Here is a 538,863-nt window from a genome sequence, read left to right as displayed (position 1 = left end):
TAAAAAATGACCACAAATTTAACGCCTCAAAACAGCAAAAATTTATTATTGTACAGTTCAGAAATCCAACCTGGGTCTCACTGGGCTAAAATCAATGCGTCAGCAGAGCTGTGTTCTTTCTGGGAGCTCTAGGACAGAATCCATTTCCTTGTCTTTTCAAGCTTCTAGAGGCCACCTGCATTCCTTGGCTCATGGCCATCCTCAAAGCCAACAATGTCACATCTCTCTGACCTTTCTTACATAGTCACGTCTCCCTCTGGCCACAGCTGGGAAAGATTCTCTTCTTTTAAATACCCATGTGATTGTACTTGGCCCACCAAGATAATTCAGAATAAATATATCCATCCCAAAGTCTGCAACCTTAATCACATCTGCAAAAGTCCCCTTTGTCATGTAAGGTAACATATTCACAGGTTCTGGGGATGAGACTATGGTGGACATTTTGAGGGGAGGGGAGGGGGCCATTATTCTGCCTATCACAATATTTAATCAGAGTATAAAATTTAAAGTCACAGATTTTTCCCCTCCTTTCAACACTTTTAAAGTGTTATTTCATTGTATTTAAGTCCCCACTGTCTGAGAAAGCAGCTATCTTTTGTAACACTGCTCTTTCGTACTAATAATTACTTTTCTCTTTAACTTTGGTTTCCAGGAGCTTGAATATGTTATGCCTAGGTGTGGTTTTACTTGTAGCTATCCTTGTGTTCAGCCTCTTGGATTTGTAAGTTGATATGTCCTTTGAAATGTAGGTATTTTTTGGTTTCTACTTCTCAGATACATTTTCTACTCAGTTCTCGTTTGCCCCTTTCTCTGGGATTTCAAATCCACATATCTTGCACCAGTCAATATTGAGACCAGTCACTGAGACCACCACTCTACCTGGCTCCTCCTCCCTGCCCAGTGGCAAGGTGCCCCCAAGGGAGAAAGCAGAGCCCATCGTGGCACTAACTTCTCAGGCTCTCAGTACTACATTGACTGTTTTCCAATGCCTGGAAAAAGTTACCTCATGCATTTTGCTCAGTTTTATAGTTGGTTTTTGGCAGGAGATATGGATTGGTACCAGTTATTCTGTCATGGATGAAAACAGAAGTTGCCAAGAGTAGTTTTTAAAGAACAGTTTATAAGCTGGTCTTACGGTCAGAATAGGAAATCAACTTTTCTCTGACGTTCTTACCGGCGGTTCAAGTCACCCAAGCCATCTTTCCATTTCATAAAATTGACAGGCAATGTCATAGATAAGTGTAGGTTAAGGATTGTTCTAAACATAGTAATTTCATGGCAATAATAGATGAAAGTTTTGCAGATTTGCATACAACTCCAATATCAAAATTTTTTATCTTCTTTTTATTCCAAGGCAAAAGATATTTTTACAAAAATCTCTCATAAACAAATTTAGAGACAACCACAATATTGACACATCTCATCTATAATTTTGTTCCACCAACCGAGCAAAGTATCTGTACTTCTTACTGTAACCAAAAAGACAAATAGATAAAATTCAGTGCTCACATTTCAGATAGCTTACAGATGCAGTAAAAAAAAAAATTACAGAAAGAAATCAACAATATAAAGTGAATTTATCCAATTTACCAAACACCATTACCCTTTCCAGCTACTGTGACCTCTGACTCAACATGCAATTGTTAGGCATCTATTTTTCACAAACCACAATGCTAGGGGCTGTACCTTGTATGTGACTGGATTCTGCCATAGCCAGAGAACAGTCTTTAAAAACAAATCTTAGTTTGGACACTGGTTTCACTGTAACCTAGGAATTTAACCTCCTTGGGCTTTCACTTTTAGCTCTCGTAATATCAGCCTAAACATAACTACCCTGTATGGTTGTGTAAAGTTAAATGCAATAACTTCACACCAGCACCCCCTTTCTACCCACAATCCCCTAGAAGTTATGATTAGGATAATTATCTTCAGTCTGTTACCTATTGAGTTCTAGCATTCCTCTTAAGTGGCTCTTGGGATGGCAGAAGATATAGACACTGTTTAAACCTTTTATCTCTTTATTGTATTCTGGGTTGACACAAATTTTTTAAAAATAGATTCCAGCCTTTTATTTATGTATTTATTTATTGGAAAAGACATTTAAGCTAAGTGCAGTGGAGCACACTTGTAGTCCCAGCTACTCAGGTAAGTGAGGCAGAAGGATCACTTGAGCCCAGGAGTTAGTTGAAAGGTAGCCTGGGCAACATAGTGAGATGCCATCTCAAAAAAGAAAAGGAAAGAAAGGAAATTTCCTACTTTTCTCACTATTATTCATGTCTCTCTAGAAGCAAATACTTGTAGAAAAGTTAGAGATAAGGGATAATAATCTTCTTCCTCTTCGCCTCCGTTTCAGTCTCTCTCACCTCTTTTCTTCATGGATGAGTGAGCTCACAATTCTCCCTTCAACATAGATACTTTACAGGAGCAAAATGAGGAAGTAAAAATTACTACAAGAAGAAAGTACGAGATCAGGCCATATTATCCAGCATTAACAAAAAAGTTTAACACATTTCTATGGCCTGTGATATCTTTAAATATGTCCATAGACATCATTTTGGGTGAACTCTACAGCCAATTTGACTATGAAAAAATGAAGAAAGAATGATTATCTCCATTAAACAAATAGGGAAGCTGAGGTTTCATGGGACCTAAAGAAAAGAGAAAATAGAGGAGAGAAGGCATCTTGCTTTCTAGCAATTGACATCCTGTTTTTGGCCTATCCACCAAAATATATGCCAATCAATTGAAGCATTATTAATGCATTACCAACATCAGGAAAATGCTAGAAATATGTATGTCGGATGAGTGTTTCTCGTTGGATTTTAAATATTTATCATTAGACTGCAGTATATATAGGTTCTTCGTTTCATCTCTCCAGAATGAGAATTATTCACAATAAACTTAAGCTTTAAATTCTTATTTAAACAATTGAGTACCCCCCCAACAGTATTTGTTGACACTTCTCTTGAGCTATTTTCTTTCTACTTCTCCGTGTAACTCATAGCCTATTAAGAAAAATAAATTTGAGCCAAAATCCTCAATTTAACAAAACAGGGAAAGAATTAAAATTATATCGTTCAAAACAACAATGATCAAGCAACAAAGAACCCTCAGTCAGAGTTCAGAGGATGTTTATGCACTAAGAGGAAACGCTGTCTTTGGCATGAAGAGGGGTTATTGAAATGATCTAATTTCAGACAAGGTACATAACTGAAGTTGTAGTCCAAGTTTATTGTAGTTCAGTATCTTTTTAATTAGGTAATTTTAAGTTTATAGTTTTGAATCATCAGGGAAAAAAATTGCAACATAGTCTGTTTAGAGTCAAGGCATGCTGCTGACACATTCAAAAAGTCCCGAACCTTCATAAATAAACACTGCCAATGTTTATTTCAAAACATCTGAGAACAAGGAAAGAAGAGATTCTCTGAATGCTTCAGATTGGAACTGTTTGTGCTGAGTCATCTTTATCTGTAGATCCCTTCTGAGATACAGTGGAGTGTGTTCAGTACCTACCAAATGCACAGATACGAATAATTATGGAAGGAGAATCTCATTACAAAACTTTTTTTCTACCTAAAACACTGCCAAAAAAATCTGGAAAAATAATTTTCTCTATAACTAGGTAAAATGGTTTTTATTTTCAGGGCTCTTAGAAATAACTTTTTCGAAGAGAAAACTTATATAAATTGAATCTGGAATCTTGTTTCTTCATTTCTCTTACATTTGGTGGGGAGGTTTTTGTTTGTTTGTTTTTTGTTTGTTTGTTTTAGACTTACCATGACTTTATAAATTGAGTCTATAAGGCTAGCTTCTGAGGTTATTTCTCTCTACCTCGTAGAAACTGATTCAGTGGTTTTCACCAAGTAAATGGTGGGGATATTTTGACTTCACTGGCCAAACCACTGGACAATACCTTAGCCTTGCTAAAGGGAAAATAGCAAACAATTTTCTGTTAGTATGTGTTATTCCACAGGAAAAGATTATGAAAGCTGTAACTTTTGTCATTCTATAGCTAGTGTACAGTCTCACAAATATTATTAGTATTACCTCTCAGAGTTTAATTAAATATTATGTTCATGTCCAGGAATAAACAGAAAATAACATTGTACACATCCTGAAATTTTCCTTTTAATAAGCTGTCCAAAGGTATATGCATTGTTCTCAGAGGTCGGGACTTGAAAGCAGCTTATGTGATTTTCTCTCATTTCCTTCATGCAATTCAGCATTCCAGAAACATTTATTATCAATTAGTATTGAGAGGTGACAGCGTGCTGTCAGCCCTCGCAGCCCTCGCTCGCTCTGGGCACCTCCTCGGCCTTGGCGCCCACTCTGGTCGCACTTGAGGAGCCCTTCAGCCTGCCGCTGCACTGTGGGAGCCCCTTTCTGGACTGGCCAAGGCCTGAGCCGGCTCCCTCAGCTTGCCGGGAGGTGTGGAGGGAGAGGCGTGGGTGGGAACCAGGCTGCCCAGGGCACTTGCGGGCCAGCCGAGTTCCGGGTGGGCATGGGCTCCGCGGGCCCCACACTCAGAGTGGCCGGCCAATCCCGCTGGCCCCGGGCAGTGAGGGGCTTAGCACCTGGGCCAGCAGCTGCTGTGCTCGATTTCTCACCGGGCCTTAGCCGCCTCCCCACAAGCAGGGCTAGGGACCCGCAGCCTGCCATGCCTGAGTCTCTCCCTCCTCCCCCCGCCCCCGCCCCCACCCCCGTGCCCAGAGGAGCACCGCCCCCTGCTCCACGGTGCCGGGTCCCATCGACCGCCCAAGGGCTGAGGAGTGCGGGTGCATGGCTGGCAGGCAGCTCCACCTGCAGCCCCGGTGCAAGATCCACTGGGTGAGGCCAGCTGGGCTCCTGAGTCTAGTGGGGACTTGGAGAACCTTTGTGTCTAGCTAAGGGATTGTGAGTGCACCAATCAGCACTCTGCCTAGCTCAAGGTTTGTCACACCAATCAGCACCCTGTGTCTAGCTCAGGGTTTGTGGATGCACCAGTTGGCACTCTATCTAGCTAATCTGGTGGGCACTTGGAGAATCTTTATGTCTAGCTAAGGGATTGTGAATGCACCAGTTGGCACTCTGTGTCTAGCTCAAGGTTTGTAAATGCACCAATCAGTGCTCTGTGTCTAGCTAATCTGGTGGGGACTTGGAGAATCTTTGTGTCTAGCTAAGGGATTGTGAATGCACCAATTGGCACTCTGTATCTAGCTCAAGGTTTGTAAATGCACCAATCAGCACTCTGTCTAGCTTAGGGTTTGTAAATACGCCAATCGGCACTCTGTATCTAGCTCATCTAGTGGGGAGGTGGAGAACTTTTGTGTCTAGCTCATGGATTGTAAACACACCAATCAGCACCCTGTCAAAATGGACCAATCAGCTCTCTGTAAAACAGACCAATTGGCTCTCTGTAAAATGGACCAATCAGCAGTATGTGGGTGAGGCCGGATAAGAGAATAAAAGCAGGCTGCCTGAGCCAGCAGTGGCAACCCTAGGGCCCTGTCCCATTCCAGACTGTGGAAGCTTTGTTATTCGTTCTTTGCAATAAATCTTGCTACTGCTCAGTCGTTGGGTCCACACTGCCTTTACAAGCTGTAACACTCACCATGAAGGTCTGCAGCTTCACTCCTGAAGCCAGCGAGACCACGAACCCACTGGGAGGAATGAACAACTCCAGACGCGCCACATTAAGAGCTGTAACACTCACCGCGAAGGTCTGCAGCTTCACTCCTGAGCCAGCGAGACCATGAACCCACCAGAAGAAACAAACTCCGGACACATCCGAACATCAGAAGGAATAAACTCCAGACACACCGCCTTTAAGAACTGTAACACTCACCGCGAGGGTTCGCGACTTCATTCTTGAAGTCAGTGAGACCAAGAACCCACCAATTCTGGACTCAGTATGTTATAGACCCCATACCAGGCCCCGGGAGTGGAGAATGGGCTATGATCACTGCCAGCAAGATTGCCATTATCTAGCAGATAGAAACAGGTTTGTAAAGAAAAAGTTAAGTATGTGTGATAAATCCATAAGATACAATGAGGATTCAAAGGAAAGACATTTTTGGAATGTGCTAGTAGAATCGTTGACTCTTAAGTAGAGTAGGCTGGATTTTTTCTTGATTCTTCAAATAAATGTATTCTTCTATGACATTCTCAAAAAGACTAAGTTGAAAATAATTTTAAAATATGAAACTGGAACAAATATTAAAATTTTAGTGTTAACTCATACTCTAAAAGCAGATCATTTGTTAACTCTATTTTATGCAAAATAACACACCTCTTAGAAGAGATACATTTATAAAGTGTCTTTCATTTTTATAGCACAGCGTGTTCCATTTAGGGCCAGTCTCGCAAGTTAGAGTTGGGAAATTTTCCCATAAGAATGACACATAGCTATGTCAAGGAGTTTGAAGACAAGCGTGTTTGCAATAGCACCCACGTAGAGAGAACAGAGTGATCAAAAATCAAAGGATCAAAAAAAGAACGCTCAGTTCAAATAACTGCAAATTAAATCTTCCTTTTTGCCAGTTAAGGTTCTTCACACCAGATTCTACCTTTTTGTGAATAGATTTCGCTTGTGTTTTCATTTTCTTATGTTATCACAATTCATGGCTGAAGGAAAATTCACGGCATGGCATCCCTCTTCAGATGTTGATAAAAAAAATCTGCAGACTTGAAACTTTTTTTTCTGTCTAAACAGAATTCTTTTTTCCCTTTGAGTCCTTTCATGCTCAGCTCCTTATCTGAGTTCAGTAGCAGGCATATTTCCTTAAGGGCATCAAAATGTACACTTTTCTCACTAATTAGGCATTTTAATAGCTAAAGCTAAGAAAAAAAACACTGAGAATACCAAGTGTTGGTGAGAACAGGAGCACCTGGAACTTTTTTCTGTTGCTGTTGGGAATATGTAACAATCCAACCACTTTGGAAGATTATTTGGCAGTCTCCTGAAGAATTAAACACACCCCATGGCTCACCAACTCCACTCTTTGATATGCAACTAAGAGAAATACATGCATGTGTCTATCTTAAAAATAAACAAAATGAAAATTTATGTTAAGAATATTTATAGAAGCTTTTTTATAGCCATAAACTAGAAAAAAAATTGAAAGTTTTTCTAGTCTTCACCAGAGTGAAGGGCTGCTGACAGTTCTCTAGTTCATCAATCGGAGAATGGATAAATACCATGTATATCTACACAATGAAATACTTTCAGCAATTTAGAAAGGGCAAATTACTAATACATCAATGTAGATGAACCTCAAAAATTCTGTGTTAAATAAAAGAAGGCAGAAAAAATACATACTGTATTATGTAATTATTTAGCTGAAGAATAAACAAAACTAATCTATGGAGATAGAAGTCAGAACAATGGTTTCCTCTGAGGTGGAATATTGCCTGGGAAGGGGCATGGTGAAGCTTTCTAAGTTGATGGAAATTATCTTAATCTTTATCTAGGAGTAATTACAAGAGGATGTAGATATGTTTGAAGTCAATCAGCTTATAAGTTAAGATTTGGGCATTTTACTGTAGTAAGTTATACTTCAAGAAAGGAGACTGCAAAATTCCTAAATATTTTTAAAGAGTCTAACTTTTATATTGGAGAACAGCAAAAAACATAAAGAAAATATGTGACTGAAGTTTTAATCAAAGAACGTAAAACTTCTCCATGTCTGGCAAATCCAATGAGTCAAGTAAAAAGGCCCAACTATGATTACTTCCTGCTTAAAAATGAATGGTTAAAAACTGAGAAAATAATCAGTGTAAACATGAGGATAACTGTTCAGTGAAAACCTTGACTGAATTTACAGATAAACTGGTCTGATTTTCAATCAGAGAAGCTAGCTACTTCAAGTATGTTAAGCAAAGTGGCCTAGGATATCCAAGAAGAAAAAGTTGGTGAACTTTGCACAATAATCTGAATTGGCGAGTAGTGGTACTCAGCTGTGACTGTAAACACCACAGAAGAGAAAGATTCATGGTATACAGAACTTCAAGGTCATCTGCGTCTACTTTGCGTGAAAGGGGAGTTGGTTGGGGTAAGAAGCCACACGTTTATGAGGAGAAACTAGTGGTTTGACTGGACCGTCAGAGCCCTTGAAGAAGAAAGACTGAATGGCTGGTGACAAGGAAGTCTGATCTCCCCATTAGATAAACTTTACTACTGATATGAAAGTCTGCATAGGGATTCCAGGGAAATTCTTTTTTTTTTTTTTTTTTTTTTAGACGGAGTTTTGCTCTTGTTGCCCAGGCTGGAGTGCAGTGGCGTGATCTCAACTCCCTACAACCTCCACCTCCCAGGTTCAAGCGATTCTCCTGCCTCAGTCTCCAAAGTAACTGGGATTACAGGTGCCTGCCACCACACTCGGCTATTTTTTGTATTTTTAGTACAGAGAGGATTTCACCATCTTGGCCAGGCTGGTCTTGAACTTCTGACCTCGTGATCCACCTGCCTGGGCCTCCCAAAGTGCTGGGATTACAGGCATGAGCCACCGCCCCGCTCCTGGCCTCCACGGAAATTCTAACATTTCATCTATGCCTCCCAATACAAAGATGTTCCCTGAAATATCAGGCCTATTGTCCTAGGCAACCACAGAAACCTTTCCCAATACCACCACCTCTTTTTTTTGTCATTTGACTCATGGGACTACAACCAGAAAGTCAAAAGGGGATCTTCCATGTCCGCGGGGTCTTAATTCAGACTTCTGGCGGCAACATTCTTCTGTCGCGTACAAAAACCACTGAAATAAAGGATCCTAGAGTCATAGAGGTGAGAAAAAAAAAAAAAAAGCCTTGGAAGTGGATGATTAGGTGTAGTCAGCAGACACATCACGCATTCTCCATTCATTGTTCCCAGATCTAGCCTTTCTAGCCAAGGGAGGAACCTAGGCAGTTCAGTCATAGGAATAATAGAAAATGACTAAGACTTGGTCAGTGGAAAACGCAACCAAGATCCCCGCTTCTACATCTCTCTTTCCTGCACCCTGCATTCCCATGCCACGGCATTTTAAAGCAGCCCTCTGTTACAACAGCCCCCTGCTCCCTGCTCTGCTCATATTCCCTCTGCTGAAATGTTCTTCCCCCAGATATCCATGTGGCTCATTTCTTCATTTCCTTGAGTCTTTGCTCAAATGTCACATTCCCAGGAAAGTCTGCCTTTACCACCTTACTTAAAAATTGCAAATCCCCTGGCCCCTGAACCCCCCCTCCACCAACTTAACACCCCGGGTCCGTTTTCCTCTGCTTCACTAGGTGTCACTAGCCCTTATCACATTGTAGCATACTACAGAATTCACTTATTTATGTATTTATGTTTATTTTCCATCTCCTTCCACTAGAAAGTAATCCCCATCTTCTTTTTTCACTCATGTATTCCTGGTCCCCATAACTGCAGCTGGGACTCAATCAATGCTCGCTAAATATTTGTTGAACTATTCCGCTGAATAAGTAAATAAATTCCACAGACTGAAAGCTATGAAGGTGCAGGGACTAATGTGTATTCATTTTTGTATTCCTTGCAATCAGTGTTGTACTTGGCACATGCTAGGCTCTCAAAAAATGCTTGTTGAATAAACGAATGGATGGAAAATTTAATCCCAAATTGAAATAGCTGAATGTATTTTTTCTACTGAAGTGGAGATTCCTGCACAGTATAGGTGGTAAATCAGAGGAAGGAGGAATGATACAGTAATAGTAACAGTAGCAATAACAACAACAACAACACTAATAATAGCCAGTTAGTGGTAATGTCTTATCTGTCAAGCCTGGGGTTTGATACATATTAGCCCCAGGCCCCACATTCACCCTGCAAGGAAGGTATTAATATTATTAACTTCATCTTATAGATGAAGGCATTAGGGATCAGAAGGTTTTAACAACTATTTAGGGTCAAATAGATGGTAAAGGCAGCTGGGATTTAAAACTGGAACTACTCCCGTTAAAGACAAAGCGCCATTTTGCATAATACACATTTTGCTCTTCAAATCTGGAAACCAAACAGTGTTTTTCTTCCCGTGACACATGTGCTGATGTGGCAGAAATAACAATTCTGGCAGCATTTACCACCCAGCATATTAAGGCATTTGGAAAAGAAGGTAGCCTCATGTGAAAGAGTTGCTGTCCTCAAAAACTGAACAACATAAACATAAATTGAGAACTAAGGGGAGTAGACCTCCCTGCGGTGGTTCAAGAAAAGTTTCCAAGAGGTAACAAATATGGAGGAAGTATTCAAATGTATATTAGAGATGAGGAAGAGAAAAGGCAGTATATCAGTAGAAACAGAAAAAAGTGGACTGAGCCTAGTAGAGAAAAAGAATAATTTATTAAGCTGATGTGCACTGTATATAAAATCATTCCTTCATACATTCAGCCATCCAACACCTACTGTGAAATTCCTATGTTCAAGGCACCTTTTTGGGTACTGAACATAAAGGAAAACAGTCATGAGGAAAATCCCTTCCCTCATGGAGCTTACATTAAAGGGGGGGAGGCAAAGACAGAAAAATAAAACGTAGGTATAATATAAAGTATATCACATGGGACTAATGCTAAATAGAAAAAGCAGAAAAAGGAGGTCAGGAATATTGGGGGTTGTAATTTAAATAGTGTGCCATGTTAATATCATTTGATGCTATCAAAGAAATTGATGCATTTGGGCAAAATTGTCAGACTTTTGTAAAACAATTCAACCTTGAGCTCTGTTTGGCTGCTCAAGATTTTCTCGTCCTTAAATCAAAGCTGGCAGTTCAAGGAGGTGATGTACTGTGCCTCTGTACTTGAAACCTCTTCACTGATTGCTCTCAGATGAGAATAATAGCAGAACGCCAGCCAATTTCTAGGCTGGTGAGAATCTTGGGGAAAGAGAGTTTTAAAAATATTGTGCCCCACGGAGTCACCACAGTTGGTGAAGAATAACAGTGGCTCGTTAGGCCAGCCAACATTCTAGCCTGACCACTAAGTGTCATTGTGGTCCCAGCACACAGACCTGGGTCAGGAAGAGAAAAGAAGAGGCATAAAATGCAGATCATGAGCAATGAGCTTCATCATATTTGATAGGTCATTTCTAGAGAATTACACCATTAAGGAACGTGGGAGTGCAGAGTAGCAGATGTACAGAACTTCAGAAAAACAGCTTGTGTAGTGCTTTAAAATTAGTTAGGAGCTTAATAAAAATTGACATCTATATGGACACTATCTCATGGTTGAAAAGCCAGCTGAAAGGTTGAATAGACTGTAAACGAATGAAAATAAATGGATAGCAAGTCATACTGGGAGGAGTTCAGGTTGGCATTTGAAGAGCTCTTATTTAGCATGAGAGCTTGGTGACTAAGCTATTACATTGGGATAAATAGATTGGGAATGAAATGTGCAAATGAACTAAGCTGGCAGGAATCATTGGAAAGGTAGGAAACCCTATACCAGGGAATTGTTTATATTCAGATTTAGAAAAGGGCTGCTTCTGAACATCTGTTTTCAGAATATATAGCAGCGTCATGTGGGCTGGAAAGTCAGGAACAGGCTGCACTCATGAATGGAAGAAAGGCAGCTGGCACAGGAGAAGAATTGAAAGGCACTAAGCTAGGTGGGCTTGGCAAACTGATGATAAAGCATGAAACAATCTATAAACACTTAAAAGATGTGAACACCAAGGAGAGTGCAAAATTACTTATCCTGATATCCTAGGGTAGACTAATGGGAGGAAAGTTTAAAAAGGATAATTAGAGTCAAATAATTTCTTTAAAAAATTGTGAGCCTCGCCATTTAGACTAAGAAATGACTCAGGTATGCATCATATTATTATTTCAAGACCCACTGCTCAAATGTCATGATATTTTGGTGGGGTTTTATATGTTTGTTGTTGTTGTTTGTTTTTGTTTTTGTTTGAGATGGAGTTTTGCTCTTTTTGCCCAGGCTGGAGTGCAATGGTGCAGTCTCAGCTCACTGCAACCTCCGCCTCCCGGGTTCCAGTGATTCTCCTGGCTCAGCGTCTCGAGTAGCTGCTTTTACAGGCGCATGCCACCATGCCTGGCTAATTTTTGTATTTTTAGTAGAGACAGGGTTTTGCCATGTTGGCCAGGCTGGTCTTGAACTCCTGACCTCAGGTGATCCACCCACCTCGGCCTCCCAAAGTGCTTTGTTGTCTTTTCGACTTCTTCTCTCCCACATTCCCCAGGGCAGAATTAATCACTCTTTGGATTATCTCCTCAGTGCATTTAAAAAATGCTTTTATTATAGCACTGACCACTCTGCACTTTAGTTATATCTGATTCTATTACAAGAGAGTGAGTTTCTCCTTTTTTTTTTTCCTTTTTCAATGTTTATTTTAGAATCAAGGGGTGCATATGTAGGTTTATGGTTTAGGGTAGGACTGACCCCATCACCCAAGTAGTGAGCATAATACCCGATAGGTAGTTTTTCAGCCTGTGTCCCCCTCCCTCTCTCCACCCTCTAATAGTCCCCAATGTCTATAGTTTCCATCTTTATATCCATGAGTACCCTATGCTTACCTCCCACGTATAAGTGAGAACATGCCATATTTGGTTTTCTGTTTTTGTGTTAGTTCACTTAGCCTCCAGCTGCATCCATGTTGCTGCAAAGGACATGATTTCCTTCTTTTTTATGGCTGTGTAGTGTTTCATGGTATATATGTACCACTTTTTTTTTTTATCCAATTCACTGTTCTTGGGCACTTGGGTCGATTCCATGTTTTTGCTATTGTGAATAGTCCTGTGATGGACATAAGGTGTGTGTGTCATTGTAGTGGAACAATTTCTTTTCCTTTGGGAATATACCCAGTAATGGGATTGTTGGCTCGAATGGTAGTTCAACTTGTATTTCTTTGAGAAATCTCCAAACTGCTGTCTACCGTGGTTGGGCTAATTTATACTCCCACTGACAGTGTATAAGTGTCCCCTTTTCTCCATGGCCTCACCATCTGCTATTTTCTGACTTTTTAAGAATAGTCTTGCTGCCAGGAGTGGTGACTCACACCTGTAATCCCAGTACTTTGGGAGGCTGAGAAGGGTGGATCACTTGAAGCCAGGAGTTTGAGACCAGCCTGGCTAACATGGCAAAACTCCATCTCTACTAAAAGTAAAAAAATGAACCAGGCGTGGTGGCACATGCCTGTAGTCCCAGCTACTCAGAAGGCTGAGGCAGGAGAATCACTTGAACCCAGGAGGCAGAGGTTGTAGTGAGCCGAGATTGTTGTCACTGCACTACAGGCTGAGTGACAGAGCGAGACTGTGTCTCAAAAAAAAAAAAAAAAAAGAAAGAAAGAAAAGAAAGAGAGAGAGAAAGAAAGAAAGAGAGAGAGAAAGAAAGAAAGAAAAGGCATTCTGACTGGTGTGAGATACTATCTCATTGTGGTTTTGAGTTGCATTTCTCTGATGACTAGTGATGATGAGCATTTTTTCATATGTTTTGGGCCACTTGTGTATCATTTTTTTGAGAAGCGTCTGTTCATGTTCTTTGCTCACATTTTCATGGGATTATTTGCTTTTTGATTTGCTTAAGTTCCTTATAGATTCTGGATATTAGACCTTTGTTGGGTGCATAATTTGCAAATATTTTTTCCACTGTAGGTTGTCTGTTTACTCCCTTGATAGTTTCTCTTGCTGTGCAGAAGCTCTTTAGTTTAATTAGGTCCCACTTGTGAATTTTTGTTTTTGTTGCAATTGCTTTTGAGGACTTAACCATAAATTCTTTGCCAAGGCTGATATCAAGAATGGTATTTCCTAGGTTTTCTTCTAGGATTTTTATAGTTTGAGGTCTCACATTTAAGTTTTTAATCCATCTTGAGTCCACTTTTGTCACTTTATACGGATAGCCAATTACCCAGCACCATTTATTGAATAAGCATTCTTTTCCCTATTGCTTTTGTTGAGTTTTTTGAAGATCAGATCAGGGTCTTATTATATTTTGTACCTCAAGCACCTAGAATATTCAATGGTATTTTAAATGTTTAGTGCATTGAATGGTACCCTTATGTGTTCATCTGAGATTTCATTACTAAAGTTATCATTTGTTACCTAAGGTAAGGAAGGCTACATTGTGTTTAGAATATATATGTGAGAAAGTATTTTATGTACTGCTATGAATAGACCGCCAATATATCCATTTACCTTAGTAAAATGATAAAGTACCAAGCGTTGTGCATAGCTTGCTTCTTTATGTGTAGAAATGAGAGTCAAATAAGGATATAGTCATAGGTGCTATTATTTTCATAAATAAGACCTGGAAGGATACTTCCAGTAAGGGAAAGTGCGGTGATAGCATGATGGGGACAGCAGTAAAAGCAAAATTTTTTACTGTATACATTGTTATATTTTTTGACTTTGTAAATATTTGTTCATTAGGTATCACCTGCTCAAAACATTTAATTTTTTTTTTTTTTAACAAACCAGTCACATGGGGAATTAAAACAACAGCAACAGTAACGACAAAGGGCTGCATAGGCTTACGTGGATAATCAGTTTAAGCAGAAAGGTACTGCCATTTGTTTGTTTTAAAAAATGAATTCAATTCCAGTATGGATAAAATTGTTGTTGAAGAAATTGAAGGGAATTTATATTTTCTCATGCAAGCCATGGTAATCAAAATTCTTTTGAAACGCTCACTGGATAAAGGTGACTGCTTGACTATGTTTCTGTTAATTGCACTACTAAGGGTAGCATGCCTTAAGGATCTTCCATCTGTTGCATTGAACCCAAGACAATTCCTTAACATATTGTTAGAAAGTCAATATTTTAAATAATGAGATTTATATGTCCTTGAGGTAGTGTTGGATACTAAAATAGATTTAAATGAATTTTCATTTGTCTAAACTAATTAGTGATTGCTTCTCTGGCTGATTACTTTTTAGAAAAAAACTCTCACACCAACATAAATATATATATATATATATATATATATATATGCATTTGAGAGGCACTTGTCAAAGTATAATTTTCAAGAAGTTATGTAACATAATGTATACAAATACACAATGAGCATGAGTTAAATATTTATTTAACTTATTAATAAGAGAACCAGCTAGACAGTAACGCTGATTCAAAGGAGTAGAGCAGGGGAATTATATAGGCATGGGAGCAAAAACATTTGAATAAGATGGTATCACGTACAAAACTGGTTAATATATCCTATAGAGCAATAAAACCATAACCTTTGGGGTTATCTTTTCTACTGGGCAGAAATCATTTGAATCTCTACCAGATAAAAATTTACCAGAAAACATGCAACTTCACAGAAAATGGATTTTTAATCAATAGTTAGATATAATCAAACAGAGGTATATTGTCCTGAATAATTAAATAATACTTGGACAGGCCTGTTAAAGGTCTGATATGATATTGAAAGAACATGTCACCCTCTTTTTGCCTTCTTTCCAAGTAGGCAATGTTTCTTAACACATGTTAGTGAAAGTCAAAGTTTGTGAAAGAATGGTATGAGCTAAAACTCCTATCTTTGCCCTCAGGCCTGAAATAAGAAAGCAATTCAGAGAGAAGGAACAATGGTATATTTAATATTTTAAAATGTGGGCCTCTTCTAATAGGATTCTCCCCATATAATGAGCTAAAAGAAAAAAGAGAATGATTCACTAATGTATAATAAGTTGCAACTGATATTATTATGCTAAGGATAAAGACAGGGTTGATACCACTTATGAATATGATAATAAATTTGACTTTACTCAGTCAGTGATGAAATGCATCAGTACTCTTAGATTGATTCCTTGAGATGAGGAAGCATTGTAATCTACAAAACTACCCTGACTGGTAGAAAAGCATTTTATGTTTATGGAGACTTGAGATGCAGCTTTAACACAAGGAAGTATCTTAACAATTCAACCTTGTTTTTCCTTGTTAATTAGGAAGGTGAAAAGCAAAGCTTATAGCTGTGTTGGTTCAGAGTAAATGATAGGATTCATCACCAGAAGACGTATTTTTTGATGCATTCAACCCAGCCACAGTCGGTTCTCTAAATTGTAATTAAGGTAGTTGTGTAGTAAATGGGAATGGCTTAGCCAGAGTTTTTTCAGGAAAAGTGAGGGACTAGAGAGAAACCAGAAATACAAAGTTCATGCTAACAAAAAGATAATTTTTCAAGAATTAATGCAATCTATCTTTTTTCGGAAACTGATATAAGACATAATCTCAGGGATCACTAAGTGAAACTATATGGCTATTTTTTGAAATAATAGATTAGTCTAGGAAAATTCTTAGAAATTTGTTAAACAGATAATCCATAAACAACCTTTTCACACGTGAAATCATGGGCTAAGCCAAGAATAAGAATAATCCTATCTTTGCCCAACACAGTACTATTTTCTCTATATCTTTTTATGTTTATTCTATTTAATATCCTATGGAATTTTAGGTTGGAAAGTTTACAGTTGACATGAATATTCTTTTTATACTTCCTCATAGAAATATCAGACATATTATGCCTGCATAGAAATTTGCCATAGAAGAGGAAGAGAAAAAGGAGGGGGAAGAAGAAGAGGAAGAGGACGATATTATCCAAATATTTCTCTTATATTGGGCAGATGACTTGGAAAGGGGAAAATATTATAAAGTGAAACATATGCAATTTGAATTATTTGAAAGCCCTACAACTATTATTATAGAAAGAAATCTGGCCCAAATAGAAGTGTCTCCAATACTACTTAATGTTTTCTTATACACTAAAAGCTGATGTACTATTTGGGAAAAAATAGGAGCTGGAAAAATGTCCACCTAACATGTTCAAAGGAATGTCATTATCCTTTATATTTCTCTGTGCCTGAGGCAGACTTTTCCTTTGTTCTTTTCTCAATTGGTCTCTTAATAAAGCCTAAGGAGGAGAAACTTTGCTTCCCCATTAAAGTAAGGCTATTAATTAACCATATTTGCCAAATAAGACTGGGAAAGTAAAGTATTAAGTAGGAGTCAAACTCAAATGCTGCAAAGTCCTAACTGTGAATGCAATACAGAGAACTTTCAATGGTAGAACCACCATTTGTGCTTCAACTTATAGGGGGGTAAAACACCAACATTATTTTAAGATCTGGTTGCTAGCAATCAAAACCTAGGCTTTTGGGCCTCTTTGTGATGTATGGTAGAAAACTGCATTGTTGTTGTTGTTGTTTTAATTTATGTAAAAATCTCAGAAAATGGCCTTGACTTAAAAAAACAAAAAGCAAACAAGTAAGCAAAAAATCCTGTCTAGAGAGGGACCACATAGGATCTAGGGACACTACTGAATAATTCCAGGGAAGAGGAATTTCCTCTCTTGTGCTGATTTGATGAAAAGGAGAAAGCCTTAGAGGGGTTAAACACTGGTTTGGAATAAGGCAGAAATAGAAAAGAAAAGATCTCCAAGAGAAGTTCTATTCTCAGAAGCAGACGGGGCTGAAAGCCGCCTCTGGCAGACAGACCCCCATCCTCAAAGAGGCAGCCAGGAGCTCAAAAGCTATGAAGAAAGTCTACCAAAGAGACAGAGAAGGCAAGTCTTAGTGGGGAACTGGAAAAAAGGGGAGCATAGAAACTCATCAGAATGGAAAAATATAAAACACAACAAAGCTTTCATCTAAAATGGAGTATTTTTATATGCAAATGAGTCAAGTCAAACTAAGAAGTGATAGTCAAAGGGCAAGCCAGAAGTAGGGGAAAGTAGTTTTCCTAGTCATGCAAATGAAGATCTCAAATTTGATTTGTGACCTCACAAATGAGAAATTGAAAGTGGCCTAGACCATTAGAAGTATAAGATAATGTTATATGTCATGGGAGAGAAAAGGTTTCCAAATATAGAAGGGATTTGATATATTTTTTGAACTCCAAGACATATTAATTTTCTCATTCTTATATTAGTCTTCATCCTATTTAATGGTCCAGCACTGTAGTGCCCAATTATAGGCAATGTGGTTTGTTGGTCAATCAAAGAAATGAAGACTTAGGAGTCAGATTCTTGCCCAGATTCTACTTCTTAAAGTAACCTCAGGAAACCAAGTCTTAAGTTCTTACTCTCTTCTCTGAATACTAATCCTCTCTTATTTCCATAAAGGGTCCCTATTTTAAGCAAGTATTTGAATCCTCAAATTGAAAGATTTTAAGCAATGAGAAAGAACAAACCAAAAAATTGTATCAAAATTACTAAGGTTTACTAAAGAGAAAAAAATGACAAATTCATGGGAAAAGATCCTAAAACAAAATCAGATTAAGGTCTTTGACCTATTGAATCACTAATCTTGGAAGAATTGAGATTTCATAGTTATTCTTTAAATGGAAAGAATGATCTTGCATCCTCTGGTACAAATTCTATTCATACTTTTATAAGAGGAAGGAAAAAAGTACGTATTTCAGGATATTGCCTTTTTTATCCATAAATCTTCTTAAATCTAAAATAAGCCTCTGAGAGAAGTGTACACCAGGAGGCTGGACTTTGCCTGCTGTGAGGAATTACATGGATGTGGGCATAATTTGTGAAATATATCTATATATCTATATATGGAAATATATTAAAAAGTCAGTTGAGTTTTTCAGGTTCCTTTAGTTTTTGGACAAAGAAGAGAAGTATTTCTCTTCTTATAGATTATAGTGGTAAATGAAATGATGACACCAAAGTTTTACCTAAATATAAACTTTAAAGAAAAGAGAAGGAGAGGAAGAAAAGTTGAAGGAATTGGGAAAGGAGAAAAGGAGGCAGAGAATAAGAAAAGAAGAAAAGGAAGAGGAGGAGAAAGAGCTAGAGGAAAAGGAGAAGAGAAGGGAAGAGGAGGAGGGATCCAAAGCTTTTTTATTTTCAAAATACGCTGTGTGATTGAATTCCAATTTTCCTTTCCTAAGCTGGTTTTTACTGACATTGATATTACCAGAGGTTAAGAGGATGTGATTTAAACGTTGTTAATGAAATGTATCAATACCTTCCTCTCACAAATCAGCCATGCTTGGCCAGGAAAAGTGTGGCTTGCAGTTATATCTAAAATGCCCATGCTTGGTGCATGCAAAGGGGAAAAGGAAACTACAATTAATAGAGCACTTACTTGGGGTGAGGTCTTTAACGCTGGAGACAGCATTCCCCTTACACTAACTTATGTGGCAGCAATATTGTCCATTTTGAAGAGGAAAATGTGTGTGTTGGTCAAGGTCTCATGACCAAGTAGAGGCAAAGCCACAATTCAAACCCAATTGGGTTTGACCATAGAGCCTCTTCTCTTTTGCTATCACTTGCTACCTCCATGAACCTGACTTGTTTTCAGTAAATATTTGGCTTCATCCAAGATCTGGTGAGATTAGCACTCCTCCACTGGCCATGCATCTCAAAACATATTCTTTCATTCTTGTAAAACACCAAGGCAAGTCTTTCACATGAAGAAGGCATATTAAGGGTCCTTGGTTTTTGACAGTCACCTATACTGTTAGAAATGCCTACCTACAAGACACTTGCTTCACATTCTGACACACGTAAAGCCTTCATTACATTGAAGGTAGGCTTTCAAGTCAAAGACGGAACCAGTCCTATGAACCATAGAAGCTTATATAGGTTAGTGTCTTTTACACAAGTAATATCCTCCAAACACTCTAAGTAATGCACAGGTTTAAATCCTTAGTGCTCCCCTGTCAAACTGCCCATCAATGGCTTGGTAAAAGCCACCCAGAATGGACTTTTCCTGTCCTGTATATTCTATTGCTTGGTCTTTTTACTTCAAATTAATTGCACCTGTTTGCACTTCCCGGAGTTTAGAAGAGTTATGGGTCACTCTTTTACTATAACTACCAATGTACCCTGTCAGGGGTGGTCTCATATGAAAAACTAAAGATAATCTCAATGAAATATCAATATGTCTGAAGAGCAATAAGAAAAATTATTGATTCTACCTTGATCTACAAGACTCATGGAGAAAAAAAAAAGAAAGCATTTAACCACCCCAATAAAACAGAGAAAAGAAAAAGCTATGCTATGGCTCCTTTAACTTCCAAGCCAGAATGGTGACTGCTTTATAGAGAGTTTGAATTCAATCTACCTCACGTTACTTCTTAACCCATGTGTAGTCTCTGGACCAGCAGTATTAATATCACTGTGGAGTTTCTTAGAAGTGCAGAATCTCATAATGCACCTTTTGTTACCGCTGCATCAGAATCTGCATATTAACGAGATTCTACCCTAGGTGACTCATATACTCATTCATATACATTGACCTATTGAACCTTGGAACAAAAAAGAAATATTCCTTTTCTTGGAGTTTATACTAGAAATAATAATTGCACTAAAAAATAATAATGTAATAGTAGAAATAACTTTAAAATAATAAATTTCCACAAAATAATCATTACACCAAAGTTATATCCAAATAAAAAGACTCATCTTAAAAGGAGAATGGGGATAATTTTAAACTTAATTTTTTTAAATAAGTCACAATGATCAAAGTCAAATTTTTGTTTCCTAAACTGTTTGGTCAACATTGATATAACCACAGGTTGAGTGAAGGCATTCCTTCATGTATAAATAGGAATAATATTGCCCACCTCACAGTATTGTGATGAGAATTAAATAAGATAATGTGTGAACAGTGCCTGGCACCACGCAGGCACTCAAAAAATACTAGGCTGTATTCATGACAATTATTACTAATTTTTGTACCAGAGCCAAAGTACATTAACTGGCCAATTTAACTGGCCTCTTAGTCAATTTAATTTTCTCCTCTGCCCTTTTAGAAATATGTAGATTTATAATTACAGCAAAACTTGGCTCTATATTTCTTAAATTTTTAAGAAATATACCCAATGTGGCTAGATAAAGGAAATTCTCCAAATACTCCAGACATTAACATACTGATTCTACATTCTCCTGTGGCTCAAAAATAAACAGTATAATATTCACCAGTGCAATTATAATTAGAATAGGAAATTCTTCAGTTAGGCTTTGTCTCGTGACAAAGATTATCATCCAGTTACCATTCCCTTAGCATTCTCTCTCATGTGACAAACCCACCACAATCTGTAACCGTCAACCTGGTTGCCATTTCTAATCCTAGCCTCAGAACTGTGAGCCGTGTAATTATCACTATGCCATATTAGCATTTGTGGGATCCCTTGATACTAATGGGATGCAAAAGGTGACACGTGTATGGATTGTGTCAAGTTGTCACATTGCACAAAAACATGGTCCCAATTCCACAGGCTGTAATATCCACCTAATGATACACTCATGTCACAGAAGTACATAAATAGCGTTCTGCTGCTCACTATGCAGTAGGATGTGCTCGGGGGGATGTAAGTGAATGAGTGATCACATGTCACACTAGATGATTAAAAATGAGTGGGTCCCTTTTAGAGATTAGTGGATGTTAAATTATTTCATTCACTTGCTATTCATGATGAATAATAAATCACTCTCAGAGTCTGCTGGTCTATTCATTTATTACATGAGGATGCTTAGAAGTTAATACTCTGAGATAGCCAACCCAGCAAGAATGGAGTCAGGGGATGAGGAATTCCAGTTTTGATTGCAATTTTTTTTTAATGCTGGGCCTAATATTCAGCCAGATTTTTTTCAGAGTTACACACAATTATATCTGTTTCCTAGTTTTCTTTAAGACTTCTGCTTAGACTGTTCTAGTGTCTAAAATGCTATTGGAGAGTCTTTTGAGATCAAAAAGTCTATTCATCTAAATTAATACTTCCTAAAACTATATTATTTCAGCCTCTATTTTGTAGGTATCTGGAGGATTCATTTCCTTATAGAGCATCTCTTGAACTCTTCACAGAATGTACAACACACTCAGCCCCTTTCTTCTAAGAATGCAATTAATCAATTCTTTCAGCTAGGATTTATTGAGTGCCTGTTATACTCTCAATGCTCTGATAGAGATTGTAGATGAGAAGAATATTAGCCATATTTTTGGCTCTGGAAAAGCTTAAAATTCAATTAGGAAAATGATATATTAGTATACATAAAATGATAAAAGATCAATAAACATCTAGTGTACGTGAACTTTAGGCTATGCGCCATGTTGGGGACCTTCACAAATATTATGTAATCTAATTCAATTATAACAATATTTGGGGGTTAGTATTATCATCATTTTACAAATAAAGAAATTAAACCTCAGAGATGTGATTTGCTTGTGTCCAGACAGGTGATCAGTGGAAGAAGTGAGATTCAAACCCCTCTGAACTCTAAGCCCAGTAAACTTTCCATAATTTCAAATCTTCCAAGCACAGTGTGTGTGATAATTAAGTGCTAATTTGTGTGGCAAGAAAACAGAAGCTTCTAGTTCACTGAAGAGGGTGTAGAATTATCAAATAAGCCTTTGCAGAGATAGGGTCTTCACTGAGTGGGGCTTTGAAGGCTGAATATGATGCAAGGGGCAGAGGAGAAAGGAAACAACAAAGGTAAAAACCCAGAATCCAAAACAAGAGAGTATTCCCAAGCAGAGAGGATCGGATTATGAAGGGTCTAGAAAGTTAAGCAAAAAAACTGTCAGATGCCAGGCAGTAAGAAAAAGAGCTACTGGAAGGTGTTGACAAAGATTCTGTCCTTGACCAAACTTTAGACAGGTTCCTCTGAGCCATCTTCACAACTAGGTCTAGGTCTCAACCTTGGCCTACGAGAACTGCAAACTCTGAGAAAAAATGATTTTGTCCATCCTCACCTCCACACTACGAGACTTAAGCTCCAGCATGCCTTCTATCCGCCCAAGGCCATGTTCTTAGGATGACCTCAGTCCCCTGAAAATATCTGCTTGAGGAAAGCTCAACACTGCCAAAAGAATTTACTATTTTTTCAGCTAAACCCAGACCGTAGGCCTCTGGCATCTTTCTCTTAGAGCATTTACTTCAGAAAACTTGCAATTGACAATCTTTTCTGTCCCTTTGAGATGTATCTTCTACAACCCAGGAATGTGCTTCTCAAGGACCTAGGATCCATCCCTTTGAGGTCATCAGGAAGAATAGGATTTCCATTGCTCGGTCTTTTTGGGAAGGTGGGAACCTTAACTTCCATAAGTACCAGTTAGCAAACACAAACGGCCTAATCACACTGGCCAACGCCACCCCCAACCAATATCCTTCAGTATTTTTCCTTTAGCATACCAGTGTTTATAAAGTCTTCCATTTTTTTCTTTATTTTTCTTTTTTTTTTTTTTTAGTGGAGTTGAGTTCAACTGGAGTCTCTTTCCCCCACTGCAGTATCCTAAATAAAATGTTTTTCTATCTTGAATAAACATTGTCTCTGTTTTTATTTGATGGTTTGGGGAAGCAGAGTGATAATAAAAATAATGTTCAGCTTAGTAGCAGGAAGCAAAATGGGTCTCTGTCCCCTTAAAATCCTTTAATAGATCCTTATCACATCCAGCTTAAAGTCCAAAGAATTGAGCATGTCACACAAGGTCCTCCAGGTTCTGGTTGTCATCTGCCACTCCAGCTTCGTCTTTCTCCACTCTCCAACCAACACTCAGTATTTCTGCTATAAGGTAAGCTTGCCCTTCCTGAAACAGACTGCTTTTTTCTCACCTCCATAATTTTTCAAATGCCGTTCCCTTTATCTGGACTAGTAGAAAAAAATTCTAGCATTTATGGAGCATTTAACGTGTGGTAGGCTCCATCTTAAGAAATCTCCATTCATTAGCCCGATTAATCTTCTTTACAATCTTATAAGCTACAAGACCCCCTTCTATAGACAAGGCAACTGTGGCTCATCTATAAAATGAGTTTTAGGTAATTTGCCTAAGGTCACTCAGAGAGTGGCAAATCAGATTTAACTCAAGTAATCTGAATCCTGACTGCTTTTGCTCAAGACCAAATGCAGCCCATACTATTTCCCCTCTCCCTGGGCTATGTTTTCCACTTTGTTCCCCTAGCAAAGTTCTAGGCATACTGCAAAAGTCAGTTCAAGACTCTCTACCACTTAAAAGAGTTCTAATCCCTCTCCTCTCTGCTTTTATAGCATTCTGTGTTTGCTGTGGTTACAGCCTTTGCCATATTGCAGACAGGGTTTTGTGTCCATTCGTGTCTCCCCCATCTTGATGACAGAATATCTGGTTCATGTCAGTCCTAAAACCAGTACTCACTCCACAACATAAATTCAGTTAAAGCCTTTTGTGTGAATGCTTAATAGTGGAGAGAGTCCAGCGTGAGATAAGTAGCTAGGAAAAGCTGTGGTAACAAGGACTTACATTAGTATTGGCAGTGAAAAAAAGATGCACATTCTGACAAAAAATAATAATAATAAAAAAAACTCCATGCTTGCTACTTTGTTGCATAGGATTACAAAGAAGTTTTTAAAATTGATCTAGTCAATACATATTTATTGAACCTCTTCTGTGGCTCTAGTGCTCTAGTTAGCACTCAGAGGACATTGAAATTTCCAGCATGATTACTGAGAAAACCGTAAGACCGTTGACAGGAACAGGAACATCTTTCCAGAGAAGTGCTTTGGTTTGAGGCATATATTAAAGAAAAGAATTAAGGTGTTCAAAATGATGATTTACAAAATCTTCAAGATGAAGATATTTACTTGCATGTTCCTGTTTTGATTTGATTTTTTTTTTCAGCAAGATGAAAGCTATGTCTTTGTCAATCATAGAAGAAAAGTTCATTTCAGCAGGGTATTTTCCATAGGTGGCAATATAGGAGGGTGGTTTCGAATGAGCATTGGTTTGGTAGCTGCGTAATTAAGATTGCAGTGTTATTAATGTTCCAGGCTTCTCAGCGAAAAACATGAATTGTTTGCTACTTTGCATACATTTACATGTCAAATTAAGTGAATTTTTAACCCATATATGTGGGGGAGGGGAAAAGAAATTAATACAGAGTGTATAATTATATTCAAACCCAAATTAAGAGATTGTTATGCATATCATATGCAGAATAGTTTAGTAAATCCATCAACTTCATCAAGTCCCAGGTGAAGGAAGGCAAGCTACCGTCAGTGGTATGCTGGTAAATATTTAACAATTGGCTCTCCAGGAGGAAAAAAGTTCGGATTTTCAGGGGTTTTCAATTTTCTAGGTGAAAATACTCCCACCAAGGAAAATTTCAAGCTATCAGTCTGACATTTCTGGACACTGAGTTGGGAAAACACATATACATTTAGCTCTCAGGAGCCATTACACCAGTTCCAACGTAACAGTGGCTTCCTTCAAAGATTAAAACTTCTCACATCCCACTTATTGAGCTTCTAGACTTGAGAGCTTCTTCTGAGAGAAGGTCCCTCTAACTAATCAAAGGAACATCAGTACTCATGAGAAATGGCTTTGTTAAACAGTGAACCACATATTTCTTATGTTTCTGGAATTTGTGGAAGAACTGAAGTTTTTAACTTTAAAATAAAAGCAATTATTTTTTTCATCATAGGATGGTATATGAGTGAAGGGATATTTGCTGATGCACTAAAGTCTAAATGATTCCACTCTTGGCACCAGGTCTGGGCCAGGTAAAGGATAGATGCACAGGCCACAATAGGAAAAGAAAGCAAAGTACCTGAGAGCATTGAAATTATTTGTTTAAATACCTACCTATCCTTATATATTCTCAGACCCCGAGAGCATCAACCGTGTCTTATTCAGCATTTTATCTCTGTTGAGTCCTCTGACAAACAGGGGCTCTGGATTACTGTGTACATTGACTAAGTGAGTGAACTTGCAGGGAAAACATAATGTTCAGGACACCTGCGCTGTTTGCCTAACAGGTACATTGTGAGGCTAATGCAATGACAGGTGAAAAGCATTTTGGAAAATGAAAGAATTAAATGCTAGGTATTATTGTTACCGTGATTATTATGACAGCTTAGAAGAACCAGCTGTAAACTATTTAGAGCATTATGAGTCTTTCACTCAAGATATTGACAACAATCTCTTGTAGATATAGGAATCTGGTGATGTGGTAAATGCCTTGAAGTACGGCCTTCTAAGTACATGATAGATCTCCAGTTTCAGAGACTCATGTAAGTACAGAAACTTCAGAAAATAGGAAAGTTTGTGATGCTGTTTCCAAGAACCATATTCTGACAGCAACTCTACCAGAGTGGTTTACTTGTTGATTTTTTTTTTTAACTGAGATTATTTTTCAGCCATTTCTTTTAAGCTTCTAACTAAACATATAGTTAAATTCTACTGTATTCATTTTTATCAAACAGCAGAATCTCTGGTCTGTTGACCAAAACTTATTGGTCTGTCATTTTGTATTACCTCAGAGGTTTTCAAAAGTGGGTATCAAGCAGGTCAGAGTCATCTGGGAAATCTTTTCACACTACACATATTACTCAGAAATTCTAACAGGCCCGTCACGTGATATGTCACTTTCCTCCATAGAGACTGAGAATTACTGTTTCACAAGGACACGTGTTCCTTCAAATATGATGAGATGAAAAGACAAAAAGATCAAGGACCACTGCTCTGAACTAGTTTGAGATAAGTGCTCACAGAATAAAGTTATATGTAAAGCAAAGTATTGGAGCTAAAAGGAACCTTTAAGATGTCATGCCTTCTTTGACCTCACCATTAAGAAACTGAGGCCCAGAAAGTCAGGCCATCTGCCCAGGTCCAGTGCTCTTCAGTAGAAAGGCAGGGTGCAGAATTCTGATTCTTTGCTTACCTGGCCAGTGTTCTTTACACCACGTGATGCCCTTTCTCCTCAATGACCATTTACCACAACATCAGTGCATTATCAGGATATAATATTCAAAATGTTACTTTATCTATTAGTACCATCTTAGTTGGTGCTCAGTCTGTTTATACATCTTTTATATTAATAAATATTTTATAATTTGATATTAATTTTATTGTCCTTCTCTATGGTACTCACCTCCTTGACCCAACTTCCTATGTCCACAGCCATGTTTGTGCCACATACTTTATAGAGTCCCAAACTTCTATTATTATTCAGTGAGAATTAGCATACTTTTATGTACCAAGACAGTGTTATTTGCTGAAGATACAGTGCTGCACAAAACAATGTCTTTATCTTCACAGACTGTACAATCTAGTTAAATGGTTAGATGAATAACCAGATAATTATAATACAGAGTGGTAAGTGCTGTGATGGGGAAACTACAGATTTTTGTGGGAACCCAGAGAAGAGATACTGTATTTGTTACCTGTGCTGTGTAACACATTACCCCAAAATTTAGTGGTTCAAAACAACAAATATTTGCCATCACTTTATTTATTTGGATCAAGAATGCAGGCACAGATGAGCTGGGTTCCTCTGGCTCATCTCTCATAAGGCTGAAGCCAAGCTTCAACAAGGGCTATGCTTTCATCTGAAGGCTCATTTGGGAATGAGGGGGCATCTGTTTCCAAGCTAACTTATGTAACTTTTTGCAAGCCTGAAAAGATTTGTTTCCAAGCTCACTGGCATAGTTGGCAGGCCTAGTTTCCTTACCACATGAGCATCTCTATAGATGTTTGAGGGGCCTCTGGCAATTGATGATCCAAGAAAGCGAGAGTCAAACAGTGAGAAAGGGTGCTGGACACAAAAGCCATTGTCTTTTTGTAACCTAATCTTGGAAGTGACATTATAAGTAGGAAATACTTTCAGTGTATTTCAGTCATTTATATTTCATTAATTCAACTCACATCAAAGGGAAGAAATTCCTTAAGAAAAGATCACTGGGGCCAACTTAGAGACTTCCTACCACAGAAACTCTAAATGAGCAGGGGTTGGGGGTATAGGTCAAAAGAGCCACCCCACCCTCACCTCTCAGGAAGTGGTATCTGGATGAACTTGAAAAAGAAGGCTGAGCAGAACTTTCCAGGCTGGAGGGGTGTGTGTGTGTGTGTGTGTGTGTGCACGTGTATGCATACACACTCAAGGGTGTAAGGGAGCTATTCTTGGGATAGGGATAGTCTGTGCAAGAGAGTAATGGCAAGAGAAAGCAAGTTTAGTATTCCTGGAACATAGAAGTATAATAGGAGGTGAAGAGTGGTTGAAAAAAAAAAATGAGGCTGATTGGAGAGGTAAGCCTAAAATGGGTCATGACCTCTCCCACTTGCTTTTTTTTCACCCCTGTAATGATTTCTATTATTTAATAACTTGGTTAAAGACAGATTATTGAAAGACCTATCAGTCAAGCTGTTTCTGACTGCAAGTAAAATAATTTCCAGCTCAAAAGGACTTAACAATTAGGAATATATGAGCTTGCATAAAACTAGAAGGTCTCCAGGGCTGACTGAGTCAGTAGCTCAAGAAGAGCTTTTTCTGTTTATCCACTCAGCCATGCTCAGTGTTGGCTTCATTCCATGATGTCCCATCCCTGCACAACAATGTCCCATGAAAGAAGAAAGATGTTCTCTTCCTGCATTTCCTACTGGAGAAAACCTTTCCCAGAGTCTCTAGATTTTTCTGCTCTCACTTCTCAGTGGCCAGGATTAGGTCACAGACTCATTCCTGACTGAATTATTGACAGGAGGAATGGAATTACCTTGATAAGCTTAGACTGATCAACCGGGATGAGTTGATGTTGGCACATCAGCCACAAACATCAACTACAAACACTGCCACGCACAGACCAGATTAATTTATTCCCACAGAGAATTCTTTTCACTGGTTCGGGCTTTAGCTCCCATGTCCTGTACTTTAATCAAGGGTAGTTCAAGGATAAGCCACATAAATTTTGCTCCTACAGTGACTGACAAACAGTTCTTGAAGGCATTGTTTTTCTTATGTCACCTGGAGTCGTCTGTGGAAAGCCTCTCATAAGACTATCCTTCCAGAATTAAAGTTGAATTTTAAACGTCTCTTGGAGATAATATGCATCTCCCTTTCTGAAAACAAGAAATATGGAACTGACTATGCTTCCCTTCCTACAATGGCTATCAAGAAACTCCAAGCCAGAGTGATAAGTAAATCACAGCCCTCTATTAACAATTGTGATTACTGATAAATTTTTACCCTGCCTGTTTTCTTGGGCTTTATTTTCTGTTTCTATATCTCTTTAACCCACATATCAACTAAAGCCTCCATCCTCTCCCAACCGGCATCTTTTATTTCACTCTCTGTGACTCCAAGCTCATGTCCATCATTGGTTGATGCCAGAAAGCCACAATATTAACCTTTTGGAGAAATTTGAATTGCTGCAGATCACTAGAGGATAATAGAATCATAAGGAAATCTCAAACATGGCAACCTCCATCATTTAAGAATCTAACTCACTTGAGTCATCAATTCTGTTTCCCTCCTTACATTTTTCCCATCTCTTCGGGAGCAACACAGATTTTTCTTTTTGGCATGTGCATGGCAGTTTAGGGATCACCTTTGGATATTTAAGCGTGCTTTTGGGATTTCTCTTTCCACACTGGGAAGGTCATCAATGTAATCCAAACACAGTTCTCCCCAAGAGAAAGCCTGGCAAATAAACATTGTCTCCATCTTCTTACATGTATATTTTCTCTCAACCTAGTATCTTTCTTTTTAAGCCACCCCCAATCCTTTTATGGAAAAGGCAATCACAAATAACTTTAGTATAAAGCTTTCTAAACAATGCCATAAAGAACGCTGTTAGCTACAAAAATAAAATGTTTGATATTAGAAAATATGGAGGTGACTAAAACATCTGCAGCTTATCTGGTAAGCAGCTGTGTCATATATGAATCTCACTTTCCTACCCTTATCCTAATGCCTACAATCTAAGATGGGAAATCGATTGAATAAAATACTAGACATTCTGAATCCAAAACACATGTCTCAATTTTTTAGAGATTGAGATTGTAATAAACATTTTGATCTAATGAGTATATTGTAATCTACAAGGAACACTCACATATTTCACGTTGCTACTATACAGCATTGCATTCAAGAAAAAAATCCTTGGCATGACATTGAATAGTGAAGCAATCCCACCATGGTAGAAAGAGAGGTTTTTAAAGATGCTGAAAAGGATACCTAGCCCAAAACAATAATCTTGAATTATTAATTCGGCCACAATGCAGCTGAAAACTGATCCCCCGAGGTCGCATTTCCACTGTACTCCAACCACCCTCATTGTTCCTTTGGAGAGTTCAGCTCAAGTCCTTGCTATTCACAAGCCATTTCTGGAACCCAGCTTGAGTATGCAAAGCCATCAATAATTTATTTTTTTCCACTTTGAGTGGGGATGGTGTTATTGTATCAGCACAAAAATGATCCAGGTGAATGATACTAACAATAAGAGTGCTACCTGAGATGTCCCTGACATATTTCCTCCCCGAAGTACAAAATGTTCTTCTAGCTATTGGCTCATTTGTCCTTTCAAAAGAGACAGATACTACTATGCTATTATTAGTAGTAGAGAAGCGTAAAGCTTTAAGCCACAGTTATCAGCAGAGAAGGTAAGCCAAAATAAGAAAAGGCCTAGCATCTAACTTTAAAATTGCCACACATTGAAGACAAAAATTGTGTTTTCTCCTTCTTTTGAAAATCCTCAGTTGCACAGTGGAAAAATCAATAAATACAATAAATTAAACGAACATTGTCATGTACTTTGCAGTTTGCCATGGCCACCTCTATGCTGCCATTTCTAATCCTCAACACTACTATGGGCAAGGGTATTTTTATCTCCATTTTCTAGATGAAATTGAGGCTCAGAGAGGTGAATTTACAACTAAGATTGTGGAACTAGTAAGTGGTGAAGCCAAGACTCAAATGATCTTCTGACTCTAAATCCAGTTCTTTTGTTGCTACACTTCTGACTAGCAGTTGATAAGAGGGTATTTTATCCATATTTCAAATCAGACAGAAACTCACAGTGCTTCATATTGTTGCATAGGGTAAGAGGAAGATGAAAAATAATTCACCCAAACTATTAAGACTTTAGGCTCAACTGGGAAACATGAAAACAGCTATCTCAACAAGATCTGGTTTTATCTGAAAATGAATATATATATATATACGTAATCATCAGATGTAATAAACCCTGAAAAAACCTTTGAGTTTCTCATCGGCTCAGGAGTGGTCAGTCTGACTCCTAGAAAAAGAAGTGAAGCTGTTCCTATGGCTATAGCAAGAAGTGTAAATCAGGTATGAGTATGATTTAACTACATAATTTAAGCGGAGGCCTACCACCAAAATGCGGACTATTAATTATGTTAGAAACGAGCAGGTTCAGCTTGGCTTGCTATTCCAGAGGGTTAAAGGAAAGGCAAGTTTTAGCATTAGTATCATTAAAGCCATAAAGAAAAGGGGTAAGGGTAAGTAGATACTATCCAGGTGATGGACTTTCAGGATGGACTTATAACTACAGAGCTGTGATAGGACCTAGGAGCACCAGACACTGAGTTAGAGAGGGCGAGCCACACCTCTACTCAGGCGAGAATCAGAATAATGCTGATGACCATCCACTGGGCACCTTCCAAAGCCAGGCCTGGTCCTAGACTTTTAATGCACATTACCTCCTTTCAAAACCCTCACAACGGCCCTGGAAGGAATTATCCCATTTTGCAGCTGAGAAAACAGGTTCAAAGTGGTTAAGCAAGTAAGTAGCAGAGCTGACGAATTTCGGCTTAAGACTGGGCCTCTTCCTCGGCACACCTCTCTGATGAGGTGAGGTTAGGGTTGTTCTATTGCAGAAAAATAACACAGCAGCTGAAAAGTTCAGGGATGAAGCGGGGCAGTCAGCAGAAAGAGAAAGGACACAAGAAACCTGCCCCTCCTCCCTGCTGCCTCATCTCCTTGGTCACAAACAAGCTCTCTTTCTCCTCCTCCCTCTCCCCCAGTCATGAGGGAGATCAGAACAGAGGGGAGAAGTAAAGGAGGTCTGTCAAGACCCTGCCCTGGCCCCCACTAAGAGCCACTATTCAAGTCTGGCCAGATGAACTGTGACTTGCTCCAGGGTCACAGATTTCCAGGGGGCCTCCTTGGCATTCATCCCTAAAAACCTTGCAATTGGGCCTCTCAGGCTTCCAGGGACATGTGGAATGGATTATGTTTCTAATCATAACACTGTCCAAGCTGTCTTCAAATAAGGAACTTGTGAGAGAAACAACCCAAATTAGGAAACCAACGTAGGCACGGCAGGAGTGGCCTTCAACCTCTCCCACACGCTGCCAACATTCTTCTCCTCTTGCCTGATACTGTCATTTAAGCATCCTGCTAACTGACAGAATTTTTCACAAGGCAATCTCTGTTTTTGGAGAACTTGTACCAGGTTTATTTATAATTGTCCTATTTCCAAGCATCAAATTTGTTATTTTCGCTGCTGCTTTTATTATTGGGAAACACTCTCCCCTCACCCAAAGACTCTGGTCCTCTTGAATTTTATTTTCTAGAAAAATCACCAGGCTCCTGAGTCTCAGAATCTCTTACTGAATAATTAGCAGAGTCACCATCAGCTCTGCGGGATTCATAGTGGGTATTTATGCATGCTCACTCTTCACTATCGCCTCTGACTGCAGCTCCAAATCTTTGAATTTGGGATATGAATGATCTGAATGATCCTCCTCCCAGCGGTATCTCATGCACATTCCGTCGTCAACTAGAGACCTGCCTCAGATCCTGCTAGGTGCCTCAAACCCCAAGCTTTACCCTAGTTCCTAATTTATCTCCCACAGCTAAGGTATCTCTTTAACAAAATAAAGACATTTGAGTCAACAATAATAAACAGCCTGGGCTGGGCACAGTGGCGCATGCCTGTAATCCCAGCACTTTGAGAGGCTGGGGTGAATTGCTTGAGCTCAGGAGTTCCAGACCAGCCCAGGCAACATGGCAAACCCTGTCTCAACAAAAAATGCAAAGATTAGCCAGGCGTAGTGGTGAGCATCTGTAGTCCCAGCTACTTCAGAGGTTGAGGTGAGAGGATCACTGGAGCCTGGGAGGTCAAGGCTGCAGTGAGCCGAAATCGTTCCACTGCACTCCAGCCTAGGCAACAGACAAAATTAGAACCATAATTATGATAAACACCTGCCCCCATAGGGCAGGTACTATCATTTTAATTTTCCAGTTAAGGAAACTGAGGCACAGAGCAATTAGCTTGTTAAAGATCCCACAGCTAGTAAAATAGTCAGATTTTGAACTATAATAATCATCACTGGTACACAGATTCTCTCTCTCTCTCTCTCTCTCTCTCTCATTCTTTCACTCCCTTTTTAAAAAGCCTTTTGCTTGTAAATAATTTCAAACTTACAAAAATTGGCAAGAATAAGAATAGTACAAAGAACACTGACATACTATTTACTCAGATTTATCTGTTAATATTTACCCTATTTGCTTTATCATTTGCACTCTCCATCTCATCTCTATCTACATAAATAAAATTTTATATTATACAACACATATTACATAATCTAATAAATAGATATTAAAATACATAAGATATTATATATGATATGTTTTTTCTAAGCCATATGGAAGTTGAATACATCAAGCCCCTTTACCCTTAAATAATTCAATGTGTATTTCCTGAGAGAGATTCTCTTACATAATCACAGCAGAATTATCTAATTCAGGAAACTTAACATTAACATAAAATTTTAATCCAATCTATTTAATCTAGACTATGTCCATAGTCTAATTTTTCCAATTGGCCTAAAAATGTCTTTTATATCATAATTTTTTTCCTCCAGTACAGGATTCAGTGCAGAATCAGGTATTGCACTGGTCATCTTTCTTTAGTCTCCTTTAATCTGGGACATTTCTGCAGCCTTCTTTCTTTCTTTTTTTTTTTCTTTTTTTAATGTCATTGACATTTTAAAAAATACAGGGGAGGTTGAGGTGGGCAGATCAAGAGGTCAGGAGATCGAGACCATCCTGACTAACACAGTGAAACCCCGTCTCTACTAAAAAAAAAATACAAAAAACTAGCCAGGTGTGGTGGTGGGCGCCTGTAGTCCCAGCTACTCAGGAGGCTGAGGCAGGAGAATGGCGTGAACCCGGGAGGCGGAGCTTGCAGTGAGCCGAGATCGAGCCACTGCACTCCAGCCTGGGCAACAAAGCAAGTCTCCGTCTCAAAAAAAAAAAAAAAAAAAAAAAGAATACTGTTCCTTCCTCCTTTTTCTAACAGAAAATATCTAATTTTCAGTTTTTTGAAGTTTCCTTATACTTACATTTATGCTATACATCCAGCCAGAATACCCCACAAGTAATATTGTGTTCTTCTCGTAGTATTATATCCTGGAAGTACAAAATATTTATTTGTGCAGGGCACGATAGCTCACGCCTGCAGTCCCAGCACTTTGGGAAGCCAAGGTGAGTGGATCACCTGAGGTCAGGAGTTAGAGGACACCCTGGCCAACATGGTGAAACTCCATCTGTACTAAAAATATAAAAATTAGTTGGGTGTGGTGGTGCATGCCTGTAATCCCAGCTACTTGAGAGGCTGAGGCAGGAGAATCACTTGAACCCAAGAGGCAGAGATTGTAGTGAGCTGAGATTGTGCCACTGCACTCCAGCCTGGGTGACAGAGTGATACTCCACCTCAAATTAAAAAATTTTTTAAAGCTTATTTGCTTCTTTATTTTGTTTACCTAATCAAGGCATTGTCTGATTTCTACACTGTGTAGATATAATTATTCCCTTGAAACTAATAGGCAATCTGTTGGGAGTCAGTTTAAAAACATAAAAATATCCTGCTCCTCATCAAAATTCTTCCTTAGATTTAATATCCATTGGTAATTTGGCCCTGGACCAATCTTGACTATGACAGCTATAAAATAATAATTTTCTAACTCCAGCAGTTTCTCCACATTTACCAGTCAGCACCTGGCATTCTACAACAAGCAAGAGTCCTCCTTTTTCCTCTGTTTATTCACTTATTTATTTATCTAATTATTAAATAAATTAGTTCAGATTCATGGATTCCTGTTTTCTTCAGTGGTTTATGGTCATACTGTCCTTATATATTTTGGTATTTAAATTGTTTCAGTTTTGGGCAACAGGAGCCACTTCCTGCCAGCTCTTTTCCTGTGACATGCCCTCAGCATTTTTTTTAACACTTCCCTTCTCATCGACATAACAAGATGTTTCATTAGCTTCTAGAACTTTCCCTGTCCCAGGCCTACATTTAGTCACTTCTCTGAGGAGAAGAGCCCTTGTTCTTTCAGTAGAGAATGGTATTAGAGGACAAAATCTGAGTACTAGGTGTGCTCATTGCTACTAGACTTTTTTTTTCTTCTAGGTCTTTTCAGCAGCTAGAGTTGGGAAATAGATGCATGTATATATGTATGTACACAAATATACATATACACTTACAATATGCATATGCACATATGTATACACACATACACACATTTACCTGAGCACACCTGCATGTATATACACATACATTTATTTTAGAAATGAGTTCATACCAATGCTTCCAATTTAGAGCACACTCTCTTAACCACTATGTAATCATTTTGTATGTGCTTCCACAATGGCTGAATTAAAGATGAAAGATAGAATCCAAAGTGACTCAGAGAATTTCCTCTGTTCTATTTATGATCACTACAATTCCTGCTGAAAATTTCTGCCCCCTTTTTGGGAAGCAACACTGTGTGTCCTTGAAGATTCAATTTTGTCTTTGTTCATGTCTGAGCTCCTTCTCCTTGCAAGACTGTGACGGGAGTTGAGAGGACAGAGCCTGAATTTCTCCTAGAATTTAGAGTTTGTGACGACCAACTATTTAAAATATTCTTTGGTAATCTACATAAATTACCCCAAGTCCTAAGACAGCAGGTAGTCTGTCCACCAAAGGTATAAGCTGGTACTGGGAGGTTGATGAAAACCAAAGGCATGTAGGCAAAGTCTCTTTCAGGTTAGAATGTAAGAATGGTGGTAGCAAAGGAAGATGGAGTCCCCTATATCTTTAGGTGCTAGAATGTGGGGGAAGATGCAGTCCCCAGAGATGGACACAAGGTGGCTCAGTGAACCTGTTCCCTGGTGCTCCACATCTCCCTAGAAGGAAAAAGATAACTATGTTCAGCAGCAGGCAGTCATTGGACATTATGGCAGCTGCCCAGCCAATCCTTGCAAGCTCAGCAAGACAACCTAGAGTGAATGCAACCAACCGGCCTAAAGGGTGATGACCCTAGTCCCATGGACCATACCTGGGTGCAACACAAGCCTTCAGGGGAGTCACATTGACTGGTACACATTGGTTTGAGCTTTTCTTTATGGCAGTTGTGTTGAGGCAGGAGTATGTCATGACTTTGGAACAAGAGACCTGAGCTCTAGTCCTAGCTCTGCTGATAAATATGTGGTCTTGCATCACGGTATCATATACAAGATATGACCTCTCTGAGCATCAGATACTTTATTTATAAAATGAAAAGAGTGCAAGATTGTTACATGAATTTGATATAATAAATGTAAAGCCCATGCATATAGTTAAGTCTTAGATAAATGTAGACTTTGTTAAGAACAATATAAAAGGTCATAATATGTAATATATGCTAAATCCTTAGATATGTCCCCAAGTAAAATAGTCTAGACTGCTTTATAGAAGGCCTTAGAGTCTGATATCAGGAGAGAACTGAACTGGACCAAATACACAACCATTCTTTTTAGATGATTTCTTGGTGTGGATTGGCAACAGCTAACAAGACTGTTTCCTATGTCCATTAGCCAGAATTTTATAGCAATGTAATGGTTTGGATTCCTGTTTTTTGAGATTGAAGTTTTAGCTGCTTTTGTAACTGAAAACATACCCACTCTTGGTCCACTGTTATGCTAAGAACACCTGAAATATTGTATTTTCTTTGGAACTTAAGTTGCCAGATACGGTGCGGTCAAGGGCTGAAACTAAATACAAGCAGCCCCTTGCTGAAATATGCTCTGAGTGGGTCTGCTGCTGTCACAAGCAGCGTTTCTCCCTCAAAGAGTTGGCATTCCTCCAGTTTTCCCTGCCCGTGATCACACATCCACAAACCAGCCAGCATGGCTAGTTCCTCCTACCATTTCATGATTGCTGACAGGTAGAATGTGGCTTTTGTTCTTTTCCTACTCGGGAACTCAAATACCAGAGCTGCTGACAGATGATGTTGTGGCAGATTCATTTTGGAACACCACATTTCTTAGCAATGTGTCACAGGAGGAGAATGTCTCAAGCCTACAGCCTCAAAACCCCTCTGCTCTGGAAGTACCATTGCCCCAACCCAGATACCTTCTCAGGTGACACAGGGCGAGTACATGCCTCACCTTGCTGTAAGGAGATGGGAATGGAAGAAACTATGAATGGTAGAGTGCAAGTCCCTCCTAAAAGCATTGACATTGGGTTATTTTTTAAACATTGTACCGGCCAAAACAAGTGAGTCAACGTATTTGTGACTCCTACCCGATGCTTGCCCTTTGCAGAGCTTGACATAAGGAAGACATGTTAGGGAAGCCAAAGATAAATCCAACTCTTGGCTCTGCTATCAGCAGGCTCTGAGACCTACAGCAGTCACTCGACATCTCTGGGCCCAGTTTCTTCTTTAGTAAGATGAGGACAGGAAGCCTCAGGTGGACATGCAGGTCCTCTACCATCTTGTGAGTCTCGGACTCCAGATTGGTGGCAACCTACCTTTCTAGTCTAAGCTCCTGTCTGCTGGCCAACAGAGGTTTAGGGAGACCAGAAGCTAATACAATTTATGATGCCCTCTGTATGAAAAATTATAAAAAGTAAGTCAATAGTGAATATTTATTCAGAATGAGAAAAGAAAAATGCAAAAATATCAGCTTTAAAAAGCCAACAAATACCAGAAATATCACAAAACCCAGAAACAAATAACAGATTTGTATGAATTGGTATCGATAACATAAGATTTGTACTGATGTTCTAACAAGTCTCCCTAAATGCCTGTATTCTACATTTTTGGCTGCAGAGTCTGTTTCTTTTTATGACAAAATTCTGTAATATCCTTTCCTACAGAGAAACTAGAAAGATCATTCCATTTTTCCTGTAACATGGTTAATCAAAATTTGTTTATTATTAATGATAATTGAGAGAATTTCTTTCAGCTTCACAACCTATTATTGACAATATCATGTACATGTTTAGTATTACCAAATTGGGGAAGCTCCTCTACCAAGTGTCTTTCATATATGAGCTGTAAGATTGCAGCCATTCATGTTTCCCTGAGCAGAGACTAATCTGAAATACTCTTGAAATTGATGATACTCATTAATTAGGGCCTTGGGAAGGCATCTACTTTTACCACCTCACACTAGGTACCCCGCAGCCCCACCTTCATGCACACTGAACGTCTCACCTGTTCCTAACACACGACAACCTTCTACAGCTCTGTGGCTTTGCAGATGCTGATCCCTCACTGAATTGCCTTTCCTTTCTCCTCCCCCATACCCTTTCTCCAGGGTTCAAGCAGATTCAGTCACCATTCCTCTGCACTGTCCCTGCCTGGTACTCATAAGACTAGTAGAGAACCCTTCCTTTAGTGTTGTAATTCTGTTTGTCTACCTTCCCCACTAGACTTAGATTCCCTTAATTAAGGGAAGGCAATGATTCTCTCCATCTGTCTAGCACCAGGAATAGGACAGAAAAAGATGCTTGATAAGTGTATCACAAATAGAAATTCCTCAACAACACAGATGCAAGAAGTGCCACAATTCTTTACCTTTCTATAAGAAACCTTACTCTCCTCTAAGTTCTCTATTGTCAATCGATGATTTTTAAAAAACACACAGCATTAGTGATTTATTGGGGCATCTTTTTCCTCCCTTGGACTCAGGCAGTTCATGAAAATGGGGGCTCGCCCTAAGGCCACTAGTCAGCATTAGTTATCCTGGACACCGTTTCTCCTTCTGCCACTCTAGGAGGGTGATGGAATTGTAGTCCTCTCCTCTCACCTCTAGCCTGGCCCTCAGGGATCCCTTTCCCTGATTTCAAAATGGCAGCACTGGGGACAACCACTTAAATCACCTAGGTGGCTATCTTCCTTCCAAAGTGCAATCATCTTTAGGAGGTGCAAATGTGAGCAGGCAGCAGGTCTGTACCAACTGCAGGACATTTCAGGCTCACTTCCTTCAAGGCCCTAGATATCTTCCCAAAAGGACCGAGTAAAGAAGTCATCAAACTTGTGTATCGCCACCAGCCTCAGAGAAAAAAAGGAAAGGAAGGAAGGAAGGAAAGGAGGGAGGGAGGGGGAAAGGAGGAAGGGAGGGGGAAAGGAGGAAGGAAGGAAAGAGGGAGGGAAGGAAGGAAGGAGAGGAATGGAGGGATAAAGAAAGAGTGGGGAAGAGCAAGAGGGAAGAGGAAGAGAGGGGAAGATAAGACTGTCTTGGGGAAAGAAGTGCAGAAATTCATAACATTGAAGTCTGGTTGCCCTCCCTCTATGGATGAAAGATGCGATTACTTCTTCATCCATTTTCTGATGAGTCTGCTCAAGCAAGAAAGTACTAATACTAATAACAATATAAGGCACAGGTTAATTTCTACATTAACTTATTAATGCATCGACCTGCCACAAATGTTTATTGAAGAATCAATCAATGAATGAGTTTTCATAGTTCATTATCATGAGTCTGTTTTTGTTTTAATGACATAAATATCATTTTAGGAAAAATAAAACAATGTCCTTCTCTTCACACGTACATAATTGCACAGATAAGAATAATGATTCAAAGCCATTTTTTTCCTGCACTGGGAAAACAGAGCAGACTTGTTCATTTCTGCTACAATGATGAAGTTTCCTCCCCTGCTTCAGAAAACAACTTTAAGTATACTGTGTATTTTATAGAAAGTGGTTAAGGCTGATGAACTTGCATTCGACTCCTACTGGCTAACCTCAAACAATCTTATACAAGGAAAAACAAAATAAAACAAAACTGTTTTCTTCTTAATCAGACAGAGCCCCTTTAAGAGAGGCTGAATTACAATGCCTAATGCTCCTCATCAAAAGACACTAACAGATTTCCAGAGCAAAGGGCACCCCTGATCTAATGTATTCTTCCAAGTGAGGTTGATGTTTGTAGTGTAAGGAAGAAATGGAAATTTCACTCCCTCACATCATCTGGTCATTAACTTATGTAGCAGTACAAAATAGCCCACCAAGCTCTTTTCTAGTTAGCAGGACTTATTTAAATTCTTTTCCTCCCCCATCCCCCTTTTTATAACCCACAGCAAATTACCAGTATTGATAAACCATTAGAAAAAAAATAAGAGACAATTTTATTGACAGCTAAATGAAGTAATGCCTGGGTTGTGTTGGTTTTCAGCAATTGAGCTTTCTGTATTCATTAGAACTCTACAAGCAGCTTGTGTTAAATTTTTGATATATGCGGTGCACACTGAAATCTTTATCTACATTAACTGAGACACCAATTTGCACCCCTGTTGTACCCTAATAGGCTGATTTATTGTGGTTTCCCAAGGCCTATTAATGAAAGAGCTTGGAGTTTTTTAGTGACCTAAATCAATTTCATTTTTGGATGCAGCAGAACTTGTCAAGGTCCATGTCTCTCATTTCCTCTTTTGTCAATGGGGATGGAGAGTGTGAGCTCTTGTGTTGTTTGCAGCTGCCAGGCACTTGACAGATTGGCAAGTAAGCCGGGGACTACTTGGACATCTGCACAAACTCAGTAAGTGGAAAGACAAAGAAATGCCTCGAGATTCCCAAACTATCTTCAAGGGGGAGAAATGCCTACACAAAACTGTTTATACAACAAAAAACAAAAACAAACCCCACAAAGCTGAGGATAAACACAAACCTAGACCAGCAATCCTCCCTCTCTACCATTATTAGCAAGTGCTTGACTCACCTCCTTGGATGGTTTTGAATTATCTTACTTCCCTATTTGAACTTCAGCTTTGCGGGGAGGGGGCATTTAGTTTTGTTCACTGATGTATCCTAAGCACCTAGAATACAATCTGAGCTCCATAAATAATATCAATGGATAGACTTTCACACAACAAGGAAAAAAGAAAATTTTCATTGAATGATTACTTTTTTTAAGCAATGTTTGTTACCATGAAGATCACAGGGTCTTTGAGAATCTGATGAAAACTATGCTCTCTCTCTCTCTCTCCAGAAAAAATGTTTGGCTGTTCATGAACATTACATTTTTCATGCAATTTCAGACCTCCCTAAAATCCCAAGGGTTGACCTCGGGGTCAGATACCCTGTGGTCCACACAATGCCAAGACACTGGATTGTTCCATTGCTATAGTTGGGTGTAGGGGAGAAAATGATATGCAGAGTGTGGGAGAGAAGAAACTGATCCAATTGGATAGGATGATCTTCACATACTGTTCTTAGAAATATCCTAACTCAGTGTCAAGCAAACCATCCAAGGATTAATTTGATATACTAATCACTATTCACAGCCCAGAAAATATTAAAAAGATAATGAGCAAATTTGTTAAAAGCCACATAAAATTTTCTTCCTTTCTCTTCCAAATTCGTTAGTTGATTTGTTCCCTAGGGCGACTGAGTTAAACAGTTCTTCTTTGGTATTGCTTCCTCTTTATGGAAGGAGTTCAGAATATTCAGGAGCAGAACTTATTCTGAAGCAGACATCTCAGAATTAAATTATCCCATAATCTTGCTACCTCAAAGTTTGGCATGTAAATCCCAAAGGCTTCTGAATGTTCACCTGAATGTGAGGAGTCACAGAAGGAATAGGCAGCTGCCCTGCCTGTGAGATGAAGATAATGCTGCTGGATTTAACAAATCATGGCTATTTGCATTGCTTTTATTTTTAAGGCATTTCTGAGCAAATCCATCAATTGATCAGATCTATTCTATAACATATACTAAGTTTATTTTTGTTATGTAGTTTGAGTCCTCAGAAGTCTGAAAGACCGCTTATTATCCCAATCTGCACTCTTAGATGATCATCGTTATGTTTCATCACATCTCAGGAAAATATGATCTAGAGTCAAAATTTTCCATCAGGGTTATGAAACAGTCTATTATGAAATCCAATTGTTTAGCAGAATTCTGACAAGAAATATACAGACTCAAAATTTAGGAGAAAATTTCACTGAAAAAATTAATACATCCTTTAGTAGGCCCTGAATGTTACTTTGATAATAAGAGGAAGCTTTTCATATTCAGGCAAATACTATTGTAAATTTGAGCTATGCCCCTAATTGGCTAGGTAATTTCAGTCTAGATGCCTAATTATTTTGGTCTTTGATTTCCTTACCTTTAAAACAAGGATAATGATAGTTATTTTTAAAGTCATTGGAAGAATTAAGTAGAATTATGTCTATAATACACCGGGAGGGACCCAGGAGCACAAAATGTCCATTTGAAAAACAGATGTTGCCTTCCTGAAACCATCAAGGGAACCAAGAAGGAGCTGAATAGGAGAAGCAAAAGAGGACCCACAGGCTGGTCAGGGGACTGACAAGACATTGATGGACTGTCAAGTATTCAAAACTAAATCAACTGCTACCAAAAAATACTGAGATTTCTCTTTTAAGACTGTCTTTTTGGAGAGCTAGGAGGAGATGAAAACATGGCTTCTAGTAAGAGATGAGGGTGGCAGCAGGAAATTTATGACAGAAGAGGCAAGACAGTTAAAGGAAACTCAAATATTAAAAATAAAATCAAGATTCCACTTTTTGGCAATAATAAAGTTTGGATAAATCATTTAAAATGAAAGACAAATACTATTGAGGCCAACAAAGTCATCAATATGCATTCTCAGAAGGACAAACACAGCAGCAAGCACTTAAAATGAATAAAAATACATCCAATTCACAAGAATTGGGCTGAAAGAAACACCATGGGCCCAAAGCCAGAAACTATTCTTGGATCAAATTTTTTTCATATGACATTAAATTTAGCCAACTGGAATTCTTCCTTAAAAACAACATTCTATTTACCTTTTCAAATGAAGCATTTGAATTTAATGGGAAATGTGCACTTAATCATAGGAATGGAACTCTCTGTCCTTGCCTTAGTTATTCTTAGAGGAGCAAGACTGCATTGTGGCAAATATTTCTCAGGTATGAATAACTGGGGCAGGCACGGGTTAAAGAGCAGAAATGTTTCTGCTTCCAACAAGGAATGCCCAGTGGTGAATCTTCTCTGAAAGGAGGCCACTAATCTTGTCTATGAGGATGAAACAGATCAAGAGAAAAGGCATTGTTGTAGAATAAATGACTGGTATAATTAACACTATGGTTAAGGAAGAACTAAGTTGTCAAAGGATAAAAGAGTCAGCAGCAAGTTTAAGCAATGAAACAATGTGCCATGGGCAGTTTCTCAAATTCCTGCTTACTTTAGGAAACTATGATGGGCTAATCAAAGAGCACCCTGATCCTATAATAGTCAGGGAGAATAAAGGGAATAGTGAAGGACAAAAGAACCCAACAACTCATTTCTAGGACAACAGCTAACTCTGTTGCTAAGAGCATCAGCAGGTTAATTAAGAAGTCTGTTACTGATGAGGCCGGCACATTTTCATTTCCAGAAGATACTGCTCATTAATACATCAGCATAACTAATAGTTGCTGAATAGTAGCATGGTTTTCTGGAAGGGAGGATGTGAGAGATGTCTCCGTAGCTCAGAGAAACACAAGTCTCCCTTTGTGCACCCTACCCACCATATTCTTATACTAACAAAAACTATTAATAGCTCTGTCACTACTGGTATCTGTTGTCCACCTATGAAGTCACCAGAAGGAAAACTCAGATTCTCACATTTCGTTAATATTAACCTATTGTATGCTTTTTATTTTAGGGAGCTAAAAAGAAAGTTATTGACTGTAAAATATTCATAAGCTGTGCTATAATGTGGTTTGTCCCTGCCAAAACTCATGAAATTTAATTGCCATTGTAATTATGTTGGGAGGTGGAGCCTTTAAGAGGTAGGACACGATAAGAGCCATTTCAGTCAAAGGGGATCTTCCCTTGTGTGTGTCTTGGTGCTGTTCTCTGAGTTCTCACCTTCACAATGCTGGATTAGTTCTCACAGGAATCAATTAGCTCTTTCAGGAACAGGTTGGCTTCTTCACACGTGTTTGCTTTCCCTCTGACTTTCTACCCTGTTATGGTGCAGCAGAAAACCCCTCACCAGAAGCCAGCACCATGCCTTTGAACTTCCCAGCCTGAAGAACCATAAGCCAAATAAACTTCTTTTCTTTATAAATTATCCAGCCTCAGATATTTTGTTATAATAAAACAAAATGGACTAAGACCAAAAATTGATACTGAGGAGTGGGGTGTTGTCATAAAGATACCTAAAAATGGGGAATTTCAGTAATGGGCAGAGGTTGGAAGAGTTTGGAGGAGTAAGCTAGGAAAAGTCTGTGTTGCTGTGAATGGAATATTAAGGGGGTTCTGGTGAGGGCTCAGAAGAATACAAAGATGCAGGAGAGTTTGAAACTTCTTAGACATTGGTTAAGTGGCTGGGACCAAAATGTTGATAGAAATATGGACAATAAAGGCCATTCTGATAATGTCTCTGATGGAAATAAAGAACAAGGTATTGGGAACTAGAGAAAAGGCCATCCTTGTTACACTTTGCTTGTTAAAGCAAAGAATTTGACTGCATTGTACACATGTTCCAGGGTTTTGTGGAAGGCCAAACTTAAGAGCAATGTAATAGCATATCTGGCAGAAGAAATTTCTAAGAAGCATAGTGCTCAGGCTGCTGCATGGTTATTTCTTACTGCTTACAGTGAGCTGCTAAAAAAAGGAAAGCAGAGTAAAAAGATATGGAAGATTTATGGTGTGTCCATGTGGTAGAGAATAAAAGAACATTTTCAGAAGAGGAATCCAAGGGTGCAGCTGGAGCCACTAGTTGCTAAAGAGATTAGCACTGATTAAAAAAAAAAAAAAAAGTTGCCAATCCTCAAGACAATAGGAAAAAGACCCTATAGGTATTTTTGAAATCTTTGAGGCCATCTCTCCCATCACAGACCCAGAGATCTTGGAGGAGAGAATGGTTTTGGGAGGAAACCCAGGGCACCACTGTTCTGTGGTGCCTCAGGCTGCAATCTAGCTAGGTGCCCTGCAATCTAGCTGCTCCAGTTGGAGCAGCCATGGCTCAAACAGCCCTAGGTATGGCTCAGGCTACCACTCTGGAGGGTGCAAGTGTAAGCCTTGGTGGTATCCACGTCTACATGATGTTAATTCTGCAGGCCCACAGAATGCAAGAGCTGTGGAGATGCGGCTTTCTCCACTGAGATTTCAAAGGATATATGAAAAAGCCTGCGGGCCCAGGAAAAGCCTTGTCACAGGGGTACAGCCACTGCACAGAGCCTCTACTCAGGGACTGCCTGAGTAGCCCCACAAGAAATGTGGGGTTGAAAATGCCACAAAGAGTCCCCACTGGGGCAATGCCTAGTGAAACCACAGGGCTAAGCTGCTGCTGGGACACCAGAATTTTAGAGCCACCAGCAGCATGCATGCAACCTAAGCCAGAAAAAGCTGCAGGCAGTCAACTCCAACCTATGAGAACAATCATGTGGGCTGCATCCAGTAAAAAAATGGGGCTGGATCCTTCATGAATAGATTAATGACACCTTGTGAGGGTCAGTGAGTTCTCACTCTTGTGGGGAATAGGTGTATTCCCAGGAAAGTAGGTTGTTAAGAAGCATCTGGCTTCCTCAGTTTCTCACTCTTTCTCCTGCTCTTCACATGTGATCTCTTTGCATGCACCCACTCACCTTCTACTTTCTGTCATGAATTGAAGCAGCATGAGGCCCTTACCAGATGCAGCTGCCTAATCTTGAACTTTCCAGCCACCAGAATCATGAGCCAAATAAACATCTTTTCTTTATAAATTACCCAGCTTCAGATATTCTGTTATAACAACACTAAATGGACCGAGACAAACTAAGTTATATCATGGTGAATGCTTTTGGTTGCAAGAAATGGAAGCTGCAACTTAAATAATAAGAAATTTATTCTTGTTTTTGCCAAATGTAAGACACCAATTGTAACACACATCATTATTTTATGAAGTACTACAAAAAACATGTCAATTAAACTGACACAGTGCTCTCTAACAACTTAAAATTTTATTTTATACCTATTGCAAGATAATTGAAAAATGTATTTAGATGTATATTTTATATATCACATATATATTACAAATACATATATATACACCACCATAAATCAAAATATGTTGCTTCGTGGTTTTAAAATGTCTTCACTTTCAGAGTCTGACTCTTCAAACTCACTTTTAAAATTCAGAGCCATAAATATTCATGCTTTTTCCTCCCAATATCATCCTCTGTAATATCAAAAGTATTGGTGATGCAACATTTCTTAAAAGATTGACCTACTATTGCCACTTGGATTTCTTTCTAAGCACAGACGATTATTATGCAAATTTTTTTTTTTTTTTTTTTTTTTTTTTTTTTTTTTTTTGAGACGGAGTCTCGCTCTGTCGCCCAGGCTGGAGTGCAGTGGCGGGATCTCGGCTCACTGCAAGCTCCGCCTCCCAGGTTCATGCCATTCTCCTGCCTCAGCCTCCCAAGTAGCTGGGACTACAGGCGCCCGCCACTACGCCCGGCTAATTTTTTGTATTTTTAGTAGAGACGGGGTTTCACCGTTTTAGCCGGGATGGTCTCGATCTCCTGACCTCGTGATCCGCCCGCCTCGGCCTCCCAAAGTGCTGGGATTACAGGCGTGAGCCACCGCGCCCGGCCTATTACGCAAATTTTGATGCTGATACTTTCTTTGTCTTTTCAGAAGATGTCATTGGAAAGTTTTCAGACAGAAAGCAGTATTTCTTACCCTAATAATCTTCAATGGTTTGTCGACTGAACTGTCAAAGGGCTGCAGTTGTCAGTCATATCACAGAGAATAGCAATCAAGTTGACACATGCATAGGCAATGACACCTATGTAAGGATATTACATATTACAGTGATGGTAAGATATTACCATGGCAAAATATGTTCTGATTTCAGAGATGTTGAACTAACAAAAGAAAGTGTAACTTAGAATCAACAAAATTACATTTTCTTACTTAACAAGAAATCTGAAGATATCCTGTTTCTGGGCAGGTTAATCCAGTGGCTCAATGTCACCTTTTTGCTCAACCATCCTCAGCGTGGTTTCCTGTGCTCATCTCACTGCTTTCATGGACCCAGAAGGCATCAGAGTTTCAGGTGTCATAAGGAAATATGATACCCAGAGGAACAGGAGAGAGTATGGTGCTCCCAGGTGTCTCTTTTTATTGGCAAGCAAAACAATCTCTTTGGAGAACATTCTAGTCACATAGGAAGAAGAAAAATAATGTATACCATTGTTCAGCTCTATTCCATCACTTTTGCAGAAATTGTCAATTAAAATGTTAACAAGTCTTCAGGTTTGTCAAAAAATATAAGGCAGTTAGATTTTTCTGTGGCATACTCTGACTTTAAAACATGCCGACAATCTGTCAGTTTCCATGCTGTTCCATGTTGCCCACATACAGCTTGGAAATTAAAAGAGCTTCAGTCCCAAGGTATTCAATAGTAGCCTAGGTCTGGGGGAATCCTGAATAGCAACACCTCCAGCAATTTTGCAAATGGAGCCTACATATAGTTCTATGCGTCTGAAGGACTGTGCAATACCAGCGGAGACATAGCTGGCCTCCAAGCAGGGGAAGCAAAATCTATGCTAATGGATCCCTGCCTTTAAAATGGGCAGACTGCTCAGAGATGGAACACTTTATAAAAGCCCCTTGAGGTTTCACTTGGAATTCCTTAAATTAGAATATCATCTGGGGACATTGAACTTGGCAAGGAGTCTTTGAAGGTACCCCTAGAGCAACTAGGAGTCATTCTAGCAGACGGCTCAGGCCCCACCCTCAGTGCCTGCCTTACTTCAGCTCAATAACCACTCTCCTGTGCACCCCCTTCAACTCCATGGCATCCCTGCCAGTCTCTCCCTAAACAACGCCCCTCCCCTGCCCTTGGTACTATCTCCCATCCTCATCAACTGTCACTTTCAGGCTCCAACCCCCTTTCATTTGGGCCTTCACTTGCTTCTCATTTGTGTGTGCCAACAGTTGTAAATTTTGCCTCCTGTTTACTTTAGCCATTCCATCATTACAATTATTCCTATAGTAACTTACGTAGAGATCTGTCCATTTTCCTGAAATCTTAATCTGGCTTCATTGTAGCTGCATAATCTCCGCCACATCCGGAAAAAAACTTGACATGTTCCACAACTAAAAATGAGCAGGTATTGGTTTATGGCCTAAACAGGCAAGGTTTTCATAAATGTGAGTAGCAAAAAGACAAATACCTTCTTTCAAGCATGATTTCCTTCCTTCCTTCTTCCCTCCTTTCCTCATTGCCTCCACTTCCTTCTTTTCTTCATCTCTGTCTTCTTAATGATTATCATATTTTAAATAATGAAAGTATACAAAAAATTTAGGTTTAGACTTAAAAAATAAGAAAAAAAGAATGAAAACCCAAATTACCATGTTTCCACCACCACAAAAATATTACTATGAATATTTTAGTGCACACTCTTGCAGGTTTTTTTTTCTACTTCCACTTTGACTGATTGATTGATATTTTATATTTTGGTGGTTTTATTTTTGTATGGTTGAAATTATCAAGTAGCTTTCTTACATAAAATCAAGTAGTTTTCTTAGATACATATCTATGAAAATTTAGTTGTAAAAATTATAACATTAATAATTATATACAGCATTCAATTAAAGCAAGAATATATTTTCTGCCCTTCTAGACTGTAATGAAAAACAGAAACGTTTTAGTCGCTTGTTTATACTCTCACAGTTCTTCTTCAGTAGTCACTCTATAAAAATTTGCTGAATGAGTGAATATTCCAAAAGATAAAAATTCAGATACAATTAAGTAAGTGCCATTCTCACTAACTTTGAATACTCTTCGGTGTTGCTTAACCTAATTTAGATCTCTTACCTGCTCAGGTTTGAGTAGGAGACTCCACTTTATCCTAAATATATATTGTTTCTTCTTTAAATTAGAATATCATCTGGGGACATTTACACAGCACCAGGATTTTAACCCCTTCACAAGTGTCAAAGCCAGAACCTGGCACATAGTAGGTACTGAAAACATGTTTGTTTGTCTTTGCAGCAGTCATTGTAACTGTTACTCCTCTAGGCAAGAATATCTTGTTTGTTAAGTGTCTTTAGGTATCTGTGCTCTTGTTACTTAATTACCCAGGCTCTCTCCCTGACTCCCAGTGTGAAAAGGAAGGATGATTGAATCCATGTTTCCATTGGATTGAATCCATGTTTCCACTGAATGAAAAGATGTTTAAAACTTGCAGTATTTTCTATTAATAGAATAAACTCCCAAAGCAGAGGGGGAAAAAAAATGATCTTCTCGAAGAAAACACACAGGCATACACACATGCACACACACACAAACACACACACACACACACCACACACTCCTTACAAGAGGTATTTCCATATCCTGAGTGGTTACATTTCATTTCTCTTGTTAAAATAGACACTAAAAATAAGTTGTGTCAAACAATGCTTAGCATTGCAAAACCAAGTGCCCTACAACTTAATTTTTAAAAATCCATCTAAATGGAAATTAATGAGATCTCAAAGAGAAATTAAAATCAATTTTACCTAAGCATTCTTGTTCGGATTTTCTTGAAAGTTCTTAGTTTCAGAATTAGATACCCTTATAGATTTTTCACCAAGTTGTCTACATTTACATATAGCTAAATTTTCTCACATAGACCATGTCGATCAGCAATGAAGAGGTCAGGGAACTGGGCTGGTGATGACACCCTGTTCTCCTCTCCATGGACTGTTTGTTTGCTATTCTATTTAGCTATTGTGTATTCCCCCCATTAAATACGCTAGCAGATACAAAAGTCAGATACGACTTTGCTGTATCTGACAAAGCAGTAACATGCATTTATTTGATCTGCTAATCCCAAAGCTAAAGTGTGAATCTAGTGGGTTTTTAATCAAATCCTCAATATGCTGAGCAGCCAGCCCAGCACATGCAATTCTTTGAGTCATACAAGCCTGCCTTGGTTTGCAGCTACTGCCTCAATTTCACAGAACCATAGAATTTTAGAGCTGGAAGAGACCTTAGATTATTTGTGACTTGACCTCCTAGCCACTTTAAAACCATTGCTCGAAAACATGGTACTCGGTTAACTTTTCTATTGCTAAATCCTTAGGCTCGTTACAGCAAATGAAGCCTCTGTTCTAGATGCTTTTATGGGGAAGCTTGTTAAAAGGGTTGTTTGGAAAGTTTGGGTGAATTTTTGAGCCTTTTACAAACATTGACCAAGAAATTATTTTCTGCAAGTCAGGAAGCTCGGAGGAGAGGAAGAAGGAAAGGAAACCAATCTTTGTTGAGTACCTAATATGTTCCGGGTGACTGACTTACAGTGTCTCTTTTGATACAAGCCTTCAAAGATAGCTATTGTCTCCACGTGAAGAAACTGAGACCCAAAGAGTTTAAAAGTGACTTGATCAACATCTCAGTGAGCAACAAAGCTGAGATTTAAACTCAGGTCTACCAGGCTGCATATAAGGCTCATAATGTTCCTTTTATTATACTACACTGTTTCCCTTGTTTTATTGAAATATCTAAATAGAAAACACCATGGGCCTCCACATGGCTGCATAGGCTTGGTCGACACTCCTCTAGAGGTGAATCTGCAAAGCACCTTGTTCAAATATCTAAAGAAAAGGGGCTCATATTTTCTTGTATTTGGCGACTTGATAACTATACAGATGCTCTTTGACTTACCATGAGGTTACATCCTAACCCATTATTAAGTTGAAAATATCATAAGGTGAAAATGCATTTAAAACAACCAACCTACCAAAAATCACAGCTTAGCCTGGCCTATCTTAAACATTCTCGGAACACTTACATTAGCCTACAGTTGGGCAAAAGCATGTAACACAAGGTCTATTTTATAATAAAGTGTTGCAGATCTCATGCAATTTATTGAATATTATACTAAAAGTGGAAAACCGATTGGATGTATAGGTATTCAAAGTACAGTTTCTATTCTATTTCTAATGCATATTGCTTTTGCACCATTATAAAGTTGAAAAATCCTTAACTCAAATTATCATAAGTCAGGGACCATCTGCAGTTGAATGTGCTTTGTATGGTCGTTCCTTTGCATCATAAAACAATGTTTACCCATTTAGAAGCTGTCTAATGTTGTTCTAGACCCTACCCGAAAATTCTAGGAGTACAAGAAACAAGGCCAACCAAAGGTAGATGCTGAGTTTACACAGAGGTTTCTGATAATGATACCTTCTCACAGGAAGGCAAGTTGATGGCTAGAGAGCTTTCTGGCAACACAGAAATGGGTTTTTTACTGAGGTTCAAGATGGCTCTGAAATCAGTACCATCAACACAGTCTGGCCATTGCTCCACTCCAATTTATACTTAGACAAAAAAAGAGAGTGACATCTTTCCCCTTACCCCAACCTGCTAGAAAGAAAAAGAAAAGAAAAAAAAGACAAAGTTAATGGGATCTCTCCTTTCTGGACCCAGAATCCAGAAACAAACAATAAATATCTTCACATTCTCTTATAGTACTCTGCAAAACTGACGATTACTTGCAATTTTATTTGGACCAGATTCTACCTCATTTCTTTTTGACCCGTTTCTACCTCAAATTGGCACAACCACAATTACAAGGTTCAGTACAGAAAGCTGCCTGGGAAATGCAAAGTGAAGTCAGCCTAGATATTGAAAATACCTAGCCAGTCTCCAAATTTATATTGAAAATCAAAAGTTGGTAGTAAGGTTGAAGTCATTGAGTATGAATTCTGTTCCAATAGTCATTGTCAAATAGACACTTAATCACCGTATTTCTTCAAGCTTACCACTCTGCTAAGATAAAGTCATACCAGAACTAAGATAAAATTCTTACCAGCAAGGGCTCTGCAATACTCACAATAGATTGTGCTCTATCAATGACAAATGATGGTTGCTACCAAGAAAAGGGCTTCTTGTTTATCTTTTTTTTTTTTTTTTTTTTTTTGAGACGGAGTCTCGCTCTGTCGCCCAGGCTGGAGTGCAGTGGCTCGATCTCGGCTCACTGCAAGCTCCGCCTCCCGGGTTCACGCCATTTTCCTGCCTCAGCCTCCCGAGTAGCTGGGACTACAGGCGCCCGCCACCACGCCCGGATAACTTTTTGTATTTGTAGTGGAGACGGGGTTTCACTGTGTTGGCCAGGATGGTCTCGATCTCCTGACCCTGTGATCCGCCCGCCTCCGCCTCCCAAAGTGCTGGGATTACAGGCGTGAACCACCGTGCCCAGCCTTATTTATCTTTTTATCTTCTCATTCTTTGACACCTCCCTTTTCTGTTCTATTTAAGTCCCTGGCTCACCCTAGGCTGCCTCCTCCCTGGCTTAGCACCACCTGACTCTGGACCACTCCAAACCCTCATCTTTGCCCACATGCCTGCTTTAGTTCTGCCTATCCCTGGAAAGATGAACATCTTCCCTTTTCACCCAGTGAGAGGGTACAGTGGACACTTAGCAGTCTCTACTTCTGGGATCCAGTGCTCACTATCGGTGAAAGGGTGACTCTTTTACTGAGATAGGTAACTCACTTTACTAAGGATTACTGACTTTTCTTCAATCCTTTTAACTTCTTTCTCAATACATCCAACTAAAGTCAGATCACATGATTAAAAAACCTGGGGTGTATAGCTGGTAAGCAGTAATTTGTTTTTCCTCACCCTTTGGAAGTGTTTCTTGTTGATGGTTTTCACTCAGTTACCCAAATAATAAGTGTTCCTCTTATGCAACGGATGCAACAAGCTGAGGAGATTCTGTGCTCACACAGTAGCAGGCATGGTCTTAATCAGAAAATATTCAGCTTATGTTTTTAGTTAGCTACAGAAGATGAAGTCGAGAAATTCAAGAAATATGTTGAATGCCAGATAAGAAAAACCATTAATTAGGGGGAGAGAGAGAATTTCTTTTTAAACATTCTTGCTAAATCATTTTGACTCTGAAATAAAAGCAGACCACTAGAATATGGAAATATTCAAATTTGTGGTTTTATTAGGGTATATTTAGATTTTTCAAACAGTAGGCTATTTTTTCAAAGTTCTTGACTCAGCAAAGTAGGAATGCACTTGGCCAACCACTTTTTCCTTCTCCAATTTAGACCCATTTGTGTTACAAATGGAAATTTAATCTATACATTTATGATTCATTTGTGCTTAACTTGTCAAAATGTTAAGAGCTGTTTGAAATAAAAGAAGTCTTTGGATTCTGATGCTTATGTAAGTTTTTTCTCCTCAGACTCAGAAAGCTGTACTTCTGCAGAGAATCAACAATCTGATACCGTATAGGCATATACATCATATATGAGAAATTGCAGAGCTCAAGTAGATCACAGATCTTTTGCTGTTACTTTGAATTTCAATCTACAGGTGTACATATACGAGCCTTCGATTTAATTTTTTAATTAAATTAAAAATTAATAAATTTAATTTTTTTCAAGCAAATCATGTAAATAGTGATTTTTCTTATATGAAGTTCCTAACTTATTATTTTCCCTGCAGGATCACTGTGCAATGTTGTTCAAGTTGTGTACTGCACAAATCTGGGGACCACCATTCTGAAAAACAGCACAATCATTCATAGTGTGTCTATTTTCATGCATTCTTAACTCTTGTTTTCGTCAACTCAAATTCAGGCAAGAGCATCATCTAAGAATATCACCAAACTGCAATATCTTATTGACTAGACCAAAATTTTTACTTTGATTTGCCAAATTTGCAAGAACTCACGGGGGCTTCACACATATTATTCTACCTTGCTTAGTGCCTGGTAAATTTATAATCAGGCTTTGGGTGTAATTCAGTTAAATACTAGATTTTTCTTTGGAGAAATTCCTTTACCTCTTGGAATCTTTATGTCTCCAGAAGAAAAATCTGGATAACTTTATCTACCTCAGAGAATGTTAGTTGTGTGGAGTTAGCTAATATGCCAAGATAGGGTTACCTTAAGTGATCAGTTTGAATGGCCCACAGAGTAAGGGATATGGTTTGGATCTATGTTCCTACCCAAATCTCATGTTAAACTGTAATCCCCAATATTGGAGGTGGGGCCTAGTGGGAGGTGATTGGATCAGGGGGGTGGATTTTCCTTTTGGTACTATGTTGCAATAGTGAGTGAGTTCTCATGAGATCTGGTTGTTTAAAAGCATGTAGCACCTCCCCACTCCCCATTACCAGAAAGGGGTCCCAATCGAGACCCCAAGAGAGGGTTCTTGGATCTCACCCAAGAAAGACTTTGGGGCAAGTCCATAGAGTAAAGTGAAAGCTAGTTTACTAAGAAAGTAAAAGTATAAAAGAATGCCTACTCCATAGGCAGAGCTGTGGCTTGAGCTTCTGGCTTAAGGATGCTTATAGTTATCTTTTGATTATATGCTAAACAAGGGGTGGATTATTCACAAGTTTTCTGGGAAAGGGATGGGCCATTCCCGGAGATGATGGTTCCTCCCTTTTTTAGACTATATAGGGTAATTTCAGATGTTGCCATGGCATCCGTAAACTGTTGTGGTGCTGGTGGGAGTGTCTTTTATCAAGCTAATGCATTATAATTAGCGTATAATGAGCAGTAAGGACGACCAGAGGTCACTCTCATCACCATCTTGGTTTTGGTGGGTTTTGGCTGGCTTCCTTACTGCAACCCGTTTTATCAGCAAGGTCTTTATGACCTGTATCTTGTGCCAACCTTCTATCTCATCCTGTGACTAAGAATGCCTAACCTCCCAGGAATGCAGCTCAATAAGTCTCAGCCTTATTTTACCCAGTCCCTATTAAAGATGAAGTTGCTCTGGTTCAAACACCTCTGAAATCTCACCTTTCATGCTCCTGCTTTGGCCATGTAAGATCTGCCTATTTCTCCTTCTCCTTCTGCCATGACTGCAAGTTTCCTGAAGCCTCCCCAGAAGCTGAAGCCAGTATATTTTCTGTACAGCCTGCAAAACTATAAGCCAATTAAATCTCTTTTCTTTATAAATTACCCAGTCTCAGGTATTTCTTTATAGCAGTGTGAGAACGGGCTAATACAGATTTTGGTTCCAAGGAGTGGGGCATTGTTATAAAGATACCTGAAAATGTAGAAGCAGTTTTATAACTGGATAATGGGAAGAGGTTGGAACAGTTTGGAGGGCTGAGAAAACAGGAAGATGATGGAAAGTTTGGAACTTCCAAGAGACTTCTTAAATTGCTGTAATCAAAATGCTGATAGTGATATGGACAATGAAGTCCAGGCTGAGAAGTTCTCAGATAGAAATGAGAAACTTATTGGGAGCTGGAACAAAGGTCACTTTTGTTATGTTTTAGCAAAGAATTTGGAGGCATTATGACCCTACCCCAAGGATCTGTGAAACTTTGAACTTGAGAGAGATGATTTGGGATATCTGGCAGAAGAAATTTCTAAGCAGCACAGCATTCAGATGTCACCTGGCTACTTCTAACAACCTATGCTCATATACATAAGCAAATAAATTACCTGAAATTGGAACTTATATTTAAAAAAAAAAAAAGCATAGCATGCAAGTTTGGAAATTTTGCAGCCTGGCCATGTGTTAGGAAAGTTTGGTACTATGTTGCAACAGTAGTAGCTCATTTTCAGGGGAGAAATTCGAGCAGGCTGCAGAAATTTGTATAACTAAAGGGAAGGCAAATGCTAATAGCCAAGACAATGAGGAAAAAGCCTTGAAGCCATTTTAGAGAACTTCATGGCAGCTCCTCCCATCACAGGCCCAGAGCCCTAACAGGATTGAATGGTTTCCTGGACAGGCCAAGGGCCCCACTGCCCTTTGCAGCCTCAGAACACAGCTTCCTACATCCCAGTTGCTACAACTCCAGCCATGGCTAAAAGTGGCCAAGGTACAGCTTGGGCCCCTGCTTCAGAGGATGCAAGTCATAAGCCTAGTTGGCTTCCATGTGGTGTTAAGCCTGTGGGTGCACAAAGTGCAAGAGTTGAGGCTTGGGAGCCTCCACCTAGATTTCAGAGGATGTATGGAAATGCCAGAACGTCTAGGCAGAAGCCTGCTGCAAGAGTGGAGCCCTCATGGAAAACCTCTACTAGGGCAGTGCAGAGGAAAAATGTGGGGTTGGGTCCCCCACACAAAGTCCCCACTGGGACACTTCTTAATGGAGCTATGAGAAAATGGCCACCATCCTCCAGACCCCATAATGACAGATCCACCAACAGCTTGCACCTTGCACCTGGAGAAGCCACAGACACTCAATATCAGCCCTTGAGAGCAGCCTCAGGGGCTGAACCCTACAAAGCCAAAGGCATAGAGCTGCAGAAGGCTCTGGGAGCCTACCCCTCACACCAGTGTGCTCTGGATGTGGAGCATGGAAGTCAAAGGAGATGATTTTGGTGCTTTTAGATTTAATGATTGCCCTGCTGGGTCCCTTTCTTTTGGCCAATTTATCCCTTTTGGAATGGGAGTATTTACCCAATGCTTGTACCCCAATTGTATCTTGGGAGTAAGTAACTTGTTTTTAATTTTATAGGCTCATAGGCAGAAGGGACTTGTCTCACATAAAACTTTGAACTGTGGACTTTTGAGTAAGTGATGAAATGAGCTAAGGCTTTGGGGAATTTTGGGGGAATACATTATTGGGTAAATATGATTGTATTTTGAAATGTGAGAAGGACATGAGATTTGGGAGGGGCTGGGGCAGAATGATATGGTTTGGATCTGTGACCCTGCCCAAATCTCATGTTGAATTGTAATCCTCCCTATTGTTTGAGGTGGGGCCTGGTGGGAGGTGATTGGATCATGGGGGCGGATTTTCCTCTTGGTACTATGTTGCAATGGTGAGGGAGTTCTCATGAGATCTAGTTGTTTAAAAGTATATAGGCTCTCCCCTACCCTCTTGCTCCTGCTCTGGCCATGTAAGATGTGCTTGCTTCTCCTTCACCTTCTGCCATGATTATAAATTTCCTGAGGCCTCCCCAAAAGCAGAAGCCTCTATGCTTCCTGTACAGACTATAGAACTATGAGCCAATTAAACCTCTATCCTTTATAAATTATCCAGTCTCGGATATTTCTTTATAGCAGTGCAAGAATAGACTAATACAGTAAGTCACAGAGAATGAGGAAGGGGTCTGTGTGTGGAACTGTCAGGTAGAAGGAGGGGGTAGGTCAGAAACTCTTTGGAGATGGTCAATTGGTGTAGCAAAACTGGGCTGACTGATGGTGGAATAGAGACTGGTGTTAGGTCAGGGTAAAGTGATCGAGGACAGGACCAGATACCAGTGAGTAAAATAAGAGCTGTGAATGCTGAGGGGCTGCAGGGCTTTCCTTCCACACGAGACCTAGCTTGCCTTGCTGAACTGGTGGCAGACTTGTTAAAAAGGTGGAATAAAGGAAGACAATTATAAGAGTTAAAGAATATGATGCTTTTAATATTCCCTGCATAGTGCTTGAACTTAACAAGAGATCAACAGATGTTAATTCCCTTTAGCCATTTGTAGGGCATAGATTCATTTCACTGGGGGTAGTGAGATGGGGGGGGACCATTATGGAGGACCTAATTCATGAACACAATGGGCATGTGCTGGGTATTTCGGTCTTCCCTACATTGTTTCATTTGGGAATCTGCCTTGCCTCACTTAGTCTGGAGGACTCTAGAGGACCTCACAATCATGTGATCCTGCATTGACAACCACAGTAGAAGAAACATAATCTAAGCTGACCAGCATATCCTTTCTCAGTGGATACAGATTGGTCTAATAGCGGGCATGACCCAAGCAGGGCCACTCAGAGTACTTTTTCAGCAACTAATTGGATGCTGAGAGAGAAAGTATCTCTGCTTCTGAGAGAGGCCCCACCTGTTAGGGTCCAAATTAAAGTTTGAAAGCAAAGTCTCTAGATTTAGAGAAAGACAGATATCACTGGATTCTATTGTGCCTGAAGCCCTAGACTTTTCAGTTATATAAACAATTCATTCTCTTCTTTTGCTTAAATTAATTTAAATTAGGTATCTCTCCCTTATAACCAACAGATCTGACAACTCTGTAGGGATTATCCTTGGATATTAAACTTTGCCATAGCATATATAAGAAAATATATCATTTCCCCCTTTTCTAAATAGATTTTAATCTAAACTATTTTTAAAAATTCAATTACGCATTTCTAAGCTGTACCATTGAACCAGTTATTGGGATTTTTTAAGAGGCACCTTGGGAACACTCCATATGTTCACCGTATGATAATCCTTCTGTCCTGTGGGAAGATGAGGACACTGGCAAGAATACTCCAAGCCAGTGAGAATACCACCAGGCTGATGTGGGCACAGACCCTGTCTGTTCCCAGAGTCCCAGGTGCCCTGGCAATTGAGGGAGCATGCAGAGTTGAGATTCAATCTTACCACAGGGCAAGAAAGGCTCCAAGTAAGGGTCCAAATGACTTGTCTTTAAAAAGAAGAGCATAGAGGCCTATGTCTGGAGCCTGGGAATGGAGTCAGAAAACTGAGAAATTAAAAAGTCAGGGGACAGCAGATTCTGTAAGTAGAATAAGAGAGTAGGCGTGAGATAGAGCCGCATCACTGCTGGACCTGTATGCTCTCCAAAGTACAGTGTGGATTAAGGACTGTGGAACTAGAAGGCAAGAACAAGGGCAGACATCTATAGGCCATGCATTGTTAACTAGCCTATAATTGCAGTGTAAGCACACAGATAGAATACATTCATATAGAAAGTAGAGGTTCATCCATTTACCAATTTTTTAACACGTTTTTATTGTAATCAATCATATATTAAACATTTATCATGTGCAGAGTGTGGTGTTAGTAGATGGGATAGAGATAAACACAAGAAGTGGTCTTTGCCTTCCAGGAGCCACAGCCTAAGCAGGCTTGTCTAGATACGTGCACAGATAGCTAGCATGTGAAACAGTGTGTGACAATTAGATGTCACTCCCAAAATTGAAACACCAACGGCTACAAAATTTCTAAGGAGGCAGACATTATTCTTGGGTGATCAGAAGAGACTTCCTCGAAGTTGGGGGATAAAGTGGGTGAGTCACGGTGATGAAGGGAGCCGCATGGGTTTGGAAAGCAGACTGAGCTCTGCCACTTGTAGTTATGTGGCTTTGGCATGTATTTAGCTTGTCTGAATCTCATTTTCCTCCTTTGTAAATGAATAATTCTATTTCAAATATCCAAGGTTAGTGTCAAGATGAAATAAGATCACTTAGGCGTGGCTGAGAATAGGCCAGGAGAGGGGAAGGCACTGCCCAGTGCCCCTGATTCGGCTGAGGGAACACAGCAGGATCCCCACACTGCAAGAGGCCTAGGCCATGGCTCTGGACTCAAACAGCCTCAAAGTGGTTCCCAGACTGTCTCAGGAGAGCAAAATGACCTAGAGTGACACAAAGAGACCTTGTGAGTGGGAGTAAGGAACAACCCAGCAGCTAGTTGGGCAGGAGATAAACAATCCTTCCCATTTCACTTCTAAGTTCTGATAGGATTTACGTGATGCTGAGGACAAGATGCCAAAGCCTCCTCGTTCTCCAACAGCTTCATGCTTGGCACCAGCAATATCCCCAAAGAACTTAGATATTCCTCCAAGGAAAATGGGGACAGAAACCCTGAATTAGCTGAAAACACGTTACTGGCACCAGGCAGGGGCTCAAAAATAGGAACCAAGCTATTCTAGAATATGTGGAAGGTAATATTGCTTGGACACTGTAGTTTATGAATTATAATTTATACTAACTAATCCAACATATATTTGTTCTCTTTTTATTTCCCCTTTCCCCACCATTTCCAAGAATGGATGATTCTGAATAAAATCCATGAAAGCAGAGAACTATCCAGTACAGATAGCCTTTCACAGGTCTGCCTTTATGGCTGTGAAAATAATTCAAAGAACACATTTCTCCTAGTGGCAGGAAAGATGTTTTACTGCCACATAGAAAGGACATTACATTTTTTAAGAAATCATTTCTGTATACCTCCATCTATGGCTTCTCATACCAGAGAAGTTGACACAATTGTTAGTCATCTGTGACCAATTTTTGGAAGCTGTGAAAATGGAACCAAGTGTCCACTTATCCACAAGTGGAGTATGTGTACTCCAGGGAGGTGGAAATGTCTCTTTCACTGGTGACATTTAAGAAAATGACAGGGACAGCTATCACTCAGTGTGGGTTGGCTGCACAGCCGCCCAAAGGCAGCATCACTGTTGCTGAGAGCAGGGATGGGAGGGCTCCCAGAGCTCCAGGAAATAGGTCAGGGTTGACAGCAGCAGCTGGTTTGCTCTGCCTTCCCCACACCCATCTTCACCCTGACCCTCTTCTGGGCTCCCTGCCCTCACTCCTGTTTCCCCTCGGACTGCAACATCAGCTCCTCTTCTTCCCTTTGACTTCCTCCATTCCTCTCTCAAGTTGACAGGAACACAAATCTCAAATGCCTCTCCAAAAAGAAAAACTAAGAAAACTTTCCAGGCTGACAGGTGGTAGAAACATTAAAAGTCTTACTCTTGATTTTCCCAAATTTAATTTTGTTAACCGCAGATGCAGAGACTGTGTTAGACTGTGGGCAATTTGGAGTCTGCATTAGTTTCCTGAGCTTAATTTAATGAAGGCAGATAAATGCCATTGTAATTCTGAAAATGTCTTCACTCCTTATTTATCTAGTATCAACAAAAATGAACTGTTATATATCAGTTAGTTTTACGGATGATTGATCTTTACCCTCCAAACTTAAAAATTTCTTTTTCATCTAAAACGTATTCTACATTTCCTTCACTTAATGAACACACCCTGTTTAGAATTATCACCACATTCTTTGGTCATCCAGGGCCACTGCATCAAATTTCAGCAGCTGAATGGTGCTGAACTAAATTTGTGCGCTCCAGGATGGGCTGGAGGTCCCCACACTAAATGTATGCAGACCCCTGTGCTGATCTAATTAGTGAGGTGTCTGCCTGTCACAGCCCATGCAAGAGAATTGCATGGACAGAATTACTGCTGGGCCAAGTCAATATCAGGGTTTCTCCCTGATAGTAAGAAACTATGAACCATCAGGGACAGGAGAGCGGGCAGTAGGAGAGTAAATTCTGGGACAAAACCAGACTAAGGAGCAAAAGCAGGAAGGTAAATGCAGGAAGGTCCAAAGGACAGATATAGAACCAGGTAAAGGGTGGTGGAGGTGAGAGTAACAAAAGCCAAGTGCTCATGAGTCTGGAGACCCATTTGTCTGCAGTCTGCTGCATTGCCTAGACTTTATTATTTATTTATTTATTTATTTTTGAGACAGAGTCTCACTCTGTCGCCCAGGCTGGAGTGCAGCGGTGCAATCTCAGCTCACTGCCACCTCCGCCTCCTGGGTTCAAGCGATTCTCCTGCCTCAGCTTCCAGAGTAGCTGGGATTACAGGTGTGCAGCACCACACCTGGCTAACTTTTGTTTTGTTTTTTTTTTTTTTTTTAGTAGAGATGGGGTGAAACTATGTTGGTCAGGCTGGTCTCAAACTCCTAACCTCAGGTAATCCAACCACCTCGGCCTCCCAAAGTGCTGGGATTACAGGCGTGAGCGACCGCGCCTGGTCGTGCATTGCCTAGACTTTATTGGCCCTTCTTGCACAGTCACTTCTGCTCTGGAAGCTTCTTAAAGGGTCCTTATGATTTTGGACGCTGACATTGACATTGTCTTTATCTTCATTATCTTCATCGCAGATCGTTGATTCTCCAAGTTGGGTCCTCTAGCAGTCTCCCTCAGAACTCACTGCTTCCAACCTGATGTCAACTGTGCTGGGGAATGAATGAAGGGTGCCAGGAAAACACACACACGCACACTGGCAAACAACAACACAGGCATCCCAGCTTGTGAATCAGTTGTCCTACTTTCACCTGCACTTTGAATTCAGCATGTCAGATGCTGGCTGGGCTCCAGTGTCCTCTCATACACCATGGTGCGTGTCCTTTGAGAAATTTGTTTTCCCCTCACCACACCAAAGAATGTTTCACTTGTTTATCAAGTCACAGCTGTGTTCCAGGTGGTGTTTCTGGAGGGTAAAAACAAAACAAAATTCATTCTCCACCCTACAGCTAGAGTGGTGTTTTTTCGGTTTTTTAATGCAAATCTGATTATGTAACTCCCTTTCAGCAGCATGCCATTGTCCTTAGAATAACGTTCAAAATGCTTCATTCGTCTCCGCTCACCAGCTAGGCTCAGCTAGCTAACTGTAGGTACCCAGTTCAGGCTCTCAAACCAGCCCTGCCCTCTCTCAGCCCTGCCCAGGGCCTTGACACCCACAATTCCCTCCGCCTGATGAGGCAGCTACTTCCATGCCAAAGAACAAAAATTTTTTATAAAAGCCTTCAGGTCTCAGCTTAAATGTCAGTTTCTCCAAGAAACCTTTACTGACCCTCAAAAAGACCAAATCTCTTAATTTATCCTCCCAACCCAAAACCCTTCACTCCTGTGATCACTTATTCAATGCTAGACTCTAATCTCCATGAGGATAGTGATGGGGCAGATGAAGGTTTTGTGGTGCCTGCAGCTTCTACAGTGTAGGAAGGAGACTTGTTCTTCAAGAACAATACAAAAATACCTTACTTTGTATATTTTACCAAAAAATATATAATCATGTGGATGCATCTTAAGGCATCTCCCAGAACCTTGGAAGGGGCTGTGCTAGCGAGGGGACCTGAAGCTCAGGTTTCTTCTATTTCATGAGGAATGCACCTCTGGGTGGAAACTGTATTTGAATTATTCACTGCTGTGCCCCAAGCACCTGATACATAATTTATTTAAGTGGCTATTATTGAGTAATTTTCTAATCACTGAATAAAGCAAAGTAGAAATTGTAAAATCGACATTTGTTGAATATTAAAGCAAAGTAAAAATTGTAAAATCTACATTTGTTGACTATTAAACCAGAATAGATTTACCAATAGAACCACAGTCATATGTCACTTAACTATGGGAATACATTCTGAGAAATGTGTCCTTAGGTAATTTCATTGTTGTGCAAACATCATAGAGTGTACTAACACAAATCTAGATGGTACAGCCTACATCTAGACTATATGGCATAGCCTATTGTTCCTAGGCTACAAACCTGTACAGCATGTTACTATACTGAGCACTGTAGACAACTGTAACACAACAATCGGTATTGGTGTATTCCAACATATCTACATGTAGAAAAGGTACAGTAAAAATACTGTATAAAGGATATAAAAATGGTAAACCTGTATAGGGCACTTACCATGAATGGAGCTTGCAAGACTTGAAGTTGCTCTGGGTGAATCAGCAAATGAGTGGTGAGTGAATATGATGGCCTAGGATATCACTGTACACTACTGTAGACTTTATAAACACTGCACATTTAGACTATGCTATATTTATTTTTTAATTTCTGTCTTCAATAGTAAACTAGCTTAAGCTTAGTGTAACTTTTTACTTTATAAACATCATATATTTTTAACTTTCTCACTTAGCTTAAAACACAAACACATTGTACAGCTGTACAAAAATATTTTCTTTCTATATATTTTTATTCTATAAGCTCTTTTCTATTAATTTTTTTAACTTTTTTGTTAAAAACTAAGACATAAACACACACATTAGCTTAGATCCACAGAGGGTCAGGATTATTAACACATTACTAGGTAATAGGAGCCTTTCAATTCCATTATAATCTATGGGACCACCGCGGTGTATGCATCATTGAACAAAACATTATTATGTGGCATGACTGTATGTTATCCCACTAAGAATGGAGGAAGTATAAGAGCTCCCTGAGGGTTAGGAAGACCTGGTATGAAAAGAAGATACTTGATCCTTTATCCCCAGTGAGAGAAGGTTCCTGAATAGGATAGTAAGTATGCTATGCCTGCCCTGCTTTCAAGCTGATTCTCATCTTTTCTCCTGACTCCAGGTGAAAAAAATCTGATATTCTGTAATGATGAGTTATTCATCAGGGATTCATGATGAACCTACGTTACTTGTAAAGTTGAGAATATATTTTTCTATGTTCATGTCTCTGGGAGAGGGCCCTGACATTCATCAAATTCTCAAATAATATGAGACCCCTAAAACATTAACAATTACTGCAGATTAGTTCAGAAAGGCAACCCAGAGTCAATGGAGATGTCCTAACAACTCATAGCAGGCTCATAGCTCAGCTCTACTTCTTAATTAATAAGGCTCTTCACAATTTACTTATCCTCTTGTGAGTATTACTCAAATGTGTAATGGGGCTACTACTGCTCACTTGCATGATGTCTCAGTCCATTTTGTGCTGCTATAGCAAAATCTACAGGCTGGGTAATTTATAATCAACAGACACATATTTCTCATACTTCTAGGGGCTGGGAAGACCAAGATAGAGAGACCAGACTCTGGTGAAGGTCTTCCTACTGTGTCATCCTGTGGCATAAGGGCAAACAAAGCAACGGAGAGAGAGCAAGACAAGGCTAAATTTGGCCTTTTATAATGAATCCACTCCTGTGATAACAGTGTTAATCCATTTATGAGGGATCCGCCCCACAATGCAAACACCTCCTATGAGGTCCCACCTTCCAACATCATGGCACTGGGGATCAAGTTTCCAACATAAAATCTTTGGGGAACACATTCAAACCATAGGACAAGGTGGCTGTAAAAGTACATATATATACTTATGTGTTTGTGTGTGTGTGTGTCTGTGTGTGTGTATACACACACATATTGTCTTGGCCAGTTTCTAGCTCATAGTGCACACTCAATAGATGTCTGTTCTCTTCTAAACAAATAGTTCCTCATTGCCCTAGTATAATTTCTGTACTGAAGGATAAATGATTTAAGAATAATGCATTCATTTACCCATCCATCATTTTAAGAGAATTTATTTCATATCTGCTATGTGCCAGATAGTGAGCTGCGCACTAGGAAGGGGATGGAGTAGATCACTAAAATGATTTGAAGAAATGAAAACAAATCACATAAACTGGAAAAAAATAAGAAGTAGTTTTGAAAATCTCCCACCTCAATGATTATGTATTCTCTCTTGGAGGTGAGCCTGTTGGCTGTCTACATTATTTCAAAAATATCTGAATAAAAATGGAAAAATACTGTCAGTCATGTGGCTTTTTATGCAAAGGACACCCATCATCCAAATGTCTCTGAGTATTCATGTGTTCAGTGTTATCTAGACAACCATTTTGGGGGATTTAAATTTTCATTCTTTTTTTTTTTTTCTTTCAAGACGGAGTTTCATGCTTGTTGCCCAGGCTGGAGTGCAATGGTGCGATCTCAGCTCACCGCAACCTCCGCCTCCCAGGTTCAAGTGATTCTCCTGCCTCAGCCTCCCGAGCAGCTGGGATTACAGGCATGTGCCACCACACCCAGCTAATTTTGTATTTTTAGTAGAGACGGGGTATCTCTATGTTGGTCAGGCTGGTCTCGAACTCCTGACCTCAGGTGATCCGCCTGCTTCGGCCTCCCAAAGTGCTGGGATTACAGGCGTGAGCCACCGCACCCAGCCTAAAATTTTCATTCTTAATGGAACGTCATCATTCTGGGCACACATAGGTCTGACAGTTTCATGTTACAAACCAACAAATATCCTGTCTTTGACACAAGCCAAGTGCAGCTGGTTCTTGCAAAACAAAACAACAACAACAAAAAAGTAATGAATTAAAACCAACATAAAATTAGTCTATCTCTCTCTCACTCTCTCTGTCACACACACACACACACACACACACACACACACACACACACACACACTAACCATCCTGCTGCATCTTCTACTTCCCCTGACTCCCCACAGCCAATCCCTCCATCATCCCCAGATCAGTGAGGCTTCCCCAAGTACACAAGTGCTGACCAGTGTCCCTCCTACACATCCACACACACTAAGGTTTGCAGATAAAATGCAGGATGCCCAGTTAAATTTGAATTTCAGATAAACAACAAGTAAATTTTTAATATATCTAGATATTGCATGGGACACGCTCATACTAAAATCATTCTTTGTCTATTCAAAATTTAAATTTAACTGAACATCCTGTATTTTTATTTGCTAAATCTGGCCTCATCTCCATCCCTTCCCGGAAGTATGGGCTGTGACCAAATTGTCACCACTTTCATTCCTCTGGGCCCCGGTACCATTTCCACCCTGGCACATCCCAGTTCCCAGGATGATGCATCTTCTCTGGAACCCACTCCAAATCCCTGCCCTACCAAGCCCTGCCTTTGGAACAGCACCCACTGGAATTCCCACTACCATGTTCTACAGGGCTGTTGCTACTCCTAGCTTTTCCTTGTCAGGCAGCCAGAGCCCTTGGTCACCGGTCTCCTCTCCACTGGTGACCTCTATGTCACTGAACCCCTCTCTACCTGCCCCTCCCTGTGGTGGCCCTGATTCACTACAAATAAATTTCTATACCTCCCTGATAAATCCCCAACAAGACAGCCCACTTATATTCACATTAGCCAAGATAAGGATTGGTTGCATTCATAAGCCAAAATGAACACCAGAAGGCCAAACAATGCAGTCAAGAACTTAGTCTTACTTATTTCCTAAGAAGACACATAACTAAATGGAAAAATATCTAATAAGCTAATCAATGAATTAATAGTTGCACAAAACATAATTTATCTCAGTGCCTGCAATTCAACCACATAAGCATTCATAATGTCAAAGCTTTTTTTATTTCCTCCAAATTTATCAAGGTCTTATTTAATTGCTATAAACACCTAAAGACATGAGCAAATTAACACATAAAATTGCAGATTTTAGCTGATACATATTCATGAATGTATGTTGTTATGATCAGGCAAATAATGACCCAAGACATTGATAAATTCGGTAGAAGAAAAAGAAAAACACAGCACACTGTTAGAATTCTCTGCAGATCACAGAATGGAATCTTTGATTAGACCAGCTCTAAGAGACCATTCATAATAATTATTGTATTTCCGTAATTCTTCCAGGAGAGAGATCAGCAAATGTTTAATCAGTAAGCTTTGTAAAAATACTATCCCCAAAACACTGGAAAGCTAGATCAGTGCTAAAGAATCCTGGCTTCTTGGAAGGCTAATCCAGGCCCTGTTTCTCAGAATCCATCTCACATTTCTTCCTGGCATTCTTGCTTCTCTATCTACTGCCACTCAGAAAGGACTGACAGTTTTCCAAGCATTTGTGGGAATCTCAAGTTACAGCTATTTTGCGGTCTTCAAAATGAATGTATTTTATTTAGATGGAAATATACATCATGGGTTGGCTCACCCAGAGTGGCTGCAGTGTAGTTATTTTTTAATCCCTGGCCTGCTAACCCTTCTCGTTAGAGCCCATCCATACATAGCTCCTATTCATTAAATTCTTTTGCTCTCACCCAAGCAGGCAGTACCCCTGTGAGCTGGAAACTACATTTAGTCAAAACATGCTGGACTAGTCCCGACAAAAGTATTTGAGTAAATGCCTAAGGCAGACAGTGAAACTGAGAGGTAAAGGCATGGGCTGTGACAGGCCCTGCAAACAGCTTTGGAGAAAAGGGCATCATTATGCAGCACACACAGAGGAACACTTATTCATTTCAGCTGAGCCCAAAGCAAACCTCAGAATCCTTCTCAACACAATATTTTAGTCAGTCATTTCTCGTCAAACTGAAGCATGAAGCACTTCAAAGTTATTCGCCTCCCCTGTTCAGACTGAGGTCAAAAAGGAAGTTGAGCCCCAGAATAGAAAAATAACAACCCCACGAAACAAATATGTTTTAAGTATTTACTATGTTTCAGAAACTATTGCTTATATACGTTAACTCAATTGTTCTTCACAATAAACCTATGACCTAGGAGGTGAATACATTTGTGCAACTAATACTGTCCCAGTTTGTAACTACTTGCTCAAAGTCATATAGAATGAGGTTGAAGGTCAGTATTGAAATATAGGCCTATTTCCTCAACATCATGTACTCTTAGCCATTGTGCTGACAACGGGACTACCATTAAATCGGGAGAAATTGACTGCTGCTTATATTTATGATTTCAAGGGATAATAAAAAAAAATCCTCTCTGCTCACATCTTCAAGCTCTCCTCCTGACACATATTTGTTTGCTTTAACCAGAAGAAAACAACTGGTTGAATAGAGAGCATGAAATGAGTCTCACGCTCAGTCACTGCATAGTGCTCTGGCTTTGGGTAAATAGCTTAGCCTCTCTGGGGAAGACTGTTATAAGGATATTTGCCCCACAAGATTGTGTGAGTATTAAATGAAATATGTAAAGAAACACATTTTGAAAATGGAATGAGGTGTACAAGCATTAATTACTATTATTAAAATCCAGAATTAAATAAAAGCATAAGAATTCTCCCAGAAGTATTTGCATTTAGAGAATGGTATTTACACTGAGATTCTGAGTGGAGTTGGGAGGAGAGTGGGAGATGAACACCTAGGGGTCAGTGGGAAGTGGTGTGAATGAGTCTGACAAGGCTGGAGATGGAGAGAGGAGGTGCGGGCTCCTACTTTCCATTTGTAACCAGAAATAGTGATGTGGCTAGAAGCATCATCCGCAGATACACAGGCTAGATTTGTGCACTATCTTTGTCAGAAAATTCCCAGGCTATCAGACACTTTCTAATTAGCTCTTGTAAAATACAGATGGGATAATTAGAGAGTAGTTATTATCTGAGGAGATGAAGACACAAGCAAAGGATCCTTTAGGAAGTGCTGGGAGTCCGGGAGGGAGCCGGGGCTGAGAACAAGTGTACATACTCCAGTCCTTGGGGCTTGGTCAGTGTAGACCAAGGGAGGGAAACTGTGAGTTTCCCACATCCACATGACTCATTGCCCACTAACCTCAAAGGCAGCCTATGGACTCTTATCTCCCTTTTGAGATAAAGTCAGTCCAATTCTTCTTGTAGGTCAGTCAAGCCCTCTGGGGTGAGAGGAGTTGGCCGCTGTAGTCCAGTGGCATTCCATCTCTCCCTGTAGGCACCTCTCACATTCCATGGGGTGCTTGGGTTATTTGGGCACTAACCTAGTACAAGATGTGATCATGCAACCCCTTCGAGGGCTTTTTATATTTGTCTGAATCACTCACAGAGGCTCGTCTGGTAGATGCTTCATAAGGTGACTTCAGTTGAACCAGATAGGATTGAATTGAACTGAATTTGAATCAGTTCAACTGGTTACCTTTTCTAATCCTGAATCAGGTAAGATCAGAGGAATTCTGTTTTGCTCCGGCCACTGCCTCATACCAGCCCTCTCTTCACATGCCTGATCGGTGAATGGAACACTTAGTCTGTCCAGTTTCAAGGTGCCATCTTTGATGCCACTTTTTCTTTTCCTTCTTTACCTCCCATCCACCCATTGCCAAATCCTGTTCATTTTTATCCCATGCTCACCTTGAGAAACCATTTGCTTCTCTCCATCTTTGCCACCACTGTCCTTGGCCAAGCCATCACCATCTGTCAATTGATCACTAGTGTAGCCTATTCTGTAATCTCCCTATATCTATTCTTGCCCCAACCCCTACTGCAGTCTCTACTCTAAAGCTAAAGTGATTTTATTTTTTTAAATAGAAAAAGAAAACAAATCACAACACCAGTATTATCATATTGCTCCCCTGGTAAAACCCCTAAGAGTTTCAGCACCATCATGATAAAGATAAAAGTCCTTGAAGTTGCTTATGAGCACAGCCTGGACCCTCTCTCCTGAACTGCTCACGCTGCTTTCATCACTGGATCACCATTCTCCAGGTTTCACTCAGCCATTCTGGCCTTTGGGCCATTCCCCAAACGCTCTGTGCTTCCTCATATTGCGCACATTGTCCCCTCAGCCTGAAATCTCTCCATCTGAGCCCCCACATTTCCCTACTTAATTGACCTCAGTAAAGATGGTTTTTGTTCATGCGATATCAGGTCTTACAGCTATCCTCTCTCCTAGAATATTCTTTTCTTTCTTCATCATGCATGTGACAATTTGTAGGATATACATGTGTGATTATTTTTACTGTCATTTTTTTCCCATGAAGCAACAAGCCCTCTGAAAACAGGGACCATGTCTGCTTTTTCACTGTTCTGCTTGCAGGGATCTAAAATGGGCCTGACATAGGATGCAGAACAATAGCCATTTGTTATTGAATGATAAGGGAATGGAATCCACTAGCTCTTCAAACTACAGAATGGTCACCCAGAAAGCAGGGGCATGATGGGTAGGTAAAACCCATCCAGCTCTCTCTCCACCTCCCCTCCCATATGTAGCTGACTCATATTGCCTCAGAAACTTTGGGTTTACAATGTGCAGTGATATTTCAAAGGTGGGTGACAACGCTACAGGCCATAGAGGTACTCAGAATGGCCACTGACAAGTTTTTATGGTTGTGTGGAGCATTTCAGAATAGTTCATGTTTTATAGAGCAATGTTGAGAACAATTCGTGTCACCCAGTCATTAGAATCCAGATCCTAAGGGTATGTCAGAGGCCAGTCTTTACCCATTGCATCTCCTGGCTTCCACAGGAGGCCAGAAAGGAGGTTACCTAGTTCTGTTTAAATGCCTCCTCTGATAAAGAAGGAGCTCATGATATCTGTGCCACTGTGGAACAGCTGCACTTGTTAGAAAGTTCTGACTTATGTTGCACTGATGTCTGCCTTACGGTAACCACACACATCAGCTATGGTCTGAATGTTTGTGAACCTCCAAAATTTATACCTTGAAATCCTAACTCTGAAGGTACTGATATGAGGTTGTAAGGCTTTGGGAAGGTAATTAGGTTATGAGGGCAGAACTCTAATGAATGGGCTTAGTGCCCTTATAAAAGAGACCCCAGGGAGCTGCCTTGTCCCTTCCACCATGTAAGGACACACCTAGAAGGCACCATCTATCAAACAAAAAGCAGGCCCTTACCAAATACCAAATCTGCTGGTGCCTTGATCTTGGACTTCCCAGTCCCTAGAAATATGAGAAATAAATTTCTGTTGTTTATAAGCCACTCGGTTCATGGTATTTTGTTATAGCTGCCCAAACAGACTACAACACACATATCCTCATGTTCTCGAACCCACATACCAAATATCCCAAAATGCTCTTCCACAAGACAACGCTTCAGTTATTTGAAGACCACTGGCAAGCCACATCTGAAGTCTTCTTATCTATATTTTATGCTTTTTCCAGCCTTGATTTTTTATTTATGGACCACATCTTGCTATTTTATTGCATGCATTCTTATAAGCTACCTTAAATCCTGTGTGGAATAAGGCCATATATAAATAAATTGTTGTTTCTTTTTTTTAGGCAACAACTCAAGCTCACCACTCGACATTCTTCTCACTAAGCTTACTTGATTACCTCAGTTGTATTCTCTGATCATGCTGACACTAGAATAGCATTACCTCTGAACTCGCTCTTCATCTGAGACGGTTACTGCCAAGTCTGCAGCAGGGTATCTGGGTACAGTATCTTAGGATGACTGGGTAGAGTTTGAGAAAATGACAGCAGGCCCATCACTATATTTAACAGTTTCATTTTGCAAAATAGTTATGAGTGACCTTCTCAGGCTCAGAAAACCCCTAAAAATACCCACCCCTGAGACTTGAGTTGATAGCCTGGCCTCCACATGAACTAGAACATTAAGGCCACAGAAATAAAGCTCCCTCACACCCCTCCACAAAATCCACTTTCCCTCTTCCCTCCTTCGCAGCTCCCTATCTGAACTTGCCTTTGAAAGCCATTATCTTCACTCTGTCTTAACCCGTTCATTTCCATTTTTGTGAGACCTGTTCCAAAAAGTATCCCTATTACATGAGTATTTTTTTTCTTACAGCCAGCATCTTCCCTCTACATACAAAAGGCTGAGGTCATCCCTATCCTAAAAAATGCTAATAATGAAATATTTAATATCCCACCATGCCCAAAGCTGACATCCTAACTCTTTTCAAGCCTGAATACACTCCTGGCAAGAAGCACTGCTACTTCCGTTACATAAGAGTGGATTCAGGTTTTGAAGGGCCCAAAGCTGATACAGTTGGGGGTGGGGGAGAGGAGAGGTTCTTTAAGGTAAAGAATTTAAATACATAAATTTAAAAAATAGATGCAAATGAATATTTATTTAGATAAGGAAAAGATGCAATAAAGTATCATTTTTTAAAAAATGAACGAATACCACAAACATCACAAAATCTACAAAATAATGTAATATTTTATTAACTGCCTGGCCTCTAACATCTTCCTCTGTTTTTTAGCTGCATTCTCAGTTTGCTTCTTTATTTAGCAAGGATTCAATCTTTTATCCAGTATATTTAATTAAAATATTTATACATTTATAGTTTTTAAAAGTCTTAACTTCCTATTTCATTATTGATAATAAATAAGGTTGTAGAAATTTTCTTCAATTTGCAAAATCTCTTATCAAGTTTCATATCTGAGCTGAAATATTTCAAAATATTTCAAATTGTCTTGTGCTGTGACTAATCTTAAATCTTCTTTGAACTGACAACACCCATTAACCAGTTTGTCATTGATTTCTCATGATGGTGGTATATTATGCATCTTAGGTTATCGTATCTGATAGGTGAGAATTCACATTCTGATTGGGTCTTGACAAGAACCAGATCGTCTACTTGTAGTTTTACACATCTCATGATTGGGAGAACTTTCCACATACTAGCTCTGGCTCTGTTCATTTCAAACCTTTTCTCCTCCACTACCTACATTTCTCCAAATGCCCGATGTCAAACGACATGTCCACATTGTCATCAGTGCTGGGTGAGTTGGCCCTGTGGGTGGAGGAAGAATTCCCGTGACTATTAGCAATAATTTAACTATATGTTAACTACCATATGCAAACCACACAGCAGAGACTCTTAAGCCTTAACTCTAGTTCTCTAAGCTGATGCTTGAATCCGAAGCAGGCATTCCACTTTTCATTTAGGACAGCCTGAGGAGAAAGAGTGTTCTTACCCCTCAGAGCAATTAAATCTTACATATGTAAGTTTCACAGATCACATGACTATGGGAAGGCATTGCTAGGACAAGTCCTAGGGCTCGGGAAAGATCTGGGAAGTTAAAGGGCCTGAATGGAGCCTCATTTGTTTAATGATAAATCTGCCTTGGCTGTTAAAGTATCCTCAAGAAAAATCTCCTGCTTTCTTTACCCAGATACTCATTCCTCTGTCACCTAACTTCTTGAAATTTCATTTCTCCAGTTTCTTGTAACTCAGCAGGGTCCAATTAACCACCTAACAATATGATACCTTTTTCCCAGTCTTTATTCTTCTCAAGCTCTTGGCCTTTTTTGCTGAACCAAGCTGGGTTTTTCTGCCTCTGAACTAGCACTTTCCTGACTCGTTCACCAACTGTCTCTCTCAACCTCTATCATCTCACTCTTCCATCTCCCCCACTCTCACACCTCCCCTTTGTCTCCCCTAAATGTTGATGCTTTCCCAAGTTCTGCCCTGACTCCTTCCTTCCTTCTATGGAGTGTCCTTCCTTAGAAACCTCATTCACTCACAGAATTGCATTGTCACCTCAATTTATATGCATGCTCCAGTCTCCTCCTCTTTCAAGCCAAATTCCATTGCCTGCCAACGTCTCCCTGACACTTTAATGTCTTTTCCCAAAATCAGCTCTCGCTTTGTGTTTATACTTTGTCTATTCATGATAAGAGATAGTTGTTGATTCTTCTTTCTCCCTTGACCATCACACTGGTCTTTCCCCTTTCCTATGGCACTGCCTTCTTCTAGTCATAACATGCCAATTGTACCAGCGAATATCCTACAATCTACTGCTTTCTTTACCCTTTCACCCAAATGCTTTTTTCTTCTCAGAATTGCCACATGCTTTTTGTCTTATAGCATTTATTAAATTTTGGCCTTATATTTACGTAGCAATAACTAACACTTATCAAGTGCTTACAATGTGCTAAGCGTTTTGCATTATCTCATCAGAATCTCACAACCACCCTGTTTCTTTACTGGCTACAATTACGATGATTATTATTTGTAGTTTAAATGAAGTACCTGAGCCTCATAAAAATTAGTAACTTGCTGAAGGTCACATGGTAAGTGGCAGAGCCAGAATTTAGAAGTAGCTGTCTGACTACAAATAACCATGAACTTATTCACCGATAACTAATAATAATAACAATAGCTATAAATTATTATGAACATGCCATGTGCTTTGTACACCTCATAATTACCCTATGAATTTATACTATTATCATTCCCTTTATGCCGTCCCCCTAAGGTCTTCTTGCTGGTGGTGTCAGAACTTCAATGGGAACATGCACCATTTGGCTCCAGATGCATGTCACCAGACTGCCACCCTCTGCTCTGCTGACCTCATGTCATCTTATCGTCTCGTACTTTCTACTATCCAGTGGTCTCCTCAAAGGCAGGGCCACTTCTTATTCTTTTTTTCTTACTAAAAATAATTTCAAAATTATTGTTATTATTATTATTGTTATTTGAAACAGAGTCACACTCTGTTGCCCAGGCTGGAGTGCAGTGGCGCAGTCTCAGCTCACTACAATCTCTGCCTCCTGGGTTCAAGAGATTCTCCTGCCTCAGCCTCCCAGGTAACTGGGATTACAGGCACATCCTACCATGCCTGGCTAATTTTTTGTGTTTTTAGTAGAGATGGGGTTTCACCATGTTAGCCAGGCTGATCTCGAACTCCTGGCCTCAAGTGATCTGCCCACCTCAGCCTCCCAAAGTGCTGAAATGACTGGCATGAGCCACCAGGCTCAGCCTCAAAATTATTTTTAAAATTACAAATACTAAAATCTTTTTTTCTGAACCATTTCAGAGTATGTTACCAACGTGCTGCCCTATTATTCCTCAACAATTTAGTGTAAATTTCCTCCAGACAAGGACATTCTTCTACATAACTACAATATAACCATCAAAACAAGGAAATTAACACTGATACGTCATTACCACCTACTCTCAGCCCCCATTTAATCATTGCCAATTTTTCCCAGTAACATCCTTTAGAGCACAAGGATCCAATGCAGATTTAAACATTTAGTTGTTAGTGTCTTCTGTCTCCTTTGGTCCGAAATAATTCCTCAGTCTTCCCTTATCATCGATGACCTTGACACTTTTGAATGTAGAAGGCCAGTTATTTGTAGACTGTACCTCGATTTGAGTTTGTCTGATGTTTTGTCATAATTAGATTCAGGTTATATGTCGTTGGCAGGAATCTCTCAGAATGATGCTCAGTTCTTCCATGTCTTCCAATCAAATGGTCACAATTGCTTTTTGTCTCTTTTCTGGTAAGTTAACTGTGATAATTAGATTAAGATGTTATCTGCCTGGTTTCTCCAGTTTCTCCTTTTTTTCCTTAGCATATAAATATTTCACAAAATGTACCTCTTTTAGACTATGTAAATATCTTATCATCAAACTTCCACCCACTTAGTTTTAATACCCATAGATGTTTCTTGGTTTAATTATTATGGCTGCTAAATGGTGATTTTCTACTGCAATTATTCCTTCTATATTTATTAATCCAGCATTCACTTCTCCCGAGTTATTTATCCAATAATTTATTTACAGTAGTATGAACTCATGAACTCTGTTTTGTTGAATAGATTATAATTCTTTGCTAACATTTTCTACTTAGAAGCTCAACTTATTCCAGATTTGTGTGAGCCCCTTCAAAGAGGCTTCTGTGTTCCCATCACCTTTTGAGTACTTCCTTACATCCTGGGACACAAAGATTTTCCACGCTTCTCTTGCACTTTCCCTAGCCCAGTCCTGGCATTATCCATTTCTCCAAACCACCATGGTTGCATTTAGTAGAGAATGGTGTTTAGGAATCAAGGTCTGGCCTCTATGTGTGCTCATCATGATTACGATGTCGCTGCTGTAGGGCTTTTTGAGCAGTCAAAGCTAGGAAGTGTGTGTGTGTGTGTGTGTGTGTGTGTGTGTTTGTGTATGCACACACACATATATTTAGACCTATATTTATTTATATTTATATATGTACACATTAATTAGACCTATATTTAGATACACACACATATTTAGATCTATAATTATTTCTCTATGCCTATCTATCTCTCTATTCCTCCTCAAAACAATGACGTTTTACCAGTACCCCAATTCTGATCTAATATCACTTGGTTCTTTCATTTTTCTCCTTTTCCAAATGTATAACTCTCTCCTTAAATAGCGTGAAATCTGGCTCCCATTATCTTATTTACTTATTGGGTCAATATCCCAATACATACATCCAATCTCCTGTCACTGCCACAGTTTCCCATCCCACATGGATGTCCTACCCACCCTACTCAGGCTCAGATTTCTCATGCCAGCCTTTCCCCACCATCAACTCCCCAACCTCACCTTCCAATACAGAAGCCAGTCTTTTCTCAGCCCTACCTAATAGCCTCTGGACTAAAATACTAAGGAAGCTTACTAATTTCATAATGGACTAGGATGTCCTTTGTCCACTGGGCACTCAGTTTTTTAATAGAACAAAACAAACGCTTGTCTGTATGTTTTTTAAAGATGAAAAATAGTCTTTATTAAGAAAATAACACAGCGTATACTTTCTTATTATAAAAAGATAATGCCTAAATAAATGCAAAAATGAAATAAATAGTAATTTCCCATTAAGAAGCCTAAATTTAACTTTTAAAATCATAAAAGGTCATCATTTTTCCTCTATATCTGGCCTGCCCCAGTATTCGTGAGAGTTTCTGACCTTCATTTTCTTCCAATCTGCTAGCAAGAAAAAATGTTTTAAATTACTTTTCAAAAATGTCCTTGTCACTTCATGAATTGAAACTGATTGCTCTTAGTTTCTCTCTAACCAGGCCATCTAAAGTCTATTGCTGTGACACATGATTGTGAACTGGTCTCTCCAAACAGAGACTCCACCGTCTGATGAGGATCCATCTCTTCCAGTCCATCCATTAAGAACTCCTCCCTCTGAGAACATGGTCCTTCCAAGTTTCCTTTTCTAATGTTTCAAAACTATTAACACATTATACAGGAGCTTATAAAGGTCTTTTCATGAATATTATATTTCAGTTATTGATTTGTTTTCCAATTACGGTGCACACAGATGTGATGTGGTTATAAAATAAATAAATGTGTGGCTTATGAAAATATGTTTTATTCTTTTCATAGTTTACTGTAAATATATGAGAAATAAATATATTTTAAAGAAAATTTGTTCTTTGGGGTTTCCAGAGAAATTAAAGGGTATGGCCACCAGCAAACAAAAGTACAACATTCATAATTTTTAGGCTTCAGTTAAAACTTCTAGGGACATCTGTGAAGGCCTGTAGTGGAAATTTCAGTTGACTATTGGATAACTTCTACCATGACACTTTAGGCCCCCAACTCACCAATATTCTGGTAAGACGAGAGTCCAGTTTCTAGTGCGATCATCCATAGATTGTCTGATGATAATAATTCACGTATAATATTACACGTATTCTTTATAAGAGCCCTTTAAGGTAGACGAGACAAGAGCTATCAAGTGACTGCACAAGCTCACACATATGCTAGGTAGCAGAACTAAAATGCAATCTCAGGTCTTCATTCATACCACACATGACGCTCTCTCTCAAGACTAGATTATATTTTTAATAGGTTTCTGATTCCTCAATCACATCTTCTTATGTGGTGCATCCAAACTCCCTTCTACCTAATGAGGTAGATAAATCAAGCCAATCAAATCTAAACTCATGGGAAAAACGCCTTCTGAAAAGATGTTTTCTTTAAGATAACTGGCTTTTAAAAGAAAAATTTCCCTTCAAATTACAGAGCAAAGTATCTAAAGAAATTCCCAACCAGATTATATAACTGACAAAGTAGAGTGAATTTTTTTTCTTCTGGACTATCATTTTTATATGAAGACAGGACAGTAAATTCCATGCATAAACTATTTTTCAAAGATGATGTGCTATAGCCATGAGAATATAGGATGAAAAAAGTGAATCAGTTACTTGGTGGTTATCACAAAGCCTCAAAATCAACATTTCAGTTTCTGATGCATCTGCTGCTTTCACCTACTGAAAATGCAAAGAATTCTACTACTATAAGAAATATTTATTATTTTTATAATTATAAAGTTAATATATGTTTATCATTCTTAAAGTGCAGAAAGATATAAAGAAGAAAATTAGAATTACAATTAGAATCACCACCAAGCAATAATGACTGGTTTCACTTAAAAATTTCCTTTCCTGCATTTGCACGTCTGGTTTTGTTTTTACAAAACTGGGAATGTATAGTAGAGTTTTGTTTTCCATTTTCTTTCTCATTTATATAAATAGCATTTTCCCATGACACTAAACTCTGTAATGGGGCATTGGTGGATGAATAATGGCCTATGGAATGTACCCTAATTTATTTAACCATAATTTATTTAACTCTGTTATTAGAAATGTTGACATTTTTATTTTCACTATTAAAAACAGCAATACAATAAACACTTTTGCATGTAAATCTTTCTCGAAAACTTTGAATATATTCCTAGAAGTAAAATTATTACATCAAAAGGCATGAACTCTTTTAAGAATGAGTTCATAACACTGTTACATGCATTTCCAGGAAAATCATACCCATTTACCCTTCAAGGAACAGATTATCCAAAAACCCTTGGGAGCATTTAATATTTTAACATTGTTTCATCAATTTGCTGGTTTAAAAATAAAATTGTATTGTTGTTTTAATTTTCATGTACTTTACTATTAATAAAACTGAAGGATTTTTGCACATGTAAGTTTCACATATATGAATATATTCACCTGTGTGCTTTATGTTTGTGTGTGTTTCCTTCTGTCTTATGCCTATTTTTCTACTGATATATTCACATTATTATTTTTAGATATGTATTTTAAATATATTTTCAAATATTAATAAAGACACTATTTTATATACTAAACAGAGCCCTTGACATATTACTAATAATGTTATTAACATTACTTACCACTTTGTCGTGTGCTTTTAATTTTTATACCATCAAATCTTTAAGGTTCCACTAGGTATTCAGAGCTCATAGTGTTTAAAACATGTCATTGCACATTTGCGTAAATAGAATAATTTTTCTATCAATCAGTTCATTTGTGGCTGCAGAATAGCCATTAAACCAAGCTGCTTTGAGAGCCCAACACCCCATATTCAGCAGTCTCCACTGGCAGTTTTGGAGAGTAGTGAATTATACAAAAATACACTTCCAAAACTCAGCCTTTCATAACCATTTTCAGTGGAGCTTTGAACTGACCCAGGGCCCTTTGGGAACTATGTTTCTCTCCAGACATAACATTATTTCCTGGTTATAGAACTAAATCTTATCAAAAGCACCTCAAGACTCTTCTAGGGGACATCAAATACCCATTGCCAAATAACATTTTGATGAGTTAAGTGTAAATGAATGTGAAACATATGGACTATATTTCCTCTAAATAAACAAGAATATAAAATGGAAAGGTGCTTAGCCAAGTAGATTTGGGACTGTTTGGGAAGAAAAATGAGTTTAATTCAAGCCTAAAATATAATCCGTGTATCAACTGTATATATGATCTCAAAATAAGTTGGGTCTGTGCTGGCCACAGGTATCAATAACCCCTGAGAGAAGATAGGAATTCCAAGGGTATTTCTCTTCAACCTATATTCTAAGTCCCTTTGTGGCAATATTTTTTAAAAGAGGGAAGAATACATAAAGTATATTACTTTTCCTTTCATTTCAGTTCTGCCACTGTGAAATATTAAGATTCACATCAAGCCAGATGAGTCCTCCATACCACTCCAAGCTGAGCCAGCCCAAATAAGTGTAGGAGAGACTGACACCTGTGGCACAGAATTACCTTCGAGGAATCAAGCTGCTCTTAGCCAAAACTGCCATCTGTCCACAGTGAAATCTGTCAATTGTGGCTATTTATGAAATCGCTAGTTGAGCCTATAAATGGCTTTATCTTACCTTACCTATTCTCTTATCCAAAATTTTACAGAGCTGTACACTCATTTTTCTAAAAGGAGACAAGTGTAGAATAGTCACTGGCCATATTAATGAAATGTAGAGTGTTGTGATACAAAGTGAAAGGAGGTTGGGCTTTGGAATTAAGCAATCTAGGAGTCAAATCCTGCTGCCATTTGCTGTGTGATCATTGGATATGTTATTAACATCTCTGCTTCAATTCGTTTATTCTGTGAAATGGGAACAGTGATATCTCTCCTGCCACATTCACTGATGGTGAGAAAGAGTTATGAAGAAAATAAACATGAAGATGTCTGACCACCCAAAGCAATCACTTAGTATATGACGCTTTCAAGGGCCTTTCTTGGAATTTTCCAAGTCACAAAGTGCTGTACATGGGATTGCTGAGGGGAATGGGGTCTGGGTTGCAGATTAGGTTAAAGTTGTTGTGGGAATGTTGAGCTTTCATTTTATTTTTCAGGAGAAATCTACATTCCTTTAACATCATACCATCCATGTTTGCATAAAACTAGGATACTCAAATGATACGTTGCCTGATTTTTAAACTTAACATTGTTGTGTGGAATTACACAGAAATAAACAGAAAACCACAGATGGAGAAAATTCCAGTTTAACAAGGAGGTCCTCTGCCAGTTCCAAAAATGTTAACAAGTATTTCCTAAACAGGATTGGTCTCAGGCTCCCTCTTTCAGCCAGCATACTGTGCAAGAGATTACTAGGGAAAGCAAACCAGCTTTCATCTCCAATAGACTATGTTTTTGCCAACCCCCACTTCTTAAAACTCAAATACCATATGTCATTTCTGTCATCATTATTATCTTAAGAGTGTCCACAAGGTCACTGATGACATAAAATGAATAGACCCCAAATGTCTCTTTCAAAACCAAGGCAGAAAGGGTAAGGGAGCAACTTAAGACAGGAATCTTTATCCCAAGACTTTCTCTAGAAAGAGAAATATCACCTATCACTGAAGTGTGAAGACCTCCATAAAACGTTGGAGCATTTGAAAATATTATTATGTCTTAAGTCTATGGCTAATTTGTCTTAGAATTTTAATATATTTTTAATATCTTTACACCTCAATGCTTAAAGGATTATTTCATCAGCTTTACCAGGCTTCAGAGCAAATGAAACCCAAATCATGATCAGTTTTCAACTTATTCCTTTCTCATAGCTTAACAACTGACCATTACACATGAAACCAGAGACTACGTATTTTCTAAAACAATGTCATATCCAAGTATCACGTTTCCTTTTTTCCAACAAGTTTATTTCTCCATTCGTAAGTATACATGGTATACTCTACTTTGCAAGTTAAGAGTACAAGCTTTGGAGTCAGAGAGAGAGAATGGAATGATCTCCTAGATTTGCTATGAATCATTTGCGTGACTTTGGGGAAGTGAGCTACCTTTTCTGAGCCTCAGTCCCCATATTTATAAATTGGGCTGAGTAGCATTACCTTCGGCTTAGAAAACATAGTCACAATAATTATTCCCTACCCAAAAACAGGTGAGCTATGTTCCACATAGGCAGAGGTAAAAGTCCACAATGTATTGAATATTTATGCAAAAATCTTATTATTCTCCTTGGATTTTTCCTTAAACACACACACAAAATTCTCATAATCCTTGGGTTTAGTCCTTCTTTTTTCTGCAACCTACATTTAACCCATTTCATTGCCTTTTAGCATCATACCTAGAAGATCACAGAGTAAACATGGGTACCTCAAATGAGAGGCCCCTTCAAAATATACGTTTCCTTTGTGACTCAGAGATTTCCACATGCATGATCTTAGAGCAGTTACATCCCCTGTTCAGTTACCTTTTTTTTTTTTAAGCTAGGTAAGTTTAATTAAATGATGGCTGATATCTTCTCTGGGTCTGTCTTCAAGGATTTAATTTAATAATTATAGCATTATATAATAAATTAAGCTGAAGTGGATGCCTAAAATGAGAAAATGAGATTTTAAAGCTAGCTGCATAATTTAATTATTCTTACTATCTCGGACCATTGCAACATATAATCTCTCTTGTTTTTATTAAGCAAGCTTCACTATGTTTCTCATAAAAATGAAGTTTGTGATGAACACTGTCCAAAGAATGCAGGTTGCATTTCACTAATAAGCTTGGGCTTGGCTGGGGGCTTTTTGGAGATGACTAAGTATTACAAGTGTAATCCACATGTTAAAGTACATGAGATGGTTGAATAGCAAAATATCACTGAAACCAGAGGGAAAAATTTTTAGCTCAAGATTAAGGGCTGATGTGGGTTGGGAGAGGAGGTGAAAGTGTAAAGAATAATTGAGATATTGAGGACAGAAAAGAACTCGAGGAAAGGGTTTCTAAGCAAAGGAATAGTTCTTCCAGGAACCCGTAGACTTGGATTTTTTTTTTCCTGATCTCCTTAAAAAGCCAGGAAGGTTTCTAAAATCCTTGCAACCTTAGTTGCAGCAAGCATTTTGTAAGAGGCTTTTCTGCAGAAAAAAAAAAAAATCAGTAGGGATCACTCTCCGTGGAAGAGAGCTATAGCTTCAACATTATACAGATCTATGAAATGACAAATAAAACAGTTAAAGCTACAGAGAGACAGTTGATGGAGTCCTGGAGTTGAGGCAGAAATGTTTTGCATTTTCAAGACTGAGAGGAAACGAATGCAGAGCAGAAGCATGAGAATTCTGTGCAATCAAGACCTGTGTTCTGAATTAAGGATGCGCCCTGAGTTGGGCGTTAAAAGCAGATCAGAGGGTGCCAGAGAACCAATAGGATGAAAGAAGGAATGAACAGAAACAGATCAGCTATGGTCGCCTTTCTAAAGAAGCCAAATGGAATCTGTGAAATGCAAAGCTGAGCACAAGCAACCCTTCTCCAAGGCACCTCCACTCACCATCTGTGTGGCCTTGGTCAAGTTAAACTCTCAAAGCCTGTTCCTCATCTGAGCATAGGAGATAATATCTAACCTTTATACTTACAATATGTTTGGGTGAGCACACTGTGGACACCAAAAAGTGTGAACTGAGGGTTAGCAACGTCAATCCTTCCCAATGCAAACATTCCCTCTTACGTCAGTTCTGTGCGTGTGGTGAGCCGCCACCCATCCTCCTTCTTATAATAATAATAATAATAATAAAAGCTTCCATTTCTTTGAAGACAATTACTAAATCACCTGTCAGAACGTGGGTATCCTCAGGAAAAAAAATATAATAGGCGTTTTCACAAAACACAAATTGCTGTGTTATTTCTCCTCCCCGCCCCCAAAGATTCAATTAACAAGAGGGAAAATGTGGTCGTGTTTTTAACAAGTTCTTCACGCTGAATTGCTTAGAGATGTACATTAAGCCTTCTTTTAGTAATAGGAAAAAATTATCTCGTCATGACTCGACTCTCTTTCGTACCTCCAGCAGAGGATTGCAATCAATCAGCCGGACAGCAAGATTGATTTTCTAATTAAGCCAGCATTTGTATCAGCTTGCAGAGCCACAGAAGGCTTCCCTACTGTATCTTCCCAGCACGTTCCTATTTGTATTCATTTACCCTCACATTTCTAGCACTTTCAAAGTTGGGGAAAAAGGGTTAGATAGTCTCTTCCTCCATGCAAATATCCAATAGGATCTCTAGCTGCTTCAGGGAAGAATTACATCATTATTGACCAAAAGAGAGAAAACGTTGCCAGGAGTCCATTTGGACTCGATTTGGCTCCCACATGGATGAAATTTGCCACCATGACCCTGCTTCCCCACCCGCTCCCCAACCCCCAGGGCCCACCCGTGGTCGTGGTCGCAGCTGGGCCAGCCAACACAGATGGCTGAGGGAGGCAGGCTTTTAGCATTTCTAAATGCTCCACTTTAAGCATTGCTTGCCAAAAAGGTAGAGCAGGCTTTTGTGCAGGCCTCTGTGATGAGATGTGCTCATGATTTAATTTACTTAGGGGAAGAATATGAAACCCTGCACAGCTCAGCCGGATTCAGCGTCCTCAGGGACTCTGCCGGAGAAGAAAACTTGCTTTAGCAATTCTGGATCCAGTGTGCTGGTGCCTTGTTGCTCATGACCTTCCCTCAGTGGGAGACACTGGGGAATAAAACTGAAGTCAGTATAAGAAAAGCTTGCATCTTTTTTAGTTCATTCCTGGTACATTCATTACCTAATATTTTTTAATTAAAAGCTCAGTCTTTCATCAATTCAAAATGCTAATTTTGATTTAGAGAGCACTCTGACCTGAACTGGAATGAAGTTGACTTATGTTCAATCTTAAAAAAGAAAAACAAAAACAGAAAGCAGAAAAAAAAAGAAAGGAAAAATAAAGAGGGTGATTCAGGCAAACAAAGTGACTTTGAGTGGGAGGGGGTAGATGTGTGTGATGAGTTTATTCAAGAAGCCATTTGTTTCAAAGACCTTAAAAAAATAGTCTTTCAAGTAGCACCATTCGTATCCTATAGCCTTTGGTCTTTAGTGACATCATTCCAGTCATTCATGTTCCCCTGGGCTGCATAAACATGACATGCTCCAAATTGAACTCATGGTCTTTTCCTGAAACTGCATTCTTCTCATTCTCATTTCCCTATTTCTTTCTTTCTTTTTTTTTTTTTTTTTTTTTTTTTTTTTGAGACAGAGTCTCGCTCTGTTGCCCAGGCTAGAGTGCAGTGGTGCAATCTCGACTCACTGCAAGCTCCGCCTCCTGGGTTCACACCATTCTCTTGCCTCAGCCTCCCAAGTAGCTGGGACTACAGGTGCTTGCCACCATGCCCAGCTAATTTCTTTTTGCATTTTTAGTAGAGACAGGGTTTCACCGTGTTAGCCAGGATGGTCTCGATCTCCTGACCTCGTGATCCGCCCTCCTCGGCCTCCCAAAGTGCTGGATTACAGGCGTGAGCCAACGCGCCTGGCCTGATTTCCCTATTTCTTTATACGGCCCCACTGTGCTACTAACCATCAGGTTCAAACCTAGGCAACACTATTGACTCAGTTCTCTCTTGACACCCACATCTAATTGGTTGTCTTATTCTGTGAAAGTGATCTGTGGGAGACACCAGCATAACTTCTGGTCATTTTTACTTACATTATTGCAACAGCTTCTTAACTCTTTTTCCTGCATCAGTCTCTCCTTTTTCTTGTCCTCTATTTCATTGCCACAGTAATAGTCTAATTATTTACAAAGAGTATCTTGAATTTTGTTATGCCAAGCTCAAGGACTTTAGCAGTTCCCCCACTGAATCCTACTTAGAACAAACTCCTCATGTGGGCAGACCTTTTTATGTCACCCGTAGGTCAGTGGCTGGAGGTTGCTACTTTCCTCAGGGGTGACAAAAATTCTTTGCTTAACCAAACTTGAATCAGTTTCCCAAATCTTCTCCTAGGCCTGTCTGTGCACTTCCTTGTGAAATCAAATTTTAGGGGGAACCCTGCTAAGTCAGTTTAGCAGGGTTCTCCCACCCTTGATATCAGATAACCCTTTATATCTGATCATGTTCCTTATCCTCCACCATCCCCCAGGTGATGTCTGACCACCCTGGCCTGTCTCCAGCAAGAATCCTGTTCAGCTGTTCAGTTCATTTAACCAGAATCCCCCTTGCCCCTGATGGTTCCTCTCAGTAATTTTCCATCTATTGACCCCAGCCTGCTCCTTGACTATAAATTCTCACTTGCCCATGCCAAATTCAGAGCTGATCCCACTCTCTCTACTCCACTGTAAAATTGCATCATTGTGGGTTTTTGTTTTTTTGTTTTTTTTTTTGAGATGGAGTTTCGCTCTTGTTGCCCAGGCTGGAGTGCAATGGCCCGATCTTGGCTCACAGCAACCTCCGCCTCCCGCGTCCAAGTGATTCTCCTGTCTCAGCCCCCCAAGTAGCTTGGATTACAGGCATATGCCACCACGCCTGGCTAATTTTGTATTTTTAGTAGAGACGGGATTTCTCCATGTTGGTCAGGCTAGTCTCGAACTCCCGACCTCAGGTGATCCGCCCGCCTGGGCCACCCAAAGTGCTGGGATTACAGGCATGAGCCACCGTGCCCAGCCCACTGTGGTCTTTTTATCTATTTCAATGGTAAAAATAAAGCCTTTCTCACTGTGCTTTAACAAGTATCATTAAATAACTTCTTCTTTAATGGGGGCATTTGGAATCTGTCAGAGTTGTGTTTGCCTCAGTAACTAGAAATCACAACTGTCATTTACTGAGTGGGACATTTAGCAACCCAGGAACAAGACAGTCACAACAGCTGGTTGAGAAACACTGCTACTAATCAGGCCAAATCTAACTTTATCTTTCTTCCAAATATGTACCACCTTGGTTATGACCTGATTCATCTTCAAATCAGTCCCATGTGTCATCTCTTCCAAATAAACTTTACTGATCATCACCACCCTGTACCCTAACACACACACACACACACACACACACACACACACACACACACGAGAGAGAGAGAGAGAGAACTTTGATTTTTCTCCTTTCTGAATCCCACTTAGAAAACTTAATCACAGTCTGCCTTTTGCAAATAAATTGGCCTTAGATTGCAAGCCCCTTGTGAGAGGGTATTCATATTGCTCATTTTTATTTCATTAATACAAGTTACACAAAGCTTTATATAAAATAAGCACTCAATATGTAGTCATTAAATTGATGTGGGATGAGGATCTGCACTGAAAATGGAAGCCAGAGGACCCGAGAGTCAGGCTGGGCCTGAAGGACTAAGTGGGTAGTCAAGGCAAGAGCAAACATATCCTCAGAAAGGGAAAGACAGACTAGGCAGAGAGACTTTGTAGCAGTCTGAGAAAGAGGGGGCAGCATCCAGATGAGAGGTCAGGCAACAAGAGCTCAAGAGTTCAAGGCCTCAGTGGTCAGGGAGAAAGAAGAACTAACGAGACGTAAATGAGCAGCTCAAAGAAGCTTCACGAAACAAAAGGACAATTTAGGAGCAAAAATGATCTCATCAAGTCATTGAGAAACTGGATGGCCAGTGGTCTTGGCAGGTTGTGCCCTGGGACCCAAAGCAGCTGAAGGGGAGCAGCTGCATGGCAATGGAACTCAGACACAGCTGAACTTAAGTTTTGCCCCAGGCTCTGAGCTCTTATATGGTTCCTCTGAGGATGGCCATCAATCCTAGTTCCATTAGTATGAGTTCTGCAGGAGGGGACAGACCACTGGGAGCATTTGGCCTGTGCATTTGCAAGAGAAATCAGTAGCTTTTAGGAGGCCAAGCCACAGACAGGGCCATTAACTGACTAGCTGTTTGGAGAGAGAATTTGCAGGTGAGAAAGAGGGAGAGGCAATGTTTCAGAAGAACACTCAAGCATGGTAAGTTAGATGCATGCTTGACTCGAGAAGAAAACTGACTTTGAGGAAGAGAACACTTGAAGGTGATTTTTGCAAAAGGAATGGGAGGAAACTAGAAAGAGAACTCCACGGTAAAAAGAACTGGGCTATGTGCTAAAATTGAAACCATGGAAATAGAAGGTAAGAGAAAAATCAGAAAATATGGCTTACAGAGGATTTTAAAGGGAAAGGCATTGAGGTCTCTAAATATGAAGTCTCACTGGAGTGGAGAGAATAGCGTTAAGTAGTCATGCAGAAAAATTGTGAAGAGTAAAGAGGTCCCTTGACTAGAAACATCACACTCAAGTGGTAACACCCATATACTGGGAGAAAAAATTGGAATAAGAGTTGGATAAGACTGAAATTAAATGGAAGCTCCATCTGTTTTGCAAAAGTAGTAACCATTCACTACGGCAAGAATAACCAAGAAAATTCATCAGTGACTATTGGCTGGGGGGCTACTTTTTGTGAAGCACCTTCCTAGAGGAGGGCATATCCCTATCATAGGATAGGGAGGATTTCAGTAGGTAAGGAGGAAAGAACTGAGAAACTGAGCATTCCTAGACAATGCAAACATTATGAACAACAGCCTAGGACCAGGAAAGTATATTCCAGAGATACGGAAAAGACAAATCTTATTGAACAAAAGCCAGAATGAAGGAGAGGAGGGAAATGGGAAGAGATGATTTTCAGCACTTGAAAGCTTAATCATCATCTATCCCATGGTGAACCCTTAATGCCAAAGAAAAGAAGGCACACGGAGATACTGAGAAAACGTATTCACTGGTTTACAAAGGAATTATTTGGTGCTGTAGAAAAAGACAACACCCAGTTTACCTTTTTAAAAAATCACTTCTCCCCTTCTCCCTCACACTGCCCATATTCCTATGATGATTTTTTCCTTTACAATCCTGTAAAAGAGGAGTCTGTGAGCTTCTTGGACTTGGGCTGCTGCCATCCTCCTCATGTCTCTTTATCTTCAAGAGTCTCCGTTGCATTCACAAAGGAATGAAGACAGAGTTAATTAGAGGAAAAGTTAATTAGAATCTAGATCTCCTAAAATGTCTCTCTACCTTCAGCGATTCTTCAAGTTACTAAAAGTGCTGCTGAGAGGAAAAGATTTGCATTGAGGCAGAACTTTGTGGCTGTAAAAGTAATTCCAAGATGACTACAGAGAGAAGGATGTGACTTGTAAGTACAGGAACACTTGGTATTTTCATTTACAATAATTTGCCTTTGGAGGTAGCTCTAGATATTAGGGACAGAAGGGCCAGGGAGCTGTGTCAGAAATGACTATTCACTTCCCTCAGGGAAAGAGACCCAACCACCTTAGATAAAAAGGGAAGAGGAGAAGAGGAAGTTAGACAAAACTGGGTTAAGGAGCAAGGCTGGAGAAATCTTCCTTCTCCACACAGGGACTAATTTTAGTAGTCAACTGTGCCAGTAATTTAACCCATGGCTCTTTCAATCCAAGGTTCTATTTGGAGAAGTTTTTTCTAGAAGCAAATTGACATTTGGAGCACAAAGGCAAGTGGATTAAGGCGAAATGATATGCAAAGCCAGGGTTTGGTTTTTTTGGGGTGGTGGTGGTGTTGTTGTTGTTGAGGTTTTTTTTGTTCTAAATACACATAGGGAAATATATTCACATGTACATTCTTCAGAAGGGCTCTTCCTTTTGCACAATAAATTGCTACCGTTTGCTTTAAAAAATATAAGATTCAACCCCAGGTACTCATTTTGTCACATCCTGGTGCCAAAATTCATATCAGGGATAAGTAGATAGAAAAAGAATTACTGCATCACAAATACATACATGGAGGAAGGGGAATTCTATTCACATGGATATTTCATGAAATAAAATGAAAGCAACTTCTGGAACCCAAGAGACCTTGGGTCATATCTTCATTTCAACCTCATAGTTGGAGGCCTCTGCACTGCAGTTTCCTCATCTCTAAATTGAGAGGAATATTATCTGCTTCTTACAGTTGTTATAAGGACACAAGGAGGCTATATGCTAAAATTTAGCCAACTGCTTTGCACATAGTATTTATTCTATGAAAAAGAATTATGTTGGCAGGAACTTAGAAGGCCATAGGAAAGATCTTCACAAAACGAGTTTCCTGTTGGGGTGTGAGGGGTGGAGGTAATAGTGGTTGCCATAAAAACCAGTTTCCATATCACCAGATTTACTTGCCTCTCTCTCCCTGAAGTGAATGTTTCATCTGGCACTCAACAAAATGAATTGCTGGGCCCCTGGTCGAGTGCAAATCCAGCATCTATTATTGGCATCTTTCTTAATGTCTTTAACACCATCAAAAAAGTGGAGCAACCAGCCAATTGGAGACTGTTCAACACTAAATAAACATTTGGAATAGGGCCATGCCTTTTGCAAAATTACAATCTGCTTAAAATAGCCTCAGAGGTCAGTTTTAAATATGCTCCATTGGATATCCACTTTTGTTTACTTCTATCCAAAGGCAGTTTGGGGGCAAGCAACTTAGACAGCTGCTTGGGGCATCAAGCACTAAGTGCAGACACTGCTGTTCCTTGGACAAGACGTGCTGCGCCCTGCTTCTATTTTAAAAGTCCTCCAGCTACAGTTGCCAGAGAAGGCAAGGGCCGTTGAGCAAGTGTACAGGCCTTACAAATGATATTTCAGGAAGGAAGTGGATAATACGGGCAGGAAGAGAGATTGGCTTACATTTCTGATCTGGAACGCTATTTGGTCTTTAACTGTTACTACCCCAAACAAAATTATTTCTTGGTTTTCTGACAGATAGATAGATGGATAGGTAGGTAGATACATAGATAGATAGATACATAGATAGATAGATAGATAGATAGATAGATAGATAGATAGATAGCAAAAACCCCTTAAAAGCGTATTAAAAAGTTACATGTCTCAAAAAAACACTTTAAGCAATTAGTTTTAAATGTAAGATATCCCTCATATTTTCATATTTAGTAAAATAATAATAATGCTATCAGATATGCTCTTTTGGCTGAAAAAAATTAATTGCCAAGAAGAGAACTTCCAGACATTGACGAGGATGGTAAATTTATTATTGAAACACCGTTAGAAATATTTAACACCAAGTGTTCTGAATAAACTAGTTTTCATATTCTCCACTAATTCATCTCAAAAATGAGGACAAAGAGACCTGGATCTAGCAAGTAAGAATGTTCTTAAACATCCAGAATATTATATTTGAAAAAAGAAAAAATTATTCTGAGAAAATCTGCCTTGTCTACTCAAGCAAGCCTGAACTGATTCCACTTCACTGAATGTTTATATAATATATAATTACTCCACTCCATTCAGGAGCTAAGTATACACAGCTTGTGTTTGGTCCCAATTGTTTTAGGTATGTTTGTTTCCTCGACTAGATAGTAAGCATTCTGAGAAAAGTGGCTGTATATTATATTTATTCCATACTTTTTGGTTACCTGTTTAGTGCTTGGTACATAGAAAGCCTTCAGTAAATAATTGCTGAATGAAAAAAATATATTGCTACAGTTTGCAGTGTCTCTAATAATAAATATCTCTTCAACTAGTATTATAGTCAACATGTAGGCATATCAGAATCATCTAGGAGAGCATTTAAAACATTCCTATGCCCCATGCTAGAAGTTGGTTTTAAAACAAAGACAATAGAGTTATGCCTTTGTCATGAAGGAGCTTAAAAATCTAGGGTAGAAGGCAGGCATCATAGATAAAGAAATACGATTCAAAATTACTTCAGATAGACAAGTTACATCTCCATTGATCATACTGCAGTTTCTTTAGTTACCTATAATTTCTGAAGATATACTATGGTAATCTTAATTGGACCCGCATATTCCCTAAGCCTTCTTCAATAACTTATTTACTAACAGTCCTCTAAGATAGAGTTATTTTTGCAGATGTCTAAATTCATCTGTTGTATGCTGATGCTAACTAGTTTTGCTTACAGAAGGGAGTCCTCTTTATGCATTCTAGGGAAAAATAGCATGCATGAAGTAGCTTTATGTCTATAACACAATATACTATATTAACACTATGCATTCCAGCAAAGATAAAATAACATAGATCCATTTTATCTTCCCACCTGAAACAAATAAAAAGCTGGAAAAACCAGCTCTCAAGATATTTGACATTGTGCAAAGAAGGATCGTGATTCCTGAGACATGTGGAACAAAGGAGATGAGTCCTGCAAATGCCCCCAGCGTACTCCCTGGAGAAAGATTCCAGGCTGTGCTGCAGGGAAAGGGAATCCAGGCAGAGCAGCCAGACTATCTGAGTTGAGGAAAAGGAGATGAGAGTCCAGAGAAGCCAGAGAGAAAACTTTCAAGATTTGCAGAGAGTCTCCATCAAGTATTCAGCTAAGTACTGATGAGCAAATGAGAATGAGAAAATTACCCAAAAAGATTTGAGGGATCAGTGCCCAGAACTTACCCAGAGCCAGTAATAGTGTCTGTTCTTCACAGCCAGAGTAGACAATCTCATAAATCATGGTTTATAGATTAGATCAAGAGTGGGCAAACTATGACCCATAGGCCAAATCCAGTCTGCCACCTATTTTTGTAAATACAGTTTTATTGGAACACAGCCACACCCATTTATTTATGTACCTTCTATGGCTGCTTTCAGGCTATAACAAGAATTGAGTAGTTGGAACTGAAACCAGATGGCCCACAAAGTCTAAATTATTTACTATCTACCCTTTACAGAAAAAGTTTGCTGACTCCTAGGCTGAAGTACTAGGAATAAAGTATTAAGAAATGCCTAAAGTACTAAGAAGTGTCTACGTAGTGGGAAAAAAATTAACCATAGACTAATTGCTGCTCTGGTCCTACCTAATAAAGCTTGCTTTTAAAGTAAGAGCCAAAAGGGTCAAATTGTTTCCAAGTAACTTAAATATGTTCCAGCTCAAGATTATCTATATAAAAACAAAACTATCGAGTACCCAACAATGTATTAATAAAACTCACAATGTCTGGCATCTAATCAAAAGTTACACAACATGCAAAGAAGGGTAATACAATCTATAACAGGTGTGTGTGGGTGAGAGGAGGCCAGTCAATTAAAATTAACCAAGAAATAACGTTGATGATAAATTAATAGACAAGAACATTAAAACAGTTATGACTGTATTCCATGTGTTGGTGCTTAAGGAAAGACTGAACATGTTGAATAAAGACAAGAAAAATATTTTCATGCAAATCAAAACCACAGTGAGATACCATCTCACACCAGTCAGAATGGTGATTATTAAAAAGTCAAGAAACAACAGATGCTGGCGAGGCTGTGGAGAAATAGGAATGCTTTCACACTGTTAGTGGGAATGTAAGTTAGTTCAACCATTGTGGAAGACAGTATGGTGATTCCTCAAGAATCTAGAAACAGAAATACCATTTGACCCAGCAATCTCATAACTGGATATATACCCAAAAGAATATAAATCATTCTACTATAAAGATACATGAACATGTATGTTTATTGCAGCACTATTTACAATAGCAACATCATGGAACCAACCCAAATGCCCATCACTGATAGACTGGATAAAGAAAATATGGTACGTATACATCATGGAATACTATGCAGCCATAAAAAGGAATAAGATTATGTCCTTTGCAGGGACATGGATGAAGGTGGAAGCCATCATCCTCAGCAAATTAACACCGGAACAGAAAACCAAACACCTCATGTTCTCACTCATAAGTGGGACTTGAACAATGAGAACACATGGACACAGGGAGGGGAACAACACACGCAAGGGCCTATTGGAGGGGTGGTAGGGGGTGAGGGGAGGGAACTTAGAGGATGGGTCAGTAGGTGCGGCAAACCACCATGGCACACGTAAACCTGTGTAACAAACCGGCTCGTTCTGCACATGCATCCCGGACCTTAAAGTAAAATTAAAAAACAAAAAAGAAAAAAAAATGTTAAAGACCCAAACTGAACTGCTAACTATTTAAAACAAAATGGTGATGATTTATTTTAGAGTTTTAACATATTTACAAGTGAAATTTATGGGAGGGGGGAGGCTTTCAAAAAGTTTGTGGGAAAATGGAATTAAAAGATAAAAATAAAAAATATAAACTTTATTTTTCAATGTAAGCTCCATCAAGTTCAAGGCACTTTTTGTAAGTGGTGATACCAGCCATTAAAGATCTGAGGGTGGGCCGGGAGCGGTAGCTCACGCCTGTAATCCCAGCACTTTGGGAGGCCGAGAGGGGTGGATCACGAGGTCAGGAGATCGAGACCATCCTGGCTAACACGGTGAAACCCTGTCTCTACTAAAAATACAAAAAAATTAGCCGGGCATGGTGGCGGGCGCCTGTAGTCCCAGCTGCTTGGGAGGCTGAGGCAGGAGAATGGCGTGAACCTGGGAGGTGGAGTTTGCAGTGAGCCGAGATTGCACCACTGCACTCCAGCCTGGGTGACAGAGTGAGACTCCATCTCAAAAACAAACAAACAAACAAAAATCTGAGGGCCCTGGCAATTTAATGATACCAATGGAGTCTTTTTACCTCATTAACTGACAAAAAAATGGATGATCTTTAAAGATTTTTTAAGATTAGGAAACAAAAAGAAACCAGAGGGAGCCAAATAAGGACTGTAATGTGAATGTCTAATGATTTCCCACTGAAACTTCTGCAAAATCATCCTTGTTTGATGAGAGGAATGATCAAGAGCATCGTGGTGGTGGACCTTCTGTCAAAGCTTTCCTGATCATTTTTCTGCTAAAGCTCTGGCTGACTTCTCAAAACACTTTCATATTAATCAGATGTCATTATTCATTGGCCCTCCGGAAAGTCAACAAGCAAAATATCTTCAGCGTCCCCAAAAAACTGTTGCTATGACTTTTGCTCTTGACTAGTCTGCTTTTGTTTTGACTGACCACTTCCACCTCTTGGTAGCCATTGCTTGGATTGTGATTTGTCTTCAAAATCACACTGGTAAAGCTAGGTTCCATCTCCTATTACAATGCTTTGAAGAAATGCTTCAGGATTTGGATCTCACTTGTTTAAAATTTCCATTGACAGCTCTGCTGATTTCTTCAGCTGATCTGAATGCAATGGCTTTGTGACAGACCCATCGAGTTGGAAGTTTGCTCAAGTTTAATTTTTCAGTCAGGATTGTGTAAGCTGAACCAATTGAGATGTCTATGATGTTAGCTATCGTTTCTTCTGTTAATCATTGGTCTTCCTCAGTTAGGCACAAACAAGATTAATTTTTTCCTTGGAAATTGATATGAATGGTCTGCAGCTTCGGGGTTTATCTTCAGTATCATCTTGTCCCTTCTTTAAATAAGTTATCCATTTGTAAATTGATGATTTCTTTGGGGCATTGTCCCCATAAACTTTTTATAAAGGATTAATGATTTCATCATTCTTCTACCCAAGCTTTACCATAAATATGATGTTTGGTCTTCCTTCAATTTTAGCATAATTCATGTTGCTCTGATAGGGGCTCTTTTCTAACTGATGTCTTATCATTCTTAGTACAACAAACTAGATTCTGTTCAGACATGTTATAACAAGTTAGTAAAAGTTTATTTTGATGTAGAGATTTCTTAAATGTATGCATATTTTTTTCCTAACATACATTTTCCATGAACTTTTGGAGGAATGAGCAAGAGCATCGTGGTGGTGGACCTTCTGTCAAAGCTTTCCTGATCATTTTTCTGCTAAAGCTCTGGCTGACTTCTCAAAACACTTTCATAATAATCAGATGTCATTATTCATTGGCCCTCCAGAAAGTCAACAAGCAAAATGTCTTCAGCATCCCCAAAAAACTGTTGCTATGACTTTTGCTCTTGACTAGTCTGCTTTTGTTTTGACTGACCACTTCCACCTCTTGGTAGCCATTGCTTGGATTGTGATTTTTTTCCTAACATACATTTTCCATGAACCCCCATATGATAATGTGAGCACAAAGAGTAAAAGGAGTATTAATGGATTGCATTGTTGTAAAGTTTTTGCATTGTGAAATACTTTCACATTATTTGAAGGTGGACTGGGATAGCATATACGTGTATACTGTATCCTCAGGAACAACTACTTAAAAAAAAACAAAGTAGTAATTAAATACTATATTCATTTTTTTATTTATAATATTTTCATTTGTTTCTTTTTAGAGTTTCCATTTTCTGCTAACACCCCCTACCTATTCCATTAATACTTTCCACTTTTCCCATTAATACTTTAGTATATTTACATGGTAGTGTTAACGTTCATTTTTTGAAAGTTGTAACATCTGGGATGTGTTGATCTGCTTCTACTGCATTTTTTCCTCTTGATTATGGTTAACACTTTCCAGTTTCTTCACGTCTTGCAATTTTTTATTGAATGCTGAACATTATATGTAAAAGAATAGTTGAGGCCAGGCACGGTGGCTCGCGTCTGTAATCCCAGCACTTTGGGAGGCCAAGGTGGGCAGATCACAAGGTCAGGAGTTTGAGACCAGCCTGACCAACATGGTGAAACCCTGTCTCTACTAATGATACAAAAATTAGCTGGGCATGGTGCCGCATGCCTGTAGTCCCAGCTACTCGGGAGGCTGAGGCAGGAGAGTCACTTGAACCTGGGAGGCGGAGGTTGCAGTGAGTCGAGATGGCATCACTGTACTTCAGCCTGGGCAACAGAGCAAAACTCCATATCAAAAAAAAAAGAATAGTAGAAACAAAAATAAATCATATTTACCTATCCTGCCCACCACCCCCCACCGCCGAAAGGATATCTCCCTTCTGTCAGGCCAGTAGTATTACGTGCTAGTTCAATCTAAACTTTTAGTTGAGTTGGGTCTTGTCCTCGTTACAGTTATATTCAGTTCACCACTGGCTTCATATGTTTTGAGGGCTGAATGGGCACTTTCCTCTCAGCCAGGCTTGAGATCCGAGACCTGTGAGACTCTGGAGATCTCTTTGTGTTTTACAGTCCAGCTTCTAATTTTAAGTTACTTGAGGATTTGATTTTCTTTTCAGTCCCACCACCAGATTTCTGTGCCTGGAAAGTTTGCCTGTTTTTTTTCTTACCCCAGTATGTGTCAGATTCATTCTACCTCCCCCTCCTCCACCAGGAATGAGGCATCTATGGGCCTCTCTCTACTAGGAAGAACTTGTCTTTCCTGGGATTTGATTTATTTAGATTTCTTTAATTTCTTCAAATCCCTGGCAGGTTCAAAATAAATCTATGATCTTATACATCAACAACTTATCCACATTGTTGGTGACACTGTCGAGCAGTGGTCTCTTGGGACTTTCTCCATCCCTATAGAAACAGACGCTCACAGTTTAAAATGAATAATACAATTTAGCCAATTGTTACAATAAAAAAGGTGGTAGAAACAAAAAGGCATTTGTATTAATTCAGACTTTAAATGAGAAAAAAAAAAAGAAGAAGAAGACATTAAACCACTAACTTGGCCAGGCACAGTGGCTCACACCTGTAATCTCAGCCCTTTGGGAGGCTGAGGCAGGAGGATCATTAGAGCCCAGGAGTTTGAAACCAGCCTGGGCAACACAGCAAGACCTCATCTTTAATAAAAATAAAAAATAAAAAAATTAGCCAGATGTGGTGGCACGTGCCTGTAGTTCCAGCTACTCAGGAGGCTGAGGCAGGAGGATTGCTTGAACCCAGGAGTTTGAGGTTGCAGTGAGCTATGATTGCACCACTTCACTCTAGCCTGGGTGACTGAGTAAGACCCTATTTAAAAAAAAAAAAAAAAAAACCACCCACTGACTCATGAGACTTGAAACCAAACTACTTTAATAAATTATTTGCATAGTTTGCTAATTAATTAATAAATTAAAAATAAATTATTTGCATAAGTTCAATGTTTTATCTTGAGGGGAACTTCTCCTAGACTCAAATGAAACTTGAGTCGGTGAGACCTTACAGAACATCTAATCCAAAGGTTTTCACACAGAGTACAGAGAACTCTGAGTGTTTATAAAAGACTATTTAGAACTCCCACAATATTTGAGTGAAAGTCCAGTCTGCTCTGGGTCCCCTTCTCCAAACATATCAATTCTGCTTTAATCAATTTTACATATTGAATTTTGAGTTAAATATCATTTGAAATAGAGGTTCTGATCTCTTCAAAACTATAAAATCACAATCGTATCTCCCTCTCTCACACACACACAAACAACACACACATAGATATACACACATTTTCTTGTTAAGCAGCTGAGGCAGACATAGAAAGCAACTACCCTAAGATCGCATTGCTAACTAATACCAGGAATGATACTAGAACCTCTCCCACTCAGTACATTTTCTTCTCCACATGTTCTTTCTTGTGACTAATTAACCTTCCTGTCCTGGACTATTGTAATTCTTACCATGTTGGCCAGTTTCAATGTGGAACCATGGATGAGCAGGTTTCGCTGGATTGATGAATGATTCCTAGAGCTTTGGAAACTCTAGTGTGACATCAGTTGGACCCAGGTGAAATGGTAATCACCAGTGTATAAATGATTTGGACACTGTAATTCCCCCCTGTGATTTAGTTTGCTTGCTTCCGTTGATTTATTTAGAATGTGCTTTGCTACATCTCCCAACCTTGCTACACTTTGAGCACCAATAAACGTCAAACAGATTAGACAGGCCCATTACTCAATGGGCATATTACTAAAAATGGTACAAAGGTGAAATCCCAGCAGTTTCAGATGATTGGAGTATTTACAGGATGTTAGGAAAACATCTGCTTCAAAAATTCAGAGGTTTGAGAGTTGATATAATGTTTTATCAGGAGCCTACACCACCACCAGTCACGGCACAGAAAATATTAAGCCATGTCAGAGTGAATGAGTTTTGAGTACCTATTATATAGAATAGGCTGTACAGAGATTGGCCCTCTAATAGCCACTTAGAGTGAATACATTTTGCTTTTATCAAAAGAGAAGAGAATGGAGCCCACTTTTATAGCTTTGCTCATAGATAAATGCGGGTAGAAAGAGATATTTTTTCCTTCGGTACTGACCACTTAGGTTTGGGCATATAACATCCTTGCTCTAATACAAAGTCACTAAGCTTCAAGAGGCAGACAAAAGGTAACAACAGTTCAGTAGAACAAACCTTGAATTTTTGTTTATCTTCATTTTTAGCACAGTGACTACCAGTGAATTACCAATTGTGGAGCCAAGCACTGTGTACTATCTCACTTAATCTTTATAAGAATCCTGAGATATAGGTACAATTATTGCCATTTTACTCATGACGAAACTGAAGTTTGGAGAGCTTAAACAACTTGCTTTCATCACACATGTAGTAAATGACAAAGCTGGGTTTCTAATCCAATCAGTTTAATTCCAAAGTCTTCACTTCTTGCCACTACTGTCATCAGTTGTGCAGAAAATAAGCAGATGAAAGTTGAAATAACAACAACTAGAATAGTTTGTTCTGGTTATCTTATAACCACAAGAAATTTATAATATCCATCAGGGAATCATCTAGAATAGTGTTTGTTGGTGGGGACACACCCCAGTTATTAATGGATTAGTGCTAGAATCAAACTTCCACATTTCCTCTTCACCGAGATTTGATTACATCTCCGGGGTTTTCTTGGTGATATTGTTCCCTTTTTATAACTAATGGGGTAGTTGGTGGGAGGTTTGTAAATGAGGAAGCTGTATGTCTAAACGGAGAAAGTCAGAATATGAGCTGGGCTTTGCAGGAGCCAACCAGTATTTCCAGTCTATGATGCTAAATTCACCTTATAGTTTTTATATATACATAAATGTATATGTGTGCAGGCACAGGCATGCCTATGCCAAAAAAGAGATGGAGAGAGGAGGGAGGTATTGCTTTCTTCTTTTTGCTTTGCATTTTTGAGGGAACGACAGTTAGGTTCATCACTTATTAATCACAAAGTTTGGTGCTATGTCTTTAGAATAGAAAAGCATCACTTGATTTTCAATGCATAGTCTGCTAATTGGTAGGTTTTGCCTCTCAACTAAACTGTAAAGGGGAAGGTGCATACTAAACTGATTGCCCTACTTTAGGCAGCTCCTGGCAGGAATGCTGAGATGGATTAACATGCATAACAGAAGGCTTATGTGACCCTGGGAGACAGTAGAACCTGAAATAACCTTAATATCCTGTCAACTTTCATTACCAGACCCCACTGAACAAGAAAAGCCTATTTAACAATCTGTCTGGGAAGGAAAAATCCATATCTTTTTTTTAAACCAGTATTTTTCATCCTGTTCTTTTTTATCCTGGGGATATTTTCTTCCACCTCACTTCTCAGAACAATATCACTGCACTAGACCAAGTAATCTGGCATCCTGATTTCATCAGATTTTTCAGCCTATATGCCACTCCAGAGCCCTTGCTGCTGCAGACCTTCTTCAAACATACCCTCATACATCTGGAACACAGGGTCCGTGCTGAACAGTTAGCAGTCTAGTTTTAGCAGTGTGTTTGGACAGAAGGAACCCCATCTTCACAGTTGTCTAGGTTCAGCCCTAGGAAGGTGTTCAGGCTCAAGAAAGAGGGGAAGTATTAGTTCAACTGAAGACTGAAAAGCAAAAATATCTTGGAGAAGTATCTGGACTCTCTCAGACATACACAAATCCAGATGTCTGGTCAAGCTGTCAACTGCATTTGCTGAAAGCATCCTGAGTTACTTTAGCATGCCAAGTGCTGTATGCTCCTCAAGGGAGGTGTTTATGGGGAAATTCTAAAAATACTGAAGCACTAAAACAAATCCAAAATAATTGCATTTCTGTCGCTTTTTAACAGCACTTTCAAGAAATAGACCATTCTTTCTGTCTCAGTAAAAGCTTTCCAAATTTCCAAATTAGATGTCATATCTTGAGGTTCCAAACATCCTCCATTCACAAGATATGGCTTAGCCATAGATTTAATTCCATTTAATCAGAGTAGTTGAAATCATGGTTTTAAAAAAATCACTAGCAGTTGAGAGAGAGCTGGATTCTTCAAAATTAGCAGCAATGTGACCTTGGGCAAGTTACTTCTCTCCTCTGAATCATTAAAGGGAAGGGGGAAAGTAGTAAAATCTGTTGAATTATTGGCTACTTTACCATCATTACCTTTACTAAATGGTTTTCAGTATTTCTTCTAGTTTTAATTTTCTATTCTGCTGAGTTCTTAAATTGATTCAACAAATGTTTACTGAGAAATTCTATAAGCCAAGCATAGTGCTGTGCACTAAAAGAGTCATTACAATCAATATGAGGGCCAGGTGCAGTGGCTGATGCCTGTAATCCCAGCACATAGGGAGGCTGAGGTGGGCAGATTGCTTGAGCTCAGGAGTTCAAGACCAGCCTGGGCAACATGGCAAAACCCCATACCTACAAAAAATACAAAAATTAGCCAGGCGTGGTGGCACGCACCTGTAGTCCCAGCTACTTGGGAGGCTGAGGTTGGAGAATCACTTGAGCCCGGGAGGTGGAGGTTGCAGTGAGCCGAGATTGTCCCACTGAACTCCAGCTTGGGTGACAGAGCCACGCCCTGTCTCAATAAAATAAAATAAATAAAATAAAAATGAGGATGAAACATTAAAGGATTTTTACGAAGTCTTTTAATAACAAACTAGGCCTTCTAGTTTCTTTTTGCATACAATTCAGAGGAATGGCTTCTTATGGTATGAATGAGGCCACACTGAAATAATCCTGTCAGAAATTTGTCATCTTACTCCTTGGGAAATTTCTCAGTTCCTCCCAATGCACTATGACTTCACTTATCTGAGCTCCAGTGTGTTTCTATAAAACAGATTAAGCAGCCGGGCACGGTGGCTCACGCCTGTAATCCCAGCACTTTGGGAGGTCGAGGCGGGTGGATCACCTGAGGTCAGGAGTTCGAGGCCAGCCTGGTCAACATGGTGAAACTTCGTCTCTGCTAAAAGTAACAAAATTAGCTGGGCGTGGTGGCGCATGCCTGTAATCCCAGCTACTCAGGAGGCTGAGGCAAGAGAATTGCTTGAGCCCAGGAGGTGGAGGTTGCAGTGAGCCGAGATTGCACCATTGCACCATTGCAGTCCTCCAGCCTGCGGAACAAGAGCGAGACTTCATCTCAAAAAAAAAAAAAAAAAAAAAAAAAAAAAACCCAGATAACTCAGATGTTTAACTGGAAAATCACCACGTATTGAGAGTCGGGAGAACTGAGTTGGAGTTCTGGCTGTGGCACTAACATGTGGGACAATTTACTTGGTCTCTCTAGGTCTCACTTTCCTGATATGAAGAATTCAGTCTCGATGATTTAGCTTATTCCAAAAATTCTTCTACAGCACTGAGAGAGAGTGCAAGAGGGAAAATCTGTCTAAACCAGCACTGTAGAATACAGTCGTCACTAACAAGCATTTGAAATGTGGCTCGTTCAAATTGAGATGTGCAAAAAAAAAAAAAGTAAAATCTCTCATTGATAATTTTTAATAATGAGACAATTTTAATATTGATTATGTAATGAAAGGGTAAATATTTTAGATATATCGGGTTAAAAACAATATATTACTAAAATTAATTTCACCTATCTCTTTTTAATTTCATGTGGTTATCAGAAAATTTTAAATTTTCTAGTGGTGTTCACATGTGGTTCACATTTGTTGCTCGCATTGTATTTCTGCAGGACAGTACTGGTCTAAACCCTCTCAATTACCTACTTACTACAAAGTTATCAGCTTGTGAAGAGTTAAGTAGGTCATATTGTTCTGGCCTGCATTAAAAAAAAAAATAAAGTAAAAAACAGGAGGACAAAGAAAATAAGAAAACAGGCCTCTGTCTGGGAAGTGGACATGTCCCCTGAAGTGGACATGTCTACCTGAAGCCCACGAGGAGTTCTAGTTCCCCTCGCTGCTCCAGGGCCTTATTCTGCAGATTTCAATAAGAACAAGCCTGAGAACTAGAGAAGTGGCAAGGCCCTCTGATGTTATCTTAGAAAATGCAGACAGCTAATGACAGGAGAAAAACATGCCACTGCAAGTGAAAAGGGCCCAGGAGAAAAAAAAAAGAGAGTTGGGAGAAGCCTGGTGTTTAAATCATTCTGGGGTAGTGTGAAGTGAGGGAGGAAAGGGACGAAATTGACCATTAGAGCTCTGCCCTCTGAAGTAAATGTTCTCTCTCCCGTCATTTCTTCATCCTTTTATAATACTTTCCATTTCATGCCTTTCTTTATAGCTTGCAATTCTCTTTGCTAGGCACTTTCACATATGTATCTCATTTAATTGTAATATGCCTTTGAGGTCAGTATGATTACCCTCACTTTATAATTAAGAAAACTGGAACTCACAGAAGTTATATAACTTGCCCAACTTTGAACAGCTAGAAATTATGGTGGGGTCAGAATCTGAATCTGTAGCTTCTGACTTCAGTGGCTATGTATTTTTCCACAAAGCCACATCTCCTGCATGTATTTCAACTGTTCTTTCTTAATTATCTTGTGACATATTTTAAACTCAGCTAATTTTCTAGTTGCTTTATGAAGACAGTTTAGAGGTTATTCTACTTCACATTTTAAACTGCTTCCTAAAATATGACAGGGCTAATTTTTAAAACTCCTTTTCCCACTACTAGCTAAACACTGTCCAAATATTAATCAGATGTGAATACTTAGGCTAATAAAATAAGTAGGCCTTCAGCTCATTTGAATAGCTCAGCCAAACCTATGAAGAAACAAAATTAGCTGATACCCTGTCTGCCTTTCAGTGAATAAAAGATTTGGGCAAGATACATATTAAAACACTTTAGCCAAATGAATTAAAATTAACTTAGTTGATTATGGGAAATTTATAATGCAAATGTGTAAAACTAAACCCTTAAAATCATGATTACATAATTTCAATCATTTAATTTCAACAGAAGTAGCAAAATATTTTTTCATTTCACCTTCATGAACCACAGAAAAGAAGACAAATGAAATACATGCATTCTGCTTATTTGAAATAAAGTTTCTTCATGTTTCATCTGTAATCCCCCAAATGCCAGCATTAATCCATTCTAAATCCACAAGGCTTTCTGTTCAGACCCCAAGGAAGGCATAAGTAATGCACACAGAAGCTGTGCCAGTTCAAAACCCACAGCAGAAGCTAGTGTATCTGAAGATTCTATTGGGAATTGACTTCAAACAAATCCCCAAGTGGGGGATTTAAACATATACAGGAGCTGCTTTTTTTTTTTAAGTCCAAGTAATAGAGAGTACAACTAGCAAAATCATTTTTTTCATTATTTCATTTCAACCTGCATTTTTGATTTGTGCTGTAAAATCTTATAAAGAAAGAGGTATTAAGTATGATCTGCCCTCAGAAATTTCAAGATGGTACAAGGAAATTCAAATACAACAAACACTGACAGGTGCAGTAGGTGAATATTGTTCTCATTGCCTAGTAACTTTTTATTTGCAAAATAATTTTGAGTTGTTTTAAGTAGTATTTTCTCTACTGCATTTAAGTATATATATATAAAGTTTTTATATTACATTAAGAAAAGGATAGTAATTAGAAATTCCACCTATTAAAAATCATTAGAAATTAAGATAAAGGATCTATAAAGTAACAAATCATAAGAAATAGAATTTTATTTAGAAAATTTCAGTGCTCGAGAAACTTTCATAAACATGTCTATAACAGTAAAAAGGTATTTCTATGTGTAAAATATGTTCTAGGGAGCTTGGAATGTATAGTTTGCTAGGGAGAGAGAAAACAGACTTTTTTTTCCTTTTCAAATCAGGAAAAATGTAGTAAGAATGTATATACTAAGTATTTCTTAGCAACTCAAACTAACAAAAGTCAACTCAGCTGGGCACAGTGGCTCACACCTATAATCCCAGCACTTTGGGAGGCCGAGGTGGGCAGATCACCTGAGGTCAGGAGTTCAAGACCAGCCTGGCCAACATGGCAAAACCCCGTCTCTGCTAAAAATACAAAAATTAGCCAGGCATGGTAGTGGACACTTGTAATCCCAGCTACTTGGGAGGCTGAAGCAAGAGAATCTCTTGAACCCCGGAGGCGGAGGCTGCAGTGAGCTGAGATTGCGCCACTGCACTCCAGCCTGGGTGACAGAGTGAAGCTCCATCTCAAAAAAAAAAAGAAAAGAAAAGTCAACTCAGCACAAAATAATTTCAGAGGTACTTCACCTGATATTACAGATAAAAATTTTTATACGAATTATATTTATGTGAATTAATTGTGTTAAATGACCCAAAGCATGGTCATCATTTAAAGAAAACCTCCGGAGACTCATTTATTTTTAAAAATTAACTGCTTCCTCATTTATCTGCGTTGTAAATTAATTCTTCATTCAACAAGTGATTATTGAGCATCAACCATGTGCCAGGCACTGAGTCCGTAATACTTATCAAGGCAGCATACTCCCATTGTCCAGGAGCTAGAGTATACATGGAGAGACGCACAAGCAAGTGACTAAGCAAGTTCATTTAACAAGCACAACGTGTGCTGAGTGTTACCAAGGAAATAAACGTGACATGTGGTGGAGAAGAGCTGGAGACCTATTTCACACTGGATAATCAGGGAAGGCTTCTCCAAGGAAGTGGCATCCAAACTAAGATCTGACAGTCAAGAAGGAGCTCATCCATCACATAGAAAGAGAGCAAGGATGGCCGGGCGCGGTGGCTCACGCCTGTAATCCCAGCACTTTGGGAGGCCGAGGCGGGCGGATCACGAAGTCAGGAGATCGAGACCATCCTGGCTAACACGGTGAAACCCGTCTCTACTAAAAATACAAAAAATTAGCCAGGCGCAGTGGTGGGCGCCTGTAGTCCCAGCTACTCGGGAGGCTGAGGCAGGAGAATGGCGTGAACCCGGGAGGCGGAGCTTGCAGTGAGCCGAGATCCTGCCACTGCACTCCAGCCTGGGCGACAGAGAGAGACTCCGTCTCAAAAAAAAAAAGAAAGAGAGCAAGGATATAATGTGTTTTGTGGGACAAATGATGGTAGAGGAAATAGAGCTTAAAGTCCTGAAGAGTGAAGAAGGCTGGAGGATTGTTAGGAAAGGAGGGAGGAGCCATAGATGAGATCAGGTAGGCTGGGCTGTGATAGGGGATAGGAGTTTAATCCAATCTGTGTTTCGGAACAATCTCTCATGCTGCCCTTTGGAGAACTGACTGAAGACACGCGGCATGGAAGCCAGACCACATGTTAGGAGGCTACTATATAACACAAAGATGATAGTAACTAGACTCAGTGGTTGTAGTGGAAACAGAGACAGGGCAGTGGACTTGAGGATAGAAACAACAGGGCTTGCTGATAGATTAGATGCGATGGATTAGGCTTGATGGAGAAGTTTACATTAAAGATGTCTCCCAGATACATGTACAATCAAGATCTTTATAAAAACTCCTCTCTATTTAATATAAGGATGTGTTCTTCCCGTATACTCATTCTTACAGTTTGCTAGTTCACTGCATGTGAAAATGTACTCTGGTTTCATAAGAATGTATTTAGACTCTCAAATACAGGCCTTCAATATCATTCATAACTAAATTTCTATTTAAAAATGTATTGAGCCAAACATGGAAATCTGCAATTCTCTCTTTTCTTCATAATATGGTTAAAGCGAGCTCATTTCTTTTTTATTCCTCTTCAACATCTTTAATGGCTTCCGTAGATGTTGTCCTTGCTATTTTTGTTGTTGCTGCTGCTATTGTTGCTGTTATTGTTTTATAAAGATGACTATAATCCTTACTAGTTAACCCAGAAATGATTAAAATAATCCATATAAATAGGCTACTGCTTGGAGTGGGGCTCTCAAGTATTCTACTTAAGTCTAAGCCAAATTATTTGGCTTCCATCTCTTGAAAAATGTTAGATGACTTCATCTGATTTCCAGTCCCAACTGAGTAATGCTTGGACTTTGGGTATCTAAAATGTTCGAGCCACAAAACAAAGCTCATATAAACCTACCAATTTCTACTGAGTTGTTGGTTCAATCTTTTTCCTCTACTTTGGTTTTTACCAGTTCATGCTAATGGTCTAGATATTATGGTCATATAAGCTCTAGGTTTTTGCTCAGTATCTTCCAAGGAATTCACCTGAGCACTGGGAGCATGCAGAATAGCCAACAACAGAGTACTGTGGCGTAGCTTCACAGATAACTCACAAAGAGGCAGAAATATGTCAATAACTTTCAACAATGACCCCAGACAACACCGCAAACAGAGGCAGACTGCTAGGAAAGAAGTCACTATGAGGGTGTCCCTTACATTTTCTATCAAAGGCCCAGTTCTTATTTGGTACTGTGTTGACCCACATGGAAAAGGAGTGATTTTATTCAAATCTTCTCCAGTTGCTCTCTCATCTGTTGATTTTTTACCGCACTTTTATATCTCATACTCAAAGTAAGACGAACTCTTTGAGTTGTAGGCTCATTGTGATTTTTGTCTGCATAAATCTAGGTCAGCCTCACGAAATTATGAATATTTCAGATGGGAAAAAACAGATACCTAAGCAAGAGACTCATGTCTGGTTCCAATTTGAAATTATTTCTTCTCGTCGCTTTTCAGGTTTAAAGCTCTAAAATTTTTAGTCTAAGTATTTTCAGGAATATTTGTTATAATTAGAACTAAGGTGGGGATTCCTGTCAAGACCCGGCCTCCTGGATCTTGTTTAATGTTGAGGAACCTCACTCTCCCTCCAGCCCTTGCTACCCACAATCCCTCCAAGCACAAAATCCTAAATAAGAGAGGCCAAGCCTTGAGTTTCCAAAACTAACGATGAAGCCCAATTGGCAGTGTAGTCTAGTAGCAGAAATGTGGGTGAGCTTTGTTATATAGATCTGGGTTCCAATCCTCTGTCCACCAGTATATCTCAGGGAGATTGAGCAAGCTATTTAGCTTTTCAGAACCTCATTTCAGTTCTTTGTAGAATGGATATTACAACTCCTCTCTCATAGATTTATTATGAGGAATCAAATAAATGATGTCCTGTAAGTTCCTGGCACATGATAGGCTGCCAATGAATCTTATCATAGCAGGAGTCCCAGCTGCGTTGTTTGCTACTGGTATATTTTGCCAAGCCTGGCTGCCTGGTGGGGTGGGTCTGCCAGGAGACTGTCTGTTTCAGAAACTGAAGAGCCTCCTGGGAAAGAACTCATACAGAATGAGACTGTCAGACAAGCTTGGCCCAAGAAGAAAAAGCCTTAGTTATCTGGGGGAAAGTCTGGCTTTGACTCTGTGGTATCACCCCATCCCCCAAGCCAGCCTCTTTCAGATGTACTCATATCAGAGTCCTAAGGAGAAAGAAGACTCTGAACAAAAACAAAGAGAGCTGTTTTCTCTGAAAACATCTGGCTCACCCTCTTGTATTTCTTCCACTTCTCTTTCCATACACTCTTGATCACTGAGGACGATTCTGGCTGGCCCAATTGCCAGGAGATTCTTTATTCTCTTGGATTGGTGGGTCTGGTTTACTAAGCCCAAATCAGAGTTGCAGAACTTGGATTCTGTGGTTGGGTTACTTGAATGAAGCAAGCACCTGGCTTCCCCCCCTCCTTCCTGAGCCTGCCTTCTTTGGATGAATTTGCATTACACGGACCTCTAGAAGGACTTAGCTTTTCTAAACAAAATACAAAAGTCCAGGTTCTGATTAGCAACCTCACAGGGCAGCCACCTGTTACACTGACAAGCACATTCGCTGGTAGGCCACTGTGTCAAATCACTTTCCCACTTCTTCCCAAACAAGGAGGCAGATGCTCAGTAGAATCAGGGCAGTGTCAGGAACTAACCTTGAAAATTGGCCTGGACATGAACTGGATTGACACCACAAAGATGCTTAAGTTTTACAGGCTAAAAGTAGCCAAATTTGATCCATCCAAAAGTAGGCCTTACTCTTTTGACACTGAGGCCACCCTTGTCTCCCCTATCCTCCTTCCATGCCCTGTACCATCTCTTTCAGTAGATAAAAATACCTGAGGTCAGGAGTTCGAGACCACCCTGCTCAACACGGTGAAACCCCATCTCTACTAAAAATACAAAAAATTAGTTTGGCGTGGTGGTGGGCACCTGCACTCCCAGCTACTCAGGAGGCTGAGGCAGGAGAATCACTTGAACCCGAGAGGCAGAGCTTGCAGTGAGCCAAGATCGTGCCGCTGCACTCCAGCCTGGATGACAACAGTGAAACTCCGTCTCAAAAACAAAACAAAATAAAACAAAAACAAACAAACAAAAAACAAAACAACAACAAAAACACTTGTGCATTTCATCCCCACCTTTCACAGAGTAGAAGCATTTTCCCAAACCAAATCATGCTTTAAACTTTATCATAGGCTTCCTATTACTCAACAGAACCCACTCTTGTTATATATATACGGTGATAAGAAAGTTGCCCTGGTTGAACAAAACTAAATGGCCTTTAAAAACTATTTTCCAATTTCAGAGTACGTAAGACGAGGCCCACCCTTGACATTCTCAGTGGGCCTCAGATAGGGCACAGATCTGCATTTTTACAAGTACCCAAGGGGATACTGATGCAGATAATTCTCAGAGTTCACTTTTAGAAAATCTGAATTAGAAAAGGTCACTTAAGTTTTTAAATTATATCTGTTGATTTGGCACAATAATTTGACAGCAAAGTTGAAAGCAAAAGGAAAAAAAAATGCAACCTAGACCACCTTTCAATAAACATGAACTGAATCAAAGGAATATTCTCTGGTCTGCAGTTTTCTCCTGAAACTTCCAGATCACTTACATTCTGCAGTGATGTGCTTGTATCTCAGGATGCAAATTACCTATCTCCTGAACTCTCCTCAGAGACTTTTCCACTCAGAACAACGCCACAGTCCAGTCACCTGGTCACCTTCCTGTCCTAGGGTCATTAGAAGGGTCCATAATACACAGGCATAAATCTCTGCTTCTCAGACAACCTCTATACCAATTCAGATGGAGGGCTTTTCAGACAGCCTATGATGTTTATGTTCTATCTATTTCTCACACCCAAGGAGGCCCAAGCTTAATTTATCTGTCTGGACTATGATTCTACTTCTGAGGCTAACCTTGAGTTTTTAAAGCTCTGACACATAATGACAACAGAGGTTTTGATGGCAGCAAGCGGTGACAGGTAAGAAAAGCATGTCCATTAAAGTGTGATTAGAAAGTTCATGAGCTATTGAAACCTTTATTCCTGTCTAAAACTCCCAAAGGTCTCCTTGCTTCTAGAACATATTATTTTCTGCCTTCCAGGGACAAATCCATTTGACACATTTTTGTAACCTACAAATCAATGGACAAACCAAGCACATTAGTAGGGCTTTAAAGCCTTCAGAATTTAGACCAACTTGGGCAGGAGTCACGATGGATGTTTAGGAATATGGGAGGAGGGAGGCTACAAAGAGTTGGAAGATAGCCTAATTATTTAGACAGAACAAGGTCTAGAGTAACTGACCCAATTACAGTAACAAGCTCTGCAGGTTTTCTGGGTGGATAAGATCCAAAGGGACAAGACCCATTATTTGAGTGTTCACCTGTTTGAAAGGCACAGGGGTGAGAGACCCAGGCAGCAGCAGTCATCCTGGGGTATGTATACGCATTAGGACCCCAGTAAGTATTTGAGACTGATGACATGTTGTAGAACACAGTTGGGTTCTGGCTTGATTTAAGGCAGTAAATACAGATTCAGAAATGCAAACTTGCACAGATAGACAACAGTGGCCAGCCAGCCAGACATGATGTGGAGGAAGGGATGGTAGGAAGTGCTGTGATTCATGGGTTGCACAGTCATTCAGCACTTATTGCAGGTGGTAGACAGAATAGAGGTTGTGCAGCAGGCACCAAGGATGATCAGTGTTATAGCTAAGTCACAGCTAGGTCAGTAGACCTCAAATATGGATGTCACTCTATTCTCAGCCCATGACCCGGCCTGGGGGCAGTTGCAGGCGAGATGGCTATAATAAAATACTTCTTTGTTCTGGCAGAGTTAACTCAGGAACTAGTGTGGCACGAGTAGAACTTATAGTAGCTCTGTGCCATTTGTGCAAGTACTCAGCAAGACAACTGAGCCACACTTCTTGACACCTAGATTCTGTTAAAATAATGCAGGCTACATGATAAAATACACTATCTGTACCAGTTGTGGGCACCACACCCAGGTTTGTCACCATCTATACTTCACATCATCATCCCAGTCAAAGAAAATTCTTCTAAGGAACCAAGAGTGCCCAGTCTGATATGCAGGATTGTAACAGCCGTGCATTACACTCAACTGGCAGTGATGCCCTCCAACTTAACCTGCCGAGAGTACCTTCTCCTTTCTTCTTTTCCACCACTCTTACCTTCATTAGTTTGACAATACCATCAAAAGAGGTATATGTAAGCCCAGCATAACTGGCCAACATTTTGGAGGTAAAAATAAAAGTGTTTATCAATGCCAACCTAGTGGCAAATAAAATGAAACAAAACGTATAACATCACCAAGGCAAAAGTACTTGGTTATAAATTGCAGATGCAAATTTTTCATGCTTTTGAGCAGAAAAAAAAATGAAACAAATGATATGGGCAGTGTTTAAGCCAAACATTTGTTCAGCTCAGAGGATTCTTCTGTTGAATATAAACAGGCATTAATTTGCATGTATTTATTACTCTTAATTTTCAAGCACATTGGAGGTCAATTAAGAAACTGATAAACCTCTCTCCAGAAAAGATTACAGGAGAAAACTATTAACACACCTTTAATATGCTCGCCAGAAAATAGAACTTGGTAATTATTGCTAAAGGTAAATGTCCATGTTAATGTGACCAGAAGGAAGGCTAAGGAAAAAGTTGTCCTTCGTTTCTCACCTCAAATAATGGACAAGATGGAATCCTCATCTATAATATAACAACAGGCATACATTAAAATGTTTTATACTTGAATATAAAAAGTAAAGCTTAAAAGAAAATTAACATCTGCCAAATACAAAAAAGGGCTTTCTACTGCTTATTTGTACAAGCTTCACAACTTACATCAATTTAATAAATTAATAGTATATTAATTAAATATCCTAAAAGGTGAAGTTATTTAGGGATATACAAGTTATCTATGTGATGGTTAATCTTTTGTATCAGCTGAACTGGGCCACAGGACACCAAGATATCCAGCTAAACATTATTTCTGTGTGCATCTGTGAGGGTATTTTTAGAATAGATTGACATTTAAATTGGTGGACTGAGTAAAGTAGATCGCCCTCTTCAATGTGGGTGGGTACTATCCAATCTGCTGAGGGCCTCAATAAAACAACAACCACCACAAAAAAAAAAAAAAAAATGGAGAAAGTTTGCATTAACTCTGCCTGACTGCATGAACCCGGATATTGATCTTCGGCTGCCCTTGGTGTTTCTGCTTCTCAAACCTCTGGAGCCATGCTAGAATGTATATCATCAACTTTCTAGCTCTCAGGCCTTCAAACTACACCTGGGTCTGCAGCTCATAGACAGAAGATAGTGGGACTTATAGCCTTTACAATCATGTGAGCCAATACCTTATAAGAAATCTCTTCCTGGATTTCATATATTCATCCCATTGGTTCTATTTCTCTGAAGAACCCTGAATAACACAATCTACAAGAGATGGCCAAACCAATATCTAAAGTTTAAAGTGATTGACGGGTATTCGAATAGGTTTGGAGGGGAAAAAACCCTAAATGAAAGCTCCATCTCTATCATTATATGTCAAGAATTCTGGGGTAAGTAAACCATGCCTCACGGTCATCAGCAAATAGAGACACTGCAACTCGATTAGAGGCACTGCAACTTTGGCCTTGAATGGAAATAAAGGAGCCCACATTTCAATCATCCATTCATTCAGCAAATCTTTGTTGAGTATCTATCAAATATCTGACACTATGCCAGGCAATAGAGATTCAAGTGAATTCGGTGAATCCAGTCTCCCCACCTGAAGTTGAAAGGAATGTTCCCTTTTCTGCTCTCCCATTATCAGTTGACCTGACACATGAAGAACTACAAAATATAAAAGAGGATATGGATTTGGTAGAGGAAGAGAAAGCAGACAGGAATGGTAAGCACTGAGGCTAAATCCACAGGCAGAGGCAGATCTGAAGGCGCCTTTTAGCCCATGTGCTCTGCATAGATTGACAAGCACTCTGGGGATTATTGAAGATTTTAAACTTAGCAGTGATGTGATCATACCTTTGTTTTAAAATATTTGGAGATGGTTTGGGATCAAGCCTGGAAGCAAATGGGTCAATAATGAACTGTTCCTGTGATCAAGAGAAAAATGTGAGGTGACTTGATCTATAGTAGGAGTGGTGGAGATATCAAAACTTGAAAAAAGGCAAGTAATATTTAAAATTTAGTCTCCTCTGGACTTAGGGATTGAGTGGATATAAGGGATGGTGAAAGGGAGAAGGCAAAAATGATGATTCACTTCATCTTCCTCAGCTGCAATTTTCTTATATATGAAAAAGATTTATTATCACAACAGTATTTACATTGCAGAGTTGTAGGGATCAAATAAAAACAATGAAGCACTTCGTAAACTGAAAAGTTCCATGTAAGTGTTTGTTAAAATAAACAACAACCTAAAAAATGTTAAGAGAAGAAATTCTCTTCTTTGAACTTTAATTTATTCACCTACAAAAATAGAATAGTCAGTTTCACTCGTGCACAGGGACTTCCAGCTCACCAACAGGCCACAGGCCGAGGCTGGAGGGCTAGGTGGGCAGTGAGCTTGGCCAGTTGATGCACAGTGAGGCCCAAGCCCAGCCAGCAGGAGCAGTTGGTCTTTGGCAGCAGAGACACCACATAGCTGAGCTACCACTAGCCTAGAGGTGGTTCCCTGGGACTCACTCTTTGGGAAAATGATGACGCAAAGCTGGTGTCCTGGACTGCATCCCGGTGGGGGCCCCAGCAGCTATAGGTGCTGAATGCCTTTCACCAGGCTGTAGGAGGCCAATATCTGTTGGCAGCAGCTCACCTAGCATGTGCTGTGCCTAGTCAATGTGTGTGTGACAGGTGCTCCATCCTGGGGAGATAAGGAAGATGGGAGGACGAGGCTGAAAATACAGCAGGGGACCCTTACTGGACTCAGCCCTACTGGATGGTGAAGAAGCTGCTCTGCTGGCCACCAACCCTAATTGCTTCCGTTGTGTGGCAGCCCCACTCCCTCTATCTTCCAGCTGAAGAGCACAAGGAGTTCCATGGAGAGCATCGAATCAGGGAATCATGCTGTGGCACCTGCAGTGGAGCCTGGTCATGAAGAACGTGGTGCCCCTGGATGGCAGCCACTACACCTGCACAAGTTCAGTAGCATCCAGAGGATGCACACACTGGACCTTGCAGGTGTGGGTAGGAGGGAAGCTCCCAGACCCACCTGCACTCCCAGAACATCTTCTCATGGGTCTATTCTGCATGGGGGCTACCGGCCAACCAGACAGCAGTGCTGGACAGCAAAGTGGAGTTCCACTGCAAGATGTACGGTAACGTAGCACCTGGAGGTGAATGGCAGGAAGGCAGGCCCCAGCAGCTTCTACCTCAGCATGTTCAAGGTGGGCACCACTGCCGGCTCGTATTGGGGGTCGGGCAGGAGTGGGCACCTGGGGCTCTGCTTCATTGAAATCTACCAACATGATAGAAGTTTTGGAGTAGCCTATGAAAGACAAAATTATGGCACCAGCCATGAGGCGAAATCCTTTGCAGTGAGCAGTTCTCCTGGATATGAACTTGCTGCTGGTTTATACATCATCTGCTTTGAACCAAAGTCCGAAGTTAGATGCAGCTCCTTCAGAAGTAAGAATATATGTGTCAATCCATAAAAGTGAGAATCATTCTGGTGATTACTGTCCCCCATAATCTGTTCAAAAACATTTACTTCTTTCTCTGTAACTCTGTGCTCTCTGAATTCCCATACTGATTCCTTGGCAAGCTTGCACTTTGGTGCAAAAGATATTGCAGCTTCTGCATTGTTGAAATTTGCCATTTGATATTGGGATTCATTCTTAAATAAATGTGGTTATGTTATACACCATTTTAATGCACATTTCATGCTTTACAGTTTTTTGCTAAAGACTTATTACTTGCTGTTTATTTTATATTTATTTTAAACTATGGGAATAATGTTAGACAAAAAGGAAATTCAAGCAATTTTCTCATTCAAGTTCAAAATGGGTCATGCAGTAGCAGAGACAACTTGCAACATCAACAACACATCTGGCCCGGGAACTGCTAACAAAGTGACAGTGCAGTGGTGGTTCAAGAAGTTTTGCAAAGGAGATGAGAGCCTTGAAGATGAGGAGCATCATGGCCGGCGATTGGAAGTTGACAATGACCAATTGAGAGCCACCACTGAAGCTGATCCTCTTACAATTACACTAGAAGCTAGAAGTTGCCAAAGAACTCAACGTCCACCACTCTATGGTCATTCGGGATCTGAAGCAAATTGGAAAGGTGAGAAAGCTCAGTAAGTGGATGCTTCATGAGCTGAGTGAAAATTAAAAAAAAAAAAAAATCATTGTTTTGAAGTGCTGTCTTCTCTTATTCTATGCAACAATGAACCATTTCTCGATCAGATAGTGACGTGTGACGAAAAGTGGTTTTATATGACAACGGTGATGACCAGCTCAGTGATTGGACTGAGAAGAAGCTCCAAAGCACTTCCCAAAGCCAAACTTGCATCAAAGAAAGGTCAAGGTCACTGTTTGGTGATCTGCTGCCAGTCTGATCCACTACAGCTTTCTGAATCCTGGCAAAACCATTATAGTTGAGAAGTCTCTTCAGCAAATCAATGAGATGCACCAAAAACTGCAGTGCCTGCAGCTGCCATTTGTCAACAGAAAGGGCCCAAATTTCTCCACGACAATGCCTAACCACACGTCGCACAACCAATGCTTCAAAAGTTGAACAAATTGGGCTTTGAAATTTTGCCTCATCCACCATATTCACCTGACCTCTCACCAACTGACTACCACTTCTTCAAGCATCTCAACAACTTTTTGCAGGGAAAATGCTTCCACAACCAGCAGGATGCAGAAAATGCTTTCCAAGAGTTTGTCAAATCCCAAAGCAGAGATTTTTACACTACCGGAATAAATAAATGTATTTCTCATTGGTAAAAATGTATTGATTATAATGGTTTCTATTTTGATTAATAAAGATATGTTTGAGCCTAGTTACAATAATTCAAAATTCACAGTCTTAAACCACAATCACCTTTGCATCAATCTAATATTATCAATCTCATGTTTTTAACAAACATGAATTCTTTTTTTTTCTTTTTTGAGACAGAGTCTTGCCCTGTTGCCCAGGCTGGAGTGCAGTGGCACAATCTCGGCTCACTGCAACCTCCGCCTCCCAGGTTCAAGCAATTCCCCTGCCTCAGCTTCCTGAGTAGCTGGGACTACAGATGGTTGCCACCACACCCAGCTAATTTTTTTGTATTTTTAGTAGAGACAGGGTTTCACCGTGTTAGCCAGGATGGTCTCGATCTCCTGAACTGATGATCCGCTCTCCTCAGCCTCTCAAAGTGCTGGGGTCACAGGCATGGGCCACCGCACCTAGCCTTATTTTTAATTTTTGTAGGTACATAGTAGGTATATATATTTATGGGATACGTGAAATGTTTTGATACAGGCATGCAATGTTTAATAAGCATATCATGGAGAATGAGGTATCCATCCCTTCAAGCATTTACACTTTGAATTACAAACAATCCAATCTTTTTTTGTGATCTTTTTAAATCCTTTTTTGTTTGTAATCCTTTGAGTTACAAACAATCAAATCTTCAAGTTATTTTAAAATATACAATTATTATTGACTACAGTCACCCTATTGTGCTATCAAATAGCACAACAGCAGTCTTATTCATTCTTTCTATTATTTTGTACCCATTAACCATCCCCACCTGCCCCACAGTCCCCGACTATCCTTCCCAGCCTCTGGTAACCATCCTTCTAGTCTCTATGTCCATAAGTTCAATTGTTTTCATTTTTAGATCCCACAAATAGGTGAGAACATGCAATGTTTGTCTTTCTGTGCCTCGCTTATTTCACTTAGCATAGTGACCTCCAGTTTCATCCATGTGGTTGCAAATGACTAGATCTTATTCTTTTTTATGGCTGAATAACACTCCATTGTATATGTATGCCACATTTTCTTTATCCATTCATCTGTTGATAAACACTTAGGTTGCTTCCAAGTCTTAGCTATTGTAAATAGTGCAGCAACAAACACAGGAGTGCAGATGTCTCTTTGATATACTGATTCCCTTTCTTTTGGGTATATACTCAGAAATAGAATTGCTGGGTCATATGGCAGCTCAATTTTTATTCTGAGGAACCTCCAAAGTGTTCTCCATAGTGGTTGTACTAATTTACATTCTCACCAACAGTGTACAAGGGTTCTCTTTTCTCCACATCCTCATCAGCATTTGTTATTGCCTGACATTTAGATATAAGCCATTTTAACTGGGGTAAGATTATATCTCATTGTAGTTTTGATTTGCATTTCTCTGATGATCAATGATGTTGAGCACTTTTTCATATGCCTGTTTAACAAACATATTACCTTAAGATCCACTATAAAATTATGAGACAAAGTAAATTTGCATTGGTATAAAAATAGATACAGAGAACAGTGGAACAGAATAGAGAAGTCAGAAATAAAACTGCACACCTACAATCAACTGGTATTAAACAAAGTTGACAAAAGCAAGCAATGGAAGAAAGATCCCCTATTCAATAAATGGTGCAGGGAAAACTGGCTAACCATATATGCAAAAGATTGAAACTGGACCCCCTACCTCTCACCATATACAAAAATTAACTCAAAATGAAATAAAGACTCAAATTTAAGACCTCAAACTACAAAAAAATCCTAGAAGAAAACCTAGGAAATACTCTCTGGACATCAGCTGAGGCAAAGACTAAGTGCTCAAAAGCAATTGCAACAAAAACAAAAATTTACAATTGGGACCTAATTAAACTAAAGAGCTTCTGCACAGCAAAAGAAGCTATCAACAGAGCATACAGACAACCTACTGAATGGGAGAAACTATTTGTGAACTATGCATCTGACAAAGGACCAATATCCAGAACCTATAAGCAACTGAAACAAATCAGCAAGAAAAAAACAAATCACCCCATTGAAAAGTGGGCAAAGGACATAAACAGACATTTCTCAAAAGACGATTTACAGGCAGTCAACAAACATACAAACATATGAGAAAACACTCAACATCACCAATCATCAGAGAAATGCAAATCAAAACCTCAGTGAGATACCCATCTCACACCAGTCAGAATGACTGTTCTTAAAAAGTCAAAAAATACCAGATGTTGGCAAGGATGTGAAGAACAGAAAATACTTGCACACTATTGGTGGGAATACAAGCTAGTTCAGACCCTGTGGAAAGCAGTTTGGAGATTTCTCAAAGAACAAAAACTAGAACTACCATTTGACCCAACAGTCCCATTACTGGGTACATAACCAAAAGAAAATAAATCCTTCTACCAACAATACACCTGGTCTTGTATGTTTATCACAGCACTATTCACAATAGTAAAGACATGGAACCAAACTGGGTCCTCATCAATGGTGGGCTGGATGAAGAAAATCTGGTACGTACATACTATGGAATAGGAATGCTATGCAACTGTGAAAAAGAATGAAATCATGACCTTTGCAGTAACCTGGATGCAGCTGGAGGCAATTATCCTAAGTGAATTAACACAGAAACAAAAAACCAAATACCATATGTTCTCACTTATAAGTGGGAGCTAAATATTGTGTACACATGGACATAAAGATGGGAACAATAGACACTGGGGAATCCAAAAAGGGGTAGAGGATGAGAGATGAAAGGACTGAAAAATCTCCTATTGGAAACTATGTTCAATAGGAGAGATGGGATCAATAGAAGCCCAAACTTCAGCATTACACTAACCTAAATTTTTCTTAAAAATGAAGTAGTGAGAGTACCTCCCAACTCTAACATTCTATGACTCTACGACACTCTTCTTGACAAGGTGGAATAATTCATCCAATTTCTTGGGATGAAGTGAAAAGACAAGACAGTAACCAGCCACTATTTCAAAGATGAGCCATTAATTCTGCCCTGTGACCTCATATGTAATAGGCAGGCATTCATCCATGCAAAAGATCTTTACCATCTCTCTGTCAGGCCTGTATACAGAAATGTGGTTAAAACTTGGTTCCTAGGATGAGCTGCTTCTAGTCTAAGATACCTGTTATTACTTACGTATGTAGTTGCTTGGCATATCCTAAATAAACTTTCCTCCCTCCACCCCACAAAATGCAAGCCAGCCGGCCTTCCTACAAGCTCAAAGATAAATAAATATCCTATGGTTTTCAAAGAAGATCAGTCCTCTCTTTCTCTAAACCTATTCATACTTGCCTTAGTTCCCAATGATGACACCAGAATCTATTCCTAAATTTATAAATTTCCACAAAGTATATGGCAAATAAAATACCTTGTGTATTTAAACACCATAATCATTATTATAATTATACTTCAAGTTTGACCAATTAATTCTTCAATGATTTATCTAGAAAGAGTAAACATAAAAAACAAGTTTTTCACTCTAACTTTTGACCTCAATAGATACATCATTCTACAAAAATTCAAGAACCAAGAATGTTCAAGTTGTTTCCTAGCTTCCCTTCTCATGTTTAGGCTGGTCTTGAATCTTGTATGATATCTCATCTCCCTGGACTTACATTGTCCTCAAGTTTAAGAAAATAAGATATACAAAACATTACATTTCTTTAGCATTTCTCTATAGGGTCAACTACTCGATGCCACTGTGATCAGGGAGGAATGCAGGTCTTTTTACCTTTTTTTCTGGCTGAAAATATAATTATCTGCATTGGCATCATTCTTCAAAGCATTAGTTTCATATGGATTTCAGCACAAGCTTAAAAGCCACCAACTATTCTCTCCTTTGCAACTATTTCTTGGTTAGCAGCTGTAGTGAAAAAGTTACAATTCATGGGGGAATTAAGAAGAAACTTCTATTTGGAAATACACGAGAGCAGAAAGTCTTGAAGAAAACTAATTGGTAATCCAGCCAAAGAGGGTAATTCAGAGATAGATCTTTAAAGATATATATATGTATACACACACACACACACACACACACACACACATACACACACACACACACACAGAATTGAGGGAAATGACTATTCTTATCTGCTCTAGTGTTTTTTTTTTTTAAGGATAACATCCGTTCCAATTTTTTTCGAAGTACAGAGTTCCTTATTGTTTCTAGCTCATTTACTTTCCTCTGTCTCTCACAGAACCACACATTTCACCACTGTTTTGCATATGGGAGGCATAAACAAAAGCACGACATTTTAAGGCATGATCCCATGGGGCCTTCAAGAAGTTTATATTTCACTGGAAACTCTGAGAATCTTTTGCCCAGCTAAGAACATCTGCTTCCTCTTAGCAACTTTAAATGCACTTTGATCCTGACATCCTTCAGTATCACCCACACGATGTATTTGAGGTTTTCCTGAGTAAAACAGGAGAAAAGAGTGACATTTGAGTTGGGGGCAAAGTGCCACTTTCCAGGAGACATTTAACTAAAGCTTTTGCTCAGGAATAAAAAACATAGCTTTAGTGTGGCTTATTTTTGGTTCTTCCTTAGAAACCTATATCTGTAATAACACTTAGCATCTATGTAACATTTTTAAAACATTAAACAAATTACTCCTCAACAAACCCTTTGTTGGTAAGTCAATTAGGTAGAATATAATTTGCAGATGCAAAACCAAGAAAATCAGCAGGCCAAATTAGAATCCCATTGTTTACTCCATGCTTCCCATTATCCCTCTCCCCAGACCACCAAGAGTTTCCATATGTCAGCACGATTTTATTCAAGATCATCTACAGACAGTCACACACTGCATTAAAACACTTCAGTCAACAACGGACCTCATATACAACAGAGGTCCCATAAGATTATAATGAAGCTGAAGAATCCCTATTGTCTAGTGACACCGCAGCCATCACAATGTCCTAGTACAATTCATTAGTCACATGTTTGTGGGGAGGCTGGTGTAAACAAACCTACTGTGCTGCCAATTGTATAAATGTCTAGCACATAGTTACGTACAGCACATTATACTGGGTAATGATAATAAACCACTATATTACTGGTTTATATATTTACTACCCTACATATTTTACTGTTTTTTTAGAGTATGCTTTCTCTACTTATTAGAGGAAAAAGTTAACTGTAAAATAGCCTCAGGCAGGTCCTTCAAGAGGCATTTCAGAAGAAGGCACTGTTATCACACAAGATGACAGCTCTGTGCATGTTATTGCCTCTGACCTCCCTGAGATACACGGCGTGGAGTTGGAAGACAGTAATATTGATGATCCTGACTCTGTATAGACCTAGGCTAATGTGTGTGCTTGTGTCTTCGTTTTTAACAACAACAAGTTGCAAAAGTAAAAATAAAGATTTTAAAAATAGAATAAGGATACAAAAAGAAAATATTCTTATATAGTTGTACAATGTACTTGGCTTTTAAGCTAAGTGTTACTACAAGAGTAAAAAGGCTTTTTTAAAAATTAAAGAGTTTATAAAGTTTAAAAATTTACAGTAAGCTCAGATTAATTTAAAGAAAGAAAATGTTTTAATACATTTAGTGTGTCCTAAGTATACAGTATTTATAAAGTCTGCAGAAGTGTATAGTAATGTCCTAGTCCTTCACATTCACTCACCACTCACTCACCCAGAACAACTCCCACTCTTACAAGTTTCATTCATGGTAACTACCCTGCAGGTACAAGTATACCATTTTTTTGTCTTTTATGCCATATTTTTACTGTACCTTCTCTATGTTTAGATAGGAAAAATGTTTTTCATTGTGTTATAGCTGCCTATGGTATTCAATATATAACCATGTTGTGCAGGTTTGTAACCTAGGAGCAATAGGCTATATCGTATAGCCTCAGTGTTTAGTATGCTATGCTACCTAGGTTTAAGTACATTCTATGATGTTGGCACAATGACAAAATTGCCTAACGACCCATTTCTCAAAATGTATCCCCATTGTTAAGCAACATATGACTACAGTAACATTATCATGTGATAATTATCTATTTCAAATGTATAATACTCCAACAGCTACATTACTTTGGTTCCTTTATTAGTTCATTTCAAAAGCACATACTGAGTGCAGAGTAACATTTTAGACACTGTAGTTCATTTTTATCCAATTAAATAACATTCTAGTTTAGGGTTCGATATACTACCATCCTGTTTCCTATTTGTGTAGATAAAGTTTTGTTGAAACACAGCCATACCCATTTGTGTACATATTGTCTATGGCTGCTTTTGCACTGTAACAGCAAACCTGAGATTGAAGCCTCATTCAGTCATTGTCAGAGAGATTGTATGGCCCACCACTACAAAATATTTACCTTGTGTCCCTTTACAAAATAGGTTTGCCACCCCCTGTTCCATCTCAGTAATTTCCAAACACCTCACCTAGCTGCCCAGCTATCCCTTGAGAATCTGGTTAAAGACAGAGATCCTGCACCCTAGAGATTCTGATTCAGTAAGTTGGTTGGAGTGGAACTCAGGAATCTATATTTTTAAAACCTCTTTCAGGTGATTGGGTTGTAGTGTTCCATTTGAGGAATGGTGCTCCAGGTGATGTGGCTTATGGGTTTTCAAGAAGTACCCATGGGATGGGATTAATGACAGCTTTCTTGGAGATGGTAAGTATCTCCAAGTGTTATGCATTTGGATTGTTAGCAAGAAAATACAGACTGTATTTTAGGCAATAGAGAAGCTATGGAGGTGATAAGGAACAAAAATGAGTGAAGTATGTAGTGAGGAAGCAGGATTAACCAAAGATGATAGGGTGACACAGTGGAGTGATTGAAGAAAAGATTTCATTTGTATGGAATTGGGAATCAAAGCAATAGATGCCCTTGAAGGCTTATTGAAAAACACTTTAAAACACAAATTAATCATTCAAGATCTGCGAGGTGCAGTAGAGCTGATCTGGCCAAGCAGTGTACCCCAATCTTTGATGAACAATGGAGGCTCTATTTATAATACTGTGAGTTAAGGTTAGGGTACAGAATTAAATCAGTGGCTACTTCAGAGTTTGAACCTGCAACTTTAACCTCTAGGGCAGCGTTCTTAAACTTTAACAGGAATCAGCATCACCAGGAATGCTTGTTAAAACTCAGAAAGCTGGGTCTCTTCCCAGAATTTCTGGCTTAGTAGGTCTGGGACGGGGTCTGAAATTTTCATTTCTAACAAATCTGCAGGTGATGCGGCCGGTGCTGGTCTGGAAACCACTTCTGTAACCAAATAGGACAAATGGCTGAAAAAAAACAAGGTCATATTGTACTCCTGTGAATAGGCTTTGTCGTGTTTAAGCCCACTTAGTATACATGTTGATGAACCAAGGCAACCGTGCTACCATACCTCAGGTTTGAACTTTTAGAGCTCACTGCCAATTTGGATGGAAACCATATTAAAATCATAGGATTAGAAAATAATATAAAAAATAATAGAATAGGCCTTAGAGATAATTTAGTTCAATGTTTTATTTTATAAAATAGATGGAGAAACTAAAAATCAGAGAGGTTATACGGCTTAACTGCATGCAGTTCCTAATGGCAGCCCAAGGATTTCATTCTTCAAGAGGAACCTGCATAATAAAAATGAGTAATATTTTCTATTTAAAAAAATAAGCTTAATCCATGTCCCCTGAGTTTCCTAAAGAGCTTACAAATGGCAACAATATATAAACCATCATCTAGTAATCATGACAATAATAAAATCCTCATTGAAGGGAGACCCACATTTGCAGGAATGGTCAAAAGAAAACTAGTCAAGATTAGAAATCAATTTTGGTTTCTGAGTAACTGGTCCAAAACTTATTATTATATTACCTCATCTCTTTAAAAGGCAACCATTACATTGCTAATACTATATTTTATTTAGCTCTTTGTTGTTTTGCCGAATTTCACGTGCAAGGAAATAGAAGCTTGATTCAGGTTCAAGTTCTATTCCCTGATTATGGGCAAATGACACTCAGGTAACAGCTGCAATTGATTGAGAGTGACATCTAAGCAGAGATGCTTTCAGCTACCTCTGGGCTCCCAGGACACTTAGAAATAATTCAGGTATGGTTTCTTATCAGCTGAGTATTAGCAGCCTGTAAATATGTATCCCCCATTCAGCAGAATGGGTTCGTACAGAGTAAAAGCCACCTGGAAAACACTGAAATGTACTTCTTTAAGAGGTTGTCTAGCTACTTTTTCCCCAAGGGACAACCAATCGGCGATACATTATTTTAGCTTGTTAACATGTGGAACATATCAGGCTTTTGCCTTGCCTTGTTTTGTTTTGTTTTGTTTTAGTTTGCTCCCTGTGCTCTTCATTTGTCTTTCAAATGTAGAGTAAAAGGATCCATTTCTTTGTCCAGCTTCATGTCATATGTAGATAAAAGTGAATTAATTTTTAATGAAGTAGAAAGTGGGTTATATGAAGGCAATTTCCTTCTAGGCTTTACATGATGGCTCTTTTTCATTTTATTGGGTTCATCAACCAAATGGTTATTTATTCATATATCCATTCAGTATGTATTGAACAACGCTACGTGGAAGGCATTTTGACAGATTTGAGTTGGGTTTTTTTTCCCCTTCTTTTGTAATTATTGGAAAAGAGGAAGGAGTAGGCAGATGCTGCTCCCACACCAGACACAGTTTGAGTCCTATTTTCCCTTTGTTCCATCGTGACATAATTTCTGCACTGTAGATCGGTTGATCCTTTTACCCAACAAAGATTACTCTTCTGCCATTTTCAAAGTGGTGAAATAAAGGATCCAATGATTTCTTCTTTGGGTATTATAAAATATTACATTTTATGGTACCTGTGGGTATTATAAAATATTCTATTTCTTTATAAGCTAAATACAATTTGTATTTTTCTAAACTTACCTAACCTTGAATGATCCTAGCGTTAAAGTAAGGCCTGTCTATGCAGTAACTTTTAAACAGTATCAAGCATACCTACCTCTGTATTTGGCAGCTTTCCTTCAACCTAGAATGAACTCCACCTCGACAAAGACTATAAATCCTTTGAAGACCAACCTGAAGTTTAACCACTCCCCCCTCCCCGCCCCACACTGGACCCCTTTTGGGAGCTATGACAACCCACAATGAGATGGTTCTCTTCACTCCCAGGACACTGATTATTCAACACTACTCACTTGATGTGTCAGATCCTGTCTTATATTATGAATGATTGTTTTATGCATACTGTAAGCTCTTTGAGGACAAATTATAGGGCCTGTATTTTTTGTATATATCATAGAGCTTAACAAAGGATTAAATTTTGAGTTTAGCTTGAATGGGAGGAGAATGGTCTTTATAGTAATGGTCATTGATAGAGAATATTGATGGAGAATTATCTCCAGTAGAAAATTATCTATGGAATCAACTAAAAAGCAAAACATCAAAACTTTGAGTTACTAAGGTTAGTTACTGAAAAGGTTAACAAAATTTCTGACGTCATTGCAGGTGAATTTTAAAAAGTGGGTTTTTTTTTTTTTTTTTTTGTAAGAAGCTTGGAGAATTAAATTGATCTTCTTAATGTTACATAATGCTGCCTTGCAACAAGTAGTATGTTTATTCTTCAAAGAATGTTAGAAATCTTTGCTAACTAACTAGCAAATCACGAGCGAAACCAGCAAGGTGTAAAGAAGGTCGCAAAAAGAAATGCAAATGGTTATAACAGTATCAATCTAAAAACCTAACCACATTCTAGAGAGTTGAGAGAAGAAGTTGTTCATTTGGTGGTGCACTGGGGCTGGAGTTTTTATTGTTGGTTTGGTTTTTGGTATCAAGAGAGTTTATCTGGCTTTGATATTAGACTGTGTCTCCCTGAATAGTGTCTCTTCCTGCAAAGAGCTCACAATGGCAGCTTTTCACACACTGGATGCTAGGGTTTTTCATTTCATATAGCAGAACGGGAAACAAATAAAACATTATATAGTGCCCTTTTTACTGAGGCACCAAAACATGCTTCAGAAAACTTGTCAGAGGGAGATGGGAAGAGAGAGGAGCAAAAGAGATGATGGAAAAGCACGGTTCCCAGTTTTCATAAATGAACCGAATACTAGAATTGGAAAGAAAATACGCAAATAGGGAGCTAAATATGTCTAGGATAATGCCAAGTTACAAAATTTAGGCTTAAAAAAAATCAACATTCTCTGATCCCTCGATCTGTATTTTGAAGGGCACCTATTCAGCTGGTTTCTAATAATCCTAGCATTAAGACAAATAAACGGGGAGACATGGGTGGGTGCAGGCAGTCTCATGCTAATGCACAGCACCACCGATTTATTCACCCTTACAGCAGTTTTAAAATCAATTCAATATTTCCTGGATAGGTTGACATCACCCCTTTCATATCGGAGTGAAGGACTGAACTGCTTGCTCTGTACTCATTAAAATTCTGTATACTACACTATGCTGGAGCCAATGTCTATTTTCATGATGGCCGTAAAACAAAGCAATAAGTGTTCTTGTCTCTGAGGCCAAGGTGGGGAGAACAGAGAGGAGTTATGAGAGATGAGGTCCACAGAAAGGAAAAGAGGGAAGGAAGCATTAATCTGTTAATATTTACCAAATTCTAGCAATGAAGTATCACACATACACATTAATAAAGCATCCAAAACACAGACATGAATTCAAGGGCACTCCAAGAATTCTAGCCTGAGAGAGCCCAGCCAGTAAGGTAGTAGCAGACAATTTAATCTGGGAAAATGACTTTCCACCCAGAAAATTGAAAACATTGTTCTCAGTTCTTTTACTATTTCTATGAAGTAGTTTTCCTTTTCACAATCCATTTATGAAGGAAAATATGTATGTGTCACTCATCTGAGTACTATTTGCATAAACATGGGGCCTTGTTCTTCCAGATATATATTACATGTGTGTATGTGTGCATGTGCACACACACTTATACAAATATATGAATGAATATATATCTGTGCACAGGACCTCCAGGGCACAAGTGGCGTGGTGGAGGGATGCTCTGAGGAATGACTGGCTTTGGATTTGCCTGGATCTGAGGGCTGCATTCGGCTCTGCTCTGATGGAGGGAGGGTGACTGGCTGTAAGGAGCATTCATAGAACTGAAGGAGCCACGTTGCTCTACCCCCCAGGGTAAGAAAATGTACCTTTTGAACAACTGTGACATCAGCTAGGTCTGCAGCAGCACTGTGGTTCATCCTCCAGCTGAGGGAGTGAACCTCACAAAAGGGAGGCTACACCCAAGGACAGCGATGAGATGCTGCTCCAAGAATGCTCTTGGAGGAACTTACGTCCTGTGCTTTCTTCAGTCCCTCCTGACAAGTAAAACCAGACCTACTGACAGAGAAAAAATGACCTCAAATTCAGAATAGGACAGCAGTTTTTGTTTTGATCATTCTACATCATGTATGCTTTATACTCAGACAACAAACAGGCCCAACTTCAAATATTATTAAGATATTCTCAGTGAAGTGCCCGATTTTTTTTTCTTCTTATTTCGGCAACTCTTCACACACACACACACACACACACACACACACACACACACACACACACACACACACACACACAAAGAGAAAGAGGGAGAGAGAGACAGCAGGGCCATGCATATGGTAAAAACCAACGCTTTTATTCAAGAAGGGCAGGCTGACCTTTCAGAGTTTGTTAGAAACATACCCCAGAGTAAATGCTCACACTCTCAACTCTCTAGAATAAGACTCCGTCTTCAACAGCAATGAAGAATTGCCTGAAGACTCAACTTCCTTCGCCCACTGGGTCGAGGAGAAAGGAAAATAGGCAGAGTTCTTCAAGGAGGGGGCGGCACTGTGCCTGCTTGGCGCGGAAGGAATCCAGCCACCTCTCTGCCTACGTCCTCTATTTTCAGAGACAGCCTGGTTTCAGCCTGAGCTGTGGCCTGGTCCAGGAGCAGCCAGGGGAAGGGACCTCCTGCATCATGGGAGTGTCTGGGGGTGAGAAGGGCACCACTAGAAATCATGCCACAGAGCGATGGAAAGCAGTGCTCCCAGTCTTTTGCTTCCTGGTGCAAGTCACATTGCCCTTTAAAATGACATGGGGTGGGGTGTACAGTCCAGTGGGTAGAATGTGGCATAGTTCCCTAGGATCCAAGGAACACAGGAGGGAGCTCTATACTCTCTCTCTCTCTTAGACCAACTGGGTTCAAACCTCAATTCTGGCACTTCACAGTTCTATAGCCTAGGGCAAGTCATTGAATCTCTCTGTGCTTCAGCTTCCTTGTCTTTAAGTTGGGATAGGTAGTAACAGTCCCTACCTCACCAGGTAGCTTTGGAGGACTAAATGAGCAAATTCTCAAAGGGCTAAGGTAAAGTACTTGGATCGCAGTAAATATTCTCTAAGTGTCAGGGTTGTATCCCACCTGATTTGCTGTGAGCCTCTACTTGGTCCTGAAAGGAAAGAACAAAGGAGAACAAGGCTACTGCACTCATGCTCCCGCCATTGGGCCCTGGTGGCCCCTGATCTGCTGGAGCTGGTACTGCCTTCAAATCCCACCCTACCTGCCCCTATGTTTCCTTGGGCCTGGTGGAAGCGCATTGTTGGATGACTCCGCTGAAAGGCACAGGTGTCCTTATTACCCTCAAATAACCTAATTAAGACAGTATAAAAGAAGATGCTGGCACTGAAAAAGAACCTGGTCCACTTACTGACTGTAGGAGTGTAGGTTCCAGAAACCCTGTTTTGAACCAAATTCTGGGCCTCATTTATTATTAACAACATCATGGGGGGGGAGAGGAATGGCTCCATTGAAACTTTGTTCTTTATTTTATTTTGAGTTCATATTACCAATAAATAAAGCACATATTCCCTAGGGAGACAGGCCAATTATCTGCAACCTGCTTGCCAGGTACCATGACTGCAGGAGAACTGAGTGGCCAGAGGTTTCTGGATCTGAAGCTGCAATGAAATGTGTTCTCATAACTAACACTGAAGATATCATTCTTAAGAAGAATGTGTGAAGGCTATTTCTCTACTCTAAGCATATATTTTCTAAACCAAAAATCAAACCTGGTATGTCACAGAAAATTTTTGTGTGGCTTCTGAGACTCCCCTTGGGCTATCTTTAAGCAAAGAGTTTGAATGACAAAACATTGGCCTTTAGGGACTATGAGGGAAAAACAGGACAGAATATTTGACTAGCCTGAAAAAGTCAGGCACTTACCGTATTCATTCACTTGGCAGAGAAGCAAAAGACAGCAAATAGGAAGCTATTTTAATGGACACCCGTGGTTACCATTTATAAGGGTTATCCTCTTGTCCTTATCTTGATCTGAATAGGAGAAACTATAACTGAACTTTGAGGCTTCATTTGTGGTCATGGGTAGAATTGCCAAATAAAACCAGCTCTCTAACTCTACCCCTATTCTGTCCCTCCAAAGGGACAACCATCGATGTACCTGACCACATTCTCCTTTTCCCCAGGTCATCCTGAAGGACACAGTGTCCTCTTGAACACGTTTGATTTATTCAGTGTGTTCCTAGGCTTGAAACTAGAATGGAAAGAGATGCTATTCCCCTGATCACAACAGAGCTCTGCCTAGAGAATCAGTCTAGCATAATAGTAAGTAGCCTTTGGAGTTACACTCTTTGGATTCAAATTTTAGCTTCCCAGCTTACAAGGTGGGTAACCTGTCTAGGCCCAGTTTTAGCATCAGTGAAATGGAAATAATAAACAGCACCTCACTCACCGATATGCCTATGCGAATGTAAGCAAAGAACCTGGTTCATGTTAAGAATTTGATGGATGTGAAGTTTGTTGCTAGAAAAGAAAAAATAAATGTGGTAACTATCAGCTTTACAATATAAGCAATTAACTCTCTTCTAGTCATCTCCTAGGGACTTTGAGAAGAATAAAATATAGAGCATCTTTCCTAACATTAAATCATGCTAATATATCAGAATATGAAATATAGAGATATCAGTTTTATAAATAAGTTAATGAGCAGGTTTTCAATGAAAGTGCAATCTAGCGAGAAAATGGTTTGGCCATTCCTCCTTGACCTGAACCTGTTGATTTATTAATATATGAGCAGGCCCTTCTCACATGGAGTCTACTGAAATAATGGCCCCTTGCACAGTGGAGACTATGATTGTTCACTTGCATTTTGGCTAACAAGCCAAATAAATGAAAATATAGTAATTATGTGTAAACTACAACCTCATGTATATCTGGGTGACTATTTTATCTACCAGATTTGTAGCACAATTTTAAATTGAATTTCAAAATTGAAGATGTATACTTTACTTGTAAAGTTGTGGTCATTAGTGCTGTGAACTCTGCTTTCTGAATTTTTTTCACTTTTGCTATACAGACTTTAGGGTTTGTTTTTTTGTTTTTTGTTTTTGTTTTTTTCAATTTACAATATAGGGGATCTGAACAAGACATACCCCAAAGCAATTTCTTTTTAAACTTTTATTACCCTATAAATTCCTCAAATATCAAACTCCATGTTACTTTTTTTTTTAGCAATTAATGAAAACAGTTTTGGAGAAGAAGAAACTGAGAGGAGATTTGTCTCTAATACAAAAACTTGTTTATTCCAACTGCAGACAGTCTTTTCATAATTTTATGAGCCACAAAATAAGAAACAGTTTCTACTCTGTGTGTCATTTGCAAATAGGAGACAATCAAGATTCAAAAGAAGCCCATAAGAACAGCAGGAGACTCTAGAAGGCACAAGATGTGGGATAGAATCCTACAAGGAGATGATGTACGGTGCAGCTGAGAGGAAGGAAACAGAGAGGTAAATTTGTTTTCAAATATTTAATGCCTCCGTATTCTGGATCTAGGTATTTCCTGATCTTTGCACACTCAGCCTATCAGAAACTGTGGTAGCTCTTCATCTCCCCCAGCCCAGCCTTTTCTCACCTGCTTTCACACATTCTGTGCTTTTCATGCTTACCACACTCAGATTACCACGTATGCCATCCACCACCACACAGGGCAGTGTAGGAAAAGCAATCTAATTAACAATTGCCATTAACCATTCAAGAGACGCTACTTCTCTGCAGTCAATAAACAGCCTGATTCCAGTTTCTTTCTGTGCAATAGACTTCATTATCTCTAAGGTTGTATCTGGAAAAAAAAAAAAATGCCTGGAATAGGATATTCCACTTAACCATTTGGCAGATCCTTTTAATATAAAAATGAAAGGAAAATATACACATTTAAGAAACCACTGTACTAATAGGAATGTTTGGAGAGTCTCAACTATCATACAAATGGGATAACCATCTTGAAACTGATAACAGGAGTGGATTCAATCTATTGGCAAAGACTTATTAGGAGTCTATCATTCAAGCTATTGTATCAGCTCCTATGGAGTCTATGATAGTCTTCTTGCTCCTCAAAGAGTTTACAATCTAATTGGAGAAAAAAAATAAAATTGAGATAATATACTTTGTAGTTTTTACAAGGACAATGTAACAAAACATGTTTACTTGCCAATAGTTGGTTCAAAGTGATAAGAATTTAGAAGACGCAAAAGCCAGTATGCAACGTGGTGGCCTAGGAAGGCTTCCCTGCAGAAAGGGGACCTGCTGTGAACCTGTCAAGGCATGGATGATAGACTCTGGACTGGCTGAGAGAAAGAGACCAGGCTCCCAAGGGAAACAAGAGTAAGGAGAACACCAGAGAAATAGTATATCAAAGGGGGCTATTTGCAAAAGGCATCTTCAGAAGCCTTGGCTGTCTGGAGTTGAAGTTTCACGAAAAGGAGCAGGAGATGGTGATAAGAGAGTGTCTGTCTTTGACACAACTTTAAGAGACCTGAGCCCACTATATTCCTCTAATTATATTCTCTCAGTCAAAAAAAATTTTTTTTTTTTGTTAAGCCCCTGTTATAAGCAACGCACTGTTGGGGGTGGGGAAGGCAGAAGGACAAAAAGAAAAGATCTAATTTGAGCTCAGGAGCCAGACATAAAAGCAGGAAGTGTTAACAATGCAAAAGATACCAAACAAAACAAAAACCCAAAAAAAAGTACAGGGAGGGGGGTGAGTTGGCAAATAATTAATCCATCTGTAGAGGAAACCAATTATTTTGTCTGCTAAATACGCTTCCCTTCTTCTAAGAATAAAAGAGGTTTCCTCTACTTCTGGGTGTTGTTCCTTCCAGCCCCCGACCTCGAATCCTGTAATACCCACGGGAACTGCACTTTCTTTCATGGTCCCACTCCCCTGACCATAATTGATTGGTAAGGAATGAGTCCTAGCAGCATGTAAGTCCTCCGGTGCCAGTTTCTTCCTGTAACCAACTACATCCTTGCTTGACTCTTTGTTTGATTTTTCAATCTTTTTTATCAATAATATGAGTACCCAGCTAGTGAATTTCCCCTTTGATGAAGCCAATTCAAATCGGATGACCGTTACTTGCAACTCAAAGAGTCTTATTAAACTTCTAAGTGATTAAATTCTGACTTGCATTATAATTGTTTGCATTCTTTCCTCCAAACTTCTAGGTTGTAGAGCAAACACTGTCTCATTCATCTTTGTGTCACAGTAAGTGGCTAGTTCTATTAATTTGTACTAAGCAGGTAGTATCAAGCGAGTAATACTAGTTACAGTAAAAATAAATGCCCAGCTCTTAGTTTCTTGACACCTTACAAGTTTATTTCTCACCCACCTTGATGGGTGTTCTTAAAGGGGAAGTGGCTGTCATCTAGGTGGTGTTTCAGGGACCCAGGCAACTTTCATTTTGTGGCGCCACCTCTCATGGCCATGGCTCCTGTGCTGGATCCTGCACAGGCAGGAGCAGATAGCATGAAGAGGCCTGCTACTTCTTAGCTACCTGGGCCCAGAAGTGACCTGCACCTCTTCTGCTCTCATTGTGTTGGTAAGAAGCAGCCACACAGATACAAGGGCTGAGAAATACCATCCTAGCTGAGCAACAGTTCCTAGCAACAGCTCTACTCTATGGAAAGGAGGTAGTAATCTTTGGTGGAAAATTAGCTATAAGAGAGAAAGAGAAAGAAAGATGCATGGGATGGGGGAAGGAGGAAAAAGAACAGAAACGAAGAACGGAAGAAAGAAAAAAGAAACTTTAGAGCAAGGCAAAGAGAAAATACATTATGGGGGCTAGAGATGGGGAAAGATTGCTTCAAGGAGCAGGAATCGAGCCTTTTGTTTGCATTTTCTTAATTATATAAAGCCCACTAAAAACATCATAGATTATGAAAAAACAAGTAGAGGAACTCTGCTGACTATCTTAGTGAAATGGCAACACTTCTAACATACATTTTTTTTTTAAATTCCTCTAAATTATTGCCCTTAGAATCTAAGCAGCATAAGTCAAAGGTCATAGCTCCAACAGCTTTCCTTGTCAAAATTATCTTCACAGGAAGCAGTCAATCATGTAAAAGCACAAAGCAATCTGCCAAAGGACTTTCCTTAATGGTTGAAATTCCAAGGATGCAGAAGTCTTAAAATGGTTGTTTCTTCTAGTCAATTGAATCCCAAGTCCCTTCTGTGAGGACAATGTACAACCCTTGGAACAAACAGAAACATTTCAAAGCCTCTCTGGAGACCTTCCAAGTGTTTTTAAATTAATTTTTCTCCTGAAAACATTCAAAGCCCAAACCCCCATATACCTTCAATTATATTCTCTTGGTCATACATGACAGTTGGATTCTGGTCATGAAGTGTTGTTCTGGGGCAGATCCCAGTTCTTCAGGAAAAGGAAGAGAATCAGGGAGATAGGGGTTTTCAACAAGTCTAGACCCCAATTATGGAGGGCCCCAAGAACTGCAGAGTGTCATAGCAAGTTCTCGGGCACTAAAGGGAACTTCTAAAACACAAAGACCATATTTCATTCACCCTTGTATTTCTAGTGCCTAGCACAGTATCTGACACCAAGCAAGCATTCGATAAATATTTGATGAATAAATAAATGAATGGAGCTGGAATTTAGTGATTATGTCTTGGATGCGAAGTGAGTATTTGGCCTCAGCAACAAAGAGCACAAAATAATCTAGAACTGGGGCACAAGATTGGAGCAAGACAAAGAAGACATACTAGATGCTGAATTTCTTTAAATACTTTAAGTTGGAAACCAGTCTAGTCACAGAGTCAAGAGCAAAGATGAGTCACCAAGAACTCAAAAGAATTTAGCTATTTAGGTGGCATGTTGAGTCAGGAAGCCAAGAAAGTTATTATTTATAAATTATTATATAATCTGATTGGAAAAGGTCAATAATAGTAAAAGATCTGGGTTTGTTCTTCATAAGCTTATCTGTTACTCCAAGAAGCAAAACCAGCCTTGAGCAATACTGTAAAATAAACCTCACCTTCTTATCTCCCCTTTTGTCATTATCTTATAGTCAGCAAATGCCCCTCCTCAGGTCCAATGGCTTTAAATTTTAATCACCCCTTACTACCCACATCATCCAGGGACAATACCACTTGCTCTTGCTTCAGATGTTCTCATCATAAGTGTACCCATCTCATGTCTCAATCATCAGGCTTTGCTCCAGCTGGTTGCCTAACTCACTCATCTGCTCATGAATTCAGAAAGGGCATTAGTGATAAATTCAGGTAAAATATAGTCTTGTTTATTAGTGCCTTCTGGAGACAAGGTCTTTGCCCAATGGAGTATCTCTAATCATGAACATTTCTAAGTGAAGTAAGGCCACTGGGGAGGAGATCAGGGGCTGGCTGAACTTTTACTGCCCTTTAAATCACACCAGGGGAGGCAGCTACTCTTTCTGTCAGATCCGGCAGGCTGGCTAGCAAACCCTTTTAAAACAGCAACTGTCCTGGTTAAATTAACGCTGAAAGACCTCTCATGGCAAAACCTCAGCCTGGGGCCAGTCAGAAAGATAACGGTTTCATTAGCTGGTATCTTTTCAAAAGGATGCCTGAGTCATTTCCCTTTAGACCACTCTGACTCCTCTATTTCTGGTTATCTCAAAACACTTCTTATAAATTAATAGTTGAAAGCACACATCAGTGGTCTGTGGTGTCCCTTATATATGCCTTTGAAAAAACATCACCAGATAGCTAAAGAACAAAATTAAACTTTTCCTCCAAGACTGTAACTGTACCCAAACCACACCTGCCCCAGCAGTTACTCACGGCCTAAGGAGGGACATCCTGCTACAACCCGATGATGAGTTTCAGGGTGTTTGTGTTCAAAAAACCCTGCAAAATACCAGGCTGCCAAGTTAATAAAAGGGAAGTGTTGGCAACCATTGTGTAGGCTTATGAATTTTACCCATTTTTCTTTTCCTAGTGTCACTACTGCTGCCTTATATTTTTTTCAGAAATAATAGAATATAAGTGAATTCATATAAATATATATGCATATATATACATATACATATATACACACATTCATACATATGTAAAGTCACTATTCCTAGAAATATTCCCAAAGGAAGCTGCCTTTTAAAATGTTTTTCCTTCAAAATAACAGAGTAGGTTATAGTCTTTGTTGTGAATTATAATCGTCTCACATATTCAGCAGACAGCTCTCTAGAAACTCAACCAAATACATTTTCCCTCTTGAACTGAACAGAAACAATAACAAAAAAGAAAAGACTCTAGCACTGAAGAGGAATGTACTTAGATCAGGTTTATAGACTTTATAGCAGACGATAAATAAGGTCACCCTGGAGCCATAAAGGCCAGAACTAATTGACATATTCAAGGATTCATGAAACCAACAGAATGTCTTTAGCCAACGGAGGACATGAAATTAAACATACAATGGACTGTATGTAGGAAGCAGACCCAGGGAAGCCAGTCAAATGATAGGAAATGGCAGAGGAAAAGTCAAAAGAGAAATCAGGCAAACAGCCACAGCCTTTTATAAGCTCAGACACCTGAGGATACCATTCTGTGACCCAACAGTTTACAAATAATAAAGTGATGGTGCTGAGTCTTAATGAAAAGGTTAGGTCATATCTGATAGACTGTTTAATAAGACAGGAAGATGAGCAATGCATCCTAGATAATTATCCATTAACAATGGTTTTCAGAAAGGTTTGATACATAAAATGTATTTTTAAGAATCTAAACATTGCAAGTACTTTATTCCTGAATGTCAACCAATAGATGAAGTGTGAGTATGTTAGTTAACCATGTTCAAGAACTGAGAACAATAGAGGGAGAAACTGTCAAATGTCTACTCTATTATTTTTTACTCCAGTTTTGTTACTTTCAAGTACTTGGAGTATTTTTAATTTTAAAGGACCTGTTTTAATAACTAATAATTAGATATGCATGTTCTCAAATTAACATATTGAGAGTTGAAGAATAATCCTTCTGAAAAGCTTCTATATATCTATTTCAGTCATTTATCCAAGTATGCCAGGGACACTTCTTCACTTCTTGGTCAGGAGATACAGTGGTGAAAAGGTTTTTTGTCTATCCAAATGGCATCCCAGCCTCAATATGATTTTGCTTTTACTTTTGCTTAGAGTCTAAAAATTCTTTGTTTGTCACTCAAATTATTGTAAATTCTAAATCAACTAAGTTTATATGAAGTGGCAATTGTGCTAAGCAGTTCTAGCCTCAAGAAATATTCAGATCAATACAAACCCATCCATGATCACCTGGACTCAGAATCTAGCCATGAAGAACCAAGTAGACAGTCACTGAAATAAAATAAATGCCATGTTAGAGCTGTAAACACAAGACTTATTATGAGAGCAATGACAAAAGGAGTAAGCATCGTTTAGTGTGTGTGTGTGTGTGTGTGTGTGTGTGTATGTATGTATGCTCACACATATATACATATAGATCCATTAACAATATATGTGTATATATGTATATATATGTATTGTGTGTGCATATATATATGTAGTGTATATTTGTGTGTGCATATATGTATTTCTGGCTGGAAATTAAATACATGGAGAGATAGATAGTTAGGTCCAGAGATAGATATGTTTTGACTCCAGTAACAGATAATACTGATGCTCTACTTCATGAAAATAAAAACATAGCATAGTAATTTGGGATTACAGCATCCACCATTAGACAAATCTAACCTGGAAACATAGTTCTGCCACCTATTAGCTGTGCAATCTTGAAGAAGTTACTTGACCTCTCTCAGCTTCTGTTTTCAACTATTAAGTACAGGTAATAATAGTATCTAATTTAGAGAGTTATTAAATCCTTTCATAGAGGAAAATCAAAAATCATTGATTATTTTCCTTCTGATTGATTAGTAGTATATAAATGCATTTTAAAGTAGTCTATGCTCTCCACACATTCAGAGGATTCTGGTTTTCATTTTAAAATTAGGTATAAAATGTTGTGTTCAAGAGTGCAAACAAGGAAGGGGGTTGGGCACGTCAAGCACACAGGTATACACACCCAAAAGAATAGCAACCAACAGCAAGGCAGAGGTAAGAGCTCCAGCTTTTTTGGAAGCTCTCCTGAAGGCCCAGATATTTTTAGATTATTTTTTAAATGGAAAACAGACATACACACTAAATGGCATAGAACAAACACCCAGAAATATTTTGCTTCGATTTTTCATGGGTTATTTTTACAGATCTGTCTTGCTGTGTGAATTTCATTGTGAATGAAATGAATCCGTGAGCATGCTTCCATGGAAACCTGTTTCTTTGTGATTGGCTGAGCGGTATCCAGGCAATTCAACAATACCTCAGAAAGTACAAGTACTGTTAATATTTAACAGACACAGTAAAACCTACCAACCCCAACCCCATGGCATTTGTTATGCAACTCACCATTAATAAAGAAATGCAGGTCCATCGTAACATTTTCTCACCCTCGAAATATCCTTGCAAAGTTTTTGTTTTTCCCCTTGTTGAAACCTGACATACAGAGAAACAGGAGTGGGGAGTGGAGGAGGGAAGGACAGGACACGAAGGAAAAGGCATAAAACCTTGAAGATGTGATCAGATAAAGCCTTATCATCCTTGTAATTGATATTGCCACCATTTCATTTGTTTTGTTTCTAAATAGAACTCATTTAAAATGAGAAATTTGCCCAAAACGAATGTTTCTGCCATTTTACATTTAATCATGATTAAGAAAGAGAGAATCATGTCACCTAAGACAATTTATATAATCATAAGCATACTAGTGTGACTAACCAAGCAAGATGAGGCAAATGATACATATTAAAAGGCCCAAAGGGGGCAATGTGTATTTACCAATGTCCGTGGTAAATTGAGGGTTTTTTTCATTTTTTTTAAGTGTATATGATTTGAAACTCCCAGTGTGGCTTGAAATAAGAAAAGCAGTGATACAAAGAAAAGTCCCAAGGTGCAACAGAGTTAAATTTCCAAGTAATCATTTTTTCTGCAACCCCTACACTGTCTGGATACTTTAGAACTCCCCCTGTGTATTTAACACTTTGCTTACATTCTCTCGTGAGCAAATCAACCACTTAATAAGAGACAACGGTACTGGAAAGCAGCCAGAGTTTTTAACATTTGCCTATATTAACATTCCACTTAGGATATTCTTATTTGAATATCTTACTGGAGATTATTTGAGTTACTCAACTCCTGATACAGGATACAATTTGAAAGCACGGAGTTGATAAGAAGAAAATTACTATATTTTAAGCTTATATATTAATGACTCTATAGAGACGTCTTTATTTTGTGTATAAATCTAATGAAAATCAGATTATGACATGCTACTAGGCAAAAATCTCTGGACTATTTCTAAAGCTGATATTTACTGAGAGCCCAGAAGATAGTTGTGCATGTACCGTAAATCATTAAATTGATATGAAGTTGAGTGATAAACTGGCTTTAAAAATATATAAACAGTAGTATCTGAGTTGTGATGAACTAATTTAAATTTATAAAAGACTGCAAAATTATATATCAAAATATTAACCATAATTATCTCTAGGGTCTTATAAGTAGATTTTTGTGCTTTCTCTTTTAATGTACACTTTATTCTCTCCACATTTTTCAAGGTATGTGTTATTTAAAACGGAAAATGTATGTGTTTTAAAGATACTCTCAATGATCTTTTCATCTTTCTTTGTAAGGACAATTAAACCTTAAATGTATAAAGAGCCTCACACATTTTAAAGTATTTCACATCCATTATCTCATTCCAGGCACACAATATCCTTGGAGGAAGGTATTACGGAGAGTGGACTCACAGACAAGGAAAATGAAAGCCAGTGGTCAACCAACTTGCTAAGATGGTAGGGGACATTAAGAGTCAGAGTTGGGGAACAAATCTGAGTCTTGGGGTCCCTATTTCCAACACTTAGATTATATACGAGTTATATTACACTACTGGTTTTCACATCTTTTTAAACTAAATCCATTCTTGTGTCTTAATTTTTATATCTGTTCCTGCATTTAATGCATTTTAAGAAGCAAGCAGATGCTGGGCCAGGTGCCTTGGCTCAGGCCTGTAATCCCAGCACTTTGGGAGGCCAAGGTGGGTAGATCACTTGAGGTAAGAAGTTGGAGACCAACCTGGCCAACATGGTGAAACCCTGTCTCTACTAAAAATATAAAAATTAGCTGGTTGTGGTGGTGGGCACCTGTAATCCCAGCTACTCGGGAGGCTGAGGCAGGAGAATCGCTTGAGCCCAGGAGGTGGAGATTGCAGTAAGCCAAGGTCACACCACTGCACTCCAGCCTGGGCAACAGAGCAAGACTCTGTCCAAAAAAAAAAAAATAGAATAAAGCAAGATGCTCAATAAACATTTGTTAATTAATTTACAACAATCTTTCCCTCTTTGTGTTTTTTTCTTAACTCATTTATCTATGCAGCTAAACATACTTGCTTAAGAATTGAAGAATAACACTTCAGTCAAATTTTCCTTTATGCTATTTTCTAAAGTTTGAAATTCTGGGGATTTAAAATACGTATACTTTCCTAACTACTCATGCAGTGTTGGAGAAAAGGGTATAAGAGAAGACAAACCTGAATATGCATCTAAGCAGTTTATACAGAGCAATGCCTAGAAAGGAGCAAGGGGTACCGCATCAGTGCCCAGTCTCCAAGCCTAGTGCATAGTAGAGAGAGGGAGAGGGGAAGGCAGGTGTATACTTTCCACTTCAGCCCCCTGCCCAGTCTAGTCCAGAGTGCGATCAGCAGTCAGGATAAATGGAGTTCCAACGGACAGCCCCAGGATGCATGGTAGAGAAGGGGAAAAATGAAAAGAGGAATACCCCAGGATGCCAGGATGAAAGGGAAGTTACCTAGCCTCTTTCCTAGGTGGCTAACTTGTTGTTTGCATCAGCAGTCACTGCTAACATACTGGAGGAAATTAGAAAAAGGTGCCCCTTCTTCCTGTGGACATAGTCTGGAACCAAAGTGTGCAGCTTAGTGAGTAGAGGGGGGGTTGGGTTACAGCCCTGGCCTGTCCCCTGGCCAGGAAGCCTCATGCAGTAAGCAACCTGCACAACTGTGTGCGGCAGCCCTGCTCAAGAACTGGAAACATAATCAAGTTGAGTCTGCCTCTAACTGGAGAGTATTTCCGACTCCTCACCAAAAAAGTATCCTTTGGTTGATAAATACACGTGCACACACATCTGATGTATTGCAGAGGAAAAGAGGTGATTTTTAGAGTCCAGAGGTAAATGAGTTATTTCTCTAGTTAAAAGGAAAAATGGATACTCTCATGGATTACTGTAATGATTGAATAAGATTATATATGTCACGCACAATACCTAGCACTAATCAATCCATAAAATGTCGGTTCACTGCCATTTTCCCTTGCTAATACTGAAACTATTTAGATAAAACTGCTGTTGCTGGGGTAATTTTTAAAATCTAACTCTTTCTTGCCACAAATCCCAAAACCTTCCTGTTTCCCACATAGGAACAAACTCTATCCCCTCCCCTACCACTATCCTTACACCATATGCATTTTACAGTAGTAGGCCGTCTGCCCTAGATGCTGAATCCATGTGGAAGAACTGCAAGTTAGTTTTGTGTGAAATGTTAGAGCAAAACTCAAAGCCAGCTCTGACTTTACATTTTATAAGGAAGCTAAAATTTGGCCCATGTTTGCAAAAAATGTTGCCAGCATTTGCTATGGGCCTGCAAGCAAAAGATTCCAGATTTGTTGAAAGCCAGGCAGAAGTCAGGCATATCTTCCAAATGTCATTTTGAACACTGACCCTGAAAAAAATGAGCAGAAGTTGACGCACAAGACTGTGCAGGAAAAATGTGCCGAGTCATAACTTCCAATGAACATGGGTTACAGCCCTTCCTGCGGTTCTGTCTTAAATGAACTCCATAGGCAGATGAGCTGTTTCTGAATGTTTATTATGGCCTCTGGTGAGCCAATAAGTTTTCTCTTTTCCTATTGCTTTTTAGTTAAAAAATTATAAATGCCTAGAGAATCCACCTGCCATCCTTTGGCTAAGTTAAAAGGCAGTGGTAAGAAGACAGCCATGCTCTGTTAGTGGTCCCAAACTTGGCATTGATTACTAGGCTGGCATGTGATGACACTGTTTTCAAAATAGCCTTTATCCAATTGCTAAGGCAGCTGCAGCCCTCTCAGAACCTCTGAAACCTGGGATCTCACAAGTAAACAATGATCACCATGGTGTTTATATTTTATTAAATGTCATATAGCCAGATTTTTCTAACCTGGTATAGCTTTAGCCAGAGACAATTTCTAGAGGATGAAACTCAAGGCAATTATCTAACATGCGGTATAAATGAAAATTTGTATGAATCAGAGAAACTCTATTATCAAGACAAGCTTGAGAATAATGGAGGACACTATACAGAACACAGATCAAATGCTAGAATTAAGCAACTGAAGTCAGAATGAAAATGTACACAAAAACAACACAAAATGCAGGCATCCTAAAACTTGGGGAATAAAAAATAGGTTCTTTTCAGGTTGAGAATAAGGTGGGGGACGAGATAACAGAAAACAAGTTAAGACCTTATGTTCCCTTTGGAGTGTTCTGAGTTCTAACAACTTCCCAGCTGAGTATGGCAGGTGAGACGAGATCCGGTGAGATGTGGAAGAGAGAGAAAAATAAGGCCCTGGATTTGCCCTTTGACTCTCACCCCGTGGTATGTCCCCTGAATCTGACCAACATTTTCGTAATCATGAAGATTAGGACACACGTGCCTCTTAACAAACAACTCCAAATCCTGGAATCTCACCTTTCCCCATTCCCATAAGTAAATCAGTAGCCTCTATTGTGATGGGGGAAAAAAAAACAAAAATAAACATATGAATAATCTTAAGGACATTTCGCCTCCTCGGAATTTTTGAAGCATTTTATTGACTCTCAGGATTTCTGATCCTTTATCATGGTCGTTCATATGTGTCTTATCTCCCTTACCATATACCCTGAGCACTAAGTGCAGGACAATTTACTGCTTGGTAGTTCACAGATCTAGTAGAGTACCTTGAGTAAAAGAAATGCGTCAACATTGATTCATCTGTTCACAATATATCCATATACTTTCCTAAGTCCAAAAGTGATACATAGTTAAGAACAAAAAGAGCCATTTGAACTGCAGAAGAGAATAGTTTCAGCATCATTCCGTTTCCCCCTGAATGTATCTCCAGATTCATTTTTTCCACAAGAGTAAGAACAAGGAGCTTTGCTAGAATACAAGGTACTTTTGCCAGGGTACCAGAGTAAAGACAACATGGTCTCTGCCCACCAGAATTTATGTAGGGACACAAGAAATTGAGAAAATCATTGCAACAATGTAGTAATGGGTAGTTTTGTGTACCAGGGTGCAATCATGGCTCACTGCAGCCTTGAACTCCTGGGCTCAAGCAATCCTCCCACCTCAGCCTCCTGAGTAGCTGGGACCAGGGGCACAAACCACCATGTCCAGCTAATTTTATTTATTTTTTTTTTTGTAGACACAAGGTCTCACTACGTTGTCCAGGCTGCTCTAGAACTCTTGGGCTCAAGAGATCCACCTGCCTCAGCCTCACGAAGTGCTGGGATAAGAGGCGTGAGCCACTGTGCCCTGCCTAGTTTTGCTTTTAAAATGACTTAGAAAGAGGGCGATGGTGGGACTCGAGAAGAGGACTTATCAATCAGCCTCCTCCTGGGAATCCAGAGAACTTTGGGCTCCCAGGGGAGATGTTATCAGAGATGAGGCTGGAGGTACGCATAGTCTTCATGACACATGGTCTTGATGACTTCATGTCAATCAAGTTCAATACTGACTGCCATGCACATGGCAGTTGCTTCATATTTGCTTCACAAAGCAAAGGTAGGCTGGGACAGACAGCTTTTAAGCTATAAGCTCTTTAACTAGGTAGACTGTGGAAGCATTAATATGGATGATACCTAGTTTTTTAAAGACCCATTCTGCTTCCCAGTTGGCCTCCTTAGGAAAAAGGAACCCCTCCCAAGAGGTAGGCAAGCCCAAGGTAATCTCATTGTACCATCTAGGCCTAAGAGAGACAGTCTACTGAAATATAAGATAGGGACATGGAGCACTGTCTGAATTATCTCTATGCTATTCCCAGGGCCTAGACAATACTTGACACAAAGTAAGCCTTCCAGAAAAATTTGTTGAAACGAATGAATGAATGAATGAATGAATGAGGAAAGAACCTAAAACAATAAGCCCAAACATAGACCAGAGGCCACAAAAACTGAAGCAATTCTTTTACCTTATGTCAGGGCCTCTGAGCCCAAGCCAAGCCACTGCATCCCCTGTGACTTGCACATATACCGCCCAGATGGCCTGAAGTAACTGAAGAATCACAAAAGAAGTGAAAATGCCCTGCCCCACCTTAACTGATGACATTCCACCAAAAAAGAAGTGTAAATGGCCGGTCCTTGACTTAAGTGATGACATTACCTTGTGAAAGTCCTTTTTCTGGCTCATCCTGGCTCAAAAACTCCCCCACTGAGCACCTTGCTACCCCCACTCCTGCCCGCCAGAGAACAAACCCCCTCTGACTGTAATTTTCCTTTACCTGCCCAAATCTTATAAAATGGCCCCACCCCTATCTCCCTTTGCTGACTCTCTTTTCGGACTCAGCCCGCCTGCACCCAGGTGAAATAAACAGCCATGTTGCTCACACAAAGCCTGTTTGGTGGTCTCTTCACATGGACGCGCATGAAATTTGGTGCCATGACTCGGGTCAGGGAACCTCCCTTGGGAGATCAATCCCCTGTCCTCCTGCTCTTTGCTCCGTGAGAAAGATCCACCTACGACCTCAAGTCCTCAGACCGACCAGCCCAAGAAACGTCTCACCAATTTCAAATCCGGTAAGTGGCCTCTTTTTACTCTCTTCTCCAACTTCCCTCACTACCCCTCAACCCCTTCTCCTTCACCCTTAGCGGCAAGTCCCGCTTTTCTAGGGGACAAGAACCCCCAATCCCTTATTTCCACGCCCCGACCCCTTTCCCGCTTTTCTGGAGGGTAAGAACACTTGAACCCCTTCCCTCCATGTCTCTATGCTCTCTTTTCTCTGGGCTTGCCTCCTTCACTATGGGCAACCTTCCACCCTCCATTCCTCCTTCTTGTCCCTTAGCCTGTGTTCTTAAGAACTTAAAACCTCTTCAACTCTCACCTGACCTAAAATCTAAGCGTCTTATTTTCTTCTGCAATGCCGCTTGACCCCAATACAAACTCGACAGTAGTTCCAAATAGCCGGAAAACAGCACTTTCAATTTTTCCATCCTGCAAGATCTAAATAATTCTTGTCATAAAATAGACAAATGGTCTGAGGTGCCTGACGTCCAGGCATTCTTTTACACATCAGTCCCTTCCTAGTCTCTGTGCCCAATGCAACTCATCCCAAATCTTCCTTCTTTACCTCCTGCCTGTCCCCTCAGTCCCAACCCCAAGCATCACTGAGTCTTTCTAATCTTCCTTTTCTACAGACCCGTCTGACCTCTCCCCTCCTCGCCAGGCTGAGCTAGGTCCCAATTCTTCCTCAGCCTCTGCTCCTCCACCCTATAATCCTTTTATCACCTCCCATCCTCACAACTGGTCCGGCTTACAGTTACGTTTCGTGACTAGCCCTCCCCCACCTGCCCAGCAATTTACTCTTAAAAAGGTGGCTGGAGCTAAAGGCATAGTCAAGGTTAATGCTACTTTTCTTTATCAGACCTCTCCCAAATCACTGAGCATTTAGGCTTTTTCATCAAATATGAAAAACCCAGCCCAGTTCATGGCTCGTTCGGCAGCAACCCTGAGACGCTTTACAGCCCTAGACCCTAAAAGGTCAAAAGGCCATCTTATTCTCAATATACATTTTATTACCCAATCTGCTCCCAACATTAAATAAAACTCCAAAAATTAGAATCTGGCCCTCAAACCCCACAACAGGACTTAATTAACCTCACCTTCAAGGTGTACAATAATAGAAAAAAGTTGCAATTCCTTGCCTCCACTGTGAGACAAACCCCAGCCACATCTCCAGCACACAAGAATTTCCAAACGCCTGAACCGCACTGGCCAGGCGTTCCTCCAGAACCTCCTCCCCCAGGAGCTTGCTACAAGTGCCAGAAATCTGGCCACCAGGCCAAGGAATGCCCTCAGCCCAGGATTCCTCCTAAGCCGCGTCCCATCTGTGTAGGACCCCACTGGAAATCGGACTGTTCAACTCACCTGGCAGCCACTCCCAGAGCCCCTGGAACTCTGGCCCAAGGCTCTCTGACTCCTTCTCGGCTTAGCGGCTGAAGACTGATGCTGCCCGATCACCTCAGAAGCCCTGTAGACCATCACGGATGCCAAGCTTTAGGTAACTCTCACAGTGGAAGGTAAGCCCATCCCCTTCTTAATCAATATGGAGGCTACCCACTCCACATTACCTTCTTTTCAAGGGTCTCTTTCCCTTGCCTCCATAACTGTTGTGCGTATTGACAGCCAGGCTTCTAAACCTCTTAAAACTCCCCAACTCTCGTGCCAACTTAGACAACACTCTTTTAAGCACTCCTTTTTAATTATCCCCACCTGCCCAGTTCCCTTATTAGGCTGAGACACTTTAACTAAATTATCTGCTTCCCTGACTGTTCCTGGACTACAGCTGCATCTCATTGCCACCCTTCTCCCCAACCCAAAGCCTCCTTTGTGTCCTCTTTTATCCCCCCGACCTTAACCCACAAGTATAAGACACCTCTACTCCCTCCTTGGTGACCCATCATGCACCCCTTACCATCTCATTAAAACCTAATCACCCTCACCCTGCTCAAAGCCAAGATCCCATCCCACAGCACGCTTTAAAAGGATTAAAGCCTGTTATCACTCGCCTGCTACGGCATGGCCTTTTAAAGCCTATAAACTCTCCTTACAATTCCCCCATTTTACCTGTCCTAAAACCAGACAAGGCTTACAAGTTAGTTCAGAATCTGTGCCTTATCAACCAAATTGTTTTGTCTATCCACCTCGTGGTGCCAAACCCATATACTCTCCTATCCTCAATACCTCCCTCTACTACCCATTATTCTGTTCTGGATCTCAAACATGCTTTCTTTACTATTCCTTTGCACCCTTCATCCCAGCCTCTCTTTGCTTTCACTTAGACTACCCTGACACCCATCAAGCTCAGCAAATTACCTGGGCTGTACTGCCACAAGGCTTCACAGACAGCCCCCATTACTTCAGTGAGGCCCAAATTTCATCCTCATCTGTTACCTATCTCGGCATAATTCTCATAAAAACACACATGCTTTCCCTGCTGATCGTGTCCAATTAATCTCCCAAACCTCAATCCCTTACAAAACAACAACTCCTTTCCTTCCTAGGCATGGTTAGTGCAGTCAGAATTCTTACACAAGAGCCAGGACCACACCCTGTAACCTTTCTGTCCAAACAACTTGACCTTACTGTTTTAGCCTAGCCCTCATGTCTGCGTGCAGTGGCTGCCACTGCTTTAATACTTTTAAAGGCCCTAAAAATCACAAACTATACTCAACTCACTCTCCACATTTCTCATAACTTCCAAAATCTATTTTCTTCCTCATACCTGACGCATATACTTTCTGCTCCCCAGCTCCTTCAGCTGTACTCACTCTTTGTTAAGTCCCACAATTAACATTGTTCTTGGCCCGGACCTCAATCTGGCCTCCCACATTATTCCTGATACCACACCTGACCCCCATGACTGTATCTCTCTGATCCACCTGACATTCACCCCATTTCCCCATATTTCCTTCTTTCCTGTTCCTCACCCTGATCACGCTTGATTTATTGATGGCAGTTCCACCAGGCCTAATCGCCACACACCAGCAAAGGCAGGCTATGCTATAGTACAAGCCACTAGCCCGCCTCTTAGAACCTCTCATTGCCTTTCCATCATGGAAATCTATCCTCAAGGAAATAACTTCTCAGTGTTCCATCTGCTATTCTACTACTCCTCAGGGATTATTCAGGCCCCCTCCCTTCCCTACACATCAAGCTTGAAGATTTGCCCCCATCCAGGACTGGCAAATTAGCTTTACTCAACATGCCCCGAGTCAGATAACTAAAATACCTCTTAGTCTAAGTAGACACTTTCACTAGATAAGTAGAGGCCTTTCCTACAGGGTCTGAGAAGGCCACCACAGTCATTTCTTCCCTTCTGTCAGACATAATTCCTCATTTTAGCCTTCCCACCTCTATACAGTCTGATAACAGACCAGCCTTTATTAGTCAAATCAGCCAAGCAGTTTTTCAGGCTCTTAGTATTCAGTGAAACCTTTATATCCCTTACAGTCCTCAGTCTTCAGGAAAAGTAGAACAGACTAATGGTCTTTTAAAAACACACCTCACCAAGCTCAGCCACCAGCTTAAAAAGGACTGGACAATACTTTAACCACTTTCGCTTCTCAGAATTCAGGCCTGTCCTCGGAATGCTACAAGGTACAGCCCAGTTAAGCTCCTGTATAGACGCTCCTTTTTATTAGGCCCCAGTCTCATTCCAGACACCAGACCAACTTAGACTGTGCCCCAAAAAACTTGTCATCCCTACTATCTTCTGTCTAGTCATACTCCTATTCACCGTTCTCAACTACTCATACATGCCCTGCTCTTGTTTACACTGCCAGTTTACACTGTTTCTCCAAGCCATCACAGCTGATATCTCCTGGTGCTATCCCCAAACCGCCACTCTAAACTCTTGAGGTAAATAAATAATCTTTGCTGGCAGGACTATGCTGAACCTCCTTAGGCACTCTCCAATCAGATGTCCTGGGTCCTCCCAATTCTTAGACCTTTTATACCTGTTTTTCTCTTTCTCTTATTCCATTTAGTTTTTCAATTCATATAAAACCGTATCCAGGCCATCACCAATCATTCTACACAACAAATGTTTCTTCTAACAACCCCACAATATCACCCCTTACCACAAAATCTTCCTTCAGCTTAATCTCTCCCACCCCAGGTTCCCACGCCGCCCCTAATCCCGCTCAAAGCAGCCCTGAGAAACATCGCCCATTCTCTCTCTCCATACCACCCCCCAAAAATTTTTACCGCCCCAATACTTCAACACTATTTTGTTTTATTTTTCTTATTAATATAAGAAGGCAGGAATGTCAGGCCTCTGAGCCCAAGCCAAGCCATTGCATCCCCTGTGACTTGCATGTATACGCCCAGATGGCCTGAAGTAACTGAAGAATCACAAAAGAAGTGAAAATGCCCTGCCCCACCTTAAATGATGACATTCCACCACAAAAGAAGTGAAAATGGCCGGTCCTTGCCTTAAGTGATGACATTACCTTGTGAAAGTCCTTTTCCTGGCTCATCCTGGCTCAAAAAGCTCCCCCACTGAGCACCCTGCGACCCCCACTCCTGCCCGCCAGAGGACAAACCCCCTTTGACTGTAATTTTCCTTTACCTGCCCAAATCTTATAAAACGGCCCCACCCCATCTCCCTTCGCTCACTCTCTTTTCGGACTCAGCCCGCCTGCACCCAGGTGAAACAAACAGCCATGTTGCTCACACAAATCCTGTTTGGTGGTCTCTTCACACGGACGTACATGAAATCTTCCTTCTTCATATTGAGATTCTCACCAACACCACCACCCTAAAAAAAGTTCCTGAGTTCAATACTTCCTTGACCCTTCCTCTTGGAGTGTATGAGAGGAGGAATCAGAGCTCTCCCTGGATATGGAAGTATGTGCAATAAATTCATTTTTAAAGTATGCTCAAAGTTTTGCTGGGAATACACTAGAGAACAGGAGAAAGCGCTTACTTCATTCAGCCTTAAGGTTAAAGAAGGTTTCTTGGAAGTGGAGCCATTTGAGCTATTTACATTCCATGAGAACCACAAAGTGTGCCCTTCAGAAGAACTCTGTACTTAAAACATGATGAGAAAGGCAATGAGAAAGACAACTTCATGCTTTTCCCCATAAAAAAAAAAAAAGAAAGAAAAAACAAACAGCAACAACAAAATTGTCACAGATATCAAAGACTATTTCCTGGCAACATAATCCTGAACTTATTTAAAATGCTGGTAGCTTATTCAACAGTTCAAGAATAAGAAAAGAGGGTTGCACAAGATGGCCGAATAGGAACAGCTCCGATCTACAGCTCCCAGCATGAGTGACGCAGAAGACGGGTATTTATGCATTTCCAACTGAGTTACCAGGTTCATCTCACTGGGGAGTGCCAGACAGTAGGTGCAGGACAGTGGGTGCAGTTCACCGTGCATGAGCCGATGCAGGGCGAGGCATCACCTCACCTGGGAAGCGCAAGGGGTCAGGGAATTCCCTTTCTTAGTCAAAGAAAGCGGTGACAGACAGCACCTAGAATCGGTTCACTCCCACCCTAATATTGCGCTTTTCCAACTGGCTTAAAAAACGGCACACCAGGGGATTATATCCCGCACCTGGCTGGGAGGATCCTACGCCCACAGAGTCTCACTCATTGCTAGCACAGCAGTCCGAGATCAAACTGCAAGGCGGCAGCGAGGCTGGGGGAGGGGCGCCTGCCATTGCCGAGTTAGTTGTTTGATTAGGTAAACAAAGCGGCCGGGAAGCTCAAACTGGGTGGAGCCCACCACAGCTCAAGGAGGCCTGCCTGCCTCTGTAGGCTCCACCTCTGGGGGCAGGGCACAGACAAAAAGACAGCAATAACCTCTGCAGACTTAAATGTCCCTCTCTGACAGCTTTGAAGAGAGTAGTGGTTCTCCCAGCACGCAGCTTCAGATCTGAGAACGGGCAGACTGCCTCCTCAAGTGGGTCCCTGACCCCCAAGTAGCCTAACTGGGAGGCACCCCCCAGTAGGGGGCGGACTGACACCTCACATGGCCAGGTACTCCTCTGAGACAAAACTTCCAGAGGAACGATTAGGCAGCAGCATCTGTGGTTCACCAATATCCACTGTTCTGCAGCCACTGCTGCTGATACCCAGAGCAGAAAAACTGGAAACTCTAAAAATCAGAGTGCCTTTCCTCCTCCAAAGGAATGCAGCTCCTCACCAGCAATGGAACAAAGCTGGATGGAGAATGACTTTGACAAGTTGAGAGAAGAAGGCTTCAGACGATCAAACTACTCCTAGCTACAGGAGGAAATTCGAACCAATAGCAAAGAAGTTAAAAGCTTTGAAAAAAAATTAGACAAATGGATAACTAGAATAACCAATGCAGAGAAGTCCTTAAAGGACCTGATGGAGCTGAAAACCAAGGCACGAGAGCTATGTGACGAATGCAGAAGCCTCAGTAGCCAATGCGATCAACTGGAAGAAAGGTTATCAGTGATGGAAGATGAAATGAATGAAATGAAGCAAGCAGAGAAGTTTAGAGAAAAAAAGAATAAAAAGAAACGAAAAAAGCCTCCAAGAAATATGGGACTATGTGAAAAGACAAAATCTACGTCTGATTAGTGTACCTGAAAGTGACGAGGAGAATGGAACCAAGTTGGTAAACACTCTGCAGGATATTGTCCAGGAGAACTTCACCAATCTAGCAAGGCAGACCAACATTCAAATTCAGGAAATACAGAGAACGCCACAAAGATACTCTTGAGAAGAGCAACTCCAAGACACATAATTGTCAGATTCACCAAAGTTGAAATGAAGGAAAAAATGTTAAGGGCAGCCAGAGAGAAAGGTCAGGTTACCCACAAAGGGAAGCCCATCAGACTAACAGCTGATATCTCTGCAGAAACTCTACAAGCCAAAAGAGAGTGGGAGCCAATATTCAACATTCTTAAAGAAAAGAATTTTCAACCCAGAATCTCATATCCAGCCAAACTAAGCTTCATAAGTGAAGGAGAAATAAAATACTTTACAGACAAGCAAATGCTGAGAGATTTTGCCACCACCAGGCCTGCCCTAAAAGAGCTCCTGAAGGAAGCACTAAACATGGAAAGGAACAACTGGTACCAGCCACTGCAAAAACATGCCAAATTGTAAAGACCATCAAGGCTAGGAAGAAACTGCATCAACTATTGAGCAAAATAACCAGATAACATCATAATGACAGGATCAAATTCACACATAACAATATTAGCTTTAAATGTAAATGGGCTAAATGCTCCAATTAAAAGACACAGACTGGCAAATTGGATAAAGAGTCAAGACCCATTAGCGTGCTGTATTCAGGAAACCCATCTCACATGCAGAGACACACATAGGCTCAAAATAAAGGGATGGTGGAAGATCTACCAAGCAAATGGAAAACAAAAAAAGGCAGGGGTTGCAATCCTAGTCTCTGATAAAACAGACTTTAAACCAACAAAGATCAAAAGAGACAAAGAAGGCCATTACATAATGGTAAAGGAATCAATTCAACAAGAAGAGCTAACTATCCTAAATATATATGCACCCAATACAGGAGCACCCAGATTCATAAAGCAAGTTCTGAGTGACCTACAAAGAGACTTAGACTCCCACACAACAATAATGGGAGACTTTAACACCCCACTGTCAACATTAGACAGATCAACGAGACAGAAAGTTAACAAGGATACCCAGGAATTGAACTCAGCCCTGCACCAAGTGGACCTAATAGACATCTACAGAACTCTTCACCCCAAATCAACAGAATATACATTTTTTTCAGCACCACACCACACCTACTCCAAAATTGACCACATAGTTGGAAGTAAAGCACTCCTCAGCAAATGTAAAAGAACAGACATTATAACAAACTGTCTCTCACACCACAGTGCAATCAAACTAGAACTCAGGATTAAGAAACTCACTCAAAACCGCTCAACTACATGGAAACTGAACAACCTGCTCCTGAATGACTACTGGGTAAATAATGAAATGAAGGCAGAAATAAAGATGTTCTTTGAAACCAACGAGAACAAAGACATAACATACCAGAATCTCTGGGACACATTCAAAGCAGTGTGTAGAGGGAAATTTATAGCACTAAATGCCCACAAGAGAAAGCAGGAAAGATCTAAAATTGACACCCTAACATCACAATTAAAAGAGCTAGAAAAGCAAGAGCAAACACATTCAAAAGCTAGCAGAAGGCAAGAAATAACTAAAATCAGAGCAGAACTGAAGGAAATAGAGACACAAAAAACCCTTCAAAAGATTAATGAATCCAGGAGCTGGTTTTTTGAAAAGATCAACAAAATTGATAGACCGCTAGCAAGACTAATAAAGAAGAAAAGAATCAAATAGACGCAATAAAAAATGATAAAGGAGATATCACCACCGATCCTACAGAAATACAAATTAACATCAGCGAATACTATAAACAGCTCTACGCAAATAAACTAGAAAATCTAGAAGAAATGGATAAATTCCTCGACACATACATCCTCCCAAGACTAAACCAGAAAAAAGTTGAATCTCTGAATAGACCAATAACAGGCTCTGAAATTGAGGCAATAATCAATAGCTTACCAACCAAAAAAGTCCCGGACCAGATGGATTCACAGCCGAATTCTACCAGAGGTACAAACAGGAGCTGGTACCATTCCTTCTGAAACAATTCCAATGAATAGAAAAAGAAGGAATCCTCCCTAACTCATTTTATGAGGCCAGCATCATCCTAATACCAAAGCCTGGCAGAGACACAACCAAAAAAGAGAATTTTAGACCAATATCCTTGATGAACATCAGTGCAAAAATCCTCAATAAAATACTGGCAAACCAAATCCAGCAGCACATCAAAAACTTTATCCATCATGATCAAGTGGGCTTCATCCCTGGGATGCAAGGCTGGTTCAACATATGCAAATCAATAAATGTAATCCAGCATATAAACAGAACCAAAGACAAAAACCACATGATTATCTCAATAGATGCAGAAAAGGCCTTTGAAAAAATTCAACAACCCTTCATGCTAAACACTCTCAATAAATTAGGTATTGATGGGACATATCTCAAAATAATAAGAGCTATCTATGACAAACCCACAGCCAATATCATACTGAATGGACAAAAACTGGAAGCATTCCCTTTGAAAACTCGCACAAGACAGGGATGCCCTCTCTCACCACTCCTATTCAACATAGTGTTGGAAGTTCTGGCCAGGGCGATCAGGCAGGAGAAGGAAATAAAGGGCATTCAATTAGGAAAAGAGGAAGTCAAATTGTCCCTGTTTGCAGATGACATGATTGTATATCTAGAAAACCCCATTGTCTCAGCACAAAATCTCCTTAAGCTGATAAGCAACTTCAGCAAAGTCTCAGGATACAAAATCAATGTAAAAAATCACAAGCATTCTTATACACCAATAACAGACAAACAGAGAGCCAAATCATGAGTGAACTCCCATTCACAATTGCTTCAAAGAGAATAAAATACCTAGGAATCCAACTTACAAGGGATGTGAAGGACCTCTTCAAGGAGAACTACAAACCTCTGCTCAATGAAATAAAAGAGGATACAAACAAATGGAAGAACATTCCATGCTCATGGGTAGGAAGAATCAATATCGTGAAAATGGCCATACTGCCCAAGGTAATTTATAGATTCAATGCCATCCCCATCAAGTTACCAATGACTTTCTTCACAGAATTGGAAAAAACTACTTTAAAGTTCATATGGAACCAAAAAAAGAGCCCACATCGCCAAGTCAATCCTAAGCCAAAAGAACAAAGCTGGAGGCATCATGCTACCTGACTTCAAACTATACTACAAGGCTACAGTAACCAAAACAGCATGGTACTGGTACCAAAACAGAGATATAGACCAATGGAACAGAACAGAGCCCTCAGAAATAATGCCGCATATCTACAACTATCTGATCTTTGACAAACTTGACAAAAACAAGCAATGGGGAAAGGATTCCCTATTTAATAAATGGTGCTGGGAAAACTGGCTAGCCATATGTAGAAAGCTGAAACTGGATCCCTTCCTTACAACTTATACAAAAATTAATTCCAGATGGATTAAAGACTTACATGTTAGACCTAAAACCACAAAAACCCTAGAAGAAAACCTAGGCAATACCATTCAGGACATAGGCATGGGCAAGGACTTCATGTCTAAAACACCAAAAGCAATGGCAACAAAAGCCAAAATAGACAAATGGGATCTAATTAAACTAAAGAGCTTCTGCACAGCAAAAGAAACTACCATCAGAGTGAACAGGCAACCTACAGAATGGGAGAAAATTTTTGCAACCTACTCATCTGACAAAGGGCTAATATCCAGAATCTACAATGAACTCAAACAAATTTACAAGAAAAAAACAAACAACCCCATCAAAAAGTGGGCAAAGGATATGAACAGACACTTCTCAAAAGAAGACATTTATGCAGCCAAAAAACACATGAAAAAATGCTCATCATCACTGGCCATCAGAGAAATGCAAATCAAAACCACAATGAGATACCATCTCACACCAGTTAGAATGGCAATCATTAAAAAGTCAGGAAACAACAGGTGCTGGAGAGGATGTGGAGAAATAGGAGCACTTTTACACTATTGGTGGGACTGTAAAGTAGTTCAACCATTGTGGAAGTCAGTGTGGCGATTCCTCAGGGATCTAGAACTAGAAATACCATTTGACCCAGCCATCCCATTACTGGCTATATACCCAAAGGATTATAAATCATGCTGCTATAAAGACACATGCACACGTATGTTTATAGCGGCACTATTCACAATAGCAAAGACTTGGAACCAACCTAAATGTCCAACGACGATAGACTGGATTAAGAAAATGTGGCACATATACACCATGGAATACTATGCAGCCATAAAAAATGATGAGTTCATGTCCTTTGTAGGGACGTGGATGAAGCTGGAAACCATCATTCTCAGCAAACTATCGCGAGGACAAAAAACCAAACACCGCATTTCTCACTCATAGGTGGGAATTGAACAATGAGGACACATGGACACAGGAAAGGGAACATCACACACCGGGGACTGTTGCGGGGTAGGGGGAGGGGGGGATAGCATTAGGAGATATACTTAATGCTAAATGACGAGTTAATGGGTGCAGCATACCAGCATGGCACATGTATACATATGTAACCAACCTGCACGTCGTGCACATGTACCCTAAAACTTAAAGTATAATAATAATAAAATTAAAAAAAAAAAGAATAAGAAAAAAATTAAGACGACATCAAATGTGGCAGGGAACACAGATTGAGAATTTAAGTATGCCTGTAGGTTTATTGTGAGAGAATGAGAGATACTTTCCCTAGGTCCATCTCAAGGAGAAAGCAAGGCTCTGTGACCTAGATGTCTGAGACTTGACTCACTCCAAGGAAGAGAGTTTTCAGAAGCTTAGGCTCCCAAAGGAGATAGTTGTATTATTCAAGAGGAAAGCTCAGAAGTTTCTAAAAGATATGACCTTTTTATCCCAGTGGACCTTAAGGCCCCATCCTATGCAGGGCTACTAATGAGGTGATGGAGGCCTAGGTCTAAATCCTGAAACCTGTGGTCCAGGAAGGATAAAAAATCCCCAGGGCCAAGTTAGATGTGCAGGGTGTGGCACCAGATACACCCTCTTTCCAGCGAGCCCCTTCAGCAGCAAGACCAGAGGCCCTTCCTCAGATTTTCTGAAAGGTATAAGACCCTCTGTTCCCTTGAATGGCGAAACGAAAGTGTGGGGCAGAAATAGATGAAATTAAATTTCCTACCAGCATTGCAGGGAAGAGGAGGGAACAGAGTCAGATTTATTTGAACTGAAATAAACATTTCCTGCTCCCAGAGGTGAGGAGCAAATTTATACCAATTTTACAAATTTGACTGAAGTTCAAATTTGCCTTTTAGAAAACAAAATCAAGCCCTTGGGTCTTTGTAAATGAACTGCAGAACTCCACATGCTGCAGGGTACCCATATTTACCTCCCACACAGCAAGTCAACTGGAAAACCAGCCAAGCATGAGAAGTTCACCTGATTTCTCACCTTCCCAGAGCTGGAAGAATGTCTGTCTCAAGCAGTTTCAGTTACTGGACTGAGATGACCCCAGGATTTCCTCCCTTAATAGCCATTTGAAAAGAGGGAGAAAGAAAGTCCACACTCAAAAATCCTCTCTCTGGTCAGTCACCCACTTCAGCAAATACATAGGATCAAAGTGGCTAATGCTGAAATGAAGCTAATGTTACACATCAGTGTTAAAATTCATGTTTTGTTTTGTTTTATTCACAGAATCTGTTGACAATGCATAAAGGTCGCAAGAATTCTATGAGGGCATTTCACTTTTCTAGATAGCAGGCATTCATTGGCTCTTGAATGTTTCATAAGAGGCAGAACTTCTAGCTTATTGTGTTTGAGAAAAAGAAAAGCATTTTTGAATCAAAACAGAGGGGGTCTGCAAAATGAATACCAAGGAAACATGTGCAAGCAAGCACATCCAAGTAGGTTTTGTTATGTCTTATCAGCATTCAAGGGATGAGAGAAAAAATAAAAAGTGTTCAACTGTTAAATCAAGACTTCTTGTCTCCCTGTCTTGTAGTCAATTTGCCAAAAGCCTTTTCTCTTCTCTCATCCTGTTTTCCAATATCTCATAACACTAACCTGATTGATCACTTGGTCACATCAGCCAAACTCATTAGGCCAATTAAACAAGACTGTGTGTGAGGGAGAATCCAGCTCAGTGAGCTTTGGCAGTGCCATCACAACTCTGCTTCTACATGTTCCTCATAGTTGTATTTCAAGTGCTGTGTTCTTCTATGGGTGGTTTCATTTATTAAAGAGGACACATCGCCACTCGGAAGGACTTCTCAGGACACCGAAGGGAAAAAAGTATTAAAAACCAGGACAATCTGACAAAAATAGAATGCCTGTCACCCAAACCCCAAGGCAGCTTGCACACGGTGCCATATTTTAAACATGAAGGAAATAGACTCTGTCTTAACAGCCTGGTTCTGTTAGGAGAGTGACTCTCAGAGAGCCCTCTTTCCTGGTAAACATCCAAAGAGCAGCATTGTTCTGAGGGAGGCTCTTAGGGATGCCAGGTGATCGTGTGTGGGCATGTGCTGAGGGTCTGGACAGGGTCTGATAGGCTCCTGTGTGTGTTCATGGCACCGGGTGCTCTGGTGAGAGGCTGAGTCAGCCTGTAAGAAAGAGGGCCTTGCCCTAATTGTGCACAGAGGGCACACATTGATGCAATTTTTCTGGATAGGATACATTTCCTTATCTGTAAAAAGGTACCATATACGCCAGCAGCTTGGAGCCTGGGTAATAAATAGATTGGATAATGATTTATTGTCCAAAAACCTGACAATGTAGAGATAAAAACTGTCACTTTTAGGAAGTCTCTTGAATTTACTTTGACTCTTCAAGGGTCTCTGCCACAACCCTGAGATAATAGAGCTTTTGGAAAAAGCCAACCAGAGATTTGGTCCCAGACTGTTTCCTTCAAGATCTGGTAGGAGTGTGGAGAGAAGGAGGGGGAACTGACATGTTTTGTGTCTACAAACAGCACATTTGAGGACAGGGCTGTGTCTTATTCACTACTGCATTCTTAGTATCATGCACTCAATAAATCTACATGGTAGAAATGCATTTAAATTCATTTTAATTTCCAGCTTGCTCTTGTTTCCAGTAAAAGAGAGATGGTTAAAACCTATCTTCATTCTTTATATCCACAAAATTCGACCTTATGCTAGCTTGGCAAATAAGGCAGCCTTGTGAAAAATTGTCAAAAACTATTCAATATTACAAGAACCAAAGTGTCTTAGTCCAACCCGCTTAGGTGCAAATGAGACAACAGAGGTCTATAGAGTCCAAGTGACTTATTGTAGGCTACACAACCAGTTGGAGACAAAAACAGGACTAGAACTCAGGACTTCAGGTAAATCCAAAGTCTTTCTTCAATGCTTCTATGATTTAGAGAGCAGGCACATGTAGCTCTAAAATAATGTTTTTCCCGTATGTTAGGTACTGACAGCTTCCCATATGTCAAGATCTTACACCATACCTGTGGCCCCTTTTGCAACCACCATTCCCATTTTCCTAGTGCTACCTCTGCCACCAACCAAACAGCTGTACATGCGTGTACTCCATACCACACTTCGATTCCACAGCATCCATATATATGGGCCCACCCAAAAAATGCCAACTATAAGCCCATCATTTTCAAATTTGGGGGGACATGATTTATAAAAAAAACACAATAAATGATCATTGCAAGACCGCAGAGCAGGTAACTGTGTCATATACCACATCTGAACATTGGAAGGGCTAGGCCAGAGAAGCAGTAAACCAGGAAGCCCCTTGGAGTCATAAGGGAGTGGTCTGGCTTTGCAAACATCGTGGATCAGAGATACCAAGGAGATCCACCTCAAGATACCAGGATGAAACAGAAGAGTAATCTTCAAGAAGTGCTTACCATTGCCTAATTCCGTGCTTGTAGAAAGCATTCCAGGGGCTGTTACTAAAGAAAACGAAAATCGCCCCCAAAGAGTTCTGGACTCAAGTCAACCAGTGGAACAGCATTTAAAAAGATATTTGTCTAGGGAGGGATTATAGATTTTCTAAACTCCATTTCTAATAATTGGAGCGGCACATGTGGCTGGTAACTTGATAAAAATGAATACACGAAGGCCGTTATAACAGATGGAGCATTTTAGTCAAAAAATAACAAGCCATTTCTTCCTCGGGCAAAAGGAGCCAACTAATTGAATGTGGTGGGAACGTAAAAATTCAGAGCCTCAAGCACATGAAGTCACTTAGACATTTATGGCTTGGGATGAACTTGAAAAATATAGTAAAGAAAAATCTACAATGAGCAACAGATTTATGGGCTTAAAATGTACTTCCATTTGCCCTTAAAAAGCCTTCTGGGAAGAAATTTTCATTATATTTTGGACAACATGATGTTCTATCTTCTGTATCTAGAAAGTTCAAACCGGGCTAACCAGTGATGACGGAAAAGAAAATTGTATTATACCTTGATATTTTTGTGTTTCTGTTCAGTATTTTCTCAACTGAGACCACTTAGTGCCTTGTATTGATCATCATTTCATATTTATTGAGTGCCAGTGCTCAATACAACACACAGAAGATATGATGAAAACTACATCAGCGAAGTGGAGTAGAAGGTAGGGTAATGTTCCAGTAAGTTTGGGCAGTTACCTAAAACCAGAAGCATTTCTATCAGCAGGGTTCTAAGCACAGGTTATTCTTTTAAATGTCTTGGGATTGTGAAGGAGGATAGAAAGGGAGGATCTGGAAGAAGCCTTTGAAAATAGCTGTCTAGAATTGTGTTGATACAGTTTAAACTCTCTAAACCATACTATTCTGCTTATAATAATCAAGACTATTAAGAGATGGGGTGTCGGAAGTGACAAGTGACTCCTTAAAAATAAAGTTGGTCTCCAATTTAAGTTTAAAAATAATGTAGTATTTGATTATATATAATCCAAAGTATAACACACATACTGATTTTTAAATAGGAAGGAAGGAAGGGAGGGAGGGAGGGAAGGAAAGAGAAAGAAAGAGAAAAGAAAGAAAGAAAAAGAAAGAAAGAAAGAAGGAAAGAAAGAAAGAAAGAAAAGGAAAGAAAAAAAGAACAGAAAAGAAAAGAAGAATTTCAAATAATTTATATACAGTGAACACTTTACGCTCCAAGAGGTGAGGCATAATTCCCCATTCTTTAAGTATGGCGTGTGTATAGAAACTCATTTTCAAAGAGCACAGTGTGAACGCGAGGGGAAAAGTAACTTCATAGTGGAGAAATCTGGCAAACACTACCTCAGTCAGGTTACCAACAGGTTACCTCCATCAAACATCAACAGTGAGAAGTCACATTGATAGCATGCACCCTTGATATGATATGGTGGTCTTCCTCTCCAAATCCATAAACCCAGTCTACTCATGAGAAAAACATCAGATACATTCCACTTGAGGAATAGTCTACAAAATACCTTACCAAAACTCAATATATTCAAAAGCAAGGAAATTCTGAGATACTGTCACAGCCCATAGGAGTCTAAGAAGACATACTGAATGTAATGTGGCATCCTGAATGGGATTCTGGAAGAGAAAAAGAATATTAAGTAAAAACTAAGGGAATCTGAATAAAGTATGAACTATATTTAAAATTGGTTCATTTATTGTGACAAATACACCATAATAATTTAAGGTGCTAAAAATAGGAAAAACTGGGTGATGAATTTATGGGAACTCCTTGCTATCTTTTCATGTTTTCTGCATTTTTCTAAAACTACTAAAAGAAAATTTTATTTTAAAAAATAAAATGGAAGGTGGTTGCAGCAAAGAAACAATAGAAGAGGTGAGCATTAAAAGGAAATGGAAGTTAACATCAAAAGTAGGAGCTCTCATGAATAGGGCTGCAATGAACATTCACGTGCATGTGTCTTTATGGTAGAATGATTCATATTCTTTTGGGTATATACCCAATAATGAGATTGAGATTGCTGGGTCCAACGGTAGTTCTGTTTTTAGCTCTTTGAGGAATCACCACACTGCTTTCTGCAATGGTTGAACGAATTTACACTCCTACCAACAGTGTATAAGCGTTCCCCTTTCTCTGCAACCTCACCAGCATCTATTATTTTTTGACTTTTTAATAATAGCCATTCTGACTGGTTCGTGAGATGGTATTTCGTTGTGGTTTCGATTTGCATTTCCCTAATGATCAGCGATATTGAGCTTTTTTCATATGCTTCCCGGGCCACATGTATGTCTTCCTTTGAAAATTGTCTGTTCATGTTCTTTGCCCACTTTTTAATGGGGTTGTTTGGGGGTTTTTGGGCAAATTAAAAGAAATGAAATCAACCTAAATGCCCACCAATGATAGACCAGATAAAGAAAGTGTGGTACATATACAACATGGACTACTACCCAGCCATAAGAAAGCACAAGATCACGTCCTTTGCAGGAACATGGGTGGAGCTGGAGGCCATTATCCTTAGCAAACTAACACAGGAACAGAAAACCAAATACTGCATGTTCTCACTTATAAGCAGAAGCTAAATGATGAGAACACATAGACACAAAGAAGAGAACAGCAGACACTGAGGCCTATTTGAGGGTGGAGGACGGGAGGAGGGAGAAAAGCAGAAAAAAATAACTATTGAGTACTAGGCTTAGTATCTTAGCATTGGGACCATACAACAAACCCGTGTGACAGGAGTTTACCTACATAACAAACCTGCATATCTACCCTTAACCTAAAATATAAGTTAAGGAAAAAAAAAAAAAAGTAGGAGCTCTCAACCCAGTGGAGTCTTGAATGTTAGCACTGGGGAAAAAAAGTCAAAATTCATGGTTAAATGCCAAAGAGAACTGTTTGGAACAATGTGTTAAGAACAGCTGTGAGATATTCATAAGCACAATTAGCACCTTGACTGACTGGCAGTCAAAAATAAACCAGCTGTAGGGGAGTGAGCAGGCCAGGGTCATAAACAGTTCCTGCAATGCCTTCGAAATGAGACAAGGCAGCCCGCAAGAGGAAAGTGTTAGGTAAACAGAGGCCAGATTTGTAACAAGAACTCCTGTGTTATGTGTTCTCTCTGGTGTTTCTAATTAAGAGTAAGAGTTGAACCTCATTTTTTCAAAATTATCATTTTGACATTTTTTTCACTTTTATAAAGGCTTTTATGTCTAGATACCGCAGCGCATGCTGCTCACTACCTTAAATTTTGCCTAGTAGAAGAGAACCTAAAACCAATTCTGCAATGCTACATCCGACCAGCCTTTAGTTTCAGCTGCAGGTTCTTTATTTGGAGGGGCTGAATCATCCATTTCTCACCTTTTTCACCAGCCAAGTATTTTTAACTTACTGTCAGCTATGCAGTGAACATAGGTCTATAAAGAAAATGTGCATTTTTCACTTTTCTGCTTTCAATTGCTGAATCCAGGAATGCATTACAGAAAAAAAAAAAGTAAGGTATTTTATGTAAAAATAATATTGGTTTGTTTCACATTCTTCTCCATTTTTGTTTTTAGTGCTCAAAGTGAGTCTTTGCCACTCTAAACAGAGACCACTTCTTAACTGGTGACAGCTTATTTGCACTACCCCAAGTAAAGAAAAACAGTGTGCAGTGGCCCTGAGATCTCCAATGGGCTGCAGGGCTAGATGAGTTGTAGAGATGGTTGTATCCAACTCCCTATACCAGGAAGATCTGATCCAGAAGCTGAGCCTCTGTGTACCTGTCCTGCTAGACCTCAAAATCTGGAACAGGGAAGGGACAGAGCTTAAACTGATGTTTTAGAGCCATTTACACACTGATAAGGAACTCAACATCAGGAAAACAGTTTGTTCCAACATCTAAAGGAAACTGTCAGGGTTACATTGGGCTCTTAGGAGTAAACTAAGAAAATGGAAGTAGGGAGGCCAAGCAATGGGTAGAAGAAGAAGAGAGAGGTGCATTTCTCATCATGAGCACATGTGGACAGCATAGCAATTAAAAGCATTTAAGCAAGACTTTGCTTCTCTCTCTGTTGTTGTTGTTGTTAGCATGATAAATAAAGAATAGATTTCCTGGTCAGGGCTAGAAAAGTATACAGCAATGACTGGATTTACAGAATGGTGAAATTCAGGTAATACAATTCTATGTGCTACATTCAAAAACAGAAAGAATAAATTATGCCTTGGAAAAAGGAACACTGGGAAATACCAAGCCAATTAAGATACTGATTACCAGATTTGCTGGCTGAGCACATACTGCATACCCAGAATCGGTATGCCACAAAACACAGAACAGAGAAATTAAGATGGGGAAAGGTCATCTATAAAAGGTGACCAGAGCAAGATGTTTTGAAGGTATGAAGGCTTGAAGGCAAGCACAGGGGCAGGGTCTGACAGGAGGGAGGGTGACGGCCCATGCAGAAGGAAATAGTTACCCCTTGAGCTATGCAAGTTTGAAGAAAACTCCAAAGTATCTGTTCTGTCCTCAGAGTCTTTACAGATATTTCAGATGGGCAAAACCAAACTCAATTCTGTAACAGAAAAGCAAATAATTATAGTAAACACTTATATAGCAATTGTTCTATGTCAGATACATATAAATATAGTAACTTATTTAATGTTTACAATAATCCTATGCAGAAGGGACTTTGTTCTCCCTATTTTACAGATGAAAACAGAGTTTGGTTGCAAAACCAAACTTAATTCTATAACAGAAAAGCAAATACTTCAGATGGGCAAATACAGATATTTCAGATGGGCAAAACCAAACTCAATTCTGTAACAGAAAAGCAAATAATTATAGTAAATACTTATGTACCAATTGTTCTATGTCAGATACACATAAATATATTAACTTATTTAATATTTACAATAATCTTATGCAGAGGGGACTTTGTTCGCCCTATTTTACAAATGAAAAAAACCAGACACAAAGAGGTCAAGTGACTTGCCCAAGGTTACACAGCTAATAAGTGTGCTCTTAGCCATTATATGCTGATTCGTATCCCATATAAGCTACCTGCCACCAGACAAGAGCATACATATTCAGCTTATAGCTGTGCTGTGACCTAAAACAATTAAAATAAACTGTTCGGAGCCACTTTGCTTCTTCGTCTTTGTGCTCTCACTCAACCATTCCACAAATACATTAATATATCGAATGCATACTGTGCACCATGCACTATTATAAGATTTGGGGATACAAAACATTAAATATCCTTGCCTTCCTGAAGCATACATTCTAGTGAGGGACAACAGACAAATAAAATAAATAAGCATCATATGTAGTATATTAGACAGTAATACGTATGGTGGATACAAAGCAGGAAAGAGAGACAGAAATCACAGCTGAAATTTTGAATGTTATATATCCTGAAAGAGCTGAGGGAGAAAACCAACAGGTATTCAGGGAGAAAGCACTCCAGGTAGAGGGAGCAGCAAACATAAATATCCTAGGGCCAGAAAGGGAGAAAATGTCCAAGGGGATTTTGTGGCTAGAATGGATTTATCTTTGGTTAAGTCCCTAGGCCAAGTCTCAAAATGTGTTTTATCCCAAATAAAAGTGAAGTACAAGCAGTCTTCAAATTATGTATACTTCACATACTGCTCTTCTACTACAAGGATTTCCCTTCATATATCATCCTTCCAGAAATAACTCAAAAGCTACTGACTCCTCCCAGATTCTTCCTTAGTCTCTTGCTAAGAGCAGTACATGCCTTTTCCAAATTCCTTATGGTATTCACCACTCCCCACCTTGCTTTTGATTATACTTTATCTTATACATTCATTGAGGACAGAATATGGATTTGGTTCATTATTTAATTCTCTACTGACTTTGGCCTTGCTCGTTGTCAATATTCAATAAATGGTTGTTGAAAAGGTTTGAGTGCGTGATTTCTATTGAATTAAACTCCATATTATACTAATGTTACTAACTTCACATCTCTATTTTATTACAATGAGGAAAGATATTTTAGCCGTACTTTCTCAAATTTTTGGTTGCTTAATACAATTTTTTTGCCAAAATATTTCAACTTATCAATATGTAAAACTTCAAGCTTATATTTTAAGCTTCAATGATCTTAAAGAGTAACACATTTTCCCACACAACCATAAACTAAAAGAGAAAGATTCATTTCTATGACTTTGCTGTAAATAAAAATGGCAGATTGCAAAATATCTTTGCTTATGTAATCAAAACATAATAAAGAATAACATATTTAAATATGTCAAGTAGAGAGAATATTTTTAAATGAAGCTGAATTTCCATTTTTTCCCAATCTGGCAACGACCAGTGGCTTCTCTCCTATGATTTCCTGACTGAAAAATTTATTAGATAGAATGTGTTCCTGTAAGGAATACTAAAAAATCTGACATGGGCTTGTGAGGATAGTATAGCTAATGATTCACTACCACACTGCTTTCAAAAATCAAGAAGTACAAAGATAAGGTAAGACAGAGTAGGACAGAATTTAAAATAATTTCCCCAAAAATTCTCCTTATTCCTCTGATATAGAATGAAGTCAATAATGTCACAGAACTGATTTGAAACTAACCAGGCATCTATTTCAGCTTCATGGTTATTAATGGTTTTAAGAGTAGAAAATAAATGCGAAAATCAATGATAGAAACATTTTGGGGAAACAAATTCCTGGTTTGGAATTGTTTCCTCCTTCTGTGTCTACCTCCGTGGAGTGACTTTAGGTGGTATGACCTGGCTGGGGTGTGCAGGCCTCTATGCAGAACACTCACTTGGGGAAGCTGGCCCTTGGCCCAAGGAAAGCTGTTCAAAGATCCTGACTGAGGCTCCAATTGATCAATAGATGAACACTGCTGATGCTGAGGACTGGATAACCCAGGACACTTCTGCTCAAGGACCTATAGATTAACCAAGACTTCATGTCTTATTGCAGAGGGGATAAGAGGGGAAGGCAGATGCAATGTTCTGGCTATCAGACACTAGAAACTGCTCAGCCCCTAATAAACACAACTCAATACTCTCTGTGCCATCTTGGGTTTCAAAATATGAGTCTCTTGGAATATAGAAGCTATTTTCCCTTTTTCCCCTCTCCTTTTCCTAATCCAGAATAGCATCACCTCCTCAATTGTCTTGAATATAATTTTTTCCCAAAACTAAACCTGGCTGTCATTCATACCGTCTTCAGTCATTCATACCGTCTTCAATCATTCATACAATAAATATTTCCAGAGCACCCACCGTGTGACTGGGCTTGCAAGACAGGATGCTGAAAAGACAGGTGTGGTTCTTGTGTTCCTTAGGGACAGAGGAAAGGATGAGTGCCCTGAAGTGCAGTGAACAATGACCCACAGCCCGCTTCTCAATACACGATGGCTTATTGAAGAATGTGTCACACAATGAAAGACACTGGTAAACACTGAACCTCACAAAGTGAGGTTCTAGGGAGAGGCAAGAATTATATCAGAACCACAGAAGGAGATTTTCCAAGCTCCACAAGCCCAACAATAGTTTTCACCCCTCCCACCTAACGGCCTCCCACTCCCACTCCAATTCCAATGTTAACCTTACCACCTCCTCTCCTGCCCAATATAATGGAAACATTTGTATTTTTCCTTCTTAGCCATTTTTTTTTCTCTGCAGTCTATAGAGGGGTACATGAGGCTGATGGTGGGGAAAATAGAGTACACTTTGGGCTTTGCATTTCCACAACTGATTCATGACATTAGCAGAGGCAGGCACTTGAGAACAAGAAAAAACAAAACTATTGGAGATTCTGAAGATTTGGCTTTGAATTACAAAAGATAAATTCTGGAAAATTCAGAACAAAGCATTCATGGAGTGGGAAACATTTCAGAGGAAACTAGCTGTGCAAAGAGCAGCTTTCCTACCACTTGGAGAAGAAATAATAATTGTAAGAGCTTGCATGCTGTGAGGACCTGAGAAGTGGCTTGGCACACTGACAATGCCATCTCTCATAGGACCTTGGTAGCATCCACACCAGAAGTCACAGGTGAGAACTGGGGATTTCAGAGAAAAAGAGCCCATTTCCTGGCTTTCCACAATGCGGTTCAGATACTGCGCAGCTCACAGCAAAGCCCTGAGTTTGACACGATGCCAAGCTGTAGGTCAAAGGGCCGAAGGAGGAATATAGGTGCAGTTCCCAAAGCTGTGATTTCTGCAGGGTGGTAAGTGGAAAAGAGCCAAGAGTACCTAAGAAGGCACACAATCCCAATGCGCATACAAAAAAAGTCACAGAAGTGGTTGAGAAAAGGGGTTACCACTCACAGTTCCAGGTCAGAGGATACAGGGTGCATAAACCTTCCATGGAGGGAAGACCAAAGACCAAATGGAAGGAGACCCCCCCCACACACCCTCTGTGAGAACCACAGAGATCAGAGACAAACAGGAAAATCAGATTTTCTTTCCTTATGCCACACCAACCTGCCAGGAACTCCGGGGAAGCAGAAGAAGCAAAGAAAATTCTGATTAGACTGAATTTTAGACCAAATTTAGATTTTAGTTTCGATTTAAACTAGAAGTGAATGTTGTCAAAGTGATAACATTAAGTTTTCCATTAAAAGCAGAAATAGGAACTAGAGAGCGTTAAATTCATTTATAGAGATAGAAAGTTTCAGCTTTGCACATTCAAGCCTGTGGACTATTATTATTTATAAAACTCATACCTTTTTTATTGGCACAGAAGAACAGATACTCCCCAAGCAAATTTATTGACAGAGAATTGCAGGAGACCAAATTCTAAGAGACACACCATAAATCCAAATTATCTTCTTTCTCAACACTTCTTTGAAAAGATCATGGTAAACTTTAATACAAAGATAGTAATGGGTGACCAATTCAAACATTTCATAAACCACACTGATTAATTAGTTCAGTTGAAGTGTATTGGAGGGTTTTTCTCATTGTAAATTTTTGTTACAAATAAATAATCCTTAGCAATTAATGTTATAAGCTAAGTAATAGTTTCCAAGCTAAACAATGCAGATGTCTTCAACCAACCTTCCACCACAGAGCTTCCTGTCCCTCTCCAGGCTGTGTGTGTCTCTCCAACACTGCAGTCGGCCAGCATGCTGAGATACAATACCGGAAATCCACATGCAGGCTCCCATCAAGTTGGGCAAGCCAGACAAGAAAGACACTTAAAACCCTCTTTGATATAAATAATAGCTTTTATTAACTCGGCCAAGGAACCTAACCTTTTTTGCAAGTCATGTTGCCCTGGGCACTCAAGTGGAACTTACTCCCAACTAGACTCACCAACTATTTGATCCAAATCTTCTTCCCCACTCCTACCCCAACCTATCATTGTGCTGTTTCATTATGATTATCCACTTAAAATTTGTCTGGTTAGATATAACTCATTATTTCAATTTGTCAAGAGCACTTTGTCAGCTAATCTTCATCTAAATATTCACTTCTCCCAACTTGAGTCCATTTGAAAATTTCATCAGCATGCCATTAATATCCACCTCTGAAACACTGTTGAAAATAGTGACATGTGGTCGGTTAAGACAGAGACCACTCTCAAGTATGCAGTTGACCTCATACTCATGCCTCCTTTGGGTTCTGTTTTCAACCAGTTATGAATTTCACTCACAGTACTGGGAAGTACCAACCTGCATCCCTTCTTACTGTTCTCAAAAAGACACCATGAGTGACTTTGTCAGATTCCAGCCAAAGTTGCAATGTGCTATACTTCTGTCATTCCTTAAATCTCCTGATCTACCAACTCTATGCTATTCTTTCATATATAGTTTTAGCTCAAGGATAAAAGGCATTGACTATTACTCTAAGAAGAAAACAAGGACTGTTGGGTGGAATTCCCAGGCTCTTCTTCAGACCAGCCTTGGGAACTATGAACTGTCCAGAGAGAAGACACAGCCTATACACCGAGGTTAACCAGAAAATAACACTTTTGGAAAACTAGAATAAATCCATATGTTAACAGGAAAAGTGCAATGGGAGAGAGTGAAGAAATCTGAGAGTAGAGAGAGATAAGAGGGGCCAGACCTTGTAAGTCATGTTAGGGAATATGGACTTTATCCTGAGGACAATGGGGAATCATTGACTGATATTAAAACAAGAGAGTGACATGATCAGATTTACATTTTACAAAGATGACAGAAAAAGACTTTTCTGGAAACTCCTGCTTTGACAAGGAAGTGGGAATAGGTGACCTCTAAGGTCCCGTACAACGCAAAGTCTTTGGTTCTATTGCTTAGCTAATCAGGAAACTCAAATGAAGGTTATCTTAGTCTAGGAAGATTTGCACTTTTCCTTTCCTCATAACATTGTCTGGATCCATCATTCCCATTGTGTGTGTGTGTACGTGTGTGTGTGTGTTTGTGGGGCTTGGTGTAGCTAACCTCACAATATCCTAGCATCCTTGTCTGGATCCATCATTCCCATTGTGTGTGTGTGTACGTGTGTGTGTGTGTTTGCGGGGCTTGGTGTAGCTAACCTCACAATATCCTAGCATCCTTGTCTGGATCCATCATTCCCATTGTGTGTGTGTGTACGTGTGTGTGTGTGTTTGCGGGGCTTGGTGTAGCTAACCTCACAATATCCTAGCATCCTTGTCTGGATCCATCACTCCCATTGTGTGTGTGTGTACGTGTGTGTGTGTGTTTGCGGGGCTTGGTGTAGCTAACCTCACAATATCCTAGCATCCTTGTCTGGATCCATCATTCCCATTGTGTGTGTGTGTACGTGTGTGTGTGTGTGTACGTGTGTGTGTGTGTTTGCGGGGCTTGGTGTAGCTAACCTCACAATATCCTAGCATCCTTGTCTGGATCCATCACTCCCATTGTGTGTGTGTGTACATGTGTGTGTGTGTGTTTGCGGGGCTTGGTGTAGCTAACCTCACAATATCCTAGCATCCTTGCATATGAAGGTGGAATAGGTTCTCACTGTCACTACACGCTTCCTGCTGAGCAAGCCAGGCTGCTAGGAACTGAAACAATCACTGAGCCTAACTTATAAGTTGCAAAGTACATGAGTGCCAACTACCAATGTTGAAAAAAAATCAAGGAAGTGACAAAAGTTTGATAGAAACTTGATTGAAATTTCATTACTATCAAGCATCATGCTGTCCAAAAAAAAAGTAACAGATTATTAGATGATCAACTCAGGATTCCTTATATCACTTGTTAAGAAAAATTATCCATAACTTATAAACAAGGACAAAAAATAACTGCATGTTATTTCAATGTCACACTCAGACAGTGTTTAAGAGGCTCATTTGGGGATTACTTATTTTCTAAAATAATCTACCATGACTTGCCTTTGCTATTTAAAATACAAATTAAGGGTTCACGCTCTGTGAAGTTCCACGTTATTTTACAGAAGCAATATTTTCTAAGAGAAAAAAATAACCCCAAATTCTATGATTTATTATCCTACCGGAGATTTACTAGTTTGTTTGTAACCTAGCAATCTAATTTAACATTCCTTTATTAAACTGCCTATAAATACTCAGCTCCTCAAATGCTCTTTGAACCAGCTTAATGATTTTCTCTCATTAATTAATGAGTTGAATAATATCTTTGACACATGCTCATTCTATATTTGTTTTGAGAGCCCTGTTTTAACTTTTTGAAAATTATACCTTGACATTCTTAGCACTAAATAACTTAGTGTTATTCTCCACTGTACCCTGTCCTCCTGCTCAGTTTTAAGGTCTGAACGTGGCAGGCTCATATTTTTCACAGTGGGTCTTTCCTCTCCTTCCTTTCTTTTTTTCTTTTTTTGTTTGGTTTTGTTTTGTTTGTTTGATTGTTTGATGCCGTTATCAAGTAGAGCAGACCTGGGAAGACTGGTGCATCCTTATTTCTGTCATCTTAGAAAATAACATATATAAGAAAATATTTATATCTAGGGCAGAAGAAAATTAGAGATATATTTTTTTCCTTTCAGCCTCTTCTCTCCTCCATTTTTACTGCTGAAAAATTATCCAAAGGCATGAAAATATTTCATAGAAATGTCTTCTGAGTTGTGAGGGAATTCTTGCCCATTTGAACAAATTGAATAGACATTTGAAAGCAAATCAGAATGCCCCTTACTGCTTGGCCAATGTGTAAGGATTTGGAGCTGCTTATCTGTGTTGCCATGTCCTTATTACTACGGGTTTCTTGATCTGCACAATCGATGTAATGAAACCTGGTGCTGAGTATGGCTATAAAACTGTTCTTTGGGTGGTAGTTCATGACAAATATGTGTAAACCAATAAGAGAAATAAAAGACTGCATTAGAAAAACTTTTTGAAAATGTAACTAATACCTGAAATAACCCAAAGTTTTTGCTTTGTGTCCTGTGGAGATTTATTATGCTTTCCAATGAAAATAATCAGTGATGTATACATGACCTGGCACCTGAAAACGGAATTTTCCACACCACTTTGAGACTTTTGTTTTTTCCCCCATTTATAAAAAAGATTTAATCCCTCAACCACCAAATAAAAAGTAGAGAGGAATGAACAGTCCTGATTCATTACTATCATGCTAATTCCACAGTTACGTTGTTTCCACAGTTAACGTTGCTCATTTTATCTAATGCCACTCAGAATCACTTGGTTTTCTTTTTTTTTTTTTTTTTTCTTGGCTTGGAGACGGAGTCTTGCTCTGTCTCCAGGCTGGAGTGCAGTGGCACGATCTCGGCTCACTGCAACCTCCACCTCCAGGGTTCAAGCAATTCTCCTGCCTCAGCCTCCTGAGTAGCTGGGACTACAGGCATATGCCACCACACCCAGCTAATTTTTGTATTTTTTAGTAGAGACGGCGTTTCACCGTGTTGGCCAGGATGGTCTCAATCTCTTGACCTCGTGATCCGCCCGCCTTGGCCTCCCAAAGTGCTGGGATTATAGGCATGAACCACCACACCCCGGCCTACTTGGTTTTCTTAAAGTCTGTTAGCTAAGTTTGTGCAGCTTCTTAAAAATACAATATTGGTTTTAATAACCCAGATTTGAGATTATTTTGGTTGTTAGCATAAATTTCATCTTCTTTCATGCTAGAAACATTTCCTGTTTCAAAACCATTCAGCCAATAAGTATTGTGCTGTTATTTTTGTGGCTTTTACAGGATCTGACAACTCGAGCAGCTGCCATCAAGGTACATCATGGCACAAAGGACGGCTCTCAAACATCGGATGTACAGAGACTACCATTAATATTGCAGTGTGTGTCTTTTGTATTAAGTTGGTTTCTGAAAATATCTCTGACAGATGCTGCTAGGCCAAAGTGCCTCCCACAGCTGCAGCTCTAGAGAAATCCGCGGTGGATGTTCTCCTCTAACAGTTTTCTGGTCCCTGTGACAGTGCCCACTGCTTCACTACTGCTCTCAGGTGGTGTGCTTGGTGGCAGTGCCGTGGGCATGGGAGGTTGTGGAGGGGGCTGGGCTATGCAAACTGCTGAGCCAGAACCATCCCTGTGGTGGAGCCTGGGACCCAGCACCCAGCACAGCAGCAGCCAGGAGCTGAGCTGGCAATGGAGAAAGAACGCTGAAAGGGAATGGTTGCCTGGCGTTTAGTAAATGAGCTGTCTGAAAATAATCTGAATGGGGAGAAGGAGTTTTCTTCTCTTGTGATTTTCTGGGATTCCATTTATTCATATAATTACTTCACCTCATTTCAAAAACAATGGTAGGGGGTTGGGGGAGGGCTTGAAGTGCTTTAAGCAGTGCCCCTCTGAACATATACCCAGGAAACAGTTTGCCTCTCACTGTTCCATGTCTGTTGTTTAGCTCCCAAACAATTAAGCAGGAGCACATAAGCTCTCCCAGGCTGAGTCTGCACCCACTGCAACAGTCACCTCACAGTGAGAGAGGGAGAGATGACGAGGAGAAGTTTCATTAACCTTTTCCATGCCCCAGACAAACAGCTTGATTTCAGCTGAGACCCAGTATGGCCCCAAGAAGTGGAGGGTTCAGAGTCCTTTCCAATGGGCCCTCCCGCCCTGTCGTTCACCTGCCCACTCAGCCCAGAAGGAAAGTTGTAGACCCCTCTTCTTTCTAGAGCTGCTCATGATTCTTATTAATCAAATGAGAGGAGCAGAACGTATGGTCAAAACAAGCAACATATGCGGCCCCACATTTTTAAGATACTTATCGAAAAGGGATTATCTGTTCCCTGTAGATGGATTCAAAGATAGCAAATTGCACGCTCAGAGTGCACAGGGTACAAAGCGCAAATAGGCAATTTGGTTCAATATCTCCCAACTTAAACCCACTGCTTTTTCAACAGAAATGTTTTTTACATCAAGTGTTGCCTCTGTTCTCACTCTCCCTCCTTCTTGATCTTTTAATCTAACCCTGTCTTCTTGACTTCTTTCTAGCCCCTGCCCCATTGCCATTGGTTTATAGGTCAAATTGCTTGAGTTAAATGCATAGAAGATGCAACTATTTCAGACCTCACTTTAAACAATGTGGTAAGTGTTAAGACAGAATAAAAGATAAACCAAAATATTGTAGAAGATGATTCTAATGGCATATCCAGGAGCTAACCTGCTCTGCATTGATGAGTTTAGCTATCATAATTCCAAAGGAACACTATGATTGAGAACAACCAAGAGCACTACTAACTCCAGCATCACCAAGGAGACTGCCAAGTCCTTGCTGAGGCTCCACCCTACCCTCTCCTTCTCTCTGGCTTTGCACTCCCAACACCACACAATTGTGGCAGGCCACAGGATGCCCACCATTACATGCTAGGAATTCTAGCAGAGCGAGTCCTCAGTAGTTCTAATGCCATATTTGAAGAAATTACATGTTAATTTTTTTAAATCCTCTCTCAATAATTCTAAGATGTGGATGCTTACAATCTTGTTCACTTAAAATCTACAGTTCTAGAAAAAAAATCAGAGGATTAAGATGGTGGATAGGAGGCAGGACTAGCTTGCAGCTCCCTCTCGGACAACAGAGCAGTGTGTGGAGACCCACATCGTGAACTACCACAGAAACATACCAGGAAAGCCAAGAGAATCCACAGACCCTCTGAAGGAACTGGATCACTGCTGCAGGCTCCCTGAGATGCTGAAAAACTGTAAGTCTGCTTGCTTTCTCAGCTGGGAAGCTCATGGTCTGGGGCAAGTTCTCAGCCCTGGTCACTGGCTGCCTGGAAATAGACTCGGTGCTGTTGTCGCGGCACAGTGGGAATGAGACCAGCCTTTAGGACTACCGACTGCATGGAAGCGGGGTGAGGCCTGTGACTGCTGGCTTTCCCCCACTTCCCTAGTGACCTGTATGACTCAGCAGAGGCAGCCATAATCCCACAGGGAACATAACTTCTTCGGCCTGAGAACCACACCCCCATCCTCCACAGCAGCAACAGGAAGACCCACCCAAAAAGAGGCTGAGCTCAGACATGCCTATCCCTGCCCCACCTGGTGGTCTTTCTCTACAGGCCCTCATAGCTGAAGACAAAGGACATAATCTCTTGGGAGCTCTATGGCCCTGCCCACCACCTGAGAAACACAAATACTTAACCAGGTGTCCCTAGAGCAAGTTTGCATCCTCCCTATACAGCTGCAGCTGATGCACTCTTGATAGCACCACCTCCTGGCTGGAGGCCAAACCAACACAAAACTAGCACACTAAACAATAGTACAACAAAGGACCCTCCCAGAGTCCACTTCACTCCTCTGCTACCTCCAGTGGAGCAGGTGCTGGTATCCACGGCTGACAGAGCTGAAGACAGATCACATCACAGGACTCTGCGGACACTCCCCAGTACCAGCTCAGAGACTGGTAGCTCTGCTGGGTGGCCAGACCCAGAAAAGTGAAACAATTGCTGCAGTTCGGCTCTCAAGAAGCCCCATTCCGTGGGACAAAAGAATCTGAACAGCAGCCCTTGAGTCCCAGATCTTCCCTCTGACATAGTCTACCCAAATGAGAAGGAACCAGAAAAACAATTCAGGTAATATGACAAAACAAGTTTCTTTAACACCCCCAAAAATCACACCAGCTTACCAACAAAGGATCCAAACCAAGATGAAACCTCTGAATTGCCAGAAAAAGAATTCAAAAGGTCGATTATTAAGCTAATCAAGGAGGCACCAGAGAAAGGTGAAGTCCAACTTAAAGAAATCAAAAACATGATACAGGATGTGAAAGAAAAAGTCTTCAGTGAAATAGATAGTATAAATTAAAAAACCCCACAACTTCTGGAAATCAAGGACACACTTAGAGAAATGCAAAATGCACTGGAAAGTCTCAGCAATGGAATCAAAAAACCAGAAAAAAGAACTTCAAAGCTTGAAGACAAGGCTCTCAAATTAACCCAGTCTGTCAAAGACAAATTAAAAAGACTTTCAAAAAATGAGCAAAGCCTCCAAGAAGTTTGGGATTATGTTAAATGACCAAACCTAAGAATAATTGATGTTCCCAAAGAAGAAGAGAAATCCAAAAATTTGGAAAACATATTTGAGGGAATAATCAAGGAAAACTTCCCCGGCCTTGCTAGAAATCTAGACATCCAAATACAAGAAGCCCAAAGAACACCTGGGAAATTTATTGCAAAAAGATCATCACCCAGGCACGTAGTCATCAGGTTATCTAAAGTCAAGCTGAAGGAAAGTATCAAGTTGTAGGATGAAAGCATCAGGTAACCTGTAAAGGAAAACCTATCAGATTAATAGCAGATTTCTCAGCAGAAACCCTACAAACTAGAAGGAATTGGGGTCCTATTTTTAGCCCGCTTAAACAAAATAATTTTCAGCCAAGGATTTTGTATCCAGCAAAACTAAGTTTCATAAATGAAGGAAAGACACAGTCTTTTCCAGAAAAACAAATGCTGAGAGAATTTGCTACTACCAAGCCAGCCCTACAAGAACTGCTAAAAGGAGCTCTAAATCTTGAAACAGATCCTCAAATACACCAAAATAGAACCTCCTTAAAGCATAAATTTTATAGGACCTATATAACAATAACACAATGAAAAAGCAACAAGGTATTCAGGCAACAAATAACACGATAAATAGAATAGTACCTCACATCCCAGTACTAAACGTTGAATGTAAGTGGCCTAAATGCTCCACTTAAAAGATACAGAACGGCAGAATGGATAAGGATTCACCAACCAAGTTTCTGCTGTCTTCAGAAGACTCACCTAACACCTAAAGATTCACATAAACTTAAGGTAAAGGGGTGTAAAAAGATATGCCATGCAAATGGACACCAAGAGCAAGCGGGAGTAGTTAGTTTCACATCAGACAAAACAAACTTTAAAGCAACAGCAGTTAAAAAAGACAAAGAGGGACATTATATAATGATAAAAGGACTAGTCCAACAGAAAAATATCACATTCTTAAATATATATGCCTCTATATATATACAACTGGAGCTCCCAAATTTATAAAACAATCACTATTATACCTAAGGAATGAAATAGACAGCAACACAGTAAAAGCAGGAGACTTCAATACTCCACTGACAGCACTAGACAGGTCATCAAAAGAAGGTCAACAAAGAAACAATGGACTCCTAGCCTGGCCAACATGGTGAAACCCCATGTCTACTAAAAATACAAAAATTAGCCAGGCATGGTGGAGCATGCTTGTGGTCCCAGCTACTCAGGAGACTGACACAGAATTGCTTGAACCCAGGAGGCGGAGGTTGCAGTGAGCCAAGATTGCACCACTGTGCTCCAGCCTGGGTGACAGGGCAAGAGTCTGTCTCAAAAAAAAAAAAGACTCAAACTATAACCTAGAACAAATGTACTTCACAGATATTTACAGAACATCCTATCCATCGACTGCAGAATATACATTCCATTCATCAGCACATGGAACAGTCTCCAAGGTAGACCATATGATAGGCCACAAAACAAGTTTCAGTCAATTTAAGAAAATCGAAATTATATCAAGTACTTTCTCAGACCACAGTGGAATAAAATTAGAAATCAACTCCAAAAGGAACCCTCAAAACCATGCAATTATGTGGAAATTAAAGAACCTGCTCCTGAATGATCATTGGGTCAACAATGAAACCAAGATGGAAATTTAAAAATTCTTTGAGCTGAATGATAATAGTGACACAACCTATCAAAACCTCTGGGATACAGCAAAAGTAGTGCTAAGAGGAAAGTTCATACCATTAAATGCCTACATCAAAAAGCCTGAGAGAGCACAAATAGACAATCTAAGGTCACACCTCACAGAACTGGAGAAACAAGAACAATCCAAACCCAAACCAGCAGAATAAAGGAAATAACGAAGATCACAGCAGAACTAAATGAAATTGAAACAAACACACAAAAAAAGACAAAAGGTAAATTAAACAAAAACCTAGTTTTTTAAAAAGATAAATAAAATTGATAGACCATTTGCGAGATTAACCAAGAAGAGAAAAAGATCCAAATAAGCTAAATTAGAAATGAAACAGGAGATATCACAACTAATAGCACAGAAATACACGATTCAAGGCTACTATGAACACCTATAAGTGCCTAAACTAGAAAACCTAGAGAAGATGGATAAATTCCTGGAAATATACAATCTTCCTAGATTAAACTAGGAAAATATAGAAACTGAACAGGCCAATAACAAGCAGCAAGATTGAAATTGTAATAAAAAAAAATTGCCAACAAAAAAAGTCCAGGACCAGATGGAGTCACAGCTGAATTCTATCAGATATTTAAAAAATTGGTATGAATCCTATTGACACTATTCCAAAAGATAGAGAAAGAGGGAATCCCCCCTAAATCATCTATGAAGCCAGCATCATCCTAATACCAAAACCAGGGAAGGATATAACAAAAAAAAAGAAAATACAGACCAATATTCCTGATGAACATAGATGCAAAAATCCTCAACAAAATACTAGCAAACTGAATCCAACAGCATATCAAAAAGATAATCCAACATGATCAAATGGATTTCGTACCAGGATTGCAGGGATGCTTTAATATATGTAAGTCAATAAATGTGATATACCATATAAACACAATTAAAAACAAAAATCACATGATCATCTCAATAGATGCAGAAAAAGCATCTGACAGAATCCAGCATTCCTTTATGAGTAAAACCCTCAGCAAAATTGGCATAGAAGGGACATACCTTAAGGTGATAAAAGCCATTTATGACAGACCCACAACCAACATTATACTAAACAGGGAAAAGTTGAAAGCATTCCCCCTGAGAACTGAAACAAGACAAGGATGCCCATTTTCATCACCTCTATTCAACATAGTACTGGAATTCCTAGCCAGACCAATCAGACAAGAGAAAGAAATAAAGGACATCCAAATCAGTAAAGAGGAAGTCAAACTGTCACTGTTTGCTGATGATATGGTCCTATACCTAGAAAACCCTAAAGGCTCCTCCAAAAAACTCCTAGAACTGATAAATGAAATCAGCAAAGTTTCAGAATACAAAATTAATGTGCACAAATCAGTAGCTCTCCTATACACCAACAGCAACCATGATGAGAATCAAATCAAGAACTCAACCCCTTTTACAATAGCTGCAAAAAATAAAATACTTAGGAGGTGAAAGACACCTACAAGGAAAACTACAAAACGCCACCAAAAGAAATCATAGATGACACGAACAAATGGAAATATATCTCATGCTCATGGATAGGTAGAATCAATATTGTGAAAATGACCACACTGCCAAAAGCAATCTACAAATTCAATGCAATTTTCATTAAAATACCACCATCATTCTTCACAGAACTAGAGAAAAAAAAAATCCTAAAATTCATAGGGAACCAAAAAAGAGCCCACATAGCCAAAGCAAGACTAAGCAAAAAGAACAAATCTGGAGGCATCACATTACCTGACTTCAAACTACACTACAATGCCATAGTCACCAAAACAGCATGGTACTGGTATAAAAACAGGCACATAAGCCAATGGAACAGAATAGAGAACCCAGAAATAAAGCAAAATACTCACAGCCAACTGATCTTTGACAAAGCAAACAAAAACATAAAAGTGGGGAAAGGATACCATATTCAACAAATGGTGCTGAGATAATTGGCAAGCCACATGTAGAAGAATGAAACTGGATCTTCGTCTCTGACCTTATTCAAAAGTCAATTCAAGATGGATCAGAGATTTAAATCTAAGACCTGAAACTATAAAAATTCTAGAAGATAACATCAGAAAAACCCTTCCAGACATTGGCTTAGGCAAAGACTTCATAACCAAGAACCCAAAAGCAAATGCAACAAAAACAAAGACAAATAGATGGAACTTAATTAAACTAAAAAGCTTCTGCACAGCAAAAGAAATAATCAGCAGAGTAAACAGACAACCTACGCATGACAGAAAATCTTCACAATCTGAATATATAACAAAGGATTAATGTCCAGAATCTACAAAGAACTCAAACAAATCAGCAAGAACGAAACAAACAATCCTATTAAAAAGTGGGTTAAGGACATGAATAGACAATTCTCAAAAGAAGATACACAAGTGGCCAATAAACATATGAAAAAATACTCAGCATCACTAATTATCAGGGAAATGCAAATCAAAACCACAATCCGATACCACCTTACTCCTCTAAGAATGTCCATAATTTAAAAATCAAAAAATAATAGATGTTCATATGGATGTGGTGGAAAGGCAACACTTTTACACTGTTGGTAGGAATGTAAACTACTACAGCCTCTATGGAAAACAGTACAGAGATTCCTTAGAGAGCTAAAAGTACATCTGCCATTTGATCCAGCAATCCCACTACTGCGTATCTACCCAGAGGAAAAGAAGTCATGAAATGAAAAAGATATTTGCATATGCATGTTTATAGCAGCACAATTTACAATTGCAAAGACATAGAACCAGCCCAAACGCCCATCAATCAATGAGTGGATAAAGAAAATGTCATATACATATACGTATACATATACATATACATATACATATACATATACATATACATATACATATACATATACATACCATGGAATACTATTCAGCCATAAAAAGGAACAAAATAAGGGCATTCACAGCAACCTGGATTATTATCCTAAGTGAATTAACTCTGGAATGGAGAACCAAACATCGTATGTTCTCGCTCATAAATGAGAGCTAAGCTATAAAGATGCAAAGGCATAAAAATGATACATCGGACTTTGGGGATTCAGGGGAAATGGTGGGAGGGGGCGAGGGATAAAGATTACACATTGGGTACAGGGTACACTGCTCAGGTGATGGGTGCACCAAAATCTGAGAAATCACCACTAAAGAACTTATTCATGTAACCAACCACCACCTGCTCCCAGAAAAACCTATTGAAATACAAAATACATTTTAAAAAAGAATAAAATCTAAGTGCTGTTAAAACCCAAAGGAGGGAGTCAAAAATTCCACCTGAAGGATAAAGAAAGCTTTCACAGAATTGATGATTTTTGAACTTAGCCTTGAAGAACTGGTTTGGAGATGGACTCTAGGTAGGCAGTGGAGGAATCATTACTGGTGGTGGTAAAAGGGCTGGAGCAAAAGTTCAGAGGTGTTCTTCTTTATGAAAGAAGTAAAATCAGAAAGTAAAAGAAAGCTGCCTGGACTAATATCTTATCTCCTCTTTCTTCCCATTTTACTTGTCCTGAATCTATTACTCTTATTACCTGTCTGAGGCACATATCTCTATTCCATGATCTATTCCAGCAGGAGAAGCCCAAACTTTATACAGTCTGTCTAATTCCATGTTCCTTCTTCACCTGGCAAATAGTAAAATCATGTACAGTCCTGCACCACCTAACAATGTTTCAGACAATGATGGACCACATATATGATGGTGGTCCCATAAGATTATAAGACCGTATTTTTACTGTAACTTTTCTATAGATAGAATGTTTAGATACACAAATACCTACCATTGTGTTACAACTGCCTACAGTATTCAGTACAGTCACATGCTGTACAGGTTTGTAGCCTAGGAGCAATGGACTACACCACAGAGCCTTGGTGTGGAGCGGGCTACACTGTCTAAGAATGTATAAGTACACTATGATGCTCGCACAATGATGAAATTGCCTAACAATGCATTTCTCAGAACCTTTTCCCATCATTAAGCAACACATAGCTATATTTAGTTATTTCAGCTGAAGTGTTAAAATTTATAATATCTAATGCTTTACCCCTTCCATCGAGTTTTCCCCAGTCTGATCTCTGCCAAATTAATCTTTTCCGGGTTTGTGTCCCACAGTACTTTGAAGCTTTCTTGTAACACTTAACCACATACTATCCTTACTCATAATGTTTTGACCCTTGTTTGTCTCCCCTACCAGGGATAACTTTCCTTTGGCAGCAGAGACATATTCATAGTTAACTGTTTATATTTAACTGAAATGAATCAACCTTTTCACAAACAGAATATTTTGTGGGAAAGTAGAGAAGAATGCGAACATTTGTTTTTATTAATAAGTGATGACATGATGAAAATATTGGCTTCAGAAGCTGACTGTTTCACTAGCTTTGTACTATCCACATTTTCAGTAGGCTCTGGGTTTTTTGTTTTTGTTGTCTTTTTCCATTTTCAGAGATATGTCTTGATACAATGGCAGGGTTTACAACACCAAGTGTAAAACCTGCTCAAAAGGCTGGGCTACACTTTATAAAACCTTCTGATTCTTAAATGCATTTTATTTTTGGCAAAAACTGATAGAAGTTGTTGTTTTTAAAAACCCAGAAGCTTCTTTAGATATCAGGTCATCTTTACTATTCAACATTGCAATGATTTAAGTGCAAATAAACTTAGATCGTATGGATTAATTTTCCTTTTAAAATGCATGAGGGTTTGAACTGTTATGGTCCTATATTATTGTACTTTGACTTTGTCATTGAAAACAATGTAGACAGACATAAAGATGTTAATGTGTTCTAGGCAAAATAAGATTTACGTAGCCTTATCTATTTTTCAATTTTTGGTAACATAATTAGATGACTATTAAATTCATTTATTTATCCAATAAACCTGTATCAAATGCCTTACATAAAGCTTCATTATATGTTACAGCTCAGCCTTCTTCTCTCCTAACTAGAAAGGATGAATTAATCTTTCTTCTTAGCATCCATTTTCATCTCTTAAAATGTCGTTAATTCTTTTTTTTTTTTTTTGAGACGGAGTTTCACTCTTGTCATCCAGGCTGGAGTGCAGTGGCGTGATCTCGGCTCACTGCAACCGCTGCCTCCCGGGTTCACACCATTCTTCTGCCTCAGCCTCTCGAGTAGCTGGGATTACATTTGTATTTTTAGTAGAGACGGGGTGTCGCCATGTTAGCCAGACTGGTCTCAAACTCCTGACCTCAGGTGATCCACCCGCCTCAGACTCCCAAAGTGCTGGGATTACAGGTGTGAGCCACCGCGCCCGGCCTCTTAATTCTTAATCACAGTCTTCATCTTTAAATTTCATAGCAAAAGATTTATTGCAGAAGAGTGACCTAATTCCTCTTTTCCATCAAAATCATTTTATGAAACCAGGAACTTTCTCAGGATCTATGAAGTATCCCAGAAATCTATGGTCCCCAAATTGAGAAAACAACCTTAGAAATGACTGGCATGTATTACAAATGTAGGGGGGAAAGTAAAGCTATAAATCCCTGTTTCAGCAAAGATACACAAATTCAGGCAATCTCACTCATGGTTGGTGGCAGTTATAATTGATTAATTTCTTTGGAAAGAGACAGTGGATATTAAGAACTATAAAAATGTCAATATAGGCGTATGTTCTCTTTCTCAGATGCAAAATTAACCTGTAAAAATTTTATAAAGATCACTGAAGTCAGATTTTTACCATGGCGGGCCCTGGTAGAGCCCTGGCTCTTCCCCCTAGACAACAGAATATTTCATTGAACTGTTAACAGTATAATTATTTGGGATGTAGAGATGATAAAGGATAAAGCTGCTCAAATATTATTAGTAGTAGTATTGATTATTTACATGTAGCCTCATTCTCGAAAGAATTTCAAGCTGCTTTCAGAGATACATAAAGCATAAAAGTAAAGAAAGAAATCAGGATTAATGAAAGATGATAATGGGAAAGTAAGATGAAGCCAAAACCAAGTTGAGGACAACATAGTAGAGCCTTAAATTTGGAATTAAGCTTCTTACCAGCTAAACAAAAAGAAAAGGCATTCACAATGTCTGAGAGAAGCAATTTACTTACTGGAAGAACTGTAGACTTGCCTGGCACTGAGTCCTGAGAGAAATTTGCACATGATCTTACTAGGAATGAGGAGACTGGACTATACCGCATAGGCACCTGCTCTGGCACTATCTACTCCAATCATTAAAAAGCAACAACAGGCTGGGTGCGGTGGCTCACGCCTGTAATCCCAGCACTTTGGGAGGCTGAGGCGGGTGGATCGTGAGGTCAATAGATCAAGACCATCCTGGCCAACATGATGAAACCCCATCTCTATTAAAAATACAAAAATTAGCTGAGTGTGGTGGCAGGCGCCTGTAGTCCCAGCTACTCGGGACTACAGTGACCTGAGATTGCACCACTGCACTCCAGCCTGGGCAACAGAGCGAGACTCTGCCTCAAAAAAAAAAAAGCAACAACAGCTCTGGGGCCCAGAAGCCTTGAGGGTGTGTCCATCTTCACATAGAAGCTAAGAGATGGTGAGTAATGTTTGAACTTCATGTTTGTTGGGAAAAAATATGTGCCTTGTTTTCTCTCTGCCTCTTTGTTATCCTAAAATTTCCATACCACTGAGTTAAAAAGAACCAGTATACTTTCTAGCCCAGACAACTTAGGCATCCCTTGGTGAGACCTTTTCATATTAAAGTTAAGAAGTTAAATTTAATAATTTATTCAAGGATTTCTTTTCTGACTTTAAATGGTAACTGGAAACAAAAGGCTAGCTTGAGAAAAAATTATAAAGGGATGGTGGAAGTAGCATTTAAGTAGAGATACTTCAAACCCACTCACATCGCTGGCACAAAAGTTCTTTGTTATCTACGTGATGTTCATCAGAAGATGAGCAATAATATTGGCTCTGCACCCATTATCTTAACTCCTTCTACATTAACCAAGCCGTGATTAAGAAACTGATGTCCAGTTTATGGTTCTGCTAAGTTAACCACAGAAGGAGGTAGAAAAGTAGATTGTTAGTATGTAATAAATGCTATAATTAGGCTATGATGAAAGGAATCTGGCAGTCTTTATCCTGAGAGAATATTTAAGTCTGGAAGGACATGGCATGGAGGTGTTCATCATCAGTGATGGGCTGTGAGGAGAGATGAGAACATTCTATAGATTTAGATGATCCCATGTGAAAGTAAGTACCAGCTCGGCCACTTTATTATTATTTATTTTATTATCATTATTATTATTATTTTTGAGATGGAGTTTCGCTCTTGTTGCCTAGGCTGGAATGCAGTGGCGCAGTCTCAGCTCATTGCAATCTCCGCCTCCCAGGTTCAAGTGATTCTCCTTCCTCAGCCTCCTGAGTAGCTGGAATTACAGGCGCTCAACCACACCCGGCTAATTTTTGTATTTTTAGTAGAGATGGGGTTTTGCCATATTGGCCAGGCTGGCCTTGAACTCCTGACCTCAAGTATCCACCCTCGGCCTCTCAAAGTGCTGATATTACAGGTGTGAGCCACCGTGCCCGGCCTCAGCCACTTTATATATGAGGTAACTAATTTAACTTACTCACATTTGTTTCCTCATCTGCAAATTGTGGGTAATAACACTTACTCAGTCGGTGCTTGTAAGAATGAAATAATCAAATATGGAAAACACCTAGGAATAAGTGCTTAACATGCTGTAAATGCTCAGTAAGTAGTAAAATCAAGGTTTCTAGAAGAGAATAAAATACAAATTACCTTCAATTGCAGTGAAAAAGACTTTGGTATGATTAAATGACAACTTCATAACTAAATGAGGAGAGGAGGGAATTATTGGTTCTGTCTGGTTAATTACCATTGTATACCAAGTACCTCCCACAATTCCTGGCCCACGGTAGCAGGTCAATAAATATTTTTCTTTTTACATTTCCATTCCTTTCACTTTGTTTCCCCTAGGATTAACATTATATATCACCCTAATACAATTATCGAAACCAGAAATCATATGTATTTTTGAGTGAATATTGAATATATTTTTAAATAATCAAAAATAGGGTAATTATCCTTATATCTGGGATTATTCTTTCAAGAAACACAAAACATAGGAATAAAAAGTCTCTGAGTCCGAATTTCAAAATTGCTTTTGAGAATAAGAAACAATCCTTTTCATTAAAGTGGGGGCTTTAATGCAGACCCAGTGAGGTGAACTGCACAACTACTGCACATAAAATGTAGGAGCCCAATATTTGATCCTTTTGATTCATCAGAGTTTTGGGCTCAAGAATCATGGTGAGAAAATGAACTTCAGCTTAGTGAGCAAACCAGGATTTACAACAACAAAATATATATGTGCAAATTATGTAAAGCATGAGTTATTCTTTCTATTGTGAACAAAGGACATTTTTCGTAGCATAAGTCTTTGTTATGAATATCTCTATATACTGCATAGACATTTTTCACACCCCCATCAATTTTGTGAAGAGACAGTGAGTTACCTAATTTGTGTCAAAAACAAGGAAAAGATGTGTCAACGACAGCATTTTTTTTCCCATTCCAGTGACAGGTTAGCACTCCAACTGTTGCTGATCTGTTGGAATTTCCTGTTTCCTCTTCCATGGAAATGTTTTCTCTTTTCTGTTGAAATAATAGATTGGAACCAGTGAGGCAGGCTAGGACATGACAACTCGGGACAACAAATGGCATCTGAAACAATTGTCCATGGTATACAATGAATGCAGTAAAATCCATCTATCTGGACTCAATAGAACCAGAGTTTTTCTTAGAGATTCACAATAATAACTAGAAGTTAAAATCATAAGACTTTGATCATGATATGAAACAAATTAACTGATGCCCAGTTTAGTTTTGGTGTTAAATGACATCTTTAAGACTTGTTTGACTGTGAATGAGATGAAGGGCAGCCTTCTGTCAACCAAAATAAACATTTCCAAACATTCTAGATCAATAGATGGTTCTTCTGTGTATCTTTTTTCTTCCCCCTCTTTGTTCCTCCTGCTCTCCCATTTGCTTTCCTTTCCTTCTCCGAGATTGCTTTCCTGTCATTGCTTCTTGCACCCCAGACACTCTGGAGGGACACCTTGATTGTCGCTGAAAACCCACCTAAACATTGGTTCACAGACAATGTGCTCAAGAGAAAAGAAGCAGTGGAGCTGTTCTCCATTTAGTGCAGTGTAGAGAACAAACATCGCCCTAGGGGAAAAAAAAAAATAGCTGGAGCTAGCCACCATTCTACCAGTAACTTTTCATGAAATTATGGGCAAAACGTTTAAAAGTCTTGAGGCATAAGTTGCTTTTACAGTTATAATCAGAAAGGACCCTCCCATCCCTCTGTTCTTTTTTGGCAGTGATCTTGGACTCCAAAAGCTGCTCTGTGGAGCCTGCAGTCAGTTGTGTCCATGATCAACCACTTTAGTCACCACCTGACTAACCACATGTTCCAGAAATGTACTCTTTATTCAAAGACTTCTTCAAAGAGTATCTAACAGTAACTCAGACACATGACATTTACTTGCTTTGAGTGACTCTTCAGTACTTCTTCTAATATGGTTTGGCTGTGTGCCCACCCAAATCTCATCTTGAATTGTAACTCCCACAATTCCCATGTGCCCTGGGAGGAACCTGGTGGGAAGTGATTGAATTATGGGGGCAGATCTTTCCTGTGCAGTTCTCATGATAGTGAATGAGTCTCATGAGATCTGATGGTTTTAAAAAGAGGAGATTCCCTGCACAAGCTCTCTTTTTGCCTGCCACCATCCATGTAAGATGTGACTTGCTCCTCCTTGCCTTCTGCCATGATTGTGAGGCCTCCCCAGCCACTTGGAACTGTAAGTCCATTAAACCTCTTTCTTTTGTAAATTGCCCAGTCTCAGTTATGTCTTTATCAGCAGCATGAATACAGACTAATACATCTCCCTTCTCAGAAAAAAAATAATAGTTAGAAACATTTTTTCTCTCAAAGACATTTTCTTATTTATATAAATTCTGTCTCTCAATCAAATCTGAGTGTCTTTAACATTCTGTAAGAAGATTTTTTTTTAATACACTTTACCCATTTGCAGTCCAATTATTAATTTGACAGAAAATCACTCAGGACAACAGAAATTGAGCCCCTAACACCCACCAAATATTTAAAAGTATATAATGTTACTATGTGAAGATACTCAACAAATATGGAACACAGTTTGTGATTTCGAAAACTTTATAACCTACATTGGGAAGATAATATTCATTGGATTTTAGAATAAGAAAGGATTATAAGTCCACTATTTTCTAGATGGATCAGGAAATAGTCCACCATCCCAAGAATAAAATAGAGGGCAGAAAAAGATGGTTTGACCACCACAAAATAAACTAAGTTCCCTTTCCTACTCTCCAATGATGTTATGCTGCACAGATGATCAGCAGAGGCGATTGTGGCAGATCCTAGCGCAGGTCTCATGTCGCTGGTCGTAGGCATCTAAAATAGGAAGGAGGAGTGCTGCAGAGAGGGCTCCTGCATGCCCTCCAGCATCGGAGGCATGTGAAGGCTGCAGGAAGGGGTGGAACAGGCACTTTGATGCAGAGGTGCCAAAGGGGTCTTAGATCAACACACTCAAGCAAGTACAGTGAGAGCTGTGGAACTGTGACTCCTGGACCACAAAGTGATCCATCCACAAGATGATTTGAGAGGTTTATATCATTTTGTCATTTGTCGTTTCTGTTTTTTCAGATATGACTGGCAGTTACTATGTGACATAGCCAAATCGATCCAAATGTATTATTAAGTAGCATTTTTGTTAATTAAACTTTTAATTTTAGCTTTGCTGAAATATGCTTGTGGTGTGCTTTTTATAGTCCTAGGAGTAGTGCAAAAGGAAAGCTCTGCCACCTGACAATTTCCCATGAAACTAATGATCTGTTGGTTGTACATGGATGCAAATGCCACAAGAGCTTTTACTGCTAGAGGAGTGGGAAATGGAAGAAAAGACCCAGAGATGAGAGAATACTAGAATGGGATGTAACATCATGGTACATATTTGAATTATTAAAAAGGATTGAAATACATTGCAGCTGAGCCGCAAGGATATCAGAGGCCAACACCTACAGAGAAAAATTCAATATTAAACAAGTGATGGCAGCTTTAAGTTCAATAGGCATTGAGAAGTCTCTTTGGGCAGGGAGGGAGCAGAACAGGCACTGATGAGGGTTAATATTCAGTGGAGGTAGAAAAGGCAATCCGCTATGATCCAAGACATTTTTTGCTCACCTGCTGGATGATATTTAAAATTTCTTTGACTTTAGTGTTTGGAATTTTGCTTCAATGCTTGATTAAGCATGTATTTGTGGGTTTCAATAGCCATTCTTTTTCTCCGTACCAGACAGACGGGAGTGAAGCAGTCCCATTCAGGAGGAGTACCACCAAACCAGTAACCAGAGACATTCATTAGGGTCTGCCTAGATTTGAACATGTTTGTAATTAATAACCTAGGATGGCTATTTTTATGTGTCAACTTGACTAGGCTATGATACCCAGATATTTCATCAAAAGCCAGTCTGGATGTTGCTGTGAACATATTTTTTAGATGAGATTAACATTTAAATCAGTAGACTTTGAATAAAGCAGATTGTTCTCCATAATGTGGGTGGGCCTTATCCAATTAGTTGAAGGCCTTAAGAGAAAAAAAAAAAGACTGCGATCTCCTAAGGAAGAGAAGAGTCTGTCTCCAGACTGCGTTCAGACTCAAACTACAATGTCAACTCCTCCCTGTGTCTCCAGCCTGCTGGCTTTCCCTGTAAATTTCAGACTTGCCAGCACCCACAATCATGTGAGCCAATTCTTACTTTAAAATCTCTCTCTCTCTCTACAGACACACACACACATACACACACACACACACACACACACACACACACATCCTATTTGTTCTGTTGATCTGGAAAACCCTGACTAATACATATCCCCTAAAACCCCTTAGGGTTTAGATCCAGAACTTGAAATAAAAAGAAATTTATTTGAGTGATGAGAACACATGGACACACAGCGGGGAACAACACACACTGGGGCCTACCGGAGGGTGGAGGGTGGGAGCAGGGAGAGGATCAGGAAAAATAACTGATGGATACTAGGCTTAATACCTGGGTGATGAAATAATCTACACAACAAACCCCCATGGCACATGTTTACCTATGGAAAAAACCTGCACATCCTGCACATGTACCCCTGAACTTAAAATCAAAGTTAAAAAAAAAAGACACTTATTTGAGTATAATAAACTCAGAGATTCTGAGTAAATAATAACATTTTGTTAAACAATTTAAATTAAACCTAAATAACTGATTAGAGGAACACTAAAAATTTTTGAACTAAGTTTTGAATATGGGATCCCAGCAACCCAATCTTATGATCGGGATTCATGATTATTCTCTTTCCTTTTTACCTTTTTGTTTTATGGTCTATTGTCTTGTAAGTTTCTGAACTAAAACTGGTAGTCAGCTTTTGTGGAGGTTTTGCTATCTCTCCAGAAATTCCTTATGCACTCCCTCTGCATTCTGTCTCTTTCCCGACTATTCTTTTCTTAGAAAGGAGTATGTTGTAGTGAAAAGATCAAGGTCTTTGAAGTAAAAACAAAAAATGTTCATTTGAATCCTGGATCTGAAGAAAACACCGGCTGTGGAAACTTGTCCAAGTCATTTAACCTCTCTAAGCCCCAGTTTCCTCATCCCTCAAGATCCTCACAAAGAGAGTACTCAGATTAAATAAGGTAACAAATGTTCAGACCCTAGTGTTTATACAGGAAGGTACTGACTTCCATGTGAGGTGACTGAAGCCTAGTGAACAAGCTTCTTGGTTTCTTTACTTAAAAAGTCCCTGATCGTAAAAATATCAACAAACATGTAATTTAGAAAGCAGAGGACATCTCTGCTATCCTTGGCAGCTGCAAAGAAAGTCAGTCAAAAGGAATATATTATTTCGATGTAGTCTAACTTCTATAACAAACAACTCCCCAGTTGCAGCAGCTTGACATAGTGAAACTGTTATTTCTTGCTCATGTCACAGCGCAGTGTGGGAGGATGGAGGGACTCTGTTCCACATTCATTCATGAACCCAGGCACCTTCAATCTTGTGGCTCCACCCTCATATTGGCCCTTAAAGTTCTTTCAAGGTAGCTAATGAGAAAAAAGGCAGAAAAGAGAACGTGATGACCACACAAAGGAAGCGTATGTAGGTTATTTCTGCAAGTGGCACGTGTTGCTCCAGCTCATATCCAATTGGCCAGAATGCCACTGCATAGCCTTACCTGGAACACGTGGTGTCTCCCTGTGCCCAGGGAGACAAAAACAACAATGTTGGTGAACTTGGGCATACATTCATCTCAAGAGCCATAAAGGCCTGTTAGATTAGATTTGTTTGTTCTTAACTGTTTACTCGCCGTTACTCATGCATATCCTTTGATCTGTGTTCAGGCCTTTGATTTTATGTAAATGCCTAGGCGTACACATTTTCCTATAAGCCGAACTTAATAATGAGAAAAGAGGTAGACCAGAAGTCTCTTAGTGTCTAAAGTAGAAACAAAAAGATAGCTGTTAAGACAGAAGATGAAAAATAGAGAGGCTCAGAGTGCAAAAGGAAATGATACATTTTTTGAGGTCTTTCCCGATGGGACTTTTCTGTAGGCTGCACATCATTGGAAACGCCTCATAGAGTTAACTCTGTGGTTTTACTTTACTCACAGGACTCTTGTTAGATCTGTGGGAACTACAAGACAGTTGCTACAAGTATGAAAAAGACTGTTACTAAATATATGAAAGACCTGATAATTTACTTTTTTACCTTATGTATTGGCATATTCCACACTCTGCACTATTCTTGAGTGTGATCGCTTAGGAATGAATATGATTTGAACTCACTCAGGTTTAGAGAGGGTGTCACATTGAGAACTAGGCAGATCCACCTACACTAAAAATGACCCTAAAGTAAATTGGTTGAAGAAATTAGATCTTAAAGATTCTTGATTTTTCCAAAGGTAAATTTTGAAATCTTCATCAGTATAGCCATATTAAAAGGAGATGACGACAGATGCCAAAAATCAAAGAATTATGGCCTGACAGGACAACTGCATTAAAATAAGCATCAGTTTCATTAAAAAGGGCTAACTTGAAGATAAATCTTTTGAAGATAAATTTTGACTCCAGCTCTTTAGAGGATCTAAAGTGACCTCGATGGACAGTGGAAGAACTTACAACATGGAATTCCTTGAATAAAAATCTATTGACTTTAAATAATTTTGCCTAATGTTACACACACACAGTTAAAACGAAAACACCTCTTTACACTGTCAAAAAAAGAAGAAGAAAATGATAGATTTTCACATTGCCCCATTGATGCCATTAAAAATCTATATAATCACTAGAGTCAAGTATTAGAAATGCTATCTTCTGTGGCCGCGTTCTCTTTCAAGGCCTATTAGTCCCTAAATTATCTCCCTGGGCACATGGCAACACTACATGTTCCAGGTAAGGCTATGTGTTGAGAAACAGTAGTGCTGGCTAAAGCCTCACAGTGAAATTAACATCCAGTGAAATTAATCTATTTGCAGGCTGCAAATGCCTATAGCAGTTGATGACTGTGATGAAAAGTGCTTTCACTTTCATGGACTATTTCAAACTTCCAAGAGAAGTTAAGGTGGAAACAAACATGAGCCAGACTCCCTAGTTCCCCATCTCTTTTCCTTTCTTCTGGGTCTTATCCACATTCTGTACCCTGAAAAAGCCCAGATCTTCTCCTGTACCTGCCCTATGTGCTGTCTCCAACCATCCTTAAAGCAAGGCCTCTGCCAAACACACAGAGTGAGGAGCCACCTATATGGCATGATGTTTGTCTTGACATGAGTGGAGACCACAGAGGCTTCCCCACACTCCCTTTGCAGATCTATCAGCGTTCTCCTGTACAACTACAGTGCCAGGACACTCCAGTTTTAGCTGCGCGTTGGTGTAGGGCATTGAAGGCCTCATAAAAATTACAGCTATCTGACAGCACTGATAGTCAAAGCCACTATCTATTAAGTGGTTACTATATGCTAGTGACTTTATATATGCTAGGTTATTAATCCCACCACAACCCTAGCAGTATTATTACTTCCACTGAAAACTGAGTTTTAGTGAGGTTAAGCAAACAACCCAAGGCAGCATAGCTAATAAAAGACAGAGCCAGGATTTAAACCTAATTCCATCTGACTCCTCCTACATGAAACAATTATAGCAAACATTTGTTGAAAGCTTACTACATGCCAATCATTGTTCTGAGCTCCTTACTTGTGTTAACTCATTTTTTCCCACAACAATTCTAGGAAGCAAACACTGCTATTGCCACCTTTTTGCAGAGGAAGGTACTGAGGTGAAGCGACTTGCCCAAACCCTACAAAAAGTAAGTGGTTAGAGCTGGGACTGCAATCCAGAGCTCTCTGTATTGAGACCAATCCACTCTTTTTTTTTTTTTTTTCATTCTTATATGTTTTAATTGTAAAATTTTCAAAAATTCCTACTTCCATGTCATCACCTAGATTTAACGACTATTGACATTTTGCTATATTTGCTTCAGTTTTTGTTGAAATACTTTAAAATAAGTTAACATGTCATAGTATTTTACTCCTTAATACTTCAGCGTGCATCTCTAAAGATGGATTTTTTTTACATAATCACAATAGCATTATCACACCTGATAAAATATATTACCAATTCCCTAATACCATATTCAAAATTCTGTAATTGTTCCAAAAGTATCTTTTCTACAGTTGGTTTGTTCAAACTAGTATCCTGCGAAAAATCATGAATAACATTTGCTAATTATATAATTCTAAAACACCTCCTTCCTACTCCCTTTTTGTACCATGACATTAATTGCTAAGGAATCAAGATCAGTCTATAGAATGATCTGCCTTCTGGATTTGTTTATTTCCTTGTGGTGCTGATTAAGTTTTTCCTCTAGTTTCTGTGTTTCTTATGAAGTGGAAACTTTAACTAAAGGCTTGAGTAGATTCACTTTCAGCAAGAATGCTTCATAGATGATATTGCAACTTCATATTGTACCACATTTGGATCTTCACAGTAACTGGCCATTGCATCAACAGCAGTGTCAAGAGCATCATAGCATCGGATGATGATGGACAGATGCCTCTGCTGCAGAGTTATGCCCCCGCCCCAACACTCAATTGGCAATCATCTGGGGAAGTCTGTCACAATGGTCCCTGTCCACCTTTCTTTTAGTGGTTTCAGCATCTGTCAAAGGTTCTTATTTGAATTTCCATCCTATCAAGGGCTGCAAAATGGTGACTTTCTGACCGTATTATTGCATCTACATTCACAGCTGACATTCTTCAATAAAGAAAAGTTTTCCTTCATCAAGTAGAACTATTTAGTTATGCTGAAATTCAGTATCTTCTAGAAAGACATTAAATCTTTAATTATTTTTAATTCTCAATTCTCAGAATAACCAATTCATGTAATAATCACCTCCAGTGATGGCAAATGAGTTTTGTTTTGGAAGACATTCTCTTTTCTAGTTATGTACTTGCGGAGTTTTATATATTCATAGTCATTTTTAAATGCTCAGGTTGTCTCACACTTGCCACTGTATACTCTTCAACTAGAATGCTACTTAACCCAGATTAAAATCCACGTTTCCCGTGTAGTAACTGAGTGACTCTTGCTTCTGTGCCTCTGTCTCTCAGAAATAAAACTGGAATTCAAAATTCTATAGAGCTTATAAGATGGTTGTAGTAATTAAATGAGACAGGTCAGCTACCAGGCTTAGCGAAGGCCATAAACAAAGAAAGAATGTGACAAATGTTAGTTGCTCCTATTTTCATATCATCACCATCTAATGCTAAGTCTTCACTAGGGAAGGAATTAGGGTCTGGAGATGCGGTGGTAAAGGGAAGAGCAAGGGTCTCAAATGCTTTAGAGAGAAGATTCTCACCCAGAACAGTGACACATGAGGGCTTTGCAGGGCCAGGAACAGGTAAAGAAACTAGGAACCTGGTGAAGGGAAGAAGGCAGGAGGCAGAATAAAATATTCCTGGAAAAAAATTATTTTTGTTTGTTTCACAGTTTTCTCAGGGCCTATTCTATTCCAAGATATCGAAAAGAATGCTGGTGAAACTAGAGCTAAGTGGCTGTCTCAGAACCTACCAGAGTAGAGAGGTCAGGTCATTTCTAGGCTTCAGGTGGCTTGTCCACCTGTCCTGCCAGCCCAGTCTCAGTTTGGGCATTAGCTGATGGGCTAAGCTGCTTGTTTCATGCTGGTCTGTAAGAAGAGCTTACAAGTGGGAAGACAAGTTCAGCATCATCTTCAAATGACAATGGTCATATGAAATACTAAAGATAGTTTCCTGTAAAAACCTCCCACAGAAACGAAAAGTTTTTAAATAAAACATGTCATCCAAAATTGTAAAGTGAGAAAGATTGTTTTCATCTCATGTCTTTGAATTGTATTGTGAGAGGTATTGGTCTTCTTCCACCAATCCAAAGTTAAGGACAAATAAATTTCATTGTATCGGAAACTTTGGAGGAAAAATTTGATGCTATTATTTTCCTTCCATGGAAATTTTATTCTGGGGATATATTTCCGTAGCAAATGCATAGTAGTTGCCAAAGAAACAAGTTAATAGTAGGCTTGATAAGAGGGATTTCTTAAAATGAAGAGCCGTTTTATCCTCCCCACCATGTCTTTCCCTTTCAGAATACTTGCTGACTCACCCCAGCCTCCCAGAACATAAACGACGGTGTTATAGCCACGAAATCCTACAAAAACCACTTCACTTCCGAGCATGTACACACATATATGTGTGCGTGGAATGTGCGCATGTGTGTTTAGGGGGTGGAAGTAAGGGCTTTCCTTCTTTCTCTTTTTATTCTCTTTTTTTTTTTTCAGACAGAGTCTTACTCTATTGCCCATGCTGGAGTGCAATGGCGCTATCTCCGCTCACTGCAACCTCCGCCTCCCGGGTTCAAGCGATTCTCCTGCCTCAGCCTCCCAAGTAGCTGGGATTACAGGCACCCACCACCATGCCCGGCTAATTTTTGTATTTTTAGTAGAGACGGGGTTTCACCATGTTAGCCAGGCTGGTCTCAAACTCCTGACCTCGCTATCTGCCCGCCTCAGCCTCTCAAAGTGCTGGGATTACAGGTGTGAGCCACTGGGCCTGGCCTATCTTTTTATTCCTTAATAAAAAATGTTTGTTTCCTCACAACTTGACAGGAACTGGCTCTGAGATTTACAGAAATAACTGAAGGGATATCGCTCATGCAAATTATCCTGCTTCTTCATTAGCTGTGGTGCTCACAACAGCCAAAGCTCTCCGTCCTCCCTCTTTTTAGGTCATGTTAGGCTTTCCTTTATAATCATATTCAGTGGACTAGCATGCCTCAGTAGAATGTTGAGTGACTTGAAAAATACTTGGCTACCAGACAAGAAAGTAAAACAAAAGCTACGTGTGTAACGTTTAACAAAGGAACATTCAGAATCTTCCCTCTGGGAGAAACAAAGCAGCAAAGAACACCCTCGTCCTCCTCTCCCAAATAAAAACTGGGAGAAAACATCCTGGAAAATAAATGCCAACACCAGAAGCCAGTTACTAGGAAGAAACATGATGAAGTTTTAAACCATTTACTCTCATTTTGTTCTTTTAAACCAAGGCCACTAATAACCTCAGAAATGTCGACTGATTATCTTCTTTCTGCTTGGTTGGTATATCTGTACCAAAATGTTCAGATGGAAGGTAAACAAAGGCCTAGCAGCTCAGATTTTTTAAAATTTGAACTGGAACTCATTTATTTGTATTTCAAAATTCCGAGGCAGATTACCTGGAAGACATCCAAAACCTCAGAAGCCAAAAGTTCTGCCAAGCATTTTTCAGCTTGGTAATCGGTAATATAATACAGCCAGATCATTAAAGAAATCCTGTTCTGAATTCCCTTGAAGTTTCTAAGGCAAAGTTTAAACAAAAATTATTTCCTTCAGAGTCTCCTATGCATGATAAGTTTCCATCTGTGCATAAGGAAACAGCATAGTAGATTAGACACCTTGACTAAGAACAAATAAACACAACAAAAATAAACGTACATTGCATTTCTCTCTAGACCTGCATGGCTGTGTATTCACAAAGCAAAACATTGTATATCTTTCGTCTCTTAGGAAGAAGTTGTTTATTACTCCTTTGCTTTGTCATGGCCATCTTGCTCATTTACTTTTCAATAATCACATATTGAAAACCCACTCTGAAGAAGGTGCTGTGCCAGACACCATGTAAAGAGACAAAGATGTAGATACACAGACTCTGCGCATGTGGGGCATAATATATAGTGGTGGGGAGGAGGAGAAGATATATACAGATAGGTATTAAACCAGGTGGAAGGTGTTGGGAAAAAGTACCTTAGGAAAGGCAAGATGAGATGCTCTGGATGTCCGGAGAAAGGTATGTTAATTAGAATGAAGAGGTCAGGAGAGATTTCAGGAAGGAGGTGGAATGAGAGCTGCATCATGAAAGGAAGGTGGGATGTGGACAAAGTGGAGAAGGTCTTAGAGTACCATGGTGCTTCATCAAGTGCCTTGTTGCCTAAAGTGTTCTGCTTCTTTCCAACCTGTGTCACGTGTAAGTCCATTTATACACTTAAACCAAAACTGAGTACATGAGAACATATATTTCTCACCCACACATTAAAATCAAGTTGAGGCCGGGTGCAGTGGCTCATACCTGTAATCCCAGCACTTTGGGAGGACAAGGTGGGCAGATCACTTGAGGTCAGGAGTTCAAGAGCAGCCTGGCCAACATGGTGAAACCCCATCTCTATTAAAAATACAAAAATTAGCAGGGAGTGGTGGCAGGTGCCTGTAATCCCAACTACTCAGGAGGATGAGGCAGGAGGATCACTTGAACCTAGGAGGCGGAGGTTGCAGTGAGATCGTGCCACTGCACTCCAGCCTGGGCAATAGAGCGACGCTCTGTCACTAAATAAATAAATAAATAAATGAAACGAAGTTGAATATTATCTCACAGTTCTATACAATCACAGTTTGCTTTTTATGCTGCTATTTATTTTTTCCATCTAAGTTGTCTTAGTGCACCATCTCCTTAAATTAACTACCAGAAAACAGGTGAAACCCATGAAACCTAGTGTTTTAGTGGAGCCATCCACTACTCAAGACCAATGTGGGAACCGCAGTCTGAATTATTTGACCTCATCAATAAGCACATTCCCACTTTGCCTATGAAGGGTGCTTATAGTAAAGAATCATCTCTTAGCCACTGTTCCACTGTGTCAATCTATGGAAAAATCAAAACGCACTTACTGAATTCATTTAAGTAAGCATTCACTGGGAAATTCCTACCCCAAAGACACTGTGTCAATTCGGAGGACTCAGGATGGCTCCCTGCAGGCATCTCACAGGCTGGAGGTGGAACTCACACCCACCTGTAATGCAGTGTATGATAATAGAGCTGTACACACAGATCCTTGGAAGCACAATACACAAGTACATCTAATGCCCACATTAAACTTTTAAAATGAAGCTGGTTTTCATTTGCATATGTAAATTCATATTCCTATTATTTGGGCTTCTAGTTGTAAGATAAGCTGAAAATGTTCTTCAGACTTTTTTGGTATTAGCTTTAGAACCTATTTATATATGAAGCACATGCAAAATATTAGTATTATTTTTTAAGCCATTTGCCAATATTGAAAAAATAACTGGTTTCATTTACTAAACTTGAATGTGAATGATATTTCACTTTGTCCAACATTCAAATATACTTTCACATCCAAAGATTTGCCACAATTGAGAATACTGAAAAATGTGCCACATATTTTGAAAGTAATTTTAAAACATATACATTGGAAAAGCATTTAGAAATGTTTGTGACAGTGGAATCATTTCAATGTACTTTCCTACCTCCTTTGTTATCTTTGTCCATTTTGTGTTGGTATAACAGAATACCACAGACTGGGTAATTTATAAAGAAAAGAAATTAGGCCCGGCGCGGAGCCTCACTCCTGTAATCCCAGCACTTTGGAAGGCCAAGGCGGGTGGATCGCCTGAGGTCAGGGGTTTGAGATCAGCCTGGCGAACATGGTGAAACCCTGTCTTTACTAAAAATACAAAAATTAGCTGGGCATGGTTGCGGGCGCCTGTAATCCCAGCTATTTGGGAGGCTGAGGCAGGAGAATTGTTTGAACCCAGGAGGTGGAGGTTGCAGTGAGCTGAGATCGGGCCACTGCACTCCAGCTTGGGCGACAGAGGAAGGATCCATCTCAAAAAAAAAAAGAAAAGAAAAGAAAAGAAATGTATTTCTCATAGAGTGCATGTGACAGAGAGGGAGAAAGAGCAAGACAGTGATGCAGCAGAACTTGCTTTTACGACAAACCCACTCTCGCAATAACTAATCCACTCCTGCAATAACAATATTAAGCCATTCATGAGGATAGAGCCCTCCTGACCTAATTACCTCCTGTGAGGCCCCACCTTCCAAGACTGTTGCATTGAGATTACATTTCCAACACATGAACTTTTGGGGGACACGTTCAAACCGTAGCATTTGTCTAGCAACTTCCTAATGTTCACAACTCAGATCCTGCCTCCTAGATTTCCCTCTGCACTCCCATGCTATTTTTTGAAACCTATAATTCCATCGCTAAAACCAAGTCAAAGACAACCATACCTTTGTTTCCTCATCTGCAGGAGGTGATAACCGATAGTATTCATAGAGGCAAAATAAATTAATGCCATGTAAGAACAGCATGTAAACCATAGTATCATAAAAGTATTCACTATCATTATTCAAGTAATTTTCACATAGTAGGTCACCAATATCGGATCATTGAATAAAACATATACCTTGTTCAATAGATATATCAGAATTTATACATCCAAAGGTTTGTTAGCCTCTTTCATAAAATGAGCTACAATCTCACTTCATAAGTTAAAAATAAACATTCATTGAATCTAAGCTACAGCTTTATGCATTGAAAACATTACCAACTTATTTACATAGCACATTAAAATTTTACAAAGCACATTTACAGGGAGAGAATTAATTTAATTTTCTTCCACACTATGTGATACAGCTCTAGTGCCAATCATAAATGACAAACCCTTAATACATTTGCCCATCTGGGCTCCTCTTTCCAAAGTACCTAAGTATCTAGTGAGGTGCAGTGGCTCATGCCTATAAATCCCAACATTTTGGGAGACCGAGGCAGAAGGATCATTTGAGCCCAGTAGTTCAAGACCAGCCTGGGCAACATAGGGAGACTCCCATCTCTACAAAAAATTAAAAAATTAGCCAGGCATGGTAGCACATGCTTGTGCTTCCAGCTACTCGGGAAGCTGAGGTAGGAGGATTGCTTGAGCCCAAGAGGCCAGGAGGTTGAGGCTGCAATGAGCCATGATCATGCCACTGCACTCAGTTTAGGAAACAGAGAGAGACCTTGTCTAAAAAAAAAAAAAAAACAAAAACAAAAACAAAAAAAACAGTTCTAAGTTGTAGTTGAAATCTGCAGTAACTGTTTAATCAATGAGCTTCTAATGGTCTTTTTATTATGATTATCAAATGTCTATGCAAACATTTCTTCCTCTGAACTTCACCCTCCTGAAAAGGGGCAACTGTGAATGACTATTCCCTTTCTATACCAGTTCCAATAGCACAGTGGAGAGGGGAGGGAAAAATAAACACACACATTTCTAACTTTCCAGCCTACTGACTGGTCTGCCCTTTCCCCTGGCCAACATCCTCAAAAATATGATAATGAAGTGGTTTGTGTGATTGTGAAAGAGTGTGTGCGTTTCCCTGGGCTGGAGCCAAGGGAGAGAAAGAAGGTATCCAAACACAGCTGCAGTTACCTCTCCCCGCTCAGTCATTTCAGGGAAATGGACTCAGCATATCTGGAAGGAGGTCAACTGGGGGACAAAATAAAAGGCTCTCTTGGTTGGTTGGTTCTGCACAGATCCTGAAAGCAGGCTTCAGGCCTATACTATAACAATCCCTCTGACTTTGGCAATAAAATGAAGGAGAAACATCACAGAAAATACCAAAGGAAGAACCAGTCAAATCCCATTATCACAAACTCCCAGAAATTTGTTTAATTATTTTAATATTTTCAATATAGCTGACTGGAGTGAACATTAGTTAACATGAGTAAGTGATAAATTGGATCTAAATTGTCATTTGTATCTATAGAGATGTTGCTATAAAGAAGTATGTCCAAGTTAGATTTTCACCTAGGCAGGTTGGGAAAAAAAAGATGAAAAAATATGTGCATTCTAACTATTTTCTACAAACTATATACATAGTAGATTATTCCATTGTTGACACTTCTGAATCATATGGCCATGGAAATTAAGGGGATCCCTTAATTGAACCCCTCAATTGAAAGAGGAGCAAACTAAAGCACAGAGTACATTGTCCATATAAACAACCACTTAGGGCTGCCATCTTCAATGGGAAGGTCTCTCTCAAGTTATAGACTGAAATCTAAGTCTGGCCCAGCATTCACTGGGCACCTTATTTTCTACCTACATTTTCATAAGATGTATCACAAACTTCAGCAATTATTTGTTGTGTACTATCTGCTATATATTTATGCAAGTTAACATTGAAATAATAAAATGAGAAGCCATTAGACAGGAACCCTGGGTTCCTACCTAAGGAAACTAAAACCTAGCTCAGCCTCATTTCATGCAAGAGGCTAATTTAAAAGAAATGAAACTTAAGCTCAACCAATCACATAGCCAACTGGGCATTGATTATTGTCTTGAACTTCCCACCAAGATAGTCCAAATAGGGCAATTTTCCAAACTTCAACCAATCAAATAATTTCTTTGCTCTGCTTTCTCATTCACCCTGTAAAAGCTTTTCCATCAACCACCTCTGCTGAAGCCCTGAACCACTTCCAGTCTAGAGCTGTCCAATTCATGAATTGCTGTCTGCCCAAATAAACTCTTTAAAGGTTTAATCTGCTAAAGTTTCTCTTTTAACATTAATCTTCTATTTAACATTACTATAAACTCCTTGAAGGCTACCACTATGGCAAAATGATTCTGAATCCTCCTGCTCCTGACACCTCCTGGGAACAGTGCTGAAAATCCAACATTGACTAAACCCCTTTCATTGGCAAATAGGCCCAGAGGGGCCAAGATGAGGGAGACAGACTCAAAAAAGCTCTTGTCCTCCTAAAGTTTAAAATGGAACAGGCAGAGCAACCTAAACAGCTCTAATACAATTTGCCATGGTAAAAGTATAGACAGTTCTGTGTGAATGCAGGTAACAGGGAGACTAATTCACCTGAGAGTATCTGACAAAAGATACTCAAAATATGATCCAAGAGCCAGCTCTCATTATTACTCCATATGAAATAAGTTCAGAAATTGAGAGTATTTATTTAGAAACTCTTACAGCAATTGACAAAGTAGAAATTCTACCTGCTGAATCTCATAATAAAAAATTACAACTTGTGCTTTGTGCTTTGTATGTCTGTGAGCAGATTGGAAATTTTCAAAAAAAAAAAAAAAAAAGGGAAAAGGAAGGAAGAGAGAAAAGGAAATTGGCCCTTCTGCACAAAGAAGTTGAGAAGAGTGGTCTTCAATGAATCAGGCTTGACCTAGTCCTTGCAGATGAGTAAGACTTCCACAGCTAACTATGTGAAAGAAGGGTGGAACGAGGACAGTCAGCAGCATCTATTCAGAAGGGGGGATTCCGGGAACAAATGAAGACAAACACAACTTGTGCAGTTGGAAGATATGAAGTGTGAGTATCCATGGACGTGTGGGAAGAGAACTCAGCATTAGTGAATGACGCAAAGGTTGGGAGATTTTATTCCAACCTGAAGAGTTTGCATCTCATAATGTTGGCAAGCAGAGAGCTATGAAAAGCTTTCAACTGGGAAGTGCTATAATAGAATCTGCACATGGATAAAGGATGTTCAGTAGCTACTTGCTAATTGAACTATTGCACATTTGCTATAGGGACTGTAAACTCAAATGCTTACCTAGGCCAGGCAGGTTCCATGCATAGGAAGGCAAGGTTATCAATCTAGCAAGCACTTGCCTCATCTAATGGGGCATCTACTACTCAGATCTTTCCAGCTGTTTTCATCTGGAGATGCACACCCAGTGTGCCACATCTCCAATTTTTCAAGAGAAGCTGAAAAGCTGGGTTTATATGGTAACTTCTAAATTACACATTAGCACTAACTTTAAAATTTTTTGGCCAAACAAAACAGGTCTGCGTGTTGGGTTTGTGGTCTAGTCCCCAATTTGCATTAGCACTAATTTTAAAAATTGTTAGAAGATACTATGAATTACACATTATCACTATGTTAAAGATTGTTAGAAGACACTATGAAGGCCAAACATGCTGGATTTTTTGTCCAGACCCCCAATTTGCATCTCTGTTTTAGCACAGAATAAAGAGAGGGAGGCACGGTGGCTCATGCCTGTAATCCCAGCACTTTGGGAGGCCAAGGTGGATGGATCACCTGAGGACAGGAGTTTGAGATCAGCCTGGCCAACATGGCAAAATCCCGTCTCTACTAAAAATACTAAAATTAGCCTAATGTGGTGGCACGCACCTGTAATCCCAGCTACTCAGGAGGCCGAGGCAACGAGAATCGCTTGAACTCAGGAGGCAGAGGTTGCAGTGAGCCAACATTGCACCACTGTACTCCAGCTTGAGTGACAGAGTGAGATTCTGTCTCAAAAAAAAAAAAAAAAAAGAGAGAGAGGAGAGAGAGAGGACTGTTACATCTGTCAAAGTGATCAACTGCTCCTCGTGTATTTTTTGGTCCCCAAAGCATACAGAGATTATTTTTAATACTCATGATGTGATGTCTGCACTGCCCTGTGTTGCTCTGTTTTCAAGGATGATTGCTGGCCTTACTGATTACCGCTGGTGTGTACTGATGTGCCCTAGTCTCGTATATACCTAAAATTCCTTCTTACACGGTTCAGCAGCAAAAATTATGTGCAATTAAATCATCCTTTATAGCTTTACAGCCTGTACTTCCATCACGAAGGGGTAGAGCAGTGTGTGATTCTTATTGCCTTCATCCCTTAAAGCCAGAGCACTTGTCATTCCTGGACCAAAACTGGGTGTCTCCATCCAGCCTTCAGTGGAATAGTGCTTCTTTCTGCCAGAGCATTTCACTATTCCCTTTTCTCTGAGGATTCTTGTGCACCTAATGTTGCCTGGGCTTGATTTCAGTCAAGATAAAGGCAGTATCGAGATGCAGCTTGTAGCCCCTTTAGGAAGCTTCCAAATTACGGGGCACTTAGAAAGGAAAAAGTTTTTCTTCCAATAGTTTCAGAAAAGAAAAAAGTCTGCCAGTAAATTTTAAATGTGTTTGTTAGAAAGCGTGGTGGGGGGTGAAGAGGAGAGGGAAATAAAAAGAATCAATAAAAACCCTCTTCCCAGCTGTTCATTCCACAGCCTGCATAAAGAATACACATCTTTTTGATTAAAGTGCAGCTTTCATGCCCTTCTCTGGCAGGCTGCCAAGCTGGCTTAAGGTGAGGTCTGCTATTTTAAGGTGGAATTGTTTGCATTTGACTTGAAAAGACTCATTATTCCATAGCTCACTTTTTCACACTGCCTCAGAGGGGAAGCAGCAATTTAAACCTGAAGAAACAATATGGAGGAAATGACCCTCGGCCCCTCAGGGAGAGTTTAAAAAACAAAAATCCAAATAACCTAATTCCACAGCTTTCACCATTCCCAGTGGCACTTCCTATGGTTCCAAGAAACTTAAATTCGACTTGATAGGGTTAAATGTCCGTAGACACTGACATCATAAATTCCCACAACAGACATTGTAAAAATCACTAAATCTTCAGATTTACTTAGTTTAGGTGGACTTTTTTGTTCATTTATCTTGTAAATGTATCCACTCAGAAATCCATATAACTGCTCAGACTTTGAATTGATTCCAGCAAAGGATAAACATTGTGGATTGCTAGCTGAGGTTTTTTTTTTTAAGCCTGGTTGGTTTTATATTTTTTTCACAAAATATCTTGGTCTTTTAGCCTGGGAAGTCATTGAGTCTGTGTCTGAAAAACAAATCACTGCACACATGCACAAATATGGCCAAGCTGTGCCATTAACCCTAAAATATGGCTGCCTGTCTCCGCTCCTCTGCTGTTCTAGAACACTTAGCTGGGCTCACTTCCTCTTAGCCAAGATGTGCTCCCTGCATTAGAATTGCCTGAGTTAATTATTGGATTTCTTAACCAACCCATTGTATAATTTGTTAGCCTCAAATCTTTTTGGAAGTATTAATTATTGGCTGTCTTTGTGTGCCCGGAGTTTGTGAGGCACTTAGTATGTTTTTGACCACCTGTAAGCCAAAAATAAAACTGTAAGCCCCTCCAAGTGAATGCAGGGATTCCCTCTCCACCAAGGAAATTCCAAAGAAATCTGAAGAACTAGTTCAGGTTGTGACAGGAAGGAATCATTATGCTCTCTCCCTTTCAGAGTTTAGACACAGCTGACCAGCATTAACATTAAAATAGAACAGGCATTTGTTTCTTTGTTGTTTGTTTGTTTGTTTTGGAGACAGGATCTCACTCTGTCACCCAGGCTGGTGTACAATGGCATCATCAGGGCTCGCTGCAACCTCAACTTCCCAGTCTCAGATGATCCTCCCACCTCAGCCTCCCAAGTATCCGGGACTACAGGTGCACACCATCATGCCCAGCTAATTTTTTTGTATTTTTTGTAGGGACAAGGTTTTGCCATGGTGCCCAAGCTGCTCTCAAACTCCTGGACTCAAGCAATCCACCCACCTCAGCCTCCCAAAGTGTTGGGATTACAGGTGTGAGCACTGAATCTTGGCCTGAAACGCAGCCAAGAACAGATTCTTTGTAGCAATAATACAGCAAATTCCAACCTGACTCTAGTATAATATCACATAACAGATAAAGAAGGATATCAAAATATTTTACACCAAATTATGTTTCTTTGCCATATTTTGAAATGGTCCCGCAAAGCCATTTTTTGTGGGGAAACTTTTGCATCTGTAAAGAATCTCTGTTAACTTAACATAACTAGATCTTTCCCCTTCCAGCCCCCTCAACCCTGAAGAGATTAACTGAGAGTCAAATACCTTTTAAAGGTCTAAATAGGAAACATTTGCCATCTATTGTCTCTAAGGGCAGCAACCTCTGTGATATCTTCTACTAATAAGAACTTTGGTCTCCACAACCCCTTATCTTAACCCAGACACTTCTTTTTATTGATTCCAGGTCTTTAAATAATAACTAACTCTTTCAACCAATTGCCAATCAGAAAATCTTTGAATCCACCTATGACCTGTAAACTCCACTCCACCACACCCCAAGCCATCCCTCACCACCCTCTATGCCACCCCCACCTCACTTCCACTTTGAGTTGTCCCGCCTTTCCAGACCGAACCCATGCATCCCTCACATTATATTCATTGATGTCTTATATCCCCCTAAAATGTGTAAAATCAAGCTGAAGCCCAACCATTTTGGGCACATATGTTCTCAGCACCTCGTAAGACTGTGCCTTAGGTGACGGTCACTCACATTTGGCTTAGAATAACCCTCTTCAAAGATTTTACAGAGTTTGACTCTTTTCATCAACTCTTTTCATCAACATACCTTTTAGCAAGATGGTGTCTCATAAATATAAAGCAGGAATTTTAAGTTTATTTTTTCCCTTCTTATCCAAATCTCACTGTTCTTTTGTTATTATTAGCACTTGGAACTGATATTTGAATATTTCCCCATTGCACTGTAATAATGCACAACAATCTGCGTGTATCTGGTACAGAATGATCGTTTTCCAGAAACAGAGAGAGGGTTCTTTGTCTTGTGATATAAAGAAAATATAGTCATAAATTAAAATGTCTATGCTATTGTTAATTTTTTAAAACTATAGAACAAAACAATTCCACACAGAGTAGATGGGAAATGAAATGGAATACTTTTCCTCACCTAGATTAGATGATTTCACTTTTCCCATTCTGTCTATTTCCTTTCTATGTCTTCTCTCAAGTTGTAAAGTTTCTTTTAAAAAATAATTTTTTAAATAAATAAACAGTTTGAATTTAACACATGCAAGAAGGGCTTTGATATAACTGCTCACAACACACTGGTGGAAATCACTGAGTTGTAGGGACAGCTCTATAAAACATTTCTGCAAGGCAATGGAATAATTTACTTTCTTCAAAAGACTCAGTCAAGTCCTTTTAGCTCCCAGAAGAGTACAATCTACCTCAGTTAAAAGATGAGAAGAGAGTCACTAATGGCTTTGGGCAGAAACCTTCCTATGTCAGTACCTGGAAAGGGTTACCCTGGGCCCAGGTGTGGCCTCAGCTTCACTACACACATTATGTCAGTAAATCATCGATTTTTAGTGTTAGTTCCCATTTGAGAATTAAAGCAAAGGTCATGAGTTTCTTCCTATGTAAATATACATATGTCCATGTATCACCAAAGCCCTTTCCTGGACCCCACTACCCAATTTTTAAGTTTGCCCAGAGGTGATATGTCTCTGGAGCTAGATTCATGCAAAGCAAACCCAAAGTCTGATTTACTAAGCCAGAATGCCAATTTACTCATTTAGAACTGGCGACATGGCTTGGCCCAGGAGTTAGGCCAACTGTCTGCACATTCCCTTTTGGTAGGTAGAGCTACACAGAAAATCAAATTACAGATCCGAAGACTTCCTGGTGATTTTAGAAATAGAACAGAGGAGGTGGATGTTATCATGCAATAGCAGCCTGATCAATTTCTCTTCTCCATTCCAAGGATATTTGTGTCTACCTTCCAACCTCAGAGTCCCCTCTCCCCTAGATGCTGTTTGTCAAATTCCAGTATACAGAGGGGAGGGGCTCGGAAGATAAGTCTGTCTGTCACTTGCATAAAATTATTAAGCCAAACAAGTTAAATGCAACTCAGAGTGTGGCAGATTTGGGGACCACTCCAATCATTTCTTCTTCAGGATGTGTTCCTTTTGAGGATTTCAGAATTACTTTATTAGTAATGAGTACACATTTCTTCTGCAGCTGGCTATAAATGGAATGTTTTTAGTTTACGTTTCAAAGAGAGAATTCGGCCTGAGTTTTTCTGTAAGTCTTCTGAGCTCATCTTGGTTGGTAATTATCAGCTACCATGCATCAACTATAGAGTTGACCCTAGTGCTTATTTGCCGTAATACAGAGCAACCATGGCACAGATCATCTAAAGCAGCTGTTTAAACGCACGTATGGTATTTTTCAAGGACATCTGCTTCCTGGGTTTTTTCTTAGATTATTATTTCATTGTGTTTGCCTTTGGAGCCCAGGAACACATTAAGTGAGAAAGAATATAGTATTTTCCACTTGCTGCTCAGTCTCTCTCTCTCTCTCCCCCTGCCACCTCCTCTCCCTCTTTCAGTAAATGTCATTCAAAGCTAAGAATCTAGAAATTCTTCTTCAGCCTATCAGCTACCACAGCAGAAATCTCAATCTCTGTTGGTAAGACTTAAAATTTTCTCCTAAATTATGCTAATGAGACCATTTGCACAGTGATTTTTTTACAAAAGGAAACAGGCTTGTCCTGTGCTCTTTTCCTTGTGAGGAACCAGGTAAAGTAAGGCAAGCAAGTTTTCCTAAGTGTATAGAACAAAATGACAAACATGAGGGCTGTGGGAAAAGCAAAGGCTAACACGGAGCCAGAGAAGCTGATACCAGGCAGTTTAGCAGAGCACTAGGGCCAAACAGTAGAACTTCAATACAGAGCTGAACAGAAGTTGGAGCGGGGACCAAGATTAAAGCAGACAAAGAGATGACAGGAAGATTTCTAGAGGCAGGGCGCCAACTCACCTGGCTGATGAGGTCATCTTTTTTAAAAGGGCTAGGATGATGTGAACAAAGTCAAACTATGATTCAGGATAGCAAATAGGAAGCATTTCATGAAAGCTGTGTGAGAGTAGCAACAGGTCAAGCAAAGCATCTCGATGTGATCCGGGCATCACAGGAAACAGGAGTAGCTTTATCTCCATGGGGCTTAGTGTAAAGATGCTATCTGGCTCCTTTCTCAACCAGTTGCCTCAGCTGAGGCATCACAAAAATCAGCACAAGATACTCCAGGGGTACTCATTATCTTCAAGTCTCCTGATGAGTTAGATTTCCTCAGAACAAGTGAATGGAAATAAAACGTAAGACAATCCAGGATTCATAAAAGCTTCACCTTGGCAGAACTCCTGGGTGGTCTAATCTTCCAGGATTCTGATTTGCTGTGCTTTCCTTTGAAACTAAATAGAAACCTCCAACAGGCCCTTATTTCTGCTTCCGAAACATGTTGAAGTTTGTCAAGAGTTTAGCTTATATTTTGGACAAAATGGCATCACTTAAGTTAATGTTCTTTAGTAAATACTGATTAAAGATATGCTCAAGAGATTTGTATTTGTATTTTCTTTCTTCAGAAGAGAAAAATTTCTTCTAAAGATGAACACAAATTGTACAAGAAATATTTTCCATTAAACTATGTTGTGGTTCTTGGCCAGGCGCAGTGGCTCACACCTGTAATCCCAGCACTTTGGGAGGTTGAGGCAGGCGGATCATCTGAGGTCAGGAGTTCAAGACCAGCCTGGCCAACATGGTGAAACCCCATCTCTACTAAAAATACAAAAATTAGCTGGGCATGGTGGTGGGTGCCGGTAATTCCAGCTACTTGGGAGGCTGAGGCAGGAGAATCGCTTGAACCCGAGAGGAGGAGGTTGCAGTGAGCCAAAATGGCACCATTGCACTCCAGCCTGGGCGATAAGAGCGAGACTCCATCTCAAAAAATATATAAATAAAATAAACTATGTTGTGGTTCTTACTTTGTGAACTCCAGAGAAGTTAAATTCTTCTCCACCAAAACCCCAGTAAACAGTAGGCCAGGAACAATGCTTAACTGCTAATACAACGTTGAGGCACTATTAGCTAAACAACACTAACAGACCCAAGTCATAAAATTTTCCTACCAAACATTATATAGGAAATATTGTCATCTTTTCCTTTAATTGCATTCAACAGAGAGCTAATTCATCAATTGCATTAACAGGTATTTAATGACTTGGGAAGAACCTGAGTGATCTTAACACTGGTGGCATGAAAGCTGTGTTGAAACTATAAGTTGTTAGGTATCTCTGCAGCAGTAAATCAGTATATTTATTGGAGAAGAGCTTTGGGGAAGAGACATCCTTTCACTTTTTTTTTTTTTTTTTTCTCAAACCTGCTAATTCCAAACAGAACTTTAAATTCACAACTGGCACCTTCCATTTCCTTTAAGGAATTGGGCAATTACTATTTGTCTCAGTCCATTTGGGCTGCTCTAACAAAATACCTTAGACTGGGTACATTATAAACAACAGAAATTTATTCCTTACAGTTCTAGAGGCTGGGAAGTCCAAGATCAAGGTGCCAGCAGATTCAGGTCTGGTGGGGGCTCATTCCTCATAGATGGTGCCTGGTTGCTGTGTCCTCACATGGTAGAAGGGGCAAACGAGCTCCCTCAGTCCTCTTTTGTAAGGGCACTAATCCCATTCAAGAGGGCTCCATCCTCATGATCTAACCATTTCCCAGATGTTCCATCTCCCAACACTGGGGATTAAGTTTCAACATATGAATTTTGGAAAAACATGAACATTCAGATCATAGCACTATTGCAACCTGCAATTTTTAAACATGAGAATAGAGCTGATGCCTTTACAGAGAATGAAAGTGTTCCATGTCTTAACCTGGATAGTGGTCACATAAAGTTGGGATTCAGGCAAATAGCTAGATATATAGATAATCAATTAAATAACATGATGACATATAAGCCAAGTGCTAGGGAACTACAGATAACAAGAGCTGTGTTTAGAGAAGGAAGACAACCCTATCCGGGGACAAGTTAGGAGGAGGTTTTATAGGAGGTGAGATTTGAGCTGGCATTAAAAGGCAGGTAACACCCAGACAAGAAGAGAGAAGAGACCATTGCTCAAAGGAGACATTCACTGTGCCCAGAAGTATGGAGGGGAAATGACATAGGAGCCAGTACATATATATAGTAGACACAGGAAGCATATTTCCTTGACTTTCATTAAAATAGCACTTTATTTACATATTCTTCACTTTTATTAGGTCCCCATCCTTCAGCAAGCTAAGCTAAATTGTAGTATGTAACGATTTCAAGTCAATTATTCTGAAGAAATCTCTTTATTCATATGACCTGTCTTTTTTCTTTTTTTTTTTTTTTTTTTTTTGAGACAGAGCCTCCTTGCTCTGTCACCCAGGCTGGAGTGCAGTGGCGTGATCTTGGCTCACTGCAGCCTCCACCTCCCGGGTTCAAGCGATCCTCCTGCCTCGGCCTCCCGAGTAGCTGGGACTACAGATGCGCGCCCCCACGCCTGGCTGATTTTTGTATTTTTAGTAGAGACCAGGTTTCACCATGTTGGCCAGGATGGTCTCGATCTGCTGACCCCGTGATCCACCCGCCTCAGCCTCCCAATGTGCTGGGATTACAGGACCTGTCTTTTTTCATAAGGATTGCAAACAAAACAAACAACAAAAATCTCTGGTATTTGGAGCATCCCCTTGGAATTTCCATGACATGACCTTATCACGGGTAATCTCCCAGAATTGAGAATTTGCAGCACTCCTTTTTCAATGAACCTTAGACAATCATTTATTTTCCACTTAATCGGTTTAGTCCGTGGAGCCTGCACTTCACTAGAAAACCATTTGGGAGAAGGAGAGGTATTCATTCAAAATATCTTGGTTCATCGAGCCAATTAAGAATCAGAAAAGAGCCTGGGCATAGTGTCTCATGCCTTTAATCCCAGCACTTTGGGAGGCTGACGTGGGTGGACCACTTGAGGCCAGAAGTTCGAAACCAGCCTGGCCAACATGGTGTAACCCCATCTCTACTGAAAAAAAACAAAAAAAATCAGCCAGGCGTGGTAGAGCATGACTATAATCCCAGTCACTCAGGAGGCTGAGGCAGGAGAATCACTTGAACACAGGAGGCTGTGATTATTGTGAACTGAGTCTTGAAGCAGAGCAAGACTCCATCTCAAAAAAAAAAAAAAAATCAGAAAACATAGCCACCTTCATTCTCACTGTTGCTTTACAATCTTTTGTCTTAGGTTAAGTCAAATTTAAAGCGAGTCTCTGGTACGGGAGTGTGATATTCTTGTCTCTGTTTACTTCAAACATTGTTTAAACTACTCCTGTGGACTAAAATAACCTTAGCCAGCCCTACATTTGACTTCTAGGAGAGTTTATCATATTCTTCATGGAAAATTTCTTTTTTGTTTCAGTTATCATGGAAATGATAAGATCACGAAAGGAAGACTGAGCACCTGGAATGTAGTTGTAATGAGTGGAACTAAACTTCAAGTTTAGGTTAGTTGAACTAAGTTAAGTTTACACAGAAGAGAGAAGTTGCTGACAGCCAAGAAAAAAAACTATGTAAAATCAACCACTTCCCCACATGCATTTTGAAATGTAAATACATTTAACACCCAGAGAGGTGCAGGGGAATCTAGCTATTTTGGGCTATTCTGAGCAAGGACAGCTGTATGTTCTGAAACATATGGCTCCACATTTGTAAAAGGGAAAGGGGTGAGGCAAGAAACCACAGAATGGCATATTTGAGTTGGTCATTTTGAGATTCTTAGAAGTTCTGACATGAAAAAAATGACTCCCTAATACTCAGCATGACAAGTATCAGTCATTGGGGAACATTCTGTCAACTGGTATTTGAATTGGAACAAGTGGAGATAAGGTTCTTTCTACACAACAGGCCGGTTCAGTTCACCGTAATCAGCAGGACAATTCCTCCTTCCCATTTTGTCCCTGTTTATGTGCTTGGGTGAAGGGGTTATGGAAGGGAATGGATCACCCTTTGTATATCGCATGAGTTCTTTCAAGGTAGCTAGGAGCCAAAAGACTTGCTTTTCTGGTTTTCTCATTGTTTCCAGTGCCAACAAGGCTCCCTGGAACCTCCAAGCTATGACATGATTATGCTCATTATGAAGGGCAAATAGGACCAGCCCTCCAGACACTCCAACACCAAAACTATTTTTATTAAGGATTTTCTCCACTTACCTGGGAGTGGTTAGGTTTTGGAGCTTTTTGGAGGTATTTCCTCTCACATTCCTACCATCCTGGCATACAATTGTTGGACACCTGCCTATTTCACATCCTCCTTCCTCCTTTTCTTATCGCTCCCTGAGGTGCAGTTTACCCTCCCCTGCATCCCCCACCATCTGGACCAGAGTTTCTGCCTCTCTGAACCTAATTATTTCTCTTATTCTCTTGAACTACTGCTTCCCTTTTGCCTATGACTCATAACCTTTTATTAACAAACAAACAATTCTTTGCTCTTACAGTGTTCCCAGCTCAGTTTTTCTTTTCTGCATTCTGTTAAGTGCACACTGACAGGTGAATACCAAAGTATTTTATGTTACTACCCGCCCCAACACACACACACAAACACACACACACACACACACACACACACACTTAGTAAACCTTTTCTTAACCTCACTGGGGTCACCATGCAAGTGATATTTACAATGCCAGAGATTGAAGCCTGAAATACCCAGCTGAAAAATCTTTAAATTTCAGAAGGCAAATGAAAAGAGAAACATAAATGAGTAACACAACAATTTGACGATGAAGAAAACCAAAGAGGAAGAGAGCTCTGAATATAAAATGGCTAATATTAAAGAGTAAGAGTACATTTGAATGAGATAATAAGGGAAGGGAAAAATAGTTTCTCAAAAGGGGCAGATGTATTGTCCTGATTTCTAGATCATAACAGAGACCCAACAAAGGAGAGGGTATCAAGAATTCTTCATTTTGAGTTGTCCGTCAACCAAGGCATTCTGGTGGCAAATCACCTAATCTCTCCTTACGTCTCCACTTCAGTATCTATAAAACTATATGTAATAAATCTAAACTATGGACCATGTGTAGTCTAAGGAGTACCTGATTCAAGATTATTCAGGCTAATACTAATGCTCCAGGTTATTTCTGTTATGATTGATATTGTCAGAAAAGCCCAGAAAGGATTTAGAAATATTTGATGATGAGATGTGGAGCCAGGGAGGGATTGCAGAGGAGTCTTTGCATCTTTGACTTGGAGACTTCAAAAAAATACACTGAGGCTGGGCACAGTGGCTCACACCTGTAATCCCCACACTTCGGGAGGCAGAGGCAGGCAGATCACTTGAGGTCAGGAGTTTGAGACCAGCCTGGCCAACATGGCGAAACCCCGTCTCTACTAAAAGTACAAAAAAATTAACTGGGCATGGTGGTGCACGCCTGTAATCCCAGCTACTTGAGAAACTGAGGCATGAGAATTGCTTGAACCCGGGAGGCGGAGGTTGCCGTGAGCTGAGATCATGCCACTGCACTCCAGCCTGGGCAACAGAGCAAGACTCTGTTTAAAAATAATAATAATAATACTCTCAAAGGGACACCACCAGAGGATTGTATCAGCAGGATTTATTCTCAGAGTTGATTGATGGATTCCCTGTCTATCTGGGAGTGGTTAGGTTTTGCAGCTGTGTGGAAGTGTTTCCTCTTACATTGCTATTGTCCAGGCAGGTTCATTCTGAAAAGCAGCTTGCTGACAGGGGTGTGTGCTAGCTGCAATAGAGGAACAATGATTGTTAATTAAGAAGAGGACCCAATAACAAGAAATCACAAGCTCCTAGGTATCAAAAACTTGCCTGACTACTTATCTTAGCAATGCCTTTAGGCTCTTCAGCCAGTTCTGCCTGTCAGACCTCAGAGAGCTATTCTAATTGGTACAGAAAAGTTTGAGAAATGATGCCACAACAAAATGGCTACTATTTCCTAGAGAGAGTTGCAACATGAGGAATTATCATTTGAAAATTCATTCAAGGTTTTTGAGCAATTCATCTAAAGACATCTCTGGTGAAAAATGTGTCCACGTTTTCATAGGTGATATAATATGAAATACTTTTCATTTGTACAGTACTTTCAGTTTGTGTGTGACCCACATATATTCTCTTATTTGCTCCTCCTCTGCCCTCCTTCCACCCCAACAACACAATGAGGTTGGCACTATTATCCACAGTTTACAGATGATAAATCTGAAGCCCAGATACATTTGTTCATCTGGGCCCATGTCACAAAGTTCTTAAGAAACCTAGCTAGGACTTCTTCTCAGATTTTCTGTCTCCAACTTCGCTGTTCCTTCTTTTATCTTATTGCTGCTTAAGAAGATACAAATATATCAACTTAGAAAAAAATAAGAGTTAAGGAAAAAAATAAAAGTAAGGCAATGCATGTTTGGTGCTTGCATAAAATTCCTGATTTGTGATATTAAAAGTAAGCTGATTGATTTCTCCAAATTATGATGACTATTTCTAGACATAGGCTTGGTTTCTCAAAAAGGATTAGCTAATTCCACTAAAAAATTTCCTAAGCAAGTGTTTCATGAACATTTTTAGTCACTTGACGATCATTGATTGAACCAAACTCTGGTCACACTAGCCAATATATAAAAATATTATGAAAATGAATTGGATGGGGAGAGGAAAACACAACCATAGATTGACAAGACAAACACCAAATCTTTACAATACATAACACTGGGAGGTGGGATGATGGTTGATTTTGCTTCTTAGTTGGACTTTTCTGAATTTTTCAAATGACCTACAATAACTATGCATGACTTCTATAATTAGGAAGGAAGTTACACATTTTTATTTATTATAAGAATGCCATGTTAGATGAATGAACTACAAAATTGCAATTAAGACCAAGAAATCACAACAAAATACATTAGTAACAGAAGAAACCATCCTGAGACACCTCTCCCTGAATCTCTTGCAAATCATTAAGGGACCCCACCCTCCAGGTCATCATTAAAGGTAATTGTTCTAGAGGATTCTGAGGGAATAACAAAGTCTATACTTACTCCCTTCCCCAAACCAGGGCAAACAGCCAAATGTAAACATATTTTTAAATCTTGCTTTATTGTGTTGTTTATTCAAACTCAGTATTTTAGAAACGTATTCACTTGAGACAGAAATATAAGCAGCCTGGATGTCGGGGGGTTTGTTACAGGAGCACTGCCTGCCAGGAGGTGTGGAATCGTGAAGGGTGGTAGGTAGAGTAGGCACGGGGTGGTATGTAAGTTTGTGCAGGAAGGAAATAAAGAAGAGTATAGGCTTTGCCCAAATGTATGGTGTTTCTGAAGCCTTCCTAATGTCTAACCTATGAGGGCACACGCACGTGGAGCATCCCTGGACCCCCAACCCCACCCTTCCTTCCTCTTGCTCCATTCTTTCCCACACCCTTTCCACTTCTGCCCTTTGCTTGTATCACAGCTTCACTTGTCAAGGTTCTTATATGAAGATCTATTGTGTCATTTTAAAGATTTGTAAGGGCCCACATTGCTAAAACATAAAACGAACAAGAACTGACTTGTGTGCATAGAATAGGTCTCTTTCCTCAGAAAAGGAAGTGGCTTGGGAAAAAAAAATCCACAGGGTAGTTTCCAATATCACTACATTCTGGAAGTCGAGCTAGAGGAAGTAAGTTGGATGCTTACTTAATAGCCCTCACCAACAATGGTTTCTGGGACCAAAATGAATAGCACTTTTTGTTTTATTTTGCTTCTACCTTACTTTATACTAATTATATGAAGTGGGTTTTTCAATGTACTCTCTGCTTTTACATTCTGTCATCAGCTCACTTCCTCCCTCCCCTCTGCTTCCACCAGTTGGGGAAAAGTCTCTCATACATGATTATTGGCAAAGTGTTCCCACAAGTCATTAATTGAATCCTATTTCCCACAATAGCCATAGTACAAATTATTTTACATATCCAATTGCAAAATAGATGGCCCTGAATTTGTTTTTAAGACACTCATGTTATACAACTCAACTAGTATGGATGGAAGAAATCTAGTCTTTAGCATTATATATTGGTGTCCTAGTTCGTCAGGATCAAATTGATAAATATGAGAAAATTAAGCTAGGCGCTAAGTTTCGTGAGGGTATGGACCATTTCTCGCCACCCACCCCAATGCCTAACACAGTCCTGGCATGTGGATGGCATCAATAACATTTGAACTAAAATGTAATCGAATTGAATAGAAGTTTAATGATATCGCCAAGCTTAATTAGGCTGCAGCACTGTAAAAAAAAAAAAAAACTGGATCCTAAATAGACTAGTAGGTTCAGAAAACCCTGTCTGGTGGGTATCCGTCTGCACAGCATAAACAGACTGCTGCATTGACTGGAGAGAAAATAGGGAGGTAGGAATTTGCCTATGCAAAGCCAAGAAGCTGGCACTTTCCACCATTGGGTATGCAACCTGGTGAAATTTGGCAGTCAGTCTTAGCCAAAGGGGAAAGAAGCCACTCTGTCTTTAAGGACAGGCTTTCTGGAGAGACCTGCTTTCAAAAATCTCAAGGCCGTGACAAGTCACCACAAATCCGTCCTTTGCTAAACTGACTCTAAAGTGAAGCAACTGACTCCCTTCTGTGTTCCAAAAGCTTTTACATATTCAAGAGTCTTTTTCATACAGTAGCTCCAGAAAGACCTTTTTGAGTTTTTTTTTTCTTTTTTTCCATTTTAAACATCTTTTGTCTGGCAAATAAAGTCATCCTTCATCATTTTAATGTGTAAAACATTTCCAGCCAAAATGTGATTGAACTGTGCCAGATCAAAGGTTATAATGCAATTTGTCCAAGTCAGTAGGAAAATAGAATGTTAAGCATGAGAAACATTCTGAGACAGCAGGGGTGAAATGTAGTCCCCTCTCCACTGTGAACAGGGTAAGAGAAGATGAAAACCCAGGAAAAACAATTCAGCAAAAAAACAAGAACATTCAAAAGCCCAGAAGAGAATTCTGAAGTGCGGAGAAGACCTGGAGAATGTCATATTAACGATGAGTGGCAACTGAAAAAAAAGAAGAAAACCTTTCAGGAAGTAGAGGATACACGAAGTCAACAGGAAATGAACTGTGGGTTATTTAAGGTTATCTGAGAGCTAAATGTGCCCTAAGTGTGACCCAGTAAAGGAGGAAAGGTCTCTATAGAGATGCTAAGAGGTTGTCTGCTGGATGCATTACAGTGGGTATTAGACTTCTGGTTGTTTTTTTTTTAATCAATATGTGATCCAAGAATCACATCAAAGAAGGCCTCTCCTCCAAGCCCCATAAGCCAAACATAGGCTGCCTACGTTTGAAAGACCTGTACATACACAGATCCCATCCCTCAACTGCCTCCGTGTGTTTTTAATGGACTCTTCACAAGCCTAAACTGGCTATGTTCCAGCCATGAAGCATGAGGCTGGAGAACAGCTTTTTTGTCTTCACCAGCCAAGCATTCACTTCCTGTGAAGCCAGATAGATAATGAGAGGGAAACAAAACCGCGTTGCAGGGTCATCAGTTCAGCCTTGCCGCTTCTAAACAGAAATATATGTAGTGAATCAAAAAAGGCTTGTCTGAATGTGCCTTGGTCGAAGCACTGAGAGTCTACCTAGAGCATTCAGCAATGTCTGGAGCATTTCTGGAAGCCATCCACAGGAAACTGAAGCCACCGCATTGATTTCATAAGGATTCATTCTCCCCAGGCTGCTGGGTTTAAAATGGGCTGAGTGAGCCAGAGTACAAATTCAAATTTGCTTAGGCAATACCGAATCCTGCTAGATTGTAACCCTCTGCTGCCAAACTTCTGGAAAACTGCTTAAATTATGGCCATAATGTCTCTTGTCAGAAAACAAATGGATAAAGTCTTCTCCCACTTCCTGGGAAGAAACCAGTAAGCTGGGATAGCTTGGAGCACACTGGAACATTGCAAACCACAAATGTCTAAATTACCCAGCCAGGTGAGTCCATCCAGTTCTGGTCTGAAATGTGCCCTGAAGCAATACAGACATGCAGAACAGAGTTGCCCTGGCATAGTCAGCAGCGTGGAAAGCTGTGTGATTAAAGCCAAGGGATGTGCATGGGAGTTGTATGAGTGAGCAGAAGGAGGTATAGCTTTTGATACAATCTTCCTCCTTTGGGATGGAACACTTACACCTCTGGTTTTCATTTGCAAAGAGAAAAAAAAAGCAAAAGAATAAACAACAGAAAATATGACTTTGGATGCTTCTTTCAACATCTGAGTAAACCTTTAAGGAGATTCCAGGCAATAGAACTTGGCACTGTGCTTCACAAGTTGGTGTAAAATAACTGGTGCCAAATGCTAAAAGGGAATATCCTTATGACTCTGCATGAAAACTCTGGCAAAGCCCACTCCCTTGCAAAAGGGTCTTCCATGATGCTTTTGCCACAGAAATCCAGTATAATTCCACAGCACTGGGGTCTGGCACCTTTTCCTGGCATGACTCCTTGCTGTACGTATATGTGTATATCCAAGCATCTATGCTTAATGAGCATGCACTCAAATTCTATCTGGCTCGCCTAGTTAACAAGGTTTGGGCAGTCAGGAATATGTTGGGGCAATCACAGCATGGTTTTAAGATAAAAGGAAGGTGTTCTCTTCCTGGAAAGACTCCAGCAGTCCACAACCTAGACAAAGCCACGTCTGAGTCAGAGCCTGTGACCTGTGAATGTGACCAGTTCCCCAGAGTTTCTGGAAGACTTCACTGTAGTCTCCTTCAGCAAGTGAATTGCTCCCAGTCCCACCTCAAGCAAGTTGACACTGAACAGCAAATCTGCCCTATATTCAGCTGAAAATTCATGTTGGTTTGAAAGCCAAGAGGAGGGGATAAAACCTCTTGATGAAGCTAATAGGAGGGGTTTACATAAAGATGCAAATACAGTTGAGAATAATCTCCAAATTGGAGGTGGGGTTATGATTGGTCCTCATCTCTAGAGATATAGACAAAATCATTGCTACTTTAATTATTCATCGACATAACACAGGGATCAGTCACTACGGTTTAATAAGAGAAATTGTATTCTAGCGCCACTGACCTCAAGGAGCTTACAACAGTCATCATAAGCAATACTTGTAGAGGTGTTTGACATTTCACAAAATGCTTGTTGCATGTATCAGTGCAGAGATATGTAAGAGAAACATAAACTAAATGAGAATAAAAGAGTCATTATAAACTGGTGTATAATAATACATCAAATGACTAGTACTAAGAGTCATCACTGGGATATCAGAGGAGAAAATGGCTGCTTCAACCAACCAAAGGATGATTGGGAATGGAAAGTTTATGAGATGGGAGATTTGAAAGAGGAAAAACATTCTTACCAGAGAAGATAAACATCTTTTTTTTCTGTCAGATAACAAACTATATTTTGAACCTTTCTATGTTGTAGGCACTGTGCCAGGTGCTGGATTTATAACCACAAAAACAGAGGGGCAGAATGTCTGCATTTCCAGTGGGCAAGACAGACAATGTGTAAGTAAACAAGTAAATAAACAAGAGAATCAGATAATGCAATAAGTGCCGTGAAGGAAATAAATAGTGATGTGACAGGTCTTTTTTTTTTTTTTTTTAGTTCTCTATTGTGCACGTAGCAAGTGCTCAGTTAGTTCAATCTTATTAAACATGTGGTAGCACAAAACTGCATAATATTTCAAAATAAAAGCTCCAATGACAATTTCACCAACTCCTCTGCAGTTGGAAATCCACCAAGTGTAAATTAACTTTGGCCTGCTGGTTACCCTCAAAACAGCAATTGCATGCCTCCTTCACTCAGTGTTCTGGGCCAAACATACAATCAAAGTAGAACAAAATAATGAGGGCAGAAGAGTCAAATGATGTATGAAAATGAATAAAATATTGTTATAATATTCAGAGGCAAATTTATGATTTATATAGAAAATTTCTAATATATTCGCTAGTCATGACTTTGAAAAGGCAGAAAATGATGTGAGGAAGGCAACCAAAGATTGTCTTCCTGAAAACAGAATGCAACTTCTTCAAAGGTGAAAATCATAGTCATAGAATTGGATACACAGTGCCAAGAAAACAACTTGATTGCTCCCTTGTCACTAATTGGTTAAATAAAACAATTTTATTTCCGTTGTATGATTGCAGTCTTAGTCTGAGGCACACTGTTCCACGTTTAGTCTGATGTTTGACCCCTGTGAAAGAAGCAGAAATTTGTCAACTGAGGCAAGATGTGTTAACAGGGATAACAGTGTGAAAAATATTAAAGTGCCTTCTCTCCAGGCTTAGTGAGACTTTCTCCTGCACCAGTGGTGGGGAGAGTGTTACAAAGGGAAAGCAAAGAGAAAAAACAAAATAATATTCAGCTTCTGATATTCAAATAACATTTTTCAGCAAATAGGCGCGAAAGCAGGCTATGTCAAGAACTAGAGAGAGCATATTCTATAATTTTGCAGAATATCAAAAAGCAAGCCTAAGGAACTCACATCATATTGTATCTTCTATAGTCAGAAAATATACTCCTTTGATCTATTGATAACTAGGCCCTGAGCCTAGTATGATATAGAAGCAGAAAAATCCTAAAGCCCTTTCTTACTGTCCTTCAACATACCAGGAGGGCTGTCTGCTCACTTGCTGGCTAAATGAAAGCAATGCAGCAGAGAACTCCAAGGAAGCCCTAAGGTATCACTGTGGAATAAAACTTTCTATGATGATGTGACAAAGATTCTTTGCTGAACAAACTTAGACTCCTGAACCTTCTCCTAGGCCTATCTGTGCATTTCCTTGTAAAATCCAGCTTTCGCAAGAGCATGAACAAATCAGTTTGGCAAGACCTCCCCACCCTCAACATCTGATCACGTGTCTCATCCTCCATGATGCCACAGGTAATATCTGATAACACCGGCTGTCTTCAGCAAGAATCCTTTTAGTTAGGCTTAGCCAGAATCCCCCTTACCCCTGATGTTGCCTTTTAGTAATTTTCCATCCGCTGACCCACACCCTGTTTCTCGGCTATAAATCGCTACTTACTCATGCTGTATTCACAGTTGAACTCAATCTCTCTCTGAGTGCAAGACCCATTGCCATGGTCCTTTTACCCGTGACAATGACCCTGCATAATGTCTTCCTTATCATGCTTTTAAAATTGTCATTGAATAATTTTTTTCTTTAACAGATAGACACTTTTTATATTTGTGCTATTCAATGTAGCAAATTACTAGACACATGTGGCTGACAAGCACTTAAGGTGTGACTAGGAAGTGAAGTTTAATATTTTATTTTAATTAACTTAAATTTCAAAAGCCCCATGTTGCTAGTGACCATACGGGAGAGCACAGCCCTAGGGGATGACAAAGTCCCATGATGAAAGAGATCTAGATTAAATCACTATTTGGAAGGGAGCCACAAAAAAAAAAAAAAAAAAAAAAAAAAAAAAAAAAAAAAAAAAAACACCATGATGCCCACCAGACGTTGGTGAGAGCAAGACATAAATATTTATTGTTCTAAGGTTTAGGAGGCTGTAACAGCAGGTAGTTTTAATTAATACTGATAGGTACTCTTACTTTAACCATTTTATCCACACGGAAACTGGGACACACACAGAAGTTAAGTAACTAGACCAGGCGCAGTGGCTCATGCCTGTAATCCCAGCACTTTAGGAGGCCGAGGCAGGCAGATCATCTGAGGTCAGGAGTTCGAGACCAGCCTGACCAAAATGGAGAAATCCCGTCTCTACTGAAAATACAAAATTAGCCGAGCATCGTGGTGCATGCCTGTAATCCCAGTTACTCGGGAGGCTGAGGCAGGAGAATCGCTTGAACCCGGGAGGTGGAGGTTGCTGTAAGCCGAGATCGCACCATTGCACTCTACCCTGGGCAACAAGAGTGAAACTCCATCTCAAAAAAAAAAAAAAAAAAAGAAGTTAAGTAACTAGCCCAAAGTCACATGGCTACTAAGTAGTGGGACAAGAATAGAGCCGGGCAGTCTGGCTAGAGAGCGGTGCCTGTGAGCAAAAGAAAAGGCATAGTTTATGATCCGGGCATCATTACCTCACATTAAAATATATATTTGTAAATTTGCTAAATTATATAATCCCTTTCCCATGTGGCTCACAAGGAATCAAATCCTTAGACAGCCTTACCAATTACAAAAGCAGGCATGCGCATTTCTCACCCACATCAAACCTGCTGTCTGGTTTCTCTGGAAATGACAAGACACTCTGCCATAGGAACACAATGAAAAGTGAGTCAGTTGTGCCCAGACTGAAGGAACGAGAAGTTCTGTAAATATGAAACAGATGGGATTTCCGGAGCTGTTCTCATGCATTTTGGCAGTTTTCCGATGAGCTAGGTTTTTAAAATCCATTTGATTTTTCACGAGGATCTGAGTTGATTTGAACTGATAACAATTGCCTCGAGCCTTGCTCATCCACACTATCCTTCATATTAGGTTGGTGCAAAAATAATTGCGGTTTTTGCCATTACTTTCAATGGATCCACTCATAAGATAATGGATATTCTCATCTCCCCTTTGAGCAGCTGTAATTTAGCCTGATGGCCTCAGCTGATGCACTGACTTATAAATTAGGCTTGCAGAAGACTCTAGGATCTTCTTTCCCTGAGGTCTCTTCAGTACTTACGTACTCAGTTTACAATATGATAATATGCTCCCACGTAGACAATGTTTGTAAACATTCTTATGTATACAGCTCACAATAAAGCAGGTACTGTTTATTGAGCATCAACTTTGCATGAAGCAATTTATCTATATCCTCTTACATAATTCCTAACAAAATGGGAAATAACATCATTATCCACTATTTAATACTAACAGCAAATGGTTGTATAGTCTTTCAATGAACCAGGTATCTTTCCAAGTTAGTTAAGTCATAGCTCAGTCTTCACGAAAATAAGAAAAGTACTATAATCATTATCACTATTTCACAGATTGGAAATTGAGGGGAAAAGATGTTAAATAACTTGCCTAATGACACAAGGCTAATAAGAAACAGAGCCAGGATTTCAAACCCAGGCATTCTGGCTCCAGAGCTATACCTTTGAACTCATTACTATACCTCCTCTGTTTTCGGTTCAGAAAACACTTGCTCAAGAGTACAAAGCTAATACAGGATCATGTGGTTCCACATCCCAGGTTCTTTTCTCCCCATCAGTTTCCCCAAACATCCCTTGTCCTAAGAATCTCTCGTATAGCTTATTAATAGAGAAGCCCAAAGGTGGTTAGGTTCTTTTCAGAGGAACCAAGCAACTGCAGAAACTGCACATTGAACAAGAGGCACCAGTGATCCTGAAGGTCAGGCAGCCTTGGGAGCCACTGCCCTGCTCCAAAGAGCTCCCTCCTTTAGACTCTGAGCTCTTCAACGGGGTTGTGGACCTCTAAGGCAGTGGAATGTATAGCAGTTTAGTCAACTTCATGGATGCACCAGGGAAGTGACTGGTGTTTGGGAGTAGCATAGTTTTTGTGGGCTTTCGCCACCTCTTCCTGTGTGAGAGAATGTGGATATGTCTGAACATGTCATGTGTGTGTTTCTCGGTCTTCCTGCCCAGCCACTTCTGCCCTATTTCACTTTACCCCGCATGGGGCTTGTCTGTTCCCTATTTGGCCTCCCACTCTTTGTTCCTCTCCATTACCAGATGTCAGGAACTTGCAACTGATTAGCCAGCTCCTGCCATTACAAGTCAGTCCCTGCCAGTGTCAGTAACCCAGGATAGGAAATGTAGGTGGGGTCTTAAAACTAACAAACCCTCTGGCTCCAGGTGCCTATATATTGGAGGAGCAAAGAGAGGAGGGAGCTGGCCCACCACCCTGGGCCATCCCAAGGAAAGACTTAAAATATTAAAGTACCTAACTAGATTGACTTAGGACTGAACCGGTCATTGTGCCAGTGTGAATTCAGTTGCCCCCAGCAACCTCACTCCCATCCCTTTTATTCCCCTGCCCTTCCTTCTTTCCCTGGGGTTTTGCCACATCCTGAGCACTTTTAGATTCCTGTATGTGGATAATGTCCCAGGATGTGTGTATGTGGGGAATAATAGTGTTTATTTGGAACAAACAGATGGATGAAGCTGAGAGCATCAGAAGTGTCCAAGGGCAAACCACACCAACAGGAATTAGCACAGAAAGTCGTCTTGAAAAAACAACAGACTTAGAATCAGGAAACCAGGCCCTTCAGACCTCTCTCTTCCACTTAGCAGTTCTGTAGCCCAGGGCAAGTCAAGAAACTTTTCTCCATGTGTATTACCTCTACTCCAAAGGAGTAGGTTGGATTGTTTAATCCTGTGGCTCTCTTTCCAGGCTAATATTCTTTTTTTTTTTTTTTTTTTTTTTTTTTTGAGACAGAGTTTCACTCTCATTGCCCAGGCTGGAGTGCAATGGCACGATTTCAGCTCACCGCAACCTCCACCTCCCGGGTTCAAGTGATTCTCCTGCCTCAGCCTTCCAAGTAGCTGGGATTACAGGAGCCTGCCACCACGCCCAGCTAATTTTTGTATTTTTAGTAGAGACGAGGTTTCGCCACGTTGGCCAGGCTGGTCTAGAACTCCTGACCTCAGGTGATCCGCCCTCCTCGGACTCCCAAAGTGCTGGGATTACACGCGTGAGCCACCATGCCCGGCCTCTAATATTTTATGTTTTAAGGCAAATTCCATTTAAATATGGAGTAATAATAACAATTGAAAAGATCCAAGAGCCATGCAAATTTAAGTAAAAGACCAGAAAACTTGAACTAAGAGCTCAGGAGGTCCTTTGCCAAAATAGAGATAAGTACCAGGGAATAATGCAGGCAGCCAGGCTTGATCTCATCATCTGCCCTTAAGCATAGCAGCCTCAATCTTGGCCTCTCTACCTTCCCACCCACTCCCAGGACAACATCTGACCTCGACTACAAGGGAGACTTGGAATTTGCAACCTTATTACCTAGTAATGTGGCTAACCATTTCCAGAAATATAAATATCAAACACTTCATGACAGGTCAGAGTTGAGTCATTCAGGGAAAAAAGCACACAATAGCTGGTATGGGTAGGACCACAGGAAACTTTGATTGAGAAACCTGAAACCTTTTGTCTCTTTCATTCTCTGGGCCACTCATGGATTCAGAACAGAATTGTTCAAGCCTAGCCTTGAAGTAGAGAGGGGGGCGGGTAGCTAATTCTCCGCAGCTGCACTCAATTAAAGTGAGTCCGAGTAGCCTGGCAAAGAAGACTCAAACCCCCAAAGAAATTGCCCAATAAAAAGCCCTGGCCCTGAAAGCATTGATTTGAAGAGTTAGAGGGAAGCTCAGAATGATTTAGGACAGTCTTATTTCATAGATGAGAAAGAGCTATGGGTACCCAGAAATATACATTTTACCCCATCTCACTAAGCCTTAAAATATAAACTATCATTTATACTAAATCTGGAATCTTTTTTAATCTATAGCTTTGGTGCATAATTGGTGCTGTCTTTGTCACATATAGAGAAAGAAGAACTCCTGAATCATAGCAGCTAGTATTTCTATCACATTTTTCTCATTATAAAATATTCCCTTATAGAAACTACTTTTGAGCCTCACCAAAAACAAACAAACTCTATGAGGTAGGTAGTATAATTCTTCTTTAGGGATAAGAAAATTGTGGCCAACATTACACAAGCAGGACATTACAGAGCCAGGGTTTGAATGGAAGCCCAAATCTCAGATTATTTCTACTGCTCCACAGACCCTACCACAAAGTGAATAGCTCAGTTAACAAAGTAAAGACCACAAGAGTGTGTTAAACACGATTTACCGAGGTTAACACACAGCCAGTGCATACTGTCTGGCCAAATCACTTGTTTTCTGTCAGCATCCATTCTGATGAGGAAGAACTGGTTGCTAAATATCCTGAATATCAACCCCACTATTACCAGTCATCATGGTAGACTCATGCAAGGTAAATGAATAGGTAAGCAAGGCAAGTGAATACCCACTCACTGGGTCTTATCTCACCCCACCCAGCTGCAGATATCTAAAATTCCAGGCATCTGAACATCCGCTACCTGTTAAAGTGTTCTTTAATCACCTGCTAGGTATTGACACTTTATGATGAAGGAAGGATCTGAAAGCTGAGCTTTTGACAGGAAGGACAGAAAACACAAGGTTCCCAGGAACCGGAGGTGGGGACAAGAGGGAAAATTGACAAAGCAAGAAGAGACAGGGAAGACTTAGAGTAAAAAAGTGGAGCTCCCAGACAGGATACTAATGTTCACCGAATTCTTTTTTGGATGTCATTGTCAGTGGTTGATGCTTTCTTATTATCACCTAATTTGTATCCTCATTACAATCCTATAATATTGATATGAATCCCATATTACAGATAAGTAAACAGAGTCTCAAGATCAGTCTTTCTTAGTTGACACTTTTGTCTCAGGTCAGTCCTTCAATTTTCACTTTCTAAATTATTTTTGAAAGTATTAATTAATCCCACCTACCACCCCAGTGGAATGTGCTGGGTAGATTTAAAGTGTCCTGCTTTATGGGTGGGAAATGAAGCAGTGAGATTATAAGACATAGTCAAGTCTACATAAAGAGGATTAGGAGGCATCCTAAAAACGATACCTCATCTTGATAACATTTTATCTTTTATCCTAAAGACTATACTTCCTCTTGATAATATTTTAAATTTTTCTGGAAGCTATATTGAAGTATAATTGCACAATGAAACATTGTACTGTCATTAGAAATAATACTGGATGTGAGTTTTCATTGACATTAAAATTTTTCATGATATGGGATAAAGAGTACAATTCCACTGCAGTTTGAAACATGCAGGCATGTACTGTACAAGTGTGTGTGTGTGTGTGTGTGTGTGTGTGTGTGTGTGTGTGTGTGTAATGGGCAGAGACAGAAAGAGGGAAGAGGAAGAAAAGCAAAAGAAGCTGACGAAAAAGAAACAAGATGTTGTTAACCTACCAAAAGGTTAACAACAGACATCTCTGGGCAGGGAAATGAAGAGTGATTTTTCTTTCTTTTTGGGGAGTAGGGGGTCACCTTCATTTTTTCATGTTTGATATGGTTTGGATTTGTTTCCCCACCAAATCTCATGTTGAAATGTAATCACCAGTGTTGGAGGTGGGGCCGGATGGTAGATGTTTGCATCATGGGGCAGATCCATCACAAATGTCTTAGCATCATCCTTTGGTGATAAGTTCAGGTGAGATCTGGTTGTTTAAAAATGTGAGGCACCTCCCCGCACCCCCACCTCTCTCTCTTACTCATGCTTTTGCAATGTGAGATGCCTGCTCCTGCTTCACCTTCTGCCATGAGTAAAAGCTCTCTGAGGCCTCCCCGGAAGCCAAGCAGATGCCAGCGCCATGCTTCCCCTACAGCCTGCAGAACTGTGAGCCAATTCAACCTCTTTTCTTTATAAATTCCCCAGCCTCAGGTATTTCTTTATAGCAAGAAAACTGCCTAACACAACATTTATACTATTAAAAGCATATTACTTATATAATTTAAAAAATGAGTTAAGAAAAAGGTAGTCATCACTTCTAAACTGTGACTAATCAAAGGGAGCGATAGATGGAAAAGTAAGGTATTTTAGTGATGGCAAAGGGCCCTATGGGAGCAGGAATTACAGTTTGATAATGTGAGAAATATTAAAAATTACATTTTGGCAAGATAATACTGGGTTCCTCTCCTGGACTGATGAGTTAGAGATAGTTCGGGTTTGGTAACAAGGCAAAAACAGAGAAACAAATTCATGCTTGCTCCAAAAAACAAAACAAACAATAAAAACCTTGAAACCTTCCTAAGAGCATGTGCTTTTTTAAGATTTTATTAATTTTTAAAGAATTTCTTAACAAACTTTAAGATAGAAGCAGCTTCATATGTGAATGTTGGGTATACATTTTCTGAATACCTCTTACTATGTAATCGGTTAGTAGCTATTTATTAAGTACCTATACTCTGCTTAGCACTCTACTTGCCATGATATGATTTATTTATTTATTTATTTATTTATTTATTTATTTATTTATTTTTGAGACAGAGTCTTGCTCTGTCACCCAGGCTGGAGTGCAGTGGTGCGATCTTGGCTCACTATAGCCTTCGCCTCCCGGGTTCAAGCGATTCTCCTGCTTCAGCCTCCCAAGTAGCTGAGACTACAGGCGTGTGCTGCCACGACCAGCTAATTTTTTTTTTTTTTTTAGTAGAGATGGGGTTTCACCGTGTTAGCGCCAGGATGGTCTCAATCTCCTGACCTCATGATCCACCTGCCTCGGCCTCCCAAAGTGCTGGGATTACAAGCGTGAGCCACCGCGCCTGGCCTTATCTGATCATTTCTAAGACATTCTCACCATGACTATTTAACCCTATACGAGGGAGACACGTGCACTTGATACTCAACTCTGTTATCAAGAAACACCACCACACTTTATTTTTAAAACCCTCTAGTGACATGGAAGACTTAGTGGTTTACTCCTTAAACCACTAAGAAAATACCCAATCACCTGTCATGTGCAACACAAAAGACAAATTAAAAAATAATAATAAATGAAACAAAACAAAACAGTAGCATTATAATGAAGAGCTATACAGCTTTTGCTCAGTTTCTTTACTTCCTAGTGGTTTGGGGCAACAGGGAGAAATGGATGACTGAATTTAGAGTATCTTACTGAATTACAATTCCTTGGAACTAAAAAGCTTTCTCTTGATTATGGTGTAAGTTACCATAAAAGATAAAGTCTAAGAGCCAGTTTCTAGCCCACAGTTGATTTAGAATCCAGGAAATGCTAAGAAAATAAAAGTTATCATTGAATGATTTTCATTTCCCTATGGTCATATTTCTAATGAGTTCAATTTGGGGCTCCATCTATTTTTTTCAGCAATGTACACTTGGGAGTTTGCTACAAAATTATTTATAGTGGAATATCTCAAAATTATTTAGCTGTTCCAATTCTGAGTGGCCATTTACATGCATTCTTGATGAGACTGTCTTGGCTTGGTAGGTATTTGATAAACATGTGTTGAATTAAGTGGAATTGTTGATTTGGTCAGACCTACTCCCAATTATTTGCTCAGAGATATTTCAGGATCTCCGGCATTGAAAGAGAAATTAGAAATGTATGTCTTAAATACATAACAAACTGTGGACGGTGTTTGGTATGACAGGAGCCTAACTTGAATTAACTTGATAAATGAGGAAATTATTAGCACAAAAAATATAAGGAAATGTGGAAAAATGAAAATTATGGAAAGGTCAGGGATATCACTGGTTCTCAGGAATAAATGAAACCAGAACCAGAACCTCAAACAATGCCAAACCTCTCCCTCCAGCTGTCATTTCTGCCTCTCTCTGTGTGGGCTTCATTCTCTCTCAGCACACACTAACTTTCTCCAGATGGAAGAAAACATGGAAACCACCAGTCAGAAACTCTTCATCCCATAGCTTCTATCTCCAGCATGATGTAACTCATCACAGTTTTAGTAAGAAAAACCCCAAGAAAGTGATCTGATTGGACAAACTAGGTTCGAAGTGCCCACCCATCAGCCAATCAATTGTGTCTAAAAAAGCAGGTATTCTTCTTGCATCCCCATGATGAGAGCAGGGAAAGGAACAGTTACCAAAAGACTGGAGGTGCTTCCTCCAGGGGAAAGGAGGACAGCAGTGCAGCACAAGCAAAATAGCAGGTGCTCAAAGCAGATAAAACCCAAAACCACTATGATTCACCCACACAGGTCACTTTTTTTGGTAGTTATCGTTATTATTATTATTAAAACAACAAAATTGCCATGTGAACTTAGGCCTGCCATGGGTTATAAATGAAGTTATAACATGTTTATAGCTCTTTAAAAAACGTTTTTATAAGGTATAATTGAAATGCAATAAACTACACATATTTAAAATTTGCAATGTAAAACATTTTGACATACATATACATCCATAAAACCATCACCACCAGCTTGAAAATGAACCCATCCATCACCTCCACAAGTTTCCTCCTGCCCCTTTGCAGTCTCACCCTCTTACCTTCTCACATCCCCATGCAACCAATGATCCTTTCTGTCACCATAAAGTAGTCTGCAGCTTCTGGAATTTTGTATAAATGGTATCATAAAGTATTTCCTTTTTCCGGTCTAATTTATTACATTCAGCATCATTATTTTGAGATTCATCCATGTTGTAGCATGTATCAATAGTTCTTTCCTTTTTATTGCTGAGTAGTATTCTATTACTTAGTGTTATGGACTACATTGTGTCCTCCCAAAATTCCTACATTGAAGTTCCAGAATCTAATACTTCAGAATGTGACTGCATTTGGAGATAGGGGCTTTAAAGATATAATTGAGTTGAAATGAGGCCATGAGGGTAAGCCCTAATCCTTTCTGACTGGTGTTTTTATAAAAAGAGGAGATTAGATACCTGCAGAAGCATTAGGTACATTTGACTGAAGCACAGAATGCATAAGACCTCAAGGATGCACTGAGAGAACATAATAAGAACACAAGGAGAAGGCAACCACAGAAGAGAGGCCTTAGGAGAAATCAAACCTACTGACATCTTGATCTTGGACTTTTAGCCTCCAAAACTGAGAAAATACATTTCTGTTGTTGAAGCCACTAAGGGGTATTTTGTTATGGCAGCCCTAACAAACTAATACATAAAGATTTACTACAGCTTGTTTATCCATTACCCTATTGACAAACATTTGCTTTGTTTCCAGCTTGGGGCTATTACAAATAAAGATGCTAGGAAAATTTATGTACGTATCTTTGTATAGAGATAAGCTATCATTTTACTTGGATAAACACCTCGTATTTATGGCCAAGTCATACAGTAAATGTTCCGTTATTTAAAAACAAACAAACAAACAAACAAAAAACACCTTGGCTGGGTGCAGTGGCTTACGCCTGTAATCCCAGCACTTTGGGAAGCCGAGGCAGGTGTATCACCTGAGGTCAGGAGTTCGAGACCAGCCTGGCCAATATGGTGAAACCCCATCTCTACTAAAAATAACAATATTAGCCAGACATGGTGGTGGGTGCCTGTAATCCCAGCTACTCGGGAGGCTGAGGCAGGAGAATCGCTTGAACCTGGGAGGCGGAGGTTGCAGTGAGCCGAGATCGCGCCATTGCACTCCAGCCTGGGTGACAGAGCAAGGCGCCGTCTCAAAAAAACAAACAAACAAACAAAAACACCAGTTTTCAAAAAGTGGTTATACTATTTTACATTCCTACCAGTAGTATATGAGAGTTCTCTTGCTCCATATTCTCAGCAAAACTTAGAGACAGTCTTTAAATCTCGACATCCTAACAGGCAATGTAGTGACATCTCATTGTGGTTTTAATGTGCATTTGCTTAATGACTAATGAATTGGAACATCTATCACATGCTTATTTACCATCCCTATATCTTCTTTGACGAAGTATCTGCTTAAGTCCATCTGCTTAAGTCCTCCAACCATTTCTTATTGGGTATGGTAATTATTTTTTACTTTTTACTTTAAGTTTTGGGATACATGTGCAGAATGTGCAGGTTTGTTACATTGGTATACATGTGCCATGGTGGTTTGCCGCACCCATCAACCTGTCATCTAGGTTTTAAGCCCCACATGCATTAGGTATTTGTCCTAATGCTCTCCCTCTCCTTGCCCCCCCAGTACCCCGACAGGCCCCAGTATGTGATGTTCCCCTCCCTGTGTCCATGTGTTCTCATTGTTCAACTCCCACTTATGAGTGAGAACGTGCAGTGTTTGATTTTCTGTTCCTGTGTTAGTTTGCTGAGAATGATAGCTTCCAGCTTCATCCATGTCCCTACAAAGGACATGAACTCATTCTTTTTTATGGCTGCATAGTATTCCATAGTGTATATGTGTCACATTTTCTTTATCCAGTCTATCATTGATGGGCATTTGGGCTGGTTCCAAGTCTTTGCTATTGTAAATAGTGCTGCAATAAACAAACATGTGCATGGGTCTTTATAGCAGAATGATTTATAACCCTTTGGGTATGTACCCAGTCATGGGACAGCTGGGTCAAATGGTATTTCTGGTTCTAGATCCTTGAGGAATTGCCACACTGTCTTCCATAATGGTTGAACTATTTACACTCTCACCAACAGGGTAAAAGTGTTCCTATTTCTCCATAGCCTCTCCAGCATCTGTTGTTTCCTGACTTTTTAATGATCGCTATTCTAACTGGCACGAGATGGTATCCCATTGTGGTTTTGATTTGCATTTCTCTAATGACCAGTGATGATTAGCTTTTTTTCATATGTTTGTTGGCTGTATAACTGTCTTCTTTTGAGAAGTAATTTTTTATTGGATGCCTGACATTGTAAATTTTACCTTTGTAGGAATTGGATATTTTTATTTTCCTACAAATATTCTTGAGTTGTGTTTTGGGATGCAGGTGAATTACATGGAAAAAGTTTAATCTTCCTGGATCTTGCTTTTGAGCTCTATTAAGTAAACTAGAACAGCATCTAGTCTAGGGCTATTGCGCCCTACTGTTAAGGCAAATCCCTCTAAGTGCTCTACCAGATGTCCTATTTATTTTGAGGTTTTTCTTTTCTGTTTGGTGGCAATAGAAACTCTTCCCAGTCCTGGCTGCATGCACTCTAGGGATTGTTTCCTCTACTCTTCTTGGACAGGTTTTCCCCTGGACTAAAGTAATTTTCTCACATGAATATGTTAATCAGTGATCAACAGCATACTTGGGGATCTCTGCACCTTGCCACAGTTCTTTCTGTATGCAGCTCTCAACCTAGTTCTCTGCCTTGTGAAGATTAGCCAACTTAGCCTCCTCAGCTGCCCAGCCCTGCCTCCTCTGTGCAAAGAGGCAGCTGGGCCACTCCAGGTTCCCCCAACTCACACACAGGAGACCTGGAAGTTCTCTTGGGCAACAGGCAACAGGCTGCCTTATCACACAACTCACTTCATTTGTTTCCTATCTCTTCGGGGTCACTTCTTCATTGACTAACATTCAATGTCTTGAAAACCATGTATTTGAGTTTTTAGGTTTTTAGAAACTGTTTCAGGGCCAGGGACAGTGGCTCACGCCCGTAATCCCAACTACTCAGGAAGCTGAGGCAGGAGAGTCGCTCCAGCCTGGGATATGGAAGTTGCAGTGAGCCGAGATTGCACCATTGCACTCCAGCCTGAGCAACAGAGCGAGACTTCGTCTCCAGAAAAAAAAAAATGGTTTCAAATCAGAAGGTAAAGCCAGTCTGGTAAAACCAATCTGTTATTCCACTTTTTCTGGAAGTAGAAATCTATCGTTCTTTTTTCAATATATTTAAATATATTTGCATATGAAAAGTAACTTTAATATAACTAGAGGACTTCCTATCTGTTGTGAGTTTTTTTGGGTTTTTTGAGACAAGAGTCTAACTCTGTTGCCCAGGCTGGAGTGCAGTGGCACGATCTTGGCTCACTGTAACCTTTGCCTCCCGGGTTCAAGCAATCCTCCTGCCTCAGCCTCCCAAGTAGCGGAGACTACAGGCATGCACCACCACACCCAGCTAATTTTTGTATTTTTAGTAGAGACAAGATTTCACCATGTTGACCAGGCTGGTCTCAAACTTCTGACCTCAGGTAAGTCACGTGCCTTGGCCTCCCAAAGTGTTGGGATTACAGATGTGAGCCACCATGCCCGTCTGAGGACTTCATGTCTGTCTGGAACATTTCTGTCATATGAAATTTCCGTGTGGGTTAAAATAGAGATTGGCAAACTTTTTCTATAAAAGGCCACCTAGAGGGCCCAGTGCAGTGGCTCACACCTGTAATCTCAGCACTTTGGAAGACCAAGGCGAGCAGATCACGAGGTCAGAAGTTCGAAACCAGTCTCTACTAAAAATACAAAAATTAGCCAGTGGTGATGGTATGCGTCTATAATCCCAGCTACTAGGGAGGCTGAGGCAGGAGAATTGCTTGAACCTGGGAGGCAGAGGTTGCAGTGAGCCGAGATTGTAACACTTCACTCCAGCCTGGGTGATGGAGGAAGAATCCGTCTTGAAAAAATAAAAAATAAAAGGCCACATAGTAAATATTTTAGACTTTGTGGGCCACATGTGGTCTCTGTTGCATTTTTTTTCCCAATAACCTCATAAAAATATAAAATAATTTAAAACCATCTCATGGGCTATACAAAAGTGAGCCATGGGCTGAGTTTGACCTATAGGTCACAGTTTGTTGAACCCAGAATCAGGATAATGTAGTCCCTGTGAAAAACCCAAAATCTTAGGGGGTTAATACAATAGCTATCTATTTCCCACACATGTGCAAAATAGGTATTCTTGATTAGTAGGTCTCTTTTCTTACTTTCAAAGCCATAATTCAGGGACATAGATTTCTTCCATCTCCTGGCTCCATTTCTCCACAATGCTCCCAAGATTGTCATTGTAGTAGAAAGAATGTAGATTTCCTGTGAGAGGTTCTTAAGGGTAACTCCTCAAGGTACGATTGCTTCTAACCACCTTCCATTGTTCAGAACTCATTCACATCAGCACACCTAACTGGAAGAGAGGCTGGAAAATCTAGTTTTGCTGTGTACCCAAGAGGAAGAGAAAATGGATTGGGGAACAGCTAGCTAATCTTCAATGCAACGTCCAGGGAATTTAAATAGCTGACTCTGCCAAGCTCAAGCTACTGCCTTTAGTTAATGGCAGGATTTCCTTAAGAATCCAATGATTTTTCAATCCTATCTTTCTGCCTGTTCCCAAAATATTGAGATAACCCTTAAATGGTCTATCTTCTCTTTGAGGGGAGAATTATTGTCTTATTTTTCATTATCTTACTGTTATCTGGAACACGGCTCCAGACAGGTGCTCCAAAAATGTTTCTGTAAGTTAATTTTGTACCTAATAATAACTGGTCCATTAGATTCTTACCTATAAAAGTTATGTCAGTCTTCATTTTAGAAATCAGTCACCATTGGGCCAAAATCCTGAATAATTTTTCCACCATCACCATAGACCTTCCTGTTAATGCACCTTGTTATTTTCTCTGAAATTTTCAGGTATAAAAATATATTTATTTGTACATTATTAAAACAACAAGTATTTCAATTTGACTGGAGTATAGAATGCATAAAAAGAAACAGTAACCATTTCATTCGTTAATTGATTAATTTATTTTATTTTATTTAGAAACAGGGCCTCACTAAGTTGCCAAGGCTGGCCTTGAATTCCTGGGCTCAAGCAATCCTCCCAGCTCAGCCTTTTGATTAACTGGGACTATAGCACATGCCACCATGCCTGGCTTATTTGTTAATTTAATTAAAAGAAAAAAAAAAACTCTGTAATAGCAAGGGATCTCCTGTCTTCAGGGCCGTAGATAAGATTGACTCAACCTCACACACACACACCCCAAGCTGCTCTGGAGGGAGGTCCAAACACCTCTTCAAATCTCTGCTAATTCATCAGAACTTGCATTCTCATTCCAAGCCCTTCTCACAACATATATGTATACTGTCACCGCTTTGCCCCACCTCAACCCAGACATTGCATTCCATCCCTTCACCATTTCCCACACCCTCTGAATGCATCTGGATCCTCTCAGAGGTGGATTCGTCATAAGGCTGATGAGCTCGTGATGCATAACCTTCACAGGTTCTCACGCAGGTTCCTTCCAAAACTCTGTTTCTATTTGCTTCACTTGTGACTTGATGCCATTTTTCAGAAAGAAGTCCTCTTCAACTGCATGAACTTCAGACCCCACAGAACTTGACTCCACACATACCAAGCACTCATGACTATTTTAGCAGATCTTACTTGTAGCTTTGGAGTTAGAAGCCACTGAATTGACTGGTACACTGCCCTAACATCCTTATTGCCCCTATTCTCCTTCTCCTATTTCCTTTTATGTCTACTTTCTCATCTTTTGCTTTGTTGGGGGGCCTTTCCTAATCTAATCAATAGACTCTTTTGTTGAACATACCCCTGAGATCTTCATCTCCACCCTAAGCATCTCATAAGCATATTTATTCCAAACAGATTTTTCACCACATCATTGCACAGATACCTACAGGGAAGCTATAGGCTGTGCAATTTAATCCTGCAACATAAGGAAGAACATGAGCCTGGGAGACTTGGTTCGGTCCTGGTTCTGACCTGACTAGTTAGCTGACCATGAACAAAACACTTCAACTCTTGGAGCCTCAGTGTCTTCACCTCGAAAATGAGGCAGTTGGTCTTAGGTCTATTGAATGTAATTCAACTGTTTATTGAATGTAAGTTCTTTAAGGACAAGACTTGGTCTTATTCACTGTCTGGCATGTAGATGTCCAGTTAATATCTATTGATTGATTGGTTTTAAAATAAAAATAATATCAACATCAGAAACATGTTGTAATGATTAAATGTAAAACGAGATACACACAAAAAGTATTACGTTAACGAATCCAGCCCTCAACCTCAAGCATCTTATACTTTAAGAGGAACTGAAAAAAGTAGTAGAAACTCTCAAAGAGCTGCTGAGACCATAGAGACAAAGGCTGAATTTTGCCCTAAAATATCTTTTTTTTTTTTTTTTGAGACACAGTCGCGCTCTGTCACCCAGGCTGGCATCCAGTGGCATTATCTTGGCTCACTGCAACCTCTGCCTCCTGGGTTCAAGCGATTCTCCTGCCTCAGGCTCCCAAGTAGGTGAGATTACAGATGTGCACCACCACGCCCAGCTAATTTTTGTATTTTTAGTAGAGACAGGGTTTCACCATGTTGGCCAGGCTGGTCTCGAACTCCCGACCTCAGGTTATCCACCCACCTCAGCCTCCCAAAGTGCTAAAATATCTTTTATAACAAAATAATGTCTATCTCCAGAGAAATTCTTGGATGGTTTGGCATCATCACCTAAAATATCAATTGAGAGATCCAAACCAAACTGAAACTAGACAATATAGCATAAAGAATAAGATGACAGTTTTTTAAACAATACTCACCATAGAACTTGGTATCCAAATAATAGTATTCTTTCTTTAGTTTGTCAGAAATTATATTAATAGATTTTTAATTTAAAGTATAGCAAGACATATATGTATATGTATGTATATGTTCATATGCATATAAATATCATTTAAGATCTTCCTGAAGCTGTTTCCATCTCCCAGTGGTGGTATATGATTTATCCTTGGAGGAAATCTGCTATTTTGCTTAGGAAAATCCTTTAAAGAGATTTTTGGCTATGTTTATGAAAGGGCAGACCCAAGGCCTAGAAGGAGAAGTTGAACCAGGAAAGTGAAATTGCCCAGTAGAGTGGATTTTCTTTCTTGGGGGCAAAGATGGTTATGATGTTAATTTAGGGCTGCCCTGAGAACACCAGAGGCAAGGACTTATAGCTCTGAGAATTGAAGGGAAAAATACATGACAAAGGTGACTTTAATTTGAAGAAGATGTAGGCCCTAGCAACATAGTTTTAGCCTAAGGTTTAAAGAAGAAAATAGCCCCTATCCTGTAAATGCTGTGAGAAGCTTAGGGTGCAGAGATGTCTGAGATCCACTTTTTAGTTTTCCTGTGCTGTGTATCGTCCTTGGTCCTTGGATGCCTTTAGTTAAGAGTGGTACATACAACAGGGGCAAGGAGGGCTAAAGGCCCCTCGGTGTCCATGCTTGGGACAATGCCTCTATGAGAGGCCAAGAGGTGACCAAGAACAGAGCTTCTCAAATCTTGATGTGGATCTGAATCCCTGGGGAGCTTGCTAAAATGCAGATTCTCGTCAGAAGGTTAAGGTGGGGCCAGGAAATACCCACCTACTGCTGGAGGGGGTCAGACAGACTTTGAGTAACTGAAATCTGTGGAATGACTCTGGAGCAGCAGAGGTGGTGTGGGCAAGGGCAGTGGCAAGTGACGATCAGGACATGAAAGCAATCTCCAGCAATCCTCGGGTATTCAACAGGGAACTGAATTTCCTACAGAATGGTACTCGATGGTGGAAACTTGGACTGAGATTACATCAGTCTTTTTCACAATATTTTCTTTTTTAATTTCACTGCCCGCCACTCTTTGTGAGCAAATTGGCAGGCATCGAGAAACAAATAGGTAGCAAACACCCATTAACAGAAAAAAGTATGTACTTGGTTTTACAGCTTGGGTGATTTTCATGCTCATGGCCATGGTTTTATAATGCATGCTTATAAGATAGTCATATTTCCTGCCTGTAAAACGGTTCACAGTTTGTCTAATGGAGTCAAATACATCACACATTGTTGTATTCCATAAATAGCATCAAGGCTCCCAGTGGTCTGCTCCTTGGAGGCGTTGTAGTATTTTAGGTCACAGTGGGTGTGGGGACTGTAGAGTTTTTATGTTTTCACCGTTTCCTCTCTGAGAGTTTGGGCAGCATATGTAAACATATTTAATATAAGTTTACTTACATAACATAACTAAGATATTTAAAACCTCACCTGCTTACCTAGACCTATCCTTTCAGAAATTTATTACTACTGCACAGGAGAAAACCTGGACATACCAGCACCACAGAAAATAACTCACATTCTACCCCATCGGCGCTTCTCCTGAAACCATTCCTAAGCCCCCAATTAAGTCAACAACCAATCCTTTGCAGAGTGAAACACACATTAAGAAAGAATACTCATCTCTGAAAGAAAATATGGCCATTCACATCAATATCCTGCAGTATGTACTGCCAAAAAAATTGTAGAGTTAAAAAAATTCAGACATATAATCTGTTGTTTGCTATGCAACTGGCTATTTTCTATACAATTATACACTGGTAGACCAACTGTTCAGCATTAAATTGATATTTTGTGGATAAGATTAACCAGTTTAAATAAAAACAGAATCTTAGTTGGCAAAACCTTAAAGGTCACCTAATTCAAGAGCTCTGCTGATGTTAGAGTGCTCTTTTCACAAGTAGCATGGAGACTATGGTCAATTACTTCTGGTAATGGGGGATCTAGTTAATTTTTTTTGGCACTTCTAACCATTGGAAAGTTCTCCTTAAGTGAAACCGAAATGTATTTTCCTGTGCCTTCTATGCGTTGGTTCTAGTTTTACCCTTTATAGACATTTGAAACAATCTAATCCCTCTTTCACATGACAGCATTTCAGATATCTCAAAATACTATTATTTTTTTCCAGCCTGTTAGTTTTCTACATTATAAAAGCTTCCTCCCGAGGTCATTAATTGAGCCTCAAATGGCACTGTGTTAAGTCCATTGTAATCCCAAGTATAACCATAGCCTTTACTATGGAATAGGTAAAGCTATTGCAAAGATGGTCCCTGAAAAAAAATGAAGAAAAAAAACTTCATGGTCCGTGTTCAGATATGTTCTGTATGCAAACTCTGGGCTAAATAAAGTCAAACAGACTTTTTTTTTTTTTTTTTTTGCAGGAATTCTCAGTCTTTAACATGCTAGTATGCTTTGTGAAACTTTAAAAAGAAACAATATAAAGCGGTTCTCAAAAATACAACTGCATAATTTCCAACATTAATAAGTGTCACACTAACAAGGAACATTGACATTCAAATTGGACTGTCCTGAGTCCCATATTCAACTTTTCTACTTTCTGACTATGTAACCTTGAGGAAACTCCTTAAACCCCTCAGAGACTCATTTTTCCTCTCTTGTGAAATTGGGATAGTAATGCCTACCCCACCTGGTTACCAGGAGAACAAAAAATACAGTAGATAACATATAATACCTTATTTACTGTCCAGCACATAATTACTGCTCAATAAATGAAGTAATTATTAGATTTCCATATGTTCCAAAGAATACAAGCTCTTCCCCAATTATTTCTATCAAATACAACTATGTCCAAATGGATAGAATTAAAGATTTCTATGAGCTTTTGCATTATACTCTTGCTTCATCCTTCCTTAAAGGAAACACACACCCAAAAATCTCTTCCTCCTCAAAGCAATAAAATAAGTGTGCATTGCAAAGCATGCTGGAATTAGTAGAGAAAAAAAGGAGGAAATTTAAGAAGCCTTTGGAAGGCTATATATATTGGAACAGGATTAGAGCTACATAAGTTGTCTCCCCAGTTGCAGCATCTACCCACCCCTTGGAAACAAGAAGCAAAAAGAGAAAGAGTTGTTGAGTTTAATAAGCACAAATATGTACTTCCCAAACTCTCTCTTTGCAAATTATTATTATGGGTCCCTGTTGTTCCTGGGGAGAGTAAAAATTAGAGTTAGCAGCATGAAAAGCTGGTGGATCAACTTTGGCAGTGAATAAGAGATACCTTGTTGGTATTGTGATGATTAAATGATATGCTATGTGTAAAGTGTCTAGAATCAAAGAAATCGGACATTGTTATGATCATCACCATCATCAACAGCACCATCAAGGAAGAGGAAAAGTGCCCCACATCGTGCAAGTAAACAGGGGGGTGGAACATTGACCCCATGTTGTGGTAAGGCAGAGCCACCCGAATTAGAAGAAATCCTTGCTAAATGTTAATTCCAGCACCAGCTCCGCCCCTGCCTAGCTGTGTGACTTTGAACAAGTGATCTTTATGATGTTTTCGGCTTCCTCACTTGTAAAAATCCTCTTTGAGTCTTTCTAGCTCTAACATTCTGACCTTAGGATCATCTGCACCAGGTACTGATTGTGAAAGGCAGTGACTGGAGTGTTTGCTATCAGGGAGGGAAATACTGATGATAGGGAGGAGAAGGAGAGCCAAGCTATGGGCAGCTCCTCAGTCAGCAAGCACTGAGTGGGAGGGAGGAGTTGCTGGGAAAGACCAGCCCAGGACAAAACACCCACATGGGATGTCTTCCTGGGCTGCGCTAGTTGGTATTTACATAGCTACCAAGTGTGTGCGTGTGTGTGTGTGTGTGTGTGTGTGTGTTTCTTTGCAGCCTTAGCCATGGTGGAGCTCAGTGTTAGGCAGAAGAGCAAAGAATATAAGCACGTGCTTTACAGTGACAGAACAGTCCCAGATGGGTTGCCACATAAAATGCAGGATGCTTAGTTAAATTTGAATTTCAAATAAACAATAAAAAAAATTTAGTATAAATATGCCCCAAATATTGCATAGGGCATCCTTATACTGAAAATGATTTGTTATTTACCTGAAATTTAAATTTAACTGGGCATCTTTTAATTTTATTTGCTCATTCTGGCAGCCCTGAGTCCCAGGGTTAGCTGCTCATAAAGAAATAGAGTGTATACACAGTTATTTTATACAATGGGCAGAGAGAGATGAATCTCACCACTTAGGATTTCATGTACAATTAGCCCCTTGTATAGACACTTAACTTGCACCTCTGGAAGCATAAGCTTTATGTGGTAACTTGTCAAGGTCAGAGCATCCCTGGACCAGCATTTGAAGAAGACGTGTGCCTAAGTAGGAAAATCGTTTTTCTTCTCTGCTCATGCAGACAGCATAGTTAGTAATTGAGTAAATGTCTTTGACATTAAGCTGACCTGGATTCAAATCCCAGACCTTTGGTGGCTCAATGTGTGGCCTTAACCAAGATACATAGATTTTTGCAAGCCTCAATTCCCTCAAGTGTAAAATAAGAACAATAGCATCTAGTTCATGGGGCATTCCTAGTGAGATACTCCAAGTACTCAGTGCACGTCAGGTAGTAAGCACCCAGTGAGGTTCACTAAGGTTATTTTGTGCATTTATGTATTAATTCACTTGTTTTATCTAAATGATTAATTTGTCAGAATAGAACACATGCATTTATTCTTACCCCCCATTTATTTCCGGAAAGAATGATGCAGATAAGAAATATGTGGCTCAGCCAGGTGTGCTGGCTCACGCCTGTAATCCCAGCACTTTGGGAGGCCGAGGCAGGCAGATCACCTGAGTTGGGGAGCTCAAGACCAGCCTGACCAACATGGAGAAACCCCGTCTCTACTAAAAATACAAAATGAGCCAGGCGAGGTGACGCATCCCTGTAATCCCAACTACTAGGGAGGCTGAGGCAGGAGAATCGCTTGAACCCAGGAAGCAGAGGTTGCAGTGAGTGGAGATTGTGCCATTGCACTCCAGCCTGGGCAACAAGAGCAAAACTGCATCTCAAAAAAAAAAAAAAAAAAGAAGAAAGAAAAAGGAAAAAAAAGAAATATGTGGCTCTGTGTAGAATGGAGGCATTGTCTAGGGCAAGTGAGAATGAGGGTGAAGAAGTAAATGTATAAAGCATTGAGAATTTCCAACTGAGCAACTTGTTTCTACAATTGGAGAAGCTGAGGAAACTATCTGGGCTTCTAAACCAATATTAAGATTAGAATATTTCTCAGCTTGCAGAAATAGTAGAAAGAGAAAGGCTAGTATCCTATTCGTTTCCCCTTTCATTTCTTTAGGAGCAAACCACTTTCTACCCTGTGACCTTCACAGTAAAAACAGTCTATAAATTTACTAGGTGTCATTTTATTGTCCTCCACTACTTTTGACAACTGCAATATAAATTTCGGTCCATAAATTCAAAACGCAAAAAAGAATTGTTTTATTTTTCCTTTAATCTACCTATGTGTGCTCCCAAGCCCTCATTCTGCTAAGTGCCAGAAATTTCATCTTTGTTACCTCAGAGTTTTGTCCCTATCCCCTCCAGGGGATGCATCTGAGATGCATACAGTAGACTTAAACTACGAGGAAATTTCATCAGGTTCTGGGTCTCCCTCTGTACATTTTGGCCCCTTCATGACATTCCGCACCACACCCCTCTGCAGTCCTTGATCCAATTCAGCTTTCTGAGCATAGCAAAGAAGCAACTGGATGTTCATAGAATATTGATAAAGGAGGAGTGGAAATGTTAATTGCGTTAGTTGGTTGCTTAGTTGCTGGGGTAGCTTTTCCCCTGGTTGGAAAGAAATTGTCTCAGGATAAGAGCCAGATTTGAGAGAAAGGGGTACACCATCCACATTTCTTTTTCAGTCTTGGAAAAAGTCTGAATAACCAAAGCAAGGTGGGGTGTCAGAGATTGGCACTTGGAGTGAGAGGCAGTTCGGAGCTTCCCAGAGCAGGATGAGATCAGCCCCAAGAGAAAGCAAGGAGCTCTCTCTCCTTCAGGAGAGGGGTGGCAAATTAGCGAGATGCAAGCATGAAAACTGAGCTAGGAAAGCCATTCGGCTGACAAGCCTGGATGAATTCAAGCAGCAAGAGGAAGAGCTAAAACATTTTTAATACTCAAATTACAAGTGTCTCCCAGGAAAGCTAAGGGAAAATGCAGGGAAACTTAAGATGTAAGAGAAAGTAAATGCTTTCAAGAGAACAGAAAGGGAAGTTAAGTTGTATTAGGTTGAAAGAATGCTTGTAAGGTTACAAGAAGTGGTACTTCACCAGCCTTTTCAAAAAGTGTTTATATAAATCTTCTCTGATGCAAAACAAAACAGCAATTAGAGGTCATGAATTACTCACCTGTTATTTTAGTGAAATGTTTTATACAAAAATTAAAATTTGCTGAATCATGTGCCATTTTTGTCTCCTCAGCTTTGTCTGAAATACTCCATTCACTAGGCCTTTGTACCAATTAGCAGGCTTCCCCCAGTCATTGTCTGATGGTAGCTACCAAAATTATAGTTAACATGGTGCTATAGTTTGAATGTGTCCTCTATAAGTTCAAGAGTTGGAAACTTGGTACCCAATGCAGCAGTGTTGAGGGGTAGGACTTTGGGGAGGTAATTGGGTCATAAGTACTCCACCTCATGAGTGGATTAATTCCTTCATGGATTAATGGACTCATGGATTAATGGATTACAGGGTTATAGAGGGAGTGGGTTAGTCATCACAAGAGTGGGTCTGTTACAGAAGCCAGTTTGGCCATTTTTCCTAAGTCTCCTAACCACGTGGTGCCCTGAACTGTCTCAGAACTCTGCAGAGCCACCACCAGCAAGAAGGTCCTCACCAGATGCAGCCCCTTGACCTTAGACTTCTCACCTTCAAGAACTGTAAGCAATAAATTTCTTTCTTTTGTAAATTCCCTAGTCTAAGGTATTCAGTTATAGCAACAGAAAATGGACTAATACATATGGCTAGTAGATAATGATCTGCCTTAGGTTTTGAAACCTGTTTGAAATCTCTAAGGCCCAGGATCTTACCCAACCTCTTTTTTTAGGTTAGCACTAAATTTCAGTTACTAAATAAAGTGTTAGTTTCCTCCAACAGGGCCCTGTATATCTAATGCCTGCTTAATGTCTCCTCTTGAATGTCTTAATGTCAATTCAAATGGAACTACTCTTACCATCTTCCTTCCCCAAAACAGGTGGTCTTCAGGGCTGTCTCCATGAAGTCATCACCAGCCTTCCCAGGCCAGGACTCTCCATGCCATCCTTAGCAAGGTCCTCACTTTATGTAATCAACTCCTAATTTCTATTTTGTTTTATCCTCCAGATAATTTTTGAAATTTTCCTCCTTCAGCTCTACCATCCCAGTCTAGGCATTATCATCTCATACCTGCCAGGGTTTCCTAACTGGCCTATGCTCATCCAGTCTGCATTGCCCCCATCTGTCCTCCACTCTCCAGCTAGAGTGATTGATGTGACATGAAAATCATAAGTTGTCCTCTGCTTAAACCCTTCAATGCACCCTGCTTTTCTTAGGAGAAGAAAACAAATACCCGGCATCCATTTCCAGGTCCTGCATGATGTGATGGTGAGTCTCGCAAACATTAGCCATCCTAATCACATGCCTTTGCTCCCTCCACTCCACTCACACAAGTATTTGGTAATTACATCCTTCCTCTCCCTAGGGGCATTTGCATATGTTGATTACTCTGCCTGAACCTGCTTTTCCCTCCCATCTGCACCTAATTAATGCTTACTCAGCCAAGCATTACTTCCCCAGAATCCTGGCCAAGTCTAATGCCCATTATGTGAGTTGTTGGGGCACCCTGTCTCTCTCCTCTATAGACCTTCTCCTTTTGTAAGTTTGTATCTGTTTCCCTAATGATTTGACTAAATGTCTGTCTGGCCCATTAGGGTGAAAACTTAGACTCTGTTATGGGTTGCATTGTGTCCCCACAAACAAGATAATGTTGAAGTCCTAATCCCAAATGCCTGTACATATGTCCTTATTTGGTACTTGGGTCTTCGCAGATTTCAGCAAGTTATGATGAGGTCATTAGGGTCAGCTGAGTTCATATGACTGATGTCCTTATAAGAGGAGGGAAATCTGGACACAAACATTGACCCACAGGGAGAGGGGAGAACACTTGTGAAGACACCAAGACACACAGACAGAGGGAAGATGGCCATGTGCAGATGGAGGCAGGGACTGGACTTATGCTGCCACAAGACAAGAAACACCTGGGGCTGCCAGATGCCGGAAAAGGCAGGGAAGAGTCCTCCTCCAGAGTCTTCAGAGAGAACATGACTCTGCAAGCACCTTGATTTCAGACCTCTAGCCTCCAGACCTGTGAGAATAAATGTCTATTGGTGTTAGGCACCCAGTTTGTAATACTTTGTTACAGCGGCCCTAGGAAACTAATACACACCATAACCCATATGAGGGCAAGAACCTTATGTATTTTTACTCAGCATTGACTTCCTAACTTCTATCTCAGAAGAAGTGCCTGGTTATGTAATCATTCCCTGTAACAATAATCTTTAAATAAGGAAGGTGATTTTCACAATTACCTAGGGAACTTTTACCAGGTGGGCAAGAGCCCACCATGAAGTCTACCCCAAGAAGATTCACCCACATATCTATAAAACATTTAATAAAAGAAAGAAATCTTCCTTCTTATACCAGATTTCCGTAGCAAGTATTACCTGAGTCATTAGGGCAGCACGCCCTTCTTTCCCTGAATTATCTGGGTAATTGCACAACTGCTTCACTTCGGTTGCATAGATAGTTAACTGCGCACATTTGGTGTGGTAATTGGGTAGTGGCCAAGGAACACAAAATACATGGCTTCAAAGCAGGTGCTTACAAAAAGGACTCCACTTAAACTGAAATTCAGCCCAAAGAGTTGATTAGAAACAACTCAAAAGGGTCAGTTAGTGAGTCTGAGCACTGGGGGAAAGGGGCAAATAATACTGTCTTTTTCTTTAAACCTAGTCAGAAGAGAAGACAGGAATATATGAAACAGGAGCAATCACAAGAACGTAACAGAGGACACAGGTGTCATGTTCATGGCACAGAACAGAAGCCCCATAGAGTTCAAAAGACGGGATGACTGGAGATATCCTTGACACATTGAGCTAAAAAAAAAAACTAAAAACAAGGCCAGGCACAGTGGCTCACACCTGTAATCCCAGTACTTTGGGAGGCCAAGGTGGGTGGATCGCCTGCGGTCAGGAGTTCGAGACCAGCCTAGCCAACATGGCGAAATCCCATCTCTACTAAAATACAAAAATTAGCTGGGGGTGGTGGCAAGTGCCTGTAATCCCACCTACTCGGGAGGCTGAGGCAGGAGAATTGCTTGAACCTGGGAGGTGGAGCTTGCAGTGAGCCGAGATCACGCCACTACACTTGAGCCTTGAGCCTGGGCGACAGAGCAAGACTCTATCTCAAAAATAAATAAATAAATAAATAAATAAATAAACAAAAAAGCAAGTTATGAGACAATATGTTTATTGTTTTTACATAGAATAGAAACAAAGTTCCCATGCATGTGCCTATATGTTTATATAATCACAAAGAAATAAGGAAAGTAACAGAGGAATGTAGGTGGGAGAAGAGGCAACTGGAGAAAACTTTTATTTTTCTTACATGTATCTGTATCATCTGAATTGTTCAAATAAGAGGGGATTAGTTTTCTAATTCAAGTAACAGAAACTTTAAAATCACACCTCCAAAAAAGGAAAAAGTATTTATCCTCACATTTAGTCTTTCAAAACGAGACTAGCCTATGAATGATACTTTTAGTTCTGTCAATCTTCTATTATTTCTCTCAGGTAAGAATAATTAAGACCACAGGGGAAAACATCCACCTGTCTCTGTGTATGAGGCCCCAACTGGCCATGTCTCACAAGAAGCACCTCTCTGCAAATGGACACGTTTCACCACATGGGCTGCAGAGAAACCATTTTTTGTGTTCCTCTTCCTCCACTCCAGAAAATAAATACATACACAATACATTTGCAGCCAAAAGAAAACCCTATCACCCTGATCCAGGGGCTCGCATTCAGCAGGCTGCCATGGTGTGCAGTATTTAGGTGGTTGGTAAGGGTGACTGAAGTCTTAGTGTATCTGATCATGCCAGGCCTAAGGAATTAGTCAGAGCTGGGTTTGCAAGTGGTGGCATTTTAATGATTTATTGAATTTCTCTTAAGGTCAGTAGTTTATGATTTGCCATTTTTTTAGAAAAATAATCTATAAGAAAAAAAGGTCTATTTTGCTTTACAGGAACTTTCTAAGTGCATGCTTTAAGAGGAGAAAATCAGTACAAATAGCCACTGTAGCATACCTCATGCCTAACCTCGTCACATGAACTCCAGCCCAGATAAGCAGCTTTCTGAATGTTATTGGTGGAAATATGATTTTCAGAGGGAAAAGAAACCATCCTTGGGTCAGAAAGTTGGTGTTATCAGCTTGTAACATTATTCCTTGTTGTATAATTTTATCTCTGGGACCATTATTTCACTTCAAGTGGACTGGAAATTCAGAGTTAGCCTGATCAGTCATCTCACTCAAGGGCCTTCAAATGCATTTTTTTCATATTCTGAGGTGCCTGTGTGGCATTCACATTTTTTCTTAAAGTAGTTAGGGTCACAGGTAGAAAATATGACAGTTAATTAAAAGGAGCTGATAAGTGCTTCCTCCAGAAGGCCAGTTCTGCCAGGAGCCCCTGACTAAGGACCAGACTCTGTCCCGTTAGGGCATGATCATTCGTCTCCCGTGAAAAAGTAATGCAGAGTCATACATAAAAATCATTCAAAGAGTAAGAAAAGATGAAAAAAAATCACACTTCCTAATTGCCGTTGAAAATCCTCTCCCCAAGCCTTTGCTGCCTTGTAAGGTTTATTAATGTGTTTACTATTTAAATAAATAGGTATTAGGTGTCCACCCTACACAAGATGCTGTTCTAACCTCTGGAAACATGATGGTGGTTGTGCAGATATGGCTGGTGGCATCATGAGGCTCAGCATTGACTTCCTAACTTCCATTGGTAGGCAATGCTATTTAAAGACAGCGTTGCAGAATGTGACATGGTGGAGGACGTACGGCCGCAATCCCCAACCTTTCTGGCACCAGAGACCAGTTTCATGGAAGACAATTTTCCCATAGACAGGGCAGGGGAGGGGTTATGGTTTCGGGATGAAACTGTTCCACCTCAGATCATCAGGTGTTAGATTCTTATAAGGAGTGTGCACAGCCTAGATCCCTCACATGCGCAGTTCACAATAGGGTTCATGCTCCTATGAGAATCGAATGTGCAGCTGACCTGACAGAAGGCGGAACTCAGCTTCGCTTGTTCACCTGCTGCTCACCTCCTGCTGTGTGGCCTGGGGCTGGGGACCCCTGCCGTATAGAATTCACAGCAGGGCATGGAAACCAGGCTGGGACGTGAGCAATCTGAGTTTAAACAGGAGCACACACAACATGGCAAGAGGGGAGTGAGAGAGGGAGGGGATGTTTCCAGAGCACAGGATCTGAATGAGTGAGTGCTCGCTCCGTAAGTCAGAGAGAGCCTGGAGCCCCGTGTGAGCGTGAGGACTCTGGTATGGGTGGAACAAAGATTATGAAAAAGGAAACAGTGGGAAATAACCCTGGAGAAGTGAGGAAGATGCTGGACTGCTTCTGGATTTCGGCCTAAAAACAATGAGAAGTCACTGGTAAGCTGTATGTAGACAAGTCATACGATCACATTTACAGTTTAGTAAATATCCAGACCATAATGTGAACACCAAATCAGAAGGATTCGCCATAAAATTCAGAGGAGACATTAGGGAACTTAGTGGGAATGAGGTTGGAAGGCAGTGGACATAACCGGTTGATATTGAGGAGGTAGAAATGACAAGACTTGCTAATTGCTTGGATGTGGCAGACAAGTCTAAAAGAAGAGCCAAACCTGACTCCCAGGTTTCTGCCTTGGTCACCCAGGTAGAGAATGATGTCATTCATTAACACTGTGAACACATCAGGAGGGACAAGCCTGAGGCAGAAATCCAGGTTTACATTTGTGTTAACAGGATGCCCAGGGAGGGAGAATTTTAAAATAATTATGCCAGCCTTTTACCATCTGGAAAGAGGTCTCCTTGGGGAAGATTTTGTTATTCTTGTTGTTCTTGAAAGAGTAGTTTGGCTGTTTTGTAAAAATTAAAGTTAAAAAGCACCCCTTGCCCTGGGGAAAGGTGCATTTAAAAACCTCATCCTTCCAGAGACTTAGGAAAAGTAGTCCTTCTCTTTAGTATATAAGAAGATAAACCAATTTGCTTGATAAACCAGAAGCCCAGTAGCCCAGAGGCCTTCTGAGAGATGGCCTCTGGTTTTACCAGGGTTTTACCTTAACTCAAAGGTATAGACACCACTGAGCAAGAACTGGGGACCATGATGTAGGTCTAGTGTCAAGAAGACCTCAAGAATCCTAGAGGAGGCCGGGCGCGGTGGCTCACGCCTGTAATCCCAGTACTTTGGGAGGCCGAGGCGGGCAGATCATGAGGTCAGGAGATCAAGACCATCCTGGCTAACAGTGAAACCCCGTCTCTACTAAAAATACAAAAAATTAGCCAGGCATGGTGGCGGGCGCCTGTAGTCCCAGCTACTCGGGAGGCTAAGGCAGGAGGATGGTGTGAACCTGGGAGACGGAGCTGGCAGTGAGCCGAGATCGTACCACTGCACTCTAGCCTGGGCGACCGAGCAAGACTGCGTCTCAAAAAAAAAAAAAAAAAAAAAAAAAAAGAATCCTAGAGGAGAACTCACCAGGAATAGGGACATGTGGTCCTGCAGTCTCATCTATTGGCCCAAAGACTCTTGGAAATGGCCAGCTCCCACACAGTGTTAAGCCAAAGTTGGAAATCATCCCCTCTTGGCTTGAGTGTTGATAAATAGTGTCTGTGCGTGTGAGCTGGAGCCCTGGAGCCCAAGACAAGGCCAGCGTCTTCAGGGGTCTTCAGGGGGTCTGAAGCAGTGGGTCCATCATTGGGACAAGAACAGCTTTCAACAGGGGCACTACCTGGCAGTGAAAGCAACAGCAAGAAAGAATCTCTAAGAGCATCAGGGATTGGCACTCTTTAATCTGAGTAGATTTTGGAACATTTTGGACAAATCAGCGTTGACAGGAGGTCCAAGAGAGACATATTAGAATTTCTGTTAATAAAAGCAGGTGGGCCTTTGAGCTACTGAATGGACAGCTGGGAGATTTTACTCTACATGCACTAAAAACTGGTGAAGTAGGGCACACTGCCCACGTATTTGCTATATTTGTTAACATAATTGCTCTACTTTTAAAATCAATGCTTGAAGTCTATAGCAGAATGAGAAAAGGCTATCAATGTTATACATTTATATATTGTTACACAATTTTTCAAAGCACTTTTCTAAATGTGGGGAAACGTTCACTATTTTTGTCAGCTCATCATCCTGTCTCCTTTATTCTGGCCACAAAACTGCTCTTTTCTGTGAGGGACCCACTCCATGTGGTTTAAATGGGGCTAATCCTGCCCAGAGGGCTGGACTCATGAGAAGGGGCTGGATATGTAACCTAAGCCAGTAAGATGGGGATACGTGGCTCAGGTCAATAAGAAAATTCTCCATGACTTTCCTAACCTATATATGAGGGAAAAACTCTTTCTCTGGAATCATGACTCAAAAGAATGATAAAAACCTGAAACTGGCCGGGCGCAGTGGCTCACGTCTGTAATCCCAGCACTTTGGGAGGCCAAGGCAGGTGGATCACTTGAGGCCAGGAGTTTGAGACCAGCTGGGCCACAAGGTGAAATCTGTGTTTACTAAAAATACAGAAATTCGCCAGGCGTGATGACACATGCCTATAGTCCCAGCTACTCAGGAGGCCGAGGCAGGAGAATTGCTTGAACCCGGGAGGCAGAGGTTGCAGTGAGCCGAGATCACGACACTGCACTCCAGCCTGGGCAACAGGGCAAAAAAAAAAAAAAAAAGAAAAAGAAAAAAAGAAACCTGAAACCAGCTATATCATGTGGGAGTCTATGAACGTTTTTAGGTTGACTAGTACTATCATTCATAGCCTGAAAGATTGGAAACTACTGAATTAAAGGAAGAGGATGAGATCTGGAAGGGGAGAGCAGTAGACCGAAAGACTTGCCTGCTTTCCTCTGAGGGGTGTGGCCAGACTGAAAGGAAAGTAGGGGGGGTAGGGGGCAGCACCCCGCCTTTTCCTCTGACCTTCTCTAGGGATAACACCTTCTCTCCTGAGATTCTGGCCAACTGAGAATTCCTCCTCCTGGAAGTAGAGTTTCTCTTCTCAAATTTGAAAAAGAAAAGTAGAACCTAGAGTAAATGATGCCAGTAAAAATGGCATATTTCTTGGCAGAAGGCTCTCTGCCAATGAGGTATGTCAGAGACAGACAAGGCAGCCATGAGTTCACCCAATTTCTGATGTTATTTTACTGTGAGGACTTTATTTTTTCTTTTGTTAAGGTTTTCTGTGTATATTAATGCATTAAATCTCATTAAATAAATAAAAATCTGCTTCCCACAAGTAGGTTTTATTGTGCAAGCCACACATTCCACAGAAGGAACACAGACTGGTGGTACTCACCCTGCACCCAAGTCTCGAACAAATAATAATCTTTTATTGTGGAAATACAGACTGGAGGCTGATTACTGGATTTGCTTTTTCTCTCACTTTAGCGGTAACAGATCATAGACATTATGCATGCATACACACACACGCACACCCTTAAGCAGTGTGGGATATGTACTACACAAATATTCATATATTTGTATATATAAATATCTTTGCACATATAGTGTATGTATAGCAAATGAACACATATATATTATTTATCTGTCAATAAGCATCAGACAACAAACAAAAATCATTCAATCCATAACTCTTGTTCTAACTGGCACATTTTCTTGCTTTAAACTATCCAGTTTTCCAGGTTTGCTAACAAGCAGTAAATTAGGGTTTTTGTTTTGTTTCCATTCATTTTTTCATCTTTCTAGCTAAGGAGGTGGGAGACAGCTGCAAAGTCATCGGAGGAAAAGCAGCAACAAAGAGCCTAGATAATCCACACACCAGATAACCCCTTCCTTTGTAATTAACTTAATACTCAATATTTATGTAGCAATCAATAAACAACTGCAATTGATTTACAGAAGATTATACATTCCCTGGGCACAAACCCTACGTTTACTCACCTTTGAATAGTAACAATCCCCACATAATGTTCTGCATGTGGTAGGTATTTAGTAATAATTATTTAATTAAATTCCACAAGTGACATAACCAACCTTATTTTACTTGGTTGTAAGTAACTTGAGTATCTCAGTTGGTACTACAGCAAACTAGGTCTTCCCGCACCCCCCTCCCTCATCTTCTACATCCCCACTGTCAGCAAGAATTCTTTCTGGGGTGGTTCTACTCATTTGTAACCTGAGGCCCATTCGTTTGTAACCTAGTGTCTCAATGATGCTTAAAATATCATGAATAATAGAGCAAGTGTGCCTATGATTGGTCATTGACAGACAAATTTTTGCATGCTCAATAAGCACCTAATAGAGGGAACTCCTTAGAATTTACATTTATTGTTATAGTGGCTAAGTTTTGTTAAAATCCAGCAAAAACAGAGTTAATTTCAATTAGTAGAAATAGGCTTAAATATAGCCTCCCAAGTTAGCCTAAAAGTTCTGCAATTTTACCATCCCATAGTGATAATGAAAAAATACTGTTCGTGAGTTTTCCTCTTTCATTTGGTTAAAACCCCCTCCTCCATATAAAATTAGATTCTATACTGATAGTATAATTACTGTATAATAGAGTTTGCTCAACCACTCAACACAAAATGCTTTGCTTTCATAGCATTTTAATATGAGCAGCATAATGGGCACCAGCTTGAAAATCAGCATGCCGGGAAGGAAGCTAGGACCCCAAACGAGCTTGAGTTTGTCAAATTTGGTTCAGCTGTTCAGCAAACTAGTTAATTCTAACCGACTTGACATGTGGATATCAAGCATTTTCTGTTCCCAGTCATGTATTTGGGTTAAAGAGAAAATGGTCTGGCTTCAGACCCACCATAATATCGACACCTGCCCTGCAGCTCTTTCAGGGCACAACACATGAGTGGCCTCGCCGCTTCCCATGCAGTGGGGAAATTGTATCTGTTCCACATTTATGGCTCTGAAGTGCTGATACTGAAAAGCCAGACATTCTCCATGACGCATCAATTTTAAATTAAATTTGACTTTTCTATTTCTCCCACTAAACACTGCTTTTATGGACTTAATGACTCTGTGTTGTACACCATATACTAAAACCATTTACTCCTTTGAGGACAAGAAATTAACACAGCTAATATAGTGAAACCCCCTATTTACGTAATTGCAATTTTCTCTTAGCCATAACAGAGGCTTTTTTGACTTCTTAAATGTCCAGTATTGCCAGAGTTAGCATAGTTTACGCAGCATGTCCACTTTATTCTCTAATTCCTCTGAAATAACTGGTAAATCTCCCTACTGTTTGTGGAGAGACTGATTCTAAAAGGCAATCAGTTTCTTTTACATACCTCCAATGAGTGCTAGAGAAACAGCCCAACAGGGGGCTTTCTTCACCCATTTTCTACAGGGATAACAAATTCAGGAGCCTGGACATGTAACATAAAATTAGGAAATGAGGCCAGGCGTGGTGGCTCACGCTTGTAATCCTAGCACTTTGGGGGGCCGAGGCGGGTGGATCACCTGAGGTCAGGAGCTCCAGACCAGCCTGGCCAACATGGTGAAACCCCATCTTTTTTTTTTTTTTTTTTTTTTTTTTGAGACGGAGTCTCGCTCTGTCGCCCAGGCCGGACTGCGGACTGCAGTGGCGCAATCTCAGCTCACTGCAAGCTCCGCTTCCCGGGTTCACGCCATTCTCCTGCCTCAGCCTCCCGAGTAGCTGGGACTACAGGCGCCCGCCACCGCGCCCGGCTAATTTTTTGTATTTTTAGTAGAGACGGGGTTTCACCTTGTTAGCCAGGATGGTCTCGATCTCCTGACCTCATGATCCACCCGCCTCGGCCTCCCAAAGTGCTGGGATTACAGGCGTGAGCCACCGCGCCCGGCCAGAAACCCCATCTTTACTAAAATACAAAAATCAGTTGGACATGGTGATGGGTACCTGTAATCCCAGCTACTCAGGAGGCTGAGGCAGGAGAATCGCTGGAACCCAGGAAGTGGAGGTTGCAGTGAGCCGTGATCATGCTACTGCACTACAGTCTCAGTGACAGAGCGAGACTCCATCTCAAAAAAAAAAAAAAATTAGGAAATGAACTGGGCATAGATAATAGGGCATCATGGGGCCTGTGCCACACTGCAGAGAGCACAACCCACTTAAATACAGTCCTTTTATTTTCCCTTTTTTTCTTTTAATATATATTGATCTGGCCAAAAGAACTACTACTGCTAGGCTAATACAGCACTTCCCAGTAGCACTTCTCCAAAAGGAGATACTACAAAAAAAATCATAAGCTTTCACCCTTCAAAACATTTTCCAAAATGTCTCCTTTTCATTAAGTTCAAAGTTCATGTAACTCCTGAAAATAGGAGATCTAAATATCCATCACTTGAGAATTTTTGTATCTGGGGTGAGGAAAATTCATGTAACTATTTGTAGGGTAAACACACCTGATAGCAATAACTTAAGCATACCCTTAGAATGGACCCTGCATGGCAGATGCACCCGAATGTCTATTCCAAGCTAGGGATTTGGGAGTGGCTAATCCAGAAATTTGTTCCTGATTATGAGGAACATCTGAGCCCTCAGCTCATCCTGTGGAACATGGGCCAAACAGAGGATTGAGACCCTGAATTTTTGGGTTAAATGAAGGTTGCCAGGTGGGACCTGGAAGAGGAAGGGGTTAAGGGAAAATGCTATATAAACTGCATGCTGTTTGCAATGCGGTTTTCCTGTCCGGCCCACCACCTTTGGACCATGCATAAGGTGGCTCTCCTGCCCAGCCCACCGCCACTGGACTCTCTCCCCTGGATATCAACCCCCAGTAAAACCCTATGTCTCATTTGCTGTTTCTGAGGCTCTTCTTTGGCCTCTTAAACCTGATGCCATCGCCATTGGAGTGCACAGAGGTTGGACACTACACTATTTTATTGATGCTTTAAATATATTTTATTATTTGTGCTGACTTGAAATTACAAGAAACATCCTGGGTAATTTAAGAATTTCTCTGCTTGTATTCCATATTTGCAACATTTTCTCTTGCCCTTCCTCCCAAAAGAAAATGCAATTGTCCACCCCCTTCCAGGCGGGCATGCCTTCCAAGACCCCCCATGGATGCCTGAAACTACCTAGAGAACTGAAACTGCTCCTCCACTTACAATGGAGTTACAATCCAATAAACCCATCCTAAGCTGAAAAATGTATTTAACGCACCTAACTACGGAATATCGCAGCTTAGTCTAGCCTACCTTGAACATGCTCAGAAGACTTACGCTAGCCTGCACTTGGGCAAAATTGCCTGACAACACAGTGCACTGCGTGCACTGCCTCTGCCCACTATCACGAGAGAGGATCATATGAAAAAATGCTCACCACTAATGATCAGGGAAATGCAAATCAAAACCACAATTTGATACTACCTTACTCTTACAAGAATGGCCATAATTAATAAATCAAAAAATAATAGATGTTGGTATACACGTGGTGAAAAGAGAACACTTTTACACTGCTGGTGAAAATGTAAACTAGTACAACCATTATGAAAAACAGTGTGGAGATTCCTTAAATAACTAAAATTAGAGCTACCGTTTGATCCAGCAATCCCACTAATGGGGATCTACTCAGAGGAAAAGAAGTCATTATATGAAAAAGATACTTGTACACACATGTTTATAGCAGCACAATTTGCAATTGCAAAAATATGGAACCAGCCCAAATGCCCATCAATCAACAAGTGGATAAAGAAAATGTGGGGTGTGTGTGTGTGTGTGTATGTGTGTGTGTACACCATGGAATACTACCCAGCCATAAAAAGGAACTAAATAATGGCATTCACAGCAACCTGGATGGAGCTGGAGACGATTATTCTAAGTAAAGAAACTCAGTAATGGAAAACCAAACATCGTATGTTTTCACTCCTAAGTGGGAGCTAAGCTATGAGGACACAAAGGCATAAGAACAATACAATGGACTTTGGGGACTCGTGGGGAAGGGTGGGAGGGGGCGAGGGATGAAAGACTACACTTTGGGTACGGTGTACACTGCTCGAGTGATGGGTGCACCAAAATCTCAGAAATCACCAGTAAAGTACTTATCCATGTAACCAAAAACCCCCTGTTCCCTAAAAACCTATTGAAAAACATACAAAAAAATAGTATTGTACTGCCTTCTACTGAATGCATATTGCTTTTGCACAGTCCTAAAGTTGAAAAATCATTTAAGTCAACCCATCATAAATTGGGGACTATTTGTCCATACCTACGATAAAATTTAATTTATAGGCTGGGTGCAGTGGCTCATGCCTGTAATTCCAGCATGTTGGGAGGCCGAGGCAGGGGGATCACCTGAGATCAGGAGTTCGAGACCAGCGTGGTGAAACCCCGTCTCTACCAAAAATACAAAAATTAGCTGGACGTGATGGCAGGTGCCTGTGATGCCAGCTACTCAGGAGGCTGAGGCAGGAGAATCCCTTGAGCTCGGGAGGCAGAGGTTGCAATGAGCTGAGATTGTGCCACTGAACTCCAGCCTTGGTGACAGAGCAAGACTCCATCTAAAAAAAAACTAATGTATAAATTAGGCCCAATAAGACATTAACAATAACTAAAAACAGAACAACTATAACAAAATGCTGTAATAGAAGTTATGTAAATTTGGTCTCCCTCTCTCAAAATATTTTATGGCACTGTACTCACCTATCTGAGACCTCAGTTAACCACAGGTCACTAATTCAAGGAAAGCAAAACATTGAATAACAGGGGACTGCTACTGGAGAAGACATTTATTGCATACATATCTCTAAGTGTAAATGTGGAACCCACAGTAATCCTCACGAAATACTCCACTATATGCACACTTTTCCCAGCTCCCTATGTCACTAGGTAGGACCACGTAACTGGCTTGGCCAATGAGCTGTGAGAAGAAGTTACAAGGCCACATCTGGAATGAAGCAATGAAAAGCCTTGGTACAGTTCTTTAGTCTCTTTCCCTGCCATGGTAACCAAAGGGGGAAGATTATTCCAGAAATTGCAGGTATAAGATGGAGAAGGCTACATCAGCCAGGTTCTGTGAGTGACTGTGTAAAACAAACTCCTTTCTCTTCCACCGCCTTAATTTGTTTTGTGCTGCAGTAACAGGATGCCTAAGACTGGATGATTTATAATGAACAGAAAGGTATTGGCTTACAGTTCTGGAGGCGGGGAAGTCCAGTATCACGATGACAGCATCTGCCAAGGGCCTTCTTGCTGCACCATCACATGGCAGAAGGGCAAAGAGAGGGCACAAGAGAGACAGAGAGCATGAGGGGGTAAACCCACTCCCCCAGTAATGGCATTAATCCATTTATGAGGGCAGGGCCCTCATGGCCTAATCACTCTTAAAAGTCCCACATCTTAATACTGTTACAATGGTAATTAAATTTCAACATGAGTTTTGGAGAAGACAATCATTCAAACCATAGCATCCACCTACCAGCAAGAAGAAACAAACATTGTCATCTGGGGGTGGGAGAGCTTGTTACAATATATACCTAGCCTACCCCAGTTAAAACAAGAATCATACATCTTTGCAGTAGTAAAGATTCTCTCCTTCACTAAACTTTAGTCAGGCTCCTCTAAGTCTGACCTTGGTGTCTACCTAATTGGGCCTGCATCATGCCATTTTAGCAAAAATCCTGCTAAGTCACTGTATTAGTTAGGGTTCTTTAGAGTGACAGAACTAATAGGATAGATGTATATGAAGGGGAGTTTATTAAGGAGTATTGACCCACATGATCACAAGGTGAAGTCCCACGATAGGCCATCTACAAGCTGAGGATCAAGGAAGACAGCAGTGGCTCAGTCCGAGTCCCAAACCTCAAAAGTAGGAAAGCTGACAGTGCAACCTTCAGCCTGTGGCCAAAGGCCCAACAGCCCCTGCCAAACCTGGTATAGGTCCAACAGTGCAAAAGCTGAGGAGCTTGGAGTCTGATGTTCAAGGGCAGGAAGCATCCAGCACAGGAGAAAGATGAAGGCTGGAAGACTCAGCAAGTCTGCCCATTCCACTTTCTTCTTCATTCCACTTTATTCTAGCCACACTGGCAGCTGATTAGATGGTGCCCACCCAGATTGGGGGTGGGTCCGCCTCCCCCAGTCCACTGACTCAAATGTTAATCTCCTTTGGCAACACCCTCACAGAAACACCTAGGAACAATACTTTGCATCCTTCGATCCAATCAAGTTGACACTCAATATTAACCATCATGGTCAGTTTAGAGAGAATTCTCCACCTGTGATCTCTGATCATTCTCAGCATCTTTTCAGATTCCTTATCCCCCACCCTGATCACCCTAGCCTGCCTTCAGCAAGAATCCTTGTAGGTCTGTTTAACCAAAACCCTCCCTACCGCTGCTGTTTCCTAATAGTATTTTCCATCCACTCACCCCTACCCTGCTTCTTGGCTATAAATCCCCACTTGTCCAAGCTGTATTCAAAATTGAGCCCAGTTCTCTACTGAGATCTCTTTTCTCCTATTACAATAGTTCCTGAATAAAACCTGTTTGGGCCACTTCATTGTCAAGCTCTAATTTTCCTTTAACAGCAGTAATTCTTTAATTGTGTCTGTCCATCCACTCATTCCACTTGGTTTCCCTCATAAATTCTAAGCTAGATCAGTATACAACCATAACTACCCCAGCAATTTTGTAAAGGGCAATTTTTATGAACCTCTAAGTTATCCCAAATTTTTTTAATTTACATTAAGTCAAATACAGAATCCCAAAATTAATTTTAAAGAAAAATGTTGTTTGAAATTAACATAGAAAAGAAAGCTAGTTTTCTATTTTTTTCTCCTTAATACACTGTGTAAAGTTTTGAACTGATGATATTAATATATAATATTGCACCTGCACTGTAATGATTATTACTTTGTTAGGAGGATACATATGTTCATCATTGACACACTAACTACTAAGTGTGAAGGTTTGATTGATTTAAGAGATTAAGGGATAATTTTGTTTTTAAAATCAGTCTTCCATGGAGGTAGTATCTGTGTGCTGTGGACAGTCTATAGGTGTTGCCTGTCACTGGATTGTGATGGATGAACACTCTATTCATAATTCAAACTGTCTCCCATTTGTTCATAAAAGCTGACAATGCAGAGAGAATTCTGCTGAAAGAGCCACAAAAGAGTGAATTACAGAGAAATGTAAAACAATATGACAGAGGAGCATTTGGGCCAAAAATAAAGCAACCAAATCCAACAAATCTAAAAGGAGTGATTTTTTTCTAATTTTTTTGGCCAAATAGTACATTCAAATGTAGGTTCAAACAGCAAGCCTGCTGGTTCTCTGTCAGCAAAAATGCTAAATAGGGGCTAAGTTGTCTTCCTGGAGGGTGAGGCGCATAGACAAACTGAAAAGCCACCTGAAGTTTCAACCAAAAGCCAATTTAGATCAAGCTGAGCAAACAGACAGGTCTGCTGCCCAATTCAACACCAAGCTGTTTTTTTGTTTTTTGTTTTTAATGTATATAAGTCAAAAAGTACTTTACAAGCCAAGGAAAACCCAGAGAGCAATGTATGGACTAATGACATAGTTCCCATTCAGGTCTGGGGCCTGGAGTGCAGCCTGGGGCAGTTCCCACTGTGCTTCCCAGCCCCCATCTGTGTTTTTCACTGGTAAATTCAGAATAAAAAGAAAGTCAAGTGTAGCAGAGGACTGTGTGGGTTAGGAAGGAAGGGCAGTTCCACCCAGTTGGTCCAAGTTAAAATGGAGGCTGTTACTTGCTGAGAGCAGATTTGCACTCCTTTTTTTTTTTTTTTAGCACCAGCTGAGATTCTGTCTCAATTGCCCTCAACATTGAGTCACTAACCAGCCACTGGGTGTGGAATTCTGGCAGCAGTAGCGCTTAACTCTGAGACTTCCCACTCCCCACCCACCAGCTCCTTGCCCTCTCTGCAATGGCTTTTTTTTAGTAATAGAGGAAAAAAACTTTGAAATCCTGTTAATTCTGAGTATTGTTTACAAGTGATTATTTCTGAAGGGGCAAGGAGTGTTTGCAAAGGCCACTTTGGTTATATGAGATTTAAAAGGTTACTGCAATTATTTTTTGGTGTATAAGATGCATTTGCATACATAATTTCACAGAAGAATGGGGGCATTTTATGTACTTTCATCATATGTTTATTGAAAGTGAACAGTTATGCTGTCTGCACAGACATAACTGGTATTTCTTTAAAATTTATCTTTTCCAGATTATTACTATATATTAAAATTTCTAATTATCTACTGGAGATGCATTATACTACATTTATAGGAACAAAATAATGTATTTTCTCTTTTGTAGACATGGCTGCCCGAAAGCAATTCAGTATTTTGCATCCTTGTTCAGTCAGTAACTATGACTTATTAGATGCAGGTGAGTTTTTTATACATTTGGAAGAGGATGTGTCTTATACACTTGCAAGAGCATTGATGTCTCTGGATCTGAGTGCCCTTGTCTGCAAAAAGAAAGAGCTGAACTCCAAGTACCTTCAGCACTGAAAGTCTACAGCTGGCAATGGCTGTACCACAAAGATTAAAACAAGGCAATTCAGTAAGGGTAAACAATAAATTAAAAAAATCACTGAAATTGAATTAACTTGGTAGACAAAAGCAACCCTTAGACCACCAACAGTCATTTTGCAAATATTAATTTTTTAACTAAGGAACAATTACATACGCCTTGTCTCTTTAAATTAGATTGGAAGTTCCTTGAGGTTAAAACCAATGTTTTTAATTAAGAATAAAATTTCCCTAGGACAGATCATACTGCCAGATAAACGGCCTAGCAATAGAATGTGTTCGTAGATACATTAAAAAGAACCCAGGTCTTAGAGCTCTCAGGCCAGAGATTTTTCTTTCCATTACAATTTTCTGTCATCAAGGTTCAATGTAGGAAGCTTCTAGGAGAGACAATAACAATTGGGAGGAAGAAATCCAAGAGCATTGAAATAGACATGAGCTACACAAGGATACTAAAGTCCTGGTATTGACTCTTTTTTACCAGCAATATTTCTAGAAGAAAATAGCCCCCTCCATAGAAGTCTCTACAGAACACGTGGACAGCACTTAGTGATGAAGCCTGGGTTGGCAGCCCACATTGCCTGATGTTTGTATTGAAACCCTTCCCTGGCAGAGCCTGGTGCCCAGTGGTGCCGACTGGGCTGGCTCAGTGCTGAGAGACAGCTTCAGGGATGGACAGTTGCACTCTCAGGAGGTTGTATGCATAATCTCAGTTTGCAATTCTATTTTGTGAGAACAAAAGGGAAACAGTGGGCACTGGCTTGGCTGCTTTTCCAGATGCTTTTGACCAGGCAGGGGATGTAAAAAAGAAAATCTAGCTTGAAAAATGCAACAAAGAGAGAGAAATATTGTCTATTTTCCCATTATGTTTAGCTAGGATGTGGTCTACTGATTATTTTAAGAAAACTATTAACCGAGCTTTACTGTTTTCCTGTTGTATGCTAGCAGCTTCATGTAGTCTGAGAGTCTCAGGCTGGCTGTTAGAAGCCTTAGGTTTTCATCTCCAGTCACCACCATCTTGGCACTTGATTTCTCAGAGCTTCAGTGTGTCTATCTATAATGTCATTTTTAATTCCTGTCCTTCTCTACCTCAAACGGATGCTGTGAGGACAAATGAGATGGCTCAATATTACCTCCTTCCCTGTCCATCTGGCTCTCTGATTTGCAAGGACCACATCAAGTTCTGGACTAGAAAACAATAGAGTTGTGCCAGGAATGAAGGGAGGCAGAATGGAGCCAGGCGGAAGCCCAAAGGGACACAGAGGCAGAGATCCAAGGCCAGAATTGGAACATTGGATTAGCCACAATTTCACATATTAACATTATGCCCAGTTCCCAAAAATACACATTTATGTGGTTATATGAACATCTTTGAGTCATTCAGGATTTGGTTGTATTATCATTATTTGAACCCTCAAGTGCAAAAATATGAGGACTATATACTGAGATTTTCTTCCTTTTTCAATGGAGTATTCTTAACTTGTGTGGGCCAGGCCTTGAGCCCCTTTTTTGGTCAAAAGTCCTCAAAGGGAGTTAACTGGTCATTTTAATTCATTTGGGTCCAACTGAGGTGATTTTATAGCCCCTCCTGGCTTTGAAAGATCCAACAGACTTTCAGCCTCCAGGCAACAGAGGAGTGAGCCCTGGAAAGGGTCTAAATGATGCAGGCCCTCCTCCCTGTACGTCAGCTCCTTCTCTCCCCTTCTTTCCAATCAAACTAATCCCCTCACAATTTCCCAGAGGCTTCTCCATCATGGACACCCACAGGAAACAAATAAAAGGAACAGGACAGGGTGCAATTCTGCTCTTTGTCAGTGCTAATTGTGAGCCAGTTATCTGATCTGCTGTGACTTGCTCTTTCTGGAAAGGTGTGCATAATTTGGCAATAGAATTCCAAGATTCTCATTTATTGTAAATTGTGCCTTTGCCGATTGCTTTTGTCAGGGCTCCCCATTTCACCTCATGTCTCTGCTCTCCACTTTTGCAAATGCACTGATCTGTGAAAATGAATTAAACAGATTAAAAAGCAGCTTTTCTTATTCATTGGAATAAAAACAGCAAAGGCAGACATGGTACATCCTTGTACGTAACTCCAAGAAAAAAAAAACTACTTCACACAAGAGGGTGGCCTGGCTCTCTGGGGAGAAAACAAACCCACAAAATGCTCTGTGACTCAAGTTAAGCCTCTCCTATAATCTACAGTGAAGTTCTACTTAATGACAACCCACAATATAATCCAATTATTAGGCTTTCAGCAAACCAATACCATAATGACATCATATATTCTTAAAGTTGATCTTTATACAAAGCTGTTCCTCTTTTTAAAGAGAGAGAAACATTTATGATGTTAAATAACTCTCATCTTATAGACAGCTCAAGTTCACAAATTTGTAGAGCCAAAGCACCCGAAAGAAGAAAGCATATGCAGGTGTGTATTATCTGCAGTATGAGAAGGTTCTAGGTGCTGCTTTGACCCCACCTCGCGGACTAGGGCCAAGCTAAAAGCAACCTGCATAGTAAGGCTGGACTATAAGTGCCCCCAAAGCATCATCTTGGTACATCCTAGGGCAGAGTTGGGTCCCTATTATTTTAAGACAAGTGATACAATGGAAGGTTCCTGGAACTACCACACTGCACTGCTCCAAGGAGCACCAATAGCAAGGTAGTCCTCATGTTTGGTGACCTCTGGAGGTGGGAAGTGCACTGTGTGTGCAAACTAAATTGGTGGCCTTGAATCCCTTTATTAAAGAGGAAACACTTTGGTTTTTCTGTTTATTTGCTTAATGTTGTTTATTTGAGTAGAGGAAGGGCAAGAGGGAACAAAGAGAACACAGGAAGCACCTCTGTAGAGGTGCAGTAGACTACCCACAACGCCACCCGAGAGCTCTAGTTCTTAGTTCAAAACGAAGTTAGCAAGGTTTTTCTTTTCTTTCTTTTTTTTCTTTTTTGGAGACGGAGTCTCACTCTGTCACCCAGGCTGGAGTGCAGTGGCACGCGATCCCGGCTCGCTGCAACCTCCGTCTCCTGAGTTCAAGCAATTCTCCTGCCTCAGCCTCCTGAGTAGCTGGGATTACAGGCACTCGCCACCATGCCCAGCTAATTTTGTATTTTTAGTGGACACGAGGTTTCACCATGTTGGCCAGGCTGGTTTCAAACTCCCGCCCTCAGTTAATCTGCCCGCCTCAGCTTCCCAAAGTGCTGGGATTACAGGCATGAGCCACCGCGCCCGGCCAGGTTTTTTCATCTGTGTGTTGAATTCTCCTACAATCTGCTCCCAGGTTTGTCATGAGGAATAAGTGAGACAAAGCACAAAAACTTCATGGGTGTCTACCTAGAGAATAGTAAGTGCTCATGAAAGAGTAGTTACTGTCATGGTGATTACTAGTATTACTTTCTTAAATAGGCTTGGCTGAATAGAAAATGAACCCACCAGCCTCATCGGAAGCAAATCAGAGTTTCCCTTTTGCAAACAGGTAAGAGGGGAGATGAAGCAAGTCTTATCATAAGCAGCAACTGTCATTTATTTATTTATTTATTTATTTATTCATTTATTTTATTGTTTTAAAGTAATGTAAGTTTTATACATATATTTTATGATTTTTCTCCTTTCTTAATTGTAAGAGATTTGAATTTAATAAGGGAAAGAAGTTTACAGTGTCTCCTGCCTTTCCCATGTGATTCAGATTAAATGTTTGTTTTTTGTTGTTTTTTAACAGCTCATGTCTACAACCTGAGGAGTTTGTTTCTTGTTTTTTAATTTTCATTTCAAAAGGTTTTTGGGGAACAGGTGGTGTTTGGTTACATGAATAATTTCTTTAGTGGTGATTTCTGAGACTTTTGTGCAGCCATCACCCAAGCAGTGTACACTGTACCCACTGTATAATCTTTTATCCCTCATCCCCTTCCCACCCTTTTCCCTGAGTCCCCAAAGTCCATTATATCATTCTTATGCCTCTGCATCCTCATAGCTTAGCTCCCACTTAAGGGTGAGAACATACAATGTTTGGTTTTCCATTCCTGAATTATTTCACTTAGAATAATGGTCTCCAATTCCATCTAGGTTGCTGCAAATGCCATTATTTCATTCCTTTTTATGGCTGAGTAGTATTCTATTGTGTGTGTGTGTGTGTGTGTATGTATGTGTGTGTGTGTATATATATCACTTTTTTTTTTTTTTTTTGAGATGAAGTCTCGCTCTGTCACCCAGGCTGGAGTGCAGTGGCGCAATCTCGGCTCACTGCAAGCTCTGCCTCCTGGATTCAAGCAATTCTCCTGCTTCAGCCTCCTCAGTAGCTGGGATTACAGGTGCACACCACCACGCTTGGCTAATTTTTGTATTTTTAGCAGAGATGAGGTTTCACCATGTTGGTCAGGCTGTTCTCGAACTCCTGACCTCGTGATCTGCCCGCCTTGGCCTCCCAAAGTGCTGAGATTACAGGCGTGAGCCACCGCACCTGGCCATCACATTTTCTTTATCCACTCATTGATTGGCGGACATTTGGGCTGGTTCCACATTTTTGCAATTATGAATATAAGCAGCAACTTTTCAAGGAACCACCACAGTACTCTCAGACATAATGGCACAGAAACATTACTCCTTTGCTTTCATCACCATTTTAGACTTTTCACAGCATGCTTATATTGCTCTGCTGTGTTTCTCATTTTGGGTGGGACAAATTATCATTGGGTGGGACAAATTATCATTGGGTGAGACCATCTCATGCACTGTAGGACATTTAGCACCCCTAGCCCCCCCCCCCCCCACTCATAACAGTACTAATACCAATAGTACCAGAAATATGACTGGTATTACTGGGAGTGGCCAGGGGTGTTACATGTCATTAAGCTCAGTTACTGGAACAACCCAAATAACACCTTACACGTCTCCAATTGCTGTCTGGAAATAGAACTGCGCCACTTCAGACTTTTTGGTAAAGAAAGTATCACTATGTCCACTTCACAACTGGGGAAACTGAGGCATAAAGAGTGCCTGACCAAGTTAATTAGAGACCCAGACAGTAAAAACAAGTAGTAAATGACCTATGTATGTCACAAACGGTGATTAGCAAGTGGGGTGGGGCAGGGACGTTACTCTGAAGGCTTTTCTAAGTACACAGACACTCCCGTAGACACTCACTCCAGTGAAAAATCACTGTCATAATGAGTTATCATTAATGATGGGAGTGTGTTATACTCCTTAGGGTTTGAAGACGTGAAAATGATCACAAGTGCTAAAAAGTATGCAGAGTTTCTTTCCATTTACCTGGCTGTTACACCGGAAAATAAAAAGGAGAGGAAGAAGGCATAGGGATGGAGAAATCACAACTCTAAAACACCTGAATCCCAATCCCTGAAGGCGGTCCAGTCCCTGACCTGACCCCACACCAACTCCATCCTCACAGTTTTAATACCTTGCACCTGTTAGCAATATTTCACAAAACGGCATGTGCATTAGCATCCATAGTATCCATAATTAGTAGTTCTTGTTAAATGAATTTAACATTGTGTGTCCTCTCTTTGTCTCATTCTGTCATGTGGTATGATAACATTTAGATGCCACCTTTTTTTTTTTCTTTTTTTCCCGAGATGGAGTCTTGCTCTTGTCACCCAGGTTGGAGTGCAGTGGCATGATCTTGGCTCACTGTAACCTCCACTTCCCAGGTTCAAGTGATTCTCCTGCCTCAGCCTCCTGAGTAGCTGGGATTACAGGCGTGCACCACCACGCACGGCTAATTTTTGTATTTTTAGTAGACACGGGGTTTCACCATGTTGCCCAAGCTGGTCTCGAACTCCTGACCTCGTGATCCGCCCACCTCAGCCTCCCAAAGTGTTGGGATTACAGGTGTGAGCCAACATGCCAGGCCCTAGATGCCACCTTTTTGTTGCAAGTTATATTCCTCTGTTTTGTTGAAGTCAGTGAGAAAATATATTTCTCCATATTAAAATGTATTATCCTGCCAACTCTTCAGGAACATGTCTATTTTGAATAGGGAGAGGGACTGGTGTTCACTTGTCTCCTTCAACTTTGTGTGAAAAGGAGTAAACAGGAGGGTGCAGTGGCTGGACAGAGAGGACAGTTGGTTCCATCCAGTGGCTTTATTTTGAGCCTCTGAATAAATTTCCTAGCTTGAAAAGAGACTGTGGCTTCTGCTGTGCAATAAGCTCAGACTTTCTTTTTTGGAAGTCTTCAGAGCTGAAAGCCAAGTTTGACCTTAAATGCTCCGAGCCTTGACTCTTTCCGGTGTACTTTGTAACTCAAGTATAAAAGAACACCTGAGTTCTTGCTAAAGGAAATAGAGGCTTCTGAATTCCTTTGTGTGCCACAGAGGGTTCAACTTCCATGCGGGCTCTTCTAACACTTGGCTAACTTTTTCTATCTTTCTCCCCCCGCTAGCTGTCCTTTTCATTGCTTAGGAAAAGAATTTCAAAAGTATCCAGAATTAGAGCTGTAATGCATAGGATCATGGAAAACATTTAGAATGAGTTCAGCAAATCCACAACACACACACGCGCGCGCGCGCGCGCACACACACACACAAAGACCATGGGGGCAGAGGAGCAGAGGAGGTGGTAACGTCTGCATTTAATTCTGAAACAGCAACACAAAGTTTTAAAATCACATGCTTGGCTTTTAAGTCAAGAAATATTTTTGGAACACCAGCCAGCCATGTGCCAACCACTGGGTGAGGTACTGAGGAAGGGAGTTGGAGGGGAAAAGGGAGATAAAAGGCAATTCCCACCAGTCCCTGGAATAGGTAGGTAACTTTGTCCTCCTGGTATGAGAAGGGCCAAGGACATCTCTCACACTCCCCCAGGATTCCAAGAGCTGCTGGCTAGCCAGAAGACGAGAAGTAGAAGAAAATTAAAAAAAAAAAAAACAGACAATAAGGGGTAATAGGAGGTCAGGGGAAGGAAAGCTTTCCTGATAGCCAAGACATCGGCTTTTCAGCAGTCCTTTAGGAGTTCCTGATATCTAATGATAGAGGGACCAAATAACGTTTTTAAAAACTGGGAACATGTACCACTTCATCACAGGAAATTCTATTTTGGAGGCATTCATTCATTCATTCACCAAATAGTTATGGGACACCTACCATGCCAGACACTGGAGAAACACAGATATGTCTGGCTGAGTCTGTACACTCAAGTTACTTACTGACTCTATAGATTATTGTTCACACTCTTCACTCCCTCCATATAGAAGGAATACACATCCATGCGCTTTACCAGATAACCTGGCAATAATACTGCATCAGAGTAAGTGGTGCACATTTCTCCACACCACTGATGTTGGGTCTGGGCACATGACTTGCTTAAGTCAACGGAATGTTAGTGCATTTGATGTGAACCAAGGCTTTCAGTGTGTTTGTAAAATTTGCCTTGGCCTCTTGTGCTTACCATTTCTAGAAGAATAAATTGCCCTAGAAAAAACATGAGTGAGGAATGAAGAAGCATGCAGAGGAGACTTACATTCAATTCTCAAGCTAGAGTCCAGCTGAGTCCAGTCTCGATCAGCCAAACCAGAGTAGGCTTGCAGAGCAAAAAGAGAAATGTTTGTGGTTGAAAGCCGCTAAGATTTCGGGGGCTGTTTGTTTTGTAGCTTTATTATACCAATAGTTTATTAATACATTGACCAACGGCATGACACAACAAACAATGAAGTATGAAAAATTTTTGCTAGTGCCTTTTAGGGTGATTAGTGTTTCTGATTCGCACAGGACAGTCTGTTTTCAAACTGAAAGTCCTGCATCTCAGAAAATCCAGTATGGTCAGTCATCTTAGCGCCTTCCCACCTCCAATTTCAGAATCCTTTTTGCCTGTTGGTGCTAGCCATAGCTCTGCTGTAGACATCTGAGGCCCTCATGCTGCGTCTAATTGTTTCTGCTCCTGTCCCAGACCCTCACCCACCATTTCCACAGCTCCTCACTTACCTCTGCCCCATGAACAATTTGTCCAGCGTCAGACCCATGTATTTTCTGTCTCTCTTCAAAACTTGCCTATCTCCAGTAGTTACTAATTGCTGATAAAATTTATTTACCACAAGTTGTTAATGGTGATATAGTATTCCAAAAGATGTTTCTATTAAAACAAAACAAAACAAAAGTCTCCTGGAGTGGCAGTGCCTTAACCCAGGGCAGCAGACTCGGGTGCTGCTACTCTCCCCAACCTGAATCCATGGCAGAACGTCAGTAATCAAGTACGACACTGTTCCCATTAAGCCCAGATGCAGATTCAAAATCCTGCTCAACACAATGCTTTTGGTAACTGCTTCAAACATATTAGAGTTGGAACATAAAATGAATCCCATATGTCAAATGTGACTTAGGCCAGAAAAAAAAATGGTGGGAATCTAACCTCTTTTTTTTTTTTTTTTTTGAGACAGAGTTTCCACTTTTGTTGCCCAGGCTGGAGTGCAATGGTGTGATCTTGGCTCACCACAACCTCTGCCTCCCGGGTTCAAGTGATTCTATTGTCTCAGCCTCCCAAATAGCTGGAATTACAGGCATGCGCCACCCTGCCTGGCTGATTTTGTATTTTTAGTAGAGACAGGGTTTCTTCATGTTGGTGAGGCTGGTCTCGATCTCCCCGCCTCAGGTGATCCGCCCACCTCGGCCTATCCAGGATGCTGGGATTACAGGCATGAGCCATCACGCTGGGCCCTAACCTGACTCTATGTCTGAAGGCAGGTGGAAGCATGGGACGAACAGTACATTGAGAATCAGGCAACCAGGAATCCATTTCTGTGACTGATCAAGTTACCAAAATTTTCCTGGCCTCGGCTTCCTCATTTGTAAAAAAAGAATTTCATTAATTCCATGGCCTCTGGGCTAAGAATTTCTCTCTGTAATGTTAAGACTTTAAAGAAAAAAATAATTTATCTGGTATCTTCCAATTCTACAGGACTGTGTTTCTATGAACCCATACTAAAGGGTTTCCTTTAGACAGGAAAGAGCAAAAATAGCTATGCTGACAGGATCAAATGAGGCCACGAATTTAAAAATATTTTGCTAGTTGTAATGTGTTCTAGAAAAGAGAAGGGAAATGATTTTATGGTTATTATTTGTCATGATCATCTCATCTTCTAACCTCTTCCTTACTGTAGTCACAGGGCAACTGGATCTCTGTTCAGGGTAGGGGTGGCAAGAGCTCATGATGAGGATTTTCCTGTTGTCCCATTAAACAAACAAGGCTGGGTCCAGTGGCTTATGCCTGTAATCCCAACATTTTGGGAGGCTGAGGCGGGCAGGTCACCTGAGGTCAGGAATTCGAGACCAGTCTGGCCAATATGGTGAAAGCCCATCTCTAATAAAAATACAAAAAAATTACCCAGTCATGGTGGCAGACTCCTGTAGTCCCAGCTACTATGGAGGCTGCGGTGGGAGGATTGCTTGAACCCAGGAGGTAAAGGTTGCAGTGAGCAAAGATGGCGCCACTGCACTCCAGCCTAGGCAACGAGAAAGAACAACTCCGTCTCAGAAAAAGACCAAGCAAACAGGAGAAAATTTAGGAAGTCTAATCACCACACTAGAGTGTTGGTACCAGAAAATAAGTTTAAATTTAAGAAGGATGTAGGAGCTTGGCAAATACCTTAAGCCCTTTAAACATCCACTTATGTATCCCCAAATTGTAGAAACACTTACATCTCATTTTTAAGAAGGCCCAGCTGAATAAAGAGAATAATTAACTATGTTATTATGGGGATTCTCTACAACTTACCTAAAACATTTAATCTAATGCCTGCCACATTATGAGTAGTATACAACTGGCAATGGCCATGAATGTTATTAAAGTGGTGACTTCATCAATTGTCTTGTAAACCATCTGAAGAAAGGCCTAGCATAAGGGGGACGACATCCATGGTCTAGAAAAGGGCAGCCAAAGGGGCTGACCCAGGCCTCCAGGCACTGGGGAGTCGGGTGCCCAGGGTAGAAGGGGCGGCCATTTGGCTTTCCCTGCCTGGATCAGTACCAGTGAATCCATCTCACCCACCAAATGGATTGTTGTTGCTTTTGCTCCCTTGCAGGGATGCTTTGCCCAGGGTAACAGGGATTTGGCTTGGTTAGTACAGCTGCTCCTGGTGAGAGTTTGTAGGTGTCCAGCTCGCAACCACACTGACTCTGAGGGCACTGACAACTTTGGAGTTTAGACTTGCCACTTCCATGTAATTGGTCCTACACCAGGGTGGTGCCTGCACCAGGACGGTGCTACCACCTCCATGCAGCAAGCAGGCATCCCTCAGGAGAGGGCTGTAAGATTTCATTTACATGACAGTCTAGAAAAAGCAAAACTATAGGCACAAGAAATAGGCCAGTGTTGCCAGAGGCTGACATCGGAGAAGGGGATGGACTGCAAAGGGGCATGAGAGGACTTATGGGGGTGATAGAAATTGTTATAGGCTCAATTTTGTCCGCCCCTGCAACCCCACCTCAATTCATGTGTTGAAGCCCTAACCCCCAGTAGTTCAGAATGGGACTGTATTTGGAGATAGGATCTTTAAAGAGATAATTGAGTTAAAATGAGGTCTGTAGGTGGGCCTAACACAATCTGACTGGTATCCTTATGAGAGGAGGAAACCTGGACAGAGAGACACCATATATGTGCACACACAGAGGAAAGACTAAGTGAAGACACAGCCAAGAAGGGAGGCCACAGGAGAAACCGAGCCTGCCTGCAACTTAATCTTGGACACTCCAGCCTCCAGAACTGTGAGAAAATAAATTTCTGTAGTCTAAGCCACACCGTTTGGGGTACTTTGTTATGGCAGCCCTAGCAAACTAATACAGGAAAATCCTATACTTTGATTATGATCAATTATGAAATCAATTGTTTACCTTTGTCAAAGCTAAAAATTGTAGGCCTACAGAGGGTGACTTTCACCATATATAAACTATTCGTCATTAAACCTGACTTTTAAAAAGTGCTATCAGTCTTTTATTATTATTATTATTATTTTTTGAGACAGAGTCTTACTCTGTTGCCCAGGCTGAAGTGCAGTGGCCTGATCTTGGTTCACGCCAACCTCTGCCTCCTGGGTTCAAGTGATTCTATTGCTTCAGCCTCCTGAGTAGCTGGGACTACAGGCGTGCACCCCCACACCAGGCTAATTTTTGTATTTTTAGTAGAGTCAGGGTTTCACCATGTTGACCAGGCTGGTTTCGAACTCCTGGCCTCAGGTGATCTGCCTGTCTTCCAAAGTGCTGTGCCTAGAGGTATGAGCCACCACATTCAGCTTACCAGTCATATTTTTAAAGTTTGGCATCATAGTAAATAATAATGATAGCAATAACAATATCTCTGTGAAGAATTTTCTGAATATAATGGAAAATTCACAATTAAGTTAAATAATAAGCAAATATTATTCTTAAACTTTTATTTTGCTTAATTTTTCAAATGCAACAGTTTTACAAAGATGGTAATTATGATATAATGCAATCTCCATTGTAATGTTCTTCTGTATAAGTAATTTGTGTATGAGCATTTGCTGGCTTAAAAAAGATATAATCATCCTGAAAGCTATGTAGCTAAGGTACTCTCTATTAATATCAATATTAACTGTCAACCTGTAGTCTTATTTACTTGAAGTTTCTTAATTGTTTTGTTTATAAAATTAACTACATTCATAATCCCCATTCATAATTGCAATATTGTACTCTTGCAATAATAAACATACTTTTTTATGTATTTTAAATTTTAAATGGACAGAGAATTTCAATATATAAAGCATATTACATATAGAATGTTTTTACCTGTATTTTAATGTAATTATTCAGATGGGCATGCTTTGTTCCTCTTACTAATTTTTTATGCCAATTATGCATGATGATAAATAATACGATCAGGCTGTCATTGATCATCTCAGGTTCAGAGATACCATCAATAACGCAGAAGTGGGACATTTGTTTACTCAGCCTTTAAAGGCTATGGCCAAAACTAAAGCCAAATAGAGAGTTTGGCCAAATACTGTACAAAGATTGAAGCAAAATTTCAGTGCATTTCTATATGAAATGAATAGAAACAAAATGAATTGAACTACAGCATAAGTTAATGAGACTAAAGATAAACAGTGAATCTGTAAATGCAAGAGGACATACTTCATCATTTTTTTAGATGAGAAAAAGCACCGACATTATAAGTGTGTATTTCTCATTCTTTGAAACAGAAGTGTAAATACACATGCTCCAGGAATGATCACTGCTGTAATCCTAAACACCTAGTCTTCCAATACAAAAATTCAGCCTCCCATGTGTAACTGACCCTTGCCTTGACAGATTTCTGAAACTATAGTTCAGAAACTATTGCAACCAGAGTTGCTAGGGAGTAACTTTGCCCTTTCCTGCCTAGTGATTTCTTTGGGGGAACAACTCATAATTTACAAGATATTTTCAGCAAGGCAGCCCGGCCTGCAGGACTGGGACCCTTCCTGAGCCCACCTGTAACTTCATGACAAATGCTTTAATAATCTGCCTGTTTGCTGCTTCTCGCCCTTCAGTGCTTTGCTCTAAAGACATTTGTTTTTTAAATCTATCTGAGGAAAAAGCCCTGGATAATGCAGCTTTTTCCATGATTCTCTCCACGGCCTGCCCACAGGTCAGTATTCAAGATGCCAGTGCCTCAGAGCCTAATTATTAGATGACATATTTCCTCCCGAGGCGGCACAAGCTGTTTCTTCCTTTCATAAGGTAAAAATGTGTGGACTAATCCATAATCAAACAAGGAGGGAAAATCTCTACTTAGCATAAGCACAGTCCAGAACAAAAGTTCTAACACCAATTAGTAACAATATGAATTTAAATCAGAATAGCCAATTTGCCAGTATGAAAATCCCAACCAGGAAAATGTTTCTTCCTTTTCTACAATAACAGCCCCCTCATGTACAAATAGTAGAGTGCCAGAGAGTTAGAGATCCTCTATTGGTATTTTAAAATTCTTCTATGCATAGCCATTGTCTTCATTGCAGCAACCAACCAGGGTGTTGCTGGGCAGGAGAATGTGCAAAATTATCCCAGCAGGTCATCTAATAGTGAACATGACTATGATATGGGGGCTAGCTGGAACAGCCATAAAGCTAAGATAGTACTCAGTAGAAAGAGCAGGGGGATCGGCCAGGCATGGTGGCTCATGCCTGTAATCCCAGCACATTGGGAGCCCAAGGCAGGTGGATCACCTGAGTTCGGGGGTTTGAGACCACCAGCCTGGCCAACATAGTGAAACCCCGTCTCTACTAAAAATACCTAAATTAGCTGGGTGTGGTGGTGTGCATCTCTGGTCCCAGCTACTCAGGAGGCTGAGGCAGGAGAATCGCTTGAACCCAGAAGGTGGAGGTTGCAGTGAGCCGAGATTGCACCATTGCACTCCAAACTGGGTGAGAAGAGCGAAACTCTGTCTCCAAAAAAATGAAAGAAAGAAAGAGAAGGAAAGAAAGAAAGAAAGAAAGAAAGAAAGAAAGAAAGAAAGAAGAGAGAGAAGAGAAAGAAGAGAAGAGAAGAGAAGGATTCATGAAGTTCTAGTCCACCTCTTCCTCAACACAGCTGTGAGGCAAGGAGCAAGTCATTTGCCCTTTCTGAGCCTCAGTTTCCTCATTGTAAAATGGCAAAAGTAATATGTGAAATGTCTTGGGAATTAAAGTGCCACTCAAATGTAGGAGATGATTAGTAACAGAATCATAGGACAGTTTTCCATTGAGCCCAAAGGTACGAGCAGCACAGTCCCTACCTAATTTGGTGCTATGGTGCAGCTATGGCTAAGAGTCGATGCAAATGGAACCCTCATGGGTGTTACCAACTGTATCCTCGCAAGAGTAGTTTTCGTCTCCCTGCACCTTAGGCCTTCAGAAATGAGTTTTTCCAAATATTGTTTGAAATCACAGAAAGAATTCACAACCAGAGTATATATACCTGCTTCTTTGAATAAGTGCTTCTTCTCTTACAAGCACTGAATCTAAGATCTGAGGCTAAAGATGGGTGAAACTCTTCCTCATACTCTCTAGGGATAAAGTAGTGGCATTCTTCATGTAAAATGGACTCTCTCCATTGGCCCCATGTAGTATAATGTTCAGATTTACAAATTTGTATTTTATTCCCTCCAATGAATGCATAGCAATATATAATACAGATAGATCCAGTTAAAGACACTTTCAGACCCTGAGTGACTGAGTTTAAAAAGTCAAACACAGAAATTAGACAAATGATATATGTGAAGTAAAGAGAATTTGGAAGCATTGATCAACAAAGAGGATATATTAAATATAGAGATGAAGAAAAGTAACTTGAACTGAATGAAAGAACAATGAAAATGTTACACAACATTTTAAAAGAGGCACCAATGACAAACATTGGTTGAGTAAATAATTATCTTAGGGAAAAAGTCAGGAGAGCACCTTAATTAAATTACTTAATTTAATTAAAGAGTTTCATTAACTTATTAAAACCTTCAAAAATCCATGGGTTTCCTCTAACAAAGCCTGCTGAAGCCCACTGTGGGCGGGATGCTGTGCTCTCAGTGGAAGGGTAATGCCAGAGAAGAAGATGGAGGAGAACTGGGTTTGAGCCCCAGTGTTATCCTTTGCTGCAGGACTTTAAGCAAGGTGCTCAGCTTCTCTGGGTCTGGTTTCTACAACTGCAAGATGTGTGATTAGACTAGATTAAAAGTAGCAAACTGGAGATCAAAAGGCTGCTCTCCAAATGAACCATAACAAAAACATTTTGGAAACTACATAAAAATCAAGACTGCTGGATTTTCCTGAAAAGTTAGAGTAGCCCCTCACTTTGGTTAGCCTTACTGTACGCAATAATAGGCTGGAGCTGATTGTCTTTCTGCCAGGGGAAAGTATAGTTCCCTAGTGGTATGTGGAGTCAGCAAATGTCTGCTTACACAATTACACTTTGCCCTGCTTCACTCACTTAAATTACCTGCCCGGGCCTGGGAGCATTTACATTTGTACCACTGAATAGCTGTTCTCCATCATCCCATTTGGTCTTCAGACTCCATAATCCTTTAAAGCTCTGCACCTGGAATGAAAAATCCAGCACAGTGAATTCTCGTCTTACTCTCTAATTTCAATCATCCCACCAGTTGGAGAAAAGCACTTAGAGATTTGGATCTAGAAACTGAAACGTATGTACTGATGGTCTGAAAACTCTTTAAAAAATAAACTAACCACCTTCCACCCCTCACGTGTCACTGTGGTATTTACTTTAGCTTCCTGTTCATCCGCTTTGCTTCCTGTCCAAGTTGATTTCTGCTTTACAGTCAAATGTACAAAGACTTTCCATAGTAATCAATTTCAAAGCATAACATTAATCTTTTTCACTTGAACCAAACACTTCAGAAACCTAAAATGCTAACTTAATGAGAATAATACCTGGATGCCAAAGATGGAACCCTTGAAGCTTTTTAAACAACTAAAGGATTTCCTGCAAACACTAAATCTTGTCTCTTACCCCTTTTTAAACCACTTCCATAAAAGGAAATATATTCTATTTTGACCAGACCGAGCACAAACACAAGGTTAAAAATGTTTGCCTGACACTTTTCAATACCCCTGCTTTGAATGCAGCAGTTTGTTTTGCTGCCGTATTTCTTTCAAATGATGTGCTTTGTGAGAATTCTAGATTCATCAAAATACCTATAAGCAAAGTTTTTAGTAGAAAGCGTTAGCTAGCTGCTTGCATGCTTTTGAATGTGAGAGATTTTCCCATATGTTGCCATATCATTTAGATTATATCTAAGTGATGCCAAAAAACTGGAGGAAAAGAGGGAGATTCTATTATCTATGTTTTATCTGCAAGTCACCAAACAGATAGCTGTTTCAGATCACCCAGCTGTGTGGCAACATATAGCTAAAACATCTGGGTGATTAGCTGAATTACTCATTTTCATCAAGACATTTTGTTCTCCTATAGACAATATCTGAGCTGTACACATGGATGTGTACAGTATATGCGTGTGTTTACCTATGTACATGTGTCCCTAAGATGACAAATTTAAGCAATTGTTTTAGACACAAAATGCAGGGTGAGATCTCCCTTCATCTCCTGCTGGACGATTCTAACAACCAATGGCTCTTTTCCATCTATGCCTGCCAACCCTGAATCAGGCCAAGGAGCAAAGCTGGGAGGTCAACCCAGGCAAAGCCAGCAGAAAAGGGCTGTACTTCCCTTCTTTGCAATCCCAAGCCAAGAATTGCTGACCCTGAGTGTGCACACAAATTGCTGGTAGATGAGGCATTGGGGAATGCAGCAGGGGCGGGAAGAATCACAAAATAATAGAAAGCTACTATTTAAAATGTGCATATTCGGTACAAGGCTCTAGGCTAAATGTCTTTACCTGCATTGTCCCATTTGATTCTCACAATAACTCTTTAAGGCAAGAACTATTATTCTCACTCTCCTACTTTTTTTTCTTTGGTTTTTTGGTGGTGTTTGTTTGTGTTTTTTTGTTTTTTTTTTTTTTTTTTTTTACAAATGAGGAGACTCAGAAAAGTTAAGTAACAAGCAAGTGTCTGTATTTGAAGGCAAGTTTGTCTGACTTCCAAACACACCTCTTAGTAATGCAACTACACTGCTTAGTCTGGGTTGCAGGTGGCCACCCTCCTCAAAGTGACACTGGAGCACTTTCAAAGCATGTCATCCCAGGCTGAGATGATAGTCCTGGTTAAGCTCCCTCCCCACAAGATTATAAAGTAGAGTAATGGTGACAACTGCCCCTGTGCTGATCCAAAGCTTCACTACTGAAACCTTAGTTAATTCCCTAAAATCTTTGAGCAGGGTTCGGGAGGAAGAGGGAACCAAAGTTACGCAGTCTTCACAATAAAAATACATGCCATTTGAATCACTAAAGTGGGCAAGGTATAATTTATACTGTTATATTTCAAGCTGACTAGTTCCTGTATTTTCTAACAAGTCCAGTCTCAAACATTCTCTCTCTCATTGTCAATCTATCTATTTTGATTTGGGGTTTATAAAATTAGACTGCTGAACTCCCATGGTAGACTGTGACCTCATCTACCATCTTGGTATGTTACAGTTATTTGAGTTATGGATGGCTGCAATTATTTTATTAAATATATGCTCACTATAGCACTTTTAATATATGGCCATTAAATATTGTGCTTAAGGGGACACTTCTCCCGGAAAAAAAAAATGCATGTTTTTTATTCTTGGAATCTGGGCAGGAATGATATATCACATCATGGTACCATGAGGCAAACAATAGAAGATATTGAACACAGAAAACTTTTGAAACTAAACAAGCAAATAATTGTCATCCCAATTATTTCATTATGGCTGACAATAGAATGACACAAAAGACTGAGTGAGTGGCTCCCAGAATGGCATGACAATCATAAAAGACTCAAGACACAAAGAGACAGCAGAATTCATACAATATGCAGTGTACAGTAAAACCTTGTTATTCTGATCACAGATCTTTTTCCCCGAGTAGTATGTAATTCAAAACAATTCCCACTCCTCAACTGCCTAGACAGTCTTATTGTTAGTTTATTAAAATACGAGCTCATTTTAACCTGGCTAATTCAAGTCAAATTTTGCCAGCCCCTTACATGGTAACTAATGAGATTTTACTTCAACTCTGTTTCATCTCCTGGCCTCTGACTACTCCCAAATTAGTTTCACAAATGCAATTGTGCAGAGTAAAAGAAAACCACCATACTGAATGGTAATAACACATGTGGAAAAATATATGTTGAATAGCTGTTCTTTCATGACTTTCTGAGTTCTCTGCCCTTTTTAAAATTTCCCTTATGTTTATATATTAAACTATAATCTGAATGTACTCAAAGCATGTGATTTATAGAAAAAGAGAAGGAAAGAGAGGAAGAGAGATTTAAAGTTTTTCACTGCTAAGAAAAACCATTAGTATCTAATAATAATAATATATCATAATAATGCAATGTATTGGCACTGACTACATGCAAAAAAATTTTAAATATTTTATAGAGTCTTCACAGTAACCATAAATTCAGTACTATAAGCCTTCTTTTGTTGATGAAGAGAGGCACAGAAAGGTTAAGCAACTTGCCCCAGGCCATGAAGTTGTAAGTGGCCAGCGGCTGGACTCAGGGTGAACAGCAATTTAGGCCTCTGGTTAGGAGGACAAAGATGAGGCTGGCCAAGTCCACATGCTGAGCTCCATCTTCCTTCCTCCCACCTTCACTTGACTCTCCCAGCACCACCACCATCACAGGCCACGGAAAAGCTGAACCTCTAGATGACCTGTTTCATCCTCAATTTCCCGTACCCCAAAACATTAGAGAATTCCCAAATCCCCAAACAATAATGATCCCTTTTCCAGCCAGCACTTCAAGAACAGGAGAGAAGGGGCAAGCCCCCCTGAGTTCTGAGTCCCGCAGGTACCTCGGCCCCTCACTGCCAGCAGCCAGGGAATTTGTATTCTATTGGGCTGGTTGTTTCCAGCTGTCACAGTCTGCTCTAAAACCTGTGTTTGTTCTACTGCTAAGAATTTCAATGCCACCCCAATAACCCTTTTCCTCAGCATAATTTGGATAGGACACAAACTGTCAACACTACATGCCTGGGTTATTCCATGAGCATAGTGGATGCTCCGGTACCTGTTCATATTTCTCTCACCAGGTCAACATGCCCAGCTCCCAGCTTCTGTGGCTGTGGTCTGCAAAAGGCACACAGCTGTATCCATTGCAGAAGAATTGCATCCTGCCTAATGGGCCTGCCTCACCTTGGAAGTTAGGCCAGTGGCCAATGACTGACTACCTCAGACACAAAGCTGACCCCTTGCATTAAAGGGCCACCAACTTGATGGTGCAATTTGCTATCCAAAGCTCCCTAGAAGTCCAAGATAACGCTAGGCTCCAGCCGAAAACGCATCCTTCTTACCCTTCTTCCCCTGACCTCGTACTTCCCTCACTCCCCTTCTCCTGTGGGCACCTGCTTAATGAATCATGTATACCAGACTCCTGTCTCAGGCTCTGCTTCTAGAAACTAAGACAATCTCAATGCTCTCCCAAACCCAGGACTGTTCATTTCAGTCCTATCCTCTGACTCCAGAACATCCTTCCTCTAAGAACTTCCACTACTCTCAGGATCCTACATCATCTTCCTTCTATCTAGAAACTCCTCAGCTAACTCACTCCAAACTTTATACAGCTGTCATGGGGTATTTTCAATCACCATATAATGTTTTTCCTACCTATAGAAGTAGAAAATATTCATAACCTATAATCATTTTCCTGAGCAAGTTATGTCAAAGATTTTGTTCTGTCAAGGTAGTAGCAGATTGTACATGAGGAACAGTGAATACATTTTTGTTTTGGGAGCCTTCTGCATCACTTTATCTTTTTAACAGCATTGAAGAGTAGGCCTTCTCCAGATAAGATTGCCTGGCCCAGGACAATTACCCAGTGAGGATTAAGATCAATCTCTGGGTTAGACTGTGAACAAAATTTTGTCATCAAGTCATAATCTCTGCTTTCTTGGTCCTGAGATCAGGGCACCCTTCCAATTGTGGGAACACAGAAACGTGACATTTCTTTGAGTGGTTAACTGTAGATGCTCATACATGTCTGTATACAAGCCCATACACACACACACATATGCACATGTCCTTCTGGCCCAACATAAACAAATAGCTCCAGATTGGAAAGAGATGAGAGCTGGCAAGGGTCGGATGGCTTGGACACCGGGAAATTTTCCAGGTTCAAGCGGAAGGGCTGAAAAGAAATGCATTTCAGGCCGAGGCGGGTGGATCACGAGGTCAGGAGATCGAGACCATCCTGGCTAACACGGTGAAACCCCGTCTCTACTAAAAATACAAAAAAAATTAGCCGGGCGAGGTGGCGGGCCCCTGTAGTCCCAGCTACTCGGGAGGCTGAGGCAGGAGAATGGCGTGAACCCCGGGGGGCGGAGCCTGCAGTGAGCCGAGATCGCGCCACTGCATTCCAGCCTGGGCGACAGCGAGACTCCGTCTCAAAAAAAAAAAAAAAAAAAACCGGAAATGCATTTCCTAAGTAAGGGTTGAATATTGCACTGATTGGGAATTAAAAGTTTACATGAAGCCCAGCCTCTTGCTGCAGTGAAAACTCCATCCCATTGCCATGAAAAGTCTCATGGTCTAGTGAAAAGAAGGGAAATCAAACTTACGATACAGATCCTAAAATATAAAATTTTTGTTTTAAACGTATTTCTTGTTTTACAAATTCCCTTGTACATGCTTCCCATTTATCTCTGAGTGTAAGCACTGTCCTGTTGTCTCCTTGTTAAACAAAAGGCTGAGCTGCAATAGAAAATACAAAAGCTTGTTTGTGACCTTGGGCAAGTCATTCTCTCTCTGAGTCTCATTCGTCCTCATCATAAAAACAAGACACTGGACCAGGTTGATCTAAGGTCTTATTCTTTCTAACATCTCATGAAGTCTATTGGAAGCACAATAGTATAGGCCTAAGAGTAGGATACTGAGGTGAATTGCCTGGATTTAAATCACAGATTTACAACTTACAGTTTATGTCTTTGGATACATTGTTTACTAAACCTCAGATTCATAATTTTTTAAATGGGGATAAAATGAGTACCTCCCTCATTGGGTTGGGGTGAGGATTTAATGACATATATACAGAATATGCTTAGAATTATTCCTGGCACATAGTGAATAGTCAGTAAATGTTAACAGTATTCATCCTCACTAGTATACACCAAAAGAACTTACCAGATTGATTTATCCACTAGAATACATTGAATTTATCCACTAGAATACATCCAATATTGTTGTCCCCAAATACGACAACATTAACTCTTATTTTTTAGGAGCCATGGGCTACGCAGTGTTTAAGAAATTATCTAAATTATCTCATTCAAACCTCATCAAAACCATATGGGGTTGAAAAATTATTCCCTCGTACCATTTTAGAGATGAGGAAACTGAGGGACAAAGAGGCTCAGCAACTTGCTCATGGGCACACAGAATTCATTTTTTAATATTTCACAACTGGCTCTCCAGGAAAAAAAAAAAAAAAGGCCTAATGCATTGGTTGTGCCATTTTCCTTGGTGTAGATACTTTTGCTTGCCATAGCTTCTTTTTTTTTTTTTCTTTTCGTTTTTTTCCCCCAAGGCAGGGTCTTGCTCTGTCACCCAGGCTGGAGTACAGTGGTGTGATGGTGGCTCACTGCAGCCTCAACCTCCTAGACTCAAGGGATCCTCCTGTCTTAGCCTCCCAAGTAGTTGGAACTACAGGTACAGGCCACCATGCCCAGCTAATTCTTTGACTTTTTGTAGAGACAAGGTCTCCCTATGTTGCCCAGGCCGGTGTTGAAATACGGGGCTTTGGGCGATCCTCCAGCCTCCGCCACCCAAAGTGCTGGAATTACAGACATGAGCCACCACACCCAGCCCACCATGGCCAATTTTAAGCTCCCAATGTAGCATCACTGAATGCAGAGCTGGGGAGAGATGAGCACAGCTGACACTCAGAAGCCACGTGCTCCAGGACACAGTTAAAATGTTGTGGAATAAGGCCAGGCGTGGTGGCTCACGCCTGTAATCCCAGCACTTTGGGAGACGAAGGTGGGTGGATCTCGAGGTCAGGAGATCAAGACCATCCTGGCTAGCACAGTGAAACTCCATCTCTACTAAAAATACAAAAAATTAGCTGGGTGTGGTGGCGGGCGCCTGTAGTCCCAGCTACTCGGGAGGCTGAGGCAGGAGAATGGCGTGAACCCGGGAGGCAGAGCTTGTGGTGAGCCCAGATGGTGCCACTGCACTCCAGCCTGGGAGACGGAGCAAGACTCCTTCTCAAAAAAAAAAAAAAAAAATGTTGCGGAATAAGCAGTCAACTAAGAGAAACACTGTATTTCTTAACAACATGTACGTACATGTCTTTCTCCTCCTCCTGCTCCACACTACTTTAGAATGTAAAGCAAATTGCACACATGTATTAGTTAGGGTTCTCTAGAGGGACAGAACTAATAGGAGATATATATGTATGGGAATATATGTATGGGAATTTATTACGTATTAACTTGCATGATCACAAGGTCCCACAATAGGCTGTCTGCAGGCTGAGGAGCAAGGAGAGCCAGTCCAAGTCCCAAAACTGAAGAACTTGGAGTCTGATGTTCCAGGGCAGGAAGCATCCAGCATGGGAGAAAGATGTAGGCCGGAAGGCTAGGCCACTGTCTCTTTTTCACGTTCTTTCTGCCTGCTTTATATTCACTGGCGGCCAATTAAATTGTGCCCATCGGATTAAGGGTGGGTCTGCCTTTCCCAGCCCACTGACTCACATGTTCATCTCCTTTGGCAACACCCTCACAGACACACCCAAGATCAATACTTTGTATCCTTCAGTCCAATCAAGTTGACACTCAGTGTTAACCATCACAATACATATTCCTTACAAAGCACCTAATTTAAAAAATTCAAAACTCAGGTTTTGTTGTGTTAGCCTGAACCGAGGTCTGAGCTACATTTTTAACTATACATCCACTTTCCTTTTGTTAGTGGAAAAGAACAATTGTTTCACTTCAAACAGACTTATATGTGACTTATTTTTGTTATCTACTTCTGTGCATACTACCATTAATAGTGTAATTTATTTGTAAGATATAGTAAACATAATGTTTTTTAAAAAAATAGATTTTTCTCTTCATTTGCAAATTTAACCTGGTCTTCAACAATTTATAAATTCACTGGTTGGTTGGTATGCTTAATAATGTTTAGATTGCACAATTGCTATATATGATGAAAAATGTATATTCTATATTCTTTTTTATTGAGCATCTTACGCAAATTAATGTTTCTCAGTTGAAATTGTTGATTCATTCCTGCTAGCTTATTAATAACACATTACCAGATGTTTCTAAATCTCTCCATGTGATCCCAATTCTTGATCGAGTCTGACATACAGAATTTCACCCTAAGAGCCTTTCTTTCTATTCTTAATTTAGAATATGCATTGCATTGCATTAGCAATTTTAAAGTTTACTGTAAGAATAAATAAATAAGAAGATTCTCAGTGTCTAATCCTTTGTGATGGCCAAAATACCATTTTGTGTACCATAAAGCAGCTATTCTAATGTAGTCACAGGTAACATGCTGGTAGCAGGCAAGCAGTAAAAGCGGAGCTGTGCATTCCCCCAAACCACCAAGAGATCTATTCTGCCTCCAAGAATCTCTGATTTTCAGCTGTATGGCGTTGGCCAAGGTATGAGCTGAGGAAGCACTCCCTAAGCAATCTCTGTCAGCACTAAGGAAGGCCAAGTCCAGGGCCCAGGAGGCCTGTGGTGCACTAGCCATCTCCTTCTCAGCTCTGCAAGTCCGGGAAAACAAAAGGCAACATTGGAATAGAAGTAAAGGCTGACTTTGGCACTTCCCTTTTTTGTATTATTTCAGTACTGAATGCCTCTCTCAGAGGCTTCAACCTTCAAGAACCTTGAGCAAATTAATTCAGGCCTAGTGCTAATCTTTTAAGCTCCCGATGTTATCCCTGACCCCAACACGAAATGTCTTCCTTTTAAATGAGAACTGCAGAGAAAATGCTGTAATTGGCCCAAAGAGGAGGCTGTCCAAAGGTGGAATTCCAGAAACTGTTACACCAGGAAGGTTCTGAGGGGACATATCTCCCACAGCCCTCTACCCACTTAAAGCGCCAACTCCAACCAATCCCTCCACTCCCTGTGCCTTGGCCCCTCACCTTTACATAATCCCCAAACGGTAATTCTCCATTCACCAGCAGTAACACTGTTACCTTCCTTCAGTAGGGAATAGTGTCAGTTTCAGTCTATAAACACAATATTTTGAGAAGCTATTCCAAATATGTCATATTAAAAGAGCCCTAAAAAATACCTTTACATTGACTCTTTTTTCTCTTCTACCACTAATATTAATAGCTGATATTTATCAAGTTATCCCCAGGGGACAGCCTAAGTTCTAAATAGTTTATATACCTTAGTGGATTCATCCTCATTTCCCCCTTATGAGGCAAGTACTCTTATTCCTTTCTTACATTAAAGGAAACCGAGGCACAGATAGGGAAAGTTACTAACCAGGCATCCACAGCTGACATGTGGCAGGGCTCTGGCAGTCTGGCTTTGGCCACATGACACTGCTTTTTGCTGGCAGCAAGTGAGATCAGCTCTGCGACCCCTTCTAGATCCTCCCTATGCCTGTTCCCACTCTGACACGGAGTCCCAGACTCAGGTTCGAACACAAAGCCGTCTCTAATAGCTTGATGCCAGAAACTTTGATTGTAATAATCAGCCTTCTCTTGTGTTCGCAGGACACAGAACCAGATGTTCCCCACTCAGTGGTAAAAAATTGTTGAATATTTTTTATAAGGCCAACTTGTTTCTCAAAAAAAAAAAAAAAAAGAAGCAAATTGGAAGAAGGTGGTTTGGGCTCAGCTTCATTATAAAACTAGGTTGCATCAGGAGGCCTGTGTCTATTTCTGCTTAAGCAGTTATTTCTCTGGGGCTTTGGAAGAGCCTTGTCCTTCCTGAGACTGAGTTCTCTTCCAGTGGAAAATGCAGGCAAAACACTGCTATCAGGTTATCTTTAAAAAATTCTGTGGAGATGTTGGCTGCTTATATACATTTCACAATCACTACTCAGCATTGCTTTTACTATTAATATCCAAATGCAAGGGGAACATTTGAGAAAGAATATAGTTTGACAGCCTATTTAAAGAAGGTGAAAATGTAGAAATTGAAGATTTTCCAGATAATCCCACTTTCTAAACAATATTTTATAAATAGAGATGAATACAGAAAGATTCATTTTTCCATAAACAGACACTTATTACTGAGCTACTTAAGACACCAATTGCTAATCCAGTTATTTAACAAATATATATTGATGGCCAGTCGTATACCAAGAATGAGTTGGTGCTATGTATTTTAACCATGCCTGTTGCAAAGTCTACTAAACACTTACTTTTGTACTAGACACAGTATTAAGCACTGTATATAGATTATCTTATTTAATTCTCACAAGCAAGTTTCTGACTCCAACTGTTAGTCCCATTTTACAGATAAAGAAACTGAGGAGGGTGAGTCACTTGCCTCGGGTTATGTGGCTGATAATTTGGTAGAGCTAAGGTTCAGGTTCAGAGTTATCTGACCACATAGCCCCAAATTCTAAATCATTGTGCTTTATTATCCTCTAGGAGGGAAGAAAAGAAAGGTAAGTGAGAGGTACTTTCCACTCTCAAACAGCTTACTGGTTAATAGAGAGATAATACATATTCAGAAATGACTATAATGCAAGGCAGAGTGTAGGCTGTCAATCAAGAGAGGAAGACACTGTCATCCAATGAAGCTCAGAAGAAGAAAATGAGTCTGGCTAGAGGGATCACAGCCAGCTTCATGGAGGAAGTGGTATTTAAACTGAGCCATAAGGAATTTTAACCAAGTCCCTTGAAGAGAGTATCCCAGTAAGAAGTCATGGTTGATACCGAGGCTCAGATGTGCAGAAACCCAGAAGGAAAGTCCATAAAGTTGACTCACAAGAACCTTAGAGAAGCAGTAAGAAACAAAACTAAGCCATGCTCAACACTTTATAATAGGTACTCAAAAACATGTAAAATAAATGAATTAATTCAGGAACAACGAGTAGAGAACAGACTTTGGAAGCCCTTGAATGTTACCATAAGAGATTGGATATTCTTCTGTAAGCAGTGCAAAATGATTCAGTGTAAAACTATCAAGAGAGGGATCCATTCTGATCTTTACATTAACCAGGAAGTTAGTCAAAGGGCAGCTTAGCTTGTAGAGAGCCTGGAGTACAGAAGGCTAATAAGTAATTCAGGAAGAAGATGAAGGCTCAGATAAAGGTAGTGGCTATTGAGGTAGGGCAAGGGTATGGATTGCAAAGAGCTATGCCCAGAGGTAAAACCCCCTGTCCTTAAAACCCCACCTTCTCCACCTCATCTGGAGGCAGTAGAAAAATCTTACAGTGATTCAAATCCCACTGGGTGTAAATAGTACCTCAAAGGGAGAGGAAAAACAATTAATAACCACCCTAACATTTGGTCTTATATGATTAACCACTGAATTATCCCAAACATCTGCCTGGAAGTTCCCAAATATCCACCTGTTTGGCCAAGTTAAAGACCAGACACCTGAACTGTGGGCTGGGTTTTTGGTGCTAAGGGCTTTGTGGTCTGATAGACAAAAGCAAGACCTCCATTTTCAAATTGCTTCAAAGTAACTTTTCATAGGTCATTGCCATCAATTCCAACTTTTTGCCTGGATCAGTGTTCTACCTGATCTAGTGTGAGGTTCTACCTCACACTAGAGTCTAAACCTAAGAGTGTTGAGGATATTCTCTGAATTCTGCAGGGAAAAAAAAAAGAAGTATTATCAGGCCTGGCCCTTTATCCTACAGTTTCATAGTTGGGAATGTCTTCACTGCATCTGATCCCTCATTCTGGTAGCAGTGGCAAATCCATACAGGTCTGCAGCAACTTGATCCTTGCCTCCTTGGAGGAAAGAATTCGGCCAAGGGGCATAAGGCAGAGGGAGAGACCTAGACAAGTTTTTGAACAGGAGTGAACATTTATTAAAAAGTTATAGAGCAGAAACAAAAGGAAGTAAAGTACACTTGGAAGAGGGCCAAGAGGGCGACTGAGAGATCCAAGTGTCTCATCTAGCCCTTGACTTGGGTTCTACACATTGACTGGTTCTGAAGTTTGCATTTCTTCTCCCCTGATTCTTCTCTTTAAGTGGGCTGTCCACATGTGCAGTGGCCTGCCAGCACTTGGGAGGAGCTGCATGTGCAGTGTGTTTACTGAAGTTGTGTATATGCTCATTTGAGGCACTTTTCCCTTACCCGTCAAGCGTTCTTAAAGGAAGGTCATACGCCAGTTAAACTCTGCCGTTTTGCCTCTTAGCGTGCATGCCTGAGCCCATTTGCCCAACTCCTGAGATCTTATTGGGAAGCTGCTGATCACCAGCTTCAGCTGTTTTCTATCTATTGGGAGCCGGCCTGTCCCTGGCACCAGCTGCAACCAATTACTGTTTTAGAGAGACAGTTTAACAACAGCCTGGCCATCACCTGATGGTCGCCTGACATTCCTGGGGCCAAGCGGGGGCTTCTCCTGCCCTGCTCATGTCTGCTTAAGTACCTACTCTAAAAATTCCAAGTTGCAGCAAAAGAATCCCAGCAACATATTTCATATTGAGACATTAGCGACAGCAGCACTGTGACCAAGTAATGGGGCTGGAGGGGACCAAAAAATAAGAGCCTCCCTTCTGCCCTATTCTTCCCAGAATAGAGAGAATCGGGAAGACTGTGGACCACATGTCTCCAGTTCCATTTTCCTGAGCTTACACCTTTCAATAAGCCCACTCCACCCTGGGGTAGAGGAAGAAGGCTGGGTAAGTTCCTTCCAAACTTTCCTCTTCCGGAGCGTTAATGGTCTCTCTCTCTCAGATGTAACTTACATGAGCATTTATTGACAGAAATTATGTCCACGTGTTTTGTTAAATGAAGATTGTTTCAAAGTGTTGGGTAGTGCTTAACTCTTATAAGTAGGATTAGGAGTGTTTTTAATCTTCTCATTCCTTACCTGTACTTTCTAATATTTATAATTCAAATAATAAAAAATGGCTTTTATAACAAGAAAAAAGCAATTTTTAATTTTACAAATTGTAAAAGTAACAATGAAAAATATATTGACACAGCTGAGTAATCTCAAGGCTTTACGGAATAATAATTTTATGGCAACACCATGGTTTGCCAAAAGACGCAGCTGAGACTGTCTGGCATGTTTTCCCAGCCTGAGGCTCCCCACTCCTGATGCCATCCATTCTTCTTTCCTGCCATCAGCGCCCACAAATATGACACGTGGGATCCTCAACAGATAACCAATTTTCCCTTAGCAGGAACAGCCAGCAAAACAGAAATACTGTCTCCATCCTCTTTTCTCCTACGTTTGTCCTCTTCTGTCCAGACTATCTGGAAACCAGACAACACTCACCAACCCCATCAAAACTGTGCCCAGGCTGCTGACCACAGAGACCACTTCCTCATCGCGGAGATGCCTGAAGTCCAGTAACCTTTTCTTTGGCCAAATTACAAGGTTCCTTAGAAGTAAACTTTCCTAACAACATGCTGATCTTTCCTCTAATGATCAGTCTAAATACTACCTTCCTCATGTCATTTATAAGTGCTCCATAGGAGAACGGGGCACTGAAAAGGGCTTGATCTAACCACACCTCAACCGTCTCCTCCCTGTGTTTACTCTGCCAGTTCAACTGCAAAGAAATAAGCTAACAAACAGAATCTCTTTCAAGGCTCTTGTGTCCTTTGTAAGCAAGTCAGTCACGAATGGAATGCATCTCAAATTTAATTTACTGATGGCATGTATTAGAATGAGGTCAGAATGTGATTTTTCAAAATGTTAAATCATTTTGTCTATTTTCCACACTAAAGCATCTTTTCAACCATTATATTCACTTAAAATTATGTTATGTAACTATTCTCTTTAAATACCAAGAGTAATTATTATAACTTTTAAAAAGGTAGAATACGGACCTATAATTTTTTCTTATAATAGGCCATTTCTAAAAGAAAGCAAAGTGATTTGTGTGTCACACAGATAGAGAGTGTACCTTTTAGGATTGAAATGGAGCTGTGAAAAGAAAAAGAAAAACCAGGCTATGTACCACCACTAATCCTTCTTATTTTCATTCTTGGTTGGGGAAGGGGGTGAAAGAGGAGCAGCTAGGCATCAGTTCAAGTTTAGCTCCTGGCTCAGAAATAGGGCAACAGGATGGGGAGACCTAAAGCCACCAAAAGAAGATCCAGGGTGCTCTGAACACAACTTCCTCAGATGCCCATCCCAAACACAGTGCTAAATTTCATCTTCTCATAGCCTACTATGCTTATTTCTGTCTGTGGTTTTGGCTTCACTCTACAGAGTAAGGCAACTGCATCATCTTCACATACGGTTGTGAACTGTAGGCTCATCTTTGTCTTAATCTCTTGATAAATAAAATAAAATAAAAGCAAAAAAAGAATATACTCTTCCTGTTAATCTTGGCTAGGAGCACAACAGTTGATTATCTCACTTTCAGTGTGGGCAATCTGGGTATAGATGGTATTTAATGAATGGCAGCCACCATCATATGGAAAGCATGATGGTCCTCAAGAACAGGCTTATGGTCAGAGGTGGAATGCATGGACGGCTAACTCACATGCCTATGGAGGTCTAGTAGGTGACTTAAAGAGTGAGGCAAACTAAGGCTGAAACACAGGGAGGGATGGGGGAAGGGAGAGACCACACATCCCCACCAGAAGTCAACAGGTGATGGTGATCACACGCAATTGGTTCAGTGCTGGCAAATCTCCTGATTTCTGCAAAACTGAGAGGCCTGTCATCTTTCCTACATGGTTAAAGATAAGAATCAGATTCACAGGAACACTCTCAGGGTAGTTGAGTGTCTTCAGAACAGGGATGCCACTTACCAAAGGAAGGGGCCACAGCCAGAAACCAGAGCTGAGTGCCCAGTAGTGCTGGAAGAGGCAACTCCAAAAACCAGAACAATATCCAAAACCTTTCGATTCCTATCCTTAAAGAGGAGCATGTTATTGGGAGGAGATGAGTTTCACGATGTATTTCAGGACAAGAGTATTTTGATATTCCTCGGATCTGATACTGCAAAAGCAACTGCTTATACAGCTGTCCTATGGCCCAACTTGAGATATAGTTCAACTCCTCTCCTCTTAGGGAAGACATCAGCTACAACTGCTTCAAAAAAGAATACCCAGAACAATTGGAGAAACAGAAGGATCTCCATATAAACAAAATAATAAATTTAATGCAAGTCTCTTTGATCCTGGAAAGGCCCAATTAAAAAAGGCCTCAAACATCTATATTGTGTAAATTCAATAATATGCATTATTGACACTAAACTAATGTCAAACTTCTGCTCCATTTTCTGCCACGTACACCCAGCCATCCTGCCACGTACACCCAGCCATCCTGCCACTAAACCATTAAGGCAGTTGTTGAGAGAGAAGGATCCAATCAGACCTTTTTCTTCCCGTGCAATGATGATGCAATTCTTAATATTCTAAGAGCTGAAGTCATATAAACAGCCTGCTTTTTCAAAAGTGTCATCTGAGCTCCTTCCGTTTGCCAGGCCTTAGACACTAAAAAAAAACAAAGATGGATAGGGCAAAGTCCACTGCTTGGCAGTCAAACAGATAAAAAACTAACCATTTGACCATGTGAGAGGAAGCATATGTATGAACAAAATGCTACAGTATATGAGTGTGGGAGTCCCTAATTCTTCCTGGGAGGTAGAGAAAGGGACATTTGAGCTAGGCTTTACATGATTGTGAAATATAGGAAGGGTTGTTCCAGAACACGACACCTCGTCTGGAATTTCTTATTCATAAAACCCAATATCTGGTTACCAGGTGATTACCAAGTAAACTTTTTGTTTGATGTGGTTTCACCTTGGGTTTTCTTTTTGTTTTGCTTTGTTTTGACTTTGTTTTTATGAAGAGCACCTGAGAAATTTATAAATTCTCTTTTACTAAGTCCTATATTGCCCTTGAGTTTAGGGTCAAATTATAAATGTTTCTCATCTCTTTTCCTAGCTACTGACTTTCTTTAAATAGGATCCCATAAAGTGACACAATGACATTTCATAACAAACTCAATGCATAAAACTGCTGAAGTGTTTGAAAAATATAAAAGCTTTATGACAATACATATCAAATGATACAGAATATGAAAAGTCCTGGAACATTAGTGGGACTGACTAGAAATAAATCTATCTTAAATTAACCTCAGTTTTATAGAAGTGGAAACAGCAATTATATAGAGGAAAATTTTCAAAACCAATAGTTTTTATGTTATTACATTGATGTCCCAACACCATGGATGGCTCATTGTCATTCGATGACTGTACCAGCCTATTTCATTCTTGAGACCTTAATTATGGTATTTCCCAGGAGGTGAACTATGGGTGAAAAATCATGAGCTTTTTGTAACACAACAAACCAGACCAAAAAAAGAAAATCTGAGACTGTGAAAAATGAGAAAACACATCACGTGTCTTCCAATTTATCATGCCACATGCCTTCAAGATAATTATCATTTGTCATTTTGGCTTATACGTGAAAAAATCTGATAAAAGATAGGCAAAATTAAATCAAATGCTTTTAGCAGGAACTTAATGAATTCCCCCCACTAATGTTTACATTGCTAGGCTATCTATTTGTAGATCATCTGTCATTAGTTTCCAAAGGGTTCTATTTTCTGATATGATACTTACAGTTTGTTATGAATCAGCTAATTATACAATAACCTTTACCAGCAGCAAAACCAGAATTACATGGATTTCAGGACAGTTATTTCTAATCCCCATTTTAAATTACATCTGTCTCTTAAGTCAGGAGAAAAGAGGCAGTTGGAAAACAAGCCACCTACAGCTAAAGCCAATCGATGGATTTGTTTTGTTGGACAAGTTAATGGGAGCCGCAAACAGGAGATCTGTATTTTCATAAACTAAATGCTATGTATAAACACACTCTTATCATTCCTAGTTAATGGTACAACTTGGTAAAGACTCACTATTTTTGCCTGATGACTTGCTTATGACATACAGAAATCATCTCCAGTAGGTTCCAAAATAGTCTTAGTGGAAAGGGACAGGCAGGCAGATATGTGTGAATAAATAACCCACCTGCATGTTTGTCCTTGTTCAAATGGGTTCAAAGGCTTATTTTGTTTATTTTTCATTGAGTGTAAGGAGTCTAATAATAGCCTCTGACAAAATAATAATATATTGAATGATAAAATATCTCCCCACTCCTTTCCTTTTCCTAGGTCTTCTGTCCCTGTTCTCTACCTGACTACCATTACAATATTTAGCATATTCCTGATTCCCAGAATATGAGATGAATGCAGGTCAATCGATATTGAAAGGTGGGTGGAGTGGGGAGAACAGCTTCCTTTTCCCCATCACTTGTTAGCATATGGGGAAAAAAGATATACTTTGCAATGTTTGGTGGATGGGCCATGTGGGTTAGCCCACACATCGGTTTGTGAACTGATTGTTCCCATCAGATGAGTCAGTAGAGATGGGAATGTTAATTTCTTCAGGGGACATTTATCAATGTGGTTCTGAAAGAACAGTGCAGCATTCTTTACCGGCAAGCTCCATGACAGGGAGAGCACTCACTGTGATCTTCACCAGGTGATTTTCCATGGCCAATTGGCCTTTCACTCACTATCACTCAACTGCATCATACAGCACAATCGGTCTGTGAATGCTAATAATTGAAAGCAGGTTGGCCAAATACAAACATTTACGTGTTCTGATCTAGAGTTTCAGGACCCACCCTGGAAGGGATCCTATGGAGCTGAGATCACTTTGGAGCACTATCCTAATTTTCTTTACCTGTGGTTCCTTCACGTTTCCTTCACTCAATTACCCCTTTTAGCAAAGAGCATGTAGTGGCAACAAACCACTCAGATAGACTTCACAAACCTCAGAGTCATGGAAAGGAGAAGGACTTCTTCTAAATCCCTCCTAGATCCTTCTTTCAATCAGGCTTTTTCCTGATTCAAGGAGAAGGGAAAAAACATTTATTTTCTATATATTAATACCTAGCAACCAGATTGCTAAGCAGATTAACTTTCAGATCTCCTAAGTGCTGATCCATTCTGAAGTGATGAAGAGAAGTGTTAGAAAGTGGGAGGCAAGGCCAAATCTCTGGGCTTTTAAGATTTTGAGAATAGCCTGTGAAAACAGAGCTCTCCCCTCCATCACCAGGTAAGCTACCAGATGACACTCCTCACCAACTACCCACCAACACAGAGGGAGAAAAAGCAAACTTTTTGGAGTGAAGATGAGTGTCCATTATGTCAAGAACCTCAAGGGAAACCGGTTCTGCAACTCAGGGGTCCCATCCCCCTGCCTGTAAGGAACCGGCTGCACAGCACAAGGTGAGCGGCGGTTGAGCGAGCTCTACTGTCTGAGCTCCACCTGCTGTCAGATAGGCGGCAGCATTAGATTCTCATAGGAGCACGCACCTTATTGTGAATTGCGCATGCTAGAGATCTAGGTTGCACACTCCTTATGAGAATCTAATGCTTGATGATGTGAGATGGAACAGTTACTTCCCAAAACCATCCCTCCCCCGTCCATGGAAAAATTGTCTCCTACAAAGCCAGTCCCTGGTGTCAAAAAGGTTGGCGACCGCTGCTCTAACTACCTTTGTATCTCACTTTTTTTCCCTTTCTGAGACAAGTTTTTGCAAGGACTTTTTTTTTTTTTGAGACGGAGTCTCGCTCTGTCGCCTAGGCTGGGGTGCAGTGGCGCAATCTCAGCTCACTGCAAGCTCCGCCTCCCAGGTTCACACCATTCTCCTGCCTCAGCCTCTGGAGTAGCTGAGACTACTGGCGCCCGCCACCGCACCCGGCTAATTTTTTGTATTTTTAGGAGAGATGGGGTTTCACGGTGTTAGCCAGGATGGTCTGAATCTCCTGACCTCGTGATCCGCCCACCTCGGCCTCCCAAAGTGCTGGGATTACAGGCATGAGCCACCACGCCCCACCGCAAGGACTTTTTAATGTTTGCTGTCTTCACCTTTATACCTCCCAAGTCAGACCACTTATTGAAATTCTTGTATTCTTGTTGGCCAGGCTGCGGTGGCTCACGCCTGTAATCCCAGCACTTTGGGAGGCTGAGGCGGGTGGATCATGAGGTCAGGAGATCAAGACCATCCTGGCTAACAGGGTGAAACCCCGTCTCTACTAAAAAAAGTATAGAAAAATTAGTTGGGTGCGGTGGCGGGCATCTGTAGTCCCAGCTACTCCAGAGGCTGAGGCAGGAGAATGGCGTGAACCCGGAACGTGGAGCTTGCAGTGAGCCAAGGTTACGCCACTGCACTCCAGCCTGGGCGACAGAGCAAGACTCCGTCTCAAAAAAAAAAAAAGAAAAAGAAAGAAAGAAATTCTTGTATTCTCATCTTTCCCCCTCACTCTACTACACTCTCTCCAACTCCTACAAAGTCCTTTGAGTCTCTGTTTGGAAGCTGCCCTTTTTTGAGATGCCTTTGCCAATCCCCATTGAAACAGGAAAAGTTCCCTTGTCCCTCTTGCAGGGTGTGCAATGGGGGTGTGACTCACTTCTTCAGTGCTCCGCTGTTCAAACTTCTAGGGGGGCATACAGACCGGCAGGCTGTAGGGCTCCGACCCCACAGCAGTGTCTAGGGGTGAATGTTTACAGCTCCTGAAGCCCCAGTGGGCATGTGTTACCAGGTGCTCTTTAGTTTCGCTCTTTTAGTTTGCCGTCTATAGGTGGCTTGTGTTAACCAGCTCAATTAGACCCTCTACCTTGTCACAAGGACAGAGGGCTTTCTGTATCCCGGGTTCTTGCCTTGGTGTACTGGAAGAATCAGATCACAACTGGGCCTGGAGAATGAGTTCAAGGTTTTATTGGGTGGAAATAGCTCTCAGCAGATGGGGGAGCCAGTAGGGAGGTGGTTTTCCCCCAGAGTCAAGTTGCTGGGTGACCCAGGCTCTCCACCCACTGCCCTGGCCAAACTCCACCTCCTTCCGTCTGCTAGCCTGCTGCATCTGTCAGTGTCTCTGCCGCAGGCGTGCTCTGCCGCAGGCGTGCTCTTCCGCTCTGCCGCAGGCGTGCTTCCCTTGGCATCCTCTCAATGTCCAGCCGCTTGTGTTCTTCGGCCAATGTGTTCCTCCCGCCGTCCAGCAGCTTCTGTCTCTGCCTTGCTAGGGTCTCCGGTTTTTATAGGCCCAGCATGGGGGCATGGCAGGCCAGGGTGGTCTTGGAAACTGCAACATTTGGCCGCCACAGCAGAAATGCTTGTCCTCACCTAGGTCCATGGGGGGGATAGAGCCCTAGCCAGGGACCACACCCTCCTCTACCCAACACTTCCCTTCCCCTCTTCCATATCATTTAAAGGGACCATGCTCTTCCCTTCCCAGCATTCCCGTATCACCATCAGCTTTACAAAAGCAGATTTTGACAACACATCAAGAACAGATTCATCTTTTAATGACAATCACACTTTAACCAAGCTCACAGAGACCAATGTCTAAATCAGAAACTCAATGTATTACAATGAAACTAAACTTCCTTTGCACCAGAGCATACTTATTGGTGTGTCCTGCCTATATAAGGAGTCAAATCTCACTCAGAAGGTTGTCTAGAGGGTGTGGAACCAGAGGGAGGCAAGAGGAGCTTCTATAAGACAATCCACATAATTCATAGCTTCTTCACCAAAGTCCTAGTCCAGCAGTGATATGGTTTGACTCTGTCTCCACCACATCTCATATCGAATTGTAATCCCCATGTGTCAGGAAAGGGGCCTGGTGGGAGGTGATTGGATCATGGGGGTGATTTCCCCCTTGCTGTTCTTATGATAGTGAGTTCTCACAAGATCTGATGATTTAAACGTATGTGGCACATTCTCTCTCTCGCTTTCTCACTCCTCCTCCACCATGGTAAGACATACCTGCTTTCCCTTCAACTTCCACCATGATTATGTTTCCTGAGACCTCCTAGCTATGCTTCCTGTATAGCCTGCAGAACTGTGAGTCAATTAAACCTCTTTTCTTCATAAATTACCCAGTCTCAGGTAGTTCTTTATAGGAGTGTGAAAACAGACTAATACAAGCAGTGAGACCCAGAAACTCCAAGTTTATTGATAACATTCACATCCTTTATTCCGGTTAGTGTTTGTACAGGCACTGCCAACATTTGCCTCTAGACTCTGCCTTTCTATTTTTTTATACATTGATGAACAACCATTCTAATTAACAGCTTTTCTTTAAAATTTTTGAGAACCAGGAAAGCCAAGCCTTTCTGAGCTGACCTTGGGCCCATTCTCCTTCACATACCTCCAATCCCTTCTGTGTTGAACTGTCCAGCTGCTTTTAATTCATCCATTTCCAAATTCTAGGCTCTGCTCCCATCTACCTCCTACAGTTACCAGCCCGACTCCCTGTTCCCTCCTGCTGACTTAAGCCTTACACCAGAACCCATTCATGGTTTGGAAGAAATTAAGGAATCCCAACCTGACAGACTCTAGACTCCACAGGCTCAACTCCACTAGTGAGCCCTGTTGTTGATCCAGGTAGAACTCTGTGCCTAGTTCTAAAATTTTGCCTTACTTCTCATAACTCAGTCCTTGGCTCAGCAGCCCATTTCAGTATCTGGGGATGTTCTTCATTTCCCATGGCTGAATCCCTGCCTTGGTCACAAGTCCTTTTGGACTGGAGTCTTGCTGGTTCTCTTCTTGACAGATCCCCGCTCCCTGCTGCCGCTGCCAGACATCAGCCCCTGCTCTTTCCCACCTTCACTTAGATGTTATCTCTCTTGCTTCTGCTATAAACCCACCTCAGCCCCTAACTTGCTCTGATGGGCCATCTAATCTGCAGACCCAGGCCCTTCTCTCTCCCCATCCCAGCCCATCTTTACTCTGTTCTCATACCTGACAGAGACAAAAACCCAATTAGATAAATTAACTTTTCATTTTCTAATACAAAAATTAGCCGGGCGTGGTGGCGTGTCTGTAATCCCAGCCACTTGGGAAGCTGAGGCAGGAGAATCGCTTGAACCCAGGAGGTGGAGGTTGCAGTGAGCTGAAATGTCTCCACTGCACTTCAACCTAGGTGACAGTGAGTAAGACTCCTTCTCAAAAAAAAATTTTTTGGCTGGGCATGGTGGCTCACTCCTGTAATCCCAGCACTTCGGGAGGCCAAGTCGGGCAGATCACAAGGTCAGGAGATCAAGACCATCCTGGTCAACATGGTGAAACCCTGTCTCTACTAAAATACAAAAAATTAGCCAGGTGTGGTGGCGCGCACCTATAGTCCCAGCTACTCAGGAGGCAGGGGAATCACTTGAACCCGGGAGGCGGAGGTTGCAGGGAGTGGAGATCGTGCCACTGCAGTCCAGCCTGGAGACAGAGCAAGACTCTGTCTCGAAACAAAAAAAAAAACTTTTATTTTCTTACTGCTCATGTTGCCTTTAGGTAGTCACCTAATCAAAAAGTAAAAACGAAGCTATCACTTAGAAATTCATCTCCTCTCATTTTACATACAGTGGAATGACATGAACTCAGTCCACATTAACAGGCATTCTCAAATTCTACCATGGGAAAAAATACTGGTTGAGGAGTCAGAAAATATGGGCTATTTAATAGATTATCTCTCATCGATGGAACATGGGCCTTTACTTCTCTGTCCCTAAACTGAAATGACAGGGCTTAACCTGGTGGTGTCTAAAGTCTTCCAATTCTGAAAATGCCCTGGCCACAGAAGGTATCAATTTTCTAGTTGGGGGCGCTGTGTGTTTATTTGTTTGTGTGTTTATAACTCTCTGTATTTTCCCTGGCAAGAGAAAGGGTGTTCTACAACCATTTATTCATGATTAATGATGTGGCTTGTGAACTTGAACCAGAGACTGTTCACCAGAAGCTTTTAGTTTGAAAAATTCCTGACTGTGGCCAAAACCAATGCTATGAAACAAAAGAAATGAGACAGTGCCTGCCTGCAGCCCACTGACCTGCAGCCCCAGGCGGAGCTCAGGCCGAGACCCCGAGAAAAGGGAACAGCTGGGGCCTGCTGGGACAGCACACACGGCCTCTCACCAGCTCATGCTGCACCCGATCTGAGGCTACCCAGCAGCAGTTTGGCTGCCCCCCAACCAGATTATAAATTCCTCAAGGGCAAAGAACACATCCTTTATATTTTTCCTGTATCCATATGGTGCAGAAAAAAAAAATAAAAGATTTTTGGGCTGGCATCCCAGCCAGAAACTGAAGAATGTTATCCATCCCCCACCCCCACAAGCCTCCTCCTCCCTTAAAATCACAAGAGGAAGACATTCAGGAATAGCTTTTGAGAAATGCCTCCCTCCTTCCGGCCTAAGAAGATATGTAAGTAGTTCATGTTCTCCCACACTGGAAGGGGAGACTCAAGCCCGTTGATGCATTAAATGAGACATTCCTGAATCAGAAGGATCATAGGTCAGCTCAAGCATTCGGTTGTGTTTGCAGCTCATTTCAGTAAGGCTGATTAACAGAAGAGCCAGACCCTTGTTCTGGCACCAGCTGTGTGGCCGGAACCTCTGTGACTAGAGACACCCCAGCCGGAATCAACAGGCCCGACCTGGACACGTGCATCGCGGCAGCAAGGTTAGCCAGTGTCAGCTCAGCCAAAGAATTTCTGGTTGTGCTGACTGAGAGGGTACACTCAGAACTTTGGACATGAAAGGATTCACTGAGGGATGAAAACACGGTATAGCATACCTAAGTATCCTCAGATTTTAATTTTGTCCCCTCTATAGCACATTTCAATGAGTAACACACAGCTAGGTGAATTACTGGTCACTCACTAAGCAATTGTTAAATTATTCTAGCTTCCTTTAATGAGAACAGAAACAAAGTTGCCACATACACACTAGTTCTGCTTTGTGATTTATTGTTGCCCATTGCCATCGTCATCATCATTGTTATCATTACTAAAGTAATATACACTTAGTGTAAAAAGAAAAAAATGCCAACGGTGTACAAGGAGATAAAGTTAAAGTTTCTGTTTTCATATTCTCTTCTAATCTTTCCCCCATCTCAACTTGACCCTCTCTGAATTGTTTCCTAAAACTACTAGAAGATTTACAAAAACTTCTAAAAATGTGCCATATATCACATACATGTAAATATGCATAGAAAAATATTACAGACATAAATGCATATAAACACAAACATATTCATGCACATACCTATGTATATATACAGTTTTTTCCCACAAATTGATCAGAGTACACTGTCTGGGACATAATGTTTTCACTTAGTATATATCTGACATTCATAGGAAAGCAAATAAATCTATGTATTCTTTACAATGACTTCATAGTATTCTATTATAAAGCTAAGACATAATCTATTCTGTGGGGGGTTTTTTTGTTTTGGTTTTGGTTTTTTGGGTTTTTTTGCACCATCTTTTCTCTGGAGTCCATGTTTCTAATAGTTTATTCCTTCCGAATTTATTTAAGCTCAGTTTCCAATGCATGGAGCTGACTGTTCTAGTTGTTCCTGCCACCACTGTTGCTATTTACGGGTTATATTTTTGTATATTCCATCTGTCTTTGTCTCTTTGCCTGTACAGTTCATACATTGCTTTATACTGCTGAAAGAGCCCCTCCTTGCTATCCTCCGAGGGAAACTCACACCTCCTCTGATTGTCTCTCGCACTTTATACACTGCATCTACCTGTGCTGAGCTCCGGTTCCAGGCAAGCACATTGTCTCCCAGGCCTTGCTGACCCATAGTGCTCCCTTCCTGTGGCACTCCCAGTCTGGATTCTCCAGGCTGCATTTCACCTTTGACCATCCATCCTTAAAGGACAGATCTCAAGCCTTTGTCATTCTCTAGGGAACTATGCCCTGGCTGCATAGCTACAAGGTCACTGACCTCATGGGTTGCAATGTCCTACTTCAATTGAGCACATCTGCTGGGCCCCAAATGGTCTTACCCTGTCATATTTCTCTCAACATCCCTGCCTCCCAGTTTCTCTAAGTTGCCAAATAAGAAGGAGGAATTTCCAGACAAAGCATCACCAAGGAGATTCTCACGCCACCCACCCTCACCCTTCTTTGTGCAGAAATATAGGTCTCTTGTAAAAATGTTATTCTTGTTCCGCATCGTGGGGGCAAGGAACAATATAAATCATGCTAAGACAGGAAATGTAGCTCCTCGTCAGACTGTTGTTATCCCACCAGAAATGTCTCCTTAGGATCTTGAATTTTGCTAACACCTTCCTACCGCATCATATTTGGACTACACCAGCCTGAGACACATGAATGTTCTTTAAACAGCAGATAGCAACATGAATAGACTTTCTTGTTTCATAGGCAATTGGGAAGGGCGGTAGGACTGAATGCAGAGTGCCTCTTCTAAACATACATCGCAGCTGTGTAGCATCTCATAATGACTTCACCAAAAAAACACACAAAGTCTCCAAGAAGAAGATGTCAATCATGGAGGGGGAAAATCAATCTGTAAAGCTCCCGACTAACCAAGAAATCCTTTCCCTCTTCTTTAAAGGCCCAAGACATTTTTTCTCCTGAATGGGGGTGCCCCTTGTTTAGGCATAGCTTGATGGCTGCAAGGTTGCAGCTGTTTCAGTGGAGCCAGCCAATATCTATCAGGATGTTAGACGATTGCCAGGAAAATTCTACGACAGGCAGCTCATTTTTCATCTAAGAATTCGATTGAAATTCTATCTCCCTCACTCGTGCAGTTTAATTTAATCGATAGAACATTACACTATGTCACATTTAGTATTAAAAATAAATGATACAGACCAGATATCTGAAAACTGGGCATTTGTTTTTGCAGGCATTTTGACTTTCCAGTGGCAAACATCCCAGCTTGCAGTGCCAAAAATGTCAAACACAGAAAAGTGTCACTTCAAATTAAGCAGCTATTGCTTACATTTGTTGGGGTTTTAGTCCCATGCTTTCCTCAGATTTCCAGTCCCTTTCAACTCAACCAAAGTTCTCATTAATGACAAGACCTACAGAGAAATAAGAATGCTTGATGGCGCAGCCTTCCACATTTATGGATTGCTGTTACGAGTCAAACATGGCAGATGTCCTGGATAGAAAAGAAATATTTGCAGCTGATTATATCACCACTGTTCATTCAAATAAACTGAAGCAGTATCACAGTTCAGAATTTTGAAACACAGAGTCCTTATTTCAAATTATTAGTGGACTTCTGCAGGATGACTTGTTGTCAGAAGTAATAATCCCAAAGCATGAATCTAAATATAGGCTAAATCCATGGTTGCACAATAGAGACTGCCCCCTTCCCACAGTCCAAGAAACAAATCCCAAAGTCCGGTTTGTTTTCATTTAAAATAGAAGCAGAGAATTTCTGGGCTGGAAGAAGCCTTACTTAGAGACCCTTTTAACCAAACTGTTAAATTCCTCCCCCCCTTTTTTTTTAATGAGGGAGAAACTTGAGACCACACAACCTCTGTGCCTTACTCAAGGTCACATTGTGTGGCAAAGCCAAAACTCTAAACCAGCTTTGACTGATTCTGATGAAAAGGTCATCTCTCCTTTCATGGTCTCCCAAACAATGTCAACATTCCACCCGTTCAGGAACTTTGATCCAACGTTCACTTTCAACTCGTGTGGGTTTCTAAAACCTTCTCTCCCAGACTTACTTTCTCTTTCATACATTCTTAGTCTTTCCTTGACTTCTCAATGCTTGGCATGTCCTGCCTCTTCTCTAGTCCCTGAGTCCTGACCTGAATTGTTCTCTGTTCTGACTGGACAGTTTTTCCTTGGGCTCTGAAATGGCATCACCATAGTCACCGCCACTCAGGTTCTGAACTTCCCAGGGGTGTCCTCTGTCTTTCTCTTTGCTCCCTATACCTCACAACTCCAGCCCCATCCATCCTATTTCCTCATTGCCAGTAGCTATACCTTCAACAGATTTTAAGCTAACCCTTTCCCCCACACACACAACCATTTTCCAACAATATTAGGCCTTCATGCGAGACTTTGGTGATAGACCATTTTATCACGTTGATTTTTATGTGGTTTTTAGACTGTTAGATTGACAATTTTTGACATGTATATTATAACACCTATTCATGGCAAGCATTCAGATAAATGGAAATTGTCATATGTCATTGTAGAGAATATAAATTATTACAACTTTGTAATGTAATCCAAATACCTTAAAAATGCATATGCCCTTCTGCCTGCTATTCCACTACGAGGAATTTATTCTGAGGAAGTCATCAGGGATGCACACAAAGATGTTCATTGTGGCAGTTTTTGTAGGTGCAAAATATTGGAAACCACATAAATGTCCAACAATAGAAGAATGATCACATAAATTGTGGTACATTTTAGAATCATTAAAAGCACTGTCATAGAAGAATATGTGATATGGAAAAACATTCACAGTATAATGGCATTTTTTAAAGCAGCTTATAAGAGAGTGTGTGTCATATAATACCATTTTTCTTTCTCCTGTTTTTAAATCTATAGTCACATACTAGAAAAAAGCTTGGTAGGATATATATCAAGATGTTTGCAGCGGTCATCCTAACAGTGATGTAATAGGTGATTTTATTTTCTTCAGCTCTATTTTCTAAAATTTCTATGATAATTCTATTGCTTTGTAAATAAAATTATAAACTGTATTAAAGGATTACCCTGAAACAATAGTATTAAAGCTGTAATCTATTTATTTATTTAAACCAACAATGTCTTAAGCACACTAGACACTACCAAACATTTATAATTTATACAAAGATAAATAAGAAAAAAGTCTCTGATCTCAAGAAGCTCATAATCCAATAGGAGAGACACAGATAAAAAATAGACTGTGGCTATTCAGAGTAGTAAGTGCTTCAGGAGCATAGAGGAGGGCACAACTAACTCTGAAGGCCAAGGTGAATGATAGGAAAAATTCAACAGCCTGGCGAGCAGAGGCGTACAGGGTCACCAAGTGACAGCACCCGGGCAAAGCACGCCCCTCTAACCTCAGAGCTTTTGACATATTTCTATCAGCATGTTAAAGATGACCATTTTATAAATATAAAGGGGAAAAATATTGGTTTTTGTGGTGATTAGAAATTTTCCTGGCATCATATTCATAGATGACAATCCTCAGCCCCTTGGGTGTCTGAAAGAAGTACAGAGAAACTCCAGCTCCAGTTCCCAAGACTGAATGGACATGTTCAGCCTCCCAACTAACCCTATCTGCTTGGCACTATTTGGAGAAGACCTCAGAGCATTTCACACATCACCACCTGATTCCTTGTCCCTTTCACCTCTGCCTTGGAAGGATTGTAATGCACTGTGGTAATCACCTGAAATTTTCCAGCAGCTGCAATTATCTAGCTGTTCTCCTTTCCTTATTTTTGAGGGGGAGGCAATGAAGAGGATTGGCAAAAAAAAAAAAAAAAAAAAATCTTTATTATAAATCTTTAAGTTTTTTTGGCAACTATTATTTGGCTGAACTAGAAAGTAACCAATACCATAACTCTATTTTAAGTTCAGAGTATTTCTCCTCTGGAAATTACCTTCCTCAAACCACTTTATGTAACAGTTCTAGCCTCTAAGGACCATTTAAGCTTTTTGCTCTAAAATTAAAAAAAAATCTTTCAATTATTATCATTCATTGTCATCATTTGTAAATATCCATTTGAACAAACATCTATGCATCATGTCACATGAGAAGAAAAGGCAGAGAACTGAAAATGCTGTTTTCTTCTCAACTTCATAGAAAGAAACAAACTCAAGCTGGGACTTTCTTCCTACACTAACACTCCTCAGAAGCACCACCCTCCCTCCAGATGGTTCCAGATGCCATCATGTTATTTTGGAACAACCCTGAGAATAATCTCTGAGCATGCCACTAGAATCTCCGTAGCTTTGTCATGTTGAAGTGTCAAGACACCTCAGGCGCATTTTGGGCATGGCCAAGTTACTATACCCAACCCCAGGAGGCCCTCATTGAGCATACCATGACAAAAACATCACTGCAGTCTGCACACCCTGGAATCAAAGAGCAGCAGATGTTCAGTAGATACTAAGGAACTTGGAAGATTCCCACAGAATACAAAAACAAATCTTGATGTCTATGTCATTTTCATACTGACCAGGTCCAATTGGCTGAACTAGAAAGTAACCAATACTCTAACTCTATTTTAAGTTCAGAGTGTTTCTCCTCTGGAAATTACCTTCCTCAAACCACTTTATGTAAAAGTTCCAGTCTCTTAGGACCATTTAAGCTGTTTGCTCTAAAATTTAAAAATAATCTTTCAATCATTATCATTCATTGCCATAATTTGTAAATATCAACACATGTCTAAGAGTAACTTCCTAAGTTCCTTATAGTAAAACAGTATTTTCTCAGAGTTGTTTATAACAGAAAGAAAACTTAGAATTAGGTAATTTTGGTGATTTTTCAGTGCCCTGTGTTGCAAATACTAACAGACATCGAAACTCACAATGTAGTCTTTGAGGATACATGAAAAATACATGATAGAATTGGAAGTCCTAGAATCCTATGTCCCCACAGGACACCATCAGCATTCAGAGGCATCAAATCATTATGCCTTTTGATCACAGGAAAATATGAGGAGTGGCTTTGTTAAATCTTAAAATATATATAATAAAAAGAGAGCTTGCTAATAATTAACTATAGCCTCTAGACTTCTCTAGAGGAACTTTTAACTCTTTCAGGACTGCCTTACAAAACGGATATGTGGTGATTTTATAGTGCACAAGGGACATATTTAGCATGATATATTTCAAAAGAGGAATAATGGCACCGCCCAGTTAAGTATTCTTTCCAACATGTCAAAAATTTTGCTACAAAATGTATCTATTAACATGTTTTGCAAGATTAGAAAATTTTCATTTACTTTTACTTTTTGTGCTTTCTCTACTTTAATTATCAGTGGGTTTATATGACCTGCTGGCATGGTCAAGCATTGACAGAATCCTAGAAGCTCAGTTTATGAGCTGGCATCCTAAGTGTCAGTGCAAAATGAATATTTTCTATGCCACTGATTGCTGAATTTACATAGTTACCACATTTTGCAACTGCATGTTAAAGGGACCTTGAAGAAACCCTGTAATATTCCATTAAATACTGAGAAGACTTTAACGTTTGATGTCGTTTTGTTCCTTTCCACCCTTTGGCTTCTGGAATATTAAAAACATATAATTATCTTAGAGTTCATGAAAACTTTGCCTCCAAGCAAACCCTTCAGTTTGAACTTACAAATTTTTCAAAATAAATTTTACTGGTAATGAAAATAATTGCCTTCATGTTGTAGAGAATTAACCCCATAACTCTATCAAATTGGTATTCTAAAATAACAAATAAAACACAAATATAAACCAGCATCTATCTTCAGGTTATTGGAGCCTATAAAAGAGGTAGCTAAAAATTCCTCTAAAAAATAATGTATTGAATTTTTAGATCCTCCAGCCCACTATTAAATTAACACACGTTAGTTTAGCTGGGTTTGATACTAGTGCAACTAGCAATTGATTCATACCTACTCATTCACTCAGTCTCTCAAGGTAAAAAATGTGACTGCTACTGTAACAGGTACATATTAATAAAGGAGCACTTAAAAAATAAACACAATGCTTTGTGATACAAAAAGTTTATCACCTCAATAATTTAAAAGGCTTTTATAAGGTTCCCCTTTGCCTACAATGACATGACATGATACTATGCTTTAGGGTCTCAGAATACTAAAAGAAGCCATGACAAGAGCAACAAAGGCACTTTTATTCAGCAATATGTTAAGCAGATCAGATATTAAGCTGTATCACTTTGAGGAAACCCTTCGACTTTTATATATCTGATTGCTGCCTGTCTTAGTCCATTTTCTATGGCTGTAACAGAATACCACTGGGTAATTTATAAGGGAAAGAAGTTTACTCAGTTCATGGTTCTGGAGACTGGGAAGTCTGAGAGCATGGTGCTGACGTCTGATGGGGGTCAACACAAGGCAGAGGGCAAGAGAAGCTCATTCAGGTAAGCTCACTTCTATAATGAAGCCACTCCCATAACTAACCCACTCCTGAGATCATCATCCACAAGGGGAAAGCTCCCATTACCTAATCACTTCCTAAAGGTCCCACTTCTTAATACTGTTACTATGGTAACTAAATTTCAACGTGAGTTTTGGAGGGGTAATTAAAAGCATTATTCTACCCTTCGTCCCCCAGAATTCATTTCCATCTCAAATATTCCATCTCAATAGCCCCAAAAGTCTTAACTCGTTCCAGCACCAACTCAAAAGTCCTAAGTCCAAGGTCTCATCTAAATTAGGTACGGGTGAGACTAAAGGCATGCATATTCCTTTCCAGCTGTGACATGTGAAATCAAAACAAGTTATCTACTTCTAGAACACAGTGGTGGAATAGGCATAGGATACACATACCCATTCCAAAAGGGAGAAATCAGCAGTCAAAGAGTGGTAACTGGTCTCAGGTATGTCCAAAACCCAACAAGTCTTAAACCTGAAATCTGCAGAATAATCTCCTTCAACCCCACGTCCCACTTCTTTGATACACCGTGTGGGGATTGGCCCCCTAAGGCCTTTGGCAGCCCCATCCCTGTGGCTTTGCTGGGCTCAGCCCACACGGCTCTCCTAGGCTGGTGTTGCACACTGGTAGTTTTATAATGTTAGGATATCAATGGTGGCCCCACTCCCATGGCTCCACTAGGCATTACCCTAGTGGGGGCTCTGTGTGGCAGCTCTGCTCTTGTGGCAGGTTTCTGCCTGGTCCTCCAGGCTGTGATAGCCTTTGAAACCTAGAGGAAGGTAGTCATTCCCCCACAGCTCTTGCATTCTGCATGCCTACAAAATTAGCATCATATGAAGACTCCCAAGGTTTACATTCTTGTACCTTCTGGGGCAGTGGGTCAAGCCACACATAAACCCACTTGAGCCATAGCTTGTATACCTGAGAGATGCTGTGTCAAAAATTTAGGGAGCAGAAACCTGAGGTGGCTCTGAGCAGTAAGCTCATGGAAGGCACCCTGGGCTGTTTCCCTGAAATTCTTCTGCCCTTCTAGATCTCCGGGCCTGCGATGGGAGGGACAGCCTCACATATCTCTAAAATGCCTTCAGGGTCATTTTCCCATTTTCTTGATGAATAGCACTTGGCTCCCTTCTATCGATGTTACTCTCTTTAGCAAATGATCATTTGGCCATACTCTTAGTATTCTCTCCCAAACATGCTTTTTAACCCTTTACATAGCCAGACTTCAAATTTTCCACATCTTTCTTCTGTGATTCCCTTTTAATTATAAATTCTATCTGGTCATTTCTTTGCTCTTATATCTTATTTTATGTGGTTAATAGTAACCATGCAGCAGCCTGAATATTTTTCTGCTTAGATATTTCTTCTGCCAGGTATCCTAAGTCATTGCTCTTATGTATTTCATAAAGTCCTAGGACATGAACACAATTTATCCAAGGTCTTTGCTACTTCATAACAAGGATGGCCTTTACTCCAGTTTCCAATACTTTATTTCTCATTTATATCCAAGGCTTCAGCAGAATGGCCTTTATTACTCATATTTCTACCAGTTTTCTGGTCACGATCACTTAAGTGGTCTCTGAGAAAATTCAGACTTTCCCTAGTTCTGGGGTCTTCTTCTGAGCCCTCACCAGAATCACCATTAATGTTCTGTTTATGATAGTCTAGGCTTTAGCTTGCTTGCTCCTCCAAATCCTTTCAGCCTCTAAACATTACCTAGTTCCAAAGCTGTTTCCATATTTTCAGTTATTTGTTATAGCAACAATTCTACTTATGCACCAATTTTCTGTCTTAGTCCATTTTCTGTTGCTATAACAGAATATCAGAGACCAGTCAATGAACAAAGAAAAGAAGTTCATTCAGCACAAAATTCTGGAGGCTGGGAAGTCCAAGAGCATGGTTCTGGCATCTGACAAGGGCCATCCAATGATGAATAAATGGAAGGCAAGAGAAATGCATGTGAGAGAGTACTGGTTCTTGCAACAAAGCCACTCCCATAATAACTAAGTCACTCCCAACATAACTGCATTAATCTACTCATGAAGGTGAAGCTCCTATGACCCAATCACTTCCTAAAGACCTCACCTCCTGATGCTATCATACTGGCAATTAAGTTTCAACACAAGTTTTGGAGGGGACATTCAAGCCATAGCACTGTCCCTCCTTTATGTCAGACCCCAGGAAAATTAATCTTTTATGACTTCTCTCTTCCCCTAACAAACCTCTTTTTACTTACCACGGCTGTGCCAACTCCACATTTAACAAGGCCACTGAATATAGAGTAAGAAGGCCTCAAATTCTATATTGCAGCTATCCTTATCTAGCTCTGTGACCTTAAGTAAAGTGGTTATCTTCTCTAAGTCTTATTTTTTTCCTTGGTAAAAGGGGTTTTCACCTGCCTTGCTTAACTAAAAGGCTGTTGTAAAGATAAAATAGGGAATGTTTTGTCTGACTGTTTTATAAGTGAACATTATACTGTGTAAGCTGCTCAAGCAAGTTAAAATTAAGTTCTGCTGATGTGACTGACAACCCAAAGTGATAGTGGCTTAAACAAGTTAGAATTTTATTTCTTTCTCATGTGAAAGAAATTGAGAGAGAAGCTCTTCAGGGCCAGTGTAATGGCTACAGGATGCAGGGACCCAAACTCTTTCTCTTTTGATGCTTTTTTTTTTTTCTCTCTTGATGCTCGACCATTCTTAGCACCTAATTTCCTCGTCAGGATTGAGGTTGGCCACATAAGCTCTGCCATCATGTCTGCGTTCCAGACAGCAAGAAAGAGAAAGAGAGGGGACATTCTCCCTCTCTTTAAAGACACTTACAGGAATTATGCATGACACTCCAGATGACATTTATTTGTCGGAGCTTAAATAGCTACATCAAACTGCAAGGGAGATCGAGCAAACATATGCCCAGCTGAAAACCAGGACTTCAAAAAAATAAGAATCATTCAGGTAATGGCTACTAGGGATGACTATGGTTTGAATGTTTGTGTCTCCTCCAAAATTCATGCTGAAACTTAATCATCAATGCCATGGTATTGAGGTGAAGCCTTTAGGAGGTGATTGAGTCATGAGGGCAAAGCCATCATGGATAGAATTGGAGCCCTTGTAAGATGGTATGAGGGAGTGAGTTTGCTCCTGTCCATCTCTGCTGCCATGTGAAAACACAGCATTCATCCTCAACAACAAGGTGCCCCCTTGGAAGCAGACAGCAGCCCTCACCAGACACTGAACCTGCCAACACCTCGGCCTGAACTTCCCTGTCTCCAGAATTATGAGAAATAAATTTCTGTTACTTGTAAATTATCGAGTCTTCGGTATTTTGTTATAGCAGCACAGACCAAGACAGGGATCAACTAGCAATCCATGACACAGATCATTTTTCTGACATCTGTGAGAATATTCCATATTCCATATTCTATTTCCAGCTCATTTGAACCTTGTTGAAACACTCCTGTTCTGGGTCACATTTCTTTTCAATTGTATTCTCTAGTTTCTCTAGGTTTTAGGCAACACTAATCACACAATAAATTAACTATATTAAAGTATTTAAAAGCAGATAATGATTTATTGTGGCCAAAATCTCTAAAATAATCTCCCTTTAAAAATTATTCTATCATAATCAATACAACTCATTGCCATAAGAGTTCCAACTTTATCCCTATAAAGTTATGTTTAATTATATAACTTCATTACTTAAAACCTGCAATAATACCCTAAGCTTAGGGAAACCATATATTCCAGTTTGCCCAAGGCCATCTTGGCTTATGCTTCTTGTCCTGGGGTCCCCTCTCATTTAGCACTTGTCCTGGTTTTTATTTCTTAATAAAGTAATAACACCTATATATGTATTAAAATAAGCCAAGGTATATTTCATGAACCTCTACTTTATATTTATTTCCAGCTTCTGCCATAGTCTCTTCTGGTACTGTGTGAGAAGCATGTAAAATAAATAGATTTCTTATTTTGACATTTGATTATAGCTAAAAGATAACAGTGATAAACCAACTCTCTTTCCTCTACCCTTTCAAGATCCAACTTAGTTTACATTTCCCTTCCAAGGACAACATATAGGGTTATTCACTCATAATTCGTTCATAAGTTGAAGTGTACTTGGATATAATTGGGTAGGATCAGTAAGCTCCTTCTAGTCCAATGGCAATGCCTTCCAGGTGCACCTAGTCACCAGGGTGACAGGTGGTTAATCAGGTAGAAACATAAGTAAAATATGTACAAGGAATAGAGATTGACCAATCCTGTCAGAGTCTATACAGAATAGTCTGAATGGTCCTACTCTACAAGTTTATCATCTTTTCAAGCCAGTAACAGTGTGTTTAAAACAAAGTTTCAACTATTGTATAGTGAAAATCTATAAATATGCATATATAATAAATGTTTTTACATATGAAATATCATACATAAATACAGATTTTATTATAAATACTTATAGATTTACACCATACATAATTATTAAGATAAAATAAATATATTTTATTGTCAATGCATTTTTATTTTACAATAAACCATTCAGCAGCAATAAGCTTAAAAGAAAAAAAAATTCAAGTTTTATAAAAAATTAGGACAGATTTTTCCTTCTTATTTTTTTCCCTTAAGAGAAGGTGTCACTCTGTCACCCAGGCTGGGGTGCAGTGGTATGATCACAGCTCACTACAGACTTGAACTCCTGGGCTCAAGTGATCCTCCCACCTCAGCCTCCCAGGTAGCTTGGACGACAGGAACATGCCACCACGGCCGGCTAATGTTTATTTGTTTGTTTTTAGAGATTAGGGTCTCCCTATGTTGCCCAGGCTGGTCTCAAACTCTTGGGCTCAAGCAATCCTCTTGCCTCAGCCTCCCAAAGTGCTGGAATTATAGGTGTGAGCCACCACACCTGGCTGACTTGCCACTTCTCAAAAGTATTGACAATGAAAGAGTAACTCATACCAAATATTTGTTGAGAATTACCATCTACCACTTGAGCTACTGATATTATTGGCCCAATGAAAACCAGAAGACACAAATATGAAGAAATATCAGAAACTCCTCTAACAGTCAAGAGAAGGCTGTGCCCAAAGATGGTGATTTCACATGTGCAGCTATAGAAAATACACACATCACATTGTGAAGCATGACTTTTTATTTAGATCAAATGCATCTTCTAAATTAACTTTACTCATTTTTTATTCCAAGTTTCCTTGTGCGAGTCTGAAAATAAAGTGATCATTATCAAGGTGTTATCTCCATTAGCAGAAGAAAAACTTCTAAAATAGTTAAATGGTGGATGTGAGGGTGATCTATTCACAACATCTGTCACCATATTGATCACCAAGGTTGATGTGGCTGCCAACCCGGCTGGCTATGTGGCTGTGCCCTTCCTCCCTCACTGCCCCATGTACATCCTTGCCAAAGCTCTGTGCTTGGTTGAAGAGAACTATCTTCCCTGATAAAATGGTTAAGTAGTACAAGTTTTACAGCAGTCTTCAGCTTCAAATTGAAAATCACTTAATTATAAAAATACTTCTATTCTTTTCAATGATTTATGAAATAAAAATATAGCCCATTCTGGCATAGTTGAAACATCTGACATTTTGTGAATGCTATTTTAAGTTCAGTTAAAACTTTTGTTGTTGTGATAAAACAATTAGAAATTTTGGTGGAGCCCAGCATCGTAGTAAAAACAATGATCTCACAAAACTTAAAAACATAGAAACTATGGAGCAGAGCTCTACTTGGAATTGGTTGTGGTGTACATGTAATTCATAAGTCGGTTAATACGAGCTGTGATATTCTACCATTCAAAATAAAAACTATAATTATCAAACTTTACATATATAGGTATACTTAAATCACTTCTATATATAAGTGGTTTAACTACATAAAATTTAGGATGACACATGCTGAAGACAAAAAAAAATTCAATACTGCAATACAAACTTTCTTTTTCTTGATGCCTACAATCAACTGAATATTAGAAATGTTTGAGCCTGGGGGCCAGGCGCAGTGGCGCACACCTCTAATCCCAGCACATTAGGAGGCTGAGGCAGACAGATCATCTGAGGTCAGGAGTTCAAGACCAGCCTGGCCAACATGGCGAAACCCCATCTCTACTAAAAATACAAAAATTAGCCAAGTGTGGTGGCAAGTGCCTGTAATCCCAGCTACTCGGGAGGCTGAGGCAGGAGAACTGCTTGAACTTGGGAGGCGGAGGTTGCAGTGAGCTGAGATTGCCCAGTTGCAGTCCAGCCTGGGCAACAAGAGCAAAACTCCATCTCAAAAAAAAAAAAAAAAAAAAAAAAATGTTTGAGCCATTGAAGAATTTTTTATATTAACCCCAGTGTCCTACAATGGAATTGAATTTTTAAATTAAAAAGTCCTCTAAATTATGGTTGCATTTTGTTCAAAATTAGTTGGAACTCTTTAATAAAAGTACTCCATAAATAAAACAACAAAAAAGTGTTGAAGTTTTTAGTAAATTTTGGTTACTAAAAATAAGGTTTATAACAATAAAGACATTGAAATTTATTCTTCCTAATACAAGGGAGGAACTGAACATATCAAATGAAAAGGGCTTAAAGGGTAAACAAGTTTCTGTTTTCAAATTTGATAATTGTTCTTCAGAATATATTACTTTTAGGGAGATCATTTGACAGAGCAACTATTTTTAATTCAACAAATTTATATTCTGTTCTGGAGTAGAATAAAAAAACTTATAATTTTATAACATTTATATTTGGCAAAACTTCAAAAACATCATAAACACAGATGACTTATTTGATGAGTTTTTGTCTTATAAAAACATTTGTTGAATAAAAATACACTGAATAGAGGGGGGAAACAACCTGAGATGTTTACACATTTTAATATAAAAAAATTTTTTCATTGCGAATATCCTACATCGAGCAGAATTTATTTTGAATATGCTTCAGTTTCTGAAGGGAAAGTATTTTCTTAATTTAAAAAAAAAAGAGAATAATTCATTGGAGTCATCAAACATTCTAATTTATTTACCATAAAATAGAGCTTTGAGGCCGGGAGTGGTGACTTATGCCTGTAACCCCAGTACTTTGGGAGGCTTAGGCAGGCAGATCACGAAGTCAGGAGATCAAGACCATCCTGGCTAATGGTGAAACCTCATCTCTACTAAAAAAAAAATACAAAAAATTAACCAGGTATGGTGGCATGCGCCTGTAGTCCCAGCTACATGGAAGGCTGAACCCAGGAGGCACAGGTTGCAGTGAGCCGAGATTGCACCACTGCACTCCAGCCTGGGCAACACAGTGAGACTACCTCTCTCAAAAAAAAAAAAAAAAAAAAAAAAAAAAACATATATATATATATATATATATATATATATATATATATATATAGCTTTGACTATTACTCAATTTTATTAGAACATTTTAATAAGATTATATTGAAAATACATATATTCTTCAGAAAGATACTAATGGCATGATATTAAGGATAGATTTAGATAAGAAATAGATTAAAATATGTGCCTATACAATTGCCTCAAAAAGAATAAAATATCTAGGAATACAGCTAACTAGGAAGGTGAAGGATCTCTACAAGGAGAACCGCAAAAAACTTCTCAAAGAAATCAGAGATGACACAAACAAATGCAGAAACATTCCATGCTCATGGATAGGAAGAAGCAGTATCATTAAAATGACCATACTGTCCAAAGCAACTTATAGATTTCCAGGTTCAAGCGGTTCTCCTGCCTCAGCCTCCGGAGTAGCTGGGACTACAGGCGCATGCCACCATGCCCGACTAGTTTTTTGTATTTTTAGTAGAGATGGGGTTTCACCGTGTTGGTCAGGCTGGTCTCAAACTCCCGGCCTCAGGTGATCCACCCTCCTCGGCCTCCCAAAGTGCTGGGATTACAGGCATGAGCCACTGTGCCCAGGCAATATTTTTATATTTTAAGAATTTTTTTCAGGCTGGGCGTGGTGGCTCATGCCCGTAATCCCAGCACTTTGGAAACTGGGGTGGACAGATCACTTGAGGTCAGGAGTTCGAGACTAGCCCGGCCAACATGGTGAAACCCCATCTCTACTAAAAATACAAAAATTAACTGGGCATGGTGGTGCGCACCTGTAATCCCAGCTACTTGGGAGGCTGAGGCATGAGAATCACTTGAACCCGGGAGGCAGAGTTTGCAGGAAGCCAAGACCGTGCCATTGCTCTCCAGCCTGGGAGAAAGAAGGAGTCTCTATCTCCAAAAAAAAAAAGATTTTTTTTTCAAAAAGTTTTTAATAGAGTCAACTTGATGGTCAATAAATATTCAAAAGATTAAGTTCCACTTATTTTTAGCACCTCCTTTTACTCTCAAAAGTGTCCCAGTTTGGTTGATGTTGGCTAACTATAGCCAACAGGATAAAGCCACATTCCTTGTGATGTGGCCCTCTGCACCTTTCCAGTCTCCATCCCGTGACTCTTCAAAGCCTCCCAGGCTCGGCTCTCAAAGCTCTACTCCCACACTTCCCTCTGGCTGCAATGCCCTGTGCCCTCATAACCCTGCTGCATTCTAACTCGGCCATTACATCCAACCTAAATATCTTCTTACAGCTTCTGCTGACTTTCTTCTCTTACCTTCCCATCTTACAGCATTAATTATACGCACATATATGTCCTCATAGAGCTTCACATGCAACCCTGATTGTTGTTACAGCGCCACTATTTTCTTTCCTGTCCTCCTTTCAAACTGGATGGGGAAAGCTGAGAGGCCATGGACTTTGACTTCTTTATCTTTGTACATCCAGAGCCTGACGCATTACTGGACACAAACTGGTTATGGCAAATGTTGGTCTAATTAAATGTGTTGTATCACAAAGAAGGCCTTTCAGAACCTCAGAACCTCCTAAAACACACTATGAAGGCATCCTTGTGCTCTATGATTGCGTATAAGGCCCTTCCAGGACCTGATCCTCTAGCTGCTGAGCCCCAGCAGGGCCTGTTTTTTTCTGGAGGACTCATAGGTTCATGATCATCTGCTGGCATGCTCTTGAGAAGGCTCTAGGGTGAATAGATAACCTCAGCTGTCCGGTGATTCATTTCGCTATGTAAAATCTGAAATAATGATAATGTATTTTGCATGTGTGTGTGTAAAATTAACACTCACTTATTCCCAAATAAACCAATAACAATTTCCAGTGCCTATACCAAAAGCTTGACCAACAAAACTATAACTACCAGAAAGGGTAGTGAATATAACCTAACCCTATTTTCTTTTTTTTCTTTTTTTTTCTTTTTTTTTATTATACTTTAAGTTCTAGGGTATGTGTGCACAACGTGCAGGTTTGTTACATAGGTATACATGTGCCATGTTCATTTACTGCACCCATCAACTCGTCATTTACATTACATATTTCTCCTAATGCTGTCCCTCCCCCAGCCCCCCACCCCCTGACAGGCCACGGTGTGTGATGTTCCCCACCATGTGTCCATGTGTTCTCACTGTTCAACTCCGACCTATGAGTGAGAACATGCTGTGTTTGGTTTCCTGTCCTTGTGATAGTTTGCTTAGAGTGATGGTTTCCAGCTTCATGCATGTCCCTGCAAAGGACATGAACTCATCCTTTTTTATGGCTGCATAGTATTCCATGGTGCATATGTGCCACATTTTCTTAATCCAGTCTATCATTGATGGACATTTGATAACCTAACCCTATTTTCTAAAGCTGGTCATAGACTCCCCTTCACTAGGCAAGGGGCCCTTAAGTAAGAAGATGTCCAGCAAAGTGAATCTAAGACATACAAAATGGTGAGTTTCCATATTGGGTTATGTCTCACTCTAACAAAGCCGTCTTTCATTATGGATATAATTTAAAAGTGCCTATATAGGTGTGTATATGTGTATATCATATACACTTTGAATAGATAGCATTATCGATTCACACATCCACAGTCGTCAATAATACTGCGAATTACCTAGGAGACAGCACAGTGGTAATAGAGAGGCCTTGGAGCTAGATAAGTCTGTGATAGAATTTTGACTTCATCTTTTCTTGAGCCTCAGTTTCCTCATCTGTGAAATGTGAATAAACATGCCTGCCATTTAGACCTGTTGAAAGGATTAAAGAAGACAGTACCTAGACAGATAAATAGTAAAGTTGTTACATTTATTACTACAGGATCTGTTATTATTTGACTAGCATGTAATCTACTAATATTGCACAACCTTGATTCTTATTCTCTAAGGTGAAGTAGAGCTGATCGCTAAGTCCCCATTGCTGCCAAATTCTGTTTTCAGTGACATTTTAAGAACAGCCTCCCTCCGCATGTCCACAGGGAACTGTCAGGCCCAGGGGCACCTCTGCTGCTTCCCAGTAGGAAGCTCCCTCGAGAAAGCAAGCAGGGAGCGGGTTTCTATGATCCCACCAAGATTTGGCTGAGCTCCACTTTCAGCCTAGTGACTCATGCACCTTGAGTTGCTAAGGGAATTGAAAGTGTTGCCAAGGAATTTTGCAGTTTGCAGCAGGTGGATGTAGAAATTACAGAACCACTTTCTTCAAATCAGTAGCAGTGGATGTTTGTGCCCACAAGGATGAGGGCACTTTGGCAAGCACCCTAACCAACTTCTCCTCATACTTCAAAACAGACCCCAAACCATGTTTTCACCTTCTAGTGGTATATGAATGCACAGATGCAGAAGTAAAACCTGGTCCTGAGCAGAGGGTCTAAATCTGCAGGCGTCAACAAATATGTTACAACATTTTTTTAATGTGAATGGTCAATTGACTTTTATGAAACTGAATATTAACTGATAAATGATTACACTGTTCATCAATTATTTCACTTTAGATATAATCTGAAATCTTTCAAAAGATGTTTGTCTCTCCTTATCAATACAATTGATTGTTTTATCTCAGTGCTGCATTTTCGGCAATTTTCTCATATCTAACTTTCGGTTTATAAATTTTTTTGCTTTAGCTGTCTTTAACCAGCTGATTAAACCATGCACTGCATTTCCATTTCAATGACGATATTTTGCAATTCTAGAAAATTTATTTAACTATTTTTGAATTTTTTTTTAGTATTCCGCTTAAGTTTATGTGTTGGTGTTTTGGCTATATCTATTTGTATAGTTTTTTTATGATTGCGCTAAGGATAATGAAATACATACCTAACCTCTTACAGTCTATTTAGATGGAATATTTTACCACTACAAGCAAAACATGGAAGTCCTGCAACCCTTTGCCTTCTCCCGTTTGTGTCACAGCTGTCAGATGCTTTGCATATACATACCGAGAAACCCTACCAAAGTTACAATTTTTTTTTTTATATACGAAGTCTAGCTCTTGTCCTCCAGGCTGGAGTGCCATGGCATGATCTCAGCCCTCTGCAACCTCCCCTTCCAGGGTTCAAACGATTCTCCTGCCTTGGCCTCCCCAGTAGCTGGGATTACAGGTATGTGCCACAACACCTGGCTAATTTTTGTATTTTTAGTAGAGATGGGGTTTCACCATGTTGGCCACAGTGGTCTTGAACTCCTGACCTTAGGTGATCCACGCGCCTCGGCTTCCCAAAGTGTGGGATTACAGGCGTGAGCCACCGCTTCCAGCCACACTATGCCTAGCCAAAAGTTACAACTTTTGCTTTCAATAGTCATACATATTTTAAGAACTTAAAATATTAAGTTCTTAATATTAATATATTAATATTACCAGACAGTTTTTATATTACCCAGTTACCATTCTCTTCCATTTCTGAAGTTTCAAGTTTCTCTAGTATCACTTCCCTTAAGCCTAACTACTTCCTTTAGCATTTCTTTTAGATGGGTCTGCTGGTAATAAATTTTCTTCATTTTATCATCTTGCTGAGCCAATAAGCAGTTTGTTTAATTTCTCCTTCACAAAGGGTGCAAGTAATTAATCGAGTAGAACAGAAAAAGGGTAAAGATTGGATATGGAAGAAAACAGGTGAGTGACCAACGCCATATCTAATGCAAAGCAGCTTCCAATGAAGCCCCTTTTTCTTTTAAGCAGGTCTCAGGAACTCAGCTTTTTTTAGTATCCTTCTGCATTTGTCACTACCAGCCTATCACATGGGGTTCTTTTCCCTAAAGCCAGCCATGGGTAAATGTCCTTTCCCATCAGCTGGAAAGAATAAGTACCCATTCTGTTTATTTCACAGAGTCAATGTGAATGATGCTGCTCAGAGTCTCAATGGTAGCCACCAGGTCCCCAAACCAATATAGAAAGAAGACAGACTTGAACTACAGGGAAATTGAATTGTTAGAAAGTTGTCTTTGCTACCCCATTGATGGAGACAATCCTGAAGTGCAGATAAGAAGAAAAAACATGTAAATTCAAGTTATAGTACACATTTCCCTCTAATTTTCCTGATGCATATGGCTGTCATTGACCCTTCATCACTAGCCTAACAATAATAGTTGGTTTGCAATTTATTTGGATCCTCTGAAGATTGGGAGTTATTGTTAGCAGACAATTTTCCATGGATCTCTCAATATTTCTGCACATCTTATAAGCAGAAGTACTGACGGCCTTTTGTTCTGAACTATCTTTTCAAGGATATTTGTATAGCAAACAGCATGGAAATAATAGACAGTGTGTTTCCCTCCAAAGCAAAGAGCAGGTTGCTTACAGCTTCGCCATGATTTTAAAGGCGATATTTCCCACTGAAGCAAAAGGCAGGTATGCTTACTGTCCAGTGTAATAAAGAAAATGTTTCTCTCTGAAAGCAAAGGTCAAGCATGCTAAATGTATATTACACAAGATTCAGATTCCCTAAGTTCGGGGACTCTTCTGTAACAAACCCATTGAGTGTGCAGTTATTATGTAGCTCCTGTGGGAACTGGAGCTTAGGGATTAGGACAAAAATGCTAATTCTCTGGCTACTGTCCTTTACCTCTGACCTGGGAGTCTCAAGTCTCCAACCAGCATCCTTGAAACTGTGGCTGGCTAACCTGTCAGCTTGCAAGTAGATAAAATCCTAGACCCTCAGAGGTCTTGGCAGTTACAAAATGACCTTCTGTACCTTCCCAACCCTCTCATAGTATTTATTTCTCCTCCAAGAGTGGGATGGCTGCTATGTATTTACATAGCATCTGGCCATGTGCCAATTCACCAGGTCCCCATAGGACTCTACCCCCAGAATTCTATTTCTTAACATTCTCACATAGATGCCAAAAGTAGGCACTAGTTTCTTTGTTTCTTCCCCCTAGTTGTACATCTTTATCTTTAGTATGCATATACTGTATCACATATTTCAACAGCTGCAAGAAGCAGCAAATACATACTAGATCAGTATAGTCTCTGGCCACTATATGCCAAGCCCACACAAATGCATTAGTAAACTTCACTTGAGATTAAGGATGTAAAAACCTTGTGCAAAACCATCTATAAATATAAAGTTTTATTATTATGAGCTCCTATAATACAAGAATTCTGGTTGACCACCTCTGAGCTGGCTACTAGAATTTCCTCATTCCTGAACAGGAGAACTTTAGCTAAGAGTAAATTAGTAAGCGCTCAGGTAAAACAATTGTAAGAGAGCAGAAAAGGCTGGGCGCGGTGGCTCACGCCTGTAATCCCAGCATTTTGGGAGGCTAAGGCAGGTGGATCATGAGGTCAGGAGTTTGAGACCAGCCTGACCAACATGGTGAAACCCCATCTCTACTAAAAATACAAAAATTATCCGGGTGTGGTGGTGCGCGCCTGTAATCCCAGCTACTCAGGAAGCTGAGACAGGAGAATCACTTGAACCCAGGAGGCAGAGGTTGCAGTGAGCCAAGATTGCGCCGTTGCTCTTCAGCCGGGGCAAGAGAGCAAGACTCCATCTCAACCAAAAAAAAAAAAAGAGAGAGACCAGGAAAACAAAAGTATCCTTTGTCAGAAGCTGAAAGTGAACCAGTACCATGTTGAATCTGTCAATACAAGACAGAAGGACAAAATATCATTGTCCTTCTAAATTTTGCTTGCATTTTACTGACAATCTGGTTACTAAATTGTTAGATACAGAATTAACTCTTACGTACTTGGTCTAGCAATGGACCAAATTAAATTAATAGATAAGAAGCAAGTTGCAAAAATTCCCGAGCTATCTTCTTCTTCTTTTGTACCATTTTACATGGCATCAAAATCTGTTCCAGTTACTAAGGACACATATGAATTTACCCCACAACTCAGTGGCATGAAACAGCAATGTGTCATGCTCACAGATTCTGTAGAGGAAATTGGACAGGACACTGTGGGGACAGCTTGTCTCTGATCCACAACGGTCTGGGGTCTCAGATGGAAGATTCAAAGACTGGGAGCTGAAATCATCTGAAAGCGTCTTCACTCGTGTCTACTGTACAATGGTGGCACTCAGCTGAAGACCTTAGTTCCTCTCTATATTGGCCTCTCCATGCAAGTTAATTTTGCTTCCTCAGAGCATAACAGCTGAGTTCCAAGGACAGGTGTCCTGAGAGAGGAATCAGATGGAGGCTGTATCCTCTCTATGGCCTTAGCCTTGGAAGTCACATAGCATCACTTCTGCTGCATCTGTTGATCAAAAATGGAAGTTTCTGTCTTGATCCAAACCCAGAAAATATAAATCTCAGCATTAAATAAGAAGGTGTCAGTTACAATTTAAGAAATGCATGTGGCACTCAGATATGTATATTTGTATGGCCATCTTTGGAAAATACAATCTACCACACTCTGTATTTGTGTGACTTCTCTCAATGAACCTACAAAACAGATGCTTTCATTCTCTTCATTTCACAGATAGAAAATTAAACCCAAACAAGTTTAACAACTTGGCCAAATTAACACTTGATTATAAGAACATCTATTAGTAAACTTACCCATGTTTGAACTTTGTTGATACGAAGAGGTTCCTCCTCCCATGGCCAGAGATGATTTTTAGTTTCCATGTTGAGCCACTGTTTCCTTTTTTTCTTTTTTGAGATAGGGTCTCACTTTGTCACCCAGGCTGGAGTGCAGTGGTGCCATCTTGGCTCACTGCAGACTTGACCTCCCAGGTTCAAGCAATCCTGCTTCAGCCTCCCAAGTAGCTGGGACTATAGGCACGCACAGCCACACCCGGCTAATTTTTGTACTTTCTGTGGCGACAGGGTTTCACCATGTTGCCCAGGCTGGTCTTGGACTCCAGAGCTCAAGAAATCCACCCGCCTCGGCCTCCCAAAGTGCTAGGATTACAGGCGTGAGCCATGGCCACCCGGCCTGAGCCACTGTTTTCTATCATGTCTCAAGTTTCACTGTCTAAGATCCGACACATGACTTGAAGACTTACCCCTTTAAATTTTCCTCTTATTTTAACAGCTTTTGGGATTCTACTGGAAGTTTGTACAGCGTAGTGGTACCAGGAATAAGCATTGGAGGCAGATAAACATGGCTTTAAATCCTGGCTCTACCACTTCTTGTTTAGATGCAGCAAACACATTACTTACCCTTGGTAAGCCTCCCTCCCAACAGGGATAATAATAAGCTTCTCGAACCTGGTACAGAAGGTGCATATTAATAGAATAAGTAAAATATCACTGACACCTGTCCCCACATTCTTATGCCACTCCCTAGGAACTTTCATCTAATTATAACTAGAAGTTCTCAGATGGTGTTTCATGAGTGCTTACAAATGAATCACCATTGATGCTAACAGTAGGCTTCCTCTTCTGATCCAGACGCCTTCATGGTGGATGGTCTCAGGAAGTCACTGAGGGCAGTACCTCATCACTACCTTGATTACAGATGCTCCCCTAAAACAAGGCTGTCTCCTAATGAGACTACATAGCAGCAATCTCTCAGGATGCTGCAGAGGCACGGTATTCGGTTTATCATTGGGAGTAATGCCCCCTCCACCCTTCCACTTGGGTCACAGAGACACATAGTTTTTTCTGCTTTTGCTAGCAATTTCTCTCTCTAGAGGACTTGCATATTGATCCTTAGAGCCAGGAGATAACACACCTTTCTGTGCTCTCAAAGTCTACACAACCAACCCTCTTCCTCCTCCAAACTTGCCTTCCTTTCTTCAGCTAAAAGCAAAAGCACAACACAACTTACACCAGTCCCTTCTTCTGAGATCTGTTCATCGCTTTACAGATTCTCCTACACCCGTTAATACGCACACTGTGCTTTATGTGCTCACTCTCAACTGCACTTCCTTCTTTCTCTCTGATTTTATGTCCCAATCAGCCTCTCTCATCTCTCTTTTTTTTTTCTTGCTTTTATAAATCATGGGGCCAGGCGTGGTGGCTCACACCTGTAATCCCAGCACTTTGGGAGGCTGAGGCAGGTGGATCACTTGAGGTCAGGAATTCAAGACCAGCCTGGCCAACATGGTGAAACCCCATCTCTACTAAAAATACAAAAATTAGCCAGGCACGGTGGCGAATGCCTGTAATCCCCTCTACTCAGGAGCCTGAGGCAGGAGAATCTCTTGAACCCAGGAGGCAGAGGCTGCAGTGAGCCAAGATCGCGCCACTGCACTCCAGCCTGTTTACAGAGCAAGGCTCCATCTTCAATAAATAAATAAATAAATAAATAAATAAATAAATAAATAAATAAAGGTACCTCCACGTAGGAATGAGCTTCACTCAACTACTTTCTATTAGAGTTGCTATAGTCCTGGTTTGCCCAGTCTTGGCACCCAAATTTTATTACTTAGATCCTCCCAATGATGACAAATATATGTAACATTATCAGGGAGGGTTCTTTAACTGCAGACTTCATTTAAAAAGAGGAAAAAAAGAATGTTTTGAGACTGACTCAAACCCCATTGTGGAACGAGAACTACATACAATTTATATGTCAAGAAGTTAAGCTGAATTGAATATATAGTTAATTGCAAAAGGTATTCAATATAGAACTGATAATAGCATACAATCCTACACAGCTAAGAGAATTTTTTTTAATTGGCCAGATGTGGCTGAGGGGAGTGTCTGCCCTGGTCCCCTGCAGCTGTCCTTCCTCTGTCTTTCATATCTGGCTCTTCCGTTGCCCTCTGCTGAGTCCCTCTGTGTCTGTGTCTCACACCATCTGGATTGAAGGGGTCACTCTCCTGTGTCAAGACTTTTCATGCCAATTATTTAATGCCATTTCTCCATCTGAAATTATTCAAAGTTCACTTTTAATTCAAATTCCCCATGGAATCCATTTGTCAGGAGGTTGCTTTCTCCAAATATGTTCTGCAAACTGTCATCTCTGGCTGCTTGCTGTCATAAATAGACGTTAGTCTCTATTTCCTGTGCTGTTCCCAAGAGAAGTGTCATATAGCTCCAGGCTTTTTGGTGGGAAGAGAGCTACTTCCAGTGTGGATACTACAAGAAAAGCTTCCCTTGTTGCCCAGCTCTCTGATACTTCCTGTGTTTCCATGGCAAACTTCCCTCTTGGATGCAGCTGCTTAGGAGGGGCGGGGAGAAGGGAACTGTTTAACCATTTTGTTCCCATCACATGCCTCTTATACGTTCAATTTTCCCCTGCACACTACATGTGACTCCCGTCCTTGTCCCCTTTTTAAGCACGTACCCACCCCCCATCCCCCGCCTCCAGACACACACAACAAACATTTCTTTCAGCTCACTCAAATATGTGGAGTTACTCGCTTAACCCGTGGAAAATGCTATCCTTTTGGCAGGAAAATGCTGGATTCATGATAGTGCCACTAGAAAAGCATTTTTTTAACTTCTCCATTTCCAGCACATCTTGGTTCTAGCAGAATGAGTAGGTCCTTGAACCCCAAAGCCAGGGCTGGTGGTCACCCTAGGAAGTCACCTGTAGCGGTAAAAACCAATGCGTGTAATGGGGATAGTATTTTTGGCATTTTGAATATTTTCATTTCCCCCTTAAATCATGCACCTTCACAACCTCAGCATCCAAGCTTAGCCAAAAAGCGCATTGCCTCAGGGAATAAGAGGCCATTGATTATCTTTGAGTCATAAATCTGACTTTTGTAAGTCCACATCAAAACAATTGTCACGAAAGCCAAGCTTTGGGTAGACAGAAAAGGCCATTCTAAGTTCCCTTAGCCTCTATTTAGCATAGTAAGAGCCAAGCCTGGCAGACCAGAGGGCATCACATGCCTTGGGTAGGGAGAACGAACTCTGGAGAGAACACAGAAAAAAATAAAAACTGCCTTTTCAGCCCTGCTGCATTGCAGGAAGCAAAGGAGGCAGCAAATGGGACCAAGCATCATGGCTCCTCCCTGTCCCTGTCCCCACAAGGGGCTGCAATTCTAGAATGGGGCTTACATTGGTTTAGAGGAAAGCCAAACAGAGAGTGTTTTGCCTCATTTCCCATTTGAGACTCATAGCAAACTACCATAGAATAGCTGCATCAGAGAAACACTTCGTTTATGCAGAAGGAGGGCCTGAATTTAGCCCCCAGAGGCTCTCTTGGTCCCCAAGTATCCTATCTGACCATTTCCACCTGCCCTGAGATAGGAAGTAGGCTGTATCTGAAGGTACCAGGTAGAGCGCTTACTCTGGGCTTGCTGTTGGGAATCAGAAGGGAGCCTGCTAGACCAGAGGATGAGGTGGGAGTAACAGCCTGTCCTCAAGAATGAAAGTGGCATCAAATCAGCAGCGAGAACAACCAAGTCCAACCAAACCAAGAGATTATAGAGCAGGAGTCTGACAGCTCCCAATTTCAGCTGCCCAGCAGCAGGGAAAGTAGAGCGGGAATGAAAGAGACAGCAGAGCAGAGGACTGAGGAGCCAGGGAAGGACAGACATGGGCCTGGGAACCCTCTTTCCCACTGCCACCAGGTCAGCCAGTCTTCCTCCTGCTATCTACTGAAAAATCATCTCAGAAAAAGAAGATGAGAAGAAAATCTGGAATTCTTTTATTTCAAAATCACTTTGTTGTGGTATAATTGACATACAAAAAGCTGTACATATTAATTGCAAAAAGCTCAGTGAGTTTGAGGTTAAATATATACTGTGAAACCATCACTACCATCAAGGCCATAAACATATCTGTTGCAATGGTTTGAATGTCCCCTTCAAAACTCATGTTGAATCTCAATCCCCAATATGGCAGTATTGAGAGGTGGGGCCTTTAAGAGGTGATTGGGTCATGGAATAATCCACTTTTAGATTAATGGATTAATTCATTAATGGGTTATCATGGGAGTGGCTTTATAAGAAGAGGAAGAGTGACTGAAGCTAATACGTGAGCATGCTCAGCCCCTGGCCATATGATGCCCTGCGCCACCTTAGGACCGCAGAGTCCCCATCAGCAAGAAGGCCCTCACTAGATGCAGCCTCTCTACCTTGAACTTTTCAGCCTCCATAACTGTAAGAAATAAATTCCTTTTCTTTATAAATTACCCAGTTCCAAGTATTCTGTTATATGCAACAGAAAACAGACTAATACACCTATCACCTCCCCCACAAAGTTTCTTCCTGCCACTTTTATTATTTTGTGTGTGTATGATAAGACTTAATGTAAGATCTATCTTCTTAGCAAATATTAAGTATATGATACAATACTGTCAACCATAGGCATTATGCTGTATACTAGATCTCCAGAAGTTATTTATTTTGCGCAGCTGAAGCTTTGCCCTTTAACTATCATTTCCGCACGTCTCTATCCCCCATTCCACTCTCTGCTCCAACTTTGATGATTTTAGATCCCACAGATAAGTAAATCATATTGATTACCCAAAAGATACTGTCACCCACATTTGCAAGTTGTTTTTTCACCCTGTGGTGAGCAGCTTCTACGGCTCCCAATGATCTCCACTTCCTGCTACTCCTGCCCTTGTGTGATCTACTCCCCTTGCGTGTGGTTTGGACTTAGTGATTTGCTTCTAACAAATGGAATTTGAAAGATTCTGGCTTCCAATTTGCTCACCTCTCTTTCTCTCTTACTTGCTCACTCTGATGAAACAAGTACCATATTGGCAAGCAACTGAGGGAGGATTCTGGCCAACAGCCAGAGAAGAACAGTCCAGCAACCCACGTAGAACAGAGTCCTGCCACATGACAAGGTATGAGCTTAGAAGAGGACTGTCCCTCTGTCTAGGGTTCAGATAAAACCCAGATAAGATAACCAGTTCAGCACAGTTTGCCCAGGATGTCTCCAGTTTTAGCACCAGAAGCCCCACATCCCAAGAAACCACTCAGTCTTGAGCAACCCCAGACAGTTGGTCACCACAGACTGACCTGTAGATGGCCCCTTGAATGTGCCCTTGGGAGAGACCCTGAGCCAGAGAACCTAGTAAGGCCACACTCAGATTTCCGACCTACAGAAATTGTGGGATAATAAATGTTTATTCTTTTAAGCTGCTAAACTCTGGGGTAATGTATCATGCAGCATTGCAGATATTGAAAACTAACATCCTTGTTCTTACCCAAAAGATTGAAAGATCAAGAGAAATGTTAAATCAGCTATAGAACAATAAAGAAGCTGCATTTTCTTTGTACATCTGCATGCAGCGTGAGTTAAATTAGCAGCCTCATCACGAGTGTACTCCACATCCTGAGTGTGACTCAGGAACACAGTTTTTAGCAAGAATGAAGAATTAGGTACGTCCCTTATCTTCAAGGAGTTTAAAATCAAATCACAAAATCCAGACATAGTCACCTGACAGAGATTAAAGACTCAACAGGGGCTCAGAAGTTGCTACCACAAACTTCATCTTTCTTCTGGAGAATCCATACACAGATCAAATGAATCTTCCTAGTCATGCAGTGAAACCTGGAGGTAGACCCAGAACTAAGATTTCTCGCTATCTCAGGAAGCAAGTATATCATCAAGCCAATACAGAATACGGGAGTGAGAACTCATCAACTTTTCTCCTGTCACAGGAAAGTTGGCTTCACCTAACCAATCTACTACATAGCAGTCAGCTCTAAACTATGCAGATGGATACTTAACAAATGCATATGAGAACAACAAGAGAATAAGTTAAGATCCTGAGTGTTTCAGTGATAAGTCTCCAGCTATCATAGGCAGTGGCTGAATGATTAGTTACAGGCATGAAAAAAATATGCCATAAAGGTCAATACAAATGCTCCAGTGCCAATTGAGATAAAAGTAACCATAGCCACAAATATTTATACAGTATTGTACAGCTCAGAAAGACTTGCCTACTTTTTACGTCAAAAGTTTTTACACTTCAACTCTGAAAAGTAGTTAGGCCTGAAAGAATTCTTTTCATTGCCATTTGATAAAGAAGAAAAATTGAATCTTTAAAGATTGAAATGATTTTTCCAAGACCTCAGAACTGCAATTCACACCCAGACATCTCCTAGTGCAAAGTGCTGCTCACTTTCCTCCTTCTCAGTGGAGAGAAAATGGAAACATTCATGAATTATCAGTTTCCTGCTTTCACTAGGAAATGATGTAGGAAGCACCGTGGAAGGCAGACAGAGTCTATAATGCATGTTTATGGAAACAGCAGAACTATTATACATTATTGTGGGAATTGTTTTTCTCAAGTCCTAGAGTCCCTGAAACACTGCTTTAGTAATAATGACTGTTTAGCTCCAGACTTATAATAACTTTTTTAGTAAAGTATCAAAAGAATAGAAAATCTAGAATTACTGAGAATAATTTGTGTTAGACATTTGAAAAACATATGTCAAAAGCACATCTTTTAATGAGCGCCCTGAAGAACTGTAACATTCAAACTCAACATATAATGATTGAGTCTGCCTCAGAGAAGTTGTACAATAGTTTTCTAAACCGTGCTGTTAAAATTGGTAGCCAATAGCCATACATGGCTACTTAAATTCATTAAAATGAAATACATTAAAAATTCGGTTTTCAGGCCTGGCACAGTGGCTCACGCCTGTAATCCCAGCACTTTGGGAGGCCAAGGCTGGTGGATCATCTGAGGTCAGGAGTTGGAGACCAGCCTGACCAACATGGTGAAACCCCGTCTCTACTAAATACATAAAAGTAGCCAGGCGTAGTAGCGTATGCCTGTAATCCCACCTACTTGGGGGGCTGAGGCAGGAGAATCACTTGAACCTGGGAGGCAGAGGTTGCAGTGAGCCGAGATTACACCATTTGCACTCCAGCCTGGGCAACAAGGGCAAAACTCCGTCTCAAAAAAAAATCAGTTTTTATTTGCACTAGCCACATTTTCAGTACAAGCACACTTTGTTTTATTGTGTTTCACTTTATTGTGCTTCACAGATGCTGCATTTTTTTACATATTGAAGATTTGTGGCAACCCTGCCTCAAGCAAGTCTATCACCAACATTTTTCCAACAGCATGTGCTCACTTTGTGTCTCGGTGTCACATTTTGGTAATTCTAGCAATATTTCAAATATTTTCAGTATTATTATAACTCTGTGATCAGTGATCTTTGATATTGCTTTTGTTAATTATTTTCAGACACCATGAACTGTGCCCATATAAGATGGTGAATTTAATCAACGCATATTGTGTGTGTTCTGGCTGCTCCACCAGCCAGCCATTCCCTGTCTCTTTCTTTTTCCTGGGCCTCCCTATTCCCTCAGACACAAAAATATTGAAATTAGGTCAATTAATAACCCTACATTGGCCTCTAAGTGTTTAGGTGAAAAGAAGAGTCTCAAGTCTCTCACTTTAAATAAAACACTAGAAATGATTAAGCTCAGTGAGGAAGGCATGTCTAAAGCCAAGCTAGGCAGAAAGCTAGGCCTCTTGTGCCATGTAGCCAAGTTGTAAATGCAAAGGAAAAGTTCTTCAAGGAAATTAAAAATACTGCTCCAGTGAACATGAGTGATAATAAAGTGAAACAGCTTTATTGTGATACAGAGAAAGTTTTAGAGATCTGGATAGAAGATCAAACCAACCAGAATAGTTCCTTAAACCAAAGCCTAATCCAAAGAAAGGCCCTAACTTTCTTCAATTCTATGAAGACTGAGAGAGGTAAGAAAGCTACAGAAAAAAAGTTTGAAGCTAGGAGAGACTGATTCATGAAGTTTAAGGAAAGAAACCATCTTCATAATGCAAAAGTGCAAGGTGAAGCAGCAAGTGCTAATAGAGAAGCTGCAGCAAGTTATCCAGAAGACCTAGCTAAGATCATTGATGAAGCTGGCTACACTCAACAACAGATTTTTGGTGTAGATGAAATAGCCTTATATTGGAAGAAGATGCTATCTAGGACTTGCATAGCTAGAGAGGAGAAGCCAATGCCTAGCTTCAAAGGACAGGCTGACTCTCTTGTTAGGGGCTAATGTAGCCAGTGATTTCAAGTGAAAGCCAATGCTCATTTACAATTCCAAAAACTCTTAGGACCCTTAAGAATGATGCTAAATCTACTCTGCCTGTGGTCTATAAATGGAACAACAAAACCTGGATGACAGGGCATCTGTTAACAGCATGGTTTAATGAATATTTTAAGCCCACTGTTGAGAACTACTGCTCGGGAGAAAAAAAAAAAAAAGATTCCTTTCAAAATATTATTGCTTTCACAATGCACCTGGTCACCAGAGAGCTCTGATGGAGATGTACAAGATTTAGGTTGTTTTCATGCTTGCTTACACAACATACATTCTGCAGCCTATGGATCAAGGAATAATTTTGACTTTCGAGTCTTATTATTAAAGAAATACATTTCATAAAGCTATAGCTGCCATTGAGAGTGATTCCTCTAATAGATCTGGACAAAGCAAATTAAAAACCTTCAAGAAAGGATTCTTCATTCTAAATGCCATTAAGAACATTCATGGGAGGAGGTCAAAATATCAACATGAACAGGAGTTTGGAAGAAGTTGATTTCAACACGCATGAATCACTTTGAGGGGTTCAGGACTTCAGTGGAGTAAGTAACTGCAGATGTAGTAAACACAGCAAGACAACTAGAATTAGAAGTGGAGCCTGAAGATGTGAGTGAATTGCTGCAATCTCGTGATCAAACTTGAACAGATGAGAAGTTGCTTCTTATGGATGACAGAATAAACTGGTTTCTTGAGATGGAATCTAGTGAAGATGCTGTGAACATTGTTGAAATGACACCAAAGGATTTAGAATATTGCACAAACTTGATAAAGCAACAGCAGGGTTTGAGATGATTAAAAGAAATTCTATAGTGGATAAAATGTTATCAAACAGCATTGCATGCTACAGAGAAAACTTTCAGGAAAAAAAAGAGTCAATCCATGTGATGAACTTTATTTTTGTCTTATTTTAAGAAACTACCAAAGCCATCCCAACCTTCAGCAACCACCAGACTGGTCAGTGGCCATCAACATAGAGGTAAGACCTTCCATCAGCAAAAAATAAATAAAAAATAAAAAAATAAGACTCGCTGAAGGCCCAGATGATTGTTAGCAATTTTTAGCAATAAAGTATTTTTATGCAGGTATGTACTTTTGTTAAGACAATATGCTATTTCACACAATAGTCTACAGTATAATATAAACATAAATTTTGTATGCACTGGGAAACCAAAACAATTCACGTTGACTCATTTTATTGTGGTGGTTTGGAACCGAACCTTCAGTATCTCTGAAGTATGCTTGCACTCATTAGCCACATAAGGCTAGTGGCAAGATATAAAACAATTACATTGTCACAGAAAGTTCACTGAATGATACTATACTACTAGATTACTGAGAAGAAATAACCAACTGCTTCCAAAATGGCTCTGCTGGAGAAAACACCCTACATTGCAAATACTCCACAAATACAGGCACATAACTCTAGCCGAGCTCTCTAACAATGCCTTATGAAAGGAAACACATAACATAATTTGCAGAATCATTCCCAATAGGTGGAAGCTACTTGGAGGCTTTTCTCATCTCTTTGAGATATTGTAACACATATTCAAATGTCATGCTTTCCACTTTTCTCATTTCACCCATCCTCCACAAGGACCATCACACACTAGAGTTAACACCAAAAAGTGGATAGCCTGTACTGAGAGGTGTATATCATGTTCATGCACATTCTAGAGAATTCCCCAATCACCACAGAAGCCAAAGAATGGGCTGTCCTTTAGTCCCCGAGAAAGGTCTGCTGGATATGCAGAGCTCAACTGCTAACCAAGTCATTGGCTGGGTTTGCCTGAGAACAGAAAGAATAGCAGGAGGTGGAGGAGCAAGTGGTAACATGACCTAAGGAACTGGTGATCTGAATTGCTATGTGTCATAGCAATGGGCTCTTCAGACCCACCCTTCAAATGGGCTCTCCAGATCCACCCTAATTCACAGTCCTGGTCTTCAGCAGATTTGTTTGGCCCTAGTTAAATGTTGACAGAGCAACTTGACATACAGCTCAAAGAGTTTTCCAGCCACTCCTACTGCCCCACAGAGCCTCATTCTGATTGTCATTGTCCCAGGATTCAATAAGAATCAAAAAGGAAAAAGGAAGGAAACTTAGAAATCATCTATCCCATACCCTGAATCTTATGGATAAGGAAAGTTGAGGCACAGAAAGGGGAAATGAGAGACACAGATTACCCAGGCAAGAGTGTCAGTTTCCATGTCTGTGAACTGGAGATAAGATTCGTCTCTAAATACAGATGTCATGGTGGCTCTCTCACCAGCACACCCGCGGTCACCAGCCTTGTGCTCCTGTGCTCTCCTGGCAACCAGTTTCCCACTCTACCCTGCAGTGAGTAGGATCAGCCACCAGAGAGCCTGTGAGTGAGAACAGCATTTAACCATTTTCCTATGGGCAGGCTTATTCTTTCTATAGTGCCTATGTCTTAATCAATAAACAACCCCAGCTAGTTGACTCCTGGTCATTCTTTATAGGAAACAGAAGCCTATACCAAGTATAAATCTCTACAAGATCAATTCGATTTGAAGAATAAGGATCAAGACCTGCTGTTCCCAAATTATAACTCTGATAAAATCACTGTTATCATAAGCCTTGATTTGTCCCATTCATTCTGCCATTATTCTTTCATTCTTCAGGGTCTTAAAACATTTTCCAAGTTTCAGTCATACATACTTCAGATGTAAATAGTTTCATGAGCTACAATGTCTTAATAAGGATTATGATACAGCTATTCAGATTAAGAAAAGGACACCAGATAAACCCCACAGATTTAGCTGGGAAGATTCTGTAGGGGTGGAAAGAGCCCTACCAGGGCAATTTTAGGTCCGAGGACAAAACTTAACCTACACTGAAGTTGTGTATAAGAAGGCCTTAGATCCAATGGTGAAAAGATATAGTTTTTTCAATAAGTCTCTGGCTCTTTAAATCACAGTCTTCAAAAATCAGCCACTGAATTAGGTTATGGATCTGTGGGTACAGCACAGTGAAACATTAAATCAGAGAACAGAAAACTTTCTGGAACAAATAAGCCAAATGAATGCCTAGAAGTGGAAATGTTAACTAGCGACATAAGTTCAGAGTACAGCTGTGTCCAAATGAGTCGGCTCTGGCCCAGCAAGCAAAGTCTGTGAAAGATACAGAAGAATTATACTGTTTTTCCTAAAGTCAAACAGTGGACTTTTGCCATGTTAATTCCGATTTTCTGGGGTGGGAGATGAGAAATTAAGAAAGCAAAATGGAATGGTTTTAAAATAAATACGTCCTAGATTATTGTGTTGAGATAGGGCTGTATTTTTTTTTCTTTTGGCAGAGAAATGAGTTGACTATAACGTCTTTCAAGAGAAATGTCTCAGATTTATTTCAATGACCTTATAGTCTGGGTATGATGGCACCAAAAACGCACTGAGTTTATTAGTTAGTATCTAATGAATCACATTTTATTTGTGTGTTTCAGGTCAATTCACAAGCTCTTGTGCTTCATTTGAGCCAGAAGACACCACTGAACAGATCATGGTTTCAGTACCTACACTGGCTGTTTTTCATTCAAGGTGCAAGAGTGGTTCCAAAAGCTATGCAAGGGATTACTTTTTGCCAAACTAATTATCACAATTATTGAGAAATATGACAAAGACCTAAAAGTATCAAACATTGCCTACATTTGATAGGCTTTGAATAAAAGATAAGTTAATTTCAACAGGCTGTGATTAAAACTGTCCATAATAATAATAATGATAAAACAATTGTCATATGTTGAGATTAATAAATGTTACACAAAATGTTTCAAATGTATTTTATCTTCTACAGTCTATAAGATGGACACTATAATTTTCCCCATTTTATATTTGAGGTTTAGGCCATTGTTAAAGCTTTCCCAGAGTTATATATCTGATATGGCAGAGCCAGGGCCTTCAGGAGAGACGCTGGAATACCTTTGTTGAAAATTAAGCTAGACTCTAGTAGTTCTCAGTTGAATTAATTGGGAACAATTTACCAAGTAATGAATAATTGGTACAAAACTGTAAGTAATAAAATGCTGAATAGTGAAAAAGAGATTCTGAAGTCCTAGAGAGATCAGCAAAAAAGCAAATCCAAAGCAGAAGGCTCGCAGTAGAAGGTGCAATGTGAGCTGTGCTTTGAAACGGCTCTGATGGTACAAAAAGAGGAACAAAGACAGAGACAGCAGGATGGAAGGGATTGGAAGGTTAAGGGGTCACAGAAGAGGCCAGCAGGAGAAGACAATACAGGAGGGAAATAGTTGTCTACTTTCTGGGTTATTCCTCCAATTTTTTTTTTTTTTTTTTTTTTTGAGTCTCACTCTGTCGCCCAGGCTGGAGTGCAGTGGCACAATCTCAGCTCACTGCAACCTCCGCCTCCCGGGTTCAAAAGAGTCCCCTGCCTCAGTCTCCCGAGTAGCTGGGACTACAGGCACGCACCACCACGCCTGGCTAATTTTTTCTATTTTTAGTAGAGATGGGATTTCACCATGTTGGCCAGGATGGTCTTGATCCCCTGACCTCGTGATCTGCCCACCTTGGCCTCCCAAAGTGCTGGGATTACATATTCCTCCAATTTTTAAGCTCACAAGGAACTCAAGGGGCATTCAGATCAACTCATATATCACGCAATGGCACACCTGATAGGCACTGAGCAGGAAGCTTCCCATGAACTACCACACAGAAAGCCAGTGCTCTGTAATCCTAATTCAATATAACACTGACTGAGCACCTACAATGTACAGATAGAGGGCCAAATATTGAGCACAGAAGGATGAAGAAGATGCAATTCTGGTCTGTAGGAAGCTCATATAAAAGTATGTAAGTCCACACTATTTTATTGATTTTAGTAGAAACGGGTTTTCACCATGTTGGCCAGGATGGTCTCGATCTTTTGCCCTCGTGATCTGCCCGCCTCAGCCTCCCAAAGTGCTGGAATTACAGGAGTGAGCCACTGCACCCGGCCGAAGTATTCCATTTCTTGAGGCAGAAAAGACTTCTCTGTGGTGACATTAGATATGAGCCTTCTAAGAGGTGTGTATTATGATGGCAGGAGAAAGAGGAGAATGGAGTCCTAAGCGGGAGCAACTGTGTATTAACACAAACATGGAAGGATTCTACATACGCTGTTAGTAAGGAAAAATCACCAGGCAGAGCTGGAGCTGAGATTATAATCAAGGGTCTTCAGTGGAGCAGCAGAGCCAGGTGGAGTAGTGTTAGAAGACTACTACTAACATGAGTAGTGTTAGTACTACTAACATGAGTAGTGAGGAATAACATGATAAGGAATTTGAAGACAAGTGGGGAACCATGGAAAAACTTGAACATAGCAATGAGATTATTTGATCTCTGATTTAAGATGAAAATCTGGCAGTAAAGGGAAGAATGGGTGGCGAGTTAAAGGAGCCAAAATGCCCCTTAGCTATTCAAAGAGGATGATAATGTAATAATGCCAGCCTGAATTCAGGTAATGGTAACGCACAAGAAGAAAAGAAGAATTCACCAGCCACAATGGCCAAAGATCAGCCAGGGTTAGTAAATTAAAGATAATTACAATTTCTGACTTTAGTGGCTGGCAGATAGTAGTATCACAAAATAGGACAGGGACAAGACCAAAAGCAATCAGGAATAAGTGCTACTTAAATCAGAAAAATACTCAAAATGCTGAACACATGCTGGTGTAGTCTCAAACAAAACTGGGTGATGGCATTTTCTATAATGACTGTGTAGTCTGCCATGGCGGGTGGCCCAAGGAAGTGATAACAGGGGCAGAGGATCTCTAGGTCACGTGTTCAAAGTCATAATTCTCAGGTGTCTAAAACTTGTTCATATATCTGACAGCTGTTCAATGACTGATGTGAAAAGAATCAGAGGTTTTAGTTTAGGGTCTAGCAAAACAGATGTTCCCCTTTATAACTGACACCTTTGTTATGATAGAGGAGAGTTTTTTGAAAGAAATTAAATCAGTTCTAGTCCTTAGATTGCCTGCTGAGATGTTTTTGGACTAGTCAGAGTCTGTTTTTTCTTTTTGTTGTTGTCGTTGTTGTTGTTGTTTTTGTGTTTCCCAAGAGCATCCCACTATGGCATAACGATTTGTTTGAAATGTTTAAATTTTTTAAAAATCAAAGGTAGGAGTTGTCTAAGAGTGATAAGGCAGTCATTTAATATAGCTCTTTCCGCTGCTTCTATCTTTCTTTATTCTTTTGCAGTCGCTTGCAAAAGGTTATCTGCCACATTACAGGTCTGTGTTCATTTCTTTATCAGCATATGATCTATAAGAAAACATTCAGCCTGGAGCGGTGGCTCTTTTTCCCTTTGAAAATAGTGCAGTGGCACCACGGGGTTGTTTTTTGTTTTTTGTTTTTTCGTTTGTCTTGTTTTGTTTTGTTTTGAGATGGAGTCTCTGTCACCCATGCTGGAGTGCAGTGGTGCCATCTCGGCTCACTGCAACCAACCTCCATCTCCTGGGCTCAACCAATTCTCCTGTCTCAGCCTCCCAGCACCTGCCACCAGGCCCAGCTAATTTTTGTGTTTTTAGTAGAGTCAGGGCTTCACCATGTTGGCCAAGCTGGTATCGAACTCCTGACCTCAGGTGATCCACCCACCTCGGCCTCCCAAAGTGCTGGGATTACAGGCGTGAGTCACTGTGCCTGGCCGGTTTTTGAATTATCTAATACTTTAAAATATGTTTCCTCCCTTTTAAACCCAAAGTTCTAAGTGGGAGGATATGTGTCCTGGGCATTAAGTGGGAGATGCAGATAGTTCCTGAAGACCTCCACAGCAGTAGACTTCTTGGGCTACAGGGGAGCCCACTTTCTCCAGGGACCATATTTGTTTAACTTGTCCCTGCATGTGGACTGCCCTGTGGCAAACCACTGTAAAAGAATGAAGTCTCCTAAGAATTGTGCTTGAGTTTGTACATTCCTTGGTGTCGGCTAAAGCCACAGGAACTTTGGCAGTATTTTGAAGTTACACCCGTTCCCTATTGCAATGCAGGTCTGTGAAATAATGCCTTAGCTCTGCCAAAAACCACAGTGATTATCAACAGTGTAAATAATCAAGTAAAAGCACTTTTCCACAGCCCAGTGACTAGATTGTCAAGAATGCAAAAAGTAGTAGCAAAAATTGATTGCCATTTGCAAAGATAATTTCTATCTGAATTATATTACTGTATTGCAACAGCGATGCATAATGTGTGTCCAGCATCTTTGTAATAAACATTTTAGGTTTAATTTAGAAATCTCTGAGTCATTAGAAAAGTTCTTTCTCATTATGATGAAGGGGCCATGGTGAACTCAGCACTATTACAGTCTAAAGAGGGAAAAGAAACAGACAAGCAAGCTACACGTGTGAGAAGCAGAATTGCTCCTAGCTGAAACAATAGGAAAAAGTTCAAAATATAGATAGCTGCCTATTATTGAATAATTAATATAAGTATGGCTGTTTTACATTATCAAGCAGCCTGAGTATTTTCAATATTCCAATACAATGTGATATGGTCATTGATTTGTTGTTGTTTTAAACTCTTCATTTCTGCGAGGAAAAGAAGACTTCACATCTAGCAAACAAGGTCAAATAGATCAACTAAACTAGACCTTTCCGCCCCTCACAGATACCCCTTGTGCTGCTGCTTCAATTATTCCTGACATTGGTATTCAATAACTCAGGCTGGCAAGATGGTTTTAGAGCTCCACCCCAACCCTACACTGCTGGAAAATCTTATTTAAATTGAATTTTTCACTCTTCATCTCTTCGTTTCAGAACCAGGAAGATGTCTGCTGAAAAGCATCAGGCTGGCTGGCATGGTGGCTCAAGCTTGTAATCTCAGCACTTTAGGAGGCCGAGGTGGGCAGATCGCTGGAGGTCAGGAGTTCGAGACCAGCCTGGCCAACATAATGAAACCCCATCTCTACTAAAAATACATAAATTAGCCAGGCATGGTGGCCCATGCCTGTAATCCCAGCTACTCAGGAGGCTGAGGCAGGAGAATCGCTTGAACCCGGGAGGTGGAGGTTGCAGTGAGCCAAAATTGCGCCACTGCACTCCAGCCTGGGTGGCAGAGCGAGACTCTGTCACAAAAACAAAAACAAAAACAAACAAAAAAAAAGAAAAGCATCAGGCCTTACTGGAAATTAATGCAACGGAAACATAATTCTCTTGAGCCTTGGGCCTTCTCTCGAGATTAGTAGGTGTGACTCAGTGGTTCAAAACCAGGCTGTTTATATGAGTGGCCTAAGGGGCTTTTTAAAAATACTGATCGCTAAGCACAGCCTTCTCCAGGGACCATTTAATTAAAAATCTGACGAGGGTGGGGGCCAGGCATCAGTCTGTCTATAAGCCCACCTCCCCGCCCCACTACCCAGTGAGTCTAATGTCCAACCCAATCAGTTTCATGTTCTAGCATGCCTGTGAGGAGAGAGAATTTTGTGAATGTTTGCTTAGGAATGTTTGCACCTGTTTACCCTAAGAGCCAGTGTGCTCAAACTTAGATGTCCATTGGAGACACCTGGAAGATTTTAAGATCAATGATATTTGGGTCTTACCCTGGAGAGATTCTGAATTTCTGTGAGTGGACAATCACCCCCAGGTGATTCCAATGTGTAGCCAAGTTTAAGAAACACTGTTCTCGAGCTATGAAATCCATGAGGGCTGCGCTTATTCACTTACTTCAAAGCCTGAGGAAGTGCATTACGAGTATTTACAAGATAGGACTCAGTGTAGCCAGTAAACGGCCCACTAAAAAAAAAAACAAAAAACAAAAAAAAAAAAAACAGGATTCCCTCCTGTGTCAGAACTATCAGATGCTGATGACTAGACTGTGCAGAAATAAGCACATAAATGAGTGTCTATTTTGAGTAATAAGATGAGTAGTATCCATAGAAACAACTGACGAATAATCATCGTAGCTAATTAGATAAGTGATTTCCAAAACCTATTTGAATGATAACTAACGTAATAAACTTCAAACTTCATATTCAGCGACATATTTTTCCCTGCTCCTCTTAATGGTCTGTCAAGAGTTGGCAATCGCGTCAATAGAAGTCATGTTTTTAATCCTCAACGATGTTGATTTACCCTCTCAGAAAGAATTACTGAGTGAAGACTGAAGTAGCATTCAGCCATGAGCATAGGTTTTGGAGTCAAACAGAGCAGGATCTGAGCCCCTTGCTCTGCTGTTTGTTAAGCAGTCAGCCTCGGGAACATGGCTGAACCACCCTGCTCTGTGTTCTCCTCAGTACAAAGGAGGTGATACTATCTATTCCATGGCACTGCTATAAGGATTAAAGACAATTTCCCTCTTAAAATGCTTTGCACAGAGCTATTACTAGAAAAATCACAGTATTGTTAAAATCATTTCCTAAATTTGGGGGCTGTTGGGAGTTAACATGATAACAGAACTAAATTACTCTGGGCCAGGCACGGTGGCTCACGCCTGTAATCCCAGCACTTTGGGAGGCCGAGGCAGGTGGATTACCTGAGGTCAGGAGTTCGAGACCAGCCTGGTCAACATGGAGAAACCCCATCTCTACTAAAAATACAAAATTAGCCTGGTGTGGTGGCGCATGCCTGTAATCCCAGCTACTCGGGAGGCTGAGACAGGAGAATCACTTGAACTTGGGAGGCAGAGGCTACAGTAAGCTGAGATTGCACCACTGCACTCCAGCCTGGGTAATGGAGCAAGACTCCATCTCAAAAAAAAAAAAAAAAAACAACTAAATCACTCTGTAAAAGATGACCATGTATAGAGGTCACACAACTCTTTATTGCCATCTCGCCAGAAAACACAGTAATGCAATAATTGGGTTTAGCCACTCTATTTTTCAACACATCTTGGGTTGTGTTTTGTTGTCATTGTTGTTGTCGTCGTCGTCGTTTTTTTGGCCAATGAACAAGATATTTGGTGGTTATCCCTGGTGCTATTACCCTTCCTGGGCCACACTGATTCCCTTCAACTATGCCTCAGAGTAAGGATGTCTGGATTATTGTTAATATTTCTTCATTTCTCTCTCTTCTGTTTCTGCCTCAGTGCAGCTCCCAAATCCATATCTCCCAAATAAGTTTTGAAGCTTAATAGAAACAGAGGACACTGTCATCCATCTTGTTTGCACAGCTAACCAAATATGCCTGTGTGATGTGCTCAGACCCCTCTGTTCCTCTGCCTGCTCCCCGGAGTCAGCGTTCTAGAGCTTGGAAAAGTCCAAAGTTCACTGCTGTGGCTCCCTCGTTTTATATGAGGATGCATCATAGCAACGACCTCAGCAGAAATGTTCTAATTGACAACGTGCTGTTGCACGCTCGAGGTACCTCTCGGGAGTTCTGTGAGGCAGATATCATTATAGATGAGGAAACAGAAGCCCAGAAAACATGGGACCTTCCTGCAGTCACACAGCTGGCAGAGCTGGGATGAGAACCAAGGCCTGCTAATCCCTAGCTGAGTGTTCTGTTCATGAGGCAAGCTTGCTGCTTTCCAGTTTTTCTCAGACTCTCTGTCTTTAGCGCCACAATCCTGAAAGTGTCATCCATTTATGGCACGGGGTGAAGCAATGTTAACTTTTCCCTGTGACACTTTATATCGGATAAATGTTTTACGGCCAAATGCACGACTGACAGCATTCAGCCATCCAGCTAGGTCTCACACTGCTAAGCAAAATAAAGTGGTCCTAGGAGGTCCCCAAAGCTGCTCCACAACACTGACGCTGCAAATTATATTACACAGGCATTCTGTGAGATGCCCATGGAAGAGCCAGCCCCATTGCTCTGATCTCTCAAAGCCTGATGTGCTTGACCTTTGAGCTGGGGAGCCCCGTGCAGCAGTGCCTGTGCCTGGGAGCAGCACATGTGGGACACTGGGCTTAGAATGGAAAACAGGAGGAAAAGATGACGCTCTTAGGAGCAACCATTTGCCTTGGGATAGATACATCAAAAAGAAGCAATTACAGCCAGTTAGAGTCTACCAAGGGCAGAAAGATATGACCATTAGTGAAGAGAAACTGTTTAATTTCCTGTTACCTCTACCACCATAAGAGGGATGCTACAGAAAAATAGAAACATATGAACTCTCTACAGATATCATTGGCATACTAGTAAGAGCATCCAGCAATAATAAGCCCCCAAAATATCAGTTGTTCATGGAAACTATAAAATCATGAGAGAATCTCTGGATTGGCAAGAGTAGAGTATCATTAGATTATTGATGTTATTGTTATCCTTAAAGACTGTGTAAGTCAGTTCCTTCTCTAATGCAGGAATTGCCATAACAATATTCCCACCAAGAGATAACATAGTCAAAGAGACCCCATAATGTAGTTTCCCAAAGTGCAGTACATATCGCCTGGTATTGCAAGTATTTTAGAAAATACAGGGATCAAACCTTTTACATTTTTTCTAGCTTTTTTTACTGTACATATTAGAAAAAACACAACGAGTACATTAAACTCATGATTTCACATCAATTATTGTTTAGGATTAGGGTAATTTTTTTAACTGGAAAAAAATAAATTGACTTAAAAATATGTAATATTATTATATTAAATAATATATATAATAATATTGTAATATATTAATAATATTATAATATTAAATATTATGTAGCATTTAGATGGTGCATGGCTTTGGTGAAGGTAGTGAACACTAAAATGACTAAACTGGGGGAAACATTCGTGTTCTGGTTACAGACATTATGGGCTTTGGAAGTAGAGTGACTTGACTTTGAATCCTGGATCTGCTCTCCCATAATTTGGTGAGATTTAAGTCAGTTTCCCATCTATAAAATGAGGACAATGACACCAACCTCAAAGGATATTAGCAAAGATTCAATTAAATGAGATACCGTAGGTGAACGGCCCAGCATATGTGCTGAGTGACTATCATTATTATTATAACTGCCTAGATAGACTCCATGGATGAAATAAACCGAGTCCTATCAAGAAAAGAGAGTTTATGTAATTTAGAGAAGCACCACAATTAGACACTAAACTAGGGCAGTCAATCCTGCCTATCGTTGGCTTGTTATCCTGCCTCATCTCCAGGACTATCACAAACTTCCCTAGGGTTTACAGCCTGCTCACAGCTACCCTAGAGTTGGTCAGCTGGTGGACGCCATGGCTGTCACACAGAGATGATAAAGCCCTCCAGATGTAGGTGCTGATGCTCTGTAAAGTTGTCTTCCTGAACAGCACGTTTGTATTCCAAGCACACAGCTGACAGCTCTGCCCCATTGCTAAGCCAGAATGGGGGCAGCCTGCAACCTGACCACAATGGGAAACTTGAGATGTCTCAGTCATAGCTTCCTTGCCTTGCCTTGCCCTTCAAATACTGCAATCCTGTGGGGATTTCTTCAACGATCTTGTGCTGGCCGAGGACTGCGATGAATTGAAGCAGCCATTGCCTCCCCAAGAGAAAGCTTCTAAACGTCAAGCTCAGGATTGTCATCCAGCCACAAGGCTCAGCTGCAAGGCTGATGTCTCAGAGACGCAACAAAGGGCATTCAATGTCACCGGGCAGATTCAGGGGTCATACTTATTATCATTCTTTTTTCTCATGAACATCACATGTACTCAATAAAGAAAATGTAAAAGGTACAAAAAACGATTTAAAAAAATAAACTTTTCCAAATGCCAAAGCCCAACAAAAACTTACATTTTGATGTTTCCTTCCAGACTTTTCCTATTAAATGTTTTTTTACAGTTGCAATTGCACTATTTATACATTTAACATCATGTTAGGATTGCCTCATATCATTAGGTTTTCAAAATGTTTTTCGTAATGATGAGATCATTGTGTCTTATAATATATTAATACTATAATGTGCTTGACCAATCCCCTATTAATAAATGTTTAAATTTTCATGTTTATATTATGATAAATAATTCCGAAATAAATATCTTCGTGTATATATCTTTTTAACATGTCAAATTATTTCTAAGTGTGGAATTACTGGATTAAATCGTATCAATGTTTTGAGTTTCTTGATATATACCATTAAATTGCTTCCCAGTAAGATTATATTACTTTACAGTCCTACAACAATCTTATGAAATTGCCATCTCACCAAATTCTTGCCATAGATTTATCCTTTTAAAATTCTTTGCTAATTTAACAGAGAGAAAATGATGTCTGCATCATTTTTCTCTGCATTTCTCTATTGCTTTCCATTTTTTTACATGCCTTTTGCCATTTGTTTTTCCCTCTTCTGTGAACATTCTGATCATGCCCTTTGCCCCTTTATCTTTTGAGGGCTTTCTTTTTTTTTTTTTTTTGGGGGGGGCTAAGATCTATAATTAAAATCATTCTCACTTCACTTTCTCTCAAATCTATTGTAACTAATTTTTCTCCCACTGAAAGAACAATACATGGTATTGTCTTTTGTGTCGGGGTTAAAAATGGTTCCTTTGTCATTTTATTCCTTTGTGTAATTGGAATATAAAAACTTTTCTTTATGCAATGCAACCTGACACTTAAACTTGTTTAGGAAAATATATAATGGGTTATGCTTATTTTAAATTGCCTTGTGTTTATTACTGTTCGGGAATGTTTTACTTCATGAATTTTAATTTCATAGACTAGACAAATTTTGGTTTAAAGTACAAGATTACGGTTTTTATGGAGATATTAAAATAAGAACAGAAACATGGTCAGTTGATTTACTTTCAAAGATTATATCTCTGCATTAGCTTCCTCCATAAACAATGCCTGAGATGACCCAGAACAAAATACGTTAAACTTACCTTAGGTTTAATGAAACAGAAACTAACCACCACAATGTTTATGAAAGAAACATCTACATACAGGTGACCCAGATAAAACTCTCCTTCTCCAGGGAGGCTTCTTGAATCCCCCAGGCAGAATTCCTCTCTTTCCCCCCAGAATACCCACAACTTACTGTCTGTGCCCCAGTGATGTTAACCATTAAAATCTACCTCATGACCAGGTGCAGTGGCTCATCCCTGTAATCGCAGCACTTTGGGAGGCCGAGATGGGTGGATCGCCTAAGGTCAGGAGTTCGAGACCAGCCTGGCCAACATGGTGAAACTCCATCTCTGCTAAAAATGCAAAAATCAGCCAGGCATGGTGCCGCCCACCTGTAATCCCAGCTACTCTGGAGGCTGAGGCACGAGAATCGCCTGAACCCAGGAGGCGAAGGTCGTAGCGAACCATGATCGCGCCACTGCACTCCAGCCTGGGTGACAGAGCGAGACAATGTCTTAAAAAAAAAAAAAAAAACTACCTTAAACTGGCAATGTGCATAGCTGTCTCCCTCCATCAAGGTGATTCACTTCCTGAGGGCAGGAACAATGTTTTCCTCATCTGTGTATCCATATGTGACACCAATAGGGAGCTTTAGATGTAGTAGATGCTCAGTAAACAGAGGTTGAGGTGAACTTTGAGAATTTGAGAAGGGGCCTATGTGAAACAGTGAAACCACCATAGGCTGTGGAGCCAGGAGTCAGCTTGGAATCTGCCTCTGACACTTGGCAGCCATGAGACTCCAAGCCAGTTAATTTAGCCTCCTGAGCAGCTTTGTCTTCTAATATGGGAATAACAATGCCTATCAAGCAGGCCCTGAGGGTTGGCTACCCTAATACCCATTTCCAATCCATTTCATCCTTGCCTCCCTCAACTATAAAGAGTAGGAAGCTAAATCCCCAATTTCCCAGCTTCTCTTCCGCTGGGAAATTTATGGGCCATAGCTCTTGCCAATGAGACAAAAACAGAAACAGTTGAGGGGTTCTGGGAAGGCTTTGTTCACACACTCTAGGTAAAGTGAAATGTCAGCACAATGCCTAGAGGTACAGCACCCACTTTGCAACCATGAGGTCAAAACACGAAGACAATCATCAAACAGTGAAGGAAGATGGAGTGAAAGCTACAGTCTGGGGCCTGTAGGGGCATCACCGAGAATGAATTCGACAGCTGCCTCCCTCTGGCTTCTTCATATCTGGGAGAAATTACCCATATTTGTTTAAGCCACTGTGAGTGGGATATTTCTATAATTTATCCCAAATACATTGCTAAGTGGCACCTCTACGTTATAGGATTACTGTAAACACTATACGTAAGTAATTTATGTCAAGTGTTTAGCACAGAACCTAATGCATCATAAGCATTTGAAAGGAGGTAGCTTCTAACAGCACAAGACAGAGGGCGGCATTGTTGGTGGACAGCAAGGGGTTCTGGAGCATGGGGCGGGTGAGAATTTCAAACAAGACACTGGAGCTAGCAGCAGGGAATGGAAAAAGAAGGACTTTATAAGCCACATTAAGGACAGGAATATGTCCTGAGGGCAACAGAAGGGAGTGAGTTGAGGAGAGAGAATGAGACTGGATGTGCTTGATGATCTCATTCTCTGAGCTTCTGGAAATGAAATCCCCTTTAGCATCCATCCACACCCTACCCCCACCCCACAGGGCTAGAGACTTTGCAAGAACGCATGAGGTCTCATGTAAACTGTTCCCAACCCAGTCTTCTTTAAAAAATTGTTTTTCATTTCAGGCTTCTCTTAAGAGTCTACTCTGACCTTAATGTATCAGTATGCCACTGTCTAGCGCTCTAGGGCTGGGTGCACACCCCCAAAAACCACCCCCTCTGTGGCTGGGTCCTCAATATTGCTCCCAAGTGCTAAAGACCTGTCTCTACTTCTTCCGGGTATCTGCCTTCGGTGTCCTCATTAATCAACAGCCCAGAGCTTTCATAGACAGTGGCCTCTTGGGACCTTAGCTAACAAAATATGGGGCCAACTTGTCTTCTCCCCCTTCCAGATCTACTTTCTGAGTTTACATATCCCTAGAATAACGTTCCCATACGTGAAACGAAGGATGCTAATTCTCTGGGATATTAGCAAGTACCTCATAACACAAAATCAAATCATGGTCAAATGAGTTGGTAAAATATGAGGTCAAACAGAGTTAAACAGATTTTTTTCCTACATGACTTGTCAGAGCTTCTATAATATTGTTGCATATATGTGAATATATAGAGAGATATATATAGTGCAGCGTTTCCCATACTTGTTTGTCTGCAAGTCTCTCAGTCCAAGAATATCTCAGGGGCTAGTGCTCCATGGGACATATTTGGGGAAATCCTGTCTTAGAAAAGCAGACTTCTGAATTCCCGCCTATAGTGGGACACCCCTCCCCCACCCCTAAATATTCTCTCCACTCTACAGATTTTCCCACATTCCTAGTCACAGACGGGCCCTTATTTTTCTTCTCACACACACCCCCACCACCACCAGCCTCAAACCTAGATTCCAGCCCTACTGGTTTTTTGCCACTTCGTGAATAAGTCATGGTCCTCCCACCCCCAGGCCTTTGCACAAGTGATGCTCCCTACTTGGAAAGTCCTTCCACCTCTACTCCACCAGGGAAGCTCTTGTTCCCATTTCAAGACCTGACTTGAATAGCATACCCACTGTGAAATTCTCCCCAGTTATTCAGGGCCAAGTTAATTACTCCCACCTCTATAGTTCAAGAGAACTTCGCAATTACTCCTGCTGCAGCATTTATTACATTGGTTATACCACAGGCTCATCTTCCTTTCTGAGCAAGCTATTAATCCCCCAAGTAGTGTTTTTCCATTAGTCTGCTCCATGTAATCAGCAGATCATGAGTAAGCATAAGTTTTATGAATGAATGAACAAACAACTACATGGAAGTCCACAGGGACTTGCTTCTCTACATCTTTATCAAGGGTGTTATGGATTAAGGTCAGACTCATTACCACTGCAGATAACAAGGTCCTACTACAAGCCCAAGAAACAGGATCAGATGCCAAACTCCTGCAGCCCTCAATTACTTTGTTGTTTAAAGTGGAAAAAATAAATAAATTTATATTAATGGCTAACAAAGTAGAAGAAAGCAATTCTAGTTTTCATATTAAACTGTAACATCAATAGTCGATCAGTATTTCACTGATAAGGATTACCTTGTCTCTGGTCACTCTCTATAGTCTGTCTTCCAAAAAGGAATGGGTCTCCTGCAAATATCCATGGAAACCAGCCACTGCTAAGTATGCAAGGCATTCAATTCCAGTTAGTTGCAAGACTTGGCCCCCAGCCTCACCCACACCAATTACACCAGGGAAGGGACAAATGCTTCCCCAGCCATGAACACTGTGGTGGTGAATCATGCCATAAGCTCACTGTATCACACCAACCACAACCTCAAGGTTGGACCCCAGCCCCCTAATGCTGCCAAGAAAGGCACTAATGCTTCTGCAATCACAAACACTTGGCTGACAGGATAGGCATGGAGGCAAGATCCTGCCAGATCATTTTGCTATCAAATCCCAGCCCTTAGAGATGGATACAGTGGTTCATGCCTGTAATGCCAGTGTTTTGGGAGGCTGAGGCAGGAAGATTGCTTGAGGCCAGGAGTTCAAGAAGACCAGCCTGGGCAACACAGTAAGACCCAATCTCTACAAAAAAAGAAAAAATTAAATATTAGCTAGGCATGGTGGTATGCACCTATAGTCCCAGCTACTTGGGAAGATGAGGTGGGAGAATTTCTTAAACCCAGGAGGTCAAGGCTGCAGTGAGTTATGATTGTACCGCTGCACTCTAGCCTGGGCAACAGAGTGAGGCCCTCCCTGTCTCAAAAAAGTAAGAAGAAATAAAATAAAATCCCAGCCCCTGATCTTGCTAGAAGATGGGCTGCTGCTCCCAGAATCTAGTTCTCCCCGCAGAGATGGATTCCCAACCCTGCTAGATGGAAGCGTGCTGCCCTGGAATACTATGGGTAATAAGGGGCCAGACACCTGCTACGGCACCTGGCAATGATCTCTCTGGCCATTTGCCCTGACATAGCCAACAAAATGTGCCAACAATTTATTGTGTATTTGGTGAGGAGTAAAATTGGGTTTGTTTGGTTGGTTGTTCCCCTCTCTTCTTTGGTGAGAGAAGTGCCAGGTACACTAAGGAACTGGTAGCCAACAAAAGTGTGAAAGCTGGTGTAGGGGCAATACCACCCAAACAGCTACTGCCACCTTAAGAGCTGGGAACCGCATTCACCATCTCCACTTCACACTCAATTTATTCATGCTAGCATTCACTGTCATTCACAACCACCAGCACAGCACATCACAACAGAGCAGAGCTGGACTAGACTCTCCCCAAGAAACTCAGGAGCTCTCTGAGTGTATAACAGGGAAGGAGTTGCAGAAGGCCAATTGGACTTCTAGACTTTGTACTCCTACTGACAAATAGAGGAGCTGATCTTTTACGCTCTCAATCACTCTGGCAGTTAATTTGCACCTCAGACTATGAAGTTGGACTCTGAATGTCACATATTGAATCCCCAGGCAATATGATATTGTGGAGGGAATGAAGGTAGCAAAATAATAATAATAACAGTTATTTATTCAGCACCTACTATGTTCCAGGTCCTGTACTTAGCATTACTAAATGTTTTTTATTTTATCCCAAAATAGCACTTGGATATTTCTCTTCCATTCTGTGAATGGAGAAATTGAAGCTCAAAGAAGTTAAGTTACTAGCTCAAAGTAAAAACAGCAGTGAGTGACCGGGTGCAGTGGCTCACGTCTGTAATCCCACCACTTTGGGAGGCCAAGGTGGGCAGATCACGAGGTCAGGAGATCAAGACCATCCTGGCCAACTTGGTGAAACCCCGTATCTACTAAAAATACAAAAAAAATTAGCTGGGCATGGTGGCGCACACCTGTAGTCCCAGCTACTTGTGAGGCTGAGGCAGGAGAATTACTTGAACCCTGGTTGTGGAGGTTGCAGTGAGCTGAGATGGCGCCACTGCACTCCAGCCTGGGCGACACAGACAGACTCTGTCGCAAAAATAAATAAATAAATAAATAAATAAATAAATAAATAAATAAATAAATAAAACACAGCAGTGAGTTAAAACGCACACCTCTCTGAATCCAAAATTCTTGAGTCTCCCTAAAATTGTGACTGCTAGTATTAAAATAGTCACACTCAACTTACTAGAATATGAGTTTGGGGGAGTTTTGCCACAAAATTCAAATAACTAAATACCAGGGGCAAAGCCTGAACTTTATCACTTTCCAATTGACTTTTCACATGAGAGATTGTTGTACATCATTTCCATGCATTGGATTTACATGAATCTGTGAACCAAACTGCCTCCTTAAGCGTCTTTTTCAGGATGATAATTTAATCGATGTAATCTTTATCTTTTTCCTTGTTGAAATCCAAATGATAGTGCACATCTAAATATGAACAGCAGACGTTAAGGAAGGGAACCAGGAAGAGCAACAGCAAAGTCAACCAGAGATCTAAAAATGGGAAAAACTGGTCTTCACAAACATGTAAAATATGTAATTAGAAATGCACTAAAACTTCTACTCTGAGATAGAGAAAATATCTCCGCCGATGTTAATTTGGTTGATGACTCATATTGAAATAACATCTGTTTACAACTCAGTGTTCTTGTCCATGCTGTATTCTTTGCATCTTTCTTTAATTCAAGTCATTCTTAACACATCCTTCAACACATAAGGTATCACTTCCCAGGTTTCTAGGGTGGACTACTTCCATGTTTCTGTCACCACCATGACTGATGAGGTTTCTCGCCCTTCCTCTAACTGTGAGTTCCTTGAGGGCAGGGTCTTTGCTGTATCTTTCTTTCCCAGCATGCAACTAATACATAATGAAAAGCTGGATTACCCACATTGAATTTTTTTCATCTTTATAAATTAGTACTCAGACAAATGAAATTTAAAATTGGAACTCAAGATCATGAATGGTTCATATTAATGTTTTAATCTACAGAAGGCTGTGCAGTTGCAGGTAGCGATACCCAGCTACAAAACACCAGAAGGGCCTAACTCAAAACTGTGGAAATTACAGCCACTTACATGGAACCAACTACATCTTAAATTCCTGCCCAACAGAAAGTTGATTCTGTTACCTTTCTGTATGTCATGAAACAAAAATTTTTAAGTCCCAGAAATTTCTCAAATTATGTCAGTGGCTTAGTGTCATTCAGCACATGTGGAGCACACTCCCTCCTTAGTTATAAATGGTCCTAAATAATTCCAACCTCACCATTTTCTAAATGGTCTTCCTCTTTCCAGATTCTCCTGAAATGTGTTTTTAAGATCTGGGGCTTTCTCCTAGAGCTGTGTGACCTTAAGTAACCATTTAGCATCACTGACTCTCAGCTCTCTCTGTTTGAACATCTATAAACTCTGCTTTCATGTGAGAACACACAGAACTCAAGCGCATGCCAAGACAGAGGTTGGCAGGACTTGTGCTGGGCTGATCCAGGCAGTAGCAATCCGGGTTTGGAGATTCCAAATATGAGTCCTGTAGACCAGAGAATATTTCATTCTTGAATAACAAGTTAAGTCCTTACGGGGTGGTTGAAAATCTTATACATCAAATGTGAGCCAATCGTACAAGATCCAATTTCCTATGAAGAAAAATTGGTAGAGTGGTAAATATAAGGAAGATCAGATCCTATTCTAAATCTTACTTGAGTTGTGGAGAGCACTAACAACTGTGGGTAAACGTAGAAAGCAGAAGGGAGACCACGCACAAGGAAATTACTCCCAGAACCTTGGGGAGCAAGGAAATGTGCCAGGATCCTTTCCGAAGTCTTGTTTTGCTGAGTCAATATTAGCTACATCTGAGAATGTCCTAGAAGAGTTTTTTTCCCATTAGTTCCATTTATTTCCCCAACGTTACAGAAGAATGTCAAAACACAGGCAATTATTCCAAGGTCTGAAAGTCTCAAGTAACAGATCTTACTGCCACATCCATTCTCCTGAAACATGAATTTCATAATGCCATTCCCTTTTCCAGGACTTACGGTGTCTCCCTCCTACTCTCACATCAATCAATCAATCAGTTCATACTACTCAGCATCCTGTTCAGTGCATAGCCCTCTGCTACACACAGGAAAAACCAAGTCATTCATGTTTTTTACTCATTTAAAAAATGTTTATTGAGCACCTACTAAGTGACAGAAGCCATGCTGGGCACTGGAGGGAGAATAGATGGACAAGGCATGGCCCCTGCCCTAGAGAAACTCAAACTTTCCTGGGGTTGGCAAATGGGTAAACAACAATTACAACACACTGTGATAAGCTGACACTAAAAATATGTTCACAGAATCCTGCAAAGCCCTAGAGAAGGCATAGCAGAGAAGAAAACACATCAGCTGGGCTCTGAGGGATGAGCAGGCATTCACCAGAGGACAAAGCAGGAAAAGGGTACCTGAGAGGGAGGGAATAGTGATGTGCTGTGTTGACCTAAGTCAAACACGGGAAATAATGAGAGAATCGGGCTATTATTACACATCATTCGGTGATTAATTATGTGATAGGTGTTACATATAAGTTTTAGGATAGTAGAAATCAAGAAGTCAGAACCTGGGATAATAAGAGAAAACCTCAGTCTTTTTCCAAGTTATTTCACTGCTCTCCCCAGGTAGAATGGTGAGGGGCAAAACACACAGATCTGAGAGCGAGATCTGAGTCAGAATCATAGCGCCACTCAAAAGTAGGTCAAGTAGGTTGTAACGAAATTAATAATGCAGGAATTTGCACAGCCTCCCCCAACTCACTCATTGAAACAGCTTCTTCCTAGTCTTCTTTCCCCTTAAATCCAAGGAAAGTCTATCTCTTTGAGACCAGTGACTTCGGGCTTTGGAATGCAGAGTCATGATGGGGCCGGGAGATGAAAATAGAGGCCCACGAGCTAGGGCTGGGGCTGATGAGATGCTTGGAGCTCAAGCCAGTACAGGGCAAGAAAAGTGGGGGAGATCACAAAAAGTTGAGGATTCCTCTTTGAGGCATTCTGGAAACCCAAAGAAAAATTCAATTATTCTCAAACTCTTTTTTGGCTATAGATGAATGTGGTTTTGTTGTAGTTTACTTTGTTCTGTTTTGATTTTTAACCAAAACACTATCTGTGACTGTTATGATTGTACCACTGCACTCTAGCCTGGGCAACAGAGTGAGGCCCTCCCTGTCTCAAAAAAGTAAGAAGAAATAAAATAAAATCCCAGCCCCTGATCTTGCTAGAAGATGGGCTGCTGCTCCCAGAATCTAGTTCTCCCCACAGAGATGGATTCCCAACCCTGCTAGATGGAAGCGTGCTGCCCTGGAATACCATGGGTAATAAGGGGCCAGACACCTGCTACGGCACCTGGCAATGATCTCTCTGGCCATTTGCCCTGACATAGCCAACAAAATGTGCCAACAATTTATTGTGTATTTGGTGAGGAGGAAAATTGGGTTTGTTTTCACTGCAGCCTTGACCTCCTGGGTTTAAGAAATTCTCCCACCTCATCCTCCCAAGTAGCTGGGACTGTAGGTGCATACCACCATGCCTAGCTAATAGTGACTTTATAAGCACGCATCCCATTAGCAGAGTAATGACGGACGTTAATTCATCCTCTCCACTTTGCTTATCTGAAAAATGGGAACCTACGTATCAGAGAGGTTTCATGGAGATGAAAAGAAATAATTAATGTAGACTCCTAGTAATCAAGGAGGATACTTTCTTTTCCACTGCTACTCATGCCCTTTCATTCATTTATGTATTCAATGCATAATTTTAATCACCTGCTACTGGTACACCCTCTGCTAAATTCCTTTTTTGCCTATAGAAATCTTGCCCATCTTAAGCATTCATGTTTTTTTTCTGTCCAGCACCCTTTTCCCTCTTCTTAAGGAAATACCCCCGTCCTGGGATTGCCACAAGCTGGCCTATCATGGTTTTCCTCCTTGGCCCAATACCTGTTCCATGTGGTGGGTCCATCACCCCAGACAGGCCAACCAGAGTGATGTCTTAGGCTTTTTCAAACTGGAGCTGAGAGAATGACTTTTTTCCCTCTGGACTTAAGGCTTTAAAGATGTAAGCATAAGCAGCTAAGAGCCTTAATTCCAGCCACCAGCTTAGAAAATTCCGAGAGAATGAAGAAAACAGAAGACAAAAAAAAAAAGGAAGAAAGCTCCTGCTTCAGTCATGCCCTGCTCCAACCCCGGCCTCTCTAGGGCCTGATTATATGAGTCAATAAATGTAACCCTATTTGCTAAGTTAATTTGAGGTGGTTTTCTCTAGGTGCTAATCAAAGAGTTCCAGCTAACACAGTATCTTCCCAGACCTCATTGAATTCCCCATCTCCTTATTCTATAGGTCAGCCAGACATCCTTGGAGCATGATTGCCGACGCTATACAGCTTGCCTCTGACAATGTACGCTTACCATTGCTGCATAACTCTTCTTCCCAAACATCATGCTTCTTCATGCCACAGGCCTCATTACTAATCATGTAGTAGAAACTCAATAAGTGTGTTGAGATAAAACAAACACCAACTTAAATTATAAAAGCTAGAAAGAGTCTTAGAGAATCGGTTTAAAATTCTCTGCAAACTCAGAAACATGTAGCGATTTTGTTTTCTTTCTCTAACAACATTCCCTGGGAGGAAAGCAGAAAGATAGCCACATAAATGTGTACTGCAATTCTTCTGAGTTATCACAAAACAGCACAATATCAAAACAGTTCACGGATAAAAGTGTATGTGTATAAATGCACCCAGCCATATCTTATTATAAGGGAGTATCACACTCAGGATTCCTGACTCTGAATGTGATTAATTATCTCCAGAGACAAAAAAGCGTAACACATAATTTAAATTTTATGTGAATTTAGCAATAGACATTAAATCTTTAAGAAGCACGCATACCTTGTAACCCAGCAATTCTGTTTCTGGCAATTTGCCCTAAGACAAGAATTTGGAAATGTTTAGAGATTTAGCCATATTAGTTTTTATTCAAACATTGTGAAAAATTGCAAGAGACTGAAAAATACCAAGTAATCCATTCATAGGGAATTAGAGAAATTAATGACCTATTCATACAATGGGATTCTATTTGAAAAAAAAATCACATTAGAGAATAATACTTGCACTATTTTTAAGTGAAAAAAATTAGGTTGCAAAATGACGTATATATAGAGTGGTCCAATGGTCCAATTTTAAGTGAAAAGAATTAGGTTGCAAAATGACGTATATATAGAATGGTATGTGTATACTTAAATGTACATAGGTATACACACGAGTGAACTGGAAGAACAGACATCATAATGTTAATAGTGTGTATCTCTGGGTTGTAGCATTATACATGAGTTTCACTTTCTCTTTTTTGCTTATTTTTATTTTGGGAGTTCTCCACCATAAACATATATTTATGTAATTCGAAAGAAACAAGAACGAATATTTTGTAAACATACAGGAAAGTGTTCTAAGAAAACATCTAATCCAAATTCCTCATGTTGCAGAGGAGGAAACTGAGGCCCAGGCAGTGCTATAGCTTGCCCGAGGTCCCACAGTTAGCAAATGACAAAATTAGCACCCTACGCCCAGGGCAGGGTTCTTTCCACCAGACCATTCAATCCCCACCATGGGTATTGTGTTTTAAAAGTCCAGCTAGCTGGGCACGGTGTCTCACGCCTGTAATCCCAGCACTTTGGGAGGCTGAGGAAGGTGGATCACCTGAGGTCAAGAGTTTGAGACCAGCCTGGCCAACATGGTGAAACCCCATCTCTACTAAAAATACAAAAAATTAGCTGGACATGGTGGAGGGCACCTGTAATCCCAAATAGCTGGGCTGAGGCAGGAGAATTGCTTGAACCTGGGAGTCGGAGGTTGCAGTGAGCTGAGATTGCATCATTGCACTCCAGCCTGGGCAACAAGAGCAAACCTCCGTCTCGAAAAAAAAAGTCCAGCTAACTTCATTTAACTCTGCATTTGGAAAGGATCATTTTAAAACAGCACATTCATATACGAGAATGATAGCAAACAGAAAAACACCCTTGAATTTCATCTCATGCTTGGGTTTCGGTGCTTTACAAAAATAGTGTTGGCATTACCTCCTGGCATTGTATTATAGGATGGGATTTATTATGAAACTGGGACCAAATTTTTCAGTTTGGAACAATTAATAAGCATAACATAGGTTTAGAATTAGTGAAGTCATATTTTTGCAGCTGCTGTAGAATTCTTCCACAGCTTAATTTGCTACCTTTGTGATTTTAACAAATGAAAAGATGTATGTTCATTTATAATAATTGGCTATATGCTTCCACTAGATTACAAAAATTTGATGATTTTCAGGAATCATAACAAACCATGACCTATAAATTCAATTTCCAATGGTAAAAATCCCCTGACCAGAGTGGATGCTGATGACGAACTAATAATGTGTTCTGTAACAATCTGTTTTGAGCACTCAATTGACCTGTAAGTGTTCCAGATACTGCCTGATGAAAATGGGTTTTATTATTTTCCATTAGCAGCTGCTACAGCAAAGTGAACGGCCAGTCCACAAGGGAAATAAAAGTGTTTCCCTCTTCTCAGTCGCCTCTGCTGCAAACGTAAACAAAACTACCTTCTTCCTTCCCCTCCTCCCACCTCTGAAATCTCTACATTCAAGGACCACGACTGGCGAATCCTGCCTGAGTATGTGGCATCTAATTAAAACACAATGGGGCATCTACTATGTGTTCAGCATTTTGCTGAAGTGGTGCAAGGGTGAACGGAGACCTCGCACAGGGAAGCAAATCACTGGAAAAAGTGGTTCCTGCATTCAAAAATGTCATTAGACTTGCCAATTGGTTCTTTTCATTAAAATAACAATAATAGTTTCTTTTACCGTTGTAGTGGTCTGCTTTATTCTTCTTGTTTCTTGCATTTATAAAAAGTTATTCAGTGCTGTTTTTTCTTCTACACAAGTCTTCTTTCCACTTTTGGCATTTGCATCCTGTAAAATTATGCTCTTTTTGGCAAATATATACATGCATAAGGGAGGGGGGCGTCCACAACCATTTAAAGAAATTATTTCTCCAAGGATTTTTTCCATTTCCTCCCAGAGAGACAGAGAAAAATCTCACCAAGGTGTCATACAAAAACAAACAAAAAAACCCTCCATATACTCCTCCTCTTCTGGTATTTTTCTTCCTGCCTGCTAAATGAAGGCTTGACCCAATGTTCCTTTCCCTGCCCTCTCCTCTCTCACTGCTGTCTACTGTCTCCCTGGATGATCTCATCTAATTCCACAGCTTCAACACTCACATAGTACATGTGATTCCTAAATCCCTCTCTCATCACAATCTCTTTTCCCAGCTCCTAGTCTGCATTCTCAGCTGTCTGCCAATCCTCTCCACCCAGACGAATCCAGGATACCCCAAGCCGAGAAGTCCAAAGCCAAAATCTGTGTGTTCACCTGTGTTTCCCTGTTTCTGTTCAAGGTACCATTATCTTCCCAGTCTAGATCAGACAGGCAGACATCTTTACCTCTCTCTTCTCTCATGCCCTTTACTCAAACCCATCAATTCTCTCTGCTCTTCATTGATATCTTTCCCTTTCTTTCCATCTTCTCTCCCACTGTCCTAGTTAAAGCCTATTATACTCATTTGGACTTTTACCACAACCTCCTAACTTTCCTACTTTAAGTCTTTGTCTACTCTAATTCATTTTATACATTACTGACAGATTAGCACAAATGCTAAAGTGTAGTTCTGACCATGCCTTCCCACCACTCGCAAGCTGTCCACATCCACTGCTTACTTACAAAAGAAAGTACAAACTTAGAGAAGGCCTTCCATGGTTTGGTTGCTACTGACTTTGTTAGCCTTACTGCCCACTATGCATTGGAACATTCCCATATTCCAACTAAGCAGGAGTGTTCACAATAAACAACATAGGCTCTTTATTCTCCTTCTTTCACTAATTTTCTTTCACGTTATTCCCTCACCCTGAACGCCCTTCTTCCTTCGTAGTGACATTTTAAAATCCACTTTACACATTCGGACCAGCTCAGATATCATTTGATGCCTGTGACAGCTTCTCTGTTACTTGTACACTTTTTGAACTTTCATACTGTACCAGTGAATTAATTCTGACTTCAAGTGATACTACTCACTTCACATAAAGTAGAAGGACCTGACACTGGTACATCTACCTCCATTTCTTCCTTCCCAACCTTTGTCCTATTTTGTCATGCATTTGACCAAATACACATTATAAATCCCACAATACATGATTATTAATTTCGCTGTAACCATTTCGATCATCTGTTAAAGACACCAAAATAAGAAAAAAACAAGTCTTTACATTTACTCACAGTCTTAGTTTTGCGTGGCTATAACAGAATACCTGAGATTGAGTAGTTTATAAATAAAAGAGGTTTATTTAGCTCATAGTTCTATAGGCTGAGGAGTTGAAGGGCATGGCCCTGGCTTCTGGCAAGGTCTTTTATGCTGCATAATAACATGGCAGAGAAGGTCAAAAGAGATGCCAACATGTGGAAAGAGACAAAACCAGAGGGGTGTCCTGGCTTTATAACAACACACTCTCATGGGAAACTAATCCATTTCCATGAGAACTAATCCAGTCAGTCTTGTCAGAACCAGAGCTCACTTACAACCATGAGAATGGAACCAAGCCACTCCCAAGGAATCCACCCCCATAACCCAAACACTTCCCACTGGGCGCCACTTCCCAGCACCACCACATGGGGATCAAATTTCAACATGAGTTTCATTGGGGACAAACAAACTATATCCAAACCATAGCACCCACATATTTCAATTTCTAATGCATTTAATCTGCACTAATTTTACACCACCACTGAGGCAAATCCCTCCAAATACTCTATCAAAAGCCCCATGAATTATGATGTTTTCTAGTCTGGCCAGCAGGAACAGGAATAATATCAGCCCTGTGAGAACTTTGAAGATGATTTCTTCTGCTTCTTTCAGCTAGTTCTTTCTCCTGCCTGAAGATATTTTTCTCACAAGCATGCACTGATTGGTATTCAGCTGAAGACTCAAGGAGGACCCTTGGCAGGTCTCCAGAGTCCTCTCTCTGTACAACTCTCTCCTTTACAGCAACCTACCTGCAAATTCTAGCTGCTCTTGGAAGTAAATGCTCTGTGCTGCCAAATGAAAATAGCACTCGGGCAAAAGTTTTCTCAGCAAGGCAATTTGCTTCTATAGAAAGGTACGTCTCATGGATGGAGCAATGGCAAGAGCACACCAGACAAGGGAGGGGAAGGAAGGCCTTATTCCTAATGCAGCTAGTCCCTACTGCTGTGTCTTTCCCCTATTGGCTAGTATTGGACCACGCAGTCTAAGCTAATTCTGACTGGCTATTTTAAAGAGAGTGAGGGTACAAGCCAGAGTGGCAGGGTGAGTAGTTTTGGTGGGAGGGATGGTTACAGAGCAGGTGACTAAGGATGACTGAGGACAGAGCAGGTGACTAAGGATGACTGAGGACAGAGCAGGTGATAGAGGCTAAAAGGGAGTTGTTTACTGAAACTAGGGGCAAGGAGATGTAAAGAATGAGGAAGTCAAACTTTAAAATGGAAAATGAAGTACAGGGAAGCTGAACATACTGCCACATTGGTTCTTTGGAGAGGGACTCAGAACTCATTGTACTTAACAATTTTCTCCCTCTCGAATTTTAAGGGAAGTTAACAGGCTAAACTTTGAAGAGGAATTTACTGTATCCTACATTGCCTTGGCCTCCTCAACTCAAGATAATTGCCAGGCTCTCCCTAGGTTCCCTCTCCCTCTCATGGCCCGGAAACTCTCTCCAGGGAGTAAGTTGGGATAATCACAAAACTCAGTCATCTCATTTGTTGCCCGTCTCTCAGGGAACACTGAAGTCTAAAGTCTTGAAAACTGTTTTGTCTTGTTTTATTTTGTTTTCATATATTGGATCCATCTTTTCAGTTGTTTCAAGCAAGAGGGTAAATTCAATTCATGTTGTTCCCTCTTGGCTAGCAGGTGAAGTTTTGTAAAATCACAAATTTAAGGATCCCTTTCAACCCCCCTTACTTGGAAGAAGTTTCTGAACCAGTTGGACCCAATTGACAATTTCAAAGAAGATCCAGGTGCCAGAAACAAGTAGCATACCTCATAGGTAGTGCCAAAACAAGGCCTAATCCTATCTGGGGATTCCACGGTTAAGTTCTCAGTGGCAATTTTTCTCCAAAAAAAATAGTACATAGCTAAAAGTAAAGAACTTTTGGAGACATATCCAGAACAGAGCTTTGAGCACCCAAATCTATGAGATTCCTTTGTATGATCTGAGAACTTGAAGACTCATTTCCTTCACTACAATGAACATTTACATACTAATTAGTTTTTTCAAATCACTCTTTCAAACATGTATATAAGAGGCTATCATACCTGTGATACATCTATTTTCCAATAAACTGGAATCCAGGAAAAAAAATGATATTCTATATATAGGGCCTATACAATGAAAGAAAATCTTCCTTCATTCCTTTACTAATTCTTTTACTTTCTTCTTTTTATCTTTACACTTTAGTTTCCTTTCTTGTCCAAAATTTCTAATTCCCTAACTTTTTCCCCAAGCATGCCTGGGGTTGTTATAGCCAGACAGTAGCATTCACAAATACACCCTCTCAGATTCTATCCCTGTCTCTCCGCACTTATCCTGTACTAAGCCAGCTTTGTAGACATCAAAAGATATATTCTTCAGTGAATGAATCAAGGAAAGAAAGAACTGAATTTTTTATTTCTGCTTAAATGAAAGAGGTAAATTCACCTGAACTGGGAGGAGGCTTATCTGTAGGAATCTTCTAATCTTTTCTAAACATAGAAACAGAACAAAGAGAAAATGTAGGCCAGTTTTACATTAGAATGGAGGATTGGTGGAAAAATTGGGGCTGAGAAACAGACATCAGAAATATTTCCATTTTGAGTTTTACAAAAATAGACTGAAATTATATCTGATAAATGATGGTGGATCCACAATTGATCACTTACTTAAGTTGGTGTCTGCCACATTATGGCCCCCGTACTCTGGTTCACAGATATGAATTAGAGAAATTCTCATTTAGTATTAAATAACACTGGATTACATAGTGAGATAGTTATTCCCTTTTAATTCTCTTCCTATTCTCTGATTACATCAAGATGAGAGAATTGGTTGTTGGTAGTATATCTTAACTTCTCCAACACTTGCTGATCTTTTTTATGCAGAGAAAAAGAAGTCTAGAACATTAGGCAGAAAAAAATTCAGCTAGAATGTTAAGTTTTTTTAATATTATTTGAATTTATTTAATGATTTTTTTTTTTTTTTTTTGAGACAGAGTCTCACTCTGTCACCCAGGCTTGAGTGCAGTGTTGTGATCTTGGCTCACTGCAACCTCTGCCTCCTGGGTTCAAGCGATTCTCCTGCCTCAGCCTCCAGCCTCCTGGGTTCAAGTGATTCTCCTGCCTCAGCCTCCTGAGTGGCTGGGATTACAGGCACACGCCACCACACCTGGCTAATTTTTGTTTTTTTTTTTTAGTCCAGATGGTGCTTCACCACATTGGTCAGGCTGGTCTCAAACTCCTGACCTCAATTGATCCGCCCACCTCAGCCTCCCAAAGTACTGGGATTATAGGTGTGAGCCACCACACCTGGCCTATTTTATGATTATTTTATATTTATGGCAAGAAATATTCCTTTTTCAACCCTTTATATTTGATGATATGAAGACTTTTTATTCATATTTATAAAATGTGTTAATTTAAAGATAATTAAATTTAAAGATAATTATCTCAATTTCCTGAAATGCCAATATACTGTGTAATTTCAATCAATTAATGACATAGGTGGGTTTCCCTGGAGGCAGGCACTGAGACAGAGCTGAGGGTCAGGAAGTTCATTAAGAATCAACACCCATGAAGGGAAGAAAGAGGAAGGAAGATGGCTGCAGTGCAAGCCGGACAAAATATCCGGTAGAATTTAGGGAGCACTGGAACAAGTATTACCCATCAAACTCAAAACTCTATTCCATCAAACTGTCCCACAGTGGGCCCCGTGGCCAGGCCTTTTCACCCATGGCTCATCTGGTCCACAGATGCTGGCTCCCTTAGGAAGGGCGATACCTCAGTCACAGCAACTCTCCTGCTGGGACAGAGCCTGAAGATGCTGACAGCTGGCAGTGGGGCTGCCTCCGCTCCCCGCAGCTGAACTCAAAGTCCTTCCTTGAAAGGCTATCTGGGCAGCATGTGTACATGTCCCCCACAGTTGATCAACCAAATGTCTTTTTTCAAATCATTCTTTGAATCTCAGTTTCCTCATCTGTAAGTGGGGTTGATCTGGATTTGTAGATCTCAATCGGTATTTCAAAAAAGATACACTTTGTCCTCCAGAAACACTGGATTATGGCTTCTCTTTCTACATATAATTTTTAACCTTTTAAAACTGTAACTGCCAGCTGCAGTGGCTCATGCCTGTAATCCCAGCACTTTGGGAGGCCAAGGCGGGCAAATCACGAGGTCAAGAGATCAAGAACATCCTGGCCAATATGGTGAAACCCCGTCTCTACTAAAAATACAAAAATTAGCCAGGCGTGGTGGTGCACGCCAATAGTCCCAGCTACTCTGGAGGCTGAGGCAGGAGAATTGCTTGAACCCAGGAGGCGGAGGTTGCAGTAAGCCAAGATCGTGCCACTGCACTCCAGCCTGGGTGACAGAGTGAGACTCCATCTCAAAAAAAAAAAAAACAAACTATAACATATCGGCCAGGCAATCCCAGCACTTTGGGAGACCAAGGCGGGTGTATCACTTGAGCCCAGGAGTTCAAGACCAGCCTAGCCAACATGGTGAAAACTCATCTCTACTAAAAATACAAAAATTAGCCAGGCGTGGTGACGCACACCTGTATGTCAGCTACTCAGGAGGCTGAGGCAGGAGAATCACTTGAACCCAGGAGGCTGGAGGCTGAGACAGGATAATCGCTTGAACCCAGGAGGCAGAGGTTGCAGTGAGCCAAGATCACACTACTACACTCCAGCCTGGGCAACAGAGCAAGACTCTGTCTCAAAATAAATAAATAAATACACGCTGTGCACATGTACCCTAGAACTTAAAGTATCATAATAATAAAAGAAAGAAGGAAAGAAAGAAAGAGAGAGAGAAAGAGAAAGAGAGAGAGAGAGGAAGAGAGGAAGGAAGGAAGGAAGGAAGGAAGGAAGGAAGGAAGGAAGGAAGGAAGGGAGAGAGAAAATTTTGGTTAAATAGGAAAAATAAATTCAAGAAATCTATTGCGCACAAAAAAAGAAAATAAATAAATAAATAAAACTATAACATATCAGTTATACATCAAATGTACTACATACCAAATTCTAAGACATTGGAGACAAGCAACACATTACTCTAGCACCTCATTAATCAACTGATAAAATAAGTGGGTGCTGTACAAATAACATGCAATTTTTAACCAGTTTGACAGGTTTCAAACCCAATTGAAAACTCCTGAAAACCATTCTCTCTCATCTACTGCTTTCATGCTGTGAATCTCGGAAAAAAGAACCATGATAGAGACTTTGAGTGCACAAAGCCACAGGCTCCCGCCATCTTAACGAGAAGACAAGGTATAAATGTTAAGAAAGATTAATAGCAGGAAAACAGAGCCAATGGAGGCGTGCTAATTATAACTCCCTTATGGCTTCAGAAAAGGGATGAAGGGTTTTACAGATGAGGAGCTTGAAACTGGAAAAAGCTGAGTAACCTGCCCAAAGTTAACATATGCTAAGTGTTAAAATTCAGATTCTATACCAGTTCTCTTGCTTGCCGGCACCCATACACTATACTACCCCCAGACTCCAACATGTCCACTGTCGGTTGCACAATGCCAGATGGTTTCAACTTTTAGACTCTCCAGATATTTATAAGTGATAGTTGTGTGGACTACACAGTTCAAGTGGCACAGTATTGATGCTCTGAGGAATTTTAAATTTTTTGTCTGAGTTTTTGGGGGTGATGGTGGTGATGTTCTTTTGTTGTTCTTAATGTCTGGGTTTAGGTGTGGGCCTCTGATTGTGGAGGAATCATATTTCTGCATAAAGTATATTCATTCAAAGGAACTCCTTTCTCTATCCAATTGCTTAATAATATGTCTTGAATAATAGCATTACCTCAGGACTGAAAATGACATCACCCCAGGCTTACCAGGCTCTTCTGAGTCAGGAATGAAGGTCTGAGAACTAGGAGTGAGGAGAACATGTTTCCACTAGAAAGCCACTGCAGTGGCTCTGCATTCAAACTAACTTGATCAGTGCCACACTTCTGTTTGCTACTACTGCGCTGAGAATTTCAAGGCAAAATCACAGTATGTTTATAGAGAGAAAAAAGAGGAAGGAAGGAAGGAAGGAAGGAAGGAAGGAAGGAAGGGAGGGAGGGAGGGAGGGAGGGGAAAGAAAGGGAGGGAGGAAAGGAAGGAGGGAGTGAAGGAGGGAGAGGAAAGGAAAGAAAGAAAAGGAAAGTGAGAGAAAAGATAAAGTCCTATTCAAGATTTCAGAGTGAAAGGGAAAATCCCTAGGATCACAGCCAGTTGTCATGGGAGAAATTTTTCTTCCTGATCTATTTTTGGCAGTCAGTTCAACTTCATGCATCATTGTTTTACTTATGGCATGTACAGTAGCCAGAGAGAAACCCATAATATCTTTTCTGTCTGGTGGAAATCTTATATTCCTATGCACAGTGACAAATGGCTTGATTACAACATTTTTTTTTCCTCCGGGCATCACAGTGTTTTAAATATCTCTAAATCTGTGGAACACATTTAAAAAGAATAGGGCTCTTACAACATACCAAACACAGTAACCATGGTACAAATTAGCGCAGAGCATCAAACAGTTGGGGAAGAATCATTTTTACAGAGGCTGTCAATGAATACAAAGCCGGGGAGTATGAGGAATGTGAACAAACAAAAGATATCCAGGCTGGAGAAGCATCCATTTTGAGGAATTCTTTTCCTCGAAGAAAGAATAAGAAGAATAATGTTCAAATATTTAAGTAACAGCAGAAAATTAGATTTAATCATGGGAAAAATAATTACAAATGGCTTAAGGCAGCTTAAGATTTTCACCACTTTATCCTTTATTTTCATCTTAACCTCCGGGAAAAGGCCATGTTTTGTGGCGGTAGCGTTTCAATCACACCCATTCACTGCTTCAGTTGTTTTTATCCTTTAGTGGAGATTTTTCAAAAACATGAACTCTTCACAGGAAAATATCTATCTGCGACATTAGAAACTGACTCACGTTTCCTAGTTTTCATGAAACAATGACATTTTTTTCCCTTTGATGCTCTCATCTAACTCCACAGGAAATTTTACTACCGAGCCGCTTTCATCTCTCCTGGTTTGAAGATAAATGATCCTTGGTCTCCTTTAGACCTGCATAAATCACAAAGCAATCTACTAAGAGATGCCTGTGGCAAGCAGCTTCAACTAGAATCAAAAGGACAGTCAGAAATATCCATACTGCTTACACAAGGAGTAACCGAGGCAGAGTAATCCAAACACTGCATCCCCTTTTCTTATACATACAAAGCCTGGCACACCGGGGCTGTTGAGAAACATGAATTAGCCCATCTCTGACATAAAGCCTCGGCAAAATAAGCGTCTGCTACACGTAACTCAAAGTTCTCTGCCCTTCCTCAGAAGAACGTGGCTTACTGGAAGCCAAATTCTTACAAGGAGTACATCAAAGAAGAAATCTATTTCCTTGGGTTTTTAAAATTATTATTTTGTTTCTCATTACACAGACAGCATTAACGGAACACCAAGGAAGAGAAAAAAGAGTTACCACCCATAATCCTGCCATCCGATGAATATTTCTTGTTTTGTTTTGTTTTGTTTTTGTTTTGTTTTGTTTTTTGAGATGGAGTTTTGCTCTGTCACCCAGGCTGGAATGCAATGGTGTGATCTTGGCTCACTGCAACCTCCGCCTCCCAGGTTCAAGCAATTCTCCTGCCTCAGCCTCCCGAGAAGCTGGGATTACAGGCACGCACCACCATTCCTGGCTAATTTTTGTATTTTTGGTAGAGATGGGGTTTCACCGTGTTGGCCAGGCTGGTCTCAAACTCCTGACCTCGGGTGATCCATCTGCCTCGGCCTCCCAAAGTGCTGGCATTACAGGCGTGAGCCACCATGCCTGACCCCAGTGAACATTTCTATTTGCCTGTAAGCATCCGTTGTTTTTCCAAAAATAAAATTGCACCAGGTGATTGTATCAATATGTATTTAACTTGCATCCTGTTGGGCCATGAGACTTTAAAAGATGGTACAGGCCAGGCGCAGTGGCTCACACCTGTAATCTCGGCACTTTGGGAGGCCAAGGCAGGAGGATCGCTTGAAACCAGGAGTTTGAGACCAAGCAACATAGCGAAACCCCATCTCTACAAAAAATACAAAAATTAGCCTGGCTTGGTGGCACATGTCTGTGGCCCCAGCTACATGGGAGGTTGAGACTGGACGATCATTTGAGCCCAGGAGGTCAGGGCTGCACTGAGCCATGATGGTGCCACTGCACTCCAACCTCAGTGACAGAGTGCAACCCTTACTTCAAAATAAATCAATAAATAGCCCAGGCTCTGCAGTCAAACTGGGTCTGAATACAAGTTCTGCCATTATTGGTCTAGGAAACTGAGGCTGGTTATTCTCTGTCTCTGGGCCTCCAATTTTATCTGTATATAAAAATGAGAATGATGCTAGCACTTCCTTCAAAGGGTTATTGTGAGAAGTAAATGAGACAGTGCATGAAAAATCCTTAGTGTCACACTTGGCCCATCATAACCACTCAATAGATGTTGACTGTTTTATTATTTATAATAAATTCATCTTTAGCTAATACCATTATGCAAGAAGATAAAAGGAAACCCTTCCATTTCCTGAACAGGGGTGAGACCTGACCTGCAATTTTGCTCATAGTTATGCAATTTCCCCACCCATCTCTTTTCTTTGCAGACACAGGGTTCATAGCCACAGCAGGTGACGGTGCAGGGCCCTGAGCTCTGATCTTGCGTAACAGAAATAGAGTCTGCTCTTGACCTGGTCACCCAGAACCACAGCATTGAGAAAGAAAACTTAGACATCCAGCTATGTCCAACTGCCACATTGAGTCAAAAGGAAACTGAGGCCTTGAGAAAGGAGATTTGCCTGAGGAAAGGGCTCAACCACAGTCTCCCAACCCATTTGCCTTTGTTCATTGCTTGGGTGCCACTGCAAGTCTGGCCCTGTTTACAGCACATTGCAGCTTTCTACAGGAATTCATCCCATTAACTTCACTTCTCAGCCCTGAAGCCTTCCTCGGTCTCCTTGCTCCTGTGCTTCTGTGGTGAGGTCACCTTTTCTGGAAATCCCTGTGATTTCTTTCCACAAGCCCTCAGCTATGCATGTGGCAATGAGGTCAGCTGAAACTAATGATGACGTGTTACGTAGAAATAAGTAAAATCTTAGATTGAGCTCAGACAAAACCACATTAAAATCTCAAATGTCATTTTCTTACACTTCAAAAATAAAATGTCAGGACCATAAGGCTCTTCTCTATTCTCTTCTCCTTTGTCTTTCAGTTGCTTTTTGTATCTGAGTGTATTTAATTGTGCATTTCTTTCCTCTGGCACTAGAAGGACCCAAATTTTTCTAATAGATCATTTCGCGGTAGTTACAATCTGACCTAAAACAGGAAATACTCAGTAGTTCACAGTAAGGAAATCTATTCTCAAGAAGAAACTCGTAACCTATCAAGGGGTTTTATTGAAGCATGAATAAGCATTTGAATTTCAGTTTATCTACAAATCTATCACTACTGTTAACCAAAACAAAACAAGTTTTCAGTAAAAATTGTCACCTGAAGTAATCTTTATAAAAGCTTGAAAAATGGACTGGCCTCAGCCCAGTTGACCAGCTTTACTCCATAGGTGTTTGTAGCTTTGCTTGTACACGTAGTGTGTTAAAGTAATACGCTTTAGGCTCTGTCCATTTTTGACAGAAGGACCCCAAACTATGTGAATATAAATTTTTTTAGTAGTTTAAAGAAAACTAGCTTCAGAAGTTCTCAATATCCTGCATCCACTAACTCAAATTATCTTAGTTGGGTGTTGCCAAGTAGAAAGAAATGAATAAAAATGATGCACAATTAACCCAGCTTTACTATAAAAATGCCTCAAAAACGGCACAGTTCTCTTGAATAGTTCTCTTGAAGAGGCTCACGGTACACTACAGCTCAATCTGAAGCGCATTTCCACAAGTATCAAATTAGTGTTCATTAAGGTAATAAGATGTTTACTGGGTTGACTTTTGTTCTTTTTATAACAGTGTTGGGTTTGTAGGAAAATCTTATTTCTCATACTCACTCTTAGGAAGACTCATTCCTTTTTTTCCTCTCCACGTGCCCCATATTTTTTATTATGCAGACTCATCTACCTATTACCATTCTCAACTCATAGCCAGGGGAAAGAAGCTCTGCCCTGCACATTATACATAAAATCAATACATATTTACCACACAACCACTGTGTACCCAATAGAATACAAGTTGCTATGAAAATGGAAAATACCTGTACTTGACTCTGGGACTTACCATCTACATATTTCCTTGTGACCCAGGTGAGTACAGCCCGAGTGATGAGCTCAGTGCAAAGCAGGGGAGGAGGCCTGCCTAAGAACAACAGTGGGCTCTTTGCCAGGCTTTTCTGCCTTTCCGGGAGCTGGAGCAGGTCAGGGCAGGTCCTCACTTTGAGGAGCCAGATTCCAAGTCTTTTACATGAGCACCTCCTGATAGTGGCTACCGTTCACTGCCCTCTTGCTTTGGGCCAAGCTGAGACATTCAATTTTTGCCACAATCTTATCATGTAGGTATTATGATTCCCATTTTACAGATGTGGAAACTGTAGCACAGATGGGTTACATTGTTAAAGGTTAAATAGCTTTAAAAAGTGGCAAACTCAGAATCTGAACTCAGGACTGACTCCAATACCAAACTTCTCAATCAGATTCTAGTCACCTGCTTTGCCGGTGTCCTTACTTGAACATCCAACCTCATCCAGGCCTGCAAAATCCTTCCCATCCATTAACAACAGACTTAATATAAAGAAACAGAAAGCAAAAGCTTTAAGCCAGAATGTAAACCTTAGTTATAGCCATCAACAACTTCTCTTTTACTATTATTATTGCACTAAGCTATACAACATGAAATGTTGTTGCCCAGAGTTGTACTAAAGATATATTGACTAAATATAAAACTAGCCCATTAACTTTTAAGAATTTTCTTCTCCAAATTCTGTACAGAATGTGCAAATTAATTAAGCCCTAGTGCTATAAACTTGAGAAAATCAGTCTTAACCAGCTGAGGAGCCACTATGTCATCTGGTAGTCAGAAATGACCAAATAATTAAGCATATTTCTGATATAAAAAAAGCACAGAAACATTTTATTATAAAATAACAGTACTTTTATCCAAATGACCGAATAAAGGTTGCTGCCTGATTCTCAATATTTTTAAACTGTGTATTAGGTCTGGAATTGATATTAGGTTTCCCAAGTCCGTCAGTTCCTCCACTACTGACTTAGCTGGTGATCTAATGTCAGGGAAAACACTTGTTTGTCTGATTTTTAAATGGATTATTCCTAGAAGATAATAATAATAGCAATAATGCTATTGCTATTATTTGGTCACAAAGAGGATGATTTTGTTGTCCAACAAACCTAGGTTTATACGTGAGCTGTATGATGTAGTAGCAAATGTTTTAACTTCTCCAAACCTCACCTGTAAAATGGGGGTAATAAGGACTCTTCAGAGAGTCTTTGCAAAACCCATTTAGGGTAGTGCACATGGTACATCATCCAGCCCACAGTGAAGGCTATTCAATAAAGGGTAGCTAATATTATACAGTGTTTATGGAAAAGAGAAAAAACGGTAGTAGGGGTTTTAAAGTTCGGGTTCCTTAGAAGGACAATGATTGACTTGGGATTCTCATCTTTGATTTTTTTTTCAGAGGCACTCGCATTCAGTATTTCATCCATCATAACCCCATGCCCGTGTTGTAGGCCATTCACACATATGGTTCCGGCTCTGGTACGCCAATGGGGATGGATGGCTCAATAGGAATTGCCGTGTTTTTATGTTTTAAGTGCTATTTATCCCTGAGGCTTTCAGCATGTCGCTCTATTTCAAAAACAAGTGGTTCACGTGTCTTGAAAACGATGTGCTGAGGATCACTGTCAGAGATTCCGTTTATTCACAAAAAGGTCATTAACTTGGAGAGAACCTTATTTTTACTCCAGGCTGGTGTGAATAAAGTCTGGCTGCTTAATGGTGCTTACTGCCAAGCTGTCCTGAGGTCAGCGATCCTTTCACAGTTCATTCATGAGACTGACGGACATTATTGTGATATGTTGCATAAGAAAACCCTCTCAGTTCCCTAAATACATTATATTAATGTAGTGCCATAGGACATGGAAACCGAAACACTGAGGAAAAAAAATGTTTTGTTATTCCTTCAGGAAAGACTTGTGAGTTGGCTTTTTGGTCTCTCGATTGCTATTATCAAGGCCCCTTCCTGCTTTACAGTCCAGAGTCTGCCCAAGCTAATTGCTGCACTGAATAACAACTCACTGAGGAACTCGCCAGCCTGGGCAATAAGGAGTCGTGGCTTCTCTACCCTGGGCTGTGCCACTGCTCATTGTGTGACCTATACAAGCTACCTAAGCACTCTCAGACTCTATTTTCCTATCCAAAAAACAACAACAATGTCATCTTTAAGATACTATACCCCAGCTCTACAGCCCTATAATTCTCCTTCTATCCTTTTCATAAATACCTCTTTGTTATGTATTTTGTTTCTCTAGTGATGACTAGTATAGAATAAATAATTGCTACCTAGAAGATGTAATTAAGTTTATATATTATTTTCTACAACTAATATGCAATGGATTTTAATTTTATTCATAATTACTAACTTCAGGCTTAAAAAAATCTGTGTACTAAGTGGGAATATTGCACCATTTTTATAGCCTCTTCTTCTCATGTCAATAAAATAACATAATAAAACCCCACCCACACAGATGATAAGCCTCCCTCTATCACCAGGAAGCATAATTAGCAAATTAAAGCATTGGACTCACATTTATACTTATAATCCCAAGGTTTTGTTTTATTCAAGTAAAGCCTGTGGCCTAAATCACTGTGATTATAATATGGTACTAAGTAAATAAAAGTCTGTCTGCCTTTCACAATTATGTTTTAATTTCCCATTTTACATTTTCCAACATGCAAACTAGGTTTTGTTTACATTTTGATCTGATTTACTAAAGAACTTTCTCCCATAGAATCTTCTGAAAATAGAAGTGCAAGCATACATATAACACATGGATTTTTGCCCCCTATAAACATTAGCTTGTGTCTAGTCTTTGCTGGTAGCACACACATAGAAATACCAGTGTAGCCAGGCACAGTGGTTCACGCCCATAATCCCATCACTTTGGGAGGCTGAGGTAGGCGGGTCACGAGGTCAGGAGATGGAGACCATCCTGGCCAACATGGTGAAACCCCGTCTCTACCAAAAATACAAAAATTAGCTGGGTGTGGTGGCAGGTGCCGGTAATCCCAGCTACTCAGGAGGCTGAGGCAGGAGAATCACTTGAACCCGGGAGGCAGAGGTTGCAGTGAGCCGAGATCACGCCACTGCACTCCAGCCTGGCGACAGAGCGAGACTCCATCTAAATAAAAAAAAGAAAGAAAGAAATACCAGTGTTTTCAATTGGGAGAATTTTTAAACTTTGTCTACTATCTTCAGAAAACATTCTTTGAAAGAAAGGTTATTGTGTTTAGTCTGGTTTCTATACATGTCTCTGGAACAGCAGGATATAAGAACCCATTTTGGCAGCAGATCTCCAGAAAACACTGGCAATTCTGCAATGAGGGGAGGTACAACTTCCTAATGAAAGTGTTTCCTCAAATCTAAAGGTCATCTGAACACTTTCATACATACACAATACAATGTATGTATTGCGGTTGAATAGACACAACAAAGGAGGCAGACTGAAGTTCAAATCCTACCTCTGCCACTTACTAGTTGTGTGACATTCAGCAAATCACTTATCTAATCTTTCCAAGTCTCCATTTTTTTTTCTTTTTTTTTTGAGACAGAGTCTTGCTGTGTCTCCCAGGCTAGAGTGCAATGGCACGATCTCAACTCACTGCAACCTCCGCCTCCCAGGTTCAAGTGATTCTCCTGTTTCAGCCTCCTGAGTAGCTGGGACTACAGGTGTGTGCCACCACGCCTGGCTAATTTTTGTATTTTTGGTAGAGATGGGGCTTCACCATGTTAGTCAGGCTGGTCTCAAACTCCTGACCTCAGGTGATCCGCCTGCCTCGGCCTCCCAAAGTGCTGGGATTACAGGTGTGAGCCACCGGGCCCTGCCACAAGTCTCCATTTCTTCATTTGTAATATGAGTGAAATATTGCCTACTTCATAAGATTCATACAAAAATTAAATAAGATAATGTACATAACATGTTGGTACATAATAATCACTAAGAAATGATGTTAAACCTGTAATCCCAGCACTTTGGGAGGCCAAGGCAGGCGGATCATGAGGTCAGGAGATCGAGACCATCCTGGCTAACACGGTGAAACCCCATCTCTACTAAAAATACAAAAAAAAATTAGCAGGGTGTGGTGGTGGGTGCCTGTAGTCCCAGCTACTCGGGAGGCTGAGGCAGGAGAATGGCGTGAACCCAGGAGGCGGAGCTTGCAGTGAGCCGAGATTGTGCCACTGCACTCCAGCTTGGGTGACAGAGTGAGACTCCGTCTCAAAAAAAGAAAGAAAGAACGAAAGAAGGAAAGAAAGGAAGGAAGGAAGGAAGGAAGGAAGGAAGGAAGGAAGGAAAGAAAGAAAGAAAAAGAAAGAAAGAAATGATGGCAGTTATTTCTATTATTATTTTAGTATAATTATCACTGAATCAGAAAGAATGTGACCCTGGGGGTGTGTGCACACCATGATTTTGGCCATGACCTTCAGTCAGCAACATTAGTTTCTCTCAGAGGAGGTTCTACTGTGCCCCGGATAAGGGAATTGGAGCTCAGTGACACGTAGAAAACTGACAGCATTGAAGATCTCTAAAGGATACTCAAAACATTCTTGCCAGCCCTGCCTGAGGCTGCATTACTGCCTACCAGGTTTGTTTCTGCTCTCAGGCACTTATTACATTTCTCTGTTTTCATGCCAGCCTTCCTAGCTTACTTTGTGTTCCTTCTGCATTAGTCATCATAACGCCCCAGTTCAGTGACAGATAAGGTGGATAAGTCCCATTTGGTCCCTGCCCCTACAATTGGAAGAAGACAGGAATTAGGAGATGGACTGAAGCAGAGGTTAAGTGTTAAACACAGCAAGCCCACCCCACAGACACACAATTAGGTGACTCTAAAACCAACTTAATTGGTTAGTGACCAGTAGTAGTTTTCATGAAATAGAATAGAAAATATCAATATAAACCCCATACAGTAAGCAGTTTATTTCATTAAAAACTTTTATTGGCCAGGTGCGGAGGCTCATGCCTATAATCCCAGCACTTTGGGATGCTGAGGCGGGTGGATCACGAGGTCAGGAGATCGAGACCATCCTGGCTAACACAGTGAAACCCTGTCTCCACTAAAAATACAAAAACAAAATTAGCTGGGTGTGGTGGTGGGCGCCTGTAGTCCCAGCTACACGGGAGGCTGAGGCAGGAGAATGGCCTGAATCCGGGAGGCGGAGCTTGCAGTGAGCCAAGATCTCACCACGGCACTACAGCCTGGGTGAAAGAGTGAGACTCCATCTCAAAAAGAAAAAAACTTTTCAGTTGTGTGTGTCTGTATGAATATTTGTTTGTGTTGGTGGGTGGATGTGTGTGCATTTTGCAATATAAAATATATTTCTTTTGTTCTCATGTGGACTCGAAGGTCTCTAAGGTCTCTTTTAACTAGAAAAATTTAATAAATCTCCAAACTCTGTAGAACTGGGATTCAAAATGGCAGTAGTTGCCAATGTTCTGGTTTTATGGGGTTGGTCCATATTTTTTTTCCCAATAGAAAATAAATTAGGATTTTCCTTCATCAGTAAATAAAAATGTTAAAAGAATAAAACTAGAATCTACACTCAATCACCCAGGAAGATGAGAGGTCTGCTGGGACTGAGATTACAGAGAGAAATGAACACAGAGATCAGAGCTTGAAGCCAGCTGTGGAGCCCAGGGCCAGTGGCCCGCTTCTGCACACAGCATCCATCCATGGGAACTGAGTCAACTCATAAGGATCTAAAGAGAGCGGGGACATTGCCGGGGAGGAGGAGATGGGGGTTCCTCTCCCAGCATACACACACGCATGGCTCCCACACTCACATAAATGCACATCGAGAAGCCAGAAGATGTTGCAAGATGTGTCTGTGCGTCTCTCAAGCTTCTACAGGCTAATGAAAGCATGTTAGAGACAGAGAACAGGCCTGAGTTTCAAGCCTTCTGAAGTCTGTTTTTCACTCTGTCTCTCTTTGGCACAGAATAAGTCATTTCATTCTCCCCTCTATCCAGACAGTGAGTTAATTTACACTGACAACTATAACCAAGTTGATGAACACACCAAACATTGGTCAGTGCAGATTCTCCCTATTTGAAAACTGAAATAGGAAACTTTTATAGTTAGAAAGTGCTTTGCAAACATAAACTCAGAAAAAGAGGAACTAATCGGAGGATCTTACCTTTCGGTTCTCTAAGCGGTCACAGCCTAATGCTGCCAAATGGCTCCAGATGCTCATGTTGAGGTCCAGGCTCTCTCTCCATCTTCAGTCTCCTCCACTCACCAGGCTCCTATTAACACATTTTCTGCTCTTCAGATAGTGAAATGTGGACAGCTAGGTTTAAGCCACCAGATTCCATCGTGCTACACCGAGACCACAGCCAATCCACTTTGGCCTTCCTCACAAGTCTCCAAATCATGACCATATATGTATAAAACGCCCAGTCTCTTCCTTTGCTGCTAAAGATTGTTAGTCTCCATCATTAAGGAACTTTCTATCTCAGCCTCCAGAGGGGTACCATCACACATAGTTCTGAGGATACCTCACCATGTATGAACACAAAGCCAAGAAGGGGATCTCATCTTCTTTTTATCCTAATTGGTCTTGTGCCATAGGTTGGTACTAAGGCAACTATTTGCTTTTAGTTTAGTTGTTATTCTAGGTTATTTTCCATATAAATAATATATTAATCATTTGAACATGTGCCCTAGGAGAGTTTTGCAACTGGAACAATTCTTGAATCAAAGAAATAAATACTATAAACAAAGCATAGTTTTTCAAGTAGCTTTCCAAGGCTTGTTGCAATTAATCACAGGCTTAAGAATGCTACTCCATTATCATTCTATCAAATGCAAGCCACATGGGCTTTGTGGCCATCATCTCAAATAAATACATCTCACTCTCCTTTGTAAGTCTTCAGTATAGACAAAGGCCTCTGCTTCAGGAATTTTGATTAGCAATATGTTAATCATAATTTCCAAATAAAAAGTCTAGACACCGTTTCAAGATTAAATTTGGTCTGGTCTGATTTTGTGAATTCTTATAAAATGTCTTATCCAATCAAATTTTAGCAATCATTCTGCATTTTGATGTTAAAATAAAATTAAATTAAAATTTTAACGAAAATAATTCTGACCCTCTGAAACAATTTCAAACTTATTTTAAATTCCCCAAGTGCATTCAGTAGCAAGTAGAAATAGTCACCGTTTAGCCACCCCATTACAGTCCATCACCTCAGCATTGCCCCTAATGTGGCAAGATTTTAAAAGTATAATATTCTTCACCTTTACAGCTAAAACAACAGCACATTCACACACATCATTGTATCGAATGTGGGCTAGCATGCACACATGTGTCCCCATTAATGTATCAATTCTTCAGCCTGTGACTCATTTTTTGGTGACACATGTTTTTATTGTATTATTGACCTGAGTCATTCAGTTACTATATATCAAATACTGGACTTCTCTGTTAATTCACTGATTTGTGGAAACAATGGATCAGAATATTTGAAGCTGAGGCTGTCTCAGAAAAAGAGACATATGGTCCACGAAAGAAGCAGGCATGCCTCTGCAGGAGTGAAGGCACAACAGAAGGCATGCCCCGGGCACCAGGTCCCGAGCATCAGGGAAGGCCCAGCGCAGCTGTCAATTAAAGGAGGGAGATTCCAGTGATCCTCGCCACCATCATTACATTTGTTGAGTTCTTCTGCATGCAAGTATCATGCCAAGTATTTTCTGTGCACAATCTCATTCAACGCTCATACAAGCCCTTTGACACAGAAGCATTTACTAACCCTGTAACAGAGATGAGGAAATGGGCTAGGAGAGGCCACTTAGAACTGTTAGAATCTTGACCCAAACCCAAGTCCGTCTGACTCCAGAGACAGTGCTCTGGGTTTTCAACCTGTTCCCAGACAAAACATAATCCCCACTAGACCTTCAGGAAGCTTTGTACCTTCTGAGTGGTGTTCCAGCCGATACCCCGGCATCAGTCTTTACAACACTTTCACCTGTCCCAGAATGAAGCATGTCTTGTGGGTATGAAAACTAGGAAAATATCTGCAAGGGGATGGGCAATCCAGAGGCATCTCTTCATTTTTCTCCCGTAAATAATTCTCATAACTAATGCAATTTAGCCTCCCAGACTCCTCATACTTTCCCTCCAACGTATTCTTTTCTGATTATTTATTATTATCATAATTAACATTTTTAGACATGTCACTGTGCAAAATATGGAGGAAGACAGACTCCCCCACCCTTTTGGCTTATGATCCAAATATTTAGATTATAAACACAATGTTTTTGGCAGGTTAACTCTGTATTAAGAAATAGAGCATTTGCAGGAAATGTCAGATGCTTATTTTACGATCAGTGTAAGGAGTAATTTACCCCACACAAAGATTTGGACTTGGCAAGCAAGCCCCTGTCCACCTACCCACATGTGATGAAGGCAGGAACAGTTTTTCTTCCTCACAACAATTGTCAGGCAATGGACATTTTTAACCCTCAGTAAAAAGCAGTAGCAAGGAGGAGCAGGGTTGGTGGAGCAGGGTTGGAGCAGGGCTGGCCATCATGGCAGTTGGGCAGAGACTAGAAGTAGATAGAAGTCTTTGCTTGCCACTGCTTAGAGTAATGGATAGATCGAGGCCAGTTCTTTTGTGCTCAATGACTTTTAAGAAACACAAGAAAAGTGACATAATTAGTCAACTTATTCCTCTTTCAAAATGTGCATAATAAGGCTGGCAGTACAGCAAAGAGATCAACAGTTCACTCCAGCACACTTGCTTCAAAACTTTCTGCCCATGTGGCATTTCTCCTTCAGAGGCATGGTCTAAAGGCCTAGACATTTAATGTTTCCCACTTAAGAAATTGTGCCAATTTCATGTGACATGATATGGAAGATTGTAAGATAGAAGAAAACACTGAACACCTGACAAATTTTTTAGCTAATAGTACTCACCCAGCAGAAATATGGATCTCGTGAAGGTAAAGCAAGTACATCTCTGGGGTGACACTGCATAACAATCAGAAATTTCCACTGGCAGGAGACTATGCACTTTCACAAGCCAGAAAGCTGGAAGGTTTTATTAATTATCTCCAAGCAGGCATGAGTGTGAAGCTGAAATGAACTGTGGAGCAAAGGAGAATTTTCATCCAATTCCTTCATTCTATAGTTAAGTGGGAGAGCATGTGTACTGTTCACAGTCATGCGGTTGGCAAGTAGCAGAGTTGGGACATGAATGCAAACTGTTGTGGTCATTTCATCCAGAGTTCTTACTAAAATGCCATGCTGTTCATGCTTTTTTAACCCATAACACAAAAATATGCAGGAAATGAACATGCAACTCTGGGGCAATTCCCAGATTCGGAGTCATCTGAGCATCCTCCCGACATCGGTGGGTTCAGAGATGAAAACCGCCAAATCCCAAGATGTCTCAACAGAAGGCCTGGCAGGGCTTACATTCTGCCTGCAGGTAAAGCATCCTGGCCGGGATCCAATTCGATTGGTCATTTTGTATCTTACTAGCAGTTAAATATTTTTAGTATCTCCCCTGATTTTTGGGAGAACCTGAAGGTACCAGAGCATCCTGAATTTATACACAGCATCCACTCCAATTGTATGTGTAGGAATCAACATTCCTAGCTTGTTAAGGGCAAATTATTCAGGAAATATGGAGAAAATGTTAACATTACTCTGAAGAAAGAAACAGAGCCACCCCCTTATAGCTGCCTTAATTTTTTTTTTTTTTTGCCATAGCTATACATTCTCGTCACCCAAGCACACGAAATCTGGCAAAGGTAGCCCTTTTAATGTTTGCTTTATGATCTCAAGTAACTATCAAAACCACTATTGGAAACCATTAAAAGGGCATGTTCTTTCCATCCCGTACAGCACGCCATTCTGGCACCTTGTTTACTGCACTAACTGGAGGTATAAAAGAACAGACCACTGGCTTATTCCACACCTGATATAGAATTCCATTATTGTAGACCAGTTATTCAATTGAAAAAAAATCATCTAATCTGCCAGCCTATTGATGAAATCATGAACTCCTGCTGCTCTGTAATAAATATTGCATGTGTCAATTGGATTATAAGAGAGCCTGGAACTTTGCCCCTTGGCATCTGGCATAGCCCATCAGACTTAAGTTTCCCTATCTCACTTTGCTGTAGCAAAACTGTAGTGTTGAAACCTAAGGGCTGAAAGTTTTTAATTAGCCTTTAAGAATACACCCACAATACTGGCAAATGCCTCTCGTAGCAGGGGCCTTTAGAGATGATGTCACATTTTGCGTGGTGAAAAATTGGTCTCTGCTGTGACAGTTAGATAATTTTTTTAATGGATATTACATAAGTTTAGCAATTTATGACTTTTATCATGTCTTAAGCTTTGAACACAAAGATCGCTTTTTCTTATTGCTTGGGGTTTCATTGCTATTTTTTAATAACATGTTATTAGTGATTTTTAGTTGATGAATAAATGTAATGTCTTCTTGGTATAATGTGTGAGTGAGCTGGAAATGACCTGTCCCTTCTGATCAGCCACCATGTGGCCTTGGAAGAGGTTGGATGACCCTGCTCAAGGCGGAAACATGTAACTTCCCTAAAAGATAGCCTAGGTTTTTATACCAGAGCATTCTCTGATACTAAAGTTATAAATGTTTCTCACTCATTTCAATCAGCAAATTCTATTTCGAAACTTACTCCATTTGTGAGTTTGCCTGCTAAAAGATATAATGACACTTCAGATTCTTAATCTGTCTTCTATTTAAATCAGTAGCATTGTATCTTTTTTTCCATATAACTATCAAAGCAATCCTTAAGAGACTGTTCCAGGAAAAGACTATCTAAAATTCATTTTAGAAAGGCTAAATGTTGGATCTCAATGCTCCCTGTATGATTTGGGAATTTGGGGCATCATTGCTAACTGTCTGAGCAGAACACTGCACAACTTATGTGGGTTATTTTCTAGCTGAATATTGGCCTAACTTCACCAAGCAATTCAGTTCTACAGACCCGATTCAGACCCAAAGAGTAACCTAAATAGATTCCCTAAGTAAGAAAAAAGAAGAAAAAGAAAGCAAGAAAACCTGGTCAGTTTAACATCTCTTAAAGGAAATGTTAATGTTCTCTAGTAAAAGAAGATCTATAATGTGTTAAAGAAAATTTTTAAAAAGTTGAGTGATGTCAATGCAAAGCAATGGGGGTGTGGCATATTGGCAGGAGAGCTCAATTAAGAGTCCAGTGGTCTGGTCTCAGCCCTTCCATTAACTAGCTCCGGATGCTGGGCAATTACTTCCCTTTCTGAGGCTCAATTTTCTCATCTGTAAAATGATGGAGCTGGCCTTGGATCCCTAAGGTCCTATTCAGTGCCAACACATTTGAGGCTGTGAGTCTATAAAAGATTTGAGATGGCTAAAATAGGAGGAGGAGGCAGATGGTATATTGGGCTCAAGAGCTGTGACCAGGAAGAGCTCTGACTACTTCTTAAGAGTGATATGAACCAAGAAGTAGAAAAAGAAATGCAACTTTGTATTTATAATGGAAGATACATGGTACTATACTTTTGTCAAATCCATAGAATAAATACCAAAGGTGAACCCTAATGTAAACTATAAACTTTGATTAATAATGTGTTATCTATTTTCTTTTTCTTTTACTTTTTCTTTTTTTTTTGAGTTGGAGTCTCATCCTATTGCCCAGGCTGGAGTGCAGTGGTGCGATCTCAGCTCACTGCAACCTCCACCTCCCAGGCTCAAGCAACTCTCCTGCTTCAGCCTCTTGAGTAGCTAGGATGCCACCATGCCCAGCTAATATTAGTATTTTTAGTTGAGACGGGATTTTGCTATGTTAGACATGCTGGTCTCGAACTCCTGAAGATATTTTCTTTTCTTTTCTTTTCTTTTTTTTTTTTTTTTTTTTTGAGACAGAGTCTCGCTCTGTCGCCCAGGCTGGAGTGCAGTGGTGCCATCCTGGCTCACTGCAACCTTACAACCTCCGCCCCCAGGTTCAAGCGATTCTCCTGCGTCAGCCTCCCAAGTAGCTGGGATTACAGGAACGCACTACCACGCCCAGCTAATTTTTGTATTTTTAGTAGAGACAGAGTTTCCCCATGTTGGCCAAGTGTTGGCCAAGCTGGTCTGGAACTCCTGACCTCAAGTGATCCACCTATGTTGGCCTCCCAAAGTGTTGGGATTACAGGCATGAGCCACTGCACCTGGCCACTATTCCTTTTATACAACATATCAATAAGATTCTGGGGAGGGGGCAGGAAAGTTATGATAAAGGTATGATACGAGATGTTATCTTAAAGATATTAAAGATGCATTAATATATTAATAAAAATAATAACAAAAGAGTAAAACTAATAATAAGACTAAATTAAGCTTCCAACCTTAGATAGCTTCTTGTTGAGATTCACTCAACAAATTTGATTTCTGGAAGTCTAGGGACCCAGGTAAGTGCAAGAAAAGGTGTTTCTTTTAGTCATCATTTAAGCAATCAGTAAGCAGTAGGCTCTCAGCCCTTCAGAGTCATGAGCAAGACAAACATAAAGCCTCCTCTCATGAAGCTTACAGTTCAGTCTAGTGGGCAATAAGGACATTTTATAGTTTGCATTTATGGAAGTATTCTATGTGCCGGGCTCTGTGTGAATTTTTCTGGAGTATTTTTTATTTAGTTCTTGCTACAACTCTACAGGTATATACTTTCATTACTTTATTTTATATGTAGGGAAAGTGAGACACAGAAAACTGAAACAAATTACCCAACATCACAAAGCAAATAAGAGACACAGCCAAGACTCAAATGTGTGCCATATGATCCCGGAGCCTCTTGGCTGCTTCTTTGACACTAATAAGTCTTTAATAATAATTAGTAAAAATTAAAATAATAAGCACATGGCCAGGTGCAGTGGCTCACGTCTGTGATCCCAGCACTTTGGGAGGCAGAGGCAGGTGGATCACCTGAGGTCAGGAGTTCCAGATCAGCCTGGCCAACATGACGAAACCCAGTCTTTACTAAAAATACAAAAAATTAGCCGGGCTTGATGGGGGGCGCCTGTAGTCCCCACTACTCAGGAGGCTAAGCCAGGAGAATGGCGTGAACCCGGGAGGCGGAGATTGCAGTGAGCCGAGATCGCATGACTGCACTATAGCCTAGGTGACAGAGCGAGACTGTGTCTCAGGTAATAATAATAATAATAATAATAATAATAAGCACGGCAGAGGGAAGTCACCTGGCCCAGAGAGTAAGGGAAGGCCTCCTTGAGGAAGGGACCGGAAGAGGAGCAGAAGTTAAGCTGGCACAAAAGGGTGAAAAGCCCGAGGTGAGAAAGCTGCTCTAGGTTATTAGCAAATAATTACATTTTAATTTATTCACAAAAGCCATTGTACTGTTACCACACACATATGCCTAAAACAGCATTAAGTAAAGGTCCTCATATCCATTATCACGTACATATGCAAAAAATAGCTTTAAGTGCACAGTTTTTAAAAATTATTTTAGAAATTGCAATGGAGTACAAAATTATCTTTTTATGTAAATCCAAGATTAGACGATTATTTCTATCTAGGCTGTGCTACAAAGATATTCTCCCAGAATCATTTCTGGATGGCAGTTCCAGAAACCTGGAGATTCTGGTAATTAGACCTTTGCTTCCAAATGACAGGAGTTGGGGAGCCAGGGAGATGGAGTTTTTGAGGTGCCCAGTTCAGTATAGCGAGAATCCGAGTCCTCCTACAAGTGAACAACAAGAAACCACCACCTGCCTCTAATCTCCTCCTCAACCACTAGCTGGGTGCTCGCTAAGGGAGGGCAGGTAGGATTCTCAGTCCTGGGTTAAGGAGGAGTCCTAGAAATCAGGATGGAGACATTCTTGGTCACAGTGGAGCAAAGGAAGCAGGTGAGGTGGTTGGCCTGGGCCACTGCTCACGAGGGGAGCAGCCTGCCGCTGGCTATGACTGATGGGAAGCATGGATGTGCCTGGGCACACGTGGCTGTGCTGAGCCTGAATCAGATAAGCCTGGGTGTTTTTCTGTGTGAAAGGACAAAAATGGTACTCGACTTGTGTCAGGGCTAATATTTAAAACTACATCTAGAACCAGTTCAAACACACATTTTACAATTCTGAGTGCAGGACTGTTTTTATGCATTGAGCTCTTTCTTCCAGAAACTATCCTCCTATTCCTCAAAGAGAGGGAAAAGGTCATGTCCATAATTCTAGCCTTAGGTTTCTTTTTTTTTTTTTGAGACAGAGTCTCACTCTATCACCAGGCTGAAGTGCAGTGGCACCATCTCTGTTCACTATAACTTCCACCTTCTGGGTTCAAGTGATTCTCCTGCCTCAGCCTCCCGAGCAGCTGGGATTACAGGTGTGCACCACCACACCCAGCTAATTTTTGTATTTTTAGTAGAGACGGGATTTCACCATGTTGGCCAGGATGGTCTTGATCTCTTGACCTCATGATCTGCCCGCCTCAGCCTCCCAAAGTGCTGAGATTACAGGCGTGAGCCACCGCGCTCAGTCTAGGTTTCTTTTTTAAAAGTTTAAATGACTGTCTTAGCCCAAGCATTCCTAGAACACTTTGGAAGTTATTCGTAAGTCGTGACTTCCATTTGCAAGGATGAGTCTAGCAGGGACACATATAGCCTCAAGTAACAACACTACAATACCCAAGGACTCTACCCACACTTTCCACTGACCTACCCTAGAGAAATAATTTGAGGTTGGAATACCTACCTGGGGGTGGAAGGGACAGGATCTTCTATCTATTGAAGCCTGCTTTGAAACATATACTATTGAACCCTCACATCCGCCCCATCTCTCAGAGCCCCCATTTTACAAAAAAATAACACCATGGCTCAGCGGGCCTCCATCTTGACATGATTCCCTGTTGCTAAGTAATTTTAATACGTGTGCATTAAAGCAGGCTGAGAGCATCAAGGAATTTCACCAGCTCTTTCATGTGCTCAGCACAAATTGGTAGATGCTTCTAACGAAGTTAACGGGAGCAATGCAGATGCCTATACGGGAGCCCACCCTCCCTGGGGCAGCACAGGCTGCTGACTATATTGTGAAATATTTGAGTATACCAAGGCCTCTGGGAGACCCCATAAGTCCAACTTTCAAGGTACAGATGTTCCTCTACTTACTATGGGGTTCCATCCTGATAAACCCATCCTAAGTCGAAAATATTGTGAAGTTGAACCATTGTGAGCCTGGGACTGTCTGTAGTAACATTTGTGTCTCCTTCACCACTGAGCAATCAGACTTGAAATTAGGAGGAGTGGCCAGGTGTGGTGGCTCAGGCCTGTAATCCCTGCACTTTGGGAGGCCGAAGCAGGTGGATTGCCTGAACTCAGGAGTTCAAGACCAGCCTGGGCAACATGGTGAAACCCAGTCTCTACTAAAATACAAAAATTAGCCAGGCATGATAGTGCATGCCCATAGTCCCAGCTACCCGGGAGGCTGAGGCATGAGAATTGCTTGAACCTGGGAGGCGAAAGTTGCAGTGAGCAAAGATTGTACCACTGCACTCCAGTCTGGGCAACAGAGCAAGACTCTGTCTCACAAAAAAAAAAAAAAAAAAAAAGACATTAGGAGGAGTGAAAGGTGGTGGTGCCTAGATGTGACAGGATAGCCAAGGAAGTTAGTGAAGAGGCATCGGGGGCACATGGCAAGGGTGAAGAGGATAGATCCAGATGGGACTGAGATTACCCTTCGGCAATGAGGCAAGTTGGGGAGAAGGTTGATGGAGTAAAGATGGGAAAACATCTGTGAATGCAGGGCTCTGCCTCTCCCAAAGGAAACTGCAGAGCAGATGATAATTGACCTGTTAATTAATAATGAGAAAATTTACTTATTTGTTTCACTTCCCAAAGATAAATAAATCAATAAATGGCCCAACAAACCCTAAGGAGCTGAACTTGGCCTCATGTTCCCCTTTGTCCCTAGATCCAGCCTTTTATATCCTTTTTCACCAACTTTAGTATTTCAGTTATTAAAATCTAACACAAATAAACCTAGCTCATGAAAACTAAAAGTTTAAGCAGCAATGAATCTTAATTTGGACTACTTTTTTAAGGGTATTTATATGCGACATTTGCCTTATTACAACGTTTTATTTCTTTCCAGTGAAGAAAGCAGCTTTTTTTTTCCTTTAAGAAGAAATTCACACTCATTCCGAAGGCTGTGCCTATTTCTTATCTCCTTGAGCCTGAGTGCAGTGCAAACAATAGAAATCAGCCTGAGAACACGTGACTCCCTCTTCAATGGGGTCATAAATATGTTACAAGTAAATGCTGAAATAATGACTTTCTTTGGACGTCTTTTTTAATTAGAGCTGAAAGAGTTTAGAAAAAATAGTAACCACCTGGCAAGCCAGCTCCTCTTTGAAAGCTGAATTAAAATCAAATGAGAGAAATAATTAGGACAGCTGGAAATAATAAAAACAATAGATACCAGGCATGTCTTTGACAAAACACAACAAACCAGAGAGACATTACAATGCAAAATCTTAATTGTGTCATGGCTCACTAAGTCTCTCTCTTCCCCCCCGCCGCTTCAGTCCTTGATCACAATGGAGGGGGTGGTGGGGAACCACTGTATTACAAGATGTAAAGCCAAAAAGCAGTAACACTCTTATAACCTGAATGAGCATGACAATAAACAGAGGTAGTTGTTGCTGTGCGTAAATAGATACAATGCCACAATTTGACTGAATTATTGTTTCTCCTTTTTTGTTTCTTGTATAGGGTGCTAATTCTTACTTCTTGCAAACTGTGGATTAATACCTATCTTTGGATGTATGTGTCAAGTCTTAAATTTGGCTTTTCAAATATGAGGTTTATCTGGATTCTGTTGTCCATATTCAGAATTACTCCTGAGTAATTGCTGGCCTGAAAAAAAAAAAAAAAAAAAAAAAAACACACAAAAAAACGCACCCGAGATGAATTATGCCACTCCTCCAGAATGCAGATGCTTCTTTAGTCACTGCTGTTCTAAATAACATCTTTTTTTTTTTCTATTTTACAGGGTAGGAAAAGGCTATATGCCAAAGTGCTAACAGTGGTTTGCTTTGGGAAATGGGGTTACTGGTGATTTTTCATTGTGCTTATGGTTTTTTTCTGCATTTACTAAATTCCTCATCATTTAAAGCCAAACATAGTTTCATGTAAATTCTTCAATCCTATAAATGCATTTAAGAGGGGGGAAATGGCCCAGAAACATATGAATGACATTTAGCAATGGGAATGGAACACAGAGGAACGACGTTCACCGACTTTGCAACTACATTAAAGTGCAAATCGCTTGCCCTGTAACTCAACTGGAAGGTAGGCAAAGGTCCCAGAGTAAATCAGGACCCTTACTGACAGCATGGAGTGGAGCAGATAGCTCAGTGTGGATCTGGAAATCAGGTTATCTAGGTATTCAGTGAATGACATCCTACATGGTGGTGTGAAAGCCACTTAATCTCCTCAGTCTCCTTGCCATCAGACTATCTTCCTTTCCACAGGCAAAGCTTCCGTTTAAAGTTAATGGAAACTGAGAGAATTGGGACACTCTGCCTTTACTTTTTCTCTCTGTCAAACAAAGATAAAGGTTTTATTCAAACTTTTTTATCTGAAGAGGAGCACCACCTGAATGAAATGTGGTCATGATCAGAAATCTTAAGAATTAGGAAATTTCCAGACACTCACATAAATGATACAGTGCCCTGAAGAATGAGGGGGGAAATGATTCTGTACAAAAACACAGCTATATAAGCACTCTTCCTTGAAATAAAAAGGGTTTCCACATATATGCATTTATATAAGTAGTGTTAACCGAAGATTAAAAAGTAAAAGAAATTTTAAATTAAAGATTTCACTTCATCAAAATGATTCCGGTTTTTACATCTCAGGACATTGGCAAATGCAATTTCTTTACATTTGAATGGTTATGGATAGTTCAACTTTTTTTCTGGAGGTTTAGTTTGGATCTGACCCCTGTTTTTAAAAGTCTTGCTCCAGCATGTTTAATAATTGGGTTTAATCTCCCCATATCCATCCAATTTGAAAGGCATAAGAAGAAAGATTACTAATTTTTTGCCCAATCCTGCAATTAACTAACAAAAATTAATTAGTATTCTTAAATAAGTTATTAAATATCTATGAACCACATAGTGGTACTCAACACATATTTGTCTAATGAATGAATGATCAAATACGGCTCAGTTTTTTTCATCTTGTCACTAGATGACTTACTCTAACCTTCTATGACCTATGTGTCCCTCCTTATAAACTACAGCAACAGTTCCCACACACAAGTCAGCCTACAAGCATCAGCCCGTGATGAAATTTTTAACAGTTTGCATGGAGTGAGAGGAAGTAAATAAGGACAATATAGTTGATTTGTCATAAGGCTAAATCTATTTAATTTAGAGAACTATTCTGTAGTCTGTATGTCCTTTGCATTTCTTTGGAAATACTTTTTTTGTTGTTTTATGAAATGATAAAAAAAGATAGTAATTGTGAAGGGCTTAAGATATTTTACTTGGCAAAATATAAAATCCACAACCTATGTCAGTCCCTGATTTTTTCTAATTCTATTACTCCAAGAGCTCTCAAGGTCTGGGAACTACTGACTTAGAGAATGTGCATTACTTTAGGTACAAGAAAAAAGGAGATTTCTCTTTTCCCCACCCCCAGATTTGTATCCCCTAGAATTGAGACAGACTGTCTATTGTCTATTAGCTCCTCTGCATTGAGCTTCAAACTTTTCCATCCCCCACCCTTGTCCTCCTAAATGCAAAGAGGTAGCCAGATAACCACTTTCATTCTACATACTCACCATGTATTATTGGGTGAAATAATTTCCCAAATGCAATTTTATTGACTGTCTCTCTTGCAGTTCCTTCTAGAAAACTGCCATGTAACCAGTTTTAGGATGGACATATAAGCAAAAGCCAGCCAATTTGCTTTCTAAACACTGACCAGTAAGATCCTCTTTCTTCAAATCTGAGCAAACAGGACATAAAGATAGGCTGTAGTGGGTACTGAGCCCAAAGGCTATGATGCAAAGCTGGGGCCTATAGTGTCCTGCAAGACGGGCAAGCAGGGAGAGTAGGTCAAGAAAGGCACCAGAGAGAACTTAAAGAAACAAACTCCACAGAGACAGTGAAAATAGCCTCATTTCTGATTTCTAGTTCCCAGTTCCAGTTGGATTCTTTGAGTTTACTTAACCCCATCCTCCACCAACTGCCTTTCTGAACTTGAGCTAGTGGATTTCTATTCCTTGTCATTTAAAAAAAAAATGTCCTTTGGGAGGCCCAGGCAGGCAGATCACAAGGTCAGGAGATCGAGACCATCCTGGCTAACACGGTGAAACCTCATCTCTACTAAAAATACAAAACATTAGCCAGGCGTCGTGGGAGGCGCCTGTAGTCCCAGCTACTCAGGAGGCTGAGGCAGGAGAATGGCATGAACCCGGGAGGCAGAGTTTGCAGTGAGCGAGATCACACCACTGCACTCCAGCCTGGGCGACAAAAAAAAAATTGTCTCAGCCAGGCATGGTGGCCCATGCCTGTAATCCCAGTACTTTGGGAGGCCGAGGCAGGCAGATCACCTGACGTCAGGAGTTCAAGACCAGCCTGGCCAACATAGTGAAACCCCGTCTCTACTAAAAATACAAAAATTAGCTGGGCGTGGTGGGCAGGCGCCTGTAGTCCCAGCTACTCAAGAGGCTGAGGCAGGAGAATCGCTTGAACCCAGGAGGCAAAGGTTGCAGTGAGCCGAGATCGCACCACTGCACTCCAGCCTGAGCGACAGAGTGAGACTCCGTAAAAAAAAAAATTGTCTCAAATTGAAAACATGGACTAACATTCGTGTATTTGAAGAAAAAGAGATTTAACACTGTTTTTTATCTAAGATTGTTTTTACTAGACAATTTCTCTTATTTCTGCAATACCAAAAATATGCAACCATCAATCAGATTTCTTTCTTATATTCCCTTTAAACATTGTGAAAAAATGTTTTTCAGGCATAAGGAAAAGCCCAGCTCTCAGCCCGTCTCTTCATCCTGCCCCTGCCCATCCCCACCGTCACCATAGTGTAGGTTTGATCTTGTGTCCATCCCCAGCCCAGCCCCCTGCACAGATTGCATAATCTGCTTGCTAAGGCATAGCTCAGAACTTCAGAGTCCCAAAGAGAGCACATCAGTGACCCCACTGGGTAGAAGCCCCTGTCATTGTCATTTTCCCATTGAGATACAATCCAGAGAAGTGAAGGGATGATTTAATATCCCACAGGGAACAAGCAAGGGAAATCGCATTTTATTTAACCTTCAACCAGCCTAAAAGGTAAAATATTATCCTAAAAGGTAAAATGTACAAACACACTCAACCTCACAAGGCTTGCCTATGCTTTACCAAAGATCACACATCCAGTAAGGGCTGAGGCCTGACTTTGAGTGAAACTTATTAAACTCTAAAGTCTATACTCATTTAATAATACATCCTTCTGCCTCCAAGTTTTTCGTGGTCAAACCACATTTAAACCCAGATCACATGACTCCTGATGACTAAACAAGGGTTCTCTCCAGTCATTATTCTGGTGTTCTCCAGGAACAGCTCAAAGAAAAAGGTGTGGAGATGTAGCATTGGGTAGAAGATGAAAAGGAAGGCAGCTGAGAGCCACCTTGTTACTTCAGCCCTCTCTCCTCTTTTTCTTTAACATTTCATCAAACAAGGGCATGATTTATAAGCCATCTCCAGGTTGTGGCCCTGAGTCACTGTCCCTACCCAGTCCAACCCTGGGGGAGGCAGTCTCTAAGATACCCACCAATGACCCCCACCTGCAGGATTCATACCCTCGTGTTATACGCTCCCTCGCTGTACCAGGGTTGGTCTGGATAACCAACCCCATATAACAGCACTTCTGACAGTGGGTTAGTAAAAGTGTGCAACTTCCGACTTGGGTATTCTTTCTTTCTGTTTCTGTCTTGAATCACTCACTCTGGGGAAAGCCAGCTGTCATATCATGAAGACGCTTAGGCCACTTCAGAGAGGCACACACGGTGAGTGAGGAACTAAAGTCTCCAGCCAACAGCAAGCAAGGAACTAAAACCTGTCAGCAACCATGTGAGTGAGTTAGAAAACGATCATTCCCCAGCTGAGTGTTCATGTGAGACTGCAGCCCTGTCAAACAGCTTCACTGCAACCTCATGGAGACCTTAAGCCAGAACAACCCAGCTAAAATACTCCCAGGCCCCTGAGCCACAGAAAAAGATATCTGTGGCCTTAAGCTGCTAAGTTTGGATGTATTTTGTTACATAAAAATGGACAACAAATTCAAGTCCTGGGAAGTTCCTCCAAATACTAAACATTTCTCCTGCCTAGGCTTTCTCAGGTTATTCCTGTTGAAGTAAGTAGAGTTATTTTCCTTTGTCTCCATAAACAAATCATTGGTGTTAATCCACTGACTCCCCTCCCTGACTGGGGAATAAGCTCTGTAGCTGCTTCACAAATATTTCATTTGAAATATGCATATGGTTCTAGATGATAAAATCTTCAGAAAGCCACTACTGTCTGCTTCCTTTGCTTTGTCATTTTTATAGTCCCTTTAGTTTTCTGAATCTTTCCCTCACAATAAGTCGGTCAATAGAAACCACAGAATTTTAAGGAAGAGTTTGACTCCGCTCCTGGGCAGAATATTTAAATCATAGGTTGTTGTTTGTTTTCAGGTCAACCAGTACAATTATGCAACATAAATTCTTTTAAAGCATCTGGGACTTCAGTTCAATTTAAGATCCTGTGGGTTTTATTACCAGAATGAATGATTATAAAATACATGCATGCAAATGAAGAGATAAAAAAATTAAAGGGCATATGAAATTTAATGGATGCTACTTGTAATTCCATGCCAAATTGTTGCAAAAGACAGTGGCTAGGCCACCATGTGAAAATGTGGTTTATGGTATTTATAACTTGAGAATGCGATTTTAATAGTCTATTGCCATGGATATATATTATAAAACAGAGTAGAGAATTAAGTTTCTGGTATTAACATGTGGGGGAGGGGGAAGTTTTTACCTAAGTCTGTCATTGGTTTTATTGCCAAAATAGCTTGTTTTGACTAAGGTGATTCACTCCAACAGCACACCACAGTAAAAACTTTGTGAAAAATGGAGATTCTTTATTTTTGAGTGTTTTTATTCTAAGAGCTCATTTGGGACTAATCTAATTCAGTCAATATTTATTAACTGCCAAAAATGTGAAAGCTAATACATTCGAGGATCTGGGGGCTGGGAGTGGAGGGAGTTAAAATTGAAGCTAACAATCTCTACTCTTGAGAGAATCCCAATCTAGGGAAAGCGGTGGGCAGATGTGTGTGTAAAGAATCTGAACGTGGGTTGAGTAAATTATTGGAGGAGTCAAATAACAGGCTCCCACCTCTGGATTGCTCTCCTCTAATCCAGCATCCACACGGCTGCCGAGTTTTACCCAAAAGAAAGAATCCAAGTGTGTTGTCTTTCTCCATAAAGTTCTCCATTGCTTATAAAATACAGTCCAGACTCCTTAGCACCAGCTCTTCAACATTTGGCCTAAAACTACTTTTTCCTATTCAGATAACACTCTAAAGATGAATGCTTAAAGAAAAAGTTTGTTGGGAGGCCGAGGCGGATGGATCACCTGAGGTTGGGAGTTGGAGACCAGCCTGACCAACATGGAGAAACCCTGTCTCTACTAAAAATACAAAATTAGACAGGCGTGGTGGTGCATGCCTGTAATCCCAGCTACTCGGGAGGCTGAGGCAGGAGAACTGCTTGAACCCGGGAGGTGGAGGTTGCGGTGAGCCAAGATCGTGCCATTGCACTCCAGCCTGGGCAACAAGACCGAAACTCTGTCTCAAAAAAAAAAAGAAAGAAAAAACTTGACTCAACTTGAAAAGACTAAGGATTCCAGTACAGTTCTTCAAATAATATATGAACGTCCACTGTTCCTACAGGACTCATCTCTTTCTAATTTTTGCTTCCAACCAGGACAAACCCCTAAAGAAGAAGGAAGTCATGAGGCAACCAAGAAGTTGCTGGGACATTTTCTTGCAGGGACTGGTACAAAGGAAGGAAATAAAAGGGTGTGTTATTATGAAAGAAATTAACTAATATTAGCATCTCCTTTTCCTAACCCTTCCCATTACAGTCCCAGACCCCCAAAGAGGAGAGTGTCGTGCTTCTAAATATCTCAGGTCTTTGTATACTTCACCCAGAAAGAGAAATTTCTCTGGAATCGCCCGTGAATAGAGAAGGGTTGGTGAGATTTGGAGATAGAGAAAACTGTCTTATTCATTAGGCTGAAACAGAGAGATCAAGCATAGTGGAGACAAAAGTTGAGGAGCTTTAGGATGGGAAGGCTTTTGTTTGGATTTGAGTTTTCTTAGTGGATGGAAAGATCCCCCATGATAATAGACACAGCTTCCTCTTCCATGCTTCACTCCCAATACCACAGGATTCCTGTAGAAGGGGACACTGACAGCACAACAGGTGGTGAGGTCCACAGCAGTCAACAGGAAGCAAATGTCTGCCTGAACTCCCAGTGTCACCAGGCAACCAGCCTCAACACCAGCACCAAGTAGAAAGTGCAGAGTAATGACAGGAGGCAGCACCATGGCCTGGAAACGGGCATCTCCATTGTGCCCTGTGAGTACCAAACAAACCCGATTTCTTATATAATCCCCAAAAAAACGACTAATCAGAGATTGAGCTTTCTACCAGTCACATTCATGTGGGCTCAGAGCAAGTTATATTTGATTTAGAGAGACAAAGGAATGCACCCTCGATCATATTCTAAAACCTTTACTAAACATAGTTCAGAAGCTGTTTCCAGATAAGAATGCTCAACCCACTGGGTTTCTAGACTCCTAGAGACCCTTTCACATGCTAAAGCCCATATGCATGGGTCTATAGAGAGCATTCCATTATAGTTTATGGAAAAAAAATTATCCCCATTCCTTCTTCCTTATTTCTCTTTTAAAGGCACTCTACAGGGGTTTGCAGACTCCAGACCACAGGCTAAATCCGGCCTGCTGACTGTTTTTGTACAGCCTGTGAGCTAAGAGTGGTTTTCACATTTTAAATGGCTGAAAGATCATAAGAATATTTTGTGACACGTGAAAATTGCATGAAATTCAAATGTCCAGTGTCCCTAAATAAGGTTCTATTGGCACACCCATGACTATTTGTTCATGTGTTATCTATCCTTGCTTTCACTACAACGGCAGAGTCAAGTAGTTGTGACAGAGACCATCCAGCCCTTTACAGAAAGAGTTTGCTGTATCCGTGCAAAGAAAGAGATGATTTCCAAGACTTAAGAAGGAGGGTCGCGTTCTGTATTAGTAAACCCAGTGTCCAACTGAGAGGCAGGAAGCAGATTGTAGGCCTAGTCTAGAGCCTTCTCCTTCACCCTGTGCCAAGTGGGGAGGGAGCAACAGTCCCCAGATTTTCCTTACTGAAGAGCTTCTGTCTTCCAGGTAAAGACCTAGAAATGAGTAGACAACAGAACAGAAGGGGAAAGATATGCAAGGAAACCAGAGAGGGACTTGCCCATCCCCAAACCTGCAGCCCTACCCTCTTCACAGTAACAACAAACCAAGGACCCCAGCCTCAGAGGGGAGGAGGCCAGCCAGCCAGACTGGCAAGGGAGGCCACAGCTGCCAGCCCCTTAAAGCCCGCCTCTCTCCTCACCACGGAGGTGTGGAGATGAAGAAGGAGGACAGTTTCAGAAGGACAAAATGACATCTTAACTGAAAAACAGAAGAGGATGGCAGCGGGGAGGGCAGCCTCCTCCCCAGGCTTCAGAGAGTGCTTTTCAGAACCTAAATAAGATGGGAGAGAAGAGTTCTAATGGAACATGCCCTCCGAGCTGAGCAAACTGGAGCCTGCCACTGTTCCTCCTTAACTCCATTTCACTGAGACGGCAGCTACTGTAAACATCTGGGGCAGGGGGAGAAGGAAAATGATTTGGCAATTAAAATGTACACCTCAAGAAACTGTTTCAAAACATGTTTTAAGCCTGGCCTTATAACTGAAAATATTAGAAATTGATGTGAATTCACACTAATGTCACCTTCCATGCGCCTCTCCTGGCCATCTTTTGTTTTAAATTGAATTAGGCGAGCTGCTGAGTCAGAACAACACCTAAATACTTTTTCTACCCCTTTCCTTCTACCAACATTTATTAAGCACTTATTATTTGCACGGCGCTGTGCCAAGTATAAGCAGGGAAAAAACAAAATGAATAATCCCAGCCCCAGAGAGTTGCAGTTCCCTAGGAGAGATATAAAGTATGATTTAAAATCACAAATATTTAATACTGCATAGAAACGATATGTGCATGTGTGCATCTGAGGTGTAACGCTGTAGAGATATTGGAGTTGTGAAAAGGGAAACGCTGAGCCTGGAAAACTCAAACATGAGCCTTCCCCTCAGCTATCAGTATGCTCTGGTAGAAGGTTTCAGAGCCAGTTGCCTAAGTCAAGGCTTTTCAAAGCCTGGCGGAGGAGCACCCCCATCAGAATAACCTGGGATGTTTGCTAACCGTCAACAAATCAGTCCTTCCAAATCTGAATCTCCAAGACAGGACCCACGGTTCTGCCCAATTCACAAACTCCACAGGTGGCTCCTAAGACACTTTCAAGTTTGAGACAGAGCGCTGGATGACGGGCTCTGAAACTTTCCTGTTCATTGTAATCACCTGGACCCTAAGCCAATTCAATCAGAATATCTGGGGTGAGACTCACGCATCAGTAGTTTGTGACACTCTCCAGGTGATCCCAATGTGCTACCAAGTTGAGAACCACAGTGCTAATATCATTGCCCCATAACTTTACACAAAGAATAGTAGGCTCCATTTCAAGAGGAAACAAAAAAAAGTCATACTTTTGTTTTTCATTTATCTAAGTAGATATCATCATTTAACTTTGAGTAACCCATTTTTTCCTTCTGTTTAATACAACCTCTGAGGTCTTGGGCTTTATAATCTGAACTTGGTCCACTCATGTAGCAGTCACTGCAAGTGACTGCCCATGTGGACATGTGTGCGTGTGTAGCCATGTGCCCATGTGGATGCATGTACATGCATGTGTGTGTCATGCACCATGTGAAGAGCTAGAGGAGAAGAGATGAAAAATACAGGCCTACAAGGTCCATAGGAAAGAAACAATGTGAAAGGTGCTAACATTCAGAGTACTGGGGCTTTGGGGACACAGAAGTGTCTAACCAGCCAGGAAGTGGAGGTGACAGTGGTAGTCTGGGAGGGAAGGTCATTGCAAAGGCCTCTTAGAGAAGGAGATGCTCATGCTGAGTATTGAAGAATGAATAGAAGTGAGCTTCACAGAGAAGGGATAGCCAGCAAGGTGGACATCAATTGCGAAGACATAGTCGTATCCAAGTTGGGAATATCTGGAGTATAATGTGGCTGTGAAGTGTCTCTGGCCTATAGAAAGCACATAGCCATGCTACCAGTCTCTTCAGGGTCAAGAAAAGCTATTATTCTGGCCTAGTGATTCTCAGTCCCAGCACAGATTAGAATCATGTGAGATATTTTAAATACTAACAAAGTCCAGGCCTCACCCCCAGAGATTTGGATTTAATGAGACTTGAGCATCTCTATTTTTAACAAGCTCCCATGTGATTGGAGGGGGCGGGTCTCAGAGTCACATTTGGAGTCTCAGTAAACAGATAGCTGGCCTTGGCCACTGGCAACATGGATTCTCCTGGTTGGGCTGGAGCAAGCTGGGGCTGGAGTTTGCAGGTTGCCTGCCCCATTCCTCTTCTTCCTTCCTGCGTAGGCATGTGGCCACTTTATTGCCTTCAGAGGGAAGAAACTCAGGCTGCAGAGTTTTCAGGTTGGCTGTTCACCTGGTACAAAGGTAGTTGAGTGATCTCTGGCCACTCCCAGGTGCTCAAGCTGCTGCTCCAGCATCCCTGCATTCCTGCCTTGCTGTGAGCATTTCTCCAAGCACAAGCATACCCTCGTGGGGAGAGCAGGGGGTCAGGATTATTGGTAGTAGAGGGAAGCCTTGTGGTACACACCCTAGATGTATCCCCAAGGAATACATGTCAGTACTTGTCAAAAGCCTAGATTCATGAAATTTATCATAGTACGTAATAGAATTTCTCCCATTAAACGCAGTGAAATGAACTAAAACATTGTAATTAGATGCATAATGAAAATAACAGAATATGTAAGAAGAAATCAAAATAGTGAATTTGCATGGCAGGGCTTCTGGGCAGTCAGCTAAGTGTACACCCCAGCTAAGTGTCTCCCAGGCCACTGCAGCCAGACAGCATGTGATTCAAATCTGTGCTGGAGCAGAAGAACAAATTGCTCCACGTCATAAATCTTCTGGGTCATCTGCAAATAGTGGAAACCAGGAATGTTAAATCAGTGAATGCCAAGGGTGCATTCATATATCAAAATAAACATTTGTATGGACAACACAAGTCCAAGTGGGAGAAATGTAGTTGCTTTTATGCGTAAAAGGGATAGATAAGAATCTATCTACTGGATCTTTGAAACAATATTTCTATAGTCCCTCCCATATTTCCAAGTCAGCTGTAGGTATAATAAACAGATTTTTCTGAGTCAAAATCAGGACATGTGATTGGAGACAATTTTTTTTCTGAGTTGTAAATGTATTTATAAAGAAGTATTGCCTTGGGCTCTTAGAAGGACAAAAAAAGCAATGCTGAGAGACGTGCTAAGGCTGGGACAAGTGCCATGTAGCAGAAGAAGGCGGGAGGTTCCCTTCACACAACAGCAGATGAGGTTGCATCTGAGCACGTTTCCCACCCTGGGGAGCCCTGGGAAGTCCATCGCTGTCCTACAGACTGTCCAGGTGGCCATCAGAGAATGTGTCTGGAGTGGCAGGGCAGCAAAAGTCCAAGACAAGTCACAACGAAGAGGCAGACAGTGACCTCCTCTGAGGACAATGAGGCAGTTGCACAAACATCTAAGTGATTAGAATATGCCCCAGGAAGGTGGGGGAGGAAGACTAAAAAGATCTGAGGGGGAATTTTAACGTGAATGTGACTGAATTATAAACCTGAACTTGCAGAGAAAATTCTGAACTGGATTGAGTTTACTTGGAAATGACTAAAATCAAAACTTTCTGCCAAGTCAGAAATTACATTTACTATAAGAAAATAAAGATTACAGTTTTGCATATCTGAGTGTGAGATTGAAAAGGACAAAGCCAGGCCATAGGCTTTCCTTTATTCTCTCCTCCTCCAGTGGGCAGGGTCCCTTCCTTCATGGAGGCCAGGGTGGGAACAGTGGCCACTCCCTCAGACCCCCTTCCCAAGCTACTGCCGTGGGAGGTGGCCAAGCTGAGGCCATTAGCAGAGGCAGGTGTATCCAATCATTTCTTCATTCACTTCTTCAAATACTATTTTTGGCCGGGCGTGGTGGCTCACACCTGTAATCCCAGCACTTTGGGAGGCCGAGGCCGGCGGATCACAAGGTCAGGAGATAGAGACCATCCTGGCTAACACGATGAAACCCCATCTCTACTAAAAATACAAAAAATTAGCTGGGCGTGGTGGCGGGTGCCTGTAGTCCCAGCTACTCGGGAGGCTGAGGCAGGAGAATGGTGTGAACCCGGGAGGCGGAGCTTGCAGTGAGCCGACATCGTGCCACTGCACTCCAGCCTGGGCAACAGAGCGAGACTCCGTCTCAAAAAAACAAAACGAAACAAAACAAAACAAAAAAACAAATACTATTTCTTTGTTTTCTATTCCCTAAAGCCTTGGAATTCTGGATCAGGAAGTCAAGGGGAAGTTTGGTTAGCCACGAACAGTAACACCAGACTCTCATCTATATGAACAGCCCCCTTTAAAAACCTTCCTTAACAAGAGTTTTTTGTTGTTGCTGTTTTTTGTTTTTTGTTTTTTTAATTAGAATACTCAGGATTGGTATTGGTTCCAGAAAATGAGCACACACACCCACCCCTGCACGGGGAGTAAAGGATAAACTTGATGAGATTTTCTTCTGGCAGGCAACTAGATATTATGTTTCAAAAAGTCTTTAAAATGCACATACCCTTTTAACCAAAAATTCCAATTCTAGGAATCTGCTTCAGGAAATAATTTAAAGATCAATGTAGAGCAGTGGTTAAGAGCCAGTCCTTGACATCAACAGAATCTGGGTTCAGGTCCTGATGCCACTGATTAGCTCAATGAAATTTTGAACGAATTACAGAATGTGAACTTCACTGCCCTGGTATGTGAAATAGGGGTAACACTCATACCTATCTCACAAGGCTGTCATGAGGTTACAATGAGCTCAAACATGTAAATGCTCAGCACTATGCCCAGCAAGGTATGAGAGTCTGATAAATATCACTGCTGTTCCTGATCCATATTATTGTCTATACATAAAAATGATAGTACAAGGATGGTCATTACATCAGTGTTGGCAAAAAGGACAGGTGAAAATGCAACCAAAATATCTAGTAAGTGATTCATTTAACAAATTATGACATTCATAGAATAACCATTAGGCCATCCTTTAAAATGATGTTATGGAAATGTACCTATTGCAATAAAAAATGTATTGTTAAATGAAAGATGCAGGTTTTCAAATTAAATGCATGGCATGATTTGCTTTTTGTTAATACATGCATATAGATGCATAGAAAAATATATGGAAAAATAGATGCTAAGACATTAAGATGGTTGTCTCTGGGTGAGACTACACTTTTTTTAAATTCTACTATCTTTGGCTTTTTGTTATTGAATTTGTATTTCATTTGTAATAAGCAAAAAAAAAAAGTCTTTTCATGGAAATGTGACAATTAAAGTATAAAGGTTTCTTGGGAAGTCACAGGTAAATTTTATCCGGTATTATCAAAAATAAAGATTGTCGCTTCCAGAAGAATTCCAATTCTGTAAGAAGAGGAGAAAAGGGAACAGAAAATCACTGTTAGAAACCCCCCCGGGGTAATCACCACCACGGGCAAGCTCCACCAATGGATGCTGAAATTCACGGGTGAAAGTTTGAAGAGCAAGAGAATGTGTGCACAGTCTCAAGGTATCTCTCCCAAGGCAGTTATTAATTATTAAGGGGAAAACAGTAACTTTGCAGTGGAGAGTCTGGCAGTCAGCAGCTTAATTTAGTGGTCAAGGTTAACATCACCAGCAGGGAAACACATCAACATCACGAGCCCCTGATATAACACAGAGAACTTTAATCTCGCCACAAGAAAACAAACTCAAATTGACAGACAGTCTCCAAAATACCTGACCAGGATTCTTCAAGAGTATCAAGGACATGAAAGACAACAAAAGACCAAGGAATCATCACAGCTAGGAAGTAACTAAGGAGACAGGACAACTAAGTATAACGTTGGGATCCTGGACTGACTCCTAGAACGACTAAAGAACACTTACAGAGAAACTGGGAAAATCCAAATAAAGTCAGTGGTTTGGTAAGAATAGTATTGTCCTAATATTAATTTCTTAGTTTCCATACTTGTTATATGGCTACTAAGATATTAATGTGAGGGGGAAGCTGGATTAAAGGAATATGGGAACTGTATTATTTTTGCAATTTTTCTATAAATTTAAATTTATTTCAAAATGGAAAGTTTAAAATATAAACAAGACTGGACAAGCCTAGGTACTTTGGGTTGGGCATTATTGGGGAAGTCTCAAAAAGGGCCCAGGCAGGAAAAGTCACAGTCCTCTGTCTCCTCACATTTGATAGACAATGTTATTTTTACAACTTGTTAGGTTAAAATTAGATTCACACAAACATCGGGGAAGGCAGCATCTCAGTTTTCAGCACAAACCACAGAGAACATTCACAGATATTGTCAAAACTCAATGTTTCTCTTTTGAATTGTCACTCTTCATAATTTCCCCATTCCAGTTCATTGGTTCAGTTCTTTTTTAATCTCAAAGTATCTCGTCTTTTTATGTCATACCTGTAAGTCAACAATAAATTAAAAGATCAGTGATCTTTGAGTTTTAAATATCCCAAAAGGTGTTTTTATTATTACCCATTTCTTTTGTTTGCTCTTTCAAAATCAGATATGAAATGTTTGTGTTGGCCAAGCGCAGTGGCTCACACCTGTAATCCCAGCACTTTGGGAGGCCAAGGTGGGCGGATCACCTGAGGTTAGAAGTTTGAGACCAGCCTGCCCAACATGGTGAAACCTTGTCCCTATCAAAATACAAAAATTAGCTGGTCATGGTGGCAGGCACCTGTAATCCCAGCTACTTGGGGGGCTGAGGCAGGAGAATCGCTTGAACCCGGGAGGCGGAGATTGTGGTGAGCCGAGACCGCTCCATTACACTCCAACTTGGGCAACAGGAGTGAAACTCTGTCTCAAAAAAAAAAAAAAATGTTTGTTCCTTAGTGCCTACTAAATTGGTATGGGATACAGAAAGGCTAGTAGACCTCACGCCTCCTAAGAGAACAGATGTTTAATCTCTTATTCCAAGCCTCCTGGTAATTAAAACAAGTAGCAACTACAAACACAACAAAACTTATTGGAGTTTACTATGTATTTACTTACATTATCCCATTCCTTCCCACAACAATGTTTTCAGTGGATATTATACCATCTTCATTTTACAGTTGACAAAACTGAGGCTTAAGGGAATGAATTATTTTTAAGGCCATAGAATAAGCGGCAGAAGCAGATAAGTCCCAGATGCCAGACACTCCACGATTTATTGAGTATCTCCACACTTGTGAATATTCATTGATGAATACCACTGGAATTAGAGGTCTGCCTAGAAACTTCTGGAAATCTAAAACCATGGGTTGAGGAAAGGATATCTATGGCATGAGAGAGCCTGCTGGGAAGGGGTCACCCTTTCTACCTTGTATAGGGCAACTAAAACTATGTAGATCTGATGACAACAGGGGAAACAAAAACTGTACCATGCGAATCAATTCAAGGACAGACAGGAGCTTGCTAGTCTAGGATTTCTCCTCAGCTATACAGGGATTCCTTTTACATTTTAATATGCAAAATTTCAGTTGACTTAAGATGAAGACTTGATTTGTTAATCACGATAATTCCACATGTGGAGACTTTTACCTTAGAGGGAGTACCACTTTTTTTGAGGGTACTCTCTTCCCTTCCATAAAACATCCTACATACATCTGCCAGATTAATCTCCTTAAAGTTATAATCAATTTATTCATCAGCTGAAAAACCTTAAATGGCTCCACCTGCCTTTGAAATATTATTCTCAATAGTCTGGCTCCAACTTTTCTTTCCAATAAAATGTTATTATCAGTTAGGATATTTTTGTAGCAACTAACAGAAATCACAAATTAAACTGCCCTAAACAAAAGGAAAATTATTTTCTCATTTAACCAGGAGGACAGAAATAGAGTAAGATTTGAGGTTGCAGTTTGTTCTGGTTCCATGTCCCTAAGAGTCTCAGAATCTCAGCCTGCCCCCTTCAATCTCTCTCTCTTTCTGTGTGTGTGTGTGTGTGTGTGTGTGTGTGTGTGTGTGTGTGTGTCTATCCATCTATCTCTCTTTGTCAAGCATTCTATACTCCAGCAAAATGAAAACACAAAACTGCTGATCCCACTCTTTTCCATGGGAAACACACTTGCCACCATTGCTACCCATTCTCCAAGGCCCACATCTTCCACATATCTGTTATGATTGCAACTAAAGCCTCATTATAGTAAGCGGATCAGAATTGTTCCTTGACTCTACTGAGCCAGGGTGGCCACCCTAGCACCACATTTTGGGGGTTCCCATGCTGATGGACAAGTGGCTGAGAAAGGCAACTGCAAGTGCTGAGGAGAAGATATGAGCTCTTCCGCCATCATCATTCATTCATGTATTGAGTCATGACCCAACATATTTGAGGATCTTCCAGTTGCCAGGTTATCTGCCCCTGAAGAGCTAACAGTCAGGGAGATGGACACATAAATAAACAACTGCCACATACTAAGATCAACATTATGATAGAAATAAGCACAGAGTGAGGACACATAGAGAGGAAGTGACAAACTCTGCCCAGAGACTCAGAGAAGGCTCAGAAAGAGGTAACCCTGGATCCATGAAGGATGTCAGTATCAAAAAATATATATATATGTATTCCAACCCATAAGCTATTCCCAAACATGTAAAGTAAATGCAAATACCATCAGAGATGTAAGTAGTTCCATTTTAAATATAGGAATTGTTGGGAAATGACAGGTTAGGACTTTTCAACTAAATATGGGGATAAAATAATTGCATAAAGACAATCCAATCATTATTTTATTGACAATAACAGCTTCTTTCCTGAGGCCCTTCTCTGTCTCTCCAGTTCCCTGTTGTTTGTGGGTAAATATCCACTTGCTATTTTACAGTATTCCTGCTTAATTGGCAACCAGCTGCCTCTAAGAAATAAGATATTATGTTCAAGTATAACTATTGTTTTCCACTCCCATCTTATACCTGAGACAAAGACTGAGAACAGGAAACACGTTGTTAACATAGACAGCATCTTTACAAAATAAAACAAGCAATGTGACATCAAGTTAGTGCTGAGAATTCTCTCTTCAGATGTCAGCTCAAGGTAGGCAAAGACTATGCAATCATGATTTGGTGAGTTTTATTGCATTTCCCAAAGCAACAGGGCCAGTCCTAGTCATACTTCGGTGATGGCTTTTAAATTAAAGAATTAGCTGCTCCCTGAATTGCCTGTCTTGAGGGTGTTTTTACTAGAAACTTGTGTGGCCCTTGGAACATTTGAGATTCTTCAATAGAGAATTCCCCTAATCTGGGAGCTGGGTCTCTGGGCAGTTGGATGCTCTCTCCCTGCCCAGTATGATGTTGGCCACAAGCGCCAGGGAGTAGGAGCATGCTGGGAGAGTGCCCTGCACACATACTTGGATACACGCATGAGTAAGACCACCATGACCGCTAAAGGAAGAAAAACAAAAACATCAAGCCATCACTAATTAAAGGGCAATTAAAGGGCAGCCCTAAGAAATAGGGAAATCCTGAAAGCAAACAAATGAATCTTGAAATTCCAGGCACCTCAGTCAATGGAGTGCAAGAGATTTGCTGGCGGGGGTAAGATTGGGGATGGAGTGCTATTGAGCGTTGCTTGCTAGGTCAACGCTGCTTCTCAAAGTCACTATCACTGACATTCATGTTAACAAATAAAACAATACAGCCATGCTCTATACCAACATTTCAGCCAACAACAGACCACATATATGGCAAGGCGCCTATAAGATTATAACAGAACTGAAGAATCCCTATCTCCTATTGTTATAACATCATAGCACAATGTATTAGTCACGTGTTTTTAGTGATGCTGGTGTTAAGTAAACTGAGCACACTGCCGGTTATATAAAGGTATAGCACATACAGTTATGTACAGTACATAATGCTTGATAATAATAATAAATGACTATGCTACTGGTTTATATATTTATTCTACTATAGTTTTATGATGATTTTAGAGTATATTCCTTCTACTTATTAGAAAAAGAAAAGTTGGCCGGGCTTAGTAATGCGTCATCCTTAAGTGATGCATTACTAGGCTCCCCCTCCCCTTCCCCCTCCCCTCCCCCTCCCCCTCTTCCCACGGTCTCCCTCTCCCTCTCCCCACGGTCTCCCTCTCCCTCTCTTTCCACGGTCTCCCTCTGATGCCGAGCCGAAGCTGGACTGTACTGCTGCCATCTCTGCTCACTGCAACCTCCCTGCCTGATTCTCCTGCCTCAGCCTGCCGAGTGCCTGCGATTGCAGGCGTGCGCCGCCACACCTGACTGGTTTTCGTATTTTTTTGGTGGAGACGGGGTTTCGCTGTGTTGGCCGGGCTGGTCTCCAGCTCCTAACCGCGAGTGATCTGCCAGCCTCGGCCTCCTGAAGTGCCGGGATTGCAGATGGAGTCTCATTCACTCAGTGCTCAATGTTGCCCAGGCTGGAGTGCAGTGGCGTGATCTCGGCTCGCTACAACCTCCACCTCCCAGCTGCCTGCCTTGGCCTCCCAAAGTGCCGAGATTGCAGCCTCTGCCCAGCCGCCACCCCGTCTGGGAAGTGAGGAGCGTCTCTGCCTGGCCGCCCATCATCTGGGATGTGAGGAGCCCCTCTGCCCAGCTGCCCAGTCTGGGAAGTGAGGAGGGCCTCTTCCCGGCCGCCATCCCTTCTAGGAAGTGAGGAGCATCTCTGCCCGGCCGCCCATCATCTGAGATGTGGGGAGCACCTCTGCCCTGCCGCCCCATCTGGGATGTGAGGAGCGCCTCTGCCCTGCCGCGACCCCGTCTGGGAGGTGAGGAGCGCCTCTGCCCTGCCGCGACCCCGTCTGGGAGGTGAGGAGCGCCTCTGCCCTGCCGCCCCATCTGGGAAGTGAGGAGCATCTCCACCCGGCAGCCACCCAGTCCGGGAGGTGGGGGGCAGCCCCCGCCCGGCCAGCGGCCCCATCCGGGAGGGAGGTGGGGGGCAGCCCCCGCCCGGCCAGCCGCCCCGTCCGGGAGGTGGGGGGCGCCTCTGCCCGGCCGCCCCTTCTGGGAAGTGGGGGGCCCCTCTGCCTGGCCACCACCCCATCTGGGAGGTGTACCCAGCAGCTCATTGGGAACGGGCCATGATGACGATGGCGTTTTGTCGAGTAGAAAGGGGGGAAATGTGAGGAGAAGATGGAGAAATCAGATTGTTGCTGTGTCTGTGTGGAGAGAAGTGGGCATAGGAGACTCCATTTTGTTCTGTACTAAGAAAAATTCTTCTGCCTTGGGATGCTGTTGATCTATGACCTTGCACCCAACCCGATGCTCTCTGAAACATGTGCTGTGTTCACTCAGGGTTAAATGGATTAAGGGCGGTGCAAGATGTGCTTTGTTAAACAGATGCTTGAAGGCAGCATGCTCCTTAAGAGTCATCACCACTCCCTAATCTCAAGTACCCAGGGACACAAACACTGTGGAAGGCCCCAGGGTCCTCTGCCTAGGAAAACCAGAGACCTTTGTTCACTTGTTTATCTGCTGATCTTCCCTCCACTATTGTCCTATGACCCTGCCAAATCCCCCTCTGGGAGAAACACCCAAGAATGATCAATTAAAAAAAAAAAAAGTGATGCATTACTGTAGCTAATTCCTTCATCCAGAAAACATCAAGATTGTGATACAGGCATAAAAACAGTCTTACAGATATAGTAGAGTAAGGCCCAAAGAAATTCAATGACCTTCTTTTAGTTCCAAAGAACTTAATCATATAAGAAACTGCACAGTAACATATCAGAATGAAGGTGGAAATTTCTCTACAGGCAGCTCTGGTCCAAAGCATTTTTCTGAACTTGAAAGAGGGTAACAAGAAGTGCTTACTAGGAGTTCTCTTCAAGTCATCATAAAAATCATGACAAATTTTATCATTTTGTAACTCAAGATAATTCAATAATGTTCAATTCTATCTTCTTTTTTTTTTTTTTTTTGAGACAGAGTTTCATTCTGTCGCCCAAGCTGGAGTGCAATGGTGCGATCTCAGCTCACTGCAACCTCTACCTCCCAGGTTCAAGCGATTCTCCTGCCTCAGCCTCCCAAGTAGCTGGAATTACAGGTGCCCGCCACCACACCTGGCTAATTTTGTATTTTCAGTAGAGACGGGGTTTCACCATGTTGGCCAGGCTGGTTTTGAACTCCTGACTTCAGGTGATCCACCTATCTCGGCCTCCCAAAGTGCTGGGATTACAGGCATGAGCCACTGCACCCGACCAATTCTGTCTTTTTATAGATGAGGAAGGCAAGGCCTGAGGGAATACAATGACCTCCTTGAAGTAACACAACTAACAAAGTAAATGAAAAAGCTAAAACTTAGGCTCAATTCCTCTGACTCTAACTGCAAACTATTTCCAACGCAAAAAAATTGTAACAATGATGATGAGTAAAAACCAGAAAAAATAAAACTTCTGCTTTTTTCAAAGATAGGGAACATTCTTGCAAACATCTACACTTTCAAGGAAAATCAGCCTTGGATTTATTGCCTTGAATTTATCTCCATTCCTAAGCTTTCATTGTCCTTGGTGAGTACAATTTGTCTGCTACCTGCTATGTGAAGTTATGCTTCTTTCAGTAAATACAATGCGGGCCTATAGTCCTAGCTTTCCAGGAATTGTTCCGTATTCAACACATCTATACCTTTCTTGGTTTTACAAATTCACTAGATATATTAAAAAATATCTTTCTGCTCCTCAGAAAATCTCTCTGAGGTTGCAGTTTGGTGCACTGAAAGCACTATGAGGAGAGAGCTGGAATATACGCCAACTGGGAAACAGCACGTGTACCTCCCTCTCCAACACCCCTGCTGCTGCAGCTCAATATTTGCTCTTGGTTTTGGCCCGTTTTCATTTCCTGCCACCTGCTTCCGGGCCTCTGCATCCAGGAGAACCTGCCCCTGGTTGAACACAGGAGGCTGTCACCCATCATTCTTCCATTATCACTAGCAGGTGCCTTATTTCCTCTCAGCCAGCTTCCTGATCTCTCCCTCCCTGCTATGGACTTCCAGCCACCACATCTCTGTCATTGCTCCTCCTTAGCTGTCCTGGGTGAGAGGGTTGATCAGGCTCCTAGAGAAGAGCTTCACGTAGGTGTAGGAATATTTGGAGTAGGTCATTATTTTTTTAATTGAGTCACCACACTGTTGTTTTGCCCAGTAAGTGCATGTTTATAAAGCTACTAACACCCACTAGCATCAGGACTTTAAGCAATAATAATATTTTTGCAGGTTCTGTTTTTTAAATAAATGTTAATTCAAAAAATTAAAAAGGCATTATCATGTTATTTAAACTTAGCTTGATTTTTTAAATTTAATATTTGTCCTTCCTTTTCTTATTTCTCCTCAGTTGGATGAAAATTTTGTCACAGACCTGCATTGGAGAACAAGTGCCTTAGAGTCTAGAGTTCAAATACCTTCGAGAACCAGGACATTGCAAATCGCTGGATCTGCATGCAGGGCAGGGAACAAGGGCCCTACAGGAAAGTGAGGCATTGGCCTTAGGTGCAAAATTTTAGGGGATACCAAAAACTTGGTGATCAAGATAAATAACATTTCAATAAAACAAAATTAATGTAAAAATCTATGTATTTTTAACAAAATATCAATTTTTTTTTTTTTTTTTGAGACGGAGTCTCCCTCTGTTCCCAGGCTGGAGTGCAGTGGTGCGATCTCAGCTCACTGCAAGCTCCGCCTCCTGGGTTCACGCCATCCTCCTGCCTCAATCTCCTGAGTAGCTGGGACTACAGGTGCCCCGCCAACACGCCCGGCTAATTTTTTGTATTTTTAGTAGAGACAGGGTTTCACCATGTTAGCCAGGATGGTCTTGATCTCCTGACCTCGTGATCCGCCCGTCTCGGCCTCCCAAAGTGCTGGGATTACAGGCATAAGCCACCGTTCCCAGCCAAAATATCAATTTTTTAAATACAGACAGGATCAATAGCATACTGATTTTTCCTTTATGTCACAACTCCACTGTGGCTCTGCCTATATTGACTGCATGAACGCAAGCCTTGGTGAGAACAGTGGAAATTAGAGAGCACGTGTCCTGAAAGGTTTCACATTTATTACAAAATACTGTGATGCTGTGCTGACTGAACTCTGAGGCCACATATGCAACCTCTAGCCCTAAGGGGGTCTACCAGTATGTGAATATCAAGAATCTCAAAAGAAGCCTTACACTCCATGCGCCTCTCAGGAATGTAGGTGGGTCAAGGTAGATTAGCCAGAGTTTCCTTTACAAAAGGAGTTAGAACACATCATGCGGAATGAAGGGAACTGAAAAACTCAGGTTTGGAGGAAAATGGGGCTATCCCTTCAATGCCTGCTGTGGATGCCAAATAGAAAACCTGTCCGTTCTAGGGGGATAAGAGGTCAAGCTCAATTAAGGGATCCTGTCTGGATATCAGCAAGAAGCATCAATGACTTATGGGGGCATTCTGATAATCTTCCTACCACTGAAAGAAGAGAGAGGGCAAACAAAAAAGGAGCAATATGTCGCTCAGAAGGCACTTTGATGGTAAAGCCACTGTTTGTAGTCTAACTGCAGTGGCTTATATTTATTGAGCACTCTCAGTGCTGAGCACTTTATATACATCACCTCAGCTGGGCATGGTGGCCCACACCTATAATCCCAGCACTTTGGGAGGCCAAGGCGGGAGGATCGCTTGAGCCCAGGAGTTCAAGACCAGCCTGGGCAACATAGGAAGAATTAAAAAAAAGAAAATAATAAAAAGCATTACCTCATGTCATGTTGATAACATGTCTATGTGGTATGTATTATCCTTTTTTCATGATAAAGAAACTGAAGGTAATAATAGCAGAGCTGGGACTTGAACTCAGGTAGTCCGATTCCAGAGCCTGCAGGTTTAACTACTCACTATACTGCCTCTTAGGAGTTAAGACAGGTAGAAAGCACTTGCCCAAAATAATACTGATGGAAAGGTGCCTGGAGAATTTGCAGTCTGTCAATTCTCCCAGACATTTCAAATTTAAGCTTTGGATCAAGCAAGAGCACGAGCAAGCTGTACAGCCATCAGCTTGACACTGAAGGACAGTATAATCTAACACTGAAGGACAAAAGGAATCTAACACAAAGATGCTGTTGAAGGCATCATCCTCTACGTTGACACAGTGTCCACCTTACCCAAACCCATGGGGAAACATTTATTGTTGCTGAGTGTCAAGAAAAGCTGTATCCCTAAATAGTTGCTTTGTTTGTAAATGTGAATGTAGTGAATTCTATACCTGTTTGGTTTCCATCTTTGTTACGGCTGCTAGGAATTTTTAAGCCAAATTAATATCCTACATCTAAAAACTCTGCAGGGCCATATGTCTGCAATATGTGTTTTGGTATACTATGCTCACTTCTTGCTTTATTAGTTTCCTACCCATATCCTTCTTTGGTCCTGATTTCTACAGCTATGTATTTTCTCCTTTCCTTCATTTATTATACTGTCACTAATGTCTTATAGAATCAGGTGCCAAGTGAATGAATGAACAATATTCAAACAATAAGTTGCCTTTTTATGAATTGGAGGAGACATGTGACACCCATTCCAGTCTCTGAATCTCAATCAGAGAAAAGCCCAGACTCAATCAACAAGGCAGTGTTTATGGGAACCCTGTGATTAAAAGGTGGTAGCAACAGAGCAACTAGCAAAACTGCAATATGGTCAGAAAGGGTGAATGATGACCTCCTGTTAGCAAAGAGAGGAACTATAATGACCACCCCCAGAGATTACTTGAACCATGCTGGGGGCCCTGCCAATGAGAGAAGAACTTTGGAGCACTGAGTTTCCATTGATGATGCCAGTAAAAGTTTGAATCTGAGACTTCTATTAGCATGACCCACACATTCTTGAATCCATCCTTCCAGAGTGCAACATCCTATAAGACATGATCATATACACATAAAAGCAGCCTATGTTTTTGCATTGGTTTGCCCCACTGATATGCAGTGTGTCGCTCCAAATCATAATTAAGCTTTTAGGTACAAAGTTTATCCTATGTCTACAAGTTATTAAGTGATTTCACTTTCAAGGGCCCCCTTAATGTTCCCAAAGCTACCCCTGTTCAAGTCATTCAACTTTTTTATTGATTCAGTAACACAGACATAGCACAGCCAGGTTGATTGGTCTGTTCCAAGTGGTCAGCAGAGGAAAGGGATGCACATGAAAAAGGTAAATTTGGATCAGGGGAATCTTATGAGAAGAGGTCTGGTCAGAGCCTGACTCAGGTTGTGGAAGCAAATCCACTCTAAATTCTGTGCTCAGGGGTCCCCCATTTGGATACTGATTGACAGGCTGATGTGCACTTCACCCCATGCCTAGACAGTGATCTGGAGCTCAAAGATACATGGTCACTCCAACACTCCTTCTAAATGATGATACCTGCCATGGAAAATTTCCTATGCTACATTGGAAATATCCATAAAAGACCTTCATGTTTCTGAATCAATCAACCAACAAACATTTAAGCATCAACATCCATGAGTTCATTATTGTGTTAAGTTTGTGGGTGAAACACCCTCCCCACCCCACACACAAACTAAGACATGATTGATGCCCTCAAATAACTCACTATTTAGTTGAGAATATAAGCTTATTACAAATTACAGCATCCTTATAATCAAAGCATTTCGTATTAGCAATAAAAGTTCAAAGAAGGAATAGGACACTGAGAGTGGGGTTTGTTAGAGTAGAGATAGAACTTGAGTTGAACCTGAAGAGTAGGTAAAACGTAATTATGAGCAGAAAATGGCAGCACTTATTCCATTTTGGGGAGAAGAGGAGGTAAATTGTAGACTCAGCTAGCCATAGTAGTTTTGAGCTAATACCAGAGTTCTCACATCTCTCTGGTTGACTTAAGAGACAGTGTCAGATACTCCAGGGAAGGAAGAACAATCCTTCAAAGACCACATAACTTAAACAGTTTTGCAGAATCAATTTCAGGTTTTACTTTCCTTGTTTACCCAGTTGGACTTCATTTGATTCTTTTCCCTTCCAGGTGGGTCTTACTTTCCCAGTTATATTTTGAGCTATAATAATGAAAACACATTTATTGGAGTTGGTTTAAAAAAATGTTCAAAATATGTTTGCTACATCTTTTTTAATGGAATGTATTATCCTTCCAGATAGCTGTGCTGCAAGTACTGATTATGACTCGCTGTACTGGGATGAGGGTACATCTTCCAATTATAAAATTAATGTAACGTAGCTCCATTTCCCCAAGTCTACTTCTGGCTACCTGGGAGACCTTCATTTGTCTTGGAGATGGTGATGGAATTACCTAAGGAATGGGGGGATACAGCTTATCCTTGGGTATGGGGGCAGGAAGATAATTGATTCAAAGCAAGTAGACAGTCTCAAAGCAGCCAGTGATGTTCCTGAAGCCACTAGAACTAGATGGAGCCTACATTCTCCTGTCAAGCTAAGGGCTTTAGAAACACCAGGGAGAGGGAAGCAGCACATTTCGTTTCTTTGTAATAAATCTCCCATCTTATTGTCTAAGACAGTTTGCTCTCCTGAGGACACAGGGCCTGCTTCCTAGCCTTTTCCAATCGAGCTCTTCCTTGCCTACCACCCATTTCCATTAAAATGGTTTACTGGGATTCGAAAGAGGCAAGCTGCCACATCAAGCTTTTTATTTTCTCTGAACTCCCTCCCTCCCCTCCAATCTCATTTAGACCTTTTTCCTTTTCTCTCCCTTCCCCACCTTCCCATCCTTGTCTTCTTCAGTCATCCATTATTACCCATGGGATCTCTTTCTATAGGTCTTCAGAGAGAAACGATTCCTGGATTAGATTTTGAAGCAAAGCATTAGGAGACTTTAACTCAATCTCAATTACTATTTGACACTATGCTTTATGAGTGAAAAATGCAATAAAATAGTGATTTCTAAATTTAACTAGCATTGTGTAATGCAATTATTTATTACAGAAGGCTATTGTTTATCTATCGCCTGAGCTGTTGGTTAGCGTGAAAAAGACAGTGTACAGGAAGCCCTAGAGATCGATCATTATCTAAAGTGGTTAATCAAATATCTAGTTTGTTTCCATGATTTTTCCTCCAATAACCATGTGACCTATCACACAATGTACCAGTGGACTATAATTCAAATCCTTATATCAAAACTAGAACACAACCTAGCAGGAAATGCAAAGAGGTGACTTTTTCATTCTATTGTTGGAAATGCTAAAAAAGACAATTAAGGCAGAGTGAACTATATTTTTCTCCCGCTCACCCATCCTCACTTTGCTCCCTCCCCTAATAACCATAAGCTGAAACCACTTAAGGATTACAATTATCTGTCATCATTATTGCCCGTATTATGACTAGGCTGCTACCCATTGCAAATGACACTTCTGAAAATGAAAGATGCTCTTCTGAGAGATTTTTGTGTGTTTGTTTTTAGCTTTATAGGCTCCTTCAGGCACAATGGGGGAGGATGTTGGGGGGAGATGGAAATTCAGTCAGGAAAACAATTAACTAGCACAGCTTCACTGCACAGTAACATCAAATCATACAGCAATTAGAACTCTGCAAAACCCCTGGTTTGGTTTCATGCACATTTAAGGATGAAAACTGATACGTACACTGAGCTGATGCTAGACTGCAAATGAAAAAATCAAAGAGGTAAATATTGTAAAATTTCATTCTCTGCCTAATCACATCTCTGGAATGGTGATTTGAGCTAAGAGTATTTTCCGTCTGTGCACAAGGAAATTCACCTCTCTCCTCTAGCCTTAGAAAATTGCTAGAGAACTGTCCACCATTCCTTTTCTTCTACATTGAATATAAAACATTAATTCTTGCCAAAAAATAGATTGTACTTGTTGAAAATAAAGGGGTTAATTAACCCATTGTCCCCACAGATTACCAAAGCCTTGATTGTTAAATCCAGAAAATAAATAATTGTAGCTTCAAAAAAAAAAAAGCAAGATGAAGATGCTTTTAAAAGTGGGAAAGATCCACCAATTCTTGTATTGTTGAGCTTTACCATGCAAAAGAAATTTACCTTTATCTTATAAACATGCCAGTATACATTACATGACCTGCAAAATATTCATTTTCTCTTAACTTTTTTTTTTTTTTGTAATTGAGTGCTTTTCTCTTGGATAGTTTTTGGTATAATAGAATAGGACTCAATTTGTAAGACTGAATGCATTCCCCAGTACAAAGCAATCCACAAAGACTCATTTTTTCCTGCCTGCCTCTAAAGGTTTTTCTATCATTTGACCATGGGTTTAAAAAAGAAACAAAGTGTAAGACATCTGCTTCCCTTATTTTCTAAAATAAATTCTTTATTTTGCAATAATTATAGATTTACAGAAAAGCTGCAAAGGTAGCACAGAAAGTTCTCATATACCCCCTCATCCAGTTTTCCCATTTTTTTATACCTTACATTACTATAGTACAGTTGTCAAAACTAAGAAATTGGCTGGGAGTGGCGGCTCATGCCTGTAATCCCAGCACTTTGGGATGCCAAGGCAGGTGTATCACCCGAGGTCAGGAGCTCGAGACCAGCCTGTCCAACATGGAGAAACCCCATCTCTATTAAAAATACAAAAAAATTAGCCATGTGTGGTGGCGGGTGCCTGTAATCCCAGCTATTCAGGAGGCTGAGGCAGGAGAATCACTTGAACTCAGGAGGCGGAGGTTGCAGTGAACTGAGATCGCGCCACTGCACTCCATCCTGGGTGACAGAGCCAGACTCCGTGTCAAAAAAAGAGAAAAAAGAAAAAAAAAAAAAACTAAGAAACTGACATTGATAGATTCCCATTAACTACACTCCAGACTTTATTTGGATTCCACTAGTCTTTACATAATGATCCTCTTTCTATTCCAGGATCCAACCTATGGACATGCCATTGAGTTCCATGTGTCCCCTGGTCTGTGGCAGTTTCTCAGCCTTTCCTTGTTTGTCATGACTTTTACTGTCTTGAGTACTGGTAAGGTGTTCTGTAGAATGTCCTCCAATCTGCAACTGGCTGTTGTTTTTCTTATGAATAGAATAGGGTTATGGGTATTTAGAAAGAGTCACAGAGGGAAGTGCCCTTCTCATCACTTTTTTTTTTCTTTTTTGAGACAGAGTCTTGCTCTGTCACCAGGCTGGAGTGCAGCAGCACAACCTCAACTCACTGCAACCTCTGCCTCCTGGGTTCAAGCAATGCTTCTGCCTCAGCCTCCCCAGTAGCTAGAATTACAGGCATGCACCACCACACCCAGCTAATTTTTTGTATTTTTAGTAGAGACGGGGTTTCACCATGTTGGCCAGGATGGTCTCCATTTCTTCACCTCGTGATCCTCCCACCTCAGCCTCCCAAAGTGCTGGGATTACAGGCATGTGCTACCACGCCCAGCCCTCATCACTTCTTATCAAGAGGTATGTAATATCCATATGATGTCACTGGTGACATTAATCTTCATCTTTGGTTAAAGTAGTGTTTGCCAAGTTTCTTACTGTAAGTTTACTATTTTTCCCTTTCTTTTATTTATTCTTTGGAAGAGAGTCACTCAGTCTAGCCCACATTTAAGAGGGGTGAGGGTCAAGACCATCCTGGAAAAGAAAGTATTTATACATATTCTTTGGAAGGGTGAATATCTAGGAATCATACTGTGAGAAAGACTTGTCTCTTCTTCCCAGTTTATTTACTCAATCAGTTGCTTCCCTTAATTTTAAAATAAGACAGATCATTAAAATGATGAACATCTTACCTATACAAAGCAATAAGAAAATATATTAGGGGTTTTAATTTTCAATTAAAGAAATATTTTTGTTTCTAAAGCCTTTTCAATAAACTGAGTTATATTCATTAAAATATGCCAAGGGGAAATGTACACATGAGGTCATACACCCATTTGCCCCCCCACACCAAGGCTTAGTGTGAATTACACAAACTAGGCTTATTTATCCCAAGCAGTTTATGAAGACAAGGAGCCGTCTGAATTTCTGGCTGAAGCATTTTGGTTCCCTAACAAATATTCCAATCACCTTTCAACCTTACCCAGCCGAATAATTATCTCAACAGAAAACTGAGGAAGTAGGTATTCAAGCCCTCATTGGAAGGCCCCATTTGGCATGCTGTGACACTCTGAAAACAGCATGTGGGCCATCGTCTGTGGCAATGACCTTCATTTCAATGACTCTCTGTCTTCCACTATTCATTAATTCACCACTCTTACCTTCAACAGATATTTATAAAACACCTACTGTATACCAAATGCTGTGCTTGGCTTTGGACCACAGAATGGAAGAAAAGATCATAGTAACAAATAAGGCCTTTAGAGAATAGCAGGTTCCATGTGAGACACTTGGATGGGCGCAAAGGGGGCACAAAGAAACAAGCGCTCACTCTATCTGAGAGGGGAAAGAACGAACGGCTGGATAAAGATGCTTCCTAAACTGTGTCTCAAAAGCTATTTCTTTCAAATAGCTGGAAGAAATGATACTACCCTGAATGCATCCAAACTCATCAAACAGGAAGAGATCATTTGAATGTTCCCAACACAAAGAAATGATCAATATTTGAGGTGATAAATGCTAATTACCCTGCTTTCATCATTACACATATTGTATACATGTATCAAAATACTACACCATACCTCAGAAATATGCAGAATTATTATGTCAATTAAAATGTAACAATGAAATTAAACTTTAACTTTTTTAAAAAACAGCTATTTACCAGGCATAATGCTCGAGTGGATAAAGGTAAAGAATGTGAGTAGAGAATGATCCGCAGAACAAATGAGAACCCTGAGCAAAGTCAATCAGAACTGAGAGTTGATGACATGAGATCACACACCTTCTGTGGTCAGATGATTAGGGACCAACTATTTCTAAGGGAACCCTTGGAAGAGTCATGTCCCCTGGAAGTGTCCCTGATTTGCTCGTTCCTTTTGGTGGTTTGTAGAAGAACAGAATAAAACAGAGTAATTTACCAGATTATGCATGAAAAATACTTTGAAATTATTTATTCTATGAATGTGCTAAAAGATTAGAGCTGAAATCTCGCCCAATGTAGAAGAGAAGGCAACAGAATAAAAAAACATATTTAACCAACAGGTATCAATCTTCTGTCATCTCCAAGCATTGTGCTAGGTACCCTACAAAAATTCTCTCATTTTCTGAGAGAATGCTTACTATTTTCACTATTTTATAGATGAGGAAACTCAGTCTTAAAGGTCAACATAGCAGGTTACACAGCTGGTAAAGCAGGAAAAGCAGGATCTGAATCCAGTTCTATCTTATTCAAAGACTCTTCCCATAATAGCATTCTGTCTTTCTATGGATGATGAATTTAAAAGAATAACAGTATATACTATGTTCTTAAATAACAACAAAAGTTCTTCATATAGCCTGGACTGGTGTCACCAAGCTGAGAGACCCATGATACGTACAAGGCCATTGCAGTACATGGCAACTCCAAGTATCTTTGACTGTTTATGGGTGATAGAATTTAGGGGGAAAATAATGTGAAGCTCTGGAGCTCTAAGATTAAGTCTGGACAGAGTCACTACACTTTAGCTCACCTCTGAGTCAAACACCTAATATCCCAGGGGTAGTGATACAGAAAAGAAGAGCCAGGGACATAACTTGCAAAGAAAAAATTCAGTGAGAATGAGAGGTGGAGGCCATGCTGCAACAGGCTGAGCGTCAAACAGTGCGAGAATCAAGACTAAAATTTTTATCAGATAACAAGTCAAGGTAAATAAGATTTAGGCTCAGACCCCAGAAAGCAAGGCTGGTAGGAACAAGGGAAGAACTGCCCCCCAAACCACAGATAACCTGAGGGGCTAACAGAGCCTGCTCCCTTTTTTTGAGTGTCAGTGCCTTATATAAAAACAGAAATCCAACAGCAACATTAGCTACTCTGAAACAAAGAATTAAGAGATAAAAAAACAAGTAAGTCAAAGAAGAACTATAAATATTCATATGTGGCCAGGTGGTGTGGCCGGCAGTGGCTCACACCTGTAATCCCAGCACTTTGGGAGGCCAAGGAGGGTGGATCGCCTAAGGTTGGGAGTTTGAGACTAGCCTGATCAACAGGAGAAACCTGGTCTCTACTAAAAATACAAAATTAGCCGGGCTTGGATGCACATGCCTGTATTCCCAGCTACTCAGGAGGCTGAGGCAGGAGAATCGCTTGAATCCGGGAGGCGGAGGTTTCGGCGAGCCGAGATCGCACCATTGCACTCCAGCCTGGGCAACAAGAGCAAAACTCCATCTCAAAAAAAAAAAAAAAAAAAAAAAAAGTCATATGTGTGGCCAGGCATGGTGGTTCGTGCCTGTTATCCCAGCACTTTGGGAGGCCAAAGTGGGCGGATCACCTGAGGTCACAAGTTTGAGACCAGCCTGGCCAACATGGAGAAACCCCGTCTCTACTAAAAACATGAAAATTAGCTGGGTGTGGTGGTGGATGCCTGTAATCCCAGCTACTTGGGAGGCTGAGGAAAGATAATCTCTTGAACCTGGAAGGCAGAGGTTGCAGTGAGCTGAGATCACTCCATTGCACTCCAGCGTGGGTGACGAGAGTGAAATTCTGTCTCAAGAAATAATAATAGTAATAATAATAAATATTCATATGTGAATATAAATAACATTTTTAATGTGAAAAAGAAATTTTTAAGTAAAGATAGCTACTACAAGAACATGCTTTCTTTTCCTGCCTTAGTTTGTAACCAACTGAGAGCTCAACCCTGGAGTCAGTGAGAAAATGAACATTATCACTGATAAAGCAGGTATTAGAGATTATAGCTTCAGCAATACTCTTAAGTTATTAAGTCAGCAATGGCCGTGGACCTGCTAATACTGTACTTCAAAAGTTGACTTTCTTGATTACAGGCAGTACTCAACTTCCAGGCCTTTACCTTGGGGGAAGAGGTGTGCCCTATAAAATGTAAGGATCAGAGGATATGTGCTATTTTCAGGAAGGGGGCAGATTCGAGAAGGGTTAAAGGGTCTGTTTCTGTTCCCAAAGTCACCACTCAGGTAAGTGGGTGGTCCAGTGAGAGTCCAGGGGTGTCACTAGAGCAGAGGTCCCCCAACATGGAAAATATGAAGACTAGAATATAAATGTTTTTACAATACTAAGCACATCACCAAGGCATAATCTATTTTAAAAAAAGAAATACGTGTCTAGATAAAAAATGTAAATGTCTACCTGTGAAGAAAAAATATATATACAGTTGATTCTCATTATTCACATTAGTCATGTGTGAACACTGAATTGGTGATATTGAACCATTGCTCCCAGGAAAATAGAGGGCTGGGTTCCTGCAAGCCTCAGATCCCAACTTTTTTTTTTTTTTTTTTTTGAGACGGAGTCTCACTCTGTCGCCTAGGCTGGAGTGCAGTGGTGCAATCTTGGCTCACTGCAAGCTCTGCCTCCTGGGTTCACTCCATTCTCCTGCCTCAGCCTCCCGAGTAGCTGGGACTACAGGCGCCCACCACCACACCTGACTAATTTTTTGTATTTTTAATAGAGACGGGGTTTCACCGTGTTAGCCAGGATGATCTCGATCTCCTGACCTCGTGATCGGCCCACCTCGGCCTCCCAAAGTGCTGGGATTACAAGTGTGAGCCACCATACCCGGCCGGATCCCAACATTTTAATCAACCAATTGATACTTAACTTTGTTTTATGTGTGCTTCTGTCTAAAGACACCTTATTTATTACATGTTGTTGATTCACTAACATTTAACTAATGACCAACAGCACAATAATGCATGCCTGAATGAAGCTTATCTAACACAAGGCTCATCACAGCCTTCTCGAGCTTGGGAACACAAGACATCGCTTCAGCACTATGCTTAGGGGCTATTTGAAACAATGAAAGCACCAACAAAAAGCACAAACGTGGAAAATGTGGCACTAAACAGACGAGGAAAAAAAGCCCCATGTTTCCCATATGACAGATTAAACAGGAAGGTAAAGCAACCTTGTTCTGCTTCATCTGGGAACACGCATGTCAAGCAACACACATTTTTTACAGCTCTGTGCATGTCCACACATAACCAAAAAGTGCAACAAATATTGATATAGAGTTAGAAATAAATTTTGGTGAGTAAATTCGCAAATACAGAATTCATAAATAATGAGGATCAACTGCACACACACAAATATACATAAATATTTCAAAGGCAAATGATAAAATAAGAAAAATTCCTTCACATAAGTCAGATAAAAGATTAATTCATTATGACGTAAGAAGATATTGTAATTGAAAAGAAAAGACGAATATCCCATGCTATGGGTTAGATACGGTTTGTTTGGCCCCGCCAAGTCTTATGTTGAAATGTGATCCCCAGTGTTGGAGGTGGGGCCTCATGGGAAATGCTTGGGTCACAGGAACAGATCCCTCATGAACGTCCTGGTGCTGTCCTCACGGAAATGAACTCTCACTCTCTTAGTTCCATCCAGAACTGGTTTGTAAAAAGAGCCTGACACCTCCCTCCCCTCTCTCCTGCTTCTGCTCTCCCCTGTGACCTCTGCACACTCTAGCTCCCCTTTCCCTTCGGCCATGAGTGGAAGCAGCCTGAGGCCCTTGCCAGAAGCAAATACTGGTGCCATGCTTTTTGTACAGCCCGCAGAACCTGAGCCAAATAAACCTCTTTTCTTTATGAATTACCCAGCCTCGGGTATTCCTTTATAGCAACACAAACAAAGACATCCCAGTAGAAAAAAAAAAAAAAAAGGCCAAAGGACTTATTCATGCAATTCATGCTTAAAGAAATACACATGCTTTCCAGAGAAAGAAAACTCTTTGCAACTTGTAAATGACACAACCTCCCTTTCTTCATATAAGCTCGTGCACTGAGGGTAGGAGCATAGCCAGGTATGACTATTCCAGAAAGCTATATGGCAAAGCTTTAGAAAAAATCATCTCATTTAACCAGTAATTCCAATTTTAATAGTAATCCTAAGGACATAATTTAGGGATATGTGCAAAGATATACAATATGTCCATTGATATTCTTTTGCATTTTTTTATAATAGTGAAGGGAGATGTAGGGAAACCTTGTATTTCTAAAAACAAAATAATTTGGGAGGCCAAGGCAGGCAGATCACCTGAGGTCAGGAGAAGTTCAAGATCAGCCTGGCCAACATGGTGCAACTTCGCCTCTACTAAAAATACAAAAATTAGCCAGACGCGGTGGTGCGTGCCTGTAGCCCCAGCTACTTGGGAGGCTAAGACAGGAGAATCACTTGAATCCGGGAGGTGGAGGTTGCAGTGAGCCAAGACCATGCCACTGCACTCTAGCCTGGGTGACAGAGAGAGACTCCGTCTCAAAAAATAAATAAATACATGCATACATACACTAGTTAAATAAATTACGATGTATTCCCAGAAATGAAATACCATACCTTTAAAATGATGTTAAATTATGCCTTGATATGATACAATATGCATACTTTTCTGTATGTAATTTAATTAATTTAAAAATACATATTATCATGGAGAATTGTTCACAATATCTTTATAAGTGGAAAAAAGTATAAAACAATATTCGTGGCATCAGCCCATTGTTGTGGGTCCACAAATATATTCACCAAAATGTTAAAAGTTACTGTCTTTTAGGGGAAGAAATACTGGCATTTCTTAAAAACTCTTGTCTTTATTTTCTAATTATTTCTACAATTACCATGTATAGCTTTCAAAACAAAAAACATTTCAACAAGAATGTCATATATCTGCAATGATCTTAACACTCTTGATTTTAAAAGAAAAGCTGATCCTTTCCTCAGTGCTTGCAAGATACGTAAGCAATTTTTACTGTCTCAAAGAATCAGTTGAGCTAAATAGATTAATTGGTTTGATAAGGAAAATGACCTTTTATGACTGGTTTATGAGAAATCGTGGCTCTCTTTGTATTTGCCTTTCCTGCCTTCAGACATATGCCCTGTTCCCTTTGATTTTAGCTGTGGAATCTCAGGCTGTAGGCTGAGCTTCACACACATGGGATAACACGTGTGTATGATTACATGATAAGTGGGATTTTCCTGCTCTATGTGCAGAGCGTAATACAATCTAGCAGTTCATTGTGCTATGGGGCTTTTGTCATTTTGCAGTGTGCTGTTGGCAGCTCTTCACTACAAGGTTTTCGGTTTTGAAGGTGGGGTAATAAAAGATGTAGTCTTCTGCTCTCACCATATGGAGCTATTCTACAGAGTGTATGCCCTGCCATTTCACTAACTATTAATAAAGCCATGCTGCATTTTCCTCCATGCTGTTAGAGCCTCTTTAAAAGAGGGTGTCAGGCCGGGCGCGGTGGCTCACACCTGTAATCCCAGGATTTTGGGAGGCCAAGGCGAGCAGATCACGAGGTCAGGAGTTCGAGACCAGCCTGACCACATGGTGAAACCCCGTTTCTACTAAAAATACAAGAATTAGCTGGGTGTGGTGGTGCGCGCCTGTAGTTCCAGCTACTCAGGAGGCTGAGGCAGGAGAATCGCTTGAACCCGGGAGGCAGAGGTTGCAGTGAGCCGAGATTGTGTCATTGCACTCTAACCTGGGTGACAGAGCGAGACTCCATCTCAAAAAATAATAATAAAATAAATAAAAGATGGTGTCTAGGTTTTTATGCAAGTATTCTGAGTTCCAAAGCTTCTCCTGTGCATCAACCTTGCTGGGCATAATCTATACCTTAATTTTAAAATCTAGAGTAATCTATTTTTTATGTCAGTGTAATTAGCCCTCCATATCCACTGGTTTTGTGTCCACAGATTTAACCAACTATAGATGGAAAATACTTGAAAAAAATAAAAAATAAGAATATAACAAAAAATACATACTTTAGAAACAATACAGTATAACAATTACTTGCATAGCATTTACATTGTATTAGATATTATACCTAACCTAGAGATTATTTAATGTCTGTGAGAGTGTGAGCATAGGTTATATCAAATACTACATCATTTTATGTAAACATTCTCGGAGTTTAGTATGGTTTGGGGGGGCTCTGAAACCAATCCTCCCCCATACTAAGGGACAACTGTATATCCTTTTAGGATATGGCTTCAGATGATCTATATAACAATGGATAATGCTTCATCAACAAAAATTTATTGAGCAGGTCTTGTGATCACTACATACTGTGAGCTAGGCATTAGGGACAGCCTTGTCATCTTTGCCCTGGAGGAACATCTTATTCAAAGGGGAGCTCACGATCTTCCTGGGTTAGTGTCTTCTCCATGCAGGCACTCTATCTTCCATGTTTACCTTCCAGGCTGCATATTTCTTTCTGTTGAGACACTGAGAACTTACCTCTGAGTTTTCAGGGTTAAGGTTTATCAGAATAAATACACTCAGATCTGCCTGGCTGTCACATGCAAGTAGCACTTGGGCATTTTTCTAGACTCTCTTGAGTCCAAACTCTCACGCTCTAAGGACATTTCAGACCCTGGGTGTGCTCTCCTCCTCAAGATGCCTAAAAACGTGCTGGATGCTGAGTGTATTCATTATCACCACACAGAAAGAGGCTGAGAAATTTTCTCTCCAACCAAATACTAGCAGGTGGCGTGTATACCCAGATCTGGAAGAGTTAGTATTTTTATAATTCATTTGGTGGCTGGGAGATGGCTACAATGTGATATGTTGTTGAAAAAAAATGTATAACAGGGCGCAGTGACTCACGCCTGTAATCCCAACACTTTGGGAGCCCGAGGCAGGCGGATCACCTGAGGTCAGGAGTTCAAGACCAGCCTGGCCAATATAGTGAAACCCTGTATCTACTGAAAATACAAAAAAATTAGCCTGGCGTGGTGGCGCACACCTGTAATCCCAGCTACTCAGGAGGCTGAGGCAAGAGAATTCCTTGAACCCGGGAGATGGAGGTTGCAGTGAGTCGAGATTGCGCCACTGCACTCCAGCCTGGATGACAGAGCAAGACTCTGTCTCAATAAAAAGGAAGGAAGGAAGGAAGGAAGGGAGGGAAGGAGGGAGGGAAGGAAAGAAGTGGGGAGGGGAATGAGGGGAGGGGAGGGAGGGAGGGAGGGAAATGTATAGAGAAGGAGCAGTATTGAAAAAGAAAAAAAGCCCAGCGTGAGCGACGCAGAAGACGGGTGATTTCTGCATTTCCATCTGAGGTACCGGGTTCATCTCACTAGGGAGTACCAGACAGTGGGCGCAGGCCAGTGGGTGCGCGCACCGTGCGCGAGCCGAAGCAGGGCGAGGCATTGCCTCACCTGGGAAGCGCAAGGGGTCAGGGAGTTCCCTTTCCGAGTCAAAGAAAGGGGTGAGGGACGCACCTGGAAAATCGGGTCACTCCCACCCGAATATTGCGCTTTTCAGACCGGCTTAAAAAACAGCGCACCACGAGACTATATGCCACACCTGGCTCGGAGGGTCCTACACCCACGGAGTCTCGCTGATTGCTAGCACAGCAGTCTGAGATCAAACTGCAAGGCGGCAGCGAGGCTGGAGGAGGGGCGCCCGCCATTGCCCAGGCTTGCTTAGGTAAACAAAGCAGCCAGGAAGCTCCAACTGGGTGGAGCCCACCACAGCTCAAGGAGGCCTGCCTGCCTCTGTAGGCTCCACCTCTGGGGGCAGGGCACAGACAAACAAAAAGACAGCAGTAACCTCTGCAGACTTAAATGTCCCTGTCTGACAGCTTTGAAGAGAGCAGTGGTTCTCCCAGCACGCAGCTGGAGATCTGAGAACGGGCAGACTGCCTCAAGTGGGTCCCTGACACCTGACCCCCGAGCAGCCTAACTGGGAGGCACCCCCCAGCAGGGGCACTCTGACACCTCACACGGCAGGGTATTCCAACAGACCTGCAGCTGAGGGTCCTGTCTGTTAGAAGGAAAACTAACAAACAGAAAGGACATCCACACCGAAAACCCATCTGTACATCACCATCATCAAAGACCAAAAGTAGATAAAACCACAAAGATGGGGAAAAAACAGAACAGAAAAACTGGAAACTCTAAAATACAGAGCGCCTCTCCTCCTCCAAAGGAACGCAGTTCCTCACCAGCAACGGAACAAAGCTGGATGGAGAATGACTTTGACGAGCTGAGAGAAGAAGGCTTCAGACGATCAAATTACTCTGAGCTACGGGAGGACATTCAAACCAAAGGCAAAGAAGTTGAAAACTTTGAAAAAAATTTAGAAGAATGTATAACTAGAATAACCAATACAGAGAAGTGCTTAAAGGAGCTGATGGAGCTGAAAACCAAGGCTCGAGAACTACGTGAAGAATGCAGAAGCCTCAGGAGCCGATGCGATCAACTGGAAGAAAGGGTATCAGCAATGGAAGATGAAATGAATGAAATGAAGCGAGAAGGGAAGTTTAGAGAAAAAGAATAAAAAGAAATGAGCAAAGCCTCCAAGAAATATGGGACTATGTGAAAAAGACCAAATCTACGTCTGATTGGTGTACCTGAAAGTGATGCGGAGAATGGAACCAAGTTGGAAAACACTCTGCAGGATATTATCCAGGAGAACTTCCCCAATCTAGCAAGGCAGGCCAACGTTCAGATTCCGGAAATACAGAGAACGCCACAAAGATACTCCTCGAGAAGAGCAACTCCAAGACACATAATTGTCAGATTCACCAAAGTTGAAATGAAGGAAAAAATGTTAAGGGCAGCCAGAGAGAAAGGTCGGGTTACCCTCAAAGGGAAGCCCATCAGACTAACAGCGGATCTCTCGGCAGAAACCCTACAAGCCAGAAGAGAGTGGGGGCCAATATTCAACATTCTTAAAGAAAAGAATTTTCAACCCAGAATTTCATATCCACCCAAAATAAGCTTCGTAAGTGAAGGAGAAATCAAATACTTTACAGACAAGCAAATGCTGAGAGATTTTGTCACCACCAGGCCTGCCCTAAAAGAGCTCCTGAAGGAAGCGCTAAACATGGAAAGGAACAACCGGTACCAGCCGCTGCAAAATCATGCCAAAATGTAAAGACCATCGAGACTAGGAAGAAACTGCATCAACTAACGAGCAAAATCACCAGCTAACATCATAATGACAGGATCAAATTCACACATAACAATATTAACTTTAAGTGTAAATGGACTAAATGCTCCAGTTAAAAGACACAGACTGGCAAATTGGATAAAGAGTCAAGACCCATCAGTGTGCTGTATTCAGGAAACCCATCTCACGTACAGAGACACACATAGGCTCAAAATAAAAGGATGGAGGAAGATCTACCAAGCAAATGGAAAACAAAAAAAGGCAGGGGTTGCAATCCTAGTCTCTGATAAAACAGACTTTAAACCAACAAAGATCAAAAGAGACAAAGAAGGCCATTACATAATGGTAAAGGGATCAATTCAACAAGAGGAGCTAACTATCCTAAATATATATGCACCCAATACAGGAGCACCCAGATTCATAAAGCAAGTCCTGAGTGACCTACAAAGAGACTTAGACTCCCACACATTAATAATGGGAGACTTTAACACCCCACTGTCAACATTAGACAGATCAACGAGACAGAAAGTCAACAAGGATACCCAGGAATTGAACTCAGCTCTGCACCAAGTGGACCTAATAGACATCTACAGAACTCTCCACCCCAAATCAACAGAATATACATTTTTTTCAGCACCACACCACACCTATTCCAAAATTGACCACATAGTTGGAAGTAAAGCTCTCCTCAGCAAATGTAAAAGAACAGAAATTATAACAAACTATCTCTCAGACCACAGTGCAATCAAACTAGAACTCAGGATTAAGAATCTCACTCAAAGCCGCTCAACTACATGGAAACTGAACAACCTGCTCCTGAATGACTACTGGGTACATAACGAAATGAAGGCAGAAATAAAGATGTTCTTTGAAACCAACGAGAACAAAGACACAACATACCAGAATCTCTGGGACGCATTCAAAGCAGTGTGTAGAGGGAAATTTATAGCACTAAATGCCCACAAGAGAAAGCAGGAAAGATCCAAAATTGACACCCTAACATCACAATTAAAAGAACTAGAGAAGCAAGAGCAAACACATTCAAAAGCTAGCAGAAGGCAAGAAATAACTAAAATCAGAGCAGAACTGATGGAAATAGAGACACAAAAAACCCTTCAAAAAATCAATGAATCCAGGAGCTGGTTTTTTGAAAGGATCAACAAAATTGATAGACCGCTAGCAAGACTAATAAAGAAAAAAAGAGAGAAGAATCAAATAGACACAATAAAAAATGATAAAGGGGATATCACCACCAATCCCACAGAAATACAAACTACCATCAGAGAATACTACAAACACCTCTACGCAAATAAACTAGAAAATCTAGAAGAAATGGATACATTCCTCGACACATACACTCTCCCAAGACTAAACCAGGAAGAAGTTGAATCTCTGAATAGACCAATAACAGGAGCTGAAATTGTGGCAATAATCAATAGTTTACCAACCAAAAAGAGTCCAGGACCAGATGGATTCACAGCCGAATTCTACCAGAGGTACAAGGAGGAACTGGTACCATTCCTTCTGAAACTATTCCAATCAATAGAAAAAGAGGGAATCCTCCCTAACTCATTTTATGAGGCCAGCATCATTCTGATACCAAAGCCGGGCAGAGACACAACCAAAAAAGAGAATTTTAGACCAATATCCTTGATGAACATTGATGCAAAAATCCTCAATAAAATACTGGCAAACCGAATCCAGCAGCACATCAAAAAGCTTATCCACCATGATCAAGTGGGCTTCATCCCTGGGATGCAAGGCTGGTTCAATATACGCAAATCAATAAATGTAATCCAGCATATAAACAGAGCCAAAGACAAAAACCACATGATTATCTCAATAGATGCAGAAAAAGCCTTTGACAAAATTCAACAACCCTTCATGCTAAAAACTCTCAATAAATTAGGTATTGATGGGACGTATTTCAAAATAATAAGAGCTATGTATGACAAACCCACAGCCAATATCATACTGAATGGGCAAAAACTGGAAGCATTCCCTTTGAAAACTGGCACAAGACAGGGATGCCCTCTCTCACCACTCCTATTCAACATAGTGTTGGAAGTTCTGGCCAGGGCAATTAGGCAGGAGAAGGAAATAAAGGGCATTCAATTAGGAAAAGAGGAAGTCAAATTGTCCCTGTTTGCAGACGACATGATTGTATATCTAGAAAACCCCATCGTCTCAGCCCAAAATCTCCTTAAGCTGATAAGCAACTTCAGCAAAGTCTCAGGATACAAAATCAACGTACAAAAATCACAAGCATTCTTATACACCAACAACATACAAACAGAGAGCCAAATCATGAGTGAACTCCCATTCACAATTGCTTCAAAGAGAATAAAATACCTAGGAATCCAACTTACAAGGGATGTGAAGGACCTCTTCAAGGAGAACTACAAACCACTGCTCAAGGAAATAAAAGAGGATACAAACAAATGGAAGAACATTCCATGCTCATGGGTAGGAAGAATCAATATCGTGAAAATGGCCATACTGCCCAAGGTAATTTACAGATTCAATGCCATCCCCATCAAGCTACCAATGACTTTCTTCACAGAATTGGAAAAAACTACTTTAAAGTTCATATGGAACCAAAAAAGAGCCCGCATCGCCAAGTCAATCCTAAGCCAAAAGAACAAAGCTGGAGGCATCACACTACCTGACTTCAAACTATACTACAAGGCTACAGTAACCAAAACAGCATGGTACTGGTACCAAAACAGAGATATAGATCAATGGAACAGAACAGAGCCCTCAGAAATAACGCCACATATCTACAACTATCTGATCTTTGACAAACCTGAGAAAAACAAGCAATGGGGAAAGGATTCCCTATTTAATAAATGGTGCTGGGAAAACTGGCTAGCCATATGTAGAAAGCTGAAACTGGATCCCTTCCTTACACCTTATACAAAAATCAATTCAAGATGGATTAAAGATTTAAACATTAGACCTGAAACCATAAAAACCCTAGAAGATAACCTAGGCATTACCATTCAGGACATAGGCATGGGCAAGGACTTTATGTCCAAAACACCAAAAGCAATGGCAACAAAAGCCAAAATTGACAAATGGGATCTAATTCAACTAAAGAGCTTCTGCACAGCAAAAGAAACTACCATCAGAGTGAACAGGCAACCTACAAAATGGGAGAAAATTTTCGCAACCTACTCATCTGACAAAGGGCTAATATCCAGAATCTACAATGAACTCAAACAAATTTACAAGAAAAAAACAAACAACCCCATCAAAAAGTGGGCAAAGGACATGAACAGACACTTCTCAAAAGAAGACATTTATGCAGCCAAAAAACACATGAAAAAATGCTCATCATCACTGGCCATCAGAGAAATGCAAATCAAAACCACTATGAGATATCATCTCACACCATTTAGAATGGCAATCATTAAAAAGTCAGGAAACAACAGGTGCTGGAGAGGATGTGGAGAAATAGGAACACTTTTACACTGTTGGTGGGACTGTAAACTAGTTCAACCATTGTGGAAGTCAGTGTGGCGATTCCTCAGGGATCTAGAACTAGAAATACCATTTGACCCAGCCATCCCATTACTGGGTATATACCCAAATGACTATAAATCATGCTGCTATAAAGACACATGCACACGTATGTTTATTGCGGCATTATTCACAATAGCAAAGACTTGGAACCAACCCAAATGTCCAACAATGATAGACTGGATTAAGAAAATGTGGCACATATACGCCATGGAATACTATGCAGCCATAAAAAATGATGAGTTCACGTCCTTTGTAGGGACATGGATGAAATTGGAAATCATCATTCTCAGTAAACTATCGCAAGAACAAAAAACCAAACACCGCATATTCTCACTCATAGGTGGGAATTTAACAATGAGATCACATGGACACAGGAAGGGGAATATCACACTCTGGGGTCTGTGGTGGGGTGGGGGCAGGGGGGAGGGATAGCATTGGGAGATATACCTAATGCTAGATGACGAGTTAGTGGGTGCAGCGCACCAGCATGGCACATGTATACATATGTAACTAACCTGCACAATGTGCACATGTACCCTAAAACTTAAAGTATAATAAAAAAAAAAAAAGAAAAAGAAAAAAAAAGAAACGCAAAGAATCAAATAGATAATGACAGAGTAAGATGCTGGCATCCTTACATATGGAACTCAGTGTTAACTCGGTGGAATAAACAGCTTCAGAGACAGGCAGACTAAATTTTATTTCCTGTTCCACTACTTACTAGCTCAGTGATATTGGGCTTGCTACTTAATACCTCTGGGCAGCTTTATAAATGAAGGGGCCAGTGAAATAATACCAAGCTAAGTAGATTATAGTAAGGTTAAATTAGATAATATACATGAAGTGTGCAGGAGCTCAGTTAGTCATACCTCTTAAAATTTTGAGCAACTTTAAAGGAGAAGAACTTTCTGCTTTACCTAGAACTGCTGGTATACAGTAATTCATGTACTGAGTAAGCTTCATGAACTGCTACTAAGAGCCAGGCTGACATAATCACTGGCGTATATGATGGATGAGGGACAAGGAGCCAGCCTTTGATGGCATGGAATTCATAGTCTCACAGTCTAGCAGAAAGGGACAAGCAGATTAACTAATAAATATGGTCCATGGGATTAGTCTATGATAGATGTACTACAGACAGAAATTTACAACAGAGGTTGATTAATGTCTGATTGATGTGTTCAGGTAGGACTTCAAAGAGAAGTTAAAGTATGAGCTGCTTCTTAAAGCATGAATAAGAGTTCCCAGACGAGGCAGAAAGTGAGTGTCTCTAAATTATTTCATCATGAACAACTGATGGGAGCCCCTACTTTAACAAAATGCTGTGCACATGGTAGATACTCAATGAATATTGAGTATGAATACCAATATGCTCGCCACATAGACAACATAAAGGTACATAGACAACATAAGGGTACACAGGTGAGGCCAGGCACAGTGGCTCACACATGTAATCCCAGTGCTTTGTGAGGCTGAGGTGTGAGGATTGCTTGAGACCAGGAGTTCAAGGCTGTAGTGAGCTATGCTCATGCCACTGCACTCCAATCTGGACAACAGAGCAAGACTCTGTCTATAAAAAAAGAAAGAGGTAGATAAGTAGTGGGTACTAGTTTCACAAATCTCAACTACTGGTGTGCAAAAAAAAAAATCTTTTTTTCCCCAAAAAAACCCATCTTTGTGTCTTTGTCAAGCCCCTATTTTTTGAGGCAGGAAATTTGATCTACTCACTTCCAGCTCATCACATCCAATTAATGCATTCATTTTCTTCCTCAGTCAATTAGGATTTCTGTATTCTACCTCTTCCCCAACGCTTTGCAAGGATCCTCTTTCTTACCTGTAAAATGGGGCCGATTATACCCACATTGGTGTTTTAAAGATGTTTGTAAATCTCCTACTACCAGGAACAGAGTATGCACTCCATAGATGAGAACAGATGCTATTGCCCTTCTTCGCCTTGATGTAAGTCAAGGATACTCCTAGCACCCTCTAGTACCATTTTTTAAAAGTCACCTTTTTGGCCGGGCACGGTGGCTTACACCTGTAACCCCAGCACTTTGGGAGGCTGAGGCAGGTGGATCACGAGGCCAAGAGATTGAGACCATCCTGGCCAACCAACATGGTAAAACCCCATCTCTACTAAAAACACAAAAATTAGCTGGGCATGGTGGCGCACGCCTGTAGTCCCATCTACTCGGGAGGCTGAGGCAGGAGAATCACCTGAACCCGGGAGGCAGAGGTTGCAGGGAGCCGAGATTGCGCCACTGCACTCCAGCCTGGGTGACAGAGTGAGACTCCGTCTAAAAAAAAAAAAAAAAAAAAGTCACCTTTTTATGCAAGGAAAACAAGTTGTAATGGGCTATAGAATGGCATATAGAAAGTACAGTTTTCCTCCTACCCCGATAACTGGATGTCCAAACCCTACAATTGCACTACATTTTCTCAGCCAGAGTTTCATTTACTATGCTGCTTGGAAAAGAGCTAAGCTACAGTCAACTTAAGTAAAAGTCTGTCTTTTAAAGTACACCCTAATGAAACAAATTTGCTTAACACTTCTCTGAATAATTATGAACTTTAAGTCAATAGAATTTCAACCTCAGAGATTTTATCTAATTATTTTATTTCATCCATTCAATATTTTTACAGAATACCGTGTAGTCGTGAAAGCTTTTGAAATTTCCTAATGAGTTACTTAAACTTTCTGGACTCAAGAAGTCCAATATTAACAGAAATAAATTAGTACAAGGTCATTGGCTGTAATTTTGGCCAAAGCCCCAAGATGATGGTATTAGAATAACCTTAAAATCTGGCAAAACAGTAGCATTCATAGATAACCCTAAGCTATATTAACAAACAGCTAAGTAAACTATTTGTTTACATCATAAAGGCTAAGGGAGTGAGGTTCATATAACTATTTTGCAAGTTTCACAGTCTTCAAGCAGCCCCACTATAAGATACTTAGTGTGTAACTAGGTGGCACAAGACCTAAATAGAGCCAATTAAATAATAACGATGATGGATGAAACTGTTGAGAAACAGAAAATGAGCCACAGCTGACAAATCCAGGAAACTCTTCTGCATTCACATTTTATGCAGTCACATGATGGTAAAGAGATGACTGTGGGGAATGACCAAAATAATATTAGATCTTTGGGATTTTCTCCAGGTGCCACAGAACTAAGGATCCACAGGCTCCAGGCATGAGAAATCTCAGGTTACATAAGTCTTTGTAGATTCATTGAGATTATGTTGAAACCAAACTTAAGGATGAGATCTTCCTTCATTTGCATGAGCTGTCCTGCCTCACTCTTCCTTGCTCAGATTTCTTTTTCTATGACTCAGAACTAAAAGGGAGGAAAAAATAAGGCCAGTGCCTAGCTCAGGAGCTGTGCCTGCTGAAGACCTAGTCCTTCCTGCCATTTCAACCCAACACCATAACAATAGGATCCTTTTACACTGGGCACAGTTCCTTGAGCCCTTCTCATGTGTTCTCATGCATTCAAGGGAGAACAAACACTAAGTTCTACATAAACCAACTTACTGAAGTCTAGTAACTTGAGTCCTTAGGAAACCATACAATATCTTTTGCAACCGCCATGTGTTTTCAAGGATGTGCAGTAAGAAACAGCTAGTTCTTTTTTTCTCTTTCTCCTAGACTTATGAAGAGGAAGAATTTTAAAACAGAAAATAAGGGTGAAAGGTAAGGTCTACTCTATGACCCCTTTACATATAACACCCTTTAACTATGAGAAGTAAAAGTACCTGCCTTCATTTGCTCTTGCCTTTAAACTTATTACCAGGTTACCTGAAAAATTACTTCTGGATAAAATAACCATTTTGACGTGGAATTTGAGTTACAATTATGTCATTCATGAACACATATACACACTCGAACATAATCTCTTCTGTGGTAACAAGCTGTGAAAAAAGTGAGAAGGCTAAAATCTCAACCTAAATATGAATCATTTTAGCACTACAATTATTTGCAAGCACTGAACATGTAATACCCAGATACTCCTGTAATTAAAAGGTGATTCTGAAAAAGTCATTGGTACCATACATATCTGTTATTCTGTATTCCAAGTATTAAATTTTTTATTCAATGTTGACTTAATGTTATTACTTTCTAAATCTCTACACCTGCCTCCTATTGATTTAAGGGAATCATTTGCTGTAATTCAGACCCAAAGCACCCTGAAACCAAAAAGAAGTGCTGATTGATGTCAGACTGAAGCCAATTCTTGGATGTTGTACTTTAAAACAGTTTCAGAATCTAATCTAACTTTTTTCTGACCTAAAGAAATAGCAAGGAATAATGAGAATTTTTTAAGGAAAATACTGTACAGCATTCTCATAAATATTTGTATCTTCTCAATATCAAGAGTATGAATTTTGGCTATAAGATATTCAAATTCAAGCAAACATTAGCATGACAGAAAGAAATTACTTCAGACATTTCCACATTACGCTGCAAAAATTGTTTGTTAAATTAGATGGGTGAAAGTTGAAAATAATTTTTTTCGTTGAAACAAGATTTTAAAATGTCACTTCGTCCCCTCGGGCATCCCTTCAGAAGTTAATTTATTCTATAATGTTGCTGAACTATTCGACATTTTAAAAGTATTAGCTAATGGCACTATATCTATCATTGAAATAGTATAGTAGCTACACAGTATTATCCAATCTCATGACATAACTAGGCATAGAAAGTTCCACTGCAGATAGGACAAAATAGACTACAAATAATACCGAAAATCATCTTTATTTCTAGGAGGCATGGTGGGTGACATTCTTTTTTGGACTTTCGCATTTTTATTTTCTCATAATGACAACTTGGCTGAGTATTAAAATGTTGGCTCCTCCAGGCATGGTGGTGCACACCTGTAGTCCTAGCTATTCAGGAAGCTAAGGTGGGAGGATCACCTGAGCATGGAATTTGAGGCTTCAGAGAGCCAAGATTGTGACACTGCACTTCAGCCTAGGTAACAGTGAGACCTTATCTCAAAACAAAACAAATTAAAAAAAAAATGTTGACTAACTGTACCCCCTCAAATCCCAAAGATATTATTCTATTGAGTTTTTTTATTATTTTTTACCACTGACCTATTGGAAATCCAAGGCAGTTTGCATTTTAATCCTTTGTAGGCAAAATATTGTTATTGTGGTTGTTTAGTGGGGCAGGGATGAGAGCTAGATGAAGGTTAGGATGCCTATAGGAAACTGTTTAAGAATGTATCTACGTGTTAGTGTTGCAATATTCAAATGGGCAAACTCAGGTCTTTCTTCAGCTGAGAAATGTGTTACTTGCATTATATCTTTAACTTTTTTTTTGAGACAGAGTCTCGCTCTGTCGCTCAGGCTGGAGTGCAGTGGTATGATCTTGGCTCACTGCAGCCTCCGCCTCCCAGGGTCAGCAATTCTCCTGCCTCAGCATCCCGAGTAGCTGGGATTACAGGCACCCATCACCACACCTGGTTAATTTTTTTTTTATTTTTAGTAGAGACGGGGTTTCACCATGTTGGCCAGGCTGGTCTCGAACTCCTGACCTCAGGTGATCCACCCGCCTCGGCCTCCCAAAGTGCTGGCATTACAGGCATGAGCCACAGCTCCCGGCCTATCTTTAATTATTTTATGTCTATTTCATCGAACAGATTTGTAGCATAGTTAGAATTCATTTCATGGACATTTTTGTGGTAGTGCAGGAAGTCAATTTTGAGCAGGGCAAAGACAAATACGGGAAAATACATTACGAGTCTCCTGCAAAACATTAAAAGATACAGAGGGCACTACTAACAAAAGGATAGAGAAGAAGTAGATGGGAGAAATATGTAAGAAGTAAAATCTGAAACTACCTAACTTAGTGATTAATTAGATATGAGGGAATAGGAAAAATTAGAGTAAATGCTCACATAATGTATGGGTAACAGTGTCACTGACACCATCATTAATTATGATTAGACACATAGGGGAAGGAACAAGTTGAGGTGTCTGTGTGTTCTAGCTATCTAGTGTTGCGTGACGAACCACCCCAAAACTCAAGGTTTTAAAATAGCAATCACATTTATCTTACCAATTAGCAATTTGGGCCGAGCTCAGTGGGGAAATCTCACCTCGACTCCATGTGGTATCAATCAGGGCAGCTTGACCTGAAGCTGGATGCTCCAGTTCCAAGACAGCTCACTCGCACACAGCTGGCAAGTTGGTGCTGGCCGCCTGCTGGGACCTCTGCCAGGCTGTCTGCTCCAACACCTATATGTGGGTTCTCCATGTGGCTCTCTGACTTTTTCACAGCATGGTGTCCGGGGTCCAAAAGCAAACATCCCAAAACACAGCAAATGGAAGCCATCAGCTTCTCGAGGCTTGAACCTGACACCATATTACTTGCACTATATTCTACTGATCAAGCAGTCATAAAGCCCAGGCTCAAAACGAGAGACATAGACCCCACTTCTCAATAGGAGGCATTTCATATAGTTTTGCAGCCATGTTTTGAAACCTCCATACTGTAGGACATCTTAAGTCCCACTGTGGGACAGATAAGTTCAATAAATAATTTCATTTACAAATCTTAAAGGAACCTTTAGGAAAGAGGTCAAAAAACATATTCCAACTTGGGAAATATAGACAGAGGGACATTTACTGTAATTTTAATGAAGTTTAACTTTCATGCCCCTTACTTCCAAGATGAGGACTTGTACTTAATTTTATATATTTTTCTTACAGAGAAGCTCCAAAATTTTATAAGCTTCAGACTCCATAAAATTTTATGTACCCCTGGGTAAAATTTAAATAAGAGTAGATGAGATTTTCTGAGGAGACTGTATAGAATGAAAAGAGCAGTGGTGTAAGAATGGAAACCTGCAAATGTCAATATATTCACACCATGAGGAGAGAAAGAGGAAAGGGATTAGGAAGGAGATATTTAGAATATAATCAGAGAGTTAGGAGGATATCAGGAAAGAATTTTGTCAAACATACCAGGCAGTAGAAAGTTTCAGAAAGAAGTGGTTGGTAAATAGTCTCAAAATAAAGCATGAAGTTTGAAAAAAAAACTAAAAAAGAATCCTGTTCAGTCAGCATCATGAAGATTCATTAGCAACCTTGTCAAAGCAACAGAAGCTATTTTTCGGCATGTTGAGAATAAATGTTAATTTTAAAAAAATGGAGCTAGCAAGAGATTTGGCTGGCAAACATTAGAAATAGATGCAGGTGTAAGCGGTTGGGAACTAGAAAAATACATCTTTCAGAGGCTGTTTTCAGCAAAAATACAAGGGATACAAAAATATATAAAATATATATTTAAAATACATATAAATATATTATATAATATTTATATTTACATAATATATTTATATGCATTTTATATTTTATATATAATATATAAATATATTTTTATATATTTATATATTTATATTTATATTTTTTTATATATTATGTATTTTGTATACTTTGTATTTTTGCTGAAAGCAGGCTCTGAAAGATGTATTTTTCTAGTTCCCAACCTCTTACACCTGCATCTATTTCTAATGTTATATTATATACAGTTATATAGACTATTATTATATATAATATAATAATTATATAGAATATTATTATATAATATAATAATTATATAGAATATTATTATATAATATAATAATTATATAGAGTATTATTATAAATAATATAATAATTATGTAGACTACTATATATAATATAATTATTATATTATATATTATATTACTGTATTATATATTAATTATATTATATATTATTATATTAATATATTATATGTTAAAATACATTTTTAAAATATATTATAAATATTTTATATAATAAATATCTATAATAAATAATTATAAATAATATATATTTAAAATAATAAATATAAAATATAAATAAAAAATACAAAGTATACAAAAATATAATTGTAACTATTAAAGAAGTTAAAGCAATATCTTCAAGTATTTCCACAATGAAATGCCAATCTCAGATGGCTTCATGCAAAAATTCTCCCAATTTTTCAAGAAAAAAATCATCTGTCTTACACAATTTCTTCTAGGAAATATGCCACCAAATCATTTTACACAATCAGCATAAAACTGATACCAAAGTCATGCAGACATTAGAAAAGGGGTAAATTTTGGCCTTTTTAGTTCATAAATAAAGATGCAAAAATTTTAAACAAATTACTAGCAAAGCCAATTGGAATAGTATAGATAAAAAATAACATCCCATAATCAAGTTGCAATTATCTCAGGAATGCAGGGATGGTTTAATATCAGAAAAATCTATAATGTGGTTCAATGCATTAACAGATTAAAAAAGAAAACCATTGCTGGGCACAGTGACTCACGCCTGTAATCCCAGCACTTTGGGAAGCCGAGGTGGATGGATTACCTGAGGTCAGGCGTTCGAGACCAGCCTGGCCAACATGACGAAACCCCATCACTACTAAAAATACAAAAATTAGCCAGGTAAGGTGGCAGGCACCTGTAATTCCAGCTACTCAGAAGGATGAGGCAGGAGAATCACTTGAACCTGGGAGGCAAAGGTTGCAGTGAGCCGAGATCATGCCACTGCATTCCAGCCTGAGCGACAAGGGTGAAACTACATCTCAAAAAAAAAAAAGAAAAGAAAACCATATGACCATTTTAATAAATGCAGGAATAGAATTTGATAAAATTCAACATAATACAAACTCATAGTAAGAGAACAGAAGTGATCTTCTTAGGCATAGTACCTATTATCAGAAAATGTTGGTAGTATCCTCTTTAAAGTCAGGAATGAAACATTATCATTACTTCTCATCAACGTTATACTGAAGGCTCCATTTATACCAAACACCTAAGTACCCCCTCTTCTCCCAGTTTCTGTGCTAATCTCACCTCTCAGTCTGCTTTGCTAACTTGGTCTCTACCTGACAGTCACAGAGCATCTAGTTCCTCCAATCTTCCTCTCAATCTGAGCTGTACAATTGAACCAGTCTTGAAATTTATGGATGTTTAGCCAGACACAGTGACTCACATTTGTAATCCCAGTACTTTGGGAGGCAGAGGCGGGAGGACCAGTTGAGCCCAGGAGTTCAAGACCAGCCTGGGCAACATAGAGAGACCTTATCTCTACAAAAAAATAAATAAAATTAGCTGGACACAGTGGTGCATGCCTGTAGTCCCAGCTACTCAGGAAGCTAAGGCAGGAGGATCCCTTGAGCCCTGGAGGCTGAGGCTGCTGTGAGCCAAGATTGTGCCACTGCACTCCAGCCTGGGTGAGAGAAAGAGACCCTGCTTCCAAAAAAAAAAAAAAGAAAAGAAATTTATGAATTATTGAGTTCCACCTTTAGAAACTCCTATTTGATTGGTCTGGGCATACATAGCATGGGCATCTGAATTTTCTGTATCTCCTCAGGTAATTCTAATGTATAGCTCAGGTTGAGAACCACTAGATTACAGTTAAAAAAAAAAAAAAAGGAAGGAGAGAGGAGAAAAGGAAAGGGAAAGAAGAGTAGAGCAGTAAGTGATTCTCAAACATGGCCGCACATTAAAATCACCTATGACCTTTATACAACCCTGATGCCCAGATTCCCTTCTATATTGATTCTGAAATCAGAATCTGTGGAGGTATGATCCTGGCATAGTATATTTTAAAAGATTCCACATAGCTTTCTTATATGCTGTCAAGATTGACAACAACTGCTTCCTTTTTTTTTTTTTTTTTTTTTTTTTTTTGAGACAGAGTCTTACTCTGTTGCCCAGGCTGGAGTGCAATGGCGCAATCTCGGCTCACTGCAACCTCCACCTCCTGGGTTCAAACGATTCTCCTGCTTCAGCCTCCTGAGTAGCTGGGACTACAAGTGCACACCACCACGCCCAGATAATTTTTGTATTTTTAGTAGAGACGGTGTTTCACCACATTGGCCAGGCTGGTCTCAAATTCCTGACCTCAAGTGATCCACCCACCTCAGCCTCCCAAAGTGCTGGGATTACAGGAGTAAGCCACTGTGCCTGACTGGCACAAACACTTTAAATCCAACTGTCAACTCTGCGTCTTCTTTTGTAAGTCGCCTGGCTGCCCAAAGGCCCAAGGCTTCTCCTCCCTCACACCTGTGCCCATATATTCACTTCTGTCCACTAGGCAGCAGACTCCACAAGGGTGAGGGTTGTGACTTTCCTGTGTGTTATATATGAGAGCCGAAGCAAAGTTTCTCAAATCTCCCTTAGCTAGAAATAAGATTGTTTCCACATTACTGGCATATTCTGCAAACACAAATGAAGATTAATGGCTAAAAAGAGGAGAGGTACAGGAGCAAGAACCCAGGGAAGTGTTGATATTACCGATTTTAAAAGATGTGTGGGGGGTAAGTGGGAAACAGCACAAGACAGGGAGGAGTCAGCCTATAGTGAAATATGCACTAGAAATAGACCAGCCCTCTCCCCTTCAGAAGCACAAAACACATGGCAAGAACGGAGTCTGCCTCCACTCCCATCAAGCTCTGCACTACATTTCCCAGAAGTGACTTTTTCCACCCTTTCTTTCCCCTCTTTTCCATCAGTATTAAAGCCGGGCGCAATGGCTCACACCTGTAATCCCAGCACTTTGAGAGGCAGAGGTGGGTGGATCACTTGGGGTCAGGAGTTCGAGACCATCCTGGCCAACCAACACGATGAAACCCCATCTCTACTAAAAATACAAAAATTAGCCAGGCATGGTGGCGGGCACCTGTAATCCCAGCTACTCAGGATGCTGAGGCACGAGAATCACTTGAACCCGGGAGGCAGAGGTTGCAGTGAGCCGAGATCTTGCCATTGCACTATAGCCTGGGCAACAAGAGCGAAATTCTGTCTCAAAAGAAAAACAAAAAATAAAAAATAAATAAAGGGGTGAAAAGGGACTCCCCTAACCCTCACTGCCACAGTGGTGAGAAAAGAAATCTTCTCACACCCCTAGAATCCACATAGTAAGAAGGGACTTTCCTGCCTACGTGACAAGATGGGAATCCCCTGTCACAGAAGCATCTAGAAAGTAAGGGATGTCCGTCCGTAAATAGAGTATGCACCTCCCAGCCAAGGAAACCGATCTTCCTTGAAGAACAGCTCTATCTACACGTTTCATACACTGTCTCATTGAATCTGCTTTATCATTCCCATTTTACAGACGAGGAATCTGAACTTGTCCATGGTCACAGAACCAGTGAGTGGTAGAATCCAGTTGTCAGTCAATACATGTCAGAATAGTTCCAAAATCACTGTTTCTTCCATTGTAAAATGCACTAAGTTGTCCTCGTGGTCAACTTATTTTAGTTTTTTGTTTGTTTTTTCCTTTTTTTTCTATAGGTGGGGCAAGAGGCAAAGAAGATGTTTTATGTTTTTTGTTTTTGAGACGGTGTCTCACTCTGTCTCCCAGGCTGGAGTGCAGTGGAGCAATCTCTGCTCACTATAACCTCCGCCTCCCAGGCTCAAGGGATTCTTCTTCCTCCACCTCCCTAGTAGCTGGGATTACAATCACTCACCGCCACACCTGGCTAATTTTTGTATTTTTAGTAGAGACGGGGTTTCACCATGTTGGCCAGGCTGGTTTTGAACTCCTGACCTCAAATGATCCACCCGCCTCGGCCTCCCAAAGTGCTGGGATTACAAGCATGAGCCACTGCACCAGGCCAAGAAGATAGTTTTAAAGGGAGAAGTCAAACAAGATGGTAAAGGCTAAAAAATTGTTCTCAAAATGTTTCCAAAATATCCCTTATCATCTTGAGACGGAAGGCAACTCATTGTTGATCTCATGTTAAAGCAACACAGAATAACACCATAAACTTTTTCCATCTACCGTTATCAAGATCAAGGAACCTGGGATTTGTCTTTGTAAATATTATTGACAAACTCCAGGCCAGCGGGGGAAACCCCTATATAGCCCTAGGGAACACACTTAGCCCAGCCTATGTTCCCCAGCATTCTCGGGTAAAACCCAGCTTTCCCCAGGCAAAAGGTGAAGGTGCATAGGAAGTCCAACCCTGTTTGGGAGACTGCCAGACAGAGCCGCCTTCTCAGACCCACTCACCTGGAGCTAAGGTGCCAACACGGGCGTCACTTGAAAATAAGCAGAAAAGCTCTGCAAGTCCCGGCACGGCCACACCACCTCTGCAGTTGCTTCCATTGGAATCACTCCCTGACTCGCTGCTATGCCAGTTTATTTTGTTGCTTATATTCATTAGATGAAAATGATTTAATTAGGCGATTACGTTCGGGCTTGTTTGGTGTGCAGTATCACTCCTGCATTTTTTGGTTGTGTCCACGTATTTAAACCTCAGGGGAAAGGAGAATATTTTTATTCCCATGGCACCTGTCCTTTAGGACAAATTAAATATTGTTTTCTCTTGCTGCCTACCTCATGATCTCACTGCTTTGGGGCTGCATAATGAGAAAGAAACCATTTCAGTAATTGCCATATTGTGAAGAGCTGTAGGGAACGTTATAGCTACTGTATCATAGTACTGAAGTTTTCGTTTATAGGAATAAAAATAGTGATAGAGGAGAGTCCACAAATGCATTGTTTTTCAAGGCTGGCTCAGTCTTTGACTATCTGTGCCCCCTTGATAAAAAATGGCCAAAGATATGCAGACATAGTCTAACTCCTCTTTTCTCATCTGTGCACGTTCAGGAGAAGCAACCATGAACATGAAACAAAAGGGGAAAAACACAGAATGTTTCAGTGCCGTGCATGCAACTGATGCTCAAAGAAAAAAAAGAAAAATACTTGGCCGGGCGTAGTGGTTCATGCCTGTAATTCCAGCCCTTTGGGGGGCCGAGGTGGGTAGAACACTTAAAGGTCAGGAGTTTGAGACCAGCCTGGGCAACATGGTGAAACACCGTCTCTACTAAAAATACAAAAATTAGCTGGGCGTGGTGGCGTACGCCTGTAGTCCCAGCCACTCAGGAGGCTGAGGCAGGAGAATCGCCTGAACCTGGGAGGTGGAGGTTGCAGTGAGCTGAGATTGTGCCAGTGCACTTCAGCCTGGGTGACAGAGCAAGACTCCATCTCAAAAAAAAAAAAAAAATACGGCTGGGTGTGATGGCTCACGCCTGTAATCCCAGCACTTTGGGAGGCTGAGGCGGGTGGATCACAAGGTCAGGAGATTGAGACCATCCTGTGATTGGTGAAACCTCGTCTCTACTAAAAATCCAAAAAAAAAAAAAATTAGCCAGGCGTGGTGGCGGGCGCCTGTAGTCCCAGCTACTCGGGAGGCTGAGGCAGAAGAATGGCATGAACCCGGGAGGCGGAGCTTGCAGTCAGCCGAGAATGCGCCACTGCACTCCAGCCTGGGCGACAGAGCGAGACTCCGTCTCAAAAAAAAAAAAAAAAAAAAAAAAAAAACAAACCTGCTGATTTGATTTTTAATATGATTTACATTCTAGGTCTTTTCAAATGCCCTCAACATTAAAGACTAATGCTTCTGAACAAAAGCAAGTTCTCTCGTTCCCCAGGAGTCCCCTCTGTACTTTCCAATCCCCTCCCCCTCCAAATCACTCATACAACCCTTCCATAATTTTTCTCAGGCTCAATCCTATACATAAAGTACCATCTTTCTGATTAGGATCTCACATTTTATCATTTAGTAGCTCCTGAAATCTTTGCTCCTCCTAGGAATGCCTTTTAATCTGTCTCCCATACCCACACACACTAGGATGTGATTCCTATCATTCCTCTTCTCGAAACATCTCACAAAATTAATGTACTTATTTGCCTATAGGTAACAAAGACTTTATTTCGTATGTCTGCTCCTTGTTCAACTGCTTTCCCCCATAATGATACAGCAGTGAATATAGTAAGAAAACAGGAATCCATCTGCTGTGTTGGAGACAATCTCTATACCCAGTTTGCTCCTTGTCTGCAGTGATACTTATGATGGCATTTAAGAGAGCCTAGGGAGAAAACCAGACTGGAAACTTGCTATTTCAGTTATCACAAGCAAGAACAGGGCATCCTGCTTGCCTGTCTGTCCTCATTGGTGTCACAGGCATAGGTTACACTCGTCCATGCCCATAAGAAAATATCAGAAAATGACTGAACCATGATCGCTTTTTAAAATTGTGATTCACATATCATACTCATCACATCATTCAAGCCTCTTTGTGGCCGGACGCGGTGGCTCACTCCTGTAATCCCAGCACTTTGGGGGGTTGAGGCAGGAGGATCACCTGAGGACAGGAGTTCGAGACCAGCCTGGCCAACATGGTGAAACTCTGTCTCTACTTAAAATACAAAAATTAGCCGAGCGTGGTGGCACATGCCTGTAATCCCAGCCACTCAGGAGGCTGAGGCAGGAGAATCGCTTGAACCTGGGAGGTGGAGGTTGCAGTGAGCCAAGATCGCGCCATTGCACTCCAGCCTGGGGGATAAGAGCTAGACTTCGTCTCAAAAACAAAGCCTCTTTGCCCATGGCAGCAAGGCTCTGGGGTTTTTACTTTGTTGTTGCCGTTGTTGTTGTATTACCTTGAGTGTTTATAAAAACATCTCAGGTATTTCTGAGTAAACCAGCTGCTTCTGCTCCACTCGTGAATTTTGCAGTTTACTGGGTTCTAGCTCCATGTCAAATGGTAGCTATATAAACAATCTCCTCTACACATGTCCTTTACATGCACAGGAGAGGGCCTGCCTGGTACAGCCTGCCATCCATCCATCAATCCATCCATTCAGAATATTTTTATTAATGGCTTGCAATGCATTGTTCTGGGCATTGAGGATATTACCCTAAACAAGGCAGACAGGAACCCCATACTATGAAAATTACCCTGTAAGATAGAAGCCTCTTTCCTGACCTCTAGATGAAGTCCCAGAGGAAGCCTGCCTCTGTCCTTTTGTAGACTTTCTATAGTTATAACAGGCTTAGCTGGGGCGGCATCCTGCTCTGCTGTTAGTTTTCTGTTCCCCACTGCAGCACGGGTGAATCAGAGCAAGTAATAATCATTGGTTTGTACAGTGCCCATTTCTAGATTTTATTTCATAAACCTATGCCCAGTTCACATCTAGTAATAGAACGTGCTCAGACACTGTGACTGCTGTGCCAGTCAAAGCCAAGAGACATTCCTAATTCAACTGGATAATATTTTAATGTGTAAAACTTGTGGCTTTTTTTAGACAAGAAACATATTAAAAGAATGCCTAATTCTATCCAGTTCAAAGATTATAAGAGTTGGATGCAAAGATCTACAATTTAAGGTTCAGATCTTAAGATTTGTGATCTTACAATTTACGTATCTTAAGAGCCAAAAAAATGAAAAATCCAGTCCAGCATGGCTGCTTCCTGAGCCCTTGCCTTAACTTGGTACAATTAGATATTGCAGATTGCATATCTAAAAGCCAGTTAAGTAGCAGACTTCCCTGACAGACAAAACTAGGAAAAGCTTCAGTCGAACCTAGTGGACATCGGATCACCCCAAATGGAGGCCATTTACCCAGCAACTATGAAAAGAAGCCTGCCAGAACATTTTAGTTCTACACGACACTCTACTAATACCCAGGCCATCTTCTCCAGGCATTAAGTGCCTTCAACAAGCCAAGAAGGCAACTCCCATAATCAAGTAGAAAGGTGATGCAAACTAAGTATTTTGTGTCCCTCCAAAATTCATATGTTGAGGCCTAAATCTCCAATGTGATGATATTTTAAAGGTGGGGCCTTAGGTAGGTAATTAGATTATGAATGGGATTGGTGACTTTATAAGAGACATTAGAGAAATGATCTCTTTCTCCACCAAGTGAGGGTACAATGAAAACACTGTCGTCTGTAAACCAGGAAGACGACCTTTGCCAAGACCCTTACTATGCTGGTGCCATGATCTTAGATTTCCAGCTCCAGAACTGTGAGAAAAGTTTCTGTTATTTAACACACCCAGTCTATGGCAATTTGTTATAGCAGCTGGAACTGACTAAGACTGAGGGCAATCCTCAAAATTCATCAGGGTAATACATTTGCTTCATAATAGATAAGCATCTTTTTAAAAAAATTTTTTTGACATTTTTATAGAGACACGGTCTCACTGTGTTGACCAGGCTGGTCTCAAACTCCTGGCCTCAAGCAATCCTCCCATCTCGGCCTCCCAAAGTGCTGGGATTACAGGCATGTGCTATCATGACCAGCCAGATAAGCATCCTTTAATTCCCATAAATTTTGGAAATTGAGTTGATAAATGCTTAATAAAAAAAAAAACCTGTAATCTTTATAATTTTGTTATTAAGGGATATGTGAATATTTGGAATTTAAAAAGTCACATGAGACTTTGGCCTCTTCATGTAACAGTTCAGCCCTGTAATTCCACCTTAAAATATATGATTGAGTTATTGATTTAGAGTTTAGATTTACACAATTTTAATGATATAATATTGGAAGATTTAAGAGATTTTAGTGTTCCCATAGCTGAATTTGATTTGTTAGATTTACAACAGTTATTTAAATACTTAGAAAAGGTCTGTTAGCTAAAGCAAGCAACTAAAGTCTATAAAAGGAAAATCAAGCACATTTAAATCATAAATGAAATTTAAAGTGTTCCAGGCTGTTTATTTAAGTTTGTGAAAAGGACCAAATATTAGTCAAAGGCTGCTTTAAAAATGATTGTTAAAATTTGCTCGATTTATAAACAGAAAAATAAGATTTATAAACTGAACTTAAAAGCTTAAAAAGAACTACATGTGTGGATTTGTAACATTAATTAATTGATTATTAATTTTTAAAGCGAAAAAACTCAGTAATCTTTTCTGCACACAAAAACTGCCTTGAAGGATAATTTTTAAGCCATATTTAACAACCTTCTTGGGAACTCAGTGAGTGAATGAGGAAAAAGAATTACGCTCACGAAGAAAAGGTAGATAAAATATATTTTTAAAAATATGGCCCAGAGTTAAAACTAAATAGTATGCTTTCACTTACCCTCTCCTACCTTCCAGTAAATGCAGGAGAAATGCTACAAGATAATGTGGATGAAGCAAAAGATCAGAATTATTCAACAATTTTTATTATTGAGTACCTACTCTATGTTTTACACTATGGGAAAATGCAAGAATATGTGGCATTTATAATCTAGTGAGGCAGGTAAGACTCACAAATCTGAAACAGAGAACAGAATGATTCAGTTCAATAAACACTTATTGAGAGCCAGCCTTGCAACAGATATAGTGACTGGCTCCAGGGAGGGGGAGGCGGCTGGGCTCAAAAACAAACAATAAGCTTTATAATTAAGTGCTAAATTGCGTGTTGCAGAAGTCAAGTGAGAAGCATTCAAAGAGAGATAACAAAGTCTATTGGAACAGCTGAGATTTATGGATGAGGTAAGAATTGATCTGGGCTTTGAAGGATGGAAAGGACTTCAATAGGCAAAGGGGGTGGGGCTGGAAGAGAGGGGCACTATGAATCTAGTGTGCAAGGGAAGCAACAAAAGAAACCAGCAGAAATGCTACACATTGAATGACAGTGGAATTAGATCATGGAGCAATTTCTAAATTACACAAAACTAAAATTAAAGCTAGTTACTAGACTAAGCTACTAAACAATAATAAAAGCAATAATAATTACTACCAAACATTGAGAGGAGGTGGCATAAAATAAGATAAATCCTCATATGCCATAGCAATGAGTCAATAGGTACTATTTAAATTTGATTAATCATAAAAAAATTATGAGCATATATTACTAAACCTTTTGTGATAAACACCAAAGGAAAGATAAAGCTAAAATAGGTTGTCTCTGGGGCTGGAACTAAGGATGAGGAGGGTGGGGGACCAGAGAATCTTGTTATAAACTTTTCTGCACAATTTGAGTTGATACCACATGATTGTATCACTTTGATCCAAATATGAATATTCAAAACAAATAAACTCAGTTATTAGGCCATGTTTGTTTGACCCAGAGGTAGATTTACTACTAAGCTAATAAAGCCTAAGCCCTGATTCCTTCCAAGACCTACATCTAATTTTGTATGTATGTACTTTCTAATTTTTTTTTTAAAAAGGCCTTCCCACAGTCATATAAGCACCAGGCCCTGGATGACCCTGGTTTGAACTACAGTCTTTTTCATTTCTCACAGTTCTTTAATGCCTTTCTTCCTTGACATTTCCTAGAAAGAACCTAGTCTCTCTACTTTTTATGTTACTTTTAATCAAGGCATATGGTCTTAGTTATGCTAATAAATAATCTTGCTTCAAAATAAAATCTCTACTTGATTCAGTAAACAATATCGAGGCACGTAGTTTTGTTGTTGTTGTTGTCCATGAAAAGAGTATATTCTTTTATTGTTTTTTGTCCATACATGTTAAGTTTCAACTTTCAATAATAAAATTCAATAAATTTGATTCCTTCATCATAAAAACTTGCTTTACACATTATTTACATGTTGCCAAAGTCCATGCAAAACATCACAAGGATTTGATTGACTCCATGCATGATGCCATCACACAGAAGGAGGAGGGAGCTAATCCAGTAACATACATTCAAAGATTAAATTATAGATACGTACAGTGTATTTAGCACTGTTCATTAATATTATAACACCTTCCTCTCAAAGACAGGCATTCTTAAGCGTTAATCACAATATACCAGAATTTGCACTTAGATTTTTAAACAAAGAAATGAACAAGGGGGAGTGGTGATCTAAAAAAACGTCCCCTTGACAGAGTTTGAATTGAAGTTGGGAGAGCCTGGAAGCACAGGGACCAGTTGGCAACTGTTGCAGTAACTGCTTGGTGAGATATAAAGGCTTGGATCAGCTGGTAATAGAAGTAATGAAGAAAATGAGACAGATGCAGGGGCTATTTTAGAAAGGAATTGACCAGGTCGGGTTACCAGCTAAAGACCTGCCCTACAAATAGTTAGGATACTTCCAAGTTACACTTTGGGATAGAGCTTGATTTTTCACTCATTTTTTGGCAAATGTCTCACAGGCTTCAACTGAAAAGTTGACCAGTAAAGCCAATTTGAATGAATGCAGCCTGCCAGTCCCTCTGTAATTCTAGTCAAATATTTATGGATGGAATTCTACCAGTGACTTTCTTTTAATAACAAAATCATGAATTGTCTAGCCCTGGATATGTATTCATATTCTTGTACACAATCTTAGGAGCATGTGCTGATGAGACAGGCTAATAAATGGATTCAATTAAAACAGCTGACAATCTTTTGGACCAAGGGAGTTCTCACTTGGACAGTTTATATAGCTGCCTATATTCTTACTGCGGCAGATTCTTAACAAATCCACGTCCTAGAAGAAGAGGCACATCACAAAACTGTTCTGCAATAGTAAAGCTACGTGGCAAACAAAAACAAATCCCAAGCTAAAGAATTTGGGGGAGAACATCTAATATTTTGTATTGGTCTTGTGACTTGTATTTCTTAATATCTCTACAATGTATTTTGAGTAGTGTGTCTACATCATGAGGATTCTGAATACATAAACTGTAGGTCTTTGAATTTCTCTGTGGAAATAAGAAATTTAAAATCATGTTTGTATGCAGCCAACCCAGCACAGCTGACCTGAAAAGTGAAGCCACTTAATAATGCACCTGGGTTGTTTCCTGATTGATTGATGATTGATTGACTGTCATGCATATGGAGAAATTAGCAGCCAGGCTTGAAACTTGGTAGGAACTGCTCTCCTTTATCTTTCATCCTCTGTCATGGGTTGGTTTTTTTGTTTTTTTGTTTTGGGGGTTTGTTTGGTGGGTTTTGTTTTTGTTTTTGTTTTGTTTTTTTTTTTGAGTCGGAGTCTCACTCTGTCGCCCAGGCTGGAGTGCAGTGGCGCAATCTCGGCTCACTGCAAGCTCTGCCTCCTGGGTTCATGCCATTCTCCCACCTCAGCCTCCCGAGTAGCTGGGACTACAGGCGCCCGCCACCATGCCTGGCTAATTTTTTGTATTTTTAGTAGAGATGGGGTTTCACCATGTTAGCCAGGACGGTCTCGATCTCCTGACTCGTGATCCACCCGCCTCAGCCTACCAAAGTGCTGGGATTACAGGCGTGAGCCACCGAGCCTGGCCCACGGTGGGTTGTTTTTGTTGTTGTTGTTGTCGTTGTTTGTCTTACAAATGGAGCCTAGGCGGGGCACGGTGGCTCACGCCTGTAATCTCAGCACTTTGGGAGGCTGAGGTGAACAGATCACGAGGTCAGGAGTTCAAGACTAGCCTGGCCAACATGGTGAAACCCCGTCTCTACTAAAAATACAAAAAAATTAGCTGGGCCTGGTGGTGGGCGCCTGTAATCCCAGCTACTTGGGAGGCTGAGGCAGGAGAATTGCTTGAACTCAGGAGGTGGAGGGTGCAGTGAGCCAAGATTGTGCCACTGCACTCTAGCCTGGGCAACAACAGCAAGACTCTGTCTCAAAAAAAAAAAAAAAAAAAAAAAGTGGAGCCTAATGCTCTACCCTTTTGTTTTTAAAAAAATAACTTTGATTGCATCAATAAATACTAAAATTATACTCACTAATCATAATGCCTACTAAGTGCAGAAGTTGAGTTAAGAAGTGGAAATACCGGGCACAGTGGCTCACGCCCGTAATCCCAACACTTTGGGAGGCCAAGGCTGGTGGATCATCTGAGGTCAGAAGTTCTGGACCAGCCTGGCCAACATGGGGAAACCCTATCTCTACTAAAAATACAAAAATTAGCTGGGCCTGGTGGCAGGAACCTGTAATCCCAGCTACTCAGAGAGGCCAAGGCAGGTGAATCACTTGAACCCGGGAGGCGGAGGTTGCAGTGAGCCGAGATAGCACCATCGCACTCCAGCCTGGGGGACAAGAGTGAGACTTTGTCTCAAAACAAACAAACAAACAAACAGACAAACAAAAAGAAGTGGAAATACAGGCCAGGCGCGGTAGCTCATGCCTGTAATTCCAGCACTTTGGGAGGCTGAGGTGGGCAGATCGCCTGAGATCAGGAGTTCCAGACTAGCCTGGCCAACATGGTGAAACTCCATCTCTATTAAAATTACAAAAAAATTAACCGGGTGTGGTGGTGCATGCCTATAGCCTAGCTACTCAGGAGGCTGAGAAGGCAGAATCACATAAACCCGGAAGGCGGAGGCTGCAGTGAGCAGAGATCATGCCACTTCACTCCAGCCTGGGCAACAGAGTGAGACTCCATCTAAAAAAAAAAAAAAAAAGTGGAAATACAGAGCTAAATATGTGAAGTGCCCCTGCAATAGCTCGAAAACTAGTGAGCAAATTAAACAGAAAACCACCCTGTGAGTGCGATGATGGAGACATATTCGTTTCCACATTCTATTCTCTCATCCTCATGTAAAAGGAAGTGGGGGAGACTTTCAATGCATCATAAATTTTACTCCCCTCTAGATTGCAACCTTTCTGACATTTTCTCCCACTTTCCACTATTATTTGTCCTTGTTCTCTTCACAGCTGAAAGCTCTCCCTCTCTGCTGGCTCCTTGCCATCATCCGCATTATTAGTATGCTGACGCAGTGCCCGTCTTCATATATACCTATATATGCCTCCAACACAATGCAATCTTTATTAAAAGGTTGTGTTGGCCAGGCACGGTGGCTCACTCCTGTAATCCTAGCACTCTGGGAGGCTGAGGCAGGCGGATCACCTGGAGTCGGGAGTTCAAGACCAACCTGACCAACATGGAGATACCCCATCTCTACTAAAAATACAAAAAAATTAGCTGGGCGTGGTGGTGAATGCCTGTAACCCCAGCTACTTGGGAGGCTGAGGCAGGAGAATCGCTTGAACCCGGGAGGTGGAGGTTGCAGTGAGCCGAGATCGCGCCACTGCACTCCAGCCTGGGCAACAAGAGTGAAACTCTGTCTCAAAAAACAAACAAACAAACATAAATAAATAAATAAATGGTTGTCTCCAATAACTGCCTCCTTGGCCACACCACCCACTTTCTTCTCACCCACTGTAGTTTCCCACCTGCTACTTCTCTCCAGAAACTGCTCTTGCCAAGACAGCTACTCATCCCCTTAGGCCAGAACCAACGGTTTATTTCTGTGATCTGTTAGCTGTTTTCACACTGTTGAATTCTCTTACTACCCTTAACATCCTTGCAAAAAATAAAAAAAAAAAGCAAACAAACAAACAAAAAATTCCTGGTTTTCTGTCTTCTTCTCTGGCTATTTCTTCCCAATCTCTTTTGCTGATGATCCTTTTAAGTATTAGTTTAATATGATCCCTGGGTTTTGTTTTCTGTCTCTCTTCTCTTTGTATACAGCCTCCAGTGATCTCATCCTCTCCAATCACCATCTAAGAGAATACATTTGATTTAAAATTATTTTAAGTGTCCTAGACTGAATTTCTCAGGTACACCCTAAAATGGAGCCCAAATCCCTAAGGTGACTCCAGAATGAAACTTTTTTTTTTTTTTTTTTGAGACAGAGTCTCGCTCTGTCATCCAGGCTGGAGTGCAATGGCGCGATCTTGGCTCACCGCAACCTCCGCCTCCCAGGTTCAAGCGATTCTCCCGCCTCAGCCTCCCAAGTAGCTGGGATGACAGGCGCCTGCCACCATGCCCGGCTAATTTGGTATTTTTAGTAGAGATGGGGCTTCTCCATGTTGGTCAGGCTGGTCTCGAACTCCTGACCTTGGGTGATTCACCCACCTCAGCCTCCCAAAGTGCTGGGATTACAGGCCTGAGCCACTGCCCCCAGCCGGAACTGACTGCTTAAAGCCCTCAGTATTCTCATTGGTGAGAACAGATTAAATAGCCAGGAGCACGGAAGACCGGCTTACCCTCCAGAGGCTGCTTTAGCTCATATTGGAAATTCTTGCAAAGCCCCAGAACTACAAAGAAGAAAATACAAGTAAAGAACAAAAGGGCGGGCCGGGCCCAGTGGCTCACGCCTGTAATCCCTGCACTTTGGGAGGCCGAGGTAGGCGGATCATGAGGTCCGGAGATGGAGACCCTCCTGGCTAACGCGATGAAACCCCGTCTCTACTAAAAATACAAAAAGTTAGCCAGGTGTGGTGGCGGGCACCTGTAGTCCCAGCTACTCAGGACGCTGAGGCAGGAGAATGGCGTGAACCCTGGAGGCTGAGCTTGCAGTGAGCCGAGATTGCGCCACTGCACTCCAGCCTGGGTGACAGAGCAAGACTCCGTCTCAAAAGAAAAAAAAAAAGAAAAAAGAAAAAGAAAAACAAAAGGGCACGCTGGATTACCAGCTATCTCCTTTAGAAATTCGTGGCTTAGGCTGGGTGCCGTGGCTCACGCCTGTAATCCCAGCACTTTGGGAGGCCAAGGCATGCAGATCACGAGGTCAGGAGATCAAGACCATCCTGGCTAACACGGTGAAACCCCGTCTGTACTAACAATACAAAAATTAGCCGGGCGTGATGGCGCATGCCTGTAGTCCCAGCTACTCTGGAGGCTGAGGTAGAATTGCTTGAACCCGGGAGGCGGAGGTTGCAGTGAGCCGAGATCATACCACTGCACTCCAGCCTAGGTGACAGAGCGAGACTCTGTCTCAAAAAAAAAAAAAAAGTTTGTGGCTTCCTTTGAACTATTTTCTTTTGTTTATTTGTTTGTTTGTTTATTGTGAGACGGAGTCTCACTCTGTTGCCCAGGCTGGGGTGCAGTGGCACAATCTCAGCTCACTGCAACCTCCACCTCCCGGGTTCAAGTGATTCTCCTGCCTCAGCCTCCCACGTAGCTGGGACTACAGGCGTGCACCACCACCCCTGACTAATTTTTTTGTATTTTTAGTAGAGACAGGGTTTCACCATGTTGGCCAGGCTTATCTCAAACTCCTGACCTCATGTGATCTGCCCACCTTGGCCTCCCAAAGTGCTAGGATTACAGGTGTGAGACACCACGCCCAGCCCGCTTTGAACTATCTTCTTCCAAACAACAACAACCTGAGAAGGTGGTTTGTGCAATGGGGAATGAAGGGTGAGGAGAGACAGCTGACCATACCTAGGAAGGAATAGGAGTAGTTCTTCAACTCAGTCTATGGTAGAGGGAAAGGGTGGGGTGAAGAGGAGCACAACCATGTCCAGGTTATTCTCACTGAAATTATCTCAGTGGAAAAGGAAGAACCAAGCTAATGACATCCTGAGCCAAACGGTAACTATGAGAAAGGCCAGTGCTGTAAATGCTAGTCTAGCCACCAACCACCAGCAGCCCCACGAGGAGCCAGAGGCTCCCGGGAAAGATCCCCTTCGCAGTTCCTAAGCTCCCATAGAATGGGCCACAAAATACATCTGGGCCGACAATTCAAACATAATGTGTTATTAGTACAATCACTGGCTACATTGACCTCCACTTCTTTCCTGTTTACTGCAAGAACCCAGAACTGACTTTTTTCTAGGACAGCCGTCTTCAAACTGTGGATGCATGAAGACTTTCCAAGGGATACACAGAAAAGTCCACTTTTAAGGGAATCAATTTCCTCAACTTATATGTGTAACTGTCTGAGAAAGAGCTTAACATCAAGGTGACCTCTTTATCTCCTGCCTTCTACTTTACTGAAGAAATGCATACCTTGGACACACTCCAAATCTTACTGTGGTGCATGGCCCCAACCATGAGCACCAGCAAAGGAAGAATTAGGTCTCAGAATCAGTGTGGAGATGGCCAGGCATGATGGCTCATGGGGCAGGCAGATCGCTTGAGTCCAGGAGTTCGTGACCAGCCTGGGCAACATGGCAAAATCCTGTCTCTACAAAAGATATAAAGATTAGCCTGCTGCAGTGGCATATAGCTGTAGTCCCAGCTACTTGGGAGGTTGAGGTGGAGGATGACTTGAGCCAGGGTGCAGTAAGCCAGGATGGCGCCACGGCACTCCAGCCTGGGTGACAGAGCAAGACACTGCCTCAAAAAAAAATCAATGTAGAGGAAGAATCATTCCAATGACTTAAAATAAGTACTTTTGCTCATCAGATGGCTTCTTATTCTTTGCTCTCCACAAGACTGAAATAGAGTTTCATCACAACTGATTTCTGGCAAGCCATGAGATCTTTGACAAATGATTCAGAAGGAGTTTGGAGAATCTGGGGATAATATTGCTATTAAAAAAACTACTTACATCACCTATATATGTTATCAAGTTTCTTGAGTATGTCTGTGCACGTGCACGCACATATGTGAACAACAAATTAGAAACAGAATTGATGCTGAACTTGTCAGTCTAGTAATAGATAATATTAGTCAACCATAGCTACATAAGCTAATTGGAAGAAAAGCCATATTCTCCTGATTAATATATATATTATCAATAAAAGTTAACACTTTGGCCGGGCGCAGTGGCTCACACCTATAATCCCAGCACTTTGGGAGGCTGAGGCGGGCGGATCACTTGAGGTCAGGAGTTCAACACCAGCTTGGCCAACATGGTAAAACCCTGTCTCTACTAAAAATACAAAAATTAGCTGGGCATGCTGGCGCATGCCTGTAATCCCAGCTACTCAGGAGGCTGATGCAGGAGAATCACTTGAACCCAGGAGGCAGCAGGAGAATCACTTGAACCCGGGAGGTGGAGGTTGCAGTGAGCTGAGATCACGCCACTACACTCCAGCCTGGGCAACAGAGCAAGATTCTGTCTCAAAAAAAAAATCTTTTACTCTTAGAGCCATATAATCACACATAATTTTTTAATTAAAATTTATATTTATTTTGTTGATGAGATATAAATATGGCTACATCAATTCGAGGAGAAAAAAATGATATAAAACCTGCCAGTGTTAAAGAAGAGCTTGCTCATGAATTTTTTAAGTGAACGATGATGGGTATCCGATTGCTGTGGTATTTGGATCCTATTGGATACATTTTTTAAAGTGATGTTATGTTAAAATGTCAACTTTTTGCAATATACTAGATATTATTTCCTTTGCAACAACTTCCACTTAGGATGCCAAACTGTAGCTATCATTTTTAAAAAGAGCCCGGAATACATTGTTTTTCAAGATTCTTTTAGGGGGTACATGCACAAAACAGTGTGATGCTGACAACTAATATGGAATAGCAGTCCCCTAACCTTTTCATAAGGAAGTATCCCTTCTTGAACATTTTAAAAATAAAAGCAGTCATAGTTTTACTTTCTATACCTATTAACCAAGAAAAATCAAGTAACAAAAAAACAAACTAGTAGGTATTCAGTAACACTTAAAATTATTAAATGAATTGTTATATTCATCAAAATAGCATCTAAAGATTTTAACCCATATAGATGTGAAGTATATGATCCACTTATCTAGAGAATATCTAGGACACCCAGTGATTCACAGCAACTCTGTACTACACTACAGCCTCCAGTCTCGGAACCACACTGGATGGGTTCCGTTGACCTTTGCAGAGTGGTCTTTCCCTGTGGGGAGGCTAGAAAAATACTGAAGCAGCTCATTTCAAGTGGATATCCTGCTAAGGTATACACAGATTCAAATGCTTTCTGCAGTCAAGCAAGTAGCTTAAATGAGGGAACCTGCCTATGGGTGAGAAAAGAGGGAGAGGCTGGAATTGTAGGCAACAGAAGGCTGTGTGCCGGGTTTCAAAGGGGCAGCTGCTATCCAGCCCCACCCAATTGTTGACAAGGCTTCTGTTGCCTGCAGCTTTTTACTTTTCAGGAAAAGCTGGATTTTCCTGTGAATCCTCTGGATTTTTAATCCAACTTTTCTAAAAACAACTGTTCAGGCTAACCTAAATACAAATGGGAGCTAAATCCACGTTCAATGTCTGCACCAGTGCAACTGGAAGTGTGGTCCCAGGTTCAACAACTGTTTCTTGCATTCCACAATGAGATGTGCATAGCAACTGAGAATAACACTTAGAAATAGCCATAACAGTTTGACAGGGTAATTTTGTCATGTAATTTTCTGAATCTAATAATAAAAAATTGGCTTGTATCTTATACATCTGTTTTATTTCCCTAATTTTTTAGAAACAAAAATATCAGTGGGCAGTAGATTAAAAATCTTGCCCATGACAGTTTAAGAAGCATTGCTGTGGTCTTCATCAAAGCAAGCGGACCACTGGAGGATGCTGTATTTGATAACTGAATCTCCGTGTCTAGAATCGTCACATGGACCGCCTGAAAGAGACAAGCCTATGAATCAAAATGCAACCAGTTCTTTCCAGCTGACAAATATTTGGCAGTAAAGAACCAGAGGAACGGGGGAAATAATGTCACTCCCGGAGGACCGCTCCTAGCCCATCAGATTACCAGGGTTCCTCCAGGGCCAGCTGTGGGAGGAATAGCCTGATGCCACGGTCACCTGGAGTTCCTTCTCCCTCCCACAGCACAGGAGGACCAGCCCCTTAGAGGCCCTCACTGAAGGGCAGAGGGCATGCTCTCAGGCGGTCATTTCTGTGTCTACCTGTTCCAACACACTGAGCTTGTCCAGGGCAGAGACTCCTGCTCCTCCATCCCCCCAACATGGCTCTTCTTCACTGAATTCTCTCCTCCTCTGCCAAATATAAGGTTCCTTGCTAGGCAAAGAACCTTGTCAGCCTCTAGTTAGGGGTGCTGAACTTTGGCAACTGGTAGCCTGCCTCCTACTTATCAGGTTCTATCCAAGCTGATCCTCCAGACTTTGTCCTCCCCTGCTTAGGCAGAAACTCTAGGGTAGGAAGTCCGTTGCCCGCTGCCGAAGCTCAGCACCCAAAGCAAGGTGGCCCACGTCCTTCCCTAGCACGGATCCCTATAGTAGGCAGTTGTGTCTGGGAGAGGCTAAGGCAAAGACGAGAGGGTCAGCTGGGCTAAAAACCGGAAGTGCTTAGAGACTGAAGAGTTTCTTCATCTTGAGAACCAAAAAGACAGACTGTCAGGTCTGCATGCTCCTCTCTGAGCTGAGGGAAACCCCCTAGGTAAATAGCTCCCAGTTGGAGGCGAGTGCCCCGACCCTTCCCCACTTCAGCAGCTTCAGCCTCCAGACTCAACACATGCTGGGCCATCTTGGAGGTCTGGTGTTCCAGGCCTCCCCAGCTGCCTGCACCTCCGAAAGGGGAAATGGGGGTGGGGTGGGAGGGCCAGGCCTGGGGAAGTGATTTTAGAAGTGCAAGTCTGGTGGGAGAGTTTTTCCGTCAGACCATCTGGAGGGAAGTAGTCATAATCTACTACAAGTTCTCCCGAAATGATCAAGTACACATAGGGAAATTGTTACATTGTTGAAAAACATGTCTGCTTCGCTTCCTCCTGGGGAGCTCTAAAGACTTTTATCAGAGATGGACTCCCTGCTTGAGGTACAGAGAGATTAAGATGAGGCCAAAGAACAGCTCTCTCCCCTTGTAATTCTCCAGGTAGCCAGTTTTCAGCTGGCTGCCATTTTTTGCAATTTAAGATGCTAAGAGAATTTAAATGAGATCAGCCCTGTGTGTGTAAAGAAGGAAACAGTCTGTATGGCCAAACAGAAAAGGTACCATGTTGTATGAGTTACTGCCTTTCACGTTAACTGGTGTGTGTGTGTGTGTGTGTGTGTGTGTGTAGAACAAAAGTACAGTTGTCTATACAATTAGTTATTTAAGCTATTTCAAGTACCATTACAGCAAGGGGGAAGGGAGGGAACATCTAAACTACATAAAATTATTTTTAAAAATTCGTTCTAGAAAAAAGGAAATGCCAGAGTAGTAAGATAAGGAGTCTTAATTAGCAACAAATTCATCTATTTCCTTCCTCCAAAACCGAGACAGTCTTCTAAGGCAATTTGCTTGGAGAGCAGTTTTGCGCCATAAATCTGGGACATGTTTTTCATGTGTGTTTGCCCTGTGTGAGGCTTAAGAAAAACACAGCAACCAAACCATCCAGTTCAGCCCTGGAGGGAAAGACCTAGAAGACCTAATCACCCGTGATGGCGATTACATAACAGAGAATCGCGCGCGCGCGCGCGCACACACACACACACACACACACACACACACACACACTCCAAGAGTCTCAAAAAAAAAAAAAAGAAAATCAGCCTTTGGCTTCCTGTCACAGAAGATATCTCCTTTTTTTTTTTTTCCTTTGTGAGGATCACTAAGAATGCTTCTTAAAGACCAAGTGGATGTCTTTGGTAGAAATAGAGGTCACTTAAGGATGATTTATAAGTGCACCCGAAGGCAAAATGAAGCATGTATCGATATCTAAAGTGCATCTGCATTTAGTGAAGCAAAAGCTCATAGTCTGTTTCTAATTTGTGCCTTGCAGATGCCCTCCCCACTAGGGAAAGGCCTGGCTCTGAGCAGCCGCCCCTCCCCGAGGCCGCCAAGCTCCCAGTTCAGGCCCTTTCTTGGGCAGCCGGAGTGCTCCTCTCTTAGATAATGCCAGGTACTCTGGAAAGTAGCCGTGTAATAATACACAAACCCCTGATGATGTCAGCGTGTTATTGACTTTCCAAGTCTGAATGACTGAGCAGAGGAGCGGGGGTGGGGCGCAATCCATCCGGCAGCGCGGAGACCGGCCAAGCGAAAATGGGCTCGCCAGCCTGGCGGGGGAGGGGCGGCTCGCAACAGCGGCGGCTGCTTCGAGCTCCGGCTCTGCCGCCGCGGCGTCGGGGTCGCTGCCGCCCAGCCCAGGCGGGGCTCGGGTTCCCGCTCCTCTGATGTTTACGTTTGGTCAAAAACTCCTCAGACAGAAATAACTAATGCCTCCCCCCGGAAGCTTTTACCACGTGGCAGAGTGGGGTCACAAAGGGGGGAGCAGTGGCACGAAGGGGATGGGGAGGAAGACCTCCCTGTTCCCTCCCCCACCCTGCAGGGGCCTTCCTCTTAGGCTGCAGAGCCGAGGGTCGCTCTCCGTGGTGGAGTTCCCTCTGCAGAAGACCCCTGGAAAATTGCACTTCAGCAGTGGTGACATTTTATAGGCCATGATTTGCTGCATTTATGGCTCTGGCAGTGCAGGTGCGGAGTCGTAGGCTCCCGTTCTCACCCTGCAAATTGCTCACAGTGCAATCTGTCATCTTCAAGGCTAGGTGTGAACCGGGCAGGGTTGCCCTTAAAACGGAATTGCAGTTAAAGGCCGGGATCTGGAAGGAAGCGCTCTACCCCGGGGCGTGGCCTTTCCCACCGGCTCTGGACCTTTCCTTCAAGCCCCGCCATGCGCGCCCACCGACTTGGCTGTCGCAGCCTGGGGGCACTGGGCGCCCTGGGCTCTGCCTGCCTGCAGAGCTCTCATTCTTTCCGTTCCAGGCCTGTGGAATCCTCCAGTGAACAAGGCCTCATGCTGGCCTCTGCCCCACCCCACTGCGAGGAGCCGCTCCTCCTCCGAGGCCTATGGTTTTTCTCCCCGCGGAGTGGGCTTGGTGGGAGCACCGCGTGGCGCAAACAGCACGGGGGGACTTTGGAATCGCCTGGACTTGAGCCCTGCCCCACCACGTGTTCGCTGTGTGAATGTGGACAGGGTGGTTACCCTCTCTACAGCCCGCGTCTTAAAATGGGAGTAGTAACAACCCCCTCAACAGTTGTTCTGAGGATTAAGTGAAATTCAGATTTCATAGGAGACCTTTTTCAATAGTCAAGTCTCTCGCCTTTATGAGTCAAGTTCCACTGGGGCCAGAGGCCCTGTGGTTGTTTCTGAAAACAAGGTCAGCAGAAGTGCTAGACCCATTGTTTCCTCAACTCAGCCCTTCCCCCTACACTCCTGGCAAAGTGGAGCCCGCAGCCTCTTCCGACCCACTTCCACCTTCACCCACACCCACAGGCTTACAGGGCAGAGCTGTTTTGTTGACGGGGCGGGGGTGGGGGTGGGGACGTGGAAACTGTACCTCTGACCTAAGCTGGACCATTCACGGCCCTTCTCAAATTTCCCTCCCCCACCTTGCCACAGGGGATTGGTCCCAGCGGGAAGAGCTGACATATTTGAATCCAATCAAAAGCCTTCTTGGGAAATTTTGAAACTGGAAGTGAAAAAGTCAGTTTCTCCCCAGGGCTAAAACTGCAAGATATTATAACATACATGACCATGTTTCCCATGGTCAGGAGAGGAGAGGCAAGGCCAATCTGAAGGCAGAAACAGAGATAAAGATCGAGCAGAAAACAAAGATAGAGCCTCAGCCACAGCCAGACAGGCTGGGAGAGAGCGCTGAGGCCAACAGGAGTCTAATGTTATTGGCAGCATCGGTTCCTGTGTCCCTGGTACAGCCCTGCCTGCCCCCGATTCCTTGCGACAGCCCATTATTTTTTGCCACAAATTCTTATTGTTTAACCTAGTTTGTGTTTTTGTTGCTTCTAATCCAAAAATCCCATGGCATTTACTAGTTTAACTTACACAGTATGTCAGTTGAGTTCAAGAGCTCCCCAGCCCCATTATAACCCCCCGAGAAGTCTTCTATCCTCCGCAGCATATGTCAGTGCCCCATAACAAGGTGCTCAATAAATGCTCTTCAGATTGCACTGAGCAAGTTGTGAGTGGACGGGAAGTGCCCTGGTGGCTGTTGAAACTGGAGGCTTCAACTGGTTAATTTAAAGGGGAAGCATCGCCAATTGCCACAGACTTCTAGAAGCCCATTTATTGTACCCTAGTGGTAATTAGGGCTTATTCAAGTGAATAGAAAGAGAAAAGAGAAGAAACTTTATCCCCTCTAAATTGCATTTAATAAAAATCTTGGAGAAAATGAGTGAATTGTCAGGCTTAATAATTTCCCCTGGGTCTTTGTTGGAGGGAGGCTGAGGAAATGTACAGTATTCTACATTTATAGGACAGCAGATCTGCATTTTAACAGAGTAAAATGCAGTCGTGGCTTACCCTCCTTTTTTCCCCCTTCATTTGTTTCCAAAGGGTTTTTTTCCAGCTCATGAGTCACTTCCAGTCAGATTCAAAGACAAAAGCCGGCTAATTGTGTGTCCATGAGTCAGGGTCCCACCCTGCCTTATCTGAACACCCTTTCTAGCTCTGAGAAGACAGAGCAATTTTCAGCCTATAAGGCATTGAGTGGAACCTGTTACACACCGCTTCTGGGTCAGGCTCTTTAGGGAGCAGTCCAGGCCCTTCCATTTCCTTCTGGCATCTGGCAGCTGATAGCACCTTGGGGTGTTTCCTTGCCAGTGTTATTTTCAGTCAGGAACTGTGCAGTCTACCCTGTTCCTAAGGCACCCTGTTGAGCCCAGAGAGATAAAGGTGAATTTAAAAGGAGGTCTAAACCCTCTAGCAATTTATCATATAATGAAGGAGAAAGGCAGAAAAGAATCACTGTTAGACAAGCTTTGAGGGTTATGGAAGAGTAAGTGCTAAGACTAATGATTTCTCAGTCTGCACCCCTTGCTGTCTCTCAGCAGCATTTTATCTGGTTGACTTTCCAACTACTTGAAACATTTTATTTCCAGACCTCCCTGATGTTACTTTGTTTTCCAAGCAGTGTCTATTTCCCACCCCCACTTTTTCTCTTATCCTTATGCCTTACATTCTCCCTCTTTCTAGATATCTCACTTCCAGATAATGGTACCACATCCAGCTGGCTGCTCATGCCCCAGAGACAATTCCTGATTTTTTTTTTTTTCTTTTTGAGACAGAATCTCGCTCAGTTGCCCAGGCTGGAGTGCAGTGGCATGATCTTGGTTCAATGTAGCCTCCGCCTCCTGGGTTCAAGGATTCTAATGCCTCAGCCTCCTCAGTAGCTGGGATTACAGGCGTCCACCACCACATCCAGCTCATTTTTGTATTTTTAGTAAAGATGGGGTGTCACCAGGTTGGCTAGGCTAGTCTCAAACTCTTGACCTCAGGTGATCTGCCCACCTCGGCCTCCCAAAGTGCTGGGATTACAGGCTTGAGCCACCATGCCCAGCCCTGATTTTTTCTTTTCTGTCATTCACTACACCCAATCCATCAGCTGGTTTCCCTCCAAAATTGTCTGTATGCATGCCCTTCTCCATCTATACTGCCACCATGCAACAAAGACATCTGCATCTCTCCTCTGCTCAGGGGCAGTAACCTCTGCCAAAATCCCACTACACTGAGAGCACTACTCAAACTCCTTGTCTAGGCCTCCTATGCCTTAGGTCATTTCCTCCTTTTATTCATTCCCTCCACCTTCTCCTAGCTCAGGCCACCCCTGCCACATGAGACCCTTTTCTTTCACCACTTTACTTCTTCCTATCTTAAGGCCTCTGCTCTTAGAGTTGGTTCCCTCTGCCTGGAAGACTCTCTGGCCCTTCCTAAGCTGGCTCCTCTATATCTGTCTTCTCTATATCTGTCTTAGATCGTTCAGGCTGCTATAACAAAAAATACCATTGATACAATTTGGATGTTTGTCTCCTCCAACTCTCATGTTGAATTGTAATCCACCAGTGTTGGAGGCGGGGCCTGATGGGAGGTGTTTGGGGCCGATCACTCATGAATTTCTTGGTGCTATTCTCACAATAATAAGTTCTCATGAGACCTGGTTGTTTAAAAGTGTGTGGCACCTCCCTGCACTCTCTCTTGCTCCTGCTCTCACCATGTGACGTGCCTGCTCCCCTTCACCTTCCTCCATGATTGTAGGCTTCCTGAGGCCTCCCCAGAAGCAGATGCCAGCACCACATATCCTGTACTGTCTCAAAACGATGCCCCAATTAAACCTCTTTTCTATATAATTTACCCAGCCTCAGGTATTTCTTTATAGCAATGCAAAAACAGCCTGACACAACCATAGACAGGGTGGCTTAAATAACACATTTATTTCTCACAGTTCTAGAGGCTAGGAAGTCCAAGGTCACAGGGCTGGCAAATTCAGTTCCCGGTGAGAACCTTCTTCTTGGTTTGCAGGTGAACACCTTCTTGCTATATCCTCACGTAGTAGAGAGAGAAATCATCTTTCTCATGTCTCTTATTTATTTATTTTTGAGACGGAGTCTCACTCTATTGCCCAGGATGGAGCGCAATGCAGTGATCTCGGCTCGCTACAACCTCCACCTCCAGGATTCAAGTGATTCTCCTGCCTCAGCCTCCTGAGTAGCTGGGATTACAGGCACCTGCCACCACACCTGGCTAATTTTTGTATTTTTAGTAGAGATGGGGTTCACCATGTTGGCCAGGCTGGTCTCAAACTCCTGACCTCGTGATCCACCCATCTCAGCCTTACAAAGTGCTGGGATTACAGGCATAGGCATGAGCCAACACACCAGGCCTCATGTCTCTTCTTTTTTTTTTTGAAACGGAGTCTTGCTGTGTCACCAGGTTGGAGTGCAGTGGCGTGATCTCAGCTCACTGCAACCTCTACCTCCCGGGTTCAAGCGATTCTCCTGCCTCAGCCTCCAAGTAGCTGGGTCTACAGGCACCGCCACCACGCCCAGCTAATTTTTGTATTTTTAGTGGAGACGGGGTTTCACCGTGTTAGCCAGACTGGTCTCGATCTCTTGACCTCATGATCTGCCCACCTCGGCCTCCCAAAGTGCTGAGATTACAGGCATGAGCCACCACACCCGGCCATGTCTGTTCTTATAAAGGCACTAATCCTATTCATGAGACTGCCACCCTCATGATCTGATCACCTCCCAAAGACCCCACCTCCAAATACCATCACGTTGGGGATTAGGGCTTCAACACAGGAATCTGGCGGGGACACAAACGTTCATTCCATGGCAGTATCCTTCAGGTTTCAGTTCAGTGATCAACCCCCTAGAGAGGTCTTCCATGACCACTACATGTTACATTCTATCACACCACTCAGTTTATGGCCAGCACACACTCACCATGATCTGTAGTAATCAGTTATTTTATTTATTTATTTCTGTCTTCTCTGTCTTCCCATTGGAACATAATCTCCAGGAACGCAGATATCGTATCAGGCTTGCTCCTTGTTCATTAATGAGTTCATTGACTAGAGTCTATTTCATAATAGGTACACAGTAAGTCCTTTTTGATTAATCAGTGCAGATAGTAGCGAAAGGTCAGTACAGATATGCCTAAGTTAACTCCTCAAGAAAAAGTGGAAGTTCACCAGGTGAATGAGGAGAAACGCATCTCAGAAAGGCACAAAGGTGTGTGTTCAGGGAAGTCTCTCTTGACCCCCCTGTCCCTCCAGCTACTGCCTCATTACTCTGCTCCCTCTGTAGCTAAGCAATGCTCTGAAGGGTTATCTAGGCTCACTGTGTTCATTCCTCTTCTCCCTTTTTCTTCTACTTGTTGCCAATCAGGCATTTTCCCCCAACCACTCGGCCAAAACTGCTCTTCTTAAGGTTAATAATAACCTCTGGCTAGGCACAGTGGGTCACACCTGCAATCCCAGCACTTTGGGAGGCCAAGGTAGGTGGATCACTTGAGGTCAGGAGTTCGAGACCAGCCTGGCCAATATGGTGAAACCCCATCTGTATTACAGATACAAAAATTAGCCGGGCATGATGGTGCACACCTGTAATCCTAGCTACTGGGGAGGCTGAGACAGGAGAATCACTTCAACCCAGGAGGCAGAGGTTGCAGTGAGCCAAGATCAAGCCACTGCACTTCAGCCTGGGCAACACAGCAAGACCCCATCTCAAAAAATAAATAAATAAATAAATAACCTCCATACTGCTAAGTCCAGTGGTCAGTTTTTAGGGTGATCCTAGTTAACTTCTCTGCAGCATCTGATACAGCTAATTACAGGTTCCTTCCGGAAACACTTTCTTCACTTGGTATCTGGGTTGCTACTCTATTGATCTTTCTCCTCCTTCACTGACTGCACCTTCTCAATCTCCTTGCTAATTCCTTTGCTATACCCATCTTCCGTCATCTGAATATTGGAACACTCCACATTCAAACCCTACAGCTGTAATGTTAAAATAGATCCCTAACCTGACTGCCTCTTACACCTCCACTGCTGTTACCCTGGTCTAAACCATAATCTTCTCTCCTGGTTATTGCAACAGCTTCCCAACTGATCTTCCCACCTCTACCCTTCAGTGTGTCCACAACACAGCAGCCAAGGGGTCCTTTGAGAACAGAAGATGGGCCATGTTACTCTGCTGCACAAAACCGTCCAGTTGCTGTTTGATGGAGTCAAAGCCAAAGTTCTGACGGTGGCATTCAAGGTCCTACTATATCGGGTCCCGCTGCCCAGCGTCCACCCGCTCCCAATCGCCTTCCATCCACTTGCTTTCTCACTGCATTTCAGCACACAGCCTTTTTGCTGTTTCTTAAACACAGTAGTTGCTTCCTGTCTCAAGACCTTCCAGATATGCATTGCTTCTGCTTGGAAAGCTGTTCCTCAAAATGTGTGTATGGCTTGCTCCCTTTATCAGCTCGCTGTTGTTACAATAATGCTACATAAGTGAAACATCCCCTCACCTTCTCAGAGAGGGCTGTCTATATAAAATGCAGCCCCCTATTCCCACTCCCAGCATAACTAAAGCTCCCTATCTCACTTGGGTTTTCTTATAGTTCTCATCACTTTCTAATATGCTATATAATGTTCATCATTCATTTTCCCCTACATCGTAGCCTCCATTTTATTTACTGACATATCCCCAGCTCTTAAAAACAGTGCCCGATATTCCTTACTTGGCATGCATTAATTATTTGCTGAATAAATATCAAATCTCAGAATGACAGTTTACAGCCCAGAGCCTAGAATTTTGCTATGGAAGAGTGGGCAATAATTACAGCAGAGATGGAACTAAAGAAATAAGAGGCCATAGTTTTCCAAAGACCTTGTATGTTATGGATACTAAGGTGTTTGGGTTTTACCCTACAGGGAATGGAAAAGCAATGAATCTTTTAAGCAGTGAACTGTCATGATGGTGAATGTGCCTAAAATGGCTCTGGAAACATCGTGGAATAGAATAGGGTACAGCCTGGTGGCTCAGAGCCCATGTGGCTGGCTGTGGGCAGTTGGACTGATGAGCAGGAAGCTTTATTTGAGTCTCTGAATTCAAGCTGTGTGAGCAGTTGCTAACTTTGCTCATTGGCCTACCTGACAAGGGCTCCCAGAGTGTGCCAGAAAGAAAATATGAAACTCCGACGTTGGGAAGGAAGCCCTCTTAGCCAGACTTCTTTCAACTGAGCCTCAGACTACTGGTATCGCCTGAGTGTGTATTGTTAAGAATAACAATCACTTACCCTTATATAGCCCAAAAGAGCTTAAAAAGGATTTTCCCAATCATTTCATCTAAGACTCAGAGATCCAAAGTACTCTAGCCAGTATGTTTAAGTATCTAGCCACTTCACTGGTTAAGAAAGGAAAGAACACTTATGTCCTGAAATATACTAGAACAATTTCTGGTGAATTGCTACGAATATAGTTAAAATACACTGGGGCCTACTTTTATGCTTCTAACAAACACTGTGTTGGACCTTAAATTTTCAGAGATCAAAGGTTAGTGTTATGTTCAACCTGTTCCCCTGAGTTCTTTACAATCCATCAAAAGACTCTGCTCTCCCCAGTTTAGTCACTTAAGTAGGTGAACAGGGACACACATAAAGGCACTAACAGGTAAAGTAGGTGCTTTCCCCAGTTATTTCTACATACAGTAAGAGATTATACTTTACTTCCCCCAACCACTGAGAAAGCATTCAGGCTTATAAGTATATTTATAGGGCTACCAGGAGTTCCCCGTTAGTCCCCCGAACCTTTTACATACCCCTGAAAAGGTTTGTTTCTACATAAATAGTCTTTAATGCACGCCCATGCCCTTCTTTCTTGGCAGAAACCCAACTTGGTCATGCCTGTATTTGAATGTTACAGCCCAAGCAATTCATTTTATATAGATACACAGACTTTCATATCTGTAAGAGGCTTTAGATATTACCTAATGTGTCTAACCTGTTCATTTTTCTTATAAGAAAACTAAGGCTCAACAAGCAAAGGGCAGGAACAGGGAAAGAAAACTGATGCCTACGAAGCTACTGCCCTGATCCAGGCCTGGGGCAGGCAGAGCTCCATACATGACTGCCTTTGTTCCTCCCTGGGGCAAAAAATCCTTGGCGTAGATATATTAGTCAGGGTTTTGTACAGAAACAGAACCTATAGGATATACATACAAGATTTACTTTAAGAAATTGTCTCACACAATTATGGAGGCTTGGCAAGTCCACAATCTACAGGGTGGCCATTAGGCTGGGGACCCAGGAAAGCACTAATATTGCAGATCAAGTCCAAAGGCCAGCTGCTATCAGAATTCCTTCCTGCTTGGGGAGAGCTATTCAGGCCATCAACTGATTGAATGAGGCTCACCCACATTATAGAGAGCAATCTGCTTTACTTGAAATCCACCAATTTAAATGTTAATCTCATCCAAAAACACCCTCACAGAAACATCCAGAATAATGTCTGACCAAATCTGATCACCACTGACCAAGTTGAGACACAAAATTTATCATCACAGTAGATAATATAATTTTGCAAATGTAATTTTAAAACTGGACCTCAGAAAGTCTGAATGACTTAGCCAAGGCCACCGGATGATTAGATGAGACTAGAACTCAGAAGTTTTAAGTCCCTGAAGATCCTCTTTCTACTAAATTATGTTTTGTTCGCAAATGAAAATAACATTTTTGAGTACTTAATATCCTAACATTTGCCAGGCTCTGTGTTAAGTATATATAAGTTCCCATTTAATAGAGCACCATCATATAGAAAAATAAATGGAATCTTAGAAACGTTGAATAACAAGCCCAAAGTAGCAAACAAGGGATGTAATTTGAATCTAGGTCTATGTCGTTCTAATACTTCCTGCCATCTGGCAGTTTTTAATGATATATTTCCTGTTACTTTTTTTTCTTTTTTCTTTTCTTTTTTTTTTTTTTTTTTGAGACAGGGTCTCACTCTGTTGCCCAGACTAGAGTGCAGTGGCATAATCATGGCTCACTGCAGCTTCGACCTCCCAGGCTCAAAGGATCCTCCCATCTCAGCCTTCCAAGTAGCTGGGACCACAGACGCGAACCACCATGCCCGGCCTACCACTCATCTTTCTCTAAGTTAGGCAGGATGTAATTTCTTTCCAATTGTTTTTTTCAATGACCTAGAGTCTTCCTCAACTAAGAACATTCCTTCAGTTCAAAGTGAGTTTCAAATATCAGATGTGCATACAAGATGAGGAAACTGATTGTAAAGAAATATATACACTCTTCCACGTCAATATGAGTATTGTCTCAAATAAAAAAGCTACCCCAGGCAACAATACACTCATTCCATTACTCAAAACTTTTCTATGGCTCCTCTCTTGAAATTGCCTTCAGGGTCTATATCCTTTGCTTTTCAGAAGTAGTTTTAATGTTAGCAAATGTTCGTTCTTTGATTTCATTTTTGGGAAACAGCCCAAAATCATCTGGTGCCAAATGTGGTAAAGGAGGCACATGATCAAGCTAATACAGATTAGATTGAGTTTTAAAATGAGGTGTGACTATGAAAGAAGGAGTTATTTTCTTTCTGTAGCTGGAAAAGTGGCTTCAAAGATAAACCAGTCTCATTTTGAGCAATAATAACAAAGTTGGAATAAATGTTTAAGTTGGAGAGGTTGCTTTTCAAGTGACTACACAGAACAGATGATAATCTGGTTTATCCTATTACTTTACGTTCACTTGAAATGTTAAAGTTGTTTTAAAAATAACATTTTTAGAAATGTTTTGGAATGAGATTCTTGTACATACTCTCGCTGGTTGGCTTTGGCCAGATGAAGACCTAGACAACAATGTGAGGGTTTACAATATCTTCGCAGTTGTAATTCAGAGAAAATGATTGAGAATTTTCCCTTTTTTTTTTCTTTTTTGAATCCTAATAATGCAAAGAGCTAATCAGACAAAGGTTTTTTCTTGGAAGTTAAGTATCCTCTACTTTTTCGCTAAGCACAAACAAAGGACATGGAGAACAGATCTCTCCCCAAAAAGAAATTAGAAAACTGCTGGTCTTTGAAAGTTTATAAAAGAGTGTCTTCCTGCTCCACAGCTGCCTTTCTTAATGTCCCCTCATAATACCCCTGTAATCCATACATGGAAATCCCCTTGGATTCCACACATAATTAACACTTGGCAGAAATAAGCAGTGCGAGCCTGAGGCTCTCTTCAATTACATTTAAGAAATTCAGATTTCCATGGGAGTGTTAGGGGAGGGAGAATTTAGACCCCACCACTCTCACAATATTCCCAGTTGCATGAATTTATAAAAATGTCTTCAGCCAGTCCAAAGGTCTTTATTGAGCATCTGCTATGTGCAGGGCATTGTGTATGTGTTGAGGGAGACACAAAGTGATGTCAGACAAAATTCCAACTCTTGTACCTTTCACCGAGGTCACTCCAGGTTCTAAATTTGTGAAAAGGGGAAGAAATGACTGACAAGTTGGAAGGGACAAAAAAGGCTTAACAGAGAGGTGGGAGATGAGCTGTACTGAAGCATGGTTAAGACACAGAGGGCTAAAGTTGGGGGAGGGCATCTTAGGCCAGAAGAATAACAAGACACCAGTGGTGGAAATGGAAAACATGTAGTGAAGATAGCACATGGAGCCTGAACGGGGAAGTCTTACAAGACAGGGTAAGGACAGAACTTTGGGAAGCTGCAGAAGCCTGTTTGATATTCAGCATACATTTAGGGAGCTGACTGCTTAGTTTTAAGCACTGTTTTGGCTGACCATGGGAATTTAAGGAGTCCGTTTTTTTTTTTTATTGTATGTATTTAAGGTATATTGCATGATGTTTTGATATACTTAAATAGTGAAATGGGTACTATAGTTAAGAAAATTAACAAATCCACTCTCGTGTAATTTCCCTTTTGTTGTTGTTGTTGTTTGTTTTGTTTTGTTGTTTTGAGACGGAGTCTCACTCAGCCGCCCAGGCTGGAGTGCAGTGGCATAGATCTCAGCTCACTGCAACCTCTGCCTCCTCGGTTCAAGCGATTCTCCTGCCTCAGCGTCCCAGTAGCTGGGACTACAGGTGCCTGCCACCACGCCTGGCTAATTTTTGTATTTTTAGTAGAGACGGTGTTTCACCATGTTGGCCAAGCTGGTCTTGAACTCCTGACCTCAAATGATCCACCCACTTCAGCCTCCCAAAGTTCTGGGATTACAGGCATGAGCGCCACGCCTGGCATTGTTCTTGTTGTTGTTACAAGGGCACCAAAAATCTACTCCCTTAGCAAATTTCCAGTACACAGTGCAATAGTATTACTATAGTCCTCCTGTTGTACCTTAAATGTCTAGACTCACTCATCCTATGTAACTGCAACTTTGTACCCTTTGACTCTACATCTCCCCATTTCCTGCCTCCTCCCTTGCCCTCTTTCCCCCAGCCCACCCTGGCAACCACTATTTTCTCCTTTATGTCATTGACTTTTTTTTTTAAGATTCCACATACAAGTGAGATGTGTATTTTTCCTTCTCTTTCTGGCTTATTTCACTTAGTATAATGTCCTCTAGGCTCATCCATGTTGCCTTTTGATTGGTCAGTTTTCTCACTGAAGACAAGTTCATCAGTTGAGAGTATGGATGGGGGAGTAAGTGTGGTGGCTGTCTAATTTGATTTTGAGTGGACAATTGTGTATAGTATACAATCCAAATGATGAGGAAGGACAAAGAGACAAATCTCTCTTCTGCCCCTGTCCACCAGCTACCTACATCCCCTTCCTGAGAACAACCAAGACTCCACCATCAAGAAGGTCTCTTCAAGCAAAGTGCCTAGGATGCACAATTTAAGGAGGCAGGTCTCAGGTGCTAACCCTCTGCTGGCATGACCCTGAGAGTGAAGGCCTCCTTAAATTCTGCTCCACCCCCCACCTCCCTCAACTCTGTAGTACTGGCACTGTTAAAGAGGTAACCCTGGAACCGTGCCTGGATCACACAGAGGCTCAAAAAGTGTTTTTTGGTCCTGTTTGCCTCATAGGTATCTTTTGAGATGTACATAAGAAAAAAAATAGATGCATGTGCTGGTGCAGTGCTATATAAACATGAGCTGATGCTAAATCACTATTGTAGTTATTCATTGCATTGCTGTTATTAGCAAAGATAATGTGTGTGTATACAATAGATATTATGGTTGTTCGAAGAATTTAACTGAAATAATGTATATCGCCATGTTGAAAGTAGCCCTTTAGGATTGATTTTTTTCCTAAATACGAAGTATAAACTTTGTTAAAGTTAAACAAACAAACAAAAGACAATGACCTCTGAGTGGAAGACTGACATGAAGAAAGCACTGAGTTAACTGAGAAGAATCCAAAGAATCATTGACGTACCTAGGCTTTCATCCTAGTCTGTCAGCTGAATTTTTACCCAGAATAGCAACTAAGAAAGTACTTAAACCTACTCTTGTCTTAATCTTCACAGAATTTTACTTTTTCACACATGGCTGTCATATCTTTATTCTGCTTCTTTGTAATATTAAAAATATTTTGCAGGAGCACTTTACCCAACACCTGTTACTGCCTTAGGTCAACAACTGGACTTACCTTAGGTCAGTTCCTCCTAGGATACCTGGAGCCTGGCCATTTCTGGGCATGTCCCCTTGTGAGCTGTGTGCAAGGAGCCCCAGAGTCCTAGAATCCTATGGGTGTAGACTGGTTTCCTTAGACCCAGCCCCACAAAAGAGAACATGAAACTAGAGAAATAAGCAGGTAGATCCCAGACCATGCCTACTCTGCTCAATAAATAGCAAAATAAAATAATAATAATAATAATAATAATAATAATGATTTATTTGAACATTGTAGATTTACTACCTCTTCTTTGCCAGTGTTTCATGAAATTTCCAGAGTAGAATACATGGCTTAAATAATATATTTCCTCCTCATTTATCAGACTTCTTGCACTCAGCATTGTTAATTATATTGTGGAGGGTGAGAAGCATGAAGCGTGGCGATATATTATGATCCAAATACCACACTAAATAAACATCTGGAAATGGATCATTTATAACACAACTGTTATAGGTTAGTGAGTGTATTTTAGGGTAAGCCGGGGAATACATATATAGCTTACAAAAAAATACGCTTAAAATCATAAACAAATGACCTACTTGTAGTTTTGTCCTCGTTTTCAGTAATAAGCCCTTTTCATGTGAATCCACAGTTGTCACTTACAAAGAAATGCTCTAAAGCTGAACTCTTTTATAATAGCATTATAATTTTAGACTGACTCCTGAGCTCCAAACCACTTAGAAACTTTTTACCAGCTCTGAAATAGATAGCAGGGTAATACTCATTTAATTCCTTTGCACAGTAATCTGATGGCTGAATATGCTTCAGAGATTCTTTTAGGGCTAGCAGGGGAATGAAATCAATCATAGTGCATAAATTACAAGAAAAGTGCTGTTGGTGTCAATTACCTAAGCTCTATGAATGTAAGTCTTCTAATTTCCTGTTAAATCAGTAATGTTACCAATCTTACTCTATTATTTTAAATAGGACTGTAACTGCAGTTGCTAGGAGTTGAATGAGGGCAGACAAATGTGAATAGTTAATGAGTCTCAGCAACTAATAGCAAGTTGAAGGTGTCAATAACAGGGATATTATAACATGACTCTCAAAGCTCCACCCTGGTGTCTACAAAAGAAGGTTTAATTCTTTCTTTTTTTTTTTTTTTTAATTTGTGCCCCTATACCCTCCCTAAATCAATGTAGTACACAGCAAATGCCAGGTGAATGTAGGTGTTCCTATTGCCATAGTGAGTTCCTACCTTCCCCCAAAGATAATGGCCCTGAGTTGGTACAGGAAGTCTTGGCTGCACTTTCCCTAGTAATCTACCCACCCCCACTGCTAGCGGCTGCATTTCACTGACTCATAGTTTCCAAGTATGATCAGCATGCTAACAGGAAAGATACAGTCACTGGGCAAAGCAGCAGCCCTGGAGCGCTGGCCAAGGCCTATCCAATAACTGCCACCATTGATGGCAAAAAGGAAATAAGGAACACAACAACAATGACACAAAAACCTAGAGTACAGGAACGTTTTAAGAATCAAACCCCTGCTGTTTGTCGTTTCTTCAGCACACCCAGTGCTTCCCAGTACACAACAAACTGGATGGGGGAGTGGGGTTTTATTTACCATTTGGCTATCAGTTCACGTCCTATTCTCTAAAAATAATAAAATTGGTCGATGGCGTTTCACACTGAATAATATTACAGGAATCAAACTGGCTGGGAGCCAAAGTTACGCTGAGGTTTGGCTAGGCCTGGATTTGTGTCCGAGGGTATCAAATACTGTATGATCAGGTTAGGTTTTGCAGTGCGTTGCAGACTTCCTCCTGTTAGGAAACATTCTCACAAACGGCACACAGACTACCCTATTCAGCCAGTACTTAAACAGGAAACCATTCCACCCTTCTGCTTTCCTTGGTAAAGCCTTATCTTTGAGTCAAAGAAATGTAACTTTCTAAATCGCCTCCATTCTTTTTTAGTTTGCATTCTTTTGTTTGTCAGCATTTTGCAAATTTGCAGGTATCTACAGTTCCCTAACCCCATTCTCAAGTGCCCTATTATCCCCAATTTCACTCTCAGAATACTTCATGAAAAAGAAGAATCCTATGACAAAGGATAACTATTATTAAGTCAATTGTCAACCCATCAGATGAACCAAATAGCTAAATTCTAAATAGATTTAAATAACCGGTGAAGAGCTCAAGCAAAGTCAGGTCTTAAAGTTATATTTAGTCACTTGGTCAGTTCTCTAACTGCCTAATAGGCATTCTCAGAAGAGAAGTTTGCTTTAGCACTATGAGATTTAAATGTAAAACAGAATAAATAAATAGATACATGGAATAGAACAGAATAGAATGGGAAGAAAGCAGCCCACGTCAACTCTAATACAACTTGTCACTATGGGAACATTTGTTAGAACTGAAGAAGATTAAGGCCAAGGAAACTGGCAGATCTCCCAGTACAGATTTCCTAGGCTAAGAAAAGGCCACAGCGGCCGGGCGCGGTGGCTCATGCCTGTAATCCCAGCACTTTGGGAGGCCAAGGCAGGCGGATCACGAGGTCAGGAGATCGAGACCATCCTGGCTAACACGGTGAAACCCCATCTCTACTAAAAATACAAAAAATTAGCTGGGCGTGCTTGTGGCCGTCTGTAGTCCCAGCTACTTGGGAGGCTGAGGCAGGAGAATGGCGTGAACCCGGGAGGCGGAGTTTGCAGTGAGCCGAGATAGCACCACTGCAATCCAGCCAGGGCGACAGAGCAAGACTCTGTCTCAAAAAAAAAAAAAAAAAAAAGAAAGAAAAGAAAAGAAAGAAAGAAAAGAAAAGAGAAAAGAAAAGGCCACAGCGATCCTATATGTGGCCCCAGTCTGTCTTGAATCATGAGTAAGGACACTGTCGTAAATTAAGCTGAAATATTTAGAATTATGACACTCATTTGACTGTATGAGGATTAGAGGGAAACTTAGAGGAACAAACTCAATTTGCACATATGGAATCTGAATCACAGTGAGATCCAGGGGCTGTAGAAGTCGCAGAACTTATTAATAATGGACTAGAGTCAGGATCCCCTAGTCCGCAACCTCTGGAATGTTCCACTGCCAGTCTAGCCATATCTGGTTTACCTTACAGATTATAAGGTACTTAAATGCTGATTAGTTATCTATTTTCAACCTCTGTGACTGTAAATGAGATTAGAAAGTTTGTATGATGGGAAATTCAATGGCGCATCATGTGATACTGAGAGAAGAAATGTGCTTATGATAAAATCCTTTCCGACACAAATAACTCTGCAAAGGTATTGAAGAGCGCTGGGTCTGTACACATTGTGATGTTATTATTAGCCAAGACTCTAGCTATGTTTATATATCCAGTCAGGTGCAAGGGAAAAAAAAAACCCCTCTAAATTCCTCAAGAAAGATTTACGTAGTGCATAGTCTTTCACTCAGAAATTGAATTATTTCTTGTTTTAATACAAAACTGTCGATTTTTATGAAATCATTTCAGAAACATGCCTTATCAGGGAATGTTGTAAGATTTTCCAACATCAAAAAAAATGCTCTGGTAGAATCATCATGGGCATTTTGAGTGGAAAAAAAAAAACTTCACAAACTCAAAAGCACTGTACTTAACGATCAGGAATTATTGTTGTTGTCACTGCTATTATCCTCTTTTTCCAGAAGGATCCTATGAAAGTTATTCAAAAATTTTGGGTGGAATGAACAGGTCTCAGATCACAGTAGCCTAGTTCAAAGTCTGAAGGTTGTGTGAGCTGTTGCTTGAATTTAAAAAGAGAGGAAAGGGAAAGGGTGAGGTGGACAGGAGGAGAGCCTGGTTACTGTGAACTGCTTTACTGCTAGAAACTCAGTCACCTTTGCCCAGGCACAGCTTGTCCTGTTGTGGGCCTTCCCCACCATCAGCCAGAAATATGAAGATACATCTGTAAAGAATGATGACCTTTACTAGCCAATATTTATCATGTGCTTACCACATCCCAAATCCCGGGCTGCGCACTCTGTATAGGGTACCAACTTTTTCCTTCCAGCAACTCTTACAGGCAGTCCTATTACTATCCCCATCTTATAGATGGAGCGTCTGAGGCTTAGAGAGGTGAGGTAACTTGCCCAGGGCACATGGATAGCAGATTTAAAGGTAATGCCCAGGTGGTCCAATCTGCTTACTAAACAGTCTCCTAGAGACTAGTGGAAGTCAAAGGATATGGCCTTGAAAAAGTAGTGATTTGGGTTGTTGTTTTCTCAGTGTAAGGAAAGGTGATTAGATTATGTAACCATCTGCTTCATTGATGGGACTTGCAGTTTGAAAGTTTAATTCTATTATTTAGTATAATACTAGCTGCTGAAACAAATCTCCAAACCCCAATGAATACAATACAAGCTTATTTTTCGGCGGGGCACGGTGGCTCACACCTGTAATCCCAGCATTTTGGGAGGTCGAAGCGGGTGGATCACGGGGTCAGGAGCTCGAGACCAGCCTGGCCAAGATAGTGAAACCCCATCTCTACTAAAAATACAAAAATTAGCCAGGCATGGTGGCACGCACCTGTAGTCCCAGCTACTCAGGAGGCTGAGGCAGGAGAATCACTTGAACCCGGAGGCAAAGGTTGTGGTGAGGTGAGATTGCGCCACTGCACTCCAGCCTGGGCAACAGAGTGAGGCTCCATCTCAAAACAAACAAACAAAAAAGTTTATTTCTCACTCATATCACACTCCTGTGTAGATCAGCAACTCTGCTCTTCACAGTCATTCAGTAACCCAGGGTCCTTCCGTCTTATAGCTCTGCCTTCCTCTAGATCCATGGAGTCCTCTGAGTTCAGAGGTTGGACAGGAAAAGAGAGTGAGAAAGGCACATGGGGGTTTTAAAGGCAAGGCCTGTTCATATTCCACTGGCCCAGTTTCAGTTACATGATCACACCCAACTACTGGGAAATGCAATCTAGCTGTGGCCTCAAAAGCAGCAGAGAACATGGACACCGGGGAGAATTTGCAGCCTTTGTCTCAGAAAGCAATATCTTCATTGAACCCTTTATTTAATTCCTTATTTCTCTGCTGCCCAGCAATTATTTTTTCAAATGGTTTTAAGGAATAGCATCTACAGAAGATTTCTTGGAGTATGTACAATTCACTTATTTCCAAATAGTCCAGTGTGTATGTGGGCCCATTGTTTTGCTCCCACGCTCAATATCCTGGGAACGCCTTTTCTGATTTGCATTCGTTGTTTGTGCCTTTGACTTGCACTGAGGAATATGAGACACAGCCATATGAAATTCACTGTGATCTCTACTAAAAGGATTTTATCAAGGAAGAAACCTCTCGGGTTTTAGTATGAGTAAAAACTATGTTTCTCTTGAATTGCGTTTTTTTAAATCTCACAAACATTCTGAATCTTATAATAGATCACATTTTTCCCTTTGCTGAGGCCACTAAGAAACTCTGAGCCAAATTTTACATTCTTCTCCAAACACAGAACAAAAGCTTTATAATATTTATTTCTGTGTATCAGTTTTACCTATCTGTATTATTTTTCTATCAAAAACAAAACAATTTTGCCCTCACCCTAATTGTTTCTAATGTTATTTTATATTTTTGTATTTTGTATAGAAAGAGAGAACCTCAAAAACCATTGAGGTACAAGATGGATAAAAATAAATAATCTCACAGTGGTTACTAGAGGTGGGACAGGGTGGGGGAGGGGTAGCCGAAGGTTGGTTAAGGAATGCAAAAGTATAGTTAGATAGGAGGAATAAGTTCTAGTGTTCATACAGCACTAGAGAGTGACTATAGCTAACAACAACTCATGGCATATTTTCAGGCCAGGCATAGTGGCTCATGCCTGTAATCCCAACACTTCGGGAGGCCAAGGCGGGTGGATCACGAGGTCAGGAGTTTGAGACCAGCCTGTCCAGCATGGCAAAACCCCGTCTCTACTAAAAATATAAAAATTAGCCGGGCATGATGGCACGTGCCTGTAGTTTCAGCTACTTAGGAGGCTGAGGCAGGAAAATCGCTTGAACCTGGGAAGCGGAGGTTGTAGTGAGCCGAAATTGTGCCATTGCACTTCAGCCTGGGCAACAGAGTGAGACTCCTTCTCAAAAAAAAAAAAAAAAAAAAATTGCATATTTTCAAATAGCTAGAAGATCAGATTTTTAATGTTCCCAACACAAAGAAATGATAAATGTTTGAGGTAATGGTTATGCTAATTACCCTGATTTGATTATTATACATTGTATCCATGTATCCAAATATCACACGGTACCCCATAAATATGTGTCAGTTAAAAATAATAATGAAAGCAAAAAATAAAAATTAGTTAATTAATTAACACAAAATAAATAAATAATCTCATCATGCACTGTGGGGTAGCACACATGAATTTGATCGTATTTGTAATTTGGAATCTATGCCAAATGCCATCTCAGTTATGAGGGTTATTCAGAAAGACAAACAGGATAGATACTCCCCAGCTGTCATGCCGCCTTAGTGCACAGGAAACCCTGTGAGCAGCTGACCCTCCAAGCTGATCTCAGCCCATTGGTATTCTTGGTGGTCCTGTCCCAGTATCTTAAAGGTGAAAAGTGCTGGGTGTAACATGTGTCACAAAACAGCTCTCTGAGTTAAGGTCTTTGCTTAATGAGGAGCTGTGAATACAGAGGACCTGTGGGAATACTTTAGGAATTAACCATGTGCTCATATGGTAGATCTACTACAGCTAACTAGCTGAGTGACCTTGAGCAAGGTACTTAACCTCTCTGGGCCTCTCATGTCCTTATACCTAAAATAAAGACATTGGGCCATTGGGCTAGATAATCTCTAAAACCTCTTCCAGCACAATAAATCTCTTCCAGCACAATAAATCTGTGATACATTCTTTATACAAATTAAAATATAGTTTTTAAAAGTTCCCCCAGGTCTTTTAGAAATAAATAGGCCGGGCGCAGGGGCTCACGCCTGTAATCCCAGCACTTTGAGAGGCTGAGGAGGGCAGATCACGAGATCAGGAGATCGACACCATCCTGGCTAACACAGTGAAACCCTGTCTCTACTAAAAATACAAAAAATTAGCTGGGCATGGTGGCATGTGCCTGTAGTCCCAGCTGTTCAGGAGGCTGAGGCAGGAGAATCGCTTGAACACAGGAGGCAGAGGTTGCCGTGAACTGAGATCGCACCACTGCACTCCAGCCTGGGCAACAGAGCGAGACTCTGTCCCAAAAAAATAAAATAAAATAAAATAAAATAAAATAAAATAAAATAAAATAAAATAAAATAAAATAAGACTATGAGCCAGGAGCAGTGGCTCACGCCTGTAATCCCAGCACTTTGGGAGGCCGAGGCAGGTGGATCACCTGAGGTCGGGAGTTCAGGACCAGCCTGACCAACATGGAGAAACCCCGTCTCTACTAAAAATACAAAATTAGTCAGGCATGGTGGCGCATGTCTGTAATCCTAGCTACTTGGGAGGCTGAGGCAGGAGAATCGCTTGAACCCAGAAAGTGGAGGTTGCAGTGAGTCGAGATCACTCCATTGCACTCCAGCCTGGGCAACAAGAGGAAAACTCCGTAACAAAGAAAGAAAGAGAGAGAGAGAGAAGGAAGGAAGGAAAGGAAGGGAGGAAGGAAGGAAGGAAGGAAGGAAGGAAGGAAGGAAGGAAGGAAGGAAGGAAGGGAGAGAGGAAGAAAGGAAAGAAAAGAAAGAAAGAAAGAGAAAGAAAAAGAAAGAAAGAAAGAAAGAAAGAAAGAAAGAGAAAGAAAGAGAAGAAAGAAAAAAGAGAAATGACTATGTCTAGAGAAAAAGATCTAGTGGGCAAACTATAAGTGAGTAAATCAGGCTAGTAGCAAACATATTCAGGAACCACCATGATAAAATGTGGCTGCTTATCTTTCCTGTTTGAACAGGAGGTCACAGTTTTGCTATATAGAGTTGAAAGGTTGTATAGACAGGATGTGTTAATTTGAGTTAGAATTCATCTGGGGCACCTGGACAGTTAATCCATCTCTGGGCTTCAGGAATCCAATACTACCCTAAGAACACTGTTGTAGAATGTATACGGCATGCTGGACATGGAAATCGGCTTGCTCCATTGGTGGTGGGGCATAGAGAGGTTCATGTCAGCCCAGCACATCCCCAGGAACTATACCAGTTTCCTTATTGCCCAAGCCAATATCTACAATGCAAAGCATCTTTCAACTGTAATTTAGGAGGACTATGAGCTGGCCACCTGAGTTTTTGCTTGCAGTTCAGGAACTATTGCTAAAAATGCATTTTATGGTGAAACAAGGGATTAGCTAATCTTTCAGGCTAACAGAGGACCAGCTACAAATGTTTCCTGTGTGTATTGTGAAACTCTGAGATAACAGAGAAGTTCCTTATTGCCCTCTGAATTTCCCTTCCCCCAGGACCTCCACTGGTCACACAAGCCATTATCTGAGACAAGCTGACCAGAGCGTGATGCTATAACTTTTTTTGTTCATACTTCCAAATTAAATCTGGTTAGAAAAATAAATGGCTAGAAAGTATTTAAATCTTGTCTTGAATCTTGGAGGAATTTACTTATTTTTCTTCATCTGTTGGCTACCCTTCTTTAAAAAAAAAATTATTATTATTTTTTTTGAAACGGAGTTTTGCTCTTGTTGCCCAGGTTGGAATGCAATGGTGCGATCTCAGCTCAACGCGACCTCTGCCTCCCGGGTTCAAGCGATTCTCCTGCCTCAGCCTCCCGAGTAGCTGGGACCACAGGTGCCCGCCACTACACCCAGATAATTTTATATTTTTAGTCTCAAACTCCTGACCTCAGGTGATCTGCCCACCTTGGCCTCCCAAAGTGCTGGGATTACAGGCGTGAGCCATTGCGCCCGGCCAGTTTTATTTTTTATTAACAAACTCATTCTCTGGATATTCTGGAGACAAAAGCAAAACACCCAAGAAAATGGGCACTTAGGCAATAAGAACTCAGACCCCTGTGGTTTGCTACAAATGTACTCACTAACAGAGCACATGCTGCCACCCTTAAGTTTCACACATGCTGCCAAGACCAAAGGTCCACTTTGATGACTAAATGGTAACACTATTTTCTTTGAATCATAGTATATGCATTTAATATTCTCTTGGGCCTTACTTAAAAGAGTAATATTTTTTCTTTTTTTTTTTAGGGTAAAGATATGGGAATTTCCCAACCACATTGTTCCACTTCATATCTTCTTCTTTCTCTTCTCATTTTATTTTCACTGCAGACCAGAGTGAAGACAAATGTGTATTACTTGGTAGCTTATGAACAGCAAGGAAAAACTGACTGGCAACCGCCATGGAAAGGTGTGAAACCGTAACCACGAGGACTCTCACATTTACATGTTACTGACTAGCGAATGTCTAGGCCTAAAACATCTGCCCTCTTATAGCTGTTTTATTATTATGTAAACATGGCTACAAGATTTCTGACATAAAATAGTAGATGACTCAGTGTCTTCAAATGATTAATTGCTGGTTTTTTTGCCTGACCTCTTTCTTCATTTCTTCAATAATAAATCTATTGTCATGCATTGAATTACGGAAGACTGAAGCTCCCAAATGCTGGGCCTGAAAATGCACTCACTCTCTCCAACAGCATGCGGGTGTTTCTCATTAGTTTCATAAGTGCCAAGAAAATTTCAAAATGATACCAAACAAGAATATTTTAAATTTTATCACATTACCAGCTAAGAAATCTGTAAGCACATTGTTAATTCACTTATATTCATCGCACAGCAAAACAAATATGGCATTTCAAAACTGAGAAAGTTAAAGCCTCCTATAAGAAGTCTATAGCCACCGTTTCTTGAGTCCTGTCTTCATATCTCATTCCTCCCAGAGCACATCTCTCACCAAGGTTCCTGTTAGATTCCATTCTGGTTTGTGTCTTTGTGGAGGCATGTCTGTCCGTAGCCAAGACACAGAGGGCTAGACTGGTTGTAACACAAATCAGAAATTTCTGCCTTGCAGCTGCCTGGGGAAGTAACAGTTAATTGAGCGTGGGAGCTGTGTGTAGACCCTCAAGACTAACAGTTAAGAGGCAAGGTTTCAGTAAAAATGTTTAGAAGCTGCATACCACACAGCTGGAAATGAAGGGCAGAGCTGTTTTCTGGGGAATTTGAATTATGTGTACATCCAATCGAGAACAATAAATGAATTTGTGTCCAGCAATAATAATCCCTCAGTTATAGATAGACATACCATTTATGCAGCACTTCCCATGAATTCTGTCTCACTGAGCCTCACAACAGTTCTGTGCATACAAGGCTGTTAATTGCAAGCCATTTTATTTATTTATTTATTTATTTTGAGAAGGAGTTTAGCTCTGTCGCCCAGGCTGGAGTGCAGTGGTGTGATCTCAGCTCACTGCAACCTCCGCCTCCCAGGTTCAAGCAATTCTCCTGCCTCAGCCTCCAGCGTACCTAGGATTACAGGCATGTGCCACCATGCCTGCAATTTTTGTATTTTTAGTAGAGATGGGGTTTCACCATGTTGGCCAGGCTAGTCTTGAACTTCTGACCTCAGGTGATCCACCCGCCTCGGCCTCCCAAAGTGCCAGGATTACAGGCATGAGCCTCCATGCCCGGCCATCATGTCATTTTAGAGATAAGAACTCCAAGGCTGCAGGAGATGAAATAGTTGGTTCCCTTTTGAACTAGATGTGAGTGGCAAGCTGGGGATCACATTCAGGTTTTCTGAGGGTACTTTTTACTAAGCAGGATGCCTCTGTCCTCAAATCCAGGTTAAGGAATTCACCCCCTTAACCGGCTTTCCATTTGACAAAGTGAGAGTCCTATTAATCTAATACTGAACTTCTGTTAGTCCATTTCCATTGTACTGAAACACAAAAGACAAATTCCCATCATTAAGAAAGTTGTAACAAGGGGGATATTTATGTCTCTCTCCCCGTCCTGCTTTGTATTCTCTTTTTATTTTTTTCATTGCTTTTGTAATTCAGATTGTATTAGAAATTAGAGGAAGGTTGAAACTAGGTATATGGTGACCAAGGTGTGGAAGATGGAATTCATCCTCTTTTCTCCAGGTTTTTTGAGTGGAAGTTCTGACAATAGGGACAGTTGTGTCACTGTGTTCTATGCAGTGTCATTTTATTTTCCTGAAAACATTTGTCCTTGCTACAAGTAGATTAGAGGTTAGAATGCAGGATTGGCAGGCAGGATTTGTGGTTTCTATTTTTAGCCCTGCCACAATTTTATTGCACAAGGGTGAGTCCTAAGCAGTGTGGTTTATTGGAGAGAGAACTCGATTGGAACTGGCTCTCCTGTGAATGAATGATACTGAGCACCATAGCTGAGCATCAGCCGAGAGGAAGGGTCCAGACTAGTGTGAGCCCCTCCATCACCAAATACAAGCGTTCCTATAACTAATGTATGTGATTCACTACTCTGCAGGAGGACCTGCAGAACAATCCCATTGGGCCTCTTTTCACAACTTTCTACAGTGGGAACAGAAGCCACTCTTTTAAAAGGATTCAGCCAAAGGAAGAAGGACCTTCAGTTGTTGAGGTTGTTTTGATTTGTTTTGTTTTTGAGGCAGAGTATCACTCTGTCATCCAGGCTGGAGGGCAATGGAGCAATCTTGGCTCACTGCAACCTCCACCTCCCGGGCTCAATTGATTCTCATGCCTCAGCCACCCAAGTAGCTGGGATTATAGATGAGTGCCACCACGCTAGGCTAATTTTTGTATTTTTAGTAGAGACGAGGTTTCACCATGTTGGTCAGGCTAGCCTCAAACTCCTGAACTCAAGTGATCTGCCCGCCACAGCCTCCCAAAGTATTGGGATTACAGGCGCGAGCCACTGCACCTGGCCAACCTTGAGTATTTCATTCTGAATATGTTTCAGGGTCTGTGCACAGACCTACAGGTCTCCACTTAATGAGAATGAGAGAGAGAGACAGGGAGAGAAGTAGGTCAAAAGAACAGTACGTTATTTGAAGATGTAGGGATGGAGTGGGGGTAATATGTTTTTGGATGATCACTGGTGTTTCCTTGACTTCAGATAACATGATTCAGACTGGGCCAAAGAGTTTAGAAAGCAAAGGGGAGAGAAAAATTATCGTGTACACTCTAACTCCAAAAGAGACCTGTAGTAGCCTTCTGAGCTTAAAGGAATGAATTGAACCAAATATGTTCAAAAGACATTGGATCAGCCTTGCACTGTTCCCAGATAGCATAGACCCAAGACCTCTCCGTTCTGTTCAGCATACCTGAAGACACCTACGCTCAGGTCTAATCCAATCTAGGACCTAGCAGTACCTCAGCCTGGAGAGACAAATAACTTTGGCCCTGGATTCTGAGTCTCAGCATCTACGGCTTTACTTTCCTAGCCCCGAGCCATCTTTATTAGATAATTGTGCTTTTGCCTTCTTCTCCATTAATGAAGCCCCATGTAACCTAACCTAGTCCCTCTAGAAATACATACAATAAACTTGACTTAATTCATTTATTCCATCATTTATCCACTCAAGATATATGTATGCATGCTTATTATGTGCCAAACACTGTGCTATGCCTGTGGACAGAGTGGCAGCAACAAAAGCCAATAAGACAAAACTGCATGATCTTTGCTTGATGGGAGACAGGGCCAAAAAAAAAATTACACATATAGGATATATAATTACAACCCGAGGGAAGTGCTGGGAAGGAAAAGGCAGGCTGCCATATGAGCATTGAAGCCCCAGGCAGGTGGTGGAGGACGTGACATCTGAAGATAAATACCCTGAATGCCAACCACCTGCCATCCTGGGCTTCTGGACGTGGCCCACCCTCAGTGTCCCCATTCCCTCCCACTCCTAAGAAGTTCCTCCTAGAACATCCGCTGGGCCACCTCCCTGGAAAATGCTGACCCTGTCTTCATTACAGCCCGCCCTAGCTCCCTCAAACCACAGTGACCTCATCTGAACTCAATTATGAAATTCTGACACTTAGACTTTAGCAACTGGCCCTACCACAAGAAAAAGTTTTCATTCTTTTCTCAAGATAAATTTTAAAGCAAAACTAAACCCAAGTTGGTGGGAGCAGAACAGATCTGTCTGAGAACAAGGGGAGCACCCTGAGGCAGCACAGGGCTGATGCTTGGTGGCTTCTCTTCTCCTCTCTGCCCTTTGAGATGGAATGTGGGGCAGGCAGAAAGCACTACTCTCCAGGTCAGGAGACCTGCACCCTGGCTTGTCCACTAAACTTGTCAGCTGTATCCATCTCTACGGGTCCCTGAGGAGGTTTGATTTGCTTAGGTTTGAGGTGAGTGTGTCTGCTGCACACATTTACTGGTCCTTTTTAAAAGCTGAAAATTTAACAATTTGTTTTTAGGCTGTATCAAAATGTCACTTCTCTGTCAAAATGACTACGTCTCAATGCCTTGTCCACTTTGTGTATGATTGGTGACAGCCCAGCACCCTGTCACTCTAAGCCATCACTCTGGTTCTTGGGTAACAAGCTGAGTAACCCAATAAGAAAGGATCAGGGCTAAATATAGAAGGACATAGTTGTAGAAAGGGAGAGAGTCTGAGACTTTGTGTTTAGCTGTGAATACATTTTTTCTTGATTTTTCTTGTTGGTATTAATGACATTCTATTCCATTGAAATTAATATTTAATGAACAATAATAATGGGCCAGGCACTTGGCTAGGATCTGGGAATAAAATGATAAATAAGATTGCCCAAGCCTCAAACAGCTTAGAACCACCCAGAGAAAATACAATTAAGTATATAATTACAATAGGGTATATTCAATCTCAAAGGTAGAATCCCTAAGGGGCCTCCATCCCAGATATGGGAAATAGAGAAGGGCTTATCTTAGAAGAAGGGATCTCAGTTAAGGCTGCTGCTATCTACTTACTTTTTCTTTTTAATGGCAGTTGAATGGCATGAAGTTGATGGCTCATAATTTATTCAAACATTCTTCAGTTGTGAAAAATTTAGACTTTTGTGCTCAGGCTCTCTCGCTCTCTTTTTTGATTGTAAATAATACTGTCATTAGACAGCCCTAGCAGGTCATTTGTCACTCTAGTGGGCCTCATTGTTACTTATCAAATGAGTTGGGCTGATGTAGTTTAACAGAACTCATTCATCTCTAAACCTTTATGAAATGCAACCTTACGTAGATGACTTCACTTTCCAGATTGTAAACAGGCAAAAAAACACATCTGTGGACCACTTCCTTCTGACACACAGCCTGTAATTTTTATATATTTCTTCCTTCCAATAATCGGTGTATATGGAGACTGAATTAATTGTAGTTTTCATTTAAATAAAGCATAATTATAATAGTAAATCTCCACATGGTTTCATGAAAGAAAATCATATAATGCATTCTAAGATCAAATATAAATTATTTGGAATTAGCTGCATTTTTAAAAGTATCTATGCCATTGTTCCTTGAGTAGAAATGGTTTGGTTATTATCTGTGGTTTGTATTATCTCTGTTTTTTCTCCACTGGGACATATAGTAATTGAAAGTTGAGTGCAGACTTTACAATTATGTTTTCGAATTGATCAAATCATCTTAGAGTTGCTGTGTAAAGCTTAATTAATGCTTTTTAAATGCTTTAAGATCTTATTAAAGGCATCGAAAGAAAGTTTTATTCTGAATTCTGAAATATTAGACTTCCACATTATATCTATAAAGAATATGAGGTTTCTTTTATGTCAAAATCTGCTAAAGCAAAGTAGAGAAGGAAAGAATTGAGGAAATGATATTCTCCAAAATAAAACATAAATGATGACATTTCCACTCTGCTCTTTTGTGCAATGCATTGCCTAGGAGAATCATTTCAAACTTCAAAGCTCTTGTAATTTACATCTTAGAATTTATGATGCCTAGATTCATTGTGTGCCACACTTACCAAAAGATGACCTCCAATATTCAATCAGAGAAGTTTCCTGTGCAATTTACTCTATGCCTGTGAGCAAAAAAAAAAAAAAAAAAAAACTAAAATATGCTATTCCTGGCTGGGTGCAGTGGCTCAGGCCTATAATCCCAGCATTTTGAGAAGCTGAGGTGGGTAGATCACCTGAGGTCAGGAGTTCAAGACCAGCCTGGCCAACATGGTGAAACCCCATCTCTACTAAAAAATACAAAAAATAAATTAGCCGGGCATAGTGGTGCATGCCTGTAGTCCCAGCTACTCAGGAGGCTGAGACAGGAGAATTGCTGGAACCCAGGAGGCGGAGGTTGCAGTGAGCCGAGATCATGCCAATGCACTCCAGCCTGGGTGACAGAGTGAGACCCCATCTCAAAAAAAAAAAAAAAAAGATTCATTTTTAATCCCAGCACTTTGGGAGGCCTAGGTGGGCAGGTTGCCTGAGGTCAGGAGTTTGAGACCAGCCTAGACAACATGGTGAAACCTCATCTCTACTAAAAATACAAAAATTAGCTGGGCCTGGTGGCGGGCACCTATAATCCCAGCTACTTTACAGGCTGAGTCAGGAGAATTGCCTGAACCTGGGAGGAGGAGGTTACAGTGAGCTGAGATTGCACCACTGCACTCCAGCCTTGGTGACAGAGTGAGTTGTTTTGAGTAGTGGGTATGTGGGTGTATACAATTGCCAAAGTTCTCAAAATGAACCCTTAAGGTCAGTGCATTGTATGTAAATTAAATCATAATTAAATATTTTAAAAGTCTTATGTGTTCTTTTTTAGTTTTTTAAAGAAGGGGTCTCACTGTGTTGTCCAGGCAGCGGCATGATCCTAGCTCACTGCAGCCTCAAACTCCTGGGCTCAAGCAATCCTCCCACTTCAGCTTCCCAAGTAGCTGGAACTCCAGGCATGCACCACTGCACCCGGCAAATTCTAATTACATTGCTTTTCTAGAATTTATATTTAAAAGGTAATCTTAGAATCCCCATCTTCATTTTGCAGATTTTTTTAATATGCTTCTTAAAATTTGCATTATTTTTGTAAATTACACCACAACATGTGTTACATTATGGGTGAAATGATATCAGATTCTCTTCAAAAATTAGAGAAATTTGGCTTGCTGTATTTGTTTTGTGAATTAGTTCACATGGCAGCAGCGTGCTCTCTCCTTCATAAGCATTCACACAAACTACAGGGATGTCAACAGGACATCTGTTTTGTTTTTGTCCTTGGTGGCGGTAAAGCTTTGTGCTGACCCATTCACACACTCTCACCTGGCCTCCAATAACCCAGCACACATATCTGTGAGACAGTTGGTGAGAGTTAGGGATTTAATCTGTGGCGACTGGAGCTGAAGTACTCTCACTAAGTGTATTTGACGATATGGAAATGAGAACCCTGACCTTGGCCTCGTTAGCACTCTCTTCCAAACAGCTAAGTGAATCAGCCATTGGCACGTACCAGTAATAAACTGAAAACATATGGAGTTGAGAGTGACATTAAGGGGCACAATCGGTCATTCTTTTCCCTTTAAGCCCTTGGTGATATGATGCAAATTCTCAAGCTTTCTAATACCCAGAATCACACTCCCATCACCATTGCTGTCCTGCTTTCTTCTTCTGCACCCACAAATATACAAGTAGGACGTATGACTTTTACTCCACAAACAAGAATGTATGAAAAATGTCACAATACTTCATTTTGGTTGAAAATCAAAATACAGCTGGGTGCGGTGGCTCACGCCTGTAATCCCAGCACTTTGGGAGGCCGAGGCAGGTGGATCACCCGAGGTCGGGAGTTCAAGACCAGCCTGACCAACATGGTGAAACCCCATCTCTACTAAAAATACAAAAATTAGCCGGGCACGGTGGCGGGTTCCTGTAATCCCGGTTATCCAGGAGGCTGAGGTGGGAGAGTCACTTGAAGCAGGGAGGTGGAGGTTTCAGTGAGCCAAGATCATACCACTGAACTCCAGCCTGGGTGACAGAGTGAGGCCCTGTCTCAAAAAAAAAAAAAGAAAAGAAAATCAAAATACACTTGATTATAAGTCCTCATCTTACTGGGCCTTCCAATGTTGTGCAAAAGCCCCTGGGAACTTACCCAGAGCACCTCATTTGGACCTAGCCTCTTGTCCTCAATTCATAGCGATCACCACCTGTGTACTCATGTCCAAACTCCTGCGATCCCTTAAGGTCAGACAGCTCTGTTTATTCCTGCCAAGCCTGGCACAGAAATCTTTGCCAGGGCTGAAGGATTCCAAATCTAATATTCAGCCTCTTACCACATAGTTATTCCTCTCCAAGCTCCTCCCCAACATGCTTCAAGAGTGCTGGGCATGGGTCTTTACTTGAAGAACACGCTGAAGGCCAACATTCTTTCTTCATCTTAAAGAGTCTCTCCATTCTCTCCTGTTTCTGCTTCTATCCTTCTTCCTAAGCATTCTTGGATTAGGATTTGCAGCGTTCTTTCTTCCAAAGCAAATCTTGGGTTAGCATTTGGAGAGGGGAAAAAGGAGAAAAATAAAACAAGAAAATATAAATTAATATCTCAATTATGCAAACATAGGCACACATTGTAAGAATATCACCAATATCTTGTTTTTTATTTTATTGTATTTTATTTTATTTTATTTTATTTATTTATTTTGAGACGGAGTCTTGCTCTGTCACTAGGCTGGAGTGCAATGGTGCAATCTCTGCTCATGCAACCTCTGCCTCCCAGGTTCAAGCGATTTTCCTGCCTCAACCTCCCGAGTAGCTGATATTGCAGGTGACCGCTACCATGCCCGACTAATTTTTGTATTTTTAGTAGAGACATGGTTTTGCCATGTTGGCCAGGCTGGTCTCGAACTCCTGACATCATGATCTGCCCATCTGGGCCTCCCAAAGTGCTAGGATTACAGGTGTGAGCCACCACGGCTGGCCAATATCACCAATATCAATGTATCAATCAAGATAGCTGGTTTTGGTTTGAAACTCTATTACTGATCAGCTGTGAGAACTTAGACAAGTTACCTAAATACAGAGAGCCTCGCTTTCCTCATCTGCACAATGAGGCTAAGCATTAGCCCAACTATTTTACAAGTCTAGTTTGAGGACGAAAGTAAACAGCAATAACCCTGTACCATTTATAGAGTTTGTTTTCCATTTATTTAATTCATATACTTTTCCATATAATCTGAGGATGTGACAGCATTTTATAATTAGCAAAAAAAAAGGGCACAAAAGTTATATAACATTGTGTTTTTTAAATAAAGATCCAGCAATCATATCTGGATTTTTTTAAAGTCTCTTCCATCCCCGCCCCCATCTACCACATTACATATTGCATATTCCCACTTTCTATTAATTGTGAAGAACATTATTTTAATTATTTTCCCATTGTCTCTAAGATCCAAGCCCAGCCTTCTATATGATGGTCCTATATTCTGGCAACTAGTAATTTAAGCTTTTTTCTCTACATCAGTTTAAAGGGACTACCAGAAGACACCTTTATCATCTTGTCTCAAGGCTATGTCGAGTCTCATGTCATAATCCAGTGTGCAGGAACCTTGGTTCCACTAGAGATCAAACTGGTCGACTGCATGGGGGACATCATGATGTCTGGATCTAAGGAACAGTAGGTAGCATGTATATCAGGTGCCTAGTTAAGATACAAGAGGCTGGGCGCATTGCCTCACAGCTGTAATCCCAGCACTTTGGGAGGCCAAGGCAGGCAGATAACCTGAGGTCCGGAGTTCGAGACCATCCTGACCTACATGGAGAAACCCCGTCTCTACTAAAAATACAAAGTTAACCGAGTATGGTGGCGCATGCCTGTAATCCCAGCTACTCAGGAGGCTGAAGCAGGAGAATCACTTGAACCCGGGAGGCGGAGGTTGCAGTGAGCCAAGATCGCCATTGCACTCCAGCCTGGGCAACAAGAGTGACACTCCATCTCAAAAAAAAAAGAAAAAAAAGATACAAGCTTGTCGGAAGGTAGAAATATTAACCCCATGAAATCCAGAAGCCAGCTACCTGAGTGAAGTTTCTAGAGATCTAACATTCTGGATCATATTAAGATATTCCCCACAAAGTGGAAGACAAGTTGGTACCTTGCACCAACTATAACAAAGAAAGATTTTCAGTGTTAGCCTCTATTTTGGAGGCAAGATACAGCACATTTGAGTGTGCTGCTCTGACCAATTTAGCATAATATTAATACAACCAGCTTTGAGTGGTGACCAACTGAGAGCTAGTCCGGAATGTAGACTGTAGACGCATCCAGCACCAGCACGTGCAAGGCAAGGGCCATGTGGCCCAGCAGATCCAGTAGCACCTGATGTTTCTATAGTAAACAGGGATGCTGTGTGGAGCCTATGGCAAACCTTAAGAGGATAACCATGTGCATATTCCTAGCGTTTGAAGTAAAGATGTGGCCTCTTTTCTAGATAACTGTTTTCCTTTTAAGAAACTTCTCCTGTCTTGCTATTGAGCTTTTGTTTGTTTCTTTCTTTGTTGGTTTGGGTTTTTTTGAGACAGAGCCTCGCTCTGTCGCCCAGGCTGGTGTGCAGTGGCGTGACCTTGGCTCACTGCAACCTCTGCCTCCCAGGTCCAAGCAATTGTCCTGCCTCAGCCTTCCGAGTAGCTGGGATTACAGGCGTGCGCCATCACATCCGGCTAATTTTTGTATTTTTGGAAGAGACAGGGTTTCACCATGTTGGCCAGGCTGGTCTTGAACTCCTGGCTTCAAGTGATCCACCCCCTCCAGGCCTCCCAAAGTGCTGGGATTATAGGCGTTAGCTACCACATCTGGCCACTATTGAGCTTTATAGAGACTGAACACCTGGCCATGTCACCTGAGCTGCCCACAATTGACTAGGTGTTATCTGATTCATTAGGCCACACAATTAAGCATGCATGGCAATACTTCATCACCAAGTGGAAATGGTACACACCAAACCAGACTCCAGCAGATTCTGAAGCAACAATGTAGTCACGTGTACTGAAGGCTCGGGCTCCTATGGCACATTCTTCTGCAGCATTGCCATCTTTCCTTCATCCAGTGTTAGGTTTTTATGGTGATCTCCCTGTGAACAAATTGCTGAAGAAGAATCTGGTTTATAGATTTCTTTTTTTCCAGTACACTGGCAAGCTAGGAATAGAGCATTATAGCCACGATAAGAAGTGTGCTAAAACAAACAAACACACTAAGAAAGAGAAATCCTGACCGAACGCAGTGGCTCATGCCTGTAATCCCAGCACTTTGGGAGGCTGAGCTGGATGATCACCTGACGTTGGGAGTTCAAGACCAGCTTGGCCAACATGGTGAAACTCTGTCTCTACCAAAAAAAAAAAAAAAAAAAAGAAAAGAAAAGAAAAAAGAAAGAAAAAGAAAAAGAAAAGAGAAATCCTTTCAGTGGAAAGACTTTAAGCAACATTATCTCCTTGTCCGCTTTGGATTGAGAGATGGCCTGAGATACGGATGGACGTTTACTGCTTCGTGTATAATGGCTAATGGTTTGGCTGAACAATCAGGAATTTAGAAAGAAAGGATTAGAATATTGTCTGCAAAGCAGTATGTGGACGGACCTCTTAATTGTCAGAGCATGAGGGTATTTAAGTGTTGTGCGAACGCTCACAAAGGCATCTGCTACAGAGCTCTCAATAATCAGGTAGGAAGGATGGCTTATTCAATGGATGTCTGTCAGCTTATTTCTCCAAACAGGTACTTGCTCAATAGATTCATATACAAAAGACCATGCCAGCAAGGACGAAGGCTGCATATGGGCTCAGCACCATAGACTTCCCATTGGTGATCTGCTCACCACCACCATTAAGTGCTTAAGCTGACAGTAGCAGAGGCCAACACACGTTTCTATTATACCACCATTTGGTAGGGAAGGGGGACAATCCAGGCACCAGCGGCACTGAACCACTTCCATCATGAGGAGCTCTAGTTGTCTTCCCCAGAATAGACACTTAATCTGGATATTGATTTGTTTTATTTGGTTGCAATATTTCTGCCAACACACTATCCATGGACTTATGGATTGCCTTATCCACCTTCATGGTATCCCACGCAACATTGTTCAGGCTAAGGAACTCATTAAAAAAGAAAAGAAAAAAGTATAGCAATGGGCTCATGCCCATGGAACTCACTGGTCTTATCACTAACTCTTAGAAAGATCTGGCCTCGGTTGGGTGTGGTGGCTTACGCCTGTAATCCCAGCACTTTGGGAGGCCAAGGCAGGTGGATCACCTGAGGTCAGGAGTTCGAGACCAGGCTGGCCAACATGGTGAGACCCCGTCACTACTAAAAATACAAAAAATTAGCCAGGCATGGTGGTGCATGCCTGTAATCCCAGCTACATGGGAGGCTAAGGCAGGAGAATCACTTGAACCCACAAGGTGGAGGTTGCAGCGAGCCGAGACAGCTTCCACTACACTCCAGCCTGAGTGACAGAGTGAGACTCTGTCTCAAAAAAAAAAAAAAAAAAAAAGGATCTGGCCTCAGAGAAAAGGTAGAATGGTCTCCTAACGACTCAGTTGAGAGAACATCTGTGGGGTGAAATCACTATCCTACGAGATGCAGTATATGCACTTAAAACTGTGACCAATACGTGGTGCTTCTTTCCCCATAGCCAGAATCTATGGTTCTGGAAATAAAGAGGTAAAAATGACAATAGTTGCTCTCACTGTTCCTCCCAATAACCCACTTATAGAATTTTTGCTTCCTATTCCCATAGCTTTGTGTTCCACTTGTTAGAGAGCTTGGTTCCTAAAGGAAGAATGATTCTAGCAGGGAAACAACAATTGTTCTATTGAATTGGAAGTTGAGATTACCATCTGGCAATTTCAGTTCCTTGTGTCACTGAACGAACAGACAAAGGAAGAGGTTACTGCACTGGTTGGGGTGATTGCTTCTGTTTAGCTGTATTGGCTGCTGCACAGTGTGGCCGGGGCATACTAGATCTGGAGCTGAAGGGACTCTCTAAGGCATCTCTGTCATTTTTTATGCCTGATAAAGACAGGGCTTTGGGCTGGATGCAGTGGGACACGCCTGCAATCCCAGCACTTTGGGAGGCCGAGGTGGGTGAATCATTTGGGGTCAGGAGTTTGAGACCAGCCTGGCCAACCTGGTGAAACCCTGCCTCTACTAAAAATACAAAAATTAGCCAGGCGTGGTGATGTGCGCTTGTAATCCCAAGTACTCAGGAGGCTGAGGCAGGAGAATGGCTTGAACCCGGGAGGCGGAGTTTGCAGTGAGCTGAGATTGCGCCACTGTTCTCCAGCCTGGTGACAGAGTGAGCCCCCATCTCAAAAATAAAAATAAATAAAAAAAAATAAAGGTGGGGGGCTGAAAAAACCTCAGACCCTTCCGGGTCACTTCACTAGATAAAGAATACTGACCAGCTGGCGGAAGGCAAGGGAAATGTAGAATAGGTAGTAGAAAAAGGAATTTATAAATATTAACTGTGGCTTTGTGACCAGTTCCAGAAATAAAGTAGTGGATACGAATACTTTTGTCTTCATTTGTTTCTCTTCTTTTTTTCCTCCTAACTTTCAAATATTTTATATAAACACTGTTGGTGATAATTAACTTTATAATATATAAAGAGTATATAAATGTATATACACTATATATATATATATATTCTCTTATGAATAAAAACAATAATTAACATCACCCAGAGATGAATGTGAAGAGTGTTAAGAGATTTGTAACTCCATTTTAGGGGTAGAAGTTGAAAGCATGTTTTCAAAGGGAAGTTACAACTTGCTACCAGAAGCATGAAGTTACTATTGCTGCAGTAGAGAAGTTTTCAAATGGGTAGAGGATGATATGTGGATGCTTGGTACCCAACGGGAGGATCTGTGATGCTTATTCACCTACCGCCTCTCAGCCCCAGATGCAGCTTCTACACAGTGCTCTGTGATGCTGGGGTTAGGGATATGAGAACCATATTTCTTTTCTTTTTATAGACAGTCTTGCTCTGTCGCCCAAGCTGGTGCTCTTGGCTCACTGCAACCTCCACCTCCCGAGCTCAAGCGATTCTCCTGCCTCAGCCTCCCGAGTAGCTGGGACTACAGGTGCGTGCCACCACGCCTGGCTAATTTTTGTATTTTTTAGTAGAAATGGGGTTTCACCATGTTGGCCAGGCTAGCCTCGAACTCCTGATCTCAGGTGATCCGCCTGCCTCGGCCTCCTAAAGTGCTGGGATTACAAGTGTGAGCCACCATGCCTGGCCGCGAACCACATTTCTAAGACTCTTTTTACCAACTTTCGCCAGTTAAATTCTGCCAGTGAGAGGCATTGAGGGAACTATGAAAGGGAGAAGGGGAGAGGAGATACTTTTCCTGCCTTTGGCCATCGTCAGCATCTCTCCAGCACAGACACAGCAAAGCCTCTAGCATCTTTTGGCACCCCGAGGATGGCCAGGCCAAATCCCCTCTGGGTCTGGACATCAGCTGCACAGTGGCCTCCTAGAAGCCCACACAGTTTCTAGCATAGCCATGAGGCACCTCTGCAGAGGCTTCAGCCAGCTGGGCAGGTGCTCTCAGTGACTGGGCACAGCTGTGTGACACCCTCTTAGCAGCCTCAATAACAACTAAGCCACGGCCTCTCCCCAAACCCCAGTCTGAGGCAGTGGCTCCTCATAGCTGTAGGGATGGTAGCTACTTATGATTTTCATAATCTCTTGGTTAGTTCGCTATCCTTTTTTTTTTTCAGGCTAGTAATTCCTTGTATTTACCCGCCTCTGTTTAAAACATCCAGTATGGTTTCTCTTTTCCTAACTGGATCTCAACAGATACCAGCATATATTTTTTATGTTGATAATAAAAAATTTAAAATACACACAGAGTCCAAATAAAAATATTTAATATTTGTGAACATCTTTTATTAGTTTGAGTTTTTAAAAAATTAAACCTCCTCCAGAATTCAACCTCCTTCTGTTGCTGGACAGTGTGAGACCTCAGTTTCCCTTGGGATCACGTCGCCATGTTAGTCTTCCTGGTGGCATTTTGCCCAGCTTCTAGTCTTTTTCCCACAAATACAAAAACAGGCTATATAGCCCCTTCTAGAGTACTGAGGGCAAAGACTAAAAGCGTTATTCGATGTGAATATAGGGAAGTCAAAACAATGACTTTTCAAAAATTGCAGCCTCAGTGTGTATCCATTACACAGAATGCGTCTACTTCTCAGTTCATATGGCATAAAAACACAGGGGTTCACTGCCTGTCTTTGGGGATGGGGTCACGTGGGCCAATAGCGGGACTGACACGTGAACTTCCTAGTCCTGCCAAATGTCATGAGGAGAGTGGCGATTTAAGCAGACATGCATGCCAGTGCAACACGGAAGAAACTTCTTAAGGCACTGGCTCCTAAGAGAAGCATTCTTCCCCGGGAATGTGCCGACATGTACGGGCTTCCTAGAAGTTCTATACAGTTGGGGCAGTTTCAAAATGAGACAATGAGCAGAAAAATCGCAGCGCATCCCCCCTTTGCCTTCCATTTTATTTCTGCGGCCCCCACCCTCCAACGGAGGGAAGCTTTGTAAGCTGAAATGAAAAAAGGCATCTACAATAAAATGAGGGATCCCACTGCCACTGGTATTGAAATTCCTACTGTGGCTAACGAGCAATAGCAAACATTTAAAAATATGCTTCACTATCCCTTATTCAGTTCATCCGCAGGAGAGGAGATGTTTCCATTGCACTTGGGAGAACAGGGACTTGGGTTTCATGTCTGCAGATGGGCTACAGGCACATACAAGATAATGTGCTCTTGCCGGGTGCAGTGGCTCACGCCTGTAATTCCAGCACTTTGGGAGGCTGAGACGGGCGGATCACGAGGTCAGAAGATCGAGATCATCCTGGCTAACACGGTGAAACCCCGTCTCGACTAAAAATACAAAAAATTAGCCTGGCGTGGTGGCGGGCGCCTGTAGTCCCAGCTACTTGGGAGGCTGAGGCAGGAGAATGGCGTGAACCCGGGAGGCAGAGCTTGCAGTGAGCCCAGATCGCGTCACTGCACTCCAGCCTGGGTGACAGAGCGAGACTCCGTCTCAAAAAAAAAAAAAAAAAGATAATGTGCTCTTTCACACTGCTGTGAGAGACCTCCCCACAGCATATTCCCAATGGGTTATAATTTTAAAAGAGGCTCTTTGATTTAAAAAAAAAAAGGCCTCCTCTAGTTTGCAGTGAGCCGAGTTCGCAGTCGCTGCACTCCAACCTGGGAGACAGAGCCAGACTCCATCTCAAGAAAAAAAAGACTTCCTCTAACTTGAGTCGTGTTATCAATCATACCAGCTTTAGTAATTGTCAAGCCACAGAAGGAAGAATGGAGAGGAAAAAATAATCCAGCAATTTTAAAATATTTTGAAGTGCAAAAAAGGGAGATCATGGCCTCGTCTTACATGGAACATGCTATTTACTATAAGAAAAGCCATTTTGTCCATTGCCCTACCGATGAGGTAGGAGGGGGAAAGTATTTTTTGCATGTGAAAACAGCACAGGAATATTAAGAAAGTTGTGTTGTTTCTTACTCCTGAGAAAGTCTTTCAGAGTCTTTTCTGCCAGTCTTTCTAGAAGTACTTTATCAAATAGATTCTCTTCTTTTTGCCCCAAATCATAGAAGCAGAATAAAATGCTCCACTGAGAATACTGAGAATGGAGATTTAAGATGTGAGAGGACTAGAAGAAGTATCGAAACCCAGAAGAAATGTCACCTCTCCCAGGAAGCATTAGCTTCTTCCTTTGTGCTTCCGCGTTCACATCTGTTGTAGTTATTTGCTTGGACTCTATCTCTTTGCTGGAGGGCAGGAAACATGTCTTCTTCAGCTTGGTGTTTTCCCAGCATTAGCCAGGACCTAGCACAAGGAGGGTTCAATAAATGTTTAGCAAGTAATGATTGAACAAAGAAAGGCAGGCTTTGAAACCAGATCTTAAACTAACCTCAGTAATGAACCTGCCTGGATAGTCAGGATAAAGTTGTTGGCAGAGGTTTAAAACATTCTTAAAGCGCATTACCCAAAGCATCAGGATTTTAGCAATAAGATAAGGAATGATCTCGAATCTAGAGGCCCAGGTCAAAAACAGAATGAGGGAAAGGGAAGATAGTGGGAAAGGCTGCCCACTGATTTTATGTGTCCCATAACCCTAGAGACCATGCTTCTGAAAGCCATCTCACAACTCCCTTTGAGCATTAGGATGTCAACTGCCAAGATAAACCCAAGTGCATGATAAAGCACACACACACAGATTTGCATAAAATTTAATGTCTTTCCTGTCAAGGAGTCAGCCTTCTGGCAATGAGAACTATTTCTTAAATTATCTACTCGCAAAGAAAAAAACAAATCTCCAGACAGGAAGCAGTGAGAAAAAAATGGTGAACTGTTGAAGTCCTGAAACAACAACCAGTTCAAAATGATTAACTCTTTGTGATCTAGAAAGAAAGAAATGCACCTTTATGTTTCTGGATAGGATGACGGCTCTCGCAGTCAGACTGCAGAGAGGGTTCTTGCAGTGTTCCCCTCAGAGTCTCTTGATACTAACCAGCTCTGGAAATCAAGATCCCGGTGACTACCTGGAGAATGAAGGGCTGCCTGCACATTTAACATCCCTCCAAATTGTGCTCCTCATTCTTGGGATGGGCATCTGCTCTGATTCTGATGGTATTTTTGCCAGTTTCCCCCTAAGGAACTAGAGCTTTATGCCTATCTCAAAAAAGGTGATGAAGGCCTTCTGAGATGGTAACCAGGTAGCCTAACATCAAAGTACCACCCTCTTTGGATTCCCTACTCTTTAATCCTGTTGCCTTTAGCTATTAAAATAATGCACAGAAAAAAAGCAAGAGAATTAGCTTACTTATGGACTGTAAATGTTTTTAAAAGCCTATATAAAATGTGGCTGGGCACGGTGGCTCACGCCTGTAATCCCAGCACTTTGGGAGGCCGAGGCAGGTAGATCACAAGGTCAGGAGATCGAGACCATCCTGGCTAACACGGTGAAACCTCATCTCTACTAAAAATACAAAAAAATTAGCCAGGCGAGGTGGCGGGTGCCTGTAGTCCCAGCTACTTGGGAGGCTGAGGCAGGAGAATGGCGTGAACCCAGGAGGCGGAGCTTGCAGTGAGCCGAGATTGCGCCACTGCACTCCAGCCTGGGCGACAGAGCAAGACTCAGTCTCAAAAAAAAAAAAAAAAAAGCCTATATAAAATGTGATCAATCAAATCTAATGCTACAGATTAAAATGATACACAATTAGGAAACATTATAATGGCTGGATCCGACTCTAACACCTGAAATCACTTATCAATACTGAGATCACTAAAAGTAGGATAACCAAATTTTATGTGCCTTGTCATGTGGTACAAAATCAACGATACAGAACCATGCATGGAATAGTCTTGAACTTTAATCTAATCAGGCCTCTAGGTCTAACCGCCAAGTAATAGGAAATGCAGGGGAGAAGGGATGCATTTATAACCACAAAGATGCAATCAACCAACTCTTGAATATAGGAGATGCACCGAGTGACCCCATTTCTTCAACAAAGCATGAAAAAAATGAAAAGAGAGAGCTGTTGTTGATTAAGAGACTGCTTTAAACCAACAATTCACACACAAAAAAAGAAACAATATTTGAGCCAATTGGAGAAAATTGAACTTAGGTCATTAATCGTGACCCTATGAGATTATTTTTATTTTTATTTTTATTTTTTTTTTGAGACAGAGTCTCACTGTCGCCCAGGTTGGAGTGCAGTGGTGCGACCTCGGCTCACTGTAGGCTCCGCCCCCGAGGGTTCACCCCATTCTCCTGCCTCAGCCTCCAGAGTACCTGGGACTACAGCTACTTGATCTCCTGACCTCACGATCTCCTGACCTCGTGATCTGCCCGCCTCGGCCTCCCAAAGTGCTGGAATTACAGGCGCGAGCCACCGCGCCCGGCCAAGATGATTATTAATTGGCACTTTTGCTACATGTGATAATGGCATTGTGTGCTTGTGCTTAAAAAGTTAGGATTTTGGCAGGGTGCAGTGGCTCACGCTTGTAATCGCAGCACTTTGGGAGGCCCAGGTGGGCGGATCACCTGAGGTCAGGAGTTCGAGACCAGCCTGGCCAACATGGTGAAACCCCATCTCTACTAAAAATACAAAAATTAGCTGGGCATGATGGTGCGCACCTGTAATCCGAGCTACTCAGGAAATTGAGGCAGGAGAATCACTTGAACCCGGGAAGCGGAGGTTGCAGTGAGCCAAGATCGCGCCGCTACACTCCAGCCTGGGTGACAGAAAGACTCTGCCTAAAATAATAAATTAATTAATTAAAAGTTCTGATTTTAGGGGTAAAATGGTAGATTTCTAGGATTTGCTTTAAAATACTCAACCAAAAAGGGAAGAGGGAGAGAACAGATGAAACAAGAGTAGTGATAATTACTGAATTTGGGCGTAGGTTACATAGGATTCACTATGTCATTCTCTAGACTCTGGAGTATGTTTGAAATTTCTATAAGTAAAACAAACTATAATTAACACCAGAACCAAATAAGGGGATTTCCAGAAATGCAAAAATGATTTGACATCAAAAATATTTTACCATGACAAAAAGTTAAAGGAGAAAAGCCATTTGATCACCTTAACAGGTGTTGAAAAGGTCTTTGAAAAAGTCAATATATAGTCCTAATTTAAATAACCAAAAAAAGGAAAAACTACAGAGGATTTGCTAAATATATTAGGGTACCTATACCTGATAAAACTATGCATTTATTTAAAATGATGTTGTGGAAGAATGACTAGTAACATGAAAATACATTCATGAATGTACTAAGAGAAAAAATTTTTACCCAAAAGAGAAACGTATGACTTAATAGAATATTAATATATCTACAAAAATGTTAAGAGTGGTTATGGACCGGGTGCGGTGGCTCACGCCTGTAATCCCAGCACTTTGGGAGGCCGAGGCAAGCGGATCATGAGGTCAGGAGATCCAGACCATCCTGGCTAACACGGTGAAACCCCGTCTCTACTAAAAATACAAAAAATTAGCCGGGCGTGATGGCAGGCGCCTGTAGTTCCAGCTACTCAGGAGGCTGAGGCAGGCGAATGGCATGAACCTGGGAGGTGGAGCTTGCAGTGAGCCAAGATCGCACCACCGCACTCCAGCCTGGGCAATAGAGCGAGACTCTGTCTCAAAAAAAAAAAAAAAAAAGAGTGGTTAGATGTGGGTTTGGGTTTGGGTTTGCTTGTGACTTTCATTTTCTTTTTTGTACTTAGCTATGTTTTCCAAAATGTCTATGGCGAGCCTATGTTATCTTTTTAATCAAGGGAAAGCATACAATGTTATTTTAATTTTGAAATTTCAGACTCTTGTGGTCATTTCTGCAGTTATGAATACACCAATGAACTCTCATCTTACCAACATTTTTTTTTTATTTTGCCCAGAAGTCTATCCATCCCAAGAGACTTGTCAAATGCCTTGTTGGAATTAAAATCCATAGTGTTTGTAGTATTCCCAATGTAATATCATAATTGTAATAAAAATCAGAGGCCCTGTTAAAAAATAGTGTTCATATTTGCTATGGTTTTAAATATCCCCTTCAAAACTCACGTGAAAATTTAATTGCCACCGTAACAGTGTTGGGAAGTGGCGCCTTTAAGAAATGATTAGGTCATAAGGGTATGCCTTATAAGTGAATTAATGAATGCCACTATCACAGGAGTGGATTAGTTATCATGGGAGTGGGCCCCTGAGAAAAGGATGAGTTTGGCCCCATATCCCTTCTCCATGATGAGAGCCTGCTCACCATGTGATGTTTTCCACTATGGGATAAAGCAGCAAGAAAGACCTCACTAGCTGTCAGCACCATGCTCTTGGACTTCCCAGTCTCTAGAACCATGAGCCAAATAATGTTTTCTCTATAAATTACTCGGTCTGTGGCATTCTGTTATAGCAGCAGAAAAGGGACTAAGACAGTATTCAATGTCTGGAACCACTCTGCAGTAATTAAATCATATCGATTGTATTTTAAAATAATTTCTATTTTACAACTGCATCCATATGGCACAAGGTCTGAGAAAATACAAAAATAGAATCAGTTTTCATATGGCAGGGGTTCAGGAACTTGTTTTATTATTATTTTATTTTAATTTATTTTTTTGAGACAGACTCTCTCTCTGTCTCCCAGGCTAGAGTGCAGTAGTGCGTGTCAGCTCACTGCAACCTCCACCTCCCGGGTTCAAGTGATTCTCCTAACTCAGCCTTCCGAGGAGCTTGAACTACAGAAACAGGCCACTATGCCTGGCTAATTTTTGTATTTTTAGTAGAGACAGGGTTTCACCATATTGACCAAGCTGGTCTCGAACTCCTGACCTCGTGATCCACCTACCTTGGCCTCCCAAAGTGCTGGGATTACAGGTGTGAGCCACTGTACCCGGGCTTTTTTTTTTTTAATTATTGAGACAGAGTCTCACTTGGTCACCCAGGCTGCAGTGCAGTGATGCAATCATAGGTCACTGCAGCCTTGACCTACTGAACTCAAATGATCCTCCCACCTCAGCCTCCTGAGTAGCTGGAACTACAGGTGTGCAACACCATGCATGGCCTATTTATTTTTATTATTTTAGAGACAAAGTCTCCCTGTGTTGCCCAGGCTGGTCTTGAACTCCTGGACTCAAGTGATCCTCTCACGTCAGCCTCCCAAAGTGCTTAGATAACAGGCATAGATAACAGGCATGAGCCACCACACCCAGACTTATTTTTTATTTTTTAATGATATTATAAAGAACCAGAAACTATATAGTACATTTTAGAATAACTTTTATCCAAAGTGAATTAAATTATTAAAATTTCAGTAAAAGGGGTAGTTTCAGTTCTCAAAAAAAGGTAGTACTTCATGAGATAATGACTTTGCTGTGAGTATATAAGAGATAAACCCATATTTTTTAACTAAAGAATAAGTGAATTACTAGAAAATAGAATTAAGTTTTCTTGTGAATTGTGTTGCTAAAAATCTAATTGCATGGACCATGCACTGATAGTTTAGAAGTACTGAGAAGCCCCCCAGCAAAAAAAAAAAAAAAAGTCAATTAAGAAGAAATCAACATCCTCCTAAGTTGTATGTTTTCCAAAATGCAGTCATTGAGCCTGACACTGTAGTTCCATTTGTAAATAAGATCGAGCTTCTCTCTATAAGTGGATTTGGTTTATTTTCAGTCTAATTATTAAATTTGAATGGTAGATATAAACTTGCTTACAAAAGGGCATTTCCTACGTTAAAGTTTTACAATTAATCTTTAAAAATAAGCTCCAGAGGCCGGGCGTGGTGGCTCACGCCTGTAATCCCAGCACTTTGGGAAGTCAAGGTGGGCAGATCACCTGAGGTCAGGAGTTTGAAACCAGCCTGGACAATATGGTGAAACCCCATCTCTACTAAAAGTACAAAAAATTAGCCAGGTGTGGTGGCACACATCTGTAATCCCAGCTACTCAGGAGGCTGAGGCAGGAGAATCGCTTGAACCCGGGAGGCAGAGGTTGCAGTGAGCCAAGATTGCACCACTGCACTCCAGCCTGGGCAACAGAGCAAGACTACACTGTCTCAAAAATAAGATAAAATAAAATAAATAAAAATAAAAATAAGTTCCGGAGATACTATTGAGCTGAAGGAACAATATATCGGCTCTGTCCTCATTCAGTAACTAAAATCCCCCAATTATCACAAAGATTATTGTGATTTTGGGGGAACTTGGTCTGATGAAGGTCAGTTGCACTGCATGCTAAGTGAGATGTAGGAATATTATTTAGCACTGACTATCAACCTTTCTGCTATATTTAGTTTTTTGTATCCCTAAAAATATAAAATGGTCTTAAACATGATCATTTTCCACATGACCAGGGCAGACTTGATGTAAGATGATCCTTGGCTCTTGTGGCCTGGGAATATATGGTACTATGTTCTGGATTTTTCTTCTAATAATAGAAATACACTGACCCAAGTTCTCATGTAATCTAAATTAAACACATTTAATTTCTGCATAAATTGTTGAACTGTTATTTTAATGAATACATCTTACCCTACATTTTCTCATCTTTTTGACCCAAGTTTCAAACCACTGACTGAAGAAACATATAATACTGAAAGTGAGAATTTATAATACCAAAAGTTTCAACTTGAGCAAAGTTTTGACTAATATCATAAGACTTATATTAACAATAGTATCATTTATCATTTAATTCCAATGACTTCAAGAGCTACATGATATATCAAAGACTTTAACAAACTGCCATTTTTTAGTAGTCTTATAAAATGTTTGTTGTATGTTACATTGGTGTGCAAACATGCAGTTTTAGAAACTGGGAGAAAAGGCCGGGCGTGGTGGCTTACGCCTGTAATCCCAGCACTTTGGGAGGCCGAGACGGACGGATCACGAGGTCAGGAGATTGAAACCATCCTGGCTAACACGGTGAAACCCCGTCTCTACTAAAAATACAAAAAATTAGCCGGGTGTGGTGGCGGGTGCCTGTAGTCCCAGCTACTTGGGAGGCTGAGGCAGGAGAATGGCGTGAACCTGGGAGGCGGAGCTTGCAGTGAGCCGAGATTGCACCACTGCACTCCAGCCTGGAGCGAGACTCCCTCTCAAAAAAAAGAAAAAGAAAAGAAACTGGGAGAAAAGGCCAGGTGCGGTGGCTCATGCCTATAATCCCAGCACTTTGGGAGACCGAGGCAGCAGATCACCTGAGGTTAGGAGTTAGAGACCAGCCTGGCCAACAGGGAGAAACCCCGTCTCTGCTAAAAATACAAAAATTAGCCGTGCGCGGTGGCTCATGCCTGTAATCCCAGCTACTCAGGAGGCCGAGGCAGGAGAATCGCTTGAACCCAGGAGATGGAGGTTGCAGTGAGCTGAGATCGTGCCACTGCACTCCAGCCTGGGTAACAGAGCAAGAATCTGTCTCAAAAAAAAAAAAAGAAAAGAAAAGAAAAGAAAAGAAAGAAAGAAAGAGAAAGAAAGAAAGAAAGGGAAAGAAAGAAAGAAAGAAAGAAAGAAAGAAAGAAAGAAAGAAAGAAAGAAAGAAAGAAAGAAAGAAAGAAAGGGAAAAGAAAAGAAACTGGGAGAAAAGCAGAAAAGCAGAACATTAGCCTACTCTTTATTATAACAATTTTTTGCTTTGAGACGGAGTCTGGCTCTGTCGCCCAGGCTGGAGTGCAGTGGCACAATCTTGGCTCACTGCAACCTCCGCTTCCTGGGTTCAAGCGATTCTCCTGCCTCAGCCTCCCGAGTAGCTGAGGTTACAGGCACGCGCCTCCACGCCCGGCTAATTTTTCTATTTTTAATAGAGACGGGGTTTCACCACGTTGGCTAGGATGGTCTCAATCTCCTGACCTCGTGATCCGCCCGCCTCAGCCTCCCAAAGTGCTGGGATTACAGGCAGGAGCCACTGCGCCCGGCTATTGTAACAATTTTAAGGCAAAGTTCTAGATGCTAGTTTGTATCATACGATAGGATATTATAAAAGCATTAGTCTTTAGGGTTGACATTTTTGTGTTTTTGTTTCTTGCCAATCTAAAATTTATTAGGGGAGATGAAAGTGGATACACACACACACACACACACACACACACACACACAGCAGCAGCAAGTAGAGCCCAGTGGTAACAGTAATAAATTCTTTCACAGCAGAAGTAATTGTTTCCATTACCAAGTTATTCACATTTAATTTATTTGTGAAATTTGAGGTAAATGGTTCTCTTCAGGCCGGGAGCGGTGGCTCGCGCCTGTAATCGCAGCGCTGTGGGAGGCCAAGGCAGGCAAATCACCTGAGGTCAGGAGTTTGAGACGATCCTGGCCAACACGGTGAAACCTTATCTCTACTAAAAATACAAAAATTAGCCAGGCAGGCAGGGCACAGTGGCTCACGCCAGTAATCCCAGCACTTTGGGAGGCCAAGGCAGGCGGATCACCAGAGGTCAGGAGTTTGAGACCAGCCTGGCCAACATGGAGAAACCCCGTCTCTACTAAAAATACAAAAATTAGCCAGGTGTGGTGGCGGGCACCCGTAGTCCCAGCGACTCAGAAGGCGGAGGCAAGAGAATCGCTTGAACCCGGGAGGCAGAGGTTGCAGTGAGCTGAGATCGCACCACAGCACTCCAGCCTGGGAACAGAACGAGACTCCGTCAAAAAAAATTAAAAAAAAAAAAAAATTAGCCAGGCATGGTGGCGGACGCCTATAATCCCAGCTCTCCAGGAGGCTGAGGCAGGAGAATCACTTGAACACGGAGGGTGGAGGTTGCAATGAGCCAAGATCGCCCCATTTCACTCCAGCTTGGGCGAAAGAAAGAAACTCCGTGAGAAAAAAAAAAAAAAAAAAAAAAGTTCTCCTCAATTAAGCACTATCCTGGAAGATTTTTTTTCCAGAATCTATAGTGATAGCCATCCCCTCTCTCCTAAACTCCAGATCCATATTTCTACCTGCTTCCTGATCATTTCCATCTAAATTATCCACAGGCCATGTACAAACTTGGAACTCATCCACCCAACTCACCTCTTCCCCATGGACTCCTAATCTCAGAAAATCGCATTGCCATCGACGTAGCCCTGTGGGCGTGAGGGTAGGAAACTTCGTCTCACTGCCCATGCTTAGTTAGACACCAAGTCCCACAGAGCCTATGAAACATCCCTCAAGTTTATATAATCTATTATGTTACCAATGGGTTTATCCTATTCAGGTCATCCTTTCCTCTAAAGAATAGTATTTTGAAAGATGCTGAACAGAGCTCTGTTTCTGGCCCAGATGAAATAACAGTAACTGAATTTATTGTTCTTCATGAAACAACTAAAAAACTGAACAAACCTATGAAAGAATGTTCACAAAACCTTGGTCATCAGGCAACAAAGGACAATGATCCCTGAGAGATGGAAAACAAATAAGGTGCGCTCTGTGGTTTCCCCAGCTTTGTACCTAAGGAAAGCTTCCCAGCTTGGCACAGGGAGGGAAAAGCCAAGTGGAGCCCGACAGTCTCCCTGAGTTGAGGAGACAAAATGGTGAGTGTGAGAAATTCAAAGCAACCAGAATTCACTAGGGCAAATTGTCAGAAAGAAAAGAGCTGGAGCTCTGGAAATCTTCAGAGGGTAACCCTTGATGCTCAGCTGAGTACTGACCACCACATGCAAGTGAGAAAATTACCTGAGGCCAGGTTAAAAATAAATAAATAAACAACTCAAAATATTAATGAGTACAATTCCATAATCCTATATAGAGCTGAAAAACTCACCTGTGCCCACTAACCAGATTGGTAAACTTCATAATTCATACAACATCAGTTAAAATACTATGGCAAGAAAGGGTTTGCCACAGTAATGGGGAAAAGCTAGTCCCAGGTTAAACATTGCTTTGCTCCTGGCTCAGCAAGTTTTAAAGCCATACCCAAAATAATCTAAATTTATGAGCAATTTAGGCATAACTTGGAACAAAGCTAAATATTTATAGGAATATAAAATTATCCAACAATTAGATAGAAGACCACCTGGGAATACAGGTTCTATAGGCTTAAAAAAAATCAACAAGGTAAAAAATCACATCTGGCATCCAACCAAAAGTTCTAAGGAAAGAAAAGAAGCAGGAAAGGATGACCCATGATAAATACAAAAATCAATCAATCAAAATTGACCCAATATTCACATAGATGATAGATTTAGTAGATAAGGCCGGGCATGGTGGCTCATGCCTGTAATCCCAGCACTTTGGGAGGCTGAGGCAGGTGGATCATGAGGTCAGAAGATCCAGATGATCCTGGCTAACACTGTGAAACCTCATCTCTACTAAAAACACAAAAAATCAGCTGGGCATGGTGGCATGCACCTGTAGTCCCAGCTACTCAGGAGGCTGAGGCAGGAGAATCACTTGAACCCGGGAGGCAGAGGTTGCAGTGAGCCAAGATGGTGCCACTGCACTCCAGTCTGGGCGAGAGACCAAGATTCCATCTCAAAAAAAATATATAGATAGATAGATAGATATAAATGAGATTTTTAAAAAAGAAAGGAGAAAAAATAGTGAAACCAAAGTTGGTTCCTTTAAAAAAATCAATAAAATTGATAAACATCTAGAAAAATTGATCAGGAAATAGAGAAGAAAGAAATTACCATATCAGGAATGAGGTTAAAATGAATATTTGAACAATTTTATGCTAATAAATTTGACAATTTAAATGAACTGGACAAATGCCTTGAAAGACACCAACTATCACAGCTTACTTAAGAGAAAATAACTTGAATATTCCATTATCTCATAAACAAATTAAATTTGTAGTTAAAGACCTTCCAAACAAGAAAACTCCAGTCCCAGATGGCGTCATGAGTGAAGTTTACCAAACACTTAAGAAAGAAATAATAATTCAACACAAAGTCTCTACAAAAATTGAAAAGGAGGAAATGCTTCTCAACTTCTTCTATGAGGCCAGAATTACTCCATTATCAATATTAGAAAATAATATTACAAGAAAAGAAAATTACAGACAAAACTCCTTCATAAGCAAAATTAAAAAAAAAAATTTAACCAATTGAAACCAAAAATATATGAGAAAGATAATACCTCATGACCAAGTGGAGTTTATCTCAGGAATGCAAGGCTGGTTTAACACTTGAAAATCAATCAATGTAATTCAGCATACTAACTAACAAATAAGCAAAAAGATCATCTCAATAAATGTAGAAAGATCATTTGACAAAATCCAATGTGTGGGCCGGGCGCGGTGGCTCACGCCTGTAATCCCAGCACTTTGGGAGGCCGAGGCGGGTGGATCATGAGGTCAGGAGATCGAGACCATCCTGGCTAACAAGGTGAAACCCCGTCTCTACTAAAAATACAAAAAATTAGCCGGGTGCGGTAGCGGGCGCCTGTAGTCCCAGCTACTCGGGAGGCTGAGGCAGGAGAGGCGTGAACCCGGGAAGCGGAGCTTGCAGTGAGCCGAGATTGCGCCACTGCAGTCCGCAGTCCGGCCTGGGCGACAGAGCGAGACTCCATCTCAAAAAAAAAAAAAAAAAAATCCAATGTGTGTGCTGGTTAGAATGTAAAATTGTACAAACACCTTTAAAAGTAATTCAACAGATTCATAAAATGTTCCACATATATGTACCATTGACTTAGCCATTCCATTCCTAGGTATATCCAAAAATAAAAATTAAAAACACATGTTCATACAAATAAAAAATAAAAACATATGTTTTGCATATGGATTTATTTTTTATTTTTTGAGACGGAGTCTCACTCTGTCACCCAGGATGGAGTGCAGTGGCATGATCACGGCTCACTGCAAGCTCGGCCTCCCGGGTTCCCGCCATTCTCCCTGCCTTAGCCTCCTGAGTAGCTGGGACTACAGGCACCCGCCACCACACCCGGCTAATTTTTTGTATTTTTAGTAGAGATGGGGTTTCACTGTGTTTGTCAGGATGGTCTCAATCTCCTGACCTCATGATCCACCCACCTTGGCCTCCCAAAGTGCTAGGATTACAGGCGTGAGCCACTGCGCCCGGCCCAGCATATGGATTCTTATAACAACTTTATTTGTAATAGCCAAAAACTGGAATCAATCCAAATGTCCATCAATACATGAATGGGTAAACAAAGTGAAGTGCATCCATATAACAAAATACTACTCAGCAATAAGAAGGAATGAATTGTTGACACATGCAACAACATAGGTGAATCTTAAAATAATTATGCTGACTGAAATGAGCCAAATCAAAAAGAAAGCGTAGTTACTATATAATTTCATTTATATAAAATTCTAGAAAATGCAATCTAATCTCTAGTGACAAGGGGCAGATAAGTTGTTGCCTGGGGTGGGAGAAGGAGGAGGCATCACAAAATAACATAAGGAAACCTTTTGGGGGGTGATAGATGTATTCATTTTCTTAATATTGGTGATGATTGTTACTTGGGTACATACATATGCAAACCTTATCAAGATGTGCACTCTAAATATGTGCAATTTGTTGTATGTCAATTATACCTCAGTAAAGCGGATTTTGGGGTGGGAGAAAAAGGCTTCTAACTCATCTCCATGACTCCAGTATCTTGAATTGCCCAGGTGTCAAACTTGTAAGTGATTAGGTAATCTTGGATGTTCAACCCAGTTGAGCCTTCAGATGACTCCAGCCCCATTCACTGTCTGATTACGACTCTAGGAGAGACCTCAGGGGATATCCACCCAGCTAAGCCAAATCAGCCCAAAGAACCATTATGACCCACTAAGTTTTCTTTTTAGCCACTAAGTTTTGGAGAAATGCGTCACACAGCAATACATCACCAGAACAGTGGGTTTTAAGGTTTTATTTTTTTTCTCAATCAAACCTTTTCTATATACAGAACCTTATTGTTAAGTTGAATATAATAAACAGATAAAAGTAAAACTGCTGGCTGGGTGCAGTGGCTCACACCTGTAATCCCAGCACTTTGGGAGGCCAAGGTGGGCAGATCACCTGAGGCCAGGAGTTCAAGACCAGCCTGGCCAACATGGTGAAACTCTGTCTCCACTAAAAATACAAAACATTAGCTGGGCATGGTGGTGGATGCCTGTAATCCCAGCTACTCAGGAGGCTGAGGCAGGAGAATCGCTTGAACCTGGGAGGCGGAGGCTGCAGTGAGCTGAGTTCACATCCATTGCAATCCAGCCTCGGTCATAAAGCAAAACTCCGTCTCAAAAAATAAAAAATAAAAATAAAAAAAGTAAAACTGCTTTGGCTAAAATGGGAGTGGAAGAACCTAGATTTTTACTTGGCCAGGCTTCCCTGAGTGGTTCCTGAGCCAAGAGTGGCTCTCGGAGAACCTTTGTGTGACCCACCCCCACCCCAGAATTTCTCCTTTCTCAGATGGGAATTGAGGACATAAAGATTAAGTGTCACACACAAGTTATCGATCTGTGATGAAACTCTAGGTGTCTTTATTCAGAATTAACTTCACCATGCTATTGAGAATAGAAAAATGTTGTAAGCATATGTAAAATATCAGTTGTTGAATCAGAATAAGAGTGAAGTAAAAAAAGTCAGAAAAGCACACTGTGTCTATCTTGACAAATTTAACCACAAATCAACTTTTTTACCCAAGATTAAAGGAAATATTGGGTATTTGATCGGATATTTCCACTAAGATACGTTAGCACTGGTATTCCTTAATATATATTGGCCATTTTTTGTGTTCGTGATACATGAAAACAACCCGGGAAATAGGCTGAATTTGAAATAAAAATAATTTATTAGTTTTAGTGAATAAAAACACCACACCCTGCATATACTGCCAAATGGAAATATCTAATTCTTCTCAAGAGGCCTCTTTCACCCTTTTTTTCTTTTTTTGTGCTAATGGTGCAAAAACAGTGCAGTAAATTCTGTGTAATGGCCTTTCATATAGTATATTGAAATCAAATGCTCAATTTTCAATCTCTACCCGAGATTTGAAATGATTATGCTGATAAGTAGTAAAGAAAATAGATCTAGAAGAGACACACTTCCAACTAATATGATAAATTTATTTCAAAATAACATGAGTCCTAAAAACAAACACAGCCAAAATATACCTTAGAACTTCGCTATAAATCTCAGTGGACGGTTCGCTGAACTACAGCAGTAGGAATAATGTTTCTATGGTAAAAACTTAAGTCTTGCCTAATGCTGAGTTGAGAAGACCATTTCATTAACACAGGTATGACTTAGGATGGCAGCAGAGCCAAACCTGTGTACACTGAAACTGCCATTTTCTACATGTAAATGTAATCTTACATTCTGTACCAGCACTCCATCTCAAGCTGATATTTACAACTGTTTGCTCCCCGACTTGGTATCTCAGTACTCCATTTCTGCAGCTGTAATTGAGTTTCAAAGTTACACAGCAATAATTATTTTATAAAATTTTTATTACAGTAGGCTAAATGAATGCAAAAGCAGAATAATCAATTTATAAACTAAAATTAAAATTATAGACACTATATAAATGGTTTCTTTTTAAAACTCTTCAATTAAGCACTGCTTCTACCAGACCAAGAATATTTTAAAAGCATGAATGAAGTGGAATGCAAAATCAATGATATCAATGAGTGTATTTTACTTTTGTATTTTACTCTTCTTTTTTTTGAGACGAGGTCTTGCTCTGTCCCCCAGGCTGGAGTGCAGTGGTGTGATCTCAGCTCACTACAACCTCCATCTCCCAGGTTTAAGCAATTCTCCTGCCTCAGCCTCCCAAGTAGCTGGGATTACAGGTGCATGCCACCACGCCCGGCTAATTTTTGTATTTTTAGTAGAGACGAGGTTTCACCATGTTGGCAAGGCTGGTCTCGAACTCCTGACCTTGTAATCCACCTGCCTTGGCCTCCCAAAGTGCTGGAATTACAGATGTGAGCCACCACGCCCAGCCTTATTTTAATTCTTAGCATGTATGAGGGTATGTCACCTAGACCCATGTGTCAATTGCTTTTTTAAAATATGCATATTTAAAATGGAAGGATTACAAAATTCAGTAATGCTATATAGACTGAATAAAAATTTAGTTTTTGTTTTCAAAATAAAACTCATAAGCAAATAAATCATTTTGTTTGAATGCTTCAGTTTTAAGTAGTATTATAAACAAATTTCACTACTGAATCTTGTGGTCCAAGCTTCCATATTTCTTCTCTTTCAGGTCAGTAGAGAAAATATTTTTCATGCCTATGTTTTGAAAAGAATCGTAATCAAAATTAAAAACAACAGTGCAAATCTCTTGAAATCCAAAATGAATCATAAAAATATTAAAGTATGATTAATACTATTAACTCTTTTGTAATGCAAGAATTACTTGGGCACTTAGCCAACATGTACAACAACATACAGTTATATGAGAAACTTAGTCATCTGTCTTTAGGTGCATAAATGTCTAAACCTATTAATTCTCAAGGGAGATGAGAGATGAATACAGAATAAGCTAAAAACATTTTTCAAACTAGGCACAATCCCTCTCTCTATTAGACTAGGGACAGGGAAAATGTAAATGCTTGGGAAAACTTGTAACTTAATCAGAAAGCTACGCCCCTCACCTTGTTAAACCCCCTTCCTAAGAACTTCTCTGCCGGGCACAGTGGCTCACGCCTGTAATCCCAACACTTTGGGAGGCCAAAGTGGGTGGATCACGAGGCCAACATGGTGAAACTCTGTCTCTACTAAAAATACAAAAATTAGCCAGGCGCGGCGGCAGGCACCTGTAATCTCAGCTACTCGGGAGGCTGAGGCAGGAGAATTGCTTGAATCTGGGAGGTGAAGGTTGCAGTGAGTCGAGATTGCACCGCTGCACTCCAGCCTGGTGACAGAGCAAGACTCTTGTCTCAAAAAAAAAAAAAAAAAGAACTTCTCATCTAACCATCTTTATGATGATCTTCTACAAGGAAAGATTTAGTAATAACAATCATAATAAAATAATGACAACACCTTATATTGAATATTACTTTGCTATTTACAAAGTCCTTTCATTTAATTATTTAATTTGACGCTTACAATAGCTCTATGAAGTAGTCATGGTAGATACTCATTTTGCAACTGAGAAGTCACTTCTTTGAAGGAATATATATATATACACACACACACACACACACATATATATATCTCTTCAATAGTTTCAGCTATATATACTACAGCTGGGGCTAGGATTTAAGGTTATCTGATGCTCAGTCCAGTTCTCTTTCCCTGTATAATACAGTTTCCTTGAGATGGTGCTTCCTGAATTTTTTTAAAGTTGTTTTAACTTAAATGCAAGTCAAATTCTTCAGTTTCCTCTCATACGATTCCTATTTCTGGGTTAAGACTTCTGAAAACATGAAAGGAAATGAAACGTGAGCAAAACATAGATTTAAGAACTCCTAGGCATGGATCCACCAAAGACAACTCAACAAGAAAAAGGGTGTGACCTAATGCTGTGTTTCCAAAAGCAATGATTAGGGAAAGGAAGACAACAATCTGAGAGGAGCAAGAGAGAGCTGGTTTAACTCAGCTATTAACCCTCAGTTCAGCTCCCCCAAAGTCATATTAGCTTCTTAAAATAAACAGAAGAAAAAGTACTGAGATTCAAACCCTTGGCCAAGGGAAAACCACATTGAATACAGTGGGAATCAAGTCAAGAAGTCTTCCACATCATAACAGAGTCAAGTCTGAACAGAATTGACCAAGCAGGAAAAAAATGAAAATAAATGTAATGGAAGCTCTGAAAACATACTATAGGAAAAGAAACAAGGAAAGAAGAGAGAGAGAAAGAGGGAGGGAGGGAGGGAGGGAGGAAAAAGGGAATGACAGAAAAGACCTTGAAGAAAAATCAACTTAAAGATCAGAAGGAGGCCGGATGCGGTGGCTCACGCCTATAATCCCAGCACTTTGGGAGGCCGAGGTGGGTGGATCATCTGAGGTCAGGAGTTCGAGACTAGCTTGGCCAATATGGTGAAACCCCTTCTCTACTAAAAATACAAAAATTAGCCGGGCGTGGTGGCAGGCGCCTGTAATCCCAGCTACTCAGGAGGCTGAGGCAGGAGAATCGCTTGAACCCAGGAGGTGAAGGTTGCAGTGAGCCGAGATTGTGCCATTGCACTCCAGCCTGGGGGACAACAGCAAAACTTCGTCTCAAAAAAAAAAAAAAAAAAAAAAAAGATCCCAAGGAAATTATTAAAATTTGCTTCATGCCATAACATACATTAATGAGACTATTAATTCAATAAAGTGTGAGCTCAAAGAGAAGATGATAAAACCACAGAATGAGATTAAAAAGATGTGACTGAAACTATATCATCATAGGACTAATCAGTAAGCTAGAACATGGCAAGGAAGAATAGATACCACTGAATATAAAATCATAAAGCATAAAATATGAATTCAAGTAGAATAAAAATAATGCTAATAAATTAAGGAAAAATAAAGGATCAAAATTCCAACTAATAATCGTTGGCTTCTCTGTGCTAGAGAAACTACAAATGCACCAGAAGCTGTGGTGAAAGATACAATAGTAGAAAAATTTCCACACTCTCACCCCAAGTGAAGGAAAAAAATCTGGATATGCAAATCGGTTCCAAGAAAATTGTATATAGAATGCTCAATATAGAAACTACCTTAGTTAGTAACCACTGAACATCAAGTACAAAGAAAGAATTCTTTAGATGTCCAGGAAAGCACATCGCCCACTGTAATGGTTAATTTTATGTGTCAACTTGACTGGGCCATGAGGTGCCCAAACATCTGCTCAAACATTATTCTGGGTGTGTCTGTCAAAATGTTTCTGGGTGAGATTCACATTTCAATTTATAGACCGAGTAAAGCAGATTGCACTCCCCAATGTAAATAATCAACTGAAGACATGACTAGAACAAAAAGGCTGAAGAAAAGAGAATTCTTTCTGCCTGGTTACAAGAGCTTTTCTAGCCTTGCGACTTGGTCTAAAACAATGGTTCTTCCTGGGTGTCAAGCATGCTAGCATTTAGACCGAACTATTAGAACCATCAGTTCTCTTGGTTCTCGGGACTCCAGATTCAGACTCAGACTGGCTCTCCTGGGACTCCAGCTTGCTGCCTCCAGGTCTTGAGATTTCTCAGCTTTCATAGTTGCATAAGCCAATTCCTTATAATAAATTACACACAGAGGCACACACATGCACATCCTATTGGTTCTGTTTCTCTGGAGAACCCTGACTAGCACATATATACAAAGGTGAAAAAAAATCAGACTGGCTTCCCAGGTATTCCTAGTAACATACAATGGCAGAAACTAGAGACACATTCACAAATTCTAATGAAAAGAAACGGTGGCCAGGCACGGTGGCTCACGCCTGTAATCACAGCACTTTGGGAGGCTGAGGAGGGTGGATCACCTAAGGTCAGGAGCTCGGGAACAGCCTGGTCAACGTGGTGAAACCCCGTTTCTACTAAAAATACAAAAATTAGCCGGGTGTGGTGGTGCGCCTGTAATCCCAGCTACTCAAGAGGCTGAGGTGGGAGAATTACTTGAACCTGGGAGGCGGAGGCTGCAGTGAGCCAAGATCGCACCACTGCACTCCAGCCTGGGCAACAAAGCAAGACCCCGTCTCAAAAAAATAATAATAATAATAAATAAGAAAAGAAACTGTGACTCCGGAGCACAGATTCAGTCATGGCATCTTTCTAGTATAAAGACCATAACAGATAGTTTTAAACATAAAAGAACTAGGAATATCACTGAAGTGCCCTTCTTGAAAAAATATGTGACAATGAAATCTAAACAAATAAAAGGTGAATCAAAGTAAAGATCAGAGAAGCTATGGTACAAAGACTGGTGGGGAACAACACTTCCACTTAAACCAAGAAGTTATACTAAAACAATGAAAACTATGATTACAGAAAGTAAACACTGTAAATCTGGATAACTTGAAAATAATATAACTAACAGCCAGTGAAGACGGGCAAAGAGAAGATGGAAGAGTATTAATGTTCACACTTTATACTACCTAAAATTGAGGGGAAAATATTTTTATTTTTAAAATTATTTATTTTATTTTATTTTATTTTATTTTTTTGAGACACAGTCTCACTTTGTCACCCAGGCTGGAGTGCAGTGGCACTATCTCGGCTCACTGCAACCTCCGCCTCCCAGGTTCAAGCAATTCTCCTGCCTCAGCCTCCTGAGTGGCTGGGATTACAGGCATGCACCACCACACCTGGCTAATTTTTGTATTTTTAGTAGAAATGGGGTTTCGCCATGTTGGCCAGGCTGGTCTTGAACTCCTGACTTCAGGTGATCCGCCCGCCTCGACTTCCCAAAGTGCTGAGATTATAGGGGTGAGCCACCACGCCCAGCTGGAAAATACTTTTAAATGTTCTTCACAACCTCTTTTATAACTTTAGAGGGATAATTTAGGAAATATTTCTTGGGGAGGAGAAACATTTTTTTTTGAAGTCCAACAATTCCTCCAGTTATGTTTCATTTTATTTTTCTTCTACTGAATTCAACAGTTTTTATTGAGAAACAGTACTTAGGCCATGATGACATTTTTATACAATATCACTATTTGAGTGCATGCATAGAAAGAGGCAAGTCCCTTCGGTGTTAACTGTGGCAGTGTCTAGGTGGTGGTATTTTAGGTGATTCACATTTACTTTTCATTTTTACTTTCCTAAATAGTTTGAATTTTTTTTTTTTTTTTTTTTTTTTGAGACGGAGTCTCGCTCTGTTGCCCAGGCTGGAGTGCAGTGGCATGATCTTGGCTCACTGCAACCTCCGCCTCCTGGTTTCAAGCGATTCTCCTGCCGCAGCCTCCCGAGTAGCTGGGACTACAGGCACACACCGCCACGCCCAGCTGATTTTTTGTATTTTAGTAGAGACAGGGTTTCACCATTGTTGCCCAGGCTGGTCTCGAACTCCTGAGCTCAGGCAATCCACCCGCCTCAGCCTCCCAAAGTTCTAGGATTACAGGCGTGAGCCACCGTGCCTGGCCAGTTTGAATTATTTTTTAAAACATTTAAGCGGTTTAAAAAAAAAAATGCTAGACACTAAAATGCAAATTACCTAATATATACCTAACCGTTCTTTGTTTTTCTAAAATAAATTTTCAATTTCTAAAAATATCAAGTTGCCCCCTAGCTATCTAATTGCTATCAAATATTTGATGCAGTGCTTACAAAAAAAATGATGCAAAATTATTTCATGCACCTTTGCCTGTACTCTCTCTCAATGGAAGAGAGCTAGAGAATCTTAGGAAGGAAGAAAGGAAAAAAATTGGCTGGGCACGTTGGCTCATGCCTATAATCCCAGCACTTTGGGAGGCCAAGGCAGGTGGATCACCTGAGGTCAGGAGTTCGAGACCAGCCTGACCAGTATGGTGAAACCCCGTATCTACTAACAATACAAAAATTAGCCAGGCATGGTGGTGTGTGCCTGTAGTCCCAGCTACTCAGGAGGCTGAGGCAGGAGAATCACTTGAACCCGGGAGGCAGAGGTTGCGGTGAGCCGAGATCATGCCACTGCACTCCAGCCTGGGTGACAAGAGTGAGACTCCGTCTCAACAAAAAAAAAGGAAAAAAAGTAAGCCTTTTACTTTCTCCCACTTGAAACATACATGACTGCAGTCCATTTTACCTCCAGAGTAAATAAGTAAAAATGACCCAGACATTATCTTAATGAGGCAGAATTCATATAAGTGTGGGCCATGGTAGCAGGTTTGAATACTGACTCTCATTTCTAGGTCTGAATAGAAACCTCGGTTTAAATACTGACCCTTTGAAATCTAGGCTTGAATATTGACTCTCATTTCCTGGCTGTGTGACCTTGGCAAGTTCTTCTTTCTGATTCCCAGGGCATATGGCCACAGAACATGGTACATGATGGCAAGAATTAAACAGACAACATGTGTAAATAAATTGGTACGTATTAGGTCTTTGGTAAATGGTAGCTATTATTATTTTCAAAATAATTATTTCATTAAATTGAAAGAAGGGACTTGGAAAGACAATCAAATTAGAAAACATTCTGGAAACCTCTCCAAAGGCAACTTTTCCCACTTCCACGGCATCTATTACCTTTTTCGTGTCTACGGCAGGAGTGTGAGGGCCCTTTCCAGGGGAGCTGAGAATGGACAGTTTCAACAATGAAAAGTGGTAGTAGAGTCTCTTTCCTTCTCGGTACTATGTAGACCAACACAAAGCCTGGCTCTTTCTGGACTCAAGTAGAAAGGAGGTCTCTGCTCATGATTTCATGGTATCAGCTTTGTAGCATGCATCTGGATTAATTTTTATGAGCCCTTAGAGTATATCATTTACCAAGTTGTACGTGCAAGCAGGTTGCCTGACTTCCCAGAAACTAGGTTCACGAGATAGTGCTGAGCCTTTCCGGGTGAATGAATGACCAGAATGCAAGACCCTCCTAGCCCTTCACTGAACCGTGGCTCTCGAGGGTGTAGTTCTGCATGTATCACTGGGCTGCAGAAATGCTTTCCAGTCCAGCTCACAGCGCTATGCACACAGCTCCTCCTTCTCCATCTGAGGAGGGCATTTATAGGGCACACACAGCTGTCCAAAGAGGAACAACTCCTTCAGCAGCGCACTTTAGGCTTGGCTTTTGTGAGAGAAGAATAAACATGAGCTTTGTGGAAGTTAAAGATAAGAAAATACTGCGTCCTGGCTACAGGTCCAAGTCCAATCTCTTACACTCACAGAGCCCATCCTTTGAGTCATCAGCACAGAGCTTACCAGTCCTTACCAGTAAGGGCATTCTCTCAAGAATCTCAGGCTCTAATTCTAATCCTGAGTTAGGCTAGACAGCACACTTGCCACCCCCCACTTTGGTGTCAGGAGCTGATGTGCCAAATGTATATCAGGTCCTTAATTGCTGGGATGATTTTTTCACATTCACTTTTGGATCTTTTTTATCTTTTTCTTTTTTTTTTGAGACAGAGTCTCGCTCTGTCTCTCAGGCTGGAGTGCAGTGGCATAATCTTGGCTCACTGCAACCTCTGCCTCCCAGGTTCAAGCAGTTCTCTGCCTCAGCCTCCCGAGTAGCTGGGATCACAGGCACCCACCACCACGCCTGGCTAATTTTTTGTATTTTTAGTAGAGACGGGGGTTTCACCATCTTGGCCAGGCTGGTCTTGAACTCCTGATCTCAAGTGATCCACCCTCCTTGGCCTCCCAAAGTGCTGGGATTACAGGCGTGAGCCACCGCACCCAGCCTGGATCTTTATCTTCTATTATTTTGAGAGGATGGAAAAGCAACGTACAAATGCACTTTATAGCACTCTATCAGGCACTCTGAAAAAAAATGTGAACTCTCAGGCCAGGCGCAGTGGCTCACGTCTGTAATCCCAGCACTTTGGGAGGCCTAGAGGGGCAGTTCACTTGAGCCCAGGAGTTTGAGACCAGCCTGGGCAGCATAGCAAGACCCCATCTCTATAAAAAAGAAAAAAGTTTTCTAAATAAAAATTATAAAGTAACTTAAGAGTATAGTTTGATTGTTTGTAAGCCAGGTGTGGTGGTTCACACTTGTAATCCCAGCACTTTGGGAGGCCGAGGCAGCTGGAGCACCTGAAGTCAGGAGTTCAAGACCAGCCAGGCCAATATGGTGAAACCCCATCTCTACTAAAAATACAAAAATTAGCCGAGTGTGGTGGCGCACACCTGTAATTCCAGCTACTTGGGAGGCTGAGGCAGGAGAATCACTTGAATCTAGGAGGCAGAGACTGCAGTGAGCCAAGATCTTGCCACTGCACTCCAGCCTAGGTGACAAAGTGAGACTCATTCTCAAAAAATAAATAAATAGGCAGGGCATGGTGGCTCACACCTGTAATCCCAGCACTTTGGGAGGCCGAGGCGAGCGGATCACCTGAGGTCAGGAGTTCGAGACCAGCCTGACCAACATGGAGAAACCCCATCTCTACTAAAAATACAAAATTAGCCAGACGTGGTAGCTCATGCCTGTAATCCCAGCTACTCGGGAGGTGAGGCAGGACAATCACTTGAACCCAGGAGGCAGAGGTTGCAGTGAGCCAAGATCACACCATTGCACTCTGGCCTGGGCAACAAGAGCGAAACTCCATCTCAAAAAATAAATAAATAATAAATAAAAATTTAAAAATAAAAAATAATAATTGGATTGTTTGTAAAACAAAGAAAGGATAAATGCTTGATGTGATGATACCCCATTTAACTGATATGATTATTATGAATTGTATACCTGTATCAAAATATCTCATGTATCTCATAAATATATACACCTACTATGCACCCACAAAAATTTTAAAACACAAAATAAAATGAACCAAGGACTTTAGCAGATGCATCACTAAAGAAGATTTAGGCTCTATCACCTGCCACCACTGCCCGGGCCCAAGTGGTTCACTGAGCTGTGAAGACAGATTCCAGACGCTGGGAACTCACGCCTCCAATCCCAGACGCTGTGTCCAGCAGAGGCTCCATGGTTCTGGCCTACAGTGGCAGCCTGGACACCTCCTGCATCTTTGTGTGGCTGAAGGAACAAGGCAATGACATCATTGCCTACCTGGGCAACATCGGCCAGAAGGAAGACTTCAAGGAAGCCAGGCACTGAAGCCCGGGGCCAAAAAGGTGTTCACTGAGGATGTCAGCAGAGAGTTTGTGGAGGAGTTCATCTGGCTGGCCATCCAGTCCAGTACACTGTATGAGGACCACCTCCTGGGCAGCTCTCTCCCCAGGCCCTGCATCGCCCACAAACAAGTAGAAATCACCCAGCAGGAGGGGGCCAAGTGTGTGTCCCATGGCACCACGGGAAAGGGCAATGATCAGGCCCGGTTCAGCTCACCTGCTACTCGCTGGCCCCCCCAGATAAAGGTCATTGCTCCCTGGTGCATGTTCGAGTTCTACAATCGGATCAAGTGCCTCAACGATCTGATGGAATATGCAAAGCCACACGGGATTCCCATCCCAGTCACTCCCAAGAACCCGTGGAGCATGGATGAGAACCTCATGCACATCAGCTATGAGGCTGGAATCCTGGAGAGCCCCAAGAACCAAGCGCCTCCAGGTTGCTGCACGAAGACCCAGGACCCAGCCAAAGCCCCAACACCCCTGACATTCTCAAGATCGAGTTCACAAAAGGGGTCCCAGTGAAGGTGACCAACATCAAGGATGGCACCATCCACCAGACCTCCTTGGAGCTCTTCGTGTACCTGAACGAAGTCGCGGGCAAGCACCGTGTTGGCTCTATTGACATCATGGATAACCGCTTCATTGGAATGAGGTCCCGAGGTATCTACGAGACCCCAGCAGACACCATCCTTTACCACGCTCATTTAGACATTGAGGCCTTCACCATGGACCAGTAAGTGTGCAAAATCAAACAAGGCCTGGACTTGAAATTGGCTGAGCTGGTGTACACCGGTTTCTGGCACAGCCCTGAATGTGAACGTGTCCGCCACTGCATCACCAAGTCCCAGGAATGAGTGGAAGGGAAAGTGCAGGTGTCTGTCCTCAAGGGCCAGGTGTACATCCTCCGCTAGGACTCCCCACTGTCTCTCTACAATGAGGAGCTGGTGAACATGAATGTGCAGGACCATTAGGAGCCAATCGATGCCACCGGGTTCATCAACATCAATTCCCTCAGGCTGAAGGAATATCACCGTGTCCAGAACAAGGTCACTGCCAAATAGACCCCTGTACAATGAGGAGCTGGGGCCTCCTCACTTTGCAGAGCCCCCAAGTACGGGCACTAATTGTTGTAATAATTTCTAATTGCTACTTGTTCTCCCTGGCTGGTAGCGTAGTAAGGCTGCCAGGCTCCAGCCTTGTTCCCTGGTCCCCCATGAAGCCTGCAAAAGTGGTCAGCGAAGGGAAGGGTTGGGGGCAGCTGCAGTGGGGAGCTATAAAATGACAATTTTAAAAATATACATTTAAAAAGGAAGAAGATTTACAGGAAAATAAGCATATGAAAGATGCTCCACATCATATGTCATCAGGGAAATACAAATTAAAACAACAATGAGATACGCACTTATTACAATGAACAAAACCTGGAAGGCTGAAAACACCAAATACTGCCAAGGATGTGGAGCAAGAGGACTCTCATTCACTGCTGGTGGAAATGCAAATTGGTACAGCCACTTTGGAAGACAGTTTGCAGTTTCCAACAAAACTAAACATATTCTTACCATACACTCCAGCTGTCATGCTCTTTGGTAGTTACCCAAATGAACTGAAAATTTATGTCCACACAAGAACTTGGCTCACTGCAACCTCTGCCTCCCAGGTTCAAGCGATTCTCCTGCCTCAGACTCCCAAGTAGCATCACCATCTTGGCCAGGCTGGTCTCGAACTCCTGACCTATGGTGATCTGCCTGCCTTGGCCTCCCAAAGTGCTGGGATTACAGGTGTGAGCCACTAAGCCCTGCCAAGATGTCTTTCAGTAGGTGAATAGATAAACAAACTCTGGTACATCTAGACAATGGAACATTAAGTAGCTCTAACCAGAAATGAGCTATCAAGCATGAGAAGATATGGAGGAAACTTAAATGCATATTACTAAGTGAAAAACACCATCTGAAAAGGCTATGTATTGTATGATTCCAACTATATGACATTCTGAGAAAGGCAAAACTATGGAGACAATAAAAAGGTTAGTGGTTGTCAGGTCTTGGGGATTAGGGGGAGGATAAACAGGCATAGCACAGAGAATTTTTAGGGCAGTGAAAATAATCTGTATAATTCAATAATGTTCAATAATTCAAGGCATGTCATGCATTTCTCCAATCCCATAGAATGTACAACACCCTCATATGCAACTGTGAACTTTGGGTAACAACAGTGTGTCAATGCAGGTCCGTCGACGGGAACTACTGTTCCACTATGGTAGGGGATGTTGATAATGGACGAGGCTATGCATGTGTATGGGAAGGGAGTATATGGAAAATCTCTGTACCTTTCTCTCAATTTTGCTGTGAGCTTAAAAATGCTCTGGCCGGGCGTGGTGGCTCACACCTGTAATCCCAGCACTTTGGGAGGCCGAGGCTGATGGATAAACTGAGGTAGGGAGTTTGAGACCAGCCTGACCAACACAGAGAAACCCTGTCTCTACTAAAAGTACAAAATTAGCCAAGCGTGGTGGTGCATGCCTGTAATCCCAGCTACTCAGGAGGCTGAGGCAGGGGAATCGCTTGAACCCGGGAGGCAGAGGTTGCAGTGAGCTAAGATCGTGCCATTGCACACCAGCCTGGGCAACAAGAGCAAAACTCCATCTCAGAAAAAAAAAAAAAAGTAAAAGGACATGATTAGAGAAAATTGAAACAGCCCAAGTCACCAAATTCCTAAAGAAGTGATATCTGGTTCTATAGTTGCCTATCAGTGTGTTAATGTGTAGGTGTGGAGGCCTGGCTACACCCAACACCTACCTGGGAACCAAACAATTCCTACCAACTAATTCCTCCTTTTAATTCCTAGAGTTGTTGCTTTTCTTTCCCACACCTTTATTTACTCTCCCTCCCTCCTGGAGGAGGAGTTGAGACATCTGCAGATACACCTTCCTGGGAAGGTAACCGGCTAGGTCGTGGGAGTTTGAAGTCCAGCCCAAGCCCTCATCCTTATCTCATTGTCAATTGTCTTATAAGGAAATAGTCCAGGCACAACAATGTCTCCTCTTCCTCCAGGTCATGAGTTATTTCCTTATAGACCTTTTCTAACCAGTCTTACCCTTAAAAAAGGAGCTGAAGAACAAACCTGTGCCATTCTTGATGTGAGATGGGGAAGATTTGGAGGTACTGACCTGTGGAGTTTCCATTAATATGTAGCCGTGCACAGTGGCTCACGCCTGTAATGCCAGTACTTTGGGAGGCCGAGGTGAGTGGATCACCTGAGGTCAGGAGTTCGAGACCAGCCTGGCCAACATGGTGAAACCCCGTCTCTACTAAACACAAAAAATTAGCCGGGCATGGTGGCTCATGCCTGTAATCCCAGCTACTTTGGAGGCTGAGGCAGGAAAATCACTTGAACCCCAGAGGTGGAGGTTGCAGTGAGCTGAGATTGAGCCATTGTACTCCAGCCTGGGTGACAGAGTGAGACCCCATCTCAAAGAAAGAAAAAACAAAGTAATTACTCTCCTCATATAGTTGAGCATAAATTCAGCTAGCATGGACTTGGGGTTCTGCTGACAGGCCTCCATAATATATGCACAATATGTCCATCCAGAATGCATAAATATGGAGTGCATACCTATAGAATTACCTGCCTAACACGTCTTTTCTAAGAATGTATTTCTTCCCCACCCCGACTCTCACAACTCCCACTCAGGTACATTTTTACCACAGGAGTCACTTTACACATACCTTAGGGCCCTGTTCCCCGGTCATTGTTCATTCACCCACAGGTTAGCACTGGACTTAAGCTGGGCCACAGTCCTGCTTTGTGGCTCATAGCCTAGGGATGACGAGCAAGCTGAACTAATCTCTCTTCACTGGCTCCACATTTATTAATAGATATGAACTCACATGCTCCTGGCAAGCATGTCCTCCACTAAGAGAAGAAAGCCACTCTGAAATGAGAGAGTGAAGCCAACATTCAGAGGGGAACATGAGATGAGAAGAATCCTGACAACCTTCTAGTGTCTGGCTTTCAGCATTCAGAACCCAGCTGCATCTCTGCTCTTCCTGTGTCTTGATTATTCAATTATTCCTAGAATTCTATTTAAAAAACAAAAAACAGATCAAAAGAAAATACTGGAATCGGTTGGGTGCCATGGCTCGTGCCTGTAATCCCAGCACTTTGGGAGGCCAAGGCGGGCAGATCACCTGAGGTCAGTAGTTCCAGACCAGCCTGACCAACATGGAGAAACCCCATCTCTAGTAAAAATACAAAATTAGCTGGACGTGGTGGCAGGCGCCTGTAATCCCAGGTACTAGGGAGGCTGAGGCAGGAGAATCGCTTGAATCCGGGAGGCGGAGGTTGCAGTGAGCCAAGATAGCGCCATTGCACTCCAGCCTGGGCAACAAGAGCGAAACTCCGTCTCAAAGAGAAAAAAAAAAGAAAATACTAGAATCCTTCCAATCAGTTGCCCTTCTTACATAAGGTAGTTTATGTTGGGTTTCTAACATCTACAACAAAAAGTTCCTAAAAATTATAGAATGTGACGCTCTTCAGTGCTCAGATTGTGTACTAATGAGACATCACCTGATTCCTGGGAGAAGGAAGTGAGATAATGAACGCAGGATTGCTTTGTCACCTATACAACATGATTCATCGACGATCCTTCTGAAGCCCTTACATTCAACTGACTGAAAATAAAAATTTCTGCTTAAAGACCAAAGGGTTTGCCATGCTTTATAATTTTCTTACTTTTTCATACTTTCTGTAATATCACTTTTTTTGAAATCTTGAGAGTTACCCAGTCTCCTTTAGATTAATAGAAACTTGACTACAGAATCAATGCATGTTATATAGGCACAAGAATACCATTTGTAGAATAGCCTACTGTGGCACTTTCCCACCCCTAATGCCTGGACTCTGAGGGATCTGTGAAGTGGGCAAGACATTCTAGGGTTATTTTTAGCATTTTAAAATCTCTAGCTGGCCGCAGTGGCTCACGCCTGTAATCCTGGCACTTTGGGAGGCCGAGGTGGGTGGATCACAAGGTCAGTAGTTCAAGACCAGCCTGGCTGACATGGTGAAACCCCGTCTCTACTAAAAATACAAAAAATTAGCTGGCCGTGGTGGCAGTCACCTGTAATCCCAGCTACTCGGGAGGCTGAGACAGAGAACTGCTTGAACCCTGGAGGTGGAGGTTGCAGTGAGCCGAGATCGCGCCATTGCACTCCAGCCTGGGCGACAAAGCAAGACTCCATCTCAAAAACAAACAAACAAACAAAAAAACTCTAACGACAATTGTACTTGCACCATATATCTATTTACACAAGTTAACCGTAACATCATATTTCTTTGCTTTGTGCTAAAATTAGATCAATTCAGTCTTCCAGCTGACTAGCTCATGTTGCCCAAGTTCTAATTGGCTGTTGATGATACCCCTGGCATTGCTCTGGTGAAACTTGTGGATCAGACTGTTATCAGGTGGTAATATCCAAACAATACCCATAGTAGAATTGACCTGCAGGGAAGCACAGGGGTGAACAGCTGAAATTAAGGAACCTGTGGCAGTGAATATTGCCTATCCATTGCTATGTTTACATATCTCTGTGAATGAGATAAATATGTTTCTATTTGCTAGGAAAAGATGTTCAAAACATGAGAAAAAAGGGGAGAACAGGCTGGGTACAGTGGCTCATGCCTGTAATCCCAGCACTTTGGGAGGCCGAGGGGGGCCAGATCACGAGGTCAGGAATTCGAGACCAACCTGGCCAACATGGTGAAACCCCGTCTCTATTAAAAATACAAAAATTAACCAGGCGTGGTGGCATGCGCCTGTAATCCTAGCTACTGGGGAGGCTGAGGCAGGAAAATTGCTTGAACCCAGGAGGTGGAGGTTGCAGTGAGCCGAGACCACACCACTGCATTCCAGTCTGGGCGACAGAGCAAGACTTCATCTCAAAAACAATAAGAAAGGTTGTGGGGGAATACAACAAAAGGGGCCTTGGGTGAGGAATGGTAACTTCTGGTCTATGATACTATCTAGGATGGTGGCTCCCTTGGTGTGTTCCCTAGAATACTAATTCTGGGGTATTACAATTGAGTTACAAAAAGAAGAGTTATATGTTTTTTAAAGGGATACACTCACTATGCTTGGGCAACACTGAGCCAGACAAATTTGTTTGTTTTGTTGTATGATTTCTTAGAGCCTTTAACACCTTTGTACTTTGCGAATCTCCAAGAGGAAGTTAAAGTGTCTCCCAGACTTATCTGACCATAGAACCCTTCTTGTTTGCAGCATTTAATGAGAGTATTCCATGAAATAGACTTTGGGAAAAGCTGATCTAAAAAATGCTCATTGAGTGCTTCCTATTTTTAGGACCTGGCTCACATAGACATTGTCAAACAGAGGTGGCTCTGTCAGTTGGCAGAGTCACTTCACCTACCACCTAAAGAGCTCTTCCACCTCCCATCAAACCGCCTTCATTTCCGTCATTAAAATGTCATGTCGGCCAGGTGTGGTGGCTCATGCCTGTAATCCCAGCGCTTTGGTAGGCCGAGGAGAGTGGATCACCTGAGGTCAGGAGTTCGAGACCAGCCTGGCCAACATGATGAAACCCCGTCTCTACTAAAAATACAAAACTTAGCCAGGCATGGTGGTGTGCCTATAATCCCAGCTACTCGGGAGGCTGAGGTAGGAGAATTGCTTGAACCCGTGAGGCAGAGGCTGCAGTGAGCTGAGATTACACCATTGCACTCCAGCCTAGCCAACAGAGCGAGACACCATCTCAGAAAAAAATAAATAAATAAATAATAAATAAATAAAGTGCCACATCTTTGGTTTTTTGCTAATACTTTTGCTAATCTAGTGCCCAATATAGGTACTTCTCAGAAGGTGAGTCCAATTTCCTCAATCATTTCCTGGGGGAAAAAATACCTCTAATAGCAGAGCAGGGTGAATTAATAACCCTGAGTGAACTAAGTCTGTAGCAGCCAAATACTCAACATTTCCAAGTCTCCAGTTGGATTCCAACATTCTACACCATAATATATCCGTTTTCTTTAATATACACTGTTTTGTTTGTTGTTGTTGTTGTTTGTTTGTTTGTTGTTGTTGTTGTTTTGAGATGGAGTCTCACTCTGTCACCCAGGCTGGAGTGCAGTGGTGTGATCTTGGCTCACTGCAACCTCCACCTCCTGCCTCAGCCTCCCAAGTAGCTGGGATTACAGGCACCCACCACCTCGCCTGGCTAATTTTTATATTTTTATATAAAACATGGTTTCACCATGTTGGCCTGGCTGGTCTCGAACTCCTGACCTCAGGTGATCCATCCGCCTTGGCCTCCCAAAGTGCTGAGATTACAGGCGTGAGCCATGGCACCTGGCCAATATACACTGTTTTAAATGATTTGGCAGCAAATAGGGTAGGTACTGTGATAATATGCACCAAGTCATAGCCCGTGGCTGTAGGTAACCCTGTGACACATTGTCCGGCTGGCTGAGAGACAGGCCTTGGGGAGGGGGCATGGGTGAGACCTCAAGGAGGAAGTCAGAGTCCCCGTGAGAAGGGGTGGTTGGTGAGTACCAAGGCATTAGTACAAAGCGGGAAGATGGCCAGGTGCGGTGGCTTATGCCTGTAATCCCACCACTTTGAGAGGCCGAGCTGGATGGATCACTAGGTCAGGAGTTCAAGACCAGCCTGGCCAAGATGGTGAAACCCCGTCTCTACTAAAAATACAGAATTTAGCCAGGCATGGTAGCAGGCACCTGTAATCCCAGCTACTCGGGATGCTGAGGCAGAAAATTGCTTGAACCCGGGAGGTAGAGGTTGCAGTGAGCCGAGATTGCACCACTGCACTTCACTCAGCCTGGGCGACAGAGCAAGACTCCGTCTCAAAAAGAAAAAAAAAAAAAAAAGCTGGAAGATGCGTCTGTAATTGTGTGCAGCCTCGTTCAAGTGGAAAGTGGCACTGCCACAGCCAGTACTTGAAGCAGTGGCCGGTCCTTCCTCAGCAGGCTCTATTTCCCTTTCCTCCTTCCAATAAGGAAAGCCGCTCCGTGCCCACAGTAACCTTTTTCAATGCTTCCTCTTTCCTTTTCTACTGCTTAACCTCATTTTTGTTATCCCCTCCACCCATTTTCTTTATTTTCTCTTCTACTCTCCTCCAATCCACGTAAGATTTACCATTGTCTAGGGGTGGGGGGATGGGCAGATAAGGGTGACCAGGATCAAAGATTTGCCATCTTTTTGTGATGAAGGAAACAATTTCAGTTCCTTTAATTTCATGCCATAAGATCTAAACGGCTATGAACACAGTGGTGAAGGGCAGGGGGAATAACATTCGGCCACCTTTTCTTCCACTCTGTAATTACTGGTATTGATGTCAGTGTTGGAAGTAGCTTTTGACATTGTCAAGTTCTAGTGGTTTTCAAGCTTTTGAAATTGAGGAACACTGTCAAATCAACTTATTTAGTTTTTTGTTTGCTTTTTTTTTCTTTGAGACAGAGTCTCACTGGGTGGAGTGCAGTGGCACAGTCCTGGCAAATCTTGGCTCACTGCAACCTCTGCCTCCCGGGTTCAAGCGATTCTCCTGCCTCAGCCTCCCAAGTAGCTGGGATTACAGGCTCATGCCACCATATCCAGCTAATTTTTGTATTTTTAGTAGAGACGGGGTTTCACCATATTGGCCAGGCTGGTCTCGAAATCCTGACCTCATGATCTGCCCTTCTCAGCCTCCCAAAGTGCTGGGATTACAGGCGTGAGCCATTGCGCCTGGCCTAAAATCAACTTATTTGTAACAAAGAAAAATAGCATTTTTTTTGTGTGTGTATACATGTAACCATTATATTAAATATTCAGGACCCATGAAACACAGCAGAAAAAATCTTCATCTATGTCTCCCTTCTGTCCCTGCATGCCCATTCTCTGAGGCTGCTATGTGTCTTTGGATGGAATTTAGTGCCAGCCTTTTCTGGTTCCTTTTAGATCTAAAGAAGAAAAAAGGACGGCTGGCCGCGGTAGCTCACGCCTGTAATCCCAGCACTTTAGGAGGCCAAGGTAGGCGGATCACCTGAGGTCAGGAGTTCGAGACCAACCTGACCAACATGGAGACACCCCTATCTACTAAAAATATAAAAATCAGCTGGGTGTGGTGGCGTGCGCATGTAATCCCAGCTACTTGGGAGGCTAAGGCAGGAGAATCGCTTGCACCCGGGATGCAGAGGTTGTGGTGAGCTAAGATCGTGCCATTGCACTCCAGCCTGGGTAACAAGAGCGAAACTCCATCTCAAAAAAAAAAGAAAAAGAAAAGAGGAAAGTCCTTTGCCCACTGTATTCCCTCAGTTTCAGTTCAGTTATTAATCCAATGAGTCCATTGGAATGAAAACTCTCAGCTCCTTTCAAAATTTATGCTTCTCTGCTCCCCAGTTAGCACTGCCTCAGGCTAAGCTCCAGCAATGAGAAAGGGAAAGGAGCTTTGGGTTGCTTTATTCTTATTCTCTATTATTTTATTATTATTTTTTGATACAGGGCCTTGCTCTGTCACCCAGTCCAGAGTGCAGTGGTGTGACTTTAGCTCACTGCAACCTCTGCCTCCCAAACTCAAGCCAACTTCCCACCTCAGCATCCTACAGGCTACGCCACCACACCCAGGTAAGTTTTGCATTTTTTGTAAAGATGGGGTTTTGCCATGTTGCCCAGGCTGGTCTCAAACTCCTGGGCTCAAGCCATCCACCCACCTCGGCCTCCCAAAGTGCTGGGATTACTAGCATGAGCCACTGCACCTGGCCTAGAGTGTGTCTTTGGTACATGCCAGAAACTGTCTCCTCCTGGTTTACAAACTGATGTCCCCAATAAACCTCTCCTTTCTACTATTTAGCCATCAGGATGGTCTTTTGGAAGATAACTCTTTCTCTCATGGGTTCTTGGGAGACTCTCACTTCTATGACTTTCCTTTCGTAAGTGGATGCCTTCAAGATGGGTGACTGAGTCTTCCATCAGTCCCTACCTCCGACTTTTCTCAAACTCCTGACCTTTTTTTTTTTTGAGACAGAGTTTCACTCTTGTCGCCCAGGCTGGAGTGCTGTGGCACAATCTCACATCACCGCAACCTCCGCCTCCCGGGTTCAAGTGATTCTCTAGCCTTGCCTCCTGAGTAGCTGGGATTACAGGCATGTGCCACCACACCCAGCTAATTTTGTATTTTTAGTAGAGACAAGGTCTCATCATGTTGGCCAAGCTGGTCTCGAACTCCTGACCTCAGGTGATCCACCTGCCTCAGCCTCCCAAAGTGCTAGGATTTTTTTTTTTGAGATGGAGTTTCGCTCTTGTTGCCTAGGCTGGAGTGCAATGGCGCGATCTCAGCTCACCGCAACCTCTGCCTCCCAGGTTCAAGCGATTCTCCTGACTCAGCCTCCCAAGTAGCTGGGATTACAAGCATGTGCCACCACGCCTGGCTAATTTTGTATTTTTAGTAGAGACGGGGTTTCTACATGTTGGTCAGGCTGGTCTTGAACTCCCGACCTCAGGTGATCCGCCCACCTTGGCCTCCCAAAGTGCTGGGATTACAGGCATGAGCCACCGCGCCCAGCCATTAGTGCTGGGATTACAGGTGTGAGCCAACATGCCCGGCTCCTCCAGCCTTTCTCTACTGAGGTCTCCTTGCTCTCCTAGGTAGCTCTCTGAAGTAGAATCTAAGGCAACCCCCCAGGCTAGCTCTTTCTCTTTCTTAGTTTGTATCTGGTCCACAGAAACATGCCCCTTTGGCCTTTCATACAAAGGCAGTACAGTTACTTCCTCAATTACAGTCCTCCAGGCCACGTCTACAGCCTCCTGCTCCAGATCTCTTAAGCCGGAGTCAGTCAGATACTGGTCCACTCATTCCCCTCACATGCGCAGGGGACACAAATCAAGTACTATAAGTGGTCAGGAGAAGCCCTTTTCACTGGTCATAGGGTAAGAAAAAGCACCCCCTTTTCCCTGCTTCAAGGGTAAAGGGTACTAACAGCACACTGACAACGCTCTGTAAAGATGTAAAAATCTTCCCATTTCCAACTCCAGTCTCGTTTTATTCCAAAGTGGGCGACGATTGCAAAACTAATTTTCAGGCCAGGCACGGTGGCTCACGCCTGTAATCCCAGCACTTTGGGAGGCCGAGGCGGGCAGATCACCTGAGGTCAGGAGTTTGAGACCAGTCTGGCCAACATAGTGAATCCCTATCTCTACTAAAAAAACACAAAAATTAGCTAGCTGGGCGTGGTGCCACATGCCTGTAACCCGAACTACTCAGGAGACTGACACACAAGAATCATTTGAATTCGGGAGGCAGAGTTTGCAGTGAATGGAGTGTGCCACTGCACTCCAGCCTGGGTGATAGAGCAAGACTTTGTCTCAAAAAAAATAAATAAATAAAAAATAAGTAGTTTTCAACATCTTTGTACTGGTTCTGCCTAATAGGTTTCTCCTACAATATGTTTTGAGTTCATATTTGTAACATTTGAACTAAGATAATATTTAGATGAACTCTAAATATTTAGGAATTTGAAAATATTGAAAATCGAAAATAAGAGTTAAAAATGATTGTTGCCAGGCAGGGTGGCTCACGCCTATAATCCCAGCATTTTGGGAAGCTGAGACAGGAGGATCACTTAAGACCAGGAGTTTGGGACCAGCCTGGGCAACAAAACATGACCCTGTTTCTACAAAAAAGAAATTTTAAATTAGCTGGGCATGGTGGCACAAGCCTGTAGTCCCAGCTACTCTGGAGACTGAGGCAGGAGGACTCCTTGAGCCCAGAAATTTGAGGTTACAGTGAGCTGATCACATCACTGCCCTGTAGCATGGGGGACAGAGAGAAACCCTATCAAAAAAAAAAAAAAAAAGATTGCTGTGGTCAAAGGTCAGCCTCCACCTCTATGAAATCAGTCAGGCATGTGCAGAATCTTTGAAATACCTGCATGGAGTCATCCCTGTTGACAAACACTACTAACCTTGTTCAGGCTGTTGCTATTTGAGATGAGTAACCTGAGGCCTAGATGAGTTCAGAGATTTACAGAGGATCACATAGTGATAGGCAGCAAAATAATGACCAAATCACGGTGCCTGGATGCCTATTCCTGTAAATTTATTGCCACTTGTGGCCAGATCCCATGACTCTTAGAGAGATGTATGTACATCCCGGGCAGGCCCTGTGGCTCTACAGTAAGAAACCTGACTTCAAATCCTGGCTCCTTCATGTAACCCTTGAGTGATCCTGGGCAAATCTCTTATCTTCTCTAAGTCTTGATTTTCTGTCTGTAAAATGACATTGATACTGGTATAAAGAACAAAATGGGTAATTTATAGGAAAGTACTTTTAAAACTGCTAGGCATTAGGTGAATGCTGTAGTTGTCATTATGATTACGGTATTGGGGGTGGAGATAACCATAGTTTGTTCAGGATAACCTTAGTCTTAGAATGATTATGAGACTTATTATAAGATCGCTAATTTATAATGGCGTTTAGTCATAAGAAATACATAATCTAGGCTGGGCACGGTGACTCACACCTGTAATCCCAGCAATTTGGGAGGCCAAGACAGGTGGATCACCTGAGGTCGGGAGTTTGAGACCAGTCTGATCAACATGGTGAAACCCCGTTTCTACTAAAAATACAAAAATTAGCCGGGCATGGTAGCTGATGCCTGTAATCCCAGCTACTCAGGAGACTGAGGCAGGAGAATCACTTGAACCCAGGAGGCAGAGGTTGTGGTGAGTCGAGATCGCACCACTGTACTCCAGCCTGGTTGACAGAGCAAAACTCTGTCTCAAAAAAAAAAAAAAAAAAAAAACCAGAAATACATAATCTAAATAAGTTCCAAAAGTTAGTTTTCCATATAACCTTTATGCAACTGTAAGTCTATACAACCTTGCCTATTAAAAAAGAATTTTAGGCAGGGTGTGGTGGTTCACGCCCGTAATCCCAACACTTTGGGAGGCCGAGGAGGGCAGATCACAAGGTCAGGAGTTTGAGACTAGCCTGGCCAATATGGTGAAACCCTGTCTCTACTAAAAATACAAAAAAATTAGCCTGGCGTGGTGGCACATGCCTGTAATCCCAGCTACTCGGGAGGCTGAGGCAGGAGAATCGCTTGAACCCAGGAGGTAGAGGTTGCAGTGAGCTGAGACTGTGCCACAGCACTCCAGCCTGGGCGACAGAACGAGACTCTGTCTCAAAAATTAAATAAATAAATAAATAATTTTAAAGAGAGTAGAAAGCATGTGTTACACTAATGTTATAATGTTAAAGAACAGTAAAGGAAATACACATTTTGTGCATATTCAAAAGCTGAGTAAAACAGCTAGATAAATAAACAAATTGAGATTACAAGACATCATGAAAGAAGGCACAGATGTCACCACCGGCCTGGGCAAAACAGTATCCAAAGCAAGAAGACATTTGCCCGCCACCAGGCTGTGGAAGAGGACACAGTCTTTCTCTGAGGAATCTCTGTAACAGGCCACAAGGCACCCACTTCAAAGTCACATGGTGCCTGAAAGTCTTTCTGACAGGCAGAGGAAAAATGCACACCAGGTGGCTCCCCCAACAGGAGTTCCTGGAACTAATCAATGTCAAAGGCACGGAGAAAGTCAGGGCAGGTCAAGGAGCGTCTTACTGAGGCTCAGAGGGGAGGCCGCTGGCAGAGGCTTCTTCCCCGAGCAGGAAACCACGCCCTTTATCCCTGCTTGATGTCTTTGGATTGCAAAATATATGCAATGCTCTTGTCTGACCTAAGAGCCCTTCAGAAAGAGGGAAGGGTGGGAGGGAGGAGGAGCACTCAACGGGGGAAAAACTTTAATCTTCTTTGTTACCATTTTCTGAGAGAAGTGAGGGAGATCAAAGGCAAGGGTTTCACTTAGACTGGAAAGCTGTAGTTACCATCCACTTTCAGCCTTCTGTAGGGGAGTACATGGCCAATCTTAAATTTGTTTTTATTTATTTAAGTAAAAGCGAGAGGAGCAAGTTTGGAATTAACCATGAGCACTGACCTAAATGATCCGCATATGGGAGATGAATGCCTTCTGCAGCATGGTGCAATATTATACAGGTAAACCAAAGGGTATGGTGACTAACAGGCAGCCCAGATTCCTTTATCTCTGCTGCTTAAAGCTACTTCATCTTGCATATTTTCTCAACATAAATCATATATGTATATGCTAAATCATTTGTGTTGGCTACTACAATGTGAAAAGAACATGTTCAAAGGAGGCACAATGATTTTTATTTTTTACTTAAAAAGTCTTTTCCTAACTGGGCGCGGTGGCTCACGCCTGTAATCCCAGCACTTTGGGAGGTTGAGGCGGGCGGATCACTTGAGGTCAGGAGTTTGAGACCAGCCTGGCCAACATGGTGAAACTCCGTCTTTACCAAAAATACAAAAATTAGCTGGGCGTGGTGATGCGCGTCAGTAATCCCAGCTACTCAGGAGGCTGAGGCAGGAAAATCGCTTGAACCCGGGAGGCGGAGGTTGCAGTGAGCCAAGATTGCGCCACTGCACTCCAGCCTAAGCAACAGAGCAAGACTCCCTCTCAAAAAAAAAAAAAAAAAAAAAAAAAAGCCGGTGCAGTGGCTAACACCTGTAATCCCAGCACTTTGGGAGACCAAGGTGGGTGGATCACCTGAGGTCAGGAGTTCGAGACTAGCCTAACCAATATATCGAAACCCCGTCTCTACTAAAAATGCAAAATTAGCCAGGCGTGGTGGCAGGCGCCTGTAATCCCAGCTACTTGGGAGGATGAGGCAGGAGAATCACTTAAATCCGGGAGGCGGAGGTTGCAGTGAGCCGAGATCGCGCCACTGCACTCCAGCCTGGGCAACAAGAGTGAGACTCGGTCTCAAAAAAAAAAAAGGCTTTTCCTTCAGTACTATGTTAGGGAGGCTCTGAGGACCATCTCTCTACTAGTCTACTAGTCTAGTTGTCCACAAGTCTAGTCATTCTACTCTGAAAGGCTAAACTGGGCTTAGCCCAGGTACCTTGCAGTTCATTCAGTGCATTTGGGAGAGTCCTGAGCATCCAGGCAGGACATGATGAGTGCAATTGAATGAGAATGGGGAGAGCAACGAACATTCTGGAAAGTTGCCTTGAGATCAAATCAGTGTTCAGTCAGCATCCATTTGCCAAGCTGGGGGTGAACTCTGGATATCCTCTGGATTCATCAGACTTCACTGAGCCATTATCTTCCCTCTGTGACTATAAGCCCCTCCACTGGAGATGTGTGCTCCCCCAGGGAAGGAACCTGGCTCCTGGAACATAGTACTGGCTCAATAGACATTGAACTGCTTGATCATCAAATCCTAAATGTATCTTTTGTCTAACTATTTTCCCTTAACTGACTTCTTATCTCCCCCAGGGACTACTGCTATGTAGTCAGGAATGAGTGAATGAATGAATACATGGATATGTTAATAAACATATTATTTATTGTCTGATTATACATAAAAGCATTTGTATAGTTTGTGAATGTAATAGTGTTTTCTTCCTAATGTTGTTTGCTTGAATATGGTGCCGTTATTCATTATCATAAATGTATCTTTACATTTTTAAGACTTCGTGCTATTTACAAAATGCTTTCACATACATTATCTTATTTAATCTTCACAGCAGTGCTGCAAAGTAGATATTATTGTCTCCCAGTTTAGATAAGATAGGTGATTTGTCCAAAGTACGCAATAAGCACAGAGCTGGACTTGAACCCAAGTTTTGCCACACAGGCCTATAGCAGTCCTTTTCCCTAGATTGAAAGGTGAGTAAGCAGGCAAAGGTTATATTCATTTGTAAACAGATGCTTATTTCTAAAGATATAGCATAACATGCACTGCCTACATAGGGGAAGTGCCATCTCTCAACTCCTGGCAGGCTCTCCCACCAGGCACCTGGCTTGTTGCTGGCTACACCTGCTTTTGAATGCACAGCTGGTCTTATGCCAAGTCACTCAACAGAACTTACATTTGGCTATAGATACTTGATACCAAAACAACCAGTGAACAGGAAGAAAATTCAGGCAATTAACCAGTTATTATTTTGTCTACACAATGACAAACAACCTTTGGGGTTGATTTTGTGTCTTTAAGTTAAGCTGCTATATTCATGGAAATACCACAATTATTTCTTCTCCACTTGAATGTCAGCCCACAACAAGGAAGCCAGCAGGCTTGAACAGCAGGAGTCAATATTTAAAACTAGGTCTCAAAATGTAGCCTGCGTCCTAAGGTTCCTCTTGGTGCTCTTTTTCTGTGCTAATGATCTCTGTTGTTGGCATTGCTGCTGAAGACACACTTAGTATCCTAGAGCTGTAAAGACCTTTAAAATCATTTAGAGCAGTAGTTTTCTAAATTCAAAAAAATGGTACTGACATAGAAGCCCAATCAACAAAGCAAATCTAAGCGGATTTGCTTTGGCTGAAGAGGAGATTGTGATAAGCCTGAGGGAGCCTGCTATAGTTTGGATGTTTGTCCCCTCCAATGATCATTTTGAAATCTTATCCCCAATTTTGGACGTGGGGCCTAATGGGAGGTGTTTAGGTCATGGGGGTAGATCTCTCATTAATAGATTGATGCCCTTTCTTGGGTGGAGTGGGGGATAAATGGTGTGTTCTTATTCTGTGTTCCTGTGAGAGCTGGTTGTTAAAAAGAACCTGGCACCTCCCCCACTCTCATTTCCTCTCTCGCCATGTGACCTCTGCACACACTGTTTCCCCTTAGCCTTTGGTCACGAGTAGCAGCAGTCTGAGGCCCTCACCAGAAGCAGATACTGGCACCATGCTTCTTATATAGTCTGCAGAACTGTGAGCCAAATAAACCTCTTTTCTTTACCTATTACCCAGTCTCAGTTATTCCTTTCTTTGTAATTTTTATTTTTTTGGAGATGGAATCTCACTCCGTTGCCCAGGCTGGAGTGCAGTGGTGCGATCTTGGCTCACTGAAACCTCCGCCTCCTGGGTTCAAGCAATTCTCCTGCCTCAGCCTCCCAAGGAGCTGGGATTACAGGCTCATGCCACCACACCCAGCTAATTTTTGTATTTTTAGTAGAGACAGGGTTTCACCATGTTGGCCAGGCTGGGGTCAAACTCCTGACCTCAGGTGATCCGCCCACCTCAGCCTCCCAAAGTGCTGGAATTACAGGCATGAGCCACCATATCCAGCCAGTTATTCTTCTATAGCAACACAAACAGACTAAGACAGGCTCTCCCCTTCAGAATGGTCCTGGAGACACCCACCAGGGCCCTAAAAGTAGATTAACCCCATCATTTTACAGATAAGGAAACAGAGGCCCAGAGAGCAAAATGACTAAGATAAAGAACTTAGAAATCCACAAACGTGGTTTGCTGCTCTTTGAATTTCTGTTCCTTATCTCAGCTTAACTTTAATTTCCCTTCTCCTCTTACATCCTGTCCTAAGTTTTAAGTACATCTGCTCTCTTTTTTTTGTTGTTTTGTTTTGTTTTGTTTTTGTTGAGACAGAGTTTTGCTCTTTTTGCACAGGCTGGAGTGCAATGGTGCGATCTTGGCTCACCGCAACCTCTGTCTCCCGGGTTCAAGCGATTCTTCTGCCTCAGCCTACCGAGTAGCTGGGATTACAGGCATGTGCCACCATGCCCGGCTAATTTTATATTTTTAGTAGAGATGGGGTTTCACCATTTTGGTCAGGTTGGTCTCGAACTCCAGACCTCAGGTAATCTGCCCGCCTCGGTCTCCCAAAGTGCTGGGATTACAGGCATGAGCCACCACACTCGGCAGTACATCTGCTCTGGGCATACAGAACCACCCCAGCAGTAACGTGACCACCACTGCTTAGAGAACATCATATTTCCCAAATGTCCCTGGTCAAAAAAGTGCACAGGAACCCTTGTTAAAGATGCTGATCCTTTTTTTTTTTTTTTGAGACGGAATTTTGCTCTTGTTGCCCAGGCTGGAGTGCAATGGCGCAATCTCAGCTCACTGCAACCTCTGCCTCTCGGGTTCAAGTGATTCTCCTGCCTCAGCCTCCCGAGTAGCTGGGATTACAGGCACCCGCTACCATGCCCAGCTAATTTTGTATTTTTAGTAGAGACAAGGTTTCTCCATGTTGGACAGGCTGGTCTCCAACTCCCAACCTCAGGTGATCCGCCCACCTAGGCCTCCCAAAGCGCTGAGATTACAGACGTGAGCCACCGCGCCCAGCCTAAAGGTGCTGATTCTTAGATTCCCTTCTTTGCAGTTCTGATTCAAATGGCTTGGGATGAAACCCAGGTAATGCTTTTGACCAGTGAAGTTTGGGAAACACTTGCTGGATGGAATGGGCTAACGATGTTCTTTTACAGGGAAAGTCAAGAGTATAACTAGGTGGACCATTCATCACCTGTAAAGCCAGAGATCTTCTTTCTTTTATTTTTATTTTATTTATTTATTTATTGGTTTTAAAGGTAGAGAAGATCTAAGTTTCCTCTCTTCATAATCCAGAAATGTCTGGTATAAAGGGGAAAAAAAAATTCCATTCCTTTTTCAGCCCACAAGTTTGTAAAGGTGTGTCACTCTGTAAAGTCGCGCTTGACTTGCTTCAGTAGGAATGTGGCTTTAAGATGTTGATCTCTGCTCTCTCACTGACCACCAGTTCCTGACCGTCCACTTCTGCTCAGGCACCCAAGCTACTTGCTCTTTTCTGAAAGGGTCTACTCCAAGTCCTTGATTCCTTCCCAAATTGTAAGTGTACTTTATCCAACACCCCATTCCTAGCCTCCCAACGCAGCCTGGACTCAAGGATCAGCTACATTCATAGTTCACTCACTTACCCACTCTAAACTTACCGTCGTGGCTTGTTTACCTGCCTCCCTGGAAGCATCCCAACCTTCTAGTCTGCTGGGATCAGCCTTTCCTTTGATATTTACATAAAACAGCTTGAGTTCCCTTCCCACTTACAAATGAGGTTTGCACCCACCCCTCCACCAACACACACACTTTGTTATAGGAAAGGTAAGTAATTAAATATTTATCTTTGAAAACACAAGGCTCATTTCCTTCCTAGAGACCATCTGGCTATAACCTGTCTCCTCACTGACCTTGACTCCAAGTCAACTTTGACTTGGTTTCTGGTTGCCTTTTTGCTTGTCGTGGAAAAATAGAACCACACTTTTCTTTGGAATAATGCTGTTGCTGGTGATGACAGCATCAAAAGATGGAGTCACAAAGAACACCAGGCCTCTCAACATCACCTCATCCGCTAGTTCCCTACATATTAGTAACACAAGACTACTTTATGAACAGACTGTACTGAAGATTGGAGGACAATTAGTGGGAATATATATCTATATGCTGAATTTGATTGTTTCCAGAGTACAAGGAAAGGGGATTATATATATATATATATATATATATATATATATACACACACACACATACATATATATATACATATATATACATATATATACATATATATACGTATATATATATACATATATATACATATATACGTATATATATATACATATATATACACATATATATATACATATATATATATACACCTATATATATATACATATATATATATATATATATTTTTTTTTTTTTTTGAGATGGAGTCTCACCCTGTCACCCAGGCTAGAGTGCAATGGCGCAACCTTCGCCTCCTGGGTTCAAGCAATTACCCTGCCCCAGTCTCTCAAGTAGCTGGGATTACAGGTGTGTGCCACCATGCCCAGCTTATTTTTTGTATTTTTAGTAGAGATGGGGTTTCACCATATGGGTCAGGCTGGTCTCGAACTCCTGACCTCAGGTGATCCACCTGCCTCGGCCTCCCAAAGTGCTGGGATTACAGGCATGAGCCACCATGCCTGGCCTCTAGTCCTGTGCTCTTTCTACTGGATTTTCATGTTATCTTCTTCCAAGTACTGTGAAATATTCCAAATACTCCAAGTTCTCCCAAGACAAGGCATATGGCCAGTTATCTTTCAGTATCTGATCTCCCCTTCCACAGACATAGAGTTTCCACTGAGGCCATGGCTTCCTAACTAAAGACCACTGCTTTATCTAGCCACACCTGCAGCCAGAGGTGGCCATGTGACTAAGTTCTAGCCATGAAATGTGAGAAGGTGATAGGTGCCCTTTTTGTCAGTTTTGCCCTTACAAAGATTGTGTATGCCTGACCCTTTACTTCCTTCCTGCTGGCTGAGATGGGCAGAACAAAAGTAGGCATCTTAAACCCAGAGATAGCCAGGCGTGGTGGCTAATGCCTATAATCCTAGCACTTTGGGAGGCCAAAGCGGGTGGATCACCTGAGGTCAGAAATTCGAGATCAGCCTGGCCAACATGGTGAAATCCCGTCTCTACTAAAAATACAAAAAAATTAGCCAGGTGTGGTGACGTGTGCCTGTAGTCCCAGCTACTCGAGAGGCTGAATACAAAATTAGCCGGACATGGTGGCGGGTGCCTGTAGTCCCAGCTACTCGGGAGGCTGAGGCAGGAGAATGGCTTGAACCCGGGAGGTGGAAGTTGCAGTGAGCCGAGATTGCTCCACTGCACTCCAGCCTGGGCAGCAGGAGAACTCTGGAACCCAGGAGGCAGCGGCTGCAGTGAGCCGAGATCATGCCACTGCCCTCCAGCCTGGGCGACAGAGCAAGACTCCATCTCAAAAAACGAAACAAAACAAAACAAAACAAAAACAGAGATGAACTACCTATTTCCGGACGTCTACGGAGAAAGAAACAAGCGTCTACATTTTTTTTTATTTTTTTGAGATGGAGTCTCGCTCTGATGCCCAGGCTGGAGTGCAGTGGAGCGATCTCAGCTCACTGCAACTTCCACCTCCCGGGTTCAAGCCATTCTCCTGCCTCAGCCTCCCGAGTAGCTGGGACTACAGGCATGTGCCACCACGCCTGGCTAATTTTTTTGTATTGTTAGTAGAGACCAGGTTTCACCATGTTAGCCAGGATGGTCTCGAGCTCCTGACCTCATGATCTGCCTGCCTCGGCCTCCCAAAGTGCTGGGATTACAGGCATGAGCCACCACGCCCGGCCTTTTTTTTTTTTTGAGACGGAGTTTCACTCTTGTTGCCCAGGATGGAGTGCAATGGCGTGATCTTGGCTCACTGCAACCTCTGCCTCCCGGGTTCAAGTGATTCTCCTGCCTCAGCCTCCCAAGTAGTTGGGATTACAGACGCCGACCACCACACCAGGTTAATTTTGTATTTTTAGTAGACACGGGGGTTTCACCATGTTGGCCAGGATGGTCTCGAACTCCTGACCTCAGGTGATCCGCCCGCCTCAGCCTCCCAAAGTGCTGGGATTACAGACATGAGCCACCGCACCTGGCCAAGCATCTACTTTTTTAAAGCCAATGTATTTTGGCACTCTCTGCTACAGACACTTAGGTGGAACCCAGTTAAATACAGTGACCATCCTCATGGATGCCAGGGTCCTTGCAGGAGACACAACCAGTAAGAGGCAGAGCTGGGGCTTGGACCCAGGGCTCTAACCACGGTGCTTTCTTCAACCTTTCTAAAGATTATGAAATCTGACATTATAGCCCATGTCTTTTTGTAGTTTTCTTGTTTAAAATAGCTACTAATTTTTCTTCTGTTAAGGTAACACTGTCCAGTGATCTGTCAACGTCTACCTCAGCAGCTGACTTAGCTTAGCCTGGGAGCTCAAGAGTACAAAACATTTTCTGGAAACAATGCTTTCTTTCTTTTTAATAGGTTCATCAGGTAATCTGCTGGCTTGAAACTTACAGGCAGAAAACTTATATCCAACAAGGATAAAAGAAGCTTTACAAATACATAGAGGAAATGGAGGGTCCAGGTCATGAAAGCTAGTCGCTATGGACTCAGTGAATGTACCTCCCTCCCTGGATCCTCTCTAATAATCCTAAGGTCCTCCTCCAGTGAATAAAAGTGAAACAATCTTATCATACCCAACAAAAACACAGGGAGGCAGGAATTTAATTTCAAGCCATCATTCTTCACCCTCACCAGGAAGAATAAATCTCCATTTGACAACCCTATACTAACTTCATCCAAAGAACAGATATTATTAACTCTATTTTCTGATTTGCTTAAATAACAAACAATAGTAAACTCATAGAACATTTGCTATATACCATACAACATTCTACATGATTTTCCCATATTAACTCAGAAGTTTGAGTTAAGGTAGGTATAATTATTTTTCTCATTTTACAGATAAGGAAACAAAAGCACAAATATATTTTACATACTTGTAAGTAGAGTAAATATATTTTGGTTAGCATAAAAAATGCCATCTTCTAGAGATTCTTTGTTGATGGTGTGCTGAATGATAGTTGTTGATGAAGCGTGTTCACTTATCAGTTTTCTCCCACCTAAAATTGTACTCCTCTGAAACTAACCTGCTTCTTTAGTGGGCAAAACTATCTGGGCCAGGCATGGTGGCTCAAGCCTGTAATCCCAGCACTTTGGGAGGCCGAGGCTGGTGGATCACCTGAGGTCAGGAGTTCGAGACCAGCCTGACCAACATGGAGAAACCCTGTCTCTACTACAAATACAAAATTAGCTGGGCATGGTAGCTCACGCCTGTAATCCCAGCTACTCGGGAGGCTGAGGCAGGAGAATCACTTGAATCCAGAATGCAGAGCTTGCAGTGAGCCAAGATCACGCCATTCCACTCCAGCCTGGGCAACAAGAGCAAAACTTCATCACAAAAAATAAAATAAATAATAATAATACAAAAAATTAGCCGGGCGTGGTGGCCAGCGCCTATAATTCCAGCTACTTGGGAGGCTGAGGCAGGAGAATCGCTTGAACCCAGGAGGCGGAGGTTCCAATGAGCCAAGATCGTGCCATTGCACTCTAGCCTGGGTGACAGAGCGAGACTCCATTTCCAAAACAAAACAAAACAAAACAAAAAAACAAAAAACTGAAGTACTAATATCAATCTTTGTTTTAGGAAAAATGAGTTTTAAATACTTATCTTTCAAAATATGTACTTAATGCAAATTATAGTTAACAAATAACCCAAAAAAAGGTTCATTGGATTTTAACCATTTTAGTTAGGAGAGAACTCTACTAATGGAATTTAGGTGTACTCTCTGTTTAAATAATTTCAAAGATTTTTATAACATTTTAGTGTCAAACGATTGTGTTGCATTGTCATATTGTTTTATGGTAGCTAAATCTACCATTGAAATGTTGGAATAGTTTTGCTTGTCAATTCAAGGTTAAAGAGCCTGTATAGCTTCTCTTTTTTAAGTAATATCATTTTTTGTCTATGCTATATGTGGCCAAGATTTATAATTTTCTCTATCCTCACTTTCTTCTACTTTGGGATAGCAAAGTGATTAAAAACAAAACAAAACAAAGATGTGGGTGGGGTGTGGGTGCTGTGGCTCACGCCTGTAATAGCAACA

The 538,863-nt window shown here is 40.9% G+C and overlaps 3 long non-coding RNA genes, 1 other non-coding gene and 3 pseudogenes across 4 annotated transcripts, besides 38 other annotated features; 5 read left to right on the top strand and 2 right to left on the bottom strand.

Annotated features, from left to right (window-relative positions):
• Positions 1–61,010: 61,010 nt before the first annotated feature.
• Positions 61,011–371,794, bottom strand: LINC00578 (long intergenic non-protein coding RNA 578). Its single transcript, NR_047568.1, has 4 exons — positions 371,605–371,794; positions 274,222–274,320; positions 184,160–184,298; positions 61,011–61,804 (listed from the first exon to the last, which is right to left on the bottom strand). It is a non-coding gene; the product is annotated as a long intergenic non-protein coding RNA 578 (long non-coding RNA).
• FGFR3P4 (fibroblast growth factor receptor 3 pseudogene 4) lies at positions 112,643–113,414 on the top strand (annotated as a pseudogene).
• Positions 147,303–147,841: an enhancer, noted in NCBI's record as "NANOG hESC enhancer chr3:177383662-177384200 (GRCh37/hg19 assembly coordinates)". NCBI's record gives its function as "activates a minimal SCP1, AML or CMV promoter by ChIP-STARR-seq in naive H9 embryonic stem cells {active_cell/tissue: H9 hESC(naive)}" and the evidence as "EXISTENCE:reporter gene assay evidence [ECO:0000049][PMID:30033119]".
• Positions 160,460–160,754: a silencer, noted in NCBI's record as "tiled region #5391; K562 Repressive DNase matched - State 10:DNaseD". NCBI's record gives its function as "represses a minimal TATA promoter and a strong SV40 promoter by Sharpr-MPRA in K562 cells {active_cell/tissue: K562}" and the evidence as "EXISTENCE:reporter gene assay evidence [ECO:0000049][PMID:27701403]".
• Positions 160,460–160,868: a biological region, named in NCBI's record as "Sharpr-MPRA regulatory region 5391".
• Positions 160,668–160,868: a silencer, noted in NCBI's record as "peak4940 fragment used in MPRA reporter construct". NCBI's record gives its function as "represses an SCP1 promoter by STARR-seq MPRAs in K562 erythroleukemia cells {active_cell/tissue: K562}" and the evidence as "EXISTENCE:reporter gene assay evidence [ECO:0000049][PMID:32103011]".
• On the top strand, positions 189,306–189,433 carry LOC124900562 (small nucleolar RNA SNORA18). Its single transcript, XR_007096311.1, has one exon. It is a non-coding gene; the product is annotated as a small nucleolar RNA SNORA18 (small nucleolar RNA).
• Positions 202,904–203,544: an enhancer, noted in NCBI's record as "OCT4-NANOG hESC enhancer chr3:177327959-177328599 (GRCh37/hg19 assembly coordinates)". NCBI's record gives its function as "activates a minimal SCP1, AML or CMV promoter by ChIP-STARR-seq in naive and primed H9 embryonic stem cells {active_cell/tissue: H9 hESC(naive and primed)}" and the evidence as "EXISTENCE:reporter gene assay evidence [ECO:0000049][PMID:30033119]".
• Positions 206,591–206,791: a silencer, noted in NCBI's record as "fragment chr3:177324712-177324912 (GRCh37/hg19 assembly coordinates)". NCBI's record gives its function as "represses an EF-1alpha promoter that drives an FKBP-Casp9 reporter gene in an ReSE screen in HepG2 liver carcinoma cells {active_cell/tissue: HepG2}" and the evidence as "EXISTENCE:reporter gene assay evidence [ECO:0000049][PMID:32094911]".
• Positions 210,860–211,154: a silencer, noted in NCBI's record as "tiled region #14869; HepG2 Repressive non-DNase unmatched - State 23:Low, and K562 Repressive non-DNase unmatched - State 9:DNaseU". NCBI's record gives its function as "represses a minimal TATA promoter and a strong SV40 promoter by Sharpr-MPRA in HepG2 and K562 cells {active_cell/tissue: HepG2 | K562}" and the evidence as "EXISTENCE:reporter gene assay evidence [ECO:0000049][PMID:27701403]".
• Positions 223,568–223,768: a silencer, noted in NCBI's record as "peak4936 fragment used in MPRA reporter construct". NCBI's record gives its function as "represses an SCP1 promoter by STARR-seq MPRAs in K562 erythroleukemia cells {active_cell/tissue: K562}" and the evidence as "EXISTENCE:reporter gene assay evidence [ECO:0000049][PMID:32103011]".
• Positions 224,568–224,768: a silencer, noted in NCBI's record as "peak4935 fragment used in MPRA reporter construct". NCBI's record gives its function as "represses an SCP1 promoter by STARR-seq MPRAs in K562 erythroleukemia cells {active_cell/tissue: K562}" and the evidence as "EXISTENCE:reporter gene assay evidence [ECO:0000049][PMID:32103011]".
• Positions 229,996–230,163: a silencer, noted in NCBI's record as "fragment chr3:177301340-177301507 (GRCh37/hg19 assembly coordinates)". NCBI's record gives its function as "represses an EF-1alpha promoter that drives an FKBP-Casp9 reporter gene in an ReSE screen in K562 erythroleukemia cells {active_cell/tissue: K562}" and the evidence as "EXISTENCE:reporter gene assay evidence [ECO:0000049][PMID:32094911]".
• On the top strand, positions 242,346–243,758 carry LOC124906306 (uncharacterized). The gene is made up of 4 exons (XR_007096176.1): positions 242,346–242,428; positions 242,743–242,818; positions 243,080–243,131; positions 243,675–243,758. It is a non-coding gene; the product is annotated as an uncharacterized LOC124906306 (long non-coding RNA).
• Positions 296,406–297,170: an enhancer, noted in NCBI's record as "H3K4me1 hESC enhancer chr3:177234333-177235097 (GRCh37/hg19 assembly coordinates)". NCBI's record gives its function as "activates a minimal SCP1, AML or CMV promoter by ChIP-STARR-seq in naive H9 embryonic stem cells {active_cell/tissue: H9 hESC(naive)}" and the evidence as "EXISTENCE:reporter gene assay evidence [ECO:0000049][PMID:30033119]".
• Positions 310,163–310,412, top strand: RN7SKP52 (RN7SK pseudogene 52; annotated as a pseudogene).
• Positions 325,526–326,027: an enhancer, noted in NCBI's record as "NANOG hESC enhancer chr3:177205476-177205977 (GRCh37/hg19 assembly coordinates)". NCBI's record gives its function as "activates a minimal SCP1, AML or CMV promoter by ChIP-STARR-seq in naive H9 embryonic stem cells {active_cell/tissue: H9 hESC(naive)}" and the evidence as "EXISTENCE:reporter gene assay evidence [ECO:0000049][PMID:30033119]".
• Positions 355,617–356,816: an enhancer, noted in NCBI's record as "MED14-independent group 3 enhancer chr3:177174687-177175886 (GRCh37/hg19 assembly coordinates)". NCBI's record gives its function as "activates an origin of replication core promoter dependent on BRD2, BRD4, P300/CBP and CDK7 cofactors, and independent of MED14, by STARR-seq in HCT116 cells {active_cell/tissue: HCT116}" and the evidence as "EXISTENCE:reporter gene assay evidence [ECO:0000049][PMID:35650434]".
• Positions 361,048–361,248: a silencer, noted in NCBI's record as "peak4934 fragment used in MPRA reporter construct". NCBI's record gives its function as "represses an SCP1 promoter by STARR-seq MPRAs in K562 erythroleukemia cells {active_cell/tissue: K562}" and the evidence as "EXISTENCE:reporter gene assay evidence [ECO:0000049][PMID:32103011]".
• Positions 371,767–371,896: an enhancer, noted in NCBI's record as "active region_20847". NCBI's record gives its function as "activates an Ori minimal core promoter by ATAC-STARR-seq in GM12878 lymphoblastoid cells {active_cell/tissue: GM12878}" and the evidence as "EXISTENCE:reporter gene assay evidence [ECO:0000049][PMID:35858748]".
• Positions 393,171–393,260: an enhancer, noted in NCBI's record as "active region_20846". NCBI's record gives its function as "activates an Ori minimal core promoter by ATAC-STARR-seq in GM12878 lymphoblastoid cells {active_cell/tissue: GM12878}" and the evidence as "EXISTENCE:reporter gene assay evidence [ECO:0000049][PMID:35858748]".
• Positions 435,269–435,448: an enhancer, noted in NCBI's record as "active region_20845". NCBI's record gives its function as "activates an Ori minimal core promoter by ATAC-STARR-seq in GM12878 lymphoblastoid cells {active_cell/tissue: GM12878}" and the evidence as "EXISTENCE:reporter gene assay evidence [ECO:0000049][PMID:35858748]".
• Positions 447,369–447,870: an enhancer, noted in NCBI's record as "H3K4me1 hESC enhancer chr3:177083633-177084134 (GRCh37/hg19 assembly coordinates)". NCBI's record gives its function as "activates a minimal SCP1, AML or CMV promoter by ChIP-STARR-seq in naive H9 embryonic stem cells {active_cell/tissue: H9 hESC(naive)}" and the evidence as "EXISTENCE:reporter gene assay evidence [ECO:0000049][PMID:30033119]".
• Positions 452,050–452,249: an enhancer, noted in NCBI's record as "active region_20844". NCBI's record gives its function as "activates an Ori minimal core promoter by ATAC-STARR-seq in GM12878 lymphoblastoid cells {active_cell/tissue: GM12878}" and the evidence as "EXISTENCE:reporter gene assay evidence [ECO:0000049][PMID:35858748]".
• Positions 453,345–454,186: an enhancer, noted in NCBI's record as "OCT4-NANOG-H3K27ac-H3K4me1 hESC enhancer chr3:177077317-177078158 (GRCh37/hg19 assembly coordinates)". NCBI's record gives its function as "activates a minimal SCP1, AML or CMV promoter by ChIP-STARR-seq in naive and primed H9 embryonic stem cells {active_cell/tissue: H9 hESC(naive and primed)}" and the evidence as "EXISTENCE:reporter gene assay evidence [ECO:0000049][PMID:30033119]".
• Positions 453,540–453,834: an enhancer, noted in NCBI's record as "tiled region #36; HepG2 Activating DNase unmatched - State 1:Tss, and K562 Activating DNase unmatched - State 1:Tss". NCBI's record gives its function as "activates a minimal TATA promoter and a strong SV40 promoter by Sharpr-MPRA in HepG2 and K562 cells {active_cell/tissue: HepG2 | K562}" and the evidence as "EXISTENCE:reporter gene assay evidence [ECO:0000049][PMID:27701403]".
• Positions 454,860–455,154: an enhancer, noted in NCBI's record as "tiled region #9868; K562 Activating DNase unmatched - State 1:Tss". NCBI's record gives its function as "activates a minimal TATA promoter and a strong SV40 promoter by Sharpr-MPRA in K562 cells {active_cell/tissue: K562}" and the evidence as "EXISTENCE:reporter gene assay evidence [ECO:0000049][PMID:27701403]".
• Positions 454,860–455,280: a biological region, named in NCBI's record as "Sharpr-MPRA regulatory region 9868".
• Positions 455,041–455,280: an enhancer, noted in NCBI's record as "active region_20843". NCBI's record gives its function as "activates an Ori minimal core promoter by ATAC-STARR-seq in GM12878 lymphoblastoid cells {active_cell/tissue: GM12878}" and the evidence as "EXISTENCE:reporter gene assay evidence [ECO:0000049][PMID:35858748]".
• Positions 455,401–455,600: an enhancer, noted in NCBI's record as "active region_20842". NCBI's record gives its function as "activates an Ori minimal core promoter by ATAC-STARR-seq in GM12878 lymphoblastoid cells {active_cell/tissue: GM12878}" and the evidence as "EXISTENCE:reporter gene assay evidence [ECO:0000049][PMID:35858748]".
• Positions 461,949–462,008: an enhancer, noted in NCBI's record as "active region_20841". NCBI's record gives its function as "activates an Ori minimal core promoter by ATAC-STARR-seq in GM12878 lymphoblastoid cells {active_cell/tissue: GM12878}" and the evidence as "EXISTENCE:reporter gene assay evidence [ECO:0000049][PMID:35858748]".
• Positions 467,627–468,144: an enhancer, noted in NCBI's record as "NANOG-H3K27ac hESC enhancer chr3:177063359-177063876 (GRCh37/hg19 assembly coordinates)". NCBI's record gives its function as "activates a minimal SCP1, AML or CMV promoter by ChIP-STARR-seq in naive H9 embryonic stem cells {active_cell/tissue: H9 hESC(naive)}" and the evidence as "EXISTENCE:reporter gene assay evidence [ECO:0000049][PMID:30033119]".
• Positions 468,665–469,184: an enhancer, noted in NCBI's record as "OCT4-NANOG-H3K27ac-H3K4me1 hESC enhancer chr3:177062319-177062838 (GRCh37/hg19 assembly coordinates)". NCBI's record gives its function as "activates a minimal SCP1, AML or CMV promoter by ChIP-STARR-seq in naive H9 embryonic stem cells {active_cell/tissue: H9 hESC(naive)}" and the evidence as "EXISTENCE:reporter gene assay evidence [ECO:0000049][PMID:30033119]".
• Positions 474,740–475,034: an enhancer, noted in NCBI's record as "tiled region #10654; K562 Activating DNase unmatched - State 5:Enh". NCBI's record gives its function as "activates a minimal TATA promoter and a strong SV40 promoter by Sharpr-MPRA in K562 cells {active_cell/tissue: K562}" and the evidence as "EXISTENCE:reporter gene assay evidence [ECO:0000049][PMID:27701403]".
• Positions 474,783–474,882: an enhancer, noted in NCBI's record as "active region_20840". NCBI's record gives its function as "activates an Ori minimal core promoter by ATAC-STARR-seq in GM12878 lymphoblastoid cells {active_cell/tissue: GM12878}" and the evidence as "EXISTENCE:reporter gene assay evidence [ECO:0000049][PMID:35858748]".
• Positions 476,320–476,614: a silencer, noted in NCBI's record as "tiled region #4767; K562 Repressive DNase matched - State 5:Enh". NCBI's record gives its function as "represses a minimal TATA promoter and a strong SV40 promoter by Sharpr-MPRA in K562 cells {active_cell/tissue: K562}" and the evidence as "EXISTENCE:reporter gene assay evidence [ECO:0000049][PMID:27701403]".
• Positions 479,587–479,686: an enhancer, noted in NCBI's record as "active region_20839". NCBI's record gives its function as "activates an Ori minimal core promoter by ATAC-STARR-seq in GM12878 lymphoblastoid cells {active_cell/tissue: GM12878}" and the evidence as "EXISTENCE:reporter gene assay evidence [ECO:0000049][PMID:35858748]".
• LINC00501 (long intergenic non-protein coding RNA 501) lies at positions 490,280–519,273 on the bottom strand. The gene is made up of 2 exons (NR_047465.1): positions 519,218–519,273; positions 490,280–492,286 (listed from the first exon to the last, which is right to left on the bottom strand). It is a non-coding gene; the product is annotated as a long intergenic non-protein coding RNA 501 (long non-coding RNA).
• Positions 495,570–495,619: a silencer, noted in NCBI's record as "silent region_14906". NCBI's record gives its function as "represses an Ori minimal core promoter by ATAC-STARR-seq in GM12878 lymphoblastoid cells {active_cell/tissue: GM12878}" and the evidence as "EXISTENCE:reporter gene assay evidence [ECO:0000049][PMID:35858748]".
• Positions 508,147–508,347: a silencer, noted in NCBI's record as "peak4933 fragment used in MPRA reporter construct". NCBI's record gives its function as "represses an SCP1 promoter by STARR-seq MPRAs in K562 erythroleukemia cells {active_cell/tissue: K562}" and the evidence as "EXISTENCE:reporter gene assay evidence [ECO:0000049][PMID:32103011]".
• Positions 513,442–513,531: an enhancer, noted in NCBI's record as "active region_20838". NCBI's record gives its function as "activates an Ori minimal core promoter by ATAC-STARR-seq in GM12878 lymphoblastoid cells {active_cell/tissue: GM12878}" and the evidence as "EXISTENCE:reporter gene assay evidence [ECO:0000049][PMID:35858748]".
• ASS1P7 (argininosuccinate synthetase 1 pseudogene 7) lies at positions 515,227–516,792 on the top strand (annotated as a pseudogene).
• Positions 518,844–520,043: an enhancer, noted in NCBI's record as "P300/CBP strongly-dependent group 1 enhancer chr3:177011460-177012659 (GRCh37/hg19 assembly coordinates)". NCBI's record gives its function as "activates an origin of replication core promoter dependent on BRD2, BRD4, P300/CBP, MED14 and CDK7 cofactors, with strong dependence on P300/CBP, by STARR-seq in HCT116 cells {active_cell/tissue: HCT116}" and the evidence as "EXISTENCE:reporter gene assay evidence [ECO:0000049][PMID:35650434]".
• Positions 525,077–525,291: a silencer, noted in NCBI's record as "fragment chr3:177006212-177006426 (GRCh37/hg19 assembly coordinates)". NCBI's record gives its function as "represses an EF-1alpha promoter that drives an FKBP-Casp9 reporter gene in an ReSE screen in phorbol 12-myristate 13-acetate-treated (for megakaryocytic differentiation) K562 erythroleukemia cells {active_cell/tissue: K562(+PMA)}" and the evidence as "EXISTENCE:reporter gene assay evidence [ECO:0000049][PMID:32094911]".
• Positions 528,954–529,686: an enhancer, noted in NCBI's record as "OCT4-NANOG-H3K4me1 hESC enhancer chr3:177001817-177002549 (GRCh37/hg19 assembly coordinates)". NCBI's record gives its function as "activates a minimal SCP1, AML or CMV promoter by ChIP-STARR-seq in naive and primed H9 embryonic stem cells {active_cell/tissue: H9 hESC(naive and primed)}" and the evidence as "EXISTENCE:reporter gene assay evidence [ECO:0000049][PMID:30033119]".

This window comes from Homo sapiens, chromosome 3, assembly GCF_000001405.40.
Source record: "Homo sapiens chromosome 3, GRCh38.p14 Primary Assembly".
NCBI lineage: Eukaryota > Metazoa > Chordata > Mammalia > Primates > Hominidae > Homo > Homo sapiens.
Note: the sequence above shows the minus strand (reverse complement) of the source record. Positions and strands in the feature narration are given on the sequence as shown.